The sequence below is a fragment of the Protopterus annectens genome, chromosome 1.part1, assembly GCF_019279795.1.
Source record: "Protopterus annectens isolate FY-2018-M chromosome 1.part1, PAN1.0, whole genome shotgun sequence".
In the NCBI taxonomy this organism is placed as follows: Eukaryota; Metazoa; Chordata; order Ceratodontiformes; family Protopteridae; genus Protopterus; species Protopterus annectens.
In genome coordinates, this window is record NC_056726.1 from 554,199,763 (window position 1) to 554,654,270 (window position 454,508).

Consider the following 454,508-nt stretch of genomic DNA (forward strand, 5'->3'; position numbering starts at 1 on the left):
TGATTGTTGTACAGATGCAGGATGACACCATTTTGTGTAATGCTGCCCCACATGTAGGACCTCTGCCACATCACGTCACATACCTGCTGTTTAGTGTTGACCTGTGCCTGACATACGAGGCCATGTCAACCCATATGTCATGTGTATGCTTCACCTACTGTATCCGCATCCCTCAGAATCACTAGGGCAGGTGACATTTACCTTGTCACGGTCATTAATGGGATGTTTGAGTGACACATATATCACCCAGACACTCATTATGCTGTGGATGTACATCACAGTACATGTGAGACAGACATCCTTCCTAGCCTTGTTCGCAGCTATGTTGTCCATTGGATGGAGAATTGCAGGTATAGGCCAGGGATTACATCATTATCAGTGCTTGACGGAGATACAGCAATATCATGGGTATTTCATCTGAAGCACAGAAGGTTGGCAAAGTCATCCTAACTATGGTGTAGTATTATGGCTGGGCCTGGGACGATGGCCTACCCTGTACCTATGGACGTGTGAACCTATATTCATAGTTTGTCACATGTACAATTGTCTATCCACTATACTCTTTCGCCACTGTATATTTCTGTGGCACATGATTGTCCTCTGTATTACATGCAGGTATGCTGTGTACGTTGCACATACGTCACGGTTGATGACAGTGTATCTGTGTCCCTAACACTGTGATACTGAGGACTACCACACATCCTTCACAGCATTACATGCATATGTCCATTCTATTCTTCTTTGGCCTATGGGGGGGGTGTTAAGGCAAACATTACTCAAGTCCCTGTTTGTGCATGCTTCATGTTGGTGTTTGACCAGGCTCCGTTGCAGTCATGTGTTGGACAGTAGTGTGTCTGTGTGTTTGCCATGTGTTTATTGCCGGTACATCTGTGGGAGGTGTAGTTGGCACATGTTCCTCTTTGCAGGGACACCCATCCTGGGGTTTGTGTCATGCATCTGCACTTGGCACGTGCCATATGTCCTGTACTATTCCCACAGTCGTGTATGCCTTCATGCACTACTACTGCGTGTTACTGGCTGTGTGTATGTGGTACACATGGACATTGTGATGTTTGGCTTGACCTATTCCCATGCTAGAACGTAAACATCTGTCAATTAAGTCTTTTAAATCAAACTGTAACACTCATTCGTATTTTCAAAATGACACTCATTAACACAGGAAGCTGGGATTAATAACATTTTACTACTGTGCAGCAGGAGGCAAAGGAGTATGCAGTAAAAGTTTAGACATTTGTTCAACTCTATACATGTTACATCTGTATGAGCATTCTGTATACTATCATCTTTTGCACACATTAATGATGTGGTCAGTCACAAGGCATTTACATTGCTAGAGTACAGAACATTGTATTCCTACAACAGTGCTCAGGTAATGCTTATTACATGTTTTCCCATGAGGATAGCCCAACCTTGCAAGCCACATATTCACTTAGACTGTACTTCGGTAAATTCTGCTCAGTCACGGTTCCAACACTGTTCATATCCAGTCCTCACTCCGTGTCCTACTAGGTTCCTGTGTCTCTCTGCTGAGCAGCTGTACTCTGTGTTAGAGCTCACAAGCCTATCCTCCTCAGTGGAAGGATGACAGATATACCTGTACATACATGTATTATTCTGTAACCGAGCAGATGAGTAATGCTGACTGACATACACCTGCTGCACTGGTTACTGCTAGGGTTAGGGTTCAATCACACTGCAGCTACACTACAAGCAATTACATGCATGAGAAGCTGTACTGCTATATTGTCAGGTAGAATAATATGCATTATACACTATTTGCTTCTAAAGTTGCACGTCATATCTATGTTTAAATATGTATTTTGCTAACATTCTCCCTCCTTTGATTGCTTCTACTCTATCCAGAAAGATATACAACATTATTTCATTCCCTAGCGTCTTCCTCTGTGGAACGTTTAACTAGGCAAGTAATTTGATGTACATTGCAAGTAGGATTGCATTTTCTATTGACAAATACCACTACAGGTCTTGATACATAGTCTCGGGTACAGGTATGTCGCCAGAGTCCCTGACTAATACTTACATGCACAGTATCCCGCACTAGACACATGCTCCCAATATGAGCAGAACAACACAAATGGCAATCATGATATTCAGTATGACTGACCCCATCCACCCAATGGTTTGTGGAAATGGTTCATCAGTGGGTTTGGGCCTGGTTCCGCCATGGATGACACCTGCTATATTACCTGTAGGTGGGCGTTGCTTTTGGTCTCTTCATGTGGTAGTTGGACACAGTGATCTTCTTCAGTAAGCGCGCACGTACCAATTCTCGGCTCCACGGTGCAGTCGTGCGCTATTACATTTTGTGACACAACAGTTCTCATTGCATCCAGTTCATCAGTCACATGTTCAGGAGCGGGAAGTCACATTCATCCTTCCTCCGACAGGTTTTGATAACTTCCTCTGTTCCCTGATTGATTTCACTACTCCAGAAGCTGGGGGTGTTCCAGCCCAGGTTGTGACGCTGTCACTCAAGTCCATATGAATCGATATTCCTTTATCTCTTGCAGAAGACTGACATGTCAGAACAGCTTCCATTTCACCCACTGGATTAGTAGGTTTCTCGACTGTGTTCCCAGTTCTTCGAGCTATATGTGTTATAGTTCATTTCGCACCCACAGGCAATTGTACAGTATGTCATGTGACTGGAGCCAGATAACCCAAATAACAACTGCCGGACCAATTCCCAGGTAACCATTGATATGCTTATTTCCCACAAACAACATAACAATATTCTACTTTAATACTGATGCGGGTTACCTCTGCATGTAACATATTCCTGTCTCTAACAGAGGACTGTTTATACAATTCAGGATGTTTCTGCACATCCTTCAACATTGTTCTCATGATGTTTCAATACAAATTAGGAATGGTGCTACAAGTAGTACTGTGATCTTTGGCTGTTATATGACATTCGTAAGACACAGTTATGTTACAAATACTCACACCAACTGAAACTGTATCATGTTTATGATAACATACAATTCCTTTTTGTGTAACAGGTAAGTACATTGCCACGTTGTCCTGGGATCTCACAGAACCTGTATCAAAGTGTAGATATTCACAAGTCTCAATCTATCCCCAAGGGGACAACATGCATCGGAAGTCCTCCATATGATGTAGGTATGGCAGTACAAACACAGCAATTTAATGTGTTCCTAGTCTCTATATGCACACGCATCATGCCTAGGTATCTGTTGAAGTGTGGAAGACACTCTGTGGCCAGTTCATCACGTATCAGTATTTGTATCCGTGTAGTTATATGCAGGTAAGGTCCCAGAAATTGTAACGTAAACACAAACATGGTTAATAGGTGTATAATCATTAGGACAGCAAACATAAATGTCTTTGGGGTTGCTTTGTATTGTTATACAGTCTTGGCCGGGTGATTCGGCTCTTTGGTATATCAGCTACAAGATGTCAATCAGACTTGATATCCTTTACCAGTTTGAGAAATGTGAGGTGGACCCAGGACGACCTCTCTGCAAACTTTACTGCGGTAGGCGTTGCCAACAGTACCGGTACAGACATTCGCAATGTCCACTTGGCAATAATGTTCTTTGGATAACAGTGACATACACTCTGGATCCTGGTGTCAGCTATACTGCCGTCTTCACTTGCTCTTATCTGTAACAGACTTTAACTGAAGAACAGTGTTACTAGTTAACAATCCTCTCATGTCACCTACTACTGAGTCATCGACCTCCGGCTCTGCAGGCATGACAGCTTTCCACTCTGGCACATGATATGCCATTCCACATACTACTTCAAGTGGGTGCAGCACTTTACATTTGGAACTGTTGTCATGCTCAGCAATGCTAGAGGTAGACAGCTCATGTAACTCATCTGGATGTCACCCACCAACCTCCTCTACTTATTTCTCGGGATCCCATTCTACGCGCCAGCAGTCGTGCTGAGTGTGGGTTGTACATGCAATTGACATTCATGGTAATACGAAGTAATCCCCCAGGTAGCGTGATTGTCTGGTTCACTACATGTGTTCTATTGTCACTGTAGCTTCTTTACAGCATGCCAGATCTAGGGATACTTTATTTTACTGGCACCTTTGCCACTGCTGCTGCATCCGGATTAATGGTTGGGAATGCTTCTACCCATTTTGATTATATATATGTGTAATCGCTAAACAGTATTTGTTCCCTTCACATTTATGCAGATGTATGAACTCCATACAAATAGTACGGAACGGTTATGGTGGTGTAGGTAAACTCACTCCCTTCGGTTTAAATACTCCCTGTGCATGATATCTACTGCAAACGTGACACGCTGCTCATGAGGTTTGTATGTGGTTCGTAATTCCGTATGTTAGGTATTCTGTTAACCAAATGTACCATCCCCCTGTTGAGACATGTCTCTACCCATGGCTCCACAAAGCCGCATATCTGAATACATTAGACGTTAATATTGGCTTTCTCACTGTGGATATGTGCAGTCCGTGTTCAAGGATTGCTCCTCGTCATAACCACGGCGGCTTTTCTGCTTTCGTAGTTGCTGTTTGCATTGTTTGTACAGTTTCTACATCTAAACTGTCTGAGGTTTGTCATTCCTCATTCACACAAACACTTTCCAACTGTGACGCTGCTTGTTTTGCAGGTGCATGAGCTCATGCCTCACCTTTCCTACTGTTATCCTGTTGCTTTCTATGCCCTGCACATTTACAATTACCTACTTCAGTGGGTAACTGCATGTAGTCTAATGCATTCAAGTTCGTATGCGCATGATTAATCGGTTTACCGCTGGATGTTATCATTCCCCTATTCTTCCACTGCTGCTCATAAACATGCACTGCACAGACAACAGACTGACTATCGGGACATATGTCCACACATCAGTTTTCCGCTACAGTACAAGCACGTGTTAAAGCTATCTATTCTGCTGCTTGAGCAGACACGTTATGCTGCAGGGTTTGGCCGTCTACAATGTCATTATCAATAACTACTGCATAAACTACTTGATTCGTTCCTGTAGGACTCTGTCTACATGATCCGTACACATTAACTGTCACCTCTGCATCATCTAAGGGTATATCAGTGATATCATGTCTGTGTGTAGTTATTTAATCCATTTCGTATAGGCAACTGTGTGGTGTGCCATACACAGGTGTCGGACGTGACGTTGATAGGTTTCATGTTGTACAACGTTCAATCACCATGTGAGGTTGACTCAGTGGTATGGTCAAACATGACAAATGTCTAGCACGGGTCAGGAATGCTATCTTCTCTTGCAGCAGACTGATCGCAACTGCATGAGACATTCTCACAGTGAGAGGGTGGTCTAGTAACATTACGGCCGAGGCCTGTACTGCCATGGGTGCTACAACAACTGCCTGTACACAATGTGGCACTGACCATGCCACAGTGTCCAACTGCAATGAGTAGTCAGCTATGTAGCGTTGCTTACTTCCCTGCTGTTGCATCAAGACTGATGTCATATATCTCCGCTTACAATCTACGGTCTGACAACATGTGTTATGATTATTCACGAGACCTACTACAGCTGTTGAGGCTATCAATCATTCTAGTCTGCAGAACGCTGTTTCTGCTACTGTAATCCAGTGTACTATGTGTTGTGCTGCCATAGGTGTATTAAAGGTTAAGGCAAACAATACAGCGGATTCCACAGCATTGTTTGGTATCCAGATTTAACAAGTGTTAGTCGGCCCAGACAGGACATCATTCCCTTCTTGTTAGTTGGCTTGGGTGCTTATTATATTGCTACCTTCCTATCGTCATGTGATGTTCTACCCTACTTGGATACCAGATATGCCAGGTAATTGACCTGTATTCTCTGTAGTTGCAATTTATGCTTGCTTACTTTATGTCCCTGTTCTGCTGATTATCTCAATAATGCTATTGTATCTTCCATACATTGCTGCTGGGTAGGGGCCGCAAGCAGAATATCATCCAAATAAAGTAGAACTTGACTGGCCCCGGGTGGAGTTAACCGGAATGTAGCTAGCCATCCCCTGTGAGAATATCGTTGTACTTTCACAGTATCCCCGCGATAGCCGGGTATGGCTGTATCTGTCACCCTGACTGTACATGCAAAGCAATACGGACTATGTGGATGTATAGGTATTGCAAAGTAAGCATAGCTTATATGTACCACGGTAAGATACTTCTGTGGCATGTTCATAGCATTGAATATAGTGTGTGGGTCTGGCACCAACGCTACCCTAAGTATTCTTACATGATTTACAGCTTGTACATACTGTACCATCCGCCATTCCCCTTTTGGTTTCTGATCAGGAGATACAGGGGTATTGCATGGTGAATAGCGATTACTTTGTGGATGGGGAATTCCCTCTATGACTTTACAGATATCTTCTGGTGTCCACGGTCTATACGCTACGGGGGTTGGGTCCTGGCCTTCCTGTCCTGCATGAGGGTTCGGTACTTCAATTAATTGACAGATATCCTCACTCTGTTTTAGTACTGTGCTCTTACTCGGGTGTCCCTAGGTATGTTACGTGTTCGGGATGTGGTTTCAATAGCTTCTATTACATTTGTTCATTGTGCTACCTCTGTTGCCACAGGATAACGTGTGGGGACTAACCTGCCCTTCCGCTTAATATCCTGGATGTGGTATCGGAGGTGGTAGGGGGTTGTGGGGGGGGGCTATCGGTACTACTGTATTATGATCTTCTCTGTGTACGTATGATGCTTAGCCATTTGTAGTGTTCTGTTCCCTTCGGTACACTACCTCAGTCCACCGATGTGCATGACGGATACCCAATTGTCGCTGTTTTGTTGCCTGCACATCTTAGGGCTGCCACCTTTTCCAATGCACAATGTGGGACATTAGTGTTCGGAACGTGTAATTTGCCTGGAAAATGCATACCCACGGCCAGTACATAGGACAGGAATTCACGTTTTGCCAGGAGAGTGACCAATTGTTGTAGCATTTCAGTTGCTTATTCTGTTTATTATTATATTTTGCTGTTCCACATACAAATTTACTGTTTTATGCTACCATTTTGATATATATCTGGGAAATGTTTGTCCTGAGATATCAGGACATTTGCCATTTGTTCGGTTTGTTTACAGGACACGGCTGGCCAAAGAGGGACTATCCCTCTCAGGGTGGAACAGGTGTTTACCCTGGAACATATGCATCAAATTTTCAGGGATTACAATGTTTCAGTAACGATATTTTGCGTAATATACCATCAATGTCATATTTATTACCCCATTTTGCTGCATAACTCACATTATGTGCTCTCTGCGATTGCATATTCTTCACGTCACCCGTCAAACGCGGATCACATGATCTGTTTCTTCAATAATCTCCCATATCCTCTACACGACTGCTACGTACCCTTCTGTCATACCACGTGGTGTCTCCTTCCCTGTATCCACTGTAGTGTCTACAATCACTATTTACTCTGCTGTGTGTTCCCTGACCTATGTTCAGATTTAACAGTATGTGGGTAGGTCTTCGACCCGATATCACTACTGTTAACAGAAACACAATGTAGTCTGGTCCCTGATCTACAATAGAGACAAAAGGCAAACACTCCTTACCTGGGCCTCCTGTTTAAGGCTGCACGTTTTCTTCTTGGGATCCAGTTTCCGCTTTTCAGCCACAGATCAGACAGTAAACAGCCTCTTTACACACAACAATTCAGTCGGAGGTCTTTTCATTCAAGAAGAACCATTTATGCATATTCTCCAGCGTACATGTCTAACCAGCCATGCACTCTGACCTGTAGCTTACCAAGGGAATTCGGATTACAAGGATCACAATGTGAAATAAGTTGTTAAAACCAGACTGTAGTTATCAGTAGGCTTTTCTAAGTGACAGCCGATAACACAGGAGGCTCGGGTTCGGAAAGTTTTACTAGTGTACACAGGCAGGCTAAATAATATACAGTCCAAGTATGAGAGTTTTGTCTGACTCTATACAGTAAGCAGTTTCTTTATATAGTGTTTACAATCAGCTTTTGCCCACCTTACTGACGTGGTCGGTCACAGGGCATTTCCATCACTATGGTCCACAATAGTCTATACATACGTGGGTGCTGGGGTCGTGCTTTTAAAATGTTTTCCCATGGGAATAACACAGCCTTGCAAGGCACCTTGTACATTACAGTATCCTTTTGTGATTGTAGCTGTTTCAAGGACCCTAGACTGTTACGATACAGTGGACAGTTAATTTCTTAATACGTTGCTTTGTCTCTCTGGTAAGGAGTTGTACTGCTATCTTCGATAGAGCTCACAAGGCCATCCTCCTCTGGGGAAGGAGTGCTGTTATGCATGTACATACATTTATTGCTCTGTAACCCAGCAAATAATTAATGATGACAGACATGAGCCTGCTGTACTGCTTACTGCCAGGTTCAGAATTCCATCACACTACAGCTTAGCTTCACCAATTACATGCAGGCTTAGTTCTACTGCCATATTGTACGGTACAATTCAATGCATTATATAGTATTTCGAGTCTAAACTGGAACTTCATATGTGTTTCTATATATTTTACTTAACAACATCCATCCGGCCATATGCATGTTGTTCCGTCCTTTACCTTGACCGTGTGTATTTGTCCGTCCAGCTACGCTAATCTCCACATGTGATGTCCCAGCTTCCCCTTATTTGCCTGTAGCACCCTGTTAGGACGTCCTGTTTGGTAGGCACCTGTTCCGCTATATGTGATCGACTTCACTGCATAGATAATCATCGATGCGGTGGTCCAACGACCGACTTGTCCACATGTGTACAGTTATGTGCACCGTGTCGTATGCAAACCTAGATGGTTTGGACGGGTACATACTACATGCGGGATGTACACATTCTGCTGACACATTCACATGCAGCCATTTACATATCTGTACCTGCGGTGGGTTGGTGACATGTGGGGACGTATTTGCCTGCGTGGCATTGCCTAACACAAACATCTTACCACAGTTCAGGTATGCACATTGTGTGTGGTTGTATAGCTGCACACGGATGCTAGCAGGTTTGGGTGCAGAGGTATACATGGGTGGGACTGACATGTACAATGAGGCTATTGTGTAGTACATCCGAATGCATGGGTTCTGCTTCTGGATATTACACTTCATCATACGCCATCCAGTGTATGCAACAGAGACGTTGCTGGGTGTGGGATATGTTGCTATGCACATGTTTGCCTGTGTTTGAGGTATCTTGCTTCCTTACTGTTGTTATGTCAACACAGCTACCCGGCTATGTACTGTCACTACTGCTTGTGACCATTATGGTTGGCACCTTTTCCAATGCCCATAGTGGGGCATGTTATGTGGAAACTTCGGAATTTGCAGGACTACACATACCCACGGCTAGTGCAGTTGACAGAACTTCACTTGTTTGCCATACTATAAGCTTATTCTGTAAGCATTTGGGTTCCTTATTTATGTTCTTATGCCATGTCTGTGTTTCATATAGTAATGTATATGTTTTATGCTACTATTACATGTATATTGCGGGAATTTTCTTGACAGGGGATCGGAGGTCATTTTCCATTTTTACGATTGTTGCAGGGACACAACTGTCCAATCAGGGACTGTCCATGGCACATTGGGACAGCAGGTAACCCTGGTGACCATGGCCATGTCGCTACTGGGGTTTCCACCTTTTCCAGTTTCCGATCTGGGATATTTCCGGGACTCACATCTGACTTTACAGGCCGACACATACAAACGGTCACTATATAGCATAGAACTTCACTTGTTTGCCTAAATATAAGCTTATTGTTGTGGCAATTTGCTTGCTTATTCTGTTTCTTGTGTCATTTAGGTATTTCTGTTACAGAAATAACCAATTCATGCTACCATTACATTAAATACGGGATATCATTGTGTCCTACAATCGTAGCACATCAGCCATTTCTAATACTTTTTTTGGGACACAACTGGCCATGGAGAGACTGCCCCAACCAAAGTGGGACAGGTGGTGACCTTAATCGCTGCTCCTATGTCGGTGCGGCGCGCTGACATGCGGCTGTACACCTTCTCTGAGTGTAAACACTGACGGTGCATTGCGAGACAAACGCGGTCTTATGCGTATCCTTTGCTCCTTGGACGGGTACACTTATGCCTTCGTGGCTTGTATTTGCTTCTCCGTTAATTTGGGACGGGTACTATGTTGCATACTGTACGTGCGTTTCATTCTGCACGGGACCTGGCTGCTGCCATTACTATTGTGGGCGGACCGTGGCTGTCAGCACATTAGGTTGCTCACCTCATGCCGGCTTAGACACGCCTCCAGACGCATCCTACCTGGGCTCGCTCACGTACACTACGCACGTGTCTGTGATTCCGGTGCACTCTCATTAATATGTATATGGCGCTACTGCGCCGGCTATTCACTGCACCGCCGGCACAGGCCTTACGCCAGCCTTGCGCCGAGCTTCATGAATCCCGGGGTGAATGTCTAAAGTGACCATTAAATCATCAGCCAAAATATTCAGACTCTCAATTTTATTTTTGAAATCAAAAGTGTCTGAGATAAACGTGATTCCTGTCTCGACCACTTTTTGTAAGTGTCTATCTGCGTAAATGGTTAAAGCCTCCATTTTACTTTTAACACTAGACATTATTGGTCTTAACTGTGGATCTTCCAAACATTTATGTATCTTCAGAAGACCAAAGATACGACTTTATTTCGGGCTGTCTATTCTAAGAAATTTTCTAATAGATTCAGTAATCCTATTGGTATAGAACCATTCTTCAATAATAGAATCAATTAAAAAAAAATATTTTTTGACTTCTCTAAATGAAGTCTTCTTATAAAACCTGGTGTCAGACAACATATCATACATCTTACATTGGCAAATGGCCCTACTGAGAACAACTGAGGCTCCCCCTTTGTCAGCTTTAGTTATTAGGATTTCATCATTAATAAGCAAATCTTTGAAAATCTTGTTTTCACTAAAACTTAAATTATAATACTTGTGGCAAGGTTTGGTGTCAAACATTTCTATCAGTTGTAATTCAGATGTCATTAAAAAACTTCCAATTCTTTTTTTAAAGGTGGGTTAAAAATACTAGGTTTTCTAAATTCATTAGTTACATTAATATTAGTATTAAATAACAGTGAAAATTTTAATTTTCTAACTTAATCTCTAAGACAATTTATAGTTTCACACTTGTCAGCTCATTTACTTGGCACAAAATTCCATCCATTTGACAAAACAAAACACATTTCTGCATTTAGTGGAACTGAAGATAAGTTCACCACTTTAAAACTGTGATCAACAGTACCTAATATCTCCATTGTTGGTTTCTCCCTTTTCTCCAATTCCTTTGGCGAAAATTGTTCCTGTGATTCCTGTTGTTCGATTGACAGTTGGCAGCTGTAACTTCGGCCCACGTTCTCTTGATTTGTTCCCCCTGCTGATATACCAAAATCGGCTGTTGTGCTGGGCCAACTTGAAAATTTGAAACATTGCCCTGTGTAGCAGTATTGGAAATGTTTGAATGACCATTTTGCACTGAAGAGGTAACATTAGCGTTGCAATTAGTCCCGTTTTTGGCCGCTAAACACTCAGACCTCCTCACCTGATTCTCCTCACTAAAAATGCAGTTCATATTAACTTCCTGATTGTCAGAAGCATTCTGACTGGGTGTAGCTTTCCGTTGCTCATTTCCTGGAACTTGATAGGCTACACCTCGTTTGTATTCATCTTTATCACGAAAAAACATTTTTTGTTTTTCTTTTCTTAAGAATCCCATTTTCTTTAATAATCTTGTCCTGAATAGAACAAAACTTCGCCTCAAAGTTCTCATTAGAAATGATGTCCTTTAGATGAAAAAAGGCATTCTGAATCTTATTATTAAGAGCTTCCATTTTTGCCTATTGTGCACAGTTAGCATCTCCACATACTGGAGACCAGTTTTATGATTTAAATCAATCCATCTTTTAATAAAATCCCTATCCATAACATCCACAGTAGGCATAACAGTGATTCTTAAACCTTTTGGAACTCTTCCACTTTGCAAACAATTTTCAAAATATAAATTGTCCCACTGCAACCTTTTGAACTTTAACAAATCTTTTTCTAAAGCAGAAAAAAGCTCAAAACAGTTAGCGACATTACTGTTATCAGTATTAGTTCCTCTTAGATTAGAAAAAGGATCCATTGGGGGAGCTAAACGTTTTAGTATATATTTTTTGTATATTTTTGATTATATGTTATGGATGTCTCAAGTGGATCAAGTTTTATGGTTCTTCCATCAGGATGTACTTTAAATGAGACTTCAAGTGGAGCAGTTATCTGTAGCAGAGAAGGAAATGTCATTGCATCGAACTGCAAAAGTTCTGTTGCATCTAACAGTAATGTGATGGCAAGTACAGCCGGTAGGAAGGACGAGGTTTTGGCAGGCTGTTTAGCTCCCCCAATGGATATGGTGAATTTTAAGTTTCTTGTTTTGGAAGATGTACTTAATTATGACAAATTATTTGATGCTGAAGATGAGCTTAGCTGGTATGAATACAAATTGCAAGTTAGGTTAAATGCCTGTTTTCCGCCAGGGCTAAATAATAGGGATGATTTTGTTGCTTATTTAAAGCGAAAAGGTTTAAAGCATTGAAGGGGTTAATTTTTTGAATGTTATGTAATATGTGATTGGTGCATCAGCAGTTTAAATATGTTGGTATGTCTTAATAGCATTATTCAGTCTGAAGAAGTCACAGTTGGTGATGAAAGCGCTCACTAATGTGTTCTTGTATTAAATGTCTTTTTGGGAATCCAATACGTTCTTTTATTTTTATTTAACTTTACAAATATATTTTTAACTTAAACATCTGTACAAATCAGTGTGATAGTCAAATAACATAAAATTCTTTGCAAAACTCCAGCTAGCTACGCTGGCATATGTTCACGTGTAATGGCCTACTCTCCCTTGCACAAAAGTTACTACCTCATAACATCACAACTTCCTCAAGCTTTTCTGGTGTCCCTGGATTTGTAGGATGCTCATTTCCATAATCCTATTCAGCCTCTCTTCAGTTCTCCACTTTGCCTTTTGGTCTCTCTACAGTTCTGAGGGTCTTTTACCAAATATGTGGCCCCCATGGTAACCTTCTGCAGACTTTAGGGAATTCATATATTCCCTTATTTGGATGACCTTTAGATTCAGGACCCCTCTTAGCAGCTCCTGCTTCAGGATCTACACTTCACTATGCTTCTACACAGTGTGGGGTTCAGCCTCAATCTCAAAGTCTGTGCTGACTCTCTCAGGGTGAAGTTTTCCTGGGATGCAGGATTCAGGCCATTCCAATGTTAGATTGTCTCCCACCTGCCAAGGTCCTCACTTTGATTGCTTATTTGCAGTGTCTTTCTCTTTTAATTCTTCTTGCACAGGAATTTCTATGAGCTCTGGTGTAGATAGCATTCACAGTTTCCATGGTTCCCTTTACCAAACTCTACATGAGGAAATTTCAGTGGTATCTCAATGTTTGACTTCAGGATGGCCACTCTCAATTTTATTTACAGACAATACCACAGTCATGTGGTACACGACTGTGGTATTGTCTGTAAATAAAACTGAGGGTGGATGTCCTGAAGTCTACCATTACTGTGGTATTGTCTGTAAATAAAATTGAGGGTGGCCACAGTCATGTGGTACATCAACAAGAAAGAGAGCACAAAATATTGCCTTCTTGCTCTCCAGGCTTGGAATTTTGCAGTCTGCCATCACTTGGCTCTTCTGGGGGTATATATTCCTTCAGAGAACAAACTGGTGGCAGAGTTTCTGAGCAGGTTCCTGTTTTGCCTTGTATCAAACTTGAGCTCAGCATGTTGATTCATCAGGTTTCCCAGAATCCATATGTGCCTTTTCAGGTTCCTGTTCCTACTCAGGAGCTGTACTCAGATGCTTCTGATCATGGTTGGGGAGCCTCCTCCAACAACATCCAGGGTATTTGGTCACATCAACAGCTGGCAAACTATATCAACGTCAGGGAGATGAGAACTCCATTTCTAGCTCTCCAGGCATTTCATTCCCTTTTGGTTCCAGATCCTGAAAGTTTTTTACACACAATACCACACTCATAGTTTATCATCAAGCAAGGCACAAAATCTTACCTTCTTTGCAGGCTGGCTCTATAGGCTTAGAATGTTGTAGTCTGCCATCATTTGTTTTTTCAGGAGGTCTACATTCCTTCAGAGCACAATTTCATGGCAGACTCTTTAAGCAGGTCCAGGAAAAACCTCATAAATGGATGCTTCACAGAAAAACCTCATAAATGGATGCTTCACAGGGAAGTCTTTCTGAACATTGTATATTGGTGGGGTACTCCTCAAGTAGATATATTTGCTTCCCCTCTGAACAGACAACTTCTCCCGTTCTGTTCCAGATTGCAAAGTCTTCTGGCTTAGAAAGTGGATGCCATGTCTTTTTCTTGGAAGGGGATGTTTCTGTATGTCTATCTCCCTCTTCCTCTACTACCAAAGGTCATGCACAAGATCATGTGGGACACACCCAAACTTTTGCTGGTGACTCCCTTTTGGTTCAGACAGTACTGGTTTTCCCTTCTATTTCATCTTGTGTGTATGACTTTGTTGATGCTTTTTCAAAAGCTATGGCCACTGGTACTGGTTTGCATGGCTGCATTCTCAGAACCTCCCAGATGATGTTAACATGGGATTTTAAGTTCTCCTTTGGATAGGGGTTTAGTTTTTGGCCATTCTTCTGTAGAGGTGATCAAAACATGTGATGAATGGTGTAAGCTGATGCAGGGAATTTCTAAGGCTTTTCAGCCTTTCTTTTCAAAACTTTCCAAGGGATTCTTTAACTCCTCATCCAGTTTTGGTAAGAAACAAAATAACCAGTCTCAACAAAATGCAGGTAAAATTATTTTTAAGAAGAAATGACAAGGAGGTTCCAAGAAGAATTCTGGAAACTCCCAAAACCAAGAACAGACAAGTAAGTCAGAATGATATTTAAGAGACTTTGTTCCCCCCTACTACCTTGGCACCTCCTTTTGTGTTCCAAAACGTCTGAATTTCCACTTTTCTCTTTGGCAACAAATAGTTTCAGGCAAATGGGGTTTGAGGATTATTCAGCAAGGTTACAGCTGGCAATGGGAAGAAATTCCTCACTTCCAAGGAGTAATTCCTCATCCTCCAGGCCAGACTAATTTATTTCCACCTGTCCCTGATCACATGCTGTCCCAGGGACTGACAGAGACAGTTTCACTTTCCCAGGTGGGAAAAGGGGCTTATTCAAGTATGCCTGGAGACCATTTCTGGATCTTTGTTTCCTGAACCAGTTTGTGATAGTGCCCAAATTCAAAATTATGTAACTTCACAACATGTTACCTTTTAGTCCACATTCAAGTGTCCTGGTAAGACTTGATTTAAAAGATGCCTATCATCACATCCCTATTCAACAGGATTTTAGGCATTTCATAAGGATTTGTGTGTTTGGATTACATTATTAATTCTCTGTCTTACCTTTTGACTATCCACTACACAGTGTTATCCAGGTGTCTAGCTTCAGTTATATCTCATTGCAGGCTACAGGGTATCCACATTTTCCCATATTTAGATGGCTTGCTTATCTTTGCAGAGTCTTTTTCAAAGTCTTCGAAATCTCTTTCTTGGGTGAGAAATGTCTTACACAGGTTGGGATTCCAAGAGACCATTCAAAAAGTCTTTTGTGACTCCCTCACACAGGATTGTGTTCATGTGATGTCAGCTAGGCACCTCAGTTCAAAGAGTTTTTCTTCCATATGAAAAAAAAATAGGTCTTTATCTAGATCTATTTCTAAGGTTTTCCACTCTGACTTCAGTCACTGAGAGGGAATACCTCAGAATTTTGGGTTTCATGGCATCTATGATTCTCATGATATTCCTGGCAAGACTCCACATGAGAAAGATATATTGTGGTATCTGAAATCTCTTTGGTCCCAGCATCAACAGACTTTATCATTTCAGATCCCAATACTGGGGTTTGTCAGAAGAGAAATCACTTGGTAGAGACAACAAATATCCTTAAATCAATGTGTTCCATTCTCCCTTTCTGCTCCAAAATAGTCACCAGAGATAGTTCAGACTTTGCCTGGGGAGATAAAAGTGCCATAAGTGCTGGACACCAAGGACAGATGCAAGCACATATATATCAAGCAGATGCTTGCCTTGATCAAGGCACTCAGCTCTCTGAATCATCTTTGGTACCTGGGACCTCTTCAAGTGCTTACAGACAATACCACAGTCATGTGGTATGTCAAAAAACAGGTGGGAGGCAGGGGGCAGGTCATACCCCCTTTGCAGACTAGCAATGTTAGCTTGGGATATAGCTTCACAGCACAATCTCACTCTAAAGGCACCTTATACTCAGTCAGAGCAAAACTGTGTGGCAGACAAACTAAGCAGGACCAGGGCAGACCCTTATGAATGGGAGTTAGAGCAGGGGGTCTTCCAAGACTTGATCCATCTGTGGGGGGTACCTCAAGTAGACGTCTTTGCCTCCTCTCTGAACAATCAACTGGCAAGATACTATTCCAGTACTTCATGCTTTTTCCTTTACTTGGACATGAATGTTTCTGTATGCTTTTCTACCCTCTCCTGTAATATCAAGGGTACTTCTGAAGATTCAGAAAGTATACCCCAGGATCATCATGGTGACTCACTTCTGTCCCAGGCAGCTGTTGTTCTCCTTCTTTTGGAAATGGCCAGGGGCGATTACCACAAGCTTCCTCTCAGACTGGATCTCCTTACATAAGAACAGAGGTGTTTGATACACCCCAACATCAGTCATCTTCAGTTGGCTGCCATGATGATCTGGTCTTAATTCTTTTTAGGCACCTGTTTACTGAGAACATGCAACAAGTACTGATGGAGGCAAGAAAGACATATATTAGCAAATTGAAAAGGTTTTCTAGTTGGTGCCAACAACATAACCGTAACCATTCAGGACTAGTTGTTCTCTGGCTGTACAATTTTTGTACCAGTTACTATCCTATGGCCTTTCTTATTTCCTCTGTCAGGGTTCATTTATCAGCCATTTCAGCACGTCTTCCCATAGAGCCTCCATTTTCAATGCAGTCTCATGTCAAAATGTTTTTGAAAGGTGTTTTGCATAAGAGGCCTCCAAGAAAACCAGTGGCTCATCCATGTAATCTTAATTTTGTGTTAGAGAAGCTAAGACTTGCTCCATTTGAACCAGCTAATCTGGCTGACTTAACATAGAAAACAGTTTTATTGATTGCTTTGACCTCTGCAAGAAGGGTATCTGAGCTGCAAGTTCTTATGGTGAGTCAACCCTATCTCATTTTCCATAGGGACAGGGTTTCTTTAAGAACTAATTTTGCTTTTATGCCTAAAGTGGTATTTGACTTTACTTTAGGCCAAACTATCCATCTCCCCATTTTCTTTTCTGAACCTAAAAATGTGGAAGAAAGGATACTCCATACCTTGGATGGCCACAGACAACTCTGGTACTATGTTGACAGAACTAAATCTTTCAAATATTCGGATCAGTTGTTCATTTCTTGTGAAGTGAAGAAGGAGGGCCAACCTATGTGAAAGCAGAATATTTCCATATTTCCATTTTTCTAATATTGTGGGAAAAGCCTGGAATCTCCTCCCAAATGAACTCTCCACACTTCCCTCACTATCCTGTTTCAAAAACAAATTGAAAGTGTTCCTCAAAACACACTGGTTATGGCCCTGTTCTAAACCTGACAAGTCTATGTGTCTCTTAATACTTTGCTCTTCCTACCCCGTCTACTCTTTAACTGCAACTCCTTCCTATTAACTATTATACTATCTATCTCTAGAATATCTTGATTGTACTAGCATCCTATGTTATGCCTATATTCTGCACTGTAAATTTTACTGTGATAACCTGTAATAGGTACTGTTAATAGGTTTTATTTGTCTCATGTTTCGTTAGTTGTTATTGTATTAATTTCATTGTCCTATCTAGGAGCTTATCTCCCCGTGCCTCTACTGAAAATGGACATGTATCCAGTTAGACTAGCCCGGTCAACAAATGTAAAATAAAATAAAAAAATAAAATAAATATGATTGCCTTGGGCTATTACCTTTTGTTATACTTACAGCTTATAATTATTCCAACTAGGGTCAAGGCCCAATATAGCAGGGCCTTGGCCTCATCTTTGGCTTTTTGAAAAGGATTGGCTTCTAGAAGTATTTGAGAAGCTGCTTTGTCCTCTGTACACACATTTACAAAGCTGTATAAGCCTTATTCCTTCTCTAGGTCCAGATCAAGCTTTGCTAAGAACATTCACCTGGGGCTCCTGGACTCTTCTCCTTCCATCTCCCAAATGTAATTAGCTAAGTTATCTAACCATATAACTAAGGTTCCTGTTGCAGTGACCAATTTGATGACCGTAGTACAGTTGTGTAAGATAAACTTAACATCACAATAGATGTTTGAATGATCACTGTTGCCGTAGCTGCTCCCTCTCTCCATCCTCCTTGTTTTTTGATGTTTTTTTAATGCCAGGGTGTGGACATTTATTTTTTGATGCTCATAATACTATCTCTTCAGGGCTCAGCCTTCCTTTCTCTGCTTGCAGGAAAGCTCTGAAGAGCTTTCTGACAAAACTTGTTTGGGCACATGGAAGGTGCCCTGAGGCTTTGGAAGTTGGTTGGCTGTTATATCCTTAGAAGGATATAACACAGATAGCTAAGACTAACATAGAAACACAAACCTATGCAACTATCTCAAAAGGTTCAAGAAGATGAAAAGAAAAATGGATGCTCAGCATTAGATTAGTGTTGTAATACCCTTAGCTATTTGTGTCCTATCTCCTGTCACCAGCCAGCTTTACAAAGCTGAAGGTCACTGTCCATGCACTCTGTCAGGAGCTCAAGAAGCTCCCATAAAACAACAGTTCCAAAATCGTTCTTGCTGCCAAACTGTGCTCCTTTAGCTGGCCCTGTGGAACACTTGTTTGGCCAGTGATCTTTCAAGGCTGGGTGGATAAGTTCCCCATTGGGGAAAACCTTCCACTAAAATGGTTTTATGAGGACAGTATGTGTGTTTCTGTAAAAATGTGTAGTGTTTTGCTGGGAAGCAGTTTAGTTTGGACTGCTACTTTTTGTCAGGGGGAATAGTCTGTATAATTGCTTGTGTGAACATCTGTATATTTTTTTCTTTAAAGCTCTCACTTTCTCGCTCAGCAAATTTCTTTGGACATCTAAATCTATCTGAATTTCTTAGGTCAAACTGATTTTGAGAGGTCTCAGTTTAACTGATTTGTTTCAAATACTACTTAATTATCAAGTCTAGGAGGCTAATTCAAATTATTGAAAGTTTAAATCTATCTAAAATATGGCTCTCTGTATTGGTTAACATATAGGCTATTCGTTTTAAATCATGCAAGTGCAATCCTACTGCTATTCCTTTTCCTACACAAAAAGAGTTTGAAAATTTCAATATAAATGGTATGACTAACATACCTTTATAATTTTAAAAATTAATTAATTTACTGAACCCATCAAACACTCTACCCTCTTATCAAGAATAAATGTGTTTACAATTTTATCTTAACCAATTTCTCATCTGTCAACTGTTGATAATATGAGAACTTCATTAAATTTACTCAAAGGTTATCTGTCCCTATATTACATACGATCTATATATCATAAATACTAACTTTAATTTTGTTCAAGACTTAGAATGACTCATTTTTGTAAAATACATTTGTTCTTTATTAAAATCAGATAAACCTATTTCAAAAACATAAATTAATATTAAACTGTAACTCATACAAAATACTTCTATTCATAATGACCAAATATTATTGCTTTTTTACAAGAGGAAGATCCAGAAAGAAAATATTTCAAATTAGCATGAAATGTATAGCACTTAAAAATATATTACACACATCATATGGTCACTTTTAATGCATACATAACTCCAGCCAGAGAAGCCTCTTTCTTTCCCTCCTGTCCATCAACGTATACTGCATGTGGAAAAACTGTTGCAGACCTCTTACATATTGTAAATTTAGTAACAATTAGTAGGTAACAGCTGGTCATAAGTTAAAACAGTTTGATATTACAGATCTCCTGGCAGTTTGCCATACTTCATAGTCCACTTAAAAATTAAGTAATGAAGATCTTATAGTATATAGTCTTATTTTCTGTTTTTTTGAAATGCTATATTACTAAATACTGGTTAGACCTTAAATTAACAAACTGGTAAAAGTTCAATCATATGGCTGTTGATTACATAGGTTCACAGGTATATACCGGGCTAATGACCACAAGGGCTCTGTAAGCCAACCCAAGCTTCCCAAATGCATACATCAGGTTTTCTGAAGCTTAGAGGTTATTTTTAGGGGTATACTTTAAGGGTTATATGTAAGCTAGAGCATGATTGGTCAAGTGTTTACAGGCTGCCTCAGTTTATTAGAGACTTTGGCTTATGCTTGAATATGGTTAAGGAAGAGCTCTGCTTCACCTGTATGTGAAGCTTGTCCCAGAGAAGGGGTATTTTCTGAGACTCATACCTGTCCCTCCAATAAGTTACATTTATGTTACAGCCAAGGTTTACGTCTCTGGACCAGGTAGTTCTGATGCTATTTGTTTTGCAGATACGTAAAAGGTCTCTCAGAGAGGGATAAATGGATGCTTTGTATGCCAGGCATGTATCATCTCACAACAATTTGTAGGAGACAGAATATAGGGGTAGGACTTTGAGGCAAACCTCGTACGACATGTTCATGCCCTGTATTTTTTTTTTTTTTTTTTTTGTGATGAACATCTGTGGTCATTCTAGTTTCATGTGCTTGGTCAGGTACATACTGAAGGGGTTATTGTAGTCATTGATGGCCTGATGATGGCCAAATACGACAGAATGATGGCTTCCATGAACCTGGATTCTATACCCATGTTTATAAATTGGGGAACATAGAATGATTTCTTTACAACCTTAGAAACATGTTGGTCAAAAGTCAGATTACTGTCTACATACTTCCCCAAATTCCTGAGTACTGTGTCTACTCTTTGGAAAGTGTTGGCAGGTTGTATACATAGCTAAAGAATGCCTTATGGTTGTCCTTGGCCTGGGAGGCTATTCTTACCTCAAATGTGGCTTTGGGGAAATTGATTTGCCCTGTTAGTTGTTTCTTTAGATTGATGAGGGAGTTTTTATCCTTTGGGCGTTGCATTTCCTAAATTTTGCCATGATTTTCTTCTTTTTGTTGTGCAATCTGTTTATGTTTGGATTCCAGCAGGGAAGCTTGTTTTTTTCAGTTTGTTCTGAGCTTATTTCTGGTGGGTACAGATACCTTAATACTTCTTTTAACACAATTTTGCAGAGTTTCTCTGAACAATTCACCACAGGCTGCTGTGTTTTCAGGATTTGGTGGGGCTGAAATTTGCCAAATAATGACTTAATAATAGGATCCTTGTCTTATAATAGCTCCTAACTGCTGTGGGGTTAGCTGGAGTCATGAGTTTTATTTTTCTTTTGAAGGAGACAGCTTCCAAAGAGGACGTTATACTAGGTCAGGGTGCACATTCTCCCATGTTTGTGAGGACCGGGTCTAGTATATTTGCACCTCTAGTGGATGTAGAGAGCCAGGGTGTTTGTGTTTAGAAAATTAAAACTTCTTCAGGCTTGCACGTTAGGGGTTATGTATGAATCCCAATTTACAGTGGATTATTTAAAGTTGCCCATGAACATGGTATTGGGTTGAAAGATGAATGTCTTCCTTAAGTCTAAATATGAGTTATGGGTTTCTTGGACCATAGAGTGGAGCCAGTAGCTTGCAAGAATATGGCAGGAATTTTGTCTGTAATGATTTGGACATGGAGAAGTTCAAGTGCATAATCATGTTTGACCAGCCTTGAGGTGAGTTTATCTTTGATGAATATTGGCACATCTCTGTCTTTAGTCCCTGCCTATACAGTAATTGGCCTAAATGTGTGGAAGGCATTGTATCCCTGCTCTGCCGATGTGTGCATTCTCCAGGGTTTGGAGTGCTTGGTGGGAGTGGAGTTTTCTGTTAAGACTTCTGGCATTGAGCAGTAACAGCTTTTAACAAGCTTTCATTAGTTTCACTGTGTTGGAAGGTTTGTCAGTTTGACATTGTCTAAAAAGGCACTATGGATGAGGATAGTATTCAAAAGACTAGAGAAGACAGGTGCAGACCATCCTTGGCAAAGCAACATGGTCTGTCAACCATGTCCTCCCAAGCTGACGAATATCGCACCTCTTGGAATGAAAATAGTAGCTAAGCAAATTATTAAAGCTGATCATCTTCTGTTAATATTGTGGCATCATCCTTTGTGAAGGTAGAATTCTGCTCAATGCTAGGCTCATACCAGCTTGGGGTACATAGTCTGAGAGCTACATAATGTTTCTCTTCATATATGCCAGAGAGGTATGTTTCAAATTGTCGACACCTATGTGGACTATGAGAGAATCATACTTGTACCTGGGGTTAAGTGACCTGAGTGTGTGAGTGATATGATGAATCCTCACCCCTGACAGGCAGCTGGTCATGACTCTATCTTTGCTTTAGTCTGGTGAGCAGGAAAACTGTGTATCTCACTATAGAGTCTTCTATGACCAGAATACTGAGCTGTGTAGTGGTATGACTTGTGGGCTTAGAGGTTGAGACACCACAGATTGTGGCAGTACATGTCTACTTGGGTGTTTTTTTCATGGAGTTCTCTTGAGGTTGCTGAGGACTTTTTGTGTATGCACAGTGCCTGGGAGGTCTTCGTGATTTGTGGTGACTACATTTAAGAGCCTCAGCATACCCAGCTCTGTGCATTGCCATCTGTAGGTGATGTGTGTCTGCTACTGACAACCTGTTTGGTAGTGTAAGTGCTCATAGGTAATAGCCTTGCTTCCAATGAGATTGTGTAACTACATCTCTCTCATACCATTTCATGAGCTTGAGGGTTAGGTGGCTGTCAGTGAACATGTGGATATTGCAGCATTGTCTTAGGATGTCCATGTCCACCAGGCTATCTTTGGAGTTAGCAGGGAAGTGGATGTCTATGGCTTTGGATCCTAGTTGCTTATTCTACAGGTGAATATTACAGGGGAGGTTCACAGCTGATTTGTTTAGTTGCTGCAGGAGTGAAGATACTATCAAGACTGCCTAAAACTGCCTGGGTTGGGAGGGTGGCCTAATGGTTAAGGTGTTTGCCTTACAAACACAAGATACAGGGTTTGAATCTCACAGGGGATAAACTGGCTAGGCTTAAAATGGCTCGCAAGAGCAGTTAGCCTAGTACTAACCTATGAACCTATGAACCTATGGTCAAGTGATCAGAATGTAAAGTAGCCACTCAATGCACAAACCAGCTGCGCAGTGTGCAGCCACGGATTTAGGAAATTAGAGAAGTAGTATAGGAGAAAAGTAAATGTTTGGTGTCTGCATCCAAACAGGGCACTTCTAAAGTGATCTGTACGATGCTAAGCTTTGCACAAATGCACTACCTTTATAGAGGCTGAAGACAACCAGAAAAACAGTAAAACGGCCCCTGCCCAGTCAAAGGTCCATTAAGTGATTTACAGCACAGAAGTCGACTAGTTTACTCTCAGCTGCCACCAAAGAGCGGTACTAACCCTTCCAGGCTCCTAATAACAAGCTAAACTTGAAATGCAGGAAAATAACCAATTTAAAAATGAAACCACCTACAGTGGAGCAATTCGTCTAACTAAATAATAATTCAACTGGCAGATACAATGAGAAGGCATGAGTGCAGGAAAAAAAATCAGTTTAAAATGCAGTGGTAAAATACAGCACTCTAAAGTAATTTAGAGTAAAAAATAACAATTAATGCACAGAAATAGCATTGGTGTAAAAACAACTTGAAAAAAGTATAGTTTATTACGCAATGTATTTATCCAGTGAAGGATGTCACTTGATTTACTCAAGATTCTCTGTACTCATTGGTGTGGTCACTGATCGTGTTTTAGCCCTGCAGAAATTATTAATACCAAGTCACCAAATCAAGTGCAGTTAGCCAAAAACAGAGGCACACAGCACTTCAGCTAAATAATAATAATACAGCTACATACTTGTAGCTAAATAAGAAATTATATTGCTCAGCTATTCCCACTAATGAGCTAGATTGGGTTCATTTTCAGTTATTGAATAGAAAAGGAATTATTTATTTATTTGTTTAACATTTGTTTACCAGGGTAGTCCAACTGAACAGCTAGTGTCTGTTTTAAGAGGAGTCCTGGAGAGAAAAGCTCCAAAAAGTTATATAGTAATACATGGTAATAATAGAAGGTTACATTATTTAACTGATAACACTTTAGGATAACATGTTGTAGAAGGCTAACAGTTTAAAAGAGGGCTAACAATTAAAGACAATACAAGCTCATAGTACAGATATGTGATCACAGCATATTAGTAGAATAAGCATAAGTACAGTATATGCCCATTTGGTTTTCATAGTAAGCACATACAACATTAACAATACATATATATTGAACATAGGTAGAGCATAGTGTCAGTGTTCAGTATACATCAGAGGAATCAGGGAATACCTGCCTACAGTGGGGTTTTATTTAAGTGGAATTATTTTCAAACTTATTCTAAACAAGAACTTTTAAAACTCCAAGAAAAAGAAAAAACTGTAATACAAAGGAAAAAAATAAAGAAAAGAAAAAATCAGAAAGAAAAGAAAAATCTAAGTATTCAAACCTTGAATAAATCAAATCCAAAATCAAAAGCAGTTAGAGACAATAGCAGAGGTGCACAGCACTTCAACTAAATGATAGTGCAGTTACATTTATTTATTTCATTTATTTTACATTTTTTAGCTGGGAAAGTCCAACTGGACACAAACCCTTTTTCATTAGAGGCCCGGGGAGAAAAGCTCAACATAAAAAATCTAATATAACACAGGTATATGACAAACACAGTAGAACACAGTTAAATATACAATGTGAGACACACGGTGTGATTAAACATAGTGCTAGATATCATTTGTGTTTATATGTACAATTAGCAAGATTGAATCCAATATAGTGTCAGCATTAGGAACAAGTAGGTTAGTCAGGAGCCATACATGGACATATCCAGTTTTTGGATAGATAAATCTTTAGTAAAAGTTTAAATTGAGGTGCGGTTGTGGTGGATATTGAAAAAATATTTTGAGATTTACTTGCTTACTGCTTGCTGCTTCTTGCTGTGGGATGGATTTGCATATTTCTTAAGACACTCAGTCTTGCTGGCTGGATTCTGCTAAAATTCAAAGTCTAGTTATATTTGCATTCACAGTCTGTTGCATACAGAAACTTGCAGAATATACACTGAGAGAATATACTTTGCAGCATCAACTTTAGAGAGCAGTAACAAATAACTTTTTATAATAAACCAAACGGAAACACGTTACAGCTTAAAAGTACTGTTCCAACTTTACTTCTCATATAGTACAGATGATGTGAGAGATATAACATTTACCTCAGAACACCAAATGTGTTCCTACCATACCCCTCTAACCAACTGGATTTATACAGCTCTTTATATACAGTTTTTAGTCATGCATAAACATATTTTGGAGAATTGCTTATCCTGTAGAAACAATACTAAACTTCCTTGTTTAACAATGTCTTGTAAGAGACCAGCTTTTCTGACAGTGTGAATATCCTGTAACAGTGTCCTGATGTCCATGTAGAAAAACATATTTTTGAGGAAACACATTGTCTGTATTCTATTTGGATCTGTGTATATGACCATATGTTCTTGTACCAATGCTGATAAGCATATCCTGTTTTTTATGAAGAAAAACATATTTTTGAGAAAACACATTGTCAGAGATCAGCTTTTCTGACAGTGTGAACATCCTGTATTTTATTTGGATCTTTGTATAAAAAACATCTGTTCTTGTGTCATCCTGTTTTTCCATGCAGAATAACATGTCGTTGTTCTTTAAAAGCAGATATTGCATTTTTGTTCTTGCATACATCCTGTTTTGAGTCTGTAAGGGAAAAATGTCCATTCTTTAAAAGCAGATTTTGTATTTTTGCTCTTGCATACATCCTGTTTTGAGTCTGTAAGGGAAAAATGTCCATTCTTTAAAAGCAGATTTTGTATTTTTGCTCTTGCATACATCCTGTTTTGAGTCTGTAAGGGAAGAATGTCCATTCAGCAGATTCCTTTTCCAAGCCATGGTCATTTAGTATGACTGCTGATCACATATTACTTAAACTTTGTTTCTGCATTTAAGCAAGCCTTTTCTTTCAGCATATTTACAACATAATTAATTTCAGATTTATATTCATAAAATCTAACAATTCCCTCTGTTTTTAAACATACTCAAAACATTTTATATAGAAAACACAAGAAACAAACCTTTAGTTTGATACAACAAATCAAAATGCAATTTTACATAGTTAATACAATGATATTAAAGTATTACTACCAAAACTGAATGTATTTAACAACTTTTTATTTTGCAGACCATTCTGTGAAAATATTTTATCAGTTATGAGCTGTGTCTGCTTTAATGTTATTATTATTTATTTATTTTTTTTAACTTGATCAATTTATTCTTTTGCAATCATAGAATTTCATTTATGACTTAGAACTGTTTCATTAACTCTTTGCAGCTGTTAAATTAACTATGAGACAATAACTATGCGCTACTGCAAGCATTTATACACTACTGAAAACACACAATTTCAATGTCATTTTAACCATAACATTGTGATCATGTCTTCGAACTGCTCATTAACATCTTGGTAAAATACTGAACTGGGCTTAGATAATAAATATTTGAAAGCAGTTATTTTACTGGGGTAAAACCAATGATATTACAACTTGACAAATTACTTTTGAACTTATTACGATGTATCCTGTACAGTATGTATTTACACAGACTGTTTGCTATTCATGCATTTCAATCTAGTAAGTATCCTGGACCCATTTTTTTCTTTAAATATGTTTTTTTCACACATATTCATTACTAGACATTAATTTCATTTGTACTGAATTCTTCTGCATTTGTACATACAATGACTATAAAGTACATTTAGTCTAATCTTACAAATTTAATAACATTAATATTAAGCAAAATCTTGGAAAATGTTTGTCTCTTTAGAAATATCTAGTGGAACTGGCACCAAATGCATATGTCATGTTATTTTAAACTACATACTCAGCAATTAGAAACATTGATGCTTTTTTATACCAACATTGTTTTGCCAAAAACTTATTAACAATAGTGACCATTCTTGCTATTAGAAACATTTATGCATTTTGCATATCTTTATTCTCTCTTGTATAGCTTTAATAAAGCAATTTTAAATCATCTCTTGTTTAACCATTATGATAGCTATTAACAACTTGTAAAATATCTTATCCTGTCAGGTTTAATCCAGTTTACCAGTATTTCTAATACACTAGTACCTGTTTTTTCCTCTCATAAAAGAGTATTGTCAAGAAGGAATGAGATATTTTTTCCTCTAGCTTGTTTATTTTTTCTGTAGCTTTATTTTAGACCCTTGTGCAGTACTGCTTATACAGTCAGTGTAAAACTGAGAAAGTGCCCTTCCCCCTTATACAGTCAGTGTAAAACTGAGAAAGTACCCCTCCCCCTGTAGTACTTCAGCACTGTTTACCTGGCCTATGCTGTGAGAATAGAATGTATATCAGCCTAAGACTATGGTTATACATTATTATAGACCCCTGTCTGATTTGATAATTTTTTCTAAAGCTTTTGTTGTTTACTACCTCTACCTCTAGTAGGTATTTACACCCTCCTGCACAATTGATTTGAACTGTATATATACTATAGCCCATTTGCTGGCTGTACTTGATGCAACTGAGTTTTTTTTCTTTTTTGTCCTTTTAACATTTACTTGCAAACAGATTATCAGTGACATTTATGCACAATTGTGGCATTTTATGACAATTACTAAATAGTGTTGCTTGTAAACATTTTAACAATTATGTTTTAATAACAATGATGCTTTAGAAAAACTCAAGCTACTTATCTGGCAATCAGTCTTGTTGTTTATCTTCATTTCCTGTAACTATTCATTCAGTCTAGGAAGGTCTGAGCTCACATTTCATACTCTGTAAACTATAGTTAATTCTTTTGGCATTTTTCCTTTAATGTGATTGTGATTTGCATAACTATGCATTTATACAACATAAATAGACATCATTTTACAATTACCTTACATGGATTTCAGTATTTTTTTTTATTTATTTAACTATTTAACTGTCCTGCCATTAATTTTACAAAAACTGTTTGACTAATATCATCTGTGATTTTCTTTTTAAAATTCAGAACTTTAACTGTTTGGTGTTACTATATAATTATAAACAAATTGTAAAAAACAAAATAAATATTAGTTTAACCAACACATGTTTATATTTATATTATTTATATTTGCTGTTGTCTGCCTGTTATTCTTGTGTATTGTAACAGATGTACTCTAGATGAAAAGAACACACATGCATGTCTGTCTTGTATCTGTATATCTTTATACAAGCATGTCAGTCTTGTGACTTTAAATCTTTACTCCTATTAACTATTTTCGTTTAATTTTTATACACTAGAACAGTTTTGTTTACCTTTTGACTATGCTAATGAATGGCATTCATATGCTTTACTTTACTGTAGTACTGATAGATGTTTTGCTTTAACTGAATGAAAGTAAAACATTTAAGAATGATTTGTCCAGACATCAGATCCTACCATCCTACCATGTATGTTTAACCATTTTCAAAACATAAACATATTATAAAATATATTTCTTTTGCACAGATTAACTGTGTATGCAGGAAGTTCCCAGTCTTTGTCAGTTCAGCTAATTTATTTCCTTTATCCTGCAACTGCTGTTGAATTTTCTGGAATGTTGTATGGTCTTTCTGACATTCTTTAGTAAGCTGTTCTGCTGAATTTGAAACTCCTATGCACTTTTGAAAAGATGTATGTATAACTTGTCTAAGCTTCCTGAACTCATTGTGTCTGTCTTTTAGAAGTTTATTACATTCCTGTGTAACAAAATGTACTAGGGGTTCTATCAGTAACTGATTTGACTCACATGTGGTGACAGGACATAACTGCTCAACATCAGAATGTAATGGAAACACTTTACCCTTAGTTAATTCTTCAGATCTGTCTTTACAGTCTATTTTTTTCGCAATATGATGCAATATTATTTTATGGCATAATACACAAAATGCAGTTTTTGTTGAATCACACAATAAACATTTGTCATATTTCACATGGTTTTCTTTGAGATACCAGTCAAATATTGTAATACATTTGCATAATGCCTTACTATCAACCTGCCCTAATAAGGTTTTACATTTACTAATGTGCTGTGTATACCAACATAGTAATTTACTAAAGTTTGGTTTACTCCTGCATGAATTATAAATAATATCCATACTATCTACTAATATACAACCTGTCTAGGAATACAGAAACTATATATGAATATACAAACTGTCTTAAGAATATAAAAACTCTCTTAAGAATATACAAACTGTTTTAACATCATCCACACTAAATATGTGACACAGAAAAAAGTCTTACCAGTTAGCAAGAAAACAGGTGATCAGGCTGCTATTGCAAATGGCTGGAATTTTTTCAAAGTCACTTGAGAAGCTGGGAAAGCACAACAGGCAGTGGACTGATGGGCTAGTGGATATCCCCCTTTTCTTGAAGAATTTATGGCACTGCGAATTTCTTGAACTAGTCTCACTCCAGATTGTAGACGTCTAAAAAAACTTTACTACTGCAAGCTGCATATACTGGAATACTTCTGTTCAGAATTGACACATACGTACAAATGTTAGTTACTGCAATTTAACTGAAGTGACCCTCTGCAGGGCTTACCATCACTCCTCCTGTGTTTGAATGCAGATTGTAGGTTCAAATGCAGGCTAGCTTGCCATTGAAAAAATTATATGGAGCTAGTCACTCAGCTGCCTCGCCATTGAAAAAATATTTTGAGATTTCTCTGCTTACTTGGTGTGATGGATTTGCAGTGTTCTTAAGACACTCAGTCTTGCTGGCTGGATTCTGCTAAAATTCAAAGTCTAGTTATATTTGCATTCACAGTCTGTTGCATACAGAAACTTGCAGAATATACACTGATGAGAGAATATACTTTGCAGCATCAATTTAAGAGAGCAGTAACAAATAACTTTTTATAATAAACCAAACGGAAACACGTTACAGCTTAAAAGTACTGTTCCAACTTTACTTCTCATATAGTACAGATGATGTGAGAGATATAACATTTACCTCAGAACACCAAATGTGTTCCTACCATACCCCTCTAACCAACTGGATTTATACAGCTCTTTATATACAGTTTTTAGTCATGCATAAACATATTTTGGAGAATTGCTTATCCTGTAGAAACAATACTAAACTTCCTTGTTTAACAATGTCTTGTAAGAGACCAGCTTTTCTGACAGTGTGAATATCCTGTAACAGTGTCCTGATGTCCATGTAGAAAAACATATTTTTGAGGAAACACATTGTCTGTATTCTATTTGGATCTGTGTATATGACCATATGTTCTTGTACCAATGCTGATAAGCATATCCTGTTTTATGAAGAAAAACATATTTTTGAGAAAACACATTGTCAGAGATCAGCTTTTCTGACAGTGTGAACATCCTGTATTTTATTTGGATCTTTGTATAAAAAACATCTGTTCTTGTGTCATCCTGTTTTTCCATGCAGAATAACATGTCATTGTTCTTTAAAAGCAGATTTTGCATTTTTGTTCTTGCATACATCCTATTTTGAGTCTGTAAGGGAAAAATGTCCATTCTTTAAAAGCAGATTTTGTATTTTTGCTCTTGCATACATCCTGTTTTGAGTCTGTAAGGGAAAAATGTCCATTCTTTAAAAGCAGATTTTGTATTTTTGCTCTTGCATTTTGAGTCTGTAAGGGAAGAATGTCCATTCAGCAGATTCCTTTTCCAAGCCATGGTCATTTAGTATGACTGCTGATCACATATTACTTAAACTTTGTTTCTGCATTTAAGCAAGCCTTTTCTTTCAGCATATTTACAACATAATTAATTTCAGATTTATATTCATAAAATCTAACAGATATTATACTGGAAGGTAATGTATTCCAGATTTTAGCAATACAGTTGGAGAAGAGGGATTTCCCAGACTGATTTTTGGCAGTGGATACTTTTATTAGGGATTTATTATTGGATCATAAAGTTCTGGTACTGGGGTATGATTGTAGTAGATTTTGTAGGGCAGGTGTCTTTTCTTTCTGATGGAGTAATTTGTGAGCCATGATTAGTTGGGTGTAAAGTAGGAGTTGAGGAAACTCAAGCCAGTTGAGCTGCCTGAGGGCTCTACAGTGATGAGACCTGGAGTTTGAGCTGGTTGAAAATCTAGCAATTTTATTATAACATGTTTCACATTTTGCAAGGTCATATTTATCAGCTCCACCCGCTAATTACATAGATTGCATTCTTATTCAGTTAGTGAATAGACAACAACATTAAAAATAAAACAAACTGTAATAATAAGAGCAACAATAAATAAATAATAATGTAAGCATCCAGACCTTAAATCAATAAATCCAATCCAAAATCAAATGCAGGAAGACAACAACAGAGGCATGCAGCACTTAAGTTAAATAATCTTCTTCCGGCTTTTCCCAGTTAGGGGTCGCCACAGCAGATCACCTGTCCACTCATGATTGGCAATGGAGTTTTACGGTGTCCAGTTGCCACCCCAGTGCCCAACCTTCCACAGAAGGCACACACATGCATGCACTCACACCTAGGGCCAATTTAGAGTGTCCAATCCACCTACAGCATGTCTTTGGGATGTGGGAGGAAACCAGAGCACCCAGAGGAAACCCACGCAACCACAGTAGGACATGCAGACTCCACACAGAAGGCACCCCAGCCGAGGATCGAACTGGAGAACCTGTCAGCAGCCGCCCACACTTAAGATAAATAATAATACAGCTAAATATTTGTAGCTAAATAAGAAATGCTTTTTCTCAACTCCTCCAACTAATTAGCTTGATTGAATTCCTTTTCAATTAGTCAATAGAAAAGGAATTATTTTCTAAATGAACCAAACCAAGAACTTTTAAAACTCCAATGAAAAAAAAAACTTTTAGGTAAAACAAAATTAAAAATAAGACAAACAAATCCAGTCCAAAATCAAATGCTGTTAGACCACAACAGAGGCATTCAGTACTGCAGCTTGCTAAGTCTTACCTGAATCACCAGTATGAAAAATCTTAAGGTTAGAATGCTGGGACACCTTATTTACTTTATCCATTTAAATATTTTGGACATATTTGTATAATGACATCAGCCTGGAATCTCCCTTTTTCATTTCCTGTCCTCTTCCCATTCATTTAAATCTCTGTCATGTCACCCCTACTCTTGTGTGGCTGTTATTTATTCAATTTTAGAGTTTTGTGTTGATACAAAGTAGATCCATATTTAATTTATACTATATTTCATTGTCTCTTTTGATTGTAAATATTTGTTGGTTTCTTTCTACTTTAATTTTAAGTTAGATTGTTCTTTCTATTTGTTATATTTGTAAATTTCTTAATAAAATGCTATTAGAGAAAAAATATATAACTTTATTCCCCTACAGATTCTGTAGGTTTTATGCATTAGGGATGGGAGTTGCTGCTTGGACAGACTGTCAGCTGTTTTTATTACCTGAATCTGCTTTTTTGTTTAAAAATTTACTGACTCAGTGTTTCACTCTAAGCTGAATGTATGGAGCAGCTACTGAGCTTTGTGGTTCTTCATTCCCCTGAAGAAACTAGCAAGGGAGTCTCTGAGTGTTGAACTGGCTTCAATTGTGTCTCTGCCAGTGATGGGTGATGCTGCTGTGTCCACGAATACTTAAAAGTAAAAAAGGAAAAAGTCATGGGCATTCAGAAGCCATGTAGCTCAAACACTGATATGTATTTAAGGGTCATTTGCATATATCCCATGGAACCCCACTACAGGAGATTTAAGGTATGACACAGTGAAGACTCTCGTTTAGGTGGGTCTTTTTGTAGTTTTTACTGAATGGTTTGTCTTTGTGACCTTTTTCACCCTTTTGGTTTCTTTTTATAGACTGACTTGTGACCTTTAGTAACTTTTAAACAGGAGAGTTACATTTAACTTTTGTGGAGAAAAGTTGTTAAAACTAATTTTCTCCTTGGTAAAATTTGCGTTGTTTTACTTTATGGGGCTGGGGCAAGTGCTTGAAGTGTGTTTTGCAATTTTTGTATTGGAAAAAGTGAGTTTTTTAACTATTTACCTGTTTTACCAATTGCTGCTGCCAGGCTTTCCCAGAAATCAGGCATATTTTTGGCTTTTCTGTGGAACAACCTAACAGTTTCTCTGTTCCTCCCTCTACTAGCCACAAAAAGAAGAAAATTAATAAACATTGTTTGTCACCACAGCAGGCTGATAAAGTGCCTGAGATGCAGATGAGTGACTGTGCTGTGGTCATATTTTTCTAGGCTCCCTGCAGCTACCATGGACCAGGGTTAGACAATTTCTCCATAGCTGTTGTAGTACCCTTTGTGGACAGAGGAAAACCACTCCTGTCAGTTCTGAGAGAAGGAGGAAGGGATACCTCTCTGCCTAGCCAGACTAGAATGCCTGTCTCTGATGAGCTTTTCCTGTAGCAAAAGCATGTCTGCTTCAGAAATTCTTGTCAGAAAGAATCAAAAACTTAGATGTGTCTTGTCCTGTCTGAGTTATTTTGGACAGGAGTGATTTATTGCGCTTTACACATCATTTAGTTCAGGCTGTTGACCTTTCCAGTTCGGCTGTTTCTGGCAAGAGAAAACAGATTCTTCATTTTTGTAGAGGTTCAAGATTTTGAACCACAAAATAATAGTGAAGGGAAAACTTCTGTGTTTTCTTCTCCCATTTTGATTCAGATTCTGGGGAAAGAGTGGCTTCTGCCAGTCCCTTTGAAGGATTCTCTTTTTCTGAAACTAGAAAATTTCAGAATGGATCAGTTGTTTCAGTGGGAATGTAATGACATTCCACAGTCTCAAGAAGTATCAAGAATTATTGTAACTTACTTTTCCTTAATCTATGCCAGTTCCTCCTATTCTATGAGAATTGGAGGATGGTTTTGTTACAGCCTATAACTTGCCTGATAACCAGCGTGCTGCCCTCAAGAAATCAAATGGATTCAAGGTGGCACAGTGGTGCAGCTGTTAACGCTGTCGCCTCACAGCAAGAGGTTTTCCGGTTCAATTCTCGGATGGGATGCCTTCTGTGCAGAGTTTGTATGTTCTCCCTGTGTTCGCTTGGGTTTCCTCCGGGTACTCTGGTTTCCTCCCACATTCTAAATACATGCTTCTGGAGCATTTCTTCCCGGGCCTCCACTGAAAACAGGATCTGTGGAACCTAGTCAGATTTTCCCGGTCAACAAATGTTAAATAAAATAAATAAAATATAATAAAATAAACTGTCTTTCGGCTTTTCCCGGTTAGGGGTCGCCACAGCGGAACTCCGGTCCGCTAATGATCGGCAGTAGATTTTTACATGCTGGCTTGCTGGGCCTAACGCACAATCTTCAATGAAGGAATGCCCATTCATGCATGTCGACAAACAGAAGGCGCTCTAACTGAGAATCGAACGTGCAACGTCTAACTGTGAGGCTACAACGCTACCGCAGCACCACCACCGCAGTTCAAATAAAATATAATAAAATAAAATTCATAAAATGAATGGGCGTTCCTTCGTTGAAGGTTGTGCATTAGGCCCAGAAAGCCAGTATGTAAAAATCTACTGCCAATCATTAGCAGACTGGAGTTCCGCTGTGGCGACCCCTAACCGGGAAAAGCCGAAAGGCACAAACAAACAAACTCAGTGTTATAAATTTTTTTATGCTGATCTCAGATCAGACCCAGCAGTTATTTTTCGGGTGAAGCCAGCCACTGATAAACATCTGGTTAATACCAATCCCTCTGACAAGGATGGGACAGCATTGATAGATTTTGGGAAAAAGTATATTTTTCTGTAACAGTTTAAGAATTCTCAAGTAACAAGGTCATATATTAAAGGTTATGCTTGCCTATCTGAGGAAGATGTGGAATACTATGGCATTTGTTTCATCTTCTGAGGAAAAAAAAAAAAAACATCTGTGTCTCGTGACTGGTTATGTGTCTCCAGGGGCTACCCACTGTTTGACATCTGTTTATGATTCTGCTGATACCACTTCCAGGGTTGCTGCCACTGAGTGTTATGAGGAGGTTTGCTTGGTTTCGTACTCAGAACCCTCATGAGAATGTTAAAGCTGAAATTCTGAATTCTCACTTAGACAAAGATTTAGTTTTTGGACAATCTACTGGAGAGGTCCTTAAAAAAGTGCCATGAGATAAGCAAGCTGAGAATTTTTCATATGTTTCCATCTTCCTTCTCCAAGTCTGTCAAGAGTTTAATGCTACCTCTACAACCTTTTTCAAAAAGAAAATAAACAAATACAGCAAGCTGCTGGTAAAGACATGTTTATAAATCAATAGCAAAAAAAAAAAAAAAAAAAAAAGAAAGGCAGAATCACCCAGACAGAGAACAATCTATTAAGTCTTAATGTCTGTCTGCAAGACATCCTCCCTTCCCATCCTGGACAACCTTTATTTCTTCTGGAAAAGTCTGAGCCTTCATTTCTCTCTTTGGCAGCAGATAGTCTCAGACAAATGGGTTCTGAATAAAATTACTCTAGGATTCAGATGGCAACGAGAGTCTCTCTCTCCTTTTCAACGGATTCTCCTTCATATGTCAGACTAATCTCCTCCTTTTCTTCTTGCCATTCATCGCCTGCTGACTTGAGGGGGGGGGGGGTGTAAAAGAAGTGGTCATCTCAGATGTGAGAAGAGTTTTATCCAAAAAATGTTTCTGGTGCCAAGTCCTGTTCTGGATTTTTTGTTTCTATACCAGTTTGTGATGTGCCCAAGTTGAAAATGTTATCCCTTCACAACGTATTACGTCTTATTTCCCATTTGAGTTTTCTGGTGACCATTTAAGAGATGCTTATCATCATATTCCTACATCTCCAGATTACTGATTTTTCTTTAAGTTTTCTGTGTCTAGATCAAACTATCAGGACTTTTCATTGACCTTTTATCTATCCACTGCTGCAAGAGTCTTTACAAAGTGTCTAGTTTCAGTGATGGCCTTCTGTAGACTGTAAGTCATTTGCATTTGTCTTTATTTAGATGACTTATCTTTGAAGACTTGTTTTGATAGCCTGGGAGGTAGCAATTGACATCAATGGACTATTCAGGCTTCTTTTATACCATTAGAGCAAAACATCTTAGCAGACAAGCTAAGTAGGACTAGGAGAGATTCTCACAAATGGAAACTTCACCAGGAAGTCTTCCAAAAATTGGCCAACTGTGAGGAACACATCAGATAGGTTGGTTTGGCTCCTCTCAGAATAGACAAAGACAGCTAAAGAAATTCTACTCCAGGATTCCTAGCAAACATCTCTGGAAGACAGATTCCTTTTCATTCCCATGGATGGGAAAGTTCCTGCATGATTTTCTACCCTTTCCACTGGTATTCAGGGTTTGTCTAAATATCCAGAAGTGCTATTCGAGCATTGTGGTGATGACCCACTTTGGCTCAGGCAACAGTGATTCTTCCTTTGAAACTGGCCAAGGGCAGTTATCACAAGCTTCCTCACAGACTGGATTTATTCACACAAGACAAAGATTAAAACTCTTCAGGTAACTACCTGGATGATACATTTTTATACCTTCTAGGCACCTTTTTCCTGAGGACATGCAGAAGGTATTTAAGGAGGCTAGAAAATGCTGCCAGGAAATTATATATGTGTAAGTGGAAAGGATTTTCTAGTTGGTGCCATTCCAAGGCCTGTCTTTCTCTGGTTTATGATTATTTGTGTGAATTACTACTCTCTGACCTTTCTTTCACCTCTACCAAATGTCCATTTGTTGACCATTTGTACTTGTCTCAGATCCCCCTTTCTAACCATCATCAAGTCTAACACTTTTTTAAAAAAGGGTTATACATATCTGTCCACCTGGTAAGCAGGTGGCTCCTACTTAGGTTTTTAACTTTGTGTCTTTAAAAAGCTTACTCTTTTTTTTCTTTTGAAACAGCTAATTGGGATGAATTGAGATTCTTAACATGGAAATATGTTTTACTTATTGCTGTGAATTTCATTTAGGATACTATTTGAATTGTAAGTACATATGGTGGGTCAACCTTACCTCGTTTCCCACAAGGACAGAGATTCTTTGAGAACTAAACCCTCTTTTATGCCTAAAGTTGTCTTAGAGTTTACAGTGAACCATTCTATTAATATATTGTCTTTTTTTCCTGAACCCAAGAAGAAAGGAGAAAAAAAAAGCAACTTCATACTCTCAATGTCCACAGGTAGCTCAGATACGACCTAAACAAAACAAAATCCTGGAAAGCTGATCACCTGTTGTTTCCTAAGAAGGTAAGAGGAAATGGCAATCTGGGTCAAAGCAGACTATGTCTAGATGGTTGTCTCAGGCCATTTCCATTTGTTATTCTTACCATAACAAGCCACTTCCTTGCAAGGTTACACTGACTTCTGTATTTCTTTATTATGAAGTCTTTAGTTAATTTATTCTACTCACCTGTCAACTCACTGGCATTCAGAGTTTTATGATTTTGTAGTTCACTTACAGCTTCACTAACTTTTTACACTATTGTGATTATACTCATATAAAGCAGATATTATTTTCCACTGTTCTAATTATTTTCACTTTTTTTTTGTTATTTTCTTATTAATGTTATGGGCTGGGATTCATAAATGGTTAACCCACTGAACAGTGCAAATGAGAATGTGTTGCAGCCAGGTGTGGGGATTTTCAGACAGAGGAAGACCATACAATATTCTCAGTATGGTGATATGCAGCACATGCTAGTGACTATATAATATATGTAAATGAGGAATCATCTAAATTACAGAAAGAGTCAGCCTTGTGAATCCTAAACTAGTTCCTCAACATTATGCTACAACATGTGGAGGAGCATATTTAGTGTTCTCCAGGACAGCAGAAATTAATTTATTTATTTGTTTATTTATTTACAATTGTTTACTGGGAAATTCTATCTGGACAGACGTCCTTTTTCAGTGGCGGCCTAAAGAGAAAAGCTCTACAGAACAATAAATGAGCAGCAGAATATCACCACCATGTGGGTCTTTTATGACATAGCCCATTTCTTTGGGGGCTTGGGAGCCATAGATTGCACCCACGTTGCTATCAAGTCCCCACCATGTCCAAAGAGACTACAATACATTAAGAGGAGGGGATTCCAGCCCCTAAATGCTAGGTGGTCTGTAATGCCTAGCGCCTGATTTATAATGTATCTATATGCTACACTGACATTTCACATGATTTGCACATTTGGCACATGTCCAACCTATATGAGTGGTCCTTGCAAGAGGACTTTCCATAGGTTCATCAGGATAGCAGGTGCACACACACACACACACACACACACACACACACACACACACACACACACACACACACACACACACACACACACTCTTACATGCCAGATAGACCGGCCTATTCACACAGGTGCCATGCATACAGGGAGCAGGCTCATGTTATATGATGTTTGTTGTGTGTTGCAGGTGATGCTGGATATGCCCTAGAGACCTGCTTGATTATCCCAGTATGCAACTGCCAGAACATGCAGGAAATGACCTATAACACAACCCATGCAGAAATGCAAAACACAATGGAACAGATATTCAGACTACTGAAGGGATGTTTCCAATGTCTAGATACTTCAGGAGGGGCACTGCAATATATTCCAGACATATGCAGAAAGATATCAATTATATGTGCCATACTTCATAATATGTTATTTCACAGACAAATAGAATATCTACAAAACATCATGGCAAGCTTGCCATACAGGTCATAACAGCAGCAGAAAGGCAGGGTGGAGAGTAAGAGGAGGAACATGCATCAGTAGTACCAGATCCAAGCCAGTGACATAGGAAGTACATTACAATACTGGCAAAGAGGTGACTTCTGGCCTGCAATTACGGGATGTGGACAACATGTAATAAAATGATGCATGCAGTATCAAAGCCAGGCTATGCAGGGCAGTGCATGGACTGACTAAGCTGTGCATCAAATTTTGACATATTCATATAGGCTAGGGGGTTGGCAGGTCACAATCATCAAAACTTGAGTAGGTGGGAAGACACGGTGACAGGTCACTACAGCACTGTAACATGGGCTAGGGTAATGGGAATTAAAGCCAGAGCAATATATTCTGAAAGGCTGCGGGAAGTCAGGGGAATAAATCCTCAAGTGATGAGGTCATGATGTCATGACATGACTATTGCCAGTGTTAATCATGTTGCTTTGCAGTGCCAGGGCACAATCCTGTCTGTGGTAGAGAAGGGACGGAACTGCAGGCCTGCATGCATACACCCTGAATAACAGAAACCTGGTTCAAGGCTCCCGAGAGCACCCCAGCACTACCAGGTTATACCTCATACCATGTTTTTTGGGCCCAAAACTTGGACCGAACCACAAAAGGAGGGGGAGTATCAATATTCGTCAAAGATACCCACACCTCCAGGTTGGTGGCACAGCATGAAGCATCAGAGACTATCTATGTGCAACTAACAGTGGGTAAAACTGCCATCCAGTTTATAGCCTGCTACAGACCACCCTCCCAAACCCAGGAACCCCACTCGGCCTTCCTGAGAACACTGGAAAATATGAAGGTCTCTCTGAACGCCATTATATTGGGCAACTTCAACTACCCTAACATAGACTGGGAGCATTACTCTAGCTCCAAAACCCTAGCCCAAAGGTTCCTAGAATTTATAAACTCAAATGCTATGGAACAACTTGTTGCCACTCCTACAAGAGGGGAAAACATACTGGACCTGATCATCACCAACATGGGGACTCTATGCTCCAGACCAGAAGTGTATCCCTCACTGGTAAGATCAGACCATAAACTAATCTTACTAGATATTCACATCCCGACCCCAGCCCCTGCCCAGAAAACCACAGTGAAAAACTTCTCTAAATCAAATTTCACACTCCTCAAAACCGAGGTGGAATCCTTCAAAGCCCCCGGGCCTGTGGAAAACCAGAATCCTTTATAAATGCATTCTATGAACACCTTCAGGAATGCATGGATCATGCAATCCTAAATAAAACAAAGACCCAATCCTCCAAAGTTAGGTATCCTGTCTGGTGGACCCCAGCCATAAACAAACTACACAATAGAAGGAGGAAGCTACTACATGATAGAGCAAAATCCCAAAAAGGGAATGTATCTCTGATCAGTATTAGCAAAAAACTACGGGCACTCATAAAATCGTCTAAGGCCAGCTTCGAGAGAAAAATTGCACAGAACACTAAGGATAATCACAAGGAGTTCTTTAGTTATGTTAGGAACCTGGGGGGGAATTCCCATATAAGCTCAGAATTAGTCCAAAATGACAAAAAATACACCGAACCCACAGATATTGCCAACATCCTAGCTGACAGGTTCAGCGCAAACTTCTCCCCCCCTTCCCCACCAAAAGGGAAAATATCTATCCCAGCAGAGTGCTGCCCCCCCTGACATCTCAGATGCTGAGGTAAGAGCCGCCCTCTCCAAAGCAAAAAACACAGCATCAATGGGACCATACGGTGTCCTGGCCTGCGTCCAACATGAACTCCAAGAAGAACTAAACCCAAACATAAAACTACTGTTCAATCTCAGCCTTACGACAGGATATATACCCAAAGAGTGGTATATAGCAACAGTGGTCCCTCTCCACAAAGGTGGTGCCTCAACGGATCCTGGAAACTATCGCCCCATAAGCTTGACTAGCTTGGTCTGCAAAGCTATGGAAAGGATCATCATGGACCTCATAAATAAAGATATTGGGGACCTACAGACACTGGATCCTACCCAGTTTGGCTTTGTTAAGGGCAGATCCTGCCTCTTAAACCTGGTGGATTTCTTTGAAACAGTCACCAAGGCCATTGACGAGGGGAAGGTGGTCCACACAGCCTACCTGAACCTTGCAAAAGCCAACGATAAAATACCCCACTCGGGCATTATAGATAAGCTCACCAGCTTAAATATAAACCCCTATGTCACTAGATGGGTTGCAAACTGGCTCAAGGACAGAACCCACATGGTTAGAATTGCTGAAGCCATGTCAGACTCCAAACCAGTTACAAGTGGCATCCCACAAGGCTCAGTCCTGGTACCTCTCTTGTTCAGTATATATTTCTCGGAGGTACAGGCTAACACGGAAGGACTGTGGCTGACCAAGTTCGCAGATGACTGCAAACTGGGCGCCATAATAGACTCTCCAGCCAACACAAGCATCCTACAAAAGGGCCTCATAGAAACAGACAACTGGTGCCAGAGCCATGGCCTCAAGCTAAACGCCAAAAAGTGTATAGTCATCCCCTTTGGCAAAAACAAAGTGCCCACAAATTACCACATAGGTGGTAATCCATTAAGTACGGAAGAAGTAATTAGGGACCTGGGGACCCAAGTTGATAGCAATCTCTCATTTGACAACCACGTGGCCAAAGTGGTTAGAAAAACATTTTATATAGCCCACCTAATCATGAAGGGATTCACATCTAGATCAGGGGAGGTCATCGTGCCTCTTTACTCATCCCTCATCAGGCCCATAATTGAGTACAATGCTCCTTTTGGGATGTACCTTACCAGACACCTGCAGCAACTGGAAAGACCCCAAAAGTACCTCACCAAGAGGATCAAAGGGCTCAAACAGATGCCATATGCTGCCCGGTTAAAGAAACTCCAGCTCTACTCAGTGGCATACTGCCTGCTCAGAGGCGATCTGTGCCTGACTTATAAAGCCATGTCCAACCTGGAATTAATGGACATGCAGCACCTCAGAAATCCAAATCCCATCGAGCTATGCGCTCGAGAGACTTGAACCTCAGCACTGAAATAAATAGGACATGCTGGAGGGACAGATTCATAACCCAGAGACTCCCTTCACTCTGGAATAAAATCCCAGTCCAGGTTAGGCAGAGTCCCTCATTGACTCTCTTCAAGAGGAATCTTGATGAGTGGATGGGAGATAGTAGGTTTACCCCGGGTATCACTTCTGTGTCACTGTTAGACAGAGACACAGTATACTAACCTCAAAAAAGGGCATAGCAAAATTCATTTAAAATGGGTGGTGAAAGCCAAACACACTCTGGCTAGGCTTATAAATGCCCTAGGGCAGATAGCCAAGTATGAACCTATGAACCTATAAACATTTTACACAATTTTGTCTGTATTTTAGTTGTATAGCTGTGTTATTCAGCAAAATGATGCCACTGAGTTATACTGTGTTAACAGCAGGCAGATAGTGAGGTGGCTATGCTAATTAAGCCATATAGTACCATTGTCTGTTAATCTCTGCCTCTGCACAATGTGCTACTCAAACATGTCGGCTCAAACCATGCAGATCACTGTGAGTGCAAAACATGTGATCTGAATATTCATGCATGTGACATGTATATATGTGTAACACTATGGTACAATACTATACTGGCTGGTATGAAATTCACAAACATACATCCATGTGCATGGATCTAGCATATTACTGCAGGACAGGACCTACTGAGTTGCTATACTTGATCAGCAAATGGGAAAGGCAGGGCTTCTGCATAGTGTACAAAAGAGAGCTGAGTTTTCCCTTATTCCCTTAACAGCATTTTCAAGGAGTGCCTGATAGGCTTACAGGACAACCCTTTGGAAAAGGAAGATGCCTGGTATGAATTAGGGAAGGTGGTGAATGCTGTCTCTGCCATCATTCATACTGGGGAGTAGTGTCACCATTATAACGATGACCTGAGGTAGCACCACCCTAGTCTACTCTGACAATGGGAGGCAGAGGTTCAGGAAAGTGAGCTAGAAATGTTATGTGTTAATTTATTTTTAGCTACTACCATTGTCTTGTACTATGTGCAGTGCTATACATTTATACTTATACATGCTCTGCAGCTGCAGAGAAGCATTGGCTGAACATGCTTGGGGACTGCAAAGGATCAGAGCACCTGTTCAGTAGCAGTAAATGTACACTGTCATGACAGTCCACTCAACAGATGTGACTCTGTGTCATCATTTTGCAGGTCCAGGTGTGGAAGAAGAGGAGGAGAATACTCAGTTCCCACTGGTCACTACCTTTGGCACTGGGTCAGCAATGGTTACCACATCTGCTCCTTAGCAGAAAGAAGATGGTTTCCTTACTTTCTTTGCCAATAACAAAAAGAAAGAGGACACACTTGCCTGGTTCCACTTTTCTAATACAGCTTGTCAGAGAGAACCCCCCACACCCTCTAATTAGCTCTATGATTCTATCTAGGAATGCATTTTTCTTATACTATGTACAGTGTTATACATTTATGTTTAACTGTACACTGTTTGCTTTGCAGCTGCAGGAGTAGCATTGCCTTAATATGGTTGAGTACTTCAGAGGGTGGGAGCATCTGTCCCGGCAGCAGGACATGAAACAAAAATGGAGAACTACAGTGACCTCTTCTCTCTTTTTGGACTCTTCAAAGCCCTCTATTCCTCTCCTTTTGATCCTTAAATGCTATCTTATCATGTTGGACACATTCTTTAGCAGTGAGAAGCTCCGCAGTCCTTTTTTTGCTAGCTCATTGCTGCTTGCTTGCATGGCATATAATTTGTTTAAAGCCCCCCCTTGGTGTGACTGTTGCTTTTCTCATTTTGATTATTTTATATTTCTCTGTAAGTAAATTAGTAGCCTTCTTCTATTGACCATTTCAAAGCCTTCTGCTCCTCTACTTTTAGAGCCCGAATGCTACTCAATGCTGCAGGCTGACTGGTTTTCCTTGTAGTTTGCTTTTGAGAGAAAGAAACTTAGCAGTGCCCTGGGCAAAATTCCATTTACAAGGCTGATACTGATTGGTTGCTCTGCTTTGATTGTTTCTTTCTTTTAACCTAGTGTGATGTGTGTACCTCTGCACTCCATTTGGCTGTGCTTCATAAAGCTGCAATTCATGCAGAAGGAGGACACAGTGTAACCCACAGATGCAAGTCTTTAGAAATTAACAGTGGCTGTTGCCTTACTGTCTTTATTTTATTTACACTGCACACATTCCTGACACACTCAACTCACTTTTTTTGTAGGGTCATGGACCCAGAGCCCATTTCCTTGCAATCATATGCCAGCCAATTATAGAAACACTAGTCAGATGCTAAATGCTCTTTGCCAGTTATTTACTTCTACTATAACTACAGTCCACATGTGAAAGGTCCAAACACATCATAAGGTTGGAGGCAAGCCTTTCACCTAAATTTAGAGAGAGTACTGAGGGAGCTGTCAGTGCCCACATCTATCTTACATCTGTATTCCACACACTTTTAAGTCAACATTCTTATATGGAGGTTCTAAAAAGTCTCTTCTCAAGCCTCAAAGACCTCTGAGGCAAAGACTTGACTATCAAACTCATCAACAGCATAATTCCTCATCACATACAGCTCCTTCTCAAATAAGTCTTCATTCAAGACCACCTATAAACAGAACAAAAATGATTCAGTGAGAAGCAGAGTGCAACAAAATGTTGCTTTTGTTGATATGTCTTGATGCAGAGAAAGCATTTGATAATTTCAGTTTGGATTTTATGAGTAGGGCGATGGTAGCATTTGCATTCCCTGATAGAATCATAGAGCTGATTATGGGGTTATACGATGGGTCAGAGGCAAGAATTAGGGAGGGAGGATTCCTCTCTGATAAACTTTGTTTGAAAAAACAGGCAAGTTTGTCCTATTTCCTCTTTATTGCCTTTATACTCAGAGCCATTGGCAAAGAAAATAAGGGGAATATACATATTCAAGGATATAACTAGTGTGGTGATTTTCAAAAAAATAGCTTTATTCACAGATGATATTATTATGTACTTGATATAACCAGAAAAGGACATTTCAGTGTTATGGAATATTTTGAGACAGTGTCAAGTCTTTTCCAAATATAGAATAAAAGGAACTAAATCAAAGGCTATAGTCATAAACTGTGTACCCAGACATGAATTGGTTCAGCAACACCTCTATAAACACACACATACACACACACACACACACACACACACACACACATATATATATATATATATATATATATATATATATATATATATATATATATAAATATATATATATATATAAAGGTAACTTAACTAAAGGGTGAGGTAACTGTGACATGTTTTGGGGAATATAAAAAGTTGGAAGATTTTAAAAATTCCCTCGAGAGTATTGTGTCAGAATTGTTGGGAAAGCATGTGATTGTAACTAAGAAAATGATTCTTTTGAGCTGGGATACAGGATCTGAATTGTATAGAATTAGTATTATCCAGGTTTAATGCTACTGGCTGCCAAAAAAGGCAAATACTAGAAAACTTAGCATCGAAACCAGTCATAACCAAAGTACTGTTTATAAAGGAGGTAAAACAATTAGAGGTGAGATCTGTAGGAAAGGGAGGAAGCAAATTACATAGGAATAAATGAAATTTGTGGCAAAAATACGTGTGGCATAATGTTCAGGAAGAGTAAAAATTTAAGGGGAGGCATGATTTCAGCAATTTATGTAATACTAGAGTGAATGATAAGTGTTAAAAAGGAGTTACATGAGTAATGAACAAGACTCGTAAAAAAAAGTGTACAGTGGCTTGTTCTCTTTTCTGTAACTGTATGTTTGCCTGTGTCATTGTTTAAATGGTATGAATTTAATAAAGGTGTTTCTAAAAAGAAAAAAAAAATCAATTTAGCCCACCTGAACCCTTAAGGCATCTTGAGCCAGCCATATACACACGGAAACATACTAATCATTGGTGACTCCATAGTAAGATGCCCTGACATTCCTCTTACCAGTCCTAGCAAACTGACTTTCAGGAGCCAGGATGTAGCTAGGGATCTTAAGTCCCTTTACTGTAGATACACTTATGACAAGGGCATTTTTTTTTCATGTAAGTATGTATGACTTCATACATTTTTAAAAAATATGGTTGGTGAATATCATGTTATAAACATACTTAAAATATATTTAATTACTTGAAACATTTTATTTACTGTAAGAGGAGTTTGTATTAATCTGTAGCACATTCAACCAGAAGACTGTAGGCTGACTAGGATGGCCAAAGTGGTCCCTCGTTGGATAACTGTCTCCCTCTCATTGGCTTGCTCAAGAGATTATAAGCTAATTAGGATAGCCAACTACACTCCCTGATTGGACATTCATTGACTTCCTGTTATTGGCTTGCTCTGATTTCCCTAAACTCCCTCACTTAACATGTATATAGATATGAGAGCAATGGCACTGAATTACTATATCTGATGAAGTCTAATGATGAAAGACCTTATCATACCAATAAAGTTGACGTTGCTGAAATCCAAGAGCATAAGAATCTTTTTTTCCCTGTACATAGCTAAGCACTTTTTAAGCTTAAGATCAAGATTTTAATGCAATCCACTATAAAACAGCAGTTACTAGATTAGCATTTTCCAACAGCTGTTATCACAGCTCTTCATGTAAATGAACAGACTGCCAACATAAGATCCGACAACTGAAAGGCCCAAAAATAAGACTCAGTAGCAATTTTCCCAGCTATAACCAACAGGAACTGGATAAATAGCCCTATCAGCTGTTATTACAGCTATAACAAAAAGGAACTGGTTAAATATCCCCAATAGTTGTTATTACAACTTAATTTTATGAAGATTTTACTAAAACTAAAAAGATCTGGCTAACATTCCCAACAGCAGCTACCACAGTTAAATGTAGAAAGATATGGTGAAAGATACCAAGAGCTGTTACATGTGCTGCCTCTTGCTTCTGGCTCAAAATTCAGCCCCAAAAGCTGTTATACCTGCTAGGACCATCAGAAAGGTCCTGCATAAGACTCCAGCAACTGTCACTACATCTCAATTTAGTCACTTGCTGTCAGTCCTACCCAACATCAGCAAGTTGGGTTACATGAAGAGAGACATAACAGGGCACTTGGTGTATACATCCAGGGCTGATATGAAGCTATTCTTAACAGCATCCTACCTTCATTGAAAATGATACCTTAGTATAAAGAGAAGATGACTGATTTTAACAACTGACTCAACTACTGGTGTCATTTTAAGGGAGCCCAATGTGTGTCAGCCTGATGCCTGACTGTCCAACATATTTTGCCAGGGATGATCTGCATCTTTCACTTTCATATATTGACTAAGATTTTCTCCATCCCCATAATGCCTTTTTTGGCAATGGAAACCTGTTATATCTAACAACCTAGCCACCTAGCCATACCAAACCAGAACAGTTTAAGTGCGGCACTTCTAATTATTAAAAGCCTTAATACAAAACTACCCTTTTTAATAGCCTTCCTAACCATAGTCATCATTAATAAAGCATGGTTCCAGTGCAGGGATAACGCATATTCCCTTCCATTGTTCAATGCTCATCTCATATTCAGATCTTCTACTAAGGGCACCTCTGTAATAGGTGGTGATGTGTCAATATACCTTTGCAATTCCTTCACATTCTAGACATATATAGATAGATTATGTCCACATTCTCTCTCATTCTCCCTTATATGCTAGTAACTACAAATAAGACACTTTATCACTGCCTGGCCAAGTACAGCATCCCTGTCAGTCATCTACAACTCGTGAAGCATATGTAAATAAGCTGGAATCCCTTACCAGTGAACCAAACACCATTATACCTCGGAATTTTAATTATTCTTTTATTTTAACTTTTATTTTTTTAAATGGGATATATAAATTACTACCAACAAATATGTTCAACACATCCTAGACTTTATTAATGTACCCAAACTAGATCAGATTGTGTGCTCTCCCACAACAGGATCAAATATATTGGTTATGGTCATTGTAAACATAGCATCCTTATGCACTGAGCCTATAACTACACATCTTTTGGTTAGGTCTGACCTTCAAACAGTGGTTGTCACTATTAGAATCCATCCCAAAACTCCATCAAGTTCTACCACATTCAGAGATTTCTCTAAGGCAAATTTACTGTAACTGTATGATGGCATGAGGAATTTCAAGAGTTCTCCTCCCCTTGAAGACCAAACAGCAAACACTGCTGCATTCTTGGTGCATCAATACTTATGTTGAGACTTTGGTCATTATTCATAATAAATACAGTGCCACATTTTGGAATTACCCCCTCTTGGCAGAAACAAGCTCTATAATAAGAAAAAAATGTCCCTTAGTAAGAAATGCAATACCTCAAAATCAAAATAAAAAAAAAATAAGAAAAGAGTTTAGAAACAAAAAAACAGCACTTCAAAGACCAAGTACGAATTCGAAATTCCCTTTCCTGTCACAGATGATCTCAAGACCTTTTTCAATATTATCAGTTGCCTTAGAAATAAAGTGCGACACTGTATTTTTTGAATACATAACAATTATACCTACTTTGTCTATGAATATGTAGCTAACCTGTTAGTATTAGTTCAGTATTCCCCCATCCCCCCGCCCATCTCCACCAAGCATACATAAGCTTGTTCCCTTGTCAGCCTCCTCAACAAACATCATCCTGCTACAAATCCTAAATACTCTGTCAGAAGTAAAAACGCTAGCTGAGTGTAAGCCAACAATGTCTCAGGGTGCTTTCTCACCAGTATGAAACGCTGCTTTACTGATCCAGTACATAATTTGTTTAATCTCATCCTGTCATCAGGCTTCATGTCTGTGACATGGAGAGCTGTGGTGAGGCTCCAGCAACTGTTACTGCAACTAACTTCACAAAGGTAGCTCCTCCACTGATTCTGGTAACTACAGATGCCTAAGTCTTCAATGTCTCATCTGTAAGACAATGATGGCAGACATCATTATGGACCTCATGAATATGGACAATGACAACCTGACCTCCCTTGAACCAGTTTGATTTCTTGAAGGAAAGATCTTGCATGCATCACCTGGTCGATTTCTTTGAAGAAGTCACGGATGCCCAAGATTAGGGCAACACACAGCTTACCTCAACCTGATGCAAGCCTTTGACACTATTCCTCACTCTTTTATCACAGATGAGTATAACAATCTAAAGGTAAACTCTTATGTTACCCTTTGGATAGCAAACTGACTCACAGATAGAACTCGGCAATCCAAAACTGGGGATACACATGTCTTTAAAAGGCTTGTTACTAGAGAGGTCTCCAGGGCGTGGTACTACTACTACTCCTGTTAGGTATTTACTTCTCTGGCATCCAAGCTGATGACATACAGTAGGTATTTGTATGATTAATTTTGTTGATGACTGTAAACTTGCACACTCACTTGTGGATTCCCAAATTCTATAATAATGTCTAACACATTATCAAAAGGTGCAACACCCATGGTTTCAAGTTAAATGCCAAAAAAGGGTAGCATTATACATTTTTGCAAATAGTAAGACCCTTACTTGTATCACATTAATGGTACTCCCCTCAAAATGCACAATTTGTCAGAAACCAGGGTGCATTTTTTGATAATGCGTTATCTTTAGGTCACCATGTGATCATGGTTGTTGGGAAATACTTCTGTTTGGTTCAGCTGATTACTAAGGGTAATTCCTCCATGTTCAAAGATGTTTTCATACCGCTCTTCTCCTCCCCCCATATCAGGCCCATCATTGAAAGTAATGCTGCCTTTGGCAAATAACGGTCTAGAGATATGACCAAACTTAAAAGTCCCCAGTGCTTCCCCACAAAGAAAATCAATGCCCTGAGTTCCATTACCTATACAGAACATATCTGAGTTTTGCCTTTCTTTGCTATTTCATACATACTGCTTTGGGATGATCTCCTGTTGGTCTACAAGCTCTCAGATGTTCAAGTCCTGAGCAACCTACTTCATATTTGTAAAATTGGCAACACTATGAACATCCTTACTAAAAACTTTCACTGTAACATAAACTGACATGGTTTAATGACAGATAAGTCACTCAAAAATCCTTCTACTTTTGAACAGATTTCTCCTTAAAATGAAACAAAGCAGTTTTCTCACTTTCCTTAGAACCACCCCGAATAATTGCATGAGTAATTGCAAATGTATCCATGGACTCCCCTGATTCGTTATGGATAGGAATAGCAATTAGTGGATGCAGTGGCTAGACTTCAAGTGCTGTAACCTAGCAATGACCTAGTAACAGCATATGAACCTATGAACCTGAGCACCGAAAAATGTGTCCTTTTCTCTCTGATACCTCTCTGCTGCTGTTCTGGCTTCTCTTATCTGGTCTGTTGAGACCCCATTTTACCTTGTTTTTTTAAACAAGAAACATCTTTATTAAAATATCACTTATGACATAGGCAATCATAAATTTATATAAATGAAAACAAACCATATTGACATTTTCAGTTGCAAGCATTATACACCACTTATACACCACTTATAATCTATTCAGTCATTGTCAGTCAAACATTACAAAGCTCATTCAATTCCTGCCTTTCCTTAAGCCTCATTCTTCTTCCAAAACATTAATCTGCATGTATTGTTCCCGCAATTCTCATTTTTTCTGTATAATTTTCTCCCACACTTTTCTAAAGATCCCACTTCCAGTTGTTTTATCTCTGTTACTATATTCACTACTTCTAGTTCATTTGATTTAAACTTTGATTTTCATTTTCTGATAATTGCTTTTTTGGCAGTCACCAGAATTAAACTCAGTAAGGCCTTAATATGTCTAGGCAATTCCAATTCTGTATCATAGCATAAACAATATTTCCTTAGTTATGCTAATTTGCTCACCCAGTATGTCTGTTAGACTAGTCTGCAGTAATTTTTTAAAGTCTGACAACTCATTCCACTCCCAAATAATATGCTCCCAATTATCTCTTTTTTCCCCATCACACCTCCATTTGCCATTTAACTAAAGAAAAATTCTTGGAGTCTGCTTGGGGTATAAAACTACCTATGCAAACACTTCTAAGCAAAGATCCTAAATCTTCTAGACTTTGTTGCATATTTGGGAGCCATACATATATCCCTCCATTGTTTCTTTGTAAATTGCTTATCCAGTCTCTCTTCCCAATCCTTTTTAACTTCCTCTGACAGATTGCTATAGTTATCATGCAAGATTTTATATGCCCTACTGATTATTCCTTTTATAACAGCAGGATCTGTTTATGATTCTACTGAAAACTCTATCAGTGCTGGTGGTTCACTTAGGGTCCATCTATTTCCTTCTCTTTTCTATACTTGACCTTGTTATACCTCAAGTAATAGGTTGTTCAAAGTCATTAACCTCTCATCATCTGGCTTCTCAAGCACAGAGAATGATTCTTTCTTGTTTGACTCACAATAATGTGGCCCTTGTGGTCCTTATTGGGTGTACTGGCAAGAAGGCTGAGGAGGATCCAGTAATGTTTCCAGATGGACTTTTTGGAATCTTGGTGACATTAACATTCTCTTTGGGAGATTTTGAGGATATTATGATGCTGTAATGTGATCCTGTGGTCTGTTTGAAAGCTGACATTATTTTGCCACACCAGTATTTTATGTAAGGTGAGAATAGTGTTATCAGGAGGGATGGGTGGCATTTCTTTCTTATAAGAGGATTAATTTTATTTTCCTTTGTATCATATTTTGCTGTGTACTGAATGAATTTGGTCTGGGAACAGTGACTCAGATTTTTTTGTCTCTGGTTTAATTCCTTTGGAAGTGTTAAGGAAAGAATGTTACTGCAGGTCAGCACCCACTTTATATTTCTAAAGATGGCATCAAGACATATTGTAAGAATTTACTGCTCAGAGTTGGCCCATTGCTGGATTTTATTCTAGCTCCGAAATGATCTGCTGGTGTATATATTAGAGGCATTTGGTGAAGCCTGTTTAATTACATGCAATGTTTCATACTGAGAAGAAGGTTGTGAGTGATAGGATTGCAGCATTTGATATTACCAAGGCTTCTTGCTATGATTTTACAAAGCTTAAACTGTTTTCCAAATCAGTTTGTAGCTTAGGTGGTGGCAATAAATAAAGACATGATTGCTCCCTTGGTGATTATCTGGTTGGGTTGAAAGATACTTATGAGGAAGGGTTTAAAGTCAGACTTCACTATGAGTATAGAATGTCTAGTTGGGTTGAAAGATACTTGTGAGGAAGGGTTTAAAGTCAGACTTCACTATGAGCATAGAATGTCTGGTTTGGTTGAAAGGTACTTGTGAGGAAGGGTTTAAAGCCGGACTTCACTATGAGTATAAAATGTCTGGTTGGGTTGAAAGGTACTTGTGAGGAAGGGTTTAACGTCAGACTTTACTATGAGCATAGAATGTCTGGTTGGGTTGAAAGGTACTTGTGAGGAAGGGTTTAAAGTCAGACTTCACGATATACAGGTCGTGTCACCCATTATTCACACAGGCCACCCATGTACAATATATACAAACGAAATGATACACCAACATGAAACCAGAGTATTTGTCATCACTACATGTGTGGTCAGCTGTGCATACAACAGTGGAGGTGTTCTACAATGGAGGCATATGTACTATACATTGGAACATTAGACCCATTATAGAATACAATGCCCCATTTGGTATGTATCTCTCAAGACATCTGCAACAACTGGAAAGGCCACAGAAATACCTCACTAAAGAATCACAGGCCTAAAGCAGATGCCCTACGCTGACCACCTTAAAAAACTCCAGCTATACTCTGTCGCATATCGTCTACTCAGAGGCGATCTTTGCTTAACATACAAGGCCATGTCAAACCCAGAGCTGTTGGACATGCTACACTTAAAGAAATCCCAATCCCTCAGAGCCACATGCTCCAGGGATCTAAACCTTGTCATCACAATAAACAAAACATGCTGGAGGGATAGGTTCCTGACCCAGAGACTCCCCAGACTCTGGAATAGATTGCCCATACATGTCAAGCAGAGTGCCTCTTTGGCCCTCTTCAAAAGGAACCTTGACGATTGGATGGGAGAAAGGAAATTCACCCCGGGGATCACGTCAGTCGCCCTGCTAGACAGGGGTCCATGGAAGTAAATAGTGTGGGAAGAAATAGCCAGGGAATTGTTATGGCTAGGCTTGTATAGGCCCTAGGGCTGATAGCCTAGTACCAACCTATGAACCTATGAACTTCACTATGAGTATAGAATGTTTGGTTAGATTGAAAGGTGCTTGTGAGCAAGGGTTTAGAGTCAGACTTCTTTATGAGTACAGTGCTGTTCAGTGTTCTCTTTAGCAATTTTCTTCACCTTAATAATTTTCTTTCCATAGCAGTTAACAACATGGTGGCAGTGTAGTGATTCAGCCCATACTGTTCTACTCTCCAAAAGTATATTTGTTGAAATTCTTAATCTCCGAATGTCAGTAACATGGTAAAAGCACTTACACAAGTAGACTACATTGGAACTAGCAAAAACAAATCCGTAAAATATAGGTGGAATATACATTTTAATGTTTTAAGTCTATCACCACAATTGAAACACTATAGAAATGACATACTAACTGAACCATGAATACATGTGATGATTGATTGCTTTGAGCTATTTTTCACCATGAAAATGCTCTAACTGCATTAAATATCCATTACCGGGACTTTGAAGCTCCCTCATCTGGGACCCATCTGGAGTGGCTGTACTCAGGTAAATGTTTTCCTGGAGATCCTAAATGTGCTGTAAATTGACTGCATCAGCACTTGAAACTGAAGGCCTGTATCCTGTTGCTTCCCTTTTCAATTAAACAAACTCTCTTACATGTGAGAACTGCAACTGAACTTTTTCAACCAAGCATGTCCAAAAACAAGAGGCAACTACCATTGCTGATGTTCATAAAAGTAAAAATATGGACATACTGATGTCACCAATGTATTCTTTTAACAGGAGTCTGCTAAAAATGAAATAACCTCAAAACACTTTCAAAAATGTACTTATTAAAGTTCACATGGAAAGAAGTAATAATTTAATGTACAGTGATAAAAGTTTTAGTAGATCTGAATTACAGTCATCATGCACATCTACATAAAGATCTGCATGTTGATGTTCTTGAAGTACCTCATCTAATTGTGCTTGCATTAAAAAATGCTCTCTTGGGTGCAATAATATAATGGAAATGAAATATGCACTGACTGCATTCAGTGAATCTGACTCTAGAGTGTCTGCCTTAGAAGATAATTATAACACCATGACTCTCAAGCTAAACTTTGCAAGTGAGACAAATTAACTTCTTAAGGACGTGACCTTACTATTGGAATTAAGATTATATATAGGCATTATCTTTTGAGTTTTGGAAGAAGCCTATACCTGAGAGAATATGAACCAAACAATTGATAATATAGTTGTTCATGGTCTAGCATCATAGACAGTGTCTGTAAAACTACTGAGTGCAAATTATGCATTTAAAGTGAGGCTGGCAGCAAAGAAATTGAGTACTATCTCCTGGAATGGCTTCAAGTTAAAATTTGTGCATAACTTAGCTCAGAAAGGGAGACAAATGAGAATGAAGATGGCTCCACACATTCAGAATTTAGTCTAAATTATATTCAGTTTATCACTTATCTTGCAGCAGTTACTGTTTCTTGGAACAACTATGATTACAAGGCACAAACTTGTCGCTATTTAAAAAAAACATAGCCAGTATGATTTTTCTTGACTACTTCACAAATCTAGACCCCACGGAGATGGACTGGACCTACGATTTATGACCAATCACTAGTAATTCTAAATAATATTTTCTCCAAACAGCTAAAGAATGGGACTGATTAGACGAGGTACTGAATTCTAAGTAACTGTCAGAAAGTTATACCTAATCATTCAAGTGATGACTGTCATTGTTATTTATCCTGTATTACAGATTGGTGATTCATTGATTTGATCTGGAGTCATTAATTCTTACCAGAACTAAGTATCTAAAAAATGGTATTTATCTGTACTTTTGCTATAAATATTCAGCCTAAAAAGATATACTAAATCTGAGGAAAACAAACATTTAATAATACTTCAGAGCAAGATAGGAGAAACCTTGTTTCTTTCCACCAGGCAATTTTGAAATTTTCTTGGCTGATACTAAGCACATTTTTCTCCAAAGACCATCTTCTCCATGGAACATGTTAAGTAAAATCACATTTAAATATCTTTGAGTAACTATTTTTCATACTAGAGGTTCTGAAGGGAATCTTTCAAGCACTTGAGTCCCAAGTGCTGAAAAAAACATTGTCTGAAATTCAGGCATTTGAGTGTCTTGTAGCTCAGGCTGCTTTTAACACTCAAACCTGAATATGAGTTTAGGCAAGCAGTCATATTGACGAAGTAGGAGTGGGAGGGGAATTTTAGGGTTAGGGAGTTAGAAGGTAGTTTTTGGGTTAATGAGCAGGAAAGGAATTTTAGGTTTAGAGAGCAGGAGGGGAGTTTTAGAGTTAGGGAGGAATCAGGGAATTTTAGGTTTAGGAATTGCTCAGGGACTTTAGGTTTTGGGAGGGGGAATGCATTCTTAGGGTAAATGAGCAAGGACTCAGGCTGGGAACTGGATGGGAGTTTTATGGTTAGAATTTAGGTTCTCGTAGACTTATACAGTTTTATAGGATCAGGTGTTTGGAGGGTTACATAGAAACTGGAGATCAGGCTAGTGGGAGTTTGAGCACTTATATTTTTCTGAGCACGTAGCAGTGAGAAAGTGTGTCACAAGGTATTATTATGTGAGCACCTGTACTATACCTGATTTGAATTTCATGAGTAACAAGATATATATTTTGTGGGTGTTTGTTACCTGTACTTATCTTACTGGACATAGATTAAATGTAATATTCATTGTGTACCATATAGATGCTATGTTTTACTAGACTGTTATTGTTTTGCTCCAAAACATAATACAAAGCTAAGCATAATAGTGTACTAGTATATATGATGCGCATAAATGGATGCAAAGAAAATGTGTAGAAAGCATGAGCTTTAAATGACCTCACTTGTGATTTTATTATACTTATATAAATGATTACACTGATAACAGTCGTAGACCTAGAGTAATGACATAGTTTATCTGTAGACATTCAGCCAAATGAAAGGTTACATAAACTAATTAAGAAGGGCATGGGGTGTAAGTTTAACAAATGCACCTAGTCGTCTCCATGTTCTGGAGAGTTCTAATACTATTGCATCTATAATTACATGAGCTTAAGTCCAGGACTAGAAACATAGACTCCAGGGGCACAGGAAAATAATTTTCTTGGGTGGCAAAAGCCAGGGTACTGTTTGGCTAGGCTTATATAGGCCCTAGGGCCAATAGCCTAGTACCTACCTATGAATCTATGAACCTATTCATAATTTTTGAAGACTGTTCATTTTAGTAACTGATATATGTCTCTGCTCTTCGGCAGGTCCAAGAATTAGATAGTAGTGAATTCATTTTTATATATTGCGACTGGTTAGACACTTAATTAGAAGTTATGTACTCACCATAACGTTCCATCTGAGTAGGTAGTTCATTTGTCTGCAACCTGTGGGTTACGGATCCGATATCGGATCCGAGCCGGCAACTTGTTTCAAGCTAATGGATCTGAGCTCCTAGCTCCTCCATTCACCTATAATCCCCTGCTAACCCTCCGTGACCTCAGATCGAGTTTGCCTCTCAATATATATCCAACAAAGGATATCTAAAAACTAATAGATCCAAAGAAGGTCAGGGGGAAGGAGGGGGGGTGGTTGCAGACAAATGAACTACCTACTCAGATGGAACGTTATGGTGAGTACATAACTTCTAAATCTGAAGTAGGATTGTTCATTTGTCAGCAGCCTGTGGGACAGAGTCCCCAGCTACCTGCACCCTGGGTGGCCATCATGGAAGGATATTACGAAGCACTGCAGAGCCAAAGGATGCTCTCCCTCTAGAAAGCAGGTCTAGCTTGTAGTGGTTGATAAAGGTATGAGATGAAGCCCAAGTGGCTGCAGAACAAATATCATCCAAAGGAACTCTAGACTTGAAAGCCGCAGAAGTAGAAATAGAGCGAGTGGAGTGAGCACGAACTCCTTCTGGTGCGGGTCTACCTGAGGCTTGATGAGCCAGTAGGATACATTGGGAAATCCAGCGAGATAAAGATACTTTAGAGATGGCTTTCCCCAAGTTAAATTTGGCAAAGGAAACGAACAGCTGGTCAGATTGTCTATGGCCACCTGTCCTATGAGTATAAAAACGAAGCTGCCTATGAACATCCAGTGAGTGCAGCTTGTATTCACCCTTATTTTGATATTTAGGGAAGAAAACCGGTAAATTTATGGATTGGTTTATGTTGGTTTCTGATGCTATCTTGGGAAGAAAGGAGGGATTGATCCTGAGGTACACTCTATCAGGGTGAAAAATCAGGTATGGAGGCTTTACAGAAAGAGCCTGAAGTTCCGACACTCTTTTCGCTGAAGTAATGGCTACAAGGAATGCTGTTTTCCATGACAAGAATTTGAGATCCACTGAAGCAGCGGGTTCAAATGGTGGAGCAGTCAAGGCTTGAAGAACTAAAGTAAGATCCCATGGGGGTACGGCTTCTTTTACAGGAGGTCTAAGTAAAAAGGTACCCTTGAGAAAGGTTTTCACAATTTGGCTGACATCAAGGGCCCTGTATCATGTCCCACATGATAATGAGAAATGGCTGCCAATTGCACTTTGACAGTTGAACAACTAGCGCCTTCTTGAAAGAGTTCAGTTAGGAAGTCTAAAATGGATGGAAGAGGAGCCGTAAAGGGATCTAGATCGCGGCGCTCCACCCAGATGGACAAATGTTTCCATTTACTGTGATACACTTTCCTGGTGGAGGGCTTATGCGCTGCCACGAGGATGGCTTTGACTGGTGAAGAGATACCGGGAGTCCTAACTAGGAGTGGAACTGGAGCAACCAAGTTGTCAGTTTCAGATTGTCCAGGTTTGGAGTTGGCAAGTCCAATGGATGGGAGATGAGATCCGGAATGGGATCTAGAATCCAAGGGTGATTCACAAGGTGAGACCACAGGTAAGAGAACCAAATTTGTCGAGGCCAGAATGGGGCAATGAGAATCATTTTGCTCCCCAACCGCGAGGCTTTCTGTAAGAATTGTATCATCATTGGAAGAGGAGGATAGGCATAGAGTAGACCGGGTGGCCAAGCATGCACCAGAGCGTCTCTTGGAGATTCCCCTGGTGGGGGGATTAGAGCAAAGAAATTGTTGCATTTGGCATTTGATGGAGATGCAAAAAGATCGCAGCAGGGTTGCCCCCATGTTGTGAATATCTGCTTCGCTACTAGAGGATTGAGAGACCACTCGTAAGGGGTAAGAAGGGTGCGGCTGAGCTTGTCCGCTAGGATGTTGGTCCTCCCCAGAATGTGCGCTGCAATCAGAAAGCGGTTGGTGGAGATCGCCCATTCCCACACTCTCATGGCTTCGCGGCAAAGAGGATAAGATCTGGTTCCCCCCTGTTTGTTGATATACCAGACCACTGACATGTTGTCCGAGTGAATTGCAATCGTTCCTGCGGGGAGGAAGCTCTGAAATGCTTGCAACGCCAATAGCACCACTCTCATCTCCAGAACGTTGATATGCAGGGAGGTCTCTGTATCGTTCCACGTGCCTTGGACTGTCCTGCCTGAGTAATGCCCCCCCCCCCCCCCCGAGGCGGGAAGCATCCGTGTTCACCATGGCGATAGGGGGAGAGGTGCAGAAGGGACGGCCCATATGGAAGTTCGATGCTTGGAGCCACCATAGTAGCGCCCTTCTGCAAGCCTTGCTGATAGCAATGGGATGGTGGAGAGGAAGGGATAGGAAGGACCATTGCACTAACAGAGTCCATTGCAGGACTCGCATGTTCAAATGGGCACATGGAAGGAGTGTAATCGCTGCCGCCATGGAGCCTAGTGCCTTCAGGATCAATTCCACTGGTGAAGCCTCTGAATGAAGGATAGCCCGCACATGAAGTTGTAGATTTCTGATTCTCTCGGCAGTTAGGAAGGCTCGCAAATCTCTGGTGTTTATTCTGGCACCTATGAACTCTATGATCTGTGTTGGAGCCAGTAGAGATTTGCCGACATTGATAGTAATGCCTAGTTGTGGGGCTAGATGGAGAAAGAAGTCTCTGGCCGAGCAAAGTAGATGCCTTGTTGGTGCGGTCAGGAGCCAGTCGTCCAGGTACGGGAAGACCTGAATTCCCTGGAGTCTCAGGTGGGCCGCAATCACTGCTAACACTTTGGTGAACACCCTGGGGGCTGTGGTGAGGCCAAAGGGAAGGACCCTGAACTGGTAGTGACTGGCTCCCAGCCAGAAGCGAAGGAACCTCCTGGATCATTTGTCCATTAAGATGTGGTAATACGCATCCTTGAGGTCTATAGAGCACATCCAATCGTTCTCCCTCAAAAGGGGAGGATAGATTGAAGAGTGACCATTCGGAATTTTTCCTTGGTTACTGACAGGTTCAAGCGGGAAAGGTCTAGAATGGGTCTCAGATCCCCCGTCTTTTTTGGCACCGAAAAGAACCTGGAGTAGAACCCTAATCCGAGCTGGTCTTGGGGGATGGGCTGGATGGCTCTTTTTCTTAGCAGCTGCTGTATTTCTGCGGCTGCGGCCTCCCTGTGATCGGGTGGTACATTGGGGAGGTTCTTGGATCGGGGGACATGAAGAATTGGTATTTTGTATCCTCTGGATATGATGCGAAGCACCCAGCGGTCTGTTGTGATGGACTCCCATGCCGCTAGATGTTTAGAAAAACACCCCCCGACTGCCTCCAGAGTGGAGCAGCCGGGCAACCCCTCAGGGATGCTGCACAGGCTGCTCAGAGAAAGGTTCTCTGGACCCAAAATTTCTCGGAGCCCCTCTGCCCCTGGGGCGACGTCCTCCCTGTCCACCTCTGCCACGGTAGGACTGGTTGTCCGGAGCTGGTTGGGAATGTTGTGATTTCCGGAACCACATCTTCTTCTGACCCTTTTGGTTCCTTGAAAAGGACCGCTGGGGAGCAGAGAAGCAGACTCCGATGGCAGACAAAGTCTTCTCGTCCTTCTCACTCTGGACAAGCGTCTCGCGAACTGTTTTGCCAAAAAGGGCAGAATCATCAAAGGGGGCGTTCGCGAAGGACGCTTTAAAGGGCTCCGTAAAGTTGCAGTGATGGAGCCAGGCCTGACGTCTCATGACTAGGCCTGCTCCGCTAGCCCTAGTGGCTCCCTCTGTGGCGTGCGACAACAGCCGCATAGAGGTGTTTGAAATAGATCTCAGAGTGGCCATTCGGGTAGAGTGCAATTGTTTATCCTCCTCCGACATGGACTCAGGGGGGGATGCAGCGTATTCTCTGATAAGATCCCGCTGCATCCTGATGACATGTGCCATATGGTTCAGAGACCTTACTGAGAAGGTCGCTGAACTAAAGACTAGCTTCCCTAAGTGATCCATCAAACGGGACTCTTTGCTCGGTGGATGGACTGAGGGACACTCCTGAGCTAATTCCCTCTTTGTGGCTGCCGCCATCAACATGACATCTGCAGGGGGGCCCTTACTCCAATGTGACCGGTCTGAGGGGGGGCTAAGAATCCTATCCGGTCGCTTCGGTATTGGCTCCATGGTGTCCAGATCCTTCCATGCCCTGGTGGTAATGAGGTCCACCAGGGGGTCGGCTGGAGGGGACACCCAGGAGGTAGACGGGCCTGCCTCGAATGCCTCCAGAAACATGGACTCGTCAGAGGAAGACTTGGGGGCAGACCACCCACCTCTGATTCTAAGCATCTCCATGATATCTCCAAAGGAGACATCCTCAGGGGGTGATCTTGGGGAGCCTTCCCCTTCCTCCAAGTCCGTGTCCTCAGTTAAGGACTCAGGGGAGTCCACGTGCCTCCTTTTGCACTTATGCTTGCAGGGAGCTTCCTCGGGGAGACTGTCCGAGGAGGCCTCACCAGCAACATATTGTTCCAATGGAACTATCTGTGACATCGAAGCAGGCTGTCCCTTTGGCCGGGTGATGGAAGCCTGGCCCAGCAGGGAGGGAGTGCAGGGAGGAGTCGATGCAAGGACCGGGGGTCCGGATGCTCTCAACAGAGCCCTCTCCACAACATCGAATGCCGAGGGAGAGCCACTCTCCAATGGATCTGAAAGTCGGCTCCCACTTGGATCCGATGAAGGGATCGGAGCCGGAGCCGAGACCATCGGATTCGAGGGACCAGTGTGCTCCGACCTGGACGGAGCCGAAGGCACACTGAATCCCCTGGATCCGAAGCTCGGACCACGGCTCCGAGAGGTCGGATCCGACAGACTCGAGGGTAGGGTCGGATCCAAAGTACCAAGTACTGTCGGCGCCGACCCACCCCCGGCTCCAAGGCTGCTCGGCTCTGAGCGCCCCGAACCCGGGTACTGGGTCTGAGAAGGAGCAATTGGGTGGAAAAAAGGTGTCGAGCTCCCCCCCTGATGGGGGGGAGGCAAGAGCACTCCCATCTGCAGCTGGGCCTGGATGAACCTTCGCATCATCCGGTCCAAGTCTGCATCTGATAAGCTGAAAGTGGATCTTGAAGAGGCCACCGAGGCAGGCCTGGAATGCCGCCTCGATGACCTCGACGGAGATCGGGTCTCCTCCTCCTCGGGCCGTGGGGAGAAAGAAGGGGATCGGAGCCGAGGAGGAGGAGACCTAGAAGCAGTGGAGGAAGAAGCCCGCTTAGCTGGCAGGGCCGAAATGGAGGTCTCGGCCCACCGCTTGTGGTGCTTCTCCCTCTGTTTCTTCCTCCTGGCCTCCCTGTCCCAGTCGGAGGCAGGGGGGCAGGAGTGGCAACCACCACAGGCTGTGATGGAGCCACGGGAGCAGCAGAGGTAGCGGAGGCCGAAGCTGAATCTGGGGGTAGAAGTCCCACCAGGACCAGCTTCGACCTCTGTTCTTTCAGTGCCCTGGGGTTGAACGCTGCACAGATAGTACAGCCCGAGGTGAGGTGTTCAACTCCAAGGCACCGAACGCACCGAGTGTGGCCATCAGCCGGGGAGAGCTTATGGCCACACTCAGTACATTTAGAAAATATGGCTTTTGGGGCCTCAGCCATTCCTTTTTTTTTTTTTTTTTTTTTTTTTAAACTAAAAAAGAAAGAAAAACAACTACACACACACACAGGCCCCAAAAGACACTCAACAAACACTCACACACTAGCGGCCAGCGAAGGGAGGGTATTAATTAAAAAATAAGGAACCTAACTCAGACACACTTTACAAGTATTACTAAAAAAGAATTTCCTGACTAAAAATAATTAGAAAAAGTTAACTTTTTCCCACTTATCTGACAGAGCTCAAAAAGGATCCAGCCATCACAAGCGTGGCAAACTAGATCTGAGGTCATGGAGGGTTAGCATGGGGATTATGGGTGAAGGGAGGAGCTAGGAGCTCGGATCCATTAGCTTGAAACAAGTTGCCGGCTCGGATCCAATATCGGATCCGTAACCCACAGGTTGCTGACAAATGAACAATCCTACTTCAGATCTATAGTTTTATTACAGAAAAAAAAATGAGTCTGACAATTTATCAGCTGAACAATATTATAGACTTGAGAATTTCATCCCAAATTTGGCTATTGATCTAGATTCCATCTTACCCACTGGAATAGACATCCTTTTTAAGTGCAAAGGAAATACATCTTCTTGATGATGCAGCCAGTACCCAAAAATCAGTTATAATAACCTTTCTTTGTTAGTCACATGTTGCTGATTTATAGTTCATTCTTGTTTTGTGCAATTTCTGTATGATGTATGGGGAGGTCCAATGCATGGAGGTCACCCATTACTATCAGCCCTGAGGTCCTAGCTTTAAATACTTTAGTTGAGATTATTTTTTGTTATGGGTATAAAATTGTGTGTTTTTTTTTCTATTATAACAATGTTTACTTACCAGAAACCTCATGTTAATTCAAGGGGAGTGTTAGGGTTAGGCCTTTGAATAGTGGAAGCAGTTGCAATGAACCTTTGATAGTTTATTGGTTCATCATATGGATTTTTTTATTATTATTATTATTATTACTACTATTAATAAATATTTCCTTGCAGCCCTCTAATGGTGCATGCACACTCTCAGCACTTATCTATCTAGCTGCATGCCTCATATTGTTTCAATACCTAGTATGGAGTTCAATACTATAAGCTTATTATAATGAATATAATAAAGAAAGTAACTTACACCTTTCTGCGTTACTCATATACATTAAGAAATGGCACAAATAAAAATATTATAATGAAATCTGCATGGTACTTAGATCCTCCAAAATAAGAAACTTTTCTACATACACTGTAAAAGGGTAGTGCAGGAAACTCGTATGCAAGCTACACAGTTTGAAGAGTGTAAATATGAATAGCTTAATTACATTTTTTGCAGATGGCAAGCTCACAAATAAAAATTGTGTGGCAATTGTGATCAACAGAAATTCCTTCTTTGAAATTACACAAGCTAAGGAAGACCCAGATGGGAGCTGTATTAGAGCTTATAGCTGAGGAAAGTCCTATTTTGGCTTGACCACTAGTATTTTATTTATCTTATTTATTTTTATTAATAATAATCTCAGTATATGCACTATGTGCTAATGGTCAGTTATTTTAAAGATATCTTTTTGATGCACTATTATCATTATTAACTTTTGATAACTACAATTACAAATTTGATGGGGGATGGAACTCTGAGTTCTGAATACAAAAGGTTAGAATCTGAAACCTATTTCAATTAAAAGAGAGATTACTTTCCTAATGATCTTAATGTATAGAACTGGCTTATTTGATCCATATGGATCCATCTGTTCTAACAGTAAACCTTGTACTTTCTTCTACCTGTTACACATAATGTTGTCAGGAGTTGACTTCTTTTGAGCCCCCAAATCTTGGTGTGAATATAATTTGGTTTATAAAACTAAATCACCATCATCATTCTCAGATCACACCCTAATATCTTTGCATCAAACTTCAGACTGCCATAAGTAACAAATCAAACTGAAGACTACCCCTATATAATGCACTGGATAGCCAGCTGGCTCACAGATAGGACCAAGGAAGTTAGGATTGGTGAAATCACCTCCACAAATAGGCAGGTAACCAGTGGAGTCCCTCAGGGTGCCATGCTCGACCAGCTTCTCCTTGGCATCTACTTAGATGTCAAGGCCAATGACAAAGGCCCCTGGCTGACCACGTTTCCAGATGATTACAAATTGGGAGCAGTCATAGAATCACCCAAGATGCAAACATCTTACAAGATTCTAACATACAGAAATGACTGGTGCCAAAGGCACAGCTTAAAACTCAATGCCAATAAATACATTATAGTACCTTTTGGGAACTCAGCCATCCCAGGAAACTATGTCATTGATAAAACACTCCAAAGAGTAGATATACTAATCAGGGATCTAGGAACACATGTAGATAGTAACCTGGCATTCAACAAATATGTGTTCAAGGTAGTAAGAAAATCCTTATATTTTGCTCAACTTATAAGTAAGGGCATAACGTCTAAGACCAGGAAAGTCATTGTACCACTATACTTTGCCCTCATCAGACCCATTGTTGAGTGTAATACCCCCTTTGCTAGGTTCCTGACCAGACACATGCAGCAACTGGAATGTATGCAAAGGTTCCTTACAAACAGAATACAGGGCATAAACACAATGTCATATGCAGATCACCTCAAAGCCCTATCGGTCTCTAACAGACTTCTGAGAGGCGATCTATGCCTGGCATACAATACATCTGTGGACCCCACTCTGATGTACCTTTTGCACATCTGCAAAGCAAACAGGATCAAAACTATGAGTTTTAAAGACCTAAATACCGCTTGCAGTATAAATTGGGTGGCGTTTAAAGTTACTTTAAGAGGGATCCTCAGTAAACTGAAATAAATATGACTGAGTGTTTCATACTTTAAGATGAAATAAATATCAAGATTTCTTCTAATAAATCTTATCATAAATATTGTCTTACTGTCTGGTATAGGAGGTGAGATGGAATGTTCAAAGCGAGAAGCAAAATATTATATATAATCAAAATTAATTGAAGCATAATTATTAAATATTTAATACAATAAGTAATGATGAAACACTTATTACAAATCAAAGTGTTATCTATTCATTTCAATACAGGAGTGTCCAAAATCTTGTCCTGTGCTCTCTTTCTGTTGCCAGACAGATAGAATTGTCACATGCTAGGTCTTTTTAACTTCCTTTTGCTATGAATCTGAAACTAGAAATAATAATTTCACAACATCTTGTACTCAGCATGAACATTTTACCAGTTTGAGCTGCATTTTTAATGGTCCTTGGTGCATCAGAAGAAAATGTTTTTGAACAATGCATTCAGTTATATATTCAATGATGTTTAGTAAAAGCAGAATCGGACTGTCTTCTGACTTCAGCTTACAAAAATACATATAAAATTAATTTACAAGAGACAGATGCACATTACATAGTCATAACATAATTGCATCGTCAACAATATATAATAACTCCCGCCTCATATTTGTAATTTATTAAAACAAATATACATATTCAATTAAGGTGGTAACTATAATTAAACCTGTCTTTGTTTTTGATATCATGAATACAATAGTAGAATAATACAAAACTAATTCATTAGTCTTAAATAATTTTATCAGCCGGTGTTCCTCAAAGACAAGATATTAAATATTTGAAATGTTTCAAGTGTTATATGTCGAATTTTAGTTCATGATTCTTACACATACCAAGATGTACTTGTCAAATGTCAAATTTTAGAAAAGCTGTCAGAATCTTGTCATTTAAATATGTATCAATGTAATGCAAAGTAATCGTATGATGGAATAGGTATAGTGTGAAGAATCTAATGTATTCCACCAGGTAATATACAAGTTCTAATTCTGTGTGATAGCGTCTTTCTATTATTTAGTTTGCTTTAATGTAACAAAGACCTTTCATTCATGCTCATGCTAAATTCTAGAAACAAAACATTTTAAAATCCTAAAGTGAGATGTATAATTGCCATAATTACTAGCAAAATATCATCTTTATGATAAACACAAATACTAAATGTCATATCCTTTATTAAAAATTCCACACCTCCCAATGCATAACTTATCTACCCTTTTCCTGAATGTAGCTAGTTGTTATCAGATGTATTCACTCATAGTTCATTTTTTAAGTGGTCCCCTATCCATATCTCTAAGATTCTGAACATTAAAAATTATTTATCTGAAAAAAAAAACATAGAGAACAGAAGAAGAAAATATTTTCCCCTTTTCAGACCATTTATTTGAATCACAATAATGCATTTACTCAAACAAATATAGTCTGATGAAAAAAAACAGTAAGTCTAGATTAATCTAGGTCTATTCTATGCCTAAGTCATAGCAGCTACATGATATTCATGTTGAGTCACTGTAATAATATGCTCATTGCATTCGTACTCATTTGTAGCCCGTATGTCTCTCAACTTCAGTGTCTCACGCCCCCTCAAGAGTATTTGAGAATCACTATAATATATTATTGAAGCTGTGTAGAAAATACGAAATACCTGTATTCAAATGTGTCTCACAAAATATAATCCTTTGTAGTCCTTTTCAACTTCTGAAAAATACACGTTATTGTGAGAAGTGACATATGTACATATATCTAAAGCAATCTGGTTGTAATCATAGTGTGCTGTTTTACAAATGACAATGACTTTAACACATTTGAAAATTGATTACTGATGCATGTTGCTTGCCTCTTTTGTAAGAATGAAGGTTTCCATATAGTTATCAATAACCTTTCTAATGTTGATATCCCTTATTAAGCTCAATTTGATATATTTCTTGAATATAAATACATTGAATTATTGTCTGCAGTTTCCTAACACATTATCTTTAAACTAAAATGCCTTAGTTTGACTTTACTATGCAGTAGAAGGTGACTAATTCCATGTGTCAGACTTACAACTGATAGTTAGTCACAAGTCAAATTTAGCATCTTCTGATTAGTACAGTTAAATCTTAATCTTTTACTTGTCCATTATTTTATTTTATTTATTTTATTTAACAACCATGAAAGTCTGACTTGGAACAAAGCCAATTTTCAGTGGACGCCCAGGGAGAAACACTCCAGACGCATATCTTTGAAAACGTGGGAGGAAACTGGAGGACCTGGAGAAAACCCACATGAACACAGGGAGGACATGCAGACTCCACACAGAAGGCACTCCAGCCAAAAATCAAACTGGAGAATCTCTTGCTGTGAGGTGACAACGCTACTACTGCACCACTGCGCCGTTACTGTAAACACATAAAATATTTTGTATTATACAATGACTGGAAATTAATATTCCAAAACGAGCACGCTGATTGGTCAGCCCAATCAGCGTGCCCATTATAAATTTCAGCATATAATAATGGAAAAAGGTCCAGTCACCCGGACTTTTTTCCATTGGTATGTACTACCTTTTAACTTTTTTTTTTTTTTTTTTTTTTTTTTTTTTTACAAAAATTAAATTAATAGAAACTGAAATCTGGACTCCGGACATAGCAGAGAGACAGCACGGAGAAAATACTAGGAAAATCAGGTATGCTATTTAAAAATAAAAACACATACCTGATTTTCCTTGTATTTCCTCCATTCTGTCTCTCTCCTACCCCTAAACTTCTGAAGTGTTTTTTTTTTTTTTTATTTAAAAAAAAAAAGAAAAGAAAAAGGAAGCAACGGAGACCTTCTGTTCTCCATTGCTTCCTTTCCAAAGCACTGATGTACTGGGTATGCATGGGAATGCAAGTCCCATATGGACATGCAGTACATCAAAAAAGACAGGATATATACCAGCCATGGAAAGACAGCATGGCAGTGTTATACAAAGACATTATTTAAGAAAAGTAAGCATTTTGTTTTTAAATACTGCCATTGTATAATAGCAATAACTGACTCCGTGGTGTGGTATATTAAGATTTACCCACGGTTGGCTTTATTTAATCACTCAGGCTTCACTCTCATGATTAAACCACACCAACCATGGGTAAATGTTAATATACCACACCAACGTCATCGGTTATTTCTTAATTCTTTGATGTCCTTGGAACTCATTGTATGTATTTACCTGTTCAAATCCCAACCTTGGCCAAAATATCAGCAATTCCCTCTTTCTTGTGGATTTGATAGATTATGTGAAAACAAAATCTTGTCTCTGGAAGTTTACTTACTCCTAGCTGTAACTATTCTCCAAATATGCTGGCATTTTTTTACCCTACTTAAGGATACTAATTTAACTATCATATCATAACATAACATATCATATCCTATATCATATCATATCATATCATATCATTATGTTACCCAAACTGTACCTATCGTACTTTGACTTAAGACTGGGGTCCATTCCCGTCACGGTATTAAGAATGTACCGGACCTCGAAGTGCTTTTTCTGAGATTGCGGTACAGTGAAGAATGGGATATTTGCCTTTTCCTCACTGTAGTGCGATCTCAGAGTTGGACTATATATTTAGCGGGAGGTGTGGGGGTCTGTGGAAGTTCAAGGTATCATTAAACATATTAATTTGAAAATCTCATAGTTTAGCACTGTTTATGTCAGTAATGTCATATTTTCTTGTGCTCGAAATACCTTATAATGTAACCACTTGTATGCTGATTACAGCAGTTCATTTATATGTTCTGATGCTTATGGCAGAGTATATTTCATTTCATGTCACTGTATATTTTCACATCATTTACATAATATTTTCATGCAGCTTAGTAATTCATATTATTAATACAACAGCTGGTAGGACTTATTTCAAATATGGTAGGCCCTCTTCATCTAGAGTAGCTTAATACAGCCAATTGTACTTATAAATTTATTCTCTGTGGCCTCTAATTTCATCAATAATAAGATGCAAATTACTTACTTTGTTCAAGTCGTCTGAAATAGGTTTACATAAATATGAAAGTGTTAATCGGGTTCATTGAGGTTATGGATTACTCAGAGCTGGATTATGGTCAAATGGGACCCTAGGCAGGGTAATGGATCAGGCCCCCCACAACCCCCCCCCCCCCGCAGCCATTCCAGTGTCCTGTTACTTGACTATTTCTCACCAGTTACCATAAACATTGTTCAAATGTCTCAGTGTGCATATTATTTTCTGCTTTGCTTCTACAATGATTATAGATATTTGGATTTAATTTAAAACTGTTATTTCAAATTTGATAGCATAAAAACTGATAAAAATTTTCTTGTCTCACAATGAAAACATGCTTAGCATTAACAGTAAACTTCTCTGCCCTTGAAACTCACATTCATTGAAACAGCATTGAAACTCGCATTAAAAAAAATGCATCTGGCAGTGGTGGGTAAAGTTTATCTTTGGCTGTTTTCAAACCATAGATTCCTTGTACACATGTTTAGGGCCATGCATATATGCATGTGTTCTTTGATTCTTGATTGTATTAAATTATATTCCTTGTATAATACAACCCCAGTAATTAAAGTGTGTTTTAAATTTGTAGTTCTGAACTTTTTCCAGTAAGCAATGAAACAAATGTTTGAGCCAATAATAACAAAACAGCCCATTTCAGAACATTTCAACCACAAACTTTCATCAAACTTCTGTCATTACGATCCTCCAATATCAGTCAGTATGCACAATCTCCGCAGAAGTAAAAATCATCTGAATAATTCCACATTAGAGATCTGTAACTAATGAAGAGGTTGCTGCTAACAAACAACTTTATATTTCAGTGTTACATTTACAAATTCAGTGCCAGCTGCTCTTGAAAAATAAATTGCCTATGTTACATTAAAAAAAATTGGTAAGCTGGTAATATTGCAACAGGGAATGTGTGGTAAACCAATAACAGGTTCATACTTACTAGTTATTTCAGGACTGCAGCACACCCACCTCCTTAAAGTACAATACAATATCAGCAATCCATCTACAAGCTGTGGGAGTAGAACCCACAGCTTCTGCATCAAAAGCAGGTATACTACACATTGTGCTACTAGCATTAGGTTTATTCTATATCACAGTAGTGATGACCATTTGCTAAACAAAACAGTTACACATTGAAAACAGACTTAGCATGAGCAGCAGTAAACTTCTCTTCCCTTGAAACTGACAATTCTTGAAAATACACTGCGGCTGACAATTCCTTAAAAATGCAATGAGGCTCATAATTCCTTAAAAATGTCACTGAAACTCAATTCCTTGAAAAAGCACTGAAACCATGTTTCTGAAAATGCAATGAAAATATTATTTTTTTAGTAGTTTGGTAGTTGGTGTAGAGGATTCAGGCTCTTGTCTTCTGTAAGCTGTTTCATGTACTCTAGGTTTGAGTCCCTCAGCTTCTGTTTACCTATTGTGTGACTCTGTACACGTCACTTAACCTAGACAGTGCTCTGGGGAAATTGAGAAACTAGGCTAAACTTCACAATGGTCTCCTTGAGCATGCCTAGTAGCTAGCTGTAAATACCATAGGTAGCTACTAGGCATGTGTTCACAGATATCATTGAACACACACCTAGTAGCTACCTATGAATACCATATAAGCAATTTCTCTTTCTCAGGACAAAGCCCTGCAATTGAAATAAATACAAGTGAGTTTTTGATACCTTTAGATTAAATAAATAATAGTATTTATTATCAGAAATGCATCACTACAAATACCCAAATTACTTGCTTTTATAGGAGGCTAGATTGAGTACACACTCTGAAACAAAAAAGCAAGATGCAAAGTGTTAGCATAGCTTACTTATCTAGCTAAACCATATACAATGAAGTCTCTATCAAAAGTTCTAATTATTATTATTATTATTATTGTAAATTGTGATTCCATTATTTGAGTTTTTCTGTTGCATGGGTGTATTTTCACTAGACATCCATAAGACATGTGATTGAGTCCACATTTTCTTTCTTTGTGAAGTACCCAAAAAAGTCAGCTTTCCTGACAAATAGATTAATGCCATCAGAGGTCTCTGTAAAGCTACTTCTACTTTCTTGACACTCAGTAGGAATACATTAAATCAAAATCTTGAGTGGGACTGAACAAAGATGTGTCTTTTTACCCTATCCATTTATGCTCTTTTATTACATTATGCAAGATGTAAACCACATAGTTATATTTTTGGTACAGCAAAAATTAATATCTCTTCTTTTACACGTGATATACTCTTGTGTTATATAATCCTAAATATGCCATTCCCATGGTTTAAAAATGTAGAGGAATATAGCAGATATTCTAAGCATAAATTAACTATTTACAAATCAATACATTTTCCATATAGATCCTCATAATTATTACATGGTCTAAATTCAGATGCAACTGACTGGAAAAATCTTCAGTATTTAAAATGAATGCTTTTCCTTGTATTTTTACCTTTGTAATGCTATTAATTGCATGTGTCTTACCAGAATGTTTAAGACAATTAATAGATATTATTTATTTTTATTTGTCTTTTTTTTGGGGGGGGGGGTAATAGCACTTCGAAAATGAATCTGAATAGACTAAACACTCTATGATTCAAAACTCAAATGTGGTCTAAAGTTGCCAAACCATCAGTTATTCTACTTTTCATTTAGAATTATTAATTGTTAACTCTTTCAGGATACTATGAACCAAGCTCATCCATTACGCAGTATGGAATACGTGATATGGTCTCAAATTAAAGATGCTGTTTTCTCACCTAAACCAATTTCCTTCCTAGATAAAAAATGAAGACATTTATATTTATTACCTTCTTATCTGAAACTTATTATCCTAGATTCTAATCTTTATTAAAGAAAGTAGGTATATTTGGTGAATTCCTTCTGTGTCAACCACATCTGGACAATTCAAATATCACAATAAATTTTGACCATTTTATGCTGAACAATTCCCTATGCTAGTCAGTGTATTCCTTTCCTATTTCATAGAAGATAACAAGGTGACTTCTACTTTTATTATTCTCTTAAAGTGAAACAAAAAAAACTCTTCTGAATTTGATTAGTAATGACACATTAATCATAATGCAATTTCTCCACTTAATCAATTTGAACTTATTTCATCTTGGATGAACTACTGCCATACTAGCTTTATAACCTCTTTATAAATTCTAAGCTTTACTCAGAAGTTCATGTTCCAAACTACTTGGGGTATTTTTTAAAAGACATACATAGTTTCCTAATTGGTAAATAATTGGGCTGTATGACTAGAAATGAATTTCTTACCTGAAATGTATTCATTAGAAATACATGTTATTGTAGAGTACTTATTTGACTCCTCATAAACTATCTGAAATAGGCAAATTACCTTGTCCTTTTTGCAGAAGATATGATGATAACTGGTTTGCTGAATTATATATATATATATATATATATATATATATATATATATATATATATATATATATAAAATCAGTCTTGTGATTCCATAAAAGTCACATTGTCCCTGATACCAAATATTGAAAATTGTCCCACTGTTTCAAGTATACTATTGAACATTATTTCTTCAGAAGGATATCTCTTAATCTGTTCACTATCATTACAAGTAACATTTTCTGACAAGAACTGGTAAAGAAGAGAAGAACTCTTAATAATATGATGGAACTTCCATTTAAAATCATATCTGGATTTCTTGTGCTTTTCAACTAAATTTATGTCATATATGAAAAAGTGTCCTAAATTATGGGACCACCTAACAAAAAAATTGTAAGGGCTATAAATCAATAATTTAATGAGCATTTTGATGCTTAATTAAGAACTCTCACAATCATTATTGCATGGCATTGCACTTTGTCTCTCAGTATATTACTACTATTGTTATATAGTTGGCTATTTTAAGAATCGTGTTTGCTGATGGGCATATTGTTTTTGTTTATTACACTAAACAACTCAGATTGTATAGAACTGCTCTTTCAGAACTTTACAATGTGTCCTTTCATAGGTTCATAGGTTCATAGGTTCATACTAGGCTATCTGCCCAAGGGCATTTATAAGCCTAGCCCATAGTTATGTGGCTTTCGCCACCCCTTTAGTTTGAATAAAAACTATGCCTATCATTTTTCTGTGCCTCTGTCAAGCAGTGACACTGAAGTAATCCCTGTGGTATATCTGCGATCTCCCATCCATTGGTCAAGATTCCTCTTGAACAAGGCCAGCGAGGTGCTCTGCCTCACATGTACCGGGATTTTGTTCCACAGCATAGGAGTCTCTGGGTGATGAATCTGTCCCTCCAGCACGTTCTATTTATAACCGTGTCAAGGTTTAAGTCTCCCGCCCTTGTGGTTCTGAGGGATCTAGATTTTTTGAGGTGAAGCATATTCATCAAATCTGGGTTTGACATGGCCTTATATGTCAGGCACAGGTCACCTCTGAGCAAGCGGTATGAGACTGAATAAAGCTGGAGTTCTTTCAGTCGGGCAGCATAAGACATATTTTTGAGACCCTTTATCCTTTTGGTGAGGAACTTTTGGGGCCTTTCAAGCTGCATCAGGTGTCTGGTCAGATACATTCGAACGGGCATTGTACTCAATCATAGGTCTAATGAGTGATGAGTACAGGGGGACGATGACCTCCCTTGATCTAGATGTGAATCCCTTCATGATCAGGTGGGCAATATAGAAGGTTTTCCTAACTACTTTAGCAACATGAGTGTCAAACGAAAGACTACTGTCAACTTGGGTCCCCAGATCCCTGATGACTTTTTCTGTGCTCAGTGGATTGTCACCTATATGGTAGCTAGGGGCAACCTTGTTTTTCCCGAAGGGTATGACTATGCATTTTTTGGCGTTTAACTTCAGGCCATGGCTCTGGCACCAGTTATCCGTTTCTGTGAGGCCCTTCTGGAGGATATCTGTGTCAGATGTGTTTTCGACTATGGCGCCCAGTTTGCAGTCATCTGCAAACTTTGTCAGCCATAACCCTCCTGTGTTTGCTTGTACTTCAGAAAAGTAGATGCCGAACAAGAGTGGACCCAGGACTGAGCCCTGTGGGACACCACTTGTGACAGGCTTTGAGTCTGACATGGCTCCAGCAACTCTGACCCTGTGGGTTCTGTCGCTTAGCCAGTTTGCAACCCATCTTGTGATGTATGGGTTTACATTCAAGCTGATGAGTTTTTCGATGATACCTGAGTCGGGTATTGTGTCAAGGCCTTTGCCAGGTCGAGGTAGGCTGTATGGACTGCCTTTCCCTCATCAATGGCCTTGGTGACTGTCTCAAAAGTCAACCAAGTTTAAGAGGCAGGATCTGCCTTTGACAAAGCCAAACTGGGTTGGATCCAAAGTCTGCAAGTTCCCTATGTCTTTATTTATGAGTTCCATTATGATCCTCTCCATGGCTTTGCAGATAAGGCTTGTCAAGCTAATGGGGCGGTAATTTCCAGGGTCTGTGGAGGCACCGCCCTTATGAAGTGGGACCACAGTCGCCGCGCCACTCCTTGGGTAATGATCCTGAGGTGAGGCTAAGATTAAACAGCTGTCCTAACTGTGGGTTTAATTCCTCATTGAGTTCATGAAGCACACAGCCGGGACACCATCCGTCCCATGGATGCTGTGTTTTTGCCTTAGTGAGGGCAGTTCTCACCTGGGCGTTGGAGATGTTTGGGGGCTACAATCCTCTGGAATAGATATCTCTCCTTTTGGGGAGGGGAGAAGTTTGCACTGAACCTGTCAGCCAGTATGTTAGCAATGTGTGTAGGTTCAGTAATTTTCACATCATTTTGAACTAATTCTGAGCATATCTGGGAGTTTCCTCCTAGGTTTCTAACATAGCTAAAGAAGGCCTTATGATTGTCTTTAGAGTCCTTGGCGATTTTTCTCTCAAAATTTGCCTTTGATGATTTTATGAGAGCTCTTAGTTTTTTACTTATAATGATCAAAGGTGTCTTACCTTTCAAGGATTTTGCTCTATTTTGTAGTAGCTTCCTCCTTTTGTTGTAGAGCTTGTTTATGGCTGGGGTCCACCAGACTGGATGCTTGCCTTTGGTACAGAGAGTCTTAGTTTTGTTTGGGATTGCCTGATCCATGCAGTCCTGTAGGTGCTGGTAGAAGGCATTTGTAAGTGATTCAGCGGTTTGAGTAATGTTTACCACTGGCTCAGGGGCCTTAAAGGAGACCACACTAGTTTTTAGAAGTGTGAAATCGGCTTTTGAGAAGTTTTTCACTGTGGTCTTTTTGTTTCAGGTGGGCGGGATGAGGACCTCCAGCGAGATTAGTTTATGATCTGATCTCACCAGTGAGGGGTATACTTCGGTGTTGAACATTTTGATCCCATGTTCGTGATGATGAGATCAAGTATGTTTTCACCTCTTGTGGGGATGGTGACTAGTTGTTCCATGGCATTTGAGTTTATGAACTCCAGGAATCTTTGGGTTAGAGTGTTCGGGCTTGAGTAGTGTTCCCAGTCTATATTAGGGTAGTTGAAGTCACCTAGTATGATGGTGTTTGGAGATACATTTATCCCGTCCAATGTTTTCAGGAAGGCCATGTGAGGTTCCTGAGTTTGAGAGGGTGGCCTGTAACATGCTACAAATTGCAGAGCAGTCTTGCCTATGGTTAATTGCACCTGGATGGTCTCCGATGCATCGTGCGTTGCCACCAACCTTGAGGTGTGCGTGTCCTTTATGAATATGGACACCCCCCCTCCTTTCTTGGTGTTGTCCGGATTTTGGGGCCGGAACGCATGATATGAGGTGAAACCTGTTAGTGCTGGGGTGCTCTTAGGAGCCTTGAACCAGGTTTCTGTCACAGCACAGACATCGATGTTCTCCATATTGAGAAGGGCCTCGAGTGCGTGCATCTTGAGATTGAGACTTCTGGCATTGAGCAGCATTACCCTTACTTTTTTCCTTTTTGGTTTTCTAGGGTGGTAGGTTTAGAATTTGAGCCTTGCCTAAAAAGGCACTATGGGGTGGCAAGAGCCTTTGCCAATATCCGGAAGCCCAGGGTGACAGGTGCAAGCCGTCCCTTGAAGCAGCGTGGCTTGTCCAGCATGTCATCCCAGGCAGACAGACATTGATCCCCTTTGAATGACACCAGAATTTAAGCCAATTATTAAAGCTGATCATCTTATCACTGTATTGTGGCATCATTCTAGGTGAAGGTAGGATACTGCTCAAGGTCAGGGTCATACCTGCCTGGGCTACATAATCAGAGAGCTCCTCGACGTCCCTTTTCATGTAGTCCAAGGAGGTACGTCTCAGGTCGTTGACACCAGCGTGGACAATGACTGAGTTGTACTTGTACCTGCTGTTGAGATAACTGAGTGCTTGCGTTATGTGGCGGATTCTAGTGCCCGACAGGCAGCTTACTGTGACCTTCTCCTTACTCAGTCTGGTGAGCGGGACGTCAGTGTGTCTGACTATGGAATCACCAATGACAAGTGTGTCTGGCATTTTGTTTGGCCTTAAGGGCTGTGACTGTTTGACACTCTGACTGTGTGGTCTATGTGTTGCATGTGTTGGGTCGTGAGGTGGTAGTTGTTTGGGTGTCTGCTTTGGTGGCCTCTGCTGTTTTGGTAAATTTTTGATCAGAGCCTCCGAGTATGTCTTTGTGTGAGTATGTGTATGATTTGAAGTTGTGATGGTACCATGTGTGACTGGGTATGTATTGTGTGTGGTTACCTTCTCCTCCTGTCTGGTCTTGCCAGTCCTATGTTGAGAGACCTCAGCCTCCAGTTTGGCCGTATAGTTGCATCTCTCGCATGTATTTGTGTTTTGTGGGAGAAGGAGAGGATTGTCTGTGTACATGAGGCAATTGTAACATTGCCTCAATATTCCCAGGTTCACCAGTTGAGCTGGAGAGGACACTAGCAACTGATCCCTCGACATACTAGAAGTAGTAGATAAAGAACTTTCAAAGGACTCGGGAAGTGGGTTTTAGGCTGGTGGGGTACTATCTATAATAAGAGTGCTTTATCAAGGTGCAAGTACTGTAGGAGTAAGTGCTAGGCTTTACAGATAGAGAATAGTCTACTTGGGAATCAAGTAGAGATGAACTTTTCAGTTATAGGATATGCTGGTTAGATCAGCAGTACAGTTTAGCGTGTTTTATAGCAGGGGCTGAAGGGAGCTAGGAATTGGCCCAAAACGACCAATGGACTACTAGTTTCTGGCTGAAACTTCACCAAATCGGACAAAAGGCGCTCAGTGCTTCCCACTCCCACTGGTAAGCAAAGAAACTTCCTCCTTCCTAATAAGGCAATGGATCAGTAACAGGAACTAAAAACAAAGCCCAGGGATCAGCAACTCTGAAACTGGACTACTCTATTTCAGTAAAGTGGGAAAACAAGAGATTTTTTCTTTTATTACAGCGATAAGCCAACAAAACAGACAGTAAATGCTATAAATGCTGTAAATCGGCTAGCGCAATTTAGTGTGTAGCCTACAGAAACAATTTGCAACAATTAGTAACTTAAAGTGCAATAAACAGTGTAAAATGCAGAAATCACTTAAAGTAGCAGTAAAACAGGCGAAATGCAGTCGCTAGCTTAATAACAGTGGGAAAGCCACAAAAAATACTTATATCTGGTAGAAAGTCACTCTTTCAGCTCTCTGCTGCTTGGATCACTCTGCAGGCCACCACGAGGATCTGTGCAGAGTTGGTACAAGCTGGAAAACGCGTGTTTAGCGTGTCTTATAGCAGGGGGCTGAAAGGAGCTAGGAATTGGCCCAAAACGACCAATAGACTACTAGTTTCTGGCTGAAACTTCACCAATTCGGACAAAAAGGCTGCTCAGTGGTAATACTTTGATTAATAGCTGCTCAGTGGTAATACTTTGATTAATAGCTGCTCAGTGGTAATACTTTGATTAATAGCTGGAGTTCTTTTGCTTCTAGAATCTATGTTCAAAGACTATAGTTTCAGATACCTGCAGCAAATTGTAAAAAAAAAAAAAAAATACATCTTAATCAATAGTACGCATAGTTCCATTTAGGATTTTTATTGCATTAATTATCTAACTTACATAGTATGCAGTTGTTGTTTCAGCTTTAGAACTTTATAATCTGTTCTTTCATGGTCGTTATTTTGCTAAGAGTTGCAGGTTACATGTATCTACATTCTTTGCTGACCAGCTCCAGTTCAGCATACCCACAACCTATTGTATATATTTGATACACTTCAGTCTGTTGAATATTAGTCTCATGTAAGTTACATATATTGCATGCTGTAAATGATTTAATATCTGCACTACATAATGCACTAAATTTCCTGATAGATAAGGTAACAAGTTATATGTACTTTTATATGTATGACTTTTTCAGTAAAGAATACCTCAAAAAATGTATTTGTGGGGAGTAGTATATTGTCAAACCTTCTGCCAGTAAGGGTTTAAGGCTAGCAGTATTAGCGCATGAATAGGAATTATATTCTGGTGCAGCATCATGGAGTGTTATGAGAATATAGTTTTCATTTAAAGGCATTTAGAATTTGTAGATTAAGGGTGAAAAAGCAGAAGACAGAGATTGATGCCTTCAGGTATTACATTGGCAACTGATGTTGTGAGGTTCTCTGTTTTTAAGGGAATTTTCTAGAGATGCATTAACCATTTGGAAGCTGCTGAGGTCTGTGGAAACTGCTATGGTTTCAAAATGTCAGTCTCTCCACATGGCATACCATAAGTAGGTAAGACTTTTGAATACAAAGCTGTTGAGTAAGTGTATTTTGTGGGAGATGTTTTATTGTCTAGGTAGTATGGCATTTACATTCCTGATGTGACAATTGTCTTAACCCAATTAAACAAATAATGACTTTGGTGAGGAGAAGGGAATGGCCACTTGAACACCAGTGGTGAAAATAACAAGCACTTGTTGGGCTCCTTAGTAGCTATTCTGGAATGCAGTCAACATAGTCTGCATATTCACTGAGACCATTTTGCATTATTGGCTGGTATGCTTTATACTTGGATTATAGATAATTTCATATCTGGAGCTAGAAGCATCTTTAAAGTAAGTTTAAAGTTGTGAAGGGTAGATCATGCCTGCTCAACCTGATCGACTTCTTTGAGTCAGTCCCCAGAGCTGTGGATGAAGGTTAGGTGGTTCATACAGCCTACCTTGATTTGGCCAAGGCCTTTGATACCATTCCCTACTCAGGAATCATAGAAAAACTCACTAAGCTAGGCATCAACCCCTATATCACTAGGTGGGTTGCAAACTGGCTCACAGAGTGAACCTACAGTGTGAAAGTAGCTGACTCCAAGTCAGACTGCTGACCAGTCATGAGTGGAGTCCCACAGAGATCGGTCCTGGGTCCTCTCCTGTTTGGTATCTACTTCTCTGAAGTCCAGGCCAACACAAATGAGCTCTGGCTGACAAAGTTCACAGATGATTGCAAGCTGTGAGCCATAATTAACTCCCCAAGTGATATTGACATCCTACAGAAAGGCCTCACTGAGACCAACGACTGGTGTCAGAACCGTGACCTTAAGCTCAATGCCAAAAAATGTGTTATCCCCTTTGGGAAAAACCTGGTTCCCATGAATTACCACATCGATGGTAGTCCACTGAACACAGAAGGCATCATAAGAGAAACACAGGTTGACAGCAACCTCTTTTGACGACCACATTGCCACTGTGGTCAGAAAGTTCTTCTATGTGGCACATCTCATTACTGAAGGTTTTGCATCCAGGAAGAAAGAAGTCATTGTCTCCCTCTACTCTTCCATTATTAGGCCAATCATCGAGTACAATGCCCCATTTGGCATATACCTCACTAGACACTTGAAACAACTGGAGAGGCCACAAAAGTACCTCACAAAGAGGATCCTAGGCCTTAGACACTTGTCCTATATGGACAAACTCAAAAAACACTAACTATTCTCTGTCTCATATCGCCTACTTAGAGGTGATCTCTGCTTGACTTACAAAGCCATGTCTGACCCAGCTCTGTTAGAAATGCTACATCTAAAGAAATCCTAATCCCTCGGCACTACACGCTCCAGAGACCTCAACCTCATTACCACAATCAACAGAACAAGCTAGAGGGACAAGTTCATAACCCAGAGACTGCCCATGCTATGGAATAGGCTTCCCATACATGTCAAGTGGAGTGCCTCACTGGCCCTCTTCAACAGAAATCTTGATGAGTGGATGGGAAGCAGAAAATTCACCCCAGGGATCACTTCAGTGGCTCTGCATGACAGATGCATTGGGAACTAAGGTCAGGTGGCATGATGCCAGGGTACTCCTATGGGCTAGGCTTGTAAAAGGCTCCAGGGCCATTATCCTAATACACACCTATGAACCTATGAACCTATAAATGATTGAGTAGTAGATATTTAGAGCTGTTTAAACAGACCTATATGGGAGACACTCCAATTTTGTCTTTCATACCAGCAGTTGGCGATGAAGGGCTTTATGTAGTATAAGATACAAGTGAACATCTGCATCATGTCCTAGATTGTTAGTGATTGAGGATACATTTTATGTGTGTTTAGGTTCGCCTTTTTGGAAAACTTGGTCCTTCCTTCATGGTGGTTTGGGGTTGGATGTTAGACTAGGCAATGGCATATTATGAATTAGTATTTGGAGTGTATGCATGGTGTGCCATGGTCTGTTCACTTTATAACGTATGCGTAGTTCCTGAGCAGAGTAGTTCTTCCCTGACAGTCAGATAGCTCAGATCTCAGTTGTGACACATATCTATAAAAAGTTCCTTTGTCCAGTGCATAGAAGCAAATCCACACAATGTTCATGTGGCCATCAAATTTGTTTTTCTTGTACTGCGTTAATGACAAATACAATATGAAGTTCTGCAAATGCCAGTTGTTCAATTATACTGCTCAAAGAAACTGGTGGGAGAAACTCATGATCTAATCCATTATCAAGATCATGGGAGTGACTGAAAATTCCTTAAGGGAGGACTGGCAGAATGATCTAGAAGGCAGGTGAAGGCCTCAGTTGGCACACAGACTGTAGTCCAACCCTCATAAAGTAAGTCTGTTGGTAAAAATGGCCTTCTAGTTCCCATAAATGCATGACCTGGTAATCAGCTATAGAGGGCTCAGGTCCATGCTGTCTCATCACATTGATAGATGATGAGAGAACTTGAGGAGGTGCTTCTTGTCTTCCACTTGGAGAGTGAATTTTGGAGTCAAATGAAAAGTACATTTTACTGACTGAACTGATCCAGTATAATGACCTTTACAATTTACAATAACCTTCCATTTGGTCAAGGTATTTGAGGCTGAGGACTCCCCAATCCAGGGTTTCCCTGGGTCCTGCAGGGTTTACTGGTCTAGACCAAGGGGTGTGTGCAACATTGTTCCATGCCAGGCCATGTGGTTTAAAGAAAATGGGTTATATATGTGGACACTTGAAGAGCAGGTGTGGGAGCACACCTTTAGGGAATATAACTTAATTTTTGAGCCTAGCACAAGCCTCTGACATTCACGTGCCACTCTTGTTAAGTATGCTCCCGAAACCAGGCTCCTTTTATTCGTTATCTGCAGTACCCCTACTACATGCTTTCTTCTGCAACATTTCATGAATATGCTGAATGTTATTTATTTATTTATTTGAAATTTGTTTACTGGGAAAATCTGACTGGGCAACAGAGCCCGTTTCCTGCAGAGGCTAGGGGAGAAAAGCTCCACAATCAATTTACAATATTTACTCATTTATACTACATAATACACTATACAAAAAGAAAATATAGGGCTATAAATAAAATTCAGGTCAAAAATAGCTAGACGCATATGCATGATATTGAAAGTGTCTACAAATATTAAGAACAGCATCTGTAGTAAGAATAATATATTAAGAGGGATATAGGGTCCAGGGAGAGTAGTAAAGCAAGATAGAGTAGACATTTTGGGTAGTAGTAAGTGAAATGGAGTTAGTAATGAACAGTATAGCAGGAAGAAGGTTTTAGTGGATTAGTAGAGTCACAGGTAGTAATGTATCAGAATGTCTAGAGGAGAGGTTAGTTGGAAGAACAGATAGGCAGTAGTGGAGAATGGCAGCTAGTGGAATGAGAATATAGTGAAGAAGTATAGGAGTATAGGAGAATAGGGGTGGGAGAGGTTAGAGCTAGGTGGGATATGTATTAGGCATAAATACAATACAGTAGAAAGGTTGGCTAGTAAGACATGAGCAGATCCAGTTGTTGGATAAGTGTTTTTTGAGTATTATTTTAAAGTGACCCATGTTGTCTGTAGATCTAATGGTTTGATGGAGAAAATTCCAAGTTTTGGCTATATGACATGAATATAAAGAGCTGCCTGCAGCATTATTAGCTTTGAATACCTGTAGAAGTGATTTGTTAGAGGAACATAAGATAACATAGGGTTGCAGCATGTTTTGAAGAGCAGAGGTGTTGTCGGGTTGGTATAGTATTTTATGGGCCATTGCAAGGTGGGTATAGGATACTTGGTTGCAGAATTTCATCCACTTGAGTTCTTTCAGGGCTAAGCAGTGGTGGGATCTATAAGAAGAACCAGTTGCGAATTTTGCTGTGTTGTTATGGGAGAGGCATAGATCAGTGGAGAGAGTAGGTGGGCTCTGGAAATGGCAGCTTTAGAAGTTTTGGTTAGAAATTGTTTACTTCTATGTAGCATGCCTAGTTTTTTGTGTACCTTTTTATTGTTTGAGATATGTGGATGCCAAATTTCAAGTTGTTGTCAATTTCCACTCCTATGAGTTTTGTATGAGATACAGTAGAAATAATAGTATTTCCTATAGAAGTGATATAGAAGTTGGGGGTGGTCAGAAGCTCTTGTTGGATGAAATAGCATGAGTTTAATTTTATTTGGATTAAGGATAAGCTGATGATTAGAAAGCCAAGATTCAACTGCTGCAAAGGACTATTGTGTTGTACCTTGAAGTTGTTGTAGTGAATGGGCAGTACAGATAATGGCATAATTCTCTGCATATTGGACTAAGGAGGTGAGAATAGTAGCAGTGTGTTGATTGCTAGTGAAGATACTGAACAGAAGAGGACCTAGGATGGAGCCTTGTGGGACCCCTAAAGTGACAGCTAATGTTGTCAACATTAATAACATTATAACATTTGATATATATATATATATGTATATATATATATATATATATATATATATATATATATATATATATATATATATATGTATATATATATATATATATATATATATATATATATATATATATATATATATATATATATATATATATATATATATATATATATATATTATTAATAAAATTAATAACAATGTTGGAGTTGGTTGTAGCAGGGGGATTCCCCCAGCTCAGCATTCAGTGAAGATTCTAAGGGCCAAGATATAGCTGTCTGTGAGACAGAGAAGTACCATAAGTTCTCCTTCCTCTATAGTTGCTCTCTAGATGGTCTATCCTTTAAAGACACTTTGAACCATGTGAGGCCTCCCTATGTTGGCTGTACTGTCCTTCATGCCTTCTAAGAAATGCATGAATGTGTATCTGGAGACATAAGGCATAGCAGAACCCTGTATATCATACCCTCTATGAAGGCTGTAATTGAAGGTACTATTCTAGAAGACCCCGACTTTGTTCCTACCCCCCAAGAAGGTGGATAATGTTTACAAGGGGTCTATATCATTTGAGTGAGTGCTTAATTGAGCGAATTGCTATTTGTGGAACTGAATTAAGCAAAAGCTCAATTAAGCAAATGTTCGGTTAAGCAAATTTTTTTCCCAGGGAAAGGATGTGATTGGCCATCATCAGGTATTTGCTTTTCCCACTGTAGTCTGATCTCCGAGTTGGTGTATTCAGTTAGGGGGATAAGGGGCACACCTCAGTTTTAAGAAATGTAGACACTACAGGAGAGGTCTGGTTAAGAAGGCATGACAAAAAGAAAAATCAGTGTACTTTTTTCCCATGCTTGCATAGGGAAATGACTGAGTTACAAGTGTATTATAAAGTATGTAAATGGAAAAGAATACGTAAAGTGCTCCGCCAAACTCAACTAACCAAAGCAAAAATGAAAGCGAGGACAAATGCAGGCTGAAAAAGTACTCCAATTTTATTGCCACACAAATCCACGTAGAATAAATACACAAAATGAACGCCTTCGCACTCACAGCGTTTTCGTCCAAATGGACTGCATCACGCTGTGAGTGCAAAGGCGTTCATTTTGTGTATTTATTCTACGTGGATTTGTGTGGCAATAAAATTGGAGTACTTTTTCAGCCTGCATTTGTCCTCGCTTTCGTTTTTGCTTTGGTAAATGGAAAAGAATATTAAATATTATAAGGCTTTTTTCTGGTAAACAAGGTATCCTTAGCAGGCTTGTGTCTGGTTTGCATATCAATAGAAGACCATCTGAGAAAGAGAAATAGCTTGAAAGTGTTTACTGAAAGCATTCAAGTGTTTTCTCAACTGGGAGAGCTATAAATATAAGACAAAACCAGGTAGCACTTACTAAAAGCAGAGGCTGTATCATGCATCTTAGCATGACTACCATTTCTTTTTAGTTAACTCTAGCCTGTCTGTGTGGCTGTCAGTTTAGAACTTTTGTTCTTATTAGGAAGCGAAAACTTCAATATTTGAATATGTATATAGTTTTGTGTGTGTTATTATTAAAGGGGAACCTCACCCACAGACTCAAAGAGCATGTTTATTTTATCATGGTTTGATGTTTCCTACATTTTAACATTACTCTGGGACTATTTACAGGTCTTTATATATAATTATGTACATAATTTCTGAGTCTGACCACATGGGGGTCTGGCATCTTAAAGTAATTCTGATTCTTTATCTGCCTCTAGGTATCCCAAAATTAAGTGCTCATCTGTAAAGCATTACATCACACAGACCTCTTTCTTCTTAAAGCTCCTGTCACTGCATTGATTTTACATGCATGCACTGCTGTCTTTAAGTCAGTAATTTTTAACATTTCATGCCCATTCAAAGGCTACTTAAAACACCAACAGTGCAAATGCCACAAAACAGACTTTCAAAGTGCTTTTACTACTGATTCTTTTTAGAAAGGCTAAACTGCATTTTTTGTGAAGCTTGAATTGCAATAGTTTGACTCATTTTCCATCCCCCTTCACACCTAACTTGCCTAGCTGTCATATGTGCTAAGGGTAATTTGAGCTTTTACCTGCTGTGATTGACAGCACACAGCAGGAGACTTGAGTCATGTACTGTTTCCTTGTTCTAGCCTTTACTTAATGTATGGGTAGGAGAAGCACCAGGGAGCTGTGACATCACAGCATGGGTGGCTTTTTAGGACAGTCATGGTGATGTCAGTTTGGGGAAGCAAGTGGACAGAAAACTACCTGTGTTCAGTGGCCTTGATGACATCAATGAATTGAAGACTGCAGCAAGGGTGGGATAAAAGTTTTTTGAAAGTGAAACCACCACAGTATAGTAAGGTACTGCTCTAGTGGAGAGAAACAGTCAATTTTAAATATTTTAAATGCTGTATTGTTGTTTATTCATAGCAGGGACAATAAATAGGTAGAAAAAGGACAGAGAAGTTGAGCATTTAATAATAGAATCCCGTTGTTGTCCTTTAATAGTAGGTTTTGGGGGGTATTGGAGGAGTTTTTTTTTTTGAGGGCTTTCAATAAAACAAAATATTTCATAAGTTGTGACAGAGGACCAAATGGATATGACAAGAAACAGCTGTATAAAAGATCAACCTGCCAAATAGTATATGCATGTAACATAAAATCTGGAATTAGATGTTTAACAAAAAAGCAATTATACATAAAAGGTAGTAATAAGAAATATATAAGAAAATGATGCCATCTGTAATGTCTTTCAATCTAAATGGTGAACAAAAAAGAAAGAGTAGTGCACTATATTAAAAATGTAGAGTGCAAATAGCTATGCTACAGGAGACACACCTGGAAAGAACTGAACATGTGAATTTTATAAAGAAATGTTTTCAGGATGGTTATTCAGTGGACTATCTGGGGCAAAGGAAAAGAGGAGCACTTATATTAATTGCAAGAGGAGCTCCAATAGTGAAAGAAGAGGGAAAAAAGACAATAATGGAAGATTCATAGTACTAAGGGGCTACTGGTTAGGGGAGAGGATTACACTGGCATGCATTTACATCACCCCTAAAACTGCTACAATGGAGCCTAAGAAAATTCTGGAAGAAATAATAAGCTTTCAGCAAGGAATATTACTTATACGTGGGGACTGGAATTTGGTTTGTAACAGTCAAGATATACCTGGGAGGCCTAGAAGGGAAAATATAACAACGGAGGGTAGATTTGTGAAGAAATTTATGAAAATGTTTGGCATGGAAGGTGTAATTCAGTACTAGGATTTCAGAGTGAGTTTATATATTATTCTGCAAGATACAAAAACTGGGCTAGGTTGGATAGAATGTATATCTCACAAGAACATGTGCATTTAATTGAAAGTCTTGAAACACACCCAATAACCATTTCTGATCATGCGCCAATAATAACTAAAATAAAAATGCAAAGTAATGAAATAAAAATGAGACACTGGCTCTTTCCCACCTATCTGCTGAAAATAAAGAAATTTCAGGAATGGGTTTTGGAAATAATTCAGGAGCTATTACAGAAGATAGAACTTTCATCTGAAAATACAGCTAGGGAGTGGGATAAAATTAAAGGGGAGTTTAAAGCTAGGGTGGAAATAAAGGAAAGGGATATATGGTTAAAACGTACTAAGAATTATTTAAAGGGATTGATAAATATTAAAGTATTGCATAATAGGGGAGTATCTTATTACAAGAAGAGGAGCAATTGCAGAATGCAAAACTGAAAATAAGGGATTACCTCGATAATATGCATGACTTTATAAAGACTGCTGTTAAGCAAATGTTTTTTGATAATAATTCTAGAGCATAATAACTTTTAGCACAACAACTCAGACAACAGAAAGTGAAAAGGGCTGTAACCAAGCTTAGGGAGCCTATAACAAGGCAAATAACAAGATAAGCTGTAGAAGTATTAGACATATTTTGGAAATTTTATGAAATTTTGTATAAAGCAGAGAAATATGGAAATCAAGAAAAGGTACAAATCGAAATGTTTATGGAAGAATTAAATATGCCAAGGTTAGAGGTAGATGAGGCTCAATTACTAACAGTTAGGATAGGAGAAGATGATATAAAATGGCTATGTATAACCATTCCACAGGAAAGTCCCAGGAATAGATGGTATTCCTTTGAAAGTTTGGAAGCTAGCAGAAAAAAAATGTATAAAGATCTGGAAGGTTTTGTTTAACAGTATCTTAAGAGGAGGAGAAGTGCCAGCATCCTAGAAGAAAGTGGTGGTAGCTGTAATACCTAAACAGGGTAAAGATCCATCAGACCCAGCTTCATATAGGCCCATTTCAATATTAAACCATGATTATAAAGTGTTTATGTATAGAATGGCAAAAGTGATACCAAAATTGATAGATATGGATCAGTGAGGTTTTCTGGAGGGGAGGCAAATATTTGACAACATTAAGATAACAATTATGATCTAGAGAGAAGCAGAATGTTAGAAAATACCAGTGTTATTGGTGGGTCTTGATGCAGACAAAACATTTGACAGAGTAAGCTGGGACTTTCTGAGCAGGGCAATGAAAGCAATTACATTTCCTGAAAAAAATATAAGGTTGATTATGAGAATATATAAGGGATAGGAGATGAAAATTAAAGTGGGTGGGGACCTGTCTGATAATTTCTGCTTAAGTAGAGGACCCAGGCAGGGACATCCTCTTTCCCCTTTGTTGTTTGCATTATATTTAGAACCACTGGCAAAGCTGTCTCTATTTGCAGATGATATTATTTTATACATGATAAAACCAGAAAAGGACATTACAGTTTTGTCGAACATTTTAAGACAATATCAAATCTTTTCAGGATACAAAATTAATGAAGCTAAAACAAAGGCGGTAGCGGTAAATTATGTACCCACACATGAATTGGTCCAACAATATCCACATTTATGGGGATATGATAAAATGAAGTATTTAAGAGTATGGATTATAAATGACTCTATTGTGACAGCTAAGAATACATGTGAAGAGACTAAACAGAAGATAATACAAAAACTGAGAAATTGGAGGCTTTGTTATATGGATATGGATAGTAAGATAAAAGCAATTAAAATGTTTTTAGTCCCTTTAATCTTATACACAGGTCAGGCACCACACCGCAGATCTAACTAAATGCACTATACTGAATTTACTGAGAATACCCTAACTTTAAGACAACCTAAGGAATAAATGTATGTGTAGCCAGTTGCATTTTAATTGTATAATTTTTGCTCCATATCTGTTAACTGTCAAGGCCGCTAATGCACTCTCATCCAGGTGGCCACGAGGGTACCTTGTGCTCTCACTCATATCCTGGGAAAGAAAGCATTTTTCATTTATGAGCAGCACCGATGCTCATTGCATGTCATTCCCAGCAGGTGTTACTGATATGCGAAGGGGTAGGGGAATTAAAGAAATACTCTCTGGCAGCAATATGATGCTGCAAAGGTGCCTTGCACTCTTTACCAGCTCTGACCATGGGTCAGATGTAGTCCAGGGAAGTAATTGGCAGTTGATGTAACTGGCAATGAGGAGAGGTCCTGGGTTAAACTCATGGTCATCTGTGGGTAGTGTAAAGATACCCTCCAGAAAAGTGCATAGGTGAAATTGATATAATTGATATAGCAAATAAGTAAGCACAATGAATCAAGTAAAATATGATCTAAGGAGATATTTTACTGTCTGGAAGTTAGTTTAGAGGATTAAGGCTATGGCATGTTAACATTACCAAGCTACTTCCTGTAGTCAAGGGTTATGAGTTCCTCAGCCTGCATTTGCTACTATGTGGCTCTGAGTAAGTCACATAATCAGACAGTGCTTTGGGGTAGTTGTGAAATTGGACTAGACCCCTCAATGACCTCTTGGACTACATGTCTTTTAACTACCTATGAACCTATAACCCCCACTTCTGGTGGTGAAATGAGATATGTGTATTTAGAAGTTTTAGTTTGAATTTTGTGGAAATTGGGAACTCCATAGAGCAATCTCTTTGCCACTCAAAACAAGGAATATAGTAATACCCAACTTGTATTTAGTATTGCACTGTAAGGGATCTTTTTGGTGATTGTAATGTCCATTCCGTGGTAAGGGAGGTTCCTATATGTATTACCAACATTCCTCCTGATTTGTTACTTAATTGCAAAGTTAGGGGATGAAAGACAAAAATGACTTCTTATGCTTCATTAATGCGGAGTATGGCATGGTTTCAGATTCACAGGTATCTCTTGATACAAGAAAAGTTTGCAATACTAGTCAAGGGGTCCCCATATCTTTGACATGACAACTAGCTTCAGTAAGGTTAGAGAGCCTCTGACTTTACTGGGTCTCATTGCAGGAGTTTCAAAAGTGATTTAGGCTGCTGAAAACCCTCCTGCCCGATAGTCTTATTTTGACAGGTAGAAGGTGTTCATTATTTGGGTGTAACAGTATCAAACTTTATTCCACTTAGTGTGTAACTCACTGTAATGTATCATAGGAACCTCTATGATCTGGGTATCAGTTGTTCCGTATCAAGGGGCATGTATTATTTCATTCATTTTTACCTTGTAGAAAGTATAGTTTTAGTCCAGCACTAGCTGATGAAGCAGTTATTTAAAGGAAAGATTTTGAGGATGCTTTTGCTTGGCAGTTGGTGCAGAGGATTAAGGAGCTGTTAATCTGTTTCCTGTGGTTCAGTAATCTAGGTTTTGATTCCCTTAACATCTATTGCTTAACTGTGTGACTTTGTGCAATTCATTTAACAAGACAGCGATCCTGAGCTGAGTCTGAAAAAGGTCCATGGAGATCAGTGCTCTACCCTGTAAACAAATCAAAATAAAATAAAATAATTGTTGTATCTCCATCCACCTTTGCATGCCCCATCCCCTTCATGACCTGAGCTTCATGACTGAGAGGCATTCCCTTCATCTTTTTAATTAATTGGTTCAATGAAGTCAACATTCTATGCTTTAAAATATGGTTTTCTAGTGACCATCACATCTAGTCATACAATGTCAGAGCCCTAGGCCCTCATATTTAGGAACCATATTTGGTTTGTCACAAGGATTTGGTGCCCCTTATAACTAATCCACGTTTCCTCTCAAAGCTTATTTTCCAAATTATCCTTGAAACAGGCTATCCACTTTCCTGTTTTTTTTTTTTCCTTAGGCAGAAACCAGAAGAGAGAGATCTGGAACACCTTACACCATGGATGTGCACTTTCACCTCAGATGATGCCTGTAGAAGGGTGCATGAGTTTAGGAAGATTATGAAGTTGTTCATCTCCTTTCCTTCAAGGAGAGAAGGGATGTCTGTCAACCACCAAATAATTTGCAAGTGGAATGCCAAATGCATTATAGGATCATAGGAAGTTACTAGGCTATTGGTCCTGAGGCCCTTATAAGCCTAGCCAAGAGTTTAGCCCATGTTTAGACAAGTCAGTCATCTCTTTCTAAAAGGCATTAAACTCTCCATTAAAATGTTGTGGTCAAAGGCTGCTCCACTCAAGACATGGGTGGTTCGAGTGCTTGAACCAAGAATGTCTCTACTATCATCACTGCCATGATTGCCAGTGCACACCTTCACCAAGTAGCAATGTGTCACATGCAACTTCAGGTGTCAGGTCTCATTTCAAACAGCAATACTTTAGGACATTGCTTGTTGGGTTGTCCTGTTTCACCTACCTAGGTGCAATAGCAGTAAAGTAGGAAAGAGGAAAAGAGCAATTTAGCTTATTTACATAGCTGCATGTTAAACACATAATTGTTTAGAATATGTTATGCTTTAGAACATAATTAGATTTAAGATCATGCATCCCAAGTAGTGTCCTCTTTGATTCCCCCAGTCATACCTCTGCACCTCTTAGCTTAAGAAAATCGGACAAAGCCGAAAATAATAGTGTGACAAAGGCTCAAAAATAGGAACGGATTTTAAATATTGCTCTTATAAACTTAGAGAGTTGCTAGAATAACAGGATTCGTGTTAGCATGTAAAAGGATATAAAATCTGAAACTCAAAATGTGTGTTATTATTTAGTGTCTTCAATCTTCAGTAATTTGACAGATAACCACAATTTTATGAAGAACAGGTCAAAAATATGAGGCAAAAATGTGGACATTCTTTTAAAATCTGCACAGTTGAGAGGTATGTTCTCAGATGTCATTTTGCCTGTTGTGTGACGTCATTTTACCACAGTGTTACTAAACCTTCACAAAAAAGGGGCCTGAACTTGGTCAGACAAAATGCATAGCTATTAAAATAAATAAAGTTGTTCATTACTACATGGTCTTTGAACACAACTCTTTCTTGCAAACTGTATATGGTGTTTCGCCTTGATTTTGGCGAAATAAACAGGCTTCCTTAAAACTTGTACATAGTATATATGGACCTCGTAAATATGATCTTCAATGACTAACATATCAGATTTTGTTACTGACTGTCTTTGAACTAGGAGACATTTGATTTTAACACCTTTATTTCTATTTGCTTCTATGTTTATTGGGAAACACTAGTGATTTTTGGTTTACTTTCTTGGGTGTATGACACTAGGAGTTCAGTACCAGATCTGTGAAACTAACAAATTGATTTGTTTATAAATAAACAGGCAGTGCTTTGAACACTGTACACTTGTATGGTGGGACCCTGACTCTGTATTAGCAGAAAAATATTTAAGCAACTTCTAGCTTACTGGCTGGATCAGTTCTGATTAGAAACATCAAATGTATTACAGAGAAATTGAGACTCCAGAAATGTTTCTATGTTAAGACAGACAACAGGTCACTCTGACCATTTAAGAACAGTGTAATATCATTTACCATTCACAATATACAGGTTGTGAACGTAAACCCTTAGAATAAATACATTCTTTAATCTATGTGTAGAAATACGCTTCTTTCATTTTAAGCAATTTTGGACACTGCACTCTTAGAACATAAATTATCATTTCATATACTTCATGCAAAATTTGAGGTAGCAGAGTTAATGGATTAAACTATTTTTTATGCACAGTGAACATCATGCAGAACTAATAATCTGAAATAAAACATTCCAGTTTTAGAAGCCTTTGAGTCTACAAAAATACAATTGCTTTACAGCAGGAGGTTGATTTGAAACTTTAGATAATATATTAGCTGCGTTTTACCTTCAGACGAGCAAAGCATTTCTGTTGAATACATGATACAATGAATGTTATTACTCAACTTATAGAACATCCCCCATTACTTGTTTTATTATATGAGGCTATCTTAAACCAAATGTATTTAGCTGTCATGGTAATCTATAATTCATTCTCTCCTAAAAGAATCGTTAAGTTAGATTTTATGTGAATAGTCTCGCATATGAGAAAGACAGTCTGCATCTAGGATTATCATTGTTTCTAGAAATGTTATAAACCCATGGATAAAATTATAGTTAAATTAGACTGGTGAGTTTGATGTGCTTTATATGCACCGGGATTATATTCAGCACATATCTATCAAACATGAGCTGGGGTATTCATAAACATAGTGTATGGTTATATACATCCATTATGCACACTAAGTTTATTACAGCACTGCTAACTGGAGTGGATTGTAGACATCGACTGCAGTAATGAGTAGTGGGTTAGGAGGGTGGCCTAATGGTTAAGGTGTTTGCCTTACAAACACAAGGTGCAGGGTTTGAGTCTCTCAAGAAATAATTGGCTAGGCTTAAAATGGCTCGCAAGGGAAGTTAGCCTAGTACTAATCTATGAACCTATGAACCTATATGCCAAAGCCAGTTTACATCTGAGATAAGTACACAGGTACACATAGTAGTAGTGAATGTATTGGTACTTCAGGGGAAGGAACTACTGCATAACCCGACTGCATTACACAGTGCAGCAGGAACAGGTACTTAGTAAAATGTAATGTACCTTACAATGTAGCTACTGCTAATTAGTAAGGCATATTATAGTTTAATAAAAAAAGCTGTTGCCTGTAGCACTGTGTTCTGCCATTATACCTGTGATTTAAAAACAACCTATCTTCATCAGGCATGATAATGCAGCTAGGGTCAATACCATGTCTTGGTAATGAGGGGATCTGGTGCTGCGAGAGCCCCCATTTGCAGGAACTCAACAGCATCACTTTGTGTGAGTAGGAAGAAGTCTGGTTGTGGTATGAGGGCTGCCTGAATCAAAGGAGCTCTGTTGTAGCTAGGGTTTTCTTATCATGAAAAGCATTTTATTTTCTACTCAGCTCTGGTAGCTGAGCAACACATAAGCAGGAAAGGGGGATGGTGTGGTCACAAGACCTACATCATAATTCAGTTATGTGCTTCAAGTTCCATATGTCACTCCACTGGAACCAGCTTTTATGCGTTTGTGATAGTGTTTATGAATTATGTGAAGTTATGGGATGTCATTTACATCTGCCCAGAGTACTATAGCTACACAATGGGATCATACTACATACAGGGCCTTATCCCAAAGTGTAGTTATTTTTATGAATTGCATTGAGTTTCATGAAACAGTTCTACTGCATACCAGTCTTCCTCCTGGCACACAAGATTTACGGATAATGCTGTCATTAAGGAAAGTAATTAACTACTAACTAGGCACATGCTTTATGACAGCACTTGAAAAAAAAATATGTTCTATTTCTGATACAATTCTGCAACACTGCAGAAAGTCTATGCTAGAGAGAGACTAGCACCTCTACAGCACAGGTTCATAGGTTAGTACTAAGCTAACTGCCCTTGCAAGCCTAGCCAATTATCCCTTGTGAGACTCAAACCCTGCACCTTGTGTTTGTAAGGCAAACACCTTAACCATTAGGCCACCCTCCCAACAAAGCTTCACTTGTACCAAGATTATATCACCCCAGATGGGACTCGAACCCACAATCCTTGGCTTAGGAGACCAATGCCTTATCCATTAGGCCACTGGAGCCTGACAGTTTGGGCAATTAACAAATAAAACCTTTCCTTTCAGTCTCATTTCAATTGTTCCCAGTTAATTCCAATATATTACAGTCTCATCAATTCTTTCATCCTATAACTATACACAAACTACTGACAATGTTTTATAATGCAAACACATGACATGTTAAGAAAATATACCAAGAGTTGATCCAATACTGTACTGGTTTTTAATCCACCAACAGTGTACTAACATATATTTTTGTCTACATGTATTTCAGCTCCACTTGGTACATTGCTATTCTGAACTAACTCTGTCCTGTGATGGGGGCTGGTGAGGAGATCAAGCTACCTGGGACTGCATCATATTACTGCCTAGTAATGCTTTCTTGTGCCCCCCACACTACCCCTTATTTAATATTCTCACTCCATGGTTGCACTGCAGTGGGGCAGGGGCTATATTCCATTTTCGACCAAATGAACTTTCACAAAGTGAGCTTTCAGTCAAGTGAGCTTTCAGTCAAGTGCAATGCCTGGAATAATTTTCAACCAAATGAAATTCGACCAAGTGTATGGAATATATATATATATATATATATATATATATATATATATATATATATATATATATAGATCTAGGACGTTTGAAAGATTAAACATCCAAATCCATTAAGGGCGAGCATATTTACGCGAAAGTGCTTTTCACTGAAGAAGCACTTTTGCATAAGTATGCCTGTTGCCAAGGCTGTACTATAGTGCAGATAAGGGAAAATTCTCTTTTCCCCACTGTAGTGCGATCTCAGAGGGAGAATATTAAAGTAGGGGTGTGTGGAGGGCACAGGGGGCTGAAGCCCCCCTGCAGAAACGTTAATGTAGTGTTTTTTTTTTTTTTATTAACACACTTTAACAAAAGCACTTTTTCAATGAAAGCTCTTTCGTTAAAGTGTGTTCAGTGGTTATGGATTTGGACGTTTGATCTTTCAATCAAACGTCCTAGATATATATATATATATATATATATATATATATGTTTATATATATAACAAACAAGGCCATGTCAAACCCTGAGCTGTTGGACATGCTCCACTTAAAGAAATCCCAATCCCTCAGAGCCACACGCTCCAGGAATCTGAACCTTGCCATCACAATGAACAAAACATGCTGGAGGGATAGGTTCCTGACCCAGAGACTCCACATACTCTGGAATAGACTGCCCATACATGTCAAGCAGAGCACCTCCATGGCCCTCTTCAAAAGGAACCATGACGATTGGATGGGAGATAGGAAATTCCCCCCGGGATCACATCAGTCGCCCTGCTAGATAGGACCCCAGGGAAGTAAATATTGTGGGAAGAAATATCCAGGGAATTGTTATGGTTAGGCTTGTATAGGCCCTAGGGCCGATAGCCTAGTACCAGCCTATGAATCTATAAGCCTATATATATTTCTACAAATGGAAAATAAAAAAAAAATCTTATATCATACGTTCATAGGTCTATTGATTTGTGAGGATTACGAAACATAGCCCTGGAAGAAAGAGATATGGTTAAGAAGTAATAGAAATTAGGAAATATTTTTTGATATCAACTCCAGAGCACAAAAACTTTTAGCACAACTTAGGCAAAGGGACATTGAAAGGGTTGTCACCAAACTTATGGAACATACAACAAGAAAAATAATCAGAGATCCTGTAGTGGTTTTAATAATATTCCATAAAATTTATTAAAATGTGTAGAAAGCATAGAGAATTGTGGAAATCAAGAAAGAGTACAAATGGAAATATTGATGAAAGACTTAATTATGCGAAGGTTAGAAGTATATGAGGCTCTACAATTAACAGTTAAGATAGGAGCTGATGAGATAAAAACAGTGATGTATAATCAATCTTCGGGGAAGTCTCCAAGAGCAGATGGTATTCTTGTGGAAGTTTGGAAATTAGGAGGGAAGAAAGTGATAAAGATCTGGAAGATTTTAACAGTATTTTAAATGAAAGGAAAGTACTAACATCTTGGAAAAAAGGTGTTGTGGCTGTGTTACCTAAAGATAGAAAAGACCCTTCAGACCCAGCTTCATATAGACCCATTTCAATTTTAAACCATGGTTATAAAGTGTTTATATCATTACCAGTTGAAAGAATGGCCAAGGTTTTGTCAAAATTGACAGATGTGGATCAGTGTGGTTTTGTGAAAGGTAGGCAAACATTTCACAACATTAATAGAACAATTATGATCTGGGCAAAGCAGAATGTAAGAAAACACCTCTATTGTTGGTGACTCTTGATGTGCAGAAAGGATTTGACAGAGTAAGATGGGATTTTATGAGTAAGGCAAAGGAAGCACTTGCATTCCCTGATACAGTGGCAAAGAGGACATTCCTGCCTGGTTCTTCTATTCAAATACAGCTTATCTGAGAGGAACCTCCCAGAAAGAAACCTGGCAAAGGAACAAAGATATTGGAAACAAATAACTGAAGCAGGAAAGGTAATGGAGTAGGATGACGCCAAGAAGATATTTGGATTGTAGACTAGAGACTGCCTTCCCTACCAGGGGGCTTTATCTCAAAGTACAGGCAAAGAGAAAGGGGTAGGGGAATTTTATGTGAAATACCTGCTTATGTAGAGTTTTTAGTTGAATTTAGAACAGATGCAGCTGTTAAAAGGGATAATTAGTAGTGCCTATCAGATATTGCATGATAACTATAAGAATCAAATAGAGGAGGTTAGAAAAGGCTTGGAAGAGAGGCTGGAAAAGCAATTTAGAAGAAACAATGGGAAGACATATGGATGACTCCCAAGTACGCAACCAAGTCTAGAAGTTTTAGGATCTTTACTTGGAAGTGATTGCATAGGTATTTTTATACCCCAAACCTAATTTGAAGAATTTTTCCTCAAGTAGATAGCATATGTTGGAGGTGTGATGGAGAGGAAAGAGGTAACTGGGTACATATGTTTGGGAGTGTAATTAGCTGGCAGATTTTAGAAAATCCTTACAGAGTACTGTCAAAAATACTGGGTGAAACATGCGGCTGTAAGTATGGAAATGATTCTCTTGGGCTGGGATACAGGATCTGAATTGCCTAGACATAGTAAGGCCTTATTAAGCTTAATTCTGCTGGTTGCCAAAACAGTTACTAGAAAATGGAAATCAAAGTCTATACCCACAGTATCAGAAGTACTGAATATTATAAAAGAGATAGAAGAACTGGAAGAGGGATCTTTAGAAAAGGGAAGGAGCAAATTACACAGAAATAAATGGAATTTGTGGAAATAGTACATACATAATACTGTTCAGGAGGAGGCAGGTGAGGTTTAAGGAAAGGCAGGAATTCAGCAAATGTTTTGTAATGTTGGACTGATGACAGTAACAAAGAAAATATATATGATGTATATTGTATTAAAATGAAAAAAAAAATGTTAAAAATGGTTTGTTTTCTTTTCTGTTAATGTGTGTTTGCCTATGTCTTTAGTGATAACTTGATAAAGGTGTTTAAAAAACAGGAAGCCTAGCCCTGTACTCCCATAGTAATTATTAGCCTTTATATTTTGCAATATGAATCTTCAAAGATAGGATGAACTAGTGTACAGTATATATTTGGGTAATTACGTTTCCCCGATCAGTGAAGACTGGTGGTGCTAAACTGGGAGTGATATTATGCTTATTCCCGCATTAATCCAAATTATGTGAGCAAATTAAGAGAAGTATTTGGGTTCACATAGAGGGGAAGCCAGTTCCATAAAAGTGGTGTTCTCTGTGATATATACCTATCCCTTCAGCATATTCTGTTAAAGGAAAACTCAACCTTAGAACGAAAAAAAAAAAATTTTTTTTCACTCTGTCTGTATTTTCTGAGCTATTTTAACATCGCAAAATCACTCTGACTGCTTCTTATAGAATTTTAATATGTTTTCTGTGGGTCTATATCACTTAATTGAAATACATATTCATTGAATATATATTCATCGAACACTAATCAGCGAAACTAATTTCAGCAAACCCCCTGGACTTTTTACCAGTGTTAGGAATCACTCGCCCACCAGCACTCCAGAACAGACACTGCACTAAATCAACCCCCCCCAAGTGGGGGGCGTCACCCCTACAACCCCAATGTGGGGGGGGGCTGCAACCTCCACCCCCCAACTATATATACCAACTCCGAGATGGCACTAAAGTGGGAAAAAGGGAAATGTTGTGGTGATGGCCAAGTGCTTCCTAACCCTGGGAAAAAGTTTAGGATTTGCTGAAATGAATTTATCAGTTTAGTATTTGATAAATATGTATTTGGCGAATATGTACTTCGATTAAATGATTTTGACCCATTTTTTTGCAAAATGGCTGTCAATGAGGCTTGACATAGCAATGTGATCTTATTTTTCTTCAAGTCTTTCTCTTTCCCATAATCCATTCAAGTCTGCTTTGTATGAGCCACGCTACACATAAGGAAGTAGTGGTGTATTCCCATTCCATTAACATATAATGGGATTAGTGTCAGTTGTTGTCATCTTATATACTGTCTGTAACAGGACTGTTTCTTTTATTTCTTGAATGGTCCTCATTTGTGTGTGTGTCTTGGAGCTCTTTTACAATATACTAAGGAATTGTACAGTTGCAAGCAACACAGTTGCTAAATTGCAGGCCTTCGTTCAAAGTATCTTTATGTAGTTCAAGATTAATTGACAGCCCCTCCCCCTTAGGGTTACCTCCTGTCCCTCTTTGAGAGGGACAGTCCCTCTTTGGGCAGTTGTGTCCTGCGAAAAAAACTAAAACATGGGAAATGTCCTGTGATTTTCATTAATAGTTGCATAAAATAGCTATTTTGTGTTCAAAACCCCCACATATTATATGAAATAGCATAAGCAACTAAAATGTTACAATAATAAGCTTTTATTTCAGCAAAAAGGTGAATTTCTTTAGCACTGGCTATGGATACATTTTGTCCTGCAAAATCTCACATTTCTACAAAAAATGTCCCACTTTAGGCATTTGAAAAGGTGGCAACCCTACTCCCCCTCCACTTTGGCAAATGTGCTAAGTCTATAAGAATTACATGGAAAATATTTTCTGACTTTTCTCTAAATGTCACAGGCATTTTTGATAATACATTCAAGTAATCTTAAAATGTAAAGTACTATAAACAACATTTAAAGTTTAAAGTTTAGCATTTCAATGCTGTGATGATGCTTATGTAAATTTGTCTAAAGAGGTGACAACTGCCTTTGAACCATTGACTGATCTAATTGCTCTGTTTTGCTATGAAAGGCATGGCTACATTGTAAGTAGCTGTGAATCAGTGTGAGCTCTCAAACTCTCTGCAATAAAGACAATGAAAAACAGTTTCACACCTCTCTGTCTTGTTTACAGCAGCCTGAGCTCCTAACTACAAATGTCTCTGTGTTTGTGGTATGTCATGCAGGTGTAGACATATTCCTCTGCAACTTATGTGAGAAGCTAAGCTTAAAAAAAGTGGGTGGTCATTCCTTTCCTTTGATACCAAAGCGAGGAAATTAAATTATAGTGTAAACATGTTTCAGGTACCTATACAGTACTGGAATCATAAGAGTTGAGTTAAACAGTAGGAGAAGGTGGAGTTTTCCTTTAATCTTGCAAAAGTGATTGAAGTTCTTTGAGCGGTTGTTTCTGGCATCCTTAGGATGGAACAGAGTTGTGTTTCTCTTTAAAAATTGTGCTTCTGGGCTCACAGGTGACACATTCCTGACATCTTCAGAATGCAGAAAGCTACATTTGCACCTTCATTTTGTCTCTCCTATGTCAAATAAATCGCAAATGGCTCAGTTTGACAAATATTTATTTTATTTGACATTTGTTTATTGAGAATGTCTGAATGGGATAATATACCATTTTCACAGGGGACCTGGGAAGAAAAGCTCCATAGTTGCATAATATGCTTACAGTTAAGTAACAAACAACATATTAACTAAGTAAAAAACATTAACTAACTTTGGTTCATACAATGTGAACTTATGTATTGGAAAAAAGAACATTATCAATAGTTGAAGAATTCACAAATTGCAGTTCATAGAGATGACATTAAATACACTGAGTACACTCTTTGGAACAGAGTTGACTAGATAATATAGCCTTGGCAAAATTACAGTTGCCCTTCATCTAAGAAATAGATTGACTATGTTAAGAGAAAAATACATTAGTAAAAGGTATGCTGAGAGAGGTGAGGGACTGGTTCATCCTGGGGTAGTGCAGGGCAGAGGCACCTGTTATTTAAGTAGTCTTTTAGCATGTATTTGAAACTGGAGAGGATATGCCCTGATACAATTTTAACTTTAACCCTAATTTAACTTATTTAGGGGATATTGCAGTTTATGAGTTAGTTGGTTACTAGGTCATTGCAGTTCATGTTTTAGTTAGTTAAGTTTAAAGATATTGCTATCTGATCTGATTAGAGGAAATCACTACTAGTCTGCTTCCATGGTAACACTAACTGCACTGTTGCTGTAAGGACAATGATCAGCCTTTGTCTTTTCAAGCGCAGTTCTCCTTTCAAGCTAAAATCAGCTTAATTTTCCAAGGAAGTGGTTGCTAACCATCCAAGTTTGACTAGCTAATCACAATTTAAACTGAGACATACTTTAAAACAATGGAGAGCACTCTGGCTGTGCAGAGCTATAATGCCTTCCACTCTTTTAGACCAGCTACTGACTAGGATGGAAGAAAAGGTGGAGGTGTCTCAATGGTCACCCAGAAGAGACTCACATCAAGGTTGTTAAAGCAGCATGATGCACTAGAGCTTCTTCATGCCCAAATAACCATCAGAAAGGTTGCACACATTATTAACTAGCTAAACAAATCCTTCTGTGACACTTGCACGACACTTTGCCTCTATAGATCAATAAGAATCAGTTAGTATTAAACCCCAAAACATTTTGTAGATGATCTAAACTATCCAATTATAGGCTGGGAAACCTACACCAACACAAGTCCATAAGCACAGAAATTATTGGACTTTGTCAAAACAAACACCCTAGAACAATTAGTCAGAGTACCCACTAGGGGAAACAACATTTTGGATCTTCTTCTTATTAATATGGAGGGGCATCTTGCACCATCCCTTGCATATCTTTGGCATTTGTTAGGACCGACCATAAAGCCATCTTCCTTGAAATTAAATTAAAATTAGACACCCTTTCCACCCAAAGTACCTTTAGAAATTTCTCTAAGACAAACTATGTAATTCTATGTGATACGTTGGCAAGTTTCGTATCCCTATCAAACCTTGTTAACTCCACTGAATATGCAGAAACATATACCACCACACTATACCAGCATGTAAACAGCTGCATAGATGCAGTTGTGTCCTGTAGGAACAAGTGCTGGACAAACCCCACAAACAAGCCCACATGGTGGAACTTTAATATCAGTAAGCTTTACAATGAAAATGAGAAAATTTTGACCAAAAGTACAAAGATTAATTCACAGAATGAAACAGCTCTTGTCATTGAAATAAACACACAACTCATGAGCTTAACAAAATCCACCAAAACCAAGTACCTAATCCTAAGTGATATGTTGGCAAATGTCATATCCCTATCAAACTCTGTTAACTCCGCTGAATATGCAGAAACATACACCACCACGCTATACCAGCATGTAAACAGCTGCACAGATGCAGCTGTATCCTGTAGGAACAAGTGCTGGACAAACCCCAGAAATAAACCCACATGGTGGAACTTTAATATCAATAAGCTTTACAATAAAAAATTAGAAATGTGGGTGTGTGTGGCTAAGATGCCAGTCTGATAGCAACAGAAATCCATAGCTTTGCTTAGATTTTAATATTCTGACAGGAAATATACTTTAATAATTAGAAAAATCTAACTAAAAGTATACTAAAAGATAGAGTAACATAGACTCTTTATTATTTTCTAAAAATTAATACATAGTCAAGAGAATTTTTTAATTATTCCTGTCAAGAAGTTTTCTACTGGAGATCTCAACATGAGCAATTTGAAGAACCCACACCAGGAGAGCGCAGTGAAGAAAGAACTACATCTTATAATAACAAACATCAAAGAACTGTCACTAAAAACATGAGCAACGTGAAGAACCCACACCAGGAGAGTGCAGTGAAGAAAGAACTACATCTTATAATAACAAACATCCAAGAACTGTCACTAAAGCATGAGCAACGTGAAGAACCCACACCAGGAGAGCGCAGTGAAGAAAGAACTGCATCCTATAATAACAAACATCCAAAAACTGTCACTAAAAACATGAGCAACGTGAAGAACCCACACCAGGAGAGTGCAGTGAAGAAAGAACTACATCTTATAATAACAAACATCCAAGAACTGTCACTAAAGCATGAGCAACGTGAAGAACCCACACCAGGAGAGCGCAGTGAAGAAAGAACTGCATCCTATAATAACAAACATCCAAAAACTGTCACTAAAAACATGAGCAACGTGAAGAACCCACACCAGGAGAGTGCAGTGAAGAAAGAACTACATCTTATAATATCAAACATCCAAGAACTGTCACTAAAGCATGAGCAACGTGAAGAACCCACACCAGGAGAGCGCAGTGAAGAAAGAACTGCATCCTATAATAACAAACATCCAAGAACTGTCACTAAAGCATGAGCAATGTGAAGAACCCACACAAGGAGAGTGCAGTGAAGAAAGAACTGCATCCTATAATAACAAACATCCGAGAACTGTCACTAAAGCATGAGCAATGTGAAGAACCCACACCAGGAGAGTGCAGTGAAGAAAGAACTACATCTTATAATAACAAACATCCGAGAACTGTCACTAAAGCATGAGCAACGTGAAGAACCCACACCAGGAGAGTATAGTGAAGAAAGAACTGCATCCTATAATAACAAACATCCGAGAACTGTCACTAAAAACATGAGCAACGTGAAGAACCCACACCAGGAGAGCGCAGTGAAGAAAGAACTGCATCCTATAATAACAAACATCCGAGAACTGTCACTAAAAACATGAGCAACTTGAAGAACCCACACCAGGAGAGCGCAGTGAAGAAAGAACTGCATCCTATAATAACAAACATCCGAGAACTGTCACTAAAAACATGAGCAACGTGAAGAACCCACACCAGGAGAGTGCAGTGAAGAAAGAACTACATCTTATAACAACAAACATCCAAGAACTGTCACTAAAAACATGAGCAACGTGAAGAACCCACACCAGGAGAGTGCAGTGAAGAAAGAACTGCATCCTATAATAACAAACATCCAAGAACTGTCACTAAAAACATGAGCAACGTGAAGAACCCACACCAGGAGAGTATAGTGAAGAAAGAACTACATCTTATAATAACAAACATCCAAGAACTGTTACTAAAAATGGGCAAATTTGAAAACAAAATGGATATTATCAAACAAAAATGCAGTCAACAACTGGAACTTCTAAATGGAATAGTAAAAAAAAAAAAAAGCAATCTTAACAGATTCTTGCCTTAGAGGAAACAGTAACTGACCTGGATGCTAGAGTGACAGAAAATGAACATCACAATAAATTTCTTCTGAAACAAAACACCAGGTTGATTGAGAAATGGAAGACATTGAAAGTAGATCAAGGAGGAATAACATAAGAATATATGGAATTCCTGAGAAAGAAGAGGGTGCTAACATGATTCATTTCCTCAATAAGTGGTTTTCATCAGCACTAAACATGCCTGAAACCATCTCTTTTGGAACTGAGAGGGCTCATCAGTCCCTGTTAAATCCAGCTTTGTCTCTGAGTTCATTTAACCCCAGGTCTATAATAGTTAGATTTCTTCCCTCACAAGACAAAGACTTAGTGCTGAAATCAGCTTGGACTAATTCCCCTTCAATATGGGCAAAAAAGTTATTCATTTTGACAATGACTACACCTCTACAGTCAAATCCAGAAGAAAGGAGTGAGTCTCTCTAATTATTAAGTCCTTGAAAAAAGCCGATATTAAAGCTCAAATTCTTTTTCCTGGAAGAATAAAAATCACCTTGCCATAAGGAGCGAAGCTCTTTGATTCCCTACAAAAAGCAGTAGAATGTATCCAAAAAAAGAAAATACTGTTGGACATAGAAGGAATGGAATGGTCATCCAGAGTTTGAAGAGACAGACAACAAGAAATGGATGGTCTGTGAAGGAAGGAGCAAACAAAACTAAGAAAGATTTTATTTCCCACCGAACATGCTTTTTTTCCTCACTACAGACAACCTCTGCTGTGCTTGAGCCTATTTACATACTTTTTAACAAGTTTATGAAGCTGCAGCTTGAGGAAACAACAGAGATGACATCACTTGACCTTTTGAACTTGTTAAATGGGTGTATTTAGAATTCTTTTCTCTTGAAATTCTGTTATCCTTCACTTAGATACTTTAAATGGTAAATAATTAGTTCTGATAAAAGTGTTTTAACTCCTTTGAAAATACCTATGTTATTTTATAGATGCATACATTCTGCAGATTCAGTGACACTTTTTAGTAACTCAATGACATCAAATGAAGTAGGAGCTGCATTAGAAAACTTATTATGCATATTAACATCTGACTCATGTTGCATAACTAAACCTTTAGTAACTAAACAGAGGGTTGTGAGGCTTTTTTGTAGTAAGTTTTATATATATATTCAACAGATCCTTACATGAAAAATGTTAGATGACTGACAAAATGGTTAAAACATCTGATGTTTCTTGAAAAGTCTTGGAAATACTGGCAATCTTCTTAACCTTCAGCTTCTAATGTTTATACATACTTTAATATGATGTGTATTTATGAGGGATGTGTATCACTTCACCTAAAACTCATTTCACCTAAACTCATTTCACCAAGACTGAATCACTTAGAGTTCATTTCACCTAAAACTCATTTCACTGACAAGTAGTACAATAAGGCAAGTCAAAGGTATATGTCCTTTGCCACAATGTAGTGTGATCCTGGTGTTAGCATATATAATTAGGGGGGTTGTGGATGCACTTTGGTTTTATGGTGTCTGGTTTTGTTTTACATTATTTGGTAAAAGCCAACTAGGTGGGGAGCTATGCCACCCCCCCCAACTACAGTGGGGAAAAGGACATATACCATTGACTTGCTTTAGAGTACTATTTGTCAGGGAAATGAGTTTTAGGTGAAATGAACTTTAGGTGATTTGGTCTTGGTGAAATTAATTTAGGTGAAATGAGTTTTAGGTGAAGTGATACGTACCCATTTTTGAGATATCTATTTATTAGAGGTGCTATTATTATAGGTTCATAGGTAGGTACTAGGCTATTAGCCCAAGGGCCTAAGTAAGCCTAGCCAACAAGGTTCCCTGACTTACGCCACCCAAGAAAGTTATTTTCCTGTGCCCCTGTCAAGCAGAGCCACAGAAGTGATCCCCGAGGTGTATTTCCTATCTCCCATCCACTTATGGGTTCATAATTATATGTGACATAGTCATATAGCTTCAGTTATATTGGACACTTTCATTTTAATGTATATTTCTTGGACTCATATTTTTTTAGTTGCTTTCATAATGCTTTTCTTTTTTGTTTTTATACTATATTATAAGCAGAGATGGATAATTTGTGTCTTTTGGTGTTGGAGAGGTGGTGGATGGATGGTTTAGTTAAGTTTTTAATTAAACCAGAAACATTATGTTTCATGTATGTGTTTGTAAATAGTTTTGGGTTTTTGAAAGTAGTGTTTAATACATGTTATGCATCCATTATAAGTAAGTTTTCAGTAGATTTCAAGTCAACATGGAAGAAAGGCCTTTCGGTAAGTAACAACATAAACATTATAATCAATGGCTTATAAATGTTTATCATTAAATATTAATGGTTTGAACAATAATGTCAAAAGAGCTGGTTTGCTTAAATATATCAAAATGCATAAAGCCCAGATAATCTATTTACAAGAAACCCGTCTATTAAAAAAAGACCTACAAAATACTCATTTAATGGCTATACCATTCTGGCTGATTCATGTTTTAAGACTAAGAGAAGGGACACTTTTATTCTATGGAAAAATACTTATACTATGCCAAGAATTATAGATACAATTTCAGATAAAGATAGGATGCTTAGCATGGTTATTTTGGAAATCAATAGGCAGTATTATACTTTGAATAATACATACTGGATACCAGGACTATGTACTAAATATGTTGACAAATATCTGGACCTGATTACTTTAAATGCAAAAGGGAAAATTATAGCAACAGGTGATTTTAACTGCCTATTATCAGGCAATGATACTTCTAAAAATGGTAAAATTAACATCTCAAGCCAAGAAGTTAAATGACTTTACAAACCAGATGAACCTTAAAGATATGGTCTAAGAGAACATTATTCCTTATTCTATACTCAGTATTCATATCGGTTTGGTACACAAAGAAACATTGATAAGGTCTTTGTATCAAATAATATATATTCAAAAATAAGTGACATACCTATAATGACTTGTCCACTTTCAGACCACAATGCTATAAACTTTAAGAAACCACCAAAAATGGATAAATGGTGCTAGCATAAACCAATAAATGAAAAAAGCATCATGAACCAAGTTGGACGCACTCACTGTCGTTTAATGAACAAACAAAACACGTAAACGCTAGGCACATATAAAACATTTTTTTCTTCAACTTCATCAGATGATTAAAACATCCCACACATCCCTAATATATACAACTTCATTAAATCAATTTTACAATCATCCAATAGGAGAAAAGATATCATTAACTCATACCAAATATTTATCACTCTCATCTTGGTAAAAAACACTAGATTTCATAAGTACAACTCTATCCAAACATTGAATACTAATTTCCATTAAATATTCTGTAATCTTCATACATGTAAATATCATAAAATAATTACTTAAAAACATTTTGGAAACATTTAAAAACTGTGTTAAACTGATGTTACTAGCCAAATGTAAAAAAAGTATTCTTTGGCTCCCTCATGTGGTAAAAATAAATATTAATAAAATTAACAAAGATATTTAATACTTTTGTTTGAAAATGTGCAAATCAATTCTTATAAAGGTTTTTTTTCACTAACCACTTTAAAAAGCTTGTAAATAACGTTAAATGAAAGGCATTTACAGTTTGGCAGATCTTAATTTCAATACTGGCGCTAATGAAATCATGTCATTGAGACCAGGAGGTCTACTAGCTTTTAGTATTAGCTGCCAGTATAACTCTCTGTATTCAACCAATGTCTCCCACATACCACCCCTAGGATCCACTGTAACTACTTCAAGTACAAAAAACTGAAATCCTGGTGTTTTACATGTCGTGCTGTGTTTATATAATGCATTATTTTCACACCTGTTTCTGATATCGTACAGGTGTTCATAAATTCTTTGTTTTAGTTTTCTTTCACTTTTGCCCACATAAAAGGATTCACATTCCTTACACGTAGCCAAATATATAATCCCCTTTGTATTACAGTTGGCATAGGTGTTTAACAATACATTCCTTTTTCTAGCTTCCAAATAGAACGAGTCTCCAATCTTAAGATGGGCACAGTAGTTACAACTACCACATTTGCACAGCCCTTTCTTTTCTCTAGTTGACCTTTCTTGTTTAACTTTGTTGGAACCCCTTCCCAAGAAATTCTTTATAGTGTTCCCCCTGTGGTATATATGTGTCAAAGGTTCTTCAAAAATATGTTTTAAGTCTGATACTTTGGAAAAGTTACTCCATTTCCTATCCATTACCCTTCTCACTACACCTGACTGACCACCATAGGTAGTAACAAACCCCAAATTGTAGTCTTTATTTAAACCAGTCTTCAATTTTTCGTCATTTCCTTTCAGGGGAGATGTCATCCCTAAAATTGGAGCAAATTTGCCCTTCCTTTCTTCTGATACCTCTTTCAATGTTTTATCAAATAAATCACTGGGGTAACCTCTGTTTAAAAATAACTCTTTCAATTTAATACTTTCACTTGTAAAGGTTTTATCATCAGAAGTCATCCTACACATTCTTACAAGTTGCCCTTTCAATACCCCTTTCTTCTGGTGTAGTGGGTGCGAACTAGTATAATGTAGGTAGGAATTTGAGAAAGTTTCTTTTCTGTGGATTTTAGATACAAAGTTTCTGTTATTTTTCTTAATGTTGACATCTAAGTAAATTAACTCATGTTTGTCAAATTTGTGGGTAAAATCAAAAAATTCCGTTGTACCCTTAAGGTATTCAACAAATTCATCAAAATTATTTTGATTCCCCATCCATAAAAACATAGGTCGTCAAGAAATCTTCCATATAATGTCCAGAAACATTTATATGGGGACTTTAACAAGTATTTGTTTTCCCAGTAGGCCATCACAATATTAGCATAAGTCGGGGCACAATGTGCCCCCATGACCACTTCTTTTTCTTGTTTAAAACATTCCCCTTGAAAAAAAATAAAATTGTTTTTTAACACCATTTCCATTAGGACCAAAGTTGTCCTAAACTCACTTTGAGTAATTTCCTTGTATCCAATCAACATCTCCTCAAACCACTCCATACCCACGTTGTGTGGTATCCTAGTAAATAAGTCCACTACATCCAAAGTCCCAAAAGCCATTTCCTCATTAAATAAGTTGGGTTGTAATTTCCTCAAGAAGTCCCACAAATCTTTTAGTATATTTGTGTTATTCAAAACCAATCCTTTCACCTTCACGTCAACAAACTTTGCTAAAGGTGCTGTCACTGACGCATTTGCTGAAACAATAGCTCTTAGCGGTGGGTCATTGATATCTTTGTGCACCTTAGGAATCCCAAAGATAGAAGGGACTGTTGGTTTGTCTACATGAAAATATTTGTAAGTATTAATGTCAATTAGTCCTTCCATTAATAAATCATTTAAGACCACCTGTATTTTCTTGTACGCTATGTTAATTTCATTAATGGAAATTCTAGAATATTTGTTTGTATCATTCAATATTTCCATCATTTTGCCTTCATATTGAATGTTATCCATAAATACAACCCCCCCCACCTTTGTCTGGTTTCATAACTCTTACATTCCTGTTGTTACTTAGGTCTTTTAAAACTTGGTGTTCCTGAGCTGTTAAATTAGGATGCACAAAGTTCTGTTTCAAACCAGCCCGTAATCCCTTTTCCACTGTCAACTCAAAATTCCGCAATTGGGGGTGTAGAGGTGGGTTAAAGGTACTACTACGTGCCAAACTGTTTTGATATGAATTACTTGCCTTTCCATTAAAAAATAGTTTTAAATTTTTCTTTCTCAAAAATAATTTTACATCTACTAGTAGTTTAAAAATATTTGTTTTCTGCCTTGGTATGAACCCAAAGCCCTTAAAACAAATCAAAAAGTGTTTTATCAACAACAATATTGGAATAATTAAATACATTAAAGTCTTGATAAGTCCATTTATTACCTTCCTGTAGTATACTGTCTGTTAATTCCATCCCATTTCCTTCCTCCCCTGGGGTCTCCAGCCCCTGCCCTTGTAGTTTTTTGTATTGTAAACCGCCGGTTCTTTGTCCATACGTCTTTCAGATTTCCTAAGTGGAGGAAATTCAGGACACCCAGGCTCATTTTCGTGAAGAAAAACCTCATCCTGTATTACCCCCTCTCAATCTTCCCTACCTTCCTGTTCTGTGCTTCTATACATTTAAACTCTAAGTTCTTAAGTAACTTTTGGTATTTAATATTTTCTTCCTCAGCTTTAAACAACAAGTCACTGGTAATACCCTTATTAACTCTTTCAATCTTATGCAGTTTCTCCATCTCACCTGCATTATTTTTTATGATAGCTCTCATAATATCAAATCCACACTGATCAAACGCTTTCAACAAGTCATGGTGAAAATCCGTACCCTCAACAACATTATTTGGGTACTTACAAACTCTCAAGCCTTACGGCACAATTTTCAGATCTAAACAGTGCTTTAAATAGGAATTGTCCATGTCCAACATTTTGTACTTGTACAAATAATAGTCCAGGTCATTCAACATACAAGAGTAGCTACCATTGCAAACAGAATTTGAAAGCTTTCTTCCAAATTCAAATTTAGTATTGATAATGTCAAAAAGTTGTCTACCAGTACCTGTAAAACCAATTCTGTTAGTCAGTTTTGTCCCCAAATCTGTTCGTTTGTTTTTGGTTCTGGTACCCTCTGGTGGAAAATTCTTACTTTCATTAACTAAAGTAATGTGTGGAAAACCATCCAAGCTGTCTGTAACACCATTATTGGGTGCTGTATTCTCTCATTCTTGTTGCACAACACTAGCGGCCATACGTTCACCTGCCTGGTATTTCCTAGCCACTTCCTGGTTGCAAAATCCCGGAATTGACGATAGCAGCGTAACCATCGATTGACTGATGGGAGTTAGTAGTCCCACAAGCTGCGTCAATTGCCCTATGAGCTTCCGAAGCTCACCAGTTTCAAATCCCTTAATACTGCTTTCCGATGCCATATCCAATGAGGTAGTATCCAAAAAACATGAAGAAACCACCAAAAATGGATAAATGGTGCTAGCATAAACCAATAAACGAAAAAAAGCACCACAAACCAAGTTGGACGCACTCACTGTCGTTTAATGAACAAACAAAACACGTAAACGCTAGGCACATATAAAACGTTTTCATCTTCAACTTCATCAGATGATTAAAACATCCCACACATCCCTAATATATACAACTTCATTAAATCAATTTTACAATCATCCAATAGGAGAAAAGATGTCATTAACTCATACCAAATATTTATCACTCTCATCTTGGTAAAAAACACTAGAGTTCATAAGTACAACTCTATCCAAACATTAAATACTAATTTCCATTAAATATTCTGTAATCTTCATACATGTAAATATCATAAAATAATTACTTAAAAACATTTTGGAAACATTTAAAAACTGTGTTAAACTGATGTTACTAGCCAAATGTAAAAAAGTAATCTTTGGCTCCCTCATGTGGTAAAAATAAGTATTAATAAAATTAACAAAGATATTTAATACTTTTGTTTGAAAATGTGCAAATCAATTCTTATAAAGGTTTTTTTCACTAACCACTTTAAAAAAACTTGTAAATAACGTTAAATGAAAGGCATTTACAGTTTGGCAGATCTTAATTTCAATACTGGCGCTAATGAAATCATTTCATTGAGACCAGGAGGTCTACTAGCTTTTAGTATTAGCTGCCAGTATAACTCTCTGTATTCAACCAATGTCTCCCACATACCACCCCTAGGATCCACTGTAACTACTTCAAGTACAAAAAACTGAAATCCTGGTGTTTTACATGTCGTGCTGTGTTTATATAATGCATTATTTTCACACCTGTTTCTGATATCGTACACATGTTCATAAATTCTTTGTTTTAGTTTTCTTTCACTTTTGCCCACATAAAATGATTCACATTCCTTACACGTAGCCAAATATATAATCCCCTTTGTATTACAATTGGCATAGGTGTTTAACAATACATTCCTTTTTCTAGCTTCCAAATAGAACGAGTCTCCAATCTTAAGATGGGCACAGTAGTTACAACTACCACATTTGTACAGCCCTTTCTTTTCTCTAGTTGACCTTTCTTGTTTAACTTTGTTGGAACCCCTTCCCAAGAAATTCTTTATAGTGTTCCCCCTGCGGTATATATGTGTCAAAGGTTCTTCACAAATATGTTTTAAGTCTGATACTTTGGAAAAGTTACTCCATTTCCTATCCATTACCCTTCTCACTACACCTGACTGACCACCATAGGTAGTAACAAACCCCAAGTTGTAGTCTTTATTTAAACCAGTCTTCAATTTTTCGTCATTTCCTTTCAGGGGAGATGTTATCCCTAAAATTGGAGCAAACTTGCCCTTCCTTTCTTCTGATACCTCTTTCAATGTTTTATCAAATAAATCACTGGGGTAACCTCTGTTTAAAAATAACTCTTTCAATTTAATACTTTCACTTGTAAAGGTTTTATCATCAGAAGTCATCCTACACATTCTTACAAGTTGCCCTTTCAATACCCCTTTCTACTGGTGTAGTGGGTGCGAACTAGTATAATGTAGGTAGGAATTTGAGAAGGTTTCTTTTCTGTGGATTTTAGATACAAAGTTTCTGTTATTTTTCTTAATGTTGACATCTAAGTAAATTAACTCATGTTTGTCAAATTTGTGGGTAAAATCAAAAAATTCCGTTGTACCCTTAAGGTATTCAACAAATTCATCAAAATTATTTTGATTCCCCATCCATAAAAACATAGGTCGTCAAGAAATCTTCCATATAGTGTCCAGAAACATTTATACGGGTACTTTAACAAGTATTTGTTTTCCCAGTAGGCCATCACAATATTAGCATAAGTCGGGGCACAATGTGCCTCCATGGCCACTCCTTCTTCTTGTTTAAAATATTCCCCTTGAAAAAAAAATAAAATAGTTTTTTAACACCATTTCCATTAGGACCAAAATTGTCCTAAACTCACTTTGAGTAATTTCCTTGTATCCAATCAACATCTCCTCAAACCACTCCATACCCACGTTGTGTGGTATCCTAGAAAATAAGTCCACTACATCCAAAGTCCCAAAAGCCATTTCCTCATTAAATAAGTTGGTTTGTAATTTCCTCAAGAAGTCCCACGAATCTTTTAGTATATTTGTGTTATTCAAAACCAATCCTTTCACCTTCACGTCAACAAACTTTGCTAAAGGTGCTGTCACTGACGCATTTGCTGAAACAATAGCTCTTAGCGGTGGGTCATTGATATCTTTGTGCACCTTAGGAATCCCAAAGATAGAAGGGACTGTTGGTTTGTCTACATGCAAATATTTGTAAGTATTAATGTCAATTAGTCCTTCCATTAATAAATCATTTAAGACCACCTGTATTTTCTTGTACGCTATGTTAATTTCATTAATGGAAATTCTAGAATATTTGTTTGTATCATCCAATATTTCCATCATTTTGCCTTCATATTGAATGTTATCCATAAATACAACCCCTCCCCACCTTTGTCTGGTTTCATAACTCTTACATTCCTGTTGTTACTTAGGTCTTTTAAAACTTGGTGTTCCTGAGCTGTTAAATTAGGATGCACAAAGTTCTGTTTCAAACCAGCCCGTAATCCCTTTTCCACTTTCAACTCAAAATTCCGCAATTGGGGGTGTAGAGGTGGGTTAAAGGTACTACTACGTGCCAAACTGTTTTGATTTGAATTACTTGCCTTTCCGTTAAAAAATAGTTTTAAATTTTTCTTTCTCAAAAATAATTTTACATCTACTAGTAGTTTAAAAATATTTGTTTTCTGCCTTGGTATGAACCCAAAGCCCTTAGAAAACAAATCAAAAAGTGTTTTATCAACAACAATATTGGAATAATTAAATACATTAAAGTCTTGATAAGTCCATTTATTACCTTCCTGTAGTATACTGTCTGTTAATTCCATCCCATTTCCTTCCTCCCCTGTGGTCTCCAGCCCCTGCCCTTGTAGTTTTTTGTATTGTAAACCACTGGTTCTTTGTCCATAAGTCTTGCAGATCTCCTAAGTGGAGGGAATTCGGGACACCCAGGCTCATTTTCATGAAGAAAAACCTCATCCTGTATTACCCCCTCATAAAGTTATTTTTCCCAGAGTGACTTCCCTCCCTTAGCCCAATTTTTAGGCTTTGGGTATTGCGTTTTGTTTTTGTATTCTTTGGTGTCCCTCTCAATCTTCCCTACCTTCCTGTTCTGTGCTTCTATACATTTAAACTCTAAGTTCTTAAGTAACTTTTGGTATTTAATATTTTCTTTCTCAACTTTAAACAACAAGTCACTGGTAATACCCTTATTAACTCTTTCAATCTTATCATGCAGTTTCTCCATCTCACCTGCATTATTTTTTATGATAGCTCTCATAATATCAAATCCACACTGATCAAACGCTTTCAACAAGTCATGGTGAAAATCCGTACCCTCAACAACATTATTTGGGTACTTACAAACTCTCAAGCCTTACGGCACAATTTTCAGATCTAAACAGTGCTTTAAATAGGAATTGTCCATGTCCAACATTTTGTACTTGTACAAATAATAGTCCAGGTCATTCAACATACAAGAGTAGCTACCATTGCAAACAGAATTTGAAAGCTTTCTTCCAAATTCAAATTTAGTATTGATAATGTCAAAAAGTTGTCTACCAGTACCTGTAAAACCAATTCTGTTAGTCAGTTCTGTCCCCAAATCTCTTTGTTTGTTTTTGGTTCTGGTACCCTCTGGTGGAAAACTCTTACTTTCGTTAACTAAAGTAATGTGTGGAAAACCATCCAAGCTGTCTGTAACACCATTATTGGGTTCTGTATTCTCTCGTTCTTGTTGCACAACGCTAGCGTCCATACGTTCACCCACCTGGTGTTTCCTAGCTGCTTCCTGGTTGCAAAATCCCGGAATTGATGATAGCAGCGTAACCATCGATTGACTGATGGGAGTTAGTAGTCCCACAAGCTGCGTCAATTGCCCTATGAGCTTCCGAAGCTCACCAGTTTCAAATCCCTTAATACTGCTTTCCGATGCCATATCCAATGAGGTAGTATCAAAAAAACACCAAGAAACCACCAAAAATGGATAAATGGTGCTAGCATAAACCAATAAACAAAAAAAGCACCACAAACCAAGTTGGACGCACTCACTGTCGTTTAATGAACAAACAAAACACGTAAACGCTAGGCACATATAAAACGTTTTCGTCTTCAACTTCATCAGATGATTAAAACATCCCACACATCCGTAATATATACAACTTCATTAAATCAATTTTACAATCATCCAATAGGAGAAAAGATATCATTAACTCATACCAAATATTTATCACTCTCATCTTGGTAAAAAACACTAGAGTCCATAAGTACAACTCTATCCAAACATTAAATACTAATTTCCATTAAATATTCTGTAATCTTCATACATGTAAATATCATAAAATAATTACTTAAAAACATTTTGGAAACATTTAAAAACTGTGTTAAACTGATGTTACTAGCCAAATGTAAAAATGTAATCTTTGGCTCTCATGTGGTAAAAATATTAATAAAATTAACAAAGATATTTAATACTTTTGTTTGAAAATGTGCAAATACATTCTTATAAGGCATGCATCCAACGTGGTTCATGGTGCTTTTTTCGTTTATTGCTATAAACTTTACTTTAACTATGCATACATATGATTTAAGATTGCTAGATTACATAAGTAAGTTAAAAGACTTTAGGGAATGGATATGAATGAAATAGACATGTTTATGGAAACAAATGATAATGGTGAAGTGACTGATACTATACAATGGGACACATTTAAAGTTTTTATATATGGTAGAATAAAATATTGGTACCTTAAAAAGGAGAGAGTGGGACAAAGAACTTTTAGACTTACAAAAAAGCATAGACAACATAAAAATGGACACAAAACCAAATAACAAAGTAGCACATAACAAAATTACTACGTTAAATCAAAAATACTTAGAAGTTCTGAATAATAAGGTAGCCATAAACCTGGAAAAAAATTTAAATTACAATCTTATGCTGTAAATCCTAAATATCTGCATAAAATAGTGGTAAGATCCAAAAAAATAAGCAATCAAAATCTTATTAATGAGATTAAATGTAAAAGTGGTGGTTCAGTTAAGAATACATCTAACTTAATGGGCATATTAGAAGTGTTCAAAACTACTATAAAGATATAAATAATAACACACCACTTTTGGAGACAGCTAATATAGCAAATACTTTTATTCAAGAAAATATAACTACTGAGGTACCAATGCAACAAAATAACATATTAAATAAACAAATAACACTAACAGAAGTGAAAGAGCAAATAAAAAAAATAAAAGATAATAAAGCCCCAGGACTGGATGGAATAATTCCTGAACTATATACAATTTTTCCTGAATATATAATAAAGAAAATGATGAGTGCCTTTACTATGGTTAAGCAAACATGTATAACACCCCCATCATGGAAATATTCAATTATCTCCCCCATTTTAAAACAAGGTAAGGACCCCAAATCTTGTGATTCATATAGGCCAATTTCATTCCTAAACACTAATTATAACATTTTCATGACAATATTAGCTGATAGGATAAAGAAAACATTAAAGAAACAGGGATCTAAACATGGTCACAGGGATCTAAACCTGTTCATCACAATGAACAAAACATGCTGGAGGGATAGGTTCCTGACCCAGAGACTCCCCATACTCTGGAATAGACTGCCCATACAAGTCACGCTGAGCGCCTCTTTGGCCCTCTTCAAAAGGAACCCTGACGACTGGATGGGAGATAGGAAATTCACCCCGGTGATCACATCAGTTGCCCTGCTAGACAGTGGACCAGGGAAGTAAATATTCTGGGAAGAAATAGCCAGGGAATTGTTATGTATAGGCCCTAGGGCCGATAGCCTAGTACCAACCTATGAACCTATGAACCTATTACCTAATCTAATAAATAATGATAAGACAGGATTGTTTCATCATAGAAAAGTGCAAGATAACATTATTAAATTACTATTATTAATAGGCATTGCATGCAAATACAAAAAACAACTAATTATTATCAGCCTAGATGTATAAAAGGCTTTTGATTCTATTAGTTGGTCTTATTTACAAAGAATTCTGAATTCTCCTCAGATTTTGTCAACTTATTAATGAAAATTTATAGTGGAGCACAAGCTTATGTGAAAATCAGATCGTGTCTATCCTCACCACTAGAAATCCTCAAGGGAACTAGACAAGGTTGTCCTTTGTCACCATTATTGTTTGCTGTTTCAATGGAACCTTTTGGTATATATATCAGAAACAAGGAAAATATAGAAGGCTTTCAAGTTAATAAGGACTATTGTCCTAAGATACAATTATTTGCTGATCATATGTTGTTAATGTTGGGTGATATTGATGGCACTTTGCATGATGTTATAAATACATTAAGCAAGTTTGAAAGAATTTCAGGGCTTACATTTAATCATAATAAATCCAAAACATTACTAATTAACAAAAAGATCAACAAAAACCTAAAAGAGAATAGCCTGTTTAATTGGGAGAATGATGTATTAGAATATTTGGGTGTCATTATAAAGAGTAGATGGAAAGAGTCTGTTAAACTAAACTGCAATAATTTAATAACTACCATTAGTGAACTAATCAAAATATGGAATAAAATGTTCTTCATAATGGAGGATAGGCTCTCTTTAATTAAAATGATAATTTTACCTAAAATTTTGTTTTATATCCAGTCATTGATGCTACCCCCTCCCAAAAACTTATTTAAAAAACTAGATTCAGTGCTACATAACTTTTTATGGTTCCACTTAAAACCTAGGATTGCATATAAATGGCACATTAGAGCTTGGCACAGTAATGGGATAGCATTCCCCAGCTTAGATCTTTATTCCAAATCAGTTATAATTAATGTAAAATTACATTGGATCTCACCTACCTATATATCTGACTGGAAAATAATACATGAGATTCATATAACTGATGTCAGAACTATAGAAAATCAATTTAAGGAACAATATGGAGTAAGTAGAGTTCATTGGCTTTTACGTAAATTTTATTTATTTAATAAGAAGCGGCTTTTATGTGAATTTTGTTTATTTAATAAGAAGTTTGATCATTTTTCTTATGGCATTAATCAAATATTTAATAACTTTAAAAATATAATTGATTGTAATTACAACATTAAACAATTCCTATTTCTTATATTCTCTATATCATACTGTACTGATTGCCTAGATTCTTTCAACATTAATGTGATGCAAAAATTAAAGGAAAATGACTTGATATTCTGGCATCAGTTTATTGAAAATACAAGTATTAAACCACTAAATTCACTTCTATGTAGTTTTGATAATAGTCAAGACAGTTGGTTGTTTATACACTCATTACGGCAGTTTATGGAAAACAAAATGAGAGTATCAATCAACCTAGAGACTGAATCTATACCTAGTTTGATTCCGCTTTTTATTAGGTGTCTTGAAAAGATAGATAATCAAAAATTAAGTATCTCACCTATCTATAAGATATTAAGAGAAAACAGTCTATCTAAAGTTTGACTCAGATTTTTGGAATTGGTATGTAAAGATTAATGGAGAACAAATATCTGATGAATCCAAAAAACTGTTATTGAAATCTACATATGGTACCTCTTCTTCATTATATTGGAGATTGTATACATGGAAATTTATGAACAGGAGTTTCTATACTCCACATAAAATAAATCTTATACTCAAAAACAGTGAAAGTAAATGTTGGAAATGTGATGAATTACTACAGGCCTACTGGGTTCACATGTTCATTGAATGTAGAAATGTTGTCCAATACTGGAAATACTTCAGATATTTTGTAAAGGCTTTATGATCTGATAACTGTCATATTTCTAACTCACTAATCCTATTCAATGTTCCTGCACCTAATGTAATACCTAAATCTCAGATTCAGTTACTCTGGTAAATTCTTGCAATTGACAGAAAAGTTATTACTTTGAACTGGAAAAGTAAACAAGATTTGATGTTTAAAGAATTTATTAATTTAGCAAACATTGTTTGTAAAAAAGAACTGCAAACCATTTGTTATAGAACTCATAGCATTACTTATAAAAAATAGCATGGCAAAAATTGGAAAACCTTTTGAACAAATACTAACTTCTCATGGATAAAATGATTGATTATCATAGATGAATGTAAATATTGTAAATAGTTTTGTTATCATTTTATTGTATTTGTTATATGTACAGTTGCATATATTTATAATGAAAACAAAATAAAAATGTTTTTGGAAAAAAAAAGAGAAATGTTTGACCAAAAGTACAAAGATTAATCCACAGAATGAAACAGCTGTTGTCATTGAAATAAACATGCAACTCAGGCGCTTAATAAAATCCACCAAAGCCAAGTTTGAGGCTAAAATAGCCATGTAAACCAAAGACAAGCACAAAGTCCTTTTCCAGTTATGTCCATAATCTCAGAAACACAATTCAGCAATACATTGAGCTAATTATGAAAGATGTTACCTGCAATGAGGCTAAAGCTATAGTAACCTGCTGGCTGATAAACTCGGCTCAACTTTTACCCGTTTTCTCCATCTATCCCACAAGATGTACCTGAAGCCAACTCTCCTCCGGCTGTCATACAATAACGAAGCATGATTTAGCTAACCCCTCCATGCAGACTTTTTCCAAGTGAGTGGAGAATAGCTACAGTCATTCTCCTGCATAAGGGAGGATCTTCCACAGATACAGGTAATTTGAGACCCATACATTTGTACAGGTAATTCGAGACCCATACTTTTGACCAGCCTCAAACACAAAGCCATGGGAGGACTTGTCATGGAACTAATCAGTAAGGACATGGGGAACCTTCAAACACTGAATTTGTCTCAGTTTGGATTCATCATGAGCATGTCATGCTTATTCAACCTGGTGTACTTTTTTTGAAAAGACCACCAAAGCAATGGATAAAGGTAAAATGGTACACAAAGCATACCTCAACCTAGCCAAGGCTTTTGACACAATCCAACACTCTGAGATAGTAGAAAAGCTAAATAAACAGGAATAACCCCTACATCACCTACTGGATTGTCATCTATCTATCTCTTAAGCAGGATGCAAGAGATCAAAATAGGGGAATCTACTTTCACAAAGAGACCAGTCAGCAGTGGAGTCCCACAGGATTCAGAGCTGGGACCTCACATTTTTGGCATCTACTTCTTTGAAGTAAAAGGAGGAAACAATCCAAGAGGTTATTGATAAATGGGGTGCACAGTATAAACCCCTTCTTGGAAATGATGAGTTTATCAAACAAACCACGTCCAACTTAGATTTACAAAAATGAGGTATTTACGAAAGGCCATGTATAATTCAACACAATGTTGGTTCAGGAACAAATGAAAAAATAATAGAAAAGAATTGGAGTATCTTAAAAAGTAACACCAGCATTCCCACAGTTGTAAGTAAAAATCCATGTTTTGTTTACAAAAATCCTAGAAATGTAAAAAGCATATTTGAAAAGGAATTTATGACACATTTTAACAGGGATGATAAAACAAAAGGGACTAGAAAGTGGTCATTGTAATTACTGTCCATATATTTATGAGGGGGATGTTCTGAATGTGGGGAGGCGAACAAGGAATTTTTTCACTTGCAGGATGGAAACTGTTCAAGTAAGGCTATAAAATATATAGCACAATGTTCTTCCTGTCTGTGTTTTTATACATGGAAAACAGAGAGGAATTTTAAGAAAAGGATATATGAATGCATTTACAATATATCTGCTAATAGCACCCTGTTTAAACATAGTGAAATGTGCATACGGTTTGCAATGTTTAAGTTTGTCATTATAGATAAAGTTAATGTACCCCCAAGGAGAGGTGACTGGGAAGCATTGCTCAGTTATAGAGAACTTTATTGGCAGCTCAGATTGAATGCCACTACAGCCAAAGGCTGAATGAGAATCCTTCAATTATACCTGTATTAAAGCTTAGGTCAGCTAAGCTATGAAATTATAGAAATCACAAAAAAAGACCAGAGTGCAAGCAAAACTCTTAATCTGAAGTAGTTTACTTCATTTGGTCTTCAACCTGTGGGATACCGGGTCCGTATCGGATCTGAGCTGGCAATCTTACTAGAATCTGCTCTGAGCTTCAAGCTCCTCCCCTTACCCATAATACACCTCCACTACCTTCCAACCCCCAGATTTGCCACAGCTAGCTGAAGCATCGTGATCTCCAGAGCTCTAAGTAGTAAGTGGGTATTAAAGATTTTAGAAAGCCTTTTTTCTCTACTAATTTAGTGATAGTGTAGGTTCCCCTTTTTCTCCCCTCACTTGGTGCATTGTGTGTTCATACTTTAGTGTTGTTTAGCCTAGTTTAAAGTAGTTAGTGACTGTATTTGCCTCCCCTCCCTCCTCAGGTGTTCTATGTGTGAGTGCGGTGAGTGTTTTTTTCAGTGGGAAAATAATATTTTTTCTTCTTGTTTTCCCTCTTGTATAATGGCTGATAAGCCGGTGTTTAAAAGGTGCATTGAGTGTGGCCATAAATTGTCCCTAGCAGATGACCACACTCTTTGTGTAGTGTGCTTGGGTGTGGTCCATCTCAGTACAGACTGCTCTATATGCTCGGGTTTTAACCCATGCACAATCAAGGACAGGAAGGTTAATTTGGCCCTGAAAGGCCTTCTTCCCACTTATGAGGCAGTTGCCTTGTCCGCGGTTTCGGTCACAGCAGCTGCTGTGGCCACCTCTCCTTCTCTTGCTCTTGCTTCTCCTCCCTCCCAGGCTGGGACTCAACCTCTGGTGTCAAAGCCTGTGGAAGTGGAGTGGAAAAGGGGCAGAGAGAAGGAGAGAGACTCAAAATCTAGGACAGAGAAATGTAAAAGGTCTCCGGGCCTCCCTTCACCTGTTAAGACCCATAGGATCTGTGACTCCCCTTGGCTCTGATCTCTGGTTTTCCCCAGAGCTGGAGGAGACATGCTCTACATCTAGGCCTCGGTGCCCCGACCCACAAGGTCGGAGTCTGTGGCCTCGTCGAAGTCCATGTGGTCCTTATCAGAAGTTGAAATGGATAAAATGATGAGGTTTATTCATATTCAGATCCAGATGGGGGTCTTGCCAGCCCCCTCTCCCTCAGGAAGGGGGAGCTCGCTTCCTTTTTTTACACCAATTTCTCCTTCTCCGATCCATCCACTAGGTTTGGAGTACTCTGATCCAAGGATGGCTTTAGTCAGGGGATCGGTGTTGATGGTACCTGGTTCTTCAATGCTGATTGCTGCCTGGAGCATGTCAGATCTGACCAGCTCAGATCTGAGCTTCTCTTGAATCCAGAGCTTGAGTGTCGGATCCGAGAGAGTGGATCTTTTTTCTTTGGCTCCGCCTTTGCTGGACCAAGTTCCCTCCCTCGAAGCACTGACCACTTCAGGCCTGGCTCCAATTCTCTCATCGGACCCGGGGAGACCGGCTTCCTTACCTTATTGGTTCCTCAGGAGGTTTGTTCTTCCTCTGTGTCTGATGTGGCAGAAAGGGTTCTCTCCACTGGATTGAGAGCCCTGACTCTCCCCTCGGACTCCACCCCAACCCCCTCAGTTCTTTCTTTGATTCCCATCATTTTACCAGAGGGACAGCCCATGCTCAAAGAGCCTCAGACAGTTCTCTCTGAGAAACAAGTGGCTTGCAAGTTCCTCCCGGAGAACCCCACCAGAGATACGTGTAAAAGGAGGCACTTGGACTCCCACAAGTCCCTCACTGAGGATACAGATTTGGATGATTGGTAAGGTTCCCCAGGTCACCTGCTGAGGATGTCTCCTTTGGAGACATCATGGAAATCCTTTGCCATCGGGGAGGCTGGTCTGGCCCAAACCTTCTTCTGATGAGTCTGTGTTCCTGGAGGCTTTCAAGCATGGGCCCATCTACTTCCTGGGTGTCTCCTCCCGCAGATCCCTTGGAGGACCTGGTCACCTCGGGGGCATGAAAGGAGCCATGGAACCAATTCCGAAAAGGCCTGACAAAGTCTTAATTCCACCTTTCGATAGGTCAGCATAGAACAAGGGCTCCCCATAGACACTGTGGTGGCCACAAAGAAAGAACTAGCCCAGGAGAGTTCATCGGTTCATCCTCCTGACTGAGAGTCATGGAGGAGGGTCCGCTTAGGGAAGTGGGTTTACGCTTCAGCTACCTTTCCTATTAGGGTGCTGAACTACCTGGCCCATGTCACGAGACTCCAACACAACCTGGTCAAGGAGCTGGTGGAGTCTCCTCCTAAGTCCATGTTGCTGGAGGACAGGGACTCATTCTCCATGAGGATGGCCACTTTGAAAGCAGTCTCAACATGTCCATGCGACTCCTTTCACATGCTACTGAAGGAACGGCTAGGGTAGCTGAGTCTGGCATGTCTATGAAGCGCAACACCTGGCTCAGACTGTGTCAGTTTTTGGAACCTTTCAAGGCATCCTTTTTCAATACCCCTTATGACAGCTCTACTCTCTTTGGTAAGACCATCAAAGAGACTTTAGTCAAGAGTGAGAAGGATGGGAAGACACTGTCTGCCATCGGGATCCACTTCTTGAACCTTCAAAGGTCCTTTTCCCGGAAACAGAGAGGGCAAAATAAGATGTGGTTCTGGAGGTGACATTATTCCTGGGACACTCAGGGCTCTTCTTCTTCCCCCAGAGGCAGAGGAGGACAAAATGGAACCCAGCCCAGAGGCAGAGGGGGTCAGAGGAGTTTTGGGTCTCAAGAACCTCTCTCAGACTGCAACCCTGAGGAGTGGCCTGACTGCTCCTCTCTGGAGGCAGTTTGGGGACGATTGTCCTTGCACCAGGTGGCATGGGAGTCCATAACATCAGACCGCTGGGTGCTTCAGATCATATCCAGAGGATACTCTATCCCCTTTGTGAGTCCTCCCAAATCTCCCAAACACCTCCTGGACATACCACCCACCCAAAGGGAGGCAGCAGCACAGGAAATTTCCAAGCTGCTAGGAAAATGCACCATCAAAACAGCCCAACCCCCCCAGATCAGTCCGGATCAACCTTCTACTCTAGGTTCTTTTTGGTGGCAAAGAAAATGGGAGACTTAAGGCTCATTCTGGACCTATCTACCCTAAACCTATCAGTTGCCAAAGAAAAGTCCTGGATGGTCACACTACAGTCCATCATTCTGTACCTGCTAGAGAGTGACTGGATGTGCTCATTAGACCTCCAGGATGCTTACTATTACATAAAGATGCACAGAAGCTCCAGGAGGTTCCTCCACTTCCTGCTAGGAGTCAATCATTACCAGTTTTGAGCCCTACCCTTTGGTCTCACCACAGCCCCCAGGGTGGTCACCAAAGCAATGGTGGTAGTAGCAGCTCATCTGAGGCTTCAGGGGATTCAGGTCTATCCGTATCTGGACAATTGGCTCCTCACTGCTCCCATCAGGCGTTTACTCTCTCAAACCAGGGATTATTTCTTAATCCTTGCCCTGCATTTGGGGATCACAATGCATCCAAATCACTCCTAGATCCTGTCCAGGTGATAGACTATATTGGGCAAGGATAGATACATTACAGTGCAAAATCTTCCTGACCTCAGAGAGGATAAAAAAACTGAGAATGCATGTCTCTCTAGTCTACCATTCTCATCTTCCATCAGTGAAATCAGTATTGAGGGCCTTAGGTTCAATGGCGGTGACCATAATGCTTCTCCCGTGTGCCTGGTTACATATGAGAATTCTACAGTGGACACTAGCTGTACAAGGGTCCCTGCTGGAACTTCCATTGTTGTATCCAATACAACTCAATCAAGTCTGTTGGTTGTCCCTCATATGGTGGATGTGTTCTCTGGACATTTTGGAGGGATGACCCTTTGTTCCAGCTCCTGCCCAAGCCACAGTGACCACGGACACCTTCCAACTCTGGTGGGGGGGCATTGTTCGGGCAGGACAGTCCAAGTCCTGTGGTCCCCTATAGAGACCAGCTCGCACATAAACTTTCTAGAGATGAGGGCAGTTCCTTTGGCATTGCAGGCTCTTCATGCCTTTCTATCTCTGGGAGCCACTGCAGTTCAGTCAGACAACATGTCAGTGGTCTGGTATATCAACAAACAGGGAGGGACCAGGTCTTACCCCCTTTGTTGTGAGGCCATGAGAGTGTGGGAATGGGCGATCTCCACCGGTCGTTTTCTCATCGCAATGCACATTCTGGGATGGTCCAACATTCTAGTGGACAGGTTAAGTCAGACTATTGTGATGTCTTATGAGTGGTCTCTGAATCTTTCCATAGTGGAGCAGATCTTCCTGGAGTGGGGTCAGCCTTGCTGCAATTTCTTCGCATCTCCTTCCAATGTGAAGTGGAGTGAGTTTTTTGCTCTGAATCCCCTGCCAGGGGAGTCCCCCAGAGATGCTGTAGTCCATGCTTGGCCTCCCGGTCTTCTGTATGCTTACCCTCCATTACCTCTTATTCCGAGGTTTCTACAGAAAGCTCTTCGACCAGGGAGCAAAGTGATCCTCATTGTCTCATTTTGGCCTCACCAGGTATGGTTTTCCTTCCTTTGGTCTCACCTTCTGGCTCTGCCCTGGATCTTGGATCCCATTCAGGATCAGATTTCACACCCATCGGGGGTTCCTTATCTGAACCTGGACAGTTTGAAGCTCACAGCTTGGCTGCTGCAGTTCCCATGATCGCTAGGACTCCTGGATTATCCTCTTCAGTTAGGTCTATTTTGGTGGCTGCTCATAATTCTTCTAACAGGAAGGTTTATCACAGTAAATGGAAACATTTCTCCTTTTGGGCCTCTCAAAGAAGTTTTGACCCCTTCACATCTCCTATGTCTGCTGTTCTTGAATTTCTAGCTGATATTTTTCAACATGGAGCCAGTTCTTCCACTGTTAAGGTTCAATTGGCTGCCATTTCTCATTTTCATGTGGGTGAGAATTCTGCCTCTCTAGCCTCCTCCAGGCTTTGTAAAGCCTTTATCAAAGGGACTTTTCTATTATGCACCCCCGTCAAGGATTCTGTTCCCCCATGGGACCTTACTTTGGTTCTTCAAGCTCTGGTCGATCCACCTTTTGAACTCACTGCAACCACAGATCTAAAGTTCTTATCTTGGAAAACAGCATTTTTGGTGGCTATTACCTCTGCTAAAAGGGTTTCAGAACTGCAGGCCTTGTCCGTCAAAGTTCCTTATATGATTTTCCACAAATATAGGGTTTCCCTTTGGGCCAATCCATCCTTTCTTCCCAAGGTGGCATCACCAGTTAATATCAATCAAACCATCAATTTACCAGTTTTCTTTCCTAATTTTGCTAACAAGATGGAATACAAACTCCACCTTTTGGATGTTCATAGACAGTTATGATTCTATTTACACAGGACAAAAAATTTCCGTAAATCTGATCAATTGTTGGTATCCTTCTATAAACCCTTTTTGGGTAAACCTATCTCCAAGGTCACTATTGCTAGGTGGATTTCTTCATGCATCCTTCAGGTCTATAAGAACAGAGGCATGTCTCCTCTGGGTCAGGTGAAAGCTCATTCCACTAGGTCCAAGTCTGCGGCTTTTTGGTCTAGAGTCTCTTTGGATGATATTTGTTCTGCAGCTACTTGGTCCTCATCTCATACATTTATTTATCATTACAAATTGGATTTGACTTCCAGAAGGAGAGCATCCTTTGGTTCCGCGGTGCTCCGGAATATCCTTCCATGAGGGCCACCCAGGAGTTTAGTAGCTGGGGACTCTGTCCCACAGGTTGAAGACCAAATGAAGTAAACTACTTCAGATAAAGAAGTTATGTAGAACTACTCAGATGGAACATTATGGTGTGTACATAACTTCTTTTTTAATGAAATACAGTGAAGTGCTTTTCATTTGTAAAATAACAAACTTCATTATAACATAAATTGTTACTTTGTTCCGAATAGTAGATACAAATATTTGTATTTTAAATGTGTTTGTTTTTAAATGCATATAGATTTAAATGAAACTAGGAATTTGATTGGTTGTTAGGTATATTTAAATATGACATGTCTTAATTACATGATTCAGATGAAGTTTTGATATTTGATGAAATGAAAGCTCTTAACTGTTTATCAAGCAGGTTTTTATATATTCAAAAACAACAAGAGGACACAGGATAGGCTCCAGGCTATAAAACTGTAATCACACACAAGCGCTTTCACATATGCTTATTCAGGTGCATAAAAGCAAACTGAAACCAGTCATACTTTTAAACATTGCTGAATGCATCACATGACAACAATTCATCACATGACTATATACATTCCATTACTATAAAATATTTAAATTATATAGTAAACACAAAATAACTAAAAGTTCAAAGAAAATCCTAAAATGTATATATTTTTATATATTTTGTGCAATATAAACACACGTTATTAAAATACATATTCTTAAAAACAGCTACTTTACCTACGTAGAGTTCTGGCCTTTAACTTTGGTCTCAGTGGTATTTGTTCATCGAGACCATGTCCCATATCAGCTCTGAATAAAACTATCCATCTAGCTTCCAGTTTCTCTGTTTTATTGCATGTGTTCCCCTCCCCTCAAACTCACAAAACTCCTAGCAATGGCCATAAACTTAAATTTATGTTGACTATTAGTATCCATAACATGTTTGGCCGGGGCATTCTGATTTTGCAGATGTTATATTTGATATAAAGATGTTTACACATAATTTGATGTTAAAAATGCAGTTTAATGGTACAGAGACTACACAAATGCAAGGTAGTAATGTTTGTAATAACCCTAGCATATTTATGCCTGCAGTTAACCCATTAGTCAATGCTTTTTAAAAAAATGTGCATAGAGGATGTACACAAACTGAATGATTATAATAGGCAGAAACATTATAAGGGGCAAAAGTCTTATAACTTAACAAATTTAGAGCATGAAGCTTTACTGGGTTTACAGAAGAATGACACAATAGTAATTAGGCCTGCCGAAAGGGAGGGCCTATACTTATTATGGATAAAAGTAAATATGATTCTATTATGTTACACATGCTGAAGGAAGATGTTTTCTATGAGGAAGTGCCATCTGCCAGGGTTAAGCTGTTCATAGAAAAAGTGCCTAAGCAATTAAAAGATATGTTTTCGAATGGCATGATAGACAATAGTCTATTATATTATTTTATGGTTACCTCATCCACTACACCCATTATTCAAGGTTTGCCTAAACTACACAAGAGCGCTATTGACCCACTCATGAGGCCTATAGTGTCTGGTAGAAACTGATGCACTGAACTGGCATCCATTTTTATTGAAAAGAGTTTGAGACCACTTTTAAGTAGTAGAGAGCATGTGTTAAGAGACATGGAACAGTTTTTGAGAGATCTTCACATTTTCAACAATATTAATCCTACTAAATGTTTTCTTACGGCAACACTAGATGTGGTGTCTCTTTTTACAGTTATACCTAATATAATTGGGTTGGAAAGTTTAACTACGTTTATGGAAATGTATTCTGATTTCTCTGAAAGTAAAATTATATTAATTAGGAATTTACTGAGCATTGTTTTAGAAAATAATGTTTTTCTGTTTGGTGATGACCTATACTGGCAGCCTAATGGCATAGCTATGGGCACATCTTGTGCCAATAGCTACATCAACGCTGATATGGTTGTATGGGAACATGAGTATTTATTGAGTGTCCCATATCAAAACAATGTTTTGTTTTTTCGTAGATTTGTAGATGATCTTTTTATTTTATGGGCTGGTGCAGAAGAGCAGTTCTCAGAATTTCTTATGTACTTGAATGCAACCAATACTTTTTTAAGGTTTACATCTGTTGTTTCATATGAGAGAATAAACGTTTTGGATGTTCAAGTAAATATTGAAAAAGGGAGCATATATACATGCTTGTACTGGAAAGAATGTCATGTTAACCATCTTTTAAATAGAGGAAGTATGCACCCTACCTATGTGTCTGACAATGTCATTAGGAATCAGGTTTTCAGAGCATCTAGGTTGAACGTGAGGGATGCAGATTTCCATCAACAGTTGAATAATATGAGGAATAAATTACTGGCCAGAGGTTATGGGGAGAGAGATATACAGAAACAGATACAAGAAGTAGTTAACTTGCAACATACTAAGGCTAGACCTTATTATTCAGATAGATGGTCTGAGGAAAAAGAGACCAGTGGTGACATGCCTAAGTTAAAAGTGCCATTAAGCTTTTCTAGTAATGTCGGGTCTTATATGAACATTATATGTAAACATTGGAGGATACTGACCACTGATAAGGTGGTCACAAAATGGATAGAGAATGTACCTAAATTTTTGTTTAGATATCAAAATACTTTGAAAAGACATTTGTGTATCCAGAGAAAAGAAAACACCTATGGATGGAATGGGAACTAAGCCTTGTGGCAAATGTTCATATTGTGGGTATATAGATATAAGTAATGATTTTTTGCATCCAGATCAGGAATTTAAAGTACAAGCTACATGCAATACACAGCACATAGTGTTATTTTGCCCACTGCGTAATATGTAAGAAATTTTATATTGGGAAAACAGACCACACACTTAAGGAGAGGATTAGAGAACACATTTATCACATAGGTAAACAAAGCAGAATTAATGCCCTGGCCAAACATGTTATAAATACTACTAGTCAACATAAATTTAAGTTTATGGCCATTGCTAGGAGTTTTGTGAGTTTGGGAGGGGGGGGCACAAGCAATAAAACAGAGGAACTGGAAGCTAGATGGATAGTTTTATTCAGAACTGATATGGGACATAGTCTCAATGAACAAATATCACTGAGACCAAAGTTAAAGGCCAGACCTCTATGTAGGTAAAATAGCTGTTTTTAAAAATATGTATTTTAATAATGTGTGTTTATATTGCACGAAGTATATAAAAATATACATTTTTAGGATTTTCTTTGAACTTTTAGTTATTTTGTAGTTACTATATAGCTTTAATATTTTATAGTAATGAAATGTATATAGTCATGTGATGAATTGTTGTCATGTGATGCATTCAGCAATGTTTAAAAGTATGACTAGTTTCAGTTTGTTTTTATGCACTTGACGAAGCAGATGTGAAAGCGCTTGTGCCTGATTAAAGTTTTATAACCTGGAGCCTATCCTGTGTCCTCCTGTTGTTTTTGGATACTTTGCTGTAGCTTTGTTGTGGACACAAGGACCTGCAAACTAGTATTTTTTATTGTTCTTGCTAGTTTTTATATATTATTTTACTGTGTCCATACTGGTGGCCTTGCATGCACACCTTTTTACTTGGTTACTTCTCTGAAGTAAAAGCCAGTACCAAAGTGCTCTGGCTGACTAAGTTTGCATATAACTGCAAGCTGGGAGGAGGCACTGAATCCCCAAATGGCTTAGCCATCTTGCAGGAAGGTTTGCCACAAACAAATAACTTGCGTTAGAATCATGGACTGAAACTAAATGCTAAATGCTAAAAATTACATGACTGTATCCCTTGGGTAGTCATCTACCCCAGGGAACTACAAAATTGACAATACACCCCTAAGAGTTTGTCCATTTGTTTGGGATTTGGGAACTTATGCTGACAGTGATATAACATTTGATCAACACGTGTCCACTGTTGTAAGAAAGCCCTTCTATATTGCAGAGCTTATATACAAAAGGATTGTGTCTATATCTACAGATGTCCCCTATATATATATATATATATATATATATATATATATATATATGTATATATATATATATATATATATATATATATATATATATATATATATATATATATATATATATATAAACCATACCCCTATTCCTTATCTATCTTCATGCAGTCTTCCTAAATATCAAAAAAGAGCTGTAAGGTGTCCTACTCTAATTACATTCCTAAGGCCAACTACTTGTTATTTGCTAATTATTAACTGCAACCATACTCTCTGTATATATGAAACTATTTAAGTTTTGTCTGTTTCATTAATGACATACCTTAGAATTTTTTTACTGTTATTAAGGGTATGTACACTACTGTTGTATTTGTCATGGTTTATGTTTTCTTTCTGTTTTGGAGCTTTTCTCCTCTGGCCTCTACTGAAAAAGGGCTTCTTGCCCAGTCAGACTAACCCAGTTAACAAATATCAAACAAATAAACAAACAAAACAAACAAACAAATGTCATTGCCTCCTTTACACAACCCTCATTAGATCAATTATTGAGTATAATTCCCCCCCTTTGGCATGTATCCGTCAAGACACACACAACAAATGGAATACCCACCGAGATACCTTACTAAAAGGAAACAAGGCCTAAAAAATATGTCCTACATGGACAAAGTCCAGTCACTATATTTGGTATCTTACAAGCTACTAAGAGATGACCTGTGTCTGCCATACAAGGCATCCACTAACCCAATACTGGTGAATCTACTGCATATCAAGAAATCAAATGGCATCAGAAACACTCAGTCCAGGGATCTACACGTTCTGCAACATCAATAGAAGAGTTTGGAGAGACAGATATACCACAGAGAAGACACCACTGCTTTGCAACAGAGTCCCTCTGCATGTAAGTCAAAGCTCATCCCTGTCTGTATTCAAACATAAATTGGAACTAGGGTTCATAGGTTCATAGGTTCATAGGTTCATACTAGGCTATCTGCCCTAGGGCATTTATAAGCCTAGCCAGAGTGTGTGTGGCTTTCACCACCCCTTAGGATGAGAATACTATACCCATTAGTTTGCTGTGCCTCTGTCCAGCAGTGATACAGAGATGATTCCCGGTGTAAACCTACGATCTCCCATCCACTTGTCAAGATTTCTCTTGAACAGAGTCAGTGAGGGGCTCTGCCTCACATGGACTGGGATTCTGTTCTGTTCTGCTGGATAATAGGAAATTTACCTCCAGGACTGCCCCCTGTGTTATTAATCTCCGACTCTGACTCCGACTCATGCACAGAAACAGCTCCTAAGTGCTTTATCCCAAGCATGGGTCCCCTCTATTTACCTGTGGTATGATCCTAATTATTTTGTCTAGGGGTAATCTACAATTATTGATCATGGGGGCAGCCCAGTGGTGCAGTGGATAGCATTGTTACCATACAGCAAGAGGTTCTCTGGTTTGATTCTCAGCTGGATGCCTTTTGTGTGGAGTCTGCATGTCCTCCCTGTGTTCATGTGGGTTTCCTCCAGGTGGTCCTGTTTTCCTCCCACATTCCAAAAAATATGCAGTAGTTGAACTATACACTCTAAATTAGCCATAGGTGTGAGTGTGCATGTGAATGTGTAATATGGAAGAACAGCCACACCAGGGCTAGCCACCCAACAATGTGAACTTTGGCTCTAGATGATTGTCACTATTGAAGTGACACTCTGACCCCATGTGCAAAAATGGGAAAAGGAGTTGTGGATGGATGGATGGATAGCTAGATGAATGCATGGGTAAGGCCAATCTAACACCAAATGAGGTAGATTAATTTAAGCACCAAAACAGAAACTGGCTAGGCCTAAAATAGCCTGGAAGGGCAGCTAGCCTAGTACTTACCTATGAACCTATATGCTTCTTTAACTGTCAGTGAGTCAGGGAATGTCACAGTTTGTTCTGAAGTGAAACTAAAACTATTTTGAAAGAGGCCAGGTTCTGTGGCCATTGTTGTTTTTTTTTTTTTTTTTTTGCTGCATTGGTTAGTGTTTCGACTGTTTTATTTTAGGTTAGGTCCAGTCATGCGATTTGAGGTAGACATTGTGTGACCGGCTGCAATGAATCAGGAAGATAGCTACATAAGCAATCTGCAACAGCAGCTGAGTTTTATTTTTTTAAAAGAAAAGAATTAAAATGACTGGTAGTTATAGCGTATTTGTTGTATTGCAGAATGTAGATAGACCACTGTGTTTTGCTTACTGAATTGTGGACTTCAGGAGTGAAGCCTGCAGCCTGTCTGTGGTCTTCAAAAAAAAAAAATTTCAGCTAATTTGTTTTTAGACAGATAATGGGGCAGGTGTAGATATGAAGTGTTTTGAACCATCTCGTTTGTGAAAGATTTGTTTTTCTAAGGCAAACTGTGAGCTGTTACACTGACAACCTGCTTCAGAAGATCATTTCTTTTGAACTGGCTGTAATGCTGCAGCACTTTTTTCTGAAGTTGTTTACTTCACTCATGAGTTGTTGTTGCATCTTTCGGCTTTTCCTGGTTAGGGGTCGCCACAGCGGAACTCCGGTCCGCTAATGATTGGTAGTTGATTTTTATGTGCCGAGTTACCAGCCCTGACGCACAACCTTCAACAAAGGTACGCCCATTCATGCATGTCTACACGCAGAAGATGCTCTAACTGAGAATTGAACCGGACAGCGTCTTACTGTGAGGCGACAATGCTACCGCAGCACCAGTATTTTCCTTTATTCTGCCTTTGTATATTTCATGTTCTGCTTACTCAGTTTGAGAACTTGCTGCCAGTATTTATACATTATTTCTACACTGCACTCCATACTTGCTTTTCCTTGCCCTGTTCTTCTCAAATATCCTGCTCTGGATACATTTCTACTGAGAACTCATCTCTTTCATAGCACGTACTGAATAACAGTTAGGTTTTTCTTGAATCGAATGGGAGAACCTCTTGCTGTGAAGTGACAATGCTACTGCTGCACCATTGCAGCAATGTAAAAAACTGAACAACAGTTATATTTTATTTTATTATTTTAGTACTAGTACTACCCCTTGTATATTCTGCATTTAACTTAACTGAGCTTGTTGATCTGTCCTTTGCATATCATTGTTTGTGAACGAGACACACTGATATTGTCCTTGAAAGTCTAAAAAATGCTCCTGTAGCCAGGTAATTGTGTGGAGACAGAACTGAAATACTTTAAGCCACCTTGTTTTTAAGGTAAGCTGTGTGCTGTTAGCATTTATTATTTATATTTGTTCACTGGGATAGTGCACTGATCTCAATGGACTATTTGCAAGCACAGCCTGGGTGAATAGAATCACATAAGAAATTAACAAAACATATTTACAGATAGAAGGATGGGCTAAAACACACACACACTTATATATATATATATATATATATATATATATATATATATATATATATATATATATATTATATATATATATATATATATATATATATATATATATATATATATATACATATATATGTACATACGTGTTCACTTCAGAAGCTCGCAATACTGAAATCGTGAATTTCAATATCTTGAGCCCAAGAAGCTGAATCCACATAATAGCGAATGTTTAGAAGTGCAAAATTCAAAATCTCGAATACTGGAGGTTTTGAATTTCGCGCTTCTAAAGTTCCGCTATGGCCATGTATTCAGGTAAGTGTGTGTGTGTGTGTGTTAAGGGGTTTGGGTAGGGGCTGTGGTGTTTGTCAGTGTGTTTTGTTGCTGTGATGTGTGTGTGTGAAGAGAAAGTAGCTTGTGTGGTGGTGTTTTGTGTGTGTTTGTATGTAGTGTGACCTCGGAGTGAGAATATTTAAGTAGGGGTGGTGTGGGGGGTGCAGGGGGGATTGCCATTCATGTAGTAGAGTGATTGTGTGTGTGGTGGATGGTGTGTGTTTATATGTAGTAAAACCACAAAATTCAAAACCTCCGGTATTCGAGGTTTTGAATTTCGCAGTTTTCAGTTTTTGTTGTTTTGTGGATTCCACTTCTTGGGCTTGAGATACCGAAATTCGAAATTTCAGTATTTCGAGCTTCTGAAGTGAATCCATACACATACATATTTACATTCATATACATACATTTTTGCATACATATGCATATACATATTTACAGATGAATGAATATGCTACATCTAGTTCAAGAAGCAGTTAATGACAAAACATGGATGGTAAAATGGAATTATGCACAGCAGAGCTTTATGGATAAGATATAGTCATAATGACTGAGATGGCTTATGCTACAGACGTAGCACCATATCATTATATAGAGATGTATGAAGACATTAGATGAGACAAATGAAATAGTTGCAAGAAAAGATACCATGGGGAGAAGACAGAGAAAAGGTGAGAGAGGCATGCAGAGGGAAGAAGAGTAGAAAGGAGAAGTGAGAGATGCAAAGAGAAGAGGGAGATAGGATGAATGAGAGGTAATCAGTAAGGGGATGACAAGCTGAAACAGGTATAAAGCATTGACAAGTTGCTGTGGAAGGCTATTTCTTCTTCTTACTGGTTGGAACACTGCTACATTTTTTTTCTAAAGTTTTTGACTCCATTTGGATGTATTTTAGTAATTTACACTTTGCATCCTTCGGTGGTGGTGCTGCAGTAGCGCTGTCGCCTCACAGTAAGACACTGTCCGGTTCGATTCTCAGCTAGAGCGTCTTCTGCATGGAGACATGCGTGAATGGGCGTACCTTCATTGACGGTTGTGTGTCAGAGCTGGCAACTCGGCACGTAACAATCTACTGCCAATCATTAGCGAACCGAAGTTCTGCTCTGGCGACCCCTAACCAGGAAAAGCCGAAAGACACAACAACAACAACTCTTTGCATCCCTTTTCAGTATGGAACAATACATTCATGAATGAACCGACAGAATAAACCTAGAGGCTGCAAGAAGATGAGGGAGATGGGGGCAAGGGTGTTTGTCTAGGTGCATTTTACATCATGCAGGATTCAGTACATCTCTTTTCTACATCCTCATTGCCTTTATCAGCATTTGGTTTCATTTTTACATTTTCATAGTGTTTCTTGCATATACTATGTCATGCCGATTTGCATAATTACAGGGACTGCTACTGTGGATCCATGTTTCTCAAAAACTGAATTATGTCGCATTTAGCCTTTTTTCTGGCCTAGAACTGGTGAAAAAAGGTCTATGACAGACTAGCATACTCAAGTGGTAAAAGATAAGTAAATAAATAAAATGCAAAAGTACCTTGGTGTGCAGATTATTATTTTTTCAGGCTATGAATGCATGGCACAGTGAAGCATGCACTTTTTCTCAAGCTGTTATGATGATATCATAGACCTAAAATAATAATAGCTCATTAATATTCTGTTGTTCTTAAGTTATTCATACTTGGAACACTGCCACTGTGTTAGTGGTGTTCATATATTGTACTCATTACTGTGTGTAATTAAGAGAGATATCCATAGGGCTCATCAAGGGATTTTACAGATTTATGAGCAAATCCACTCAACACCCTGTCAGCAAAGTCTAACACAGACGTCCATGTTTTTTTCTTCAAAAATGTAGATGCCGATGATGAACAGTATGTTTTTTTTTTCAGAAATGGAAGATGCCAGTGATGAGGTTTTTATCACATACATGGAGAAAAATAAGGGAACAAGCTTTAAAATGGAACATGCAGTATCTACTGACCCAGGGGTTCCTGTGGTCATTAGACCTTCAGACCCCCAGCTTAATTTAGTTATACCATGTAGAGCTATGTAATGTAGCCTTGGCCACTCCCACTGTGACATCACATGCCTGACCATACCAACTTTGAGGTCATGGGTTTGGCCACACACTCTGTTTCCCAATCTGGATATGTGAAAAGGTGGCAAACCTAGGGTGAGTAACTTTCACCTGAATTTTGTTTAGAGCCACCCTGAATTGGGAAGCCTTTGTTCCTGAGGGAGTGACTACTAATCTGTTACCCTGCCAACACTACTTGCATTGTACTGGTTGTAAGAGGAGCAAACAGGCATATTTGTCTTTCTTAACAGTGTGCTTTTCAGTGTCTGCATGCTTGTGACATGTGCACGAGAGGTTTATGTTAACGCATCGAATGATAACATTGTTGAACCACATTACATCATAAATGACATTCACCGAACCCTCCTCGTGTGGAGGGCTGCAATCCCCCACACCCCCACTAATTATGTATACCAACTCAGAAATCATACTTCAGTGGATTTTAACTCCTTATCCCTACTGTAATGCGATCTTAGTCAGAACGGCTCAATGAATAGCGTATTTGATAAATAATGCCGTTCGATGATGTTGCCATTTGATGGGTAAACATAGACCCGTGCATGAGTAACACATTTTCCTTTCAAGATAATGTTAAGCATTATGCCTTGGCTACAATTAGGTAAGTTTGCTGTTTAAGTAATGGAGTATTTAACTTTTCTCAGTTAAATACCCAGTGTCTAAAGTGAAACATGTTACCTTTAAATGAACCAGTCTGATTACATGTAACTTGCATTTTAACAAAATAGTGTTCCTTAGCAAGCACTGTTTTTCAACTGTAATTCCTCTGCAATCTACTGAGACTAGAGATGCCAGAGCAGGTTGCATTAATGGAAGAATTTTAAAAATGCATTTGGCAATTTGATGTTACTAACTTCAATAATTCTGATGAATGTAATGCCCTAACCCTGAAAATTGTCAGGGGACAGGATAATTGCGTATTATCTGTTCATTATCTACCTGCTGGAAGTTTAGCTAAGGTTTACAGTATTTTGATAAATACAAATGAAAAATGAACCATGGCTTGTGATTTCAATCACAATTGGTTCCATCTTAATTTAATAATATTAAGAGTGCCTCATGTTTATGGACTGGTGCCAAAAGTTTAACTGACTTGCTAGATACTTTAATACAGACTATGAATCTTCAATAGATTGGTTCTAGCGTAATGTTAATGCAGAAATAGACTGCTGTAATATTTTATATAATGCCATTAGTTTTCACTTGCCAGTGAAAATGGTTATAAAAGCAGATGATGCTGTCAATAAAATATCTGCAGTCTTTTGCAAACTTTAAGGAGTTGGATTCTTTTCATTTACTTACGGCTAGCATCTCTTGACTGGTCCAAGTTTTGTTTCACCAAAGATGCTAATGCTAAATGTAAGGTATTTCCGGAAATTCTAATAATTGTAATGAATTAGCTAGTGCAATTAAGTGAAAGTGAAAGAACGAAAGTTAATAATAGTTTAATGCCATTTATAATCAATTTTCATTGTATATGACTTCACAGGTATTAATGCATTGTGGAATATATGTATCTAAATAATTATAATCCCTGTTTTAATGAATTTGTATCTTTATTGTAGTTTTTGCTTTCTTTATTGTAACTGGGTCAAGACTAAAAAGGGATTCTCATGATCTGGTTCACCTTCAAGCAAAATCAGAAAGTAAATATGTAAGACAGAAATACCTAGTTAGAATATTTATGCATTGGCTAGAGAATTATTAATTACATTCAGTGATAGCACCTGATAAAATGGTAACAGTTTAATTTCATTTTTATTTTAAGATGAATGTTACATATATTTTTAGTAGATGTGTTTAATGTTATTCACTGTGCTTCATTGCTTAAAGTGGTTAAGGGAACTGCCTGTATTTAGCCTGAGTTACTTTCTCGTGATCGCCAGTGTTCTCATATATCCTTCTTTTTACCAGTGTATTAATGTTGAGCAGTGACCTTCTTCATTCTCCACTATGGAAGAGATTCCAAGAAGTTTTTCATTGCAATACAGAAGGCTGGTTTTACAGTAATTAAAAGATCAGTGCTACAGATAGTCTGCATGGGTGATATGCATGGGAATTATAACATTGATGGGGCTAATTTTTATTTAATGCACTAATGCAGTCTATGTTTCATTTCTAGGATTGCTTACATCATATTATTATGAAGACATGCATGCTCTCTTACACACACACACACACAGACACACACACACACACACACACACACACACACACACACACACACACACACACACACACACACACACACACACACACTGTATATCCACATAATGTCGACTGCCAAAACTTCGAAGTGAAAATGTCAAAAACACATATGTCAACACAGCAGTAAGCATGCACTAAGAAACAGATGCAGTGCATACAAAATTAAAAAAAAATCGTTTTTTGCAGGGAGGCAAACACCCCTGCACCCCCACACTCCCTGCAAATTATATATACTAACTCCAAGATTGCACAGATATGGGCTAATGGCATATTTCCAACCCAGGAAATTGTGCTATTTCAAACAGCAGTTGATCAACTGCTTAATCGATCATATAAGGTCGACTAAACACACACACGACCTTCTGCAGGGGACCTATATATATGTATGCATGTATATATATGGGTCTACTTTAGATACCCGAAATTTCACATAACTGAAGGCCATATAACTATATATATATATATATATATATATATATATATATATATATATATATATATATGTATATACTTTAGATACCCGAAATTTCACATAACTGAAGGCCATATAACTGAGCCGAGAATGCAAAAATTTCGCATGAACAAACAATCACAAAGCCAAACTGTTTCCCAGGGTAAGTAACCATTGGGCCAAAAACTCACAGAGAACACACTACACCATCGACAATCTACCTATGTGGGGGGTTATGCCCCCACACCCCACCCCACCTAAATATAACTTTGGGATCACATTACAGTGGGGAAAAGGTTAAACCTCCCCTTGCTGGCACAGTGGTTACTTATCCTGGGAAACAGGGGAGATTTGTGATCGTTCATTCATACACACACACACACACACACACACACACACACACACACACACACCTACATTCAGAGTGAGACACAGAGAGAATATTTCATAGGTTCATAGGTTCATACTAGGCTATCTGCCCTAGGGCATTTATAAGCCTAGCCAGAGTATGTTTGGCTTTTGCCACACATTTTAAATGAATTTTGCTATGCCCTTTTTCGAGGTTAGTATACTGTGCCTCTGTCTAACAGTGACACAGAAGTGATACCCGGGGTAAACCTATGATCTCCCATCCACTCATCAAGATTCCTCTTGAAGAGAGTCAATGAGGGACTCTGCCTAACCTGGACTGGGATTTTATTCCAGAGTGAAGGGAGCCTCTGGGTTATGAATCTGTCCCTCCAGCATGTCCTATTTATTTCAGTGCTGAGGTTCAAGTCTGTCAAGCGCGTAGCTCGATGGGATTTGGATTTTCTGAGGTGCAGCATGTCCATTAACTCCGGGTTGGACATGGCTTTATACGTCAGGCACAGATCGCCTCTGAGCAGACAATATGCCACCGAGTAGAGTTGGAGTTTCTTTAACTGGGCAGCATATGGCATCTGTTTGAGCCCTTTGATCCTCTTGGTGAGGTACTTTTGGGGTCTTTCCAGTTGCTGCAGGTGTCTGGTAAGGTACATCCCAAAAGGGGCATTGTACTCAATTATGAGCCTGATGAGGGATGACTAAAGAGGCACGATGACCTCCCCTGATCTAGATGTGAATCCCTTCATGATTAGGTGAGCTATATAAAATGTTTTTCTAACCACTTTGGCCACATGGTTGTCAAATGAGAGATTGCTATCAACTTGGGTCCCTAGGTCCCTAATTACTTCTTCCATACTTAATGGATTACCACCTATGTGGTAATTTGTGGGCACTTTGCTTTTGCCAAAGGGGATGACTATACACTTTTTGGCATTTAGCTTGAGACCATGGCTCTGGCACCAGTTGTCTGTTTCTATGAGGCCCTTTTGGAGGATGCTTGTGTCGGCTGGAGAGTCTATTATGGCGCCCAGTTTGCAGTCATCTGTGAACTTGGTCAGCCACAGTCCTTCCGTGTTGGCCTGTACCTCCGAGAAATATATACCGAACAAGAGAGGTCCCAGGACTGAGCCTTCATAGTGCTTTATTTGTCTACTAAGCCACATAGGTGTACAACTACTTGTGGATGATGATGATGTACAGCATATAGATATAGAAAGGTGTGGACAAGAAACTGCTTTCTGTGATAAGGCTGCAACCTAGCAATGAGCAACACACATAAATATGTATCAGTATTCACAAGAGTGTCCACAACAGCTGAAAATTTTTCAGTGCAAGCTTCACAAATGTGGGCAATAACATGTACATACAGCTAATCTCTTCCAAGCAAAAGTGTTCCACAAAAAGAAACATAAGGCAGTAGCACTGTAATCAAGTACATTTTGAACACAGTCCTAAAAAGTGATGCAGCCCAACAGCTGTGACATTGTAGATAAGGGGTATGTACCTTAGTATAGGTAATCCCATGTATGTGAGCATTGCAAAACAGTACAGACTTATATGGGGTATCTGCTGCCATCTCCACCACATATGTCACTAATGGGTCTTGTTACTGGAATTTTCCAAAATGTTACAATCTCCAAAATGCTTTGTGTGCCAGGGTCTGATAGAGTACACTGCCAATATCCACTAGCTTTTACTGATTCAAAACATATGCACAAAAATTTGCAAGTCGTGCACAGGAAGCCAGCTCTGTTGGTGTGGAGCGATAAAGGCTACTATATGACTCAGGCAACTGGTGTTCATTTAACAATCTAGACACATATAGTAGTTTTTGCAGGGGAATGGAAGAATGATGGGGTTATGCTGTCATACCTGTCTTTGGGGATAAGGATGTCTTCCAAATTGCAAGATATAGGTCTTCCAGAGAATTCAATCCAACTTATGTAGCCCTGACATATTTGCAAAATAAAAAAAAAAAAAAAGGTACTTGCATATTATCGCAACCAGATTTAGAACTAGGCATTATTTGTATTGTTGTTGGAAAATTAATGTATTATAGTGAAGAGGGGTGGGTAAAGTCCTAACCACTATTCCGTCACATTGGTTAGGCAGCAGGAACAGGAATAACGGCAAACTTCCTATTACTGTTTAGCATCCTTTAATGATGTAATGTAAAATAAAATGAACATATTCACTCTTCACAGTCTATAACATACATTCGTTTTCTGACAACAATAAGAATAATGCCTGGTTTTAAATCTGGTTGTGATAATACATTACCGTGCAGGGTTGTTACACCTGGTTAAGTATAGAGCAGATGCTCTGGGCAGGTAATCCCAGCTTTAGGTAAGTAACTTGATAAAGCTCAAAACTGAAACATGGCTAAAGATGCTGGAAGGACTAGACGGGGTGGAGGGGCGTGAGAGTGAGATGCCAATGTTGGCTTGCCCATTCATGGGGGGAGAGAGGCAGCTTAAGCTCACTGTAATACTGTTAAGAAATGGTTGGGCTCCATGCTGTAAGCAGTATACCACATGGGTAGGAGGTTGCACATGGGCATGTACCTGCTAAAGGCAGCAATTGCAGTGCTTGCAAGGCTGCCACAGGGTGGCAGGAGATTACGGCACACTCCCCAGCAGCAATATGATGGGATGGCAGACCCAGAGAACAAGGAGAGGAACTTGTGGCAGTTGATGGTCAGCTGTGAGGAGGCGAGCAACCCTCCCCCCCAAAATAATAATAATTATTATTATTATTACAGTAATAGTAATATAAATATGGCTGTTAAAAAAACAAAGAATGGTAAATTGTGAGTTCAGGCAGCATGACGGCTGTTTGCCTCATAATATGAGTGCCTGAAGTTTATTCATGCTCTCCAGACACTATCTCCCTAAAGTCGGCTGTTGCCCTCCACAATTAAAGCTTACAATCAAAAAAGGTCTTCAACCAATGTCCAAGAGATAAAATGAAAATACGAGAAAAAAGAAAAGAAAAGCCTCCAACCACACATACTGACTTTAGTTAAGTTTGAGGTGAGAGTTATTAGCCTCTTACTTTGAAATTAATGACCCTTGATACAATGCAGCATAAAGAAATTGCACAGTATCACTTCACTGTGTTCCCATACTGACCTTTGCTTAAAGCAAATAGGTTCATAGATTCAGAGGTAAATACTAGGTTATCTGCAGGCCATTTTAAGCCAAGCCAAGTGAATTTCCCTTTTTGTGCTTGAAATAACCCATCCTGTTTGGTTACATATTGGCCTTACCCATCCCAAGGTTGATAATTATATATTACCCCTAATGAGAATTACTGGGATTAAACATCGGTAATTTGCAGGGATCCATAATTATCATTATTATCATTAGGTATTTGCCTAATTACTTAAAAGCAGTAACACTTTCATTGATACAGTGCAGCAAACAGTGGTTAGGTACATATTTAATAACTATGTTGTCTTCATAGACTGACTCTTATTTAATCAGTTAGCTTAAATGCTGTCTGAGAAAACTTGCACTTCCAGGCAGGAATATATATATATATATATATATATATATATATATATATATATATATATATATATATACACACACACACACACACACACACACACACACACACACACACACACACACACACACACACACACAGATATATATACCGACTAATATGACTAATTTCCACAGAACAGCAAGGAGAAGAACCCAAAGTCCACATGCTCCACCAAATAACACAGAGCACATACACACACACACACACACACACACACACACACACACACACACACACACACACACACACACACACACATACACATGCGCACACACACACACACACACACACACACACACACACACACACACACACACACACACACACACACACTGTATATCCACATAATGTCGACTGCCAAAAACTTCGAAGTGAAAATGTCAAAAACACATATGTCAACACAGCTGTAAGCATGCCCTAAGAAACAGATGCAGTGCATACAAAATTAAAAAAAAATCATTTTTTGCATGGGGGCAAACACCCCTGCACCCCCACTCTCCCTGCAAATTATATATACTAACTCCAACATTGCACAGATATGGGCTAATGGCATATTTCCAACCCAGGGAATTGTGCTATTTCAAATAGCAGTTGATCAACTGCTTAATCGATCATATAAGGTCGACTAAACACACACATACCCTTCTGCAGGTGACCTATATATATATGCATGCATGTATATATATATATGGGTCTACTTTAGATACCCGAAATTTCACATAACTGAAGGCCATATAACTGAGCCGAGAATGCAAAAATTTCACATGAACAAACAATCACAAAGCCAAACTGTTTCCCAGGGTAAGTAACCATTGGGCCAAAAACTCACAGAGAGCACACTACACCATCGACAATCTACCCATGTGGGGGATTATGCCCCCACACCCCACCCCACCTAAATATAACTTTGGGAATACATTATAGTGGGGAAAAGGTTAAATCTCCCCTTGCTGGCACAGTGGTTACTTATCCTGGGAAACAGGGGAAATTTGTGATCGTTCATTCATACATACACACACACACACACACACACACACACACACACACACACACACACACACACACACACACACACACACACACACACACACACACACACACACACACACTCATTCAGAGTGAGACACAGAGAGAATGTTTCATAGTGCTTTCCTTGTCTACTAAGCCGCATAGGTGTACAACTACTTGTGGATGATGCTGATGTACAGCATATAGATATAGAAAGGTGTGGACAAGAAACTGCTTTCTGTGATAACGCTGCAACCTAGCAATGAGCAACACACATAAATATGTATCAGTATTCACAAGTGTCCACAACAGCTGAAAAATTTTCAATGCAAGCTTCACAAATGTGGGCAATAACATGAACATACAGCTAATCTCTTCCAAGCAAAAGTGTTCCACAAAAAGAAACATAAGGCAGTAGCACTGTAATCAAGTACATTTTGAATACAGTCCGAAAAAGTGATGCAGCCCAACAGCTGTGACATTGTAGATAAGGGGTATGTACCTTAGTATAGGTAATCCCATGTATGTGAGCATTGCAAAACAGTACAGACTTGTATGGGGTATCTGCTGCCATCTCCACCACATATGTCACTAATGGGTCTTGTTACTGGAATTTTCCAAAATGTTACAATCTCCAAAATGCTTTGTGTGCCAGGGTCTGATAGAGTACACTGCCAATATCCACTGCTTTTACTAATTCAAAACATATGCACAAAAATTTGCAAGTCGTGCACAGGAAGCCAGCTCTGTTGGTGTGGAGCGATAAAGGCTACTATATGACTCAGGCAACTGGTGTTCATTTAACAATCTAGACACATATAGTAGTTTTTGCAGGGGAATGGAAGAATGATGGGGTTATGCTGTCATACCTGTCTTTGGGGATAAGGATGGGAACAACATAGTGGTGTGAGGCAGTCCTGTTTAAGACCAGAGCCATAAATGGCAGCCAGGTTAGGTGAACAGCTGGTCAGTGAGAGAGTCGCCTCTTTAAGAGGGGGTGTAGACACACCTAAAGAAAGGCTCTTGATTAATAGGCTGCAATGACTTTCCTAATGACATCAGTAAGCAGGTGGGTAGGGCCTCCAAGCTCTATGTCTACCCATCCTCTGTGAGCAGCAGTGGTGTCTTCAGGACAGACTCTCCTCATGTACCCATCTTTGTCTGTCTGCCTCAACTGGTAACCCACTCCCAGATGGGCTAATCACTTGTGTAACTCTGCCAACCTGTAGTATTGGGGTGAGAAGGGCTTAGGTTCATAGGTTCATAAGTAAGTACTAGGCAAGTGCCCTTGCGGGCCATTCTAACCCTGACCACTTTCCATTTTTGTGCTTGGAATAACCTATCCCATTTGGTTATAGATTGGCCTTACCCATCCCATGGTCGATAATTATACATTACCCCTAATAAGAATAACTGGGATCATACCATAGATAATTTGAGAGGACCTACACTTAGGATAAAACATTTAGGAACTGCCTCTGTCCATTAGTACGGAGACAGTCCTGTGGTAAATTTTCTGTTTCCCATCCATAGATCTAAGTTTGTCTTGAAAATAGGCAGGGATGAGGTTTGTTTTATGTGAATGGGGAGTATGTTTCATTTTTTTTAAATAACTTATTTATTTATTTTGTGGTATTTGAACATGTATTTCATCCATGAAGCCCATTTGTTCCAGTATAGCAAATGACCACTAAACAAGACATAAGAGATGAATCATAATAATAATAGTAATAATAATAATAATAATAATAATAATAATAATAATAAAACTCTAATATAAAAGAAAATAAAACATGTGGACATTGTTAATGTTGGAGAATATGAACATCAGATGGAATCTATGGTTATGGGTCAGCTGCTTGGGACTCTGAAAAGAATCAGGTAACTAGTGCATTAAATACAAACAGTCTAATCCAAATTCCACTAGGCCAGTTTAAACAGTATATAAGCCTTATCAAATCCAAATTTCTGGAATTCAGTTTATTCAAGCATAAGCAACAGGAAGTATACCAGTGAAAACAAGACAATACACCCAAGGTTAACTGTTCTGGGGGATAAACATACATTCGGAACAACATCAATGAAGGCCGTCTGTAGATAGACAGAGAAGTGATGGGACCATCTTATAACAAACACTCATGAAACCATTATGAAGCAATTTGCAATAACTCAATCCCACCAGTGCTAAAGGTTTCACTTTGTGACTGCAAGGTGACAGCTGTCCAATTGCTGTTGGTGGATTTTCTACTTAGATGCCTTCTTGCTAGAGAATGTTGATTCAGGAGGCTTGATGATTTTAAGTTTCTTGGGCATCCTGGATGCAGCCTTTATGGCCATATCTTGCTCAGTTGTCTTCCAAATTGCAAGATATAGGTCTTCCAGAGAATTCAATCCAACTTATGTAGCCCTGACATATTTGCAAAATAAAAAAAAAAAAAAAAGGTACTTGCATATTATCGCAACCAGATTTAGAACTAGGCATTATTTGTATTGTTGTTGGAAAATTAATGTATTATAGTGAAGAGGGGTGGGTAAAGTCCTAACCACTATTCCGTCACATTGGTTAGGCAGCAGGAACAGGAATAACGGCAAACTTCCTATTACTGTTTAGCATCCTTTAATGATGTAATGTAAAATAAAATTAACATATTCACTCTTCACAGTCTATAACATACATTCGTTTTCTGACAACAATAAGAATAATGCCTGGTTTTAAATCTGGTTGTGATAATACATTACCATGCAGGGTTGTTACACCTGGTTAAGTATAGAGCAGATACTCTGGGCAGGTAATCCCAGCTTTAGGTAAGTAACTTGATAAAGCTCAAAACTGAAACATGGCTAAAGATGCTGGAAGGACTAGACGGGGTGGGGGGGGGCGTGAGAGTGAGATGCCAATGTTGGCTTGCCCATTCATGGGGGGAGAGAGGCAGCTTAAGCTCACTGTAATACTGTTAAGAAATGGTTGGGCTCCATGCTGTAAGCAGTATACCACATGGGTAGGAGGTTGCACATGGGCATGTACCTGCTAAAGGCAGCAATTGCAGAGCTTGCAAGGCTGCCACAGGGTGGCAGGAGATTACGGCACACTCCCCAGCAGCAATATGATGGGATGGCAGACCCAGAGAACAAGGAGAGGAACTTGTGGCAGTTGATGGTCAGCTGTGAGGAGGCGAGCAACCCCCCAAAATAATAATAATTATTATTATTATTACAGTAATAGTAATATAAATATGGCTGTTAAAAACAAAGAATGGTAAATTGTGAGTTCAGGCAGCATGATGGCTGTTTGCCTCATAATATGAGTGCCTGAAGTTTATTCATGCTCTCCAGACACTATCTCCCTAAAGTCGGCTGTTGCCCTCCACAATTAAAGCTTACAATCAAAAAAGGTCTTCAACCAATGTCCAAGAGATAAAATGAAAATACGAGAAAAAATAAAAGAAAAGCCTCCAACCACACATACTGACTTTAGTTAAGTTTGAGCTGAGAGTTATTAGCCTCTTACTTTGAAATTAATGACCCTTGATACAATGCAGCATAAAGAAATTGCACAGCATCACTTCACTGTGTTCCCATACTGACCTTTGCTTAAAGCAAATAGGTTCATAGATTCAGAGGTAAATACTAGGTTAGCTGCAGGCCATTTTAAGCCAAGCCAAACGAATTTCCCTTTTTGTGCTTGAAATATCCCATCCTATTTGGTTACATACTGGCCTTACCCATCCCAAGGTTGATAATTATATATTACCCCTAATGAGAATTACTGGGATTAAACATCGGTAATTTGCAGGGATCCATAATTATCATTATTATCATTAGGTATTTGCCTAATTACTTAAAAGCAGTAACACTTTCATTGATACAGTGCAGCAAACAGTGGTTAGGTACATATTTAATAACTATGTTGTCTTCGTAGACTGACTCTTATTTAATCAGTTAGCTTAAATGCTGTCTGAGAAAACTTGCACTTCCAGACAGGAATATATATATATATATATATATATATATATATATATATATATATATATATATATACACATATATATACACACACACACACACACACACACACACACACACACAGATATATATACCGACTAATATGACTAATTTCCACAGAACAGCAAGGAGAAGAACCCAAAGTCCACATGCTCCACCAAATAACACAGAGCACATAAACACGTGCACACAGGCACACACACACACACACACACACACACACACACACACACACACACACACACACACACACACACACATACACACACACTCTTACTAGATGCCCTTGAGAAATATCACACCTATCAAAACAAAACACACACAAAAAGAACAGCACCTCAAGTAACAAGTAGCAAGTAACTGAGTATGGCCACCAACAAAAAGCAAACAGGGTTTTCCTCCCACCTATAACAGCTTCTTGAGTGAATAAAGTTAACCAATCAAATCACACTATTTAAAGAACTGAACATGGGAAAATTCATCCTCGATTTCTTATAACTTATCTACTTAATACGTGAGCAGCTGTATATGTAACCGAGATAAATACATATTTTCTTTAGAAAAAAAAGCAGGTATATAGTAAAAGCATACATTATAAAATCTAATTATCACACGCTAAAGTTTATTAGTGCAGTTGCATCATTGATCCAATACAATGGCACTGCTGACTGGTCACTAAGTCACTATCTAAAATAACTTCAAAATTACTTGTCAAGTATATTAATAATAATAATAGTAGTGTGTGTGTGTGTGTGTGTGTGTGTGTGTGTGTGTGTGTGTGTGTGTGTGTGTGTGTGTGTGTGTGTGTGTGTGTGTGTGTGTGTGTGTGTGTGTGTGTGTGTGTATAATAGTGTGTGTGTGTGTGTGTGTGTATATAATAGTGTGTGTGTGTGTGTATATAATAGTGTCTGTGTGTGGGATTTGTGTGTGTATGGGTGCTTGTGGGTGCATGCGCATGCGCGCGCGCACGTGTGTGTGTGTTTATAATAGTGTGTGTTTGTGTGTGTCTGTGTGTGTGTGTATGGGTTTTTGTAGGTGCATGCACGTGCGTGTGTGTATAATAGTGTGGGTGTGTTTGTGTGTGTGTGTGTGTGTCTGTGTGTATAATAGTAGTGTGTGTGTGTGTGTGTGTGTGTGTGTGTGTGTGTGTGTGTATGCATAATAGTGTGTGTGTGTCTCTGTATAATAGTGTGTGTGTGTAATAGTGTGTGTGGGTGCATGTGGGTACGTGTGTGTGTGTATAATAGTGTGTGTGTGTGTGTGTGTGTGTGTGTGTGTGTGTGTGTGTGTGTGTGTGTGTGTGTGTGTGTGTATCTATATATCTATTGGATCTAACCCATGGATATAGTGAAACTTACAAAAATGCATAAAAATTATAATTAAACAAATAGATCAAAAGTTATAAAAATATCACTCAACCCTGGATGTATAGTTGCCTCTAAACTGATTATCCACATGGTCTCCTTTTTGTACAAATATTTTTTATTTTAATCTTTAGTGCCAACAGATACCCCATCAATAGCAACAAAGCTAAATATGGCTCCTTTCTTATTAATTTCTAAAGTCTTTTAGATTTCTAACACCAAGCTGGGAATGGACCCCATTCCCTAAGTCAAAGTATGATTAATGTTCATGACATTAGTATTGCTTCAAGTCTGTGATGTTAACCAAAGTGCTCTTTGTAGCACCCACAACGTGCCTAAAATTGACTCCTGCAATTTTTACAGAGTTATATATATATATTGGTAGCTTATCTAAATATGACTGTAAATTCTTTTTTATGAGGCCCATTTCTCCCACTACTGTTGAAACTGTCTAGGTATCCTTCTTCCACATTGCCCTAGTTTCTGCTTGTAAATCTTGGTATTTTGTGACTTTGTGTCTCTCTGTACATAAGGCACTGTGATCACTGCATGGACAACTATGTGTGGTTTTCTCACATCTATTTTTGAACTGTTGGTAATGGGTGATCCTATGTGATATGAACTTCATCATTTTCTATAATACTTTGTGGCTCATGTTTCCAGTGCTTCTCACCTACTTCAGTACTTTAATGTTTACACAATCCCCAGTGCAACAGTCTTCCCACATTATTATGTCTTTCAATACACTGTATCATACCCAGCAACAAGACTTCCCAGTTCTGTTTTAGAGAACCTGCATTTGTCTGTTTCTCCCATATGCTCAATGGACTTTGTAAATCAATCTGTATGTATGTAGTCCACTATCCTGGCTGCCAGTATTAACTTTCATCTTTTGGTTTAAATTCCCTTCTCCTTAACCATTCATGCATCAGATCCTGGTCAACACGAGGTTGTTCCAGGAGTTTTCTGTACTTGCAACTACATTTATGCCTTTTCCACATTTCTTTCCTTATCATCTGATCCTTCTTATATTCTTTCTTTTGTTTTTAGGCCCATTCAGTTGCTGCCTGATTTTTATTTTATTCTGGTTTGGTTTCCATTCTCGCTTGACTCCAATATGCTTCTGATAAACTAAGTGAGGAGGTCATCTTAAACTTGTTCTCTTCATGTTTCAAAACTTTCACTGTGTTTCGATCTGATAAGGTCAGCAGATATGTATGCAGTCCTACGATTGCACATCAATCCATGTGATCAATTTCAAGGAGGCTCAAACTTCCTTCAGAACAAGGAATATATAATCTTGGTATAAACTGATTTTTATATATCATTTGATAAGTGTGAAGCATTTTTCTTGTTTTCCTGCCTACTGATCCAATACCTTTTGGGGCAAGTTAATCATCCCAAAACTGTAAGTTAGAGCAAGAAGAGAAAATTGGTTTATAGCTTGGACTTTTTTCCTGGATGTCAGGGGTGTTTTCAGTATTCATTTTAGTCTTCTAAAATATTCCTTACTGACTTTTGTTCACATTTGTTTGTTTTATTGTCGACCCTTCATCAGTTCCCAAATATTTATACACTCCCTCCTGCTCAAGTTCCTTTCTATCACATTCCTGTACCACACTGATATTTTCTTTCTACTGCAGCTTTCCTGCTTTAAATGTTACCTTCACATTTATCAAGGTCAAATTACATTCTTATTTCATCTGAGAAAGTTTTGACCACTTCCAGTTGTGCTTTCAGCTCCTCATCTGATGGACTACACAGTTTTAAATCATCCACAAAAAGAAGATGAGAAGTCTTTATACTTTCTTCTTTTCTGGGAGCCAAATTGTAACCATGACCTAATTTAAGTAGGCAGCTTAATGGGTTAAGGACCAGACAAATGAGCAGCTGTGACAAAGAGTAACCCTGGAATATGCTACTTTGAATTTTTATCGTTGGGATAATAATTTGTCATTTATCATGGCTTAGCTGTAAAGTGGTTTGCAATTGTTTCATGGTCACTGTAATGTAATTGATCAATGTAGGGTGTCCCTTATACATTTGTAAGCAGTTCTTTATCCGTGATTGTGGGATGCTGGCAAATGTTTTTTTATAATTTATCCATGCCATACTTAGATTGTTCCCCTTTTTCAGTTCTCCATTTTGACTTTATTTAACAACAAATGATTCTTTGTTCTATATGACTTTCTTTGGTTCTATCGCCATGATTGAGTTTTCTTCTAAATGACTATAAACTCTGTGGGCATCAGTTCCAGTGTACAGTTTATACCTCATTGGAAGGCAAGTTATTAGCCAATATTTTTTAGGATAGCTTGCTGGTTATCTCTTAAGGAGGAGTATAATTTTTCCTGTTGTTAACCAGGTTGGTGTCTGGGGTGCTTATATAAGTAGTTTTTACTCAGGGCTAAATCTTCCTATAGGGATGTTAATATTTTAGCCAGAAGTTAGGTACTGCATCTGGGCCTGGAGTTTTCCATTTAGGAGCTTTCCTTAATTTTGTTTCAAATTTTCTGGCCGTTACTTCATCCCATTTCATATCCTGTACATTTGAACTTCTTACTGTTTCTTTACCTTCTTCTGTCTATTCAGCATCTTTATTATGTTCCACAGGATCTTCATAGATATTTCCCCAAGATGTTTTTTTTTTTTGGTGGTGTTTCTGTTCCTTTTGTTTTGTTTCTCGATTATAAAACTTTTTTTGGGACATCAGTGAATTGTTTATCGTGCACTTTTTCTTTCTATTTATCTTCATATCTTCTAAGTTTTAATGTCTGTGCTGATATCTTCAGTTTATTATTTGCAATAGTGTATGATAGATTCTGGTCTCTTCTAATACTGTACATTGCTTTTATCACATTTGTGTTTCTAAGTATTTTTGTTGATCTACCCTCTCTTCTTCTTGTTTTAATTGTTTTATATTTTTTTCTCAATTTTTTTTATTTTCAATTAAAATAACATTTACATAGTATTTTAAATATAATTTTAAACAACTATATACAATATTTACAATAGCCTGACTTTCAATTATATACAATGTATGTTATTAGATATAGAATTAGTTATCAGAGATACAATATTTATTATTGCAGAGTGTCCAACAAAGATATAACTTTCTTCCAAGGATTATTTACCAATGGCCTGGGATAGATTCATAGTTTGATTTTTATTTCCATCAATGCAGTTGTCTTCAGTAAAGTGTAAAATTCTTCCAAGGTCGGGGGTGTATTTGAATTCCACTTTCTGGTTATGCATTTCCTAGATATAGCAAGTATTGTCCATAACAAATACATATTTATCTTATTCAGGTAGGGACCTTCATTTACATTTAGTATTATCAATACTTTAGTTAAGGTAAAGGATTCATGAAATAAAGCTTGTAAAAATGATTGATTCCATTCCAATATGATTTCATTTTAGTACATTCATAAAAATATGAATCCAGTCTGTTTTATTTGACTTTTCACACCTCCAGCAAAAAACAGTTTAGTAGTACTGATCTTTTTAATTCTATCTGGTGTTAAAAATGCACTATGTAAGTATTTCCAGTTAAATATTTTCCAGTACTGTGTGTTAGAGGTGTAATTAACTGATAGTAAGATGTTACTTTTAATTTCTTCTGTTACCTGCAAGGACTGACCTTTTGTTAAGAACTTCCAGTATGATGGTTTGGGAATTGTTTTGTATGTTATTAGCTCTTTATATAGATTTGAAATGGAATTTTTATTTTCATAACTATTATATATAAATTCATACAGAAAACTTATTAGATTTGGCATATCTTTAAATGAGGAATTATTAATTAATCTGCATAAATCTTGAGTGTACATTAGAATGTTTTGTAAGGTTAACCAGTCCTGTGCTGGAATATTGTAAGCAGTTTTTATCATATGTATATCTAAAACATTTAATTTATTTATACATTGAAACCAGCATAAGAATCCATTTTGTTCCCAGGAGGTTATTGTTTCCCTATATATTTTGTGAGGAAAGTTCTTAGTGATGGTAAATGGGGTTAAAAGGTCCAGCCAAAGTTTTAGATCTATGTTTACATTGATAAGTTTCCTAAATGAATTGATGTAATGATTAATCAGTGTTGTTTTAGAAGGTTTTGTTATATTATATTGTATACTTATGCATAGTATGTACTAGGGTTTGTTTGATTTGTCTACTATTAATTTTTTTTTAACAGATTAAATTCATTTGTTAATATAGCCATTGTTAATTCTTTCCAGTTGGCAAAATAATTTGGGTTTATCCAGTCTATTGCAACTTTAAGCACAGATGCTTTTATATATGTTTCCATTTCTGGGAAGTTCAATCCTCCTTGTTTCCAGGGTCTAATGTGATGAGTTAGAGCTACTTTATTCTTTTTGGGATACCATAAACATTTTATTAAACACAAGTTTATTTCTTTAAGAATGCATCTTTCAGGAATTAACTGTATTGCTAATGCTACATGTAGTATTTTTGGCTATAAGACCATTTTTATTAATTGCAATCTGTCTTCAAAAGTTAATATAATTTTGTTCCACTTTTCTATATATATTTTTATTGTTTCAATAATGTTTTTATAATTTATTAATATTGTTTTGTTTATGTTTTTGCATAACACTATTCCTAAACAATTTAGCTAAGTTCTTGTTTTCTTATGATGGATTTATCTGTAACTTGTAGGTCTTTTTTCTTATTTAAAAATAAAAATTTTGATTTTGATCTATTAAAGTGTAGACCTGAAATCTTATAAAATTTCTCCATTACTTCTTCTAGCACTCCTAATGACTCCCTGGAGTTTGATAGGGTTAATAAAATATCATCAGCAAAAAACAATTTTTTAGATATGCACTGTCATAGACTTCTATTCCTTTTATTCTTGGATTATTGCGTATTATTTCTGCAAGTATTTCTATAGCCAAAGCAAATAAATTAGGAGAAAGGGGGCATCCTTGTTTAGTACATTTCATTATATGGATAGATTCTGAGGTGAAAAGACCTAATATAATGTAGGCTAAGTTATTAATATACATATTTTTTAGTAATAAGATGAAGGGAGGAGGAAATTCAAATAATGCTAAAGTTTTAAATAGATATTCCCAAATGAGGGAATCAAAGTCTTTTTTTATGTCTAATCTGATTACAAGTGTTTCTCTATCTTCTTTATTCACATAATCTATAAGAGTAAGTATCCTTTTAATATTATCATGTGTGTGCCTGTTACATAAAAATCCAGTTTGATCATTATTAATTGTCTTTGAGAGTGGGATTTTCATTCTATTAGCTAGGATTGACATGAATATTTTGTAATCATTACTCAGTAATGATATAGGTCTATATGAGGTGCAAAGGTCTGATGGTTTATTATCTTTTAGAATTGGTGTTATGAGAGAATATTTCCATGAGGGTGGTATTTTTGCTTCTGACTGGACTTCTAGCAAAGTTTTATGAAAAAGGGAGATTACTGTTGAAGGGAAGAGTTTGTAAATTTCCGTAATTATACCATCTATCCTTGGAGCTTTGTTAGATTTACTTTCTTTTATCTTGTCAACAATTTCTTTGTAGGATATAGGTTTTTGTAGGTTAGTTTTAACTTTTCGGGAATTTTTTTTATATTGATAAGGTTTATATCTAAGTTTATTTGGTTGGTATCTAAATCTTCTTTTTTGAAGTGTTCCATATAATGGAACTGAAATGCTTCAAGGATGTCTCCTATATCTGATACTTTTTTCCCTTTCTTTTCATGATATATACTACTAATGTTATTTGCTTTAGATTGTATTTTAATTCTTGTGGATAAGTTATGTAGATATCTGGTGGAGGTGGCTAATGAGTTTATTTTTAATTTTTCCAAGGCTGGACAAGTTTTGTGTGTTAGAATTTCATTATATTTTTTATTTAATTCCATTATTTCTTTTTTGACTTCTGGACAATTCTGATTTTTTTAGATTTTGCGGTCGAGAGTCTGGTTTGCAAGTAAAATTATTCAGATTCCCACTCTCTAATTTTGTTTTTGTACCAGCTAAGGGTCTTACCAAATAAATACGCTTTTAATGAGTCCCAAACCATGACTCTACTGATTTATGTTGTATTATTAATTTCAAGAAATAATTGTTATTCTGACAACATCCAGGTTCTGAATTCTTTAATTTTTGTGATATATGATGGAATTCTAGTTGAGAGGATTAAAGGTTTAAACTCTATTTGGAGCTTCATTATCAGAGAGTCATGATCTGACAAGGGGCATGGAACTATTGAGAAGTTGAGGATTTTTGTTTGTAAATCTTGAACTACAAATAATTTGTCTATTCTGGTTTGTGTTCCAAATCTATGGTCTTTATGGGAAAATAATAACGATTTATCATCTTTTATTTTTAAAAGTGTCTATTAAATGAAATGAATCAATCCATTTTTTTACGGATTTTGAAATAGTTGCTATGCGAAAAGACTTCTTGGTGGTTTCAGAAACTTCTAAGGTACAATTAAAGTCTCCTCCCAGTATAAGATTTACTTTATAATTGTTGGAAATAAAATCTAGGTGTTTTTTTATCCGTTTCTGCTTCAATTCCTGGGAACCAATATAGATTAGCTAAGGTCCATATTCTGTTATTAAATTTAATTATAACAAATGCTTGTAGACCTTCTTTGTCTTCATATTTATAAATAACTTTTGGAGTGATTATGTTTTTCTTCCAGAGAATTGATATTCCTTTTGTCTTTGTTCTATAGGATGATTGTACAGTCCTTATGGTTCCAAATAAAGCTATCAGTCTTAAAATGCATTTCCTGGAGAAATACTACTTATGCCTTATTTAGATTTAAATATTTTAGTAAGTTTGATCTTTTATTTGCATTATTTAAGCCATTAGTATTTAATAATAAGAATGTTAAATCTATTTCAAGTTATTGTTGGAAGAAACTTTTTGCTTCTTTTTTTTTATTTTGGTTATAGTAGTTATGCCATATTCTCTGATAACATTGGATGTTATTTTTATGTGTGTAAACTTGGGAGTGTAATTTAATGTTCTTTCTTCTTTAAGTCATTCCTAATCCAATAGATAAAGATAGATCTATTGGATTATCACTCATACCTTTAACCAACAATATCAACTGAGCTCCATATGTTAAATTATTATATGGAAAATTTTCTTAAAAGAGATATGGAATTCTATATTATTCTATTATTGTTCTATGGTATTTTATATATTAGGATGGGGTGTTAGTAGTGTAAACAATTATTATGTTGACTTAGAAAATATCCAATATTTAGTTACCCTTAAGAGATCCCAAACATGTCAGATATGATGTCATTTTGGATAAATTAAATGCAACAGAGGAGCACACACTAAATAAGCCAACAACAAATAGATTATTACTAAAATTATTGGACTAAAAGGACTCTACAGGAGACAATGAGTGATTACCATTGAAATATGAATTTACAGGTGTCCTGTCTTCCTTTACTTTCCCACTCTTCAGCTCACCACCTTCAACTTACACATGGCTTATCAGTTGTATCCTGACTCTGAGTAGAGGCGCCTACATTCTAGTGTGCAGTGCTTTTACATATTTATAGATTTACAAAGCAGAGTCTAAGAATGAACTATGATCACCCTGACAATTCCCATCCTGCATAGGGCACCTCCTGCTTCCAGAATGGGTAATCATATCAGGTCTAGAATGAATGTGAAGGTACCTATATGATAATTAAGACTTACCTTAGGTAAGTATTAATCAAATAGTATTTAGAGCATCTTAGAGAGTTCTCGGGGCAGTTAGAATACTCTTAATCCTCTCCTCCCTTGACCAAAAACAGAGATTCCCCTTCCCTTTCTTTCCCTTGTTTTAAATCAGTACTAATAAAAGAAATTCAGCAAACATAGGTAAACAGAAATAACATTCAGTAGTCCATGTACATGACTTGTAATCCATTAAACAAGACAGCGACTAACATCACTTTAGTAAACATTATAAAGACAAATTAGAAATAATTTCCTAGCTCTTTAAATTTTCTGATAAAGCAAAAAGTTAACAATAAGCTATTTTAACTAAAAGTATAAAGCATTTAAAGTTTTCCTTGCATATATACATTTTTACTTATATTGTAGTGTCAATAGCTGTCTTTGAAATCTGTACAATACTTCACTTCTTCAAATCATTCCTTTTTCAATTCAGGTTTTGTTTTTTTAAAATGGCAACAATATTTCAAGGGCACAATTAATATTTTGACTGATGGTTTAAATAAATAACTTGTCAGTTGACAATTGAGTTAGTTAAGAATGTATGGTTAGTGCAAATATAGCATGTTGCAAAAATATGTATTTTTTTGTGTTCTCTAGAGACTGTCATATGCAAGTGACATATATAATGTAGCATATATAGAGCAGATAGCTTATGGATTCAGGTTGTTAAAGTAAATTATGCTTATTAATCAGGCAGTTTTATTTAAATTCACAAGTAATTTGGGAACATTTCAGTTGAGTTTCCAGGAATATGTAGTCCAATGTGTGTAACTGAGTCAACTTTTCCTCATAAACAATTCATTAAACTAAGCAGTCTTAATATCTGTCTAATAATCATTATAAAGACAAAGAATAGTAATTTCCTAGCTCTTCAAACTTTCTGATTTTGCAAAATGTTGACAGTAAGCTATTTTAACTGGAAGACTAAACAACTTCAATACTTCCTTGTGAATATGTATTTTTACTTTTACTGTAGTGTCAAGAACTATATTTTGTCAAAATGTCAATAGCATTTCAAGGGCACATTTAATATTTAAACTGATATTTTAAATGAATAGTTGTCAGTTACCAAGTGAGTTTGTACAGAGTGTGAGGTAACTGCAAAGATAACATGTTGCAAAAAGTAATATGTATCTTTTCGTATGCTCTAAAGACTGACACTTTAAAGTAACATATTAAATGTAACTTTTACAGTGCAGACAGCTTGTGAAATCAGCATGTTAAAGTGAGTAATATAGCAATAACCCACGCCTGGGTGTGGGTAATGCTGGATTTACCCACGGTTGGCGTGGTTTGGTCCCGAGGGCTTCGCCCTTGGGACCAAACAAAGCCAACCGTGGGTGAATCCAGCATTACCCACACCCAGAAGTGGTTATTATACAATGACATTATTTAAAAAAAAAATAATTACTTTTCTTAAATAATGGCATTGTACAATGCCTCCTTGCTGCCCTTCCGCAGCTGTCTGGTATTCTCGGAGTTCTGATGTACTGCATGCCTACTCAGTACATCAGAGCTGTGGCAAAAGCAATGGAGAAAGCAAGATCTCTGTTGCTTTTACAAACTGTTTTGCTATGTTAAATGGGTTTAACATAGCGAGACAGCTTTAAAATAAGCAACGGATATCTCCGTTGCTTATTTTAAAGCTGTCTCGCTATGTTAAACCCATTTAACATAGCGAGACAGGTTTAAAAAAAGCAATGGAGAAAGCAAGATCTCCGTTGCTTTTACACACTGTGTCGCTATGTTAAAGGAGTTTAACATAGCGAGACAGCTTTAAAAGCAACGTTTTTAAACCTGTGTCGCTATGTTAAACTCCTTTAACATAGCAAGACAGTGTTTTAAAGACTTATACTAATGGAAAAGTCCGGGCGACGGACCTTTTCCATTAGTATAAGTCGATTTACAACGTGCACGCTGGCCAATCAGCGTGCACATTTTGGAATATTAATGGGGGGGGTCATGGTATAATACTTTTTAATCAAGCAGCTACATTTCAGTACACATGTAGTTTGGGAACATTTCAGTTGTGTTTCCAGGAATATGTAATCCTATGAGGATAAATCATAAAATATTTTCAAATAATCCTGTTATGTATTTATTTTACCTTGTTTAGGTTGTTTTTCATTTTTATAACTAAACATTACTTTTTCTTATTATTTGTTATCTGTGAAGATAAATGCACTTCACAGATTCACAGTGTCCTCAGAGACTGCAGCAATTGTTTACTGTTGCTATGGCAACACAAATAGAATGTGAAGAAAGCATCACTTCTGTTAACCAACAGTACATTTTCCCTCCTTTTTTATGTATTTGTGAATACTAAAAGGAAATAATTCAAAGGACATACATACATGAATGGAACATTTCAGAGTTAGTCACAAGCATGTCCCCAATCCCAATAAGCATAACAGTGACTATCATTAATCTAATAAATATTGTAATAACAATTAATTAAGTTCACTATTCTAATTAGTCTACCTTAAAACTAGATTATTTTAGACTATTATTTATCTATGTATAGATAGTGAGTTATTAAATATATACAGACTATATTAGTATAGTAAATAAGAGAGAATTTAGAAAGGGAGACAAGATGCAGTTAAAATAAATAATGAGAAAAGAGAGAAGAGAGAAAGAAAAGAGAAAATTAAGAGAAAATACACATATACTATGTATGCTGATTTACAGTATAAATATTTTATGTGCTATATAAACCTCCTTCTGTGAAAGAAAAGTACCCTGTTTTACATACCTGAGGTAATGTGAAAACTCTCATGTGTCATCTATTTTCAAACAATATAGATAAAGATTCCAGTAGTTAGTTACCTTTGTTTTAAAATTCCAAGCAGTAAAATTGGTCCTTTAAATGTTAAAACAATTCAAATCATAGTAGATGCTTTGAGAGATTTGGCTGTAACAGTATCAGTCTTTTGCTTCTTCTTTTTGACATCTGTCCAGGCATTTGTTTCTTTTGTTGTCTTGAGAGAAGGTGACATCCAGTCCATATCTTCTGGTAAAGTAATCACATTATTAGTTTTAATAAATGAAGATGCTTCCTCTAAGTCAATAAAAGTCCTCATCTTGTTGGCATACAATATTCTTATCTTAGCTGGATATGCAAGTTGTGCCTTGATGTTATTTTGTTTCAGAAACGTTATCATTGGCCACACTTTTTTCCTTTGTTCCATTATTCTAGATGAATAGTCGTTATCAAATCTTATCAGGCTCTGTTTATATTTCAGAGGTGCCTTCCTCCAAGCAGATCTTAAAATCAGTTCCTTGTCCAAGTATGAAAGAAATTTGATAATTATTGACCTAGGAGGAGAGTTTGAGTTAGTGGCAGGTTTCCCAAGAGCTCTGTGTGCCCTTTCAATGCCAAAGGAAAGTCCTTCTTTTAAATTTAAAAAGTCAGGGATCCAGCTTGATAAAAAGGAAATAATAACCTCACCTTCTGTGTTTTCAGGTAATCCGAAAATACTGATGTTATTTCTCCTCTTCATATTTTCCAAGTCATCTACTTTATTAACCAACCAAGTGTTTTGTTTAAGAAGCAGTTCTTTCTGTGTTTCCTCTTCCTTAAGTCTGCTTTCTAAGTCATTTAGAGAAACCTCTATTCCTGTTATCCTTGTCTGGTGTTGTTGTAGCATTTCCTTGAGGGTGTCAGCCTGTTTTTGACTGCTTGTTTTAAGATTTTCCAGATTCTCTTTAAAATCATCCATCTTCAAAGACAACTCCTGCAGAGTAGATGCAATCTGTTGTAATTCCTTCTTTAAGGCAGCATCCTGGTGAGAATTCTTTGAGTTGCTCGTCTTAACAAGTGAATATATCTCCAGGCTTTTTGACAGGAAATTATTTGTAAAACTTCACCAAAGTTTCTAATTATGTAAATTAGTCCTTTATATATAAGATTTTATACTTTGAAGAAAAAAAAGAATATTTTTCCTGTCTTATTTAACTAGTTATATGGAGCTCTAAAATACTGCTGCTTTCAGTTAGCCATTCAGGCTCCGACCCCCCTGCTTTATAGTTTTATCTGTTCAAAACTTCCACGGTAGCATTTCATTTCTTCCCTTTTTTTGTCCTTATTGGTCTGTATTTTTGTGGTAAGACATTATCTGTTATTAGTTTAGCTGCACAGCAATATATCCTATTTACTTCTGTTATATCACATGAATTACTATTATAATCTTGATTACTGTGTTAATTTGCTTTTTCAGACTTCTAACATTTTGGGTTTTATTAACTTTCTTCTTTCTTTCATTGATATCAATATATTTATCCATCTCTGTTAAATCAAGCAACTCTTCCCTTAGATCATTTTTTTTCTAAACTGAGGGCACATTGCTTGTTCTATGTTTCCTGAGGGTGTTCTACAGAAAGTTCTAGAACATCTCCTGTGGTATATTCTCTTCAGCCGGATCCTGAGTTATCTGTTGCTCTTTCATATGGGAGCTCACTGGTTTATCACTCCACAACACTGACTGTGTCAGAGTTGCCACCGTTTCCTGTTCCTTCCTTTACTGTGCAACTCACACTGAACTTTTGTACTAGTTTCCTGCTGAAGGCTCCAGAGTATCTTCATGTGGCAACTGATCATACGCTTACCATTCCACCTGTTTTTCCTTAATTTGGGACCCACTGTTCTATCATACTGTTAAGTTACTAGAGCTGGATTTTCTACATTAAATCCCTCATTTTGCAGGTAATCCATAACTTCAGTTTCTATTTCTTTAACTTCTCCATTACTAATTCTCTTTTCTATGTTTTTCCTTTGTTTTCTTATTTTTTGTATTGTAACATTTTTCATATCTGGATGGCTTTGCTTGTATTTCTCTTCAAATATCTTTGGTGCTACTCTTTTTGTGGTGATAAGTTTTGCTTTCTGCTTTGTATAAATATTGCACCATATTAAATCTCTTTTTCTGTCCTATGTCCCTATTTCTTCTTCACATGTCCTCTGCTCCTCCTGGTTTTGCTTATTTTGGGGACTCATTGTTCCATCATGCTGTGACATGACCTATATTAGACTTTTTACACTTAATCCTTCATTCACAGGTTTTCAATAACTTCAGCTTCTAATTGTTTAACTTCTGTTTTACTATTCTTCTGTTCTGTGTTCCCCCTTTGTGATCTTTTGGATGCCTTTGCCTGCATTTCACTTCAAATATCTTTGGAGCTGCATATTTTGTATTAGAGACAGGTATTATACCATGTGAAAGCTCTCTTTCTTTCCCATGCCCATTTTCTTTTTTATATCTTTCAAAAATCTCTTGGTTTTGTTGTTTATATTTTTGTATTTCTTCAGTCGCTTCTTTTTCCAAATGGCCCAAGGTTTCTTGGTTTATATTTAATATTTTTCATGAATCTGTTGTATTAATTAAAGCAAATTTGCCTTTGACAGTTTTTCTTTTGCAAGTATATTTAGCAACCTTTCAACTGCGGTGGTGCTGCTGCGGTAGCGTTGTCGCCTCACAGTAAGACGTTGTCCTGTTTGATTCTTAGCTAGCGCGTCTTCTGTGTGGAGATATGCGTGAATGGGCGTACCTTCATTGAAGGTTGTGCGTCAGGGCTGGCAACTCGGCACGTAAAAATCTACTGCCAATCATTAGCGGACCGGAGTTCCGCTGTGGCGACCCCTAACCAGAAAAAGTCAAAAGACACAACAACATTTAGCCACCTTTCTTGCATGTCTTGCATTTTACATGGGCAAAACTAACAGAAAACTAAAGAAGAGAATATATGAACACCTATAGAATATTAAAAAAAGAAAACAGACTAATGCCTTGTACAGGCATTCAGCAAAATGTCATTTTTAAAAAGGTTTATATTTGTTTTGTTATAGACAGGGCTTTTATTAATTAGAGGTGTGGGGACTTTCAAAACTCACATGAACAAAAATAGTTAGTGTGGAAATTATGTCTTAATCCATACACTGAAGCCAGTTTAAATGATTCTTTGTCAATACTGAATATTCATAAGGGCAGGTCATTTCTGATATAATGGTGTTTTATATTTTGTCTACATATTTATTTTGCACAGATTTATGAATTAAGATGCATTTTGTAGGTTTTTACTTTGCATTGGGTAGGTGATTTTCATTATTACAATTGCCTTTGTGTTGTTAAGTTTAATGACTTACTGAAGATTTGATTGTTATTGGCCTTTGATTGACAAGTAAAACAGGAAGTAATGTGTGTGTTTTTAAATTCTGATGAAATCCTTAATACTATGAGACAAAATTTTATCTATATTTATTGTCTGCCCTTTCTTTAGACCCTTGGATAATAGGATATTTATAGCCTATCTAGACATGTATATGAGCATTATTCATGCTGTCATATTAGCAGTTCTTCTACAGAATGAATGAACAAATGAATGATGCTAAAATGTGGACAAGTGTTCTGTTTATTGAATCTGGAAGATATTGGATTAAGAACATTAAATGCATACAAATAAGGTAAGTGTGGGTTTATTTCATTTATTTTATTTTTTATTTTACATTTGTTTACCTGGATAGTCCTGCTGGATACAGGTCCATTTACAGCAGAGGCATGAGGAGAAATGCTTCACAATTAGATTAACATCAACATTGTAATACAAACAATAATATAACAATGATAAGTGAGGTAAGTAGAGACATAAAAAGTCTCATACAATCCAGTCTAAACAATAAACAATACATCAGCAGGAAGTGAGTAAATTTACAAAGATAGAGAGTCTCATACATCAAGCTTTAACATTGGATTAGGAAATAGGATAAAAGAATAAAAAAATCATATGATTAGACGACATATTATACAATTTCAAGTTTACAGTAAGATACCTAACTGTAGCATATATACGGTAGAGATAGCAGGAAGGAAGGTGTAAAGCGTGCTGAGATTGTGAGATTCATGTGATGGATGGACATAGCCATGTATTCATAAGATGTGATTTGAGAGCATTTTTGAAATTCGTGTTAGTGGGGGCAGAGGTCAGAGAAGGGGGGAGGTTATTCCAGGATCTAGCTATGGCATAAAAAAAAGAGCTTTCCCTGAGTTGTTGTTAGCTTTAGAGATGCAGAGGAGGAATTTCTTAGTAGATCAGAGAGGATGATTAGTTTTGTATGGAGAAAGTAACTGGCTTAGTGCTTGGGTTTGGGATACTAATGCCAAAACTTTCAGTATAGGGGATGGGAGTGCTTGCATGAATATGTGTAGGCCAGGGTTAGAGTAAAAGGTAAGTAAGGCAATAGATACAGTGTTGTGCACTAGGTTTGTGTTGTTTGTCCAAGTGTCTTATGTAGTCATAGTGTTACAAAGTAAGCTGCAGGGTTAAGGATAGCTCAGCTGTCTTTCAACAAACAGTGTACCACTGTATAACACCTGACACTTTGATGTAATCTCCACTGATCCGCTGTTTTCTATAAACTCAGTTTTGGCTTGTATAGTACATGCTGTATCAGGTTAGTATCATACTGATGGATGCATAAATGAATAAATAAATAAAAAGTAAATGATGTTTCTGCTCCATAAACATTCGTAATTTTTCTAAATAAGCTGACAGTTTAAATGGACTCCATAGAGCTGTTAAAAATCTAACTAGTCTAACATAAGCCTTGATAATCTGACATATATTTGTAATGGGATCAGTACTGTAAGTATGGTTTAACACATTGTTTTTGTTTTATAGCTGCACTTAACCCTCTATTTTAGTATGAAATCTTTCCCATTACTTGCATTTGTCAGTGGATGTCAGCATTATTACTCATATGCTATACTTACTTTAACTAATATGAAAATGGAATTTCTCAGTTTCCTTCTTTTGCTTTTCTTTCTGTATGTTACGCCTTCTGAATGTTAGATGACATTGTAGAATAAAATACATCACTATCCCCCCTCCTGTGCCTGTCCATCCCATTTATTCTGTGCATTGTTGACCATGTTTCATTCTACTGCATAACTATTGTTTTATTGTCTGCCTCGTGGCATCTGTAAAGTAGAATACTCCAAAATTAAGAATGAATGAATGATTGCCCACTGACACTACCTTTTTATCAATCTGACAATCAATCAGTTGATAAACAGACAAATAAATAAGCAAATGCAATTTGCTGTTTTGTTTTTGGACATATTCATTATCCATACACATGGATTAATTTGATTTAGCTGTAGTTTTTGGATTTTACACACACACACACACACACACACACACACACATATATATATATATATATATATATATATATATATATATATATATATATATATATATATATATATATACAGACACACAAACACATACACATACATGCAAAACTCTCAAGTCTATATGTTCTGCCATAATTACCACGTTTTCTCCAAGTCTCTTTTTCCTACACATGACTTCACAGGAGCTTCTCACTGGCTTCCTTAGTTATGACTATTGACTTACTTGTTCATATAGGATATGAGCTAGGTATTTCTCAACTGGGCAATAGCCCTCCAATCTATTTATTCTCCTATTGTTGGCATTATTGACCCATTTATTATCCTGGAGGTAAGAGTCAAGCATTAGACAATGGGATTTCAGCTGTCCAGTGAAGGTCCCTGCTCCAACCTTCCTAACACCTTAGTGTAAGATGACAGCAGACACACAATGGATACCTGGATGGAGAGTGATGTGATGTGATCCATCCAACATCATCTATGACTTGGCAACCTGTAGTGCTTTTTTGCATTGTGAACTTATCCTAGCTATTTCCATTGGTGAGCACCTAGCTTCCAGCAGGTGTTACTTATGTGGAGGACATGGCCACCTCCTTCTCCCAGGTTGGGTGAGTTGTCATTGGTCACTTAAACCCATCTTCTTCTACCTTGTCCCTTCAGAAACTGCACTGCTTATCAAACATGGGTCATCTGGTTAGTAGTCAGAGCTTTGTCCCTCTACACCAAAGGACCTGTTCCAAGATTTTTGGATGTCTATATTTTTAAATGGTTGTTTCTAAGTAGATGCACAAATGAACAGTAACTGCTGAAAACTTTGTACATCAATAATTACTGAAGGAATACAAACTTAAAGTTTGTTGCATTCATGCTCTACCACTGAAGATACTTTGATGAGTAAGAAAAGTCAAATGCAAGAACAATAAAATAAAATACACTTTATTAGCTTCAGAGGTAGTATTAAATGTTACAGTGAAGTTACAGCTCATGATACCTAACAACAGTAAAACCTCAGGCAATTACTTTGGCAAGAAGATGTCTGACAGTCTTTGGTAATTACAGAAAAGAGCAGTGGTAAGAAAAGAAACAAGACTTTTTGTAGTCATATAACTATTTAGTTAGCCAGGTTTCCCCATTAATTCAGATGATTCAGTGGTGCTGGGCAGATGTACTTTAATTTCCGCTCTGCGACTGTCAAGACTTTGCTTTATAAACTTAACATTTCTGTAACATACATTATTATTCGTTAATTGTAAAGTAATTTGTAGCACTCGACAATTCCTTTTTCAAAGAACCTTTTTATCCAGTGTTTCTCATTTTCCTTCAAGCAGTGGAATTCCAAACACAAGCAAAAAGGAAAAGGGACAGTTGAAAAAGAAAAAAAAAACGTGTCATTTGTCATGTGAAAGTGTTTCATGTTATGCTAAGTGACAGTAAACTTCAAAACGAAGGAAATACAGAAATTGATAGGAAATTTATGGGTGCTGTGAGGAAGGGATGGTGGGTATGGTATCTTACAATCTTCATTCTGTCCCAGTAGTTTATGGGACACATGGAATTCTTAGCTCTTTCATGTTATGATGAACTAAAAATGAAAAACTCTTGTTACTCTTTGTAGGTTTTATTGCATCTTAAATTCTGATATTACAGCTGAAATGTGAAAAAAACTAATTAGAGCTAACTACAATGCCTACTAAAAAGAACACTTTGTATTAAATGTAAACACAAACCTGCACATGATTCTAAGCTTCTGTCCTTGTGACTTTGTGAGGCTTTCACATTTTGCTTATTTGTTGTACATTTTGAAATCTGTTCTACAACTGGAAATTAAATGTTCAGACACACAGAAGATCAAAGTCTCTGCAATAAAGCATATAGCATGCAACTCCTTTTACTTTCAAGATTTAGACATAATTGCATTACTACAATAAAGCAGTGAAAAAGCTATGAACATTGTCATTTGCTGTAAAACAACCATCTGGTACTAATTGTGACCACAGCTCTCTACAACTGCACAGTTGTTTGAACCCTTTTCAGCCATTATTCAGACTACAAGTGCTGGGATAACTAACCAATGTGTTTTCTGGAAGTCGAAGGAAACTTGAGTACTTAGATAAAAGCCACACAGACATGGGGAGAACATACACAATGCACACAGACAGTGAGCAAAAGTCAGGATGACAGATACTAGGATGGGATCCAGTCATAGCAGTTCCTAAAAGGTGAAATGGTGGAGTTCATTTCTGACTTTTGATTTTTAGGTTTCAAAAATTCAGAAATGTTATTCTTGACTACTTGCTGTATCTTCATTGGTTGCTGTATAATAGTATGCAAGATTGTATCAAAATGTAACTAGGGAAGTAATTAGATATTTCAAAGACTGAAGGCTATAGCACCATTATATGCTGTTTATTTAGATTGGCATCTATGATTGGGTGAGTAAAGGCATATATGGTAACAATAATTTAATGTCATAAGAAAAAATAGGTTTATAGGCTCTGAACATTCATTTATTTCAGTGATGCCTAGGCTACCATGCAAATCATTATTATGTGTTTAGATTTTTTGAATTGGGTATAGAGCTGGCACTTTTGCAGCAGTTAATGTTGTCGCCTCCCAGCAAGGGTTCTCCAGTTCGATTCTCGGCTGTGGTGCCTTCTGTGCGGAGTCTGCATGTCCTCCCTGTGTTCCCGTGGGTTTCCACTGGGTACTCCAGTTTCCTCCCACATTCAAAGACATGCATCTGGAGCATTTCACCCTGGGCCTCCACTGAAAATAGGCTGTGTCCTAGATGGACTTTCCCGGTTAACAAAAATTTAAAAAAAAGTAAACATTTTACAGGAGAATAAAAATATATCACTTGCATAGTTACGTTTCAGCATATCCATCATCTGGTAAAGAACACATATGTCAAAAATTTTGTACATGGGACCTTAAATTACCTATGTAGCTTCTGCCTTCTCTGACATAGCTTCTTTGCAGCCTCTGATAATTTATCTATCCATATGTGTGTGTATAATATATATCATTTTGAAAATGGTACATTTATTTTCAGTTATAAAACATGAAAGAGCTCCTGAAATTAATACAATATAACATTTTAGTAGTAAATAATAAGTTCAAATAAAAGGAGAGCTAATTGGTACCTGTCCTTAAAATTTTAAGACTTGCAATATGAAAAGTCAAAAACTCAGTCTGAAAATAATGGCTTATTATATGTATCTTTATTTTAGCAGTCATATTAAGAAAATGGTAGCTTAGGCATGTGGCTTTGCTGAATGGGTCATATCTCAAGAGGGTAAAGTTGTAAGCATGATCAGGATTTCCACCTGACTGCCAAATGGAAGTATACACATTCTGACTGCACTAATAAATCAGGAAGTAAAGCTTGCACTGACAATAGGGATGCATGCCATAAGGAGCTCTGCTATCATAAAACTGTAGAGTACCTGTGATCTCCTATGGAGTATAAAATAATTCATAGTTGTGTGCTGCTAAAAATCTTTAGTTTGCTTTTGAGACTCTTATGATAATGAACCCCTCCAGCCATGCTGTAAAGATTTAAATTGTCATTGTAGAGATTTCTTAAAAACAAAACAAACAAAAAAAAAAATCAGTTTGGTAGTGAAACAGGATTATATGGTATGCTCAATATCACGCCAACATTTTTTTAGTATCATTCTGAATTTTTATCTTACAATACATTCTTGAGGTATTGTATATATTTCACGAAAGCTGCAAAATAATAGTCAATTCTGTTCTTGTGTAGAAGTATCCTAGCTTTATAAAAACAGCTATTCATCCATTTCTATACCCTCTTTATTTAATACAGAGGTGTAAGGAAGCCTATACCAGCAACAGTGGGCATAAGATAGGAACCAGACCCAGGTGGGACACCATTCCATTACAGAGCAATTACATGCACATACCCACACAAACACATGCATCCAGGGCCAAGATAGCAGTGATATGCCATCTGGCAGCCTCATGACCCAATCAAAGCCTATACAAACTTGGGGAAAACAAGCAAACTCTACAAAGAAAGCACCCAGCATACAATCAAAGTATGGTACTTTTTTAGCAATGCTAATCTTGTCACCACCATTCTAGCCCTTCATAAAACAGCTCATTGCAAGACAAAGTGCAAAAGAAATGTTTGAGTGTACATCTACAGTAAGAATGTGTGTATATAGCTGAAATGTAAACTGCTATGGATCTTCTTTCAGAAAACCATGACAAATATTATTGATAGTTAACTAACCATATAGCATGTTAATACTCCTTTTATATCTGAATACCTTATTACAGTGCTTATTGCAGATGGAGCATCAACAGGAGATGCATAAAGTACAATGGAGTAAAATATACTTTTACAGAAAAGTAAATTGGTTAGAAAGAGTATTTTTTATGGTAAACTGCAGCAGAGTTTAGCTTTCTTAGATATCTGAAGCATGTTATGAAAGGTATGGAGACAGGAAAGGATAAATGATGTTTGAAATTACGTAACTTAGAGGGGAAAAGATCGTTCAAAATATTTTAATTCTTACAGTTGATACAGATCCACAGCAGGACACCATTAGACTTCATATGCAAACTCCCAAATGCATTTCCCCTGAAAAAAGTGCATTTCTTGCAAGAGTCTTTCACATTGTTACAGTGACTTTTGAGTTTGTTCTGTATTAAAAGTTTGGAGGCAAAATCTGCACATGAGGTCTGTTGTGTGCTTTACTCCACGAAAAGTGTCCAAACCTATGCATTTTACAGGGAAAACACATTTCAGGACATTATTTTTTGACCTGTACATAACCCTACCATCAGTGAGATGCCATATGCCACACTCTTGTGTTGACCTGGATATTTAGTTGCTTCATTTTCACATCTAGTACTAACAAAAAATGGAAATACGTATTATTAGTGCAATATGCCTTTTGTCAAAAAATAGTTACAGCTTCATAAAACTAATGAAAAAGATTTGTAATATAAGCCGTATTTCTCTGTGCACTTTTATGAATTTCATTCACAGTATTTTGAACCAGAACAAGCACACTTAGTAGTTTCTTCATTTTTAATACACCTTAAAAGATGCAACAAAACAGCTTGAATGAAAATCCCACTGCTTTGAAGACTTCTGCTGTTAAATGGCAACTTGTTTCTGAAGAGTGCTGGAACCTAGTGCATCGTGTGTAAGTTGTCCATAAGTGTGACCAAACTGGAACTTGTAACCTATAAAAAAAAAATGAAGGAAAAAAAAAACAGCATGGTGAAAACACAGAAATACAGAGTATGTGAAATAACAGCGAATAAAAGATCTTGTCTGTGTTTGATACATCTATGGCAAATAACAGTTTCTGTTTTAAGGCCGCATACCTTACTCCTTCTTATTGTCTTAGGCAAATAATTACTTAGAACAAACCAAATGAACATATGATTCTTTCACCCATGAAAACGTGTGCTCATCCCCTTTTTATCACCAATGATGAAGAGATAAGAAGATAAGTGACCTGTTTAAGAACAAGCAATGCACATCTATTTAAGAAAAGGATTCTAACTCCAAGACTGTGGTTAAAAAGATGCTGCTCAAACCCCTCCAGTCTCCATCCTGCTGACTCTTATGATATCATGGCAGCTAAAGTCATCAGATAAGGGTATTAGTGGCAGCTCGCACACACACAGGCAAATATTTCAGCTCCAAGATTTACTGGCAAATAATGTGCTGTAACTGTATCTAGAAACAATGTTTCGGTTTATTTCCCATGATGCTCCCAACATATTACACACATATTACAAACAGACTACATGCTTCATGACTAGAGAGCAGCAACAGTCGTTCCTCTGCATAAAGATGGAACATCTACAGACCCTGGAAAGTGCAGGTCCATAAGTCTCATTCGTTTCATATGCAAAGTCATGGAAAGAATAATCATGGATACGATTAATAATGATATAGAAAACCTCCAGACACTGGACCCAACCAAATATGGTTTCTTCAAGGGCAGGTCATGTCTACTCACCCTGGCAGACTTCGTTAAAAAGTTCACCAATGCAATGGATGAGGGGAAAATGGTACCCACTGCCTACCTTGACCTGGTCAATGCATTTGACACAATATCCCACTTGAGCAGTATTGATAAATCAAGGGGTTAGGTATAAACCCTTATTTCACCCAGTGGATAGCCAGTTGACTCATAGACAGGATCCAGGAAGTTAGAATTGGGGAGTTCATCTTTACAAAGAGGCCAGTCACAAATAGAGTCCCTCAGGGATCGGTCCTGGGAAAAGCCCCTTTTTGGCACTTACTTCTCTGAAGTCAAGGCCAATGTCAAGGGCCTCTGGATGATCAAATTTGCTGATGACTGCAAATTAGGAGCACTCATAGAATTCCCCATTGACGTTAATGTTCTCCAGAAAGGACTGAAACAGACAACTATCTTGTGTGAGAGCCATGGACTAAAACTAAATGCCAATAAATGCATAGTAGCATCCTTTGGAAAGTTATCCACCCCTGGTAACTGTCACATTGACAAAACACCCCTATGAGTCGACCCAGTAATCATGGACTTGGGGCACATGTAGACAGTAATATAGCCTTTGACCATCACTTGATTACAGTAGTGAGGAAATAATTTTGTGTTGTGCAACTTATAAACAAAGGTATGGTATCTATGTCCAAGGAGGTCATTGTTCCATTATGTTCAGCATTCATCAGACCTTTCCTTGAGTACAATGTCTCCTTAGGAATATGCCTAACCAGGCACCTCCAACAACTGGAACATCCACAGTGGTTCCTTACTAAAAGAATACAGGGCATAAATAAGATGTCCTGTGGAGACCACCTCAATGCTCTATCCCTGTATTCTGTCTCCTACAGGCTGTTGAAGGGAGATCTATGCCTGGCATACAAGGCATTGCCAAACCTCACCCTAATGGATGTCCTGCATATCTGCAAAACAAACAGCACCAGAATTACTCATTCTAAAAACTTAAACCTTGCCTGTGCTATAAGTAAGACCTGCTGGAGAGACAGGTATGTATCCCAGAGACTACCCCTTCCCTGGAACAGGCTCCCCATCCATGTGAAGCAGAATTCCTCCCTAATCCAATTCAAGTGTAACTTGGGCAATTAGATGGGGAACAGGAAATTCATCCCTGGTTTGGCACCTATGCCTCTAATGAACACAGGCAGCTTGTAGATGGTGTATCCCCCAGACCCCTGCTTGTAAATATTAATCTCCAAAGCTCCTGCTTACACTTATCAAGGGTACCAGACTTTGTCAGAGATTTGGGATGCATAGCTTGGCTTAAAAAGGCACCAGTGGTTGTTAGCCTAGTACACACCTATTAATCTATAAACCTATGAACCTGTATGACCATCCTGATTCTGACTCTCCTGTAATCAGTTTTCTGTAGCACTGTTTGACATACATTTGGTCTTTCAAGCATAACTATGTTAGAACGGATGTGCACAAACATTACAGTTAGTACAGTGCAAAAGTTAAGGAATAGAACATATTCATTCATGCAAACCTTGAAAATTATACTGTATTTCAGGTCATAAAGTAATATGTATCATAAGTTACAGTAATGTGTCTTAATGTCTATTTGTATGTACTGTCTGATTTAGGTAAAGAAGTTCAAAATTTTAGAGGCCCTCCCCTCAAGATATGCACAGCTATCACTGGTTTAGTTGGTAGGGGTTGGCTGTATTGGGGGTTTCAGTTGTTGTTAATGACGCAGTAGGCAGATGTTTTAAATTACTAAAGGGTCAGCTGTCACTCTTGCTGGGAGCCAGCAGGCTAGATTGGAAGATAAAACTGCCTGTTCGGAAATTCAGTCTAACAGATGTTAAACTATGGCCATGAGAGTAGGACATGAGAGCTGCTGCCTGTTCCATTTTCCTTTCGCCACCCATTCAAATTCAGTATTGAAAAATGCTGGATTTTATTTATTTTTGTGCAGAAAAAAAATGCTTTAGTAGAAATTTTACAATAAAGCACATCATCAATAGCACTTATGTAACACTGCAATAAAATAAAAACAGCAAAAGAATGCATAGAATAATTAAAAAGAACTGATAAACTATGTCTTTGGAAGTAAAGCCAAGTACCACTTATACCTTGAAACTATTGCCCAGCACATTAAGAATGCAGTACAGAACTCATTATAGAATCTTGATGTTCTTGTTTCATATTTGCCACTCTGCCTCTTAGAACAATGGTGCGGGTTCTTGGAAATGTCAGTAGGATTACTTTTCTAACATCAGAAAATAAGAGTTATAAGCATGTTAGACAAATGCACTTCCCATGGCAAAACAATACAGTTCAAACTGTACTCTCCACTGTAAATACCCAAGATTCAAAGTGTCATCTTGGTGTGGAGTGGAACAGTGACCAGCAGAACAAGCTAATAGCTACTAGGACATTCTCAAAGTAAGTGAAAGTGATCAGCCACATTTTGTTGACACCTCCTGCAATAGTTAGTACCCCATCTCCAGTAGTTAACAGAGGTAATCCAAAAAGTTAGGATCAGGTCTGGTATCCTGCCAGTGTGATACAAAACAGGCTAATAAAGTCTAGTGATAGCCTTGTAAAAGCAGACATCTTTGATGATCAAAATGTAAACAACTCTATAAACCACTCTATTAAATGGATCTGACGAAGCGCAGACAAAAGTGTTTTCTTAAATATAGTTCTGTAGTGATAGCTATTAGTGTGCTGCCATGTTTTGTTTGTAAAAAATAAAAATACAAAAACTTTTAACTAAGAATGAAGTTCCACAGGCTGCTGAGCTGGTAAACCCTCATGGAATATTTAAATAATGGACTAACCTCTAAGCTTTGGAATCGGCTTCTTGTTTACCCTTCTTCCAGATTTTCCTCCAATCAGCTTCTCTTGATCCTCCCACCATTGTCTGTCACTGTCTTTAAATAACTGACCTATTAAATGTAATTTGTTAAAACACTCATCATTCTATCTACTTAACTGAATAAACTACTTGAAACTTTATCAAGTTATCTTTTTCCTCCTACAAGGACGGTATCAGAAAGACCGTGTCTCCTAGATCTGCTAGCTAAAGTGATTTTATCTGGACTAATCTTTTGTTCTCTGTTCCATCTCCAACACTTAGTACCCTATCTCCAAAAATATTTAATACCCTATCTCCACCAATAGTTAGTATTCCATCACCAATAATTAGTATCACATCTCCAACAATCCTTTTGGCACATGCAATGGGTGGAAGATTCCAAAAGTGAACCTTCTTGAGGGACATAGTGGGTGCACATCTAAGCCCTTGTTCAAGACCACATGTGTCTGATATTTCTCAGAATACAGGTGAGAAATGCCTGCTCCCACTTCAAAGATCATACATTGAAAAATAGTGGCTTTATGAATAATTGAAAGGTCCTCTTGAGCAAGGTTTTTAAAACCTAGATTGAGATTTATTTGAGGAATACATCAATTCACATATTCCTGAATACCCATAGTAACACTTAATAATGCTCCGTTAGTACTTAATAATTGAAAGTATTGCCATCACTCAATGTTATATCCCTGATGTAATGTATTACAAACAATAAAGGGGAGAGAGGCATTCCCATGTACAGCATAACTATTTCCCAAGAAGAAAAGTTATTTTTTGATTCACTGGGGCCAAAAGGTAGTGTTATTGCCTATCTTACAGAGCACATTGTAGCAGCATTAATGAATTTAAAGTCCAGGAGTAATTTATACATTCTCTACTCTGCAGGATTCCAAAAGGTTCCTCCTATGTTCCAAGCATGGAGTAGTGAAGGAGAGGGTTACAGCAGGCATGACTAAGATGTACAACATCAGCCACTTTGGCAGACCTATTCAATTCTGGCAGAACTATACTTCTCAAATTCCGGGCAGCCATAAGAATATTCCAAGAGACTCTGGAAGTACCATTAACCCAAAATTTAAACACAACCTTATCCAATAATTTTGTAAGATATACTTGGCCAAGAAGAGACTTTTGGGAAACAGAAACATCTCTATAGTCATCACTCTGGCAAGTAAGTATAGTTTTAAATTCTTCCATTTATTGTTTTTCCTTATAAAATAGGTTAATAATGGATAATAATAATAATAATAATGTTAATATTAGGGATTTAAAGGAAGGAATATTTTATCGATATTTATAAGTCTTGCTAACCAGTAACTAAGCAGTAAAAGTTAGTCATTTCAAGACAAATTACCTTTTATTAAGTGATAGTTTGTCAAAATTCAGTGCCCTTCCAAACCCAGAGAACACAGCAGCCTATGCTGAATTTTATTTATTTATGTATTGACATTTGTTAACCGGGTTTGTCCAACTGGGCTTGTGGCCCATTTTCAGTGGAGACCCGAGGAGAAAAGCTCCAGTAGTACATTTTAAACCAAGTACAATTTTAAACAATATTCATATAATAGCAGTTATAGCAAAATGATTCACATATGTTGGGTTACATGCATAAAGTTAAAGTTGCATTAAAAAGAACCTAAGTAACAATTTTACATTAATATAGTTCAATAGGTCAACAATAAATATTTTTTGTTTCTATAAAATTATGCAAATGCATAGTAGACACATTGGAGAGAGAGGTGTAATGAGGTACTATGCATGGTCCTTTTGAGGGTACATAAAGGGAAGGAAGACTAGGTAGGGTCATGGCAAGGGCAGGTTCTGGAATTGAGAATGTAAGCTTTTAGTTCATTTTTAAAGTGCAAGGTGTGGGAGATTGAATGTAAGTCAAGGGGAAGTTTGTTCCAAGCATGGGCAAGGGAGTGTTTGTAGAGTAGCTTGCCTACTGACCTTTTCGGGTGATAGATATCAAGTAATTGTTGGTTAGAAGTACGGAGGGTCCAGGATGGGATGTAGATGGAGACTAAGGAACATAGAGATGGACAGAAGGAGGGTTTATAAAGAATAGAGTGTAGCATATGAAATTGATAAGATAGCAGAAATTGGGGAAGTTTAAGTATTGAAGAGAGTTTAAAGAAATGCAGTGGTGTGAATTGTATGGGGAGTTAGTAATGAATCTGGCTATTTTATGGTAAGTCTGCTGGAGTTTGTTTAGAGTGGAGGCCTGGATATTGGTAAGAGCTGGGGCGGCATATAAGAGGGAGGGGAGGAGGAGTGCCTGGCCCAGGGTAAGTCTAGATTCAGGGGTTAGGAATTTTTTGTTTCGATATAGCAGACCTAGTTTCTGGTTTGTTTTTTTTATACATCGGAGTATGAGTAGGTTGAACTTGAGTTCATTATCAATAATGATCCCTAGGAGTTTTGTGTGGGTGTCAGGTTGAATAGTTGTATTGTTAGAAGATGTAACAAAAAAGGAGGTTTTGTGATGGGAAAGAGAATGGGGAAGGAAAAGTAGGAATTTGGTCTTTTTGGGATTTAGGATCAATAGGTTGTGAGAGAGCCATTGTTCAGTGGATAGTAGGGCCTGTTGGGTCAGGGAGTGTAGTTCAGGAATGTTATTTGAGATGGATATAAGTGTGGAGTCATCAGCATACTGAATAAGGGAGTATTCTTTGCATGAGGTATAAAGATCATTGGTGAAGATGTTAAACAAAAGGGGTCCCAAGATGGAGCCTTGGGGAACACCAGTGGAGATGGGAAAGAAAGGTGAGGAGGATGAGAGCCATTTGACAGATTGTTCCCTGCCAGATAGGTAACTATTAAACCAGACAAGTGCGGAGGGGGATAGGTGGAGATTTGCGAGTTTGGATAGTAGTAGAGGATGAGAGACAGTATCAAAGACTTTGGAGAGATCTAGGAAGAGACAGGAAATGAGTTTATTGTTGTCTAGGGCCTCTGCAATGATATGAGTGAAGGAGAGGAGGGCAGTGGTGGTGCTGTGGTGAGGACGAAATCCATGTTGGGTAGGGGTAAGTAAGTGGTGTGTGAGGAGGTAATTGAGAGGCTATGAGTGAATACATTTTTCTAATATCTTGGAGAGGGGGGACAGAAAGGCAATGGGTTGGTAGTTTGAGGGGTCAATGGAGTTTCCACCTTTATGAAGAGGGATAGTGAAGAAAGATTTCCAAAGGGTGGGGACAGTTGATTCCAGAATAGATTGATTAATTAGTATAGATATGGGCTAGGCAACTGAATCAGCAGCAAGTTTGAGGAATGTAGGAGACAGATTGTTAGTGGAAGGAGAACAAGGTTTTAGCTTGAGTAGTAGAGATTTGATGTAAGTAATGGGAACTGGCTCAAAAAAAACAAAGTTGTATTAGTGGGACTTGGAGAGGTGGGTGTTGAAGTAGAGTTTGGCTTAGAGGTTACCAGATTTTGGATGGAAGATATAAAGTGTTTATTCAGGAGGGTAGCTGTTTCCTGAGAGGAAGAGTTAGGGTATGGGAAGGGATTAGAGGGCTTTCCAGGATAGAGGATGTTGTTGAGAGTTGACCAACATTTTCAAGGATTGGATTTGTTGTTAAGCTGAGCAGAGCTATAGTATAACTTTTTGTCATTAGTTGTATGTTTTTTTGCAAGGTTACTCAGTTGCCTGTATTTTTGAAGAAAAGGTGGTTGTTTAGTTTTAATCCAGGTTTTCCAAGCACAAGCTCTGTTTCATAAGGGACCTAGTCTGTTTGGAGAGCCAGGGAGCATGGTTTGATTTTACTCTGATCTTCCTAGAAGGAGCTAAGGAGTTTAGAGTATTCATGAAGATGCTATTGAAAGTGCTTACAGCATTGTTTAGGGGGAGGTGTTTTAGGATGGAGGAATCTATGTTGTGTAGAATGGAGTTAAATTGGGATGAATTGAAAGTCAATAGTTTTCGACAGTCTTTGATAAGGTGGGGTTTAGGAATATAGGAGTAGTGTCTTAAGATGGTGGTAGTGAGATGATCACTGAGGGAATCAGGTAAGGTGGTGGGATTGTGGTATTGGTGGGGGAATTCATAGATTCATAGGTAGGTACTAGGCTATTGGCCCTAGGGCCTATATAAGCCTAGCCAAGGGTACCCTGGCTTTCGCCACCCAAGAAAATTATTTTCCTGTGCCACTGTCAATTTACAATTGGTAAAGGATCCAGTTTATGATAGAGCTGGAAGTGGAATTTTTATGGAAGTGAGTGGGAGATGTTATAAGTTGGTGGAAGCCGTGTAGGTGGATACTGAGTTGGGTGAAGTCAGTTGTGAGTTTGGACCAATCAATGTTGACATCACCAAGGATAAGTGTTTCATATGGTATGTTGTGGGAGAACCAGAATAGGATGTTTTCAAGAATGGGCAGATTGTTACCAGGAGGAAGGTAGAGAGAGGCAATTGAATGTTTTTTGTGGGGATTCAGATGGCAGTTAAAGATGATGATTTCAGCTGGGAGGAAGTCAGGAATTGGGGAAGGGTATGGTGAGAGGTTAAGAATGTTTGAGTAGAGGATGGCCACACCACCACCTTTTTTTACAGGTCTATCAGATCGGAATATATTATAACCTGGTGGGAGTATTTCACTATTTGAGATTTATGGCTTGAGCCAGGTTTCAGATAGGGAGAGGATGTGAGGGGTATTGAGAGCTATCCATGAGTGCAGCTCAGTGACTTTATTTGCTAGACTCTGAATATTCAATGAGTAAATAGTTAAGTATTTGGATGGAGATGATTGTTGTGACTGAGGTTGGTGACTGTTAGAGGAGTAAGAAGGGGGCAGTGTAGAGGTAGTTTTGGGGAGAGAAGAGGGGCCAGGGTTGGAATGGATATCTCCAGACTAAAGTAGAAATATTCTCAGAAACTCTGTACAACCATGCCAATGCCTGCATAGAGGCTGTTATACCTACCAGAAGAAAGCCCAGAACTAGCCCCAGAAACAAACTACACTGGTGGCATCCCAAATTAAAAAGGATATACAACAAAAGTAAAAATAAATATGGCAAACATCAGGAAGGGTAAGTTACATAAAGATAGAAACTATCTCATCAAACTCAACAAACTAAGAGAGCTAACTTGGTCAAGAAAAGACAATTTTGAGGTTAAGATAGTCTCCCAGGTTAAAGATAAACAAAAGGCCTTCTTTAGCTATGTCAGAAACCTCAAGGGCAGTACAAAGAATGTGCTGAACTGACGGTTAATGGTGCTGCATTCACCGAGCCTGGCAATATAGTGAGCTTGTCAGCAGAAAAATTTAGTTCCACTTTTATTCCCCTCACCCCCCACCATCCACCAAAAATACACTCAAAAATAAACCCTCCAACTATAACTAGTGAGCATGTATTGGTTGCACTCATTAAAGCCAAGTACATGGTCTCAATGGGCCCCGATAGCATCCCAGGCTGTCTGCTGAAGAGTCTAAAATATGACTTATCAGGACCCCTGGAGTCATTATTTAACTTTAGTCTTAAACAGGTTTTGTGCAACATAAACTGAGGACTGCAGTGGTCATCTCTCTTCATATGAATCTTCAACAGATTCTGGAAACTACAGACCCATTAGTCTGACTAGCCTTATTTGCAAAGCCATGGAAAGAATTTTCATAGAAGTTATCAATGAGGACATAGGAGACCACCAGACACTGAATTAGTCCCAGTTTGGTTTTGTCAAATGAAAGCCATGCTTACTGAATATAGGGGGCTTCTATGGAAAGGTTACTAAGGCAATGGATGAGGGGAAACTGTGCATATTGTCTACCTAGATTTGGCTAAAGCATTTGATAGAATACCTTGCTCAGGCATTGTCAACACACTTACAGAACTATGTATAAACCAATTTATAACCCACTGGATAGCTTGTTGGCTTAGCTGGCTTACTGGTAGGATCCAGGTGGTTAGAATCAGTGAGGCTACCTCCACAAAGAGGCCGGTCACCAGTGGAGTCCCCCAGGCATCTGTGCTAGTCCCATTCCTCTTTGGCATCTACTTCCTGGATGTCAAGGCCAATGTCAAAGACCTCTGGTTAAGCAAGTTCACAGATGATTGCAGACTGGGAGCAGTCATTCAATTCTCTCAAAATAAGAACACCCTTCAGGAAGGTCTAACACAGAAAAATGTTAGTGCCAAAGGCATGGCTTAAAACTCAATACCGAGAAATACATTATATTTTTAATATTTTTTTTACTTTTGGGAAGTCAGCCAACCCATTCAATTGCATCATCAATAAAATGCTCTAAAAGTTGATTCATTAGTCAGAGATCTGGGAACTCATGTAGACAGTAACCTAGCCTTCAACCAACATGTGTCCAATGTAGTAAGAAAATCCTTCTATGTTGCTCAACTTTTAAGCAAGGACATGGCATCTAGGATGAGAGAGGTCATCATAACACTGTACTTAACCATCATCAGACCGATCATGAAGTATAATGCCCCTTTTGGTATGTACCTGACTAGACACATGCATCAAATGGAACGTCCACAAAGGTTCCTTACAGAAAGAATACAGGGAGTAAACATAATGTCCTACTCTGATTACCTCAAAGCCCTGTTTCTTTACTCGGTATCATACAGACTTTTGAGAGGCGATCTTTGCTTGGCATACAAGGCATTTTTGGACCCTGTTTTGATGAAGCAGTTCTGTAAAACAAACAGCATCATAACTACTAGATTAAAAGAAGTGAATTTTAGTTGTGACATAAACAGAACATGTTGGAGAGACAGATATATTTCTCAGAGAATTTCCATTCTCTGGAACAGGCTCCACATCTATTTGAAGCAGAGTTCCTTCCTATCCCTATTTAAGTGCAACTTGGACCAGTGGATGGGTAACTGGAAATTCACACCTGGTCTGGCAACTATGTCTATGATTTACAGAGGCAGTTGGTAAACCACCCCCCCATATCAATCATAGTTGTGGGTCACATTTGTGTTGCATGCCTAGACATATAAGGGTCCTAGTGGTAATTAACCTAATATACACCTATGAAACTATGAATGTACAGCCCAGCAAAATTCCTGCCCTCATATGTGATTTGATGGTAACATAGCTAATGTTCATGTGAAAAAATACAATCTTATCCAAATTCACTTTCAAACCCGATACAATTCCAAAATTTGTTGAAAACTTTAAGAAGAGAATTGATAGAAATAAATTAACTTTCATTGACATTTATGTTTGATTGCTATTAGTTTATTATTGTACCATCCACTGGTATTTACAGCTTCTTTAATATTTATCTAGATTTGTAAATAGCTTTTAAAGTGAATATATTCAGTTTGCTCTGTTTAAAAATGTAGGTAATAATTTAGCAATAAACCATATTTGAGTGTGGCTAATGATGGGCTTACCCACAGATGGTGTGGTTTAGTCATGAGAATAAAAGCCCTGAGTGACAAAACACAGTCAGACATAGGTAAACCTCTGTTTGCCAACACCCAACATGGTTTACAGTAGAAAGACAATTATCTGAATGTCGATTATTAGAGAGAGAGAGAGTTAAATGAAAGTTATCTACTTAACATAATGATAGATCCTTTTTGAGTGTTTCTATCCTTCCTTAACTGATGGGTCTTGGATCTGATCTCAGATCCACCTTTAGATGCTTTTCCAGATTTAGGCTCTGTAGCTCATGTGCCTCCTCTTACCTATAATTTTTTCCTTTCCAATTTACCTCTGACTGAGTTTGCCTGCAAAATCATTATAAAACAAGAAAAATAGTTTAGAAATATATTAACTCAAATTAGCAGAGAGCTACATAGGGAATAGAAGAAATTCTGCTCCAGAGTTGAAAGAGCTAGATATTCTCACCAGATAGCAAAACAAACCATCATACCAGAAGCTAAAAAAGGTGGAATTCTTCCATAAAATGGAAGGAGGAAGGATGGAAGGACACTGAAGAAGGACGGAAACAGACAACACAGATCTATTGTTATGGTAATTACATAACTTTTGTATCTGATGTTGTCTTTTTCATCTGTTCTTCCACTGATGAGACAGAGTCCTCAGTTACTTAGCTCCACAGGTAGTCTCATAGTAAGATGGTATGGAGGATGTCAGAACCAAACATCACAGCATGGATGGCTCTACTGAAGTAAGATTTGTGTCACCATTGTCAGATTGAGAGAACACTCATAAGGCAGTGGAATATCTGTGCTCAAAGTGTCCAATAAGATGATGGACTTCCCCCGCTATGTGTGTTGCTGTAAGAAAGTGGTTGGAAGATTTCACCCACTACCCCAATCTCAATGATTCTCAACACAATGAGTAGGAGCATGTTCCCCCTTGTGTGTTGATGTACCAGACTACCGTTATGTTGTCTGTCTCAATAGCAGCCACTCTTAGAGGGAGAATATCCAGAAAAGCCTGCAGTGCTAGGAGAACTGCCCTCATCTCTAAGACATTGTTGTGAAGATTGGCCTCTGATGGTGACCACATACCTTGGATCATCTCCCCTATACAATGTCCTCTGCACCCTAGTTGGGAAGCATCCATAGTCACTATGGCTTTTGGAGGGACAAATGGACATTCCTAGGATACTTCTGGAGATTGACTTAACCAAGCTACATGAGCCCTGCAGATGTTTGTTAAACAAATTTGAAAACTCATGGGTTGGTATCTGATGGACCAAAGAAGCACTAGCATCCACTGTGACACTCTCAAGTAATACCTTGCCAAAGGGGCCAGGGTAATGGAAGCTGAAATTGACCCCAAATGTTGTAGAACTAGTCTGGCAGGCAGTGTCTGATGTCATAGAAGCTGTAAGTTCTGGTTGCGTAAAGTAGATAAGCTGCTCTCCCCTAATCTTATCTGTATTGTTGTGTTCAAGTGGGCTCCTATGAATTCCAGAGTTTGTATTGAACAGGATCTTTCCTGGTTTAATGTAATTCCTAGGTGAGAACAAAGCTGGAGCAAATAATTTCTAGTTTCGACTAGAAGAGGCTGGGTAGGGACACTGAGGAGCTAGTTGTCTTGATAGGGAGCACCCAGAACTTTTGCAGTCTGTGGTAAGTTGCAACCACTGTCATGCATTTGCTGAACACCTGGGCGGCTGAGACCAAAGGGCAAAGCTCTGAATTGAAGGTGACTGACTCCCAGCCAGAAGTGAAAATCTTCTGTCCATCTTGATGTGGTAGTTTACATCATGAAGGTCTATAGAGCACATCCAATTGTCCTTCCTTAGTAGGAGGAGGAGGATGGACTGTAGAATGACCTTTCAAACTTTGTGTGCTTGATGGCTGAGGTCCAAAATTTGCCTTAGGTCCCTGTTCTTCTTTGGCACTAAAATGAATCTCGAGTAAGTTCTGAACGCTTGCTGGCCTTAGATGGCTTGCTTGTTTAGCAGCTGCTTTATCTCTAATGCTGCAGCTTTTCTTTGAGAGCATGCAACATTAGAAAGTTTCTTTCATGATGGGGTTGGATAAAGAAAGGGAAGGTAATTGCCTCTGATAATAATTGTTTGCAACCAGACATCTTTGGTGATGGATGTCTAGGTTTTTGGGTGCAGCAACAAGCACCACCTGACTACCTTATGTGTGCAGCAGTCAAGAAACCAGTTAGGAGCACTAATAAGGCCTGGGAGAAGGGACCTCAGAAGCCTTGGTTCTGCAGACTTCCTCTTCCATGAGAATGATGTTTATTGTTAGGATTTCCCTCTCTGCCCTGGGGAAATCTGCCTCCAAAAAAGTCCTGAGAAAACCCTTGAGATTTCAGGAACCACATCTTTTTACCCCCTTTCTGATTTCTGGAGAACATCCCTTGGGAGGTAGAAAACTGTATTCCTATGGCAGAAAGAGTTTTCCTATCCTTTTCTGTGTATCTTTAATTTTGAGGCAAAACAAAGTCAAGACATCAAAGGAAGCATTTCCATAAAGTCACACAAATTTATCTAGGCATGTCTCCTTACAGTGATGCTTGTACTTGCAGCTGCCAAACCACACTCTGTAGCATTGGCTATGAAATGCATGGAGGCATTAGAAAGGGACTAAAGGGTAACCAGTTGCGAATTCACAGTTTTCCTATCTTCCACAGATAGAGAGAGAGAGAGAGAGAGACTTGGAGAGCTCCCTTGACAATATTCTCTAACTAGTCATGCATGCCAAATTATTCAGAGATGGACAGATGAGCTCTCTTCAGTGAGCTCCTACTTGGTGGCTGCCACTACTACCATGGTGTCCACTGCTGGGCCCCTGATCCAGTATGGATGGTCTTTATGAGCAGCAAGGTGTTGCCTGGCTTTCTGGGAAATGGTTCTATGACTTCCAGCTACTTCCATGTTTGGCTAGTGATCACGTCCACCATCTCATTTGCTGGGGAACCACCCAGAGAGTAGCTGAGTTGGAACCGATAACCTCAGGGAGCATTTCTACTGAGAAGGGGCTTTAGAAGACCAACCTCCTCTCTGACTAAGAAGTTTAACAATCTCCCTGAAAGAGACGTCCTCAAGTGGTGATCTGGGGACCATTCCCCTTCATTGAGATTGGTGTCTTTGGTCAAAGACTCCTGATGGGTGTCAGTGTGCCTCCTTTTACATGTGTGTTTCTGACAATCCACCATGAGGGATGCTTAGGAGAGGACTCAGAAGACTGAGTGGTGTCCTGAATTAAGTCAGCCTCAAGGCTAGCATGAACCAGCTGTCCTGATGGACTAGAATGGGCAGGATCAGGAGCCAGGACTACCAGCTGTGGAGTGGGTGGAAGTGAGAGGAATAGAGATGTCCAGTCTCCAGCATTAAAGATAGCTCTCTCATCTGCCTCAATAGCAGAAGCTGAGGAGGAACCCAAAATCACCCTGGTAGGTGCCAAGGCTGCCCCATCCTAATAACCAAGGGAACCCTGCTCTGAGACAGATGCCCGTGCAGAGCTGTCAAGTGTCAAGGCTCTGAGAGGAACAGAAGGCTCTGACAGCTTTAGAGTTGAACCCTTATCCCCAGACCCAGCACACACATTTCAGCTCTAAGAGCCATCCAGCTCCAATAACATCAGAGAAGACCCATTGTCAAAGATTACCTATTGGATCCAGAATCCCCAAAAACAGGGGTCAGATCAGAGTAGGAGTATCCACAAGTAGGGGAGAGGTACCAAAGCTCAAGGATCCAATGGACGACAGAGATGGGAGAACTCCAAACTGAATTTGGGTCCAGAGAAAGTTTCTCACAATTCTATCTACATCTGTTTCTTTCAACCTTCTGGTGCATCCTAATGAAGAAGTTGAGGGTGGTCTGGAAGGCTTCTGGAAAGGCCTTTCTTGATGAAAGGGAGAGTGGACTCTCAGGGAGCTGGGTTCTGGTGAAAACCTTGGCTCCAGTAGGGGAGGAGTCTTGGAATGTACAGAGGCCAGCTCCAAAGAAGTTGTCATATCCCATGACTTGCATCTTTTGGAGGCTGGAGCTGAAGACAGTAAGGAAGAAAGGCAGCAATCAGGGGATAACTTCATTCCCTCTTTGCCCTTTTATTTGGCTTTGTCACTCTTGTCCCCCCTATGTTTCTCCAAAGATTTCTTCCCAGATGGGTATGCTCCAGAGAGAGAGAGAGAAGATGTTGAGGGTTTTTATGCAGGCAACAAACCCTTAAGGGTCAACTTATTCTGACATTTGATGTTGGCATGGTGCCCAAAGGCCATACAAACTGAACAATCCACTTCAAGATGGGCAGTGCCCAAAGAATAAACTCATTTAAGGTGTGAGTTAGAATTTGGAAGTTTGTGACTACAAGCCACATATTTCTTAAAGCCAACTGGTTTATCCAACATAACTCCAACTTACATGATAACCTAAAAAAGACAAAATTCACAAACCAACAATGGTATAATTTCAAAACACTGCATGTGTATGAAGAAATACAAACAATGGTAACCAGATTACTAGTAAATGGTAAAAGGAAAGAAAAAATGGAACAGACACCAAAGGCACGAAGAGAGAAAACAGAATGATAAGATTTTTTTGGTAAGGGGAGGAAAGTGAAAATAACACCACCAAGCTGGTAATAAAAAGTTATCACCAAGGAAAAAAACGTAGCTTGAGGCAAGCCTAGGCAATGAATCATATCTGTCCTTAATGAGCGGCAAATGAGATCTGAGGTAATTTTGGGGCCAGGAAGGGATTGTGGGTAAGGGGAGGTGTCTGAACTATGGACCGTAAGACTGGAAAAGTGGCCAAAGTCAGATCTGAGGTCAGATCTGTGACCCATCAGTTGAGGAATGGAAGGGAAAGACATCACATCAATATTAATATTATTCTTAGAGCCAGATTTGCCATGCAGTAAAGTATCAGAAAGTGGGTCTTTAGGCAAAGCAAACATACTTATGTTTAGCTGTAGCTATCCAGCTATCCAGTATGCAGTTGTAGAGGTCAGCTATGTCCTAATCTTATCACTGCGCACAAGCATCCTGCAGATATTGCTGTAGTTATTATAAGAAAAAACTTGATATTGACACACTTATTGCCTTTTGGATTTAACTTTGTTGGCTAGAAAATCAACTGAGATATCATCATCATCATCAACCTCTTTTTCCCCATTTTTCTACAAGGGGTCAAGGTGTTGTGTCAACAGCTGCCAATTCTCTCACTTTAATGCCACTCTCCTGCCTTCTTTGATTGTTATCCCTGACTGTTGCAGGTCTTCTGTCATGCAATCCATCTATCTCTTTGCTTTGTGCTCTCATTTCCACTTATCTTTTTCTTGTGTGTTCCAAATCTTCACCAAATTGGCTTCATCTTTATGTAATCTGTTCTGTTTGACCTTCACCGCAATTAGAGCTACTTGAGCTTCTACTCTGATGTCTTCATTTCTTCTTCTGTCCCACAAAAATATCTTAGTTGAAAGATCAGCTAAGATACACTCTTTTTTTCAGAATTGAAAAAGCCATTATTAAAATGTACCTCAGCATTGTCTTTGATTCTGTTCTGTTTATTATGGAGGAGTGCTGCCTTCTTTAGTTGCTGTTCAGGTAGGAACACTTCTATCCTTTACTGAGTATTGAGGTGAATTACGCCTGTGAGATACTGAGGTTTACAAGTTCACAATGACTGTTTCTTAAGTTCTCAGCTCATGCCTCAGCTCCATGCAGTCTCATTTTGATCTCCCTACATTCAACAGTCAGCAATGAGGTCATGGATCTATTGACAGTGGTGATGGCAGCAGGCTGATGATACGGTGACACAGGTCAAACATTGAAATGAAAAATAAAAAATATGACAACACCAGCTCTAGGTGATTTGGTGACATTAATGTTGATGTGAGACCCCAACCCTATGTAAACAATGGAAAAGGAGAAATTGTTACTTATCATTATGATGATAATGATTGACTAACATGCAAAGTTATTAATTAATACTTTCATCTTCAAATAAATCAAGCCTAGCAGAGATTTTTAAGAACAGTTCTGAAGTCTCATTGGTTTAATTTTTTGGAGAAGTAAGAATTTAAGTAATACATATATATGCTAGTTGATTCAGTATTTATTTTTAAATTTCTATATTTTGTACAGTTATTTGTTCATGTTTTTTTATATAGGCCAATCAATTAAAAAATATCACAATGAAAAGGGGTCACTTGGAATTTCGTGCACCCTGTAATTTTACTATAAAATTCAGTATTTTTAAACCCATACTGGAGAACTGAGAAGTATGGTGAGTGAAAAGGGATCTTTTTGCATATGTGTTCTACAAGGCTTTGGCAAATTTTTGTATGCAACCACAACATATGATACAGGCCTAATGGCATGTTATGACTGATATGGTACTGTAAATGTATGATGCTTACTGACAGAGGGATGATGCAAGAGGCTTGTCTCTGTGATTCTTAAATATTTCTCTCCCTCACAATTTATACTATTAATTGGTTGAATCAGTGAACAATTAGTTAGCATAAGGCAGCTGCTGCATGCCTTAAAATGCCTAATTCAATTTGACTGGCCACAGAAGGGGTGAACATGGACTGCTGAACCATGTTGCCAAGGGCTGAAAGTAGTATTTAGGGGTTGGTGATAGACTACTGTAGTAGAACCTGAAGGTTTACAGTTGAAGTATTTAGGCTGATACTCTGAAGTTAGGTTACAGGAGAGCTAGTCTAGCAGTAGTTAGTAAAAAATACTGAATTAGGCCATTTTGTACAAAGTAACAATGATTTCACACACCTTCTTTGTTGTGTTACAACTCCTAGTACTGTACAACTCACTTACACACACACACACACACACACACACACACACACACACACACACACACACACACACACACACACACACACACACACACACATTGCAGAAGAGTTGCTAGACGCAGAAATCCATAGCTTTAGTTCATACCTTAGAATAAATACTAAGAACAAACTGGTAATATAGAGTTACATTGCAGGGTCAGAGATGCTGGGCACTGAACACAGTGGCTAGAATTATTTGCCACAGAGAAGAATAGCAGAGTTAATTTCATCGATGCATGTACACGAATTGTAGTCATTAACTTAATAAATTAAAATGAGACAATCTCAATGGATATAGTAATACAGCAATGAAATCAACTACAGTACGTCAATTAAGCTAATACAGAGAAAGCAGTGAAGTTTATATAATTTACAACATGGATGAAAAGGCCTCCTTATCTTTCTATGCTAGGTTCTTGTGTTGGTTACTCAATAGGATAAAAACTGCAAAACTGAGCAAGCATCTGGGTATTGTTTTATTTCTGGCACATAGATAAAGAATATTGCTGTTCCCAAAGTGCACCAATGAGCATTTACTTTTACTGAATCTAATAAGCTTATTGTGAGCTATTGTTCACAGATTGTGCACAAAACTTCCATTGAGTACTAGTACCTTATAAATTAGTAACTGCATATTCAGTCTTATAAATCACATATGTAATTTAAACCTATACATTGTATGTATCAATAGCTGATGACATTTTTTTCAATTTTTTTTTATTTGTTTATCAGTAAACCCTTCAGACACAGGTGTCAATTCAGGAGAGACCCAGAAGCAACATCTGGTTAAATGACTTAATCAGAATCACTCATTTGTGCAAGTGAAAAATTGGGGCACTCAGATCCAGGACCATATCCTCAACTTCTTTGCTCATGAATTCTGGACAAAACTAAAAGAAAATAATGGAAGGGGGGGGGGCAAGGCCTGAAATCAGGAACATTGTTAAACAGTACTCTAATTCACTTAAATGTCAATAAATCAACAACTTTTCAAACAATTTCCATTTTTTTTAAATAATAAAAAATCTGAAATTCTAGTAAGTGGCATTATTGACTGACTGTAATCCTCAGCAATTTACCAAAAAATCTAAATTTTATGAGGGTAGGGCAAAAATATGAGGCAAAAGCAAGCACATTGTACAAAATGAGGTACTTTTTTTGACCTGCCTTCTTGTAGCTGTCAGTCAGCTACTACCAACTCCTCACATCATGAACTGGATCTAGTGGACCCACCTTGGCCTACCTCAGGCTCAACCTAACCCAATGTCTGATGCCAGTGAGGAGAACAAGGACAGTGGTACAGCATCTAACTGCTGCTACTGCAGGTGACTGTACCCTAACTTCCTCCCACCCTGTGGCACCCTTGAGAGCTCTGCAACTGCTGCCTACCAGAGGTGCATACATGCTTCCAAGAATTCGCAACCTCCTGACCAAGTGATGTTCAGCTTACAATGTGGAGCTTGCCCTAACACTGCTATTGTGGTGAGCCTAGGTAGTCTCCCTTCACCAGAATGGCAAGCCAGCATCAGCCACTCACTTCCATCCTTCCCAGATTGTAGCTGCAAAGGAAGAATGACTTGACATTAATCTTTGTACTCCTGTGTCCTACCATAACGCTACCTGGCATTTGGTGCAGAAGGTTAAGGCTGTAAGCTGTAGTTCCTGTGGTACCAGGATTGATTCCTTCTGTTCTTATTTGCCACTGTAAGCAAGTCACTTTTTATTTATTTACTCTTTCTTGACCAGGTTAGTGCCTCTAAGCTAGTAGCCTCTTTTCAGGAGAGACTTTAGGTTGTATTTATACTATTATGGGAAAGCTGGCCAGGGTATTGGGAAACTTCCCCTATGATTGATTTTGATCTATATAAATGGAAGTGCTAGCTGTGAATATGTGTGCATGTCCTGACTCATACCTCTCAACCTCTTAGCCCAAGCACTCTGGACAAAGCCTGACAAAATGGGGGACAATATTACTCTTATAAACTTAAAAAGTAGCTAGAATAACAGGGTTTGTGTTAAAATGCATTGTCTAAGGGATTTGAGGTCTGAAACCCAAATGTATGTCATTATTTAGTGATTTCATTCCTCAGATCATCCCAGCGATTTGCCAGAAAACCACAAATTTTATAATGAATAGATCAATATCCGAGGCACAAATCTGGACATTCTGTGAAAATCTGGACAGTTGAGTGTTCCTAGTTCAGTGGCAGAGAAGAAGACAGTGTGTAAGATGAAGGATTCAGTGCAGGGAACAGGCATGAATTCCAGTTCTAAGAATGAGTTTGCAGAATATGTAGAAGATTCAGAAGTTTTATTTCAGCAGCAGATTTTTGGAAAAATTATTGAGACAATTAGAGAAGAATGCATAGTTACAATCCTCCAGTCACGAGGGCTGCAGGATGATTTATTAAAGGACTTAGTAAACCAAAGTGAGACAGAGAATGAAGTCTTGTAGGGTGACATCATGGATAAAATAGAGGAGGAAGATATGGAAACAAGACCAGAAGAAGTTAATACTCAGAAGAAGAGAATATATGCAGAGACATTGGCAACTACTCAAAAGAAAAGAAAAAGAAAACATATTGAAAAAAAAAATTGTGGTAAGAATACAAAGCAAAAAGAACCAGGAAATGAACAGATATGAGGTATGGGACAATTTAATGTTACCTTTGGGAATGAAAACACAAGAGATAAGAGCTTTCATCATTTATTTTGAAAACTGCACAATGAATGGAAAAATTTTATGCGAGTATGAAAAAAGGCAGAATATGGATTTCCATGTAATGACTGTATAATTAAAGCATCCTTCAAGAGACTGAAAAAATACATGTGCAAATTTCAAACAGAGACTGAAAGGAGACTTTAAAAAATATTTAAAATGCTTGCAGAGAAGTAATAGACATTTCAAAATGTATGATGACAGGGGTTTATGGACTGGCAGATGAGATATTGTAATGCTATTTTAAAAATAGATAAAGAAAAAAAATCACACACATTCCAAGTATTATAAATGTTGAATGCAACAAAGGTGCTGTAAAATACTGGGGACAACTGAAAACATGTTTCTTTTGTGGAAATGAAGGACATTTATTTTGCAACGGTGTTAAAAAGAAATGTTATATATGTGGTAAAAAAATATCACGAAGCAAAGAAATGAAATGGGAACTTGAATATTATAAACATATATATATAAAAACAGGACATTTATGGATAGATTACAAAGAAAAGTAGAATGAGCAAAAGTATAATAAATCAAAATGATGATAAAGAGCAAGGTATAAATGAAGAAGAGAGAAATATATGAAAATTTAGAAGAAAAAAGAGAGAAAGTACAAAAAATGATGAAGAACAAGAAATAGAATCTGAAGCTAGTGATGAAGATATAAACTGGAAGTTAGTAAGAGGAAAAAATTCTATTGGTAAAAGAATAAAAGACAGTAACAAAATAAATTTTAAAGGCTTTAATATACAAGAAAAAAAAAGGAAATGGTTAATAGATACAAATTTGAAATAAACAATGAATGATAAAGGATTCATGAATGCCTACACTACGTGCCCACTGAGTGTACATGATCTGTATTCAAGAACATCCCTGCTACATTTTTTGTGCTGTCTGTTCACACAGAAAGATTACATTAAGTGTAGACATAGTCTATACTTTGTGCTAACTTTTATGAATTTACTTTGATATTTACGGCTCCAAGAAAATCAGAAGGAAAGCTAAAATTAGGAGGAAGAAAGTGGGAGTTACTCTTCTGTTGTCTATTCACTTAGAACAGTGTACACTTACTATAGCATTCAAGAATCCAGCCCAGTCTCTTAAATTAAGGAACAGAGAAAGAAATAACCTGAGGATTCTTTCAGGTGATGTTAATAGTATGAAGAATATGACAAGGAGAACAGGAAATCTAGAATGGTGTAATAAATGTAACAAATGTGATGTTGATGTTATTATATTAGAAGACATAAGATTTCTGATTCGTGACGAAAGAGTGCAAACTCAAAAATCTATGGGACTGGGAAATAATATAATATTGAGAATGAAAAGTGTGTTGGAATAGCAATATTATGCAGAACAGTAGTAAAAATACTAGATGTTATATTAATAATAACAGGAAGATTAACAGTTGTAGATTTAAGGTGGCAAGAAAAAGTGTATGGAATTATAACTTGTTATACTTATGTGACATGTAAAGAAAGAACTTATTTAAAAATATATATATATTGTTGGTGTAAATATACATATTATAATTGCAGGTGATTTTAATTTTGATTTAAGAGGTACAATAAAGGAAAGCAGAAAAAAGACCTAAAGAAAGTGTTTCAAGTAATAAATTATGGAAAATTGATTACATGGTACAGAAAACCATGGACATACAGAAGGGGTATTTTAAAAACTAAAAGTCTTTGAGCCGAGGTTATAGCTACCAAGAAGATAGTCTTCAAGGTTAAAAAATTCAGTTCACATGTTGCTGCTGAATCAATGGAGGATTGAGTCAAAGCTTGTAATACCAAACTTAAATCCCATGATGGAGTTGGATCTTTAAACAGTGATCTCAGAGGAAGGGTACCCCTTATAACTTATAAAGGCCTTACAATGTTTTGAGGAAGCTAAGGTAGAATTGCCAGTTCCTATATGAAAATATGAAATAGCAGCTAGTTGAACTTTAATAGTTGATGAACCAGCCCCTTCATTAAAGACTGAAGTCAGGAACTCAAGAACATTATGTAATAGAACTAAAAAAGGGTCAATGTCTCAATGTTTTTTTGATGCGCTCAAAAAAAAAGTTATGTACTCACTATGATGTTCCATCTGTGTTGTCCAGTTTCATTCTTCCTCAACTAATGGGTTCAGATCTGATTTTTCAGATCCAACTCGGCCTTTGCTAAACCTTATGGCAACCAAAAACTCTTGAGCTTCTCCTTTACCCATAATGCACCAACCCCAAGTACCTCAGATCTTGTTTGCTGATTTTTAGAAGAAAAAAATATTTGCAGTGCAGTTAAATAAGGAGACGACTATATCTGGAGCTCAGTATAAAGGACAGTGATATCCTCTAACCACTTACTCTTCTAGGAATCTTCAAAGGATGGAGGTTGGTGGGTGGGGAGTTGAGGAAGAATGAAAATGGACAACACAGATGGAATGTTAGGGTGAGTACACAACTTCCTTATCTGATGTTGTCAATTTTCATTTTATCCTCAACTAATAGAACAGTCCCTGGGTACCAAGATCCTGGGTGGACTCATGTAAGGATATTCTTGAACACCATTGAACCAAATGATGTTCTACCTCTGGAGACCAGATCCAATTTGTAATGAGTAACAAAAGTATGGGGAGTAGCCGAAGTTACTGCAGGACATATATCATCCATGGATGCTCAAGACTGGAAAACTGGGGAAGATGCCACGTTTCTAGTTGAATGGCCCTCTAACAGTTTTGGTAAAGTAACACTCAGTGCTATAAATAAATGAAATACAGTCAGTTATCCATTTGGATAAAGTTGTCTGGCTTTTCCCAATTTTTCTTCTGCAAAAGAAACAAACAATTGGTCAGTTTTTCTGATGTCTTTTGTTCTATGTAGGTAAACATGCAATTGTTTGTGGACATCCAATAAGTATAATGTGGCCACCTTTGTTAGCAAACTTAGGAAAGCATACTTGCAAATTAATGGACTGATTGATATCAGATTCTGACACCACCTTAGAAAGAAAGGCTGAATTGGTTTGCAGTGTAATGCTACCCTTGTGAAAATTTTAAATATGGAGGTTTTGAAGCCAAGGCTTGAATCTCTGAAATTCAACTGGCAAAGTAATGGCTATTAGAAATATTGTCTTTCAAGAAAGATATTTAAAATCACACTTAGATTTTGGTTTGAAAGGGGAATGAATAATCTCCTGCAGTACCAGATTTAAGTCCCATGAAGGAGTAGGTCTTTAAAGGGAGGTCTTAAAAGAAGACTGCCTCGTAAAAAGGCTTTGTGACTCCCCTGCACTAGCCCAGTGATCAAGGAGCCTCAATCCTCCTCACCACTGGCAGCAGTGAGAAACGTGCACAATAGGAGGATGACAAGTACACACACAGTAAAGTACAATTTCCCTTAAGAGCACACAGAGATCACAGTCAGTCTGGGGCTGGTTTCTCCCTCTTTCTCCAGATCCCCAATAAGACTCCCCACTGGCACAGCTGTAGGGTTATGATCTCAGCCAAGTGGCCAAGCTAAGACCTTCAGCACCCTCTCTGTCCAACTAGTACTTCGTGCCCCTGCCCAAGTAGCTCACACACACACACACACACACACACACACACACACACACACACACACACACACACACACACACACACACACACACACACTTTGAGATTTGATTTATACACACACACACACACACACACACACACACACACACACACACACACACACACACACACACACACATACACACACCTGAGGAAGGCTGGCACAGATTTATTAGCTATGCCCCCTTCTGCCCAGACTATAAATTAGTACCAGCTGCCACCAGCCACCCTACTTATTAGCTACTATAAGGCCCTAACAAAGGGTGTCTGAGCCTACTGTGTAATGTTACTATTAATCCAAATGGTAGTTTTGACCAAGACTTGCAAGGCTATTTAGGAGTGGCCTGTACAGTGTCACCAAATACATATGCAAGTACTGTAAGAACTTAAATAAGTCTCATGAATATCAGCCATAAAGATATATATTTAATAATAAATAATCAAAGAACAAGACAGTACCCAGAAAACAAACACAGTTATTTCAGAGTTCAAAATCACAGGAAATATTTTAAAACAACATTGCAGGACAGTCTCAAATAAATACAGAAAACATCTAAACTAATCTTTACTATATTCCTATCTATATCTAAGAGAGATAATATGCCCTAGCTCTTACTTACAGACAACATGCGGGCAGAAGTACTGAGTTGATGTTTCTAGGTCCAGAACAAGATACAAAATGCTCAGTTTCTCTCTCAGAGAGTTCTTAAATTAATAATAAACATTACTGCTGGGTTAGCTTGGATGACATCACTCTTTGTCACCTTTTTTCAGTTCCCAGGCTAAAACAGAAACTAATAGAATTTTAACATCTCTGTGTGAGAAGTACATATCTCTCAGGTATGCAGCTGCTAGGAAGTCATAAAGCAATCAAACATTTTACATGTTAAACCTAGTAATCACTTTTCTTTTCAGACGATAGAAAAACTTCTAACTCTAGACGTGTCTGCTGCTGGGCTGAAACTGAGAGATAACACAACTGTAAAACACTTTAATTTCAACTTATTTTCTTGAAGTTTTGAAAGTTAACTCTGTTTGTTCCAGCTTCAAGTATTAAAACATACATTTGCGCAGGTATATAGTTTATATACATTTCTGTTCTTTTCCAGTAGGGTACTCTGTGGACACATCCTTGAAGCTCAGTACCATACTAACCTGTTCAACACACACTTCTGTACCAGTAGTTTAATATACACATAACATATAGTTCTCTTACATTTGTAAGACAAGCATATGAATCATGTTGATATTCACAAAAGACATATGATTATTTACAAAATTCCAGATAGCTGGGCTGGCAGTGTCACAGGGGCTTTGTAGAGCTTATGAAAGGCAACAGAAGAACTGTCAAATCCAATGTGAAGATCCAATATTGTTGCTAGCTGAACGTTAACTGATGAGGAAGTAGCTTCTTTAAAAAGTAGGGCCAAAAATTCAAGGATGCTATGTATCGGAGCTGAAAAGGGATCAACATTGTTTTGATGTACCCAGAAAACAAACCTTTTTCATTTACTAGAATAAAGCTTACATGTAGAAGGTTTATAGGAAGATAAAAGTATATGTCAGACTGAAGAAGACAGCATAGGTTGTCTGGCTATTAATGGAATTGAAGAAGTCAGCCTGAGGTTTGATATGTCTGGATGGATCATGCCTGTTGGGTGAGACAGGAGGCCTGGAACTGGATCCAGAATCCAAGATTGGTGAAGTAAATGAGGCCAAAGGAGGTGGAACCAAATCTGTTGAGGCCAATAAGGTGCAATGAGGATTACTTTGCTCTTCAACATGACAGCTTTCTGCAGGAATTTTGGAATTAGAGGGATTGGTGGATAGGTGCATAGTACACCAGGAGGCCAATCGTGAAGTAGAGCATCCCTCAGTGATTCCCCCTGTGGGGGATTAGGGCAAAGCAGCTGCTGGATTTGTTGTTTAGGGGAGAAGCAAAAAGATTGCAGCAAGGGTGGCCCTATTGACAAAAAATAATTTCTGTCACATTCTTTTTGAGAGACCACCCATGAGGTAGAAGAATACAACTGCTCAGTTTGTCTGCTATCACATTAGACTTCCCTGGAATGTGCATTGCTGTGAGAAAGCGGTTGGATGAGATCACCCATTGCCATACTCTGAGTGCTTCTCGACACAAGGGGTATGATCTGGTCCTTCCTTACTTGTTCATGTACTAAACTTCTGACATATTGTCCATTTGAATTGCAATTATCCCCAAAGAGAAAGTGTCTTGTAAGGCCTGCAATGCTGAAAGCACTGCCCTTATCACTAGTACATTGATATACAAATTGGCCTCTTTGGGGGACCAAGTGCCCTGGACTGTTTTCCCCAGAAAATGCCCCCCCACCCCAAATGGGAAGTGTCCATAGTCACTATGGCCTTGGGCTGAGGGGGAATGAATGGACAACTTTGTAAGACCTGATCTGACTTAATCCTCCACCCGAGCTCTTTTCTGCACTTGTGAGTGATTTGTATCAGAGTTGACATGGGTTGGTAATGTATCATCCATTGTGTTGCTAGTGTCCATTGGAGAATCCTCATATAAAATCTGGCTAAAGGTACTAGTGTTATCACAACTGACATTGATCCTAGTGCTTGAAGGACCAAGTGGGCAGACAATTTGGTACTGTAGAATATTTTTCTGACTAGTGATCTTATGGTTTGAGCCCTTGAGGGAGGCAGTGAAGCTATCACTGACTTTGTGTTGAACAGTGTTCCTATGAATTCCAAATTCTGAGTTGGTTCCAGTTGAGACTAGTAGTTTATGGTTATCCCCAGATGAGAACACATCTGGAGAACCTGATTTATTGCCCTTATCAACTGATGCCTAGTTGGGGCAGTAATGAGCCAGTTGTCTAGATATGGAAACACACAGAATCCTTGAGTCTCAAGTGAGCTGCTACTACTGCCAAACATTTAGTGAATACCCTGGGGCCATGGTGAAACCAAAAGGTAGAACTCTGAATTGGTAATGACTGGCTCCCAGCTGGAAGCATAAGTACCTTTTGGCTGTCTGCTCATCTTTATGTGATAGTACACATCCTGAAGGTCTATCAAGCACATCCCAGTTGTCCTTGCTCAGAAAAGAGAGAATGAACTGAACAGTGACCATCCAAAACATGGTATGTTAAACTGATTTATTTAAGTTGTTGAGATCCAAAAGTGGTCTCCAGTCCCCTGTTTTCTTTAGCACTAAAAAAAAAATCTTGAGTAAGTTCCAGATTCTATCTGGTCTGGTGGGACATCTTGGATGACCCTTTTCTAGCAGCTTTTGAACCTGACTTGCTGCTTGATCCCTCTGACTGGGTGGAACATCGGGGATTCTTTTTGAAGTTGGAGGAGGAAGAAAAAAGGGTATTATATAACCTCTGGAAATAGTTTCTAGCCAGGCTCTCTGATGCAGGGATAGTCGACTCCCGATTGCCTCCAGAGTAGGGCAATCAGGCTTCCTTTCAAGAGTGCTGGAAGCGTCTGTCAAAGAATGTATCTCTGGACTCCTGGTTTTGTAGGCCACATCTGCTGTGGGGGTGGAGTCTACCATTAGAGTTCTCCCCTCTAACCCTGGGGGAACTTCATCCACATGCACCCTGGAAAGGTCCTTGGGATTTCTTGAATCACATCTACTAGCCACCTTGTTGATACCTAGAAAAGGATCTTTGAGGGGTCAAAAAATGTATGCCCATGGCAGACAGGGTCTTCCTATCCTTCTTACACCTGGATAATGTGTCTTTTACTTTGGGCCAAACAAAGACATGTCAACAAAAGTAGCACTGACAAATGAAGACTTGAAGGGCTCCACAAAATCACATAAGCACATTCAGATATGCCTTCTAATAGAAATGCCTGAATCCACTGCCCTTGAGGTTCCTTCAGCTATGTGTGAAATGAGCCTCATGGAAGAATTGGAAATAGGTTTCAGGGTAGCCAACTGAGAAGTCATGGAAGATAGTACTTCTTTAGAAATGGATCCTGAGAAGGAATTTGAGAGCTCTCTAATCAAATCCCTCTGCAATGTGGTGAAATGGGCCAAATAATTCAGTGTGACCTTAAGGCAAAGGTCATTGAAGCATAGACATGCTTTCCAAACCTGTCCATCACCCCAAGCTCCATGTTGGGATGATGAACAGTGGAACTTTCCTTGGCAAGTTCCTTTTTTAGTGGCTATTGTCATGACCATGGCATCAATGGGTACCCCTTTCCCCCAAAACTGTTTGTCCACAGGTGGTGCCATAATTTTGTCTGCTGTCTGAGATATAGGTTCAATAGTATCAAGCTTCTTCCTTGCCAACCAAGAGATCAACTTAATCCTCTCATCGGTAGGCAGAGTTAACCAGGAGGTAGACAAGCCAGTACCAAAAGCCTCCAGGAATGCAGACTCCTCAGATGAATGGTTGCTGGGTATCCAGCCACTTCTTTGCTTAAGGATTTCAAGGATGTCTACAAATGAGACATCTTCAGGAGGTGACAATGGAGACACTTCACCTTCATCAAAGTTTGTATATTCTGTGAGAGACTCCTTTGGGGAGTCCAAGTGCTTCCTCTTACATGTCTTCTTCCTACGGAAGTCCTAAGTGGGATGTTCTGGGGAGGTATCAGAAGAACTCAGGATACCCTGTTGGGAAGCCTGAGGTTTTCATACTGACTGTCCCTATGATAAAGAGTGATGAGACTTTCAGCACAGAGACATCAGAGTTTTAGAATGTAGATCTAAGGGGGTAGGCTCCATCTGTGTTGCTGAAGCAGACAATGCTCTCTCCATAGCCTCAAAGGCAAACCAGCCCAGAGAGGGAGAAGACCTCAGATACAAAAAGGCAAGCTTTTGGACCATTGTCCTTCTCTGCTCTGAAGGCAATCCCCCCAAGGTAGAAGCTGGAGCCAAACTAACCTATGCCAAGGCTCCAAGGCATAGAAACAACTGCAACAACTTTGGAGTTGACTGCAACATCTCAGATCTGACAGGGAAACTTTGACTCTGAGAGCTCTGAAGATCTGACTGAACTGAAATGCTCAGAGTGAACTTTGAATCTGGGGATAATGCTATCTTCAGATCTGAGTTAGACAGATCCAAGGACTCTAAGACTGCAATAGGGGTCAGAGGAGGAACTTGTAAAGGGGATATGGAAGAAAGGTGGATCTCCTGGTCCGAATGGTTTGGAGTCGGTAAGGTACCCATCTGATTTTGCACTGAGAGAGTTTTTCTCACCATTCTTTCCACATATTCTTCTGTTAGACTCCTGGAAGAGTGAGTGGAAATTACAGAGGGGTTCTGGGTCTCTCCCAAAAGGGTGAGGGGACCCTGGAGGGTACTGGGTCCACCAAAGGAGAATATCTGGTCCTTGGCAGGCAACTAATGCTGGGAGAAGTAGTTGGCTGTGGTAACTTTTTCACTGGATTCAAAGAAGTTGCATCCAACAACATTTTTTACTTAGGAGCCGATGTTGAGGATGGATTCAATATTTTTTTTCTTTTTCTTATTAGGATCCAATGATCATGTCATACCTGATTGAGGTCTTTTTTTGAATGCTCTGAGGCACTGGAAGAAGAAGTAGATGGACTTGGAGAAGGAGATTTTGAGTCTTTAGATTTTGGTGACTTAGCTCCAGATAAAGCCTCTCCAAATATGTAAAGAAGCAAACCCTTTAGCATTAATTCATTGTTTTCTCTCAACAAGTGCCCTGGGATTAAACCCATGACAGACTGCACAGTCTTCCTGCAAATGAAGAGAATCAAGGCAATATACACATAAAGTACGGACATCAGAGGAAGGCATTTTATGCACTCATCTGGGCCTTTACCATAGTTAGAAGACAAAAAATAGTACTTGCACTATCAAAAAACAAAACTGTACTTAGAGACTAACCTTGTTTTTCTTTAGAGGACAGAAAGAAAGAAAGAATAGAGAATTACCAACAATGGTATTAAGAATCTATGCTATGTGTAGCAGCAAGGGGAAGGAATATTAACAATAGTATTCAAGGTACAAAATGTACAGAATTAAGAAAAATATTAAGTAAAGATAATATTTATTAAGGTGAAAAAGGTAAGGGATAGAAAGGACTGAGAAAAATGGTTTTATCTTACAAGAACCATGAAATTGCAAAACTAAACACTTATCTGCTCAAGAGTAACAGTTACCATGTATTTCGCAGTAAAAGAGATCTGAAGTATTTGGGGTTGATACATTATGGGTAAGAGAGTAGCTCGATGAGAGTTTTTGGTTGCCACGAGCTTTCACAACAGTTGAGTCAGATCTGAGAGAACAGATTTGAACCCATTAGTTGAGGATAGAATGAAAATTGACAACATCAGATCAAATCTTTTCCATTTACTTCTGCAAATCTTTCTAGTGGAAGCTTTATGGGAAGATAAAAGTATATGACAGACAGGGTAAGAAAGTCTAGGTTGCCTGGCTATCAATGAAAGTGTTAAAATCATGTGGTCAGCTTTAGGCCTGAAGTGTCTGGGTGAATCATGTCTTTTGGTTGAAGGAGGCAGTCTAGAATTGGATCCAGAATCTGTGGTGGGTGAACTATATGAGGCCAAAGAAAGGGGAACCAAATCTGATGAGGCCAATAAGGAGCAATGAGCATGACTTTGCTCTTCAGTTGAGATGTTTTCTGGAGAAACATGGGGATTAGAGGGGTTGGGGGTAAGCATAGAGGAGACTGGTGGGCTAGTCATGGAGGAGACCATTGCTCAGTGATTTTCCCAGTTGGGGGAATCAGGATAAAGAACCTGTTGCACTTCTTGTTGAGGGGAGATGCAAAGATGTTGCAGCAAGGTTGGCCCCACTAGTGAAATATCTTTTCCACAACTCTCATGTTGAGAGACCACTTATGAGGTAACAAAATGAACCTGTTGAACTTGTCTGCTGTTACTCTCAGAGCTTCTTGATATTGTGGGTAAGATCTGGTCCTTCCTTGTTTGTTGATGTACCATACCACTGACATATTGCCCATCTCCGGAAGGGAGAGATCCTTGAAAGTTAAGAACCACCAGGCTACAGTAACACAGTAACAGAAATAAAATAATGCAATGTACTGAAACAGAGCAGCAAGTTTACTCCACTCTAGCGCCTCAGCAAATGCCTTCAAGGGTACATACAAACCACGACGACTACATGCTTTTAAGAGTCCTAGCACACCGTTTGATGGTGAAGATGAAGTAGATAGAGGATTCAGAGCTAGGAGGTTAACTGCTGCAAATAAGTGCTCTCTAGAGTGGGTTAAAATGTTGATTGAACAAGACATTATTAAACCACGTCATATTAAAGAAGAGGTTCAATCAATCTGCTCTGAATTGTTACCTAAACTAACCACCTCATGCTTTGATACCTTAATGAGTGACATTAATAGTAAATTAAAAACCTATGAACAAGATCTGATTGATAGAAAGAAAAACAAAATCAAAAGGGATCTGTGGGACTATAATAACAATAAGGCTTTTCTGTGGAAATCCAAAGCACATGCGCAAAAGTCTCGAAACGCCAGAAATATGAAAAAGTCATTGACTGTGTCTTTTGCCTCTTCAGATGGAGATTTTTCCACCATGAATGGTGAAGGTGAACGTGGGGAATATCCACCTTTGCTTTAAGCTCAAAATTCATCAGAACATGAGCAACTTTTTTGGAGGACAATGGAACAGATGGAAGAGACTTTCAGTAGAAAAAGGAACCAATTTGGTCAGGGACAAGGTTCTGACCAAGCTGAGGGACAAACAAAATATTTTAACAAGAGAGGTCGATGGTAATGAACCTAACCAATGTAATTTAGTTGTCAATATTTCAGGGTGTGATTTAAGTGATATGCTTGTTTCACTCCTAAATAAGGGACTTAAATTTGTACCAACTGTTTTACCGAGCTTAAGTAATATCAAGTGCAAACTTTTTAGATTAATACGTAAATTGCATCTTGTGAATTATTTTGTAATATCAGATGAGACTAATTTATATCAAGTGGATAGTAGCTCAGATGAAAGTTTTGTTTCTTGCTCCTCTAATTTTGAGGAAGGGCAGAATGTTCAACCTAATGCTTATTGTTTGTTGGACACACCAAGAGTTACTTGCAAAAGTACTTTCATACCCTCATTTAATAATGAGATTATCCAACAGTTCTCAGCAGTTGTTAATTTTTCTTTTGAAACTCTAGTTAAGAATTTTATGAAGAAGTGTGACTTTGAATACAATCTTACAAGGCGACAATGGTTATCAGTGAAAAGATTGTCAGAATGATGAATTGGTGGTTAAACCCTCTGACAAAAGCAATAAGATTGTTATTATGAATTATAAACAATATATGAGAATGTGTTATGATTTATTGAATGACTCTGTAATTTATGAACGGTTTGATATCAATATGTACAACAAAGCAATAACTGGTTATGAAATGTTATTAGGAAAAGGACTTAGACTAGGTTCCTTTAATAAGAATGATATTGATAGAAAATTTTTAGTGGCAAATAGTGAGATTGCATTACTTTATTGCCTACCTAAACTACATAAAGGTTTGACCCCCCCAAAAGGTAGACCTATTGTTGCAGCATGCAAATACTTTCTCCATAATATTGGTATATTCCTGCACCAATGCTTACTCCCTTATGTTAAAAATACAGTGTTATATATAAGAGACACTCAGGATTTTGTTAGTAAGATCTCAGATGTAAAGTGGGAATCCAATATGTATTGGATAGTATTGGATGTACAAAGTCTGTATATGAACATATGTCACTGTGATGGTTTACGATCTTTACAATATTTTTAGGTGATCATTCTAAATCTGTTTTTGTAATTGAATTGGTTAATTTTTTTTTTTTTATGGAGATTTGTTTCATCAATGTCAAGGGACAGCCATGGGGGCAGCCTTTGCCCCCATGTATGCAAATTTAACTATGAGTTTATTTGAGATTGAAAATATGTTTTGTCAAAATGTTTTTGTTAAGTATGTTATCAGATATTTTTGTTTTATAGATGATCTTATCTTTATATGTCAAGGTGGCTTAGATGAAGTTCAAGATTTTGTTGCAAGTTAAATAATAATCATTTTCATTTTATATTTGATGGATTGCAAGTGGGAAAGGAAGTTCATTTTTTGGATTTGTGTTTAAAAGGTAATTCTGATGGGACTATAATTGCATCTGTACATAGGAAAGATGAAGGCAGTAGTGAATTCCTGTATGGCACTAGTTGCCACCCCCCACTTATTAGCCTCTTTGCCATATGGAGAATTTCTTCATCTTAATCAACTGTGTAGTGAGGATGGGGTGTTTGAAATGGAGGCTCAACAGACTTATGAGATGTTTATCTGTAGGGGGGTATGATTGTAAAATAGTGGATGAGGCCTTGGAGAGAATTTTATGTCTTAGGTATAATGTTGCCTATCGACAGAGTAGGCTATGATAATGATTTTATTCCTTCTTTTTTCAAGAATAAATATATAGTTTATGATAATTATGATAGGAATGATAAAAGAGCTATTTATTTTGTTACTGTTTATAATTTGTTCAGCAACAAGATTAAAGAGATCTTGGAATATTTTTGGTCTATGATATTCCAGGATGAGGTCTTATTAAAAAACATTCAGCAGAAATTATTTATTTCATACAAGAAGGGACGAAGTGTGAGTGTTTTTGTTGTACATAGTAGATTTAATGTACCTAAACCTAGAATTGTTAATTCTTTTTTTTTTTTTTTTCAATAATAATTCTTTATTTATTTTTTCCAAACAACTAATACAGTACTACCAACTACTTACAATATGTACATGAATGCTTCCAACAGTTACATAGAATCATTATACATACCTATACACTTCTAAAAAAAAAAAATAATGAAGAAAAAAGAACTAGTAACCATATAAGACTTATCTCAATAAAATTCAACAGTTATTCAGTTTTTCCCAGCGAATAGTGGAATGGAACTTTAAGCTAATACAATGTTAAAGATTTGTTCCCATATTTTTGTATTGTTTACATTTTCTTATGATCACTAATTAGAAATTTATGTGCTAGAATATGTTTGGTGGCTACTATCTTGAAATTTTGCCATGATGTCTGTAAAGGGTTCAACCAATTGGAAGCTATATATAACTTCATCAACAAAAAAATATTGACTAGTATAATTCTTTGGGTTCTTTCCAAGTTGGGTGGTGGAATATGTAAAATCGTAAATTCCCAGGAGAGTGTGGAATGTTGATATCCCATTTTTTGTAGTTGAAGTTTCAAGGAATTCCAGAGTTTGAAAATACATTTACAACTCCAAAACATATGTAGGAGGTCGGCTGTTTGATCTATACAATATGGGCATTTTGGTGAGTTCTTTGAGTTAAATTTGTGTAGAGTGAGACGCGTATAATACGCGTTATTAAATATCATCAATTGGGTAAATAATAGCTTCTGAAGGGACACAGATTTTATGGTTAAGTGAATTGCTTTTAGTATTTTACTTTCTTCAATCGTCAACAATTTCTCTCTCCAGTATTTGGAAATTAATATTTGATTATTATATTTTATTTCTTTAATCAAACCATATTCTTCACAAAAAGGGAACTATTGCTTGTGGCAATAGTTCGGTTTGTCCATTTATTGTTGATTGTTTCACTAATATCAATGGTTTAAAATGTTCTCCAAGTCAGAGCTTCTCATGTAATAGTGTGAGTGTAGTTTATGTCTTAGGTTGTTCCTGTCATAAATTTTACATCGGTGAAACAAAAAGAATGTTTAAACTAAGGATTCAGGAACATGTGAGAGATATAAAAAATAAAAATATGGACAGTCCCACAGCTCAGAATTTAAAGAATTATCATGATAGTAGAAATGGGGATTTAAAGTGTTGTATTTTGGAATATGTTTATTTGAATCTGGGTGAAATGGTTACACTTAAGGACAAACTGCTGCCTAAAGAAGCTCTGTATATACTAAAATATGGCACTCTAAACCCTGGAGGCGTGAATGTTGATTTTAATTGTAAATATTTACTCAATTAACTAATCAATTAATGTTTAACTGTTTTAAGGAGGGGGTGTGTTATTTAGTATATAAGAAAGTGTGTATTCAGTTTGTATGTACTCCTTAAAGGCATTTGCCGAGGCGCTAGAGTGGAATAAACCTGCTGCTGTATTTCAGTACGTTGGATTATTTTATTTCTGTTACTGTGTTCCTGTAGCCTGGTGGTTCTTAATATTTGGTTTTTGCCAGTTCATGGTTTCTGTTTCCTAGAGAGTCTTGAAAGACCTGCAAAGCTAGGAGAACTGCTCTTATTTCCAAGACATTGATATGCGTGTTGGCCTCTTTGGGTACCATGTGCCTTGGACTGTTTTCCTAAGAAGTCCCCCAACCCTATCTGGAAGCATCCATGGGGACTATGGCTTTGGGTTAGGGGATGACCTTGTAATATCTGCTCTGAATGCATCCACCACAAGAGGTCATTTTTGAGTACCTGAGTTATTCTGATCTGGGTGGTGTAAAATAGACCACTGAGCTGTTAGGGTCCATTGAAGAATTCTCATATGATATCTTGCTAATGGTACCAAAACTATTGCAGCTGACATTGACCCCAAGGGATGTAGAATTCAAGCTGATCGTGAAGAATTCTGAATTATCTTTTTGAATTGAAATCAAATAGTTTGAAGTCTTGGTAAAGGAAGAGAGGCTTTTACTGATACTGTGTTGAACAAAGCCCCTATGAATCCCAGTGTCTGAGATTGTTTTAGCTGAGCTTAGGTGTGATTGACAGTAATCCCTAGATGAGAACAAATTTGGAGTACGTAGTCTCAAACTTTTATCAGAAGATGCCTGGTCATAACAGTTATAAGCCAGTCATCCAAATACAGAAACATCCAGAATCCCTTCAGTCTCGTGAGCTGCTACTACTGCCATGCATTTGGTGAACACCCTGGGGGCTGTGGTGAGTCCAAAGGGCAGAGCTCTGAACTGGTAATGACTGGCTCTCAGCAGGAAGCATAGGTATTGTCTGGATCATCTGTTCATTTTTATTTGATAGTATGCATCCTGATGATCTATTCAGCACATCCAGTTGTCCTTGTGCAGGAAAAGCAAAATGGACTGAACTACGACCATCCAGAACTTCATAAACTGAGCTGATTTGTTCAGATTGCTGAAATCCAAAATTGGTCTACAGTCCTCGGTTTTCTTTGTTTTTTTTTATTTCTAGAGCTGGTGCTTTCCTCTGATTGGGTGGGACATCAGGAATTTTGTTTACTGTTAAAGGACAGGGAGGGAAAATGGAATTATATGACCTCTGGAAATAATCCTCTGCACCCGTGTATCTTTAGTAATGTCTAGCCAGACTCTCTGGTGCAGGGACAGATGACCCCCAACTGCTTCCAGAGGTGGATAATTGGGCCTTCTTTCAGGAGCACTGAAGGGTCTGTCAGAAAAAGAATCTCTGGACCTTGATTATGCAGGTTTCCTCTCCCATTCAGGCAGCATCTTCCATTTGAGTTCTGCCCCACCACTGGAGGAACTATCTCCATGTGGATCTTGGAAAGGATGTCCACACTCAAAACATGAACTAACTGTAGTGAACTATGTCAGGTAGAGCAAACAATCCAAAAAAATGTACACCAACTAATAGAAATGCTTGATTTATTTAAATCCAACAAAGCTTTCAGGAAAAAATCCCTTCATCACTGCTTTGTTGGATTTAAATAAATCAAGTGTTTCTATTACTGGGTGTATGTTTTTTGGATCTTGGAAAGAACCCTGGGGATTTCTGAACAAAGTCTTTTAACCACCTCATTGATTCCTAGAGAGGATTCTTTTGAGGGGGTCAAAAAACATGCACCCACTGCAAAGAGGGTCGTTCCATCTTGCTCACACCTAGAGAGTCTGTCCTTCATCTTAGGGCCTAACAAAGAGCTGCTGTCAAAAGGTGCTTTGACGAATGAGGACTTGAAGGGCTCCACAAAATCACACAAGTACATCCAGGCATGCCTCCTGATAGAAATGTCTGAATCCATCACTTTTGAGGTACTTCTGCTGCATGTGAAATGAGCCTCATGGACAAATTCTTGATCAACTGTAGGGTAGCCAACTGTGAGGCAACAGATCTTTGTGCCTCAGAAGTACTGGTCCCTGAGAGGTATTTGGAGAGTTCCTTAATCAAGTCCCTCTGCAATCTGGTGAAATGTGTCAGATAATTTAGCAACCTGAGTGCAAAGGTCACTGAAGCATATGCACACTTCCCAAATCTGTCCAATGCCCTGGACCCTCCACTAGGAGGATGGATAGGTAAACTCTGTTCCACAGCTTCTTTCTTTCTGGCCACTGCCATGACCATGGCATCTACTGGTTCTCCCTTGCTCAAAAACTTGCTTCCTTTAGGTGGTGCCAGTATCCTGTCTGGTCTCTTGGGGATTGGCTCAACAGTATCAGTGTTCCTTCTGCACCCACCTAGACACCATTCAATGAGCTCATCAGTGGAGGCAGTCCCCCAGGAGCTAGATGGGCCAGACTCAAAGGTTTCTAGGAGTACCAATTCCTATTGGGAAGGGTTATTGATAGACCCCCCCCCTTTGTTTGAGGATCTCTAGAATGTCTCCAAAGGAGAAATCATCAGCTGGTGATCTTAGGGAACCATCCACCTCATCAAAATCAATATCTTCAGTGACAGTCTATTGAGGAGAGTCTAAATGCCTCATCTTGCACTTTCTCTTCCTATGGACTTCTTCAGTGGGATGTTTCAGAGAAGAATTAAAAGAAATGAGAATACCTTGGGTAGCCTTGAGATTTTGGGTTGCCTGTCCCTGCTGAGTAGAGTGATGAGGCTCACGACACAGAGACATGTGGTATACAGAGGGAAGATCTGAGGAGGGAGGAACCGTCTGACCTGCAGAAGCAGAAAACACTCTCTCCACAACCTCGGAGACAGTGTGCCCAAGGGAGAAGGAGGCTGATGGAGTCAAAAAAACAAGCTTTTGGACAATTGATTCACATTGACCAAAGGGTAGTCTGTCTGAGGCTGAGGTCAGAGCCAAGCTATTGAATGCCAAGGTTCCGAGGGGCAGAGATGGCTTTGACTACTTTGAAGTTAACTCTAACACCTTGGATCTGATAGGGATGCTTTGGCAATGACATGCTTGGAGCCCGTGCACTCAAGAGCATTGGAGCCAAAGATATGATGATCCTTGGATCTGACACAGATGGTGCTGGAAAACTCAGATCCAACGGCTCCAAAACCACTAGTCGAATTGGAAAAGGAGCTGATATAGGTGAAGTAGTACTGGTAAGAGCTTCCTGACCTGATGGGGTAGGAGCTGGAAGAACTCCCATCTGAATCTGCACCAAGAGAAACTTCCTCATCATTCTATCCACATCAGCTTCCATCAGACTTCTGGAAGAAAGAGAGGATGAGGCTACAGAGGGGTACCTGGAATGCCGGCATCTCTCCAAAAAAGGTGAAGGGACTCCAGAAGGCACTAGATTCAAGGAGGATACGTACATCACTCAAGGTAAGAGCTTTGGAGCCAGCACCACTGGATCCAAGGAAGTAGGAGTGAACATTAGATGCAGGCTGATCAGAAGATCTGGACCTTGGATCTGACTTCTTCAATTTTTTTCAAGCCAGTTCAACATCAGATCCGAGGAAAGGGTAGAAGGCCTCTTTCTATGCTCAGATTTGTCAGACCTGGAGGGTTGATCCCCAGATAATGCCTCGAAAAAGGTTGAATGGAAAAGACCTTTCAGTATTAGTTTATTTTTCCGATCATTGACCAACCTGTGATTGAAAGACTTACAGATATCGCCGTCCACTTTAAGATGACAGGGCCCAAACAATACATGCACCAATTGTGCACATCAGATAATGGGAATTTGTGCCCACATTTTTTAAAATTTTTATATCCAGAAGGCTTTTCCGCCATTTTAGTGATTTCAACTACCATAAGAGCAAGAAAAACAGAAATGAACCCTTTAACTTAGCTAAATTTTAAACTTAATTTTTTTTTTAAACAAGCAGAAGGAAGAGAAAAAAAGAAATACCAACAATGCTATTAAAAGGGGAAGGGGAGAGAAGAAAATACCAACAATGGTAAAGAGAAATTCACTAAATAGTATACATAAGGAGGATATAAAAAATTATAAGTTTTAAGGAAAAAGAATTTAGTTAATAAAGTCTATCACTTATCTGAAAATAAATGCTATTAATGCTCGTGAGCACATCCATATGCGAAAGCAGCAAATGAGATCTGCAGTATAGGGGATAGAGCATTTTGGGCAATAGAGGAGCTTGAGAGTTCTAGTGGCCATGAGCTGTAAAAATGGCCAAGTCAGATCCGAGGGTCAGACACAAACCCAATTGTTGAAGAATGAATGAAAATTGACAACATCAGATAAATTATTTAAACAGTTAAATATAGAATCTGTTGCTGGGCCAGATGGAATTGGATTTCAAATGTATAACAATTTAGAATATTGTCAGAACAACTATTTATTATGTGTATTTAATAAGTGGTTAAAAAATAAGATGCAATATATAATGGAGGGGAAATGCATATGGTATTAAAGGAAAAGGATGTCACAATTTACTAGTAATAGTGATAGAAATAGTAAATGATATTATTAGTAAGAATGAAGAGATAAAACTTATGGTAGATGATATTAATAAAATGTTTGACTCAGTACAATATAATATGTTACTGGATATAATGTGCATGTATAATATTACTAAAAAAAATCAAACAAGTGTTTATAACAACATAAAACAACAATAAGGTAAAAATTCTAGTAAATGGTTGGTTAAGCAGAGAAACAGACATGAATAATAGTATAAGACAAGGATGTCATTTAAGTAGTATTTTATTTGTTTTAGTTATGAATATAATAGTTATGGAAATTAATAAAAAAATGAAGAATGTAAATTATACAATTAATTTGGGTGTTGAAATTCCAGTTATGATGTCATTATGTAGATGACATAAGTAAAATTACTAAAAATAGAGGATGGATGAGAGATGTTATAATTTATTTGGTGAATTGTTTAAAGGAATTAGGTATGAACTTATTAAAGAGAGAAGTAAAGGAATAGGAAACACTGTTAAAATAGCTGGAATACAATTATCAATGTAAAAATATCTGTTTTAGGCATTCATTTTGATAAATATAGCAATAGAAAGGGATGGGGCATTATATTAAAGGAATTAAAATACATTTGTGTTTTATGGAAAACATGGAGATTAGCTTTTAAAAAGTGAGTTTGATTAACTCATTATTAATAAACAAGATAACTATCAAGTGATGTTATGATTCCTAGAATGTATGAGAAATTGTTGTTAGAAATAATGTTCTCTTTTATATGGGGACATAGATTAAACCCTACCAAACAGGTACATTGTACTTGAATAAAGAAGAGAGATGATTAGGATTGATTAATCTGATAGTTTATGCTGCATCATGAAATTTATATAAAAATTTGAAACATTTAAACAAAAAAGATGGCAACTTAGTAAGACGAATATTTGAATATAAGTATGAGGAATTGTGGGAAACAATAAGAAATAATAAAAGAGTTAAAAAATGCCATAACGAAGAAATAGAGGATTATCAAAAAAAAAATAAGTATGTGGAAGATAAAGATTGATGAAGTGGAAGAAAATAGAAGATATGGTACAAGAACATTATGAGAAAATATTTATGTCAATCTTTGGGAAAATATTCCAGAAGAAAAGATCAGAGCAACTAAAGAAAGAAACAAATGGTGTAGTAATCAAGTTGAATCTCAAGATTTTTTATGAAGATTGTGAATAAAGAAATTACCAGTAAAAACAAATATGCCTTACAAAAATAAAAGTGAAAGAATTTATTTGAATTGTGGTGAAAAAGAAATAACAGAACACATCTTTATGAAATGTGAAAAAGTTACAAAATTATGGACTAGATTATGTACAGAAATTTGTTTGGGGTTTATAAGAACAATGAAAGTGTAAATGAGGATATGATTGAGGTTGGGTATTATGAGAATATAAGTAATAAAAACAAAATTAGATATTGATAAAAAGTATTCTATGTAACATGGGTGATATGGGATGAAATAATTAATTAAATTATGTTCAATGGAAAATGGTTATTGTTATTAATATTAAAAAGAGTAGGTTATGGTTATGGTTTTGGAAAAAGGAGTGAAGGTCAAAATAAGAAATACATAAATCTGTATATTAGTTTGATTCAAAGAAATATGAAAATGTAAATTTATTGTAAATAGTTCTATAAATTTGCAAATATGTGTATATATGTAAATATATATGAATATATATGAATATATGCAGTGGACAGGTTTTTATGATATAAAAAAATGAGAACACAATAAATCATTTCAAAACTTTCCCCACCTTTAATGTGACCTATAACCTGTACAATTCAATTGAAAAACAAATCTGTTAGGGGAAAAATATGAAAAATAAAAAACGTACAATAAGCTGGTTGCATAAGTGTACACACACTTATACTAATGCTTTGTTGAAGCACCTTTTGATTTAATTGCAGCATTCAGTCTTCTTGGGTACACACCTCCCATCAATTAAAGAGACTCTGATTAACCCCAAATAATGTTTAGCTGTCCTAGTATGATTTACCTGACATTTACTCAGTTGCCTGCTACAGCAAAAGCCATGGTTCGCAGAGACCTTGCAAAGCATCAAAAGGATCTCATTGTTGAAAGGTATTAGTCAGGAGAAGGGTAGAAAAACATGTCCACAGCATTGGATATACCATGGAACACAGTGAAGACAGTTATCAAAAAGTGGAGAAAATATGGGACAACAGTGATGTTGCAAAGAACTGGACGTCCCTCCAAACTTGATGAAAAGACAAGAAAAAAATGGTCAGGGAGGCTGCCAGGAGACCTACAGCAACACTGAAGGAGCTGTAGGAATCTCTGGCAAGTACTGGTTGTGTACTACATGTGACAACAATTTCCCGTATTCTCCGTATGTCTGGACTATGGGGTAGGGTTGTAAGATGGAAGCTTTTTCTCACACAGAAAAACATCCAGGCCTGCTAAAATCTGCAAAATAATATATCAAGTCTCCCAAAAGCATGTGGGAAAATGTGTTATGGTCTAATGAGACCAAGGTTGAACTTCTTGGCCACAATGCCAAAAGATACATTTGGCGCAAAAACAACACTTCACATCACTAAAAGAACACCATCCCCACGGTGAAGCATGGTGATGGCAGTGTCATGCTTTGGGGTTGCTTTTCATAAGCTGAAACTGGGGCTTTAGTCAAGGTGGAGGGAATTATGAACAGTTCCAAATACCAGTCACTGTTAGCCCAAAACCTTCAGTCATCAGCTAGAAAGCTGAAGATGGAGAGGAACTTCACCTTTCAACACAACAATGACCCAAGGCATACATCCAAATCAACAAAAGAATGGCTTCACCAGAAGACAAAGTTTTGGAATGTCCCAGCCAGAGCCCAGACCTAAACCCAATAGAAAATCTGTGGTGTGAGCTGAAGAGGGCTGTGCACAAGATATACCTTCACAATCTGACAGATTTGGAAGGCTTTTGCAAGGAAGAGTGGGAAAATATTGTCAAGTCAAGATGTGCCATGCTGATATACTCCTACTCAAGAACACCGAATGCTGCAATTAAATCAGAAGGTGCTTCAACAAAGTATTAGTCTAAGAGTGTGCACACTTATGCAACCAGCTTATTGTATGTATTTTATTTGTTATATTTTACCCCTAACAGATTTGTTTTTTTTTTTCAATTGAATTGTACAGGTTATAGGTAACATTAAAAGTGGGAAATGTTTTGAATTGATTTATTGTGGTCTGATTTTATATATCACAAAAACCTGGCATTTAACAGGGGTATGTACAATTTTTATATCCACTATGTATAGATGCAGAGAGAGAGAGAGAGAGAGAGAGAGAGAGAGGTAGATAGTTACAGATATAGATATAAACATTTATATAATGGAAAATAAGTAAATAGAAAGTGATACCTGCTCTTTTCAATAGGAGCCATGCATCCACCTGAGCTACCAGATGGGGCATTGTTTTGATGTCTTATCTGAAAGATGGCATTTTCAGGAATGCAGCACCCCTCTTACGCTGCACTGCAGTGTTAACAATCAATCTATCTAATGTGGAAATAGAACCCTCAGCTTACTGCACCAAAGGTAAGCATGCTTCCTGTTGTACCACTAACACTGCTTAATCAGACATCACACCCAGGTCACCCCTGAAAATGAACTGTGTGTCCAGTGGGCCTACCTGTTAACAAATGTGTACTATTATTATTATTTTTATTATTGCTATTACTATTACTGTTACTATTATTATTACCTCTTTATGTTAGAGACAACAAAAAGATCAGTTCATCATCTTAAGGCCTTTCAAAACACAACTATGAAGAATAGCACCAAATGATTTAAAAACAATCCAGAACAACAAGATCCTCTGGTAGATTAAATTTACATCTAACTGTTGTGTCTTGTTCTGCATAAAGTTCTTCAAGAGTCAAACAACTTTCTGCAGCTTGTTATGGTTGGCATAGTCAAAGGCTTTAGAGTAGTCAATAAAACAGAAGTAAATATTTTTCTGGAACTACCTTGTTTCTTCCATTATCCAGCAGATGTTGGCAAATTGTTTTTTGATGCCACTGGCCTTTCTAAATTTATTTATTTTATTATTTATTTATTTATTGACATTTGATGACAGGGAAAGTCCGACTGGGTTGCAAACCTATTTTCAGCGGAGGACCGGGGAGAACAGCTCAACAGTTACAAAGTTCAAATAAAAAAATGTTTAAACAATTTTAAACAGAGAAATCGACAAGATGTGATGCACTAATACAATAGTGCAGATTAACATAAAATCAATTTAGGACTTACATAGCTTACATATCTGAAACAATAATTGCCGTATCTGATGGTTTGTAGTAATCAAAGCCAACCAATTATAACAACTTTTTTTTATGGAAGAAATAAGGATAAATGTTTGTTATGAGTTTAATATTAGGAGAAAGTGAAAGATAATGGCAATAGTAGAAGAGGAAAGGGTTTACTGAGAGATAGAAGCAGAATGGGGAAGATTAGTGGGAGAAGTCGGTTTAAGATGTATTACAGAAAGATTATGGTGAGAGTTATGGTAGAATTGATGAGATAGGAGATGGAAGCTAGGAGGGGAGTTGTTAGTTGTAAGTGATAAAGGGAAGTTTAAGAGAGGTATAGATGAGTAAGGAGAATATAGCATAATGTTATTTGAAAAGTAAAAGATAGTTGTAAAAAGATATGAGTGTGAAGGGAGAGTGGTCTTAGGACAGATTAAGTCTGTCAGTTTTTGTTTAGGTGCAAGAGCAAGTATGAGATTTAAGATTTATTTCTTTTGATGTAAATCTGAAGGTCTTAAACTAAAACTAGTTTACACATCTGGCAGGTCTTAGACTGTAGATGCAGTTTAACCTGTGGGATCAGGAGCATTATTTTACTGTCATATGAGTCTTCACTTCTCCGTGAAGGTGGTTCTAAACAGCAGGTCTCAGTAATGACAAATCTCTTACTCCCATGGCAGTTTTGAGGCATGGGCATGCCAAGGGCAGATTGCAATCTGACTGCTTCCAAGAGCATAACGTACTCATAAAATGATAGTTGACTTTTTTTTTTTTGGGGGGGGGGCAGTAACTCAGCTTTAATACTTTTTGAGAAATGATATACTTAACAGAAGTGTGGTCCTGTTAGGTACAGACAACTATTCATGAAGCAGTTTGCAATGTTGTAGTAGTAGATCTGTTAAGAAGAATAAATCTACAGATTTTATTATCGGCTAACTGCATTCTCTGGAAATTGAGTGGTGGCTAGAATGCCAGTAAAGCAGACTATATTCAAGAATGGGCAGTAATACATTCTTAGCAATGGAAATGAGGGCAAATGGAGAGAGTAGATGGCTAATCCCATAACAAAGTTTTAATTTAAATTTGAGGAATAATATCTGTGCACATGTTAAAGAATAGTAATGGATCAAGCATAAGCTCCAGATACTTTTTAAATGACATTATGAATGTTTTTTCCGTGAGCATCATTTAACAGAGCATGTGGAATGGTAAGCAATCTCTTAGTTGTGGCAAGGCCTAAAACACTGACTTCCTAGGATGAATGAGAAGCTTATTAGAGGACGCACAATTTCACAGTTGTATGAAATTAGTTTGAAGTTTATTTTGTGATTCAATGAGTTTTACTGGAATGTAGGAGAATATCATCAACATACATCTCAGGGTTGGTGTATGGAAGCTCAGAGGGTGGGGTCATTTACAAAGAGTGAGAAGAGGGGAGGACCTAATACAGATTCTTGGGGAACACCAGTCTTTCCTACTGGAGAGGGAGATTTTGCTGTTAAATTAGAAGCTTCTGCCTTGCAGATAGCTATGAACCACTGGATACTACTATCATGAAAGTTTAATTTTCAAAGTTTTTGGAGAAGCAGTTTATGGTTAACAATTTCAAATGTCGAACTGTAATATGATTGTGTTTCATCTTGCAGTAAATAGAATCCATGGCCATGATAAGAGGAGTGAGTGTGCTAAATACATTATGAAAACTATGCTGCTCATCAGGTAGCAGGCCATAGCTATTCATGAATAAACACAAAAGTGCACTTCAGAGTTTGGCCACACCACACAAATCTAGCCAGTAAAAACATCTTCAGGTATGTATTTAATGCTTTTGTCCTTCGTTGAAGGAAATACTCTGATCCAGTCCCATGGTATTTACCATATTAGTATTGAAAATGATCAGATTACAAGACTGCCCTCATAGTTGTTTCCTGTCTCTCATAACACTTGATTTTTTAGGGGTTATCACTGTGGGTTACAGCCAGGCAGTAATGCTAGACATTAGAGTTTCATATTTCTTATTCTTCAGAAAATCAAGCTGATGTAACGTCTGTTTGCCCATGGACTTTATAAATGAATCACAATAATATTTAAAATTTGTCTGTAATTACCTTTGACTTTGTCTCTGATTCTTAAGCAAAGAGATTAAGTGCTACAGATGTTAGTATGACTGTGGATGAATGCAACTTGTTCAGATTAAACTGTGCAGTACTTTCTGGCTACTGTTTGTGTATAAACAAATATTTTTCAGGCTGTTCTTAACTTTGCCACATCTTTTGGTCTGTGCCTTTTCTAGCAAATCATTGAGGCTTGTAGCCACTAAATGGGGGTGGGGGGTGGCTGTGGATGAAGACAGCTTACCTTCTTGCTGTTTCATCCTTTTAAAATCTGATTTAAGACTGGTGTGCATTTGTATGAAATATGTTGGAATATTTATTCTCGGTATGAAAGACAGTTTAAACTGTCTCAGATGTCACAGCATGTCCCTGATTTTGCCTTGTAGTTTTGGTCTCTGTCTCGTAAACTGTGTGGTTTTATGACAAGCCATTGAAGATTACAGTCATTAAATGGGAAGTGGCTGTGAATGAAAACAGCTTACTGACTTATCGTTTGCTTATTTTAAAATCTGGCTTTACAGGACTGATGTATGTTTGTATGAAATACATTGGAGTATTTATTTTCTGCCGAATTTTTGTGTGAAGCAATGTTGAAAATGTCTCTAATATCACAAAATGTCCATGACCTTGGTTTATAATTCTAGTCTGTACCTCATAACAATTGCGATTTTTATTGCAAGTCATTCAGGATTTCAAGGGGGGATGCTGGCTGTGGATGAAAACTTTACCTCTGTGTTTTCCTATTTTAAAATCTGGCTTTACAGGACTAGTGAGCAAAACTAAAACTAACACACCTCCCTAAAGCTGTCTAAAACGTTAAAATCAGTTGTGCATGGTTTAAAGTTTAGATTTCTGATGAAGTTCGACTACAAATAAAGTGAACGAAAGCACTGAAATCCTAAACTGAAGTCTCTGCGTGGTCTTTTCTATGATCATTCAGGTTCGCTTTTTCAACAGTTTTTTTTCCTGAATAAGTAGTTCTCTACAAACATTTGTGTAAAATACAGTGGATGGCAGTTAACGCAGAGGACTAAAGCGCTAAGCTGTTAATGAGATGCTTCCTGTGGCCAAGGAACAGGATTTGATTCCTTCCATCTTCATTTGCCTATCATGTGACTCTGAGCAAGTCACTTAATCAGACATTGCTCCTAGATCAGCCCTGAAGCGACAATTTGTGCAGTGGGCTTACCCATCAAGAAATAGGTACAAAAATAAAAATTAATATTTATTCTCTGCTGAGTCTTTATCTTTGTGTAAAGAAAAGTTGAAACTGTTCCTGATTTCACAAAATATGCATGACTTTGCCTCGAGTGTTTAGGCTTTGCCTCATACAATCTATTTTCTAGCAAATCACTGAGGATTGCAGTAACTAAATAACTGCAGACATTGACTTTTCAGAGTTCACTTCCTTCATAAAATGCATATTGATGCAAAATGATTATTCTAGCAAGTTAATAAGTACATGACAGCATTATTAACCCCATTTTGAAACCTTCACAGGAGAAAGAGCTACCTCTAGGCTAAGCCAAGCTGCTTGGAATCGGCTACCTGCAGAAGTGAGACAGCAAGAGACACTTTATTTGGAAACAAGCTAAAGAACAATTGTTTGACACCAGATGCTTCTGCTTCTATGACAATTACAATGGTTAGTTCTTGCAACTCATGCTGTAGTCACATATACTTTTAACAACCACCTTAATTGTACATAGTGAAAATAATATCACTTCCATTTATAACTGTAAATAGTATGCAACTTCTTTGATACCATACTGTACAACTCTGTGTATTCTTTAGTCTGTAATATTTTCTGTTTGTGTCTTGCACCATGGTACCCAGGTTATGGATGAAAATGGTCTTTTGACCAGTCAACTTACCTGTTTTATCAAATTGAAATAAATAAATAAAGAAAAAAGTCTACCGATGATTATGGACTTTGTCCCTTTATTTTTTGCTTTTGCGTCTGATTCTTTTACTAAGCGGTTGAAAGATAGTAGTTTTCTTCACAGTCAGATGAGGTCATCCATTCATTTGAAGTTTATGTGACAAAGTGGCTGTAGGTTTCTGGGTAAGGTTGGGGGCTCTTTTTAGGTGAAAGTACTTTACCCTCTGGTTGTTTGTTCAGTTAACCATCTTATTTGCAGGACTATGTGCATTTGTGTGAAATAAGTGGGCATACTTGTAGCTCTTTATGTGAACCAAATATTTCATCTGCCCTGATATTACAAAATGGCCCTGATTCTGGCCACATTTTTAGTTTATTCCTGACAAATTCTGTGGTTTCTGGCAAATCATTGATGATTGCAGTCACAAAATAAAGGCAGAGATTTGACTTTCAGACTTCATATCCTTAATAAAATGCATGTTAATCATTGTCGTATAACTTGCATCTATTCTTAGTCAATGATTTCATATTATGTCTAACTTGGTATAATTATTTAAACTGTATTTGTTTTTGTATTATTTTTAAAGACTATAAAATTATTAGTCTTAAAATGTTTTGTAATACTTTGGAGCTTTTCTTCCCGGTCCTCCACTGAAAATGGGATCCTACCCAGTCGGACTTTCCTAGAAATCAAATGTCAATAAATAAAAATAAATAATGCCAAAAAACACTACTGCTTTAGCAACTTCCTGTTTCTGATTTTGTTTGGCTTTTTCCCTGATTCATGTACTAAGAAGTTGTGAGTTATAATCTTTTCCTCAAAATCCAATAGGGTATGCATAGCAAAATGTTTATACTTGCTGGGTGGGGGTTAGAGTTGTCTCTGGATGAAATGAACTTATTCTCTTGATTGCTCAGTTTAAAAAGTCTAGTGTCCATTTGGTGAAACAAGTTCTGTTTCTACCACTATCAGATGTATGAGGTGGGCTACAACTGCTAGGTACAGGGGCTGTCTGTTAGTGAGAATGTCTTACTCTGACTGTTATAGTCAGTTTAAACAGTCATTGATCTGGCTTTGCAGGAGTAGTGTGCATTTTTGTAAAGCATATAGGGATACTTAATTGTGGCTGTTTTATTTTTACCATAATTTGTTCACCCTTTAGACACCTCCAACTAGAGGATACAGTGTTATAGTTTAACACCAAATTCTTACAAATATTGGATAGTCATGCCCCTATTCGCTCTATCAGAACTAGGACCAAAACTGCTCCATGGCTCACAAAAGAGACTAGACATAAAATCCTACTAAGAAATAAAATCTGGGCCAAATGGAGAATTACTAAAAACCCTATGGATCATCAAAACTTTCGACAGTTGAGAAATGCTACTAAAAAATCAGTACTTCTAGACAAAAAAATCTATTACTTTCAACTTCAGCAAACTCATCAGCTCAAACCACAAAAGTTCTGGACAGGTATAAACAGACTTCTACACCCAGGTCACTCCAAAACACCAACCCCATCAGGCAACACTCACGACAATCTCAAGCATATTGCTGATGCCTTTAATACCTTCTTCACTGAGGCTGTCCAATCTCTGGCTAATTCCCTACCTCCTGCTAGCACAAGCATGTCTTCCACTGCAACAATCTTACCTCCTTCCTTTCATTTGCAACCAGTTCCAACATCCCTCATCTGCACCCTTCTTCAAAAACTCAAACCATGCACCCCCTCAGCTGAATATCTGCAAATCCCTGCTAGGGTTCTGGCATATCCCATTTCCATCCTAATTAATAGAACTATTACTGAAGGAACCATCCCATCTCTCTGGAAAATCTCCCACATTATCCCACTACATAAGGGCGGTACCTTAACTGAACTCTCTAACTTTTATCCAATAGCCTTACTCTATCCTTTAGCAAAAATCATGGAAAAATGCATCCACCGACAACTGCTACATCACTTACTCCAATATAACTTACTAGCCAACTGTCAGTATGGTTTTAGGCCATTCCACAGTACCACCACTGCTCTCTTGTCCTTCTCTGACTCCATTAACAAAAATCGTAATAGCAATCTGCTATCCTCTGCACTCCTTATTGACCTGTCAAAGGCTTTCAATATGGTTAACCATCAGCTACTTTTAAATATACTTAAAACCCTCTCACTAGATACACAAGCATTACAATGGTTTAAGTCCCACTTAAAAAATAGGCAACAAGCTGTCCTTTGGGATAATAATGTATCCACACATCTTCCTATTACTCCTAGTGTCCCTCAAGGCTCTATTTTGGGCCCTCTCCTATTCTAAGCTTTTATCAATGATCTAAATCTAAAACTTCCTCAAGCCACCTGCATACAATATGCAGATGATTCTATACTAATATGTCCTGCTACTTCTTTAGCTGAACTCCAGTCTCTTACCCAAACAGTGTTTAACATAGTTGAAAACTGGTTCCTACAGCGCTACCTCCTCCTGAACCCTAAAAAAACAAAATTATTGATATTTACTCCTACATAGGTTAATAGGTTCATAGGTTGGTACTAGGCTATCGGCCCTAGGGCCTATGCAAGCCTAGCCATAACAATTCCCTGGATATTTCTTCCCACAATATTTACTTCTCAGAGCCCCTGTCTAGCAGGGTGACTGACATGATCCCTGGGGTGATTTTCCTATCTCCCATCCAATCCTCAAGGTTCCTTTTGAAGAGGGCTAATGAGGCATTCTGCTTGACATGTATGGGCAGTCTATTCCAGAGTATGGGGAGTCTCTGGGTCAGGAACCTATCCCTCCAGCATGTTTTGTTCATTGTGATGACAAAGTTTAGATCCCTGGAGCATGTGGCTCTGAGGGATTGGGATTTCTTTAAGTGGAGCATGTCCAACAGCACAGGGTTTGACATGGCCTTGTATGTTAAGCAGAGATCGCCTCTGAGTAGACAATATGCCACAGAGTATAGCTAGAGTTTTTTTAGACGGTCAGCATATGGCATCTGCTTTAGGCCTGTGATTCTTTTAGTGAGGTATTTCTGTGGCCTTTCCAGCTGTTGCAGATGTCTTGTGAGGTACATACCAAACTGGGCATTATACTCTACAATGGGTCTAATGAGGGATGAGTACAGTGGGACAATGACCTCCTTTTTTCTGGATGAAAAGCCCGTAGCGATGAGGTGTGCCACATAGAAGGATTTCCTGACTGTTGTGGCGATGTGGTTATCGAAAGTGAGACCACTGTCCACCTGTGTCCCTAAGTCTCTCATCACACTTTCGATGTTTAGCGTCCTGCCACCTATGTGGTAATTCATGGGTACATATTTTTTTCCAAAGGGGATAACTATACCTTTCTTGGCATTAAGCTTGAGCCCATGGCTCTGGCACCAGGCATCTGTTTCTGTAAGGCCCTTTTGTAGAATATCCACATAATTTGGGGATTCAATAATGGCTCCCAGTTTGCAGTCATCTGCAAACTTTTTTAGACAGAGTCCCTTAGTGTTGGCCTGTACTTCAGAAAAGTAGATGCCAAACAAGAGTGGTCCCAGGACTGAACTCTGAGGTACTCCAATTGTCACTTGTCTGGAGCTGGATTTGGAGTCAGCTACTTTTACAGTCTGGGTTCTGTCAGTAAGCCAGTTGGCAACCCATCGAGTGATGTAGGGATTTATGCCCAGCTTAGTAAGTTTATCTATGATTCAAGAGTGGGGGATGGTGTCGAAGGCCTTGGCGAGGTCCAAATAGGCTGTGTGGACCACCTTACCCTCATCCACAGCTCTGGAGACTGATTCGAAGAAGTCAATCAGATTCAGGAGACAAGATCGGCCCTTCACAAACCCAAACTGGGTGGGGTCCAGTGTTTGAAGGTTGCCAATGTCTTTGTTTATAAGTTCCATGATAATGCGTTCCATGCCCTTGCAGATCAGGCTTGTCAGACTGATGGGACGGTAGTTCCTGGGATCCAAGGCAGATCCTCCCTTGTGCAGCGGGATAAATGTAGCTGTGCACCACTAAGTGGGCATGAAGCCTGAGGTGAGGCTATGATTAAACATGACACTTAGGTGAGGTGCCAGTTCATTTTGTAGTTCATGTAGTACACAGCCTGGGATGTCATCTGGTCCCATGGATGCTGTATTCTTAGCTTTGGAGAGTGCGGTTTCTACCTGTGTGGTTGTGATTATCGGAATTTGGCAATCTTTTGGTATTGAGATGGGCCCTTTAGGGTGTGAGAGGGGGATGAAGTTTGCACTAAATCGATCTGCCAGGATTTTGGCAATATCCTTGGGATAAGTATATTTAATGCCATTCTATTGTAGCTCAGAGCAGATCTGAGCATTGCCATTTAGATTCTTGACATAACTATAGAATGCCTTGTGGTTGTCTTTGGAATTTTTGACAATTTTATTTTCGTAACTAGCTTTTGAGGATTTTATGAGGGATCTCAGCTTCTTACTGAGTCTGGTGAGGGAGTTTTTGCATCCTGGGATTTTCCTCTTTTCTGCAGCAGTTTCTTCCATCTGTTGTATAGTTTGTTTATAGCAGGGGACCACCAGATTGGCTTCCTTTTTTTGGAGAAGAGCATCTTGGTTCTATTTGGCATGGCACAATTCATGCACGAGTGGATGTGCTCGTACTGTGCCTTAGTGTAGGATTCTGCAGTCGAACTTTCAGATCCCATCTGCGTGGGTCTTGTGAAGTTTGTCACTTCTGACTTCAGTAGGATGAAGTTGGTTTTGGAGAAGTTTTTTTAGGAGGTTTCCTTACTGGGAGGTGGGGGTGGGATGTGGATGTCAAAGGTGATTTGCTTATGGTCAGACCTGACCAATGAGGAGGTGACCACTGGTGTGGAGCATCTATCTCCCATGTTGGTTATGACCTGGTCTAGGATATTGGAGCCCCTGGTGGGACAATGGATTAGTTGATCCAGGGCGTTGGAATTTATGAATTCCAAGAACCGTTGGGAAAAGGAGTTGGTACCCAAGTAGTTTTCCCAATTAATGGCAGGGTAGTTGAAATCACCCAGTATTAGAGTGTTTGTTTGTATCTTAATATTTTCCAAACGTTTTCCCCAATAGACTTCACAGTTATATCCAATATCAGCACTGTCATATCTTCCGAGCCAACCACCAGACTCTTAGGTGTTACAATTGACCACAACCTTAACTTTGACACACACATCAACACTATAATTAAATCAGTCAACAGAAAACAAGGCTCCCTCTACAGGATTAAACCTTTCCTGACACCATTAGCTAGAACTACTATTGCCCATACTCATCTTATCTCCACCCTCCTGTACGCCTCACCCATTTACACCAACCTATCCAAAAACAACCTCAACAAACTGGCAACCTCCTATAATAACATTGCCAGATTTACCACTGGCTCCCCATTTAGAACCCATCATTGTCACAACCTAAAACAACTAGGATGGCTCAAACTGCAGAATCAGCTTCAGTTCCAACAACTTATCTCCCATAAGATCCTGTATCATCCTAGTAACACTCCAATACTCACTAGCCTTATTTCCCCTTACAAAAATCTCACAATCCTATGCTCTGCAGATAAATTACTAGTAGCCTCACATAAATACAATAATAAGGCTGGGGACTCTCTGTTCTCCAACTCAGTGGAGAAAATCTGTAATCGGCTTCCAAATGAACTCTCATCTATCTCTTCAACAACACTTTTCAAAAAGCAACTTAAAGCTTACCTTAACACCCACTGGCTATGCCCATGTATTAAACCAGACTAACAATCCCTACCACCTTTACTCATTGAATGTTCAAAGAGTAGAAGCTGTAAACTATCTTAACTCTGGGCTTACTCTTTCTTGTGATTTTTCTTAGATAATAATTGCTTAAGGAACTTTCTAATATATTAACTTGCCTCTACCTTTAACATTCTTGTTTTCCCTTAGTAAGTAGGGCCAGTAAGCTACCTAAAGTCGGTTGTAACTTTTATTTTCCTTTAGGAACCCTCTTCACAGTATGAACTTGCTTAGCTAGCTCTCAATTACATTAACATTCTTTATTCCTTATAAATATTTGTTTTTTCCTGTTTCTTCATTTTAAAATATGTTACTTATATTATCATTAAGCTGCTATATAATCAACTGCATTCTAGTCTTAAATTGTATTGTACTAGTCATTGCTACTACCTGTTTAGTGTTTTATCTGTTTAGTGGAGCTTATCTCCACAGGCCTCTACTGACAATGGACCTATAGCCAGTTAGACTAGCCTGGTCAACAAATGTAAAATAAATGAATAAATAAAATAATAAATCTGAGGTGTATAATGTTAAGTGGTTTAAACTAATGGGTATAGACATCGGTGGAAAGTAATAGCAGCAGTTCAGATTATCTTATACCAATAAGGTGAATCCAAAAGATCCAAAAGAATATGAGCATTTATATATGGTCAAAAGTAAGTGTGCTTTATATATATATATATATATATATATATATATATATATATATATATATATATATATATATATATATATATATATATATATATATATATATATATATATATATATATATATATATATATATATATATATATATATATATATATATATATATATATATATATATATATATATATATATATATATATATACATATATGTGTGTGTGTGCGTGCTGGTGGGTGTGTAGCCTATGTTTGAAAAACCACCCAGGATCCAAGGAGCACTTAATCTACCACTAGTTCTTGCTTCCTCTTTTTTTCTTTAATTTAAATATTTTATGCATAGGCTACAGGAAAGTAAATGATTTGACAAGTGAAAGATCTGGTAAACTAAGATATATTGCCAAGTTATATAAAAGCAATAGTTTAAGTAACAAGGCTGTTTTTGCCAAAAGTGCCATTTTACTTCTTTTTGTTCAGATTTGATCAGTGAGTAGAGATTTGAATGACTAAAGTTGTTGTTCATTTTTTCATAGACCAGGCTGCTTTGAGGAAGTATCATCAAGCAATAAGTACACCATCTATCCCATAATATGGGGTAAGATGACTGTGGTTTAAGAACAGATGAGTTAATAGCCAAGAAATGAACTGCAGTAGGGCACTACTAACAGAAGAATTTTAAAGGCCTACACTTCAGACTATGGCCTGGTGCCTTCCATGGAAACTTCATAAAATAGGCTTGACATATTATATGCACTATAGGTTCATAGGTGTGTACTAGGCTAATGGCCCTGGAGCTTTTACAAGTCTAGCCCATAGGATTACCCTGGCATCATGCCACCCGACCTTAGTTCCCAGTGCCTCTGTCGAGTAAAGTCACTGGAGTGATCCCTGGGGTGAATTTTCTATTTCCCATCCACTCATCAAGATTTTTCTTGAAGAGAGCCAGTGAGGTGATTTGCTTGACATGTATGGGAAGTATATTCCATAGCATGGGCAGTCTCTGGGTTATAAACCTGTCCATCCAGCATGTTCTGTTGATTATGGTAATGAAGTTGAGGTCTCTGGAGTGTGAGGTGTGGAGGGACTGGGATTTCTTTAGCTGTAGCATTTCTAACAGAGCTGGGTCAGACATGGCTTTGTAAGTCAATCAGAGATCGCCTCTAAGTAGGCGATATGAGACAGAGAACAGTTGGCGTTTTTTTAGTCTGTCCATATAGGACAAATGTTTAAGGCCTAGGATCCTCTTTGTGAGATACTTTTGTGGCCTCTACAGTTGTTGCAGGTGTTTAGTGAGGTACATGCCAAATGGGGCATTGTACTCAATGACTGGCCTAATGAGGGAAGAGTAGAGGGAGACAATGACCTCTTTCTTCCTGGATGCAAAACCCTTAGTAATGAGATGTGCCACATAGAAGGACTTTCTCATCACAGTGGCAATGTGGTGGTCAAAAGAGAGGTTGCTGTCAACCTGTGTTCCCAGATCTCTTATAACACCTTTTGTGTTCAGTGGACTACCATTGATGTGGTAATTCATGGGAACCGGGTTTTTCCCAAAGGGGATGATGACACATTTTTTGGCATTGAGCTTAAGGCCATGGTTCTGACACTAGTCATTGGTCTCAGTGAGGCTATTCTGTAGGATGTCAACATCGCTCAGGGAGTTAACAATAGTTCTCAACTTGCAATTGTCTGTGAACTTTGTCAGCCAGAGTCCCTTCATGTTGGCTTGGACTTCAGAGAAGTAGATACCAAACAGGAGAGGACCCAGGAACAAACCATGTGGGACTCCACTTGTGACTGGTTGGCAGTCTGACATGGAGTCAAGCTACTTTCACACTGTGGGTTCTACCTGTGAGGCAGTTTGCAACCCACCTAGTGATATAGGGACTGATGCCTAGCTTAGTGAGTTTTTCCTATGATTCCTGGGTGGGAAATGGTATCAAAGACCTTGGCCAGATCAAGGTAGGCTGTATGAACCACCTTGCCTTCATCCACAGCTCTGTTGACTGACTCAAAGAAGTTGACCAAGTTGAGCAGGCATGATTTACCCTTCACAAAACCAAACTGTGTGGGATCCAGAGTTTGGAGATTCCCTGTATCCTTGTTTGTTATGTCCATGATGAGCCATTCCATAGCTTTACATATCAGACTCGTCAGGCTAATGGGGCGATAGTTCCCAGGGTCTGTAGTTGTTCCTCCTTTGTGGAGAGTGATGACTGTAGCAGTGTGCCATTTGGTAGGGACAAAGCCTGAGATAAGGCTGTGATTGAACAGGACACACAGGTGAGGTGCCAGTTCACTCTGTAGTTCATGTAGAACACAGCCAGAGATATTGTCAGGTCCCATAGAAGCTGCATTCTTGGCCTTGGACAGTCCTGTTTTAACCTGTGCAGTAGTAATACTGAGTGCCTGGCAATCTACTGGTATTGTGACTGGTCCCTTGGGGGGGGGGGGGTAAAGTTGGCACTGAATCTGTTGGCCAGTATATTAGCAATATCTGTTGGCTCGGTATAGGAGGTACTATTGTGCAGTAGCTCAGAGCAAATCTGGTTATTGCCATGGAGATTCTTTACATAACTATAGAAGGCCTTGTGGTTGTCTTTACTATCTGCTGCAATTCTGTTTTCATAGCTAGCTTTTGAGGATTTGATGAGGGACCTCCACTTTTTGTTGAGGCTAATAAGGGAGTTTTTCCAGTCTTGGGACTTCACCTTATTCCATATCAGTTTCCTCCTTCTGTTGTAGAGTTTGTTTATGACACCAGATGGGCTACCTTTTTTTGGAGGAAAGCATCTTGGTTCTGTTGGGTATGGACACATCCATCCATTTGTGTACATGTTCATACAGTGCTTTGGTGTATGATTTGGTGGTCATGCAACTGATTTCCATTTGCATGGTGCCATGAAGTTAGCCACCTCTGTTTTTAGGAGCCCAAAGTTAGCTTTGGAGAGGTTTTTCACGGTGGTTACCTTTGCGGGGGTGGGGGTGGGTGGGTGGTATGTGGATTTCCAAGGTGATTAATTTGTGGTCAGATCTAACCAGGGAGGAGCTGACTATTGGTGTAGAGCAATGGTCACCCATGTTAGTAATGACCAGGTCAAGGATGACGCTACCTCTAGTGGGGGTAGGAACGAGCTAGTCTAGAGCATTGGAATTAATAAATTCCAGGAAATGTTGGGCAAGTGTATTGGTACATGAGTAGTTTTCCCAGTTAATGGAGGGTTAGTTGAAGTCACCCAGTATGACAGTGTTAGGTTGGACCCTAATATTCTCCAGGGTGCTTAGGAATGTGAAGTGTGAGTCTTGGAACATGGTTGGGGACCTATAGTAGGCTACAACCTGAATCGCTGTCTTACCCAGTGTTAGCTGCATCTATATGTTATGTTGGGCTACTAGTCTGGAGGTGTGCATCCTTTACGAATATGGAAACACCACTGCCTTTGGAGCTTCGGTTCAATTTCTGGGGACGAAAGGTGTGGAATGAGTTATAGCCTGGTAGTGCAGGGGTGCTTTCTGCTGCCTTGAACCAGGTCTCTGTTACGGCACAAATGTCAATGTTCTCCAGTTTAAGGAGTGCTTCGAGTGAGTGCATTTTGAGATTTACACTTCTAGTGTTGAGCAGCATGACCCTCAGATTGCATTTGTTTGTAGCGGTTATGGTGGTAATTTAGTCTTTGGAACACCACCTAAAAAGGCACTATAGGAGTGGCAAGAGCCTTGGCCAGTATCTGGAAGCCCAGCGGTGACAGATGCAGGCCATCTATGGCAAAGCATCGAGGTCTGTCAATCATGTCATCCTAGGCTGACAGATACTGGATCCCCTTAGAATGACACCAGAAACTTAGCCAATTGTTGAAATCAATCCTGGGTGATGGTAGGATGCTTCTCAGGGCTAGGGTCATACCCACCTGTGCTACATAATCTGAGAGCTCTTCCATGTTTCTTTTCATGTAGTCCAGGGAGGTATGTCTCAGGTCATTCACACCCACATGTACAATGACAGAGTCATATTTGTACCTGTTGTTGAAGGACCTGAGTCTGCGTTATGTGGCGGATTCTGGCACCTGACAGGCAGCTGACTGTTACTATTATCCTTATTCAACCTAGTGAGAGGGACATCAAAGTGCCTCACTATCGAGTCATCTATGACTAGTGTGTTGGGCATGCTGTTTTGCCTTAGGGGCTTTGGTTGAGTGGCACTCTGTTTAGGAGAGTTATGTGTCTCGTGATTAGTGTTGTGTTGTAGTGGTCAAGTGCATTTCTGTCTTGGAGGTCTCTGCTGTTTGGGTAGATTTTTATTGAGATCCTCTGCAAAGGTGGGTGTGCGGTTTGTGTTTTTATGTGAAGGCAGTGCTGGTGTGTGTTCTGGAGGGCTATCTGTTCCATGTGGTGTGATGCAAGTGTTGACCTTCTTCTCTTGACCAGCTATTCTGGTCGTGGCTGGAGAGTGTGTGGCTTCCAGTTTGGATATATAAGTGCATCTCCCGCAAGTCTGAGTCTATATAACTGGAAGATGTTGAAAGAAAAATGGAGAGTATGTCTGGAAGTGGGAATATGTACAGTGCTAGACAGATAAAAGTTACTGGAAAGTGGGTGTAGTTATGGCTGCTGCAGTGTATAACAGACTGTGAGAAGACTAAACATAGTACTGGACATCTATCAGCTGAAGCAGGCAGGACTTCAAGTGCTGTATGAGACAAAGTCCTGACTGAAACTTGTTCTGTTACGTTTCATAGCTGGGTCATTTTCATTGTAATGTATATGCTGCTTTGGACAAATGAAGATATTGAAGGATCGAGGGATCTAAATGTAAAGTCTCTGCTAATAAGCTTAGCAGCACCTGAGGAACAATGATGTTAAAACATTGTTGCTCTAGTTGTTTGATTATGTGTCAAGAAGATTAATAGACAAGCTTGTGGGAGTGACAAAAAGAATATACGATAGTCTAATATTTGAAGACTTTCTCCCTGGACTTACATGGAAAAGGGACTCTGTCTACCCAGCTACATAATCCTGCTCAGCAAACAAACAAATGCCACAGGTCAGACAACCTCATATCCTAAGGAAAGAAAGAAGACTCTGCCATTACTCTGGCCTTAAATTCCTTAATATTTACTAAAGTGCTGCATCATTATGAACAATGAAATTCCTGGTGGGGGGCTGCTAAGTTATTACAGTGTGAAATGATTTCAGTATCTATTGATTATAAATCTGGTCCATGAAGAAAAGATTGTTTGTACTGAATGGTGCACTGTTCTTTACATTGTAATGTATAACTCTGGGCAATTTCATTTTATTTTATTTATTTATTTTATTTTTATTTTACATTTGTTGACCGGGATAGTCCGACTGGATATATGTCCATTTTCAGCGGAGGCCCGGGGAGAAAAGCTCCACAGAGAAGACAATACAAGTAAGTTACAATACACATAGAGGAAAAGGAGAGAAATACAGGTTAACATATTATTATGCATTACTTAATTAGATACATTTGGCAACTATAACATTAAACAAAGCTCAGAAGACAATGATGTTTCAATTTTCAGTACAGTGACTGGTTCTTTATAGAACTCAGAAGGACCATGAAGAAACTGTCTAATGTGAAACCAACAAAAAAAGGATAGTGGTCAGCATAATTTAGAATTTGGTTAAATCAAACAACCCTGGATTTCCAGGTAGGATATTGTTATCTATCTAAGGCAACTAATCTGGATTTTCACATGGGCATAGCCATTGTATGTTAAAATATTGTTTAAGATTCTTTTTGAATAGACCAAGGGAAGTAATAAGTCTTAGGTTATTAGGGAGGGAATTCCAAAGCTTTCCTATAGAATTGGCGAAGAGAGCCTCACCTCCCAAATTGTTAGATTTGGTGGTATGGACCAGAAGTCTGTTTGAGGAGCGTAGACAGCTAAGATTGGAGTAAGGGATCAGTAGTTTATTAAGTGATGGGGTTTTGTCAGGTTGTTTAATGATTTTAAATGCTTCAGTGAGTTGGTTCATTTTGAGAAGATTAGGTAGTTCTAACCAGTCAAGTTTCCTTAAATTAAGGCAGTGATGTGTTCTATAAGGTGCTCCTGTTACAAATCTGGCAATGTGATTATAAGAAACAGATAGTTTATTAATATCACATTTATTGAGGTGGGAAAGTACAGGAGAGGCATATAATAGGGTGGAGAGGAGGTGTGTGCGAGCAATGGCTAGTTTGGCAGAGGGGGTTAGAAAGTTCTTTATTCTATACAAGGATCCAAGTTTCTTGTTTACAGTCTTTATGGTTTGACTGATATGCAAATCAAATTTAAGTTTGTTGTCATTATAACGCCTAATAGTTTTGTATTGGTATCAGGCACAATGATGGTACCATTATTGGATTGAATGGTGAAGGTACTATTATTCGATTGTAAAGTGAGATGCATGGGAGGAGGGGCTGAGGTAGGAAAAAATAGTAGTAACTTAGTTTTTTTTGGGTTTAGGATGAGTTTCCGCTCCGAGAGCCATTTTTCTACTATAGTAAAGCAAAGTTGGGTGGCTATTTGTAAATCGGGGAGAGAGACATCTGAGCAGATAAGGGTGGAGTCATCTGCGTATTGGATGCAGGTGGCTTTGGGGATAACTGAGTGAAGTTCGTTTATGAATACTGAAAAAAGAAGGGGACCAAGTATAGAGCCTTGGGGAACTCCTATAGTATTTGGCAGCAGGTGAGAGAGCTTATTTTGCCATTGGACTGCTTGTTGCCTTCCAGAGAGATAAGCGTGGAACCAGCTAAGGGCTGGATTATTGAGGTGTAAGGTTTTCAGAGTGTGGAGAAGTAACTGGTGATTGACCATATCAAAGGCTTTTGACAAGTCCAGGAAGAGAGCAGAAGATATTTTTTTGTTGTTACGGTTTTGATTAACTGTGTCAGTAAAGGAAAGGAGGGCGGTGGTCGTACTATGGTGGGGTCTGAAACCATGTTGAGACTTGGTCAATAGGTTGTTTATGGTGAGATAGTGAAGAAGTTGTTTATGAACACATCTTTCCATGATTTTGGCTATTGGAGACAATATTGCTATTGGTCTGTAGTTCGATGGTTCAGTAGAAGAGCCACCCTTGTGGAGTGGTATTACATAGGATATTTTCCAGATAGAGGGGGTTGTGGCCTCAGTGATGGTTCGATTAATCAGAATAGAGATGGGATAGGCTATTACATCTGCTGCTATTTGCAGGTATTCTGCTGGGAGTCGATCTGCAGAGAGGATAGTTGGTTTAAGTTTTTTTCAGTAAGGTTCTAATGTAGGATGTAGATATGGGTTGAAAATTAAAGAAGGGAAATGATTCTTCTAAAACATTTATAAGGGGAGAGGAAGGGGGAGGTAGTTGATTGGCTAGTGACTGTATAGTCTCAGTAAAGAAGGAGTTAAAAGTATTGGCTACTTCTTCTGGGTTTTTACCAATAAGTGTCTCAGGGGTAGGGGTTGACGATTTCCCTGTATGGAGAAGATTATTTAAACCTGCCCAGAACTTCTTAGGGTTATTCTGGTGTTTATCTTGGAGGTGACAGAAGTAGTTCTTTTTGTCCAGGGTAATGGCTTTTTTTGTATCATTTCTAAGCTGCTGGAATTTAATGCGATCTAGAGGTACCTTAGTAGCGCCATATATCCCAGGCCTTGTCTCTAAGTTTAATTTTGGATTTGGTTTCTCTGGTTAACCAGGGTGCTATCCGGACTTTAGTTCTGACTACTCTGTTAGGTGCATGAAAGTCCAGAATATTAAGGAATGTGTCAGTAAAGAGTGTCACGCTCTCTTCGAGCGGAAGGGTTTTTAGCTTAGACCAGTTACAGGATTTGAGTTCTGTTAAAAATTGTGTTGGAGCAAATTTCTTTTTATTTCTAACAAGTCTGTGTATGGGGAGGTTTGTGCTAGTAATTTTGTGTTTTAATATGAATGTGACTAAGTGGTCACTGAGATCATTAGGGAGGGTCCCAGTGGTATAATTATGGGTGAGGTTATTAGTAAGTATCCAGTCAAGTATACTCTCTTTTTGGTGTGGATTTCCTATTCTTGTGGTAGAGGCTATACTTTGGGAGAAACCATGTAGGTTTATGGGCATAGGATTTGTCTGTGAGGAACATTGGGTCCAGTCAATGTTGACATCTCCTAGTACAATGGTTTCTTGAGGGTAGTTAGTGGCTAGCCAGCTTAGAGTATGCTCCATAGTTTCTAAGTTGTTCCCGGGCGGAATGTAAATTACAAAAAGATTGATACTTTTTTGGTTATTTAAACATAATTTTAGAGCAATTGACTCTGCATTATTTATCTGGTAATAAATAAATAAATAAATAATGCTTTAGGGGATCATTTCAGTTAAGCCCCTGTCAATAGTAAAGCAAATGTACTAAATGTAAAACCTATGAAAAGAGGTTTATAATACCAGAAAATATATGACACCCACAAGAAATAGAATAATAAAATTAGAAATTAAGGAAATACATTCAAAATTAAGAAAAAGCCATCTAAAAAGACAATGCAAATGACCATTAGAGTCATCATATTCTCCAAATTATTGGTAGGCCATGTTTAGTTGTCTGAGTGATTTCATAGTCTCAGTTGCATCTTCGTGAGTTAGAAACTATTTTAGCCTCATCCTAAACTTAACTAATCCAGAAGTTTTTTGACTTCTTTGATTAGAGTATTTGACATAGCTCAAGCCAGTGATGGAAAAGTCATTCAGTTTGATTTAATATGTGCCCAAGCAGGACTGGTTAGTGTATACAGCACATAAGACTCACAACTCACTTTTATAGTAGCTGAACAGAAATACTATTGTTAAGTTGAGGTAAGTAGTACAGAAAAAAAAAAACCTTTGTCCATCTCACCTTCATTCTTTGCTGGTTAGGATTGGAACCGATAATTGGTTCTGACTCGGCCTATACTAAAGCTCGAGAGCTTCCACTGGCTCAAGGCAATACCCTATCCCATCATTCTTAGGGAGATTACCCAGATCTTGTTTGCAAATACTAAACAGAGTAACAGTTATACACATATACATATAATAGTACATACATAAACATGTGCCAGCTAGGACTAAGAAGGGAATCAGAGAACATGAGTTCCAAATCCAATAAAGACCCCCTCAATCCTCCAGGAATGAAGTAGGGGGGAAGGAGGGTGGGACACAAGAATGAAGGCAAGATGGACAACAAACATGGAATGGTATGATGAGTACATAACTTCTTTATGTCATGTTGTCCTATCTCACCTTCATTCTTTGCTGGTTGGGACAGTGTCCCCAGCACCTTTTTTCTTGGGTGGCTCAAGGGAACAAACTCTTCAGAACAGTGGATCTAAAGGAAGCCCTGTTCTGGAAGGTCAAATCTACATTGAAATGAGTGATAAAGGTATGAGGTTTTTACCCACTTCACTGCAGCACAAATTGAATCCATAGGTAGAATAGCCTGAAAAGCAGATGAGGTTGCAATGGCTCTTGTTGAATGACCTTTTATTTTTTCAGGCAGTTGTCTATTTTGGGAAGTATATGAATAGGTAATAGCATCGGTAAGCCACTTTGACAGAGTGACTTTTGATATTGGGGCACCCTCCTTTTTATCTGAAAAGGATACGAACAGTTGATCAGATTTCCTGAATTCTTTTGTTCTGTCCAGGTAGAAACATAATTGCCTGTGTACATCCAGATGGTGTAATTTATATTCTGCCTTGTTGCCAAAGTTTGGGAAGAAAACAGGTAGATCAATAGAATGATTCAAGTTTATCTCAGAGCAAACTTTGGGTAGTAATGATGGATTAGTTCTCAGGGAAACTTTGTCTTTATGGAAAACCAAGTAGGGGGGACGTATAGACAATACTTGGAGTTCTGATATCAGCCTAATTGATGTGATGGCCACCAAAAAGACTGTTTTCCATGTTAGGAACTTCAGATGACAAGATGAAGTCGGTTCATATAGTGGCAGGATTAGAGTGGACAATACCAAATTGAGGTCCCAAGATGATGGTGGTTCTTTTACTGGGGACCTTAGCAAAAAGGTACCTCTCAAAAAGGCCTTGCACAGTCTTTGGGAGATAATTCTGAATCCCATTTCTCCAATATGGTAGCTTGATATAGCAGCCAATTGAATTGGTATGGTAGCTGCTGATGCACCTTAATTAAAAGTTTTGCTAAAAAGTCTAAAGTAGAAGTTACAGGTGCCATGAAAGGATCAATGTGATTGTTGAAAGCCCGACAGGAAAACCTTTTCCATTTGCTAGCATAAAGCTTTCTAGTTGTCATCCTATGGGATGAGATCAGAATATGTTTCACAATGGGGGATATATCCTGAAGCCTGGCAAGGAGTGGAAGTGGAACAGCCAAGCTGTCAGTTTGAGGGATTCAACCGGGGGATGGAGTGTCCCTGACGGATGAGTCAGGAGGTCTGGAACTGGGTCCAGAATACACAGATCCTGTTATAGATGGGACCATAAGAAGGGGAACCAAATTTGATGAGGCCAGTATGGGGCAATGAGTATTAACTTGCTTCTCAATGTGTTGGCTTTCTGAAGGACTTTGGGGATCAAGGGAAATGGAGGGAAGGCATAAAGGAGACCTGGGGGCCAATCGTGTACAAGTGCATCCATTGGTGACTCCACCAGAGGGGGGATCAGGGCAAAGAGGCTGCTGCATTTGGCATTCATGGATATGGCAAAAAGGTCCCAGCAAGCCTGGCCCCATTTGCAAAAATTCTGTTTCACAATTTCCTGTTTCAGGGACCACTCGTGAGGCATTAGAATAGTTCTGCTGAGTTTGTCTGGTATCACACTGGATTTCCCCAGGATATGCATTGCTATTAGAAAGCAGTGGGAAGAGACTGCCCACTGCCATACTCTTTGAATCTCTCAGCACAGGGGATAAGATCTGGTTGCTCCTTGTTTGTTTATATACCACATGACTGACATATTGTCTGTCTGGATTGCAATCATTCCTAGTGGAAGGGAGTTGTGAAATGCCTGCAATGTCAGCAGCACCACTCTCATCTCTAGGACATTGATATGCAAGTGGATCTTGTATTCCTGCCAAACTCCTTGGACAGTCTTCCCCAGATAATGCCCCCCCCCCCTATCTGGGAAGCGTCCGTGGTCACTGTAGCTATTGGTTGTGGGGGAATGAACGATCTGCCCAGAACCACCTGAGTCAAATGAAGCCACCAGCATAAGCCCCTCATGCAGAATTCCATTGTGATAATCTTGTGGGACATGGGCAGCTCTTGCCTGGACCACTGGGTAAAAAGTAACCACTGGAGAACCCTCACGTGTAAGCGTGCAAGTGCTACCAAGGTTATCGCTGCTGCCATGGTACCCAAGATCTTTAGAACAACCTTTGTTTGCACTTTCTTCTTTGTCAGGAGGTTTTTTACTCCTGTCAGGAGGAAGTTTGACTACCATTTCTCGTGTTTAAGTCTGCTCTTATAAATACAATATGTTGTCATGGCAACAAGGCAGACTTTTCGAAATTTATTGTGATGCCTAGTTGGGAGCAAAGGTGGATGGTTGTGTCTCTTGCTCGGGTAAGTAGATGCTCGATGGTGGAGGTTAGGAGCCAGTCGTCCAGCTACGGAAACACCTGGAATCCTAGACACCTCAAGTGAGCTGTGGCTACTGCCATGCATTTGGTGAACACTCTGGGAGCTGTAGTGAGACCACAGGACAGAGATCGGAATTGGAAATGACAGTCTCTCAGCTGAAAGCGTAAGTGACTCCAGGATTGCCTGTCCATCTTTATATGGTAGTACACATCCTGTAGATCTATCGAGCACATCCAATTGTCTTTCCCCAGAAAGAGGAGTATTGACTGCAGTGTCACCATCCAGGACTTTCATTTTTTTTTTACGGATTTGTTTAGTCTGGTGAGATCCAAAATGGGCCTCCAGTCCCCTGATTTTTTTGGAACTAAAAAGAACCTTGAGTAAATTCCGGATCCAATTTGGTCTGCAGGGACATTCTGGATGACTCTTTTTTTCTGGAAACCTTTGAACTTCTAGGGTTGCCTGGTCTGGCTGAATGGGTGGAACATACTGGACTGACCTCTTTTCTAAAGGGGGAGAGGAAAAGGGTATACAGTAACCTCTGGATATGATTGCTTGTACACATTTGTCATTTGTTATGTTTAGCCAGCTTTTTGAGTACAGTGACAAGTGACCCCCAACTGCCTCCAGAGGTGGACGTTCATCTGGATGTCCAGATGGGCCTCCTTTCAGGAGCGCTGGAAGGGCCTACTAAGGAATGTATCCCGGTCACCCTAATTTTGCTGAACCTCTGTGCTGCGAGGTTGGCGTCTTCCATTGCTATTTCCCCCTCTGTCCCTGGGGGAAGAATCACCATATGCATCCAGAAAGGCTCTCTGGGACTTAAGAAACCAAATTTCCCCCCCCTTCTGGCCATTGGGGTAAGACGTGCTAGGGAGGGAAAAATGGACTCCCACAGCAGAAAGAGTCTTTCCCTCTTGCTTGCACCTGGTCAGTCTCTTTCATTTTTAGCCCGAACAAGGATGAGCCATCGAATGGGGTGTTGATAAAGAAAGACTTGAAGGGCTCTGCAAACTCACATAAGTGCATCCAGGAATGCCTCCTTAGGGAGATTTCTGTACCCGCTGCCCTACTCACTCCATCGGCTGCATAAGAGATAAGCTGCATGGAGGAGTTTACCACAGAATTTAAGGTAGAAAGCTGAGAGGTCACCTTGTCTGAAACCCCCACAGCTATAGAACCTTAAGGGGTATCACCTAACTACTTCAGGAGATCCCTCTGCAGCCTAGTAAAATGGGTCAGATAGTTCAGTGACCTAATGGTAAAGGCTACTGATGAAAATATATGTTTTCTGTGCCTGTCCATCCTACAACATTCTTTATTTGGTGAATGGACAGATGAGGAAGTCTCAGACAAATCCTTTTTGGTGGCTGCTGCCACCACTATATCATCTACTGGGACACCTTTTGTGAGGAATTCCTTATCAGATGGTGCTGTAATAAATTTGTTCATCCTCCTCGGAAAAAGTTCCACAGATTCTGGAGAGCCCCATGCCTTTCAACTGACTACTTTTAGGAGTTGATCAAAAGGCGGAGTCACCCAAGAGGTGTAGGGGTGAGACCCAAAAGCCTCCAGGTACATGGAATCCTCCCCAGAAGGGTTAATGGACTTCCAGCCACCTCTCTGCTTAAGAATTTGACATCCTCAGAGTGTGACTGTGGGGACCCTTCCTAATCATCTAGGTCCATATCTGAAGTGATATACCCTCCGGGGGAGTCTAGATGTTTCCTCTTACATGTCCTCTTCCAAGGAGCTCTCCAGATGGGTACTCAGGGGAGGTTTCAGAAGAGATGGTTTCACACAATGGGGCATTCTCGAACTTTGGGTCTCCACGCCTGGGGGGACAAGAGATGGTAAAGAGGTAGACTCTGGCACTTTTGGGGGTAGAGTGTTTGGATCTGAGAATAGAGCCATCTGAGGCAACAGCACTCTCCTCAGGGCCTTGAAAGCACCATGACCCCAGTCCAAGGAAGCCTCTGGCTCTGACTGCCCTTGAGCCAAGGCAATGGGCTGTGAGGCTGATGTAGGTGCTGAGCTCATCTGCGCCGAGGCCCCGAGATGTAGATTCAGATCAGACAACTGTCCAACCTGACTCTCCTCCCTGGACCCAAAGGGGGAGCATCAGCCCCTAAATCCCTCAATAGACAATGGCACTGAGGAGGTCAGAGTGGAAGTTGGGACCAAAGAACTTGGAGCAGGTCTCAACCCCTATGGTTCCGCTACAATCAAATCCAAGCACTCTGGCTCTGAAGCCACAACATGGGTCACAGGAAGAATCGAAGAAGGGGAAGTGATGGTTGTCGGACCTGAATCCTTCTGGGCTGGGCTCAACAGGATCTTGGTCAGCACCGGCATCTGTAACAGCCTCTTGACCACCTGCTCCACATCGTCGTCTGAGAGACTCGTGGAGGACCAAGAGGACGGAGTCAAGGATCTGATGGATTGTAAGATAGGAGAGTGCAAAACTGAGGAGACCGGTTCCAGTATTGGGGACCGGCTCTGCATATGGTACTCTGTCAGCTCCAAGATAACCAGTGGAGCCGAAGATGTAGCTTTTTCGTGCCCGAAAGCCTTCGGGTCCGTTGATGAATCCTTTGCCTTTCTTTTCGATGGTTCTGATTCTAGAGCTGTGGAAGAAGTCCTCTTAGAAGACTTTTCTGAAGTAGGGGATTGAGACTGGTGGGAGGATTTCGAGGAACTCTGTTTCCCTTCTAGTGCCTTAGAAAAAGGAACTTTCAGTAATCCCCTATTTGTTTTCCCTCTCCAATAACACTCTGGAGCTGAATGCATGGAAAAAAGAGCATGACTCTTGCAGGTGGACAGCACCTAAACAGTGCACACATCTGGTGTGTCCATCTGTCAAGGACATTTTCTGGCTGCAACTGTCACATTTTTTGAAGCCCAAAGGCTTAGCCTCTTTAGCATCGTTAGACATAACTTGCAACAGTACAAGGCAGCAACAGTACAAGGCAGATTACTCAACAAGCAGAGAACAACAACCTTTTTTTTTTTTTTTTTTTTTTTTTTTTTTATCAATAACACTAGAAACAACTACAAACAAAGCAAAGGGAAGCCAGAGGAGAAGTCTCTAATATAGACGATAATCTCTTCTAGCCAGAGGAGAAGTCTCTAACTAAACTCCTCACTGGAAACAAAGGCAAGGGAAGGGGGGAAGCCCTCTAAGTTAAATGGGCTGAAAGGGAGCCCTCTAACTCAAACGGACTACCTTACGATATAGAGAAATGGAAAATAAGATATTTTTTAAAACAACAAAGACCCAAAACTCTCTAATTCAAACAATTTTGGGTTTGGGATAGGAGTGGGAAGATAAACGGCCTAACAAAAGATGACGGGCAGCAACAAACAGTACAAAAAAATCACAACTGATTTATAAAAACTTGTGTAGCACACTAAAACAACTAATTCAACAAACACACCAAATATTTAGAGCCAAAAAAACAGTATAAAAGAAAATAATGATTCCACTTAGCATGGAGCCTAGTAGGAAGCACCCGATCTAGTTTAGTAGCAAACGAGATCTGGGTAATCTCCCTAAGCATGATGGGATAGGGTATTGCCTCGAGCCAGTGGAAACTCTTGAGCTTTAGTATAGACAGAGTCGGAACCGATTCTCAGTTACAAACCCAACCAGCAAAGAAAGAAGGCGAGATAGGACAACATAACATCTAATGTTCTTGAGCGGGGACAAGTGTGATCGACTTGTTAGAGTTTACTCAGTATGATTTGCAAAGACATTACATTGAAACAAAAAATCATAATGGGGAAGCCACATTGGGGTAGCAATATATTTATTTTACAGCAGGCCTCATTTCTTGATCATCTTAGATAAACAATAATCTTCATAAGCACTGATTGATAACAAAGGATCTGACTAAAGTACCAGGTATCTGTAGGTAGGTACTCAGTCAATAACTGAATTTCCTGGACCAAGAGAATTTCCAGATACATTCTTCAGTTTTTGAGCAGTACCAACATTTGTGCCTTTGGTTTTACACAATGGCTTAAAGCTGTCTCTATTTACATCATAATTTTACAGACCTTCTTGAAATTATCTTGAAGTTTTTTCTGATTATAGTCAGGTGGTGTGTATGTCTTTGTAAATACCAGCTAATCTACATGAAGGATTGGGAGGACAGACCATATGTGTTCCAATCCAGGTAACAGATGAACAGAGCAAAGGGAAGGGAGATTAAAGGCAGATCATTATGAACCAGAAAAGACCTTTCCTTCTTTAAAAAATAACATTTGGACTCTTATTCTGGCAGTATTATTCTCAAGGTTATTTGCAAACTAGGTTCATAACTCTTTGAATTCAATAATCCTTTTAATGCAAAACTAAAATACCATGATACATGGAATTATAGGCCTTAGCCTGGTCTTCAGACACAGCAACAATATGACATGCTTTCAACAGTCTGTGCCCTGTTATATCATAATGAGTTAAAACGACCATCAGATTATTTCATTTTGCTGTTTAAATATACCATACACAGAGAGGATACAATACCATTTGAGAATTCTTTATCCTGCTCCTTCACAACTTTCACTAGTTTCATTCTTTTTATTTTATTTCTCCAAATCTTTTGGGTTTCTAATACCATGACAGGAATGGACCCCATTCTTAAGTCAAAGTACGATTAAAGTTCATGAAATTAGTATTGTTTCACTCTTTGATGTCAGCCAGAAGTGCTCTTCGCAGCACAAACAATGTGCCCAGTACTGACTCATTCTGCAGTTTGTATGGAGTTACATGTACTGGTAATTGTTTTTATATATCTTCTGTCTGATAATGTTGGGCTTTCTGCATAATAGTTCACTATTTTAGTGATTATGGAGACTGGTTTCTGATTGTTAATGGAAGCACAATCTCTACCTTTGGATATAGGTAGCACAATGACATATTCCTAATTTATGGAGTCAGTTCACACACATACCACTCAAATGTCCAGATTTTCACAGAATGTCTAGATTTTTGCCTCATATTTTTGGTTTGTTCCTTTATATATATATATATATATATATATATATATATATATATATATATATATATGATTTTCTCACAAATCACTGATGAATTAAGTCACTAAATAATGATGTACATTTGAGTTTCAGACTTTGCATCCTTCAGAAAATGCATGCTAATGCATAACCTGTTATTCTAGCAACTTTCTGTGTTTATACGAGCAATATTTAAAATTTGTCCCTATTTTTGGTCCTTTGCCCCCCCCCCCCCATTATTTTAGGCTTTGTCAAAATTTCTTGCGTTAAGAGACAGAGAGGTATGAATTCACATGAAAGTGGTAGGTTAAAGATTTGAGTCAAAAGTCTGGCTGTTTCATCACAACACATTTGTAAGAATTAAGGAACAGGGAATAACAGCGCAGACTACAATATTCAGTTAGAATGCTGGTCTTGTTCTCCTGCTTACTGCACTGAAACTGGTGCGAAAGAAGGAGAGACACATCTGTGAGTTATAGGTATAAACATTTGCAGTTTATATGTTAAAAAAGGGCTTCATACCACACCTGTAATTACATAATTCAACTGATGATAAACTGGATTACCCTGCTGTTGGGGTATTTGTTGGAACAGGACATTGTTTCATCTGACCAATTCAACCCAGAATAATTTGGGATTTATAGAGTTTGACTTATTGTCTATAGACATATAATGAGTGACTTTTGCCAGTGAACTTCCTTTTAAAATTAACTTCTAAGCTGAAAGACGACAGCATAATGCTCAGAGAAATTAAAAATCTTGCCAATTTCCACACTTTAATTTTGTCATTCATCTTTTTGCTCTAGCATGGGCCTGAAGCATTTGTCACATAACCATCTAATACTTTCCATTCTAAGAATGTTTTACCCTTTTTCTTGACAACACTGCAAAAACTGGGTAGCTGTCTTTAGTTCATACTGTATGATGTTTTCTGTCCTGCTATTCAGAATCCAGTCTATTAATCTGCTACTGTTCATTCAAGGAAAAGGCCTTATGGGATTTAAGGCAAGTTGTTTAAGTCATCTTTTCTGCCATATTATACTTATATTAAGCTTGCATTTGTTCAGTCCAGATGACATTTATACACCCACCCTTACACATGTGTCGCTAGCAGAGAAGCTATTGCCTTACTGGCCATTTCATAGAAATGTAATATGTACATTTACTCCTTCCATATTAGGGATGGTGGGTGTGTTGATGGTGGTATTGGCTTTCAATAATAACACTGGCATCATTTATTATTATGAACATAAAAAGGTATAAGAACCCGGAGGTACATCTGAAATGAGAAGGCACATGCAGGAAAGCTAACAACAACAGAATTTTTTGTGGTAGCATCTAAGTGAGCAGTTAGGCAGAAGAACTGAGAGAGAGCAAAGTGAGAAAGAGCTGAAGTGCTGGAGGAAGATAGAAACATACACATTCTAAGCAAGCAAAGAATGCATACTGTAAGCCAGAAATTAAAAGAAGTATAGAATGCAAGTGTGAATCATTGTTGGTGTAAATAAGCTAAGAAATAGTACAACAGTGTAAAATTATCCAAAGAAGGCAGTTACACTGTTTGGATGATAGAACAGCAGAGCAATTAGCATACAGTTACCAATAATCTAATCAAAAAAGCCATGAGATATATTCATTTTTACTTAGTTATTCTTTTGTTAACCAGGAAGTCAAACTTGCATATCTGGAGTACAGGGTTTTGGATACTAAGCCCTGTTTTGAGGTGAGGATGTCTTGTATTTGGTTTTCTTCAAGCATCTGCGTCTGTGGTGAGGAAGGGACCTTAATTATAGAATTGTACTGGTCCAGTGGCATCTTTTTTGCTAGATCAAATATGTTATTGAAATCTGCTGCTCAGTATAATCTACAAACATTGCAAAGTTATTCATAGGTTGTTTTCCAGCTTTGCTTCCTTTATAAAACTGCTAGTCAGAATGACGGAACCTTCTGGAGCTTTAAACAACAATATGGACTGAGGTAAGTAACACCTAACAGTCTTCAACATATCACTTGAGTTTATTATTCCATTTTGTTAGTTTAAAACTGTTTTAATTATCTGAAAGCATAAATTTCACCTGTTGCAGGGCATTATTTTGCATTCCCAACTTTACTTTTGTTACCTAATGTTTAAAAATGCTTACCTGGTACATAGCCAGTATAGCGGGGTAACAAGCCCAGGTCCATAGGGTATATATGCTTTAAAGGAGGGAGAGTTTTCTTTTCTTTCTGTAATGTTTCTAGTTCTTCGGGTCCTTTGTATGTTTTGTCTGTTGGCATGCCACTGAATTCCTGAATGGCATGATTCGTGGTGATGGGATAGCCTGTGCCAATCATGAAACGAGAGCGAGGTACATACCCAGTGTAACCTGTTTATTACAGTATGAGGGGACACAAAAGAACCTTATTAGACCACCATTTCATCATGTATTACCTTTTCAAATATGCTTTACCTAAATAATAAAATTCAAAATATAAAAATGCTGTGCAGTGAGAAGATCTCATTCACTCAGTGTTTACCATTTCCTCAGCATAGCTTATTAAACAATAAAGCTTTCATTTCTACTTTTGTACAGTAATATTCACAATTAAACTTACTACAAGATGGTGTTAGGGATGACTTAACTCTTTGCCATTGTTTCCAGCACCACTGAAAGGCTTGTGCTGGAAGGCTACAATAACTGTTGTAAGCACATTGGTATACTTGTACTTACTGGATAAAATAGGTCAGAGCACTTGCTAGCACCAGCATAACAACAGTAGATATGTGTCTGGTGCAGCTGTACATAAGGAATAAATAATTTAGCTGGCTGATATTAAGTAGATTTAGCACACATCCCCCAGTGCTCCTTGTATGCTGTGGGTGATGCTGTTCATTATCACACTAACATCTGTTGTCATTAATATTAATTTCAAATTATATAATTATTAATTGATACTGTTTTGAGATGCAAAGATAAGCTTTGCTCTGTACCACAGCATGGCCTTTAAATCTACACCACTGGCACAAATTTAATATGTGACAATTTAAGGGTTACAACCTCAAGGTCAACATCGCTGGCCACAAATTAAAATTCAAGAGGTTGCTGGCTTTAACATTGTAGGGGGAATATGCACTACTGCCTCAGGTTATAGTCAGCACCTGCTGTATGTACCTAAATAGGATTTGCATAGTACAGCTTCAGATCAACGTTACAACCATTGGCTCCCCTGGATTTTGGCCATCTTGGACTGAGCTCAATAACTTCTAGTACAGTCTTACCAACAGTAAGTGAATTGTGACTAAGATTATTCTATGCACACGCACACACACACACACACACACACACACACACACACACACACACACACACACTTTTCCATGTGCAGTTAATGGTATCTCTCAATTACTAAAACCTTGTTTCCTGTCTTTATGATAACACTGACATCAATCAGACTGCCATAGCATGCCGAGAACATGGTTACTGTTTACTATTAAAATAAGTCAAGGATTAAATATTGGTAAATCAGCAGTGACTCTTCTAAAGGTGAAAGCCAAGAGCTGAGTTTACAGTATTTCAATGCTCATACCTTTAATCTAATAAATAAACTTCCAGCTACAAATGTTTAAAATTGAATAATAAAATTCTTTACTTGAAATAACTAAAACAAATGGCTGTACTTTATCTAAAATCAAACATTCAAGTACCTATAAGCTTACACAAAGAAAACACAAAGTAAATATGTTTAAACAAACAAATGGCTTAAAGAAAAACTCAAACACCTTATCCTGACATATCTCTACCAGTAGCATAAAGAAATACATGCTTGTCTGTCTACCTTTGACTTTTAAGTCCAAATAGCAGCTGCATTGTCCACCAGGCATAAAATGTGTGGATGATGGCCTTAGGGCTCAACATTCAGACTGTATTGTATAATGGCATTTTTTTTATTTATTGCATATTTACATTTCATGTTCACAGTACTATACTCAATCACATACTGATCTAGCTTAGAAATAAAAAGCCTATGTATCAGTGCATACTCTGATAGTAACTTAGAATCCTACCACTTTATTACCTCAAATATATAACTGTAATATCATATTATAGGATATATCATATAGGATATAATTTGTAACTTACAAACCTACTGTTGGATAGCAATAGTCATGTATCTTATTATCATGTACTAGTTATTACTTGATGGAGCATGACAAAATTGAAGCAAAGATTGCAGTTTCCTTGCAGGAGGAGTACACATTCTGATTTTTTTCTTAGGTTTAACAAAGACAGCATTGCCTACCAGCCTGCTTTAAACTTATTTTGAACACAGAACAAATAATAAGATGGCTTACTAATTCTGTGGTGCAAAGAAGTGCACTTCTAACTGTGACCCCAATGGCCATGACCTTGGATTGTCTAGTGACCTAGGTCCTTAAGATCAAGCCTTTGTTGGATGATCCCTCCTTGACAGAGACAGAGAGAGAGAGAGAGAGAGAGAGAGGAATGACACAGTCCACTGCACTGGTGACACCTGTTGGAGACACAATAACAAAGTAAGCTACTGAATGTACCAAGATGTTTGGTCTGTTCTGTTAAGCAGTACACATTGCTGGATTTTAGTGGAAGTAGGCACATGCCACTGATATTGAATTTATGGCCCTGCTTTGGCAGCATGCATGCCAGGCCACCAAGGGAAGTGAGTTATCAAAAAGAAAATAAAAAACCTACTGAACAATGCAAGATGATTGTGATTCCCCCATCCCTGGTTCTAGCATCCATCTGTTTCTGTCCTTTCATGGTCAGAAGGAAGAGGAAGTAAATGTGGTAATGAGGTAGGGTTGCCACCTTTTCAAATGCCCGAAGTGGGACATTTTTGGTACACATGTCAGAGTTTGCAGGGTAAAACATACCCACGGCCAGTACAAAGGACACAAAGTACAGTTTTGTACCTACCATAAATGTAGATGTCCGAGAGGAATGCATCTGCAGTCCTAACAAATGGGTTGTCCTGCCTCAGGCAGCCCTTCGGTCGGCCGGATTCCAAAGTCTGGGTTTGGCCTCGGCTGATGTCGCACTTCACCCGACGTCACTGCTGCTGTCGATTGGGTATAAAGGCATCAGCCGACGCCATTTTCCTCAGTGTTTCTTGCCCCAGATGCCAGGTGCCCTCTAGGAAGGCTAAATTTGGATAAATGCAAATGATTCCAAATAGTAGAGAGCAAACAAAAAATAAACATGTATATACATATATACAAACAAATACACCATAATAGATTCCCCCAGCTAGCTACAAGATGGGCAAATACCCTAGGAGTACCACAGAGGGGAAGGAGGGTGGGTAATCCTGACTGCAGATGCATTCCTCTCGGACATCTACATTTATGGTAGGTACAAAACTGTACTATGTCCTTCAAGGATGCATCTGCAGTCCTAACAAATGGGTAGAATACCATAGCCAAACTGGGGGAGGAGGCACTAAGAAGATTATGGTGTAGTTAAGATCCCTTGCAAAACAGCAGTGGCAAAACCTGCTCGGGATCTGGAGTATAAAGGCAGATTATAATGCTTGGCAAATGTATGCACAGAGCTCCAAGTAGCAGCCTCTAAAATGTCTTTGGTAGCCACTCCTCGTAAGAAAGCTGTAGTAGTGGCTATAGCCCTTGTGGAGTGAGGTCTGATGTTTTCTGGAGTTGTCTTCCCATGAAAGGAGTAACAAAATCCAATGCAATTTCCTATCCATTTTGAGATTGTCTGTTTTGAAATTGCTTTTCCTTCCATTCCTGCTGCATATGCTACCAGAAGCTGGTCAGTTTTTCTATTGCTCTTGGTTCTGTCCAGGTAGTAGCGCAATTGCCTGTGTACATCCAAGGTGTGCAGTAGTCTTTCCCCCCTGTTCTGTGGGTTGGGGAAGAATGTTGGTAGGTGGATAGCTTGGTTCAATGATACCCTGGAGACCACCTTTGGCATAAAAGTAGGGTTAGTTCTCAAGGACACTCTATCCTGATGCAAGATAAGGAAGGGCTGTATTGCCATTAATGCCTGTAATTCAGAAACCCTCCTTGCTGAGGTGATTGCAAGCAGGAATGTAGTTTTCCAAGATAAGAACTGTAATTCTGCTGTTGCTGCTGGTTCAAAAGGGGGAAGTGTTAACTTTTCCAGCACAAAGTTCAGGTCCCATGTAGGTAGAGGTGGCTTCCTTGGAGGCTTTACATTTTTAATTCCTCTCAGAAACTGCCTGAGTAGAGGATGAGAGAAGACTGGAGGATCCATGTTGTATTCTGCTGAAATTGCTGATGCATGAATCTTGATGGAGGAGTAAGACAGGCCATTGTGGAAAAGTTCTGCTAAATATTCCAGGATGTTAGCTATGTTTACCAATGATACATTTTCTCCTTTTGTTGTACTCCAAATGAGGTATCTTTTCCATTTTGCTGAGTAAGTCTTCCTTGTGGAGGGTCTGCGAGCCTCTAGGATAATGTCTTTAAGATAGTTCTGGGTTATTTTGTTTCATGTAAGATTCCAAGCAGCTAGCTGCAGTGTTTTCAAGTTTGGATGCAGGATCCTGAAGTTGCTCTGCGTTAGCAGCAGAGGAACTAGAGGTAGAGGCCATGCGTGGGTCCGAGACATACTTCTCAGAAGCGGGTACCAATGCTGCCTCGGCCAGTCTGGAGCTATCAGTATGATCCTTGGGTGCTCTTCTTTGATCTTCAGTAGCACTTTGTGCATCAAAGGTAGAGGTGGGAATGCATATGCTTTTAGGTTTTCCCAACTGAAGGATAGGGAGTCGACCTTCCAAGCAAGTGGGTGGTATGTCCTTGTGCAGAATTTTCTCAATTGGTGGTTGTGTGGGGATGTGAACAGGTCTATTTCTGGTAGCCCCCATTTCTCTGTAATGGTTTTGAAGATGTACTCAACAAATTTTATTTTGTTTTGAGAAGAAATAAAAACAGTAATAGATTCTCTTTTCCTGGCACAAATAAGGCCTGGAGCTGAACATTATTTACAATATTTACAAGTGACCCAAAAGAAACACACAATAATAATTAATAAAAAATCCAGAGAAGAAGAAGAAAAAAAAAAAATCCACAAAAGTCTATATCTCTTTGAACTCATATGATGGAGATTGTGTCTAGTTGCATTACTTCTATGAGTGTAAGTATTTTATTCCAGGGGTTGTCTGACCATTTTCTGGGGAACATTCTTTCTTCCTTGACCTTTATCTCCTTTTGTGTAGTCTCCTTAAGTAGAAATATAAAGTCTTCAAAACACGGAGGAGTTGCAGATTTCCATTTCCTTGTGATACACTTTCTGGCAACCGCCAGAATAGTACATAAAAGATATTGATCTCTTTTATTCATAACTACTAATTCATCTATATTCAAAAAAATTAAGGACTTTGTTAAAACAAATGTATCATTATAAATAGCTTGAAGAAAATTGCCAATTTTCTCCCAAAATGGTTTAATACAATCATAAAATATATGAAACCAATCCGCTTCACAGCTTAAAGAGCATCTCCAACAAATAACATTTTGATTTGAGTTGAATTTAGCTATTTTACTTGGAGTATAAAAGGCTCTATGCAAAATTTCCAGGTGAAGATTAGCCATATTTGTGTATTAGAAGTTAGTTTAATGGAGTATAGAAGATTATTTTTGCAATCGTTTGACAGATTTGTTGATAAACCTCTAGATATAAAGTTCCAAGTGCTTTGATCTATTTTAGCCTTGTAGACTATTAAAATCTTGTATAGTTTAGATGTTGAATTTGGCCAGTTATGGTTATCATAAATCAGTTCTTGAATATAGTTTATAAGTTTTGGCTTAGACTTGAAGGACGAATCATTAATAATTTTGCATAAATTTTTAGAGTAGAGTAAAATTTTCTGGAGACTTACTTTGTCTACATTTATTAAATTAAATTCATTTGTAACTTGTTGACTAGTTAATGTTTTAAGATTATTTATGCATTGGGCCCAACATATGAGATTGTAATGGTTTTGAAGATGTCCAGATGCAGCATCCATTCGTGGACATCCGTGGTAGTTCTGCTTAGTGTGTCTGCTAATATATTCTCTTTTCCTGGCACAAATAAGGCCTGGAGCTGAATGTTGAGGTTCAGGGCCACATTCCACAGGTCCATTGCCATCCGCCATAGAGGATATGAATGTGTGCCTCCCTGCTTGTTGATATACCACATAACTGTGGTGTTGTCTGTCCTTATCAGCAAATGACCCTGTTGAAGAAATGGTCTGAATGTCTGAATTGCCTGTTTCACTGCCAGCATCTCTTTTTGATTTATGTGTAGGTTCAGCTGGTCTTGTGTCCATAGGCCTTGTATGCACTTGTCCGCCATGTGTGCCCCCCAATTGAGGTCTGAGGCGTCCGTGGTGATAGTCTGACTTGGATGAGGGGTGTGGAAAGGCAGTCCTTTGTTCAACTGACAGGCCTGAGCCCACCACAGGAATTCTTGCTTCAGGCATGGAATTATTGGAATTTGGGTTTCTAGGCTGTGCTTGTGCTGAGACCATAAATTCCTTAGGTACCATTGCAACTTCCTCATATGTAGTCTGGCATGTGGGATCAATATTATGCAGGATGCCATGTAACCCAGGGCTTGCAGGATTTTTCTTGCTGTAAGCTGGTTCTGCGTTGCTAATGCCTTGAAATAGAGTGGTAGTTGCTTTTGCTTTTCTGCTGTGAGAAATGCCATTTGATTTTATGTGTCCAGTTCTGCACCCAAGAATGTAATCCTTTGGGATGGTATCAGCCTTGACTTTTTTATGTTGACTGTGTATCCCAAGGCCTGCAAGAGGTGAATAACCTTTTCCAAATCTTTTGTTAATTTGATCTTGTTGTCCGCTTGTATCAGGCAGTCGTCCAGGTATGGATAAATTTGAATTCCCTGAAGCCTGCAATGAGCAATTACTGATGCCAGGCATTTCGTGAATACTCTGGGCGCAGTAGATAAGCCAAAGGGCAATGCTGAGAATTGATAATGCTCTGATCCTGCAAGAAATCTGAGGTATCTTCTGCAATCTGGTCGAATAGGGATGTGCAGGTATGCCTCCTTGAGATCTAGAGTCACCAGCCAAGCCTCCTTGCCCAGCATGGGAAGAAGGTGCTGAAGGGTCAGCATTTTGAATTTTGGAACAATAAGATATGTGTTTAGAGTGGACAGGTCGAGAATAGGCCTCCATTGGTTTTCTTTTCTTGGCACCAGGAAAAGTCTGGAATAAAATCCTTGTCCTTGTTCCATAGCCGGTACCTTTTCTATAGCTCTCATCCTTAGCAAGTGGTTGATTTGTCCTTGAGCGTTTGTCTTTTGGTTTGGTGGTAGGTTTGGCATTCCTCTCTTCCTTGGTAAAGTATGGAAGTGAAACCTGTAACCTCTGTCTATTGTCTGTAAAATCCATTTGTCTGCTGTAATGTAATGCCAGTTTACTGAAAATAAGGCTAGCTTTCCACCTAAGGGTGCTTCCAGTTGTTCCCTGGTAGGCGGTATCAGAGCCAAGTCACTGTGACTGTCCTGTGGAAGTGGTAGTAGCTGGATCTGTGGCAGTACTTCTCTGGTTGTTAGGCTGCCACTGACGTCCCCTGTAGGCACCTCTGGATTGCCCTCTGCCTCTTGACCGCCTATTTCTGCCTCTCTGTGCTCTGGAGTCTAGAAAGGACCAATTCTTCGAAGGCCAGTTTCTACTAAACCTAGGAGGCTGGACCTGTAAGAAGTCCTTGACTGTTTGGACAGATTTTGCTTTTCCCTCCACCTTCTTTAACACTTGCTGTGCAGGGGAGCCAAACAAACTGAGCTTCTCCATGGGAGCATCTAGGAGCTTTGACTTTACATGGTCTGGTAAGGATTGCTCTTTTAACCATGCATGCCTTCTGATCACTGTACCAGTCATAGCTGATCTAAAGGAAGCCTCCAGTGCATCATAGCCGCATTTCAAGGAATGATTACTGACCTGCTGAGTATTATGTACCAAATCCTGAAGGGACTTACGGTCTATAGGTTCAGGAGAGGATAGTTTTTTATTTAACTGATCTAACAAAAATTTCTGATACTGAATCATGTGGAATTGACAGTTTAAAGCCCTAGCCGAAAGAGTAGCAGAAGTATAAACTTTTTTACCCCATCTCTCTAATGCTCTAGATTCTCTTTCAGAGGGGAGGGGTTTTTTGGCAGTTGCTACAGCTTTGGTGCCTTGAGAAATAGTTTCTGGATCTGCAATAGGAGCCTTATACAGGTGATAATGTGTGTCCGGGACCCTGTAGTATCTGTCGGGCTTAGCAGGGGCCGGAGGAAGAGAGTCAGGAGCAGTACAAGCATCATTGAATGCATCATCCACAACTGTAAGTACTGGAGGAATGGCTAAAGGCCTATGCTGTGGCAAATGCAAAAAGGTCCTGAGCCGTTTCCTAGAATCTGAAAAATCCTGGCCCTGCCATTGAAATTGTTCCCTCATAGCATGCAAGGTTTCCCCAAAAAAAAATTCCTCAGGAGGAGAGGCAGAAGGAATGGAGTCTTCTGCATCAGAATCCTCATAGGGAGAATAAGGGCCTTCTGGAGGATTTGAGTTGTCTGAGTCATCTGAAGAATAATCTGTAGAAACTGGTTCAGGGGGCTCTGCTCTAGGCCTCTTCTCTGGAGGGGGATGAGAGGCCCTGTCAGGGTGAGGTTGGGATCCCCTGATCAAAGAAATGAGATCCTCTGCCAGGCTAAGCATTTGGGAACTAGAGCTAGGCCTGTGTGAGGGGGTTTTAGAAGGCAAGGCCTTAGAAGATTTAGCTGCTTTAGCCCTAGAGAAGGCCTTGATAGACATGGATGCAGGGGGCCTAGCAGCTCCACGTGCAGGAGTAGATATGACTAAAGGAATAGTATCTGATAATTCCTGGGTGCCTGCTACAGCAGGAGAAATTTCAGTAGCAGATTCAGCCATGCTGAGTGAGGCCTCGGCTGCAGGAGGAACGCTTTCGGCCGAAGGAAGAACCGAGGACTCGGTTTCAGCCGAAACCGAGACACTCGCGGTTGGCTTAACCGTGGTTTCGGCCGAAACCGCGGACCGCGAGTGTCGGTCCTTTTCCTTACGCTTTTTAGCTAATTGTGAAGTCAGAGTCTCCGACGGCATTTTGTAAGCAAAAGCGGGACCAAAAAACTCCTCCGCAAACTCCGACCGACGTCTAAGTGTTCGTCGGTTGAAGGAAGCGCAGGCTAGACAAGCTGCTACGTCGTGGTCTGGGCCTAAGCAAGGTAGGTAGTAAGAGTGGAAATCCTTATGAGGTATTTGTTTCCCACAAGTTAAACAATTATTTACTTTTTCTGACATCGGCTGAGGCAAGAAAGAGTCCGCAACGGGGTACTTAGCTTTTTAGAAGTCTTCGGTAGTAGAAATCTCTGGATCTGACCGACCGGCACTTGCGAACAGCTTCTGCTTTGGGTACCGCGCAGCAAGAAAGACTGAGGAAAATGGCGTTGGCTGATGCCTTTATACCCAATCGACAGCAGCAGTGACGTCGGGTGAAGTGCGACATCAGCCGAGGCCAAACACAGACTTTGGAATCCGGCCGACCGAAGGGCTGCCTGAGGCAGGACAACCCATTTGTTAGGACTGCAGATGCATCCTTGAAGGACATCTTCACTTTTTGGCCTAAATAAAAGCTTATTCTTGTAGCATTTTAGTTGCTTATTCTGTTTCTTATCACATTTATGTGTTTTAAATACGGAATAACTGTTTCATGTAACTATTACATAAAATATAGAAAATATGTTTGTCCTAAAATGTCAGGACATTTGCCATTTTGCCATAGGAAAGTGTCTTGGGTGATAGATTGCAGGTCATTAAGGGAAGAAGCAGATCAGAGTGAAGTCGTCAGCATATTGAATGACTTTGGCTTGGGGGGGCTGCAGTGTGGAGGTGATTAGTAAATAGGGAGAAAAGAAGGGGTCCAAGGATGGAGCCTTTGTATACCCCTAAGGTGACTGTTAGGAGGGGTGAGAGGGATTCTTGCCAAAGGGTAGTTTGTTAGGAACCATGCTATAGCTGTACTGCTGACATTGTGGTAGGAAAGGACCTTTATGAGTTTGGGGTGATTGACCATGTCAAAAGCTTTTGACAGGTCCAGAAATATTGCTGAGACAATCTGGGAGTTGTTTCTGAGCAGATTAATAGTATTTGTGAATGTCAGAAGGGCTGTTATTGTGCTATGGGCAGGGCGGAAGCCATATCGAGTGTGTGATAGGAGGTTGTATGTTAATAGATAATCCATGAGTTGTGAGTGAATGACTCTTTCAAGGATTTTAGACAGGGGGAAGAGGATGGCAATGGGGCGAAAGTTAGTTAGCTCACAGGAGCTGCCTCCTTTGTGCAAGGGTATGATGTGTGATAATTTCCAGATAGTGGGGACATATGGCTCAGTGATGGGTAGCAGATTGCCTTTGATGCTAGTTTTAGATAGTCTGTAGGGAGGTTATTGGCAGCTAAGGTGGTTGGTTTTAGTTTACTTAGTAATTTTTTGATGTGATGGGTGAGGGCTGGTTTTATTTTGAAGAGGTTATTGCAATTCTGTGGGGTCTATTGTGGTTTGCTTCTGGGGGGAAGTTGTAGTGTTATTTAGAGCATTAGCTAGAGATTGAATAGATTCTGTAAAGTAGTTGTTGAACTGGGTGGCAATGCTATCACAGCAGTCAGTTGAATTAGGTGTATGTGTTGTATGTTTACCTCGTTTAACAGATTGTTTACTGCTGCCCAGAATTGTTGTGGGTTATTTTGATGTTTGATTTGAATGTTGTGGTAGTAGTTAGTTTTGTCGGTTTTGTTTAGTTTTTTTGCTTTGTTTCTAAGTTCCAGGAAAAGTTGTTTGTTGGTACTGGTTTTCTTCTTATGGAACTGTAACCAAGCCTTGTCCCTGTCTTTGAGTATTGCTCTAGTTTCTTAAGTTAACCAGGGTGCGTAGTTGGAGTTTACTCTAATCTTTCTAGTTAGTGCGTTGGTACTGGGAATCTCAAGGAAGGTGTTATTGAAGGAAACTACTGCCTCATCTAATGGCAGTTGTTTGAGATATTCCCAGTGACAGTGTTTAAGATCAGAGATAAATTTGTCCGGGTTAAATTGTTTTTTGTTTCTGATTGTGTGGAAACTAGTTGGATGAGGTATTTAGTTGCAATTTCATAAGAGAAATGTTGGGCAGGGGTTGCTTAGGTTATCAGGGAAGCTACCTGAGTGGGTTGCTAGGTGGGGAGAATTAACTAGTATCCAATCCAGTATGCATTCACATTTAGTGGTTTTATAAGTCCTGGTTGGGGCTGAGATGATTTGGTATAGCCGTACAGGTTGATTTGCATTGTAGGATTTGGGGAGGAACATAGAAGCTAGTCTATGTTAAAGTCTCCCGGTAAGATAGTTTCCTGAGGGAGGGATAAAGTACACCATTGCAATAGATTTTCTAGAGTGGGGATGTTGCTACCTGGTGGGATGTACCCCCCTAATATATTAAGGTGATTGTTGGGGTTGATGGTAAGTTTGGCTATAATTAGCTCAGCATTTGTGAGGTCTGGAGGGGAGGTATGCAGGAGATCAACTGCTAGATGGTCTTTGTATAGGATGGCTATGCCACCTCATTGTTATCTGTTCTAGCTTTTCTTAGGATATTGTTGCTGGTGTGTGGCTTTAGCCATATTTTTGTCAAAATAACTATATCTGGGGAGTAGTAGGATAGTAGAGCATGTAGATTGTGGATTTTGTTGGCTATACTATGAGCATTAATGTTGAGGAGGAGGAGGAGAGATGAATTTTTTCTATGGTGAATTTGAGTAAGGTTGTTTTGGGGATGGTTGGGTTGTAGTATATGTGAATTCTAGGGGCCTGGATTGGGGTGGATGTCCCCTGCCAGTATTAATTGTTTCTGTATGTGTTGAAGGAGCTTGATGATTTTCTTAAGGACCTTAGATAATCTAAGAGAGGTGGTGGACTTGGTTGTGGAAGGAGTTTGATTATGTGATGGTCAGTATTAGTTGTGTAAAAGAGATCTGGGGTAATAGGCCAGTGGTGGCTGTGCTGTACTATTGGTACAGATGAGGTGTGGTGTGGTGGTTGTAATGAGTGCTTGATAGTTTTCTCATATGAGGATAAAATGTATAGTAGGAGTAGAAGAGAGTTTAAAGTGAGGAAATGTATGCATTTAAGAGCTAGCATAGTGAGGAGTGTAGTAGCGTGGTATGCAGTATTGTTAGGGGATGTAGGTATAGGTAGAAGGAGTTGTTAATATATGGGGTGAAAAAACTAAGTGTTACTGGTTGCAAGGTGGTAGGTGTGGCTAAAGTAAATGTATGTGTAGTGGAGGTGGGTGGGAATTGGGGGTAGGGTAGGGGAGTGATCCCAATTGCAGCGAGGGCAAACGGAGCAGGTTGAAACCACCATGTGGGAGTTTGTTAATGATTTTGCAAAAAAAAATCAGGCAAAGTCAGGTAGGTAACTGTGGTGTGATATACTCTTCTTATAATAATCAAGTTAGGAAAAAAACAGCAAGCTAGATTTATTTAAACTCTATTGTTTTACATAAATATCTTATTTTTTCTTTAGTTGTTAGTTTTTGTTGTTAGCCCTTAAGCTACTACTTGCCAAGACTGTTTGAATGACCAGTTTAAATCCTATAGTCAGGCGCAATCTTTGGGCAGATTAGGGGCATTACAAACAGAAAGTAAAACAACCCATACAAGTAAAAGAATGAAAACGACTAACATATACAATCCTACTCCCAGTACCAATACAAAACAGCAGAAAAATTCCAACATTTGAATACAGAATAGGTATAGCCTTCCTTAAGTTATAATACATGCCCAGTTTAAGTAAAAGACACATTACAGATTGCACATTGCCTAAGTTGTTTGTCTAATATTGTACTTGGTAGAGATAATATAAATAAATATTGCACTTACTTGAAATTTGTGTGGTATATATTATACAACAGACTATATGTATTTGTGAACAAAAAAGAAAGAACTGACTTAGTTAATGTCCAGTTCTCTGGGACTTATGCTTGAGTTCAGAAGTCTGACCCCTGTAGGGTAGAAAAACTGTTGTTTGAAACTAGTATTACTGCAGTGGATGCTGTGAAATCTTCTACCAGATGCCAGATGCTTAAACAGTCTGTGCGCTGGATGCATGGTGTCTTGTATTATTTTGGTGGCCCTTCTGATGCTTCTTGCAGAGTAAAGTTGTATTGATGGAAGACTGGTACCCATTACCTTCTCTACAACCCTCACCACTCTCTGTAGTGCCTTCCTTTCTGTAGCTGTACAACTTCCAAACCACACTGTGAAGTTGCTCATGAGGATACTCTCAGTAGCACCCCTATAGAAGGTGGAAAGGATATGAGGTGGGAGCTTAGCTTTCTTCAGCCTTATCAAAAAAAATGGAGGCATTGGTGTGCTTTTTTGATCAGCTGGCTGGTGTTTCTCAAGCACAAGATATCTCCTGCTATGTGTACACCTAGGAATTTCGTACACTTAACCCTATCTACACTCTCACCATTGATCATGAGCACTGGGTAGTTTGTTTTCTTTTTTTCCTGAAGTCTTGGTCTTGCTTACATTCAGGTCAAGTTTTTTTCCCCTCATACCAGCTGATCAGAGATGCCACCTTCTCTTTGTATGCACTTTCATTCTCCTTTGTGATGAGCCCCACAACTTTGGTATCATCAGCAAACTTGATGATATGGTTGGAGTTGTGCTTTGCATAGCAGTTGTGGGTCAGGAACAACAGTGGACTGAGAACACATCCCTGTGCAACCCCAGTATTAATCCTGATACACTTTGATGTGTTCTTACTTGAACTCACTCCCTGTGGCCTCTCAATCAGGAAGTCCAGGATCCAGTTACCAAGATGTTTACTGACTCCTATATATGCCAGTTTATCTAGCAGCTGTATTGATATTACCATATTACATGCTGAGTTGAAATCTATGAGCAGCATCCTCACATAGTTGTCATTGCCCTCTAGATGTTCAAGAGAGCTGTGTAGTGCTAATGAAATCGCATCAGCCATGGATCTGTTGGCTCTGTAAACAAGCTGAAGAGGGTCAAAATCAGGAGGTAGACCAGATGACAAATGCTTTTTGATCAGCCATTCTAAACATTTCATAACAGTGGATGTCAGAGCAATTGGTCTGTAATCATTAAGGCTGGAGTGGTAGATTTTCTTAGGCAATGGAATGATGTTTGTTTCCTTGTAGCATGAGGGTACTTTTGCCATGGCAAAAGAATTGTTAAATATCTCCATGAGTACTGTGCACAGTTGGTTGACACAGCCTTTTAACACCTTGCCCAGTATGCTGTCTGAGACAGCAGCCTTCCTGGGAGTCACCTTCCATAGTTCTCTTCTCACCTCCTCTGTACTGAGTTTGAGAACAACATCCTTCTCATCACTGGGTAGCTTAAGTGTCAACCTGTTGTTTCTCTCCTCAAATCTTTCAAATAAGGTATTCAAACTGTCCAGGAATTCAGTGCTGTCCCCACACTGTATTGACCTGATTTTGTAGTCAGCAATCTCCTGTATGCCTTGCCATAATTTCCTTGCACACCTCATTTCATCAAAGTGGCTCTACACCCTTCTGCCATACTCCCTCTTTGCCTCCTTTATACCTCTCCTCAGACTACTTTGTTTATTTATTTATTTATCTAGCAGTCCAATACAACCAATGCAGAAAAAAATAAATGTTTACGTTTTCTTTTCCTTTTTGACAGGAAAGTCAGTTTATTAATGGTTGCAGCAGTTTCCTCTGGGGTATGCAAAACATTCTACCTAAGGTGGGGCACCTCTCCTGCCCTTCTCACAAGAGTGATGCTTCTTTGCCCACTGAAGAGTGTGTGTGTGTGTGTGTGTGTGTGTGTGTGTGTGTGTGTGTGTGTGTGTGTGTATACTTGGTTATCTACTGCATTCATACTTTGTGTGTTCTGGCATTTTTCATTTGCTATGAACTTACATTAAACCAGCAATATTTTTCTCAACCTCTGAGCCTTCAAAAAATAAAAAAATAAAAAATGTAGCACCAGTTAAAAAGAGTGTTGAATTTTTTTCTCTTCTGGAAATAATATGTTCAGTACTTTAATCCCTTGTAGTAACTTAAGGAAAACACATTGGTTTTCTTAATTTGGAGGTTAGTTAAGCTAAATGCATTTGTTTTATTTTAATAGCTAATGCAATTTTGGGTTGATTTGGTGTTTGAAATGGCTGTCATTGTAATGGTGGTGTTGGAAAAGTGAATGTTTTGCTTATAGGATATGTATAATTAAGTGCTACAGTAATTTACTGGATTCTGTGTTGAAGAAGGCATTATATGTGTGGGTTGGGTTGGGGGTGCTGCATTTTAAGCCAGTACTGAGTCGTGTACTATATATAGTTTGTCACAGCTTGGTTCATATGTTGATGTATGTAGCCTTGGACTGGTCTGAGTTTTATAAGGGGAATCTAGAAATGTAGGAGTAGCAACCTTTAACAATCTGAGGGCAAAAATTGAAGTGCTTTGCCTAAATCATAGTTTCTTATTCAGTTCAATTATATGTTTGATTATCTGAACAGTTTGTTTATCCGAACTACCGTAGGTCCCAGTTAGTTCAGATAATCAACTCTCTACTGTATCCACATTAATAATTCCAAAAGCATGCTACATGCAAGGTGTTAGAAGTTTCTGTCTTACAGCTTACACAACAGCATCTAACTATATCGATATATGACCTCTGCCTATTGCAGATAAAGAGATATTGGATATTATTTGTATACTACTTATTTGTTTTGTAATCATTTTCATATTTTTTTTAAATATCTCAACAATCACTTAGAACAGACAGAAATGCTCAGCTTCATATTAAGCTCACAGCTATAGGAAGAAAATGCTACTGGCAGAGTATATATGTTGCTTGAATGGTTACTGAGATACTGTAAGATGTTTATGCAACAATACAAAATTCATATTTACTATGTTTATTTTGGCTCATAAAATCCAGTTTAAGACCGATAATTGAATTAATGCAAGCCATGTACAGTTCTTTAGTATGGCTCTAGAAATATGAACATTTGTTTGAACTCTGAGGCAACAACTCAGTTTTTGTAAAAGATTCTCACCCACTGTGAGTTATAAAGACAAAAGACATCTATTGGAAGGAAAGAGTTAAATACACATAGCCACCCCCCAAAAAGTAAAATAAATACAGTTTCTTCACATAAGAATTAGTTATAGAATATTTTTAACAAATTTTAAACTGACAGAAACAAAAGTGCTCTTCCATTTAAAAGTACAGTAAAATGAGTGACAGTCAACAAGAGCACATACTCCCTGCTTAAAAATAATTTTCAAACCAGGAAAGTAAGTTTAAATAATAAATACAAAATTTGGAAGGTGTAGAATAGAGTATGTGTGCTGCATCTTTAAGAAGCATTTCAAGAACTGAACATGCATATAAACAGTCAGCACTTGCTGGCTTCAGTGCCATTTTGAGAGTGCAGCCAGAGAGTGAACATGTATGAGTATAATAGCTAGTTTATTCATACGTTTATCTAAATTAAAGTTATTAAGCCTCAATCCTGATGTGTTTGTACATAATAAAGCTTCTTGAAAAGTACCCACAAAGTCTCATCTATTGTATCCTGACTAGACGAGTGACATGGTGTCAGAACTGGGATTGCAGAGGCTGATATTCAGAGCTACAAGATGCAGAGATAACAGTGAAGGTAAACTAAGAGAAGCGAGCACAGAAAAGAGCCAGAAAAGAACTAAAGGTAATGAAAACTTGCACAAACAGTTTATTTTATAATAAAAGATAAAACAGAGCAGTACAAGGGCACAAACCACATTATTAAACAGGAGAGAGGCACAAAAAGTTTATTAATTATACAAAATGTTTAGGATTAAGAGATTTGATAAAACAATTGTCAGAAAAGCACATAAGGGATTCGAAATTACCTTAGATTTGCAAAATGAGTATGTTTAAAGCAAAACGGGCATGTTTAGAGTAAAACAAGCACAAGAAAAGTACAATGGGCATGAAAAGAGATTAAATGAGCAAAACAAATATAACTATGGCAAAAAAGGCACTTTAAGAGTAAGTAAGGCAAGGCGACTGCATGTTTTTTGACAAAGCGCTGTGTTTTGGCATAACTACTATTTTGTATTGCATTCAGGGCATAACTAGGTTATTCAAAATATCTCAAAGTGTATAAAAGTGCTTATAGTGTGTGCTTATTACTGTGCATTTATTCTGAAGAGTTTATTTGTATGCAAAGTGCATGTATTTCATAAAGTACAGTCGAAATACAGCCATTTCAAAAAGTTTCTTGTGCTGGGTGTGTCTATTCACAAAGTGCCACCATTACAGAGTGTTTCTTGCACCGTAAAGAGTTATTTAGTAAAGTACTGCCATTTTGTGGAAGTTTCAGCATACTGTGTAATGTTTATTCACAAAGTGCAATCACTTCAAAATATTTCTTATTCTGAGCTTCTTCTGCCCAGTTTATTCGCAAAGTGCAGTTATTTTGAGATGTTTCTTACTCTGATAAGAGGTGATTTCTTACAGTACAATGATTTCAAGAGCATTACAGTGCCCGAAAGACTTATTTCACAAAGTTCAGTTATTCAGAGGCTTGTTGTGCTATTGGGCATAGTTACAAGTACTGGCATAAATTTCTGGCATATGTATATGTTCGTGCATATTTGCAAAACCCTTCACTGGTATGTGTTAATAAGAAAGGCAGATTTCAAAAGCCCTTACCACTTGTATTTGATCAGAATATTGCAGAGAATTGGAGAATATTTGAGCAATAGTATGATATTTTTAGACATGCAGCTTATTCTGACAAAGACATATGCACTAGGGCATTCATTTTGCTAAACCTAGCTGGATCAGAGGCCATTGAAAGAGAGCATTCATTTGTGTATGCACCAGCAATATATGAGGGAGAAGGTGAAAGCTGTCATATTGTTGTACAGGCTGAATCAAGGGAAGACCCCAAGTGTTTGAAGCACAAATTAAGGGAAATGTGTAAACCCCAGACAAATATTACATTAGAGAGGCATTTGTTTTACAAAAGAGATCAGAAACCAGGGGAAACTTTTGCAGCTTATATAACTGATCTGAGAAACAAAGCTAAAATGTGTCAGTTTGGTGACTTAAAAGATGAGTTGATAAAGGACAGGCTTGTGTGTGGTATTAATAGTGCTGCTGTGAGAAAAGATTTTGCTTCTTGACAGTGATTTATCATTGAGTAGTATTGAGATTTGTCAAATCCATGAAGTTACAGAAAGGCACACAAGTATGCTTGCAAGTGATGAGTATGATTTCAGCAGGCTCCAGAGCAAATGTAGACAGCATGCAGCATGTGGCAAGCAAAAGCAGGCCTAAGCACATGGCAGCCATGGCCCCTGCTGTTTTATCAGGGAAACCACGTAGTTTTCCAGTAAATTCTAAGAAAAGAGCATGCTCAGTGCAGTACAAGCATGAGTCAGCAAAACTCATATTCAGCTTTAATAGTTACCTGTCACAATTGTGGTGCCAATCATGAGTCTAAAAGAGAGAAATGCTTAGCTTTTGGACAGCAATGCCACAAGTGTAAAAAATGGTACTATCTTCAAAAGTTTTGCAACTCAAGTAAACCTCACACGTTATAAAGAAAGGTCACTCAAAAAAGCAAACTGATCAAGTAGAATTGCAGCAGTTTACTTTCTACGTAGATGGTGTATCAGTAGTTGGTGAAAAGGTTCATGCAGTGAATTTGTTGACAAGAATGAAGTGTTTTATACTATCCAGATCAATGGCAAATCCACCAAGCTCAAATAGACACTGGTTCAAAGTGTAATGTTATGTCAGCAGATACTTTTGCTAAGATGAGAGCTAATGAACAACTCAATGTGGCTAGTTGTGCAAAACTTGTTGCTTATGGAGGTGAAGAAATTCAAACCAAAGTCTCATTAGTACTTTCATGTTATTTGGCTAGGAACTGTTACAGCTTGTTATTATATGTAGTTTGAAAACCTGTGCAGTCATTACTGGGTCTCAGAGACAGTTTGAGAATTAATTTGTATTCTTTTATCAAAGAAGTTCATCATATAAGCACATCTCCTAGTTCCAATTTTACTGAAGCCATTTTCTCAGAGTATGCTGATGTTTTTGTTGACAAGTTGGGCAAACTTCCAGTTGTATATTCTATGAAGTTAGACCCAGAGGTCAGTCCGGTGGTCAGACCAGCAAGAAAAGGTCCAATAGCTATGCAAGATAGAGTTAAAGCTCAGTTGGAAAAAATGGCGCAGGAAGGTGTAATTTGTCCAGTCACAGAACCAACTAAATGGGTGTTGTCCATGGTAGTGGCCCACAAAAAAGGCTCAGATGAAATCGGAATATGTATTGACCCAAGAAATTTGAACAAAGCATTAAAGAGACTACATCATCCAATGCGTACAGTCGAATAAGTATCAGCCCTAATACCGAATGACACTGTTTTTTTCTGTCATAGATGCAAAAAGTTTATTTTGGCAAGTGATGCTGGATCGCAAATCCTCATTAATGACTACTTTCAGTACTCCGTTTGGGAGATATAGATTCCTCAGGATGCCATTTGGAATAAATTCTGCAAGTGAAGCCTTTCGGCATGCAATGGAGCAATTTTTTTCAGGTTATCCTTGTGCCATAATAGTAGATGATTTATTGGTTGGAGCAATGGTGAAAGCAGAGCATGACAGAAACCTTAAAAGAGTTCTAGACAGAGCACATGAAGTGAACTTAAAGCTCAATCCTCTGAAGTGCAAATTCAGACTACCTGAAGTTACATATGTAGGTCATTTATTTACAAGCACTGGCTTGCAACCAGACCTGTCCAAACAAGCAGCCATTCTTGAGATGCCAGCACCAGATAATGTTCAAGCTCTACATTTTCTTGGTATGGTCAACTATTTAGGCAAGTTTATACAAGACTTCAGTGAGTTGACAACTATTTGGGCAAGTTTTTACAAGACTTCAGTGAGTTGACAACACCTTTGAGAGAACTGATGTGCAAAAATGTTACATGGTCTTGGTTGGAACAGCACCAGAAAGCATTTGAAGATCTTTAGCAGAAAATTGCCACCCCACCTACATTAAGATACTATGATGTCAATAAACCAGTAATCCTTTCCTGTGATGCTTCATAATTTGGTCATGGTGCAGTCATCCTTCAAGAAGGCAGACCAGTAGCCTATGCATCAAAAACTCTTACCAAACTGAAATGCAATATGCTCAAATTGAGAAAGAACTTTTGGCAAAAGTATTTGCATGCTCAAAATTTCATGATTATATCTATGGTTGAGCTTTTCAGATTGAAACTGATCACCAACCTTTAGTTACCATTGTAAAGAAGACTATGCATTCAGCTCCAGCAAGATTGAAAAGAATGATGCTCAAATTGCAGAAGTACAACTTCAAAATGGTCTATTCTGGTATAAAATAATACATAACTCTGAAAACACCCCAGCCCTACAACATCTTTTGCAACCCTATACAACCACCAGGCCCTTAAGGTCTAGCACACAAAATCTCCTCAAAGTAACCAAATATAACAATGAAGCTGGCAAGTCTGTCTACAGCCACTATATAGCAAAAACCTGGAACTCACTTCCTACCCACATAACTGACAATAAATCCCCATCACAGTTCAAGAAACTTGTTAAAACTCACTTTTTAAATAATTGCTTGTGCTCCTGTACCCCCCCCCCAGGCTAATGTCTCATTATAACACCTCACCAAACCTAAATAACCCTGCTAAGCTAACCACTCATATTACTGCATCCACTTAGGACTGTTAATTTAATGCTCATCCCATCTCTCAAGGGGTTAAGGATAGCTACCCCAGCATTGTTCTGCTGTCCATAAGCAACTAAAACCAGGAGAAGACATATTGTAAATCAGTCATCCTTCTCAACTAAAACCAGGAGAAAGCATTTAGTAAATCAATTTGTTAGAGAATGAATGTATCCTAGCTGCTAGATAATGTGTATGTTAAAGTCTCTTCTATGAAAATTGTATGTCATTAATCTGTCCTTAAAAAAGAAGTTATGCACCTACCATAACGTTCCATGTTAGCTGTCTTCTTCTCACCTTCTTTCTTGCTGGTTGGGGTTCGGAGCTGATCCTTGGCTCCGACTCGGCCATCTTCAAAAGCTCGAGAGCTGCTTACTGGCTCGAGGCCCCCCCTATATCCCATGATGCCTGGCACTAGATACCCAGATCTCGTTTGGTAAGTCTAACTGCAGATATACTAATAAAGGAATCCTATCCTAGAATGCATAAATCCTACTGGAGAGACTACTAAGCAGAAGGAATAGCCAGAGAAGACTCAGCCAGTGCAAACTCACGAAGAACTCTTCTCGGTCCACTAGGATAGGGGGATGTAGGGTGGGACGCAAGAAAGAAGGCGAGAAGAAGGCAACTAACATGGAACGTTATGGTAGGTACATAACTTCTACAGCTCTTTTGGGTGTATACCTTTAACTCCCAGTGGGCGTGGCTTGAGCCTTTAAAAAATGAAGTTATCATCTTACAATTCTAACAAATACTCACTAACATAGGTCAAATATCAACACAACTGTGTTTGCCATCATATATGCTTCAAGATAAAATATTCTGATACCTTGTATGTAGCATGGTTTTGTAATTATTAATGGAAATATGTACAAGCAATATTTGACGCCTAGAGGAGCAGTAGGAGGTAATTGCAGATGCACCTGGAGGCATCACTTGGATGTAATGAGTTAAGTTGTCTATCTTGCTTTCATTCTTGCTGGTTGGGACAGTGTCCCTAGCACCTAAATCCTGGGTGGCTCATCGGAAAAGATTCTTCAGAACAGTGGAACCAAAATCAGCTCTGCTCCAGGAAACCAAATACAACTTGTAATGCGAAATGAAAGTATGTGGGTTGGCCCATGTAGCCACAGCACAAATAGATTCCATGGGCAACCTAGCCTGAAAAGCCACCGAAGTGGCTAAAGCTCTGGAGAAGTGACCTTTTGGTTTGACTGGTAATTCTTTATTCCTGAGTTGATATATGAATGTGATGATAGAAGACAACCACCTGGATAAGGTTACCTTGGAGACCGGAAGACCTTGTTTACCTACTGCATAAGACAGCAACAGTTGATCTGATTTTCTAATGTCTTTGGTTCTATGTAAATAAAAGCGTAGTTGCCTGTGAACATCTAACTGGTGCAACTTATACTCCACCCTGTTGGAGTGGTTAGGGAAAAACACAGGAAGGTCTATGGACTGATTCAAGATACTCTCTGAAGAGACCTTAGGAAGGAAGGAAGGATTAGTCCTAAGAGCAACCCTGTCATTGTGGAACACGAGGTATGGGAGAACGGATAGAAAGAGCCTGTAGTTCTGAAACTCTTCTGGCTGAAGTAATAGCTACCAGAAAAAGGGTTTTCCAAGATAAGAACTTCAGTGAACAAGAAGCTGCAGGTTCAAAAGGGGGCAAAATTAGCAAAGCTAAAATTAAATTTAGATCCCACGGTGGTGGAGGATCTCTCACTGGGGGCCTGAGCAGAGTGGTTCCTTTGAGAAAAGCTTTACACAGCTTATGGGACATGATACTGTTTTCTGACAGACCAATGTGAAAATTTGAAATTGCCGCTATCTGAACTCTAATTGTAGCGGAAGCGGACCCAGCATGGAAGAGCTCTACGAGAAATTATAAAATGGAGTGTACAGGGGCTGAAAAGGGGTCTATACATTTTGTCTCTGCCCAGGAAGAAAAAACATTTCCACTTACTAGCGTAAGATTTTCTGGTCGTAGACTTGTGTGATGACAACAGGATTTGGTACACAGAGGGGGAGATATCTGGGAGCCTGGCTAAGGTTGGAAGTGGAGCAACTAAGCTGTGAGCTGGAGAGAGCATAGGGATTGGTGCAGCCCGCCCGACTGATGAATCAGGAGGTCTGGAACTAGGTCCAGAGTCCAAGGCTGTTCGAGAAGATAGCGATGCAGGAATGGAAACCAAATTTGTCGAGGCCAGTAAGGAGCAATGAGGATAATTTTGCAACCCAAAATGGTAGCCTTCTGAATTAGCTTCAGTATGAGGAGGAAAGGAGGGAATGCATAAAGAAGTCCCTGGGACCAATCGTGGACTAGAGCGTCCTTGGGGGAATGCCCGGGAAGTGGAAGGAGAGAGAAGAAATTGCTGCACTTGCTGTTGAAGGGAGTTGCAAAAAGGTGACAACAAGGTTGGCCCCATTTGCGGAAGATTTGGTCCGCAACTACCTGGTTCAGAGACCACTCGTGAGGCGTGAGAATTGCTCTGCTCAGTCTGTCTGCTATGACGTTGGACCTCCCAGGGATGTGCGTTGCAATCAGAAACTGTTGGGAAGAGATCGCCCACTGCCAGAGTCTGAGTGCTTCTCGACATAGAGGGTAGGGCCTGGTTCCGCCCTGCTTGTTGATGTACCACACTACAGACATATTGTCCATTTGAACTGCAATGGTCCTGGTAGGAAGAGAGTTCTGAAGAGCCTGCAATGCTAAGAGCACGACCCTCATCTCCAAGACATTTATGTGCAGATGATACTCGTGAGGTTGCCAGGTGCCTTGGACTGTTCTGCCCTGATAATGCCCACCCCACCCGATCAGGGAGGTGTCCGTGGTCACTGTAGCCACTGGAGGGAGGAGAACAAATGGTCTGTCATGGAGCACTGATGTGGAGACCATCCACCACGCAAGATGCTTCTTGCATGCCTGAGTGATCATAATCATGTAAGACATGGGAAGTTGCTGGAAGGACCACTGGGTGAAAAGAAGCCACTGGAGAATCCTCATGTGAAACTGAGTTAAAGGGACAAGTACGATCGCTGCTGCCATGAGACCTAGCGTTTGAAGGACAAACCTGGCTTGAATCCTTTTGCATGCTAATAAAACCTTGACATGCTGATGAATCACTAACACCCTGTCTAGTGGGAGGCTTGCTAACATGTCTTTGGTATTTAAATTTGCACCTATAAAGGTGATAGATTGACAGGGCGACAATGCAGACTTTTCAAAATTTATTGTGATACCTAGCCTGGAGCAAGTGTCGATGGTGCAGTCTCTGACTCGCAGAAGGTGATGTCTGGTGGTAGCAGTGAGGAGCCAGTCATCGAGATATGGAAACACCTGGAATCCTTGCCGTATCAGTTGAGCGGTAACTACTGCCATACATTTGGTAAACACCCTGGGGGCTGTGGTGAGACCAAAGGGCAGAGCTCTGAACTGGTAATGGCTGACTCCCAGCTGGAAGCGAAGGAATCTTCGGGAGCATCTGTCCATTTTGATGTGGTAGTATGCATCCTGAAGATCTATGGAGCACATCCAATTGCCCTGATCCAGAAAGGGTAAAATGGACTGGAAGCGTGACCATCCAGAACTTCATTCTTTGTACAGACTTGTTTAGTCTGCTGAGATCCAAAATGGGTCTCCAGTCCCCTGTCTTTTTTGGTACAAAAAAGAACCTTGAGTAAATTCTGGATCCTTGTTGTTCTGCTGGGACTTGCTGGATGGCCCTTTTTCTTAGCAGTTTTGAGACTTCTTGCACTGCTTGGTCCCTTAGACTGGGTGGAACATCTGGAAGGGACTTGTTTGACCTTAAGGGGGTGCGAACGAAGGGAATTCTGTAGCCTCCGGATATGACAGACTGTACCCATTTGTCTTGTGTTATGTCTTGCTAGGCTCTTGGGTACAGCGAAAATCTTCCCCTGACTGCCTCCAGAGGTGAGCAACCAGGCAACCCCTCAGGGATGCTGGAAGGGCTTGTCAGAGAAAGATTCTCTGCTGCCCTGGTTTTGCGGACCCCCTCTGCCACGAGGGCGGTGTCTGTTATTGTTCTCTCCTCTGCCCCTGGAGGGAAACTCACCACGTGTGTCCGGCAAGGCTCCTTGGGATTTCCAGAACCACATCTTTCCACTCTTCTGACCCTTAGGATATGGTCTGGAAGGAGTGGAAAAATGGACTCCTACGGCAGAGAGAGTCTTGCCTTCATGCTCACACCTGGTAAGGGTATCTTTCACCTGAGATCTGAAGAGAGAAGAACCATCAAAAGGGGTGTTGGTGAAAGATGCTCTGAAAGATTCCTCAAAGTTACATAGCCGCATCCAAGCGTGCCTACTTAGGGCCACGCCTGTGCCAGCGGCTCTATTCGCACCATTGGTTGCATACGAAATGAGCCTCATGGAGGAGTTTACCACTGAATTAAGAGTCGCCAGCTGGGAGGCTGCCTTATCCTGGGCCCCCTCAGCTGATGGATCTTGGAGGGTATCTCCAAGCTCTTTCAGAAGATCCCTCTGAAGACAGGTAAAGTGGCACAGGTAATTCAGGGACCACATGGAAAAGGTCACTGAAGAGAACATCTGCTTCCCATATCTGTTCATCGTCCTGGACTCCTTGTTAGGGGGATGGACAGATGAAGAAGTTTCAGCCAACTCCTTCTTTGTGGCCGCTGCTACCACCATGGCATCAATGGGGACACCCTTTGTCAAGAACTGTTTGTCTTGCTGGGCAGTAATGAACTTGGCAGGTCTTCTAGGGGTCGGTTCAACTGTGTCTGGAGCCGTCCACGCCTTCCGAGCCACCACAGACATCAGTGGGTCGAAAGGCGGAGACACCCAGGAGGTGGAAGGTCGGGATCCAAATGCATCCAGGAATACCGACTCATCCTCGGAAGGCCTTAGGTTAGTCCAGTTTCCCCTCTGCCTAAGCATCTCAAGGATGTCTGAGAAGGAGACATCTTCAGAGGGGCATCTTGGGGACCCTTCTGACTCCTCTAAGTCGGTATCCGATGTGACAGACTCGGGGGAGTCAACATGCTTACTCTTGCATTTCCTCTTGCAAGGTGGCTCCTCTGAATGATCAGGGGAGGCCTCGGAAGAGGAGGATACACCCAAAGGGGTGTCCTGGAGCACTGGATCCCCATGCTTGGGGTCTGGAAGAGGGGCAGAGGCTGACGCAGGCACCCTAGGGGGAGGAGCCGATGGGGTCGATCATGGGACTGACTCAGGGGCCAGTACATTCCTCATCACCTCAAAGGCATCCCTGCCCAGATGCAGAGAAGGCTCAGGCTCTGAAGAAACCAGAAGCCCTTCCCGCACCGAGGGGGATGGCTCTGAGGCAGATGTGGGAGCCTAGCTCACCTGCGCCGAAGCACCAAGAGGGAGAGCGGGGTCGGACAAGGGTCCAATGCCACTCGCCCCCTCGGAGCCGACGAGGGAGTCTCGGCACCCAGATCTCTCCAGGGAAGGTACCATGGAAGGGATTGGAGCCGACGATGGGACCGAAAGAGAGGGTATCGGCGCCGAAGGTTCCACGACTCGAACCCCATTGAACTCTGGCTCTGAGCTCATAGGATGAGTCGGAGGAGGAATAACTACAACTGTGGATGGAGCCTACTCCTGATGAGGAGGGCTGGACAACATTTTGGCTAGGGCCTGCGATTTTAACAGCCTACTGACCACTCTTTCCAAGTCATGGTCCAAAAGTCTAGAGGACCGAGAAGAGTGGAATGATCGATGACTATGCTCCGATAGGAGCGGGGCGACTTTGGAGCTGAACGTATCGACTCCAAAGAAGGAGACCTGGATCTCTTTTGACTCTCAGCTGGCTCTGAAGACCGTGTTGGAGCTGACTGGAAGGGAGGGACACTGGTTCCAGCCGGAGCCAAGATGGATTGTGTGGGTTCATCCAAAGATGGCTCAGGACTGGGAGCCAATGGTTTAGGTGGCCTGGAAGATTTCATGGGCTGAGCCTTCGCCGGTGAATCTTGGGGTTTAAGCATACCCCTCAGGATCAATTTATTTTTGTGCTCCTGCAGGACTCTTGGACTGAAAGCATGGCAGATGGAGAAAGAGTCCTGCAGGTGCACAGTGCCCAGAAAATAAACACAAGAAGTGTGACCATCTGTCAGAGACATCTTCTGACAGCATGAGTCACACTTCTTGAATCCGGACGGTTTTGGATCCTTGAACATCCTGAGAAAAACCAAGGACAAAAACAGACACAGATAGGTTGAAGTAACCAAACAGTAAAACTTAACACACTACAGTTCCAACAACCCACTACAAGTACCACTACAACAAAAAAAACTACAGAAAAGTATCACTAAACACTAACTGATTAATAGAAGAAATTCTTTTTTTTTTTTTCTTAAAGGAGATAGAGAGAAAGGTTAACCTCTAACTTAAACGGAAAGAACCTTTCTGAAGAAAAGGGAGAGAAGAGGGGAGGAGAAACTCTCTAACTTAAACGAGTTTCTTGGAGAAGGAAACGGCTTATCTAAGGAGAAACTAGCTAGAATACAAGAGTCTAAACTAATGACTAATTCTACACCAACAATTACAGTTTTGACCAGAAAAATAGAATAATAATAATAAAGCTTATACGACCTGAGCCAGTAGAACAACCTCGCAGCAGAAGCGGCAAATGAGATCTGGGTACCTAGCGCCAGGCATCATGGGATATAGGGGGGGCCTCGAGCCAGTAAGCAGCTCTCGAGTTTTTGAAGATGGCAGAGTCGGAGCCGAGTATCGGCTCCGAACCCCAACCAGCAAGAATGAAGGCGAGATAGACAACTTAACATACTATGTTTTGTAAAAATGTTCTCTTGGAGCTTTTCTCCCCGGGCCTCCACTGAAAATGGACTTGTAATCCAGTCGGACTCTCCCGGTCAACAAATGTAAAATAAATAAATAAATAAATATTCAAAAGGCAAAGTTCCTTATCTGGCTGATACCTTATCCAGATAACCCAGGAACTTCATGCAGAGAATTTTGACTTTTATGTCATGGAACTGTGTAATTTTTCTACCACGAGACTTGATGAGCTGAGAGATCATACGAAGACTGTTCCGATTTTGCAAAAGCTCAACCACTACATTAATGTTGTATGGCCATCAAAGCAATCTAGTGCACCACCTGACGTGCAAGCTTATTTTTCTTACAGAGATGAGATGTTGATTGAAGATGGCATTATTTTCAAAGGTCATAAAATTGTTGTTCTTGCTTCCTTACAACATGAATATATCCAGACTTTGCATTGTAGTCACCCAGGTTCTGAATCTACCAAAAGAAGGGTAAGAGGACTAGTATTTTGGCCTTTTCTAGCAAGACATTGATAAGTACTTTCTTCTTGTTCAGTACGCAATAGTACTAAACTGCATTTGCAAAAAGAACCACTTCAGCTAAGTCAAGTTCCTGAACTACCTTGGTCAACAGTAGCCACTCATATATTCGAGTGGAGCAAGCAGCATTACATGGTATTGGGAGAATCTTATTCAAACTGATTTGAGATTGATTTACTACCTAATCTAACATCCTCTGCTGTTATTACTAAGTTGAAACATCATTTCTCAGTCCATAGTAGTCCACACAAAGTTATTTCTGACAATAGTACTCAATTTACTAGGCAGTTGTTTCAGAAATTTGCAAGAAAATGTGACTTTGTACATTTTACTAGTAGTCCAAAATATCCACAGTCAAAGGGACTAGCTGAATATTCAGTGCAGAGTGCAAAGCAATTACTTGAGAGGTCAAAGCATGACAATACCGATATCTTTTTGAATTTATGTAATCTCAGAAACATACCACCTGATGATATACTTGTCTCACCTGCTCAAAGACTTCTATCTAGGCAAACCAGAACAACATTGCCTATCAGTTCCAGTTTGTTGAGGCCTAAAGCTAAGAACAACTGGACAATTAGAGCTCAACTATTCAAAAAGCATTTTTTCCAGAAGTCCAGCTTTGATAAATCGACCAGATTTCTTCATCCATTGAAAGAAGGAGAGACAGTGAGGATATAAATGGTGAAAGGTTTTGACCGGATTGGTCAAGTAACAGGTACACGTACTGAGTTGAGATCCTACTTCGTAGAATCTGAGGGTGTGGAGTACAGGAGAAATCACAGACATCTTCTTCCTGTATTAGAATCGATATCGCAGTATTGTTCCTGTGATACAAACTCTAGATCTCAGAGCAATCCAGACAATGTTCCTGTTGTAGAACATATCTTAACTTCTTCTTCCATTCATGATGATGTTCCTAATGTCCCAAAAGTTGAACATTCTGCAGAGACAGTCCCATTTGCTAGACCTGATTCTAATTTCTGTCTCACACAATTTTGTTCATAATTCCAATGAAATACACAGCAACCTGGACATAACTGTATATATGTATTTAGTTCTGTATAATTGAATGACAAAGAATTATTTATATTGATTGTATGTCAATTAATGTTGTCAACATTGCATGACTTATTTCTCAAAGAGGGAGGATGTAGAATATCGTATGTGTCCTGTATCTTCAAGAAGCATTTCAAGGACTGAACGTGCATATAAATAGTCAGCACGTGATAGCTTCAGTGCCATTTTGAGAATGCAGCCACAGAGTGAGCATGTATGAGTGTAAAAGTTAGTTTGTTCATAAGTTTATCTAAGTTGAAGTTATTAAGCTTCAATCTTGTGATGTGTTTGTACAGGTTTACTTTCATATTGATGATCATGGATGACCGAACGGCCACATCACTGAACCATTTCTGCAAAACCTGAACCGTGAAAACTTTCGAATATCAAAAAACCTCGTATTTTGACATTTCCAACCATACCACACCTAGAAACAAGTGCTAACATGGGTCAAAAGGGTCAAGATTTTGCAGTTCAGGCATTCGGTATTTGAGGTTTTTTGACATCACAGTTCGGTATTTGCAGAAGCAGGTTCGACATTCTGGCTGCCGACATTACGAAGGTAAACCATATGTACATAATAAAGCTGCTTGAACTGAACCCACGAAGTGTCATTTATTGGATCCTGACTAGACGAGCGACAGAAGGTTTTTCCACAAAGGGAATTTATCTACCCAACAGTGGAATAGCACAAGCGAGCAGTCAGTCCTTGAAAACTTGCAGAGAAGCACTCTCTTCAATGTCAAGAAAGCTCTGAAGAGCTTAGCACCCAAACCCGTCTTTTAGTCAGCTCACCTCAAGCTAACAGTTTTGGTGCATGGATGGTGCCCTGAAGCTTTGGACTCTGGCTGGCTGTTATATAATTAGTAGGATATAATGCATATAGATTAGACTATTCCAGTAGTGATCAATATGATGAACATCTCAAGTTTCATGGCACAAGAGACAATGGGTTTCTACTACCCTACACAGAATCAGTAACAACCTGAATAAATTTGCTTATCATGTTAAACAAAATGCTAGTATGTGGACATGTCCCTGACATACGGTTACAAACTGTAGAGTACCTATTCTTAACTGGAGGTCACATCAGTCCCAAATAATTTTGCATCCAACAGCCTAATATACAAAAACTCATGGAGAGAGAGACATAATGACCCTTATACAAAATGACATATTATACTTTAGTTAGATGTAGAACAGTATGGATTTCTTTAAGAGAGTTCTTGCTTTTGAATCTTGTAGCATTTTCTGAAGAAACAATAGCAGCACTTGATCAAAGGCTGGTAGTGCATACTGCTTATCATAACCTTCTAAAGGCATTTGTCACTATTCCGCATAGTGGGATTATTGACAAATAAGTAGCATGAAATATCAAATCATACACAATTCATTAGGTAAAACAGTGGTCAAACAACAAGATGTAATGTCAGTTTGTGTTACCTGTCTATCCTGACTGAGCTTGGATAGGGCTATGGCTATCCAAATGTGTTGACAGCTGCAACCTAGGTGACATAATTGCTTGAATAATATATACTGAATTTTTCCAGGATTGCCTGCAGAAATATAGATCTGGTGTGGTAATAAAGACCTCACCTTTAAATGGCAATACAGTAGAGAGTCGGTTATCCAAACTAATTGGGACCTAGGATAGTTTAGATAATCAAAGATATAACTGAACTGGATAAAAAACTTCTAAAATCTTGTTTTTTTCTGTGCACAAGAATATGGTTTTCAACCATTCTGTGATTCCAGTGGAAAATAAAGAATATTTTTCACACACGAGCTGTCTACAAGCTAAAAAAAACATGCTCAAGCAAATATGTATGTTTACATATTCAGACTTTATAATTTTTCATACCTGAAAACTTTGGAAGGCTGGTTCGAATAACTGATGTTTCTGATAATCGACATTCGGATAATCGACTCTCTACTGTAAATGTAATACTGTGACATTTGCCCAAAAAAGACAAATTATAATTACAAAGTAACTGATCAGACTGTAACAATGGTAGAATCATTAAAGATCTAGGGACAATGGTAGACATCAGTGTAATCTCTTACCAGTGATACAGCAGGCCATCTAATTGTAAAGGGCATTGGGCTGGACTTAGAAAACTTTGTACCAGAATGGTGAATGGATTTGCATGATGAGCAGCCACTTGCTGTGTATTTATGATTCAGGAAAACAAGCTGCATGACATGGCCATACTGAACATCAGAGTCTAGCATGGTATATGCTAATGGCCATATAATGATATAGTAATGATCAATATTATTAAAATGAGTGTCTCTTGTGTAAACTAATGAGGGAAAAGAAGATGGCAGAGGAATTCATAAATGTATAAATGCTGCACAATGTAGCTGCATTCTCTACATATTGGAACCTAGCTGTATGCTTGTGTTCAGAATCATTAAACAATGTTAGGTGCTACAGCAGCTTTAGTAAATGTGTATCTATAAGAGGCTATTTCTACCATTACTGTATCTGACAATATTTGATGTCACCCCTGGAGGCTCAGGGTCATCTGACCATGCTTAACACTTCATGGACTCCATGACACCAGCACTGTGGACTGGTACTGTGTTAATAAGGATATCATTCAGGAAATTATGGACATGTGTCAGCCTACAGCCCTATAGGAGTCATGGATTATCTATCACAGTGGATACTAAGGTATGTGCTTTACATATATTAGCTACAGGGATATTTCACTGACTTGCTGGGGATACAGTGGGGGTATTTCAGGCATCTTCTTTGAGAATACCCCCACTGTATCCCCAGCAAGTGGGGGGATTTCAAGCATCTTTTTTGAGAATACTTCATCAGTTTCCTGATGCCATGCTTCTGTATGTGAGGAAGCATATGTGGTTCCCATGGGTTCCTATCACATTGTCGAAAACTGACAATGTCAAACGGCTAAAATATCGAAAGTGCCATTCATCTAAACTGTTCTTGTGGGATTGCGGCACAGTGTGGATCAGTAAATTTGCCCTTTCCTCACTGTAGTGTGATCTTGGACTTGGTATATATAATTAGCAGGGGGTGTGGGGGCACAGCCCCCCACAAAAACAGTTTCCATGAACGGCACTTTTGATATGTTAGCCATTCGACATTGTGATATAGACCCAGTTCCCACATACTACAGAGGGGAGATCCAACATCATGCATGGGGTTTATATGATATAATGAAAAAACACAGGAATATTGGTAAAGTAGCAGTGTGTAGAAATCCAAACTGCAAGAAAAATGACTGGAACAACATACTATAAAATGTATTGGTAAAGCTCTGCTTATACCAATACATTTTATAGTACACTGTTCCAGTCATTTTTCTTGCAGTTTATATGATATAGCCTATTTCCCAGAGGTACTGAGGGCCACAGACTGTACCCACTTTGAAATATAGGCCCTGCCTGGTGAGCTGGGAAGAAGGTTAGTATACTGCAATGGGTATCACTCCATCAAATGCCTGGTGGGCCATAATGCATGGGGTACTTTTCTAAAATGTGTGTGCAGGCCACCCAGTCAGTTATCATGATTCCCAAATATGGCACACCTGTGACCTGTACCTGTGGTCAGTGAGGGGTAACTTCCCACAGAAGCTTCTGATTTGTGATATCAGATATGCCCTGGTACCCTGGCTCATGATACCCATAAGAACTCCACAGAAAAACAAATAGAATTTGGGTATAATCATGCACAATTGCAAACACAAAACATTACTGAGCATGAACTTGGGCTGCTGAAGGCATGCTTTCACTGTCTGCATTCATCTGGTGGCGCCCTACAGTATGATGTTATCCTGTGTGGAAAAATATTGCCCATGTATGTAACATTACACAGCATTATACTTAGGAAGCAGTTACTGAGGGTGACCACTTGCAGGCGCAGCAGCTCCCAGCACAACAAGCAGAGAAGGCTTGGTTCATAGATGTTTACAAGGCTAATGATCACAAGGGCCTTTTTAAGCCTAGTCATGCATCCCAAATCTCTGACAAGTTCTGATACCCTTGATAAGTGTTAGATCAGATGGGGAGTCAGAGAAGGAGCCAGCAGCAGGGGATGATGATGTCAGGAGGTGGGCACAGTATGCTGTGGCAGTAGCAAAGAGGCAGTGACTTGCTTGTAGCTTTAGAACCTAATGTGTAAGAGTAAAGTACTAATACTACAGTAAAAATTATGCATGCAAAACAAATACCAGGCTGTGTTTACCTATGCATAGGCTGGCCATGTTGTGCATCAGACATAGGCAACCCAAATACCAATGTACAAAGGGCAGGGCACAGTTATCATCACTTGCAGAGGTGCAGAAGGGAGAATAGGAGTGTGAGTCTTTCACAGGGAAGTGTGTGAATGAGGGCTGAGGAATATGAAAGTAAAATGTGCTTTTGTATGAAATGTCAGTACTAGTGAGGCCATTAAAGTTAAGAAGGGCCAATGTCAGTGGAGATGTCTGATGTAGTGGGGGCTTTGGTGGTATGAATATGGGTCTGCAAGGACACAGCCACAGCAGTAGTTGCAACACTTCAGCTTGGTCTACTAGGTAGACCCAGGACTTGCATAGCAGAGAGCTCAGCATCCTATACATGCCCCCATCATGAGAGTTGGTTCTACTCACTTGATGTACCATGACCCTGGCTAGATGCTAGTGTGCTGTATGATCTTGAGAGATGTGTGCTATGAGATATACCACTGTGACAAAGGGCAAGGCCATAGGGACAGCCCCTCCTGGCAGTAGACACCTCAACAACAGATACTGCTGTGGAAGTTCTAGCACTTTGGGATTTTGATGTCAGTGGTCCATGGTCATGTTGGCTATCATCTGTGGATGCAGCAGATGACCAGCTCTGCTGATGGCCCATCACCCCTACCAGGCAAGCCACAGATGACACTGCATGGTTTAGTGTGTGACTGAGTATTTCCAAAGAATTACACATATGGGACATGCACTCCCATAGGTCTCCATTCATACCTTGTATCACCATCACTATTTCAGCCATGGTTGTGGTGGTCCTAGCTTGTGCCTTCACAACAGCCTTGCCATAAACAGGGTTAGGGTGACTGATACACCAACTTCAGAGGAAAGGCATTAACCATGTCTCCAGTGAGCACCATTACCCTCCCTGGTGTGGACCTTTCTCCAAATGGGAGTTACAGGCAGATTTTGACATCTGTCAGTTAGGGTCCAGCACAATTCTCTGATTGATAGTGTACCTATTACCATGTCTTTCCTGTGATGTATGGATAGCCTAAGTATGTGTAGGCATACAGGCTTTGTCCATGGTCTGTGCTAGGGATGCAGTGGTCACATTTCCTTTGCAAAACGTACACTCCATATTACGTGGCTGTGCCAGTTTATTCCACCATCATCATTAGAAGCTGTAGATCCTCCCACATCAGGTGGGGATAGTTCAATGGGGTTTGTGCTGGATATAGAATGACCTGTGAATACATCACAGCACATAATAGTATGACCCAGCATTATGAGTATACATGCAACTAAGAGTTTTACAAATATAAACATGATAAAAGTTATACTTTATGTGCAAATCTTGTGCTGTGGGCTGTGGATGTTGAAGCTTTGATGCATCTCTATGGCATATGTCAGTTATAATATGTTTTATAGTGACTAAGGACTACAGAGGACTTGCAAGTATTTGTACACACAAATATCACTACATACATCCATTTACAGTGGATTGTCTATGGGGCCTGTCCAGTTCTTTCCTAACATTTGGTACAGCACTGTGGGATTCTGTAGCTGTGCCATTCTCTTTGAGAAAGGCCAGGAACTCCTCCATCTCCATGAGAAGTGGTACACTCAACACCCCCACCTGTTGCCCTATGTTCCCTGCCAGGAGTTGTGTGTTTTGTAGGGCACCTTGTATCATATCAGTGGCCCTCCAGTGCACTATTTCATAACTGTGGTCTTGCCCAACAACCATGTTAAAATTGGTTACAATGTCTTACCAAGTGCAGTCGTGGTAGGCTGGTTGTCTGCATGCAGGCCAAAGAGATGCTGCCCATGGAGATGGGGGATAGAGTAGCACCTCATTCTCTTCATCTTAGAATTTGGCCTTACACGTGGATGATGTCCCAGAAGATGTGTTAGTGTGTTTCTGCTTGGCCTGTTTTTTAGGCATTGCTCTGCTGGTATGGAAAACAGCAGAAATAACAGCTTTGTTCCTGCATGGTCCTTTCAAATTCTAACTCCACAAGTATCTTTCTTGGTCATATAGCATGCTGTTTGTGTGCCTGACAGTTATATATTTGTATCAGCACTCTTTAAGTAATATCAGACACCTAGGTTTATTGAGCCATCCCCTACAAGACAATAATAAAATTGCAACTGAGCAAGGAGACATGGCTGTTTCTATCACTGTTACAACTATTTCTGCAACTTAGATATGTGTAATGTATAAAACAGTAAAATGTATTGAACCATGCTGTGAGTGTGTTTTCATGAGTGCATCTTACATCAAGTTTAACAATCCTGCAGCCCAGCAATTGCTGTACCATTGCAATTTGACTTTCAATACACTCCTACATAACAAAAACTACTCATGACTACCTAAAGGTACTGCTGCTCAATGCAGGAGTTTAAATAAAAAAGATGCACTCCCTGGAAGCACTCCTCATCCTGGACAACACAGACATATGTACAGTCACAGAAGTGTGGTTCAGAACCATGGAAAGCACCCCAGCTATCAAAGGCTACAAATGACTTTCATACATTTTGATCTTCCTCAGCTCAGGATAAAACAAAGGGAGAAGGTGTCTCAGTGTTCATAAAGGACAAGTGCAGTGCTAGACTGGTCCCACAGTGACTCACTTGAGCTGCTCCATGCCTAACTAACCATAGGTGCGAACCCCTATCATATCCTTGCTAGCTACAGATCCCCTAACATGAGTCTGGAATACTAAACCTCCTACCTAAACCTACTAGAATTTCTTAACATTCAGCCTAACATCATACTTATGGGTGACTACAACTACCCCTCCATAAACTGGGATACTTATATGACCTATAATACAGTTTTTTGACTTTGTCAATGCAAACATCCTGGAGCAACTAGTTAGTTCCCCAACTAGAGATACAAACATCCTAGACCTAGTACTGACAAACATGGAGGGGATGTTGCTCTCTCCCATGTATTAACTCCTCTCTGGTAAGATTTAACCACAAAGTGATTTCCTTTAGTATTAAAATGAACCTAGAACCTCCATCATACTCCAAGCCTGTTGAGAACTATGCTAAGGTCAATTACCTCAAACTAAGTGACAGCTTAATAAGCTTCCAAGCCCCTCTGAACTTGAATGACACTGAGAACTACTCTGAGATGTATGCAAAAGCACTGTACAACCACATTCATAGCTGTATAGAGGAGGCAGTGCCTGTCTGAGTAAAACCTATGATTACTGACAAAAATAAACCAGCTTGCTGGACCCCTAGCATAAACAGCTATTGAATAAAAGGAAAAACTCCTCTCCAAAGCCAATAAGGAACATCGAAAACAGTGAAAAAAGACACTCATCAGTCTGAACAGGCAAATTATAGAGCTGGTCAAATCTGCCAATGCAAACTATGAAACAATGATAACCTTCCAGGTAAAAGATAACCATAAGGCTTTTTCCAATTATGTTCCTAACCTCAAGGGAAATCCTCAACAATGTGCTGTTAATCATGAACGGTAACACTTACACCCAGCCTGAAACTATAGCAAACCTGCTGGATGACAAGTTCAGTTTAAACTTCTCTCCCCATCACCTCATACCACACCCAAAGAAACACCTGCAGCCATCCTCCTACCTATCATTCCAAGGGAACAAGTCCTCACTGCACTCACTAAAGCAAAAAACACAGCCTCCGTTGGTCCTGACAACATTCCAGGATGCTTCTTAAATAGCTTAAAACAGAATCTATCAGGGCCACTAGAAACCCTCTTTAACCACAGCCTCTGGATGGGCTTTGTCCCAGAGGAATGGAGGACTGCAGCAGCCATCCCTCTGCATAAGGTGGGCCCATCAACTGACCCAAGGAACTACAGACCCATAAGCATGACCAGTCTAATCTGCAAAGTCATTGAGAGAATCAATAATGACATAGGAACTCTCCAAACACAGGACCAGACCCAATTTGGCTTTACAAAGGGAAGTTTTGCCTGCTCCGTCTGGTAGACTTCTTTGAGAAAGTCACCAGGGTCATGAATGAGGGTAAAACGGTACACACCACTTATATAGACCTGGTCAAAGCATTTGATACAATCGCCAACTCAGGGATCATAGATAAACTTATTGAGTTAGGCATAAACCCCCTACATCATCAGATGGATAGCCAACTGGCTCACTGACAGGACACATATTGTCTGGATAGGTGAATCCACTTTCAATAAGAATCCTATTACTAGCAGTGTTCCATAGGTTCAGTGTTTGGACCCCTCTTGTTTGGTATGTACTTCTTTGAAGTGAAGGCCAATGTTGGGGGGCTCTGGGTCACCAAGTTCTCTGATGACTGAAAGCTGGGAGCAATCACCAAGTCTCCAAATGATGTTGACATCCTACAAACAAGCCTAAAAATGACAAATGACTGGTGCCAAAACCAAAGTATGAGAATAAATGCTAAAAAATATGTAATCATACCCTTTGGTGAATCAGATATTCTTGCAAATTATAATATTGATAGCATACCCCTAAAAGTAGACCCAGTGGTGAGGAACCTGGGAACTCAGATACAGTAGATAGTAACCTGAACTTTGACCACCAAGTAGCTACTGCAATGAGGAAATCCTTCTGTGTGGCTCAACTATTAACCTGAACTTTGACCATCAGGTAGCTACTGCAATGAGGAAATCCTTCTGTGTGGCTCAACTTATAAGTGAAGGCATGGCATTAAGATCAAAGGAAGTCGCAGTGCCTTTGTACTTGGCCCTCATCAGACCCATAATCTAGTACACTGCTCTCATCTGCATGTACATAACCAGGCACTTACACCAGCGGGAGTGGCCCCAGAGGTTTCTCACTAAACAAAATACAAAATGTAAGACACGTCTTATGCAGATCGACTAAAGGCCCTATCCCTTTGTTCTGTCTCATATAATTTATTGAGAGATGACTTACAGTATGTCTGACCTACAAGGCATTCTCTGATCCAGCCCTGATGAAAATGTTACGTATTCACAAGAACAATTATATGAAGTTTATGGATTCCATGGACCTGAACCTAATTTGTGACTCTTAACAGAACTTGCTGTAGAGACAGATTCATATCCCAAATGCTACCTCGTCTATGGAATAAACTTCCCATATTCATAAAACAAAGCTTGTCCCTCACTCTGTTCAAAAAAAATTTAGATAAATGGATAAGAAACCATAAATTCACTCCCAGGATATTGCCCAATGTCCCTTATGGACAAAGTCGGTCTGTAAAATAACTCGGGGCCCCAACACCCAAAGACCCACTACCCTGATACTACCCCATCCCATATCTGAGGAATATAATATTGTTATATCCTGGGTATAATTGGCTAGGCTTATAAAGGCTCTTGTGCCATTAGCCTAGTAATCATCTAACACCTTGCCCAACACACCTAGAACACACCTCTCAACCTGTTAGCACAAGAAGTCTGGACAAAGCTGTTAATAATGTGGCAACAAACATCCCAACATAGGGATGAATATTAAATAATGCTCTTACAAAGTTAGAAAGTTGCTAGAATAAAAGGTTTGGTTTTAGCATGCATTTTCTGAAGGATATGAAATGTGAAACCTAAATGTGTGTCATTATTTAGTGGCTTCAATCCTCACTGATTTGCAAGAAAAATCACAATTTTTTGAGGAACAGACTAAAATGAGAGGCAAAAATCTGCACATTCTGTGGAAATCTGGATAGTTGACAGGACTGAAAGAGAAGTGCTACAAAACATACATCTTATTGTCAGTAGGCTAAATAGCATTTAGCAGCAGCTGCCCTACAAATGAATGGTCTTGCAAAAAAGTAGCACCTAACTTATAAAAGCAAAGATATTTTTGTTGAAGTAATGTTTTCTTTTGAAATTCACATTTTGCAGGTATCAATCTATGAGCTCCAGAGGTTTCTTCTACAGTGGGATAAGTCTGTGAGCTGCTCAACCTGCTTATATCATGTAGATTCACTGTGCTGGGCATGATGATTATGTTAGTTATGGCTCAGCTCATTATTGTTTCTGAATCACTCAGTTTGTAAGACAAGCACACCTAATGGCCATCATGCAAAAGTCAACTCAATGCAGTGCTCATGCCTGGGTCCCTGTGTGTAGCATTTGGCATAAATGGTCCTGGACATGCTTTAATGGGAAACTGCAATTCCTTACTTAACCATCTCTACATGGAGTTACTGTAATGCCTGATTTCTTAACAGCATACACACAGATTGAAGATTGCAGCATTGCATACCTTAAAGTGTCATAGTGAACTAAAATAATGCAGTTCCTATATTTTTGCCAAGCATCACACAAAAAAAGTACCTGTCAATGTCCATCATTGCACAACATGTGGAACATGTGAGACCCAATCTGGATGCCAATTGTCTTTTCATTTTTCCCTGATATTTTTCAAGATGAGACATCTAGGCTGAAGAAGGAGAGACTAGTGTTCCTATTAGAGGTGGTGTGTGGAGGAGATAAAAGTATTTCTCCACCTCCTTCATCAGGATTACAGCCAGAGGTTCCTGTAGGAGGGCTATGAAGGGCCTCAGTATAAGAATGAAGGCTAGAATAGTTTAGCTCCATCTTTCTTCTGTGGCAATTGCATCACAGTCCTGGGGAATAGTGCTGTCACCATTACAGTGACATGAGAAGCCAAAATCTTGCCCTCCTACGTGGATAGGAGGATGAAGTTAAACAGCAGGCACCCCTGGCAGTACACTATGTACTGTAAGTAGAACTTATGTTAGCTACTCATTTAAATTGGCACTGTATTCCATCCACAAATATTACACAGAGCTCTTGTTATCTCTGTAACCTCTGAAGATATCAAAAGGAATAGGTGACTGCACAGAAGACTGTAGCATTGAAGAGAGTGCCTTGTTGAATACACATCCTTCAAACTGTCTTGCATTTAATACTATTATAGTAGCAAATCATTCCAAAATGTATACCTTTCAGACATTAGTGCCACTTCTATCATAACTGCTATAGCTCATAGGTAGCAGTATGACAGTTTACTGTTAATAGTGTGTTTGTGCATGCATATTGCCATATATGTGGATGAGTGGGTCAAGATGGTAAGGCTATGATCTCACATTGTCAGGAAGACTGTGGGTTCATTCCCCCCAGATGTGTTATCACGACATATTCCAGGTTTATTTTTGTGTCTCATTATAATCACTATAGCACTGGACTGGACAAATGTGTATGATCAACATTGTTGGTTGGGTAGATGTTTTTAACAGTATAGTTGCTTCCTTTGCTTATAACCTGTGAATGATTTTTTTTTTGAACAGCACGGTTTCTTTGCATATGCGCATTTGTCTCAGACTTCATTACTGCATGTTGGACTAGAGATTTGTTGATTTGTCTAAGTAGCTCATCATCTTAATCCTCTATCTGCAAGAATGCAGGTGATGATGGCTTTTGGTTGAGGTCACCCTTTCAGTTGTGAATATTAGCAGCCTTCTTAAACTAGGAAGTGTTTTTTGATAACTTGAAATATATTATGTTTAAGTGTATTATAGTCTAAAAAAAAATATATATATATATATATATATATATACACACACACAGCTTTACTTCTATATACTAAAATCTGACAAGTTTGAAGACCAAAAAACTGAGCCCATAAACCCAAATATGCCCATTACCGAAACTACACATGATCAAATCCCATAATACTGGAAACCCCAATACCGTACCTACACTCCACCTATACAAAATACCAAAAAAATAAAAATAAACATAACTACAAAACACCATTATTAAACTTCAAACCACAACTTTGGCATTTCTACATATCACCACAATTGACACACTCAGATTATACACTAAACATAATATAAACACACTAAAACATGTTCAGCATACTTCTAGAACACTACCTCAAAACCCATGTGGAACTAAAAGATAAAAATATATTTCTTTATTACACTTTAGCAGGGAGACTATGCCCCCTGCAACCCCCATGTGGGGGCTGTGCCCCCCACACCCCCAGCAAATTAAATATACCAACTCTGAGATCGCACTATTTTAACAATAATGGTAAACTCACGCCAACACATGTTCATTTATATACTCTGTTCTACATAAAACATACCATTCAATCATTATCTCTTCTGTATCACTTCAAACCTGTACAACTCCATAAACTTCCACAGCAACACATCTACCTTAGAATGTAACATCCTTTTCTCCCCATCACCTCCTACCACAAATTCTTAAAGAGACAGCACACACTTAACATCACTTACAGTTTAACTTCTACAAACCTATCGGTATTATAAGAGTCGACCTTACAAAGTTTCGGAAATATACTTCCTTGTGCTTATCATCTCGATCTTATGGTCTTCAAACATATGGCATTTTGGGAAATAGAAGGTAACCCATATATACATATTAGCTTTATTTTTTTCATTGCACTTGTACTTCTCCTCCCTCCTTTGAAGTTATCCTTTCTCTTACATACATTTTTTTTGTTTATTATTTTCTCTCCATTTCTTTTACTAATATATGCAGCAGCATCTTGATCTGCACCCATCCCTCTGGCAAATCCTGTCAAACCCCACAACTGGTAGCAGCAGCAGAGTTACCACAACAACCACCAGAAGCACCCAGTACATATGGGTCCTAGCCTGCTATTGTTGCCTCCACACCTCCTACCCTACCTGCAGCACCCACATCATGTGGCATTGCTTTCCATGTGGGTAAAGTTATACACCAGTAGCACTGCCAGTGGAGGTGACATCTTTTGCAACCCATCAGCAGGTGGCAGATATTGTGGGGAAGATTATTGATAGCAGGTTGGATGCCTGAATTGGCCAAATGAAGAACTTCCTTTCTGGGGACTGATAGTCACATCCCTGTCAAGCACAAGATAAGGCCCAGTGGTGACAATACCCAGGGTTGTAAGTAATCTTCCACTGTGTCTCAGCTTGCAGAGAATGCAGCTGCAAACACCTCATCCTATACCCCAACCTGGTGTCCTCCCCTTTTGTGTCTATGCTCATCCCTGTATATTGTACAATCCTCCCCTCAATATTGTCTTCCCTCTGTTTATCTGGCCTCCTTCACCACTGAATCCCTCTGCCTCATTGTCAGTGGTGGCTGGTGACTTAAATCAAAGGGGGGCAAAAACTGGGACTTTTACATGCTGACCTGGGTGCCAAACCGTCATTATGAGAGTCCAATCAAGACAAAATGAAGTGTAGAAGAAAAAAATATTTTAATGGATTGGCTACATGACAGCTTACTTAATATCTAGATGGAAACAAAAAGGTTGTGAGACACGAAAAAGTAAATTACTTTTTAAATACATTATTGGAATGCCAGTCAAAATCAAGTGTAAAAAACAAGCAGCACTCAACTCAAACCACTTCTCCTTGCACGACAGTTCTAATTATAATTTACATTCAGCTTTACAAAAGTACCAAGTAACATGCCGAAAGTAGCAATCTCTGTGGTATCCCCACTTGACAAAAATGTTTCTTATCCCAAAAAGACCTGCTGCCTGACAACTATCTACTTGTTTCATGGGGAAAACATGCCCCCAGATTTACTAATCTTCCATGCAGGACTAGTCTAGTCCTGCAAAAAGTGCCTGTTTAGAAGCAGGATGGCTGCACACCATGCATATTAATGAAGATGCGCTGCCTGAGCTCCCAGGCTTACATGGAGCATGTACGAGTGCAGGGGCCGTGTCTGAGAGCAGAGCTCACAGAATAAACACACCCCTGCAATGTGGAACAGCAGAAAGTGGAAACGAATGAGCGAGACCGCTCATAGCTGTCCACATATCCCCACCAACAGTCCCCCATGTGTACAACAGCAACAGGACATAAAAATCAAAAGTAGAAATCCCTGTATTGTTTTCTAAAACTCTGAGTACAGCTAACCATAGGCGTGCATGTGTGCCCATTGCTTAGCTACGGTTAAAGCAGCTTAAATGGCTGAAGAGGATAACAAGGAAGATATATGCAAATGAAGCATCCCAACCATAGTGCAGTGGGCAGAGCATTCACCTAATGAGCAGGTATTCCCAGTTTGAGTCCCACTGCAGCACAATCTATTTCACATGGCAAAGCAGGTCATAAGCGATATTTGTATTGAAAACCCACCAAATAACATATATTTATGAACCTGAGTGCTGCAGGAAATGCACATATGAAGAGTCAGTACCATAATGAATAAGGCAGCAGTAAGCAGGTGTAAGCATAGATAAGCATATGTAAGCACTAGTAAGAGTGGGCAAGTGCATTTGCATGGGGGTAAGCACTAACTGGGTGTAAGAAACTGTGACCGGAAGTTAGCAAACCCGCTTACAACTGCTTTAGAGTTCCTTAATCACTCTGTATCCAACAGCTGGTGTTCTGCCCAGCAACAAAATAAACAACCTCTGCAAGGCTCGAACCCAGGACCATGCACACCATACACAAAATGATTTACCACTAAGCCATGCCAGATATGCAGAAACCATCTGTTGTCAGAAACATAACTCCAGCCCAGTCATGCAACATTACAGAGAATGTATACCTACATCTAGATGGATGTGTGTGTGTAAATATATTACTATCTAAATGGATACAACATATCTATAGATGTCCAAAGGTAAAGTGATTCCTTGTGTGCGAAGTGGGTACCAAGCCTTAGCATAAGGTTTACTTCAAACAAAGTCCAAATTCCAAATGTTTATGGAGCCCAATGCATATATAGTATAAAAAAAACATGGTGTTTATTATTCCAACAAACAAACAAAAAAAAAAAACCGATGAGAAAAAACTAAAAAAAAAAACTTCCTCAGATCGATCTGCTAAGGCTTGGCTTGTTTACCACACAAAATCACTTTACCACCTTTGGATTTTTTGCTTTTTGTGAACCAGAACCAGTCTGCTAAAAAGTTAACTTCTAATAAGCTATATCTATAGATGCAGTCACATATATATATATATATATATATATATATATATATATATATATATATATATATATATATATATACATATAAATATAAATATCCAGAAATATATACATATATATACAAATATATGAACATATATACATGCAAATGCCGAAATCTACACATATATATGTCAACCCGTATATGTCCACATATACACAGCAAGTTACATATATGTACGCAGATATAAATCTCTGTAGGCATATACGGACATAGTTAGAAATATGTAAGGAAATATATATACCCATATAGGTATATATGTCCAGACATCTGTAGATAGCAATGGTAGATTAACAGAAATATATATGTCCACATGCACCGTTAATGAGCATGAGAGGCCCCAAACAATATACGTCTCATATGAATTGGCATACCCCCCCAGCCAAACACGTCCGCCCTGCAGTACACTACCAAACTCATTGTACTGTGTTTCATTTAAATGAGGATTTAAATTAGTTCTCTCTTATGTTTCACATGTTGATATCACATTCCTTTTTCCCCCACCCACTAGGCGGGCCGACCAGTACAGGCTCATCCAACCCAGGTCATCCTCAACCCATACATTCATTACCCACAGTTCCACCCCCCCCCCCCTGCAGCACACACACAGCCACCATCCCTTCCCTGGATACTGGCCCGCAGCTACCACACCAGCACACATTGCCCACCCTCCACTCCCCCCCCCTTGGGATCCATCCTGTATGTTGTCCCAACCCAAGTATCCTAGGTCTGCCACATGCTGTAGTCCATGCACATAGCCATGGATACCTTTGCAGCTCTGTTTTTAGATGAAAGTTGAATACCCAATTTTTGGGTTGTCCCGCATGGGATGAATGTTTCCCTGGTACTAACAATAGATTTCATGTGTGACTTTGTTTACACTAATGGTTTTATTTGTAGGCATTGCAAAGCATACATGGCACACAAGGTTGGCCGGCATGCACACAAAACACAGTGTCCAGCAATACCAGTCTACATGACAGGACATGTAGCTAAATATGTAGATGTATGTGTGTGTGTGTGTGTGTGTGTGTGTGCATATATATATATATATATATATATATATATATATATATATATATATATATATGTATATATATATATATATATATATATATATATATATATATATATATATATATATATATATATATATATATATATATATATATATATATATATATATATATATATATATATATATATATATATATATATATATATATATATATATATATATATATATATATATAGATATATATATATGTAGGCATACAGATATATATATGTATATATATACATAGATAGATATATATATATATATATATAATATATATGTGTGTGTGTGTGTGTGCATGTGTGTATATATACACCGATATATATCTATGATATGATACAGCACATAAATATGACATATGACCACAGGCCGTGCCAATGGGGGTGAGAGACCCAATCAACATACGTGTAACACGTACCATTACCTACCCCAGACAGACAGGGGAAACATACAAACAAACACACAAACAAAGTAAACAATCCACTGCTCCCCAAACCACAGGCAGGACACAACCAGTGGGGTGAACACTGTGGACCCGCTAAGTCTAATCTTGAAACAGAGACAGGAACGTCTCATGCGGGACAACCTAAACATTTTTGGTGATTGGAGTCCCGTCCGTGCAATGATTTATCAAGGCAGGGAATGTATGCACTCAGAGTACAAGGTTGGGAAAGCCTGATGACCCATTGGTCGAGGCAACATATGAGATGGGTCCAGAGAAGTGGAGAGTGGGCAGTGTGTAGTGGTGTGGTTAGACCCGACCTGCACCCAGAGTAAGGATGAGTGCTGTAGAGGAGGGGGGGGAACTATGGCTATGAAATTATGGGCCGAGGTGTGCAGGTGTTGGCTGGAGCAGTCCTTTTCGGACCACCTCGGGGATGTAAGCAATAGTGTGAATTGGGCAGAGCTGACGCCTAATGAGCAGCCATTCCCAGTACGAGTATCACTGCAGCACAGCCTATTTTACATGGCAAAGTACGGTATAACCAGATGTGTTTTTGCAAAACCCACTAAATAACACCAAAGAACACATGGTCGCAACACCCCACTGTAGGCATGTAAGCCAATCTAATTGGCATCACAAGTTATTATTGTTGTCCTCACCCACACCCAGGGGTGTGAGTGTCCAAATCTACCTCCAAATGCAGCATATATGCACAGCTGTTGCTGTAGAAGAAATGGCCAGCTGTGGACCTTCCCTTCAGCCTTCCTGCACATCCCTGGATATTTCCCTACTATCTCTCCCTCTTTGTCTCCCATTAACACCACTTACCTATCAACCCCGTTTTCATTTCTATTACTGTTTAAAGTTACAAGTAGGTGACACCCTCTTCCCCAATTATATTGGCAGAATCTGGAACCCCCTACCCACATTTATTACCTCAGCTGTCCCAAATGACACATGTAAATAACACATGAAGGAACACCTCAAGCACACTTGGATCAGCACATGCTCATCACCTGGTGAAATCCCCCCCCCAACTTATACTATATACCCCTACATCAGCTAGTGAAACCGACACCTCTTGTCCTGCCTCACATACAAATTCCAACATCCTTCAAACCTTCCCTATTGCTCCCCTACCAATTATTCCCACAGCCTACAATACAGTTACAATGCCTCCCCCTCTACCTACCTACCTACTCCTTCACTATTCTCTTCTACTCCACCACACAGGTATGGCATAACTAAACCTAACCCGAATACCTGAGTGTAGCCTATCCAGAACTGTTAAACTGGAATCCAACTTCCCTTAAATTGACCTTTGTCAACAGTCATACCTGACATGTAAACCTGACCTAAGCATGTATAATATCGACATGTTAATGTAAACTAAGCATGAAGAATGTGGTACGTAGCTATGTTAAGTCTGTTACTCTCTATGAATGTGAACACCTCAGTATTACATGTAATGAGTAGCTGGGGTTTACTGTGGAGCTCTACTCCCCAGACCACCACTGAAAATGGACAAGCATCCAGTCAGATTGTCCCGGTCAACAAATGTAAATTAAATACATGAAGAAGCATGGGGGTATGCGGGAGCAAGCAGGTTTAAGCCTGTTTGGGTGGTGGTAAGCAATGCCCATGTTGGTTAAGCAATGTAGAAGCTAACTCAGTGTAAGACACCATAACCGGAGGCCAGCAATGCTGAGCCTTGCGTAAACCAGCGCATACCCACCTACACTTGCTCTACAGTGCCTTAGTCACTCTGTAGCCAACATCTCTCATCATGCCCATTAACAAAATAATCTGCACTCCCAGGTTGCAACCCCCTGACCCTGCACACTATAGTGTGAGTGAGTTACTACTAAGCCATGGCAGATACACATTCAGCTGCTGTTATCATAAACATATCATCCAGCACATTCATTCAACAGTATAGGAAATGTATGTAAGTATGTAAATTAATACCAGCAAATGTGTACATTGCTCATTCACAGTATTTTGAGCAGTCTATGTGCATCAAAGAACAGTGCCTGTCCAATCATACTGTGAGAACTTTAGTCTTGCATAATACTGAAGAGAATAATGAAAAAGGGTGTACGCCGTGGGGGTGTGGGAGTGCTTCATTCACTGAATGTCACACCTGGGGTGTCGGTTGCTCGGAACTGGGAAATGAGGCCAGTCAGGTTTGTGAGCAAACCACTGCTTCTCAAACCCCTGACAGGATGCTACCAGTGGGAGAAACAGTGTAGACCAGCTAAGTCTACTCTTGACACAACAACAGGTCTGTCCCTGGTGGAACAAACCAAACATTGTGAGTCACATCGATGTCTCCACCAGTATCGGAGGAGGATCAAGGGAAGGCTCATACCTACGTGGACTAAACAGATGAAGAGCCTGCAGAAGCTTGTGTCAAGACAGTATACTGGAGGAGTACCGAGACGTGCAGAGAGGGAAATGTGGGGAGGTGTGGTATGGCTGGGCTAGCAACTAGAGAATGGATGGATGCTGTGTACATGGAGCTTGGGGTCCCGGGGGAAGGAAACATAGGTATGACACTATGGTAGAAATATACAAATGAAGCAGAACAGCAATAGTGTAGTGGGTAGAGCAATTGACCAATGATCAGGCATTCCCAGTTCGAGTCCCACTGTAGCACAGTCTATTTTATGTGGCAAAGCAAATTATAACTAATAGTTTTGTTGCAAAACCCACTAAAAAGCATATATCTAGCTGAACTGGAGTACGGCAAGAAATGCACGTGATGTATCAGTGTCAGACGGAATAAGGCACTAGTAAGCAGGTGTAAGCACAAATAAGCAATAGTAAGCATATGTACACACTAGTAAGTGGGCTTAAGGCCTTACAACTGCTTTAAAGTGCCTTAATCACTCTGTTTCCAATGGGCCTTTGTCAGCCCAGCAACAAAATAAACAGCCATGCAGGTCACGAACCCAGGACCCTATACACCATAGTCCCAGTAGTTATCCACCAAGCCATCACATAAGTACAGAAGAATGAGGTAGTAGTAAACATGTCCTCACCATAGTATAACCAAACTGAACCTGTGAAAGGCATCAGTATACAGGCATATGTGCCATAACTGACTACAGAACATACATATGTGAAATGGAGTACTGCAATAAGTCCAGATGTGAGGTGTTATTGTAATTAAGTGTAGAAGTTTACAGGGCTCCATATAGTGTACGTACACATGTCTCAAGGATACAAGACACATATATACCAAGTGATGAAGGGGAAATCAATGTCAAAAGGCAAATATCATGCAAAACAAATAATACACACCGCTAAGCGTAGCACAGCACTGCCTCCCAGACTACTGGCAGGATACTACCAGTGGGAGAAACAGTGTCAACCTGCTAAGTCTAATTTTAAACAAACGTATGTTTGTCCCTGGTGGGATGACCCTAAACATTCTGCTAAAAAGAGTCATCGGGATAATATACCATGCCTCAAAGGTAAGCAAAGACGGTAACGTATGTTCGCGGACTAAATCTGTGGGAAGCCTGAAGATCCATGGGTTGGGACAACTTATGCGAAAGGTCCCAAGAAGTGGAGAGTGGGCAATGTGTAGCGGTGTGGTTAGATTTGGCTGGAACCTGTACGAAGGATGATTGATGTGGAGGAGGAATGGGGGGGACTGATGGGTATGACATTATGGACTGAGGCATGCCGGGGTTGGATGAATCTGTTCTAATGGGACTGGCCCGTGGATTTCAGTGAGAAAGAAGGGGGGACACAAGGAAGGAACCAAGACATACTATTTCCCATGGCAAACCACGTTATGGGTAATATGTATGTTGCATAACCCATGGAATAACATATATATATATGAACTGGAGTACTGCGGCCATAAAATAACATATATATATATATATATATATATATATATATATATATATATATATATACTGGAGTACTGCAGGAAATGCACATGTGAGGTGTCAGTATCATAATGCATATAGCAGTAGTTAGGTAAGCAGCAATAAGCTGTAGTAAGCACATGTCAGCACTAGTAAGTGATTTTAAGTTTACAGGCTCAGCAAATCCAACGCAAACTATCTGTAGGCATATGTAACCAGAGGTTTGTGTTTGCGTGACGGTAAGCACTGCGTACACAAAGGAAGCAATTTCAAGGCTAACCTGGTGTAATTTGATATTACCTGCAGTTGGCAACACTTACGGTCATGCAAACATACTTACCACTGCTTACAAGTGCCTTAATCACCCTGTATCCCACTGCCCTTGTTCAACCCAGCAACATAATTGACAGCGACTGCAAGGCTCAAACCCAGGACCTTGCATACCACAATCATAGTGAATTAACACTACACCCTGTCGGATATACATAAATCACAAGTATTCCCAGACATATCATGCAGCACGGTCAGTCTGCATAAGGGGAATTGTACTAATATCATAACACTCAACCTCTTATTGCAAATATTCTGGACACACTGTGACAAAAGTGGGGTACAAATTGGGATAAATGTGAAATATTATTCTTCTACATGTAAAATGTTGCTAGTTAAACAGTGATCTGTTGTAATACACATAATCTGAACAACATGATGTCTGAAACTGTAATGTATTGTCATTCCTGACTGACCACATGCCTGACATCATCCACGTCAATTGGCCAGACGAATGTGGGACAGGCCGATATTGTGAGCCAATCATGCATGGACATATGGACAGTTATAGATCTGTGAATGTAGAGAGATACACAGGTACATATAAATGTATGACTCACACATACATCATATCACATCAATGCTATATAGGTAGACAGATAAATATGTCCACATATATTTATATATATATATATATATATATATATATTAACATATATATACGGATAGATATGTGAATTGCATCACCAAATAGGAAAAACAACCGGAACCTCCACCACAAAATAACTGACCTTATGCATAGTTAATTGGGGTAGGGGCTCAAATGAGGGATACCTGGTGATGACTGCTATGTCCCCCCCGCCACAGCCGTAACAGATATGCTGTGCAATGCAATATCCAGTACATGCAGTTTTTGACCCCAGGACCCTCTGCAACACAACTACAACATTTTTACAGTAAGCCAATACAACTGTATAAAGTCAGGGCAATATTTGAAACATATCATCCAGTCCAGTCATGCAACTGTACAGAGAATGTATACCATCATCTAGATGTATCTGTGTGTAAATATATTAATATCTAAACTGATACAACATATCTATATATGTGTGTATATATATATATATATATATATATATATATATATATATATATATATATATATATATATATATATATATATCTAGCTTTCTACATATATACATACATATATATTACTATATATTAACATATATAGATACAAATGCCTACATCGACACATATGTGTCTACACCTATATGTCTACATATACACAGCAAGTTACATATGTGTAAGCAGATATACATGTATGTAGGTATATATGGACATAGTTATATATATGTCAGTAGATATATATATCTGTATCGGTATATATGGCCATACAATTGTAGAGAGCAATGACAGATTAACAAACACACATATGTCCACATGCACCATTACTGGGGTTGAGAGGCCCCACACACTATATGTCTCGTACAATTAGGCACCCCCCTACAGCAAAACACATCCGCCCTGCAATACAGTACCAAGTGCTGCAGATCCCATAAACAGGACCTCACACGACATGGGCACAGGAAGTTAACAATACTACATCCCACCTGTATGATATCAGGCTGGTATTGGTGACATATCATACAGTACAGTCTGCCTCCCATAGGTAGTGTAGAATGTCGAAGCCATCAACAACCCCAGGATACAGATGCACAGACACAGATATGTAGATACATATATACATATGTGTGTATATATATATATATATATGTGTGTGTGTATATATATATATATATATATATATATATATATATATATATATATATATATATATATATATTTATTTATATATATATTTATTATATATATATATATATATATATATATATATATATATATATATATATATATATGGATATACATGTGACTACACATACACACGCAGATATATGTACAGTAAGATACAGATGTAGAAGGTGCACACAATATGGAACAGCCACTATGCCTACAGTTAACACCTGAACAACGGGACACTGTATGGGCCACCCATACAAATGACAATCATTGCCTGCACCATATACCCAAGAGAGGACATAGGGAAAACACCACACACAGGTTTGCAGAAATGGAATTCCTTTCATTGAGTACTATTACAGTTCTATATGCCATGTCATATAGATGTTCATACACTGACATCCATATAAACAGAGGAATGCAGCCGTGAAACAGTTATACTAATACAGTAGTCTGGAAAGGTTCACAACTGTTGCTGTCCAGGCCAAGCCCTTCAAACTGTACAATAGTGAGGACAGACTGGGCCACAGGATACCAAATGATCAACAGTATTTAATGCAGGTGTATAGTTCAGCAACCTCTATCTACACTCTGTACAACATCAGTGGGTGGTAAAGACATCATGTGACCAAATGGGTTGTAACTGTGACATAACAAGGCATAACTGACACCATCACATGCACACTGACAAACAGAACGGTCTGTCTGGCAGGAGGCAGTAGGCTTGCAGTAACCCAATATATGTAAGTAATGTGAATATAGGTGAAGTATACGGCTTTTTACATCCAGATACCTTAAGGCAGCTCAACCCTGATACCCCCACATATTTAACAGCCTAGGTCATTTATGGTGCCACCCCGTATCAATAATACAGGGCCATATTCCACTGTTACATACACTGGCCTCTGGAGTGCATAAGACCACACATGTATTGTGTAGGTGATGCCCACAAATATATGGCCCCAGCCCCACCATATGTGTAGGGGATACAACAGACATGGACTGATGGCAGCAATGGCAGTGTGATATACTCTCTGCCCACTATGGAACATCCCCACAGCATGTCATATGTGCAAAGCTTGATATGTAGGTCATGTACTGATAGCACTCAGCACACACTGCTAGTGGAATATATGACACAGGACCTGTGTGGTGGACAGACAACACATGATAGGCACCCCTCTGGCCACCAAGAGGAAAGGCCCAAGGTTGAGCACTATGCAGACAGACTGCATTCCAAGGTAAAGTAGTATGTACACACACACCCTGTAACACCAGTACTTTACAAAGCATAACACAACTCTACTCACACTCTGTCTGTAGTTCCTCACCCTCCTACAAATATGCAGCTGTCCTGAGTGTGCTGGTTCTCCTGTAAGTGGCATTGCTACCTGCTGTCTGTAACACTGATGCCCACACACAGGAAGGACTATACAAACATCCACAGAATGTCCAGATTATGTAATCAAATATAACCCCTACTGTACATAACATGTGAAGCAGTCTGATATCTCACTGGCTTATTAGCAGATATGATGACACTAATTATGGTGTACAGCACATATGCACCATGTCATGCACGACATATGTACACAGGTTGACAGAGTTGTGGCTGGCAGCACATACACAGGGCCAATAATGACATGTTGCTGTGATAACGTCATACATTTACTGATATAACAGGTTTTGTGGCAACATATGTCCTATGAGGGATAAGAAGCCAGTAACTGTCACAGCTTTCACCATCTACAGACTGAAATCCTCACACTATCGTCTGCAGTCCACAGATAGGTGCTCCATTGGTAACACATGAAACCAGAGGCAAAACACACTGCCCTGTCTGCAGATAGGGATTCCACATAAACATGGAACTGACATGGCAGGTAAGGAGACATGTAGGAAAGTCATATCCACACATAAACTGTTAAACCAACAGTACTCCACATGCAATATAGCAGCACTTACAGTCTGTAGTCAGGTCAGGCACATCCCCCTCCTGTGTGTTGCCCTGTTTCCACAGTGTATGTTGTTACAGGTAAAGTCCCAATCCATCTCAGATGCTGTTTACCAACCAACAGATGTTCCTAGATATTGGAGTGTGTTTCCATGCAATTGGCTATGGGAAAGGTACCACAGCTGTTCCACATGATATCAGCTAGGGGAGGGCTGCAATTCATGCAGAGGCCATCAGCTGATCATGAGCATCACTTAAAATACACATGCTGCTGCCTAAGCAAAGCAGGTGTAGGTCTCCACATCCACCAGAGAGGGAGTGGGAGAGGCAGACAGAGGCAAAGACATGTAAGGGAGGGGTGGGAGAGTAAAACTGCAGCTTGTTTGTGTCATACACCTACCAGCAGAGGGTATCAAACCCCTGACAACTATGGACTGTTAGCACAGCTCACTGCAGTTATTGGATGCGCCACATGGTTTACCTGCTGTGGAGCACTCAGAACATATATGTGATGGGGAGGGACATCTGCAACAGAGATATGGTAGCTATACCGTAGGTGACGTACACGTGCCTGTCTGCATGAACAGGTACCAGCGTCAATACAGTCACACTCTCACAGGGACACACACACACATCGACATGCTTGGCAGGGCCAGGAGTACAACTCATCAGTAGCGGGATTACCACAACACATCACTGTGCAAGTATCACATGCACCACACGGGTCATACTGAATTTGTATGGGCAAAGGGTATGAGGAGGTGTCTGACATCAGACAGCATGCTTCAGTATGCCCATGGGGGTTGTAGTGAGTGTGGATGTGAACATACGCACCATACAACACACAGACAAACACACAGGGTGCTAGTACTGACATGCATGGGTGCATGTCTGCACAGGTGTGTGGTGGTTGACTGCGGCAGCAGGCTACACAAGGGTAGGCGATGGGTATACCTTGGCATCAGGCCACATGACAATGGTCTTGCATTGTGCCTCAGGGCTGTAGTTTCCACATTTGCCCACACAGGTGGGTATTGTATCCCCCATCCAGTCACCTGGGTGACTATTGTGTGTGGCCAATGCTGTGCATCGCTTGCCATGTATGTGTTCCTTAGTCCATGACATGGACGGTGTCTGGGATGTGCACATCTCCCAAATGCATGTACAGTGACATGTGGAACTGTACCTGGGGTGTCTGGCCCATGTTGTGAACACAGATTATCATCATATGTGCCAGTCTTGCCCACCTGTGGCGGGGACCAGTAATGGGCAGCAGGTCTACTCTGCACCTACATTGATAGCATGCTAACATCATTTCCTGGTGTCACTGGCATCTGTCCATACAGGGCATGTTGTCAGGCATGGTATGTCCATTGTGGGTCACATGTGATGGCACCACAGGTGGTGCAGGTGTCCATTGGGGAACATGGGGGAGGTGCACTGTCAGCATGCACATGCATATTGGACAGATGGACAGGGTGACATGCCCTCTGTAGCCCACTGCTATCACTCCATAGTTACTATCAGTGGCCAATATGCAGTGTACTACCCACATAATGGCTGTTGCTTAGGCATGTGTGTGTGTGTGTGTGTGTGTGTGTGTGTGTGTGTGTGTGTGTGTGTATGAGACATGGGTTGAGAGTGTACTCTGGGTAATACTGGGGTTGCTAACTGTGATTGCCTGGCCTTGATGTCACATGTATGGGTATGGCTTTGCACCTCAGCCTCTCAACCATTTCACATCTGTACGGTGGACATTGTGATATATAGTAGGGCCACCATATAAGAAATATGCAAAACCCACTCCACATTGGCCACACGCTCACAACCACCACTACACAGGATATGAGTTAGATACACACACACACACACACACACACACACACACACACACACACACACACACACACACACACACACACAGCTATCATGTCTAGGAGTTGAACCCCTACCTAACTGGTTTACTACACCACAGCACTACGCAGTTATAATGCACCGCATGCACATTACTGAAGCACTCCTTCCACAAAGGTGTATTTCATAATGAATGACATCAGCAGTATTGCCAAAGTAGGCCATTTGAAATGTACTGCAGGTGATTAGCCTAAAATGCATTGCTCCCTACACAGACGGTGAGACACACACAATACATCCACAACTGACATGTGTGGGTATAGAACCCCTGACAGAGGTCTATATTACACTACAGCATGGAGCTGTTATAGGACACACCACAGGGATTACTAGAGAGCTCCTTCCCCACAGCTGTATTCCACAATGAATGAGATCAGCAGGATTGCCAAAGTAGGCCATTTGAAATGTACTGAGTGAGACTAGCCTATAATGCATTGCGCTGTATACAGACATTGAAACACACTCAAAATATCCTGAACTGCCATGGGTGGTGATGGAACCCTACCACAGTTCTAACTCACAATCCAGCAGTGCGCAGTTACAGGAAGTGCTACAGAGAGTACTGGGCTATAACCTTCCCAGAGGTGTATTTCTAGGTGGGTGACATCAGCAGCCTTGCCAAAGTTGAGTATATGAACTGTAAGGAGTGTGAGTACCCTAAAAAGCATTGCTCTCTACACAGTCAGAGACAGACAGACACACACACAAGAACACTCACACAGTTGCCAAGTCTGGGGTTAGAACACCTGCCTAGCTACTTTATCACACTACAGCAGTACGCAGTTACAGGAAGTGCTACAGAGATTACTGGGCTACAACCTTCCCAGAGGTGTATTTCTAGGTGGATGACATCAGCAGCCTTGCCAAAGTTGAGTATATGAATTGTAAGGAGTGTAAGTACCCTAAAAGCATTGCTCTCTACACAGTCAGAGACAGACAGACACACACACAAACACACACACACTTGCAAAGTCTTGGGTTAGACCTCCTTCCTAACTAGTTTTGCACACTACAGCAGTGCACAGTTATGGGACATGGCACAGAGATTACTGGGCTACAACTCTCCCAAAGGTGTATTTCACATTGTATTACCTCAGCAGGCTTGTCATAGTAGGGCTATGGGGAGGGTGTTGTATGCATGGGCCATAACCCATTCATGTACGGGTTGACACGTGACATGCGGGCACACACGGGGTCATAGGTCACAGATACGTGTATACAGCTGCTAGATGACTACCTCCTTGTACAGTCAAGTTGCACAGCTGGCACATGCACCACATAGTCTGTAATGCTGATAGATACTAGTGGCTAGTATCTGCAGTGAGTGACATGTGCACCTCATGTGCTTGGGGCCCTTTGGCTGTGTGTTGGGTGGGACAGGCCTGGATGGATCCTTGTCACAGTCACCCTCCTCCACACATCTATGTACATTTACCTTTGGCTTATTATAGTGTGTCACCCTGACATACATGTCTGTATTCCTATCCACTGTGTGTGCAAGGCATGAGTGGTGCATACTGACGAGTGTCTGCACTAACACCTGCAACTGCCAGACATGTCTGGTCCACTGGTGTTTGCAGTCATGGCCTTCATGTGTTTAAATGTGTGAGCATGCCCAGTATGACCCATACCTCTCAACCTCGAAACATCAAAAATCTGGACAAGGCCCATGAAAAATAGGTACAAATCTGTACGCTGATTAACGTAAAATTTGCATACATAATTACATAACCCCACCCAATGGAATTGTGGGATACCAACTTTCAAACGCAAACTGAAGAACAGAACCAAAATATAGCACCAGAGTCCCCCTGCAGCCATTCCAATGTCCCATTACCTGGCAATTTCACCCCATTTACCATAAACACTAATGTGTGCATACTGCTTTACTTCTACAATGATTATTTGGATTTTATTTTTACATTTTATAGCACAATGCACAAAGTTAAACACTAATAGATATCTGCTCAACAAAGCAATAATGTCTCACAATGAAAATAAACTTTGCATTAAAACTTCTCTGCCCTTGAAACTCACATTCATTGAAACTGCATTGATACCCACACCACATCCAAAGAAAATGCATCTGGCCAGTGGTGGATAAAGATTACCTTTGGGCTGTTTTCAAATCATAGGCCCCTTGCACACAAAACAAGAAACATACATGCGTCCTTTGATACACCTTCCTGACTTTATTAAATTATATTCCTTGTATAATACAGCACACTCTTTAGATTTAAGTAAAGTGCGTTTTAAATTTATTGTTTAAACATTTTTCCAGTAGGCAGTGAAACAAAATGCATGAACCAATAATGACAAAACTGCCCTATTCAGAACATGTCCATCATAAAAGTCTACTTCCACGCACACAATCACATTTTAAATTTATAAACGAAAAGCAAAACGGCTATACAGGTAAAACCCAGTATATAAAAAGAAAAGTATATGAGAGAAAACACTATACCGGGTACCACACAATAACGTCTTTATTTAAACAAAGTAAAAAGGAGAGGTGAGCGCTTTCGCAACCTTCGTTGCTTCATCAGACAAAGAATTAACTGTTCAACTGCTTGTTTTATATCACTCTCAGTCAAAAATTTTTTTCCAATTAGTGACATCATACAACTTTTGAAAATTTAAAGGCATATATGACAAGAATATTGTAAAATACGCATATGAATATAAAATATATATACAAAATGTAAAGTATGTTCATATTTATGCATATCTAATTTAAAACAGTTAAATAATCTCATTAAAAATGCATATATATAAAAAATGCATATAAATAAAAATGCATAGTATATTCATATTTATGCATATCTAATTTAAATCAATTAAATAATCTCATAAAAATGCATATATAATATATATATATAAAAAAGAATGCATAATACAAAATATATAATAAAAGAAATATATGTATATATATTTTATGCAAAAAATTAATTGTGTTAAAGGCGTCTAGCTTTAAGAAATGGAACCAGTGATGTACAACCATTTAAGCCTGGATATCTATCAGCATTGAGCTTGATAATCCATCTTTGTTCTCGGCTCTCTGTGAAATTTTCTATATCTCCTCCCCTCACATTTCTATATACATGTTGTAAAACAAAGAACTTGAAAGAGTGTGAAGGGTCAGTGTTTAAAACATGTTGAGCAAGCGCACTAGTAGTTTTGTTATTTCTGATGTCTCTTATGTGTTCCAATATTCTATCCTTTAAGTTTCTATTTGTTTTTCCTATATAGAAGGCATGACATATTTGGCAGAAACAAAAATAAATAACATCTGTGGTTTTACAATCTGCATATGAATGAGAGTATAGTGTAAAATTTCTAACAGGATGAATATATGGTGTAGTACTATGAATATGTGTACAAGCAGTACAAGACCTACAAGGAAAAGTACGTTTGCGTCTGGAATTATAGGTAGTTTTTGGCGTCTTTATTACACAATTGTTGTTTTAATGTTAGATTATTTCTGAAACTGAAACTAGGTGCATTACCAATGAAAGAATGTAAACAAGGAATCTCATGTAAAATGTGCCAATGTTGTTTAATAATATCAGTATACTGATTAACATTACTAGCATACTGAAAACCGCTCTAATGCTATTATTTTGTGTATTATTTCTCAAATTACTGCTATCTGACGTAATAGAATTAGAAGATTGAAAATCTTTACATTTAGAGTCCCTGAGTGTCCAAGCATCAGAAATAGTTCTATCTATTTCATCCATATGATATCCTCTTCTTAAAAATCAGTTTTCAATTTATTCAGAGCTAGTACTGCATCATTATCATTGTTGTGTAATCTTAATGTTCTGTATACCTGCCCTTGAGCACATTTCTTGGAATGTGTCTAGGATGCATACTGGTTTTGTGAAGGTGTGTATTTTTCTTGGGTTTGTGAAAAATTTTGCTGGTAAAACCTGTCAACTCTGATTTGATTATATGTACATCTAAGAAATCAATCTCAGATGTAGAAAATTTGTATGTGAATCTCAGAAAATCAGTAGTTGTATGCAAATAGTTAATAAATAATATAAGCTCAGATATATTGCCTTTCCATAATAAAAACATCATCCACAAAACGTGTATACCATAAAAGCTGACTAATAAATGGATTCTTATCAGAAAAGACATGTGTTTGTTCCCAGAATGTAAGAGATAGATTAGCATAACTATTTGCACATGTTGTGCCCATGGCAACGCCGATCTGTTGCAGAAAGAATTGTTCTTCAAAATATACAACATTATTTTCCAGAATAATCTCTAACAAACTGCATATAAGTTGTACTTTTCATTGGTGAAGCAATTATTTCTTGTAAGAAAATTTCTAATCATATTAATGCCCCATGTATTCGGGATACTTGTAAACAATGACTCTATATCCATAGTAACAAGAGCAAAGTCATTAATATCTGATAAACTTTCAATTCTAGTATGTAATTTCTCTAGAAACATTTTGGTGTCTCTTAAAATATTTTCACATTTGTCTAAGAGCACATGCAGTGTACTGTCAACATAAATAGACAGTGGTTCTGTACACCAACCAGTGCCTGAGACTATGGGACGCATTGGTGGCAGACCTCTGTCTTTATGAACCTTTGGTAAGCCATAAATCTTAGGAATAGTTGGATTCAAGACATTAAAGTATTTAAACAGTGGTTCATCTATTAAATCAGTAATTAATAAGTCAAAATCAAAAAGACACTTTATCAATGATGGCATTCACTGTAACTTTTGAGATTCCTCTGTATGTATCATTATTAAGCAGTAACTTATACATTTGTTGTACATACAATTGCTTATCTAAAATAACAATACCTCCACCTTTATCTGCCTGTTTAATAACGACAGAATTCAAGTTCTTTAGTTCACTCAGTGCTCTAATTTCACTTGTATTTAGATTTCCATAGTAATAGTCACTCAAATTATCATCATATATCTGCCTAAAAGATGTTTCACATATATCAAGAAATCTTTGTATACTCGGGGGAGTATAAGGAATGAAAGTGCTAGGCTGTTTAAACACATTCATATTATTTGTAACATTGTTTGGGAACAAAACTTTTAGAGACAAATTCCTGCCTAATAATTTAAGGTCTTTAATCATTTCTGTAAGATTAGCCTTTCTAGCAGGTATAAATGAAAGGCCCTTATTTAAAACATTCAACTGTTCCGGTGTTAAAATAATAGAGGAAAGGTTCAAAATCAAACCTGTAGTTAAGTCCGTCTCCTCTTCGGAGAATGTACTGCTCCTTCCAGTGAACCCAGTTGCAGTGATTGTCCTTTGTGTACATATTGTTTCATTCGATTCTTGTAAGGTAGTGGTACTCTCAAAGTGAAGTCGCCTTGTTTGCTGGCATCTAAAAAAATACTTTCTGTGTTTTCAGTCACTTGTATGTTTGAAGTTCCTTCCTTTCTTAGAGTCGATGAAGTATGACTTGTAGATGGTAAAACTGCATATGTTTTCTTTGGAATAGCTCCTAATTTACTGTTTTTATCTTTTAAATTACTGTTTTGTTGGTCAGTGGACTCAGAAACAGGGAGAGTTAAACTGGTGTTCTTCTCCTCTTGCATACAAGCTTTTTCAGTTGTCAGAGAACAGGGAGTGCCTTGTGTAACTGCAGCATAGGTGGAATCTGAATTTAAAGGTGTAGTATGCACATTCCTTGCCTTGTCAGAAACAGTTTGATGTCTAAAGTTATTTTCTTTGGGCCATGAGAAGACATTATTTAAAGCAAAATCTTTTTTGTCTCTGTTAAGTTTTGATAGTTTAATGTTTTGCAGCTTCCTTTCATATGACATGATGTTATCCTGAAGTTCATTCATTTTTAGAAAAACTGTATCTTGTACAAAGTTCTTATTAATAATTGATTCTGTGGCAATGATTTCAGCTTTAAGTTCATTCTCAATGGGTAGAAAAAAGTCAATTAAAAGATCCATATGTATCCACTACTTACAGCGTCTTTCAGTGAAAATATACAAGATAATAGAAACAACCAAGATCTATCAGAATTCTTTAACCAATATAAAAAACTTGAGAATCTGATGTACAAATACAAAAGACTCCAATGGCAACGGTTACATCCGCAAGCATCACTAGACTCCAAAATTATTCCACGTGGTCTAAGAATACTGAATATACCTACATATGGTAAGTCTTTTCCTATTCTTTTGAGAAAATGGCAAGAATTGAATTTACAATTCAGTACAAAATATATGGACTTTAATTGACTTTTTCTACCCATTGAGAATGAACTTAAAGCTGAAATCATTGCCACAGAATCAATTATTAATAAGAACTTTGTACAAGATACAGTTTTCTAAAATGAATGAACTTCAGGATAACATCATGTCATATGAAAGGAAGCTGCAAAACATTAAACTATCAAAACTTAACAATGTATGAGACAAAAAAGATTTTGCTTTAAATAATGTCTTCTCATGGCCCAAAGAAAATAACTTAGACATCAAACTGTTTCTGACAAGGCAAGGAATGTGCATACTACACCTTTAAACACAGATTCCACCTATGCTGCAGTTACCCAAGGCACACCCTGTTCTCTGACAACTGAAACAGCTTTGTATGCAAGAGGAGAAGAACACCAGTTTAACTCTCCCTGTTTCACAAGTCCTCTGACCAACAAAACAGTAATTTAAAAAGATAACAACAGCAAATTAGAACCTATTCCACAGAAAACATATGCTGCTTCACCATCTACAAGTCACACTTGATCCACTCTAACAAAGGAAGCAACTTCAAAACATACAAGTGACTGAAAACACAGAAAGTATTTTTTTAGATGCCAGTAAACAAGGCGACTTCACTTTGAGAGTACCACTACCTTACAAGAATCGAATGAAACAATATGTACACAAAGGACAGTCACTGCAACTGTGTTCACTGGAAGGAGTACATTCAAGAGGAGACGGACTTAACTACAGGTTTGATTTTGAACCTTTCCTCTATTATTTTAACACCGGAACAGTTGAATGTTTTAAATAAGGGCCTTTCATTTATACCTGCTAGAAAGGCTAATCTTACAGAAATGATTAAAGACCTTAATTTATTAGGCAGGAATTTGTCTCTAAAAGTTTTGTTCCCAAACAATGTTACAATTAATATGAATGTGTTTAAACAGCCTAGCACTTTCATTCCTTATACTCCCCCGAGTATACAAAGATTTCTTGATATATGTGAAACATCTTTTAGGCAGATATATGATGATAATTTGAGTGACTATTACTATGGAAATCTAAATACAAGTGAATATAGAGCACTGAATGAACTAAAGAACTTGAATTCTGTCGTTATTAAACAGGCAGATAAAGGTGGAGGTATTGTTATTTTAGATAAGCAATTGTATGTACAACAAATGTATAAAAGTTACTGCTTAATAATGATACATACAGAGGAATCTCAAAAGTTACAGTGAATGCCATCATTGATAAAGTGTCTTTTTTGATTTTTGACTTATTAATTACTGATTTAATAGATGAACCACTGTTTAAATGCTTTAATGTCTTGAATCCAACTATTCCTAAGATTTATGGCTTACCAAAGGTTCATAAAGACAGAAGTCTGCCACCAATGCGTCCCATAGTCTCAGGCACTGGTTGGTGTACAGAACCACTGTCTATTTATGTTGAAAGTACACTGCATGTGCTCTTAGACAAATGTGAAAATATTTTAAGAGACTCCAAAATGTTTCTAGAGAAATTACATACTAGAATTGAAAGTTTATCAGATATTAATGACTTTGCTCTTGTTACTATGGATATAGAGTCATTGTTTACAAGTATCACTAACACATGGGGCATTAATATGATTAGAAATTTTCTTACAAGAAATAATTGCTTCACCAATGAAAAGTATACAGACATTGAAACACACTCAAAATATCCTGAACTGCCATGGGTGGTGATGGAACCCTACCACAGTTCTAACTCACAATCCAGCAGTGCGCAGTTACAGGAAGTGCTACAGAGAGTACTGGGCTATAACCTTCCCAGAGGTGTATTTCTAGGTGGGTGACATCAGCAGCCTTGCCAAAGTTGAGTATATGAACTGTAAGGAGTGTGAGTACCCTAAAAAGCATTGCTCTCTACACAGTCAGAGACAGACAGACAGACACACAAGAACACTCACACAGTTGCCAAGTCTGGGGTTAGAACACCTGCCTAGCTACTTTATCACACTACAGCAGTACGCAGTTACAGGAAGTGCTACAGAGATTACTGGGCTACAACCTTCCCAGAGGTGTATTTCTAGGTGGATGACATCAGCAGCCTTTCCAAAGTTGAGTATATGAATTGTAAGGAGTGTAAGTACCCTAAAAGCATTGCTCTCTACACAGTCAGAGACAGACACGCACACAAACACACACACACTTGCCAAGTCTTGGGTTAGACCTCCTTCCTAACTAGTTTTGCACACTACAGCAGTGCACAGTTATGGGACATGGCACAGAGATTACTGGGCTACAACTCTCCCAAAGGTGTATTTCACATTGTATTACCTCAGCAGGCTTGTCATAGTAGGGCTATGGGGAGGGTGTTGTATGCATGGGCCATAACCCATTCATGTACGGGTTGACACGTCACATGTGGGCACACACGGGGTCATAGGTCACAGACACATGTATACAGCTGCTAGATGACTACCTCCTTGTACAGTCAAGTTGCACAGCTGGCACATGCACCACATAGTCTGTAATGCTGATAGATACTGGTGGCTAGTATCTGCAGTGAGTGACATGTGCACCTCATGTGCTTGGGGCCCTTTGGCTGTGTGTTGGGTGGGACAGGCCTGGATGGATTCTTGTCACAGTCACCCTCCTCCACACATCTATGTACATTTACCTTTGGCTTATTATAGTGTGTCACCCTGACATACATGTCTGTATTCCTATCCACTGTGTGTGCAAGGCATGAGTGGTGCATACTGACGAGTGTCTGCACTAACACCTGCAACTGCCAGACATGTCTGGTCCACTGGTGTTTGCAGTCATGGCCTTCATGTGTTTAAATGTGTGAGCATGCCCAGTATGACCCATACCTCTCAACCTCAAAACATCAAAAATCTGGACAATGCCCATGAAAAATAGGTACAAATCTGTACCCTGATTAACGTAAAATTTCCATACATAATTACATAACCCCACCCAATGGAATTGTGGGATACTTTCAAAAGCAAACTGAAGAAGAGAACCAAAATATAGCACAAGAGTCCCCCTGCAGCCATTCCAATGTCCCATTACCTGGCTATTTCACCCCATTTACCATAAACACTAATGTGTGCATACTGCTTTACTTCTACAATGATTATTTGGATTTTATTTTTACATTTTATAGCACAATGCACAAAGTTAAACACTAATAGATATCTGCTCAACAAAGCAATAATGTCTTACAATGAAAAATAAACTTTGCATTAAAACTTCTCTGCCCTTGAAACTCACATTCATTGAAACTGCATTGATACCCACACCACATCCAAAGAAAATGCATCTGGCCAGTGATGGATAAAGATTACCTTTGGGCTGTTTTCAAATCATAGGCCCCTTGCACACAAAACAAGAAACATACATGCGTCCTTTGATACACCTTCCTGACTTTATTAAATTATATTCCTTGTATAATACAGAACACTCTTTAGATTTAAGTAAAGTGCGTTTTAAATTTATTGTTTAAACATTTTTCCAGTAGGCAGTGAAACAAAATGCATGAACCAATAATGACAAAACTGCCCTATTCAGAACATGTCCATCATAAAAGTCTACTTCCACGCACACAATCACATTTTAAATTTATTGTTTGAACATTTTTCCAGTAGGCAATGAAACAAAATGCATGAACCAATAATGACAAAACTGCCCTATTCAGAACATTTCCATGATAAAAGTCTACTTCCACACACACAGTTCTTGCTGTAATCATATTTCTGTATTATTTATTTTACTGTGCTTCATGTAGTTACATTGCAATTTACATTAAAATATCTTTGCTGTTGTGGTCTGCGTCTTTGAACCAGAGAACCTACCCAGTTAACAAATGTATAAATGAAGAAATAAATCAGTATTAGTTTTAGTTAGGTTGTGATGAACACTCAGAAACCCTATGTTGTCAGAAGGTATAAAAACCCTGCAATTTACAGAACATTAAGTGCTCACATATTTTGTATGCTACATGTAAACAAAGGACTAAGAAAATAAACCAGTAGTTTATCTGCCTTTCATCATATCTCCTTACGATCTGCTAGGACTTTGGCTGTAACTGCAACACAGCGAACACCACAGTCAAAGAAACTACTGAGCTAAGATACTAGAAGGTATGTCAACTGTATACTATTACCGTGTTATTGCTATTACAATCCGGGTCGTACCTGGAAAGGACACAAACTTAACCAGACTTCCTAAAGATAAGTAAACAAATCTGATGGGCAACACAGTATATCCCTGTCCAGCCGTGATGAAGCTGATTGCACTTGAATGGTTTAAAGCAACTCATTGCACCTTAGTTAAAACTAAAAATAATACACCATAAATAAACAAGCAACCCATAACGTGGAATATGACTGACAGAGCGAAAAAACTGCACCTTTCAATCAGAAAATCAAATACGCCGGCATAATTTGGTTGACAGCGAACTTTACTCCATCCTGAAGCAGTTGATTCTGGACTGGCACTACCATATTTTAAGTAAAGAAGGAAGGTCACAGACCCCTACCAAGTAAATAAATCAATAATATATATTTCCCTTTGCAGTAAACAAATTGGACAAGTTTGATTTCATAACAATGAATTCTCAAATTGCTGATCGCATTAGAATAAACCAATATCAACTTTCACATTTTATATTGAAGACCACCATCACTATTATAATAAAGAATATCCTGGAACATGTTCTCAGAAAACACAATCAAAAGCATGTAACAAAGCTCTGAAGAAGACCTCTCTCTACACACATTTTAAAGTTATTCGCAGCAGCCTTCAAACATTTGCAAACCGCACTTTTCTGCAGGAACGGAACGATAAACAGCAAAAGTAGATATGCATTTATTTTTCATTAGACTACTTGAAAAACAACAACATAGCAGCTTAACTTTCATGTGTCGCACTGCACAGCATTCACACACACACTCACACACAACACACACACGCACAGGAAACAGTACCTTTAGACATCAAGTCCGTGCAGCTCGCAGCAGTTGTTTTTCCCCTACAACCAACTGCATATATTGAGGTACTGGAGGCAGGAGAGTCATATAATTTTCTCTTCTGGTGGGATTCTATAGATTCTTGGAAGAACATGTGGACTGTACCAGTGAGACTACATCAGCTATTGCTAGGGGATTCCCATTAATGACAATTCTTTCTTCAAGCCCTTGAGAAAATTCAGTATCATTTTCTTAATAAAAATGTAAATTAATCCTTAAATAAAGTGATTACATCCACAAAACACCATTCCTTTGCATAGCTTACTTCAGAGTGAGCCTTCTAAATAAAGCGATTACATTCACAAACAAAACAGCCATATAAAGCAGTTTTCTTACCGGACAGTACTCCTTCCCATTCTCACAGCAAACATAATCCCTTGCAGACATAAAAGTAGCAGCTTCCTAAAGTCACACACCCTTCCTTTGCACAGCTTACTTCAGAGCAAGCCTTCTAAATAAAGCGATTACATCCACAAACAAAACAGCCAAGAGGAATGATACAGCCTGGAGAGCCTTCTCGCAGTTCCCGCTCGCAAAGCATTTGAAACCAGAGCCGGGAATACATGCGCAAGCTCAATTCTGACAGGCTGGTAGCCCTGATGGAGCTGACATCATCGCGCACAGGATGACGTCAGCTCACAAAGCGGGAAAAATAAAAAACAAATAAAAAAAATTGGAAATGAAGGGGTGCCACTCTGGAATCGTGGCACCCCATTATTTGGACCCCAAAACTCGGTAAAAACCGAGTAATTCAGGACAGTTGGGAGGTATGGTATGACCTTTCAGTATGTTGTTGACTGACATCGCCTTCATTTCTGTAAGTGGTGTGTGAGCATGCCCAGTATGGCCATCTGTAGTGGATGTGTGGATTGTGTCCAGGTAGATTGTGCTGCAGTGCTGACCTTTGTGTTGTACACTGACAGGTAACATGCTGTGTTCTGCAGGGTATCCATCGATCAGTTGGCTTTGACTGTTACTACATTTCTGCATAGCAGGGGGGGCACACCTGACTGTTTCTACATTTATACATAGAAATGGGGGGGCACACCTGACTGTTATTATATTACTATGTAGGATGGGAGGGGCACACCTGACTATTTCTACATTTCTACACAGGGTTGGGGGGGCACACCTGATTGTTACTACTTTGCTATGTAGGATGTGGGGGCACAAGTGACACTTGTACACATTTGCTATGACTGTACTGGTATGTCATGTACTTCATTTCATTCTGTATTGCTAACTATCATGCTGACTAGAGGCATACCATTGTACTACAGATCGTGGCTTTGGTTGCACTACATATTATTGTCTGACATCCTACCCTTCAGAACTAACATCCCACTGCCCTCCCTGCTGTGGTCTGTCTGTGCAGGCCTGGGGGTGGGGTTAACCATATCCATCATTCTGGGGCCGTGGCACAGGCCCTGTTTGGGTTTGTCTACACCTGTCCTGCTGGCTCCGACTGTTGTTGGGTTTGTGAACCGTCCTGCAAATAGACTTTACAAAATGAACCCAAAAGAAAAAAACACTAAATACCTAACTGAATGGAAAAAGAAGACCTGGAACACTTTAACAAAACCACGATACACCGTAAATTCCAACCAGTATTTTATTGATGCTTCCTGGTACCTCGGCTAGTATGCCTTCAAATGGGAATAAATTTTCAGCATCAACACTTTGCTTTAAATACATTTTCAAAATCACTTTGGTGTGGATTAACAACTCATTAATACCAATTAAACAATTACATTTGGTTAACAGAACCCGAATTATTAAAGTGACTGTACAACTATATAATAAAAAAGTGCATATGTAAACTACCCTTTAATAGATACAATGAAATAGGAATGCAGGATCACCAAGAATTAAACTCTAAGTACTAAAAATACAATTTAATAATTATGTATACCATAAATCTAAACTTCATTATACATATATACCCAAAGGTAAGAACACCCTATCTATATAATATACAATAAATAGCTTTTGCACAATACATCAGTACAACTGATAAATATTTATTTTATATATTTATGTTTAATTCCTGATTCAAACCCCTAGGGTTTAATGTGTTGAAACTGATAATAAATTTAGCTTCCAAATTGTTTAATGCATGAGAGAAATTCTCCCCTTGTGTGTGCAATGGTCTGGCTAAAATGCCAAAAAACAGACTGGCTGCGGAACCCCCATGGGCCTTGTGGAAGTAATAAGCTACAGGGCTTTCAAGTCTGTTGTTTCTAATGTCTCCCAGATGTTCTAATATTCTATTTTTAACCATCCTCCTAGTCTGTCCCACATACCATCTGGTTGGCGTGCATCCACACCCCAGAATATATACCACCCCACATGACTTACAGGTAAAATGATTCCTTGCCATATACTTAACACCATTTATCCTGCTACCATCCAAATGTTTTAGCCTACACCCTACCCTACATCTGCCACACATATAACTCCCCTTAACACCTCCTAATATTGGGGGATTTCTCAAATTCAGTAGTTCTTTTAAATTAAGAAACCTACTATAAGAAAACATTACCTTTTTTGGAAACAAATGTCCAATGTTATCATCCTCACAAACAATAGGCCAAAACCTTTCCACCAAGTTTTTAAATGTCACAGACAAAGGAGAAACCCTTGAAACAAAAAACAATCTGTTCTCTTCATCACCTTCCTTACAATCTCCCACGTCTTCTCTTACTACCTGTAACCCTGCCATCACCTATTCCTAACACCCTATCTTCTGCCCTATCTAAACATGGCATTGAATACCCCCTATTAAATAATTTTTGTCTGACTTTCATGAACTCTTCAGGAATACTTGACTTATCAAAAGTGCTGTTATAGATACGTCTAAATTCCCATATGTAAGAGAAGTCAAAAGATGGGGTGGATGCATACTCTCTGCTGATAGGAAGTTGTTGGCAGCTGTCTTCTTAATAAACAGCTTAAAATGGATTCTATTCTCTACTTCAAAAAATTCTACATCTAAAAAATGTATGCTATCCTTGCTGACTTCAGAAGTAAACTCCAGGCCCAATGGATTCTCATTCAAATTTTGCAAAAAACTTTCAAACTCCATTGGATTTCCCTCACAAACAAAAATTAAATCATCAATAAATCTTTTGTAAATAATAACTCGATTAACAAAAAAATCCGTATTATACATATACCTATTCTCAAAAAAATTCATAAATAATATAGCATTAGCAGGGGCAGAAGATGCCCTTGTTGCCGTTCCTTCCTTTTGCAAAAAATACTGTCTCCCAAAACTGAAACAATTATGTGTGAGGGAAATTTCAAGAGCTGTATTAAATAATTCGTCCATGGGCCCTCACTAAACATGGAAGCCACAGCCTCCAAACCCCAACAATTCCTAATGCTAGTATATAACGACTTTATATCAATACAAGCCCAATAGAAATCCCTACCCCAACATTTTCCACCAACTAAATTACACAATTCCTTCATGTTTTTAATATGTGAATTTATCTTAAATAAGTGGCTCTTCAGTTGGTGGTCCAAAAAAATGCCTAAGTTTTGTAGGTACGAACCTTTACCCGAAACTGTCAGTCTTCCCAGGGGATTTACCATGGACTTGTGTAGTTGTGGGATTATGAAGAATGTGGCATCCTTAGGGCTCTTTACATACAATTTTCTAATGTCAGCAGCTGAAAAGAAACCCAACCTTTCTCCTCTTTCAAGTAGCTCCAACAAACTACCATTAAATTCTTGCACAGGTATTTAGTGTTGTTTTGTTATGTGAACCATCCTGACTGGCATATGTGGGTCATATGGACACACATGTCACTCATCACATTTTCTGCAGTGGGTTTTGTCACCCTGTGTAGTACTAGCTACTATGGTGACTCCAGTATGTGTTACACATATCAGGGTGTCACTATGGGTGTCTACTGTCTGCTGCCATGACATTCAGCCACCCAATTCCCTTGCATGCTCACATCCATACCATAGCTACAGGTAACAACACATTCTACTCCATTTTCCAATTGGTAGGTTGATTGACTTACCTTGTGGGCATGCCAGACTTGGGGATGGTGCTGGAGGGCTTCCTATGTCGGATGCACATAGTACACTCCTTATACATGGTTGAGCACAGGTGGTGTCATGTTTGGCATCCCTTTTACTGTATGTGCGAGTTAGAGAGAAGTGTCATTCCCTAGGACTCTACTGTGTCAGTGCATTTGCTATGCATTGCCTCTTTGCCATGGCCAGGGCCTCCTTCTGCCTACTGGGGCAGGCTCAGGTTCTTCCTCCTCCAAGTCACTCTGTGCCTGTGCAGGCCATGGCATTGGTGGGGGACTGTGTGGCCCTGTCCCATGCTGTTCCTGCTGCAGCTGTTTCCACAGGATCATATTGTGTAGCATAGCACATACCATAACAATTTGGGTACATGTAGCTGGTAAGTACTGCAAGGCTCCACCGGGTGTGTCCAGACACCGGAACCATGATCTGAGCATCCCAAACACACGCTCTACTATATGTCTGGCCTGTGCGTGTGCCTCATTATGGCATTCTTGTTTAGGTGTGTGTGTGCATTTCTGATGGGTGTCATCAGCCATGGCTCCAGTGTGTACCCAACATCCCCCACTAGGTGACTGTAGCGGATGTCCCCATTGGCAAATCTCTGGTACAGCTGCGTCAGATGCCACATGTGGGAATCATCATAGCTTCATTATAATGCCCTGGGCATCACATATGACCTGGCAGTTGATGGAGGGGATGCCCCTGCGGTTGATGTAGGCCCTATCCTGCTCACCAGGTGGTGCTTTGATGCATATGTGCATGAAGTCTATAGCACCCACTACCTTAGGGTATTCTGCTATTTGGTGGAAGAGACACATATTGCTTGTCAACACCTCATGGGTGTTGAGGAAATATACGTGCTCACTGGCATGTGCTGACATGGCATCCAGGAACTGGTGGAATATTCTGGATGCTGATGCCTGTGAGATCCCCATAATATCCCCAGTTGTGCTTTTGGAGGTACCTGTGGCTAGTATACCTAGGCCTACACTTACCTTGGTATCCACTGGGATGGGTTCCCATCAGTCAGTTTGTTGTGTCAGGTGTGGCCGGCACAGCTCAACTATTTTCTGTAGGAGGTCTTTGTCCACCCTATAGCGCTCCACAATCTCCAGCTCATGTAGCCCCTGGTAGGTTACCCTGTGTTTGTACACTCTTCTCCATCTCCTCACTGTGGGTTGTTTGGCAGCATTCACATCCTCACCACCCTCAGCCTTTTGCACATGTTGTTCTATGTTGCCTGCTGTAGCCCATCTCATTTTGTAGGTTTGTGTGTTAAAATTTCCCCGCTTGTATACACTGGTGGTGTAGATTGTGGGAAAAACAGTGGGGAAGGTGTTTGCTTAGTTTATAGTAGTGTTCTGGGCTGGGTTGGGCTGCTGCCTGTGTAATTGGTTGATTCTGATACATTTCACCTGCCAGCTAGGCTAGTTCTCCTTGATTACCTTCCTACTGCTGTTTTCCCTTCCCATTGCCTTCCTGTTTGAGCCCGTGTGCGCTCCGTGTAAACGGAGTGCTCAAATGTGCACATTGCTGCTATTTCCTGGTTTAACTTCATTTTTCTTCTTGTAAAGCCCAGTGCGTGGCGCACACACCTGCTTACACTTTGTAAAGAGTGCTAGACAGGTTTAGACACACCCCCTAGCTTAGCTGTGCTAAGCTAGGAGCACACCCGAGGCACAGGGCTCCAGCCTGCTTACAGTATCCCTGACACATCCACCCTTGATGTCACCTACTTCCTAATCTTGCACTCAGCTATTCATACTCTTACACTGTTGGGATCTGCCTCACATGCTGGGGAAAACTGGGATTCACTATCCTTCCCCTCATTTGCATAGGATTGCCTGCTGATGCATAGTTGCATGTGTCACACTGAGCATCCCCCCTTAGCAACCACTATTCACTGGCCAAGTTGTCTTTTGCCTGCCCTTGACTTGCATGGCAGAATACTGATTTTAGTTAGAATGCTTGTTTTAGGTTTATTTTCTTATTTTCCCACTGATTCAAGTACAGGGGATGATGACCATGGATGCTGTGTTTTCGCCTTTAGAGAGAGCAGTTCTCACCTACAAGTTAGAGATGTTTGAGGGCTACAATCCTCTGGTATAGATATCTCTCTCTTTTGGGGGAGGGGAAGTTTGCACTGAACCTCAGCCCCAGTATATTGGCATGTCTGTAGGTTAAGTAATTTTTTTCATCATTTTGAACTAATTCTGAGCATATCTGTTTTTTCCTCCCAGGTTATTTTCTAACAAGAAGAAAGCCTTATGATTGTCTTTGAGTCCTTAGCCGATTTCTCATCAAAATTTGCCTTGGATGATTTTATGAGAGCTCTTAGTTTTTTTTTATAGTGATCTTTTATCTCAGGTGGGGGTGGGATGAGGACCTCCAGTGAGATTAGTTTATGATCTGATCTCACCAGTGATCCCGTTTGCGCGCCACTGCCCTATGCTTAAACAGCCAAGATCGGTGAAAATAAAATAAAAGTTGAATTTTTTACTTTTTGTATTGTTTGCAATGCCAATGGCCTTACACTTGGCCATTGGCATGCTTCTTCAATGATATGCAGCCTTTATTTGGAGCTGTCATGTCTCCGTTTTGGATTTTGCAGAACTGTACTCAGTTACTAACCGAGTACATTTCTGCAGATTACATTAGTCCTGCACGGCCTGATTCCAACTTCCTGGATAGCAGATTTACCTCAGTTGCATGGTTTTCACCTGCAAATGGGGTAATTTGCATACAGGGGCTGGGAACATGCAGGACTAGTGCAAGAGTGCTCGTGCACATCAAACGAGCACGTACGTGGATCACTCGGCCTATTGCCAACATTACCTCTTACACTAATCATGCACACCATGCAGGGCTTGCTGAATCTGTGGGATGATCAAAGTAAACAATGAAGAGCAAACAAGAAACAAACTCAAGATAAATTGCTTACAGGATTACTGCACAGGTTATAGACCACACATGATAGATTGGCATTCTGTTTGGTTTCTGGGTAAAGCCTGCAAAGATGACTGCAAGTCTCCAACAAATGTAATGAACTTCTGAAAATACTGTAATCCTGTCCTTTATTACAAATACTGCCATATGCATTTCAGTACCTAAGGCTTATACGTTATCTAGTTATGTAAATATTCTCTGCATGGCAACAACAAAAAGGCTTTCAATGTTGGTAATTCTTTAACAGTATGCTTATTAAAGTTGCTTGCATCTTACAGTCTCAGACAAGCTTACCTCATGGCCATTAAAGCATTGCTACTTAAACACAGGGCAACAGGCACTGCAACAACATGCATTTTCAGAATAATAATAATAAGCATAAATCAACAGTATAAAGATATGACAGAAAACCAGAACATTCTGCAAAATCAAGGACAGATGAAAAGCCAGTATAGTACTTGTGTCTAATTGGATGGGGGATACTCTGCACACTTACACAGCATAACTGCTCCTTGCCTTGCTTGGACACATCCAGAGTCACTACATGGGGGAGTGGGGTACAAGTATGTCACAATTTGAAATGTCTCTGGCTGATGGTGATGGCCCTGACACATTTGTCATACTTCTCAACCTCAGAGCAAGAAATCTGGACAAAGCCATAAATAAAAGTGGGACAGAGGCCCAAAAATAATGGCAATTTTTAAATATTGCTCTTATAAACTTAGAAAGATAATAGACTAGTAGGTCTTGCATTAATATGAATTTTCTGAAGGGTATGAAATCTGAAACTCCAATGTCTGTTACTATTTTCTAACTTCAATCTTTAATGATTTGCCACTAATTTGCCAGAAAACCACAATTTTATGAAAAACAGACCAAAATGTGATGCAAAAATATAAAACAGTCACACAATACAGCTTGGAACCTGTCAAAGAAGGGACACTTTTTTAATATTAGTACTGTTAAGTTGAGCAGCTGACAAAGTAAGAGAATCTACATGCATTTCTGAAATAAAAGTAATCTATAACGTTGATCATTACAGTTATTTATTAATTGTAAACCCTCCACATTTTCTTCCAAAATTGCCATTTTGTTGAGGGATTATTAGGGGGAGAGCTACATTTTGGGCCAAAATCGGGGACAGCTGAGAGGTTTGGATATACCTAATTCTATAAAGCAATTTATTTGTGTATACTTCTCAACCTCTTGACGGAGGAAGTCTAGACAAGACCAAATATATTGGGAGAATATACAAACAGTACTAAAAATTGCTCTTGTATAAAATTAGACAGTTGAAATAATAACAGGTCTTGCTTTAGCAATATTTTTTCTGAAGGGTATGAAGTCTGAAACTCAATGTCTGTCATTATTTAGTGACTTCATTCCTAAATGATTTTCCAGAAAACCACAAATTTTATGAGGAACAAACCAAAAATAAGCAAAAAAATCTATTCATTCTGTGAAAATCAGGACAGTTGAGAGGTATAGTTTAGCCGTGGCTGTCTCTGCCGCCCTTCCCCCTCACAAAATCATAGTCGAATGGGGCCTCCCCCCTGTAGCTATTCCAATGTTCCATTGCTTGGCTATTTCAACCCATTTGTCATAAACACTGTAATGTGCATATTGCTTTACTTCTACAATGATTTTGATTTAATTTAAAAGTTTTATTTTATATTTTACAGCACAATGACTAATTGACATCTGCTAAACAAAGCAATGCAGTCCCACAATGAAAATAGACTTAGCATTAAAATGTCTCTGCCCTTGAAACCCACATTCATTGAAACAGCACTGAAACCCACATTCAAAGAAAATACATCTGGCCAGTGGCAGATACAGATTAACTTTGGGCTGTTTTCAAATCATAGGTGCCTTGCACACAAAACGTATGTGGTCTTTCATACACCTTCCTGATTGTGCTAAATTATATTGTATAATACAGTACAGCTGTTAGAGGACATTCTAAATTTATTGTTTTGAACATTTTTTTCCAGTAAACAATGAAAAAAAATGTATGCACCAGTAATGACAAAACTACCCAATTCAGAACATTTCCATCAAAAAGTCTACTCAAACTTCTCCAATCCACCAGTCATCTAAATAATTCCACATTAAAGGATCTGCAACTAATGAAGAGGTTGCTGCTAGCAAACAACTTTATATTTCATTGTTTTATCTACAAATAAAGTGCCTGTTGCCCTTGAATACATTGCCTATGTTACACTAAAAAATGATAAGCTAGTAATATTGCAATAGGGACTGGATGGCAAAGTGATAACAGGTTCATAGTTACTAGGTATCTCTGCCAAAGAAGACATTCTCAGGACTGCAGCATCCACCCCCTTTAAAAGTACAGCAATGTATCTATATACTGTGGGAGGAGAACCCACAGCCTTCTGCATCAATAGCAAGTACACTACTTATTGTGCTGTTAACAAAGTAAGCAGACTCAGCATAAGCAGCACTAAACTTCTCTTCCCCTGAAGCTCAGCTCCTTTTAAAATCTCTCAACTTTGCAGCACAAAAACTCTGGCAAAAGCCAAAATGTATTGTGGGGGGGACAAAAGCCCCGAAAATAGGGACACATTTTAAACATTGCTTGTATAATCTTGGAAAGTTGCTAGAATAAAATGCTGTGTTATCACCATGCATTTCACTGCCAAGTCTTGAACCCAGGACCCTGTCCACTACAGTCAGAGCAACATACCACTATGCCAAATTAACTGCTTCTGCAAAGACAGGAAGACTGAATCTTAAATGACTATCATTTAGTGAATTCAGTTTTCACCATAGCTCTCAACCTGTTAGCACAAAAACACCTGGGCAAAGTGAATAATTGGCAAATATAGCCCCCAAACATATTCAGTGAATTCAATTCTCTCCATAGCTCTCAACCTCTTAGCACACAAAACCTGGACAAAACGAATAATGGAGGAATACAGCCCCAAAAATAGGGACACATTTCAAATATTGATCTTATAAACTTAGAAAATTGCTAGAATAAAAGGTTTTGTGTTACCATATACCTTCTGAAGAATATGAAGTCTGAAATTCACGTCTATCATTATTTAGTCAATTAAAATCCAGAAAACCACAGATTGTATGAGGAACAGAGCAGAACAAAAATATGAGGCAAAAATCTGAAAATGTTGCACAAGTGGTGGTGGGTAGGGAGTTCAGGCTCTTGCTATCTGCACCCAAGGTACAGGGATTGAGCCTGTCTCTAGCCACCAAGTACATTTAAGTGGGGCATTTCACACACACACCTACCTGAAGTCCATAAAGCTCCATCATGGTAGTAATTCAAAAGCTCCATATGGCCTCTGGAAATAGCAATAAAAGGTCCTGGTCCTCTGTAGTCTTAAACTCTGTCTGTGTTGTGAAACTTAAACCCCATTTTTGTTAGACACAGTCTCCATAAGGAAATAACAACCCCCTCTGTGATAATACAGTTCAGGTAAACTCAACACTCTGTAAAAGCTCCTGCTTGCCAATGGAAATCTCCCTCCATGATATGGTCTTGTGAGAGTAGCTAGGTCCCGCAAGAACAGCAGCTACAGGCTTACAGTTATCCAGCCTGCATACATTGCAGTCTGATCCCCTTCCAGTCTGTGTGGTTGTAACTGCATAGAATTCTGGGGCATTTGCAGTCTGATGGCTTTTTTCCCAATCCAGACTGTTGTTTAACCAGTTCGAATTTGGGAAACGGGCACTCCACTCCCTCTAAATTTTTTTCTTTCTTTTTGCTGCAGTCTGAGTTGGGAAATGGTCTAGACACTCTAAATTAGTGGTCCGGACATTTTCACAGCAGTCAGAGTTAAATGAACACTCTAAATTATTTTTTTTTCTTTTTACAGCTGGGGGGCTGCAGTCCTGCAATCCAATAGCATGAGCCACCACTGCTCATTGTGTTATCACATATCCTAACATTCGTGTATGTCTTCATCTGCTACCTAATCCATCTACCTTCCTTTTATGTCCTTTACTTTCTTCCCAAACTTTCCTTCTCTGTACTTATAAAAAATGGATAACTGCCCTGCCCCACAAAAATAATTTACCCCACTTTCAACCTGTCCATTCTTTAGATGTTCTATCATCTGTTCTAACCTTTGCTTTCTTGCTTGCTTCCTCTTGTTATCTCTTTCCTATACTCCCATTTATTACCTTTAATCTATTCAAAAAGATTTTACCAATAGGATGACTGCAAGTAGGCATATAGAAAGTAGGCAGGAGGGGGTTGAATTTTACTGGAGAAAATTAGCAAAGGAAACATCGTATCTAACCAAAATCCTGTTTAAGGAAAACATGTCAACTGTGAGGTAAATAATGTAATTGTAGCTTCATGCTCTATTGTATAGTGCCTTCCATTTGCAAGTGGTAATTCAGATGTACTGATTACTGTCACTGCTTTGAAGCCACACTCATTAATATAATATTTTGTTGTGTTTGCTGTGCTTTTTGTATTCATGAATAAACTCCTTCACCTCTACACTTCTGGGATCTAAGAAAAAAAGCAATCCTGATATTATGAGGTTTATAGACCCTTACCAGGCTTGAGGAATGATGTGACCCTGATGGCTAAAACATATTCTTCTGATCAGTGAGGATTTGTTTAGGGCAGGTAGGTAAAGGCTACTGAAATAATTCATTGCTTATCTCAAGTTAAACGGCATCATTACCAATCTGACTGTTAAAATTATAGTTGGACATGGAGAAGAGCTTTGACAAGGTGCTTCTTTGAGTCTCAGGATTTCCAAAAAGGTTTGTAGCTCACAGTAGATCACTTTTCTAGTGGTCAGCAGTACTGGCAAAGCTAGAGGCTAATATTTATAAAGCCAGTAGTGTTGTGTTTAATGGAAATTACAGCAAAATTGTTCAGTTTAAAAATATGTACTAATTGCCTTTAGACTACAAGTTAGAGACCACAGATAACTTGGAGTGGGACTTTCTGACACTGTGATACTCTAAATAACAATTAAACTTTATGATCAAGATTCAAAATAACGAAAATATACTGATCTGCTTAAATAAAGCTGATCCATGGAAAGTATCATTTGTGTACAATGTTTAAAGGGGATCTTCAATAACTGTTAAAATATGTTCAAACTGTACTAGAATTGTGAGTACTACATTATATTCTATGGAAGCCTCTTTGACCAACAACAGTTATGGTTCCTACCAGAAATGCAACAACCAGAAGCTTCATTGCAGCACTATGTAAAAATGAGGCTTTGATTTACATATTCATGTTCCAGATGAGAAGTGGCAAAATGTCACAAGCAGCATAAAGGAAGGCATGACGAAATCCACCTACTTTCTCTTTTCTCTTGTTCAGTTTGTCATTACAATAAGATCATTACAGAAATTGATTAGGTCATTTCTCACAGTACAGAGAAGAGCATGGAATTAGCAATGAATATTGTGAACTGGCTTCAAATGCTGATTACTTACTGGTATATTTTTTCTGACATATATCACTTCTGTTCGGCTGCTGAAAGTGGTGGGGTAGTTGGGTACAGGATAAATATTACTGTAGCACAGTTGTAAACTGGTCAGGAAATCTTTGAATATTGTCTGGAGGTAATTATCAAGAGAGATCACATGAATGGACTTCACGAGAGACAACCTCAGACAATTTGTACCCGGAAACTGGTCACATGCTTGAGTTCTATACGAAACATATCTTACTGGAATCAAAATTAACAGCTATAATGGTGGTGGTTTTTTTAATGTATATACCATGAGAAGGTTTTCTGAGCACTCAGAGAAACTCTTCAAGAAAAGGTGTTCTTGATTCCTGACTTATTTTTGGACCCTGTAAAAGTATTCAATGACCACAAACTCAGATGGCATATTGCTTCCTGACCCAGAAATATGCTTAATGACCTGTGCCAAAAAATAAAATACCATTTACTTTGTAAGCCTATGAATAATGATCAGATTGGTATATCTATAGTGGCAGAGATCAAATTGCTCAAGTGTTAAGTGCCTCAATCAAAAGATGCCAAGGAACGTAATATCAATTGGTGTCTGCCACAGGCAATCACTGTGGGTGTGCCAACAGTGGAGATTTCTCCCTTCTTCATATTGGTTTGGATGTATATTTGGTATATATAAATAATGCTTACAGATAGAAGTTTCACTCTGATATTTCTGACATTTGTGTTCGGCATTTTGTTTTGTCTGCATATTGATGTTCAAGGTTTAGTAGTGGACCTGAACACATATTACATTTAGTGCTGTTTTGCATTTCTTTCAGTTTAACATTCATTTTATTTGTCACAAACAATGATGGCACATGCAGATGAAAACATCAGTCATTCTGTATCACAACAAAACTGAAATTCCTGGAAGAACATTATTAAGTCATTGTGCTATCTGCCCATCCCACAGTTCTTCCTGTTTTGTATTTGTTTCAATGTTTTTCAATTGACAGATGCATTCATCATCTGTAATCCTTACTCTTGGATGAATTCCAGCGCTGTCTGTTCCACAACCTTTAGAGGAGTATGTCAAATGCATCAACCGTTCGTACGTTACTGTAGTATTTCATCCTTCTACTTCTTAAACATCTTTCATACTCTGGTAAAGCCTCCTTGGCCCTAGGCGTCATATTTCCTAAAATATATTATTCATCTCAAAATAATTCATATGCCTGAGATTTCTATTACTTTGTTGACTCATCTCATTTCTCTCATTCATCCACATATTTCCTCTCCCCATACAGAGAGAGGGGTTATTCAAATCCTCAAAGTATAAATACTGCCATGTTTCACACTTATGACATGATACTAACATTTTTTTATAATGCTATTCATATTTTAAAACAGCTAATGTTGCATAATGTAACTCTGAATATGTTAATCAATGACACAGCATAAAATATTTATGAACTCATCAGCTGAAGTGTCACAATTGTATTTATGTTATTCTACATGAAGAATCATAAACCAATGAATTTTGGTGTTTTTCTTTCCACTTGTTACATAGACACACATACACATATAGTTGTATGGCAATTGCCTGAAAGACATAAATATCAACAGCAAAAATACTGATGCAAAAATACCTAATGTTTAACATATCGAAAGTCAAAAATACCTAAACACAAAATACTGACAAAACTAACGTTATACTAGGGAAGGGTGTATGCCTTTTCCCCACTGTTGTGCAATCTCGGTGTTGGTATACATAATTAACAGGGGGTGTGGGAGTGCAGAAGGGTTTGCCTCCCTGCAAAAACACTGAGGTGGGACTGTGGTTAGTTTTTGTTTATATTTTGTGTTTAGGTATTTTTGACTGTTATATTTTGAACGTTACATATTTTTGTGTCAGTATTTTTGTTGTTGATATTTATGTCATTCAGGCAATTGCCACATAGACACACACACACACACACACACACACACACACACACATATATATATGTGTGTGTGTGTGTGTGTGTGTGTGTGTGTGTGTGTGTGTGTGTGTGTGTGTGTGTGTGTGTGTGTGTGTGTGCGTGTGTGTGTGTGTGTGTGTATATATATATATATATATATTTTATATATATGTATATATATATATATATATATATATATATATATGTGTGTGTGTGTGTGTGTGTGTACAGAGAGAGAGAGAAAGCATTAAATTAAAAGGTAATGCTGTTGTCATAGTAGCCTTCAAGTTAATTGACAAGAATCTCAAACTCATTACCTGACATAAAGTATTTGTAAGGGTTGTCATTCTCCATATAATAGGGTGACCCTGGATCCTTAAATGCATGAGGAGAAATGTATGGTTTTGCATCTCTAGCAATTGACACAAGTTTTGGTGTGTAGGAAGCTGAAAGAAGCTGTTGGGAGGAAAAAATACATAATCAGGATTATTACCTTTTATGAACAAATAGCGCAACATTATGATAGCGTTTATTTTATGCGGATCATAGTAAATCACACAAAGTATGTAATTTTCTGTGAGATACTTCTACAGGAGGATGTGTTACACATTCAGATGTTCAAATAGTGCTATCTAATTTTGTTTCTTGTAGAAATGTAAATGAATATTAGAACATAATCAAGTAATAATAGAGCTGTCTTTGGACATCTAAAGTATGTGTTCACCCTTGGTTGAGCAGTTTGAAAAAAAAAAAAACACAGGTAAGTCTATGTATTGATTCAAATTTTTTCAGATGACACCTTTGGGAGAAAAAAAACAGTTAACTCTCAATGGCACTCTATCTTTGTGGAAGATGAGAAAGGGTCTTGCATGAAAGTGCTTGTTACTCCGAAACTCGTCTAGCAGAGATAATGGCAACCAGAAAAATTGTCTTCCAGAAAATAAATTTTAAGTGGGCTGAGGCTGCAGGTTCAAAGCGTTTTTGAGTCAACGACTGAATGGGAGGTCTCAGCAAAAAATGTTCCTTTAAGGAAGGCTTTAGATATACTAAGAGAAGGAATAGACAAATCATTATGTCCTATGTGAAAATTGGAAATGGCAGGCATCTGAATCTTTATAGTAGAGTAACTGGAACCCTGTCGTAAAAGTTCTGAAAGAAATTCCAGTATTAAAAGAAGGAATGCTGAAAAGGGCTTCTAATTTTCTTGATGATGCCCAAAGGGAAACTCTTATCTACCTGCATTTTAAGTCTTTTTTGTTGAGTCCTTCTAAGAAGAAGATATTATATGGACTACCAGAAAAGACAGCCTGATGTCTGTGGCTATCATTAAAACTGAAGAAACCATGCTGTTAATTTCTTGGTCTGAAGATCCATTCGAGGTATTTCAGATGTGTCGTGACTCAATAGGTCCAGAATGGGAACCAGCACCCAGGGTGAGTGCAGCGAGTAAGGCCAAAGGAAAGTGAACCATACCTGCCAAGGGCAAAATGGGTAATGATGATCACCTTGGTCTTGCAACTCATGGCTTTCTCTATGAATTTTATCTGAAGAAGAATCAGTGGAAAGACATATAAGAGACCTGGGGTGCCAAAATGGACTAGAGCATCTCCAAGTGACTGTCCCTGTGGAGGGATGAGGGTGAAGTAACTGCTGCATTTGTTGTTTAGGTAGGATGTAAAAAGGTCACAGCAAGGTTGGCCCCAGCAGCTGAATACCTCTGTTGACACTTTTTGTTTGAGAGACCACTTGTGAGGTAATAGGCTAGACCTATTCAATCTCTCTGCTAGTATATTCAACATCCCAGGAATGTGCATCGCTACTAGAAAGCAATGGAAAGTCATCACCCATTGCCAGACCTGTATGGCTTCCTGCCAAAGAGAATATATATGTGTTCCTCTTTGTTTGTTGATTTATCATACCACTGATATACTATGTGAATGGAAATCACACCCTTGGGTAGGGAGTGCTGAAATGTCTGCAGCACTCTTTTCTTTGAAACCAACCCCCCCAACCGTAGAAAGGCAGCATCTATGGTTACTGCAGCCTGGAGAACTGGTGGGAAGAAAGTTCTCCCTTCTACCACTGACAGAGGAGTTATCCACCATCTTATATGTTTTTTACATACTTGAGTGAGATGGATCTTGACATGTAGATGATGAACCTTCGATTGGATAGATAGTGTACACTGCAGAACTCTTGCGACTGAAGTTTGGCAATTTGTTGAACTGTATCTATATGACATCCAATGAATTCTATGTGTTGTGAGGGGTCTATATTAAATCATCAAATGCTTAAAAAAGTGAACGATGATTAATCGACCCCATGTAAGCGAAAGATTACATTGTCAAAACCTCAGAACAGAGATTTTTTTCCAAGGGATAAAAAATCACTGTTCCAAAAAAACAAAACAAAAAACCCTTTAAAACGGTACATGAAGTGGGAGGCTTCACCCCCACACACCCCTGACATAGGGGGCTGTGCCCCCCACAACCCCCCTACTTAAATATACCAACTCCGAGATTGCACTACAGTGCCAAAAATGGCAAAGTAACAGAAGGGGCCAAGCAAATTCTTTCTCAGGGAAAGAATTTGCTTAAAAGCCACTTCGCTATTTTGCCTTTTCATTCCTTTACGGTCGATCAAGATGCATTCGACAGAATGCGTCTTTGATCACATAATAGGAACCCTGTTGTGAGGGTGGCAATTTGCTCTTCATGTGATTGATTGTTACCCCAAGTGGTCTGCAAGACTGAGAAGAAAAACTTGGTGTTGTAATAGTAGATCCTTGGAGGTAGCAGTTAGGAGTCAGTTGTCTAAATATGGGAATACTTGGATCCTCTGGAGATGCAGATGAGCTGCTACCACTGTCATAATCTTGGTGAACACCCAGCAGGCTGAGGTGAGACTGAATGGCAAAGCTCTGAATTGGTAGTGATTGGCTCCCAGTTGGAAACCGAAGAATTTTCTGTATTGCCTTTGAATCTTGATGTGGTAGTAGATGACCTGAAGATCTACAAACCACATACAATCGTCCTTCCTCAATAGAGGGAGTATGCACTCTACCATGACCATCCATAATTTTGCCTGTCTGACAAATTGATTGAGGTAGCTGAGGTCCAATAATGGTCTGAGGGCCCCTGTTTTCTTTGGAACTAAAAAGAAACTAGAATAGATTCCAGATTCAAGCTGGTCTGGGGGACTGGATGGATGACTCCTTTTGTTTAGCAACTTTAACTCTTCTGTCATTGTGGATTCAAATTGATTGGGTGGAGTATTGGGAATCTACAATATTTTCTTTGGAGAAAACAAAAGGTATATGGTATAGCCTCTGGTGAATATTCTTAACACCCAAGAATCGGAAGTTATGGTTTGCCAGGCCAAAGAGTTGTAAGTTTAAGTATCGCTTGACTACTCACAGAGTGCAGCAGCTGGGCAAATGTTCAGGGATGCTGGTAGGGTTTCTCAGTGAAAGAGCCATAGAAATCCTGGGTCTGCAGTTCATTTCTGCCTCTTGGGTGACATCTGTTTGAATTTTGCTCCATCTCAGCCTTGGGAAGGTCTAGTCCAGGAATGTCATGGTGAAAACCCTGTGATTTTTTGAACCACATTTACTTGCCTACCCTTTGTTTCCTGGGATAGGATCTTTGTAGAGTGGAGAAATTAATTCCTCTGTCAGATAGGGTCTTAGCATCTTGTTCACTCCTGATAATCATTTTCTTTTTCCTTTGGTCCAAAAAGAGTGAAACCATAGAAAGGGGCATTAATAATGGATGCCTTGAAGCTTTCCATGAAATTGCATGGCTGCATCCAGGCATAGTGATGTGTGGTAATACCTTTACCAGCTGCTGTTGATGTGCCATCTGCTGCATTCAATAGCAGTTGCATGGCAACACTGGAAGTAGATTACAGAGTAGACATTTGGGCATCCATTGTTTTTTTTGGATGCCCAATGGTAAGTTACCCAAAAGAGACTTGGAAATGAGATAACTTGGTAAGGTAATTCAGCTCCTGAAATGCAAAGGTCACTGAAGCATAAGTCCATTTCTTTAATCTATCCAATGCCCTGGACTCTCTGCTAGGAGGATGGATAGAAACAATTTCCTCAGATAGTTCTTTCTTTGCTGCTGCTGCTACTACCATGGCATCTACTGGAGGGCCTTTAGATCAGTATTTCCTGTCTGTCAGAGCTAAGAGGATTCTGTCTCACTTTTTGGGAATGGGTTGTGTAATGTCAAGGTCCTTCCAAGCCCTCTGTGCAATGAGGCCTATCAAGAAATCAGGAAGGGGAGCACCCATGACACAGATGGGCCAGACCCAAAGGATTCAAGAAACATGGACTCATCTAAAGGAGGAGTTTCAGTGGACCATCCGCTTCTGCTTCATCAATTCTAGATTGTTCCCAAAACTGATGACTTCTGGGGAGAGGGATCTAGGGGAATCCTTCTCATTAATCTAAATCCATTTCTTCAATGATGGACTCAGGTGAGCAGTCTATTTGCTTTATTTGCACATCTCTGGGGCTCTACCAGAGACATGTCAAAATCAAACAGGGAGCTTGAATGTTGAGCTGCCTCAAAGCCTAAAGGTTCTGTCTGCTCATGCTGACTTGAATGAAAAGAATGAGTCACAGGATCCATTAGGAGTTGGGAGGGATCCAAATTCAGTGAATGCACCTGCCTTTTAGACCAGCCAAGGCCCTTTCCACAGCCTTGAAATCTGACTTTGCCATTGGAGCCAAGAAAATGCTTCCTCTATCAGCTGACTGAGTTGTCTCCCAGTTCCAATGGACATTGGTTCTGAAGAGGACCTGGGAGCCAAGCTGTCAAGTGCCAAAGCACCGAGGGGAGGAACAGCTCCAAAAACTTTGGTGTCGATGCCACAGTCGGTCATCTGACCCTGATGCTTTGGCTCTGGGACTATTTTCTGGAGTCAAGAGAGTAAGGGAAGAAGTCAAAGCCTAAGTCTCTAGGGCTATCAGATCTGACAGAAGTGTACCAGAAGGGTTTGGACCTATAGCCACTGGCTCCGGGAAAGGATTCATTATTGGCATGAAGTGTGATGGGGTTGATAGGCCTATTTCTGGAGCTCCTCTGTGGGATGGTAACAAGAGGGCTCCCAGATAAATCTGAGTCCTCAAGAATTTTCTCATCATCTGGTCAATGTCCATCTTGGTGAGACTTCTGATGGAACATCTAGACCTTGATGATAAAGCTACAGATGCAAATCTTGAGCGTAACTTGTGTTGTAGTATGGGTGACTATAACCTAGGACTCAGAGGTCCTGGGGATAAAGTAGCTCTAGAGGAGGGAGTTTGGATCTGAGTTGCAGATGAATCCAACTGCCTTGAAGCCTTATGTGCCAGACCCAATAGACTGGTCTGATCTGGAGACCTTTTCCCAGATTTTACTGCTTTTTTCTCTTTTAGCAACTTTTCATCAGTCCTTTTCTCTACTGATTTTACCCAATGTTTTTCTTTAGGCCTGTCATCTTTCTCCTTTCTTTTTTCTGAATTAGGAGAAGCAGAAGATTATCTAGCTTCAGATGACACTGTGGAAGACCCTGTCTGAGGTGGAAACATGCCTTCGAGTATTATTTTTTTCTCTCCTGCCTTGGAGATCTCTGGATCCAAAGGCAGCAAAGATATCACAATTAGCTTGAAGGTTGGAAGCAGCCAAACAATTGACACAAAGGGAGTGGGGGTCTTGAGGAGGGATTTTGTGTCCACAGGCTGACTAGTTTTTAAACCTTGATGTTTTTCTGACATTAGAAAAAGTAATGCACACAAAAGGTATATAACCCTATATAGATATATAGATATAACCCTATAAGATGAACCTTATTCTAAGTATTATGTGTGGTGTGTGTGTGTGTGTGTGTGTGTGTGTGTGTGTGTGTGTGTGTGTGTGTGTGTGTGTGTGTGTGTGTGTGTGTGTATGTATGTATGTATGTATAAGAAAAATATCTGTACAAACAGAAGAATAAACAGGAGAACACTCTTTCACTAATGGTCTAAATCTTAAAATAGCACTACTACTGGAAAGTTCCACATGTAAAAAGCACTCAGAAAAAGATTTTACCTACATACTAACCTAACTCTGCAAACTAACTGCAATAAAGTAATTACTGTAAACAAAAAGTAAGAGATTGAAAAAAATGTTGCTATCACTTATCATAATCACCAGAAGAGCTCTCAGAAAATACTTCTGAATGAACAGTTGGCAAACGAGAACTGTGGTAAATTAGACAGAAGGAGGGAATTATGGGTAAGGGAAGAGTCAGAGCTCTCAGATCGAGTACTCTTGTTGAAGGTGCTGAGGCTGGACCTGATCGGATCCAACAATCCATACATTGAATTAGACAAAAATAGACAACATCAGATTTTGCCTTTATTCAAGAGCTTGAGCGGTGAAGGCATCCTGCATTCATTGGGTCTATAAGTGATGTTGGTGTTGGGCTCAGTGGTAGAACAGTGCTGCTTGGCCTTATTTACCCTCTTTCTCATTCATTTTATATTCTAGATGGGTTGCCAAGTCTCTGCCCAACATACTGTGCAGGAGGCAACAGGTTGTAAATATATGGCAGGCTTTCAGAGACGCACCGTACTGTGCCACCAGAGCTGTCCGGACACTGGGAATACACCTTTAGGTTGAGAAAGGCATGTTATATGATGTTCCATCCCTAGTGGTAGGGATAACTGTAGGCCAGTGCTTCTGGGACCTTATGCATGTTAACAGCCATGGTTTTGTTGATAAAGTAACATATCAAACCCAAATTAATCAGGCACAACTGTTGAAAACAAGTGCACTGAAAACTAAAGAAACAATGAAACACCCCATCATCACCTAATATACCAACTTCTAGATTGTGCTACAGCGGGGAAGGGCAAATTCTTCAATACCCACTCTACTGAGATCTCACACGCGAGCACTTACACAGGCACACAGACACATTCAAACACACACAGACACACATGCACACACACACACACACACACACACACACACACACACACACACACACACACACACACACACACACACACACACATGTATGTGCATTCAGTTGATTTTTAATCACACATACTAGCTTTTTGTTGTTGTTGCTGTCTTTCGGTTTTTCCCGGTTAGGGGTCACCACAGCGGAACTCTGGTCCGCTAATGATTGGCAGTAGATTTTCATGAACACCAAGGTGTCAGCTCGACATTCAACCTTCAACGAAGGCAAGCTCATTTACGCATGTCTTTCGAACACCTACCCAACCGCGGGGAGGACATACAGACTCCACACAGAAGGCACTCCCCGCACTCCAGCCGAGAATCGAACGGGAGATCCTCTTGCTGTGAGGCAACACCATGGAAGTACACACATATTAGCTTTTTGTACCTTTGACAAAAAGTTTTTGACCATCATCCATCCCCTTTTTCTCATTTTCTACATGGGGTTAGGGTACCATGCCAACTGTCACCATCTCTCTCAATTCAGAGGCTCTCTCCTATCTTCTTTGACAGTCATGCTTGATTATTGGGTCTTCTCTCACACAATACATCAGTCTCTTTGCTGGAAGTCCTTGCTTTCTCTTGCTTTCATCCTGTTTGTCCCAAATCTTCTTCACCGGATTGTCTTCTGCTTTTCTGCTCATTTGCATGAACCACTGTAATCTGTTCTCTTTGACTTTCTCCTTAATTTGAGCTAGTTGGCTTTCTGCTCTGATGTTCTCATTTCTCCATCTGTCCGACAGTGTTCATCCTACCACCCATCACAGGCACTTCACCTCCATCACCTCTAACATCCTCAGCTGCTCTGCCTTCACTTCCCAGGTTTCTGTACCGTACAGTAGTTCTAGATGCACCACTATTTTGTATGCTTTATTTTTCAGCTTCTTTGTCATTTGTCTGTCACTTTCTACCATTGACACTGTTGGATGGTTACAGCCCCTCTGATTCTTGCTTTGACCTTCTCATTCAGACTTCTCTCCTCCTCAAATACCCCTCCCATATACTTGAAGCTATTAAACTTTTCCACTACTTTCCCTTTTATCTCAATTTTCAGATACTTCTGATTTCCCCAGTTTGCTGTCATTACAACTGTCTGATCTGTACACAGTTTCATCCCATATGCCTTAAGTTTTGTATTCCATTCCCTTCTAATTTGTTGGATTTCTTGTTCAGTGTCTACCTGTAATGTCAAACCATTTGCATACACGAGTTTTGTTGATTTATCCCCTCTGATGAAGGTATGTAACCCCCAGCATATCTAACAGCCATCCATGGAAGAAGTGTTCAGACTCAAATATAGAATCATAGGAAGTTACTATGATATTGGCCCTGAGGCCCTTACAAGCCTAGCTAAGAATTTAGCCCATATTCCAACAAGTCAGCACCCTATACCACTGTCAAGCAGGGACACAGGTGGAATCCCAGGGGTGTATTTACTGCTCTCCATCCAGTTATCCAGGTTACATTTAAAAGGTTTAATGAGGTACTCTGCTTTACGTGGAGAGGTAGTCTATTCCACAAAAGGAGGAGTCTTTGGGACACAAATCTGTCCTGCCAACAAGTCCTATTGATGTCACAGACCAGGTTGAGCAGTCTCATCAGGGTGGGGACTGAGATTGCTTTGTATGCTTGACAGAGGTCACCTCTGAGGAGTCTGTAGGAGACTGAGTAGACGGACAGGGCTTTTAACCTATTTGTGTAGGGTAGATGTTTGAGGCCCTGGATTCTCTGGGTAAGGAACCTCTGTGGTCTCTCCAGCTGCTGCATTTACTTTGTGAGGTACATGCTGAAAAGAATATTGTACTCAATAATGGGCCTTATAATGGAAGAATACAAGGATGTTATGACACCTTGTCCCTAGATGAGATGCCCTTACTAATGAGGTGGGCCATATAGAAAGCTTTCTGTATAACAGAGGCAATATGGTGGTCAAAAGTCAGTTTGTTATCAACCTGGGTGCCCAAGTCCCTCACAACTGATTGTTTGCTTAGTGCCTTATTATCAATGTGATAATTTGTGGGGACATCATTCTCCCCAAAAGGGATGATGGTGCATTTTTTGGCATTCAGTTTGAGGCCATGTTTCTGGCACCAGTCATTTGTTTGGGTGAGACCCTCTTGGAGGATGTCCACATCACTATGGGAATTGATGACAGCACCCAGCTTGTAGTTATCTGCAAACTTGGTCAGCCATAGCCCACTAGATTTGACCTGCACCTCTGAGAAGTATATCTCAAACATCAGAGGCCCCAAGACCAGTCCCTGGTGTACACCACTTGTTATGGGTCAACGACTTGAGGTGGCTTCCCCTATTTGACTAGGTGGGCTCTGTCAGTGAGCCAGTTTGCTACCCATCTGGTAACATATGAATTGATGCCTAGCTGAGAGAGTTTATCTATTATACCTGAGTGGGGAATAGTATTGAAGGCCTTGTCCAAGTCAAGGTAGGCGGTGTGCACCGTCTTCCCCTCATCTGTGGCCTTGGTGACTGTCTCAAAGAAGTTGACCAAATTTAACAGGCATGACCTCCCCTTGACAAAACCAAACTGTGTGGGATCAAGTGTCTGGAGGTTGCCAAAGTCCTTGTTAATGAGGTCCATGATAATCTGCTCCATGGCCTTGCAGATCAGGCTAGTTAGGCTGATGTGTCTATAATTTCCTGGATCAGTGGATGCTCCACCTTTGTGCAAAGGGATGACAGTCTCTCTCCTCCACTCAGCTGGGATGAAGCTGGTACTCAGGCTTTGGTTGAATAGGGTGCCTAATGGTGCTGCAAGTTCCTGCCTGAGTTCATGTAGTTTGCAGCATGGGATGATATCAGGTCCCATGGAGGCTATATTTTTTGTCTTTGAGAGGGCAGTGATGACTTGTTCCCTAAGACAAGGGGAGGGGCAGGTACTGGGGATGTCCTGTTTTGCTGATGGGGGGACAGAGGAGTGAAGTTATCACTGAACCTCTCTGCCAGCAGGTTGACTATATCTACAGGATTTGTGCATGTGGTGTCTTTGACTACCAGTTCTGAGCAGATCTAAGAGAGTGTATAAATATTTGGGAACTGATGAAGGATCAACAATAAAACATGAACAGATGTGAATAAAACAGTAAATAATACTTTAGAAGACTTAAATTAACCCAGAAAACAGCACTGACATCTAGGAACAAAATCCAAGCTATAAACCAATTTACTTTTCCTGCCCTAACTTAGAGTTTCAGAGTTTCTGACTGGACCCAAAACGTGTTGGATAGATTAGACAGGAAAAGAAGGAGGATGCTTCATGTTCACCAAATGATTTATAAAAAGCAGTGTATATCAAGATTATATATTTCTCGCCCTGAAGGAGGGATGGGCCTCCTTGATACTGATTACATATATAGGTCTGCAATCATGGGACTCCACACATATCTGCTGACCTCACAAGACCCAAACGTAGTGAAAGTTTTGAAACATGAGGAGAATAAATCTAAGATGACTTCTCTGCTTAATCTATCAAAAGCATATTGGTGTCAAGGAGGAATGGAAATCAAACCAGAAGTAGAGAAAAATCAGGCAGCAACTGAATGTGCCAAATAACAAAAGAAAAAATATAAGGTGAAGGACCAGATGAGAAGGCAAGAAATGTGGAAAATGCATATAGTTGCAAGTATAGAAAACTTCTGGAAGAACCTCATGTTGATCAGGAATGAACACAGGAATAGTAAAGGAGAGGTGAATTCATACCAAGAGGTGAAAGGTTAATATTGAGATAGTGGGCTACGTACACACTGGTTTACAAAGTCCATTGAACATGTGGGAGAAACAGACAAATGTAGGTTTTGTAAAACCAAATTGGAAACAGTTGCACACCTCGTTGCTGGTTGTGACATACTAATGGCAGAAGGACTGTATGAAAGGCATAATAATGTGGCAAGACTGTTGCACTGGGGATTGTCGAAACATTATGGTATGGAAGTGGCTGAAAAACACTGGAAGCATGAGCCACAAAGCATCATAGAAAATGATGAAGTTTATATCACATCGGATCATCCATTACCAACAGTTCAAAAGATAGATGCAAGAAAACCAGACATAGTGGTCCATGAAAAGAAGAAAAAAGTAGCATTGATCATTGAAATTACCACACCCAGTGACTACAATGTGTTGCATACAGAGAGACACAAAGTCATTAAATATCAGGAACTGCAGGCAGAAACGAGAACAATATGGAAGAAAGATACCCAGACAGTTCCAATAGTACTAGGAGCAACGGGTCTTAAAAAAAAGAATCTATAATCGTAGTTAGATGTGTTATCAATCCATGTAACCCTGTACAAATTGCAGAAGGAGTCATTACTAGGTACATTGCAGGTGCTGTGAAGAGCACTTTTGGCTGACATCAAAGATTGAAACAATACTAATTTCTTGAACTTTAATTGTACTTTGACTTAGGAATGGGGTCCATTTCTGTCATGGTATTGGAAACCCAAAAGATTTGGAGAAATTAAAAAGATTGAAACCACTCCAGCTGCTATAGCCTAGAAAGGCCACTGTACAAGAGTTATGGCTAGAAGAACCTTTTGGTATGGTGACATCATGCATTTGGTTGTAAGGATACTTCTGCTCTTCTGAGAGTATACAAAGCTAGCCTACAGGTCATTATGAATGGGAGATTATTGTTTTAGGAAGGATTAATTGTGCTGCTATCTGCTGTTGTAAGTCCCAAATTTTATGGACTTGCACACTTCCATGCACATCGTAGAGCATGCCTCTCATTTTGTGAATCTCGTATTCTACACGTGCTGTGATAGCCTCATTTGCACACTAATTTTGCCATTTTTCTGTTGATACTGCACTTGCTTAGTAAGAGTATTTTTTACCTATGTTTATAAATCCTGTACAAACTTTGTACGCATTATTTTCTGAGTACCATAAATATGTGCAGAAACCCTGGAAGTGGAGTGCAGATAATCAAATAGAACCAAAAATGACCAGATAGCTAAGACTCGTGGAAATCTTTATTATGAAAACCACAGTTAAGCACTTTTGTCTGTAAAAAACATCTTCAGAACCATGAATGAATCAAAGAAAGAGAGACTCACTGTGACTCATTAAAAAGTTTCAAACAATGATACACTCACACAAAAAACTCAAGTAAGCATAGTGAAAATGTCTGCCAAAATATTTAAAGGGACAGCACTTAAACACTGCAGCTCACATAGCATGTTGAATGCACTAAACAAATGCAGACACAGCAAGCAAGATATAAAGATATAAAAATATAAATTATAGTCTAGCGGTATGCAATTTCAATTCACTTGAGATGGAAATAGCTTCATTAAGACAAGGATAATTTGCAGCATCCAAACTGAGCTGCCATAACCTCTCTCGATGTAAAAGCTGATTCTGGCAGTTCCCTGAATATACAGCATAATCAATCTGCTCAAGTACCATGAATTTAAATTTACTAAAACCAACACATACAGAAGCATGTCTAGCAAGTGCACCCTTGTTATCCACTCTAGTAATGCTACATTAACAAAAATGCATGTAACTACCTGAGTTCATGTAGTTTTCAGCCTGGGATGTTATCAGGTCCCATGGAGGCTATATTTTTTGTCTTTGAGAGGGCAGTGATGACTTATTCCCTAGAGACAAGGGGAGAGGGCAGGTACTGGGGATGTCCTGTTTTGCTGATGGGGGGACAGAGGAGTGAAGTTATCACTGAACCTCTCTGCCAGCAGGTTGGCTATATCTACAGGGTTTGTGTATGTGGTGTCTTTGACTACCAGTTCTGAGCAGATCTAAGAGAGTGTATAAATATTTGGGAACTGATGAAGGATCAACAATAAAACATGAACAAATGTGAATAAAACAGTAAATAATACTTTAGAAGACTTAAATTAACCCAGAAAACAGCACTGACATCTAGGAACAAAATCCAAGCTATAAACCAATTTACTTTTCCTGCCCTAACTTAGAGTTCCAGAGTTTCTGACTGGACCCAAAACGTGTTGGATAGATTAGACAGGAAAAGAAGGAGGATGCTTCATGTTCACCAAATGATTTATAAAAAGCAGTGTATACCAAGATTATATATTTCCCGCCCTGAAGGAGGGATGGGCCTCCTTGATACTGATTACATATATAGGTCTGCAATCATGGGACTCCACACATATCTGCTGACCTCACAAGACCCAAATGTAGTGAAAGTTTTGAAACATGAGGAGAATAAATCTAAGATGACTGCTCTGCTTAATCTAGCAGAAGCATATCGGCATCAAGTAGGACTGGAAATCAAACCAGAAGTAGATAAAAATCAGGCAGCAACTGAATGTGCCAAATAACAAAAGAAAAGATATAAGGTGAAGGACCAGATGAGAAGGCAAGAAATGTGGAAAATGCATAAATATAGTTGCAAGTATAGAAAACTTCTGGAAGAACCTCATGTTGATCAGGAATGAACACAGGAATAGTAAAGGAGAGGTGAATTCATACCAAGAGGTGAAAGGTTAATATTGAGATAGTGGGCTACGTACACACTGGTTTACAAAGTCCATTGAACATGTGGGAGAAACAGACAAATGTAGGTTTTGTAAAACCAAACTGGAAACAGTCGCACACCTTATTGCCGGTTGTGACATACTAATGGCAGAAGGACTGTATGAAAGGCATAATAATGTGGCAAGACTGTTGCACTGGGGATTGTCGAAACATTATGGTATGGAAGTGGCTGAAAAACACTGGAAGCATGAGCCACAAAGCATCATAGAAAATGATGAAGTCTATATCACATGGGATCATCCATTACCAACAGTTCAAAAGATAGATGCAAGAAAACCAGACATAGTGGTCCATGAAAAGAAGACAAAAGTAGCATTGATCATTGAAATTGCCACACCCAGTGACTACAATGTGTTGCATACAGAGAGACACAAAGTCATAAAATATCAGGATCTGCAGGCAGAAATGAGAACAATATGGAAGAAAGATACCCAGACAGTTCCAATAGTACTAGGAGCAACAGGTCTATAAAAAAGAATCTATAATCGTAATTCGATGTGTTATCAATCCATGTAACCCTGTACAAATTGCAGAAGGAGTCATTACTAGGTACATTGCGGGTGCTGTGAAGAGCACTTTTGGCTGACATCAAGGATTGAAACAATACTAATTTCATGAACTTTAATGGTACTTTGACTTAGGAATGGGGTCCATTTCTGTCATGGTATTGGAAATCTAAAAGATTTGGAGAAATTAAAAAGATTGAAACCACTCCAGCTGCTATAGCCTAGAAAGGCCACTGTACAAGAGTTATGGCTAGAAGAACTTTTTGGTATGGTGACATCATGCATTTGGTTGTAAGGATACTTCTGCTCTTCTGAGAGTATACAAAGCTAGCCTACAGGTCATTATGAATGGGAGATTATTGTTTTAGGAAGGATTCATTGTGCTGCTATCTGCTGTTTTAAGTCCCAAATTTTATGGACTTGCACACTTCCATGTACATCGTAGAGCATGCCTCTCATTTTGTGAAGCTCGTATTCTACACGTGCTGTGATAGCCTCATTTGCACACTAATTTTGCCATTTTTCTGTTGATACTGCATTTGCTTAGTAAGAGCATTTTTTACCTATGTTCATAAATCCTGTACAAACTTTGTACGCATTATTTTCTGAGTACCATAAATATGTGCAGAAACCCTGGAAGTGGAGTGCAGATAATCAAATAGAACCAAAAATGACCAGATAGCTAAGACTCGTGGAAATCTTTATTATTAAAACCACAGTTAAGCACTTTTGTCTGTAAAAAACATCTTCAAAACCATGAATGAATCAAAGAAACAGAGACTCACTAATGTGACTCATTAAAACGTTTCAAACAATGATACACACACAAAAAACTCAAGTAAGCATAGTGAAAATGTCTGCCAAAATATTTAAAGGGACAGCACCTAAACACTGCAGATCACATAGCATGTTGAATGCACTAAACAAATGCAGACACAGCAAGCAAGATATAAAGATATAAAAATATAAATTATAGTCTAGCGGTATGCAATTTCAATCCACTTGAGATGGAAATAGCTTCATTAAGACAAGGATAATTTGCAGCATCCAAACTGAGCTGCCATAACCTCTCTCGATGTAAAAGCTGATTCTGCCGGTTCCCTAAATATACAGCATAATCAATCTGCTCAAGTACCATGAATTTAAATTTACTAAACCCAACACATACAGAGGCATGTCTAGCAAGTGCACCCTTGTTATCCACTCTAGTAATGCTACATTAACAAAAATGCATATTTATTTATTTATTTATTTCCAGTTTGATTACCGGGGAAGTCCACTGGGCCAGAACGTACCCATTTTCAGTGGAGGCCCGGGGAGAAAAGCTCCAAAAGCAAAGCAAATACAATCTTAGTTACATGGTGTAAAAGGTAGTAATAAAATATATACATTTGAAATTACATTACATTGATACAGATTAGTAAAAAAAAGCAAAAACACACAGTATACTTCAAAAATCATCATTCAGGAAGGTAGATAATAGATTTAGTAGTTTCCTTCAAGTAGCAGGTTAAACTGTATGAGAAGAAGGTCTAAGGTTACATGCTATTTACAATATTTACATATGAGGAGAAGAGAGAGAGAAAGTACATAGACTGAGAGTGGATTAAGGTTTGATCAAGCTGTGATCGAGAGAAGAAAAGAGAAGAGAGAAAAAAAAAAAGAGAATTAGGATAGAGTAGAGAGAAAGGATATAGAGGGATTCAAGGGGAATTTATTTAAATTTAAGTAGGATGAAAGCAGGTACACTTATGTTTAGTGGACAAGTAAGAGAAAAGTTGGGTTTTGAAGGCTTCAGTGTTAGATGTTTTTCTAAGAGTAGAAGGGAGAGAGTTCCATTTCCTGCCAAGAGAGTAGGAGAGAAGGAGTTGGCCACCAGGGCGATTGGGTTTGTGGATGTCGATTAAATTTTGGTGTTCAGATCTTAGAGATCTGTTTGGGGTGTATGGTGGAAGGATGTTTTCTAGGGCTGGGCATGTATCAGGGTAGAATATTAATTTGTGAGCAGTGGTTAGTTGGAGGTATTCTAGGTAGTTAGGGAGTTCTAGCCAGTTCAGAGTTTGTAGGGAAAGACAATGATGAGAAGAGGTTTTAGATTTGGTAGCAAATTTAGAGATTTTATTATAGCAGATTTCGAGTTTGGTGGAGATGGAAGAAGACAGGTTAGTAAGGAGATGGGCTCCATATAGTAGAGATGGCAGAAGATAGGTAAAAGCTAAGGAATGCCTAGCGGAGTTGGAGAGAAAGCAATTGTTTTTATAGAGCATGCCTAGCATATGGGGTTGTGGAAAGGGTAACTTGGAAACAGAAGGGGAGGGAAATGTCCTAACAACCTAAGATGCACCTTCATTCACAATAAAAGCTCACTCAAAATATACTATTTGAATGCACGTATCACATGTCTTTGTTCCAGTTGCATGCAAAACATCAAGGACAAAGGTAAATGCTTGTCTTCTACTTCATGCCATCTTCCTTAACACACTCAGAAACTGATAGACAAGAGACTGCCACTACTAATTTACAACCCAGTCTCCTTTTGGTCCGCTTTTTTTGTGGTACAGAGGATTGACTTCAGAGTACAAGTAGATACTGGCTGGTTCATTGCACAATCTTACCTTTACCACTTCACTGTTGAAGTGACACCCCCGACCCCATGTGTAAAATTGGGAAAAAGTGGTTGTGAATGGATGGAGTGGTTTCCCTATTCTGCTGCATTGAAGCTGCGAAGGTCATCAAGGAGTATAGCTCATTTCTAAAGTTACCCAACCAGCTAAGTTTGGGGTGGGGGTGATCTAGGTTTCCAGTATTAGTAATGCCATTTTTCTCCGTGATCTTTAGGATTTTTACAATTCAGCTACTGAGTTAAATAACTAACTAAATAAACTAAATAAACTTCAGCATACTTCACAGAGAGACAAAGCCCTGGATATGATACGGGTAACTCAGGTGCTGGATGAGGTGTAGGAAAGGATGGGATGGGAGTGAGTGGCCAATGCAGTAGGAATGATGACCATCATCTACTGAATGATCAAAAGAAATGGAAGTAGTTCCCAGAATGAAAGATGAGAAATGGACAAATAGATCTACCCCACAATTACAATCTTAAACCAGCTATCAGTCTCTCATCATCTAGAACTCTAGCAAAATAAGTACTATTCCAGCTTATGATCTGACTACTAATAGAGTTATCCCTCAAATAGAATGTCAAGAGGAAGAGAAAATGGAATTTTCCACTTCTAATCTCATACCTCTCAACTTTCCCTATTTTTTTAGGGATACTGTTAATTTTGTCTCATTATTTTGCTCTGTCCCTGCAGCCATGGTGGTGCAGAGATTAGTGCTGCTGCCTCATAGCAAAAGGTTCTCTCGTTAGATTCTTGATTCTCGGTTGGGGTGCCTTCTGTGCGGAGTCTGTATGTCCTCCCTGTGGTCACATGGGTTTCCACCGGGTGCTCTGGTTTCCTCCCACATCCCAAAGACATGCTGTATGTGGATTGGATGCTGTAAACTAGCCCTAGGTGTGAGTGTGTGCATGTGGCTTCTGTGGAAGGTTGGGTGCCGGGCTGGCAACTGGACACTGTAAAACTCCACTGCCAATCATTCTGTGGACCATTGTTCCACTGTGGTGACCGCTAACCAGGAAAAGATGAAAGGAAAAGAAGAATTTTGCTCTTTCTAAGTTAATAGTATCCGTATTTCAAAAGTGTCCCAGGTTTGGGGCCTTTTTTCCCTTCTTCTTCTTTGTCCCTAATTCTGAAGGACAGGCCTGCAGTGATTCAATTACTAGCAGTAACTACAAAAGGAATGCCCTTAATACCCTTTATGTGAACCTATAAGTTACATTCTTTTTTATGCTTATTTTCTCATCTATTCCAAACAATGCATGCTCAAGTTATAATAGGAGTCTGGTGGTCTGCTGGCATAGTGGCTAGTTGTGCCGCTGTCCTTCTGTACTCCTTGCTTATAACTGTAAATGCAGAATAATCTGCCTGCATATACTTTTCCCAAAGCTTAACTCATCAGTTCTATTTACCATCTGTCACTGTAATTCCTCTACAGAGAAAGTTCATGGTTATAATGTGATCCAGTTAATACGAACCAGACACTATATTTGTTATCTTTAATACAGTCTGTTGCTGTCATCTTGTGGTTGAAACAGGAACTACAAAGGAAAGATCCTAAGTCTACATCACAATGCTTCCCACAACTTTAAACATATATATTGCATAAATTACTATTTAATAGATGTTACTGTCTTACAAGCATACTCATGCAAGTATCCAGATGTTGTGGTATTATGGGTGTATTTCCAGTATGTCTGTTCCTTTTTTCTTTTACTTTATCCAGTTTAATACTCATATACAACAAACTCCAATTTTCTGCGGAGTTAATAACTTAAGATGCGTGACTGTTTTTATGACATTGTACATATTTTTGATATTTCATTTATCAACCTCTTGAAATGAATGTTCATTCAACAGCTTAATGTTTCAAATCTTTTCCACAAAATAATAAGTGACAGTATGCCTTCTTCAGTTCCCGAGTCTGTTAGAGAATAATAGAAGTCCTTTAACTTTTGCTTAGAGTACAGATGAGTTGAAGGACACCTAAGTAGCTCTTCTGTGTTGCTCAGCTGTTTAGCCAAGCTTTGCTGTTCCTATTCCCTGTAGTGCACAAAAGTATATATTATACCACTCTGTAGAGTGTTTACTGTGATACTGCAGATTTTTCTTAGTGTGCCGTAGTTTATGAATAATAGTGAAACTTTTTCATCAGAATACCTCAACATGTAGCGAGACTGCTTGTCTAGAAATAAACATCCACATTTGCATTGACCTACCTGCCAAGATCATACCATGGAACATAAGGGAGCTTTCCTCTCACCTAAAAGAGGGGGAGTGCATAAAGATCCTAATAAGGTAAGAGCCAAAATATTTTTTTTTCTTGTTAACAAGAAACCAGATTAACAAAGTAAATACGGAACACTTTTATGGAAAATGAAAAAGTTGGTGAATTTCAAGCTGTATGCCATCAGCAAAACGAGGAAGCCACTGTATTACTACCTAAAACCCGAAATGGGAAAAAGTCTCCCATTTGCTGACATATCAGCAAGATAGGTTGCAGCTAAAGCCATATCAACTAGAGGCCTTATCATTTTAGGATGTTTTCATGAAAAGAACAAAGATGACTCTAGCCAGGTTACATCATTAATGAAAGGACTGAAGATGTTGCATAGCCCAGGCACACTACTTATAGTTTCTTAGACTTTAACATAGTTTTAAATCTTTCCTTAGAATCTGAAAAATAAGATTCAGAATATCAAAAGGACTAAATGTATTTAGGATTCTGTAAAAGACCTTATGGTAGTAAATACATGAAGGACTCTAAATCCTTAAAGCAGAGACTATACGTTCTTTGTACACAGTAACAGAAACATGAGTTGCCTTGATGATATACTTATAAACTCCTTTAAGCTTCATAAAGTAGTAGCACTGCAAGATGCTTCATGTGTATTCACACCCACAGTTATGTATCTTGGATTTGTTAGGGTTAGATGTCCCAGGATTAAGGCCACTACAAAGATCTGACATTTTGTTACTTAAGTCAGAAGATGATAGGGAGACCTTACATTTGTCATCCAAAAAAATACTGGCAAGGGCTAGAAGTTCATCCAAATAGGTCCTGAGAAAGATGACTTTCAAAACCTTTATTAAAGAGACCACTATGGTTATAGATAATAAGTACAGATACAATAGATAAGGGAGAAATTTCTGTTTAGAAGGGAAAAATAAAAGAATTAGAAAAGGAATGCCATTTTCATGAGACTGGTGGTGTGATGCAAGTAATTCCCTTCTCCTCTTGACTGCCTGGTCCAGTCTTGGGTTGAGAGAGCTTAGCCTCTAGTTTGGCTGTATAATTGCATCTCCCACATGTATTAGTGTTTGGTGGAAGGAGGAGAGGGTTGTCTGTGTACATGAGGCAATTGTAACATTGCCTCAAAATGCCCAGATTCACCAGTTGGACTGGAGAGTACACCTGAAACTGCCCTTTGGACATGCCTGGATAGGTACAGTGAACTGTTTTACTGATTGGCTGGTAAGGTCGAATAGAGAGGTTTGTCCTTCTCTATAGTATAGGGGGGGTCTAGTGCTAAGGTTTATTAGTGCTTGCTATGAGTTTTGAGCAAGTGCCGGGATGAGAAATGAATGATTTGAGTGCTTAAGTTGAAAGTTTGTCTAGTTCCAAGGGAAAAATTGAAGAGTAGACTTTGTAGAGCTGGGAATAATTATACCCTAGCTAACTGGCGCTGCCCAGCGCGCAAAACCTTGCAAATGTGGATTTTATAGCAGGGAAATGAAAGAGATAGAAATTAGCCCAAAATGGCCAATAAACTACTAACTAACTAGGTTAAGGTGGTTTACACAGCCTCCACAGGATAAACGTACAAAACTACTACTGTCTACAATTCAATGAATCATGTGATTTTAGCTGTTACTGTGGCTGGCTTCCATTCCTGTGAATTGTTCTGGTTCACACAGCCTATCTAGATCTCACCAAGGTTTTCAACACAATCCCCCACTCTGGAATTATAGATAAACTCACTAAACTAGGCATAAATCCCTATGTCACAAGATGGGTTGCCAACTGGCTCACTGACAGGACCCACACTGTGAAAGTAGCAGACTCCAAATCCGACTTCAAACCAGTGACAAGTGGAGTACCACAGGGTTCAATCCTGGGTCCTCTCCTGTTTGGTATCTACTTCTCTGAAGTACAGACTAACACAGAAGATCTTTGGCTAATGAAGTTCACAGATGACTGCAAACTAGGAACCATAATCAAAACTCCTAACAATTTGAACATCCTACAAAAGGTCCTCACTGAGACAGATGCTTGGTGCCAAAGCCATGGCCTCAAGCTCAATACCAAAAAGTGCATTGTTATCCCCTTTGGTAAAAGCTCTGTACCCATGGACTACCACATAGGCGGTAGTCTACTTGACACCGAAAGTGTGATAAGAGACCTTGGGACACAGGTGGACAGTAGTCTCTCCTTTGATAATCACATCACCACAGTAGTCAGGAAATCCTTCTACAGGGCACACCTCATCACAAAAGGTTTCTCATCCAGGAAAAAAGAGGTCATTGTTCACCTCTACTCATCACTCATTAGACCCATTATAGAGTACAATGCCACTTTTGGTATGTAACTCACAAGACATCTACAACAACTGGAAAGGCTGCAGAAATACCTCACAAAGAGGATTACTGGCCTCAAACAGATGCCCTACACAGACCATCTCAAAAAACTCCAACTTTACACGGTCACATATCACCTACTCAGAGGCAATCTCTGCCTAACATACAAAGCTATGTCAAACCCAGAGCTGTTGGACATGCTCCACTTAAAGAAATCTCAGTCCCTCCGAGCTACACGCTCTAGGGACCTAAACCTTGTCACCACAATAAACAGAACATGCTGGAGATATAGATTCCTGTCCCAGAGACTTCCCATACTCTGGAACAAACTACCTATCTATATCAAAGAAAGCTCATTAGCACTCTTCAAGAAAAATCTTGATGATTGGATGGGAGGTAGGAAATTCACCCCGAAGATCACTTCTGTGGCTCTGCTTGACAGGGGCATAGGTAAATAATTTTCTTGGTTGGCAAAAGCCAGGGTACCATTTGGCTAGGCTTATATAGACCCTAGGGCCAATAGCCTAGCACCTACCTATGAATCTATGAGCTCTCCTCTGAGTCTGCATCAGAAATCTAATGGCAAAAAAAAGCCAGAATCTCTCCAGGCATCTTCTTGTTCAGATTCAGAATCTTGAATCTCTTCAGGAAAAGAGGAATACACATTCTTTTATAAGAAACTCCTTAACAAAAAGGATCAATAGCCTGAATTAAATTCTGGGTCAAACCAGTAAACAACTCATGTCTAAAGAAATTTCAGGGGAAGTAGATACCTGCTTAGTTTTGTTTCTTTTTGACAGGAAAAATGAGGCCAGCCATGTCATTAATGGAAGTAGCTGATTTCCCAGAGATGGACTCAGCAGTCTGGCATAACAGGAAAACCCGTAGCAAACACCTTTAGTTGAAAAGTAAAAAAAAAAAAAAAAAAAAAATCCCATTTTCTAATTAAAACTTGTTTGCTGTAGCACTCTCTGTAGGCAGAGTATAAACTGTATAATTTATAAGATTTTTTTAAGTAAAAGATGAACAAAATATATCTCCATGCATGCAGGGTATAAACTGTAGTACCTGTTTGCTACAGTTTATAATAATAATAAGAAGAAATTATTATTATTTTAATAAAATGGAGGAGGGTTGCTATCTTGGCATAGAAAATGGGCCTGAATAGCTAGACAGGATGGAGGGAAATCATTATGCATTGATGTGCAAGCAGAAGGAATGTATGAAAGGAATACAATGAAACCAGCACTGGCAAAAAACACACATAAATACACAAAAACATACCCGGAGGCTCTAAATAAAAATCTGCAAAAGCAACAGAGACCTCCCAAGTAGATATCCAAGCAACCTCTACCCCCCAACACAAACCATGAAACACATATTTCACAAAACCAGTGTGCCACACAATCACAGCCCCTAAGGCAAAATAACATACCCAACACACTAGTAATAGGTGACTCTATAGTCAGGTACACTGAGGTCCCACTCACTAGGCTGAACAAGGAGAAGGTTACTGTTAGTTGCCTGTCGGGTGCCAGGATCCGCCACATAACACAAGCACTCAGGTCACTCCAGAACAAGTACAATTATGACTCTGTCATTGTCCCTGTTGTTGTGAATGTCCTGAGCCGTACTTCCCTGGACTACATGAAAAGAGACATGGAGGAGTTCTCTGATCATGCAGCCCAGGCCGGTATAACCCTGACCCTGAGTAGCATCCTGCTCTCACCAAGAATGATACCACAGTATAGAGAAAAAATTATCAATTTCAACAATTGGCTAAGCTTCTGGTGTCATTCAAAGGGGTTCCAGTGTCTGTCAGCCTGGAATGACATGCTCAAGCTTCTGGTGTCATTCAAAGGGGATCCAGTGTCTGTCAGCCTGGGATGACATGCTCGACAAGCCACACTGCTTCGCTAGAGATGGCTTGCACCTGTCACCCTTAGGCTTTTGAATACTGGCCAAGGCTCTTGCCACCCCCATAGTGCCTTTTTTAGGCAAGGCTCAAAAGACAAACCCACTGCCGTAAATAGCACAAGTAACAAAAAACTGAGGGTAATGCTGCTCAATGCCAGAAGTCTAAACTTCAAAATGCATGCACTCGAGGCACTCCTCAGTATGGAGAAAATCGATATACATGCAGTAACAGAAACCTGGTTTAAGGCTCCAGAGAGCACTCCAGCACTACCAGGCTACAACTCATACCATACATTTTGGCCACAAAACCCAGACCAAAATACAAAAGGCGGGGGAGTATCTATATTCATCAAGGATACCCACACTTCCAGGTTAGTGGCACAGCACAATGCTTCAGAGATCATCCACGTGCAACTAACAGCGGGCAAAACTGCTATTCAAATTATAGCTTGCTACAGATCACCCACCATGTCCCAGGACCACCACTCCACATTCCTGGAAACACTGGGAAACATAAAGGTCCTACCAAACACCCTGATATTGGGTGATTTCAATTACCCAAACATTAACTGGGAGAACTACTCAAGTATGAACTCCCTTGCCCAACATTTCCTAGAATTTATAAACTCAAACATCCTGGATCAACTGGTCAACACCCCCACCAGAGGTGACAACATATTGGACCTGGTCATCACCAAAATGGGTGACTGGTGTTCCACACCAGAAGTCAACCCCTCGCTGGTTAGATCTGACCATAAACTAATCACTCTGGATGTCCACATTCTGCCACCACCCCCGGTCAAAGAAACCCCCGTGAAAAACTTTTCAAAAGCAAACTTCACATTACTTAAGACCGAGGTGGGATGTTTCAAAGCCCCCATGCTAAAGGAAAACTCTGTCCAAGCTGCAAAATCCTTTACTAATGCACTCTACGGGCACTGACAAGAATGCATGGATCATGCTATCCCAAACAAAACTAAAACTCACTCCTCCAAGAAAAGGAAACCAGTCTGGTGGACCCCTGCCATAAACAAGCTATACAATAGAAGGAGGAAACTAGTATATAAATGAGTAAAATCCCAAGAAGGGAAGACATCCCTGATCAGTATCAGCAAGAAACTACATTCCCTCATAAAATCATCCAAGGCTAGCTTCGAAAGAAAAATTGCCATGGACTCCAAATATAACCACAAGACATTCTTTAGCTATGTCAAGAATCTAAGTGGCAATTATCAGATCTCCTCAGAGTTAGTGCAGAATGGCACAAAATACACTGAACTGACCGATATACCCAACATCCTGGTAGACAGGTTCAGTACAAACTTCACCCCCCTCTCACCCCCAAAATGGTCCATAACTATACCAGAAGAATGTAGTACCCCTGAAATCACAGACACTCACATTAAAACAGCCCTCTCCAAAGCCAAAAACGCAGTATCAATGGGACTGGACAGTGTCCCAGGCTGCGTCCTACATGAGCTCAAAGATGAATTAAACCCTCACCTAAACACACTGAAACTCAGCCTCTCCACAGGCTACATGCCCACAGAGTGGTGCACAGCAACGGTTATTCCACTCCACAAAGGTGGAGCCACAACAGACCCCGGGAACTATCACCCTATAAGCCTGTCTAGCTTGGTCTGCAAAGCTATGGAGTGCATCATCATGGATCTCATTAACAGAGACATTGGAAACCTCCAGACACTGGACCCTACCCAGTTCGGCTTTGTTAAGGGCAGATCATGCCTCCTAAACCTGGTGGACTTCTTTGAGGCAGTTACCAAGGCTATAAATGAGAGAAAGGTTGTCCACACAGCCTACCTAGACCTCACAAAGTCCTTTGACACCATTCCCCAGTCAGGTATTATAGACAAGCTCACCAGCCTGAACATAAACTCCTAAGTCACGAGATGGGTTGCCAACTGGCTCACGGACAGAGCCCACATGGTCTCAGAGGTACAGGTGAGCACAGGAGGACTATGGCTGACCAAGTTCACAGACGACTGCAAACTATGGGCTATAATAGACTCTCCGGCTGACACAGACATCCTCTAAAAGGGTCTCACTGAGACAGATACCTGGTGTCAAAACCATGGCCTCAAGCTAAATGCCAAAAAGTGCATAGTCATTCCCTTTGGAAAAAACAAACTACCCACAAAATACCAAATAGGTGGTAGCCCCCTAAATACGGAAGATGTAATAAGGGATCTGGGGACCCAAGTAGACAGTAACCTCTCCTTTGATAATCACATTGCCAAAGTGGTTAGAAAATCATTCTATGTGGCCCACCTAATCACAAAAGGGTTTACATCCAGATCGAAAGAGGTCATTAGGCCCCTCTATGTATCACTCATCAGACCAATCATAGAGTACAATGCCCCATTTGGGATGTACCTTACAAGACACCTGCAACAACTGGAATGACCACAGAAGTTCTCACCAAGAGGATCACTGGCCTCAAGCAGATGCCCTGTGCAGCTCGACTGAAGAAACTCCAGCTGTACTCGGATGCATACCGCCTACTCAGAGGTGATCTCTGCCTGACATACAAGGCCATGTCCAACCCAGAATTGATAGACATGCTCCACCTAAAGAAAACCATATCCCCTCGAGTTACACGCTCCAGGGATCTAAACCTCACCACAACAATAAATAGGACATGCTGGAGGGATAGATTCCTGTCCCAGAGACTTCCCATGCTCTGGAACAAGATTCCAATCTACATTAGGCAGAGCTCCTCGCTAACCCTCTTCAAGAGAAACCTTGATGAGTGGATGGGAAACAGAAAGTTTATCCCAGGGATCACATCAATGGCTCTGCTGGACAGAGGCAAAGGGAACTAATCTAAGGGGGTGGCGAAAGCCAACACATTCCAGCTAGGCTTATAAATGCCTTTGGGCAGATAGCCTAGTACCTACCTATGAACCTGTGAACCTATGAACCTCATCTACGGCTTTGGTGACTGCTTCAAAGAAGTCTATCAGGTTTAGGAGACATGATCTGCCTTTTACAAACCCAAACTGGGTGGGGTCCAGAGTTTGGAGATTACCAATGTCTTTGTTTATAAGTTCCATGATAATATGTTCCATGGCCTGACAGACCAGGCTCATCAGGCTAATGGGGCAGTAGTTCCCAGGGTCCGTGGTGGATCCCCCTTTGTGGAGTGGAATAACTGTCACTGTGTGCCATTCAGTGGGCACAAAGCCTGAGGTGGGGCTATGATTGAACATGGTACTTAGGTGGGGTGCCAGTTCGTTTTGTAGTTCATGTAGAACACAGCCTAGGATATTGTCAGGTCCCATGGATGCTGTGTTCTTGGCTTTAGAGTGTGTGGTTTTTACCTGTGCAGCCATAGAAAAATGTATGCCCACTGCATACAGAGTCTTTCCATCTTTCTCACACCTGGCTAGAGTTTCTTTGACTTTGGGGACCTAACAAGGAAGATCCATCAAAGGGAGCATTGACGAAGGAAGGCTTGAATGGCTCCACAAACTCACACAGGTGCATTCAGGTGTGTCATCTAATTGTAACGCCTAAACCAGCTGACCTAGTTGCCCCTTCAAATGCATGAGCAATGAGCCTCATGGATGAGATGGAAATAGCTTCCAGAGTAGCTAACTGGGAGGCCACTTTTTCTTGGACCTCATCAGATACAGCTCCTGCTAGGGTGTCTGATAGCTCCTTGATCAGATCCCTCTGGAGCCTAGTAAAATGTGCCATAAAATTTAAGGACCTTAAAGTGAAAATTGATGATGCATAAACCTGTTTTCCCAGTCTGTCCTTCATCCTAGACTCTTGGTTAGAGGGATGAACAGAGAAACTGTCCTCAGCTAGTTCCATTTTGGTGGCTGCTGCTACTACCTTGGCATCTACTGCTAACCTTTTTGTCCAGTGCTGGTGGTCCTTAGGAGCTGAGAGTATCTTATCTGGTTTCTAGGGAATCAGTTCTCAGGAGCCTTCCAAGCCTACTGAGTGATCAGGTTAATTAGATTTCAGTTGGAGGGGTCACCCAGGTAGTTGATGGGTGGGAAATGAAGGCTTGCAAGTACACAGACTCCTTGGAAGTAGGTTCTTTTGGCTTCCAGTTACCCCTCTGTTTAAGGGTCTCTAGAATGTCTGCAAAAGAGACATCTTCTAGGTGTGAACTGGGTGAACTCTCCCCATCATCGAAATCTGTGTCCAAAGTGACGGATTCTTCAGGAGAGTCCAGGTGTTTCCTCTTACATGTTTTCTTCTGAGGAGGATCTTCAGTGGGAATGTCTGAAGAGGACTCAGAAGAAGAGTGACCCATTGCTGGGATCTCTTGCAGCCTTGGAGCCCACTGTCCAGGCAAGGAGGTTGGTGGGATCTCCCGGTAAGAAGGGTTCAGGGAATGAAACTCTGATACAGAGATAGCCACATGAGAGCCTGCAGTGGCCAATGCTCTCTCTATAGCCTGGAAGACAGGTCCCCCCAAAGAGGGACTTTGCGAGGGACAGTCCCTCTTTGGGCAGTTGTGTCCTGCATAAAAACTGAAACAATGGCAAATGTCCTGCAATATTAGGACAAACATATTTCCTATATTTAATGTAATAGTTGCATAAAAAATTTATTCTGTTTCTGAAACACGTAAATGTTATAAGAAACAGAATAATCAACTAAAATGCTACAAGAATAAGCATTTATGTAGGCAAAAAAGTGAAGTTCTGTCCTTTGTACTGGCTGTGGGTATGTTTTGCCTTGCAAAATCTGAAGTTTGTACAAAAAATGTCCCACTTTGGGCATTTGAAAAGGTGGCAACCCTAACTAGAAGCAGTAGCAGCCCTGTAGTGTATCTGCAGCACCATAATGACACTAAACATGCTTAATAACATGAGAAGTATGCTTAATAACATGAGAAGTATGCTTAATAACATGAGAAGTGGAAAAAAAGATGCAATTAAGGAATGTTTTGGCTCCGAAGAGGGAAGATTACCAGTAAGCTTCTTCAATTTTTAAAAAAACAGAAGTATAAACTTCTTTATTTCTTTTTGACAGGAAAAATTGGGCCAATTGTGTTAGTGAAGGCAGTAGCTGCTTCCCAAGGGATGAGCACAACATTCTGACACAACAGGGAAACCTTTTCTATTCCCTCTAACAGTACCAACAAGAGTCGCTCTCTGTAGCCCATTGAGCGGGCTCCAACAGTTTCAGAGGACATGGTTAATCACCTGTCCATAGTGGATGTAGGTGCTGCACTAGAGGGATCAGTGGTCTGAGGTACAACAAATGACTACAGCACAGTCATCCACCTGCAGCTGAAGCAAATTGCTAGCCTGCTGTGGTGGCAAAGGCTGTTAGTTTCACATTTCTTTTTTGTTGCTAGAAGAAGGACCAACCACGGGACTGGTAGACTGTAATATGGTCAAGCCAAAACTGGTGCCTCTAACCCAGGGAAGACAAGCAGTACGTGCTGATAAAACTGCCAGTTTACAAAAGTTACTTTTTTGACAGAAAAAAAACAGTTAAAAGCACTTCCCACAACAGAAAAACAAACACAGAAAATAACATTTTCAGTTAGTATACACTACTTTTAAACTGACAGAAAGAAACACTTCAAACAGCATTGCAGTCTTGAGAAAGTATGTTAAATAACAACACTCGTAGATTTAAAATAACTTTCTTGAAGAACAAAATTTAAAAAATGGAAGTTTTTTTCCCAAAGAGAACTTATCTTCCCAGCAAATAAAAGTAACCATCGATCCTCAAAAGTCTAAGAGGAGTGTACTCTTTGGCAGGAGTAAAACCCTGTAGAGCTTTGCTCCCAAACTTGTCTTTAAATCAGCTCAGTTTGAACTATTTTATAGTTTTGGTGTGTAGAAAGTGCCCTAAAGCTTTGGAAGCTGGCTGGTTGTTATATCCTTGGTAGGATATAACCCATACCACTAAGGCTACTGCAGCAGTGATCAATATGAAGAACATAATTTGTGATTCAAGCCATATGTTTTTTTTTTTAAGTATGGGAACATTTCCACAATAGCAAGAAATTTATGCAGAACATTTGGCTGTGCTTTTACCTTTATAATAGATTATTTCAGAGTACTAGAAGTATATGTCATATCTATACTCTTAGCATACCTGGACATGGGAATAATGGTTCCCTGCATCATAAAACATGGTCTGTACAGATTTTATATTTACCTGGAAATAAAATCTTATTCTACCCAGTTATCAGATATAGGTTAAGGTGATACTGTTCCTTCAGCCAGCAAATCTATAATAGCAGAAATAGAAACAAGCCAAGAGACCCAGTAGAAAAAAGAGCTCAGGTTATCACTGTTGAAGGGTAATGGGTGCATACTGTAACAGACTGAGGAAGAAAATGCAATCCTGTGTCATAACTAAAAATTGCAGGATGTGATCATCTCATCAACAACAAATAACAGTGCATTTTAACAATAAAAAGGGTACTGAATTTTCCCTTATTTAAAGGAAATTATGTGAGGCAAAATGGAAGATCTGATGAAATAAAAAGAAGTTATGTTCTTACCATAACATTCTATCTGTGTTGTCGATCTTCATCTATTCTTGACTCTTGAGTAGTTGGTTCCAATCCTCGGAAGTGGTCTGGCTGTTAGACAGCTTGCGCCAGGCAAAAATCTCTCTAAGACTCTACCCACAATACCCCTCTCTATATTACCTCAGATCGAGTTTGCAGCTTATACAAAGACAGAATCATAACCAAACATGAAGAAGCCATGTCCAAGGTGAAAACTAGCACGGTACCCAGGACAAGTGTAAAATCCTCCAGTTATTCACAGGAGGGAGAAGGAGGGTGGGATGCCAAGAATAGATGAAGTTCAAAGTGGAATGTTATGGTAAGAACATAACTTCTTTATCTGATGTTGTCAATCTTCATCTATTCTTGACTCTTAGGACAGAGTCCCAAGCTAGTTTAGATCCTGGGTGATCCTATGGAAGGATATTCCTGAGAACCATAGAACCAAAGGAAGCTCTTCCCCTGGAGACCAGATCCAATTTGTAATGATTAGTAAAGGTATGTGGAGTAGCCCATATTGCTGCTGCACATATCTCATTCATGGAAGCCTTAGAATGGAAAACTGCTGAAGTGGCTATTGATCTGGTGGAATGTGCTTTCGCAGGCACAGGTAACCTGATGCTCTTTTTATTATATATGAAAGTGATGCATTCACAGCCATTTTGACATGGTAACTTTGGAGACTGGTTTCCCTAAAGTTGGTCTGGCAAACGATACAAACAACTGGTCTGGGTTTCTCGGTCCATATTAAATCAGTGAACACTTAAAAAAGTGAACGCTGATTTACTGACCCCATGTGAGCAAAAGCTTACAATCCCGAACACTTAGAACATCAATTTTTTTTTCCCAGGGAAAAAAAAAATCGCTGTTCCAAAAAAGGAACAAAAACAAAAAAACTTTAAAACATTACATAAAGTGGGGGGTTTTACCCCCCCCCCACATCCCTGCTGTGCCCCCTACACTCCCCCTACTTAAATATACCAACTCCGAGATTGTACTACAGTGACGAAAATGGCAAAATAATGAAGGTGGCCAAGTGATTTCTTTCCCAGGGAAAGAATTCGCTTATATGCCATTTTGGTATTTTGCCATTTCGAGCTTTCAAGTTCGATCAAGCCGCATTTGAAAGAATGCATCTTCGATCATATAATAGGGAACCTATTTTCTATATTCTTCAGTTCTCCTGAGATAGAAATGTAACTGTCTGTGAACATCCAGCAAATGTAAGCAATAGTCACCTTTGTTCTCAAAGTTATGAAAGGAAACAGTCAAGTCAATAGTTTGATTAATGTTGAATTCTGAGACCACCTTTTGAAGAAAGAATGGACTGGTTCTGAGTGAAACTCTGACGTTATGGAAAACTAAATAAGGGAGTTTTGAGCATAAAGCCTGAATCTCAGAGACTCATCTTGTGGAGGTAATAGCTATGAGAAAAAATGTTTTCCATAAAAGAAACTTTAAATTGCATGTAGCTGCTGGCTCAAAGGGAGGGAGCACCATGGACTGAAGAACAATGGTTAAATCTCATGGGGTAGAGGGTCTTTAAATGGAGGTTTTAAACGCAAAGCTCCTTTGAGGAATATTTTACATAATCTATGTGAAATTAGTGGGAGGTCCTCGAAACCACTATGGAAGTTAAAGATGGCAGCTAATAATCTATGTGAAATTAGTGGGAGGTCCTCGAAAACATTATGGAAGTTAGAGATGGCAGCTAATTGGACCTTAATCATGGAGGCTGAAGCTCCTTGATCAAAAAGAATGGCTAGAAATTCTAGAGCTCTTTCTATGGTTGTAGAGAAAGGGTTGAGATTATTTTCGTATGCCCAAGTTGAAAATCTCTTCCACTTACTAAGGTAGAGTGTCCTGGTGGATGGTCTATGGGAAGCCAGCAGAATTTTTTGCACTGAGGAAGGTAAATCATTATGCCTGGTGACTAGTGGAACTGGAGGAACCTAGCTGTGAGCTTGAGATTTTGAAGGCTGGGATGCCCCAGTCCATGAGGGTGAGACAGCAGATCTGGAGCTGGGTCCAAAATCCATGGACGGTGAACTAGATGAGGCCATAGGAAGTGGAACCAATTCTATCAAGGCCAATAGGGTGCAATGAGGGTCACTTTGCTTCTCACCCTCATTGCTTCCTTGAGAAAGAGTGGAATTAGAGGGAAGGAGGGAAAGGCATAGAGGAGACTGAAGGGCAAATTGAGGAGCACAGTGTCTCTCAGGGACTCCACCTGAGGGGGGATTAGGGCAAAGTAGCTTCTGCACTTGTTGACTTGGAGGGATGGAAATAGGTTGCAGCAAGGCAGGCCCCAGTGATGGAAAATCTTCCTCGTTATTCTGAGATTGAGAGACCACTCATGAGGCAGTAGTATGCACCTGCTCGGTTTGTCTGCAATCAGGTTAGAGCTCTCCAGGATGTGCATTGCTATCAGAAAGTGGTTGAAAGAGATTGACCATTGCCATACTTTAAGAGCTTCTCGACATTGGGGGTAAGACTTGATTCCCCCCTGTTTGATAATGTACCTGGCCACTGACATGTTGTCTGATTGAATTGCAATGGTTCCTAGAGGGAGGACAGACTGAAAGGCTTACAAAGCTAGTAGCACTGCCCTCAACTCCAGAACATTGATATGCAGATTGGCCTCTATTAGGGACCAAGCACCTTGAACTGTCCTTCTCATATAATGCCCCCCTCTCCACTGCATCTGGGTGGCATCCATGGTCATTATGACTTTGGGTTGAGGAGATAGATATGGAAACACCCAGAATCCATGAGTATCAAATGAGCTGTTACTGCTGCCATACATTTGGTGAACATCCTGTGAGGCCAAAGGGCAGCAACTCTGAACTGAAAGTGACTGGCTCCAAGCCAAAAATGGAGAAACCTTCTGGGAGCGTTTGTCCATCTTTATGTGGTAATATGTATCTTGAAGGTCTATAGAGCACATTCAATAATTTTCCTCTAGAAAGGGAAGTATAGACTGAACAGTGACCATCTGGAATTTGGATTGTTGAACAAAGTTGTTTAAAAGGCGGAGATTCAGAACTGGCCTCCAGTTCCCTGTCTTTTTTGGCACTAAAAAGAACCTTGAGTAAAATCTGGATCCTATCTAGTCTGGTGGGATTTCTTGAATGAGTCTTTTCTCTAGCAGCTTTTAGATTTCTAAGGCTGCTTGTTCCCTCTGACTGAGTGGAACATTGAGGAGCCTTGTTAGAGATCCTGGATAAAAATAGAAAGGGATAGAGTAACCTCTGGTACTAATTCTCTGCACCCAAGCATCTGTGGTTATTTGTCGCCAGGCTTATGAATGCAAAGAAAAGCTTCCCCAGACTGTCTTCAGAGGTAAGCATTTGGGCCCCCTTTCAGGAGAGCTGGTAGGGCTGGATAGAGAAAGAATCTCTAGAGCCCTGATTTTGTGGGCCACCTCTGCCTCATGGTTGGCATCTTCCATTAGAGCCCCCCCCCACCCCTGAGCCTCCACCATGTGTGTCTGGAAAGGCCCTTGGGACTTCCTGAGACACATATTTCCAATCCTCTGATTCCTAGAGTAGGGTCATTGGGGAGTAGAAAAATGTATGGTTCTCCACAGTAAATGGTACAAGCAAGCAAAATCTGAAGGTAATTCTACTCAATGCTAGAAGCCTAAACCTCAAAATGCACTCACTCGAGGCACTCCTTAAATTGGAGAAAATTGACATCTGTGCAGTGACAGAGACCTGCTTCAAGGCTCCAGAGAGCACCCCTGCATTACCAGACTATAAATACATACCACACCTTTCGGCCACCTAACCTGGACCAAAACACTAAAGGCAGAGGCGTGTCCATATTCATTAAGGATGTCCACACCTCCAGACTAGTTGCTCAGCATAATGCATCTGAGGACCACAATCCAAACTGCCCCACCATGCCACAAGGGAAATTAGGGTACAACCAATAACCTAACAGGTGATTTCAACTACCCCCACCATTAACTGGGAAAACTACTCATGAACCAACTCTTTTTATCTGGAAAAATGTAATGTCTTGGATCAACTTATCCACACCTGTTTATTTAGTGCCATTGTGCTATAACTCAAAGCAGATCTGAGTGTTGCCATTGAGATTCTTGACATAGCTATAGAATACTTTGTGGTTGTCTTTAGAATCAGTGGCGATTTTGTTTTCGTAACTAGCTTTGGAGGATTTTATGAGGGATCTCAGCTTCTTACTGAGGCTGACCACGGAGTTCCTCCAATCATGGGATTTTACTCATTTTTGCAACAGTTTCTTTCTTCTGTTGTACAGTTTGTTTATGGCAGGAGACCACCAGATTGGCTTCCTTTTTTCAAGGATACCATCTTGGTTCTGTTAGGGATAGCATGATCCATGCACTCGTGTAAGTGCTTATAAAGTGCAGTTGTGTAGGTTTCAGCATTTGCACCTCTATTGTCTGTCTGCATGGGTGTCCTGAAGTTTGGCACTTATGTCTTAAGAACGAGAAGTTGGCTTTGGAGAAAGTTTTTTATGGTGGTTTCCGTAATGGGACGTGGGGGCAGGATGTGGATGACTAATGTGATTAGCTTGTGGTCAGATTTGACCAACAAGGAATTGACCTCTGGTGTGGAACACCGGTCGTCCATGTTGGTAAGGACCAGGTCTACGGTATTGCTGTCCCTGTTGGGGGTGTGGATAAATTGATCCAAGGCGTTGGAATGTATGAATTCCAGCAAATGTTGAGCAAAAGAGTTGATACATGAGTAGTTTTCCCAGTTAATGGTGGGGTAGTTGAAATCGCCCATTATTAGGGTGTTGGGTTTTACCCTAATATTTTCCAGTGTATCATGAAATGAGGAGTGGGAATCCTGGGGCATGGTGGGGGATCTGTAGCAAATTACAATTTGGATTGCGGTCTTGCCCAGAGTTAGTTGCACTTGGATAATCTCGGATACATTATGATGAACAACTAGCCTGAAGGTCTGGATATCCTTAATGAATATGGACACACCTCCGCCTTTATTGTTTCGGTCCAAGTTAGATGGCCAAAATGTGTGGTATGAATTATAGCCTGGTAATGCAGGGGTGCTCTCTGGATCCTTGAACCAGGTCTCTCTCACTGCACAGATGTCAGTGTTCTCCATTTTAAGGAGTGCCTCTAGTGAATGCATTTTGAGGTTTAGACTTCTAGGATTGAGTAGCATTACCCACAGATTTTGCTTGCTTGTACCTGTTATGGTGGTGAATTAGTACTGTGGTATACAAATTAAGTTTTTATATAAGCTAAAGTGAATGTGACTTTAAGAAGGAGAAACACATGCACACATATATTTTATATATATATATATATATATATATATATATATATATATATATATATATATATATATATGTATGTATGTATGTATATATCAGACATGAAAAACAGAAATGCTATTTTCATACATACTGAAATAGTAATGTGTAGGTTTATAGGAAAGCAAGAAAATATGTGTCAATGAAACTCTGAGCATGGTTTTACGACAAACAATACATTATTTTTGTAAATGTTATTATCTAAGGCAGCAACAAGATTGTAGTTTATGATAACCAATATGAATGAAACTAAAATTCTTACACTGACAGAAAATGAACCATTTTGTATTTTGCTCAACAAACATAAGTGATCCATGAATATGGGTGTGGAAGAGTCTCAGATCAGTTGGTAAAGCTGGTAACCACATGTATGACTGACTTCTAACTGAGGAAATGAGAGTAACTGTAGAATGTAGAAGTGCTTACTCATACAATTTCAGTCAGAGATTGAGTGTGGCACTGAGTGGATAACTGTTTGGGCTCTGACTAGAGTAATTTATGGTCTAGTCGCGGGAGACGGAGGGGCTTTATGCCAGTTGTCTGATGCTGGTTGTCCATGGCTGGGGGTGGGTTCTTCTGTCTTATCTTTCAAGGCTGATTTTACTTGGGGAGTGTAGTGTGATTGTGAATGTGATCTTGTTATGATGCATTCAGTGTAGGATCTCAAACCCTAACGGAAATACGTATGTTATCCCTTCTCAGGAAAACTTAGGCATAATATATTTTGCTGATTGTATTGTGTGTGAATAAGTGACTTGACATTAGTAGTTATACCTGCAAGACGCTGTGCTGTTTTAGTCAGTGCCTTACTTTAGAAGACAGTGCAAGCATTAAATATCACTCTGAAAATAATAACTGAAAAGATATTTGATGTGTTCAATTAAAATGCTTCTAACTCACCTCTTCTTTTTCAACAGCAAATTGTCTTTGTCCTCTTTCAAAGTCAGTCAGTGAATCTCGACAGGTCTCAGCATACGTCTTTGCAAAGTAATTTTGGCTTTTTGGGACAAATCCTGTGGAGAGACATTATACACAGAAATAAATGGTTATGAGTTATCATAAATCCAATGCATAATATCCTTAAATGGCTGTTGTTGGTGTTGCTATAGGTACCTGTTAAACGTTATGTTTATGCATGACTGATTTTGAATTTTCTGTGTTTCCCCATTTCAGGAAATGTCATAGAAAAACCTTGCATAAAAGTCTGATCGAGTTCCCGAATGCCAATTCTGTGCCTGAGGGCTGTCAACATGAATTCACACTGGAGATATCTTGCCAGTTTATTTCAGTTAGATGTGCAACTTACTTAACAGTTGGCAAGGAAAGTGAGGTGGCTGAGGGGTTTATGGGCTAAAGTAAGGCCTTTAATACAGGGGGGGGGTCATATTAGAAGAATGAAAAGACTAAACATCGAACAGCCTAACGACTAAAAATGCCGGACCACAGCGAAGATCAGAATATTTGTCCTTTCCTCACTGTAGTGTGATCTCGCAGTTGGTATATATATATATATATATATATATATATATATATATATATATATATATATATATATATATATATATATACATATATTTGGCGGGGAGTCCTCTTTCAAGAGTTCAAGGTCCGGCATTTTTGGCCTTTAGGCTGTTCGATGTTTAGTCCTTTCATTCTTCTAATATAGAACCTTAATACTGTACATTATAGGAGACTGTCAGGAAAACAAAATAAATGGTTTTGGGATGGGGCCCAGAATGGTGTAGTGAACTATAAGCTGACATTCATCACAACTAGGAAGCCAGAATCACACAATAAGACTCCAAATAAACAAATTGCAGCCAAGGACAGGACCTCAAATGGAGACAGTTCTCTTTATTGGATACAGCCACAATAAACGTTTATTGTGGTTGTATCCAATAAAGAGAACTGTTTCCGTTTGAGGTCCTGTCCTTGGCTGCAATTTGTTTCTTTGGAGTCTTATAAGCTGGCATTCAAACAGAAGCTGACTGAGTTTGTCAGGGGGATTTGTCAGGAAAATGTGAGCAAGGAATGGAGTTGTTACTGAATTCATTGTCGCGACCAGTTTTATATAATAACATTATGTCCGGTATCACAATAAGTTTAGAAAACAATTTCAACTTGTATGCTAGAGTGGTAGTCTGAAATGGCAGGAAGCCATGTGGCACACAGAGAAACCAGCGGTGGTTTGCAGTGTTAACATATGTGACAGCTGGGATTTAATTTAAAAGTACAAGATTGTGTAGTTTAAAGGGGAAATACATGGAAAATGCAGTTTTATCTGGTGATCCAGTCATAACAAAGGATGAAATTCATGTGGGTCCAGTAATAACTCATAAGCAGAATAAAGCCATGCAATATGGCAAGACAGTGATGAATTTATTTACTTTATTTACCTTTTGGTGATCAGGTTAATACCACCAAAGCAATGGCCTTTTTCATGGAACACCCAAGATGGAATTCATACTAACTAGGGAAATTTGGTGAGAGCAACATGGAAGTTCCCCTGTTCTTTTTTATAAGCCATAGATCCTTAACATCCACCTCAGCAAGCACCATCTCTGGCAGATGCAACAAATACTGTGGTATATAGTACATGGGGGGAGGGGGGATTTGAGAAATAATGAAGCCCTTCTTCCACTGCACAAGGCCAGTCTTGACTACTGCCCACAGCTGAAGAAGCCATTCAGAATTTAGGTATATATGTTGGTGCAAAGTGTGAGATACAGAGTTACTAAAGTGGTCAGAAAATGGAATTCTTGAGGTAGATGAAAAGACTTAAAAATCAAATACGTATACATTAGAAAGCAGAGAACAGGCTGTGGTTTGTATGCATCACATTAAATGGGTAAGTTGGAGGCATAGTTAAAGTACTATAAAATAAGCAAACGTGGATATCAGCAGAAACAGAAGGGGATGTTTCAGGCTAGATAAGAAAGTATTATTTCACAGCAAGGGTGGTAGTATCCTAAAATGCACTGCCTAAGGCTGTGGAATACTACTTGTTATTAGAGGTATTAAAAGCTCTTTGAACAGCACAATGAAAGGTTAGGATATGTTGAGGGCAGGGGCAGCTGATTGAAGGTTAGTTGCAACACTTGGATTGACTCAGTAGACTATATGTCTTCTTCTATCAGCACTCTCACATGCTCAGTTGTCAGAACCAGTTCCAGATTCCTTCTTTATTCTTCCATGGTACTAATCCTCACATAAACTGTAGGTGACCTTAGGACAAAGACAAAATCATTCTGCCTGGTTTGGAGCACAATAGATATTGGTTGACTTACTGACAACTTACTCACACAAGACTATTTGGCTGAAGAGTACTCAGCCAAATGGAACATCATTGAAAATAAGGTTCTGTTTTCTCAAAGGTGTGATTACCTTGGAGTTTGTTGTATTAAAGGGGAGGCTGCAATGGTCTCCATCTCTATAGGATGCAGGGGGCTTTATCACTAACAGAAAGTTCTTACACATTTCTTAATTCAACTTTTTGTCAAAGTGTTGCTTCTCTGAGTAATTTTGAAGAATCTTCAAATCAAACATCTCTGATCATAACCACTGCTTGTTTTGAGTTCTAAGGATATATATTAAACTTTCATTGGGGTCCAACATAGTGGATTTAGTCACACCCTTTTTAGGAGGAGACAGTTTAATTAATCCAGTGGAATAATTAACAGACTGTGACAGTGTCACATCTATCTGGGTCTACAAGTGACTTCATGCGTGTTGTGTCTATATGGACATTTGTCCACTCAAATATTTCAGGCAAAGTTACAGAAATGTACTTTTTATTCCATTTCTTGTATACAGCATGCAGGATATTAGAATTCACGTTTTAAGTTTGTCAAGATTTTCACTGGACATGTCTGTGAACCTTTAATGTCGACTTACACATTTTGTGTGCAAGACTGACTGTTGTTTAATATCTGTGTCCACAAAGTAGACACACAATGAATAATAATTGACAAATAACCTTAAATGAATTGGGGTTTTATGGAACTTAAGAGCTCACTAGTGGCATTGACTGAACCAGTTTTGGGCAAATAAATAAGCACTGTCTTTAGCGTTTACTTAACTGCTGACTAAAATATAAGCAGGAACAGATGCTTAAAAAATAATTTTGTCCAGAAGTGTTATACATTGGTTGGTAGGAGGAAACACACATAATAGCTCTCCCCAACTATGTGTCTAACCATTTAGCCACCCCACACACCATAACTGACTATTTTTTTCTTCATAACTTTCCTTTGGCAGTGGGAGGCACAAGATGGGTGCTGTTCACTGTCATGGATAGCAAAGGTTACTCTTCCATGTCTAATGCCACCTAACCTAACTAGTCTAGGCTATAGTTTGCAATGATTGCTAACAATGTATTTATGTATACTACATGGTATGCTTTCAAGCATGCCTTTATTTCCAGCTGCAGCCCTCTGTATGTATATGATTGCCTTGATATGGTGTATGACTTCCTGGTTTCAACCAGTATGTGCCCCTCTACCAGCATTTCATCACTCCATTCCAGTGAGTTTAGTAAACTAGTATTGGCTACTCAAAGCTACTTCTCTCTATCCATGTCCTACTAACCCTAAGTTCAGTACTTAATCCCGTGTCACTCGGGCTCTATGCCTCAGAATTATGACACTAATGTAAAGAATATACAGGCTTTTTCTGCTATATTTGTTAAAAATGTAAAATAAAGTTGCACAATTAGTCCATTACAAAAACTTTTTGACAGAAAGTAGAATAGTATTATAGAGATACAAAACATGTTTCAGTGCCATAGGCAAAATGATGTCTCAGAGTTGTTAGGATCTTAGAAAAAAAAATACTTTGTATCTGAGTTACAGTTTTTCTTATTATTTATACCTGCACCTATTTTACAGTTCTTAGGGCTGATACTATTGCCAGCTGAGTAATTATACTTTCCACTCACATCTGATTGGCCTTTCTAGTTCTATAATGCTACCAAGTACAAGTGGTTGTCCACAAATAGCCACACACATTTGTGTAAATGCACAATAATGATGCAAAGCCACATGTGGCTCTGTATTGAAACATATCTGACATGTTCAGTAATACCGAGAAGTGGGGCCATGAACTTTTGTCTCACAATTAAAGTAATAGGTTCATAGGTTCATAGGTAGATACTAGGCTATCTGCCCTAGGGCATTTATAAGCCTAGCCAGAGTGTATTTGGCTTCTGCCTCCCTATTAGATTAGCCTACTGTACCTCTGTAAAGTAGGTCACAGAAGGTACCCTTTAAGATTAGTTTACTGTGCCTCTGTCTAGCAGGGACACAGAAGAGATCCCAGGGGTGAATTTGCGATTTCTCATCCATGCGTCCAGATTTTGCTTGAAGAGGGTCAGCGAGTGGCTATGTCTAACATGAATTGGGATTCTATTCCAGAGTGAAGGGAGCCTTGGGGAAATGAATCTGTCCCTCTAGCATGTCCTATTTATTTTTGTGCTGAGGTTTAGGTCCCTTGAGCGTGTAGCTCTAAGGGACTTGGATTTTTTGAGGTGGAGCATGTCCATTAATTCTGGGTTTGACATGGCTTTGTACGTCAGGCATAGATCGCCTCTGAGTAGGCGGTAAACAACTGAGTAGAGCTGGAGTTTCTTTAGTTGAGCTGCATAGGACATCTGTTTGTAGCCCATGATCCTCTTGGTGAGGTACGTTTGGGGTCTCTCCAGTAGCTGCAGGTGTCGTGTAAGGTACATCCCAAAAGGGGCATTGTATTCAATTATGGGCCTGATGAGTAACGAGTAGTGGGACACAATGACCTCTCGATCTAGATGCGAACCCTTTTGTGATAAGGTGGGCTATATAGAAGGTCTTTCTAACCACTTTGGCGACGTGATTATCAAAGGAGAGATTACTATCTACGTTGGTCCCCAAATCTCTACTTACTTCTTCCGTACTTAATGGATTACCACCTATGTGATAATTTGTGGGCACTTTGTTTTTCCCAAAGGGGATGACTATGTACTTTTTAGCATTTAGCTTGAGGCCGTGGCTCTGGCATCAACCATCCGTCTCTGTGAGACCCTTTTGGAGGATGCTTGTGTCAGCTGGAGATTCGATTATGGCCCCCAGTTTGCAGTCATCTGCGAACTTTGTCAGCCATAATCCCCCCGTGTTAGCCTGAACCTCAGAGAAGTATATACTGAACAAGAGAGGTCCCAGAACTAAGTCCTGTGGGACGCCACTTGTAACTGGTTTGGATTCGGACATGGCACCTGTGATTCTGACCATGTGGGTTCTATCTCTGAGCCAGTTTGCAACCCATCTTGTGATATAGGGGTTGATATTTAAGCTGGTAAGCTTATTTATGATGCCCGAGTGGGGTATTGTGTCGAAGGCTTTTGCGAGGTCCAGGTAGGCTGTGTGGACTACCTTGCCCTCATCTATGGCTTTGGTAACTGTTTCAAAGAAATCAACTAGGTTTAAGAGGCAAGATCTGCCCTTAAAGCCGAATTGGGTAGGGTCCAGTGTCTGGAGGCTCCCAATGTCTTTGTTTACGAGTTCCATGATAATAAGCTCCATAGCTTTACAGACCAGACTAGTCAGGCTTATGGGGCGATAGTTTCCGGGATCCGTTGTGGCACCACCTTTGTGGAGTGGGACCACTGTAGCTGTATGCCATTCTTTGGGTACATATCCTGTAGTAAGGCTAAATTTGAACAGTGACTTAATGTGAGGGTTCAGTTCTTCTTGGAGCTCGTGTAAGACAACCTGGGACACCGTCCGGTCCCATAGATGCTGTGTTTTTGCTTTGGAGAGGGCAGCTTTCACCTGTGCATCTGTGATGTCAGGGAGGTTACATTCAGTTGGGATAGGCATTTGCTCCTTTGTGGGGGAAGGGGGGGGGAGTTTGCGCTGAATCTGTCTGCCAGGATGTTGGCTATGTCTGTAGGTTTGGTATATTTTGTACCGTTATGCAACAATTCAGAGCATATCTGGGAGTTTCCACCCATGTTCCTGATATAACTAAAGAAGGCCTTGTGATCATCTTTAGTGTCTAGGGCAATTTTTCTTTCAAAGCTGGCCTTTGATGATTTTATGAGGGATCGAAGTTTCTTGCTAATACTGATCAGAGATGCCTTCCCTTTTTGGGATTTTGCTCAGTCATGTAGTAGCTTCCTCCTTCTGTTGTATACCTTATTTATGGCCGGGGTCCACCAGACCGGTCTCCTGTTTTTGGAGGAGTGAGTCTTGGTTTTATTTGGGATAGCCCGATCCATACATTCCTGCAGGTGCTCATAGAATGCATTTGTAAAGGATTCTGCGGATAGGGCTGTATTATCCTGTGGCCCAGGGGCTTTGAAGGATTCCACCTCAGTCTTGAGAAGTGCAAAGTTGGCTTTTGAGAAATTCTTTACAGTGATTTCCTTGGCTGGGGGTGGGGACGGGATATGGATGTCCAGGGAAATTTGTTTATGGTCTGATCTTACCAATGAGGGGTTTACCTCTGGTGTGGAACAGAGTCCCCATGTTGGTGATGACCAGGTCCAATATGTTGTTCCCTCTTGTGGGAGTGGTGACCAATTGTTCCATTGCGTTAGAGTTTATAAATTCAAGGAACCGTTGGGTGAGGGTGTTTGGGCTTGAGTAGTTTTCCCAGTCAATGCTTGGGTAGTTGAAGTCACCCAATAACAGAGTGTTTGGAGAGACCTTCATATTCTCCAGTGTTCCCAGGAATGCCAAGTGGGGTTCCTGTAATAGGGAGGGTGTTCTGTAGCACGCTGCAAACTGAAAGGCAGTTTTGCCCGCTGTTAGTTGCACATGGATGGTTTCCGATGCTTCGTGCAGTGTCACTAACCTGGAGGTGTAGGTATTTTTGATGAATTTTGTGCTTTGGTCAGAGTTTTGGGGCCGAAACGCATGGTATGAGTTATAACCTGGTAGTGCTGGGGTGCTCTCAGGAGCCTTGAACCAGGTTTCTGTTACTGCACAGACATCGATTTTCTCCATACTGAGGAGAGCCTCGAGTGCGTGCATCTTGAGGTTTAGACTTCTGGCATTTTGTAGCATTACCTTTACATTTTTTATCCTTGGGTTGTCTATGGAGGTGGGTTTGTCCTTTGAGCCTTGCCTAAAAAAGGCACTATGGGGGTGGCAAGAGCCTTGGCCAGTATACGAAAGCCTAAGGGTGACAGGTGCAAGCAGTCCCTAGCGAAGCAACGTGGCTTGTCGAGCATGTCATCCCAGGCTGACAGACACTGGATCCCCTTTGAATGACACCAATACTTCAGCCAATTGTTGAAATTGATCATTTTGTCTTTATACTGTGGCATCATTCTTGGTGAGGGCAAGATGCTACTCAAGGTCAGGGTCATACCAGCCTGGGCTACATGGTCAGAGAGCTCCTCTGTGTCTCTTTTCATGTAGTCCAGGGAGGTACATTTCAGGTCATTCACACCAGCATGGACAATGACAGAGTCATACTTGTACTTGCTTTGGAGTGACCTGAATGCTTGCGTTATGTGGCGGATCCTGGCACCCGACAGGCAGCTTACAGTGACATTCTCCTTGTTCAGTCTGGTGAGCGGGACGTCAGTGTGTCGGACAATAAAGTCCCCTATAACAAGTGTATTTGGTGTGTTGTTTGGCCTTAAGGGCTGTGACTGTGAGGCACACTGACTTTGTGAGATATGTGATTTGTGGGTATTGTTGAGGGGTGGCTGTTGCTTGGATATCTGCTTAGGAGGTCTTTGTTGTTTAGGCAGATTTTTATTTAGAGCCTCCGAGTATGTTTTTGTGTGTTTATGTGTTGGGTATGCAGATGCAATAGGTATGTGTGAGACTGGATTTGTGGTGCAGGTGGTTATCTTTTCCTCCTGACTGACTGTGCCAGTCTTGGGTTGAGAGAGCTCTGCCTCCAGTTTGGCTGTGTAACTGCATCTCTCACATGTATTAGAGTTTGTTGGAAGGAGGAGAGGGTTGTCTGTGTACATAAGGCAATTGTAACATTGCCTCAAAATTCCCAGATTCACCAGCTGGACTGGAGAGTAACCTTGAAACTGACCCTTGGACATACCAGATTAGTATAGGGAACTGTTTTTTCATTGATCAGATTTTTTCACTTGATCAGGAAGGACCAATCTGGAGCCTAATACTTATGAGAAGTCAAGGAGGGTGTAGTGCTTTAGTTAGTTAGTGTTTCCTTATAAGAGCTGAGCAAGTGCAGGGCTTTAGAAAGAGAATAGAGTGATTACTTTGAGAGTTTGAACAGTTCTAAGGGAAAAAGTGAAGAGCAGACTTTGTGGAGCCTGGAATAGTTTAAACCTGTTTAGGCGGGGCTGCCTGACACTGCTCAGTGTGCAAAACTGTGCAAAAAGAGAGTTGTAGCGTTTTAAGAGAGATCAAGGAGTTTAGAATTGACCCAAAATGGCCAATAAAACTACAGCTTCTAGGTAGTAACCACTCCTCCAGGGACAGGCAGGCTGTTCAGTGTTAACCACTCCCACTGGTGAACACAGAGACTTCCCTTTAGCCCAAGCAAGCACTGGCCTTCTAGAAACTTCCAAACAGTTCAGAACAGCAAATCTGTAACTGAACTTTCTCAACTTTCAGAAAGTGGGGAAAAAGCAAGATTTTTTTTTTTTTTTTCTTTTTGTTGTAGTTTAAAGGTAGCAGAGATACACAAGCAGCAAAATAATCACAACAGTGCAATAAATGACCCCACACTTGAGTGCTAGGCCAAAATCAGGTAAAATGCAGTTTTTAGAGAAAAAAACTATTTTAAATTAAGTGCAACACAGGAAATGCAGTAAACAGGCTCTAGATGTGTTCCAAGTAGGATATAAAGTCTGAAGCACAAATATAAAATAAAGCAAAGTTATGAAATTCAGAAGAAAACAGTACCAGTTTACTAACATTTCTTCTTGGTACTGTTATAATTGCTGCTGTAGCAGTAGCTAGAACCAGGGTCATTTTCGCTGATGTGCCCCATTTGTTCCCCCTACAAAATTTATACTGTATCTGCTTGTCCATTTCTCACATCAGCAGCATCTGTAACATTAGACATTTTGTCAGTGTATCCCTTTCTATCAAGATCTGTACCCACTCCATAATACATCTGAGAGCTGCATCAACCCATCTGTTTAAATATTCTATCATGTACATTTAAAAGCATGAATTGGAAAGGAATGCATTTTAAAGGCTCCAATTAATTCTGATGTCCTATTAAAGTCAATATATTTTAAATCAAGGACAGTATACTAGACAGTGTTAGTAATAGCTTTTTCAAATTGTTTATTGAGACAACCACTTCTTTTGGTAATCGATTATTGTATACCTCTCCCAAAAGTAACAGTTCACAACATACCCTGACCATCTGACATGAATTCATCCATACAATGCTGGTTTCTTTAACTGCATCTCTGTTCATCTTGCAAAACTCTTGGAAAAACCAAACAAACCGACTAAGAGAAACACCGGTAGCCATTTTTACAACCAATAAAGTGCACCAAAACACACTTTAATAACCTAGAATTATTTGCTGTAAAAGAACAGTGCAAATGGTGTTTCCACTGAAGGTCAAAACCATTTGTTGGTGAAGGCATCAGCAGTCAACCGTGCTGAAATGCTGCCACTGTGGGTGACAGACAATTGCAGTACAGCAGTCCTAAAGCAAGCAGCAATATGGATTTTTTAAACACATGTCCTAACCAACTAAATGCCACAGCAACTGCACACAGGGTAGTTGTAGTACAATGAGCACTGAAGAATGTCACACCCATTCACATGATGTAGGCCCTAAACAGTCTTGTTCTCCATGCAAGTGGCCAGCTAGGTAAGGTCTCATCCTCAGCAGGGTATTCACCCTTCAATCCCACAAAACAAGAGAAGGTATACAGTAGCATGCCATCATTCCTCTCCTTCCCAAGCAGTTTCCTCCTGGGTCACAGTCAATATTACATTTTTCTATGCTATGCAGATCAGCTTTGAATTTAAAATCTTTTGAAAACAGGGGCACAGAAAAAAGTGCATATTCTTCGTCTACTGTCCACCTGGCTGCATGCGGATGTTGCTACAAGAATTCAGACTTCCTTATGTCCAGTCAGACAATTTTGGCTATGGCTAACTAACATCTGGACAGACAAGGAATCATGGCTCTTGGCAATTAATTCCTTCATATTACAAAAAAGGACTGGATTGTTCAAACTGCTGCTACTGTCAATTAAAAAGAAGCAAAATACCCTTGTTCTAAATGGATGTGGCAACCTCAAGCAATGTGGTGCACCCGCTATAGTCAGTCAACCCCAGATCCAATCTGCTCTGCACCTTCCCTTTACACAACCTAATCCTGTGTTGGTACAGTTGACCAGAGCTGGATGTTTTTCTGTCTGGATTCCACGCTCCCCTACCACTGAGATTACAGTTCTAAAAGAAGAGTGGCTAACAAATTGTCTAATGGTGAGACTAATGTTTCTATTCTATTTTGGTCCTTGCTAATTCTGCAGTATTTGACATGGTGAGTAACCAGTTCCCACTGAACTGAGTAGGGTAGTATATTACAGCAGAACTTCTGTTATCCGACTGCTTTGCCTCCTACCTATTCAGGATTTAGTTAAAGTGTGGTGTTAAACCTCTTCCTCCTAGCTTCCAGGGTGTTAAATGCAGGATACTTACACCTTGGGCCATTATCAGAAGAAATGTGGTTCAACTTTAGATAATGCACAAAACTGTACTCCTTTCGCAGAGAAACAGCTGGTGACAGTCAATATAAATTTTTCTAGTGAATGTTATCAGTAGATTAAACATAATCATGTGAAGCTCAACACTGCCAAAAACAGAAAGCCTGCTGGTTCACCCCACAAAAACAGAACTCTACAGCTTCAGTTCTATGCACCTTGAATAATCTACAGGAATGAAAATTTGAGTTTGTCTCAAGCTGGATCACCTCCGACTGGTCGGTCACAATTCATCTTGCTTTCATATGAGCTTCAACTGGAATAAATCACTTTACTCCACCTGAAAACAGGAATTGTTCAGGTTTTGGTCTACTCAGTAAGAGAGCTGTAGCATCTTTTTCATGGGGCTCTAAGAACCCAAAAGTAATCGTTTCCACCTGGTACAGAATTCTACAGACAGGATTTTAACCGAGCACCTCAGCATTATCTGTACTGGCTTCCTTTACACTTCTGTACTACAATGTTCTGGTACTACTGTTAGCCTTACACAGACTCTTGTTGAGTTGCTGGTCTCCAAGAGGTGTACTAAGGCCCTTCGTCCAGCCAAGAAGTACTGGAGGCCCTGAAGAAGTGTTACCATGCAGAATACTAGTTGAACTTAACACAGTGGTTCATGGTGCTACCATTACTGGACAGCTTTAAAGGGTCCCTGAAACTTAACTGTTTGAATTGGCCTACTATATATGACCAGCATTCAGTATTACACCATTTACTAGTCATTTTAGTGTTCACTCCAAAGCAATTATTTGGCTTTGTTTTATTAGTGTTGAAGTCTTATGCTTGTATTACAATCTGAACCTTCATCATAACAAGAAACATGAAGGAACCATAGCTGAAAAGAAATTTCATCTGTTTTCTAGAAAAGTAAGCAACAGCTAATCAAAGATGTGAGAGACAAGGGGCACTTATGGAATAGTAACAGAGGCTATTTAGAACTACAATATAGCCAATAAACCAAAACCAGTCCAATGAATGGGCAGCTCAAAAGTTGCACAACACAAAGAAAGCAGTTTAACAATGAAAGAAAGCAGTTTAACAATGCTCTTCCGCAGAAGTATGGAGTTATAAACAGATAAAAGCATTAAAATTTAAAGTGGCCACTATATGCTTGCGTGTCAAAAGGGAGACTGCATGCGAAGGTAGGCTATAAGGGCATAATGTAGGCAACAGATCTCAGACAGGAAACCAGGCCCCTGAAGGATGCATACACAATGTCATGAACGAAATTCAACATATCAATTCAACCACCAGAGGTATCAAAATGTATCAGGAAGCTGAAAACCACGCAGAAAGAGAAGACATGTAGACTCTGCAGAGGTAGTACCCCAACAAGGGAATGAACTAACTGTTGTGAGGCATAACCACCAACTGCTGCACCGCATGAAAGCATATCAAATCAAATGTCTGACTTTACCACAGTGCTATTACTGTAAAATTAGTAATTTACTATAACAGTAGCTATATCGCTAGTACTATAATATAAGCACTGTTATATTATAGCAATACTTATATTGCTAGTACTGTAATATAAGTACTATAATGTTCTGCAGTTCTTTGTAAAGAAGGCTGGAAGTTTATTTCTCTGCCTTACTTTTGAAACTTATTGAAATCTTTACATGAGCATATTACAATTTGAGCTCCATTTCTTTTCATTTAAGTTCCAACTTAATTATGCACTTGTCCTCTGGTTTTAAACTGAGATCCCATCTGCTTAGTTGGTGGTTGCTCAGGTGGTTGTAAAAGATCCCACAGCACCTATCGGGTGAGACTAACCTGGTCAACAAAGAATAAATAAATGAATAAATGTTCCAGTTAACTGCTTTATGAATTTTATAATTATCTCAGTGTAGTGAATTTTAGAGTCGCTGGAGGTAGAAATGATCTGGAGTACACAAATGCAGATTATTTTCTCTTTTAAATTGCTTTTAATTCACAAGAGTTCTGAATTTATTCAATGTTAATAATCATGACAACTAGGACTACAGTTAGTGCACAGTTTCAATTGTTTTCATCTGCAAGTTGTTATAGCCTCAGTGTGTTCATAATTTTATAGGATCATGCAAAGTTTAAGGGTACTGAGTCTTGCAATCATTATGCCTTGCTTGTTCCCATCCTGGACCGTACCCATCCAATTATCCAGATTCACTGGAAGGAAGATGGTGTATCATACAATGCTGTATCTGCAGGGTGAGGTCAGGAAGACAACGGGTAATGAATCTGTCGCTTCCCCTTGCTTTACTGATCTTCTAAAGCAGGTTTAGATCCCTTGTTCTTGTCTTTCTGGAACTGTTTGATTTGTGAAGGTACAAGAGATTATAGACCACTGGGTCTCTGATGGCTTGATAGGCAAGGCATCTTTCGAAAGGCGATATGATACAGAAAAGACAGACAGTGCTTCTTATCTTTTCTGCTAGTGCACAGATATTAAGCCTGTGATCATCTTTGTTAGGAGCCTATGGTGTCTTTTCGACAGGCTGATATGTCTTCTGAGTTACATTGCAAAAGGGGTGCTGTATTCTAGAACTGATCTGATCAGTGCTGAATGCAAAGGGACAATAATAAATTTAGATCTAGATAATATTTCCCTTGTGATCAATTGCACCAAGTAGTATTTCCTATCAAGGATTGCTACATCATGACCAAAGAAGAGGAATTTATTAACCAAGGTTACCGGGTCTCTAACTAAAATTTTTATTTTGATGTGGGGTGTTGTCAATACTACATGATAGGTGGATGGTTTGTCTGCCTAATGTGACAACTTTATATATTTTTTTCAATATAACAGTCTTTATTTGTTGCAACAGTAAGCTTTCACAATACAAATGTGTAACACTCATGCATGGTGCATATCAGTTCACTAGTGGCTAGTCTCTCAAAATCTTCTTTCAGTTATAGACTTACACAGAATCTAAAATACATGGGCATAGCCCAATCTAGTGATCACATGAAGAATTTACATTACTTTCTTTAAATTCTCTTATATGCATATTTGACTGCTTACAAGATGATCATGACAAATCCCAAGTTTTATTGCTTTCAACCTCTTACAATCAGAAAAAAGAACCATTAAACAGTAATAATATAGTGCAATTGTTCTGCTTGGTGTTGCAGAGATCTTTTATATCACAGCAGCTTTCACCTTATTTTGATTTTTACATTTTTATACTCAATACATTTTTACATATTTAAACACTGCTTTATTCTTTACATCTTTCCTTTTACACATTCAGTGCAATCCCCATGCATGGTGCACTTATATTTCCTGGCCCCTATTAGATTTCAAATAAAACTTTCAACAAGGTAAGGAGTTATACATTAGTCAAAGCCCAGTCCCAGGGGTTACAATATTTGTGTACTATGTTGATGTTGTCTTACAGCTAATTTGCTATCAATTTTACTGCACATGAATGTATTAGAGATGCATTTGGTTTAATAATTATGCTAGCATGGAAGATGGTGTGAAATACCTTGGCCAAATCAAGGTAAGCTGAATGTGCAGTGTGACTACTGTCAACAGTATATATTACTTTCTTGAAGAAGTTAACCAGGTTCTTCAGACAAGCTCTACCTTTTACAAAGCCAAATTCTTGTGTATATAGTCTGATGAGATTTTTAATGATGATATTCATGAAGTCTTATAATATGTTCCATGACCTTGCAAATGATCTTCATCAGGCTAATGGGTTGTTAGCTTCCAGGATCACCATTATGGAGTGGCATAAACAGTGCTGTATGCCCCATACTTCTGAGACTGAGTCTATAGCCAGGTTCAGGTTAAATAGCTTATATAGAGGTTCCACCAGGGCATGTTTGGTGCTATTTATCAAACAGACAGTTATGTTATCTGTTCCCATGGTATAATTGATTTTCATCATACTGATCATTACTGCAGTAGCATTAGCTATATATGTTATATCCTACCAAGAATATAACAGCTGGCCAGCTTCAAAAGCTTCAGGGTACCTCACAAGTGCCCAGACTGTCAGGCAACTTGAATTGAGCTGACTAAAGCAAAGTTTGGGTACCAAACCAGTCAGAGCTTGACGGTTGGCTTGATACGTGGTGGGCACATCATTTCCCTTTGGGGTCAAACCTTCCATTTTCTAAATGCTGTTTGTGTTTTATCACAAAACTTTGCATTTTCTAAATACTGTTTGTGTTTTATTACTTTCCTGTTCAGGAAAGTTATATTAAAGCTAGGAGTTTTGTATTTCAACAGACTGCAATGAGATTGTATCATAGTTTTAAATGGGAGCACTCTTGTTTCCTATCAGTTTAAAAGTTGTGTAAAGTAACTGAAAATCATTTTTTCTGTGGAGAAATTCTGTTTATTTTACATTTCTGGGCTGGTAAATTGTTTTAAAGTGTGTTTTACTGTGTTTTTTTTCCGTGAAAAAGTGACTTTTAAAGCGTTTGCAGTTTTTACCAATATTTACTGCTCGTCTTCCCTGGGAAATAGGCTCCATTTTTGGCTTCACCATGGAACAAACTACCAGTCTCATGGCTGGTCCTTCTTTCAGTTACAAAAAGAAAAAGATAAGCAAACAACTTTGGCACCACAGCAGGATAACAATTTGACTCAGCCATAGGTAGGTAATTCTGCTTTGGCCATTTATTGTACCTCAGACCACTCATTCTTTACTTTGGATCCCTCTGGTGTAGCACCTACAGCCATTATAGGCCAGGGTTAGCTGTGTTCTCTTTGTCTGTTGGGGTCCCATCAATGGGAAATGGACAGCCACTCTTGGCAGTCCTGGGACAGGGAACAGGGAAGGCTTCTCTGCTGTGTCAGAATGCTGCATCCATCCCTGAAGAAGCTGCTGCTGTCATTAGTAACACGGTTGACCCCATTCTTTTTGTTAAAAAGAAACAAAAAACTAAGCTTGTGTCTATTCCTACTCAAATTTTCTTAGACAGGAATAGTTGACAGGGTCTGGCTCAGGGTCTAAGTCAGGGTATTGATCCTTCTTTTAAAGTAGATTCTGGTAAAAGAAATAGAGATACTTCTTTTCCTGAAGAGATTCAAGATTCTGAATCTGAACAGAAAGATGCGCTGATGGATACATGGTTTTTCCCTCAGATTTCTATTTCAGACTCAGAGGAGAGCTCAGTTTCTGATTCTCCCTGTGGGCATTTCTCTTTCTCTGAGACTATTGCGAGAATGTGGCACTGTTTTCAGTGGGAGAACACTGAGGTTTCTCAGTTCTTCAGAAAATACTACAAGTTGCTACAGAAATTCCTCCAATTCTGTCTGCTTTAGAGGATGTGTGTGCTAATGTCTGTAATCTTCCTGATATTCAGAGCTGCCCCAAAAAAGGCAAATGTATAAAGTTTCTCAGTCTTTAAGCTGTTATACACTGCTCTCAAATCTGACCCAGCTGCTATCGTTTTAGTAGATTCTACTGCTGCTAAACATTTAATTGCAATCCTACTCTTTCTGCTAAGGATGGGGAAATTAGAGAAAAGCATGAGAAAAAAGTGTATACTTCTGACATTTTGATTTTCAGAATTTTGAATTGTGAAGCTCATATGTTAAGCTTTGTTCTGAGTAATTGTGAAAGCATGAGGAATGCTTTATCTGTGGTTTCTTCTTGTGAGAAAAAATCTACTTTAAATAATATAGTTTCTTTGTGGAAATTAATTCTATAGTGTCTTTGTGGAATTTTATTAAACTATTTGGTACTTTTTTAATATTGGCCTTTTCTTTTCTAGTTTTCATCTGCTGTTGGACTTTGCGGTGTGGTAATATAGTTCATCGTATTGCAAAGGCCACTACTCATTGTTTACCGTGTGTGCATGACTCTGCTGACACTTCTTCCAGAGCTATGGCTACTGGTACTATTTTGAAGAGATTTGCATGGCTGCATTCTCAGAACCACTCAGATGATATTAAAAGTGAGATTATTTTAGAAATTCTACATTGGGTAGATATTTAGTTTTTGACCCCTCTGCTGCAAGGGATATGGTGATCCAAGGAATCTCTATGATTTTTTGGTCTCACTTTTCCAAATATTCTAAGGGATTCTCTAACTTTCCATCTAATTTTGTCAAAAGGTATAATTAATGGTCTAAAACAAAATGCAGGTAAACAGATGTTTAAGAAGAAATGGCAAGGGGGTTCCAAAAAGAAGCCTCAAACCTCCCAAAACCAAGGACACTCCAGCAAGTCTGAATGACTGTTCAAGAGGCCCTGTGACCACCTTCCACCCTGGTCTATTTTTTTTCTTCCAGAAAGTCTGAATCTGTTTGGCAACAGATAGTTTCAGACAAATGGCTTCTGAAAGATCATTCATCATGGTTGCAGATGGCAGGGGGAGGAAATTCCTCCTTTTCAGGGAGTCATTTCTCATCCACCAAATCAGATTCTTTTGTTTCTACTGGTTCTTCATCACATTCTGTCCCAAGTAGTGATAGAACCATTTCCTCCTTTCTTACATGGGGAAGGGGTTTTATTCAATGATGTTCTTAGTACCAAAGAAATAATAGTTTTGGAGACCAGTTCTGGATTTTTGTTTCCTAAACCTGTTTGTGATAATGCCCAAATTCAAAATGATGTCACTTCGCAACGTATTACCTCATATTCCTCTTTCCAGTTTCCTGGTAACACGAGACTTAAAAATACTTATCACCACATCCCTATTCATCCAGACTTCAGATACTTCTTAAGGTTTTGTGTGTCTGGATCACATTATCAGTTTCCTGCCTTACTGTTTGGACTATTCACTGGACCGGAGTTTTCACAAAGCATCTAGCTCCAGTTATAGCTTATTGCAGGCTACAGGGTATCCATTTTTTTTCATATTTAGAAGACATGCTTACCTTTGCAGAGTCTTTCTCAAAGTGTCAGGAATCTCACTCTTGGGTAAGAGATCTTGTGATGCCCGTGCCCTGGCCCAGCAATCAAGGAGCCTCAATCCTCACCACTAACACCAGAGAGGGCATCTCCTATATGTGGAAAGGATAACAAATACACACAGTAAAGTGCAATTTCCCTAAAGAGCACACATAGATCACAGTCAGTCCAAGGCTGGTCACTCCTTGCTCTCCAGGTACCCAATGAGACTCCCCACTGGCACAGCTATAGGGTCCAGATCTCAGCCAGCTGGGCAAGCTAAAATCTCCAGCACCCTCTCTGTCCAACCAGTGCTTCATGTCCCTGCCCAAGTAGTTGACATACACACACTTTGAGATAAGAGTTTACACAACCATACAGACACTTCTGGGGAAGGCTGGCACAGGTTCTCCAGCTGTACCCCTTTTACCCAGAATATACGATAAAAATCCCTGCCAGCACCCAGCTAATACTTATCAGCTACTCAAAGGCCCTTAAAAATGTGTCCAATTATTACTGTGCAATATTATTATCCAATTGGTAGTATAACTAAACAGTCAATGCTTATTAGAGTGACTTGGTACAGGATCCTTATATACACACAATGTACTCTTAGAGCTTAACTTATCTCTACACAAACCAGCCACAGTTAAAAGGTTTTAAAATATTTAATAATAAATAATTAAAACAACAAGACAATACTTTCTACTACACAGTGCTAGTCAAGAGTTCAGAGATCACACATAAATACTTAAAATAATTCAGTAGTACAGTTCTGACATCACAGGAAAACACTTAGTCTAATATTTCTAGTTCCTAGCTATTTCTAAAAGAAAACACATGTCTAAGATAACTTACATATGAGTAAGACAGTGCTGTGAGTTGGATGATCAAGACAAAAATGCTTAATGCCTTCTGATTCTTTCTGTTTAAATTGAAATTGCAGTTCTGATAAACATTACATCATTGTTTTCACTTTCCTGGTGTTCCCAGGCCAACAGAAACTGCATTTACATTCTTTTACACCTAGGCAGAAACCAGAGCAATAAAGGACATTTATGCATGCAAATTCTGGTCATTAACTTTAGCCTTAAAACAATAGGCAGGAAGCCTTCATCTAGCCCGGCCGGAGCCGAATTGTAAACATCAAAGACAGTCATGAAATAATTTGAACTTCAAAGGACAGACAAGAAATGCTTGACTTCGCTTTCTTTACAGCAGAGGGCAATGTTGCTACATTGTTTTAAGTTCAACATTTCGCAGCATATTCTTTCATTTAAGAAAACAAGTCTGTAATTCAACATTCATATTTACAAATGACAGAATTATGTATAAAATCATTTTGGCTAGGCTGGCAGCTTCATCTATCTTCACCCAATCTTCACATATCTCCCCCCCCCAGAGAACTCAAGCTAGTTTTTCAAATGACCCATGAGAAATGCTGCTTGAGAGGGTCAGGTCTATCTGAGCATACCTACCCCATTCCCTGTCTCGACAGCCCATCTGCATTGGCATTGCTAACCTCATTGCGGTGCTGAACTGACATATCATATGCTTGCAACTTTAGGCTACATCTTACAACTTGGCATTTTGATGGCTGGCTCTGTTTAACCATATTAGGGGGTTGTGATCTGTCATAACAGTGAATTTCCTTCCATACAGATAAGGCTGAAGTTTCTGCAATGACCACACTATGGCTAGACATCCCTTTTCTACAGCTGCATAGTATTCTTCCCTGGGTTGGAGCCTATGACTGAGATAAACCACTAGGTGCTCTTCCCCCTCTGAAGAAATCTGGCTAAGTACAGCCCCCACCCCATGGTTTGAAGCATCCACCTGCACAGCAAATTCTTTGCTGTAATCTGTACTGGCTAACAGAGGGGGTCCTCCCAAGGCTTCTTTAAGCTCCTGGAATGCCTGCTCACATGCTGGGGTCCACACTACCTTATCTGGCCTGTTCTTCCTTGTCAGGTCTGTGAGGGGAGCAGCTATGGTACTATAACTGGGGACGAACTTTCTGTAGTACCTTGCTGTCCATAAAAATGCCCTCACCTGCTTTTTAGTAACAGGTGCAGGCCATGCTTGAATGGCTTCCACTTTGGCAGGTTCTGGCCTTATCTTACCACTCCCCACTCTATATCCTAGGTAGGAGACCTCTGCCATACCCACCTGACATTTGCTTGGCTTAATGGTCAACCCTGCCCTCTGTAGTCTGCCAAGCACCTCCCTGACATGCTGAAGGTGCACTGGCCAGGAATGGCTGTAGATGGCAATATCATCTAGGTAAGCAAGGGCAAACCTTCCAGCTCCTACTAGGATATGATCTACCAGCCTCTGGAAAGTCACTGGGGCATTCTTCATCCCAAAGGGCATCTTTGTGAACTCATACAAGCCAAAATGAGTCACAAAGGCTGACTTCTCTCTAGCACTGGGAGTCAAGGGCACCTGCCAGTAACCCTTGGTAAGATCAATGGTTGTAAGATACTTAGCCCCACCCAGCTGCTCTAGGGTCTCATTTGTCCTAGGCATGGGGTAAGCATCTGACTCTGTGTGACTATTTAATTTCCTGTAGTCCACATAGAACCTGGTGCTACAATCCTTCTTTGGCACCAGTACCACTTGTGAGGCCCAGGGACTGTTAGACTCTTGAACCACCCCTAGTTCCAACATCTCCTGTACCTCCTCCCTCAGAGTCTGTTTGGCTCTCTCAGGCACCCTATAAGGGGCCTGTGGAATAGGCCTTTGGGGTCCTGTATCCACCTGGTGCTGCACCAGGTGGGTGCACCCTAGTTTCCCAGTGAACATGTCCCCAAATTCCTGCAACACTGCTCGGATTCCTCGAACCTGGGTAGGAGATAGCTGCTGGGACATTACTACCCCTCCCACTGAGGTTTCAGCCTGAGCCTCACTGAGGAGAACAGTCCCCAGATCTCTCTCAGACTCCTCTTGCAATCCACTGCAAATGCTCAGCACCAGGGCTTCCCTATCATGGTAAGGTTTCATCATGTTAACGTGGTACAATTTGTGTCCCTGCCATCTGCCTAGCAGTTCCACCATGTAGTTAACATCACTTACCTTACTTACCACCTTGTAGGGTCCCTCCCAAGATGCTTGCAGCTTGTTGTGTCTGACAGGAATGAGAACCATTTCCTGCTGCCCCACAGCATACTCTCTAGCTCGAGCATTCCTGTCATACCACACCTTTTTCTGTTGTTGGGCTTCTGCCAAGTTTCCTTGGACAAAGCCCATGAGTTCCCTGAGCCTTATCCTGAGGTTTAGGAAGTATGCCACAACAGACTCCTTGTGAGACTCGCACTCACCTTCCCACTCATCTCTAATTAAATCTAGAGGTCCCCTCACCCTATGCCTATACAGCAACTCAAAGGGTGAAAAACCAGTGGATTCTTGGGGAATCTCTCTGTAAGCAAACAACAGATGGGGCAAATATTTGTCCCACTCCATCTTAAACTGATCTGCAAATGCCCATAGCATGGACTTGATTGTAGAGCTTAACCTCTCAACAAGACTATTAGTCTGGGGATGGAAGAGGGTGGTCTTCATGTGCTTCATCCCACAGGACTTCCACAGACAAGTCATCAGGTCTGACATGAAATTGGCACCTCTGTCAGTCAGTATTTCTTTTGGGAAACCTACTCTAACAAAGCATTTGCCACCTTCTCTTCCTCAATGGAGGACAAAGCCACTGCCTCAGGGTATTGTGTAGCATAATCACCTACCACTAGGATTTACTTTTTCCCTGTGGAAGTTGGGGTACTCAGAGGACTCACAATATCCATAGCTAACCTCTGAAATAGCGCCTCAATCACAGGCAAAGGCATTAAAGTAGTGCTCACCTTGTCTCCTGCCTTGCCTTCCTTTTGGCACTGCTCACAGGTCCTGCAGGACCCTGCTACATCTCTGGAAATTCTAGGCTAATAGAAGTTCTGCATAATATGCCTCTTTGTACGTTTTATGCCCATATGACCTGCAAAGGGAACATCATGGGCTATGGCTAGAAGTGTCAGATGGTAGGCTCTAGGCATTACCAACTGCTGTACTCTCTCACCTTCTAGCCCTCCCTCAGGGGTCCACTCTCTGTATAGTAACCCTTTGTCCCAGTATACAGATTCCCCCTTTCCTTGAGAATCAGGTGCCTCCCTAGCTACCTGCCTCAGGCCTTGCAATGTAGGGTCTGAGAGCTGAGCTTGTCTCAACTCTCTCTCCTTGTAACCCTTCCCACCTCCCCTTCCACAGGAAGTCTGGCATCCTCTGACAGTGGTGCCTCACTGTCAGCCTGGGTACTACTACTCACCTCTACCTTTGCAGTCACTCTGTCCAAGGGACCATCAGTACCCACAAGCAGCTGTGGCTCACCTTCAGTCTCACTGCTACAGCATAGCTCACTCCCTGAAGTAACCACCTCACCAGTCCTAGCTGCAAGTATGCTGTCTGTTTGGGTCTCCACAGGCTACCAGACCCACATGCTTGTCTCCTAGCCTGACTGCATGTAACTGCACAAGCAAAATCATTCCCTATCAGGACATCTGCAGGTATATCCTCAAACACATCTACTTGCTAGCTTCCTTTTCCACCCTCCCAGTCAAGGTGAACCCTAGCTAAAGGTATTTGGAATGGGATCCCTCCTTAAGCCCTGACTGGAGTAGACTGCCCAGGCAAGTAGTGCTCCTCTGTAACCATTGCAGGCTTTACAATGGTTATATCAGAGACTGTGTCTCTCTTGGCAATGGCCTCTTTGCCATTCACTACAATAGGTTGTGGTAGTTTGATACCCTTGTTGTTCCAAGTTAACCTACTATTGGCATTTTGTCTTTCCCACTTACTGGCTTCCGCACCTTTGGTTCCCCACCTTGCCTCCATGGACACCTATATGCCATAAGGTCCCACTGGTTGCATTCAAACCATTTACCCATAGCTCCTGGATGTGTACCTGGACTAGTGGCTTCCCCTGCTACTGACAGATTCTGTTGTGGCAGTCTATGCTGCCCACCATGGGTTCCTTTAAACCTATGAGCAGTACTGGGGGTCCACTTCCTGTGCAGGGCAGCCCTGCTTACCAGGTATAGGTCTCCCTTCTTCCCCAACTCATCTAAAGTAGCACATTGTCTATCAGCTAACCAGATCCTCATGTCCTCAGGCAAAGTGCTAAGGGCTTGTTCCCTCACCAAAAGGTCTGCCAGCCCTTCAAAAGTGGTGACCTGACATCCACTCATCCACCTATGGAAATATGTGCTCAATTCAGCAACATATTCACACACACACTTTCATCTGCCTTGCGTCTATGCTCATGAAACTTTTTTCTATACATTTCAGGTGTTAGCTTAAAAAACTCTAATAGGCAATTTGTTACAGCAGTATAATTAAAACCTGCACCATCAAACATTTTTGATAATACAGTTACAGCTTTACCATGGAGTAAGGGGGTCAGGAACCATACACAGAGCCCTTGGTCAACTTCATACTGTTTACATACCCTCTCAAACATATGAATGAAACTATCAAAATTATTCCCCTCTTTAAACTGCGGAATAAATTTACTGACCTTTTGTGCTTCTGGGGTCCAGTTACTCCCTTCCCCATTACCTCCATGACTCTGGTGAACAGTCAGCATCTCCTTCTCATGCTGCCTCTGCTTTTCTTTTACCTCAGCTTTCAGGTGTAACAGTTTCTCATTCTCCTCAGCCTGCAAACGTCACACTCTCTCATTTGCTTCTATTTCCACATGCCTGGCCTCCAACTCAAATCTCTTTAACTCCAGCTGGATTTTTAATTCCACTGCAGAAAGGTTGAGCTGTCCATTCTCTAAGGGTATTATATCTCCACTGCCAGTCTGATTGACTTCCTGGTTGCTGTTTCATTAACTGAACTTTACCAAAAAAGGCACTATGTGGACAGTGAAGGCTTTTGCTAGTATGCAGAAGTATTTGAATGGCAGGTACAGACTAGACTATCCTTTGCAAAGCAAGTAGGACTGCCAAGCATCTCATTCCATGCTGACACATACTGGATCCCCCTAGAATATGGAAATTATTTATCCAATTGTTGAAGCCAATCATCTTTTCTTTATATGTAGGCTTCATTAGGGATAAGGGAGGATTCTGCTCAGTATCAGGGTCTAGCCTGAATATGTGACATGCAAAAAGAGCTGAATGTCTCTCTGCATCTCCCTCAGGGTTTTACTCCCCCGAGTTATTCACTTCCACATGCACAACTACAATGTCATAGTTATATTTGTCTGCTGAAAGGATCCTAAGGGCCCTTGAGATGTCTGAGATCCTGTTAGTTGAAAGACAATTCCCTGTCGCCCTGCCTTTGTCCAGCCTAATGTGTGGGGAAGCTGTGTGTGTCATTATAGAGTCACCACTCAGTGAAACATTTTTATTTGTGGAGTGGTTTGGTGTACTGAAAGTAAGACCCTCTGCCTCATGGTGACTCTTTGTTAAAGATGTTTGCCAATTGGCTTCAACAATTTAACTGATATGACCAAGGAAGTTGGAATCAGTGAGGACCACCTCCACAAAGAGACTGGTCACACATGGAGTCTCCCATGGCTCTGTGTTAGGCCCAGTCCTCAATGGCATCTACTTCTTGGATGTCAAACCCAGAGTCAAAGGCCTCTGGCATCTAAGTTTGCAGATGATTGCAAACTGGAAGCAATTATTGAATCCTCCCAAGACGAGAACATTCTTTAGAAAGGTCTGACAAACACAAACACTTGTGCCAAAGCCATGGCTTAAAAATCAATACCAAGAAAAGCATTATAATACTTTTTGGGAAGTCAGCCACCCCAGGTAACTGTCATCAATAAAACACCCCTAAAAGTTGATTCACTAGTCAGTGATCTGGAAACTCAAGTAGATAGTAACTTGGCCTTTGAACAACATGTGTCCAAACTCCAAGGTGGTCAGGAAATCAGGAAACAACAAAAGTAGTAAAAACTGGTGTGGAAACAAGGCAGGCTCCAAACTCAAACTTTCAAAAAGAATACTGGTTTATTGTAAGCACTTTCACAATAGTGTCATTGCTTCATTAGACATTTTTTAAAAACAACTCCCAGGCAATATATATATATATATATATATATATATATATATATATATATATATACACACACACACACACACACACACACACACACACACACACACACACACACCAAAGCTAAAACAATTATTCAATTAAATTGTTCAAGAGTCTTAAAATGAAATGATTTAGCACAAGGCATAGTCAAGACAGGCAATGAAAACTTCAATAAAAACGGCGAATACAAGAACCCTATAACATAACATGCTTAAAACCTTTGCTCTAAAAAATGTTACTTCTTCAGTTTTCTGGCCTTCAAAATAGGTTTCAAAGAAATATAATCATTCAGCCCATGTCCCAAATGTGAAGTTAACCTCAAAAGACATTTTAGTTCCAGTATCTCAATTCTATTAGTAATATTAACTATCCTGCAGTCCTTTTATATTACTTGCAGCACTAAAAATAGAAAAGTGTGTTTATCCCCTGCATGCTTGGTGTGTTTGGCCAGTGCACTATACTCTGTCTAAACCTTTTTGTGTACAATAACTGTGGTCCCTGATCCTTTCCCTAAGTCACCTATTAGTCTTCCCTACATAAAAGACTGGACATTTATTACAGTGTGCAAGGTAAACTAGGTGTTTCATATTTGCAATTGGCATGAGCTTTAAGATACCAAATATAACCTGTATCTGGAGGTCTAAAAATTATATTCTCATCAATAAATGAACAGAGTGCACAATTCTGGCATTTTCTAGTTCCTGGGGGGATTCAAAGGAACTACCATCTGGGGCTAAGGGTAACACAGCCACTGTTTGTGTCTTTTTGTTTCTATATACAAACCTGGGTTGTGATCCCACAATATTACCTACTTTTTCATTTACCTGTAGGATGTGCCAATTATGTTTAATAATATTTCATATTTCTTGGACATCTTGACTAAAGGATAAAATCATGGACAGAGTGTTAACTCTTTGCTGCTTATGAAAAGGTAGCTCACATCTATTAGAAAAATATGGTTTTACTCATCCTGATCTCTCTAGCCTCAGACTTCTACAGGCTTCATCAAGTTCTACCTTATGATAACCTCTGTCCATAAATTCAAGTTTCAGCACATGTAGGCTTCATTCGAAATCAGAGGTTTCACATGAAAGGCGAGAAATTCTCATAGCCTGACCTTTAAAGACATTCTGCAATATGTGTTGTGGATGCATACTATTCCAATACAGATATGAAGGACAATAACAGTCCTTTCGGTATAGTCTGGTAGTAAGTACGCCTTCAGAGTTTTTACAGATCTCAACATCAAGAAAACTGATCATAACATCTGAATAGCTCATGCTAAACTTTAAAAATGCACTACTGGTATTTATCCCTTCAAGAAAAATGGCCAAGTCCTTGTCACCTTTGGTCGAAACCAAAAAAAGATCTTCGACAAAAAGTCGGTAGAAACAGACTGCATCCATCCCATATTTATTAACAGTGTGGTATTCCCACTCTGCCATTACTAAGTTGGTATAACTGTTCGCACAGCTTGTTCCCATTGCTACCCCCGATGTTTGCCAGTAGTATACTTCATTAAAGACAAATACATTGTTCTCTAGAACTAATTCTAACAAGAGGCAGAGGAACTCAATGTGCTGTAAACTATACTTTCCATTCCTAACCAAGAAAGACTTAACCATACTAATTCCCTCATTTGAAATACAAGAAAGAGGGAGGTAACATCAAGGGTAACTAGCGAAGTCATTGCATGGCTCTCTACCTCAGACTTAACCGAGTATCAGTCTCTTAGAAAATGTTGTGTATATTTCAAAACTGCTGGACATGCAGCTAATGTGGGTTTCAACTGTTTATCTAAATAAATATCAATGGGCTCTGTTAACCAACCACTTCCCGCTACTGTGGGCCTGAAACCTGGCTGTAGTGGATTTTTATGAAATTTGGGTAGCCCTTGCAGGAAGGAAATCAGTGGAGACTCTGCAAAGAAAATTGAAACAATCTCTTTGACAAAATTTCCATAGTCACACATTCCATTAAAACATGCATCAGATTTTCTTGCATTTGCAAGATGTCTTGTGAATTAACAAGTCTATAAACATCAGTATCCTGTAATATTAATTCCATATTCCCAAAATAATAGGATCTTTCCAAGGCAACAACTGGCCCACCTTTATCAGCTGGGCGAACAACTATGTCCTGTGCATACTGTAAATCATGCAATGCTTTACGCTCATTGTCATTTAAATTAAACAACATTTTAGATTTCTTACATTTAAAACTTCTAGTTCTATTTTTGTTAGAAAATAGGTTATACATATCCGCCTCTCAAGCTTTCAAAAATACTTCTAAAACTGGTTCAATTTGTGGGGTAAAAATCCTAGGCTTTCTAAAAAGATTAACATCATCATTGTTCAAGTTACTATTGAACATAGATTTCTGTTGAACATAGATTTCAAAGAAACATTTCATACAAATGTTCTGAGTTCAATTAAAGTCTCTGAAATGTCAGCAGACTCTAGAGGAATATAACTCAGACCTTTATTCAAGACAGAAAGTTCAAAGTCTGTTAACTTACATTTTGATAAGTTCCATACTAGTCCATGGACACGGGTGCCCACATTTTCTTGAGAGTCCTCATATTGCTCACTGGTGGCAGTTCTTTCCTTTTATGCTGATGGATTTCCTTCTGTTGGTTCTGAAGGGAAGAGGTAGAATGAGGGAAAAGACTGTTCCCTCTGTTCTTGAGGCAAAGGAGCTGTTTTACTTCTAACAACAGGTTGCGAATCAGTCACAGTACAAGAAACTGCTGTGTGTGGCTCAGGATCTGTCCCTGATGTGGAATATATAGATTCAATGTGCATTGGTGATGTCATATCCTCTCATTAATTTATTGACCACATCCAATGATTCCCTTCTCTGATGCTCACGCTTCTCCACCTGGGCTCGTTCTTGGGTCCTTGGCCATGTAAATACATGATTAGAATGAAAGTCATTCATATCTCTAGCAAGTTTTTTCTTTTTTTGCTGAATAAGCCTTTTCTCATACATCAACACCTTGTCAAGCAAGTCATTGAGGAATAAGTCAGCAGCTTCATTCCCCATAACTTTCACATGTTCAATTTGCTGCATTTCAATTTTATTGCATAGTTCATTTTCTATAGGTATAAAAAAGTCAATTAACAAATTCAAATAGGCTTGTCCTGTTTCGAGGTTAATGCATTGCCATTGAGCCAACAATGAGGGGTAAATAAAAAAAAAAAGTTGATTCACTAGTCAGGGATCTGGAAACTCATGTAGATAGTAATTTGACCTTTGAACAACATATGTCCAAACTCCAAGGTGGTAAGGAAATCCTTTTATGTTGCTCAACTTATAAGCAAGGGCATGGCATCTGGGTTCTCAGATGTTGTTATACCACTGTACTCGGCACTCATCTGCAGTGGTGGTGCTGCGGTAGCGTTGTCGCCTCACAGTAAGACGTTGTCCTGTTCGATTCTCAGCTAAAGCGTCTTCTGTGTAGAGACCTTTGTTGAAGGTTGTGCATCAGAGCTGGCAACTTGGTATGTAAAAATCTACTGCCAATCATTAGCGGACCGGAGTTCCACTGTGGCGACCCCTAACCGGGAAAAGCCGAAAGACACAACAACAACTCGGCACTCATCTGACCAATCATAAGGTATAATGCCCCTTCAGTATGTACCTGACTAGACACATGCAGCAACAGGAACATCTAGAAAGGTTCCTTAAAAAAAGAATACAAGGAATAAACACAATGTCCTACAATGATTGCCTCAAAGCCCTGTCTCTTTACTTATTATCTTCTGAGAGGTAATCTTTGCCTGGCATACAAGGCATCCCTGGACCCTGTTTTGATAAACCTTTTGCACATCCATAAAACAAACAGTATCAAACCTACTAGATTAAAAGACCTAAATGCTGCTTATGACACAAATTGGACATATTGGAAACAGATATGTTTCTCAGATAATTTCCATTCTTTGGAACAAGCTCCCTGTCCATGTGAAGAAGAGTGCTGCCTATCCCTATTTAAGTGCAAATTGGACCAATGGCTTGGTAATCAGAAATTCACCCTGGTCTGGCACCTATGTTTCTGATGGACACAGGCAGTCAGTAAATCACCCCTATATAATCAAATTTGTGGGTCACATTTGGTTTGCACGGCTAGGCATATAAGGGTCTTAGTGGGTGTTAGCCTAATATATGCCTATGTACCTATGAACTTATGAGATATTATGAGCTGTGATGTCTAGATTTCATTTTTGCTGAAACTTAATCCTTACGGGTCTAGGAAGCTTAGCTCAGAATTTCTTTACAGCCAAAGCATACGATACTAATTTATGTGCAAGAGTTGGATGCTTAGTTTATGGTATGTTAGTGGGACACTCACAGTCTGTGTTTTTTGCAAGACTGAAGCCTCCATGTATCTTAAATTTTGAACCTGACACAAAAAGATTTGCTTGTGTTTCTTAGGAGTTCACTATTTATGCGCATAAGGCAGATGCTACACTCCTTTAGGATACCTAATGATATGAAGCTGGCAGCAGAGGGGAAACAAATAAGCTGAACTTCCATAATGTCCAGTATAAAGTTGCAGAGCATTAAGTAAAATAAAGATTTGCAGTTAGTTGAGACAGTTTTTGTTTAAGAGCCTAAATAAGATAGTTATGATCTTTTGAGATAGTTACAGGTTAAGGGTTGGGTGGAGTAGTTATGCATGTATGTCTATTTAAGAAAATACATATCTTGGATATATATATATATATATATATATATATATATATATATATATATATATATATATATATACACAACTGTGCTAATCACAGCTTGGGAACCCTCCCAATTAAGAGGCTAGAAAGGGTTGAGTACTAAATTACTTAAGGGGGGTCATGTATTGTACTCATTTTATGTGTGTATTCTATCTAGGCTTTCAGCTACCAAGCCAATTATTGCATATCACTAGAGAAACTACTTTTCAGATACCCTCATTTTATTTTGTATTCAGTTGTAGTTGGGTCATGATAAATGAGATAATAGCTATTTTGCTATTTTGCATTTGCTATGGGTTAGACTAGAGCATGGGTCTATGTTCACACATGGAAGAAAAACTTAATCGAATGGTTATTCCACGATCAGTAATCCCCAAACATTGCTTTCATCAAAGAGTGAAATAATTGTAAAAAAAAAAAAAAATCACAGCCCCCCCCCAACTATATATACCAACTCTGACACCGCACTACAGAGGGGAAAAGGGAAAATTTTAAAAAAGGTTTTGTTTAGTTTACCATTATACAGTGCAGTTTGTTGTTGGCCAACTATTACCTTTTTATGATTTTTTTTTTTACAATGACTTCACTCTTCGAAGAAAGTGAAGTTCACAGATTACTGTTCATGGAACAGCCATTCAATGAAGTTTTTCTTCGATGTATGACCATAGACCCCTAGAACACAATTTGTTATTAACATTTTTTATGATAATTTGATTATTTTGGTGGATTATTTTGTTATTTTTGTTATTTTTAAGTATCTTAATATTTACTGCACTTTGCTTTTCACACCTTTTAGGCTTAGGCCAGTGATGGTGAACCTTTTGGGCACGGCATGCAAAAATTTGGAAAATGCCTGTCTTGACTCTGCTGGTGTGTCACCCGCCCCCTTCCCCCGACAAAAGGGAAACAATTCTTTACATATTCATTCATTTAAAAAAATACAGTCCAATCATGTGCTGATATGAATTAAAAAGTAAAAGAAAAAATAGTGACTTACAATAGAGAAAACAATATGCGCACTGATAAATGAGCTTAAAATAATGTACCAGAAAATTACCCTACTTTTAATAGTCATTTTGAATTGAACTGGAAAAAATATGGAATGCATTGCATTTGATTTGATTAACATCAGTTAATGACTTTTTTATTGTTGGGTCTTAATAAATAAGTACAGGGTCACATATTTCTTGTATTTTTGTTCATTCAGTTTCTTTGGTAACTTGGGTGTTGGTGAATGCTAGTGTGTCACCCAAAACTTCGTGGTGTGTCACCTTTGACACTCGTGTCATAGGTTCACCATTACTGGCTTAGGCCAAGAGACAGTCCCTAATGTTCAGCTGACACTACAGAACTTCATCTTCCCATTACAGGTCAAAAATAATTTTCAAAAATCTCCGTAACTGCTTAAAAGTAGTATTATAGGATCATAGGATCATAGGAGATTACTAGGCTATTGACCCAGGGGTCATTTTAAGCCTAGCCGTTTCATCCCAATGTAATACTATAGAAATGCTAGTCAATACCCAAGATTGCATTAAGCGCTGACTGCCCATGTCTGTGAGGGTTGTGGCCATTATCCCTGGTAAGAATTTATGGTGCCCCAGCCACTCATCCAGGTTCCTCTTGAACAGTGTTATAGAGGTGCTCTGTTTTACATGAATTGGTAGCCTGTTCCAAAGACAAGCAGTCATTGGGAGATAAATCTGTCCTTCCAGCATGTCCTATTTAAGCTGCAGGCCATATTTAGGTGCATGGAATGGGTAGCCCTAGTGCTGTTTGATTTATGGATATGCAGCAAGTTCATTAGGTTCGGGACTTGGACTGCTCTGTAGGCCAGACATAAGTCTCCCCTAAGAACTCTATATGATATGGAGTATTGTAACAGGGGCTTTAGATGGGCTGTGTAAGGCACATGCTGGAGCCTCTTGATCTTCTTTGTTAGGAACCTCTGAGGTCTCCCTAGTTGCTGCAGATACTTAGTACAATACATGGAAAACTGGGCGTTATAGTCAATTATGGGCCAGATAAGTGCTGAGTATTGGGGGTGGTTATAACTTCTTTTGCTCTCAAGGTGATGAATTTATTAATCAAGTGTGCTACATAGAAAGCTTTCCTTACTGCAGTAGTCACATGGTGGTCGAAGTTAAGGTCACAGTCAACTTGCAATCCCAGGTCGCTTACCACTTCATGTTCATGGGTACTTAGGGTATTATTGTTGATATGATAGTGTGAGGTGACATTGTTTGTGCCATATGGAATGATGATGTATTGCTTTGCATTCAGTTTGAGACATGACTAATGCACCAGTCGTTGGTCTGTGTGAGACCCTCACTGAGTATACTGACATCATTTGGGGATTCAATGATTGCACCTAGTTTGCCATCATCTGCAAACTTGGCCAGCCACGACCTCCCAGTTTTGACCTGAACTTCTGAAAAGTCTATACCAAAGAATAGGGAGACCAGCACTGACCCCTGTTGCACTCTGCTGGTTAATGTGGAGTCACCCACTCTGATGGTCTGTGCCCGGTTTGTGAGCCAGCTGTCAACCCATCTTATAATGAAGGGGTTTACATTCAGTTTGCTACATTTTTTGATAATGCCTGAATGTGGCATTCAGTTGAAAGCCTTTGCTAGGTTGAGGTATACTGTATGCATAGATTTGTCATTGTCAGTGGCCCTGGGCACATTTTCAAAGATATCCACCAGATTTAACAGGCAGGATCTGCCCTTTATGAAACTAAATTGGGTAGGATCCAGGGTTTGGAGGTCACCTATGTCTTTATTTATGAGATCCATAATGATGCATTCCATGACCTTACAGATGAGGCTGGTCAGTCTTATGGGGCTGTAATTCCCCGGGTCTGTTGCTAGACCACCTTTGTGGAGGGGAATAACTGTTGTTGCTCTCCATTCTGCAGGAACAAAGCCTGTGTTTAGGCTATGATTGACAAGGTTTCTTAATGATGATTCTAATTCATGTTTTAGCCTATTTAGACAGCCTGGGATATCATCTGGTCCCACAGAGGCTGTGTTTTCTGCCTTGGACAAGGCTTTGAGGACCTGCTTTTCAGATATGTAGGGTGGGGGTGATGTTTGGGGAAAGGTTTGTTGTAAGTTAGGAGGGAATAAGGGAGTGAAATTTTCTCTAAACCTATCAACTAGCAGGTTTGCAATCTCTGTGGGGTCAGTGGTATGATGCTGTTGGCCTCTTGTTCTGCACATGCTTGGGTCTTACCCTTTTGGTTACATACATAGTTGTAAAAGGTCTTATGGTTATCCTTGGCTGTATTTGTTAATTTTCTCTCAAAGGAGCCCTTGTAGGATTTGATAAGTTGTCTTACTTGCCTGTTGAGGCTGAGGAGGGTGCTTTTCCATTGGTGGGACTTTGCCTTTCTTTTCTTGGACAACAAAGTTTTGCATTTATTGTAAAGTTTGTAGATGCTGGATGTCTGCCATGGTAGCTTGTTTTTTACTTGGGGCTCTAGCTTTGATTCGTTGTGGTACAGCTGATTCTATACACTTATGTAAGTGATCATACAGGGCTTCAGTGTAAGCTTTGGCATAGTTACCACTTCCAGCACTTTATAGCTTCACCTAGGAGGGTATAATTTGCCTTGGTGAAGTTTATTAGTCTGATTTTGCCCTTTGTGAGTTCTGGTGTTAGTGCCAGCTTGAAGATGACTAATTTGTGGTCAGTTTTAACTAATGAAGGTCTGACAGTTGCAGCAGTGCATCTGTTTGACATGCTGGTGAGGACCAGATTCAGAATGTTTGTTCCCCTTGTTGGGATATGGACAATTTTTTTCCAGGGCATTTGAATTAACAAAGTCAAGGAAAGTTTGCACTAGCGAGTTAGGGCTAGCATAGGTTTCCCAGTTGATGGTGTGATAATTGAAATTTCCCATAACCAGTGTGTTCAGTAAAATTTGGATTGTCTCCAGTTTGGTCATGTAGGCTTCATGGGCATTGTGACACATGGAGGGGGATCTATAACTGGCTATGACTTCAATGGGGGTCTTACCCACCATAACCTGGACCTGGAGTAACTCCATGGAGTTGTCCAGTCTAACAAGAAGGGAGGTGAATTTATCTCTAATATAGATTGAAACACCACCTGCTTTGGTTTTCTCACATTAATTTTGTGGTCTAAAGGTGTGGAAGGCATTGTAGCCTTGCAAGGCTAGGGTACTCTCTGAGGCCTTGAACCAGGTTACTGTGACTGTACAGACATCTACATCTTCTAGTGACAGAAGTGCTTCCATGGAGTGCAGTTTTTGGTTTAAGCTCCTAGCATTTAGCAGCATGAGCCTTATTTTGTTCTGATTGGTTAATTTCACGTCGGTAATGTTGTTTCAAAGACCTTGCCTAAAAACGCACTATGGGGGAGGCAAGAGCCTTTGCCAGCAGCAGAAAGCCTAGCGGCACCAGGTGCAAGCCATCCCTGGCAAAGCAGTGAGTTTTGTCGACCATGGCTTCCCAGGCTGACAGGAACTGGATCCCCTTTGAATGATACCCAAAACTGAGCCACTTATTGAAATCAATTTTTGTTTATAATGTGGCATCATTCTTGGTGAGGGTAGTATGCTGCCCAAGGCTAGGGACATACCTGCTTGGGACACATACTCAGAGAGATCAACCATATCTCTCTTTATACAGTCCAGTGAGGTATTTCTCAGATCATTCACACCAACATGAACTATGACAGAGTCATAACAGTACTTGTTACGGAGAGACCTGAGTGCATGCATGATTTGATGAATCTTGGCACTGGACAGGCAGCTGACCATGACTTTCTCTTTGTCCAGCCTGGTGAGTGGGACATTCATGTGTCTCACTATTGAGTCTCCAATGACAAGAACATTTGTTTTTTGAGTGTTACACCTTACTGGCTTGGTAGGTGAGACAATGGTGCTGCTATGTGTCATGGGTGTTATCGGGACTGTGTTAGTTGTAGCAATCTTGTGCTTTGGTAAGTTTTTTGAGAGAACCTCCACATATGTGGATTTACATGTTTGATGCATTCTATGTGTATGAGCAGTGGTATGTGTATCAGTAGTGGCACTCTGTGCATATGTAGTGGTGGATGAGTTGACAACCTTCTCTGTGTTACTGTTTTGAATGAGAGAGAGCATGGATTCTAGATCATTGGTGTAAATACACCTCTTGCACTCTGTACTAGAGTGTGTTATTAGTAGAGGCTTGTCTGTGTACATGAGGCAATTGCTACACTGCCTCAAGACACTCAAATCAACACGATTGGCAGGAGAACCAAGGGTAGTCCAACTGGCCATAATGCTAGGTTGAAGATTGTTGTAACTAGGGGTGGATTTTCAGAATCGTTCATGGAGGAGCTCAGTGGATGGACATTTCTGCCTGGTTTTGGGGAAAATTTATTGAATTTAACTGTCTGGCTTTGGCGCACAACTGCACAACAGTGTACAGTGCTGCACAATGCACAAACAAGCAAAAACCTGTTCAAATGCAGGGTCTAAACACCAGAAGGTAAAAACTTGAAAAAAACTTTAACATATTCAGAAAGACTAATGAGAATGCTTATTCCAAGTCCTAGACCAGTCTCCCTTTACCAGACAGGTCCCAATCAGCACAATTCTCTCACAAACGTGCAGATAGGCCCCTTCCAATTCAAGATGGCCTGGAAAATGTGCTCAGAACAGACAAGCCACTACAAACATTTTCAGAAGCAGCAAACCTGTATCTGGACTATTCCACAGATACTAGCTACCCTAGTTTCAGTGGGAAACACTAGAGATGGTTTAAAACAACAGAAAAAAAAGCAGTGAGACACTAAGAAAACATACAAACAGAGTAGTAAGTTAGAATTCCCAGAGCAATTAACAGTAGTAGTAAATAGCAAATATATGAAAATAAAAAAGATAACAATAAATGATTATTATTTTTTTGAATAAAACAGAAAGAAAACAAAAGTATATTATAATAAAGAAGAAGGGACTTTCTCAAAGGGATGTTATCTAAGTCCAAAAGCTGTAATCCTTCGATGCAGGCAGCTGAGGAGATTCAACTCTGGGATTCCAATAGATGGCACAAAAGACCGAATAACTGACTTTCTGTGACAGGGGTTAGGTTTACCCTGATGGGCATGGCTTAGGTAATCCCTTATCACAAAGAGTCAGAGGAGGGGATTCTGTGCTCTAGAAAGCTGCCAGTGTAGGTGCTTGTGCAGGCATAGGCAGTACAATAGTGTAAATAAACTTACCATAACAGCAGATGTTTGAATGATCACTGCTGCAGTAGCCTTAGCTATAAGGGTAGATTACCTTAGCTAACTACATTTGGGAGGTGGAAAGAAAAAAGTCTTAGCAAAGCCTGATCTGGACTTAGAGAAGGAACTGACCTTACAGTGCGTTGTAAAAGTATGTATGGAGGACCAAGTAGAAGCTTGTGGAATACTGCTAGAATCCAACCATTTCCAAAAAGCCACAGATGAAGCCAAGGCTCCGGTAGAGCGAGCCCTGACTCTGTCTGGAATAGTTTTGTTATCGTGAGTAATAGCCTTAGACAACCATTTAGAAAATCTGTTTTGACACAGATTGGTCTTCTTATTACCTTTACAAGAAATGGACAATTGATGTGAATATCTGACAGATTTAGTTCTGTCAAGATAGTACCTCAGTTATCTGTGGATATCCAAGCAGTGTAGTATCATTTCTCCCTCATTTTAGGTTCAGGAAAGAAATCAAGGATATGGATAGTTTGGATTAACTTTAGGCATAAAAGAAGGATTAGTCCTCAAGGATGCCATATATATATATATATATATATATGGCTCCACTTTGTAATTTCAAAATACTGAAATCCTGAATTTCAGTATTTCAAAATTACAAAGCCGAAAACTCAAAGTTCCGAAACCGGCAGAAGAGTGAAATTCAAAATTCCGAAGCACAGAGATGTTGAATTTCTGTTTCCGCTGGTGCGGTGTATGGATGTATGTGCTGAATTTAGGTAAGTTTGTGTGTGTAAATGTGTTGGTTAGGGGCTTTAGTGTGTGTAAGTGTGTGTTGTGACTGTGATATGTGTGTGTGAAGGACTGTAAGATATGTGTGTGTGAGTTTTTTTGTTTCTGCTTGTGCGATCTCGGAGTTAGAATATATAAGTAGGGGGGTGTGGGGGCTTGCCCCCCCAAATGGGGGGCATAGGGGGGCTTGCCCCCCTGCTTATCTATAGTATAGATGTATTTATTTGATTGTGGGGGGAAGTTTTGTGTTTGTTTATGTGTGTACTATATGTGTAGTGCAGTTTCGGCATTTTGAATTTCGCGGTTGTGTGTTTTCGGAATTGTGAGTTGTGCTTGGGTTTTCGGCTTTGTAATTTCGAAATACTGAAATTCAGGATTTCAGTATTTCGAAACTGCACAGTAGACCCATATATATGTATATATATATATATATATATATATATATATATATATATATATATATGTATGTATATATATATATATATATATATATATATATATATATAGCCAAGCCAGAGTTTACACTGTGTGATTCCTTAAACCTCTGGTATTAGAGGCACCTGAGAGATATGCAAATGATCCCTTAAAATACATATGCATATATATATATATATATATATATATATATATATATATATATATATATATATATATATATATATATATATATATATATATATATATATATATGTATATATATATATATATATATATATATATATATATATATATATATATCTGTGTGTGTGTGTGTATATGTGTATATATATATATATATATATATATATATATATATATATATATATATATATATGTATATATATATATATATATATATATATATATATATATATATATATATATATATATATACATATATATATATGCATATATGTAGATATATATATATGTGTGTGTGTGTGTGTGTGTCTGTGTGTGCATGCATGCATGCGTGTGTGTGTGTGTGTGTGTGTGTGTGTAAATATACATATATATATATATATATATATATATATATACATATATATATATATATATATATATATATATATATATATATATATATATATCTATATATATATATATATATATCTTTATATATACAGCATATATATGGATGTCTGTAACTTTGTCAAATAGTATTTTAGATGATATCTAGTTAATCGATTAAGCGATACAGTTTGGTCAACTAAACAGATGGATGGCAGGTGTGCAAGATCGGCAGTCCCTGGGTAGGGGAGATACCCTTTTCACCAGGGACTGTGCAATGGAGTTAGAATATATCATTAGCAGGGGGTGTGTGGGGTACAAGGAGCTTGCCCCACCAAAAAATAATGCTTTGTGTGTCTTTTTTTAATGTTTTTTATACACTGAGATTAATTCTTGCACATGCATGTCAACATGCCTAATGTCACTCAATTTGTTTCGACATTATATATGCGGATACAATTGGTATTCGATCAATTTTAATAGATCCATGTATATATATATATATATATATATATATATATATATATATATATATATATATATATGTGTGTGTGTATATATGTACATATTATGGGTCCGCAGAGTTTTGTTGAATGCCAATTCTTCAACAAAATCAGGGGGTGTGTTTTAATATTGATGGTTCGGATAGCCGAGTGGTTGAAATATCAATGGTATGTAATGTTGAGACACTTAAGTGGGGTTGGAAGGTTGAGAGTGTTTGGGTGTATGTGAGCTAGGGTTATGATCAGGGTTGAGTGAAGGATAGGTGCTGTTTGTTTGTTTGTTTGTGTATTTTAGGGTTAGAGTCCGGGTAAGGTTAGGGGATAGATATAGTGTTGTTTGTGTGTGTTCATGAATGGTTATGTTTTTGAGTGTATCTTGTGCAATGGCAGTGTTATTGGAGGTTTTTTATGAAGTTATGTATGGTGAGAGAGAGCGATAAAACATATACAGCTACACATGAAAAAGAAGTTATGTACTCACCATAACATTCCATCTGTGTTGTTGATCTTTGTTCATTCTTGACAAATGGGACTCAGTTCTGATCCTCAGAACTGGCTTGGATGTTATACAACTCGCACCAGTCAAAAAACTCTCAAGCTAAGACTCTACCTACAATGTCCTCTTTTCATTACCTCAGATTGAGTTTGCATATAACAGCAGCACCATAGACAGATATAAGCAGAAACAATGTCCAAGTTAAACACCCTATGACAAACCAGGACAAGGGTTCGATCCCCCAGGACATCTACAGGAGGGGGAAGGTGGGTGGGGTGTTAAGAATGAATGAAGATCGACAACACAGATGGAACATTATGGTGAGTACATAACTTCTTCATCTGATGTTGTCAAGCTTCGTTCATTCTTGACGAATGGGACAGAGTCCCCAGCTACTTTAGTTTCTGGGTGGCCTTATGGAAGAATATTCCTGAGAACCATAGACCCAAAGGATGCTCTTCCCCTGGAGACCATGAATGATAAAGATATGAGGTTTAGCCCAAGTTGCAGCTGCATAAATTTCGTCCATAGAAGCTTTGGAATGGAAAACAGCTGAAGTGGCAAATGATCTAGCTGAATGCACTTTAACAGACACAGGTAACTTATGATTGGTATGTGCATAAATAAAGGTAACACAATCTCTCAGCTATTTTGATAAGGTCACTTTTGATATGGCTTGTCCTACCATTGGACCAGAAAAGGAAATAACAGTTGATCTGATTTCCTGAACTCTTTAGTCATGTTCAGGTAAAAACACAATTGCCTGTGAACGTCCAGTGAGTGTAAGCAATATTCACCTTTTTTGGAAAATTTGGTTTGATTGATATTAGATTCAGAGACCACCTTAGGAGGGAATGAAGGGTAAGTTCTTAATTACATCTATCTTTATGAAAAATGATATGGGGGGGGGTGGTTCACACATAATGCCTGGATCTCAGAGACTCTTCTGGCGAAAATGATGGCTACTAGAAAAAGAGTTTTCCAGGAAAGTAATTTAGGATGGCAAGTAGCTGCTGGTTAAAAGGGAGTAGTACTAAAGTTTTCAAAACCAAGGTGAGATCCCACGGAGCTATAGGATCTTTGAACGGGGGTTTTATTCATAAGGCACCTTTGAGAAAAAAGTTGCACAAGCAATGGGAAATTAGAGGACAGTTGAAGAATTAACTATCAAGGTTCTGCTTACTGTGCTGGAACTGAAGTCTTTTTAAGATGCTAAGTTCTTGCTAGCTGGATTCTGCTGAAATCAAAGTCTAGTTATAATTGCATTCACAGACTGTTGCCCACAGAAACTTGCAGAATATACACTGATGCAGCATCAAACTCTGTCATAAAAGCAGTAATTATAAATAACTTTTTATAACAAATCACATGAACTACTGTTACAGCTTCAGGTACTGTGCTACTTTACTTCTCAAACAGCATGGATGATGTTAGAGATACAATATTACCTTGGAACAAATGTGTGTTGCTACACAAATACCTCTAACAATGTTATCTGGTATAGTCTCTTTATAGTAGCTCTACATCCTGTTTTTCTCCTTGGTATTCTATTTTGGTCTTTGTATGAAAACATCTGTTTGCTGGTGTTTGCAGAAAAATATGTTTTCATCCTGTAGAGAAATAATGCTGGTATTGTCTTTTAAGGAAACATCTTGTGCAAATGCTGACTTGATGAAAGCATATCCATTCAAACTTTCTTGCTTAACAGTGTCATATAATAGAAACGTACAGATTGTTTTCCTGTTGTCCATTCTTTAAAGAAGCAGGTTAGCTTTCCTCCTGACAATGTGAAATGCATACATCCTGTTTTTTACATTTTTACCAAGTCTGCAAGAGACCAGCTTTCCTGCTGACAGTGTGAAATGCATACATTCTTGTTGATTTTGTAGGAAACATGTCCATTAAGCAAATTCCTTATTTTTCAAGACACAGTCATTTAGTATGGATGCTAATCACATATTGCTAAAGTCTATTTCTACATTTAAGCAAGCTTTATTTTATACCATATTTATGTTGCATATTTGTAGCAGAATTATGTTCAACCTTAATACCTTGTTGAGCATACTTTAACAGTCATCAAAGCCATTGTGAAAACTGGAAATGGCTGCTAACTGGACTCTAATGGTATAGGCTGAAGCTCCTTGGTCAAACAGAGTAGCTAAAAATTGCAAAACTTTTTCAACAGATGCCGAAAATAGATCTAAGTTGTTTTCTGAGGCCCAAACTGAAAATCTCTTCCATTTACTGGAGTAGAGTCTCCTGCTGGAAGACCTATGGGAGGCCAGAAGAATCTTTTGCACTGGGGAAGATATGTTATTCTGCCTGGCAATTAACAGAATTGGAGAAACCAAGCTGTGAGCTTGAGAGAGTGGAGATTGGGGTGCACCAATCCTTGTGGGTGAGAGAGCAGGTCTGGAACTGGGTCCAGAGTCCACAGTTGGAGAATCAAGTGAGGCCATAGAAAGGGAAAACGAATTTTCCTGGGCCAAAAGGGAGCAATGAGAATCATGTTGCTTTGCAACCTTTGGGCTTTCTTTAGTAAGAGGGGTATGAGGGGAAAGGGGGAGGCATAAAGGAGACCAGAAGGCCTATTGAGAAGGAGAATGTCTCTCAGGGACTCCCCTTTGGGGGGAATTAGGGCAAAGTAGCTGCTGCACTTATTGTTCATTGGGGAGGCAAAGAGGTCACAGCAAGGCTGGTCGCATCGGTGAAAGATTTCTTTGGGTTTGAGAGACCACTTGTGAGGCAGTAGAATTTGTCTGCTCAACTTGTCCACTATCACTTTGGAGTTCTTCAGGATATGCATTGCCACAAGAAAGTGGTTGGAAGATATCACACATTGCCACACTCTGAGAGCTTCCCGGCAAAGGGGGTAGGATTTGGTTACCCATTGTTTGTTGATATACCATATCACTGATATGTTGTCTGACTGAATCACAACTGTTCCCAGAGGAAAAGCAGACTGAAAGGCTTGCAATGCTAGGAGCACTGCTCTCATTTCCAGGACATTGATGTACAAGTTGGCCTCTTGTGGAGACCAAGTGCCTTGGACTGTTCTTCCCAGATAATGCCCCCCCACCCCATCTGGGAGGCATCCGTGGTCACTATGGCCTTGGGTTTTGGGGAAACAAAGGGACATCACAGTAAAAAGCACTCTGCATGTACGACAATGCAAGGCTGAACCAAATCCAGAAGTAAACACAAATAGCCAGCATGTGGGTGAAAAAGGCACAAAAAAACAAAAACAATGACAATGTTTTTCCACTGATGAAGGCTTTGCAACCAAAACCGGTATGGACAATAAAAGGGTTTAGCCTTTTGGCTTAATCTAAACATTTTTTGTTTTTTTGCTGTTTTCACCCACATGCTGGCTATTCGTGTTTACTACTGAAACAAAGGGACAGCCCATTAGAAATTCTTCTGACTGCATCCACCAGGATAGAGCCTTTTTGCAATGTCCTGTTATTAAGATCGGGTGAGTCATCGGATGAGAACCAATGGACCATTGGGAGACCAGAAGCCATTGAAGTATCCTCATGTGAAATCTCACCAAGGGGACTAGGGTGATGGCCGCCACCATAGATCCTAGGGCTTGGAGAACAAATCGAGTGGGCACTCTGTTTTCTACCAGAATGGGCTGTGCTTGAGACCTTATCCTTTGGAGCCTATGAAATGGCAGAGAAGCTATACATGAAACTGTGTTGAGGTGGGCTCCTATGAATTCTAGGTTGTGAGTGGGAGACAGCTGTGACTTTTCATAGTTGACTGTCATGCCCAGGCACTGAACAAATGTATGATGAAATCTGTGGCTTGCAGCAGTCGATGCCTGGTAGGGGTGGTGAGGAGCCAGTCATCTAGATAAGGAAACACCCAGAATCCATGTAATCTCATGTGAACCATGACTGCTGCCATGCACTTGGTGAGCACCATGGGGCTGTGGTGAGGCCAAAGGGCAGCACTCTGAACTGGTAATGACTGGCCTATAGCCAAAAGCCGAGAAACCTTCTCGAGTACTTGTCCATCTTTATGTGGTAATACGGGCCATGAATAATTTTCACCTAGAAAGGGAAGAATAGACTGAACTGTATCCAGAATTTTGTCTGTTGAACAAAATTGTTCAGAAAGCTGAGGTCTACTATTAGCCTCCCATCCCCTGTCTTCTTTGGCACTAAAAAGATCCCTGAGTAAAATCAGGATCTTATCTGGTCTAGTGGGACTTTTTGGATGACTCTTTTTTCTAGCAGCTTTTGAACCTCTATGGCTGCTTGATCCCTCTGACTGGGTGGAACATCGAGGATTTTCCTCAGAGATCTCAGGAGAAGAGTGAAGGGAATATGATAGCCTCTGGTAATGATTTTTTGCACCCAAGTATCAGAGGTTATTTGTAGCCAGACTGTCAAGTGCAGAGAAAGTCTCCCCTCAACTGCTTCCAGAGGAAAGCAATCAGGCCTCCTTTCAGGAGTGCTGGTAGGCTTGTCCAGAAAAGGAGTCTCTCTCTGCCCCAAGGGGAATCACCACCACGTGTGTCCTGGAAAGGCTCCTGGAGCTTTTTGAACCACACCCTCCCACTCCTCTGATTCCTGGAGTAGGATCATTGAGGAGTAGAAAAATGAATGCCAACAGCAAACAGGGTCTTTCCTTCCTTTTCACACCTGGCTAGTGTGTCCTTCACCTTGGGGATGAACAAACATGATCTGTCAAAAGGAGCATTGACAATGGAAGAATTGATGGGCTCCATGAATTCACACAGGTGCATCCAGGTGTGGTGCCTTATGGCAATGCTGGAACACACTGTTTTGGTCATGCCTTCAGCTGCATGTGTAATAAGCCACATAGATGAGTTGGATATAGACTCCAGGGTAGCTAGCTGAGAGGCAATTTTGTCCTGCACCTCATTAGACACAGGTCCAGCGAGAGTCTCCCATAACTCTTTAATCAGATCTCTCTGGAGTCTAGTGAAATGTGCTATAAAGTTCAAAGACCTGTGAGCAAAGGTCAATGAAGCATAGACCAGCCCTCCAAATCTGGCCATCATCCTAGACTCCCTGTTAGGAGGATGTAAAGCAGGACTCTCAATGTCGAGTTCCTTCTTGGTGGCAGCCACCACCACCATGGCATCTACTGCTAAACCCTTGGCCCAATATTGGTGGTCCTCCAGTGGAGAAAGAATTCTGTCTGGACTCCAGGGAATAGGCTCTATGGAATCAGGGGCCTTCCAAGCCCACTGTGTGATCAGTTAAAAAGATAGTTAGCAGGCAGGGTCACCCAGGAAGTAGATGGTCGAGTACCGAATGCTTGCAAGTACACGGACTCCTCTGAGGTCAGGTCTTGGGGCTTCCAGTTACCCCTCTGCTTGAGTATCTCCAGAATGTCACCAGAGGAGACATCATCAGGGGGATGACTAGGGGGGACCTTCCCCTTCATTGAAAACCGTGTCCTCGGTGAAAGATTCTTCTGGGAACTCTAGGTTCTTCTTCATGCACGTCTCCTTATGGGGAGGTTCCTCAGCAGGGATCTCTGAGGAAGACTCTGAAGAAGAGGGGCCCTGTGCAGGGGTAACTTGAAGGTTTGGTGCTCGCTATCCTGTTGTGGGGATTGGAGTCAGATCTGGACCAGAGGATATAGCAATATGACATTTTGATGCAGGAGGAACCAGCTGAGAGCCTGTAGAGGCTAAAGCTCTATCCATAACCTGGAAGGCAGAACCCCCCAAAGAAGAGTGGAAGCCTAGAAATGAGGAAGACCACCTCAGAACTGTGGTCACACCATGCTCTGAGACTCCACCTTCTGAGGTAGCAATTGGGGCAGGACCCACAACCACATAAAAAAAAACAGAAGCTTATCCAGGATCCTCGGAACCTGCAGCCGAGTCTTGACCCCGAGAATCCAAAGAAGGAAGCAAAGATATCAGAGCCACCTTTGGTACTGAGGAAGGGATGCCTAATGGCACTAAAGCAGCTGGCACCGGGGGACTCAAAGTGCTGAGCTCCAAAGCTCAGGTAGAAATCAGAGGAGGAGATAGTGTAGGAGTCCTTGAGAAGATACCCCAGCTCCAGAAGGGAAAGGGGATAGAGGAGGAGCAGGGATACCCCTAGCTGCCAACAGCTGATCCACCAATATCACAATGTCTACCTTGGAGAGGTTCCTGCAGGATCAAATTGAAAAAGCTGAGGGGGATTTGGGTCATTCCAAGAAGGGACTAGGCAACTGGCCTGCAAAAGGGTCTATAGAAGGTGAGTACCTTCATTATCAGCACAAAGTGGGTGGATAAAGCCTGCTGAGGTGCCATAGGAGAAGAAGGCGGCACCGAACCAGAGACCAAAGAAGTTGGTGCAGATGCTGGTGTTGAAGGCACTGCAGTAGAAGCAGTCAGTGCTGAGGAGTCTTGACCTTGGAGTCCTGGTACTTTAGCTTTCAGTTCTGAGGAGGAAGTCGGAGCTGAAGTCTTATGTTTAGCGGCTGTTGGTGCTGTGGGAGATGCAGGCACCAAGTGGCTCTTCTTTTTGGAAGTGGGAGATGCAGCCGCCGAGTGGCTCTTCTTTTTGGAAGTGACAGTTTTGGAAGTATCAGCCTTGGACAAGGCCTCGCTGAAAGAAGTCTTTAATAAGTCTTTTAACATGAGCTTATTCGGACACTCAACTAAGGCTGGGTGACTAAAACCCTTGCAGATATCACAATATATATCTAGGTGAGGAACTCCTAGACAGTAAACACATGAAATATGCCCATCAGAATTGGGCATCTTTCTCCCACAATCTTGGCACTGTTTAAACCCAGAAGTGCCTTTATGTTTTTCCATCATTTTCCAAGAATGAGTGCTAATAACACACAGACTCAGTCACACACACTAAAAGAAGAGAAGAATAGAAGGAAACTCCAACTATGGTAGGTGAGGATACGATACTGTAATCATAGAGAAAGGGAAAGGAGGTACCAACAATGGTACAGAGAAATACCTCAATAGGTAAGAAAGGCAGAGAGGGTTATAGGGTTATATGATAATGAAGGGTAACGGGGAGTATTCAGGCACTCACTCAATAGACACAGTTCTAAAGAAAGAAGAAAATATCTAAATAAATCTATATATTTATGGAAAAAAGGAAATTTAAAGACTTAGCTGAGAGCAAATGCTGACATGTCTTGTTGACAGAGTGGCAAACAAGATCTGAAGTAATGAAGAGATGGGCATTCTCGGTAGAGTCTTAGCTCAAGAGTTTTTTTGGCCAGTGTGAGCTGTATAATGGCTGAGCCGTTTCTGAGGATTGGAATCTAGTCTCATTTGTCAAGAATGAATGAAGACTGACAACATCAGATCACTTTTTCTCATCTCATAGTTCAAATGTACTATAACAACTGATTGAAAACATACTATGATGAGGGATGCTAATCACAAATGCTACTTTTGTGACATATTTGCCTTAGCTTATGAGGGGTAAAGAAAACTCAATGTAAAAATTTTGAAGTTAAAACTCTCAAAAATAAAACAATACGTTAGTAGTTAGTGCATGAGATAATGGACCGTTATCGCGCAGCATTGTGTGGGCTAGGATTTGACTCCTTTAGCTTCTGTTTGTCTGCTATGTGACTTTGAGCAACTCATATAACCAGCGAGTGCTCTGGAGCTATTGAGAAACTGGGCTAGGCTCTTCAATATTCTCCTGGACTGTATACCTAGTAACTGTGTATGAACACATGTGCCTCTCTCTCTGTCTTAGAAAACTATTGTCTTTGTTAGGCAGGTCTAAACTTGAAAGGGATGTCATTATTCATAGTAAGTGGCTACCATAAGGTTTCCTTGTTGTTAATGTCAGCACTACTAAATATCAGGCTCCACTATACAAGATCTGCTGCTTCTTTCTGTTATTTCCAAATTTCTTTTGGAAATGCTGCACATCCGTAAGTCAAATGGCATGAGTCACTTATTCTAGGGATCTCACCATAGCCTGTAACATTAACAGAACATATTGGAGAGACAGATATGTCTCCCAGAGATTGCTGCTTCTCTGGAATAGACTTCCTATTCACATAAAAAAGAGCTCCTCCCTGACCGTATTCAAATGCAGCCTAGATAATTGGAAGGGAGACCGCAAATTTGCCCTGGCATGGCACCCATGTCCCTCATGGACAGGGTTAGCTGGTGTTGATCAGAGACCCACTCCGTTCATAAATTTGTTCTGTGAACTACCCAAAAAGAACAAATAGGGATACTTGGGATTAGAATGATTAGGCTTGTAAAGGATCTAGGGCAGATAGCCTAGAAACCTCCTATGAACCTATAAGAATAGTACTGTACCATTATCACTGGTGGCCCCTGTTACTGACAGATATGAATTTCTCTTTTGCTACTTCATTTTTAAACATGTATAGTTAAGCTATCACCCATCACTTGTACGCACCTCATCTTTCTGTACAACAACCTCACACTATGGTTCTCCAGCAACTATAAAATCATAGTAGTATTTCTAAGCCCTAAGCTTAAGATTTTAATAGGTATTGAGGCCTTTTTTATCCTTGTCCCAGTAACAGTGAATTACCTTCAAAGCCAGCTATGGCTGCCATCAAGATTAGTGCATTCTACACTAACTCTGGGAAACATTTTGCAAAATGAATTTACAGATACTGCACCACAAAAGCACAATTCATATCTGTTATTTCCCTGAGTTCAAGCCTCACTTTTTCTCAGCTTATGCTCTCCCACTTATGTTCAGTAGCATAGCTAGGACAGGGCAAGAGGGGCAAATGTCCCAGGTGCAAAGTATTGGGGACACAATCAGCTGATCCAGACCTCTCTTTTAAAAATGGTATTACATTTGTCAAATCTGAGTGCTGTAGTGCTCCATACATGGTCTAAATTGTAGCATGCATTTCTTGCTACATTGTAGCTAGCAGTTTGCTACAGTTTAAAAGTAAGAAATTTTAATTTTTTTTATTAAAACCTGAGTGCTGCAGCACTCTGGGCAGGCAGGGTATAAACTGTTGCAACTGTTTTCTGTATTTGTAGCAAGCAGTTTTCTACAGTTTAAAAGACAATATTATTTTTTATTAGAAAAAATATTGAAAGAGCGTCTGAGCAGGGCACAGAAATGGGACCTGAATAGCTGGGGGGGGGGGGGGTGTGTGTGCTTATTACAGTAATTTTTTTTTCTCTTCAATAGAAAAACTCAGGGTGTATGTGGCTTTATCTGTAATCAGATTATTGCAGTATTTTTTTTGTTAATGTTCAATGGAAGAGCTTGGGGGGTGAGGGACGCTTACTCTAATAAGCCGATTTTAATATCTTCTGCTCTTCACTTGAAGAGCTGAGGAAGTAGGGTGCTGGTTCATGATATCAGCACAGGGTGTTTCTACCTACGTTAGAACTGTCAGCCTCTACATGGCCATTACTCCCAGTGTGCGATACTTATTAATCTTCCATGATCTTCCCTCAGTAATTTCCTTTGGGCTCTAATGTTTATACCCATCTGGTATAGTTGGTTAGGATGCTTTATATCTACTGTCTGATGTAGACATTTGTCAATTTTGAACCTCTCTGACCTCGCTGTTATGTCTGATGCAGTGCAAACCTTGTCACTTTTCTCCAGTAACATGGTGAGTGCTCAACTCAAGTGCAATTACACTGAGGATGTTCAGATTTACCATATGACTAAGATTTTATAGCATGCTAACTTGTATAGACTGGGCTATAGCTGAAAAGGGGGTCTCAAATGAACGCATACTGTAGATAAATAACTTTTATGGCATATATAAATATGTAGCACATGTATACATTTTGTATTTACAGTGTAAGAGGTAATTAGTTGGGAGTACTATTCCTTTCTTTTTGCTAATTGCATTAATTAAAACAAGATTTATGTAAACATTATTTTTATTTCCAAATAATAACATGGATTATTTCATTGCAAAAGTGTATGTCATAATCAAATTAGTACCATATTTAATTTTAATGAACATAATGGAACTGATCCTGAAATTAAAATCTCAAGCATAGTTTTGCAAATCAAGTTGGCTGAAGACACTGCCAAATAAATTACACACAGTCCAGTGCTTAGGGCTACCATTTCTGCAGTCAGAAAAAAGAAAATGTGTGATTTTGAACCATGTTAGTAAGACATGTCTCAACCCAGTTTCACATTACAGTTTGCAATCCAGTTCAGTGTTCCTTTTGATTTACACCTGAAATAAATGTGTCCTTCAGATATGCATACCTCCAGGCACATACAATTGAGTGCATGCACGTGTACATGTGTATATACACACCCACACATATGCGCAGACACACACACGTGCATGTGCACACAAGTTCTGTCTCTCACACACACGCGCATGCACACGCACGTGCAATATACATGATAATAGACACACCTGTGTATCCAGGGATCATGCTAGAAGTCAGTTTCTGCTCTCCATATCTTGGCCTTCGAGAATTTAACAAATCCACATAGTGCCTTCTTTCAATGCTGTACTTTTCATCATCAAACTTTGTATTTTGCAGAACATGATGCCCAGAATGTGAAATTTCAGGGTTGCTGAGTAGTGACAAAGTCATCTTGCCATAGGATTTCCCATGATTGTATTTATATTGAGGACAATATCCACAATACCTGGAAATATCAGACAAAACATTATTTCAGAGCTATAGTAAGAGGTAAAGCTTTTGTAAATTATTATAACATATGACTTACAGTCTTAGTTAAGACCCAGCTATTTGTTTGATATACAGCAGGAGGCCTGCAGTCATTTATTGTTATATACTTGCACTTATTCTCTCTTTGATCAGACCGCACAAGCACACAGAACAAAGTACCTTACGGAGAAATACAAGATTACACCTAGTTCTGAGTAAATCTCACACTCCATAAGGATGAATCTGCTGTTCATAGGTATACTCTGTACATGGCTTCTTTGCAGACAGGGTTATAATGATACTTTGCATATCTGTTGCATTCATCACCACTCCAACAAATGTACCAGTCAACTTAACAGGCTCATAGTAGTTACTCCTTAATAATGTCCCAAAACAGATGGGGTGAAAACTTTTATTTTCTTACTTATTAACTTATTTTAATATTATCTGTAATACACAAAGGGGGAATTCATCCAATGACTAAGGATCATAATTTATTTTACTTGTCTGCAGTGATGCAACTTATTGTGCTATTTGTTTATTCTAGCATGCTGATGGTTGTTTTGTGTAAGAAGTTTGTATCTTCATGTAACATAATTTATGTGCATTTTTCTTTTAGCAGTTTTGCCAGTAGTCTACAGACTTTAAATATGAAATTTTGATGTGATATGTATGATGGTCTTTATAAAACGATTTTTCTTTGTCTCTTGCGTTGACATCTTTCTGTTTTATTTAATCTTGACTGTAGAACCTTTATAAGACACTTCTTTTTGCTTTTAATTAGATTTGCTCAACAAAAACATCTATTTTATTGCAACCCATTTGTACAGCTGTGAGAGTTGAAGCAAAGAAGTGTTTTGTGTCTTCTCCCATTACATATATCTGACCTCTAATGGCATTTGAAGTTTATTTATGGATATATGAATAATTAGATGGGGTCACATGTGGAACTTTTTAGATATGACTTGGGGTTTAATTCAGAAAATCTTGCACATACCCACAAGGGGCACTTGTAGCTAAGCACATCTGTAGATGTCCAGTAGCAATTCATACAAAGTTACTGAGCTGAATGGAAGCTGTTTACATTTAGTTTCACCTGCCAGCCCAGTGACGGAAAGAAAGCACATTCTGCTGTCACATAACAGTTTGAGCAGTGATACTCAGCACTGCATTCTGACATTCCAGATACACTACACTTACTGTAGAGTGCAGTAGAAAAAAACAGATTCATATGGCTGCTGCAGCTACAGAAAACTACAGCACTATATATTTTCTTTCCCATGAAATAATATTATATCTTCCCTGAAGTATGCAGAGCTGTTCTGATGGATGCAACCTTAGGCTTATTGCATTGCAAAGTTCAGCTGCTACAGTCAATGGTACACAAAGTGCTGGTCAGCTGTGTTTGACCTAAAGCATGCCATCTCCCTAACTAATTATTCATCTGGGCTCAGATTGAAGCCCTAATTTTTATTGCAACATATGGAGGCATAAATGCAGTGCTGATATCTGAAGTCCACCTGTATTAGAATAATAAAGTCCTGTTTATAAATAATTTTTTCCATCATTGTTACTGTACTGAGGGCTACTGATATGGAATAGCAATTATTTATTTAGTTTTGGTCATCTGGTTTGGAGTATATGAATTATATAAATAGTCTCTGTCTGGTTCATGAAAACTAAAGTATGGAGAGAAGGTAGTTAAAGGTAAATTCTAGAAGTGATGACAGGACACCAGCTTCAAATCTGAGAAACACTGCATAAAGACTGCTCATATCTGTGCTATCTTCTGATGTCTGTCACTGGCACTGTCCTAAAATAGGGGACTGATAACTGTGAAAGTCCATACTGCTCCCAACATTAAGGAAGGGACTGTGTATAAAATAGTAGCTGAGTGCAATTACAGATTTGTCCCTGAAAGTCTGTACTTAACAGTTAGTTTACACAACAAACATGTCGGGTAAATATCTAACTATTGATTTCACCAGTCATTGTGCTGTCATGTCCTAATAAATGCTTTGGTGTTCTCAGATAACTACTTTGCTGTTTTTGAAGGAGGTGACCCATTTGGTAAGCAGACCCAATAATCAAATATGAAGTACTTAGTCAGCAAACCGAACAAATCATGAGTTCATGTAATTGATGAAAGAAAGGGAATACAACCCCCAACGTGCGCATGCACATGCACACACACACACACACACACACACACACACACACACACACACACACACACACACACACACACACACACACACACACACACACACACACACACACACACACACACACACACAGACACACATGTGTAGACATTAACTTAGCAAGCTATTACTCTGCCTGATTGCTTTGTTACTGGCCGGGAAATACACTGAAGAATGTTACTGATGGACAAAGGCTCATCAAAGTACCATTTAAAAAGTCATCTTTATATGAAGTACTACAGTCAATATTTCTGTAAATGTCAGCACTAGATGTTGCAAAACCTCCATCTTTACTATCAGTCTTCCCTTCATGTTATGCATGTCCCTGACAATTTTTAAACATGCTGCTATAACCCCCTACCTAAAGTACCCCATCATAAGCAAATTTGTGATTATATGTCCACCTCATTATTATTGCCTTTAACTAAGACAATAGAAAGAATTGCCTAGGATCAAGTTACGGAACACTGCACATGTAATGGATACCATGAGTATGCACAACATGGGTTTAGGCCAGGATATAGTACACAAAATTACATTTTTGCCATAAAATATCATATGTTTAAGCTCATGGAAAAGTCCTACGCACTGTGGTCATTTTACCAAGGTACTTTGAAGTTGTCAGGCCTTCTCTGGTAATCATTAAGCTCCAAAAACAAAAGTGACATTACCATAATGATTGATCTAAATGAACAGGTCCATCTTCTTCAACTGATGAGACTCATACTGGGAGGACTTAGGCATCTTGGCATCTAAATCCTTTGCTGTGACCCCCTCTCTATTATGCGTAATGCTGTGTAAATAAGGACATCCTCTAGATCTCTGTTAGTCTGTGTTAAGGCAGAGCAAACACAAAAGCTATACATCACAACAAAACCTAACTCCAAAGGGTATTGCCCCAGGTTCTGTCTGGAAAGAAGAAGGAGTACAAGGAGGATGGATATGTTGACAAGGATGCACCCATTTATCTATATTTTTTGTTACAGTAACTTTTTCAACTGAGATGAGGAGGTCCATTGTTGGTAATGAGTGAAGATAATCCTAAGCTGATTCCCCTGACAGGTCCTCTTGGGACCATAGTCCTAATGGCAGGGGCCCTGGGGAAGACCTGTACCTGGAGATCACACACATCTTATAGTGTCCTGTACAAAATTCAATAACCCCACAAATCTACCGCACAAATATTTTCCAAGTACGCATTTTGGAAAAATGCTTGAGTGGTAATTATTGCTCTAGCTGAGTGAGTTCTCAGCTAAGGGGATAAGAAGTTACTACATTATTGGGAACAGAGCTTAATGCAGTCAGACAAACACCTAGACAAAGTGATTTTAGACACACTGGAGCTTAATGTCTTTTTGTAGAAGAAAATAAATGACAGAGAATTTTTCTAATAGATTTAGCTCTGTCTAAGGAAAAATCAGATCTGTTTGTGAATATCCATGTTATGTAAAAAATAAAAACCCACTAAGCACTTAACAGAGCGAGACATAAGGAGCAAAACAATCACTTTAGCACAGCAATATTTTAATCTCTGCTTTTGCCCCAATGGACTTCATCAGAATAACACAGTCACCATTTTTAATTTATACACACTCAAAACCAATGAATATCAATACTTAATTAATAATAATTATCACCTAAGCACTTATCAATTTATTAATTGAACAGTACAAAACTTCCCTAAAAAACGTATAAAACAAAACATATCTTGTAAAAACATTTCATAATAAAGAGAAACCAAGAGCGTGAGGCAAACAAACACTTCCAGGACACCACAAATTGAAGAACAAATCGAACCACACTAAAGTGGTAGAGATTTTGGTAAAGATTTTGACTTTCAAAAAACAGTAATCCCAAAAGATAAAAAGTGGAATCCACCAACGTCGTTGTATGCGAAAATCTTCTTTAATACAAAACCAACATAATGCAAACAAGCACTTTCACCCAGTGGTACTGGGCTTTCTCAAGTTAAAACTGTAGTGTGCACATTCAGTTTAAATACCTTGCAACAAACAATTTGCAACTCATTAAACAATTAAATGCAGTTGTTGACTTAATGCAAATTCAGCCATTGAGTTTTCACAAACCAAATGCATTTTAACAAACTGTTTTGTAAATGTTGCTGAAACCATTGCTAGAGTGCAACATTATTAAGAATACACCTTAACATGTTCACCTTTGGTTTCCTTAAACAAGAATAATAAGTGCACCTAACTTTAAAATACATTAAGAATAAATTTGAAACAGCAGTGAAAAAAACAGCCAAAATTAACCTGATGCACTATGCTGATAACCACTGTGAGCAGTACTCGTCCACCCAGCGTAGTATATAAGTAATGTACAGAAAATAAATAGTAAATAATCTGCTAGCCAATGCATCAAAGCATATAGGCTACTGCAAAATGTGCTCTGTTGTAAAGATGTTCTGATCTGATCTGATCCACCTATGTACTTTGCAGTTTCTGTTTAAAAGTGTGTGCAGACATTTAACTAAGAAATCTGTTTATCAGTGTGGTTCGATTTGTTCTTCAATTTGTGGTGTCCTGGAAGTGTTTGTTTGCCTCAAGCTCTTGGTTTCTCTTTCTTGTTCTCTGTTGGATTTCTTTTTTTGAACATTTCATAATACTTTCAACCTCTGATTTTTTTAAAAAGCATTTGATGTTAATAGCACCGTTGATACTTGGTAAACAATCAGCCCCAAGCTTCAATTGCCAAAGAGTTTCTCTTTGCTCTGCCTTGTTTTTGTAGTGTTTTGGAGCCAAAGGAGGGCTTTTAGATCTAGTGAAGTTGTTTTGAGTCTGATCGACTAAAGTGTGTTCTATTATTGTGTTTTATTTTATTTGGTCATATGTAACAGAATTTAGTGTAGTTCACTGGATCCATCCTAGTTTGCCTTTGCCAAAGGAAAGTCATGGCTATTGAACCTGGTGGGCTTCTTTGAAAAGGTTACCCAGGAAATGGATGAAGTTAAAATAGTGCATACTGCCTAACTTGACCTGGCTAAGGCATTTGATACAATACCCCACCTGGGCATTGTTAACTGTCTTACAGAATTAGGCATAAACCCCTATATAATTTATTTAAAATGTGTTTACCGGAAAAGTCCAACTAAGACAGAGCTTATTTTCAGCAGATGCCTGGGGAGAAATGCTCCAGATGCATTTCTTTGCAACATGGGAGGAAACCGGAGCAGCCAGAGAAAACCCACATGAATGCAGGGAAGACATCCAGATTCCACACAGAAGGCAGCTTAGCCAAGAATTGAACCAGAGAACCTCTTGCTGTGAGGTAACAAACTCTAACTGATCTAACTGAATAGTTATAATTTTCCTGCCTGACTAAAGAATACTGTCCCTGATCCAAACTAAATATTTACAACAGAGCAAAGGCAGACTTACAGTTCTTGTGAGTACTTTGGGTATCCACTGCACAGTACATCTGTGAGCAACTCTGTAACTGACAACTGACAACTGTAACAGCACACTCTTTTATAGACTAGCCTGTCACAACTGTTCCAGTTCTAATTCTCATTTCATATTTTGAAAATTAACCAGCAGCTGTTTACTCAAGTTCCTTCCAGTCTTTCAGCTTCTGACAATAACTTATTTATTTATTTAACATTTGTTAACCGGGAAAGTCTGACTTGGAACAAAGCCAGTTTTCAGCGGAGGCCCGGGGAGAAATGCTCCAGTCACATGTCTTTGTAATGTGGGAGGAAACCAGAGCACCCAGAGGAAACCCACACGAACACAGGGAGGACATGCAGACTCCACACAGAAGGTACCCCAGCCGAGAATCGAACCGGAGAATCTCTTGCTGTGAGGCGACAATGCTACCGCTGCACCACTGCGCCATAACACATAGCAACTGTCAACATTCCGATGACATCATCTGCAGATATCTGAATCTGAGACAGTTTGTCTTTAGAATCTTTCATCACAAATATGTGCGGTTAGAAATGTAAAAGGATATTTTTCAAGTCTTTAAAACAATCTGTACAAACAGATTATAAATCAACATGTAAGAACCTATTTACAATAGCATAACTAGTCATGCTGGCATTTAATACACAAGTTAAGCTGAAACTATGTACAAGAACTTCAGCTAGGCATGTTAGTACAAATGACAGTGTCTAATTTCTTCACATTTCTCCCCCTATGACTCAAGCATGGTTTTTAAGTGACTCTTGATAAATGACGCTTGAAAAAATGGGTCTGTCTGGGAATTTCAACCCATTCCTATCCTGGGCAGTCCATTTGCATTGGCATTTTTAACCCCACTCTGGTATTCTTCTCCTTCTGAGGAAACTTGGCTGCACACAGCCCCCATCATGCAATCTGAAGCATCCACCTGCACAACAAATTCTTTACTATAATCTGGGCTGACTAACACATGAGGTCCTTCCAAAATCTCTTTTGAGTTTTTGGAATGCCTGTTTGCAATCTGTGGTCCACATTACCTTATCTTAGGTTCATAGGTAGGTACTAGGCTATTGGCCCTAGGGCCTATATAAGTCTAGCCATAAAGCTAGCCTGGCTTTCACCACCCAAGAAAATTATTTTCCTGTGCTCCTGTCGAGCAGAGCCACAGAAGTGATCTCTGGGGTATATTTCCTATTTCCCATCCAATCATTAAGATTTTTCTTGAAGAATGCTAATGAAGTTTGACACAGATAGGTAGTATGTTCCAGAGTATGGGAAGTCTCTGGGACAGGAATGTATCCCTCCAGCATGTTCTGTTTATTGTGGTGACAAGGTTTAGGTCCCTACAGCGTGTAGTTCAGAGTGATTGGGATTTCTTTAAGTGGAGCATGTCCAACAGCTCTGGGTTTGACATAGCTTTGTATGTTAGGCAGAGATCGCCTCTGAGTAGACCATATGCAATGGAGTAAAGCTGGAGTTTTTTGAGACGGTCTGCATAGGATATCTGTTTGAGGCCAGTAATCCTCTTTGTGAGGTATTTCTGTGGCCTCTCCAGTTGCTGTAGATGTCTTGTGAGGTACATACCAAAAGGGGCGCTGTACTCTATAATGGCTCTAATGAGTGATGAGTAGAGGGGAACAATGACCTCTTTTTTCTGGATGAGAAACATTTTGTGATGAGGTGTGCCATGTAGAAGGATTTCCTGACCACTGTAGCAATGTGATTATCAAAGGAGAGACTACTGTCCACCTGTGTCCCGAGTTCTCTTATCACACTTTCGGTGTTAAGAAGACTACCACTTATGTGGTAGTTCATGGGTGCAGAGTTTTTACCAAAGGGGGATGACAATGCACTTTTTGGCATTGAGCTTGAGGCCATGGCTTTTACACCAGGTATCTGTCTCAGTGAGGCCCTTTTGTAGGATGCCCACATCGTTAGGAGTTTCGATTATGGCTCCCAGTTTGCAGTCATCTGCAAACTTCATTATCCAAAGACCTTCTGCATTAGCCTGTACTTCAGAGAAGTAGATACCAAACAGGAGATGACCCAGGACTGAACCCTGTGGTACTCCACTTGTCACTGGTCTGAAGTTGGATTTGGAGTCTGCTACTTTCACAGTGTGGGTTCTGTCCATGAGCCAGTTAGCAACCCATCTTGTGACATAGGGATTTGTACCTAGCTTAGTGAGTTTATCTATATTTCCAGAGTGGGGGATGGTATCAAAAGCTTTGGCAAGATCTAGATAGGCTGTGTGAACCACCTTACCCTCATCTATGGCTTTGGTGACTGCTTCAAAGAAGTCTATCAGGTTTAAAATACATGATATGCCTTTTACGAACCTGAACTAGGTGGGGTCCAGAGTTTGGAGATTACCAATGTCTTTGTTTATGAGTTCCATGATGATACATTCCATGGCTTTGCAGACCAGGCTTGTCAGGCTAATCGGAAGGTAGTTCCTGGGGACTGTCATGGCTTACCATTTGTGGAGTGGGATAACCATCGTGGTGCGCATTCAGTGGGCAAAAAGCCTGAGGTGAGGCTATGATTGAACATGGTACTTAGGTGGGGTGCCAGTTCATTCTGTAGTTCACGTAGAACACAGCCTGGGATATTGTCAGGTCTCATGGATGCTCTGTTCGTGGCTTTGGAGAGTGTGTTTTTTACCTGTGCAGCCGTGATTACAGGAACTTTGCATTCCTCTGGTATAGAGATGGGCCATCTTGGGGGTGAGAGGGGGGTAAAGTTAGCACTGAACCTATCTGCCAGGATGTTGGCAATATCAGTTGGTTCTGTATATTTAGTGCCAGTGTGCTGTAACTCAGAGCAGATATGAGTGTTGCCATTGAGATTCTTGACATAACTATAGAATGCTTTGTGGCTGTCTTTAGAGTCAGTGGTAATTTTGTTTTTGTAATTAACTTTGGAGGATTTTATGAGGGATCTCAGCTTCTTACTGAGGCTGACCAGGGAGCTCCTCCAGTCATGGGATTTTACTCTTTTTTGCAACAGTTTCTTTCTTCTGTTGTAGAGTTTGTTTATGGCAGAGAACCACCAGATTGGCTTCCTTTTTTTGGAGGATAGCATCTTGGTTCTGTTAGGAAGAGCATGATCCATGCACTCGTGCAAGTGCTTTTAAAGTGCATTTGTGTAGGATTCAGCAGTCATACCTCTATTGTCCATCTGCATGGGTGTCATGAAGTTTGCCACTTCTGTCTTAAGAAGTGTGAAGTTGGCTTTGGAGAAGGTTTTTACGGTGGTTTCCCTAATGGAGGGTGAGGGCGAGATGTGGATATCCAGGGTGATTAGCTTGTGGTCGGATCTGACCAACAAGGAATTGACCTCTGGTGTGGAACACTGGTCGCCCATGTTGGTAATGACCAGGTCTAGGATATTGCTGCCTCTGGTGGGCGTATGAATAATTTGATCCAAGGAGTTGGAATTTATGAATTCCAGAAAACGTTGAGCAAAAGAGTTGGTACATGAGTAGTATCTGGTTTATTTTTTCTAATTAGGTTAGTAAGGGGGGCAGTTATTGTACTATAATTGGGCACACATTTTCTATAGTACCCCACTGTCCCTAGAAATGCTCTCACCTGCTTTTTAGCAATACGAACTGGCCATGTTTGTATAGTTTCCACTTTGACTGGTTCTGGTCTATTCTTGCCACTCCGCACTCTTGTAAGTAAGTGATCTTTGCCATACCCACCAGACACTTACTGGGTTTAATGGTTAACTTTTCCCTTTTAAACTGGTCTGCAAATGCTCATAGTATAGTCTTTAATGTAGAGTTTAACCTCTCCACAAGGCCATTAGTCTGGGGATGGTAGGGGGTGGTCTGTAAATGTTTCATCCCACAACACTTCCACAAACAAGTCAGCAGGTCTGACATGAAGTTGGCACATTGGTCAGTCAGTATCTCCCTTGGAAAACATACCCTGCTGAAAATTTCTAGCAAAGCACTTGCCACCTTTTCTACATCAATATTACCTGCAAAAGGAATATTAGATACTATAGCTAGAAGTGGCAGATGGTAGGCTCTAGGCTCTGCCAAGTGTTGTAATACCTCACCTTCTATCTCTCCCTTAGGAGTCCACTTTCTATACACCAGACCTTCCTTCTCTGCCCCAATATAACCTGCACAAGGAGTATTAGGGACTATAGCTAGAAGTGGCAGATGGTAGGCTCTATGCTCTACCAACTGCCATACTACTTTGCCTTCTAGCCAACCTCCAAGAGTGCACCCTTTATACAACAAACCTTTGTTCCCGCATACAGACTCCTCTCTTCCTTGAGCCTCAGTTGCTTCCTTAGCCATCTCCCTCAAGCTTTGTAATATAAGTTGAGCATGTCTCAACTCTACATTTGTGACACTCCCCAGCTCTCCTTCCACAGGAAGCATAGTATTCCCAACAGCTGTACCTCACTGTCACTCTGGGTATTACCACTCCCCTCCATCCTTGCAGTCACTGTGTCCAAGGGAACATCAGTACCTCCCAGCAGCTGTGGCTCATTTTCAGACTTTCTGCTACAGGATAGCACCTTCTCTGAAACAGCCACCACACCAGTCTCAACTTCAGGTATGAGATCTGTCTGCACACAATGCACTGCATCATCACAGTCATTCCCTATCAGGACATCTGCAGGAATATTCTCAAACACACACTTCCCTTCCATAGGAAGCCTAGTAACTTCCAACAGTTGTGCCTCACTGTCAGTCTGGGTACTATCACTCACCTCCATCCTTGCATCCACCGTGTGTAAGAGAACATCAGTATGTACCAGCAGCTGTGTCTCACTTTCAGATGTACTATTACAGGATAGTTCCTTCTTTGAAACAGCCACCACACCAGTACCATCTTTAGGTATGAGATCTGCCTGGGTCCCCCAGGCTACCGGACCTGCATGCCTGTCTCTAAGCTTGACTGCATGCCACAGCATGTAGACAAGGTACTGCATCACCAAAGTCATTCCCTATCAGGACATCTGGAGGAATATCTTCATACACACTTACCTGCTTGCTTCCTCTTCTACCCTCCCAGTCAACATGATCCCTAGCCAAAGGTATTTCCCAAAGCTCTGACTGGAGTGGACTGTCCAAGCAAGTACTGCACTTCTCTAACCACTGCAAGCCTCACAATGGTTATATCAAAACCTGTGTCTCTCTTAGCAGTAACCTGATTACCATCTACTAAGATAGGATATACATTTTGGTAATTGATTGGCACTTGCTGACTACCTCACCTTCTGTTTCTCACCTTGCCTCGATGAACATTTGACTGCTATGTGGCCTCTTTGGTTACATTTGAAACATCTAATCCCTTACTGTGTACTTGGATTAGTAGTTTCCTCTGTCACTGGTGTACTCTGTTGGACTTGTTTAGACTGCCCCCTCATGGTTTCCCTTGTGTCCATGTGTATCCATGTGTATCCCTTTCTTATGCATTGGTGCTCTGCTTGCTAAGCAGAGATCTCCCTTTTCTCCCCAACTCCTCCGCAGAGTTACACTCTCTGTCTGATAACTAAATTTCATGTCATTAGGCAAAGCACTGAGGACTTGTTCCCTCACCAGAAGGTCTGCCAGTCCCTCAAAAGTGGTGACCTAACACCCACTCACCCATCTGTGAAAATAAGTACTTAAATCAAAATAATCATGTACACTTTCATCTGCCTTGCATCTATGTTCACAAAACTTTTTTTCTATAAGGTTTAGGTGTTACTTTAAAACAATCAAGAAGGCAGTTTTTAACTTTAACATAATTCAAACAATCTATGTCAGACAATTTTGACATGGCCCGAACAGCTTTACCATAGAGTAAGGAAGTCAGGAGCCAAACCCAGAGCTCACGGTTAACATCATACTGTCTAGATACCCTCTCAAATATATGAATAAAACTATCAAAGTCATCCCCATCTCTGTATTGAGAAAACAAGTTTACTGACCTTTACAGCTTCTGTGGTCTGGTTATTCCCTTCCCCATTACCTCCATGACTGTCTTGAATGGTAGGAATCTCCAGTTCATGCCAGCACTGTCTCTCATTTTCCTCAACTTCTAAGCATCTCAGTCTTTCTTCAGTCTCCAGATGTTTGGTCTCCATTTCATATTGACACTGTTTCTCCTCAGCCTCCAGCTCATATTGATGCTGCTTCTCCTTTTCCTCAGCCTCCCATCATTGGGCTTCCAGGCATAGTCTCTCTGCTGATTCCAGTTCAAGATGTTTGGCCTCCAGTTCATATTGACACTGCTTCTCCTCAGATTTTAATTCCAGTCTCCCTAATTCTAGATGGATTCTCAGGTCCTCTAAAGAAAATGTGGACTGTCCTGTCTCAGCAGGATGCCCATCCCCAATACCAAACTGGATATCCCCCGAACGGCTGGTTTGAGCTGAAGCTGCAACTAATGCTGAAATAATTGTTTCCTTAGTCAGGTTGACATGTACCAGTCCTCTGGCTTCACTCTCCTTGGCCAACTGGTTCTTTGTCAGCTTACTATATAGTCTTCTGCTGACATCTTTGCCTGCTGTCCCTGACTAAGTAACTAAAAATAAATAAAACTGTGGTAGACTGAGATTCTGTATGTTTACTATGTGACTGTCAAGAGTGCACACCCTAATGACAAATATCCACAGGATACTGAAGTCCAATTAAAACTCCCACACTGCTGGCACCAATTAATGTGACATCCAGACAATATCTCACTGACCTGTCAACAAATAATGTGACATCCCCTACTATCCTGGGTCAGTAACTAAGGAGCTTCAGTCCTCATTACTGACTCCAATAGGTGACCGTCACTTAAATAGTAATGATATTCCACAATTTTCCCCTAGCACTCAACAGGAACATGCCCTATAACCTGGGACTGGACTGTATTCTTCTGTCCACCCCTAATGTAACTCCTTATTACACACTTTAGAGCAATGTGTCCCAGTTTAAGACCTCTGATACACTCACATTTAAATAAATTAAATCTCAAACATCCAAACACTTCTGGGAAAGGCTGACACAGATTTCCAGCTGTGTCCCTTCCCCAAAATAATAAGGTAATGCTGCCAACAATCAGAATGTCTTCATGACCTTTTAAATGGGTGTCCAATTATGCAAATTAGATATTAAACCAAATAGTAGCAAATTACCTTTGCAGCCAGGCTTTCGGACTAGCCTGTGAAGTTATCAAGGCAAGTATATGCACTCTCAATAACTAAAGACAGCACTGATTGATGACTAGCCACAATGTAAATGAATAAAAATATTTAATAATGAGCAAAATGATTAAACATATAAAGTAGTAATTTCCAATAAACAGAGCTCAATCACCAGAAATATTAAATCAATATTGTAGGATAGAAATCCAATATTCAGAAAAACTCTAACTGAGCTAACTAATAGTTATAATTTTCCTATCTGACTAAGGAACACTGTCCCTAATCTTAATAAAATTATTACTGCAGAGCAAAGGCAGACTTACAGTTCTTGGTGAGTCCTTTTGGGTATCCACTGCTCTAACTGACAACTGACAACTTACAACTGTAATAACAGGCTCTTTAATAGACTAGCCTAACTGTCACAACTGTTCCAGTTCTAATTTTCATTTCATATTTTGAAAATCAACCAACAACTCTTTACTAAAGTTCCTTCCTGTCTTTCAGCTTCTGACAGTAACACATAGCAACTGTCAACATTCTGATGACATCATCTGCAGATTAGCTGAATCTGAGACAGTCTGCCTTTAGAATCTTTCTTCACAAATATGTACAGTTAGAAATGTAAAAGGACGCTGTTCAAGTCTTTAAAACATTCTGTACAAACATTATAAATTAACATGTAAGAACCTATTTACAATATCATAGCTAGTCATGATGGTATATAATACACAAGTTAATCTGAAATTATGTACACTAAGTTCAGCCAAACATGCTAGCACAGATGACAGTGTCTAATTTCTTCACATTTTTATGCCAAAACAAGAATTGGGGTATTGTCTACTGAATTGTAGAGAACAAACAGTGGAGTTTTACACTTGACATCAGCAATGGAGAACATTTTACCCTTCTGTTTCATCTTTTCCAGCTTGACTTTAACTGCTGGGCTAAAACATACTGACTCATTAAAAAGCATCATTCATAAAGGTTGCCTTGGTAACCTCATCATGCATACAATCTGCTACATTATAGGGTCGATGCTCGGAGAGGCTAGCAAGCAAAAACACAGCTGATGTCTGGGATGGTAATGTAAATTTCAAGTCTTTAGTTGGTATGCTTTCCAGAGACTGGTTCATTGCATCTACCAGCTCTCTCTTGAAATGCAGCATGCAAGATAAGCAGTGTATACCTTCAAGAAAAAGGCAAAAAGGTGGAAAAGTTATAAATGCCCTTCCACAGCCATTTCATTGCATGAGATTGTTTATTTGGCAGTCAGAGAGCTAGACTACATGGTGCAGATGGCTTTTCAAGAGTAGCTGCTGCAACAATGCAGTTTGTTGCAGTGTCTGCACCCAGAAGATCCAGCCCTTAAGATGCCAGATGATCTTGTCTGATCCCTTCAGGACAAATTGTATAATGTCAGGACTTTCCCATGCTGTTTTAACCAGCAATCATAACATCTTATTGACTGGTGGAACCACTCAGTAAGAAGGTAGATGGGAATGGAAGGCATCCTGCTGGATGAGCTAAGGTGAGACATTGGAGTCAGTGGATATCCCCATTTTGCTGCATTGTCTTAAAATTTTTCTTGATTTTGAAATCATGTAGAGGATGGTAGGGAATCAACTTTGTCATCCTCATTTATAATCAAATTTGGTAACTCCTATTGAAAGTCCACATTCCTCCTCCTCCTCCTGCACTTTTTCTTCTTATCTCTTCCTCAGAGGAAATGGATTCAAAGAGGATAAACAATAGGAGTCATGTCTGCACACGAGAGATATCCTTTAGTGCCCTACTAAATTGTCTGTCTCTTCCAGAGAAATGCTGAGAGGATGAGGAGCCAGACAGCAGCATTGTTCTTGTCAAGGCTGAAGGAAGAACAGGTGTTGAGTGGGGCAAATGTAGCTCAGCCTGCATTAGCAGCATTGAGGCTGACACTGATGCAGTCCCTTGAGTCAATGGCACTGATCTCAAGTAGCTAAGGGTAAAACACAAGGGCGATGATATTAGAAGTGAGAAGGTTGGCCCAGAAGCTGACCCTGACAGCCCAGGCAGGAAAAACAGGGGTAAACATCAAAAGTATCAACTTTAAAGGGTGTAATGCTGACAAGGGTAATATTGTGACAGTTAGAGCTTACACTGCTACCAAATGATTGAGCCAGAGCCCTGGAGTTGAGGCGTCCCCTGAGACCAATAGCATTGATGTCAAACCATCAGACTGATATCAAGGTCCATGTTTCAAAGTCAGAGTTGTAATAGACGACAGAACTGATGTTGATATTGATATTGGTGTTTCTAAGTTCAGCAGTGGCCTCACATGGACTGGAGCCTGCATGAAGCTCAGGGGAGGGTGCCATGATAGTGCAGATGAAAGAAATTGGCAAAGTAAATAGGCCATAATTACCCCAAAGTTACTGTGGATAGAGCTTTGAAACATGATCAGCTAGATCTCAAAAATGCCTGTACCATCTTTCTTTTAAATAACTTCAGCAGACACACTGCAGACATAAATTCCTCAATGACCTGGCCAAAGAAGGTCTGTAATTTACAACATTTTTAAGAACGTCAGGATCATACAGTGAGCATGCACTATTCAGTGTAGTATGTTTGTTACCAGAATATTAGGAACTTTTGACACAACATCTGTGGAAGAAATTTGAGGAACCATCCTCTAACTTAGGTTTCTTCAATGGAGGACCTAGAGAAGAACATTTTGGCTGGTCAGAACCAACTCTATCTGGCATTGTTTCATTTGTTTATCGTTCTCTTTGGGCCTTTTCAACTATAGCCTTATCCCTTGATCCTGAATGTGTCAACCTCAAGGAAAACATTAAGACTGAAGCTTTAATAGGAATGGGCGTACAGGTAAATTTAATAACTCCATCTTGTTTTCTTTTCCCTAATGGTAGATAGTTGAAAATACTCAAAAATATCACAATAGTTTTGGAAGTTAGTGTCACCCAAGTACTAAACACAAAGGACATGGTTGCCTCTGGCAGGGTTTTCCTGTCTCATCTATGCTTGTTGAACTCCTTTCCCTATAGTTTCACAACAGTTATGAAGAACAACAAAGGAGAAACACACACACTGAGTCACCAGTAAAGAAAACCACTAGATACTAGGAACAAATAATTAAATCACGATAAACTGCTAGCCAGAAAAAGTGCTAAGTTGAGGTAAAACCATCCAAGAGTGTTAGGATAGGGGAAAGATTGTCTAATACTCAATTAAGGGACCAAATATTATATGTACTAACCTGTAACTAAAATACAAAAATTAGAAAGGCAAACCATCAAGGAATGATTGAACCAGTAGAGAAACAATGAACATCTTTTCACAAAAATAATGCCAACTGTGAAAAGTAGATGGGAGCCATTTTTGAGATGTGAGCACGTGCATGTAACAAAAGAGATATGGAAATGGTCCTGATTTGGAGAGCATTGTGGGTAAGGGGAAGGACTAATAGCCTGGGAAAGTTTTAAACTCTAAACCATTTAGTACTGCCAGTCATTCTCCTGTCAGGTGACAATGATGGGTATCTTCATTCCAGATCAATGACTTTGCAGATTGTTCACAGCACTGGTTTAGTAGTTATTTGCAGAGAGGAAGCCTGTAGTAATTGTCCTTGGCCAGATTGAAAAGAAGGGAGAAACACTACTGCCTTGTACAAAAGGGTGTCATCACCACAATTTTTGGATAGTCCTTCTAGATTTTTAGAAGAACTGTGGGTATAAGTTAAATGGGTGGAAATGTATAGAACAGCATTCCCGTCCATTGAATTGAGAAGGAATCTGTTTTCCAAGCCAATTTGCAAGGTGTACTGGAGCATAAATTCTTCAGTTGTCTGTTCTAGAAGGAGGCAAACAGATCTGTTTGAGGTGTTTCCCGCAGCTGAATCAATTCTGGGAATTTCAGGATGACGTTCTCATTTGTGAGGTCAGTCCTGGTCCAGCAAAGCATATCTACCATCATGTTTTGCTCTGAGAAAATATATGAAGCTTGGAGAATCAACAAAAGCTGAACTGCTATCTCCCAGGTTATCACAGCAAGTCTGCAAAGTGGGTATGGTCTGGTACACTTGTTTGTTTATGTACCACATCACTGTGGTGTAGCCCATTTAAATTTGTTAAGGTCCTGGAGACCAGAGATGGTCTGAAGCTTCAAAGCATTGATCATTGCCAGCATATCTCTGACATTTATGTACTTCTGTCTGTTGTAAGGGTTCCATAGACCTTGCAGTATTACCTGCTAGGAAAACTGTTCCCCGGCCCCAGGTCTAATGCATCTGAAGTGATAGAGTGGAGATGGGTTGGAAGGGAGAAAGTGAGACCTGGATTGCAAAAGGCCTGGTCATACCACCAATGGATTTCTTCTCTTCAAATTCCAAAACATGAATCTGAAAATATAAAGGGTGAACATGCTGAGCCAGTCTGACCTGAGGTACTACTGGATTTTTTCTTATGTGGAATCTGGCTAGGGTAAGCATAAGAATCTTTGATGCCATGTAACCCCCCCCCCCCCCCACACACACACACACACACACACACACACACACAAATCCTGAGAGATTCCCTCAAAGAAACCTGTCTTTGAATAAAAAAGCTCAGGAAAAAAATGTTGAAATATCTCTATTTTGTCTCAAGGAAGCAAGGTTCTTTCCAAGGCAGAATTTTACACAGTTATCTCAAGAATACAATTCGGTGAGAAAGGATGAGAAAAGATTTTTGTTAAGTTTATTTGGAAACTCAAACCAAGTAGGAATTTTCTATTCAGTTGCTAAAGACTCTAAACAGGTGGAAAAAGATGCTGCAAAAATTAATACAGTCATTCAAATATAGAAAGATATGAATGTCATAAAGTCTCTAAAAACAAATACTGGAGCTAGACACTTTGTGAATATACTGTTTGCAGAGGAAAGACCAAAAGGTAAGACAGAGATCTGATAAAAGAAAACAAGACACAGAACATCTTACAAAAGTCTAAAAATTTTAGCAAAGGGAATATGATGAAAAGCATCATTTAATTCTAATTATACCATGAAAGTAAGATGAGGGATCGGGGTAAAAAAAAAATGATTTAGAAAGAAAGATCACAGGCCTCCAGGATAATTTTTTCTTAAGTATCAGACACGTCCTTGGATAAAAGACTTTGCCCATCTGGCAGGGAGGCTACAGAATCATATTTAAAACCTATTTGCCTGTCACAATCTAGCACCAGAGGGGAAGATGAAGTCTCAGAGAGATGGAGAGATTGCCAGGGTTGGAAGGGTGAGGGTGGAAGGGTGGGAAAGCTTAAACAGGGAAATAGTCATGCTATCTGGGAGGACTGTCTTTGATATTTAGAGACTTTTTTGGAGCCTTGTTGTCATTGTTTTAACGCGTGTTTAATGGCTCCTTGCTGCTAAAATTGCTTATTAATAGAGGGGAGGAAAGGAAATGTTTATTTTCTTTTAGAAACGAGGGTTGAAAATTTTTAGTCACCCCTTGAATCAAAATTCCCCTTTAATCACACTTCTTGAACACCTCAGCTGCAGATAGGCCAAATGAAACTTCATTGTCTAAAGGGAAATTTAAAAATCAAGAAGAAGGTTTTGATATTGAAGCCAAGCCAGTCTTCTTGTTACTGGCACAGAAGCGCAGCTCTGGGGAAAGAATTGGCTGAGTGGAGCAGGAGTAATCCCCACTCAGAATTTCCAAACAAAATGAGAAATTTTAGGACAGCAACCAACATCAGAAATAATTATGGACCACAAGAAGTGTCAGTGGGTGGAAATAGATGTAGACCAGAGAATACAAGGGTGATAATTTAGAAAAGGAAACCAAATGGAGGAAGAGAGTTGTAGTACAGGAAGAAAGAGATGAGAAACAGATGAGGTGAGAGACAATTTATCTGTGAGAAGAGTCAGAAAGCAGTAGTTGGGAAGTTATAGCCCTACAGGGTGAATGAATACCGCTGCAGAGTCTGATGGCTCCTTAGAGGTGCAGTTTGCTGCAAGCAAATTGCTGGAATTCTAAGTCTGACTTATAGAAATGCACTGGGCAAGTTAGGAATGAGATGCCTCCCCACAGGAATGGTATGGTACTTTTCTCCTGGATTGGGAAAAGGCTTCTTATCTTATGTCTGTCACTTGGTCACCTTCCTGTTAAAACTAGTTTCAAATAGCAACAAATATTACCATAGGAAGAGAAGATATTTGATAGTTAAAACAAATTTATTAATGAATTAGTTCTTCATATAATCTATTAAGTTCTTAGCTAAAATAATACATAAAAACAAGGTAATAGTTTAAAATTGTTCAGTGTGGAAACTATGTAAGAGCTGATAATTTTGTATCTTACCTAGACTGTTTTAGGTTAAGAATAAAAAAAGGTATAAAAATGAAAAGAAAGGAAAAAACAACTAACATAAACTGATAACTAGAAGGCATATCATGCAACTGTTAGCATCAGAGGACATTTGAAATCTTGTTATACTGCAAGCAAGGCTTCATTTCATTCAATGGCATTTCAGCTGAAGAATGGATATAAAATAACAGTGTAAAAAAAACAGACCACACTAGGCCACAGGTAATAGGTTGTAATGTGCCAGAGTTGCAAGAGTTCTAACATGAACAAAAGATTTTTACAACCAAGAAAAGGGGCAGAGTATTAAACAAAGCAAACCAGACATAGTGAGGATATATTTACATAAAAGTACATTCCAGGACTAGTGCCCTAAAGCATCATAAGATACTAAATACTAAGTATTACAAATGGTTAGTGAGTATGATCCCTATTAGTTTTACAGTTATATATTAATAATTACTATTTATTATCAAAACTTTAAATGTAATACTTGATTAATACAACTTCAATAACAATGTATGTTATAACTTGTTCCACTGAAAAGCTGATCAGAACTAACACTGAAAGCAGGCTACATAGGAAAAGGATGATGATGAAGCATGGAGTAAATTCAGGAAATAAGGAAATTGTGAGATTTTGGATGCCAATCCGTAAGAAGAATAACAACAGCCATACAGAATTTTATATTCATAAAGTAGCAGAAATTATTCTAAGAACTAAGCCAACATGAGAATTGAGAAAAGAAATTTTGCCAAAAAGGGATGACTGAAATTAGGGGTACAGAAAACAGACAAAAGGGGGCTGGAATTTAATGGCGAACACTGGCAAAGGAACAAAAGTATTGGGAGCAAATAACCGGAGAGGGAAAAGTAATGAAGAGGCCAAGAAGACATTTGGACTGCAGACTAGAGACTGCCTTCCCTCTTAGGGATTGATATCAGAGTATAGGCAAAGAGAAAGAGATAGCTGAATCTAGAACAGAAGCTGCTGTTAAAAAAAGGATAATTAGTAGAGCATATAAAACATTGCATGACAACTATAGGAATCAAACAGAGGAGTTAAAAAAAGATTGGGAAGAGAGATTTGATAATCCATTTACAAAGAAACAATGGACAGACATATGTGTAGATCTCAAATATACAACTAGTCTATAAGGTTTAGGATTTTTGCTTTAAATATTTACATAGGTACTTTTTATACCAAAATAGACTCCAGAAAAGTTTTCCTTAGCTGGATGGCTAATGTTGGAGGTGTGATGGAAAGAAGGAGGTAACTGCGAACATACATTTTGGGAGTGTAATAAATTGGCAGATTTTAAAAATTCCCTACAGACTACTCTGTCAGAAATATTGGGTGAGCAAATTACTGTAACTAAGGAGATTATGTTTTGAGCTGGAATACAGGATCTGATTTGCCTGACGTATTGCCTTGTTAGGTTTAATTCTGGCGAATGGAAAAAAAAAAAATACTAGAAAATGGAGATCAAAACCTGAACCAACTGTATTTGAAGTAGTGAATATTCTAATACTGTAACAGATAAAATAACTGAAAGTGGGATCTTTAGAAAAGGGTAGGAGCAAATTACATAGAAAAATGGAAATTGTGGGAACAATACAAGCAGAATAATGTTTTGGAAGAGAAGTGTGGTTTAATGGAAAACATGAATTGATCAATTTATGCAATGATGGATTGATGAAAATTGTGTGAAAGACTATGGGCAGGATTCACGAAGGCTTGCACGGAGTGTAAGAGACGTGTAACACTCCATGCAAGCCTCGCGATCCAGGAACAGCCCGAAACTCCGTGTAAGAGACCAGCTAAAACGTCTCTTACATGGACTGGGTGTGGATATGCTAAATACCTCACTTGGAGCCGAAAGGCATGCAAATGAGGTAGAGTAGCGATCCACGAAACAGAAAGCAGCCCGTGTAAGAGCCGTTTTAGCTGCAGAAATGTACTCAGTTGACAACTGAGTATGTTTCTGCAAAAAGCACAATGGAGCCATGTCAGCTCCAAATAAAGGGTGCATATGTGGCCATTGGCAAGGTACCTCGATGCAAATATTGGCCAGAAAACCACAGGGAAAAACATGTGTAAAGCATACGTTGCACCCCTCCAAACTGATGTGGAATCCACTAAAGGCCCTGTGCAGGTGCAAAATATGGGACACACCGCAGAACCTGTTATACAGGCATTCCATGAACACAGCCAGGAATGCTTGGATTATGCAATCACAAATAACAACAAGACACAATGCCATACACGCAGGCATCTGGCATGCTGGACACCAGCCATTATCAAACCATGCAAGAGAATGAGGAAGCTACTACATGATAGAGCAAACATAAATAGGGAAGTAATCACTGATCAGTAGTATGGCAATAAAATATGTCCACACATACAATCCACTAAGGCCAGCTACAACAAGTAGAATCTGTGAATCCTGAGGCAATGTTACACCTGCCCCAAGTACACAGACAACCCTCAACTCCCCCCAATAAATACAAATATATGTGACAGATGCAACCATTTATCCAAACCGGAGGCTGAACTCCCCCAACTCAGTACTGTCAAAACTAGTCAGGAGGAGAAGGTAACCACACACACCACAAACCCAGTCTCACATAGACCTATCACAACTGTAAACCAAACACATAAAGACAGAAAAAAATTCCCGGAGGCCCTAATTACAAACACACCACACCAACAGAGGCCTCCAAAGCAGACCCCCAAGCAACCACAACCTCCAAACATAGCACATGCAACACATAGTACACAAAGCTGGTGTGCCAAACAGTCACAGGCCAGAAGGAGAAACAACATGCCTGATACAGTCGCAATAGGCGTCTCTATAGGCAGACACACTGCTGTCCCACTCACCAGACTGAACAAGGGAAAGGGTACGTATTGTAAGCTGCCTGTAGGCTGCTACAATACGCCACATAACACAAGTACGCAGGTCACCCCAAAGCAAGTAGAAATATGATGCAGTCATTGTCCATGCTGGTGTGAATGACCTGATATGTACCTCCCTGGACTACATAAAAAGTGACATGGATGAGCTCTCTGAGTATATACTCCAGGCCGGTATGACACTGGCCATTTGCAGTATCCAACCCTCACCAAGAATGATGCCACAGTACAAACACAGAATGATCAGCTTTAACAGGTGGCACAATTACAGCTGTCAGTCCAAGAGGATCTAATGTCTGTCTGCTTGAGATGTCATGCATGACAAGCCATGCTGCTGTTCCAGGGATGGCTTGCACCTGTTACCCCTGGGCGTCTGGATATTGTATAAGGCTTTTGCCACCTCCATACAGCTGTACGTAGGCAAGGCCGAAAAGACTAACCCACCACCCTAGAAAACATAAGTGGTAAGAAACATAAGGGTAATGCTGACCAATGCCAGATGTGTAAACTGCAATATGCATGCTCCTGAGGCACTTCCCAGTATGGAGAACATCGATGTCTGTGCAGTGACAGAAACCTGCTGCAAGCCTACTGACAGCACACCAGCACTACCAGGTTATACCTCATATCATGCGTTATGGCCCCAACACCTGGACCAAAACATCAAAGGAGGGGAGTATCCATATGCAGCACAGACACCCATATGGCCAGGTAACTGACAATGCACGAAGCAGCAGAGACCACCCATGTGCACCTAACTGTAGTCAAAACTGCTGTACAGTCTGTAGCATGTGACAGACCACACTCTCACACACAGGAACCCCACCCAGACATCCTGAAGACACTGGACAGTATGAATGTCCCACCAAATACCAAACAAGGTACTCACAAAATACCACATAGGTGGTAAACTATTATGTATGCAAGGAGTAATCAGGGACCTAGGGACACAAGTCGACAGTAACCTGTTATGTGACACTCACAATGCCAATGTGGCTAGGAAGACTGTCTATATTGGACACCGTATCATGAAAGGATTCACATCTACATCAACAGAGGTCATTGTGCCCCTGTACTGTTCTCTTATCAGACCCATAATCTAGTACAATGACTCATATGGGATGTACCTTACCTGACACCTGCAGCGGTTAGAAAGACCTCAAAGGTACCTCACCAAGAGGATAAAGGGTCTCAAATATATGTCATATGCTGCCTGGCTGTAGACACCCCAGCTGAATGCAGTCACAGACTGCCTACACAGAGGCATTGTATGTCTGTTGTACAAGGCCATGTCCAACACAGGAGTAATGGACATGCTCCACCCCAGGAAATCAAAGCCATTGGAGCTGTGAGAGTGACAGATGTCAACCTCAACACATAATGAAATAGGATGTGCTGGAGGGACAGATACATAACCCAGAGGCTCCCCACACCCTGGAACAGGATCCCACTCCATGTTAGGCAGAGCCCCTCACTGACACCTCTCAACAGGAATATTGCCAAGTGGATGGATGATCGTAGATGTACACTGGGGGTCTTCACTGTGTCACATCCAGACAGAGGCACAGTAAAGTAAATCATTAATGGCCATAATATTCACATAGCAAGGGGCGGAGAAAGACATACACACTCTGGCTAGGCTTACTAATGCCCTAGGGTGGATAGCCTAGTATGAACCTATGAACTTATGAAGATACAAATTGTATAGGACACTAAGGATAACCACAAGGCTTACTCAACTGATGGTAGGAACCATGTTGGGAATTCACAGATATGCTCCGAATCACACAAATATTACAAACAACATACCAAACACACACACATATTGCCAACATACAACCTGACAGGTGCAGTGCAACGCCCACAGAATGCAAAATATCTATCCCAGCAGACTGCTGGCCCCCTGACATTGCAGATGCTGAGGTAACAGCCATCATCTACAAAGCAAAACACACAGCAGCAAAGGTATGAGATGGTGTCCTGGGCTGAGTCCAACATGGACTCCAAGAAGAATGGAATGCCAAATCACACTATTGCTCAATGTCAGCCTTACCACAGGATATGTACCCAAAGAGCAGTGTACAACAACAGTGGTCCTTCACAACAAAGGTGTTGCCTGAATGGATACTGCAAACTACCACCCCAGGATCCTGGCAAGCTTGGTCTGCACAGCTATGGAAAGGATCAGCATGTACCGCAGACATAAAGCTATCGGGGACCTACTGACACCGGACCCTACCCAGTGTGGCTGTCATAAGTGCAGATCCTGCCCCTAAACATGTTTGACCCATTTGAAACATTCATTAAGGTCATTGATGAGGGCAATGTGGTCCACACAGCGTAGCTGGACCGTGCAAATGCTTCCAGACAATACCCTACGTGTTCAGTATGGATATGTTCACCAGCTTAAATATAAACCCCTATGTCAGTAGAGGGGTTGCAAACCAGACCAAGGACAGAACTGACATGGTCAGACATGCTGCATCCATGTCAGACTACAAACCAGATATAAGTGGCATCCCACAAGGCTTGGTCCTGGGACCTCCCTCGTTCCGTATATATGTCCCACAGGTACAGGCCAACATGGAAGGACTGTGACTGAACATGTATGCAGAGGAGTACAAACTGCCCACCATATCTGACCCCCAGCTGACACATGCAACCCACAAAAGGGCCACATAGAAACAGACAACTGGTGCCATAGCCATGTCAGCAAGCTAATTGCAGAAATGTGTATAGACAACCACCATGGATATACAGTAAGTGCCCACCAATTACCACACAGGTGTTAACCCATTACGTACCTAACATGTAATGAGAGACCTGGGGACACAGGGTGATAGATATCCTGCATTGGACAAACATGTGGCTGTAGTGTTCACAGAAACATACCATATACCCACCCAATCATGAAGGTTGTCAGATCTAGATAAGAGGAGGTCACTGTGGCTCTGCAGTCATCCTTCATCAGCGTCACAATTGACTACAATAGCCCCTGTGGGATGTACCTCAGCAGCCACCTCCATCAACTGTAAAGCCCACAACAGTACCTCACCAGGAGTAGCAAAGAGCATGAACAGATGCCATGTGTTGCCTGATTAAACAAAATGCAGCTCCACACACTGCCATACTGCCCACCCAGAGGCAAGCTGTGCCTGATGTATGAAGCCATGTCCAAGTTGGAATCAATGAACATGCTGCACCTTGTACAATCTGAATGGCAGTGAGCTATGCACATGAGAGACCTGAACCCCAGCACTGACATACATAGGACAAGCTGTACTGAATGATCCATAACACAGAAGCCAGCCCCACTCTTGAGTAAACTCCCAGTACAGGTTAGCCAGAGAGTCACCCATTGACACTCCTCAAGAGAAATCTTGATAAGTGGATGGGAGATGGTAGGTTTACCCTGGGTATCACTGTTATGTCACAGGTAGACGGAGGCACAGTATACTAACCATGACATATGTCATGGCAAACTCCAGTTACAATGTGTGTCGAAGGACAAACACACTCTCTGACTAGCATCAGAAATGGCCTAGGGCACATTGCTAGTGTTTGCCAATGTCCACCTATGTTGTGGAATACACTACCAATGTTGGACAAGCCTGGTTTAGGTAGTCCATATCTGAACATAATGCAACATGGTCATATGTGCACAACTGGCCCCTACACAGTCTGTTGTGCTCACTATGAAGATTTCAAGCAGTGATAGGACTAAAGCCCAGGATACTGTCCACCACAGTGAAAGTACTGAACCAGTACACTATATGGTACTACAGTGTTAGGTCATTATGAAAGGATGTTGACAACTGTATGCAAAGTATCCCATGCAATCCCTGCAGGCACAGTATAATCCCTGTTGTGGTCAGACACGAAGCAGTTGGCCAGTAAGTACACAACATGTCACCCAACACACAACCATAAACGTGAGATATTGTTGAAGTTCACACTCACCCAAATATGTGGTGGACTGCAGAGTTCAACATATGGAAAGCTCACACTGGGCATGCTCGCACACTTTGATAAATGAGGCATATGTCAGACAACATGCCATGGAAAGGCTGAACTGGGCATGCTCACACACTTAGGCCATATCTCCGTTTAGCAGTTGGCCACACATATCTGGTATTTGTACGTGTCATTCCAGGAACCAACCACAACACAGCAATCTGCCCAGTGCACACAGTAAATGACTACAGAGACATAAGTGATATAGTGGATCCCCTCATATTCAAACATCTTCCACAGATACACAAGTTGTTCATAGGAACAGGGAATGCTATGGCAATAAAGACCTGCAAACAGTCTAACAGCAACAAATATTGTGCATCTGACAATTAAACATATGGGTGTAGAGGTCAATACTAGGCTGTTTGCCCTAGGGAATGACAGCTTAGCCAGAGTGTGCTTGGCATCTGCATCCCCAGTACAGTAGGCTACTGTGCCACTGTAAAGTAGGTCACATAAGGCAATGTGTGAGGCTAGTGTGCTGTGCCTCTGTCAAGCAGGGACACAGTGGAGATCCCAGGGTTTGAATGTGCTAAGCCACATCCATGTTGTTGGTGTGTGCTGGAAGAGGGTTGCTGAGGACCTCTAACAGTAAGTGAGCATCAATAACAGACTGAGGGGAGCCCTATCTGCATTGTCTGGACAATTTCACTGTCAACACTGTGTTGTGATGATTATGTGGGATTGAAGTGCCGTGCCAGTACTGTTCAGAGATGTCCTCCCTCTGTGGGCCACAGCTCTGCAATGTATTAGCTTACTCTGTCTGTTGGACAGCTCATGTATGGCTGGTGTACACCTGACAGGTGTCCTGTTGTGGAGCAGTCATGGGTATATGTGGGATAGCATGATCAATGCAAACCTTACACATGCTCATAGAATGCAATTGTCAAGGATTATGCAGAGTGGCTAGTATAGTCCCCCAGCATGGGTCCTTTGAAGTCTTCCACCCCAGTCTTCACTTGTATAGAGTCTACTTGTGTTAAACACAGTTTGTTTGCAGTGACAACCTTGCCTGGGGGTGGGGATGGAATATGGATGTCCAGGGAAAGGTGGGTATGGTCAGATATCAACAATGGTGGTCTACCTCTGGTGTGGAACAGTGAGTACCCATGTTGCAGATGGACAGGTGCAATATGTATTCCCCCATGTGGCTGTGGTGAGTGGTTCTGCCATAGCACATGGACCCACAAATTGTAGTGGCTGTAGGGTAATGTTGTAGAGGCCCGAGTAGTTCCCACACACAATATACCTGTACCTGATGTTAACAACTGGAATGGTGTATGTGAACACCTGCATATCCCGGCACTGTTCCCAGGGAAGCAAAGTGTGTGTCCTGGATGTGGGAGTGGTGTTCTGGACTGGTTGTGTTGTGTGTTACAGATCCTGTGGTCACGAAGCATGGTATAGAACATAACCTGCCAGTGCAATGTGCATATCTGACCCTGAAGTAGGTGGCTACAAATGCATATATATAATATCCCCCACCTGACAGGTAGTACTAGATGTACATACCTCTGTAGAAATAAAGATGTCAGCACCCTATAAATACTGCAGGTGCAGAACAGATGCCCAGTAATTCGGATAGCGTGCTCTGCTAATGCGTCTCCCTCAAGTGCCATAATATAGTTAGGTAGGAGTTTGAACCATGCAAATGCTCAGTGTGTGTGTGTGTGTGTGTGTGTGTGTGTGTGTGTGTGTGTGTGGGTGAGTGGGGTTGTTGTGTGTGCAAGTCTGTGTGAGGGAAGTGTCCATTTTGGCAACTGGGAAAACACTCTACAGGATGCACATTCCCCTTTCTAAGGACTCATGATGTCAGCACCCTATAAGTACAGCAGGAGGAGGGAAACCTCCCAGTAATGCGAATAGCGTGCTCTGCTAATGCATCTGTCATGAGTGTCATAACATAGCTAAGTAGGGGTTTCAATCCTGCAACTGCCCAGTGTGTGTGGAGGGGGTTAGTGTGTGTGCAAGTCTGTGTGAGGAAAATGTCCCTTTTGGCAACTGGGAAAACACTCTACAGACTGCACATTCCCCTTTCTAAGCACTGATGATGTCAGCACCCTATAAGTAGAGCAGGAGAAGGGAAACCTCCCAATAATGCGAATAGCGTGTTCTGCTAATGTGTCCGTCACGAGTATCATAACATAGTTAGGTAGTGGTTTGAAGCCTGCACCTGCTCAATGTGTGTGGAGGTTGGTTAGTGTGTGTGCAAGTCTGTGTGAGAGAAATGTCCCTTTTGGCAACTAGGAAAACACTCTACAGGATGCACATTCCCCATTCTAAGCACTGATGATGTCAGCACCCTATAAGTATAGCAGGAGAAGGGAAATTTCCCAGTAATGCGAATAGCATGCTATGCTAATGTGTCTGTCACAAGTGTCATAACATAGTTAGGTAGGGGTTTAAATCCTGCAAATGGCAAGTGTGTGGATAAGGGGAGTGTGTGTGCTGGCAAGTCTGTATGAAAGGTATGTGCATTTTGGCAATTAGGAGAACACACTACATGATGAACATTACCCTTTCCAAACACTGATGATGTCAGCACCCTATAAGTACAGCTGTAGAAAGAAAACCTCCCAGTAATCCGAATAGCGCACTCTGTTAATGCATCTCTCTCAAGTGTCATAACATAGTTAGGTAGGGATTTGAATCCTACAAATGGCAAGTGTGCATGTTTGGATAAGGGTAGTTTGTGTGTGTGCAATTCTGTATGAAAGACATGTGGTTTTTGGCAATCAGGAGAACACACTACATGATGCACATTACCCTTTTCAAACACGGATGATGTCAGCACCCTATAAGTACAGCTGGAGAAGGGAAACCTCCCAGTAATCCGAATAGTGTATTCCGCTAATGCGTCTCTCTTAAGTGTCATAACATAGTTAGGTAGGGATTTGAAACCTACAAATGGCAAGTGTGTGTGTTTGGATGAGGGGAGTTTGTGTGTGTGCAATTCTGTATGAAAGACATCTGCTTTTTGGCAATCAGGAGAACACACTACATGATGCACATTACCCTTTCCAAATACTGATGATGTCAGCACCCTATAAGTACAGCCAGAGAAGAGGAACTTCCTAGTAATCCGAAGAGTACGCTTCGCTAATGCGTCTCTCTCACGTGTCGTGACATAGTTAGGTAGGGGTATGAATCCTGCAAGTGTGTGTGGGAGGGGGGTAGTAGGGTGTGTGTAATTGCAAGTGTGAGAGAACAGATCCTTTTGGCAACTACTACAATATACCAGATGCTGCATATTCACCCAGTAAACACAGGGGATGTCACCACACTATCAGTACAGCCAAACAGGGCTAATTGCCCAGTAATGCCAATAGTGCGCTCTGCTACTGGGTCTATTACCACTGTCAGAGCAGAGATAGGTATGTTTTGGAAACCCACAACTGCCATGTGTGGTTGTGTCACACAATATGACCATGTGTGGGTTGTTGTTCATAACAATGCATGCCATTGCCTAAACCAGCAATGGCAATGCACACATGATGTATGTGTGTGACACATACACATATATACCTGTGACCTTCAGTAGTTACCATGTCTGACATGTGCCTCAAGTGGATAAATGGTATTCGCAATGCATAACATTATGACTGTGTCTTACTGTGCAGGGGCCGCATGCAGTATGTGTATATACAGTGTGAGTTGTATATGGTATACTACCAACAGCAGGGGATACACATCTGGTCTGGGCCATATAGTCTACATGTAGTCGATGAACAGGTGCTGCATGTTCCCACCTGTTGTGGTATTGGTAACATGTTGTTCCACTGCAATTCAGTGACTACATGCTGGGAACCTTTCAGCTAGTGTGTTGTAGCTACAGTAATGCTCATGCACAATGTTTGGCTGAATGCAGTCCAGCCATATAAAGACATTTCTAGAGACTGTCATATTGCCAGTGTTGTTAGGGAGGACAGGTGGGTTTCCTGTGTATGGGACGGTTGTGCGTGCCAGGCTATGAACCAGAAGGCAGTCCAACACACTGTTAGCTGCTCATGGATAGGCCCTGATGCTTTGTGCTGTGCCAACAACCTGGAGGTGTGTGTATCTGTGGTGCCTTGAGATACCACCCCCCTGTCCATGTGTGTTACATGTGTAGGGGACGACAGGCATGGTATGAGGTATAACCTGGCAGTGATGTGTTGCACCTGTGAGCCATGAATCAGGAATCTGCTACTGCACAGATATTGCAGTTTACCATGCTGAGGACAGTGTCCAGTGCATGCATCTTGCGGTGTACACTGCTGGTGTTGTGTAGCATCACTGTTAGTGTCCTATCCCGTGTGATACCCACGGAGGTGGCTATGTAATCCGTCTCCTGAAGCCAAAGGCACTATGTGTGTATCAAGGGGCTTCACCAATATACAATGGCCCATGGGTGTCACATGCAAGCTGCCCCTCGCAAATCATTGTGGCTTCCCTAGCATGTAAGCACACATTGACAGCCATTGGATACCCTATGAATGACATTGGAGATTGAGCAGAATGTAAACATAGAACACCCTTCCTACATATTGTGGCAGCATACCTGGTGAGGGTATGATGGCAACCAAGGTCAGGCTCATACTGGCCCATGCCACATGCTGAGAGAGCCCTTCTATATTCCCTATCATGTAGTCCAGGGAGGTATGTCTCAGGTCATCCATAGTGGCATGGACAATGACTGAGTCATATGTGTCCATGCCACTGATTGACCTGTATGCATGTGTTTTGTGGTGGACCATAGTGCCCCATGGGCATATCACTGTGACCTTCACCATGTACAGCCTGTTGAGCGGGACCCCACTGCAGTGGCCAAGAGAGATACCTGACACATCTGTAGCAGGTGTGTTGTGTAGCCCTACAGGCTGTGAGTGTGTGGCACAAGGGATGTGTGCCATGTGTGGCATGTGCTCTGTTCTGCTTAATGTATGCCTGTGTGCCAGCTGCAGAGGTGTGTGATGCTCAGGCAGGATGCTATTCTGAGTCTCCAAGTATGCCCCAGTGTGTTCAGATTGCTGTCAGTGCGGGTCTATGTCAGACTGGTATTGTAGTCACTGTAATATGTCATGCCACCTGACAGGGTATGGCAGTACTGGGTTCAGAGTGCTCAGTCCCCAGATTGGCTATGTGGTGGCATCTCACACATGTGTTGTATGTTCCTGGCCAGGGGAGAGGGTTGACTGCATACATGTGGCAGCTGTGACATTGCCACATGACTCACATAAACCATAACTGGACCATAGAGGTGATTCATAGGTTACCTTTGCACATGCTACCATAGTAGTGTGATTGCCATGGTGATTACCAACACATAGGGCCAATGGGGAACAACATACTGAAGGTGAGTATGTGTGGGTGTACTGCTACTGATTTCATAGCACTGGCATATATGACTGCACACGTGGGTAAATGCCAGGTAGGTTATATGCAATGTGTCAAAGGCAACGTACATGCGAACAGGACAGACAGTGACATTCTGTCATGTGGAAAATTGACATACGTATAGTACGCTATGCAGATGTCACTAGGAATCCACAGAAGCTCTGTAACTTGGCATTGCAGGTGGAAGCAGTGTTCCAGGGAACCCCAAGCAAACATGCATGCAAACAAAGCTACAGTAAGCAGGGCTGGAAGTAGTCCATTGTACAACAAAGAAGGGGTAACACTTCCAGTAGGTAACAGTGCAAATATGCAGGCACTATCAACATGTACCCAGGAATGCACAGCTCAGCTGTCCATGGTAGAACTGATATTATGTCATATTTAATTGTAATTTGTATTACATTAGTACTGCACACATATAAACATGCACAAACATCCACATTGCATAATCGTTGTGGGCAACATGCCACCATTACTGTACATGTCCATCATTGCGTATCACTACTTGCATTAGCTTCTCCCCTGTGCTACCTATGTATGTGGCTATCTGTTGACATCCTTACCACCGGTATGCAATAATGTGCAGCTGTTGCACTATGGTACTTACTATGGGTGTAGATAACAATTCAGGACAGTCATACAGTTACTGCATCAAACATGCTGGGATATACACACAGTCATATCAGCACACTGTACTGTTACCAATATGATACTAGTAATACACTTCTATGTAGTCACCCTGTGCATCAGCAACATGTTTACCTGTTCCTGCACTGATGTTGGAGATTGCAGGAGGTGGCACAGTTTCATCATATGCACAGGGTGTGAATTAGGTATGCCTGAGTCTGCCACTGATGCCACCAATTGACATGTGTGTGTATGTGTGTTGGTGAGGGACAGCAGTACAGGGTGGGGCACTGTTGGTGCAGTGTGTGCATGTATGTGGTAGCCCTAGGTGTTAACATTTTGCATGTGTGTATGCATGCACACAGTTCCACCTCATGGCTGCCATATACTGGAGTTTGTGGACAGCCACAGACTGCACCTGGCAGGTCATACAGATCAGTGTCTGTGGGCACGGACACGGTACCTGTGCCTGGCAGGGGTGCTACGGACCATATCCGGTACTAAGCCAGACTGGGTACTGTCATCAGAAGCGGGAGTGTGTTGACTGGACACAGGTCCCTGTTGGGACTGTCCAGAGCTACGTGCACGTGGTCTCCTGGGGCGGTCTGATGACAGCACAGACCCAGCATTGCTGGGGCTGCTGCTGGCACTATGGGGGCATCCACGGGCCTGTTGTCGTCCGTGCTGACTTCCAGCTGCTGCTATTACTGGCATACGGCCATGTCGACGCCGCAACCGTCCACCATTGCCCTGGCTCATGGACATGTGGTTGTGGAACTGCTGTAATATGTCCCCACAACGTCTGTCTATGACATCGGTGAAATTACGGATAGCATCCGCGATGTCATGCATACTGTCAGTCATGGATGTGCGACATGCTCTCAGCTCCCTCAGACCCTGTCTGGTGTACCTTTCCATATGCGACTGTGCCTGCATGACAGCCCAAAACATAGCTGAGGTTGACAGACCTCTTTGGGCACGTCTGCCAGAGGCATTACACCCATGGATGCTCCCACGAGATCCCATGGGCAACTGTCTGTGTGGTACCATCTCAGGACCCTGCCCATGGCTGCTGTGTGGGGAAGCATGTGCCACAGATACCACATTACCCTGGTCAATGCCCACTGTATCCTGTCCATCACCTAGGGACAATGGTGACATAGGATGTACTGGCAGGATGACTGTGCGCAATGATGGGGTTGACAGCTGTGTACTGTCAATTGGCTGACCAATGACGGACTCTGACACACCTTCCTGTGCCATTATGCAGATATCATCATTATCAGTACCTTTGGCACCAGATTCAGGTTCCCTGCTGCAGGACACCAGAGCAGCACCAGAACCTGTGGGAGGAAGACAGGAAACACAGTTTACAATGTCTACACAATGTTACCAGTGATGCACAAATGCACACATGCACACATGCACACGTGGACACAGGCACACATGCACACATGCACACGTGGACACGTGCACACATGGGCATGTGTACACATGGACACATGCACACATGCACACATGCACACAGGCACACGTGGACACAGGCACACATGCACACATGCACACATGTACACATGCACACGTGGATACAGGCACACATGCACACATGCATACATGCACACATGCACACATGGACATGTGTACACATGGACACATGCACACATGCACACCCCACAGTATACACACAGAGCACTACTGAGTTACACTATTATTACTAGCACTATCAGGACTATTATAGGTATTGTTAAAACACACTCACCAGCATGGATGGGCTGCCTTGCTGTAACACTGGAGGGACCTGCAAAAATGAGGGGATTAATGTCAGTGGGCACACCTGTGCCATTGATACTGCATATGATCCAGTGCAGTAGTACACCAGTTGCTTTTCACATGTCAGCTGCTGATATTGGCCATATCACACCTGCACAATTACATACTATGTTGACAGCTACATACCACGGACACACCTTACACATGCATAAACTAACAGTGTACAGAACAGTCAAGTGTACATATGGCATATTACCTGCATGCTCCATGTCGTGTTGCTGTGTGGATCCAGCCTCCATCATAATGCAGGTGTGTTGCTGTTGACGTTCCTGGGCTGGAGCCACAACATTTAGGAGTAGCCCCTCCAGTCTGGTGAGGGGGGGATGTGTGGCCACCCCACCTCCTGTGGCGACCTGTTGCCTGTGGATATCCGACGCACGCTGATGGACATTTCTGATTAAATAACTGCAGTGATGTCGTACCTGCTCATATGTCCTATTATTCGTGCCAATGTCATTTACCCTACGGACAAGGTCTTGCCACAGTGCAGCCCTCTCCTGCTGATTCTGGCTGGTGCGGGAAAACAGTATGTCATAATCCCGCACCAGGCTCTGGTGTATCTCTTCATCTTCTGCAGCAGAGTAGGCAGGATTTTGCTGACGCGCCATGTCCCTGAAAGAGAACACAAACAGGATATCAGCAAACTATGTCAGCAATATATGGCAGACATACTATACATGATACTCAACTGTAGTGATATACTACTACTCCCATATGCAGCACGTGTGTGTCTCTTGGTGGATACACAAGTACATGGCCAGATATCAGTGCTCAGCCAACACATGTGCAACAATACCTGCCACATTCCATACAACATAGTAGCAAGCCCCATCGGTCAGCACACTGAGACAGGTCCAATACACAACCTCACTCTGGGGGTTCATACCAAGGTACTGTATGTGGAATGCCATCCACTAGTGTGATCTGGACTCAAATTACTCAGCCTGGATATACATATCCCACCACCACCAGCACAGTAGACTACTTTGATATATATGTGAATAGACAGATATTCACTTGTTAGGACTGATATGGTATCCATGCAGCCCACTGGGCCAGTGGAAGCCACAACCCACAATGCTGACCCCTTTGCGAATGTTTTCCACGGACATCCCAAAGAATGCATGGAATATGCACGCACATTTCTAACCCAGACCCTATGCACAAAGGTTAGGCATCCTGTCTGGTGGACCCCAGCTAAAGGCAGATTGTATAACGAAAGAAGGAGGCTACTGCAGGACAGAGCAGATTCACATAAAGGGAAGGCATCTGTGGTCAGCACTGGTAATAAGCTACGGTCTCTCATAACAACATCCACGGCCAACTCTGAGAGGGAAATGGCCATGGACACTATAGATAACCACAAGGCCTTCTTCAGTTATGTTAGACATATGGACCAAAAGCCTCAGATATGCTCTGAGTTACTACACACCTACTTAACATTCACTGAACACACAGATATTGGCAACATTCTGGCAGACAGGTTCAGTGCAAGTATCCCCCCTCCCTCTCCCCCACACTTAGAAATACTTATCACAGCTGAATGTAACCTCCCTATCATCTCAGATGTCCAGGTGAGGGTCACCCTCAGCAAAGCAGAACACACAGCATCAATGTGACCTGATGGTATCCCTGGATGTGTGCTACGTGAACTGCAAGAGGAGATACAACCGCATATAAGACTGATATTTAACCTTGGCTGTACTACGGGATATGTACCTGAACACTGGCATACAGCAACAGTGGTCCCACTCCACTAAGGAGGCACCTCTACTGACCCTGGGAACTACTGCCCCATAAGCTTAACCAGCCTGGTCTGCAAAGCTATGGAATGATTCATTATGGGACGCATATACAGTGATATTGGGTACCTGCAGACACTTGATCCCACCCAGTTTGCCTTTGTGATGGGCTGATCCTGCCTTTTGAACCTGGTTGACCTTTTCAAAACAGTCACTACAGCCATTGATGAGGGCAAAGCAGTCCATACAGCCTACCTGGACTTGTCTAAGGCCTTCAACACAGTACTCCACTCAGGCATCATAGACAAGCTCATCAGCTTACATGTTACTACATATGTCACATGATGGGTTGCACACTGGTTGAACTACAGAATCCATAATATCGATATTGCGGGAGCCATGTCAGACTCAAAGCCAGTCACATGTGGTATCCCACAGGGCTCTGTCCTAGGACCCCTCTTGTTTGGCATTTACTTCTCAGATGTGAAAGCAAACATGTGCGGGTTGTGGATGACAAAGTTCCCAGATGACTGCGAACTAAGTGCCATAGTCGTTACACCAGCTGACACACACATCCTACAGACAGGCCTCACTGAAACGGACAACTGGTGCCAGAATCATGGCCTAACACTGAATTACATGTAATGTATAGTCATCCCCTTTGGGTGAAACTACGTGCACACAACTTATCACATGGACATACCTATAGATACAGACCAATGACACATATGGAGGGTTCACAGTATGTAGACTATTAACTTGTTACTTTACATTACCTGTGTTTGTCACAGCTGGTTGCGTTACCGTTACTATAGCTTCCTGCTGCTGCTAGCCCAGCTTGATACTGACAGTGATGACAGCTTCAACTTAGTTTGTCTTACGTGTGTTTTTGTTTGTGTTCTTATTTTCTTTTTTTTTTTCTTTCTCTCTCTCTCTGTCTGCCTCCAGATGGTGCAATGAAAGTATTGCATGTGTGGAGTGGGAGTACAGGATGCTTTTGTAGGTATCTGCATAAGTCCATGTGATGGCCTCTGCACCAATTGCAAGCCAGCATTTGCTAATTGCATGCAGCCAGTTGTGTACTGATTGCAGTTCTCACTGTGATTTCAGGACAGTGCTATAAAAGGGTATGTGAGGTAGGCGTTGCCCTTTCAGATTGTAAGGGCGGGGACCATGCTGGTATGCTGATGACACTGTTCTGTGAGTGTAAAGGTTAGTATCTCTCTCATGATTCAGGCTGTGTTGTAGATTCACATTTCTCCATTCATCTCTCCTGTTTCCTGTACTAAGTGTGTATGTACACTGACACCTACAACTATATATATATATATATATATATATATATATATATATATATATATATATATATATATAAATATACATAAATTTATATATGTATAATAACTGACATTATTACCTACTAGCTACCAACTGGCATGGCTGTTTCTGTTCACACACTACTATTATAGAAATCCACTAGATTTGACAGTAAGTATACATGACATGCTTTGTGTACTGCACATCCTATATTCCCTTTACATTCATTCCTACTATTACATGATATATTTATTTTAGCACAATGCTCTCATATAACAGTCATGGCTTAGTGGTAAGTCATGCAGACTACTGTTTCTAAGGTCCTGGGTTCGGGACTGACAGTGGGATTTTATTTTGCTTTTGAACTGACTACAGGACCTGTCAATCAGAGTGACTAAGGCACTTTTAAGCAGTTGTAACCGGGTTAGCTCTGGTTTGCGCAGAGCTCCCGCATGCGCACTGGCGTTCAGCTCCACGCACACCCGCTTACAACCGCTTAACAGTGCTTACTCTGGCGCACACCCGCGCTATTTTCTTTGAAAGAAATGAAAATGGGGAGACAGGAAAGTGGTGAAAAAGGGGTCACAAAGAGGGTAAGACAGTAGGGAAACAAGCTTGGGTTTTGCAGGAGGGATGTAGGTAGGGCCCATAGCTGCCCATTTCTTCATCAGCAACAGCTGCACATATGTTTGTAATTTGGTGTGACATTTGAAACCTTCCACCCCTGAGAGAGGTGTCAGGACAACAATAATACTTGTTGTGCAGCCAGTTGTAATTGATGGTTTTCATGTCCAGCAGACATGTGTGCGGAATGGGCAGCTATGTATGGGGCGTAATTTTTTTGTGGGTACAGAGTGCCCCCCCCTTTTTTTTTTCAGGTGAGAGTGGTATGTCAGGTAAAGGAAGTCGGTATAGCTGGGGAGGTAGGTTGGGTAGGTCAACAGACAAGACAAACAAGATGCATACAGGGGCGGTGTATGACACGTGTAGGGGGGTTACACAATTGACGGGGATGGATGTTTGGATATCCAGAGCCCATGAGCCCACAGATGGCAACAGTGGAACTGATATTCCCACCCATGAGCAGTTGCCACTGTTCCTTCACTGCCCAGGACGGGGCTGTGCTGGGGGCTGTGTAGGCCGGGCAACAGGCATGCCCATAAGTTGTGCCACCTGTGCCTCAAGCTGGTGTAGGGGCCCAAGAACAGAGTCCCAGATCTCCCTACGCACCACAGTCCGGACACTACGGAGGGTGAGTGGTGGTTCTCCTCCGGCCACACTTGCAGAGGGGGGATGGGCCCCATCCCCTGCAGCGCTTCCACCCACAGGTGGCACAGGGCCACCGGAGGAGGGTCCAGACTGGGCAGACAATGATTGCACATACCAATTTCACGTGGAATGGATTATATGTGGTTATAGGGTAGGGTGAAGAAAATATAATTAACACCTTCAAATACCAATACATATGCTGTACATTTCTAATAGCTGCAGATATATACACACTACAGTTCTAACTACAGTTTCCTATATGATAACTACTTCAAGTTGGTGATAGGACTGTTACTGCTACATCAATATACATTTTATTGTTATTCATACACATTCATATCTGGCTTTGTTCAGCTACATCATCCTGCTACATTTGCTTTATATAGCTATAGACAACTGTGGATGTTTGGTATTTCAATCATACTATCTGCATATTGCAGACTGAGAGCAACATATCCAGATTTTGGGATACACATTCCAGCTGCAGCAACACTTTGAACACATTTTGCAGTTTGGTTCTGCTTGTCACATTCATTTAATTCTGTACTGACTGCAGTATACTTTATTCAGGGGTTATTACTACTTTATTGGTGGATTCATAACTCTTTCTCACACTCTCTCACTTGTTTTCATTTTACTATTCAGGATGGTACTTACTTCTAGGCTTTATTGACATGTTTTACCTGTAGTTATTACAATCCTTTCCAGCAGTCTCACTTCTGTCATGTTTCAGTATTTCAACAGGGATATATTTCACACATGTGATTTGCTCATCTTCTGCAGCTGTACTTTTCAGCCTGCTGCAGGTTGTGTACTATTATATTACAGGTGGGGCATCTTTATTTCAGACTTTATTTCAGACATTTTCATTTTTCTGTTTGGATTACAGACTGCAACACACTTTTGTAATCAAGCAATACTTGCAAACACTCTTACACTGTTACTTGCACATTTTATTACTTAGTGACTACACTGCACTCTTTTGCTAACTGTCATACTTTTATATTTCTTTACAGTTACTGGGAGATGATTACTGACCTGCCTGGTGGTGCAACCGCACCAGCCTATCACCATAGGCTCTGCGGTTCGCAGAATGGACACCTGCAGCTGTAATATAAATGAAGTAATATTGGAATACACATCTCCATAATATCAGCTAGTTTAATTTCTTACATACATAATTAAATGTAACTTACTCAGCAGTGGGGTGTTGGGCATTTGCCGGGCCTTCTGGATCCAAAGGTTCAATTGGTCCTGCTTACATCTCTTCAGGTCTGCATGGTGGTGATGGACCTGCTCACCAGTCCTTGGAATCCCTGTGGCACTGGAGAGATCATGAGCCAACCGGTCCCATGCCTCAGCCCTATATGCTCCCCACAGGACCTGGCTCTGCATGAGTTGGGCCTCATGATTGTGGACTAGGAGCCAGACCATATATCTGGACTCCTCAATGCCCCACCTCTGTGCTCGAAAGCAACTACCCTCACCTACTCCTGACATTCTGGCTGCAAGTTAGTTCTACAATCGTGTATGCTGTGTATTCCTGCCTATGGGGCTTATATATGCCATTTTTCCCGCACTTATCTGTGATTGGCCATTTTGGAATTGTATCAGCTTCACAAAACCTGCTTTGTCATGCTCCACTTTCTATTCATTCCTATATATTTGCTATTAATGCATTTCTAAGTACAGCTGTCATGGCTTAGTGGTTCAGTACCTTGACTATGGTGCATGGTATCCTGGGTTCACACCTGGCCACTGCTTTTATATTTTATGACTGTCTAGACAGGCTAGCGGGTGTGTCTGTGTAAAGGCAGTTTTGTTACAGCTTGCTCAACGTTGCCCGTCGGTTAGCTTGTTGGCGCGGTGCGCAGCTCTGCGCAAACGGGTTATGCTGGTTTACGCTTCATTTGGCTGTCAGCACACATATTACACTCAGCTCAGCTAGGGGCACACAGTTTCAGCATGTTAAACCACTGCTCACCTTCGGGCACTCATTTTACATCTGTTAAACCACTGATCACCCACGGGCAGATGCACTCACCTTGTTAAACTGTAGCTCAGCTCTAGGCACATCTGGCATTTTTTATTATTTTGTTATCTCACATTTCTTCAAAATAAATGGCCTATGTCATTACATTTTACATAAAATATAATTTTATATGTGTATTTATATGTCAGGGACTTGTTTCATGCTTATTTCACTAAAAATAAAAATTGATGTTGTGGGGGCTCGAACCATGACTGTTTATTTTTCAGCCGACGTCTCTACCACTACACTATTGCTTTTTGGCTTACTTTGCATAGTTAGTTCTTATATGCTTTTCTACTTACTGCTAACTGTGGCTGAGCTTCGGGCACGCCCGCGCAAGTGAGCGCACTCACGGGCAAACATCTTTACAGTTAAAAAAAAATATAACATGTTCATTTATATAATTTTATGTTCATAGTCTGTGGGGGCATGTGTTGTGTTGTGTTTATTCACATTTCCATGTACTCTGTCATGGGTGTTTACTTTGGGCACTTTTACTCTTCTGGGGGCGTGTCTGCTTGCAGGGCTCGGCCTACGGACACGCCCCCTACTGTCTTCCACGGACCGTGTTAGCCTTAGGTGGGATTCAGCATGCCCTCATGCATATACATGACATGCTGACGTCACACCGTTTAACTGCAGCCTCCGTGTAAGCCTTGTATCTCTTACACGGAGGCTTCGTGAATCCTGACCTATATGTGATGTATAATATTTATAACTGTGAAAATGTTAACATTGTTTGTTTTCTTTTATATTAATGTATGTTTGCCCATAACTGTGAACATGTTAACATGGTTTGTTTTCTTTTATATAAATGTATGTTTGCCTAGGTGTTAAGTGATAATTCAATAAAGGTGTTTAAATAAAAAGCAAGCTATATAGGGGAAGGGCAATAGCAATTAGATGCCTGGAAATGTATGGTTCCTTGATCAATTGGCAATTGTCTTTCAAGGCATTTGCATCTATACAGGTCACCACTGAACCCCACTGAGTGGTGCGCAGCTATGCACAAATGCGAGGTTTAAATACAGGTGAAATTAAACACTTTTAAGCTAAACTATCAATGGGAAAACACACAACGAGCTTTCCTGAAGTAATCTCCAACTCAGATGAGGCTTAGACTACACAATTCTGCAGGACTCTTCTAATGATGGCTGGAGTAGTGCTCAAGTGTAACAATATAGTCCAGATTCAGCATATCTGAATCTAGTCTATGTTATGTACTAGCTACTTAAAGCAACACAACAGGTTTTATAAAGTGCAGAAAAATACAGTAAAAATCAACAAAATAAGGCAGCAAAATGATAAAACACAGTCAGCAATGTGCATAGGAAATCACATGGTACTTATTTTTTGACTTTAGCAGTGGATGCTCTGGGTTTTGTTGGACTTTTTATTGGTTGTGGAACTTCATGTGAGTTTCATTTTATTCCAGTGATATTTTTAGTTAGAAATCTCTGGAGTCTTCTTAGCTTTGTGATGAATTTGGAAGGACATATATAGGGGCATTATATTTTATAGCTGGTTTGACCATGGCAGAACACAGAGGAATGATGGTTTCTTTTGACCTGGCTGATATACCTTTACTTATAAAATAGGCTAGACAGAAGGATTTCCTGGGTACTGTTACTATGTGGTGGAGTTATTTTCTTTTGCTAACAGTAAAAAAAATATTCATTTAACAGCACAACTTTTCAGTAATTGTTTTCTTTTCTCTCCCATCTATTATTTATTTAACTTCAACAAATCCTCCCCTCAGCTTTCTTAGGTCCCTTATATATCCATGAAATGTTTCATCACATTTACTGATGAAACTGGGTATCTTTTCCTCTTCACAAGACTTTGCTTTTCTGTTTGTTTCTTTATATTGTACTTAGTATATACCCCTGTCTTCTTCATTCTGTATTGCCCTCTAATTGTAAAAAAGCTGTTTCTCCCTCATATTTGAGATATTTGAAAAAATAGTGTTTTGTTGTATGACTAGATTTGTTTTATCATTTTCACACAGTTTATAGATTTGCTTATTAGTTTTACACAAAGTCTTGTTGCTTCTGTGATTGCACTTCTGATATACTCAATTTGTTTTTCCACCCAGCTTTCACAGCTGTTACACATTTGCTTTGGTACAGCACTGTTTTGACAAAGTCTACTGTCTTGAAGATCAGAGCTCGAATTTTTAATCGATAGTGAGCTACAGTGATTCATGATCATTTGTTCCCAAATGGTTGCTCACTTTCAGGTCTGAGATTCTCTTCTTCTCCCCATTTTATAACACCATCACTGACTACCTTTTCTCTGGTATGGCCTAGTGCTAGTTGTCTGAAGCTTGTTCTTTGTAGTGCATGAAAAATGATCCTGCACTTAGTTGTGACTACAGTGAAGGCTTTTTTGTTTACACCTGTTACATTACATTTCCCATCAACAGTTTCCACTGTCCATTGTGATCTGCATTGCCTTCTTACCTCTATGCTTACTTCTAGATTCTGTTGCTGTGATTCTTTCCTGTATATTGAAAGCTATACTTTATCTATTCATCTAGTCTAAGCCTCCTAAGTGCTGTGCAGCCCATTATGCCTACATACCAGTTATGTTTCTCTGCATACCATGCTTTTTTTATCAAGACATTGTTCTCTAGTCATTTCCACTACTTCAAGAAACAATATACTCACACGTGGGTACCAGTACTTACCACTTTTCATTATTCTATTAGCATTCTCTTCTTATTTATCTGTGTGCATCACCTTTGCTTTTTTATCATTAATCACATATCATCGTGTGTGCTTTTCTCCACAATTTAAATTTACTTCATTAAAAGAATTGTATTTTTTGGAGGAAACATGATTTAGATTTGCTTGTTCTACTGGAGAGTTTAAATGGATGCCAATGAAACCCTTAAACTTAGAATACTGCCACCCAAGACAAATGTGGACTATCGTGCAAATAGACCTCTTTTTCCCCAGGGAAGCCAAAGCATTGAACTCATTATTCAACAACTTACTGAACCACAAGATTCATTTATAATTTATTTATTTATCGACTCCATTTATTGCTTAGATAATTCCATTGAGCAAAAGCTCTGTTACAGGGGAGACCCACATACAATCACTGGTTGCTTATACCAAATCTCAACAAAACAGGTGTGAATAGAAAACAGAATGTAAACAATTAACAGTGTAAGATTTCATCATAAAATGGCAGAATATAACAGATTTCCAAGCAGAGCAGTGGCAAAATCAACACGGTAAGACAGTCAGTTAGTCTAGATGTGGAATAAGTTGAGCATGAAGATAACTGTGATCGGCAAAATCTACTATACTTAGATTGGTGCGAAAAGCACAGAAATCATTTGTCTAATAAAGCCAAGTGGCTGCTCTACATAAACCGCATCACACAAGCTAATAATAAAATAGCATATTTTTTAATAAATAATTATTTTTAATAAAATTTCAAAGTGGAAATGAGTGAAAACATTTACACTAACTGCTGTCCAGTCTTGTGTACATACGTTCAGAAAATACATAGCAAAATTTTTGTTGGTGCACCCCAACTTATATAACAATCAGCTCTAGATACAAAAGAACAAAAGCAAGCTGTGATCAGTACTAGTTCAAAACAGAACGAGAGACAAGAAAAGACCAGAAACAACCAAGAATCAAAAACACAGACAGTCTAAAAATTATTAATACCATATGGATTGTCCAGAGCACAGCACATTTAATCTTACAGTAAACACTTTGGTTCATTAATTATATTGAAGAATCAACATGGAGACCCATCTTTAAGTATCATGACCTCTCTGAGGGGGTCAGTTGCCCCTTAATGTTCTTCTGTGAAATTTCTTTAAGGTAAAATTTCTGTCCATGCTAATGTCATAATTTTCCCATTTGTGCGATAATCATCTTGACTGAAAATAAATTGACCAGGAAGAACATAAGTTTCCTCTGGTAGGGAAGTATTATGCAATTTAACAATAACTGGTAACCTTAGAGAAAGGCCCTACATTTTCTGACTGGTTCTTTCAATCTCTTCTGTGAACAGAACAAGTTTTGGTTATTTTCAGGATATATGCTAATTATTCCATCACTGACATCCAAGTGTCTCTAGCTGTAAACAGGTAATTCAGAATAACATCTAAATTGTTTCAAGTATCCAAAAGAGGAATGAAAATACCTGCAACCAGGAATGATGTAGGTCATACTGGTGACCAAAAAGGTAGGTGTCTGCTTGCATCATACAGAAAGGCGAGAGATAATTGATCGATTTAGTCCAAAAATGTTTGGGGTAGTAGCTTTAATGCACTTCTGAATATATCATAACTGACTTTAATATAGGTGAATGTAATTGATTAATAAATACTATAATACATTAAACTGAGAAGAAAAGGGGCAATATGCATACTATCTTACCTATTTTCTTGAGATGGGATTCACTGATAAAAGAAAATGAGATATTTGAACGTATAACATCTCATCCTGCAGTAAAAGAGAAATATTTCATGCAATAATGGGAAAATATGGCATCTCAAATATCTCAGGTAAGACTTACTTCTGAAAGGTAGTATTAATTTAGGTAAATCTAATGGGGCACAGTAATATCATAGTTTCATAGGTTCATAGGTATTTACTAGGCTAACAACCATAAGGGCCTTTTTAAGCCTAGCCATGCATCCCAAATCTCTGACAAGTTCTGGTACTCTTGATAAGTGTAAGCAGGGGCTTGGAAGATGAACCATTTACAAGTAGAAGCCTGGAAGATGCACCATTTACAGGTTGCCTGTGTCCATTAGAGATATAGGTGTCTAGCCAGGGATGAATTTCCTGTTTCCCATCCAATTATCCAAGTTCCACTTGAATTGATTAGAGAGGAACTCTGCTTCACATAGATGGGAAGCCTGCTCCAGAGACTGGGTAGTGTCCAGAATACATGCCTGTCTCTCCAGCAGGTCCAATTTATATCACATGCTAGGTTTAAGTCTTTAGAATGGGTAATTCTGGTGCTGTTTGTTTTGTGGATATGTAGGAGGTCCATCAGAGTGAGATCTGACAATGCCCTGTATGCCAGGCATAGATCTCCCCCCAATAGCCTGTGGCAGACAAAATACAGAGATAGGGCCTTGAGACAGTCTGCATAGGGCATTTTACTTATGCCCTATATTCTTTTAGTGAGGAACTTCTGTGGATGTTCCAGTTGTATGATATGCCTGGGTAGGTACATACCAAAGGGGGCATTGTACTCACTGATAGGTCTGATGAAAGCAGAGTACAGTGGAACAATGACTTCCTTAGACCTACATGCCATACCTTTGTTTATATGTTGAGCAATACAGAATGATGTCCTCCCTATTGTAGACATGTGATGGTCAAAGGCTAGATTACTGTCTATGTGTGTCCCCAAGTCCTTGACTACTGGGTCAGATCTAAGGGGTGTGTTGTCAGTATGATAGGTACCAGGGGGG

At 39.5% G+C, this 454,508-nt stretch overlaps 1 protein-coding gene and 1 non-coding gene across 2 annotated transcripts; both read right to left on the reverse strand.

Annotated features, from left to right (window-relative positions):
- Positions 1–93,636: 93,636 nt before the first annotated feature.
- TRNAR-CCU lies at positions 93,637–93,709 on the reverse strand. Its single transcript has one exon. It is a non-coding gene; the product is annotated as a tRNA-Arg (tRNA).
- Positions 93,710–167,594: 73,885 nt separating this feature from the next.
- On the reverse strand, positions 167,595–409,077 carry FAM166B (family with sequence similarity 166 member B). Its single transcript, XM_044087149.1, has 6 exons — positions 409,004–409,077; positions 408,562–408,800; positions 359,748–359,860; positions 324,166–324,304; positions 242,722–242,946; positions 167,595–169,610 (listed from the first exon to the last, which is right to left on the reverse strand). The coding sequence occupies exons 1-6, from the start codon at positions 409,075–409,077 to the stop codon at positions 169,522–169,524; spliced, it is 879 nt and encodes a 292-aa protein (XP_043943084.1). The 3' UTR covers positions 167,595–169,521.
- Positions 409,078–454,508: the final 45,431 nt, after the last annotated feature.

Excerpts from the sequence above, each read along its gene's own strand:
- FAM166B (XM_044087149.1), bottom strand. The coding sequence starts at position 409,077 with ATGAACAGCAGATTCATCCTTATGGAGTGTGAGATTTACTCAGAACTA. Across the intron at positions 359,861-408,561 it reads CATGATCCCTGGATACACAG|GATTTGTCCCAAAAAGCCAA; the intron begins GTGTGTCTATTA and ends GTCTCTCCACAG. Across the intron at positions 324,305-359,747 it reads TTGCTGTTGAAAAAGAAGAG|CTTCTTTCAGCTTCCTACAC; the intron begins GTGAGTTAGAAG and ends TCCTCCCAACAG.